The sequence below is a fragment of the Typopeltis vanoorti genome, chromosome 4, assembly GCF_054136105.1.
Source record: "Typopeltis vanoorti isolate ZY-2024b chromosome 4, IOZ_Tvanoo_1.0, whole genome shotgun sequence".
NCBI lineage: Eukaryota > Metazoa > Arthropoda > Arachnida > Uropygi > Thelyphonidae > Typopeltis > Typopeltis vanoorti.
The window spans coordinates 89,107,793-89,590,523 of NC_143552.1; the positions used below are offsets into that span (position 1 = coordinate 89,107,793).

General features: G+C 36.8%; 2 protein-coding genes across 7 annotated transcripts; one reads left to right on the top strand and one right to left on the bottom strand.

Annotated features, from left to right (window-relative positions):
* Nucleotides 1-2,800: 2,800 nt before the first annotated feature.
* Nucleotides 2,801-93,534, top strand: LOC150107484 (ketohexokinase-like). Of its 2 annotated transcripts, none has more exons than XM_090391905.1 (6): nt 2,801-2,972; nt 26,383-26,499; nt 43,502-43,636; nt 69,463-69,535; nt 80,385-80,614; nt 92,944-93,534. In XM_090391905.1, the coding sequence occupies exons 1-6, from the start codon at nt 2,872-2,874 to the stop codon at nt 93,212-93,214; spliced, it is 927 nt and encodes a 308-aa protein (XP_090248031.1). In that variant the 5' UTR covers nt 2,801-2,871; the 3' UTR covers nt 93,215-93,534. The 2 variants fall into 2 exon arrangements, with proteins under 2 accessions (XP_090248031.1, XP_090248032.1); XM_090391906.1 differs by lacking the exon at nt 2,801-2,972 and adding an exon at nt 4,539-4,559.
* Nucleotides 62,775-475,846, bottom strand: LOC150107485 (kynureninase-like). 5 transcript variants are annotated; one of them, XM_090391901.1, is made up of 14 exons: nt 475,714-475,846; nt 455,883-456,053; nt 400,211-400,334; nt 352,776-352,858; nt 334,143-334,204; nt 306,677-306,748; nt 283,833-283,907; nt 251,022-251,168; nt 242,582-242,680; nt 219,856-219,994; nt 159,029-159,114; nt 129,123-129,347; nt 104,951-105,121; nt 62,775-62,900 (listed from the first exon to the last, which is right to left on the bottom strand). In XM_090391901.1, exons 2-13 carry the CDS (start codon nt 456,046-456,048, stop codon nt 105,008-105,010), a joined length of 1,392 nt encoding a protein of 463 aa, XP_090248027.1. In that variant the 5' UTR covers nt 456,049-456,053; nt 475,714-475,846; the 3' UTR covers nt 62,775-62,900; nt 104,951-105,007. The 5 variants fall into 5 exon arrangements, with proteins under 5 accessions (XP_090248027.1, XP_090248028.1, XP_090248026.1 ...); XM_090391902.1 differs by lacking the exon at nt 62,775-62,900 and adding an exon at nt 84,342-84,580; XM_090391900.1 differs by lacking the exon at nt 62,775-62,900 and adding an exon at nt 86,436-86,702.
* Nucleotides 475,847-482,731: the final 6,885 nt, after the last annotated feature.

Sequence of the window (482,731 nt, forward strand, 5' to 3'; positions counted from 1 at the left end):
TGGACTCGATCAATTATGCTGACATTATAGATATATTTGCTAAAACCAAAGCCAGAAAAAAAACTTTTAGTTATTAATTTTTTTATTTAAATTTGAACTGATTTTTTCTTCTATTTTCAATAAAATATTGACTTTTATTTTCAAACTAAAAAAATGCTTATTTTTGAGAGCCTCATAATGATGTTGCGCCTCGGGCCTCCAAAAGTATAAATGCGGCCCTGTATATATCCTCCATGGCATTTTCTTGTTCTGCAGCTTATGCTAAATGATGTTACTCATCCATCTAACGCCTGTCTGATTAACCGTCTTTACTTTTATTTTCACGCACTATTACATCTTCCTTTGCAGTGTTTTATGCTATGGCACAGATTCAAGCTTGTCATAATCAGCTGCCTTGAAGTTCCATATACTCCTTTAATTGAAATAAATTATAACCGCAACAAACTCACGTAAGATATTATTTTATTAGCATAATTATTGCATAAGCATCAAAGGCACCTTCAGTACATGTAAAAAGCTAATCGAACAGTAACTGATAATTCTAAAAGGCCTTTTGGAGTTATCAGTTATTGTTCGATTAGCTTTTTCTTTAGCTTAGTTTCAGAATACTCAGTGAACAAAGCACTCTCTAGTTGCCTAACACCAAAACCATTTAGATTCAGCCCATCACCATTATACAAATTCTTCTTTCCATCAAACACAGATCACACCTTCTGCACAACCTACGTATTGATTCAATTGCTACTAACGCCATCCTCCTCATTTCGTCTCTATCATAGCGACGAACGTGGAAAGGGACTTGCAATATTCACCTTCTCGCTCTTTGTCTAACAACTCCTTTACATCCTCCCTTATAGAATACTTCTCGTCTCTCAGATAATTTGTGCCAAACAAGACAATAAGTTTTTTTTTTTTTTTTTTTTTGTCTTAGAACTCTTTGTGAGATGAAACATTATCGTAACTTCATCAGTTATATAGGTCATATGTGTGTCAGTGATACCATTAATTTGGTTGTTGCAAACTCAGCAATGTAATACAGTTCAGATTTTTTCACAATCTTGTAGAAAAATATTCTAATGTATACGAAACTAGTGGAATTATAACTTAAGTTGTTCACCAAACAGTCTCCATGTGTAGCATGGATACCAGACGTAAACTTTCAAAATGTTCCGGTTTTGTCACATGGAACATGCATTCTCTTGAATTCATAAACAGTGTGATTGCTACTGTATTTTATTCTGTATATGAACATGAATGAGATAATTCATACGATGATAGGTTATTTCTAGAATAAAGTTATTACATTGTAAGTGGAAGTAACGTGTGTTATTAATGGCACTAGACCTCCCAACGAATGAGCATAAGTTTAATTCTAGTCAGCGACTAGAGAAACTTTTACTAAGCATTTCTTTGACCGGTTCCCGAGTTAGTCGATCTCCGACACGGGAAATCAGTTTTTTTTTTTTTTTTTTTCCCCTCCTGGAAACTCGGATTTTAGGTCCCGTAAACTCCAGAAAAACGACCGTAATACCCATACTATTTTCAGACCGTAAACATAGTGTTATGATTAGCGACCACAAGATGGCGGCACTTGTCGGCCGCTTCTCTTCACCGGATATTGAGCCAGATATATCTCTGATTGGCTACAGTTGGAGATTGAACAGTGCCCTCGGTTTCCAAAAGTTAGATTGTAAGGCTCTAAATAGATCTATTCAAATAGATTTAAATAGATCTATTTAGAGCCCTTAGTTAGATGTAAAACGGCCTCGCCTTTTCCCTATAGTTCCCCTATAGCAGAATAAAAGGCGTTAGCTGATTTGTTGGTTTGATTCACTGTAGGATCAAGTACGGTTTTAGAGAAGGCAACGTCTGGTTTCTATGATCAATCGGTTTCGGTTGATAGCTAAACCTAAATCCGTATTCGAAATGCATCCAACATTGTACAGCTATAGGTTTTTGTAATTCTAAAAACTGAGCATGCGTATGATAAACCTAATGTGGAGAAGGGGAAAAAGTTATTATTACTGTATTACACTCTGCTTTAATGACATCTCCTTAAGCGATATATCCCTAGGGTGCGCCAATGAGTAATTGTCAACTATGCTTACTTGTAATTCTCATATACAAGCAGAAAGTTGTTTCCGATATCCTCTCAGGTTTATTAATATTATTATTATTATTCCTGACATCTCCAAGGAGTCCGAAGACTCATCGCGGGAGGACACCTACAACTATCTCAACCACTACACCGAACCTCTACTACGAATCATCTCCATCAACGCCATCTACCGCCCACCACCACCACCACCATCACAACTGGTATTCTATGTCTGTAAATTGCGTGTGTTCTGAAGGGTCGATTTGTCTGTATGCGGGATGAAAAACCCGAGTTTCCGGAAAAAAAACCCTGCTACCTCCGTATGAGATCGGCTAACTCACATTCAGTTGTCATTCTATAATTTACGAACTGTCCCCAAAATTATGAATGAAAACCCAAAGGAGGCTTTTAGATTTTGACAATTTTAAATTTACTTTTGGCATGTATTTCTCTTAACTTTCGTGTCTTTTCCAGAATTGTAGGTCTTTAATGAAATAAATTTTCACCATCATGCTAAAAAAATAAATAAATTTAAAATAAAAATACCTTGTAGTTGAGAGATGCAATCTGAACAGGACTTTCGATTTTCACTTGCTACTACATTCATTAAAAAAAAAATATTAAAACACCATGAAAAAAATACGTGAATTTCACAAAGATGTAAAAAAAAATTACGCAACTGAACTGACCATGTCTCAGGAAGTTCGTGATAAGATTTTGAAGAACGTAGTTTGTGTCCTTCACATGCGGTGGTTAACACATAAAACTGAATCATGTCCATCGTTCAACAGAAGAAGGTTTTGTGTGTAGGTCTAGCATGTTTGGATCTAACTATGATATGCAAATCATTTCCTGCTGAAGATAGCGATAACAGGTAATGCTCATGTAGTGACGTTTATATAACTTAATGTAGCAAGGACTTTTGCGAATATCAACCTTGGTAGTGCACCAGCTGCGTTTCGCAGGTTCAACCGTTTGAAAACTGCTAAATATAATTTAAAAATAAAAAATAAAAATGCCTTAAGCATTTTATCGTACACAATGAAAAGACGGGTCAATTGTATATTACTAATGTAATATTGCTAATATATCTAGTTTATTAACAACTTTCGTTGTTAACTGAAGCAAAAGTAAACTGTTTATTTCAGTTATTAAAAGTAAACAGGTTTTTCCACTTAATTCAGAATATTTCATTAAGCAATGAGTATTGCTCATCTTTTGTCATCGGCAAAGCCGATTGTATGGAGAAAAATTCATAGTAAAATGCAGCGGGGAAAAAAATCTACAAAATTTTGAGAATTCTTAAATAATTATTAAAAGCAGTGTTGAAATTAGGAAAAAAATGCAAGGGGGAGGAAAATACTTCTGGAAAGAATGCAGTTTGTATTTTCCAAACTTAATTTTTGTAATCCATAATGTATATGCAGAGATAAGATTCTCATAGCATTCATAATGCAAAGCAAGTTTATTTTTGTTCTGGGTTGATTACCATATGTTTCACAAAAATATGAATTGTGTATTGTATGTACAAATAACTGTATTTATTTATATACAGTTTGTATATGCAAATATAAGTCCTACTCAAAAAAGAATTACAAAGTAGGAAATTAAAACCAACTGAAGAGAATACTAGGTTCAGTCCATGGTATCAGTTGCTGGATAGGAAAGATTATCAGTAGTGCATGGGAAGTGTTAAAAAATATGTCAGTGGTGCACTATCAGAAGGGATCCCCAGATTTTAAAGAATAAATAGGATCATCATCATCATCAAATTCCTGCCATTTACCCTCAAGGGGTGTACAGGATATGATAGTACTACATGAAAAAATTACATCATTATTAATTTCCTATCTACAATTTTCCTCCAAATCAGTCTGTTACTTGTCAAGACTCCAACATTATGAGATCTTATATTTCTATCGAAATATAAAAATTATATTTCTATCAAAACTGATCCTATTTATTTCGATAGAAATAGAAATAAATAGGATCAGTGTGAAATAATGTACAATCTTATTAAGTAAGAGATTTTTAAGAAAAAGATGTAAGGATGACATCAGTTATGAAAATTACAACACTCAAACGAGTAGTTTAGTGTAGTGCAGAAAGCTAAGTGTGAATGTGAAAAGAAACTGGTTCTACATGCCAAGAATAACCCCAAAGAATTCTGTCATTATACCGCAAGTAAAAGAAAGAATGATTGTGAAAGAATACCTAATCCCAGTGGTGTAGCTTAGAGCTTTTGCCGTCCGGGGCGATCCCTGAGTTTACCACCCCCTCTCAGCACACACACCAAAAATACTACAAAAAGTCAAAACCACGTATAGGGAAATGAATTAAAACACTATATTTATTTTTGAAGTAAAACTTTAACTTCAACATTCTAAAATGTTATTTTTCTTGCTTTTCTGTTAGCAAAATCGTCGATGACAATGGTGAAGTCTACTTCATAGTGGCCTAGGTAATTCTTAATCTATTTGATTTAGAAAAACTTCTCTCACAACTATCAATACTTACAGCAATTGTGATTAAAATTCTCAGTAGTATTACAATATTTGGAACTTAGTTCTCGAGACTGTATTTTAGAATTTACTGCAAAAGTTCAAATGGTTCAAAGTGTCGCCTGGGGCGGACCGCCCCCTCCGCACCCCCCTTAGCTATGCCACTGCCTAATCCAATTAAATGCAAGTTGAAGATGGAGAACAGATTGTTCAACTAATGAGCATCCTACTTTGCTAAGAGCTGAATAATGTAATTTAGGTGTATGAGGAGGAGGTACTAGAGCTGATATATAAACTAAATAAATTGGAGAGTATTGAATTGAATTATAAAATATTAGAGTGGATAAGAGGATGGCTGAAACTGATAGATATAAATAGTATAACGGGGATTTGAATCTGCAAGAGTTAATGTGACTAGTGTACCACAGGAACCCTGAAGTGCAATGGCCATATAGCAAAGCTTGCAAATACAACTCATAATTGTAATGATGAAATGAACCTTAACATGTAAGGATAAGGAAGTCATTTTGCCCCTTTATTTGGCCATGATGCAACCACACTTGGACTATTCTGCACAGATCTATTGTCTCTTAGTTTTTGTGGTGATTCTGATGCCTATCTGTGTGTCAGGTGTTGCGGTTAAGTTGTTGGAGAAGCTTGTGAGAACTAGGATCCAGAGTTGGGTTGACAACAATGGTATTATCTTTGATGGACAGCACGGATTTGCTAAAGGGAGGTCATGTTTTAGTAATCTACTGACTTATTACAATAAAGTGACTGCTTCCTTGGACAGAGGAAAAGGATACACAGTAATATAGTTGGAATTCGCAAAGGCTTTTGATAGAGTACCTCATGATAGATTGACAGTCAAACTGGAGCGGATGGGGTTGGATATTAGATCAGTGCATTGGATTGGAGATTGGCTGTCTGATAGGTATTAACAAGTTGTGTATAAGGGAGCGATGTCGAGGAAAAGGAAAGTCACTAGCAGAGTGCCTCAGGGATCTGTTTTAGGGCCATTACTGTTTAACTTGTATGTTAATGATATAGGTGAAGATTTGGATGGAGAAAATCATCGTTTGTAGATGATGCAAAGTTGGGATGAACCATGAAGAGTAGTGAGGATGTTGTGACCTTGCAGGAAGACTTGAATAAATTGAGTGATTGGGCACAAAAATGGGGATGTGAGTTTGATGTTGCAAAATGTGAGGTTTTAAAATTTGGAAAACAAAAATAAGATGTAGAATTTATGCTTGGTGAGAATATATTGTTGGAAGTAGAGGAAATAAGAGTTCTGAGGGTGATAGTGGATAAGGATCTGAAATTTAGGGGACACATAACCAAAATTGTGAAGACAACACAAATGCTTCTGGGAATGATGCAGAGGACACTGACGTGTAGAAGTAGGGAGATTCTTGTTCCATTGTATAAGGCTTTGGTCACCTGGTTTTCAGAAGGATGAAGAGATGTTGGAAAGGGTCCAAAGGCGACTGACTAAGGTAGTTTCTGACCTCTGGAATGTCGAGTATGAGGAAAGATTGAGGAGATGCAGTTTGCAGAGTCTGGTGGACAGGAGGAAGAGGGAAGATATGATAGAGACCTACAAGTTGGTAAGAGGTTGTTATAGGATCAATGCTGGAAGTTCTACAGAAAATAGTGGGAGATCGGGGGAGAACCAGGTCATCCCTGGAAACTGTATAAAGAAGGTGTGAGTAGGGGAGTGAGAGGCAGGTTTTTTCCGTGCAGAGTTGTAAATGATTGGAATGCCTCGCCTGAGAGTGTGGTGTCTGCAGGGAGTTTGAATATGTTCAAAGCACGGTATGATGAGCTGTGTGTGATAAAAGGACCTCCCAGATGAGTCTTTGACTCCATGATGTCTTGGGCAGTAATAAAAATAATAGTGAAGAGTGCAAAGGAGAGCATTAAAGATTTCGGAATTGTGGAGCAGATTGTAAAGACTGATCGAGAATTTGTGGACTGTATACACTAGTAAATCTGAGAAAGGGAGGAGTGATATGATTGAAACAAACTTCTGAAAGGGTCATACAGAGCATGAAGGGAAGGGGGGGGAGGAATGTTATTAATGATATCAGAGAGAAAATACTGGAAGTGGGTTAGATGCAGTATGGCATGAGGCAGGGAAGATGAAATATTTAATTAGATGTTGCTAAAGGGTGGTGATAAGAAACTATAGTTTCTTATCGTTGTTTGCGGATGATGCAAAGCTGGGAAGTTTTATTAGTAATAGTGCAGATTGGTAGCCCTGCAAGAGGGTTTGAATAAGCTAGATAGATGGCAAATGAATGGGTGTGTAAGTTTAATGCAGCAAAATGTAAGGTCTTCAGGTTTAGGACACATCGATGGGACGCTGCATACTCTGTGGGAGGAGTTAAACTGGAGGAAGTAGGAGAGACAAGAGATCTGGGTTTGGTGATTGATAGAAACCTGAAATTTAGGGGACATATTGCAAAGGTGGTGAAGGTAACGCAGAGGATTGCTGCAATAATGAGAAGGACACTGACCTGCAGAGATAAAATGGTTATTATTCCGTTGTATAAGACTCTGATCAGACCACAATTAAACTATTGTTCTCAGATCTGATCCTCAGGATTTGAAGGGGATAAATTAACTGTGGAAAGGGTACAAAGGCAGATAACAAAGATGGTGTCGGGACTGTACAATGTTAGTTATGAGGATCGGCTGAGGGAGTGTGGACTGCAAAGTTTGGTGGATAGAAGAAGGAGGGGTGATATGATTGAGACTTTTAAACTGTTGAGAGGTGGTTACATGGTTGTCACTGGGGAGTTCTTTCGCTTGGTTGAACAGCAGGAAGGAGTCATGACAAGGGGCCATCCCTGGAAGTTACGAAAGAAAACTGTGAGAAAGAGGATGAGGAGTGGTTTCTTTGAATGGAGGGTGGTTGAACCATGGAATGCATTGCCTGATGGAGTGGTGAGAGCGAGAATGGTCAATGCATTTAAGGAGTGGTATGATAGACTTTGTGTTTCCTAGGAGGGGGCCTCCCTCGATTAGTCTTGATAGACTTGTTTCTTAGAAAGGGCCTCCCACAAAGAGTCTTTTGACTCCATGGAGGTCTGAATAATAATAATAATAGCAAATTGCCCAGCAAAAAAGAAAAAGATTCATCATTATGGGATTTTAATTATGGTAATATAGATAGAAATGAAGAAATGACATCCGAGGAGAGGGACAGAGAGGATAAACTTTTCAAGTTTTTGAAGTATACATCTACCTAAGGCAGTATATAGCAGGTCAACAAAGATCAAGAGGCTTTGATTTGATTATCTTATCAGAGAATATTATTGTAAATGATGTGTCAAATTTCCCTCGAGTTGTTGAGAGTGACCAGTGATGACTAGGAGATCATCATTAGCCTATGAGGACTTCTGAAGAATGTCTGCTAAAATACAAATCTGGTGATTATGGAAAGCTCATGACACAGCTTGGAGCTGTAGCATGGAATGAGAAATTGGAAGGAAAGGTTAAAACTTTGTATGGACACTGGTTGGACACTGTTTAACAGCAGCAATATCTGCATATATTTAAAAGGTTAGGAAGTTAAATTGATTTGCTATTGGAAAGTACATTTAGCAGTCTTGCGAATTACAATAATGTGCAGAGCAAGGGTGATGCATATACAGTGATATATTTAAATATAATGATAGGCTTAGATGTTGGTGGTTATTCATAATAGTGCTTTAAAATGTAATCAACATCAGAAGAACAAAATAAATAATTTGTGACAAATGATAAATAACACTGGGTTTAAAAAAGTCATAATATAGATAGTTAAACCAACTAGTTTCACCACTTATGCTAGTAGTGGCTTCTTCTAGGTTAGGAAGAACAAAAAAATACAATAAGCAGTAAATATGAACCATCACATAACTAAATCCGAACATGTAGGAACTGTTACACACACACACACACACACACAAAAAAAAAAAAACAGAAACGTGTGAAAGCTGGCATGGGTCAAACATGGTTCAGTAGATGTGCATGACAGTAGGCAGAAAAGTTAAAGTCTGAAGTGTGGAAAGATCTAATAAGTGACTACCAAATATCACATAAAAATCATTCCTTGCTTTCTGTTCAGTGTACCTTATGAGTGGATAACCATCATTATAGTCTCTTTGTTGGAAAAAAAAAAAAGGCAAATAAATAAAGACAAATAATTTATTGAGTTATTAATATATCTGCAGATCACAAAGTTACAGCTTTGGTAAGATACACAACATTCAATTAGTTTTTGCAGAAACTATTGAAATTGAAAAGAACTAATGTCCTGTCAAAGCACCCACTACAGACAGGATAAAAATATTTATAAGAAGTCAAGCCAATCATAGTCTTAGATTGACTGTCTCAGAGATCTTCAAAGTGATCCATATGGAAATTGGCAAGGGAAGGGGGGGGAAGTCACTGTAGTTTCATATAGCTGTTCGAAAAACATGGGACTGCAATGAAAAATAACCTAAATATATGGTGAATGTGAATAATTCTTATATATCAGAGATGAATTGCACTTAATAAGGTCAAGGTATCTTATTTCTTGGAGCATCTGTGAAAAGTCAAAGACTCATTACATGAGACTCAGTCTAACCATTGTTCACATAATACATGCTATGCATCTCCTATTCAGTGATGAAGCATTCACAAAACCTCTGCAAACCATGCATACCCCCCCCCCCCCAACAGAAAATCTAGTCCCAACACCTTTGCTAACCACATTCTTATACAGTTTGGCCTCTGGATTCCTTCCACCACTTCTTTATTCCCACAGAATCCAGATGTGTGCAGAGTACTCCAGATATGTCCTTATAAATGGGAATAATAACCTCCTTATCCTTGTTCTTCAACAGCCACATAATCTGATGCTCTGTTTCGGTCATCTTTGCAAGATGTCCTCTAAACTTCTGCTCCCTATCCACAATAACTTCCAAATCCCTAGCCCCATCAGTTTCCTGCAGTTCAATTCCATAATTTCTTCATCCCAAAGTGTATAATCTCACACTTAGCTGCATTAAGCTGGCAGCCATTTAATTTACTTTTGCTCATACTGCCAGTCTGTTTAAGTCATCCTGCAGGATCTCTACATCATCTTCATTGACTGTTGCACTTCCCAGCTTTGCATCATCATCACCAAACAACTGAATATTTGCCTTAAATAATTTCCTATATTATTGAGCCCTGCAGCCCCCACAATTCACCTTCTCCTGGACTCAGTTCTCCCATACACCACTCTTTAATATCTGTCCATCAGCCACCATCTCTTATCAAAATCATCAGCACATTTATGCCTGTTTGTTTATGTTACAGAGTTCTATGTGGAATTCTGTGAAATGCATTTCCAAAGTCCAGCAGTATCACTTATTAGCCATTTCCTTTATCAAATTCAGTTGTCATTATCAGTTTATTATAAAAAGTAAGCATATTATTAAGGCATGATCTACCATTCTCAAAACTATGTTGTCCCTATAAAATATATCCATTTCCATGTACAATAATCATGTCTTTTACCAGCTTCTCCAAGGTACTGGAGAAACTGGTAAATGACATAGTTGTGGTTGGTACTGCAACTCCTGAATTGCTGATTGGCATATGATTCGCATCTTCTCTCTCTTGCAGCTTCCTTTATGCAGTGGAACTATTTTGCCTGCTTTCCACTAACTTGACAACTTCCCAGAACTGAAGCTCAAATTAAGCATGATCAGAGGAGGTGCAAATTCCATTTCACATTCTCATAATACATGGGGTAATATACCTTCAAATCTCATGGCATATTCATGTTAACATTCAGCATCACTAATTCATCTACCTGTATTCTCCCATCAGTCACTGCCACATCTGACACTGGAATACCTCCATCTGGATGGTACACACTTGCAAAATTGTCAATAACTCAACTATTCGTTTGTAACACCTCTTTCTTCAGCACTCATTAAAATCATCCTTCCACAGACATGAATTTACTTGCCACATAGCGAATAATAAATAATAATTGTAATAGTATTCATCTTCATATAATAATAAGGATAACAATGAATTAATATCAAAGCTGAGTGATCATGAGGTTTCAAATTTTTAGGCTAAGATTTTTTATTAAGTTTCAAGGTGAATAAAATTTTCCCTCCAGCAGTGAAAGAAATTTCCTTTCTTTCATTGTTACAATGGCGAAAACGTTCATTATGTAAAACTTATTATTATTACAGTAACTTCCACAGAATCAGTAGACACATCATAGTAAATCCACTTACATTATGGAAAATTATGGAGACAACTACCGTGTTAGAGCGAAACTTAAGTTTAATATAAACCAAAATGAACATTCGACATTTTGACCTTCATATCAAGCTCATCATCTGAAGCATACACATATGTATACAGAGAAACAAGCTGCACTACAATCAGTGCCGGCGCCCGCATGCAATTTCTATCTAAGCGCCCCTGTAATGATCCCGGCGTGTGTGGTTCTTTTATGATAATAAAAATTTGAATTATTTGAAATTTCTTAAATAATTTTTGGCAGAACAGCCACACGTTGGTTCACTAAATGTAACGAACCAGGAGTGTTGACTAGGCAGGATAATAGTTATAAACCCGAATATTCAAAAAATTCTCAAAATTTAAAGCAAATTTTGATAAAGCCACTTCACTTTAATCGTTGGATATAACGATACAGGAATTATAGCCTTCTCACCGAATCACTTTCAAAATGAAAATGAATTTTAATTAAAGTTAAAATTTATTTGAACTAAAGTTTAAAAAATTCTTGCATTTTACCAGTTACTAAATTCTTAGTAACTTGTAAAAATTTTTTAATAATTTTTATAAGTGGAACTATCTTTTAGGAAAATAAAAGAAACTCAAGATAGATGAGAAAATAAGAAAAGTATTCAAAAAATAAAATCTTTACAGAATAACAGAAAATAAATTAAATTACATAAATATACTTGAAATTTTTTAATGAAAATTTTAGGGTTTTTGATTTCGTATTCACAAAATTAGAAATAATGGTCTTAATGTCTAATTCCGCACATATATCATTTTCAATAGCTATTAATGCAAAACTAACAAGCGTTTTTTTGTGACATACTTGTTCTTAAGTTGGTTTTAATCAATTTCAACTTGGAAAAGGAACGTTCACCACTCGCTAGAGTAACAGGTAAGGTTAATAGTATTCTTAAAGCAATTGCAAAGTTAGGGAAAGATAAATGATTGGACACAATAAAATTAAGAATATTGAAATGGTTTTGAATATTTAAAGTATCCTTCTGAAAAATATCCCGGAAAGCACATAATTCGTCATATAGTTTTATTGCATTTACATCTTTATTGTCGTCGTCCTTCAAGAGAATCTCTAAATTGTCACAATTTTTTCATAAATCTTCATTATTAATTTGTAGTAATCTATTCAAGAAATTGAAATGATCATAATATGTGTTTAGTTGTTCAAAACGTTCTATTAACGAACACACTGCAACATCTAGAAGTGTATAAAACACATTCACTCTAAATTTATCTTCTGCCAGCTGTGGTGTTTCGTCATGACGCTCGTAATCAAATTGTCGTATCTTCGAACTTCCGTACCAGTTTTAAATTCTTGTTCTCCATCCACCTCTTCACTCAGTTCTTTTGCCGTTTTTAGAACTTCTTTAAAATTTGTATCTGATCAAAGAATATTTTTAAGTTTTCGATAGATTCTAAAGCAAGTGTAATGTTCATATTTTTGTCTTGAAGCATTTTACTCACAGGGTTTATTCTATTCAGTAAATCATGCCAAGTTATAAGAGAGCAAATAAATTTGTAGTCCTTTATTTTAGCACATAATGTTTGTGCTTCATTCTGAGTTTCTTTATTAAAATTTTCATTGTTTAAAATTTCAAAAAGAGCATCGTAAATTTCTCCTAACTGATATCGTAGAGGGCGGATTGCATTAATTTTACTTTCCGATTGCGTTTCTGATGGCTGTTTCAATGTTCATTTCTTTACGAACTTTAAAAGGATTGCCCAACGTTTGTAAGAGAATGAAAAGAAATTGCAATTATTTTTGTTTATAATTTATATAGTTTGTAAATTATTTATATAGCAATCTTTTGCAAAATTTTTTGCAAAAGATTGCTATATAAGGTTTTCTTTTTATTCAGAACATTGCTGGTTTCTAACCGAATTTTATCAGCAATATTAATAAGAAGAGACTTAATGTCTCTTTCTATGTGGTTTATAAAATCCAGTTTATTAACAGTTCTAGGTGCTACTGCAAGGTTAAGGCCTTTATCCAAGTAATGCAAGCTGACCGTTATTTAAGGTGTGGTTTGATAAGTTGATCACATGACTGTTGCTTGCAGGTGGTTTGTCTCTCCTTGTCTCACTTGTTTGTTGTTCACTGTTCAGCGGAGGTGCAAATTCCCTTTCACATTATTATTATTATTATTACCACCCCAAGACCTTATGGATTCAAAGACTCATCTGGGAGGTCCTTTTATCACACACAGCTCATCATACCGTGTTTTAAACACATTCAAACTCTTTGCAGACACCACATTCTCAGGCAAGGCATTCCAATCATTCACAACTCTGCATGAAAAAAACCTGCCTCTCACTCCCCTACTCACATCATCTTTATACAGTTTCCAGGGATGACCTCTGGTTGTCTGCTGATCTCCCGCTATTCTCTGTAAAACTTCTCCAGCATTGATCCTATAACAACCCCTTACCAACTTGTAGGTCTCTATCATATCTTCCCTCTTCCTCCTGTCCACCAGACTCTGCAAATTACATCTTCTCAATCTTTCCTCATACTCGACATTCCAGAGGTCAGAAACTACCTTAGTCAGTCTCCTTTGGACCCTTTCCAACATCTCTTCATCCTTCTGAAAATCCGGTGACCAAATCTGGGCACAGTAGTCCATGTGTGGCCTAATCAAAGCCGTATACAACAGAACAAGAATCTCCCTACTTCTACACGTCAGTGTTCTCCGCATCATTCCTAGAAGCTTTTGTGTTGTCTTCACAATTTTGGCGATGTGTTCCCTAAATTTTAGATCCTTATCCACTATCACCCTCAGAACTCTTATTTCCTCTACTTCCAACAATATATTCTCACCAAGCATAAATTCTACATCTTATTTTTGTTTTCCAACTTTTAAAACCTTACATTTTGCAACATCGAACTCACATCCCCATTTCCGTGCCAAATCACTCAATCTATTCAAGTCTTCCTGTAAGGCCACAACATCTTCGCTGCACTTCATGGTTCATCCCAACTTTGCATCATCTGCAAACAACTGAATATCTCCATCGAAATCTTCGCCAATATCATTAATATACAAGTTAAACAGTAATGGACCTAAAACAGATCCCTGAGGCACTCCACTAGTGACTTTCCATTTCCTGGATATCGCTCCCCCATACACAACTTCTTGATACCTATCAGATAGCCAGTCTCCAATCCTGTGCACCAATCTAATATCCAACCCCATCTGCTCTAGTTTGACTGTCAACCTGTCATGAAGTACTCTATCAAAAGCCTTTGCAAATTCCAACTATATTACTGTGTATCCTTTTCCTCTGTCCAAGGAAGCAGTCACTTTATTGTAATAAGTCAGTAGATTACTAAAACATGACCTCCCTTTAGCAAATCCGTGCTGTCCATCAAAGATAATACCATTGTTGTCAACCCAACTCTGGATCCTAGTTCTCACAAGCTTCTCCAACAATTTAACCACAACACCTGACATACAGATAGGCCTATAATTTGATGCTTGAGTTCCATCACCTCCTTTATGAAGTGGCACAATCTTGCCCTCCTTCCACTCCTTAGGAACTTGACTGAGTGCAAGACTCATATTAAAAAAATATGTCAAGGTAGATGTCAACTCCCTGGCACATACTTCACAATAATTGGTGATATATTATCAATTCCCACAGCCTTATTAACATCTAGTTTACTCAACTCCCCATACACCTCTTACTCACCCACAGTCAGTCTCTCCTCCCCATCATCAACTGCCCTTAATCTCTCCATGAAGTCACATTCACAAGATTAAAAGATCTTTATGAACTGCTCATTAAGTATCTCCACCACACATTTTGCATCAGCTGTCTTTATACCATTTTCTCCAATCAATGTCATCCTTCAATAATTATTCTTTCTTTTGCTGTCTACATATCGAAAGAACTCCTTAGGATTCTTTTTGGCTTCATTAGCCAACTGCTGTTCATACCTCTCTTTAGCTACTCTCACCAACCAAGTCACCCTCCTTGCTTGGTCTTTGTAGACCTTATGGAATTGGTTATTTCCACTTCTCTTATGCTGCCTCCGCAATGCCCTTTTTCTCTGTATCGCATGCTTAATCTCTTTATTCATCCATCTCACGCCCACCTTATTTGACGTTCTCACCCTTGGAATACATTTAGACATTGCATCTACTAAACAGTTTTTGAAAATCCCCCAAGCTGCATTTATCTCTTTTCCAGCTAACTTCTCATTCCATGCTACACCTGCAAGCTGTCTCCTAAGCTCTTCATAATCACCCCCCCCCCCTTGTAGTTCCACATATACCCTTTTCTCACAGAGGTCCTTGCACTGCTGGCAACCACCCAGGTAGTTGCCTCATGGTCACTCTCAGCAATTGGTGGATGATTTGACACCTCATTTATAATTACATCCTCTGATGAGATGACCAAATTCAAGACCTCAATCCTCGTGTGCCCTCTGTTACATACTGTCTGAGGTAGTTATCCCTCAAAAACTCAAGAAATTCATTTTCTTTACTTCCAGTTGCTACCTCATCATTCCAGTCTATATTGCCATAATTAAAATCACCCATAATGATCATCGTTTTCTTATTTACTGGCTAATTTCATTGTACATTTCATTATCACCACCATCCACATTACTCAACTGGTCTATAACAACATCCCACCAAGTATTTAATTCCATTCACCTCTATCTCACACCATACTGCCTCAAAACCACTGGCATTATTTCTCTCTTGCATCTCTACTTTATATGGACATAACTCTTTCTCCATCATCAATAGCCCTCTCCCCCTCCCTTTTTTACACCTTCTGTCCTCACGAAACACATCATACCCTTCCATCTCTATTCCTGTCAGGATGTCATCCTCTTCCAACCATGTCTCACTTATTCCGACAATCTTTGGGTGAACAGACGCAATTAGTGCAACCATTTCATCTGGCTTGTTTCTTATATTTCTAGCATTTGTATACAAACACAACAGCTCATTTCTGGATCTACAGCTAGTTCCACTGATACCACTCACTCGATGTGATCTCTCCATGCTCGACTGGGGCCATTTCTCTTTCTGCTTCTTCATTTTAAAACCCTTTTCAATTCCAACTGTTTCCTATTGATCCCTGGTCATCCCATTCCTTTCCTGCCTACACATACTCACCTCCTTGGAGCATCCACTTTTCTCATGCTGTGTACCCCTGTCCACCCTGAGTCTCTCCATTTCCCTGCTCCTCTTACACACCCATTCTCTCATTTTCTATACTCATACCACTCACTTCCCCATTCTCATAACACATGGGATAATATACCTCAAAACGCATGGCATATTCATGTTAAAGTTCAGCAATACTATAAGCATCACTAATTCATCTACCTGTATTCTCCTATCAGTCACTGCCACATCTGACACTGGAATACCTCTGTCTAGATGGTACACACTTGCAAAATTGTCAATAACTCAACTATTCATTTACTTCTGTAACACCTCTTTCATCAGCACTCATTAAAATTATCCTTCCACAGATGTGAATTTACTTGCCACATAGCAAATAATAAATAATAATTGTAATAGTATTCATCTTCATCATATAATAATAAGGTGCTGATAGGTGCATGAAAGAAAGGAGATGCACTTAATTATCAGCATGTCTGTCATATTGAAAACCTTGAAATTATTTAGGTTCCCTGCATTCATTCTGGCAATGAGTTCCACTCACAGCCACTCTCCGTGTAAAAAATCTACTTCTCCTACCCTTCTTCCCAACATCAGAGGATCACCTTCATTCTTCCCCTGTCACCATATACCCTTTTTATAATCCTTTCTGTATTAACCTGTTAAATCCCTTTTGAACATCTCTATCGCATTTTCTCCTATTCACAAAAGTATGTAATCGCCATTCCTACAACCACTGTGCATAACCGACATTCCACAGCCATGATATTACTTTGATAATTCATTCATCTCTGGATTCTTTCTGATGTTTCCAATAAAAACAAGGTGACCAATTTAAGCATAATAATCCATATGTGGTGTGACTGATGCCTCATACAGTGTCACTACCTCCTTATCCCTACTCAGTGTACTTTTTATCATGGTAGCAATTGGATGCACTGTCTTTCCAAAGTTTGCAAAGTACCCTTGGAACTTTAGCCCACTGTCAACCATCACTCTAAGATGTTGAATCTCTTCCACCTCGTGAAGTACAGTTAAACCAATACAATACAGCTTTATACTCATATACCAGCCACTGAATTAGAAAAATTTTTTTTAATGCCATGTTGGAACTCCTTTAACAACAATTACATTACATATGGGTTTTGTATAGATTCCATAAAGTGTTGGATTGCATCTACATTTGCAACCGTATCAGGTGTTCACCAAACAGTCCTTTAACTGACTCAGATTTGGTAGAGGAGGACTTTGCTCCTGGATCTGTTTTTCTAACATGTCCCATACATTCTCAATAAGGTTCTAATCTGGACCTTATGGTGGCCAGGGAATTTGGTGGAAGTTGCTGTCATGCTTACTGAATCACTGCTAAACAATTCTTGTACAATGGACAGTAGCATTATTGTCTATGAAAAAACCTTCTGGATAAAATGTCAACATTGAAGGATGGACTGGATTGACAACAATGTCCAGATATTCCTTGTGGGGCATCCAACCTTCCAGCAATATCAGGGGACCTGTTCTGTACCAGCAGAATATGTCCAGCACCATGACACTGCCTCCAGAACCTTGCTTTTGTGTTTGCCAGGCAAGCTTGGTTCATTGTTCTACAAGGATCTACCAAACTCTCTGATTACTGTTGGTACAGAACAAAGTGTGGCTCATCGGACCACATTACTTTTTTCTAGTGTCCAGTCAGTGTTTGTGACACCACTGTAGATGAAATTTCCAGTTCTTCTCAGAAATCAGTGGTTTCCATATAGCATGTGAATGCCAACCTCCTCAATTTCCTGCACATACATTCATGTTCATAGAAATGCATTACCTTACTTAATTATAGTTTTTAGTAGTTAAATGGTCATTTTCAATGGTTTATCATGATATTTCATTGCATTGTAGCATCTATCATTCTCATGGATTTCTGTATAATGTAATAGTTGCTACTATTGTGTCAGAATTTTTTATGCTATAAATAGACAGCAAAAACTAGTTTTCACATTTTCGTGCTGAGATCGCTATGGCTACTTAAGTGCAGTTAACACCTTGCAGAAAAAGTGTGATTCAAGCTTTGTATAGAGAAGGCTATTTCTCTCATGAAATAGCTAAAAGGGTGGTAGTCAATCTATGGCTGCTGTGGTATGGTTACTGTTGAAAGTGAAATAAACCTGATCTGCTGAAAGGAAGAAAAGTACAGAAAGAAAACCACTGTCTACACCATGTCAAGATCAAGTTCTTAAGCAGCTCTGCCTGAAAAATTGCCATGTGTCATCTGGGGAACTGAAATGGGACTGGAAATAACAAACGGGAGTTGTGGCAAGCTCTGTAACTGTTGGGAAAAAACTAGTTACAGAGCTTGACCAAAAAAAAAGAGATTGGCTTGGTAAAAATGAGCATGGCAAATGGACCCATGATCAGTGGAAATGAGTAATTTTTTTTTGACAAGGAAAAAATTTAACCTACAGGTTGCTGATGGAAGACAGACAGACAGAGAGTTTGAAGACAATCAGGGTAAAAATTCACCCCTGATGGTCTGGTATCAACAGTCAAATTCTCAGCGAGTCTGATGATCTGGGGCTGCATGCTGTATCATGGTGTTAGGTACTTGTATTTCACAAAAGGTTCAGTGAATGCACAAGTGTACCAGAAGAATTGCTGCCTGCTATCAGAGACCACTTTACTGTAACGAATGAACTGTATCTTTCAGGATGACTCTGTCCCTTGTCATAGGGCAAAAAGTGTATGTAATACTATTATAACCCTAAAATCTACTGCACGAACTGAGTTTAGTACTTAAAATAGCTTTAGTATTTGTTGCAGGTGAATGACTCGCTGAACACTCAATTCAGCGACCATGATAGCCTAGATCTCAACCTGATTGAGAATTTTTGATATCAAATGGAGACTGAAATACAAAAGAAGACAAAATCACTTGAGGAGTTCTAAAAAGTCATTATAATGGTACGAAACCATGAATTGACAGTTGTGTCCATCAGGAAATTGATTTTGTCAATGCTCCCACTGATGCCAAGCTGTAATAAAGGCAAGAGAAGGGGCTGCATGGACCTATGAAGTACTAAATAGCAAAAAGTGAATTTTTAGCTTTGAATGTTAGTTAAACTCTGTAGTTGAACCAAATTTTGATACCGGTATTTGTTTTTCCAGTGAAAATATCACTGTCCACTCCACTTTGAAATTTTGCAAAGTTGTCAAGTTTGTTGTCATTTTCTAATTATGTTACATTTTATACTAAAAAGAGCCAAATATTAATTAAAAATAAAAATGCTATATTACCTTTTTTATTATTTGTGATGATTATTGTGTTATTATCCCATTTCAAATAGTCATTCAAATTTAATTACCAAAAAAAAACATGGTTACAGCAGATGATGCAGTTTCTATGAACGAGTGTAGTTTGGTGAGATATGGGTCAAGAGCAACCGTCATTAAATCATCAGTCAGTTGCTGCATACAGAAAATTCTGTTTATCTGTACAAGCTTTCTCAGATGACTGCAGTTTCATTCCTGACAGGCTCTTTTAAGACCACAGTTATGCCTCTCAGACAAGCAATGTGGGTTATTTGATTAAACATCTTGGATATCTATAAATTAAAGATGCCAAGAAATTATATTTTGGGTTTAATCTTACTACATTATTAATATCTTATATGAAGATATTAATAATGTAGTAAGATATATAAGATAATATGAAGGGAGTAAAATATTAACCTAATATTTTACTCCCTTCTATATGTTGCACAGTATCAGTTACATCAGAATGATATACACTGATAAAGAGTTCATTAAATAACTCCACTACACATCCTTTGCTATGGTCACTTTTCCATAACTGTCCACCAGTCTAACACTTCCATAATTCTTTTTCTTCTTGCTTGCTACATACCAGAAGAATTCCTTTGGATTATCTTTGACCTGACTGGCTAGTCTCCCCTGATACTGCACTGTTTCTTTTTTCACCAGGCGTGTCACCTTTCTCATGAATGTGATCACTACCTCCTCCATAACATCTTTTTTGCACACTGCTTGCCTGATATCACTGTGTATCCATCTCACATTTTACTTAATGTATTCACGTGACTCTTGATATGTAGTGCAATGCATGTGCCAGATACTCCCTAATCAAATCCCATTCTCTATTAACCTCAATAATTTTATTTTCCTCAGAGCTCATCAACCCATTGTGTTGTTACTAGTTGATTTTTCTCAGGGTTATATTATTATTATTATTATCCAGGCCTCCATGGAGTCAAAAGACTCATCATGGGGAGGTCGTTTTTAGGAAATACAAAGTTTATCATACCACTCCTTGAACCCATTGACCTGGTTGTCATTTGTACAGAAATTATGGAGACAAAAACAAACATTAAAGCAATTACTATTTTTAACTTACAACTAAAAAAAAAAAAAAAGCTCTTGCCATTTCAGCCTCTCTATCAAAAGGTCATCATTAGGAATACATATATATGAAATAACACACAAACTATATCATGATATATACGAGGGTGGTCTGAAAGTTCTCGGCCTAACAATGAAAAAACGAATTTATAATTTCAAAATTATTTTTATTTTTCAACATGATCTCCCTAAAGACCAATACATTTATTCCAGCACCATTATCCCGTCCCTGTAGTGGTTCTCAGTAAGATCTGCAAAATGCCCCTCTACAGCTGCAATCACCTCTTTATTCGAAGAAAAATGCTGACCAGCAAGGAAGAGTTTTAGTTCTGGGAAGAGATCGAAGTCAGAGGGAGCCAAATCTGGGGAATAGGGTGAATGTTTCAACAATTCATAGTGCAGATCCCTTAATTTTACCATTGCCAAAACACCTTTGTGGGCAGGTGTATTGTCCTGATGAAAGATGATTTTTTTTCTTCTGCAAACCGGGTCTTTTTTTTTTTCCTCACAAATTTTTTCATCTAGTCTAGTTAAAAGATCGGAAAATATTCCCCGGTTATTGTTTTACCCTATTCCAGATAATTAATAAACAAAATGCCTTTAGCATCCTAAAACACTGATGCCATAACCTTTCCTGCAGATGGAACCGACTTTGTCTTCTTTGGCACTGAACAACCGGCTTCTGTCCACTGTTTTGACTGCTGTTTGGATTCTGGTGTGTAATGGTGAATCCAAGTGTCATCCATAGTAATAAATCGACTCACAGAATCAGTTTTATTCGTGTTAAAATGCTCCAAGCACTGTTCAGAAATTTTTTTGCGAGTGCGTGTTTTTTATCTGCTGGGAGCAAGCGTGGCATCTACCTTGAGCAAAGCTTTTTCATTTGCAATTCTTCATGCAAAATATATCGTACACATTCTTTTGAAATGGATATAGTCAATTTCATGCAGTTTGACTCGCTGGTCATCCAATACCATGTCATGCACTTGATCAATGATTTCTGATGTTATTACACTATTTGGACGTCCTTCACGTGAATCATCTTCAAGGCTGGTGCGGCCACGTTTAAACTAGGCAGCCCATTCTTAATTGTCGAAAATGAAGAAGAAGAGTGCCCATAAACTTTTATGAACTTCGAATGAATTTCTTTTTCCGTTAAACCTTCTTTTACAAAGAATTTTATAACTGCACAATACTCAATTTTATTCATTTCGAGGGATACAGACAACACTTTTGCTTCAGACAGCTGTATGAAAAACTACTTGATAGAATGACTTGCAATTTCACATGGATGCTTATGACAGATGTACCGACTTAGAAAAAAAAAATCTTGCCAATAGTGTTGCCATCTATGGTTGAGGCTGAGAACTTTTCAGACTACTCTCGTAAGAGAGAAAACTTGCATCAAATTATGTTCTGAATCACCTGGTGGAGAATGACATCTACAGACTAATTGGAAGGTCTGTTTTGAAGAGTTATGTTATTTTGAATTGCTGTAGAAGCAAGTAATATAATGCAGTCAATGTATTGCACAGTGTGCCTGTTAAGTAATGAGACAACAATCATTATATCAAAAAGAGAATTATATTTAGAATTGTCAATTACACAGATTCAAAATAATCTCCCTCCACTCCACAAAACATTTATATCTATCATATACAGGGTGTTCGGGATAAATTTGACAGTTTCGTAAGGAAAAAGAAAATCTTCTTTGTATCTATTAAATTTAATGAATTGACAAAAAACATTACAGGCAGAGTTAATTACAATACTATCAACAAGATTTACTCAAAATAACCACCATTAGCATCGATCACAGCTTCAATCCTGCTTCGGAACCTCGAACAAGCTGATGCTACAGTCTCCCTGGGAAGGGCCGCAAAAACTGTTTTAATTTTATCCATTAACTGGGCTTTTGTATTACTGGAAGTGCGATTGGTGTCTTTTTCAACTGCGCCCCATACAAAATAATCCATGGGGTTAAGGTCTGGGGAGTTTGGAGGCCAAACATTTGGACTGGTGAAGTCGTAGAAATTTTCAGACAACCATTTTTGACTTTTCCCAGAGGTGTGGCAAGGGGCCGAATCCTGCTGCCATACATACGGCCTACCATTGGCTACCCTTGTTATCCAGGGCTTGACTACAGTGTTTAGCAACTCCACGTAGCCATCTGAAGTCAACCTGAGGCCCTCTTGGAAAAAATGCGGAGGCATCACATTGCCTTCAGAGGATACACATCCGAAAACCATCACAGTTTGGGGAAATTTAGTCTGCATTACACGAGGCATGTCCTTTGTACTGTATGCAAGCCATCTGTTATTCTGCGTGTTGTGTTTTTGATCCTGGCAAAAGTTTTTCTCATCGGAAAAGAACCAGATTGTTTGTGGTTCCGCAGGATGTTTCACTTTGCTTAGAAGTTTCTTCGCGTTTATCAAACGTTTTTCACGGGCCTTTTCTGTAAGCAGCTGACCTTTGCGGCGCTTGTATGAGTAGTAGCGGAGGTCTTCATTGAGTGCAAGCTTCATAGTAGAGGCTGCAACATTCATTTCACGTGACAAAGCCCGAATTCCAATGCCAGGGATCTTCAACACCTGTTCCTGCAGATTTGCGAGGAATTCTGCTGTACGAACGCAATCAGATCGTCTGCTAGGGATCTTTCTTCTTGCTACATCCTCGTAGTCACCATTGCAAGTCTCTAGTTCATGCCTGATTGTTTTTACTGTATTCAGGGAGCATTGGGCAGCAGTCGAAATATCCTTATTTTGATGGCCGGCACGAATCATCATGATACAAGTTATTCTCTTCCATGATTCAGGTGGGTTCCAGCTATCCATCCTTTCTGACATCTTGTATATGAATGAAGAAGGGTCCAACCTTTTAAATGAAGAGAAGTGTGTGTTAATACATGTAACTTACGGAAAAATATAATTAATTATAAATATGTCAAATTTATCCCGAACACCCTGTAGGTGTTTGAAGGCATGGTGGAAGTCCCGAACGAGACCTCCTTCAGTGTCTGGGTCACACTGCTTTGGATGTCCTCAATATCACTGGAGCAATCCTATTTCAAGGTACACTTCATCCTGTTTGCCAAATCTGGCAAACAGGAGAAATGTTTGACCACACAGATCAACTTCAAAGCTAGAAACTGCTTCACAGCAGAGCTCAGTGTGCAGGCACATTGTCATGGAAGAGAAAGTAGTTGTGGAACAGTTCTTTCTCATGCAGACATACAGATATTGTATTACTCTAAATAATACTTACCATTCACTGTGGTGCCCTCAGAAACAAATCACAGTGGATAATTTCAGCAGCATTGAAAAAACAATGACTATTGTCTTGACACGTGATTTTTGCAACTGAACTTTCTCTGCCAGGTAGATGTTCCACGCCATTCCATGCTCTAATGTTTGATTTCTTCCAACTAAAAACACTAACTTTCATCATCAGTGACAGTTCTTTGCAACACATCACAATCTTGATCAACTGCATGGATGAAATTTTTACAACATGCAACCTAGTGCTTTCGCTGTTCACATGTCAGTGTGTGCAACACAAACCTCAAAAAATTTTCCTTCTTGTGGAAATCTTGGTACACTTCTCTTTCTAAGAATAATCTGGCTGTTTCCTTACTGACACTAAGCTTTACAGCGAGTAGCCTAGTGGTTATTCATCTGTCATGGACAACAATTTCCCTGGCTTTCACCACAGTTTCATTTGTCCATGCAGAAACTGGCCATCCACAGCATGGTTCATCTTCCAGGGACTCCCTCCTCTCTTTAAACATTGAAAACCAGCAGAACACCTGTGCACAACTCAGATAGTCATTGCTGTAAACATTTTTAGGTCTTGGTACACTTCTGTAACAGTTTTTCCTAATTTCAAGTAAAATTTTATTACAGCTCTTTGCTCCATTACTCAGCTTCTGACACGCTCCACTCACACACCTTCAATGGCTGTCACACGAAACTGCTGCATCACCCAACTTGAAAGTTGCTCCTGCAATTACAACACATACTATCAGTCAAAACTATAAACATGTTTGTTACTTTTTATTTAAAGGGCTGTCCTTTAAAAAAATCAATCTCAGTTACTTAACAGGCACTCTGTGTTTTGTTTGTTAATTAAATGTATGCTTTAGGCCAATTTGCCTGTTTTTGTGGAAAGATTCAACTTTCCAGTAATGAAATTTCTGCATATGATGAAATTTTTGAGATTCTTATAAAGATTCTTCATTTCCTAGATGCCATTCAAACTAAGGTCTTTCCAACCAAAGTACTGTTACTACTATCTTGACATCCTTACTATTTTGTTAAGTTATTGTGGCAAATGCTTCAATATCTTTTACAGCTTGGTCTCTATAAAATTAGATAATGGAAGCTATTTGGAGTTATGGATAAAAACAGATAACTATGTTTATTTAGACATGTGATGGCTATATAAGTTAATACAGAACTTTAAAGGTTTATTAACAGCACAGAAGTAAATAATTTGAATAGCCTTAATCTAGTATTTTGTCTTACAAGAATTGAGGCATTTTCAAGGATAGGGATAACATGGTAAACAAAGTAATGTACATAAGAATACAGAATATCAAGAAATCACCATTCAATATATTGGCTGTGCCTTCTTTGCACAGTCAGAGGTAGCTGTTTTGTTTAAATGTAGAATTATGGTTTCTCAGATGTTTAGAAATGTTTTACATAATGAACAGATTCCAGAATAACACAACTTTTGAATTAATCATTTTAAACAGATTCTCAGAATAATGTCACTTTTGAAGCAAAGTCCTTTTATGACAGTTTCTCTCTCCCAAATGTAGAGTGTTGAGGATCTGCTAATCACTTTTCCATGTTGGTTCATAACTATATAATTTCGACGTTCTTCTCTCTGTTTTGCTACAGATCTGTCACACTGCCTATAATAAGAGAGTTTATACTGGCAACATATCCTATATACTGATAATGGATGAACTTCATCTTTTGAAAAATGGATAATCTGTCTATACTTTACAGAAACCTAAATCTTCAACCCAAAGAAATATGGATGTCAAAAACTTCCAGCTATGTGGGAGACTGTAATTGTATGTTTAAATTAACAAAAAAAAAAAAAAAAAAAAAAGCCACATCCTTTGACCTTGTTCGGAAGGCATAGTCAAAATATTTGATTCCTTGCTTGATATTCTATTCTTATTAGCAAATGCTGGCAAATTGGTCGATTGGTAGAGCTTCTGCTACTAATGGCTCAGTTAAGTAAGTTTGAGTGCGGTTAGTAGTTGGAAGGAGGCCAATCATTTTGATGCTGTTGGCACACTCTCCCACGATGAGCCTTTGGACTCCCTGGAGGTGTCAAATAATAATAATAATAATAATAAAAGAGATAACTACAACTACTTTATTGTAAGGTGTGTTTGTAAGGAAGATGTGAAGTGTGTTAGAAGGGTAGTGAAGGGAATCCTGAAGGATTTCTTTACTGTTTTGTTAAATTATTGTTACAACAGTTTATTCAATATCCCTTACATTTGTTCTGTATAGAATTTTCTACAATGGAAGCCATTGTAGAAAATTTTGTGTTTATTATTCTTATACAGCACCCATTTTTTGTCACCAGTTACGACTCGTTCCAAAAAGGGGTCATTTTGTTGTCTGGTCAACAATGAATTGCAAATCACCTGTCTCTGTGCTTTATTGTTTTCTGACAGTTCATGTGGTACCCATACACTCGTTTAAGAACCTTGCCACTCTAAGAGCTCTTGGATAAATTTCATTTCTATACTTTAATGAAATCATTTCATTTTGAGTCATCAATTAAAGACAGTTATTTTTTGAAAATTTCAGTTTTATATTCTAATGAAAACAAAACTAAATTGAGAGTAGTAGAGTGGATTTTAACATCAATTAATGTAATTATTTTTATTCCTTAGGAATGCAGTACAGAAGTGGTATCGAGGAGGAAATGCATCAAATGCTACTACAGTACTCAAAGAATTGGGCATGCCATGTGAATTCTTTGGAACTTTTAGTGATGATTATGTAGCAAGGTAAAATATAATAATTTCAGCATGTGAATGCAAGGTGAAGGTAATAATAATTTATTATATGGCCATATATTTCAGTCTGAAAATTACAGACCATCTTCAGTGGCAAAAACCAGTTGATGATACAAGGTAGAATGCAAACAATGGATTTATTTGAAAATGAGTATGCCGCATGATGTTATATTTCCAGTAACCTTATGTTCTAACTGAAGAAAAAATTAATCATAACAGTAAAAAAAAAAAAAAAAAATTATCGATGTGCTATTCTAATCAGACTTTTCCCATATTTTTGATAACGATAGGCAGTCGTTCTGATCAAGTTCGAGCAGTGAAGCAATGCTTCAGCACTCTCCTTAACCATTAATTAGTCGCATGGGGTCTATTTGACCCCAGCCACATTCAAGTTCGATTTCTGACAAAACCAATGACGGATTTTTGTTCTGATTTTGAGTAGCTGGGTTTCTTGCTGTCCCTGCACCAAATCAGTCGCATGCCAGCTGTTGAAGTAATCAATTGTGGAGTAAGGAGTGATTTCTGACATTCTGACCCCATGCAACTAATTATGTAACAAAAAAGGGTGTGACTAATTAAGGGTTAAATAAATGTTCAAATTTGTATTGACAGGGCATGTAGTAGGCGTGTTTCAGACCAAAGAATGTTGTGGTCTGTGTTGAGCCAATCCAGATTTATTGGATTTCCTGTAGAAAATATATGATTGACGTTCTTGTAATCTCTTTTCTATTGAGCATCAAGTTTGTCCAAAGTAGTATAAACAGCAGTCACAAGGAACGTGGTGTACGTCTGGGAGAGAAATCGAAAAGCATTTATCTTTTGAAGAGGGGGAAATAAGTTGAGAGTTTATTGATGGGTATAAAAGTAACTACTAAATCATATTTCTTTAGAATTATGGAAATATTTCAGAAAGTAACTCGGTTGTGAAACACCAGAAATGTATGGAATTGGAACTCGACATACTGTTTCCTTGTTTAGGTTAGCTTTGTAGGAGTCAAACAGGTGTGTAGATCTTTCTGAGAACCATTTAATTTCATATATTGTTTGATATTTGAGAGTTCTTCCTGTAATTGATGAGGAGTCGAACAATTAGTTGTAGACTAACTCTTTGAATTAAAGACTATGATTCATGTCTTTTGGGAAGGATGGCATGCAGATTGTTGAAGAATGTAGCGTCCAGTGAAAGTGGGCTTTCGATAAACAGATGTCATTAAATCACCTGGTGGTGAGTGGATGAGAAGAACATCTAGAAAAGATAATTTGTTGTCTTTTTCAATTTCCATAGTGAATTTGATATGAGGATGTAAAGTATTTATAGTAACTAAAAACATTGGTGGAGTTTTTTTATTATCAGACCACACAGTGAAAATGTCGTCAATATATTGAACCCAAAATGAAGGTTGAGGGAGTATGGCTGAAAAGAGTATGTCTTCTAGATGTTCTAAATAAAAGTTGGTTAGAGCTGGGGAGAGTGGACTTCCCATGGCAGTTCCTTCCAATTGGTTGCAGAATTTGTTCTGATGAACAAAGTATCCAGAATGTATCACAAATTCAAATAGTTTTACTATATCTTCTGGGAATGTTTCAGAAAGTAACTGCAATATCTCCTAGGTATGTTTGTAAATAGGGATTCTATATATCAAACCTCACCATAAGACCAGTGGGTTGTATAGAAACATTCTGTGCTCTGCTGACACACACTCCCGAATGCTAACAGTGTCAAGTTCTTTTCTAATATCCTCATTTTTAATATGATACTGCCATTGATGCCATCTGTTCAGTCTCTTAATCTTTCTCAGGACTCTCATATCTGAGGCCTCCAGTCTTTGATCAAGAGTTTTATTTCTAAGCCAACTCTCAGATCAGTAAGTTAAAATTGGGTTGAGCACTGTCTTGTATACAGCTAGTTTGAGTGTTTTGACTAATCTCTCTTATTCCATATAAATTTATTGTTGACTTCCTACTTTGCTGATTCTGCTATTTCCAATTTTAATTTGCCATCATTACTAAAAAGTGTGCCTATTTAGGAAATGTTTTGCTTGTTCTATAGGTTCTCCATTCAGGATACAGTTGAGGTTTTCAGCGTCTCTGCCTATTTTCATTGTCTTTGTCTTTTTAATGCTGATTTTCATATCAAATTTATTACAGCAGTTATTCAATTTGGTCAGGGAATCCTGCAGACTTGTCCTGTTTAGGAGTACAGTAGGTCCTCCTCTCCTTATCCACGAGTTTGCTTTCCACAGTTTCAGTTACTTGTGGTCCACCCCAGTCCGAAAATATGAAATGGAAAATTCCAGAAATAAACAATTCACAAGTTTTAAATTGCATACCGTTCTGAGTAGAATGATAAAATCTCAAGCAATCCCACCTGGGAGACATGAATCATCCCTTTCTCCAGTGTATACAGGCTGTACCGTATATGCTATCCATCCATTAATCACTTAGTAGCCATCTCGGTTATCAGATCAACTGTCACGGTATCGCAGTGCTTGTGTTCAAATAACCCTTATTTTACTTAATAATGGCCCAAAAGCAAGAGTAGTGATGTTATCAATTCGGATATACTAAAAAAGCTTTAAAGTCAGGGCACTACTTATGCACAGGTGCACAAGGCTCTAGCTGGGTGCCCCCCCCCAAAAAAAAAAATTAGGACCAATACATACATACATACCTATGATAAAGTTTAATTTATAAATTAGGCAAGAGATTAACAACAATAACTAATAATAAAATAGAACAGTTATAACAATATACTGTAATAAAAGTTGCGTGAATGTGAATGAAGTCTTAGCAACCACCTATGATTTTGTTTTTTCCTTACGAAGTCGAGAAATTTCACCTTTCTACTTAAAGGAAGTGTTTTACAGATTCTCGTTGGCACATTCAAATTGCCAATATCACTACTTTTATGCTTTGGAGCCATTATTAAGTAAAATAAGTGTTACTTGAACACAAGCACTGCAATCCCACATATGTCGATCTGATAACCGAGAACTACTCAGAATGGCGTGCAGTTTAAAAGTTATGAATTGTCTATTACTAAAAGAAAGATCCATATGGCTTCATTTCTGCAATGTAAAATTACATAGGAAAGTGGATATTAAAGATCCAACACTGTTTCAGAGCCAAATGTTTGTAGAAACTATGAAAGTTTCACAAGTTGACCTGAGAGATTACGAGAATACAATCTTCGGCATCCCCGAATTGCCTTAGCTTGCACTTCAGGAAAACCAAGGATTGTATTCTCATAAGCTCTCAGGTCAATTTATGAAACTTTCATAGTTTCTACAAACATCCAGCTTTGAAATAATGTTAGATCTTTAACATCCACTTTCTTATGAAATTATAAATTGTTTATTTCTGTAATTTTCCATTTAATATTCTCAGACCGGGGTTGACCGTGGATAACTGAAACCACAGATAGTGAACTGGTGGATAAGCAGGGGCCTCACTACAATGTCTTGAATTGGGTTTTTCTTTTGATGATTGTTGCTATAGAATTAGTGATGCACAGCATAGTTGTAGAAGTTTAAATCAGGAATCTTAACAAGGAACTAAAGGTATAACTACCACATAGGCACTGGGCATGTTCTTTTCAAAATTGTATTGCTAATACTTATTTAGAGTTATATTTGGAGTCAGTTACTCTGGTTTCTTTCTTTATGACTCAGATGAGTTGATGTGTTGTTTGTGATTTGGCCAAATGGCCTGCCTATGTTGTAATTACCTTGACAAACAACTTTCAATTCACAATGAAACCGGAAAAAGAAAATTTACTTGCATTCCTAGATACGTTTGTTACATGTCTTTCCACAGGCTATCTGTTCCTCAAAATGTACTGCAAAACTAAAAACATGATGAGCAGTACATACATGTTCATTACCACTCTCAGAAGTAAGAGCTAAATTTATATATTTCAGTAAGCAAGCTACTTTCTTTGGAATTGTAATCTATCAAAAAAAAAGAAAAAAAAAACATCTTTAGACACTGTTTATGAAAAAAAAAAAAAGTTTGGGAAAAAATCATAAATAAAGATACTAATGTAAACAATAGCACATATGATTATATTAGGACTCTGCCAACTTTTTAGTAGAGTTTTAAATAACTCCCTCTTTCCAAAAGTTAAGGAACAGATTTAGCTCAGCTAAGATCTTTTCCTGCCATCAGTTAAACATGGAGAATACCGCATCACAAGCAACTTCACATGAGTAGAAAAAAGAATATTAATTGTTGCATCAGATTTTTACATCTTGACATCTGGTCTTTTAGACTTATCCTTAAAGACTCACTACAAAATTGGCATTATTAGTATCATTTCCATTCTCCACAGGAAGCCAAACTCTGCATATCACTGTATATAGCTTTCCTTGAATACATTTAGCCTTAGTGCACTTACTGTCTGCTGTAACAGTGCATTCCACTCATTCACCACTCTTCATGAAAAAATATTCCCACTTCCTTATTCAGAAGATCCATATACAGTTCTCAGGGATGACATATCATTCCTCCTCTTTCTCATATCTTCCAAGCTCTGTAAAGCACATTTCCCCAGTCTATCCTTGTTGCAGTAGACATTTGCTATCATGAATCCCAAGGAACTAGAGAAATGGACTGTTATAATCAAGATTTGCTTTAATGAATTTAGGGAAAGGAGCAGAGGGGGGTGGGATTAGTTGAAAGATTCTTAAGCTTATCTCATAGCTTTACTTGTTCCTTATCACCACTATGCATTAGAATTTCAATTATTGGTATCCAGCAATATGCATGTATTTTAAATTTTGAATAACCGTTGAACACTGAGGAATAAATTTAGGGTGAAAACTATCGATGAAGTCAGTAAACAAAGATAAGGGTGGAAAATCACACAATGACAACATAGCACAATGGATTGCTAGTAACCATACATAATTCTAAATTAATGTGCCAGGAAGTTGACATCTGCCTTGACATATTTTTTAATGTGAGTCTTGCTTTAGGTCAAGTTCCTAAAGAGTGGAAGGAGAGCAAGATTGTGCCGCTTCATAAGAGAGGTAATAGAACTCAAGCATCAAATTATAGGCCTATCTGTGTGTCAGGCCTATCTGTGTATAGGCCTATCTGTGTGTTGTGGTTAAGTTGTTGGAGAAGCTTGTGAGAACTAGGATCCAGAATTGGGTTGACAACAATGGTGTTATCTTTGATGGACAACATGGATTTGTTAAAGGGAGGTCATGTTTTAATAATATGCTTATTATTATAGATTTCACAAAGGCTTTTGATAGATTACTGCTTGATAAGTTGATAGTCAAACTAGCGCAGATGGGATTGGATATTAGATTAATAAATTGGATCATTGACTGGCTATCTGATAGGTATTAGCAAGTTGTGTGTGGGGGGGAGTAATATCCCAGAAAAGGAAGGTCACTAGTGGTGTGCCTCAGGGGTCTTTTTTAGGGCCATTACTGTTTAACTTGTATATTAATGATATTGGTGAAGATTTGGATGGAGATATTCAGTTGCTTGCAGATGATGCAATGTTGGGTGTATCCTTTAATCATACACACGCTGTGTGTATGATTAAAGGACCTCCTAGATGCGTTTTTACTTCCATGGTGTACATGCAACAGTGAATGACACTCAGACACCTGACAGTTGCTCACTGTCACATGTAGAAGTGTGTTGTGCTCTGATGATGCTGATTTGAACTTCAGTGAAATATAAGCAGTTACTAAAACATCTTTTGATAAAATTGTTTGGTGTTGTTAATACCATTCAAAATTAAGTCATGAATCCACAGACCTGTCATGAGCTTAGTCACTTGTCTCTGAATCCTCTCCACCACCACCTCTTGGTCCACTAGAAATCCAGGTAACCAAATCTGTGCACAGTAAACAAGTTGTAAGTAGAGGTTTCTGTGGTTTAGAAGTTCATAAGGCATATTCCGTTAATTGGACCACATTTTTTTATTAAGCTAAAAGCACAATAAAGAAATAAAACCCGACAAGTTTCGTAAGTCGTTTGACTTACATCTTCAAGGGTAAAAGGTAACTGAAAGTTAAAACAACAAAAAAGAGAAATTAATAGTTCATACTATACAGTTGTAGCCATCTGACTGTTCATAAAATTAAAAAATCAGAATTCAAAAAATGTATCAAGACAAATTTTAGGAACAAAAAGAAGGATTGGCTATGGGCTCTTCCCTCTCTCCGGCTTTAGCTAACCTATTTATGGAAAATTTTGAAAATAATGCTTTAATCAATTATCATAAAAAACCAAAAATTTGGCTATGCTATGTAGACGATATTTTCATCATTTGGCAAGGAACAACAGCAATTTGAAAGCAATGAACTCATTGCTTTCAAAGATTACCTGAATAATTTACATAAGAATATAAAATTTACTTTAGAACAAGAAGAACTTAGAAAACTTCCTTTTCTTGACATCTTATTAGAAGTGAATGAAAAAGATAATAAACTTTCTTTCTCAATATATAGAAAACCTACCAACACAGGATGATTTCTTAATGCAGACTCACACCACCACCCCTCGCAAAAAATAGGTCTAATAAAAACCCCGAGGGACAGAGCTTATAATATTTCCAGCACAGAAAAATAGAGAAATGAAGAATTGGAATATTTAACACAGATCCTCAAAAAAAATGGTTATGAACCCAAGACTATCAAAAAAATCCTCCACACACCTCCTACAAGCATCTCACAGAAACAAGATTTCAAAAACACCATCACGTTTCCATATATCAAGAATGTTACAGACAAGATGGCTAAATTACTAAACAAGCATAACATCAAAGTAGCCTTTCTGCCGCTGGAAAAAATTTCAAGATTTCTATATCCCCCAAAACCTCCACATCATCCTTTAAAAAAACCAGGTGTTTATAACATTTATTGTTCTTGCGGCATCTGCTACATAGAACAGACAGGAAGATCTGGGGAAATACGCATGAACAAACACCAAAAGGATGTACAAAACAGAAGAGAACACAAATCAGGTCTAGCTTTCCATACTACTTCCACTGGCCACAATGTACTCTGGCAGAAAACAAACACGTCTTATATAGAAAAAACTGTTACATAAGGAAATTTAAATAAGCTGCAAACATGCTTAGAATTCCAACACAATACAATAAAAAACAAGGCTTAATTCTACACCAAGTTTGGTCAGCTTTGATAAAAAAATATGCCTCAGTCAGACCTCGGATATTATGATCGTGAACAACAGAACAACGTGGCATCATCCAGCATTGTTTAAACTTAGCACTGCTTTGAATCTGAATTCTGATTTTTTAATTTTATGAACAGTCAGATGGCTACAACTGTACAGTATGAACTATTAATTTCTCTTTTTTGTTGTTTTAACTTTCAGTTACCTTTTACCCCTGAAGATGCAAGTCAAACGATTTACGAAACTTGTCGGGTTTTATTTATTTATTGTGCTTTTAGCTTAATAAAAAAATGTCCAATTACCGGAATATGCCTTAGTAAACAATTTGCCAAATCATATCCTATAAAGATAATAACTTTCCTATTTTTACTTGTTAGTGTCAAATCCACATAATCCTCTGAGTTATTTTGCGAACTCTTGCAATATGTCCTCTGAATTTCAAATTTCTATTCACCATCACCCCTAGATCCCTAGCCTCATCAATTTCCTGTAATCTAGCCATCAGTATGATAAGAAATATGCAACCCTTTCATCACAAAGTGCATTACTTTACATTTTACAACATTAAATTGACAACCATTGTCTTTTGTCTGCACTGCCAATTTATTAAAGGAATCCTGCAAGATATTTATATCATCTTTAACAAGTATTGCCTTCCCCAGTTTTGCATCATCAGGAAAAAACTGAATGTCCCCTCTCTCTCTCTCTCTCTCTCATATCTTCTGCTATATCATTAATATACAAATTAAAGAGTAGTGGTCGTAATACTGATCCTGTGCACCCCACTAATCAACCTCATTCACCTTAATTCTCCTCCACTATACATCACCCTCTGATATCTGTATATTAACCATCCCTATATTCATGCCACCAACCTCATATCCATTTCCATTTGCTCCAACTTATGTAATAATTTTCCATGTGGTATTCTGACAAATGCCTTTTTCAAAATCCAGCAGTATCATAGTGTAGCCATTTCCTTTATCCAATTCTGCTGTCACTTTATTATAAAATATGAATAAATTACTGAGGTATGACCTCCCTTTTACAAAGTCATGCTGCTCCTATAGAGTATCATATTCCTATCCACCCATTCCTGAATTTTATATTTAATCAACTTTTCCAATACTTTAATCATCACCCCAGAGATACTAATTAGTGTGCAATTTGCTGTTTCTCTCTTGGAGCGACCTTTATGTAATGGAACTATCTCACCCTCTTTCCACTTCCTAGGAACTATGCCAGAGTTGAGACTTAAATTAAACAACTTCATCAGAGGGATTGTCAGTTCACTTGCACATTCTCCTAGCAGCTGACATACTGTCTGCCCACTGCTGTATTCATATTGATATTTTTCAATATACTGAGTGCCTCCAGTTTATCTACCTCAATTCTCACATCAGTTTCCATCCTGTCAGTAACTGCAAAGTCACCACTTGGATGATATACCCTTGCAAGGTGATGACTTAGTAACTGAACTATTTTTTTTTGCTTCTGTCACTTTCCTATCATTAATACTGAGTAAAGTTATCTTTCCGTAATTATTCTTTCTCTTACTTGCTATGTAGCAAAAAAACTTTTGGATTTACTTTGGCCTGCTTAGCTGATTTTCTCTCAAAATCTGATTTAGCCTTCCTTACCATATTTGTTGCCCTTCTTGCTTGCACTTTATACTGTTCATGAGCATGCTGATCACTTTTTTTTGGTTTATATTCATTCCACAATGCTGCAGCTGTTGCTTTTTATTGCTACTCATCCACATAATCCCTATTTGGTTTATCTTCCTAACCCTGAGTACGTCTGATACTGCCTTTCTCAAACATTCCCTGACCACTTCCCATGGACTAATAACATTCATTCCATATAGCTTCTTATGCCATTTCACTGCTCCATGTTGCCTCCAAAGTTTGTCATAATTGCAGCTTTGTAGTTCTGTATAAACCCTTTCTTAACTGAAAATTCCACATGTTGAGCAACCTCTCAGGACAAGACTGAATGGTCACTTTCCCCGATCAGAGGTAGAGTTGCTACTGTAGTTATAGATAGATCTTCTGATGCTGTTACCAGTTATTACTTTCAATTCCCTTAAACCCCTAGTCCTCTCCATCATGTGCTATTTTAGGGAATTATCCTTTGGTATAACTATATAAATTCCATTTCCATTTTGCCATGTGCCCTTTCCTCCTTCCAATCTATATCCCCATAGTTGAAGTCTCCCATGATAATTGCTTGGCCTGCACTCATTGTGCTAATTTGCTGATGCATGTCAGCCACATATTCTGGACTCAGATCTATAGCAGCAACCAATAATATATTTTGTCCTATTGGTCTCTCTCTCTCTCTCACACAAGAGGCAGTTTCAAATGAACCATTTCTCTCAGATCTACAATCTTCCTTAAATTCTATTTTTGTTGGTTGAAGTTCTTCAGTCATTAATAATATCCCTCATCCTTCCTCCATCTTCTCTGAAAATACAATATCCATTTTATTCTATCTCTGTAACTGCATCATTCTCTGACAACCAGGTCTCACTGTTGCCAATAATTTTTGGCAAGTTGATCTGATCAATAGCAAAAGCTCCCCTCCTTTATTTTTAATACTTTGGGCATTTGTGTACATGCATTTCAGCATCTACTTGGGACCACAGTTACCCTTACATAATGTCATTACCTGTGCATTCAGATTGGAAATCTGGGGAACTGTACCCAGCTCTTCACAATCATTTCTGGAATCATACTCTCTATCCCAGAGGTGACTGTTTTCTCATAGTCATTTCTCACTCACAATCATTTGTTACTTTCAATTCCCTTAGGGATTCATTTGTTATTTTCAATTCACGGGTGGCTAGATACATGCTTGATTGCTTCCCCCTAATTTCTCTCATTTCCCTGGTTCTGCATTTCCAAACTCTCACTGAACAATTCCTTCCTTTCTACAAGCATATAACTCTGAAACCATTCGCATTCAGTCCATCAAATTCACTCCACATGTCTATAAACTGCACATCATTCCTCCTACACAATTTTATCATTGACTCATTGTAATCATGGCCTTTCTTCTCGATTCTGTCTTATCATAATAGTAGTACCTTCTTATTCTTCATTTTTGCTTCTTTCACATCCTCTCTTTCATTGCATATTTCTCACCTTTTAAATCATTTGTGCCTGCCAAAACAATTAACTCATTCGTTTCTTTCTTCTGCAAACTTATAGCTCGATTAACATCCTTTATCTTTACACCTGGGAAACATGCTTTTGTCTCTTTCTCATTAAGTATATCTCCTATCATCAAATCCCCATACAATATCTTCTCTTTTCTCCCAGTTTCTTATATGATTTTCCAATCACTCTTTCTTTCTCTTGCTCCCCCCCTGCTGTACCACACACTAATCGTTTCTCCAGTCACTCAAGCTCACATTTTGTCCTGTGAAGGAGTCTGCGTAAGCGTGCAATTTCTTCCTGCACTGGCATCTCTTCATGGACTTAGAGAATGAATAGGCATGTAGAAGTATCAATGCAGAAGGGATTTATGTGGAATTATAAAGCAGGCAACTAGCATGGTCTTAGAAACCAGCTTGGATATACAGTGGATAAAAGAATTTGAAGGAGGAGAGATTACTGGTGCATGGGAGATACTAAAGAAAAAAATTGTTGGCAGCACCGGCAGATTGTGTACTTTGAGTGAAGAAGATAAAGCAATTTAGAATGAATGGATGACTAGAGAAATTAAACAGGAACCATAGATGAAAAAGACGTTATGGAAAACATAAAGAGAGAGGTGAACATTTAAGAGGAATGTAAGGCTCGGACTAGGAAGGTGATTAGTATAGTGAGGATAGAAAAAAGTAGAATATGAGAGGATCCTTGTACTGCAATCCAAGGTGAATTGTGAGGAGTTTTTTTTTTGTGGTCAGTATAGGGAAAAATGATTGTGGATGGATTACCTTGTTGGCTGAGACTTGGGTGGCCAATGCAGATGACATAAGTTGAGATATTTAATGACCACTTTATTAGATTGTTCCATTCTGGTAAAGCAGGCTTTATTTTTAGAGGGATAAGAAGTGTTAGAAGTGGATGAAGAGGGTGCATTCTGAATACTGAGTACACTAAATGTTAATAAGATGACAGGGAACTAGATGGAATTTCACCATGTTTTAAGAGAATGTGCTGTGGAACTGACTGTGCCATTAACCTGGCTGTTTAATGTCTTGCAATGGAACAAGTTCCTAGAGAGTGGAAGGAGAGAGAGAGAGAGAGTAAGATAGTACAATCTCATAAGAGTGGTGATAGAATGGCGTTGTCCAACTATAGGTCAATTTGTATTTTTTCTGTGATTGCTAAACTTTTTAAGAAATTGATAAGAACCTCCATACATAATTGGGCAGATCAGGGCATTATTATTTATGCAGCATGGATTTGTTAAGGAGTGCTCTTGCTTTAGTAACCTTGTTACCTTTTACAATAGTTACAAGAACAGTGGATGAAGATAAGACTTACACTGTCATTATTTTGAATTTTGCAAAGGCATTTGACAGGGTGTTATGTTATTTTTTTTTTTAGTTACAACTTATGTGTTTCGATATCAGGTTAGCAGAGTGGATTAGTAATTGGCTTTTTGATAGATATCAGGTATCATAAAGTTGTAGATGAAAGAGCAGTATCAGGGAATAGGAAGGCTACGAGTGAAGTTCCACAGGATTCACTACTGGGACTATTACTGCTCGGTCTTTGTGTCAATAATATTGTCATGAGACTACAGCAAGATATTCAATTGTTTGCAAATGATGTGAAGCTTGGGAGGATTATAGTAATAGTCTGATGTTTTTGGCTGTTCAAGACGATTTAAATAAGCTGGAAAGGTGGGCAAATGAATGGGGATATTAGTGTATTGCAGATAAATGTAAGGTTTTAAATTTTGGGATCACCAGATGGGATACTTTTTTGGAGTTGCTTCATACTTGATGGAGTTGTACTGGAAGAAGTAGAAGAAGCAAGGAATCTTGGGATAACTGTAGATAGAAATTTGAAGTTGAGAGGACATATTGCAAAGGTTGTGAACACATCTAAAAGAAATTCTGCAGTATTCTGGGAGGTTGCTAAACATGTTGATTTCTCTATTAAGATAGAGTTTATGTTGAACTATAAAGCTAGTAATCATGATAAACTTAGGAGGCTTTTTGGAGCATTGTCATGGCTTCAGAAGTTACAAGGAAAGGAAATGTCAGCAGTGCATTGGAAAAGATCGTGCATTGTTTGAGAGAAGCACTATCAGGCTGCAATACCTACTGTCAGGATCATAAACCATGTGGGAAATAAGCAGATGAGCAGAGATATCATGTGAGAGCTACAAAAAAAAAAAAAAAGAAAAGAAAAAAGAAAGGAAAAGATTGTGAAGGAATATAAAGAAAATGTATAAAGAATATAAAAAAATGATCAGTATACTCATGAGCAGTGCAAAGTGCAAACAAGAAGGGTGACTAGTATGATAAGAAAGGCCAAATCAGATTATGGGAGAAAATTAGCTAAGCAACCAAAGTAAATCCAAAAGAGTTTTTTTTTTTTTTGTTATGCAGTGCTGATAGCAGGAAAGTGACAGAAGCAAAATAAATTTTTAAGTTGCTAAGTGATCACTATGCAAAGTTATATCATCCCGGTGGATATTTTGCAATTGCTAACATGAGACTGATATCAGAATTGAGGTAGATGAAGGAAGGACTTAGCATATTGAAAAATATCAACATAAATACAATAGTGGGACTAGATGGTATGTCATCCTGTGTGTTACCTGAATGTGTAAGAGAATTGGTGTGCTTCTGACAGAGTTGTTCAATCTAAGTCTCAGCTCTTGCAAGAGTGGAAAAAGGGTAAGATAGTTCCATTAAGAGTGGTGGTTAAAGTATTTGAAAAGTTGTTAAAGATAAAACGCCAGAATGAGTGAATAGGAATGTGATACTCTATGGTGGAAAGCTTTGTAAAGATAGGTCCTGCCTTAGTAATTTATTCACATTTTATATTAAAGTGATAGTGGAACTGGATAAAGGAAATGGCTACACTTTGATACCTGGACTTTGCAAAGCCACTTGACAGAATACCTCATGGAAAACTATTACAAAAGTTGGAGCAAATGGGAATGGATATGAATCTAGTAGCATGGATGGAGTGGCTGACAGACAGACACCAGACAGTATTATATGGTGGAGTGGAATATAGGAGAATGAGGTAGCTTGTGGAATGCTTCATAGTTTTGTACTAGGGCTACTACTCCATTTGTATATTAATGATATAGGGAAAGATTTAAAGGGAGATATTCAGTTGTTTGCTGATGAGGCAAAACTGTGAGAGTGCAGTAGTCGATAAAGGTGATGTAGGTATCCTGAAGAATGATTTAAATAAATTAGCATTATGTACAAAGGATAATGATTGTCAGTTTAATATTGCAAAATGTAAGGTTTTGCACTTCTGGTTGAAAAGGTTACATACTGTGTATCACGTAGATGGTACTGGATTGCAGGAAATTGAGGCTAGGGAGAGAGTGGAGGGTAGAGAGATGGGTAATGAAAATGCTATTAGGAGTGTACAGTATTGGTTATAAGGATAGATTGAAAGCATGCAAAATACAGAGTTTGGTGGATAGAAGACAAGGAGGGTGGGGTAGATTTGAGTGAGATATTTAAGCTGTTGAAGGGTTATTACTGGGTTGATAATAATCTTTCAACTTTGTTCTTTTAACCACCAATTCCTGTGTTTACTGACCCAAGCCACTCTTCATTAGATCATGTTGTTTTGTCTATAAATTACTGGGTATTTATTGCATTTATTTTTAGTTATTTCTGCTTGTTTTTCCAGTAGCAGGTACCTTGTAATAGTGTGGTAGCCAAAATTCTGTATGCTGTTATTGAATGCTAATTTAACTTAAACTTATCCTACCCTCTCAGTTTTTTCTTTCCTTATTTCATTTCACTATTGGTAACAAAATTTTGTTGTTTTCAACTATGTGCCTTTACAGTTGTTCACAATTTGAATTTAAGTTAGGTTCTGTGAATGCTTACACCAAAAACAAAGATTTTGAATTTTTTATTGAAATAATATGATAACAAATATGTAATTACTGTAAAAAGTTACTTTTATCCTTTCTTTTATTCTCCTTGTTTTAGAAAATGCAAATAATTTTATATAGTATTTACCACAGCATTACTCATAACAGCTGTATTTTGTGATGTGAATCTGATGATATTTGCGAGGAAAGTCACTATCTTGAAGATTTTATGCTTTTGTTGCATAAAATCAGTAATGCAGCAATGAGTTTTAGCATTGGTTCTATGAATTTTAATCTGTTTTTTTTTTGTAGTTCATTACAGCACCTTGTTTCATTATAGGATGTTTATTATAGTGCACATTTATTGAACTTAAAATTACACAATCCCAAGACAATCTCAGTCACTTGCTTGTGGCTTTCTCTGATGTTTCCTTATCACTGAGATATCCAGGTGAGTTGATCTAAATCTAGCTGTGGCCTGATTAATGCCTTATATGGTGGCAAATTACCTTCTCATCTCTACTTCTCAGTATTCTTTGCATTCTGGCAACAGTTTTTTTGGGTATCCTCTAGAACTTGTGTAATGTGTTCTTCTTATTTCAACTCATTGCCCACCAGTACTCCCAGATCCCTTGTTACCTCTACCTCCTGAAGCAAAACTTCATCATTACAGTCAACTATTCCCATCTGCTCTGTCTTGTAACAAAAGTACATCAGAGCTCTCTGTCATTACTTTTTTCTATTTTAGTATCATCTGTAAAAAGTTGAATATCTCCAGTAATACTTTGAACTAGTATATCATTGGTTTTTCAATTAAATAACAGCAATCCCAGAGGTAAAACACTGCAACACAAAGAACACATCCTTGTAACACTGCGAGGATGAATTCTTTTGTACCCATCACTTTTGTGTATACTCCCCCCCCCCCCCATAAACAACTTGATTTCTTCTATTAGTCAATCATCTGTAGATTCAAAACTTTTTTGTAAACATGCATGCATCTCGGACTCGTTAAAATATGAATAACCATTTAAAAACATGTAAAAAAATTAAGATTTACTAGTTATTTTATTTCTCTTCTTCTTTACATATATATATATATATATATCAGAATTTTGTAATGGTATATGTTGATAATTTCATGGTGAAACTTCTCAGAACTTCATATTGACATATGAAACATGCAGTTTGATAATTTCACTTACAATTAATGATTGATGTTTTAATCATATTTAAATTAATAATTATAGTTTTATAACAAAAAAGAAGAAGAAAGAAGTAATAATAAATATGTATTGACCATATGTAGTTTTTACCCAGAATGACTTGCAATGAGATTAATATATACATGATACAATAAATTTCTGAGCTGATATATTATTGATATATATTGATACTTTCATAAAAGTCATTGTGAATTAATTGACTTTTATGAAATATTTTTGTTTGGTTCCAGTGAACTCTGTCTAGAATTGATTACATGAGATGTAAGTTTCTGATTTCATCTGATTGACCAGTTTGTCCAAAATCGAAAGATGATATCCAGGAGCAAGTCATCTATCATTCCAGTCTTTCCCAAATGCTAGGTAATGATAAGGATATTAATTTGTGCTTGTTAGTAGGCAGAAAGGATGATATATTTTGAACTGGTTTGAAGCTAGTATGTAGGCTACATTTGTGAAGAATTTATTATTATTATGTGACTCTCCAGGGATTCCAAAGACTCATCGAGGGAGGGCACCTACTCTACAACTCTGTCTCCACCACTCAATTCACCAACAAACTGCAACTATACCAGCGCCATCTTCTGCCCATCACCACCACTACTATTTTCACAATCACAAACATTCATGCCCACAGTGGGATTCGAACCCGCAGCCTTTTGGCTGGAGAGTGGATACGCTAACCGCTCGGCCAGCCAAGCCAGCAATTTGTTCTGTTTGATCCAGTGTCTCTTTAAGGTAAGTATGGAGACTCTTTTAGCATCCATTGTTCTAAAAATTGAGACATAAGAGGAAGAATTCATCATAAAATTATTACCTGAATCACGTTTACTTTAAATGTCTTTATTTGTAAAATTTTCAGCTGTTTCATGCCATTATCAATACAGTTATAGGAAAACAGAAAAAGAGAACAACAATTCAATTGAAAGTGCATGATGTTATGTACACTATCTGCATTAATAGATATCCAAATTAAATTGAATATCTAAATTTAATTTGGATGTCTATTGATGCAGATGGAGCTATTCTGCAGCCGATAGTGCACATATCACGCATTTTCAATTAAATTGTTCTGTTTTTTGTGTTTTCCTATAACTGTATTGATAATGGCTATGAAACAGCCAAAAATTTTACAAATAAAGACAATTAAATTAAACATGATTCCGGTAATAATATTTTATGCTGAACTTTTTAACATCCAGTTGTGATATACTTGAGGATTGATACATTAGAGACAGAGTTTACATTAAATATCAACATGGTCATATCCATTATCCATAATGGTAAGTTTTATGATTTTCTGTTCATCCAAAGAACTGGACTCTGTAGAATACAAATGGAGTGAGCTTGATTTACCATTTTCTTGACACCTATCTTTTGTAGTGATGTGAGGACAGTCGAATAATACCAACTTGGTTAAACATAGGTTTCTGGTAGACTGAACACTGAATGGTTCTGTAAGCAGTACATGATATTTTTTTTTTGTGTGTGTGTGTGTGTATGTGTGCATGCACATGTGAAGTATTATCTTTAAAAAAAAGTGATATGAGTTTTATCTTGACTTACTTTTCTAGGTTTATGATTAAAGACTTCAATAAATGTGGAATTACTATTGAGAATTGTGTCCATTATGCAGACTGTGAATCACCTGTGTCAGTTGTTATCATCAATGAACAAAATGGATCCCGTACAATACTGCACTCTAATAAGTAAGTATTAAAAACATTCCATTCAGAGCCAAACATCAGAGTATCATACAGATATCACTGTCATATAGATATTGAGCCTGTATGGATAGTGCTGTGAGCAACAGGACATGTACTGAGGTGTTTTATTAACATGGAGCCATATGTTTTGCAAGCATGTTAGCTGAATCTAATTTGAATGTTTTTTAATTAGGTGTGAGCATAGTAGGTAAGTGTTTATTTTTATAGCCAGCTATATATATTGCTAAAGTGTTTATTTTTATAGCTAATTATATATATATATATATATATATATATATTGCTAAAGCAGTGGTGTATGTCACCCATTAATGGAGACAGTTGTTAAGTCTTTGTTTTAATTTTGATTGTGTGAATAATTTCATGTGATGTAGTATGTGCAAAATGCAATCAGTGGCAAATGTGAATAGTTTATGTGAAAGAGAATGGCACAAGAATATACAGTGTGCTGATTAGACAGACTGAGGCATCGAAGTGTAAAATGTGAGCAGAAATTCAAATAATCTGATATGGAAAGTAATGATGATTTCAAGAAGGAATGTGAACATGAATGTAGGTATTTGAGTATATAGTGGTACTAGTAGTTTGACAGAGGCAAGAGAATGTGAGGTAAATGATAAGGAAATAATAACAGAAAAATTCAGTCAACACCGGAAATCTCAAGATTTTGATGGTGCTTTATGATACTAAACAGGAAATGGAGAGACTAAAAAATATTAGTAATTAGCAGGGATCTTAAGGAAATAAACAAGAAAAGAAATAAAGGAAGGTATCATAAGTCAGAAATAGGTGAAAAAAAAGATAGACAAGCAATGAAAGCATGTTTTCCAGGTGTGAATAACTGAGGCCATATGCAAGGGTAGAGTAAGCAGAATATATGATATTATTGGATTAAGAACAAATAACTTGTGACCAACATGATGTGGAATGAGAGAAGATATGAAACACAGCAATCTACTTACCCAACCTTCAAAACAATGATCCTTCAATTAACCAACCCTTGTGTATCAACAAGTACAGCACCATGTACTTCAGTTATCAAAAATTATCTGATTACCCTTCAGTTATTGACAAATTGCCTTCTTGAAGTGCTAGGATTAATGGTAGATTACTGCAGTCATTGTGTCACATCTGTATGCGACAAGAAAGATCAAAAGAGTCAAGATTGTGAGTTTGTTGACAAGTTATGAGATGAAGAGCTTGAAGAGCTGTGATTGCAAATGATCAGTGTGCTGTAGGTGAATGGTGTGCAATATGTTGATATATGGGAGTGATTTTGATACTTTTTTTTAAAGTATCAAGGTAAAAAAAAAAAAAACTATTCAAAGCAGTAAATCTGTGTAGCATAAATGGCATTGTATTAAGAGTGATACATATCTTATACTTAAATTGAAAATTGACAGGAAGATAGTTTAATGTTAAATGAGATGTAAGACAGGGTTGTACACTATCTGCACTATTATTTTAAACTGTATGGACTGTTAGTATCGAATGAAATCACATTGCAATGCAAAAAAATGGACTTTCATATATACATCAGCAGGCAGATCTAGTAGTGGAAGGATCAGAATCCTAGTCCACAAAAGAATCTATAGTTACATCTCATCTATCTTCAATAGAATAATGGCCATAAACTCAAACCCAAAAGCAACTACAACCTGTACCTATTCACCCACTGAGACTTCAGACAAAAACTTCAAGAATGCTTTCTGCAATCAACTTTCAGACTATCTCTGCACTTTCCCAACACACAATCCCCAAATCATAGGTAGAGATTTTAATGCACAAATAGGATCAGATATTTCAGGCATTACAAAAAAATAGGACCTTACACATACCGCAGTACAACAGATGAAAATGGACATCTTCTAGCTGAACTATGCAACACTCATTCCCTTCAATTTACAGAGCAAATTTTCAAACAAATCTGGATCTAGGAAAAAAATCCAAATGGTATATCACAGATAGATCATGTTTTAATCAATGGAAAGTGGGTGAGATCACTCAAAATTGCAGAGCAAATAAATATCACTGGAATGATCTAACTTTCTAATACAAACCCAGTATAAACAAGTACTGCAAAATAAACTAACAGAAGGTCCATTTCCCAGGGCTTCACTTATATTGCACAATCCATCCATGAAGTATCAGGTAACCAAAAAAGTTTGTGCGGTTTTTCATAATAAAAATTAAACGATTGCAGAAATTTTCATAAAATGTTTTATTCATTAAAATAAGCACTTTCACAATCTACAACTCTTTCTCAATGAGATACAAGTTTGTAAATTCTGCTTTTATAAAATGTTTTGTCTTTAGAAGTAATAAACCTAGCAAACCTCCACTTCAATCTCTTTTTTATTGTGAAACTGTCTATTTCACATGTGATTGTCTAGTGCCAAAAAAAAAAAAACACTTGGAGAAATGTCAGGAGAATATGGAGGACGAGGGAGTATCTCTCATCCTAAAGTACAAACCTTCTCACGGGCAAGTTTTGCAGTATGAGGTTTTGCATTGTGCACTAAGAATAACACTTTCTTCCACTTAACTAGTCCTTGCTGTTTCTGAAGTAATGCATCCTGCACACACACACACACTCGAGTTGCATCAAGTAGATCTCGGTTGTAATTGTTTGGCCTGCAGCGAGAAACTCTTAGTGGACAATACCGGCTCCAATTCACCACACACAAAACAGTCTTCTGAGGATGAAGTGGTGCCTTTGAAGTGTATGGTACTACAAATTGATAGCCTTTGAAGTTTATTGTCATCTGATAATGTATGTAGAACACATTTGCTTAGCTTCCATGATTTTCCCAGTTGATACATCTTTTCCATATGCCACACATATCTTAATGGATGCTTCTGAAGCCTTCAAACCAAGTTTAAATTCATAAAGCAAATAAACCCAAATTACACCAGGTCCAACTGACATTTTAAAAGGATTCAAAGTCACAGAAAACGAGTACACACCAAGTTAGAACGCACCGATTGACTGATGCATATCTGTGCCTTATGATGCACATAAAAATTGTGCTCTGCAAACCACTGTAAAATAAAACAAGTCATTGCAATGAACTCTACCGAAAACCACACTAATGTTTTTGGTTACTGATAGCAGAAAAAGCTTTGCTAACTACAACTACATCTTTTCAAAGAAATGGATAACACAAACTGTTGAAAATTTAATAAAGAAAAACACCATGACAAAACAGCAATACAGATATCAGTGGATGCATGATCTACATACTTAGCTAAATGTACTAAATGCTCAAATATACGTGACATTTTGAAATGACAAGGAAACCACATCCAGACTACCTGTCAGAAATTCCAAGTATATCAGGATATGCAAAACTTGAGAAATACACCAGGTAGCTAATTCCATATGTGCCAATGAAATGAACGAAAAGCCTGAAAGACTAAGAATAAAAAGTAAAAATAAAGGACAAAATACCTGAAGACAAAAAAAAAAAAATGAACTCGAACTTTGAAAAACTGTTGAATAATTTGGCAGTGAACTTTAATCTACATATGCTTTGACAAAAATAACAACCCCAAAAGAATTTCCCATTCTGTGTAACAATTTTACAATGCAAGAATTTGAAACTGCACTAAAAACCCAAAAGAATGAGAAAGCACATTGGATAGTATAATGGCAGAGGTTATTAAACATGGAGTTAAATAGCTTTGGAAACAACTACCAAATATTTGTTCTGTTCTGTTCTGTAGCTACATCCAACATTCTATCACAATGGAAAGAAGGCTTAATAAGTGGCTCCATGGCATGGTTGAAAGAACAATGGGACATTGCACCCTTTGATTGAAAAAAAAAAAAACCAAATTTGATTCCTGTTGTAATGAAAGGAATTTTTATATGGGCTTTTTCAAGTGAAGATGAGTTAGCCGATCTCATATGGTAGTAGTAGTAGTAGTAGTAGGGTTTTATTGCAAATTAGCCAACAGGACACAAGCAATTTGCACGCTACTAATGGATTGCTAACAGGCAGTGTGCAATATACAGCCTCTCCCTGTCAAGCCAATCCTGCCTTCCCATGGTGTGGCCTGTTTCCACAAAAGAGGCTTTGGCAAAACCAGCAACCTCCTCCAACATTTCCTCCAATCTTCTTAGTTGGAGGAAATGCCATCTAGACACTAGATGTTCTTCATCACCTGGTAAAATACCACTGCCCAGCTTATTGGAGGATCTGAAGTGGCAAATGCCATGTTTTGTCTCTCCAGAGCAGGGATTCCAGTTTCTGTTCCACCCTCCCTCTTCTCCATGCAGTGTGAGTGATACCCTTTAGGGCAGTGGTTCTTAACCTGGGGTGTGTGTGCAACCCCTGGTGATGCAAGAAAGCATTTCCAGGGATGCAAGAGAAGTTTCTAAATTTTGACTCAGATTCGATGGATGACAGCTATTTAATAAAAGATGATCTTATTGAAATACGAGCCAATGCACGTATTCAAATGGAATTTGAAAAACTGGACTTAGAACAATTCTGGTGTACACAGTTAGAACTTTATCCACAGCTGGCAAAAGCAGCATTGCAGACACTTTTAGCATTTGCCACCACCTCCTGTGTGAAATGGGATTTTCATCACTTTTGCACATAAAAACAGAAGCCAAAAATCACTTAAATGCAAGTGATGACTTACGTGTGTCTCTTTCAAAAAAGGATCCTCACTTCAAAAGTATTATTATGAATAAACAACAACAACATAGCCATTAAAAATTGAGATATTGTTTTGTATGCATATGAATGTATGTGTTTATTTTTTCAATAAATAAATTATCTTGCAATAGATGTAATTTCCTAAATAAAGAAATAGAAACACATTTTTCGAGGGGGTGCGAGAACTTATTTTTAGATTCAAGGGGGATGCCGATCACTAAAAAGATTAAGACCCACTGCTTTAGGGCTATGTAAAATATACTTAGAGATTCAGACACTCCTCCATTTTGAATATACAGCAGTTAAAGTAGTGGTGCGTGCCACAGGATTGGCCACAATACATGGACCAAACCTGCCAGGAGGCTTCCCAGTCAGCTAGTGCATATTCCCACTGCTACATACTCTGCCAGGTCATGCCTTGAGAGGGAGTCTGAGTAGTGGTATGTGGAGGTGGGCATGGAGACTGGTTTCTCTCTGTATGGAAGTCATGTCCAAGAGTATCTTCTCTCACTGCACATCCCCACTATATCCTTCCATCTAATTAAATTTATGATCAAACATAAATTTAATTAGATGAAGACTCTTACAAACAATAACAGTGATGCTGCAACAAAAGTAAATCTTCCTCATAAACTAATTTCATCAAAAAAGTCACATGACAACCAGCCACAACATACAAACTCTACTAGGATCTCTTTGCCAAAAACTCACTTTCACATCTACTTTACTAACATCGTGGCAGTAACATAAACATAAGTGACATCTACCATCACTTGCAGTCTTCTAGACCCGACATCTTATTTCTGACAGAAATCCAGATTGCAGCTACACTATCCACCTCCAGTGCCCAAACTACACACTTCATGATTCTTTTCACCAAAAGGGTGGTGCCTATTTCACAAAGGGTGATCTTTGTGAAATCTGACATAGCATGCCAGAGGATGAATAATATAGAGTCCCCTGCTTTTGACCTTTTCTGATTCACAGTTTCCTTGCTCTATTTAGTAACTTTCATTTGTTGCATTTACCTATTTCCAAACCCTAACAAACACACATCTCATAAGAGACTTGATTACCTGCAATCTAGCTATCCAAAAAATGAGGTTATCTTTCTGGGCAACCTCAATATCCACAATTCCAACTGGCTCCCCTACTCCAATGCCACTGGCCAAACAAGAAGAGAAGTCTTTGCTACGAGTAATGACCTAACACAAATTATACATCTACCCACTCCAATCCCTGATAACCCTCTTCACTTTCCAAATACTCTGGATCTCCTTCCAGATACACTGGAGTGGTCACCTATCCTAAAAAAAATTAAAAACGACAAAAAATACTATTGGTAGTGGGTGGTAAATGTTGTGCGTTGATGGTAGTAGTTCCATAGTGTGCAGCTGGAGGATTAAGTAGAGGAGATGGTGGGTTGTTGTGTAGTGTATCCTCCTACAATGAGTCCAAGGACCCCTTGGAGGTGTCATGTAATAATAATAATAATAATAATGACCACAACAATACCCATAAAAGCAAGCTAAACAACCCCGAAAATTACAGAGGAATCATATTACTTCCTATCACATAAATATAACCGAATGCTTTTAAAGTGAATTGAACCATGTGTAACATGCTCAAAAATGCAAGCAGGTTTCTTGAAAAAACAGAAGCACTGTTTTTCAAGAAACACATCCACTACCTTAGAAGGTTGTTAGGAGGAGCAAAAAATAATAATCTTCCTTTTATCTTAAACTTCAGCTTTTTCAAACTTCCATTCAGTCAGTAGACAAATGATATTCAAAATTCTCAAATTATGGACACATCCTTGAAAAGAATAATAATAACCTAAAAAAATTACCATGCAAGAGTAATGGTTAATGAAGAGATGACTGAGAGCTTTCCTATTTCCACTAAAGTTCTTCAGGGAAACACTTTTATTATAACACTTAATTATGTATTCAGACTCAAAACAGATGGGCATAGAATAACTCTTGAGATTTGGCAGGCCAAACCTACATAGGATTCTCTTCTTCCCAGATGATGTTATTGTTTTAATCAACTTTAACATTCAGACTGCCCAAAACCACCTGGATAATTTATGTAAAAATGCAGCATTGATTGGATTGGTAGTCAATAGTAGTAAAATTAAAGTAATAAAAAACAGAATAGAAGGAAGTATTAGGCTAAATGACCACACTCTTGAAGAAATAAAAGATTTTCAGTAGCTTAATTTTTACATGGATACTCGAACTTACATAGTGAAAAGAAAGCACAAGGCTCTTTAATTCCTTAAAAGCTTAACTAATATGTGTAAATCTAATCTCATCACTAAAAATATCAAAATTCATCAAGCTGTATTTACATATGGTTCCCAGACATGGAATATCGCTACTCAGTGAGCAGTTAACATCATCCAATAGCTTTGGGACAACATGCCTTTGATCAATACTAGGATATACATGGCAAGATCACATTCCTTACTCTCATTCTTGAAGAAAGCCAGCAAAGACCACTAATAGGAATAATTAAGAAAGGTCAGCTGAGGTGGTGGGGGCACCATTGTAGACATCCAACCTCACTTGTATTCAGTACACTTACTCTCTACAAACCAACTAATACTAAAAAGAAGACAAAGGCCAAGAAAATAGTCTTGGTAATACATAAGTGAAATTCTTTTTGAAGATGAAACTCACAAATCATCTAACATTTACCTTTTGGTGTATTTACAGAGCAACTTGATTCACCTTAATTTTTCTTCTTTTTTTTTTTTTCAAAATTCGTCTCTCACCCACAAAAGGTTATTTGCAAACCTATAGCACTATAGTATATACATGGGTGGGCTATTCCCTATTTTCATCAATTTTATATATTTTTTTTGTATTTTTATTTTTATTTATTTTTTGCATAGTCTGGAAACTCTGGTTTAGAGAACAAACATGGAACTTTTTCATGTCACTTCAGGGGCCTATAATAAGCAGGGCAGTAGTCTTACATTAGGTAATGAAATAAACAGTGATTTACAATGGACTTTTATGAACTGAATAGTAGACTATATTATATTATATAGTCTAGTATATTATATTATATAGTTTAATTAATATATTATTAATTAAAGTAATATTCAACCTGATATTTAAATAGAGGGATATAGGAATGTAAAGTACAGAGTTTAGTTGAAGGAGGAAAAGAGGCAATATAAATCAATACACCAATTTCCAATAAAATGGAGGGCTTACATTTCAAGCACATTTGGAAATGTATTCTGAAGAAATATACTCATACTTATCCATACTTTTTGTTTCCACATTCTCACTTGCTTTTGTTACATGATTCATATAATTTTTTTGTCCTTGCAGTTATGCTTTCTTTTGTTATATTAACACATTTCCTTGGATTTCCAAATGTGCTTGAAATGTAAGCCTCCATTTCATTGGAAATTAGTAAAAAAGAGGTGATACGATAGACATGTTTAAGTTAATGAAGGGGATTTTATCAGATTAATACAAAGGGGATTATAAAAAGAATATGAAGTGAGAGCCAGAGGCCATTCCTGGAAGTTGTGTAAGAAGGTGAATAAAGGTGTGAGAAGTAGATTTTTTACATGGAGAATTGTGGATGAATAGAACATATTACCAGAATATGTTGCTTATGCAGGGGGTATTAAGGATTTTAAGGTTCATCATCATCAAATTACTGATATTTACTTACCCTCAAGGGGTGTACAGAATATGATAGTACTACATGAAAAATTTACATCATTACTAACTTCCTATCTACAATTTTCCTCCAAATCAATCTATTACCTGTCAAGGCTTCAACATTTTCAGATCTTATATTTCTATCTTCTAAGGCATTTTTTACCTTATCAATCCACCTATATCTTAATCTTCCTCTGGGTCTTTTTCCTGCCAACCTGGCAGAGAACACTTGTTTTGTTAATCTTTCCCCTCCCATTCTGTTTAAGTGACCATACCACCTGAGATTAGCTCAGCTAACACATTCCTGGATACTAACAATGTCAAGTTCTTTCCTGATATTGTTATTGATGCCATCTGTTCACACCCCCTAATCTTTCATATCTGCGGTCTCTAGTCTTTGGTCAAGTGTTTTACTTCTAACCCAGCTCTCAGATCAATAAGTTAAAACTGGTTTGAACACTGTCTTGTATACAGCTAATTTAGTATTTTGACTAATTTCTCTCTTATTGCATATAAATTTATTTAGTTGACTTCCTACCATATTGTTGATCTTGTTGTCGATTTCCATATTTAATTTATCATCTTCACTAAAAATCATGCCTAATTAGCTGAAATGTTTTACTTGTTCTATAGGTTCTCCATTCACAATGCAGTTGATATTTTCAATGCTTCTACCTATTTTCATTGTCTTTGTCTTTTTATTGCTGACATTCATACCATATCTATTACAACAGTTATTCAATTTAGTCAGGGAATCTTGCAGACAGATTCTAAATAAAGACAGATTTATTTAGAAGTATAACATCATCTGCATAAAGCAAAGCGCTTACATTAACATCTCCAATTTTGATATCAGGTTTAATACCACTTTCCCTGATAATGTGATCCACATAGATAATGAATAACACAGGGGATAATGTATATATCCTTGTCTGACAGCAGATTTAACATTGAACCACCTTCCTGTACTTCAATTCTAACTGTTGACTTACAACTCAAATAAAGACCAAGTATTGCTTGATATAATGCCCCACTGACACCATACAACTGTAGCATTTTGAATAGCTTCTCTCTTGGCACCTTGTCATATGCTTTTTCCAGATCTAAAAAAAACTTAAATACAGATCTTGATTATATTCCCATGTTTTCTCAACTATTTGTCATAAAGTGAAAATCTGATCCTGACAGCCCTATTTGGCTTGAATCCAGCTTGTTCTTCACCAAGCTTCCCTTCCACAATCCTTCTCAACCATTTCTCAAGTATATACTGGCATAAATCTTACCAGGAACACTCAGTAGAGAAACACCTCTATAATTCTCACATTCAATTTTATTTCCCTTTTTATATATGGTTTCCTCCATTTCTAAGCTTCTTCAACAACCACAGAATATTTTGCCACCTTCTTGATATTTATTTTCTGTGTTCTTACCAAAGTCTTCCCATGACTTTTGTTTAGCTAGTTTTACACAGTGTTTAGCTTTCTTACATTTGTCTCTGTATTCTCTAAAAGCACAAGCTGACTTATTTGCCAGGAACTTTTGATATGCTTTCTTCTTTTCCTTCACTACATGTTTAATTTCCTGTGTCCACCATGGAGTTCTGATTTTTCTCTCCTTGCCGACAACCTCACCACATGCCTCTCTGGCTGAATCAATGTTTTCTTTCGGAGCTTGCCACTGAATCTCCAAGGTTTGATTCCTGTTCTCAAACTCTCATATTTTCTTGAATAACGTTTGTATATTTCAGTCTACAGTTCACATCCGAGAGCTGCTCAACTTTTATTCGCTTTAAAACTTTCTTACATGTTATTCTTTTCAATATGAAATTCAATTTTATCCTGCTCAAGACTAAATAGTGAGCACTTCCAATTTCAAATCCTCTGTACACTCTGGTGTCCTGCACCAGGGAGAAAACATCACTATCAACAATAACATAGTCAATTGAGACTTTTCTTATTCCTCGCCTCTTCTCTCCATGTGAATTTGTGCACATTTTTATGTTGGAACATGGTGTTAGTAATAACCAGTCCACGTCCTGAGCAGAAATCCAACAGGTATTTGCCATTATTATTAGCTTTGCTCTTTACTCCAAATTTTCCAAAAATAATTTTGTATGTCTGACAATCATTTCCTACTCTGCTATTTAGATCCCCAACAAGAACCAACTTTTCCTTTTTCATTGTGTCAGTTGTCAGTTGCTTTCTCTAAAGCCTCAAAAAATTCCTCCACTTCTACCTTAGTGGAACCTTTTGTGGGACCATAGGCACAAATAAGTTTCATTGTCCAGTTTCCCATTCTGATATCTGCCCACATCACTCTACTTGAGATTGCCTGCCATTGAAGAAGATTAGCTTCGTATTTAGTGTTGAATACTATGGCTACTCCTTCTTTTCCTTGATTGTCATTGCCTGAATGTAACATTTTGTTTTTATTGCTCAGAAAGATCTCACCAGTTTTTGCCTTTTTTTGTTTTAGTCACCCCTATTATATTGATCTGGTACTTATCTAATTCCTCAGTTAGCTCCATTTCCTTGCCATTCAGGCTTCTTATGTTGATAGTACCGATCTCGAACTCTGGTGATATTGAGTTGGGGTGTGTTTTAGGGTTTGTTCCAGCAGCTGACTTTTTGCTGTTTGCTGCGGTTCCCTGGCAAAAACAACAAGGGCCTTGTGTAACTGGACAACACCCCAGCCATCATGAAATTCTGTCATGTTATACCATCATTTAATATTGTGGTTTAAGCCAATAAGAATACAATTTGGTCATCTAAATCCCAAATTACCAGCGCTTCGTCGTTTGTTCAGTATCCAGGTAGATACCTAACATGATGTATCACGAGAAGATGAGGATTGGACATTAGGTCAGAAGTCCTGGTCAGTTCTCCGTATTCCGTTAAAGGCTATGTGGTGGTCTCCTCTCATTTATACAGCTTTGACCCTTAAGCACCCCTTTTAAGGTTCAATATAATAAATATGTTGTGAGTTGGATGAACCTCCCTCAATGAGTCTGTTGACTCCATGGAGGGTGCGATAATAATAATAAGCTTAGTTCTGTACTATCTGCAAGTAATATCAGTGTCTTATATTTGCTACAATTCTTCTAGGGTCTTAAGCCAAAATCAGTTATTACTCTTAAACCAAATTTAATAATTTTCCTTAAGCCAAATTATATACAGACAGTCCCCGGGTTACAAATGAGATACGTTTCTGAGAATGTGTTTAAGTTGAATTTGTATGTAACTCGGATCCCTGATGAACAGTGCATATGCAGTAATAATAATAATAAGAATACTATAATGGCTCATATGTGGCAATAATAATGATAATTTAAATCCCGTACTGTAAGAATAAGTTATAGAAATTATTGTTCTCTTTCTTTTAATTCAAACAAACTGAACATAAAAACAAACTCATACAAAAAGTTTAGATAGGAGAAATTTAAAAAAAGAATATTAAAGGTTGCATCCATGTCTTGCTTACTGGAAGGGGCATTTCTGAGTCAAGAAGGTAGGCTAACATTAATCGGAAGGTAATAGAGATGGTACTAGAGAGGATGAACCTGGTGCTGGAGAATCAGGATTTGCTTCTGTTTCTGGAGGAGGGGAGCTTACCACTGAAGTCGGTTTATTGAAAAAGGTATGTAAGGATTGTTTGCACAGCCTTTTTCTTTTTTTCATCATAAATGGCCTTATAGCAGCTGATGTTCTCACTAACTGCACGGTAATCCTTTGTAAATTGCTGAATGTTAGGATCTTGCTCCTCAAGCTTAGCAAATTCTCCTTCAATGAGACGAAAGGCTTCAGCTAATTCTTTTGTCATAAACTTTCTTGGCTTTGGATTTTCTGATTCTTCGTGTTCTTGTGTTTCGATCAGCTGCTTCTCTATCTACATAAGTCTTCATTGGTTAATTCTTGTGAATGGGAGTCTAGTAAGTCAATGACATCATTTTCATTGATGTCCAGTTGCGGTGCATTGCCATTATCCACCACAACTTTTCTGGCTTCGGCATTATCTTATGTGAAGACATGAAAATCATCATAGAATTAAGGGCACAATTCGTTCTCCCCCCCCCTTTAATTGTTAATTGCTTCACTTCCTCCCAAGAATTAGCAATGTTTTTGATGGCATCATGGATGTTATAATTCTTTCAGAACTCTCTCTCAAGGTCATCACATCATCTTCGGTAGCCCTGAATGCTTGTGGGAATGCATGCCATAAGTAATAAGCCTTAAATGCAGAAATGACTCCCTGGTCCATTGGCTGTAGTAATGATGTAGTGTTGGGTGGTAAAAATATGCCTAAAGATGTTGGATGTTCAGGAGCATTTTCCAGCACAAATAGAATTTTAAAGGGAATTTTTTTTTTTTTTATGAGCAATAACATTCCATAGCAGGAATAAAACATTTCAAGAATCAATCTTCAAACATGGCAAGTGTGATCCAGGCGCTTAAATTTGACTTCCAAATAACATGCGCAAAAGAAACTAGTTCCCGAATTATTAATTTAATTATCATTAAGGGGAGCCTGTTCGTAAGTATGGAACGTCGTAAGTCGGGTAATCCATAACCCGGGGATCGCTTGTAATTGCTAACAAATTTAGTATAAAATTGATAAGAAAATGACTAAAACTATGAAAATAGACAGGAAAACATCACAAAACTTTAGGATAAGTTACACATTTTAGATGTTTAGGCATATTCACTAAAAATTATTCCTAAATAGCTGGCAGGAAGCAAGCAGTTGGATACATTTTTATGTAGTGTGTGAGAGAGAGAGAGAGAGCAAAATCAGTAACTACCAACTCAGGATCACCCCCTTGAAACTTACTCAGTTTCCAGGAATAATCATGAGCTCTCCCAGAATGTGCCACGATCTGTCTATATTGTAAGATTCCCTTACAAACATAGATTCTTGTCATATTTCCATTCTTCTCTCTGTTACTCAAACTCGCATTCCTTCAGTCTGTTCTCCTATGCACAATTCCATAGGCCTAATGTCATTTTAGTTCTGAATCTTTTCAATTGTCTCCTCTCTCCTCTGGATCCAAGTGATTATATTGGAAATCAATACATGATCTTATCAAAACCTTGTTCAATGGAAGAATAACTACCTTATTCCTAAAGTTAATGTTCTATTTTTTCTCCTTTTTCTGGAAATGTAAATATAGTTTGATGCATTTAATCCAGTGATGAGTTGAGAAAATAAAATGTGGAGGACTGGTTGGTTCCATTTAGAATTACATTAAATGCCAGTATACTGCATTTGTTAATTACATGTGCTCAACAGTCAGATTGTCTGTATTGATGGAGTTCAAGATATTGTTATGTGCAAGTAGATTATGCAGTGACTGGTTTCAGACACTAAGAAACAGCAGCTTCTTCATGGTGGTAGCAGGAAATAGGATTAAAAAACTGAAAAAATTCAGATAACCATTAGAACAGCCATCAAAACAATGCACTAGCGATGTGTCAGTAATGTCTTTAGATAGTCTGGAGGTGATTGTTTTAAGAAGATGAAGCCAAGTATGTTGAGCAGTTTTATTAATGATTTTCAGATATCATTTTAAGATAAGACCCTGGTTTCTGATGGAAGTCATGTTATTGAATAACTACATAGATTTCTTGATTTAGCACGAAAGGAAATGGTAACTGTATCTCAATCCCAGAGGGTGTGAATTGTGGTAGATGAATGATGTGCACACCCAAATTTTTCTTCACTTCTGTATTCAACATCGCTAAGATAGCCCTTTTTTTAAAAAAAAAATTTCAAAATCCTGCTTTTATTAATGCAGTTGTATTAATGATTTTCAGATATCACTTTAAGATAAGACCCTGGTTTCTGATGGAAGTCATGTTATTGAATAACTACATAGATTCCTTGATTTAGCACGAAAGGAAATGGTAACTGTATAACTGTATCTCAATCCCAGAGGATATGAATTGTGGTAGATGAATGATGTGCACACCCAAATTTTTCTTCACTTCTGTATTCAACATCGCTAAGATAGCCCTTTTTTTTAAAAAAAATTTCAAAATCCTGCTTTTATGATCTATATAAGTTGGACTACTTGCACATGGAATTCTATAAAGTCCTGAATGTTTGTAGAGGAGATTTCTGTCTTTTGCAGATCTCCAGAGGCTAGAGACAGTTCAGATAGGTTTGTAAACTATCCTTCTTGCTCTTGAGTAGGCCAGCAGTCTTGATGGAAAGAATTCCCATATATGCAATATAAATAGTTTCTTTACTGAATATTAGGCTTTTGGTGTGGAAATGTATCAGGAAATAGTGTCCTCTGGAGTGTTCTTGAAATATCTGTTGAGGACAAACTGGCAGAGAAGAAATTGAAGATCTTCTTTTATTTTATTTTCATCTTTTAAAATAGAAGCTACTGATTTTTTTTTTAGGGGCTGAATAATGCCTAACTTTGGGAGGTATAGTGAAGAGTGAAAGCATGAAGATGGCATCCAGTAATGGTCAATGAAATGTTATTCTCTCTTTCTCTCTTTTTTTTTCTTTTGAGATTAGAACCTTTAAAAAAAAAAGGTACTTTACCTACATTCTCTAATTCTGATATAAATCAAATTTTTGGCTGGAACAGTTTCAGAGAATGAAGAAAGGTCTTTAAATCAGATGCATCATATTCCAAACTATAAAGATATAGTTTAGAACTAATGTATCTGATTTAAACTAATTCTCTGCAAAATAGCAGGTTTTGGTTAGAGCAAGGAACTGTTTTTCAAAGTTTTCCATGAAAAGATCAGCATAAGGAGGAAGTTTAGCCTTCCTATGGCCAGTCCAAGGGGAAAAAAAAGTTGCATGTAAAGAATGCAATTAAAGAATTTGGACCGAAGTCAGTGCTATGTCTTGTGACATCTTGTGAGAAGGACCCTTCAGTAAGGCTCAGTTTGTCATCAGTGGATACACTGATGTATATATATATATATAGAGAGAGAGAGAGAGAGAGAGAGAGAAACTATATCTAGACTTGAAAGGATGAGATGAAGGGCATTTGATGAGATAGAAATATCTGACAGTTTCACTTTCTAAAACTGTCAGATAAGATTTATCCAAAAAGATATTTGGAAAGCAAATAAGTAGGTTAGCTTGAATTATCAAGAATGAGTATTGGGAATATCAGTGCTGTGCATCTTGGATAAAACCATATAAACTTGGATTCCGATGAGTTGCTTTGCAGCATGCCAAACTGGCATGTTGTGAATCAGTTCACTGGTTTCAGCCCAGGTAGGATCATAGTTTAGTGTGGAGTAGGTCAAATAGTCTGCAAGCATGAGAGAGATTTTGGAAACCTAGTCTGCAGTGATTATAACAACTGTTTCATCGCTTTTGTCTACCTTGAGAATTATGATATTTTTGTTTTGTTTTCTTCTATAAAACCATTTCGTAGCAATATTTAAGCACCTCCATCTCTTCGATCTCTGTTCTCCTATCAGTCAATGTCATATCTGGCATTGCAATGTCACCAACTAGATGGTATGCCCTTGCAAAAAAAGCTCACTCAATAATTCAACTATTTGGTTTGATTCTGTTACCTCCCTGCCTCAGCAAAGTCATTCCCCCTTTTATTTGCCACACAGCAGAAGAACTCTTTAGAGTGTTTTTTTTGGCCTCATCAGTTAGCTTTCTCTCATAATTAATTTTTGACATTCCTTACCATACCAGTCACTCTTCTTGCCTGCATCTTATACCGTAGTTCCCCTCTTTATCTTTTAAGACCCTTCCCCAATGATGCCTCAAACCATGGATAGTACTGAACCCTATATATATATATATATATATATATGATGTTTTTTGCTATACATACATACGTACCTATGATAAAGTTTAATTTATAAATCAGGCAAGAGATTAACAACAATAACTAATAATAAAATAGAACAATTATAACAATATACTGTAATAAAAGTTACATGAATGTGAATGAAGTCTTAGCAACCACCTACGATTTTGTTTTTTCCTTATGAAGTCGAGACATTTCACCTTTCTACTTAAAGGAAGCACTTTATAGCTTCTCGTTGGCACATTCGAATCGCCAATATCACTACTCTTGTGCTTTGGAGCCATTATTAAGTAAAATAAGTGTTACTTGAACACAAGCACTGCAATACCACGACAGCCGATCTGATAACCGAGAAGGTTACTAAGTGACTAGTGGGTGGGTAGCATATACAATACAGTGCAGATACTTATTATTATTATTAGACACCTCCAGGGAGTCCAAAGATTCATCGAGGGAGGGCACCTGCTCTACAACTCTGTCTCCACCACTCAATCCACCAACTGACCACACTACACCAGCGCCATCTACCACCACCCACCACCACTAGTATTTCCAAGGACAATCACAAGCATCCATGCCCACAGCACTGAGCAAAGGGATGATTCATGTCCTGCGTGGGATGGTGCGAGATTTCATCATGCTACTCAGAATGGCATGCAATTTAAAACTTATGAATTGTTTATTTCTGGAATATTCCATTTAATATGTTTGAATCGGGGTTAACCACAGGTAACTGAAACCGCAGATAAGGGGGGGGGAACTACCATACTGCTCATGGACATGCTGATCACTTTTTTCTTTATAATACCTCCACAACTTTTTTTCTCTATGTGCGACTCCTGCTTAATGAATCTATTCAGCCACATAACTACTACTACCTGATTTATCCTTCTGACTCTAGGTATACTGCTTTCTTCAAACTTTTCTTCCTTGACTACCTCCTATGCAACAACAACATCTATCCCCCGTCCAAATTCTTATGCCATTGCTCTGCTGAAAGACGTCGCCTCAGCTTGCCATAATCACCTGCTTTGTAATTCCACATATATCCCTTCTTAATAGAAAATTCTGTATGTCTGGAAATCTGCCAGGTTAAGACTGCATGATCACTTTCTCCAAGTGGAGGCAGCATGATTAGATTGGTTACTGTTAAGTTCTCTGATGCTATGATCAGAGCCAGCACTCTTGAACCTTGTGTCCCTGAGAGATAATTACCTGAGCCAACATTACATGTTGGCTCAGGTAATTATCTCTCAGCAGCTGTATAAATTCCATTTCCTTCCTTGCCTGTGGCCATTCCTTTCCCAACCTATGTCCCGATAGTCAAAATCCCCCATAATAATTACTTGACCTATACTCGTCATGCTAATTTGCAAGTGTGTGTTATCTACATTCTCCTATATTACCCCCCTCCCCTGGATGATAGCTGCAATTAGTTACATATTAGTCCTGTTAGCATCTATTTCACACCAGATGGCCTCAAACGAACTTTCCCCTGAAACTCCCCCAGTGTACTTCTACTCTTTTTGGCTTTAATTCCTCTGCTATCATTATGAACCCCCCCCCCCCTTTTCCTGTTCCTTCTGTCCTCTCTGAAGACACTATATCCCTTGCATTCTATTCCTATGACCATATCATCCTCAGTCAATCATGTCTCACTAATGCATATAACTTTTAGCCAAGTTGTGCAAGCTAATGCCAAAATTTCTTCAACCTTATTTCTATTTCATTGTATATGTCTGTCATTAGTATATATACACTGCAATATCTCCTTCATCCCACAACCTTCCTTACACCCTCTGTTAGCCAACTTAAGTTAACCTGCGGTGCTACATTTTGAATCGCGATTACTCTCTTTCACTTACTAACCTGTAGGTTGCCTGGACCCACACTCACCTGCATCCCCCCCCCCCCCCCCAAACATTCTAGTTTCCCCTGACATTTTACTTCCGAACTCTCACTGAACAATACTTTCTCAAGACTCCTGACAACAAATCTATTTAGATGCAAGTTATCCACCTTACATGACTCCTTTCCTTCCATGATCACTCCACACCATTCCTCTGCACAATCTACACACTGACTCATTCGCTATCATAGCTCTCTATCTCAGCTTGCCTCTGTCATATATTGTGGCAACAGACTCACAACCTTTACTTTCTCACTCCTCTTTTTCACATGCACTAGCAACTCTTTCGTGTCTTCTTGCACACCACACTTGTCACCTGCTAAATCATTTGTACCAGCCAAAATAAACATCTCTTTCACTTTAACTCTCTGCATCCTTATAGCATCACAAATTTGTTACACTTTCCTCCAGGACTCCTCGTATCAATGAATCACTATACAAAATCCAATCCTTATTTTCATGCTTTTGCTTTCATGGTCTGCTTTCTCTCCCCCTTTCTTTTGCATCAGTGTCATACCATCTGCCAAGTGTTTCTCTAACTACTCGATCTCGCATTTTGTTCTGTGAAGAACTCCACATAAGTGCAATCTTTTCCATTACTATCTTGTCATTTCTCTTCATTTTCTACCCCATCATTCCTACAACCACTCATACTGCTTGTAACACAGACTATGGCAACCGCATTATCACACATTTTGTCTGTCAACTCACTGCTATCTCTCTTCTCACTCTCCTCACACTTATGACATTTGCTCACAAAATACTTTGGACAAACATATTCCCTAGTTACATTCTCCCTCCAAAAAGCTTTCATTCTGCGACGACCATACACTTTGCATATGCTGTAGTGAACATAATCACGCACATTAAAATTGTGAGCCATTGTTTTGTGCATTGGCGCCATGATGCACAATACAGTGTACAATAAAACAAATCTTAAACCTTTAAAAATAAAAAAATTAAGCATACTACCTTTACAATTAATCACACAAACACTCATAAATACTGTTTAATGATGTAAAAAGAATGACTTGATTGTTGCTAAAAACTTCCAAAAAGAATCCATCCTTCGGCATCAATATTCACAACTTATGCTATCTTCTGACTTGCTGTGTGTGTGTGTTAAAAGATAGTCTAACACAGCATTTCCCAAACTTTTCCTACAACAAAAACTTCACAAATCCTGAAATTTTAACAGAACACTTTGGTTATTTTGCAATATATTAATGATTAATTAATTAATAATAATTATTGATTATTAATTAATTATTAACATGCTACAATATTAATAATTAATTATGGCATAATAAAGAGTATTAGTACACTTATGTATATGGTGTGACATGTTGACAAATATAAAATTACATTTAAATCAGTTATCAATCACTGGACTAATGAAATCTTGTAGCATAGTTTCCTCAGGCCAACATCATTAAATTAATTTGTGCTGACTTTCATTTACATATCCCATTCTGATCACCAAAAATGTATAATATTATAAGTACTTACGAGTGAATGCAGACTTTTTATCCTGTGTGCTGGTAGATTTCCCCTCCTTTTGTACATCCTGGAGATTGCTTTGTAGGGGCTGGAGGTGGATAACTCACTATCTGTTGCATCACAAACACCGTCAATAAGAGATTTCTTAATACCAAAATTAAACAAAGTCCCTTGTCTCTTATTCATATTAAAATTTAAATCTGCAGGCCTATTACTTTTAAAAAATCACACTATGGTTTCGAAACTTTCACCCTACAATATGAACTTGTGAAGAGAGTATTCAGTATTACTAGATTTGAGAACCGGATACAGACTACCTTGATCTTCAATTTTAGTGGAAAAATTTTCTTTATACTTCCTTGTTGATTGGTCACTAAAATTTGCAACACAGATGTTATTTCTTTCAGTTTTGAGAACAGAGGATATGCCGCCCACTGTTGTAATTGGCTTGCAGGCAATTTTTATGACCGGTCATAAACAGCAGTATTCCCTTTCCCAAATGTTGAAAGTTTTCAATGTGTGAAAATTAACGATACACAGATGTTAATAGGCGTTCTGGGTCTGAGCTTTTTGACATATTCACAAATATTATTCTCCTCAGAATATTTCCACTATAAAATATTTATTCAGTAGACTTCATATTGTAAAGGTATGAAATTTTTTGTTTCTTTAAACAGTTTTTACATGATTGAAAGCTAGATTGAATGAACAATTGATCATGTTGTCAATACTGTCTCATAGATCATTATTATTATGCCAGCAAAAGAGCAGTATAAATTAAAGCACAAAAAGTTCAATTTATCAATGGCAAATCTAGTAGAACAAATTCTTTCCCAAAGGACAGCAAGGGAAGTTTGCACTAGATATGTTTACCAATCTTTGATCTAACATTCTCTTTAATCATCAAAATCCTTGGTGATTGTTTGAATTCTAGTATATTGAGAGATCTTATCAACTTGCATATCATTCATTTGCTTACCATAAATCACACCATCAGTTGGGATGCAGTCACTATGTCCTATCTAGAAATTCATTTCCTTTCATGCCACATCAGGGATTTAATTGAAGCCATTCGTTCACATGGTTTCAACAGAAACTGGTGTCTCATCTTAAATGACAACTGGAAATCATCAGTAAGATCACTCAGCATATTGGAATTCTTAAACTTTTGTAACAAACTCCTCCAGAGTGTCTAAAGAGACAGCTAACACTTACCACAGTGTGTGGTAGACCAGTTATGTATGATCTGTTTGTACATAACAGTAATGACTAGTTAACTAAACATTTCTTACTGAACTTGCAGTTTTATAGTTGATTTCAACATCTTAAATCTATTCAACTGAAGGGCACCTGGCACATCATCTTTCTGACTGTGCTATAGAAATGTTCTGAACTGTGGAAAGTGGTCATCATTTGAGGACCCACTGTGCACTCTGAAGTGGTAAACTGTAATAATTATAACTCAAAAGAAGAAAAGTGTAATATATATTTTGATTTTTTACAACTATTTTTGCATGTGTTGGTTAAAGCATAATTTTTGATGATAAAAATCAGAAGCAGAGGCTTATGATACATTGAATAAGTATATAAATAATTTCAGACTTTTAGGAGATTCTAATTGCAAAGTCAAATGTAAAATTAATTTTCTTAATTTTTGACTCAACGAACAACAGAAACATTGAGATTATTACAATCACATTTAAAAATATCTTAATCACGTCAATTTATAAACCACCAGAAGAAGCTTTCTCCTTCCCCAACATCCTTCTCAATAATAATGCAATCATGACTAATGTTGTATTAGGTGACTTTAACAGCCATAGTATTAACTAGGGGATACACAATGTCCAATGAAGATGGAGAATTTGTTGAAAAATGGGCCAAAAACTTCTCTCTAAACCTGATACATAATCTGAAACTCCTTGCAGCTGTAAAACAGTGGCATATGAAAGTTGGGTTATAACCCTGACCTCATATTTGTTAGCTCAAAAATATCCAACACTTGTGTTAAAAAGGTTTTAAATCCCATTCCACATACTCAACATAGACCTATAATGTTTCAGTTCAACCCTGTCATTATGCCTAACACAGTCCCTTACAGATGACGATTTAATTTCAGAAAAGCTAATTGGAAGGGTTTCATGGAAGAAGACTGCTCCATAGGGTCAATTCCTCCAAACCCTCAAGAGTATCCCCAATAAAAAAAATCTGAGGAAATCTCCACCAAACACATCCCCCTGAGGATATAGCACAAACTACATTCCAGGCCTTTCCAAAGATATATAAGTTCAGTATGCTAATTACTTACAACTTTACAACACCAACCCCCTTCTCAGAGGAGACTCTGAGAAGGGGGTTGGTGTTGTAATCCATGCAGGAGAAAAGTTATGCTCTGAGATGGCAGAAGAATAGCATTCCTCATGGAAAAAAGAAATAGAAGCCCTTGGCTCATAGTAGCAGAAAGGCATGGAACTTTATCAACAGAATAGGAAGGATTTCACTAAACCAAATGAGCATCCACAGGTAACAGCTAATCAAATTGCTCGCCAGCTGCTGCTAAATGGAAAATTCCCTAAGAAGCACCCAAAAAAATAAGATATTTAGAACCCCAAGTGAGGAACAAAATATGATTAACTAAGATTTCACAATCACTGAACTCAATGCTGCAATAAACCTATTAAAATCTAGAAAATCTGCATGCCTTGATGATATCTGTAATGAACAAATAAAAAATTTTGGATCTAGGACTAAAGAGTGGTTATTAAACCTATACAACACCTACCTCAGAACCCTAAGGATACCAACTATCTAGAGCATAGGTTTTCCCAATGTGGGTGGTACTGCCCCCCCCCCCCCAGTGGGCACTGAAGCCTTCTAGGGGGGGGGACTATAGTGGGATCAGAAGCATTTGGGGGTGTTCAGGTGGTCTAGGGGTCGGGCTCTTTATAGAAGAAATTAATAATATATATTTAAAAATTAATTATTTTTGTGATTTTGCGATTAGATAATCATTTAAAATTTAAATATTGCATTTTAATTCATCTTATGCCCGTCTTACACGATCAATTTTTTTATCAATTTTCTATTTCAATTATTTAATCATTTCAAAATTTACCATGTCAGATAGAAATAGATGTCAATTTTCTATATCAATGAGAAAATAGAGCATGCATATATGTGTGTGTATAATAGGTTATGTTTACAGTAGCAAATATATTCGTTATATTTCATTTCAAAATATATATAAAATATATAAAACCACTTTTCTAATTGATTTGTACAAAAATAACCCCAATTTTATATAATTTAATATTACGAGTGAAAATAATAATGGCAAGAAAGAAATAAAATTGTAAATTTTAGTTAGCCTAGTTAGTACTAACTTATATTGCTAACTAGAGGGAAAAAACAAAGCAAATATTATTCGAAACTTATTATACTGTTTTCTGTGGTTATGTTTTGTAGGTTTGTTGTTTATATCTTGTGTAATTATTTTATTTATTAATTATTATTTATAATTATTCTGACAATGTCGTGGTCGGATGAACAAAATGCGCTTGCATGCAAAATAAAAAATTGAACGTGTTATACAGGATATTTTAACTTCTATATTTTATATACTTAAAAAATGTATTCATTTTTTGCTATTGTAAAAATTGATCATGCCATACAGGCTTTAGTCTATCCACGCAGCAGACAAGTCTTAACTAGTAGTATGTTGGTCAACAATTACATAGGTAATTCACTCAATTCAGCATGTTTTGACAGGAATATGGGTGCTTGCAGTGACTTGTTCAAAGCACGAGTATGATGGTATCGCAAACAAGTCAATGCATGCAAGTTGTAATATATTTAATGGTGTTTTAATTATTACAATAAGATTCTTACTAATGCAATGCAATCTCTTAATTGTATTCCACATTTTTTTTCATATTTAAACCATTGTATGAAACTGTGCATAATGTTATTCGAGCATACATTTTACAATTTTTACATATGGGCTACGTTTCACCAAAATTGGTATAGCAATAACTGTGTTCAAGATGAAGCACATATTGGCCACTTCTTTTTAAAAATTTAACGGCATACGCAGTAATGTATCATTAGTTGCTATTTATGTCAAAAATATTAAATGGCTCGAACGCGGAAAACTGTTATAATGGGGGGGGGGGGGGTTACAAAATTTATGTCTTGCAAAGTGGGCAGTGGCCCGAAAAAGTTTGGGAACCTATGATCTAGAGGCATGCTAAAGTGGTGGCCTTTCTGAAACCAGGGAAAACTCCAATCGAAGCAAAAAATTAATTACAGACCTATATCACTGCTCTGCAACCTCTTTAAACTCTATGAATGATTCATTTTGAATAGGCTACAACCCCTAATCGAACCCCATCTTATTGTTGAGCAGGGTGGTTATAGACCAGGCAAATCCTGTACGTCACAAATTCTCAACCTCACTCAATATATGGAAAATGGTTATGAACAAAAACTTGGCCAAGGAGCAGTCTTTGTAGACCTAACTGCAGCATACAATACCATAAACCATCTCACACTCAGAAATAAAATATATGGAATAACTAGAGATTATCGCCTTGTCCTCCTAATCCAAGCACTCTTGGAAAACAGATGCACACTTTTTTTGTGGACCTGGGGAGTGGAGGTAGGAAGAGCTGCTGGCATCCCCCCCCCCCCCCAAAGGAAGTGTGTTATTACCATTACTTTTCAACATCTACATCAATGATTTCCCCCATCTTTCCAGGAACTAGAAATTTTATCTATACTGATGACCTTGCCATAGCTACTCAGTCAAATAATTTCAAGTCCGTTGAAACTACTCTATCACTTGCCTTAAATAGTCTAACCACATGTTATAGCAATAATCAATTAAAACCAAACCCCCCTTGAAAACCCAGACTGGTCTTTTCCACCTTAACAATAAGGAAGCCACAAGAAGCTACGAATTTCTTGGAAAGGCTCTTCTATAGAACATTCCTGGAACCCACTCTATTTTGGCATGACTCTTGATTGCACTCTTTCATATAAAACACACACAGAAAAAATAAAGGCAAAAGTTAATGCAAGAAACAATATACTAAGAAAGCTTACTTCCTCCAAATGGGGTGCAGACCATAGCACACTGAAATCTTCTGCCTTGGCCTTTCTGCTGAATATGCCTGCCCTTTATGGGACAGATCCTGCCATGCTGAAAAACTTGACCCAGCATTGAATGAAAGATGCCGCTTAATTACAGGATGCCTGAAACCAATACCATTAAGAGACCTGTATGCTTTGGCTGGAATTGTACCCCTTCAATTTGAAGATGTGCATTCTCAGCTGACAAAAGAAGCAGGCGAATGATGAGCACCATCCACTATGTGGCCAGACTGCAGTACCCTAAAGACTAAGATCCTGATATAGTTTTCTAGCAACCATTGAACCACCTAAAAAAAAAAAAAAACCCTCCAGAGACAAGGCTTCAACAATGGTTTGCACTATACCCTGAGAATAATACTGGTATTCCAGCAGCCGAACATCTTTCATGTGGTGCCCACTTGGACTAGAATACTTGGAAAAGCCTCAACAGACTATGAACAATAGGACACTGCAAACAAAACCTCATCAAATGGGGCTACCTTACTGGATCAGATAATTGTGAGTGTGGAGCAACCCAGTCCATGGAACCCCTCCTTTCTTCAATTGCCTTGCATATAAGAGAACCTTTTATCCTGCACAGAAAGAGCAGTTGATTGTACAAGATACTGGAGGAACATCTGACTATATTTATTGTATTATTATTATTATTACGTGATGCCTCCAGGGAGTCCAAAAACTCATCGAGAGAGAGGGCACCTACTCTACAGCTCTCTCTCTCTCTCTCTACACCACTCTATCCACCAACTACACCAATGCCATCTACTGCCCACTACCGCTAATATTTTCACAGACAATCACAAACATCCATGCCCACGGCAGGATTCAAAGCCCCCCGCCTTTTGGCTGGAGAGCGGATACGCTAACCACTCAGCCAACCAGGCCAGCCTGTATATAACTTATGACTTGTATATAACTTATACATAGTTTCTTTTTCCTTCATATTTTACCTATTATTCTCTGTATAATTTACCTAATAAATTTAAGCTGTTCTCATTTGTAATGTATCCTAATTTGTTGTAAATAATATTGTACCAGTTATTTACTGTACCACTCGTGTTTGAATACAAAATAAATAAATAAATTTATTTTTACAGAGATTTACCAGAACTAACTTTGGATGATTTTAAAAAGATGAAATTGAATAATTATAACTGGATTCATTTTGAGGTACACTTTTATTTATAACATTTTGTAGCTTGTGATTCTAGAAATAAGTAATTTATTTTTTTTAAAAAAATTCACATTTATACAAATCTTTTTTTTTTTTCTTTTACTCTGAGTCGATCAGAATTGTTAGCTGTTGAAAGCTTCCCATAATGCATAGCATTATACTAGTCGATAAGGATATGTGCTTTGCATTATGGGATACTAAGGCAAGTAATATGACATCATTAGCCTCTATATACGAGTTGCCAAGTCATGAAGTTACTTCACATGCAAACTTTGCTTATGCTTTGCTTACGTTTAATAAAGGATTAAACCAAGAATATAATTTTTTGGCATCTTTAATTTAAGGATTGTTAGATAATCCATAAATACTGCTAGGAAAGCAGAAACGTTTTTTTAGACAGGGTTGTGTTACCAGAATTTTATGTTTCATATGTTCAGTTGCCTTTTATTTATTTATTTATTTTTTTTGTAAGGTGATACACACACACACACAAACTTGAATACAAAATTATGATAGGGAAGAAATAATCGAAACAAAATGTTTCATTTTATCAGTATAAGATCTGAATTTCTTGTTTATTTTCTTATGGAATGTTCAACATGAGTTTGATAGTAGATGATTTTTGAACTACATCTTCACGTGTGAAGTTGTTTCCCAGAATGGTAATGGCCTTTTCTCCCCTAGAAATTTGATAATTATATCATATTGTTGATCTGGTTGACCGAATAGTAAGTATATCAGCTCTCCAACTAACAGGTTGTCGAATTGAATCCCACCATGACGTTGTTGTGTTTGTGATCGTCTTTAGCTGGTAGATGAATTTCTTTGCCCATTGGGAAACCACCAAGGCCTGAAGTGGCTGAAAAAGTTCCATGTTTGGTTTCTAAAGTAGGGTTTCTGGACTATGTTAAAAATAAATAAAAATACAAAAAAATATATAATGTTAATAAAAAAAAAAATGGAAAAAAAAATCCCGGGGTGCTTAAGGCTCAAAGCTGTATAACTGGAAGGAGATCTCTATGTAGTCTTTTAAGGAATGCAGAGAACCAACCAGGACGTCTGACCTAATGTCTGTCCTCACCTTTGCGTGGTGCATCCTGTTAGGTGTCTACATGGATACCGAATGAACGAGGATGGACTGACTTGGGATTTGGCTGACCAAATTTTATTTTTGTTGGCTTAAACCACAATGTAAAATGATGGCACAACATGACTGAATTTCAGGCTGGCTGGGACATTGCCCGGTTAAACAAACCCCTTCCCCCCAATCCAATTTTTCCATCAGGGAACCAGGTGAACAGCTCAAAGTCAGGTACTACTTGAACAAATCTCAACTCAACATCAGCAGAGTTCAAGATTGGCACTACTAACGTAAGAAGTATTAGTGGAAAAGAAATGGAACTAGCAGAATTGGATAAGTACCACATCAACATAATGTGTGTGAGTGAAACAAAGACAAAAAAAAAGGTGATCTTTCTAAGTAACAAATATAAAATGTTATATTCAGGCAATAACAGTCAGGGAAAAGGAGTAGCTATAGTATTCAACATTAAATATGAGGATAATCTTCTTGAATGGCAAGCAATATCAAGTAGACTGATGTGGACAAATATGAGAATGGTGAACTGGACAGTGAGACTTATCTGTGCTATGTTCTCACAAAAGGTATGGGACCATAGTACTTCCATTCTACTATGGAAGAAATGGAGCAATATTTTGAGGCATTAGGGAAGGCAGCTGATATAATGAAAACCGAAAAGTCAATCCACCAACAGAAGAGTGAGAAATGATTAACAGACATATAGAAATGTTATGGGAAAATTCGAAGAAAAGAGCAAAACTAATAATAATGATAAGTACCTGCTAGATTTCTGTTCAGGAAATGCACCAGTTATTACTGACACCATATTCCAACATAAAAATGTGTGCAAATTCACATGGAGAGAAGATGTAAGGAATAAAAAAAGTCTTATAGACTATGTTATTGTTGATAGCGATGTTTTCCCACTGATTCAGGACACAAGAGTATACAGAGGATTCGAAATAGGAAGTGATCACTGTTTAACTGTGAGCAGGATAACACTGAATTTCATATTGAAAAGAAGAATGTGCAAGAAAGTTTTAAAATGAATCAAAGTTGAGCAGCTTTCAGAGGTGAATTATGGCACACTCACATAACCAACATTATTTAAGAAAAAATTAAAGAGTTTGAAAGCAAGAACCAAATCTTGGAGATTCTGTGACAAACCCTGAAAGAGTTTGTCATTCAGCCAGAGTGGCACAGTGAAGTTGCCTCTAAGGATAAAAAAAAATCAGAACTCCATGGTGGACTTAGGAAGTTAAAAAGGCAGTCAAGGAAAAGAAGAAAGCATATTGAAAGTTCCTGGCAAGTAAGTCAGCTTGTTCTCTTAGAAAATACAGAGAAAAATGTAAGAAAGTGAAGTGCTGAACTAGCTAAGTTTAGTCATGGGAAGACTTTGGTAAGAACACAGAAAATAAATATCATGAATCTGGCAAAATATTCTGGAGGCTATTGAAAAAGCTTAGAAATGGAGGAAAGAATACTGTAAAAGGAATCAGAGATGATAAAGGTTATGAACACTGGAGATAAAAATATTCTAGATTCATAACTTATTTTAACAGTATTAACACCAAACAAACTAAATTATATATTAAAAAAAAGTTTATTAACTGGCTTATATTTTGCTTGATTTCAAACCAGCATCTTCAGAGCACAAAACAGCATGATATAGTTTACACATGACAATGAGTAAGTGAAACAATTCAAACTCCGATGGATAAAAGATCTAAAGTCTTAATTTGGTGCCGTGTAAGTATTACAGTTATTTAGGAGTTGATCTTAAGATAACAGTCTCCCAAATTTATCTGATCTGTTTAATCTGATCCACTTTCCTTTGATTAGGATGTGATCTATTTGGGAATAAGAACCATTTGGATGTTCCCAAGTCCATAGTCTTCCTTTTGGATGAGGAAATTTGGTTTTGGTGATTACCATGTTATGGCTATTGCAGAAGTTCATAAGAGAATGTCCATTGTTATTTGTGGTTTCATAAGTACATTTACCCACATTTTTAGTAGTACTGGCAATGTCTTTACCAATTCGAGCATTAAAATTGCCACCAATGAGTGTGATGTTGTAAGCTGGGATGTTCATGACAGTTTCAGAAAGATCTTGATAATAGGTGTCTTTGTCTTCTAGTGAAGCACATTTTGTAGGAGAATATGTGGATATTATTGTCAGTTTTGGGCTGGTATTTATGGTTATGAGAAGAATTCTTTCAGACATGTTTTCAGTTGATGTTACTTTTTCTGCTAGTGCTTTCTTAAGTATTATTCCACCCCCTCCAGTTCCATCATTGTTTGCTGAGTTATAAATAAATCTCCATTTTTTTTCAGCTGATGATGTTTCATTCACTTCATGATTGTCAGTTATCCATCTATGTTCTTGTATACATATAATGTCTATGTTGACTTTTTCTGCTCCTCTAAGTAGCTCAAAAAATTTTCTTGAGTGTCCATAAGTTATATGTTGAGAAGATGAGATTAGATTTCCATAATTTAATTTGATCACACTTTCTTATACCTTTATTCAACCAAGAACTTCCTGGAAGACTTTAATCCTTAGTATTTATAGTAACTCAACAGTTGAGGCACAAGTCTGTGTGGAAGTAACTGATATTATATTGTTTCCTTTCGTAGTCATTTAATATCCACATATTGGGTGATTGGCCCCAATATGTTTTACCAGTCATGTTAGCCTACTGGGAATTTACCCAGTGTTTCCTGAGGGGCACCACAAGGAGGCATGACTTGGATTTTTACCCCCCATCCATGAGCAAGAAAAATTAATATTTTGAGCTTAAAATTCTGGATTTGATTACTGCATCAGGGGACTGTGCAGTTCATGAAATCGATTATGTAGTACTTATTTAGGTGACCAGTTATAAGAAGTTTCTGCAAAAGGAACGTGTATGATGAAGACAGCTTGGAACGATAGCATGAAATGAGGAATTGGGTGGAAAGTAATCGAGACTTCTTTTGGGATTGTCAAGAAATATTTAGAATAGCAATGTCTGAATGCATACTGTGTATGCCAACAGTTAATAAGGCAAAAAAAAGTATACATAAAATGGGTTATTGGTGAGGATTTACAAATAGTCCAGAAGAAGAAGGCAGAAAGTAGTATAAGGTGGAATTGGGTTGTTTTGGAATTATAGCCGAAGCAAATAAGGCTATAAGGCTGTTGTATTAGGTTTCTTAATTGTATATTTTTCTGGCTAGTTTTTCCCTGTTTTTACTGCCACCACTGTAAGAGATTGGATACCTGAGCTATAGAGGCTCTTATATAAGGGGAATGCAATAATCAGCTACATAAGGACTATAGGTAAGGTTATAAAGATGACATGGTATGGTAAAATAGAGAAAGTACCGTATTTATTGAATATAACTTTTTTCCTCCAAAATTAAAGTTAAAAAATCATAGTGCGAGATATATGTGGGGATTTTTGGAAACTGGTTTTTCTGGAAAAAATGAAATTGTCGTAATAAACATAATTAAATTATCAGTATTCGTTATAATTGCTCACATTATTTATAAAATGACTGTATTTAATTTTTAATTATCAACATTATTTATGCAATCAGCTGCTCACCATCATTATGCTATATTATATATGAATCTTTAGCAATAATGCTTCTGTAATTAAATTAAAACAGTTTCATTATTGCTTATCCTTTTATTATTTCGGAATCATAATTAAAAATCACCATTATTAAAAAAAAAAAAACTGAAAATGGGTATGACTTCCAAGAATCTACTATTCCCTATCGCTACTTCCAGTCTCGCATATGATTGAAATGGTATTAACAGAAGTTCGCATGACTCAACAACAAAGGTAAGCTGATAATTGTTGAGTTGAAATGCTGATTCTCTTCAACCAAATTCCAAAATATTTGAAACTTCCATAATAACATTCACTCTCTGTTTCATAAAGTTTTAAACTTTTTCAGTGTGCAAGGTATATGCAAAACTTTTATTTCTTTTTTCTTAAAGAAAAATCAGGCATGCAAGATATAGTCGAGAGCGAGTTCTATTTGAGTAAATACGGTACTGATCAGATTATTAAAATATGAAAAACAACAAAACAAGGTATCCAGTTAACCAGAACTTGTCAATACCATGCTGTATTCAGGTGATCACATTACATTACAAGACAATGAAGATGACCTTCAAAAATCAATTTATGAATTAAAATAAGCCAACAATACAATTTAGAAATTTCATGGAAGAAAACAAAAGTCATTACATTTAAAAGTTGAGATCATGTTAGATCAAAAATAGTCACGGAAAATAAAATAATAGAACAGATAATACAATTTAATTATTTAGGCTGCATAATAACATATTTAAAAGATAGATATATAAATTAAAAAATGAAGAAATTTCAGAAAATCTGTGGAACAATTAAAAGGACATTGAATTAAAAAAAAAACAAGAAACTCAGCTAAAATTTTATAAAGCAATGGCCACTCCCACTATTATATAGTTCAGAAACATGGACTGTTAAAAAGAAATATGAAAGTAAAATACAAGCTGCAAAATGAAATTTTTAGAGCAATAAAAGGATGCACAAAATTGGACCATATAAAAAATGAAATCATCAGAAGAGAGCTAGATGTTTACAACATAAATGAAAATATCAAAGAATGTAGAGAGAAATGGAAAGATATTGGCTACCAAAAGAGGTGGATATATATATATATATATATATATATATATACAGGCTGTTCGGGATAAATTTGACAGTTTCGTAAGGAAAAAGAAAATCTTCTTTGTATCTATTAAATTTAATGAATTGACAAAAAAACATTACAGGCAGAGTTAATTACAATACTATCAACAAGATTTACTCAAAATAACCACCATTAGCATCGATCACAGCTTCAATTCTGCTTCGGAACCTCGAACAAGCTGATGCTACAGTCTCCCTGGGAAGGGCCGCAAAAACTGTTTTAATTTTATCCATTAACTGGGCTTTTGTATTACTGGAAGTGCGATTGGTGTCTTTTTCAACTGCGCCCCATACAAAATAATCCATGGGGTTAAGGTCTGGGGAGTTTGGAGGCCAAACATTTGGACTGGTGAAGTCGTAGAAATTTTCAGACAACCATTTTTGACTTTTCCCAGAGGTGTGGCAAGGGGCCGAATCCTGCTGCCATACATACGGCCTACCATTGGCTACCCTTGTTATCCAGGGCTTGACTACAGTTAGCAACTCCACGAACAAAGCCCGAATTCCAATGCCAGGGTTCTTCAACACCTGTTCCTGCAGATTTGCGAGGAATTCTGCTGTACGAACGCAATCAGATCGTCTGCTAGGGATCTTTCTTCTTGCTACATCCTCGTGGTCACCATTGCAAGTCTCTAGTTCATGCCTGATTGTTTTTACTGTATTCAGGGAGCATTGGGCAGCAGTCGTAATATCCTTATTTTGATGGCGGGCACGAATCATCATGATACAAGTTATTCTCTTCCATGATTCAGGTGGGTTCCAGCTATCCATCCTTTCTGACATCTTGTATATGAATGAAGAAGGGTCCAAACTTTTAAATGAAGAGAAGTGTGTGTTAATACATGTAACTTACGGAAAAATATAATTAATTATAAATATGTCAAATTTATCCCGAACACCCTGTATATATATATATATATATATATCAAAGAGAGAGAGGAAGACCAGTGAAGCTGGAATAGGCAAATGCCTAATCCTCAAAAGGAAGAAGTACGTTTTTATTCTGATCAATCATGGAAAATTCATTTTCAAAAAATTCCATTATAATTTTTGTTTCTTATCTGAGTCTTGGTTCACCAAAAAGCGTACCCAAGGTTTTGAAGGATTGCAATTCATCTTCAGCTCTTCTCTACATGCTAACACTCAAAATAATTGAAAGGATCAACATCAAACATTTGGAAAGGACCAGAACTGAAAACACATCATATTCAAATACATACTTGTGCATTTCTGTCTTTGTTCCTTTTGCATCCAGTCGTTTTTTTTTTTTTTTTATTACTACCGATAAAAAAAAAATAATCTTCTGGCTTCTTAACCTTCCCCTTATTTCTTGCATTCATGATCTTGACAGATGTCCTCCTATTATTATAAACACAAACATTTAATAATCTCTGAAATTTTTTTTTGATCAGATATAGATTAGAAGAATCTTGTTCACATGAAATACTAAAAATTCTGGTGCTGAAGACATTTCTCTGATTATTTTTGAAACTTTGTGCTTCAGAGGTGACCTTACCTTTTTTTGTTGCCTTTCACACACACACACACACACACACACTCACTCACTCATATTCTAATGGTATTTATCATGCAGTTTGGGGGTTTAGCTCATATTCAATCTTTTATCACATTTTATCGTGATATTAAGGACAACAAGCCATTATTATTAAAGCAATGGCCAATAATGTCAAATTAGTATTTTCTTTTCTAAAGTAAACTGGGGGAGAGGAATCTTTTAACAATCAACTTTACTACTATCTGAGATCCTTTTGAAAAAAATAAATCTCCATTATGGATTCTGCTGTTGTCAATCAACCGAGGAACTTTTTTTTGCTTATGCTAAGAAAAAAATATTAGAAAACCTTGATGATTGCTGTTCTTGATATTTCTGTCTTAGTCTCTTTTAAAACTGGGTCACCACCTTTTTTCTTCTGGTCACGTATTCTGTGGTATGTAGATCTTTATTCTAAGACTTTTCAACTAATGCTTTCCTTCTATACATCAGTGACTTAACAATCCAATCCATAGTTTTGTTGACAACAATTCATTGTGCTTCCAATTTGGAAAATCATGCACTATACAAAAGAATAAAACTTTTAGAATCCACTTCAACTTTAACTCTGATCTTCAAACCATTTTTCATTGGGATTTTGATAACTTACCCTCATTTCTAACAAACACTGAACTTGCCTCATTTTTCAAAGGAGCAGAGAGAGTACCTCTTTTTCTTTCACTCTTACTTGATACCCAGGAATCTAGATGATTTTTCTGGAGGTCTCATTTTTTGTTTATATTAATCCTACATATGAAAGACTGTAAAATGATAAGCTAGTAGCTTTCGTAGGCTAAGGGTTACTTGATCAAGTCTTGCTTTGAAGAGATCAAAATATATAAACTTTTAGGAAAGAACTTGACATTGTCAGCATCCATGAATGCATTAGAAGAGCTAATCTCAGGTGGTATGGTCACTTAAACAGAATGGGCGAAGAAAGATTAGCAAAACAAGCGTTCTCTGCCAGGTTGGCAGCAAAACGACCCAGAGAAAGACCAAGATATAGGTGGATTGATATGGTACAAAGTGCCTTAGACGATAGAAATATAAGATCTGATAATGTTGGAGTCTTGACAAGTAACAGACTGATTTGGAGGAAAATTGTAGATAGGAAGTTAGTAATGATGTAATTTTTTTCTTGTAGTACTATCATATCCTGTACACCCCTTGAGTGTACATGGCAGGAATTTGATGATGATGAGATTACATTTGGGCCTCTAACAAGCATAGTGTTACAATGGATGACACAAATTTGTCTACCATATAAAAAAATTACAAAAAATCGTAATCTCACTTACCATATTTACTCGAATATAACTTACACTTTTGGTCCCCTAAATTAAAGTTCAAAAATTGTGATATGAGATATATGCGGGGATTTTCAGAAAGTAAAGTTTTTCAGGAAAAAGTTAAACTGACCTTTATAATTAAATTTTCAGTATTCATTATAATTGCTCACATTATTTATAAAACGAATGCATTTAAATTTTAATTATGAATGTTATTTATGCAATCAGCCGCTTGCCTTCATCACATGATTTATTTGAATCTTTCATATTAATTAAATTAGGGAAACAAAACACACATGTTAAAAAGATTATTTTACTGATTACAAATAAAATAATAACTTTACGTTTCGACCCCTGTATTGAGGTCATCTTCAGAAGGATACATTCAGAAGTATAAGAACAAGCTACATGCTGTTGCACACTACACAAGTAAATTACATCTACGTTGTTAACTAATCTTTTTTCTTAGCCTGCCCTCTAGTGGAAATGCTTCTGTAATTAAATTACAACAAACAGTTTCATTATTGCTTGTCCTTTTATCATTTAGGAATCATAAGATCGCCATGATTTAAAAAAAAAAACAACTGAAAATTGGTATGACTTATCAAGAATCTGTTATTCAGTATCACTACTTCCGGTCTTGCATATGATTGGTGTGATATTAACAAAAGATCGAGCGACTCAACAACAAAGGCCAGCCAACAATTGTTGAGTTAAAATGCTTATTCTCTTCAACTGAATTCCATCTGAAACTGCCATAACAACATTCACTATCTATTTCTTAAAGTTTGAAACTTTTTTCATGTGCGAGGTACAGGGTGTTCGGGATAAATTTGACATATTTATAATTAATTATATTTTTCCGTAAGTTACATGTATTAACACACACTTCTCTTCATTTAAAAGTTTGGACCCTTCTTCATTCATATACAAGATGTCAGAAAGGATGGATAGCTGGAACCCACCTGAATCATGGAAGAGAATAACTTGTATCATGATGATTCGTGCCCGCCATCAAAATAAGGATATTACGACTGCTGCCCAATGCTCCCTGAATACAGTAAAAACAATCAGGCATGAACTAGAGACTTGCAATGGTGACTACGAGGATGTAGCAAGAAGAAAGATCCCTAGCAGACGATCTGATTGCGTTCGTACAGCAGAATTCCTCGCAAATCTGCAGGAACAGGTCATTGGAATTCGGGCTTTGTTCGTGGAGTTGCTAACTGTAGTCAAGCCCTGGATAACAAGGGTAGCCAATGGTAGGCCGTATGTATGGCAGCAGGATTCGGCCCCTTGCCACACCTCTGGGAAAAGTCAAAAATGGTTGTCTGAAAATTTCTACGACTTCACCAGTCCAAATGTTTGGCCTCCAAACTCCCCAGACCTTAACCCCATGGATTATTTTGTATGGGGCGCAGTTGAAAAAGACACCAATCGCACTTCCAGTAATACAAAAGCCCAGTTAATGGATAAAATTAAAACAGTTTTTGCGGCCCTTCCCAGGGAGACTGTAGCATCAGCTTGTTCGAGGTTCCGAAGCAGAATTGAAGCTGTGATCGATGCTAATGGTGGTTATTTTGAGTAAATCTTGTTGATAGTATTGTAATTAACTCTGCCTGTAATGTTTTTTTGTCAATTCATTAAATTTAATAGATACAAAGAAGATTTTCTTTTTCCTTACGAAACTGTCAAATTTATCCCGAACACCCTGTACATGCTGTCATGTTTAGTTGAATTTTGTGTAGTCCGTATTTGTGAATGACAAAGCTTTGGACTCTTTTTTCCTTCATTAATTACAGTTTACCTACGCTGATTAGGATGTCACTTACAAAGAAACATAGTTTTCAAGATGTGCTATTATTTAAACATTTTGAATTTCTGTCTTGTATCTGATGAGAAGTATAGTTCAAAGGATCTGTTCAGGGGGATTAAAGCACCAATAAAAGAAAAATTAATGACCCTTTAGAAATAATATATTTTAAGCAGTACACTACCAAGGCATTTCATGCTGAGGGTTATGAAACCTTATGAGCTATTAGTCACTTTTAACATTATTTACTTACTTGATATAAAGTAATAGTGTCAAATTGAAGCTATATAGCTCTTTTTTTTCATTAAGTAGAAATATTTACATGTGATGAAAGATATATTTTAATATTTATAAAGCTTTATTTTATATTGTATATAGGGTAGAAATGTCAATTCGGTGAAACAAATGATTGATTATATCAGATGTTTTCAAAAGGACAATCTGAATGATAACATTCCAGTATCAATAGAAATTGAAACAGGCCTACAATTAACTGAATTGCTATCTTATGGGGATGTGACATTTATAGGCAAAGACTATGCTAGAATGAGAGGATTTGATAGCATGAAAAATGCAGTTGAGGGTTTAGCATCAGAAATAAAACCAGGGTAAGTTATCATATCTGAAATAGTATATATATACCAACATTGTAATATATATAATAAACATCTTGTTATGTCTAAAACAGAGATTTTAGTAGAGTATTAGTACTGCTTTAGATAATACTAAGGTAATTCCAATATCATTTCAACATCAAGCACCATTCAGGGGAAAAAAAAAAAGAGTATTTAGTTTTTTTCCCTGACTCATTTCTTTCCTTTAATTTTGTCAATGTTATCTAACTTTAAAAATTTGAAATTCTCATATTTTACATGGGTTATCTCAACACCGCTGTGTCATATGTATATTGGGGACCTGAACACTAACTGTTCCTCCCAGACAAGATCTGCATCTTTCAATCTGTTCTCAGCCAGTTTAATATCTATGTAATCCTGGATTCCTTTGAAGGCAGCTCTGACAAGGAAACTTTTTAGTGTTATTGTTGGAACCCTCATCTCAAATTTTTTGTTTGGTTATAGAGTACATGCAGTAATACTATGATGCAGAGTTTTATCCAGCTACATGTGAAAATGTAGCATCCAATACCATGGCTACTGCAATCTCATATGGAGTGAAGAAGTGGGTCATATGTACATCTTGAACAGAGGAGTACAAGCAAGCAATGAACAACTAACAGGAAACCCATATTCTTCATTGATAGTGCATTCAAAACCTTGTGATCATATAATCTGTTTCTTATGTAATTCCTATTGTGTAGAATCCTGTGAGCATTCATGAACTTGCAGTGCCAGTCTGTGAATGAAGACAATGGTATGAAAGCTAGCTTCCATAACATTTTAGAAGACTAATAAATGTTCTAACTGTGCAATGTTTTGACACTGACAGTAACCAAGATTGGTTTGTTGAACCACTGCATGCCTGACATTTTAGAAAAATAGTATGAAAGCATTGCACACTAAACCACTTTCCCAACTGCACTGTAATCTCTTTCTCTCTCCACTTCCACAAGAACTTTTTCAATCTTTTTCAACACCCAACAGCAAAAATAATTTATCAGTCAATGATTTGGATTTGATTCAGTCAGTTTACTGACCAAGTCCAAAGGACCTGTCTCATTAGGTTGAATAAAGAAGTTAAGAAACATTACAGTTTGTTCATACAAAATAACTTCTTTGTTAAATATGAACTTGAACTTTATCTCACTGTATTGCTGAGGTCATATTATATGGAGATTCAGTTGTCAGAAATGTAGAGAAGAGTGTAGTGCAGATAAAAGATCTGTTTTCTGGATGGTACATTGAAACAAATAACAGTTTTTACATGAAAGGAATGAACAGGTTTCAGAGTTATTGGTAGACAGATGACTTGGAAAGTAAGAAAAAGGATGTTGAAAAGAATTGAAAAATTCTTGTGGAAGGTGAGAGTGATAGTTTATTTTGAAAAGTGGTTTAGTCTATTTGCTTAGGTATAACAATAGAGAGTTGAGAAAGAGCAGAGTGATGACAAACAGCATGGGTAGTAGCTGAGCTATATATGTCACTTTTTTGTTGTGTCAACAAACCCATCTAAAAATAGTTCATTACGGTAACAAGAATGCAGCATTAAGCAGATTAATAGTCTGCAAAGTGTTGGCTATGAGTTTGTGGAACCCATTTGTTAAGTTGGTATACCTTTCCCAATCTGAAAATGCAAAACCAATATATCATCACTCACATGGAATCTATCTGCAAGCACCCCAGTTGTTAGCCATAAATCGAATTCAGTAGCAGTCTTCTTCTTCAGTACATTTTGTCATCAGTGGCAGTTGATCATCCATATTTATGATCAATTGACTTATCATCTAATGTAAATTTTTGAACTAATTTTGGGCCATGCCATCCTCACTGTATCTTCTCTGAATGCTAAATATATCTCTGGTGCTTATGTTGGATGTGTGCCCAGTTTATGCTCCTAAAGTACAGTGGTACCTCGACTTACAAACTTAATTCGTTCCTGACTGTGGTTCGTATCTCGAAACCCAATTTTCCATTATATCTTATGGGAAATCAATTAACCTGTTCCCAGATTCAAAAATTGAAAAAAAATCCAAAAAATAAAAAAATATTCTCAACTAAATGAAGAAAATACAAAGAAATGGAGAAGGAGTGCGAAGGAGAATTTTTACACTATAAATACATTTTGTATACCATTACATATTAATTATGAAATCTTTGGTTTTACATGATTAGTATGAAAATCATCTTCCATTAAATTGTAAAAAAAAAATCAAATTTCTTGTGGCTGGTTTTGTGGTTCAGGAGTTTTCGATTTGTTTTCATCAGTTGCTTCTTTTTGTCTCATGTGAGGGAGGTTTAAAAAACCTACCCAACATTATATCTGACTGAATCTGTCATTTCCTTAACACCCTTCTAGAGTGATTAATGACATTGTCATTGAAGATATTAGTGGCTCTAGAAACAACACCTTGATTTGGAAGTCACTTGTTAACCAATTCTTGCAATTCGTCCCAGTGCTGCAAGATTTTGTTTACATCACTTGTTGGAATTGCTCCCTTTTTGTTGCTGTCTTCTTCGTCCTCTGAAGGCGTTTGCTTTTCCTCCTCATCCTTTTCTTTTTCTTGCTCTCTTTTTAACTGCAGTAGCTCTTCAGTGGTCAACTCAATGTTGTATTCCTCTACCAGCTCCTCTATGTCTGCTTCATCAACTTCCAAATGCATGGTCTTGCCCAGGGAGACAACTGTATCTACAATGTCAATTTCACTTTCAGGTCCTTCCAATGCAGTTCCTTGGACACAGTCAGGCCATAACTTTTTCTAGACTGATTTTAGAATTCTCACACAAACATCTTCCTATGCCCGACTAATAAGACACAAACAATGAAGAATATTGAAGTGATTCTTCCAGAATTTCCTGAGTTTTAATTCTGTGTCGGTGATAACTCCGAAATATCTTTGGAAAGGAGTTTTGTATAAAGCTCTTTGAAGATGGAAATAACATATTGATCTATTGGTTGTAGGAGTGATGTGGTATTAGGAGGCAAGAACTTAATTTTGATGAAATTAAACTCTTCATCCAAATTTTCTTCCAACTGTGGTGGATGTGCTGGAGCATGTCCATTATAAGAAGAATTTTCTCAGGTAGATCCTTTTCTTGTAGATACCATTTCACTGTGGGAGCAAAGACCTCTGTCATCCACTCACAGAAGAATTGCCTGGTCACCCAGGCTCTGCTGTTACCTCTCCACATAATGCTGAGTTTGTGCTTGTTAACTTTCTACTTTTTAAAGACTAGGATTTTCAGAGTGGTAAACCAACAGAGGTTTTATCTTCAGGTCACCACTGGCATTGGCACAGCAAAGTTAGTCTGTCTTTCATTAGCTTGTGTCCTGGCAATGCCATTTCCTCCTTAGTGATGAACGTTCTCTTAGGCATTTTCTTCCAGAAAAGCCCAGTTTCATCGCATTTAAAAATTTTGTTCTGGTCTGTAACCTTCTGACTCCATCAGTTTCTGAAATTCCATCACGAACCTTTCAGCGGCTTCTTTGTCAGCACTAGCACCTTCTCCATGTCTAACAACACTATGGATACCAGTTCTATTCTTGAATTTCTCAAACCATCCTTTGCTAGCTTTAAACTCTTCGCCGATGTCTTTGCTACTGCTAGCGAATGGCAAGTTCTGTGAAAGATCTTTGTAAATAGTTTGAGCTTGTAAACAGATCATGTTTTGAGATACACTATCTCTTTTCACCTGCATGTCATTAATCCAGACGAGCAGTAAAGTTTTATTTCTTCCATAACTATTTCTTCGAGATGACATGATAGATACTCTTTTGGCCACATCCAGTTCCTTATAAAAAATCTACTTTCTTGACAATTGTAGCTATGGTGGATTTGGACAAGTCACACTGCTTACACAGATCACTTTGCCTGACTCCTTTCTCATATTTTTCCACAATCTCTTTTTTAATTTCTATTCTGATATTCTTCTTCTTTCTTAGTTTTCTCTGGCCCTATGCTGAAAATAATATGCTGATCAGTGAAATGACGCTTATCTGGTAGATTATTCAGAAAATAAACATGAAACTACAATAAAACACGTCACTTATAAAAAGAAGTACATGCAGTACACATAATAAATACAAACCCAAAAAAATCTTCACAAAGTGTATTGTTTGTTTACACAAATACCGAAATAGATACACAAAAAAGCAAATACATGCAGCATTCGTCGTATTTCAGATAAATACGATGTAGTAACAACAATTGTTACACTAGAGATGGTTCAGCACGTGCTCAGCTAAACGTGCATACATATATGCTGGCGCTGTACTCTTCATTAAGCCTGTTTCTAGTACTAGGGGAAAAAGTTAAAAAAAAAAGTCTAATGTAAAGCAGGCTTTAGTTCATTTGAAAAGAAAAGCATCATGGTTCATATCTTGAGGTCAAAATGGGATATGAAAAAAGTTCGTATGTTGAGGTACCACTGTAATTAGATGTAAATTAGCCATTTTATTATTATATTAATTTATTGAATCAACTACTGTTTTGAGATCACTTTAATCATATTTAAAATTACCTTCTACGGTTCACTCTTTATATTAAGGTCATCTTCAGGAATGTATATATGCACACAATATTCAACATATAAATGAGTTTAAGGCACAGTTTGATAATCTTTGTGCATGACAGTATGAACCTCTCACAATGAGTCCTTTGACTCCATGGAAGTCAGATAATAATAATAATAATAATAATAATAATAATAATAAAAGCAGCTAACACCATGCTACTGTAGGATACTTAATGTCTGATACTGGTTAACTGGCCTAGCTTGACCTCTTGTGGTGATTAAAAAAAACAATTAGCAGTCATAAATTCATTACATTGGCCAATCAGAAATTCCTGTTATTGACATCCAGTTGTGCATATTATCTCTTCTTTTGAGAAACTAAATTAGAATTAAATTATGAATTTGTTGAATATGAAATTTATAAATGATTTCTCATATCATGTAATGGTGTTAAAATCTGCATTATGTGAATATTGCATATATGTGCAGGAGAATGGAGGAGTCATTTAAACTTTAAGTTGTGCAAACTGAATGATTTCATTTGATAATTATACCAAGCTGACCTATGAGATATCATTGACAGACTTACATCCAACAAAGCCAGCGGCTGCAAATAAAAAGAAATATAATTCGATAAAAAAGTTTAACTTGCTTCATCAAGAAAAAGAAAAACATCTAGATCAGTGTAAAGTTGTCATCAATCTTTCTTCCAAAGTCTTATCTCACATGCAAAAAAATTTCCTAATGAAAGGTCTTAATTTTGCCTTATCTCCACAGAACATTCCAAAAGTAGACATCATAGTGCAAATTGAAAAGGGAATTCGTAATATTCCTAGAGAATCTGCAGATCTCATCTGCATACAAACTTGTGCCTTATTGCTAAAATCTAAATTACCACATAGAAACATACCAAAATTGGAGTTAATAGCCCTTAAAGAATTAAGATGAGATAAAGATATAGTGATAGTTAAGGCAGTCAAAGGAAATGCAACAGTGGTTATGAATTCACACAATTATATTATGCAAGAAAAATGAACAGCCAATACCTATTTAGCCTGACAGGGATCCCACATGGTGCACACATAATAAAACCAGCGACTTGATCACAAAGTTACCTAACTGGCTAGAAGAATTTTAAAATTCTTTATCAGACAATTTATGGCGAACCAAATATACACGAAAAGGATATTCCATTTGGCTAACTGTAGATGGGAGAGATTCCCCGACCTCAAAATATCTGTTCAAACCTGATATCACTACACTTAGAAAAAACAGAATCATTTGTAAAAAAGAAATAGTTTACATTTTATTGAAATTATTATTAAAATTTACATTTTATTGATATAAATATAGAGTCTTCAGACATCTTAGCAAGTTAGATGTAGTCAGTTTCTTCGCCAATGTACCCCAGAAATGACACAGTGGATCTACTTGTAAACCTTTTCCCATCGGACACTGTAGGACTGTTCAAACACTGTATGGAATACACATATTTTAAGACAAATATTGGGAACAAAAAGAAGGACTTGCCATGGGTCCCTCCTCCCTTTCTCCAGCCGTAGCCAACCTGTTTATGGAAAATTTCAAAACTAATGCATAAAAAAACTATCAGTAGAAACCAAAAATGTGTTTACATTACATTGATATTTTTGTTATTTAGTCAAGAACAATGAATGAGTTAATTAATTTCAAAGCTTATCTGAACAACTTATATCCCAACATAAAATTTACACTTGAACTAGAACAACACAAAAAATTACTGTTCCTTCATATCCTTTTGTTGTTGTTGACGTTGAAAATGTTTTCATTTGGTTATACTATAAATTAGAGATGCCAAGAAATTATATTCTCGGTTTCATCCTTTATCCAAGTGTAAGCAAACAAAGTTTGTGCGTGAAGTCACTTCACGACTGGATTACTTCTATATTAAAGCTAATGACTTCACATCAATTGCCTTAATATCCCATAATGCAATGCACATATCCTTACGGATATGTATTATGCTATTCATTATGGGAAGGGCCACTATCCAGATCAGTTTCAACCTTTAATGAGGTCTCATTCAGTGGGAGCCAGACTCGGAAGTGGTACCAAGGTTGAAGAAATGCAGTATAAGCAACTGTGGTTAATGACAAACATCGACAACAGTTGCTTATGTTTTTGCAGGCTTAGAGAAATGAAGGAATGATGAAAGCCAGTTCAGAACAGTGACAAAATATCTATAGAAAAAGGCATAGGCAAAAACAGAATGCCTGTGAGAAACTAGTCAGAATGATATATGAGAAAGAGAGCTATGAGAGAGGCCATCTATTAAATATATTACCCTTTTGTGGACAGCATCACATATTTTTGGAGAGGTTTATGGTACATCATTCTGTATGTGAGGACAGTATTTTAATAAAATTTAGGCAGATTTTTGATTTGTATAGTGTTAGCTATAGTACAGGCAAGAAATAGTCTCATTATTGGAAAAGAAGACGAAGTTATTTGGGACTGAGGAGGCTTTGGAATGTGATCTGCTTGTTCCATAAAAAGCCAGAGATGTGAGCCAGCCCAAGAAGAGAAATTTGATCTTGTCTGGAGATTTCCACATTATTAAAGATAAGGAAGGGTGAAATGAGATCCTTCTTGCTAGAAATAAGGTAAGACTGTATTTTGATAGCATTGAAATTGATGACATCCTAATGGAGAATGCAAAGAAGATCAGAATTTGAAACATTGCAGCTAGGAGGTTTTGAACATGATAAAGTTTGTCAAATGAAAAAAAAGGAATGGAGTATACTGTCATCAACAATCAGCAAGATAGGATCTGAGATCACTATAGGAAGAAGACTGTTGACAAAATCAGAAGAAAAAAAAAAAAGCATCATCCACTATGATGACACAATATGTGCTAGATATGACCAAATCAGATCTAGCACCTTAAGAACTATATCATTTTCTCCAAACATTTCCATTATTTATATCCAAAAGCAGATAATGTACCCAGAAAAGACACAGTGTATCTACTTGTCAACTTTTTCCCATTGGACACTGTAGGACTGTTCAAACACTGTGCTAGGAGATCTGCTATGGATGAAGAGTTATGAAATTCATGCTGGTAGTCATTGATTAATTTGTGGACTCCAGCTGATGAAGAATTGACCATTGATGATCTTTTCCATTATTTTCAAGCAATATGTACCGAGGGTTGTGAGTGTCCAGGATGTCATACTTATCCTGGTGTAAAAGACATTAGGATAAGTATGAAATGTTGTAAAGATGATATATGCTTGATCATCAGGACCAGAAGCCTTGTTGGTAGTATCCAAGATAATGAAAGGATTCTTCTTTTCTTAGTATAATAGGGAGTGAATTGCTTTGATCATCATCCAACTTCTGCATAGAAGTTAGAAGAGGAGAATGATGTCAGGAGACAGCATTATCTTTGAGTAATTCCAGCTTTCTCTCTCTCTCTCACTAGATGTGTATATGAGAGTGGTCTGAAAAGTTCTCAGCCTCAACCATAGATGGTAACACTATTGGCAAGATTTTTTTTTTCTCTAAATTTGTACATCTGTCATAAGCATCCATGTGAAATTGCAAGTCATTCTATCAAGTAGTTCGTTTTATACAGCTGTCTGAAGCAAAAGTGTTGTCTGTATCCCTTGAAATGGATAAAATTGAGTATCGTGAGGTTATAAAATTCTTTGTAAAAGAAGGTTTAACGCCAAAAGATATTCATTCGAAGTTCATAAAAGTTTATGGACTGCCGAGTTTAAATGTGGCCGTACTAGCCTTGAAGATGATCCACATGAAGGATGTCCAAAAAGTGTAACACCACCAGAAATCATTGATCAAGTGCACGATATGGTATTGGATGACTGGCAAGTCAAATTGCATGAAATTATTGAGACTATAGGCATTTCAAAAGAATGTATAGGATATATTTTGCATGAAGAATTACAAATGAAAAAGCTTTGTGCAAGATGGGTGCCATGCTTGCTCACAGCAGATCAAAAATGCACTCGCATGAAAATCTCTGAACAGTGCTTGGAGCATTTTAACAAGAATAAAAATGATTTTATGCATCAATTTATTACTATGGATGAGACTGGATTCACCATTACACACCAGAATCCAAACAGCAGTCAAAACAGTGGACAGAAGTCGGTTGTTCAGCAGCAAAGAAGACAAAGTTTTCAGCAGGAAAGGTCATGGCATAGGTGTTTTGGGATGCTAAAGGAATTTTGTTTATTAATTATCTTGAATAGGGTAAAACAATAACTGGAGAATATTATTCTGATCTTTTAACCAGACTAGATGAAAAAATTCGTGAAAAGAAGAAAAAAAGTCATCTTTCATCAGGACAGTGCACCTTCCCACAAAAGTGTTTTGGCAATGGGAAAATTAAGGGATCTGCACTATGAATTGTTGGAACATCCACCCTATTCCCCAGATTTGGCTCCCTCTGATTCTGGAATCACCTCAAGAGGCGATTGCAGCTGTAGAGGGATATTTTGCAGATCTTACTGAGAACCACTACAGGGAAGGGATAATTGGAGCTGGAACATCAGTGGAATAAATGTATTAGTCTTATGGGAGATTATGTTGAAAAATAAAAATAATTTCGAAATTATAAAATTTGTTTTTTCATTGTTAGGCTGAGAACTTTTCAGATTACCCTCGTATATGATGCCACACTTTTGTCTCAAGCCACTTGTGCTGTGCTGAAGTTTGTTAGCTAGGACTGCCTTAGCTAACAAATTATCCTCTATACTGTCTTTCATTTCATCTAATGAAATTTCTATCTATTGAAAATAATCATGATTTTATATGCAATCACAGTATAGTATGTTATGTGAGCTTGGTGTAGGGTTTCTTTTTTTTTACATTAATACTTTTGGATTCTGAAAGGTTGAAATTATCTGTTATCTACACTCATGTTCATAAAAACTGCATCATCTTACTTAAATGTAGCATTTTCATTGACTTATCATTAGATATTTCTTTGTATTGCATCATATATCATTCCCACGGTTTCTGTATAATGTAATAATCGCTACAATTGAGTCAGAATTTTTTATGCTGTAAATAGAAAGAAAGAGCTAGTTTTTGCAATTTCATGCTGAGATCGCTATGGCTAGTTAAGTGCAGTTAACACCTTGCAGAAAAAGTGTGATTCAAGCTTTGAATAGAGAAGGCTATTCCTCTCATGAAATAGTTAAAAGGGTGCCCTGTAGTCAATCTATTGTGGTATGGCTGCTGTTGAAAGTGAAGGAAACTGGATCTGCTGAAAGGAAGAAGGGGGGACAGAAAGAAAACCACTGAATATACTATGCCAAGATCAAGTTCTTAAGTGGCTCTGCCTCAAAAATCAGCACATTTTGTAAAGAGAACTGAAATGGGGCAGGGAAGAACAAATGGGAGTTGTGGCAAGCTCTGTAACTGTCAGAAGAAGACTCATTCGACACTGACTGATAGCCAGGCACCCTAAAGAGAAACCCTTGTTAATAAAAAAAATGAGATTGACTTGGTTAAATTAGTGCAAAGAACATGCCAAATGGACCCCTGATCAGTGGTAAAGAGTAATTTTTTTCTGATGAGAAAAAAGTTTAATCTGCAGGTCACTGATGACAGACAGTCAGACAGTTTGAAGACAATCAGGAGAAAAAATCCAACCCTGACGGTCTGATGTCAATCAAATTCTCAGCCAGTCAGATGATCTGGGGCTGAGAATTGTGTTGTCTCATGGTGTTAAGTGCTTGCATTTCACAAAAGGTTCAGTGAATGCACAAGTATACCAGAAGAATTGCTGCCTGCTATCAGAGACCACTTTACTGTAATGGCAAATTGCATCTTTCAGGATAACTCTGCCCCTTGTCATAGGGCAAAAAACTTAAGTAATGCTATAACCATAAAATGTACTATATACAAATTGAGTTTAGTACTTAAATATGCTTTAGTATTTATTGCAGTGAATGATTAGCAAGATGAACAATTGATTCAATGACTACCGTGGCCAGGAAACAGCCCAGATCTCCACCCCATTGAGAATTTGTGGTATCCCAATGGAGACTGAAATAAACAAGAAGAAGCCACTTCGGGAGCTCCAAGAAGCTATTATAAGGGCATAAAACCATGAATTGACATGTACATCAGAAAATGTTGTAGTTGAACTAAATTTTGAATACTGGTATTTGTTTTTCCAGTGAAAATATCACTGTCTACTCCAATTTGAAATATTTGTAAATTTGTTATCATTTCCTAATTATGTCACATCTTGTACTAAATAGCCAACTATTAATCAAAAATAAAACTGTTATATTGTCTTCTTCATTATTTGTAACAATTATTGTTTTATTATCCCTTTTCAAATAGGCGTTCCAATTTAATTACCAAAAAAAAAACATGGTAAGAGCAGGCGATGCATTTGCTACGAACGAGTGTATTTTCCTGTCAAAAGTAATTCACATTATGAAAATGTTAATATAAAATTATCAGTTGAATAAAATTGTTTATTAAATAAAACTTAATATAAACTTTGTTGATGTGTGTGTGTGTGTGTGTGTGTAGTATGTATGTGTATATATACTCAGTGGACAAAACATTAGACATAGGGGTGATGGGAAGTTGACACTGCCATTCCCCTGTGCAGAGTGAAATGCACCCAAACAAATGCAGATGGTAAATAGGCAGACAGTGGGGCTTCCCAACAGTGTATTGCAATTTGACAAATATAGGTAAATGTGGTGATCTTAGCAACTTGGATCATGGATGTATTATCAGCACAAGACAGATGGGTCATCTTATTAATCAAGTAGTAGTAAGAACCCTAGAGCTCTTGAGGGCAACCGTATCAAGAGTCTACCATCTCCAGATGTACCAGTGCCCAGTGAACAAGTGGTGGCTGACCACATGCCATTGATGTCCGGGATTGATGTAGACTATCCAGGCTCATACAGACCAACCAATCACATTCTGTTTCGATGTTGGAGGTCCAAGCAGCATCAGCAAGCGAATGGTATGGCATACCCTGCATACCATGGGCTATGGGAACCAATGTCCTAATCATGTACCACTGTTGACAGCTCGTCATCAGGCATTGCCACCTGGTGTCGGGACCATCAAAACTGGACTTATGCAGAGTAGGCCAGAGTTGTGTGGTTTGTTGAATCCCGTTATCAATTGTACTGAGCTGATGGGAGGGTGCAAGTGTGGCATTAACAGCATGACCATGGCCCTGTCATGCCAGGTCGACTATGTGATGGTTTGGGGAGTCATCTCATGTACCACATTAGGTCCCTTAGTGTGTCTGGAGAGTCCTTAAACACTGTGTGCTAGCTAATCTATACACTTTCATGGCCTTCACATGCTCTGCAGCTGATGGTCTATTTCAGCAGGACAATTCACCACCCCACTAGACCACAACCACCCGGGCATGGCTCGAGGAACCCTCATCTGAATTTGGGACCATCAGTGGTCCCCAAGGTCTCCAGATTTAAATCCAATCGAATTTCACTGGGATGCCGTAGAGCAAGACATCAGATCCATGTATCCAGGACCGATGTGTAAAGTGCATTTGTGGACAATGCTGCAACAGGCATGGCTAGAATTACCTCTGGCATCTGGTGGAGTCAATGCCATAGAGAGTACAGGTTGTTATTCATGCTAGAGGATGATCAACATGCTATTAGGTAGGTATCGCTAATGTTTTGTCCATCGTGTGTATGTGTGTGTGTGTGTGTGTGTGTGTGTGTGTGTGTGTGTGCGTGTTTTAATGTATAACTTGTTTTTTATTTATTTATTATTATTTTTTTTTTTTCAAGCTCTGTGTTAATATGTCCTTGGGGTGACAGTGGTGCTTGTGCTCGAAGCAGTGATGGATCAACTGTAATGTCTTCATCCTATCCACCACCCCAACTCGTTGATACTCTTGGTGCTGGTGACACTTTTTTGGCTTCAATAATACAGGCACTATGTAATGGAAAAACTACAATGGAAGCAATAACATTTGGCTGCAAAATAGCAGGATTAAAATGTGGACAACATGGTTTAAATGGCTTGAAATCGTTAATTCCTCTTTTATTTAATAAATAGCAATCCTGTGTTACTTTACCTTATAAATCAGTACAAGGGAGGAAACTACATGAAAACTGGCATTTGATGATTCTACACTGTATACACAGACTACTAATTAGATATTGAAAATATACACATCTCTTTATATACAAAGTTTGACTATAAGAGAATTATATGATTTATAGATTTTTTAGATATTGCATCTACTTAAAACTCTCGTTTTTTAATTATAATGCTCATTGTTCTTATTGTGCACTTGCATCAAATTCATTTTATCAAAATGAACATATCTGATTTGAGAGGCAAGATAATAAAAATAATAAAAATTATAACTTTGATATCAATGTTACTCAATTCAGTGAAAGCTACCAACACTGGAAACAGAGTTAATTGTTCCAAAAAAGTATACACCTTTAAGAAGAATGGTTATCATTACACAGTTGGTTCTTGTTATGCATAGACTTGTTTCTAGATGCTATTTTTCTCACATTTTTTTTCCAGCTCATACATGGAAGAATTCTGCTATGTGCACTACAAACAGAAGCACACATGCACGCACACTTTTAAGTTACTTTAATATCAACAAAAATAAAAAATATTAACCACCTACTGGCTATTACATGTTTAATCATTAATCATCATATGGATCTGAAGAGCACATTTTAAATCAAGCTCAATTGAAACATCACTGAAATAACATACAATAGATAAAAAGTATACAATATACAGGGTGATCAAAATTAAGGTATCCCTGATTAAGGCCTTGTGGAGTGCCATCCAGTGATCCAAATGCTGCAACTTTGCAGGAATACATTGTGCATCATACAGAAGTGATATCTCAGGGGGGGGGGGGGAAATGTTCCAAAATTGACCACCAGGATCATTGTAAACACCAAAAGCATGGAAATTGCATATCATGCAACTCGGCAGTTTCCAGGAGAGTTTTTAAAAGATGGACACAGGATTTTTCCCTTCATTCTGGTGGCTAATACCACCCACAGTAATTTCACTAACCTTCCCCTAATGTGCTCTGCTACTTAAGCTGTACTATCTAAACAACTGCAATGCTGTTACTGCACTCCATGAATTTCATCGCCTGCACAAATTTTGACGAGGTCTACTATCTCCATCTGCTCTGCAATGAATGATTAGTACTTTTGAAGAAATAGGATTGTTGGAAGTTAAACCTCACAGAAATTGCAAACCAATCAGTTCACAAGTGAATAAAGTTGCTACTGCCATTGTGGAGCAGGCCATGAATAACAATGTTGGTTTCTGCAGTCACACGTTGTATCAAGACACATGGATGCACCTTACACAACTGTCTGAAAAATTCAATGGAATATCCTACATTTCTACCCATTTAAGATAACCCTGACACAGGAGTTGCACCCACAGAACTTTGACAGTTGACTGACATTCCTAGCTCGAATGGAGTTGGATGTTGCATGGCCATAATACCCAAATTGCTAGAGATTGCACATGCAAGCCAACAAATTTCTTGCATTTACTCAAAGTTACTGCCTGGTGCGAATTTACAGCTTCATTTATCATTGGACTAATCTTTTTTGAGGACATTCACCAGTCCTGTGACCTGCTCAGTTACTGCCAAGAGGTATCACGATATGATAAACAATTTTGTTGTGCCACAGCTACAGCAGTGCATGTGCATGGATTCGGTCATTTTCATGAAGGATGGGAGTGCCCCTTCCACAAATCGGTCAATCTGTACAGGAGGTTCTTTGAGTACATTTCACGGAAGCCAGAGTGATCAGCCAAGCATTTCCTACTCTTTCACCTGATCTGTCTGCCCTGTGACTTCTGGTTATGGGGATATCTCAAAGACAGGGGTTATCAGGATCATCCTAACTTTCCAGCGCTGAAAGGCAACGTAACACAGTGTATGCACATCAGTTCTAACCAGCTGCATTCTGTCATCGCATTGAGCAAAGGATGCAGTTTGTAACATACTTGGAAAGGCAGCGATTGAACAGTCCAGCTCGTGAATGTATAATAGAAGTGAATAAAAAATGTTATTTATACATAACAGAATAAAAAATTACTACATTAACTATATTTCAGTGCACCATACAGTGACCCTGGCAGTGAATTTTGGAACTACTCCCCCTCCCCCCTTAAATATTGCTTCTGCATGACACACAATGTATTCCTGCAAAGTCTTGCAGCATTTGGATCACTAGATGGCACTCCACAAGATCTTAAACAGGGGACACTTTAATTTTGATTACCCTGTATATCAGCTGCCATGGTCAGTTTGGTAATTAAAAAAAAGATAAATAAACAAAGCAGCTCAATATGCTCTACTAGAATAATATGCTTATTTATTGAAAAAAAAATGAAAACTTTCTGAGAGTAATCTGGAAAAAAAATCGCTGGTTGCTGATGCTAAAAGTGTGTGTGCGTGCGCATGCAATATCTGATGGTTTATGCCTGCATAGAGGTTAAAGGGAAGCCTTAGAGGATTGATTATATCAATCACACACAAGTGGTTAGAACTTAAGGCACATTAGTACCATAGGTTCTGCAGGGGCAGGAAGACAGAAGCTATTGATATTTTTCTTGAAAAATCTGTAGATTATAATTGTTAGTACAAGCAATGATACTAGTTTCTTCAAATCTTTCCATGGTGGGGATATCCAGAGATGGAAGGTTGAGAGTGGTTAAGAGAGAAGGGGGTATTCTGTGGGAGAAAAAAATTGCATGAGATTATGGTCTGAGTTATTGACAGGAGAGTAACTTCTATAGTGTGCTTAATTAGTTTTCCCCTTTCTAGTATACTGTTGAGATAATCTCTGTAGAATATTTGGAAGGGGAACTGGTTAAGAAAAGAGGTGTTGAAAGAGTAGAGCATTATCTGATATTCTGGTTTGTAGATGGATAATTTATGTTAGATCCTTGCTTATAGAAAATACTTTCACACCTTTTCCAGTTTGGTCATTGAAATTAGAATCCAGTTGAAGTCACCTAAGAGAATACTTCCCTTTTATGGGTAATTGGACAAGTTTTTGAGAATTTAGAGAGAATGGTAAAGACAGCAATAAATGGTAGTGAATAGGTCAAGCAACTGTCCTCTTAGTCTGGAAGAGTTTTTACTGCTCTTCATCAATATGTGCAAGCTAATGAATGAAGTACGTGAAAGTTTTTGTTGCGTGATATGATGCTGCACAGAACATTTATGGGATTAAGACAGGGTGGTGTGTATTGCTGACTGAGAAGAACTGATAATAATGTTAACTTCAAGATTTTATCACCTTCAACTAAGAATGTTGCATTTATCTTCCTATCTTATATCATGAGCTGGCAATTTGGAATTTAGCTGACCAAATTGTATTCTTATTGGCTTAAACCAATATACAAAATGATGGTACAACATGACAAAATTTCATGCCGGCTGGGGCATCGCCCGGTTAAACAATGCCCCCATTGTTTTCGCCAGGGAACCAGAGCGAACAGCGAAAAGTCAGCTACTGGAGCAAATCTGAAAACACACCCCAACTCAACATCACCAGAGTTAAAGATCGGTACAATAAATAACAAAATGTTATATTCAGACAATGAATATAACATTTTTTGTTATATTCGTTGTTATAACACTAAATACGAGGCTAATCTTTTTGAACGGCACGCAGTCTCAAGTAGAGTGATGTGGGCAAATATCAGAATAGGGAATTGGACAATGAGACTTATTTGTGCCTATGGTCCCACAGAAGGTTCTACTAAGGTAGAAGTGGAGGAATATTTTGATGCTTTAGAGAAAGCATCTAACACAATGAAAAAGGAAAAGTTGGTCCTTGTTGGAGATCTAAATAGTAGAGTAAGAAATGATTGTTAGACATACAAAACTATTTTTGGAAAATTTGGAGAAAAGAGCAAAGCTAATAATAATGGCAAATACCTGTTGGATTGCTGTTCAGGACATGGACTGGTTATTACTAACACCATGTTCCAACATAAAAATGTGCACAAATTCACATGGAGAGAAGAAGCAAAAAGTCTCATTGACTATGTTATTGTTAATAGTGATGTTTTCTCCCTGGTGCAGGACACCAGAATGTACAGAGGATTTGAAATTGGAAGTGATCATTATTTAATTGAGTGGGAGATGGTAAATCCTGTTTTATTTTATAGCCGGGTACGAAACTCGGGTTGAAATCTATCGACATCCATAGAGTTTCAATGCCGAAAAAACTATCTGCAGAACCAAGTGTAAATGATCACTTGGGTAGTACAACACCAGGGCAACTCCATGCAAAGGTGGAGCAAGCTCCGTCACTAACTTTAATATTCTCTCATAATGTAAAACCCAGCTCCTAAGAGATGTATAAATACTGTTTTACATTATGAGAAGAGGTCACTACCCAGACCGGTTTCAACCTATTTTGAGGTCTCATCAGTGAGTAGGTAGACCTGGAATATCAAGGTTTTAAGTGAACCGAAACTTACATACCTCTACTATCGAATTGCCGAAGTGGTGTACTTTCGGCTTATTATCTTTGCAATTAACAATATTTAACAATATATAGTACACCACTTCGGCAATTCAGTAGTAGAGGTATGTAAGTTTCGGTTCACTTAAAACCTTGATATTCCAGGTCTACCTACTCACTGATGAGATGAATTTATTTCTTGCAATATGACCTGCCCATTGCCATTTGGATCTTTTAACAGTTGTTATAATGTTGCTCTAGTTGACCTATTGCACTTTCTGTCTAGAATGGTAATACTGAGTAATGATCTTTCCATTTTTCTCTGGGTAATCATCAACTTGGTCAATTTTTTTTGTCAAAATCCATGTTTTTCTTCCATATGTCATGGCCGGAAGTGTATAACTGTGGAATATTTTTCTTTTAAGGCAGATTGGAATGTTTCCTTTAAATGCTTCCCAGTGTTTTCCAAAGGCTATCCAACCAACCAACCATGTTGAATTCTACGTAAAATTTCTTCTTTACAATCATCCTCTACTATGATCTTTTGTTCTATGTAAACACAGGAAGTTACTATATCAATTTGTCTTTATTTATATATATATTTTCTTAATTGTTTTGTCTTTATTTATATGTTTTTTTTTAATTGTTCTGTCTTCATTTATATTTAATCCATCTTTTTACTTTCTGTATTCAATTCAGTGAATTTGTTGAAGTTCTTCTGCAGAGTTTCTTAAAAGAACAATATCATCAACAAATCATAGGTGATTTAGTTCTTTTCCATTTATCATAATTCCTCTATTTTTCTAATCCAAGTTTTTAAAATTTTCTTCTAGTGCTGCTGTAAATAATGTAAGTGAAATGGCATCTCCCTTTCTAACTCCCTTTTTAATAGGAAATTTCATATCTGTTCCTGATTTTAAAGATCCAGTTGAATGTTTATATATGTATGACTAAGTATATCAATGTAAGTTTTTTCAATTCCTTGATTTTTAAAGGCTTCTAAAATAGCTAATGTCAAGATTGAATCAAATGCCTTTTTAAAATCAATGAATGCCAGACTGAAGAGTTTTTGGTACTCATTTGTCTTTTTAGTTATTTGTCTTCATCATCGTCGTCTGAGCAATTCAGGTATATAGGCTTTTTATGTCCTGTTCCTGCTCTGCAGATGAAGTTGGTCTTTCCATCTGAGTTTTGGACGTCTGCGGCTCCTCTTCCTGTAGGTTTATATTTATATGCTAGTTTGGGAATCCTATTGTTATTCATCCTTTCTATGTGGTGTAGGGAATTTTGCTGATATTCTTCTTGTACGATGTTTTTTTTTTTTTTTGTATTTAATCTTTCTCTCATTTCTGTGTTTTTCTTTTTATCTAATCTAGTGAGTCCCAGTAGAGGTCTTAGAAACTTCATCCATGCTGCTTCCAATCTTTGTCTGTTTCTTTGTTTTAGAATCCAAGTTTCACTTCCAAATTTGAGAGATAGTTTAGAGGTCATATTATGTAATCTTAATTAAGTTTCTTTAGTCATTTGTTTTCCAAAATTTCTTTTAATTATTCCATTCATTCTATTGTAAATTTGTTGTCTTGCTTCCAATTTTGAATTAGTATTTATTGTGAGATTATATTTCCTAAGTATTTGACTTCTGTAACTTGTTCTGTTATTTTATTGTTAAGCATACATTGCCATAGTTTTTGTTTCAGAGATTTTCATTTAAAATTTTTTTGCTCTTTCATTTAAATGGTTAGTTGCAATTTGGAGTTTATCTTCTGAATTTGAAATTAGTACTTGATCCTCTGCATAAAGTATTGTATTAGCTGTTTATTATTTGTTAGTTTAATTCCATCTTTGACAGTTGTTTTCCATTCTTTTAGGATTCTGTTTAACTATAAATGTTGAATAGGATTGGGGATAAGCCACAACCTTGTCTTACTCCTTTATTTATAGTTATAGGTTCTGATAATGTTCCATCTGCAAATTTGATGCAAATTTTTGTTTCTCTGTATAGACATTTTATTTCTTTAATTAATTTAGGAGGTATTTTATCGTCTTGTAATATTTTCCAGAGTACATTTCTGTTCACGTTATCATACGCCTTTTCATAGTCAATAAAAAGAAAAATGAACAGGTTAAATTCTTTTCTTTTTTCTATGATCTGTTGCATTGTAAAAGAGGCATCTGTGCATCCTTTCCCTCTTCTAAAAACCATCTTCTTCTAAATAATTTTCTGTATATTTAATTAGTCTGTTCTTTAAGATGTTTGCATATAGTTTAGATGCTATTATTAAGAGAGTAATGCCTATGTAATTTCCATATTTGTCTTTGGGACCGTTTTTGTGAATATTTATTGCTACTCCAGTTTCCCATTCTTTTGAGATCTTTTGATATTTCCAGATATTATTGAAGAGCTTAAGTACGTTTTCTTTTAAGCTATTGTCTGCATATTTAAAGACCTCAACGCATATTCCATCCAGGCCTGGGCATTTTCTATTTCTTGAGTTTTTAAATTCTTTTTCTAATTCTTCCATTACTGTTTCTTCTGTACTTTCCTATATATTGATATCTTCAATTTGGTGAGTTTTGTTATTGTTTTGCATTTCTTGTTTTTCATCCCACAATATTTTATAGTGTTCTATCCAATCTGGTTTGGATAGAACACTATTTCTGCTGTTTGTAGTTGCCTGAAAATTTTAAAACCTATTCTTTGTAGTCCAGTGATATCCTGCCCTAATGATTTAACATATTTACTCCAATCTTCTCTGTGTATATACTTCTAGAAAGCTTTCTGACTTCAGCCTGTAATTTCTTATATTGTATATAGCCAGCAGTGTTTTTACTTTGCAGATAGATTTAAAAGCCTGTATTTTGATTTCAATTAATTCCTTTAAGTCATCATTCCAAGTTCTCAGCCATTTTTTATTTTTTCTTGATTTGTATCCTAAACTTTCTTCTGCTGCATTTAGTATGGTTTCCTTTATATTTTTCCAGTCAGTTTCAATATTGTTTGTGGGTGGTTTTATTGTATCTCTTATTCTGCTTTTATATAAGTTTCTAATATGCTCCTGTTCTAGGAAGTGAATTTTAAACTGTTTATTAGATGTTGGTTCATTATCTTTTTTCTTTTGAAGTATGTGGTTCTTTTTATGAATTCAAATCTGCTTTCAACTAACATGTGATCATTATCGATTTCACTCCCTCTATAAACCCTTATATCCATATATTAATATTTAGTTTGTTGTTAATAATAATGTAATCTCTTATCGATTTTGTTCCCTCTTGCTTCCCATGTGTACTTATGTATATTTTTATGCTCGAAGAAAATATTGCTGATTTTTAGATTGTTAACACGTTCGCTGCCAACTACGAGTATACTCGTAGTTGGTATATGAGCCTCACAAGCCAACTACGAATATACTTGTATGACGCTTACTGCCGGCAAAAAGATTACTCGTACTGACCTTGAAGAAGTGAAATTGCTTGGCGTATGGTAACAAACTGTGCCCAAGGAGAGTGGCAGCGAACGTGTTAAATATGCAGAAGTCTCTTAATAAAATTCCATTGTTATTGATTACTGATTCTCCCTCTGATCCAATGCATCCTGTTATTGGATTATTTCCCACTCTAGCATTGAAATCTCCCATCAAGATTGTTGCTTCATTTTTATTTGTTTCATCAATACATTTCTGAAGTTTTCCGTAAAATGCTTCTGTCTCTTCCTCTTTTCTATCTACTGGTGCATAACTTCCAAAAATATTGAATGTTTGATTCATAATTTTCATTCTAACTTTGATTATTCTGTCTGATACCAAGTATAATCCAAAATTTTGTTTTTCCATTTTTTATTAATCCAAATTGCAACCCCAGATGAAGCCCATTTTTCTTCTGGAACTCCAGAGAAGATCATGACATAATCCTCCAGAATTTGAGATCCCTTCTTTTTCTTTTTTGTCTCAGTTATTGCTGCTATATCAATGTTTCTATTTTTTAGTTCTCTGTTTAGCTCATCAATTTTGTGTGTGATTCCACAGACATTCCAAGTAGCTATTTTTAATTTTTCAAAGAGAAGTCCCTGTCCATTAGCCAGGTCAATTCCGATTAAATCCATCCTATTTTTCTTCTTTAGAGCTCTGCTTTGAAGAAGAAAAATAGAATTGGAAATTTCTCCTGGATAGGCTACCAACCTTTCGTAGGGTGGGTTCAGTGGTGGGGCTGCCACCTTAAGGCCTCCGAACCTGCCTTTTGAGAGAGAAAGCAGACTCCCACTGCGTGAGATGGAAAAAACATAGTATAATAGGAAAGATTCACCCCTAGCCCTCGCCTACTCTAATAGCATTGGGAAAAAGAAGCAAGAGGAAGAACAAGAAAGAAAGAAGAGTAGGGACCGGTCTACAGATAATATACAGATGTATATTACATGAAGTAAGGCACGGTCCAGCATCAGGTACCTCAGGCCTGCTGCTCCTGTACTCATTAAAGTGAGTCCTTGAGGGTAATTATTATGACACATATATTCATCTATCTGTTTTGTATTCTGTTACTAATGATTTTTGTAAAAATTTTGTATATTATTGAAAGGAGACTGATAGGGTGGTAATTTTTAATATCTTCTCTGTCTCTCTTTTTAAAAAACTATAATAAGGATAGTATTGTTCCAACTCTGGTATTCTCTTCTGCCTTAGGCATGATGTATAAATTTTACTAACATAGTCATGATTGGTACATTACCTGCTTTCAGAACCTCTATTGGTAAACTTATCTTCACTTGGTGTCCTTCCATTACTCATGCTACCTATTGCATATTGAACTTCTTTTAAAACATCAGGGCATATTTCTTCCTCTTTCATTTGGGCTATTGCATTTTTGTTTTCATATTGGTTTAAGTCTTGGGAATTATCATACATACAACTTGGCATAAAAGGATTCTATTCTTCTTATGATCCGTTCTTTGTCTAATTAATAAATTAGGTTAAGAAATTAGACAAAATAAATTAATAAATAAATTTATTAATTTATTTTGTCTTATGGACAATCTCTCTTCGTACTCCTTTTAGACTGATATTGTTTTCTATTGTAATTCTAATCTTCTCCTTGTTCTGAAGTGTCTAATTTCTTGTGTCATCATTTTTCTTATTGTTTTACATTGCTCTGAGAATTCTATTCTATTCTCATGTCTAGATCTCTTTTCATTTATCTTCTCTTTCTGAGAAGGTTTAGAGATTTGTCAGACAATTTTCTTTCATCCTTCTTTGGGTTAATACAACCAATCTCTTTGGCATTATTTAGTAGGATTCTCAGTTATTGTTTGATAGTTTTTATCCAGGTCTTCATTGATATCATTATTATAAAACTTCTATCTCTTTCTGGAAGAGCTCTTTGCTTTTTTTTTCAGATTTGGCAAATCACTAGCGGGTCTTTTACTTTCGATCAGTTTCTGTCTCCCATCTTTTGTTGATGACAATTTTTGATCTCACTAATCTGTAGTCACTACCTGTATTGAAACTATTTATTACATCTGTATCTTGGACAATACATTTTCTGTTGGATAAAATATAATCTATTTCATTAAACACCTCTCCATTTGGACTTCATCATGTCCATTTCTGATTCTTCCTTTTTTATCTCTTACACCTACTTTACCATCGAAGTCTCCCATCAAGATTGCAAAGAATGTATCATTGCTATTTACCTGTTGGTCTAGTGTTACATAAAATGCATCTATTTCTTTCTCTGTGTGGTCTGAGGTTGGTGCATAAACGAGTATAATTCTTAATTTATAATGTCTGTTTATTTTAAGGTAGAGTTCTGCAATCCTGTTTGTGGTATGTTTAATTTCTTGTATTTTATCTTTTTTATGGAGCAGTTAATTAGGAAGCCAATTCCTCCCTGGGATCTTGGATTTATAACTATACAGTAGATGTCTATTCTTTAGATCAATACTATTTTTACCAAATCTTCAAGTTTCACTCAATCCAATGAGGTTCCATTTTATCTTTTCTGCTTCCAATATTATTTCTTCTAATCTTGTTTGTCCTAATAATGACCTACAATTGTAGGTAATTGAAGAGGAATGAGTCATTTACATGGCTCGGCAGTCATGATCAAATCCGTATGGAACACTGCAGAATCCATTCCCAATAAGTTGAGGTTACTCTGAGGACTCTCTTCTTCTATTCCTTAATGAAATTAAGGTTCAATGGCCCATCATAGCCAAAACAACTAACTTGGCAAATAACTTGGCTATATAGAAAGCTAATAATGCTGTTAGGAAAATTAATCTGCATAGTATGCTATGCCTGCTAAACTGTATACATTTCTAGCTTAGTTTTGTGAGATGAAAAATCTGTGTTTACAGTAGTAAAAACAGTCATCGCCATAGCCTATAAAGGTTCTTTGTATCCTATCTAGGATTCAAACAGATTTTCAACCAAAGTTATTATTATTGGCTGAGCTACAGAAGCTCAGTTCTGAGGATTAAAAGGACCTTTAACTATTAGGCAGTTGTATCTACTTAACTTTGCTACTCAATGTATACAAATAATTCCATGAGACTGAACAATTGGGACTTGTGGAACATGCTATGTCCACCAGGCATCAAATCCTTAAGAAAATTAAGGTCTCCATAAAAATAATTATCTCATAGAATGCTTATATAAAAAAAAGTTGTGAAACTTGCTGCATCATCCGAATTTAAATAGAAGTGATGAACTAAAATTATTTAAAGGATCGAAAACACATGAACTATACGTACATAATAGAGTGACATTAAAAACAAAATAGTTCATCACAAATTCTGGAACTATTTTTTTAAATTAATGATCACTTGTTAATTTTATTGTTTTTAATGTCATTAGACTATGTCACTCTATTATGTACGTATAGTTCGTGTGTTTTCATTGTTGAATCTACTGTTTCTGTTCTAGCGTTGTTTAATTTGAAAGTCATACTAAGATACCCTTGATACCGGGGCAAAAATTCTATGGTAGTAAAAATTACATAAGTAAAATCCATATTATGTTTAATTAGTTATCATGGCTTATGTTTCAATTCATCTAGTTATTAGTGTATACAAATACAGGATATAGTTATCACTTGGAGGACTATGGCATAACTAATAAATGAGATATTTTTTATCAGCATTTTTTTTTTTTTTTTTGGTATCAATAAAAGGCACTTGATGAAATAAGAAGTTATCAGCAGAAATTTGAAACCGAAATGGAACCAATGTTTTTAAGTATATTTTGACTCTCTATTGTAAAATTATTACTTTATTATAGTTTACACATACTTTTCAAATAAATAATTGTGTATGTACCTTGTTTTGTTGAAGAGTTCTTATTCAACTGTAAAATAATTATCCATAAAAATGTCTTCAGTTAGTTCTCAGTAAATCTTTCAGAATATCCATGAAGTTGTACACATCACTGAATGAATTATAAAGAGGAGCCGGAGCAATTCTCATTACTGAAGGAGGTCGGATGTCACACTAAAAAAAGGAAAATAACAATAAATAACTACACAAATTACTTTGTTATTCTTCTGAGACCTTAAGTGGTTAGGGGACAGTAAGTTGATTTTAACAGCTTCAAAGACATGATCACTTCTCTCTCTCTCTCTCTCTCTCTCTCTCTCTCACTTTCTCTCTCTATCTATCTATCTCTCTCTCTCTCACCCCCCCCCCCTCCATGTAACAAGAAATTACCTCTGAAAGTACTATCCAAAGCAACCTAAGACAACAGAAAACATGCATGTACTTTAATAATCATTAGCATGTCAATGTCCTAACATAAAAGTATACAAAGATAATACAGTAAAAAACTCACCTTCACAATGTACAAATAACAAGAATTGTAAAAGTATTGAAATAGCATTGTATCCACCTTTCATATCAATCATCTTGATACTGCATTATTTAAAAAGACAACCTCTACAGTTGATATATATGCTTTTTGTGCAAATATATACTATAAATATATATTAGTGCTTTCTGATCAAGGATTTTACTGACCTGAACATATCATTAAATTCATTTCTTTACTGACACTTTTACTTGAACACCTTTCCAAGCAAAAAATCTAGTTCTTATTCCTTTTGATAACCATATTAACATAATAGTTGGGGGGGCTCGTTCTCATCTGCCTTGCTTTCTTGTCACATATTGAAAAATTACTTCTCTACCAATCTTATAAAACTCATATTCAGCATTTGTGTTGGGCACAGGGTTGTGCCCTTAGGGATCCTCTCCACCATTTTGTCATTTCCTGGTAACTAACTCTGTGCATAGTAATACAGATGTAGTTATATCCATGATTCACATCCGTCTTGCTTTCTTGTCATGTATCAAAAAATTTCTTCTGTATCATTCTATAGCATCCTCATATTTACCATCTTAGTCATGTCCTCTGGATCCTCTTCTTCACCATTTCCTGATTTCCAGGTAACCGAATCTGTGCACAGCTTATAAATTATTCAATCTTTTTTTTTTAATTGTTACAATACAAATTAAATTTTGTTTTACAGGAGAGAGCAGCTATGAAGACACGAATATGATTGGTGCGGTATTAACAAAAGATCATGCGACCCAAAGACAAAAGAACCGACAATTTTTGAGTTGAAATGCTAATTCTCTTCAACCGAATTCCATAGCATCTGCAACTGTCGTAAAAACATTCACTATATATTTCTTAGTTTTAACACATTCACGACGGGGTGTCGTTTATCGTTCTGACAGAACTTCTCGTTACCGGCAGGCTCAACTCACACAAAGTTTCAACCCTTGGTTGATTTTTATTGCTGCTTAAACAAGCAGCAATAAAAACTTGTGTTTGTTCTAGAACTAACACAAGCATTATATCGCATGTTTCAATTCGTGGTAGAATTTTATTTGAAGTTAGCCTTTATGATCTGTCATAATGACATCAAGAATTTCAAATGCAATCAAACAAACACTTATTTCATATAATTGAAAAATTGGACAATAGTTTTTAGTTAGACACCGTATTTCGGGTGCAACATATGGTTTTGCTCGAGTCTATACAGCATAGTGACTGTGAGAGGGGACATGTGATTCATTAGTTAGCACCGTTTTTATTCCAGCTGTCTCTAATTGCACTATTTGTTGAGAAATATATTGCACAGACTGCAAAAGCCTTTGTACCTTACTCAGAGATACAATAAAACTAATTTTTTATCTTAAATCTACAGTATATAATGGCTGCTGGGGAGGGTTTGTTAACCGCTGGGAGCGAGTTACTATTGCCTCGACATGAACACGTTTAAACATTTTTAGTGTGGGAGGTATATGTGTAAAGTGTTTTAATGTCTTTTTTTGTAAAGTGAAATCAGGGGGTGCGAGTTATGTGTGAGGGCAAGTTATATTCGATTGTAAGCATTTCGCTGACAAGTCGACATCTCTCTGCTGCTTTCCCTGCTCCGCTGACTTCTATGGTGAGTTACAAAGCATAAACATTTTTCTCACTACCATTTTTTTATCAAACCAACATCATAAAAACTAATTTAATAATACAATAATCAATTTAACACTGAATATATATATATATATATATATATATATATTATATATATATATATATTAGGGGTGCTTAAGGGTCAAAGCTGTATAACTGAGAGGAGACCTCCACATAGCCTTTAAAGGAATGAGGAGAACCAACCAGAGCTTCTGACCTAATGTCCAATCCTCACCTTCCCGTGGTACACCCTGTTGGGTATCTACCTGGATACTCAACGAAAGAGGATAGGCTGGCAATTTGGGATTTAGCTGACCAAATTGTATTCTTATTGGCTTAAACCAAAATACAAAATGATGGTACAACATGATAAAATTTCATGCTCACTGGGGCATCGCCCGGTTAAACAAGCCCCCCCCCCCGTTGTTTTCGCCAGGGAACCAGAGCGAACAACGAAAAGTCAGCTACTGGAACAAATATGAAAACCCACCCAACTCAACATTACCAGCATTAAAGATCGGTGCTGTCAACATAAGAAGCCTGAATGGCAAAGAAATGGAGCTAGCTGAGGAATTAGGTAAGTACCAGATCGACATAATAGGGGTGACTGAAACAAAAAAGACAAAAACTGGTGAGATCTGAGCAATAAATACAAAATGTTACATTCAGGCAATGACAATCAAGGAAAAGAAGGAGTAGCTATAGTATTCAACACTAAATACGAGGCTAATCTTCTTGAATGGCAAGCAATCTCAAGTAGAGTGATGTGAGCAGATATCAGAATAGGGAACTGGACAATGAGACTTATTTATGCCTATGGTCCCACAGAATGTTACACTAAGGTAGAAGTGGAAGAATTTTTTGAGGCTTTAGAGAAAGCAACTGACACAATGAAAAAGGAAAAGTTGGTCCTTGTTGGAGATCTAAATAGCAGAGTAGGAAATGATTGTCAAGCATACAAAAATATTTTGGAAAAATTTGGAGAAAAGAGCAAAGCTAATAATAATGACAAATACCTGTTGGATTTCTGCTCAGGACATGGACTGGTTATTACTAACACTATGTTGCAACATAAAAATGTGCACAAATTCACATGGCGAAAAGAGGCAAGGAATAAGAAAAGTTATGTTGACTATATTATTGTTGATAGTGATGTTTTCTCTATCAACAAGGACACCAGAGTGTACAGAGGATTTGAAATTGGAAGCGATCACTATTTAGTCTTGAGCAGGATAAAATTGAATTTCATACTGACAAGAATAACATGCAAGAAAGTTTTAAAGCGAATGAAAGTTGAGCAGCTCTTAGATGTGAACTGTAGACTAAAATACACAAAGATTATTGAAGAAAAAATGAAAAAGTTTGAGAACAGGAACTAAACCTTGGAGATTCAGTGGCAAGCCTTGAAAAAATCCTGATTGGTTCAGCCAGAGAGGCATGTGGTGAGGTAGTCTCCAAGCATAGAAAAATCAGAACTCCATGGTGGACACAGGAAGTTAGAGGCAGTGAAGGAAAAGAAGAAAGCTTATAAAAAGTTCCTTGCAAATACGTCAGCTTGGGCTCTTAGAATACAGAGACATATGTAAGAAAGCTAAACACTATGTAAAGCTAGCTAAACAAAAGTCATACGAAGACTTTGGTAAGAACATAGAAAATAAATATCAAGAAGGTGGCAAAATATTATGGAGGTTGTTGAAGAAGGTTAGAAATGGAGGAAAGAGTACTGTAAAAGGAATTAGAGATGATAAAGGTGACATGAAAATGGGAGAAAAAGATATCCTTGAAGTATGGAGTAATTACTTCGAAAAAGTGCTAAATGAAACAAGCAGTGATAGCACAATGGTAAAAAACACACAACACTCAATATAGTCAGGAATACATATCCATACTTGAAGTAGAAAAAGTCATCAAAGGCTTGAAATGTGGAAAGGCTGCAGGAGTAGATGAAATTCGACCAGAAATGCTGAAGTATGGGGTATAAAAGTCTTTCAGTGGCTGCACTGCATAGTTCAGAAGGTCTGGAATGAGGGACAAATTCCCAATGATTGGAGTAGAGCTCTCGTAGTACCCATATATCTTCTTCTTATTGTGCTATCTTCTATCGAAGGTCAGCGACCATCTTGGCGAACAAACTGCGCTCTTGTGCTAATCTGAGCAGTCGTGCACTGCTCTTTCCTGTCCACGTCTTGATGTTGTCAAACCATGATATTCTTTTTCTTCCTCTAGTTCCTTTGCCACCAATTCTTCCTATCAAAATAGTTTGTAGAAGTTGGTATTTGCTGTTTCTCATGATGTGGCCAAGATATGATGTTTTTCGTTTCTTGATTATTTGTACAAGATGTTTAGCTTTGCCAATGGATTTTAAGACATCTTCATCAGTAATTTTTTCTGTCCATGATATCTTTAGCATTCTTCTGTATAGCCACATCTCAAAGGCTTCGATTTTCTTGATGGTTGTCGCCTTCGATGTCCATGTTTCAACTCCATAGAGCAGAATAGACCACACGTGGCATTTCAGCATTTGGCATCTGACTTCCATGTTTAGGTCTTTATTGCAGAATAGTGTTCTCATTTTCATGAAGCACTGCTGTGCAACTTCAATCCTTGTCTTTATATCTATTTCTGGATCCCACCGTTCATTAAGCCAGCAACCAAGATATTTATATCTTGACACTTGATCAATATTTTTCCCATTGAGTGTCAGTTTCATTGATGAAGCTGGATGTTTGCTGATGATCATGTATTTTGTCTTGTTGATGTTTATATTTATTCCCATTCTGTGGCGTTCTATGTATACTCTGTCAATGCGTTTTTGGAGATCCATAATATTATCTGCAATTAGCACGGTGTCATCTGCATATCGAAGGTTGTTAACAATCTTTCCATTTATTGTGATTCCCTCTGAACATTCTTCCAATGCTTTTTTAAAGATTACCTCTGCATATATGTTGAACAGGAGTGGTGAGAGCACACATCCTTGTCTCACTCCTCTTTTGATGTTAATATCACTGGTGGTAATGTTTCCTAATTGAACGGTAGCTGACTGATTCCAATACAGATTTGTTATTAGTCTTATGTCTTGTTCGTCTAGCCTTATTTGTTGAAGGACTTCTATTAAGTTAGTGTGTCTGACTTTGTCGAATGCTTTTTCAAAATCTATGAAACGCATAAAGACAGATTTCTGTTTTTCTATGCATTTTTTGTATCAATATTTGGGTACAGAAAAGGGCCTCTCTAGTACCAAAACCATTCTGAAAGCCAAATTGTGTTTCACTTAGAGTTTCTTCACTTTTTCTATAAATACGATTCTGAATTACTTTCAAAAATATTTTTAATGTTTGGCTCATTAGACTAATAAGTCGGAAGTCATCACAGGAATTCGCTTTGGGTTTCTTTGGGACAGTGATAAATGTAGATTTGAGCCAATCTGATGGAAATTCATCACTTTCATATATTTCATTAAATAGTTTTTCAAGAAGTTTGATGTTATCTGGTTCTATTAATTTTAAAAATTCTGTTTGCACACCATCTGGTCCACTGGCTTTTCCTGTTTTACTTGTTCGTATAGCATTCTCTATTTCGCATTTCATGATTGCTGGTCCTTGAATGTTATCTTTTATTTTTATATTTATAGGCTTCTGTCTAGTATCATTGAAAAGTTCTGTTACATATTTTATCCAAATCTGTGCTTTATTCTCTTCTTCTAGAACCATTTTTCCATTTTCGTCTCTTAGAGACACTATTTGCTTTTTCCTCAGTTTTCCAGAAATTTCGTTGATTTTCTTATACTAGTAGCAAGACTTATACGTTGGTTAGACATAACTGGTAATTAGTTTACGGAATTAACAACGCATATAAAGTATATTAATTAAAGGTAACTTTAATGAATAACTTCTATATTTCGGCAACGTCACATTGCCATCTTCAGGAACATAAAGATATGGTATGTGCACTCAGGAACTAACACAAAGCAAATGAGGAAGAAAGCAAGAAACTAATATTGTTCCTAAAGTCCTAATGGTGCCCTCTTGCGGGCTAATTTGGTAGTCTTGGCAGTTGGGCTGAAGTTCTCATAATGAAAGTCTCCCAAATTTGGGGTAGTTTCATGCACCCAAATTTGTTGAGGTTAGGAACGTTTTTTAGAGCTGCTGAAGATTCTTTGAATAATCTTTCGTATTTAAACTTGCTGCGATGAATTATTTTTGTTTTCTTCCAACGAATTTTATGGTGGGTGTCTAAGGCATGGTCTGCCAGCCCAGAGCGGCTGTACTGGTGAAACCGGATGTAGTCTTGGTGTTCTGAAATCCTGATATTTGTTGTTCTGCCTGTTTGGCCAAAGTAGGACAATTTGCAGCTGCAAGGGACCTGGTATACACCAGGTAGGTCTAGAGGAAGTGGTTGGTCTTTGGTAGAGCGGATAAGGGATGCCAACTTTTTATATGGTCTGTAACAGGAAGTAAGGTCATATTTTTTGAGGATATTGGTTATTTTCTCAGAGGTGCCCTGGATGTAGGGGATGGTCATTAAAGTTACCTTTAATTAATATACTTTATATGCGTTGTTAATTCCGTAAACTAATTACCAGTTATGTCTAACCAACGTATAAGTCTTGCTACTAGAATCATGATCATCCACGGAGATGCAATCGCACGAAAGGCCCGGCAATATGGCAAATTGAGGTTGAAGATATCAAGGCAAATAAATCGTCTGACGTTCCTAAAACGCTGCCAGGATGACAAAGTGATCCCTAATTGTGTCAAATTGAAGCACCGTTTTACTTCCGAGAAAGCTCTACGCATTTATAACCGCACTAGCTTCGCCCTGTTAAGAGAACAAATTACCGCGACGCGCGTTCTCCTTGCCGATGAAAACAAAACCTTACGGGCGCTAGAGGAAGAGCTTTCGAATACACTCGGCCTTGATCTATGGTCTATACTGCATGACATCTCATGCGCATCGGCAAGAAAGGAATTCGAAAAAATACGTAGTCGGCACATGAAAAAATACGAAAACCTGACAAAGACTTCTACTTCCATACCTCAGCCACCACTCAACACTGTAGTCAACCTCTCGTCGGCAGTTTTAAAGCCTGAAGCACTCACCGCACGTTCACGTGGTCACAATTTCGCCCTAGCTCCTAAAAGGATACCTGCTGAAGAAATCATGATCCAAATAGAGCGTGGAATTCGCAACCTGCCTAACCATGTCGCCAACAACGTAAGACTGGATGTAGTCGGTGTTCTCACTAAAGCCAAACCTCCAAAATCCAACTTATCCAAAAACGAATATACAGCCCTACAAGAATTGAAAAACAACAAAAAAATAGTAATCACCAAAGCTGATAAGGGAAGCGCCACTGTGGTACTCAATCAAAAAGAGTACAAAGGTAAGCTAAATTCTTTAGTACTAGATAGTATTAATTACCTCCCCATTGAATATAATCCGACCAGCTCTCAGATTAGAACTATCCACAGACTCCTTAAGAAAGTCACTTCTTGGCCTGTGGAAGTCACCAACAAACTTAAACCTTATAACTCTAGACCCCCCCGATTATATGGACTCCCAAAAATACATAAACAAAATGTGCCATTGCGTCCTATAGTGGATAGCATTGATTCCCCCACATATAAATTAGCCAAACATTTAGCCAAAACGCTCACACACTACACTGGCAACACACCATCACACATAAAAAACTCAGCCCACTTTAAAGCCAGTATAGAAAACCTCACACTCCAACACACTGACATAATGGTCAGTTTTGACATCTCCTCCCTATTCACTAATGTCCCACTCAAAGAAACCCTTGAGCTCATCCAAGCCAAGTTTCCTCCCGATATCTCAGCCCTATTTCAGTTCACAATGAACTCAGGCTATTTCGTTTGGCAAGGAAAGTTCTACAAACAGATAGAGGGGACAGCCATGGGTTCACCACTTTCCCCACCCTTGGCCAATTTCTTTATGGAGACATTTGAAGAGAAAGCCTTAAACTCCGCCCCACAAAAACCCACTATTTGGCTTCGTTATGTGGATGATGTGTTTGCTATTTGGCCACATGGCTCAGACACACTCCACTCCTTCCTAACACACTTAAACAACCAACACCCCAGAGTCCAGTTCACCTTAGAAAAAGAGGAAAACAACACCCTCCCCTTCCTAGACACTTTAATCACCTGCCAGCTTGATGGATCTTTGGTTTTCTCTGTGTACAGAAAACCCACCCACACTGGCAGATACATTCACCAGCAATCCCCTCCCTCCCCTCACAACAATATGGGGTGATAAAAACACTATATAACAGGGCAAAATTAATCTGCTCAGATGACAAGGCCCTGACTATTGAACGAAACCACATCCACAACACTTTCTTAGCCAATGGCTATAACCCAAAAAAAATCCAAAAAATACTAAAACCTGTAAACTACAACCCCCCCTCCCCCCCACCACAATAAAGATTACACCAAGTCTATCATCATCCCCTACATCCAGGGCACCTCTGAGAAAATAACCAATATCCTCAAAAAATATGACCTTACTTCCTGTTACAGACCATATAAAAAGTTGGCATCCCTTATCCACTCTACCAAAGACCAACCACTTCCCCTAGACCTACCTGGTGTATACCAGGTCCCTTGCAGCTGCAAATTGTCCTACTTTGGCCAAACAGGCAGAACAACAAATATCAGGATTTCAGAACACCAAGACTACATCCGGTTTCACCAGTACAGCCGCTCTGGGCTGGCAGACCATGCCTTAGATACCCACCATAAAATTCATTGGAAGAAAACAAAAATAATTCATCGCAGCAAGTTTAAATACGAAAGATTATTCAAAGAATCTTCAGCAGCTCTAAAAAACGTTCCTAACCTCACCAAATTTGGGTGCATGAAACTGTCCCAAATTAGGGAGACTTTCATTATGAGAACTTCAGCCCAACTGCCAAGACTACCAAATTAGCCCGCAAGAGGGCACCATTAGGACTTTAGGAACAATATTAGTTTCTTGCTTTCTTCCTCATTTGCTTTGTGTTAGTTCCTGAGTGCACATACCATATCTTTATGTTTCTGAAGATGGCAATGTGACGTTGCCGAAATATAGAAGTTATTCATTAAAGTTACCTTTAATTAATATACTTTATATGCGTTGTTAATTCCGTAAACTAATTACCAGATTTTCTTATACAGATTGAAATTATCATGTTTCTTCTGAAGCAGTTCAATTTCAGTACATAAATTTTTCATCCAATTTTCCTTGGCTTCTTTTATTTTTTTCTTGATGATGTTATGTGTTTCTGTATCCCTGGCAAGGTCTTTGTTTTTGTACATTCTTCTTGTATCAATAAGAGAAAGAATCTCATCTGTCATCCATTCCTTTTGTTTTATATTATTCACATAACCTACTTCTTCAATACTTGTTGTTACGATGGCATTCTTTAAGCTATTCCAAAGAGATTCCACACTTTTATTTTCTTCTATGTTAATCTGTTGTAATCGCAGGTTAAGCTGTGTCTTGGCACTTTTATTTATGTTCGGGTCTTTCAGTTTTTCTACATCAATTTTCTTTTTCTTCTTTTGTGATTTTTTAGCTGATTTTAATCTAACACGTACTTCTGCAACTATGGGATTGTGGTCTGATGAGATATCTGCTCCAGGATAAGTCTTTGCACTCTTTATACTACTGTGGAATCTTTTATTTATCAGTATATAATCAATTTGATTTCTGACAATGTTATGTTGGTTATCTTGAGGCGATTTCCAAGTGTACAGTCTTCTGGGTGGAAGTTTAAACCAGGTATTTGCTATTGTTAGATCTTCCTGACAGAACTGGACTAGGTGATCTCCTCTGTCGTTTCTGGTGCCTAAGCCATGTTCGCCAACAATTTCTCCATCACCCCCCTCTTCCCACTTTTGCACTGGAGTCACCCATCACTATGTTTATATCATGTTTCTTTGTTAGGTTTTTAATCTCTTTTAGGTGTTCATAAAACTCTTCAACATCTTCTTCACTTTTGTCAGCTGTGGGTGCATAAGCTTGGATGATATTTATGTTAATGGGGTTTCCCTTAAGTTGTAACATTAAGTTATCCTTAATGTTATCCCTAATATTATCCTTTCAGAAAATGCCCATATATAAAAAGGGAAATAAAACTGAATGTGAGAATTACAGAGGTATTTCCCTACGGAGTGTTCCTGGTAAGATTTATGCACGTATAATTGAGAAACAGTTCAGAAGAATTGTGGAAGAAAAGATTGGTGAAGAACAAGCTGGATTCAGGCCAAATAGATGCTGTCAGGATCAGATCATCACTTTACGACAAATAGTGGAGAAAGCATGGAAATATAACAAAGATCTGTATTTAAGTTTTGTCGATTTGGAAAAAGCATATGACAAGGTGCCAAGAGAGAAGCTATTCAATATGCTACAGTTATATGGTGTCAATGGCGCATTATAACAAGCAATACTTAGTCTTTATTTGAGTTGTAAGTCAGCAGTTAGAATTAAAGGAAGTACAGGAAGATGGTTTAATGTTAAATGTGGTGTGAGACAGGGATGTACATTGTCCCCCCTTCTGTTGTTTATTAACTATATGGATCGCATTGTGAAAGAAAGTGGTGTTAAGAATGATATCAAAATTGGAGATTTTAATGTCAGCTTTTTTTTATGCATACGATGTTATACCTCTAAATAAATCTGCTACAAATCTGTAAGATTCCCCGACTAAATTGAATAACTGTTGTAATAGATATGGTATGAAGGTCACCAATAAAAAGACAAAGAAATATGCTGAAGGTACTTAGGCACGATTTTTAGTGAAGATGCTAAATTAAATATGGAAATAGACAACAGAATCAACAAAGCTGGTATAGTAGGAAGTCAGTTGAATAAATTCATATGGAATAAGAGAGAAATTAGTTGGAACACTAAATTAGCTGTATACAAAACTGTTCAAATCAGTTTTAACTTATGGATCTGAGAGCTGAGTCAGAAGTAAAACACTTGACCAAAGACTAGACACCGCAGATATGAGAGTCCTGAGAAAGATTAGAGGCATGAACAGATGGTATCAATGGCAATATAATATTAAAAAGAGGATATTAGGAAAGAACTTGACATTGTCAGCATCCAGGAATGCATTCGCAGAACTAATCAAAGGTGGTATGGTCACTTAAACAGAATGGGCAAAAAAAGATTAGCAAAACAAGTGTTCTCTGACAGGTTGGCAGGAAAACGACCCAGAGGAAGACCAAGATATAGGTGGATTGATACGGTACAAAGTGCCTTAGATGATAGAAATATAAGATCTGATAATGTTGGAGTCTTGGCAAGTAACAAACTGATTTGGAGGAAAATCGTAGATAGGAAGTTAGTAATAATGTAAATTTTTCATGTAGTACTATCATATCCTGTACACCCCTTGAGGGCACATGGCAGGAATTTGATGATGATGGTGATAATGATAATATAAATTTTTGGTGATCAGGATGGGGTATGTCAAGTTAAGGTTTTAAGCTCTTGGGGGGGGGTAGATCCCCCCAGTGTGTGTGTGTGTGTGTGTGTGTGTAAACACTCATACACTCCGCAATGGTTGTTTGCATTGCAAACATCCTGTGCATAAGAAGCTTTGTACTTCAATGTTTACTCCTTTATTTGTTCTATCTCACACCAAATTCTTATATACAGGGTGTCCCAAAATTCACGCAAGATTTAAATTTCGCGCCATTTGTATGTAAAGTTTGCCAACGAGAAAAAAAAAGACAGCGTGACAGTTGACAGTTCAGGGTTATTAAAAATGGAGCGCTACACGAAAGAACAACGCATTTTCATTGTTGAGCAATATTTTCAAAATAATGAGGTTTGGCAGCTACAGTTAGCAATTTTCGAACAAAATATTATTATTATTATTATTATTATTATTACGGGCAACTCCAGGGAGTCATTAGACTCATCGAGGGAGGCCCCAAATCATTTTCATCACAACTATTCGACATTCATACAGTATCTATCATACCTCGCCTTAAACTCATTCACTGTCACAGCATCCACCACAGACTCAGGGAGCGCATTCCACTCATTCACTACTCTAAAAGTAAAGAACCCAGCTCTAACACCTTTACTAACCACACTTTTGCCCAGTTTCCATGGATGTCCCCTAGTCCTCCCACAACCAGCCCTGTTCTCAAAAATATCTTCTGAATTAATTTTATAGAAACCCTTCAGTAATTTGAATGTCTCAATCATATCTCCCCTCCTCATGGTCGGAATAGTGATTTAACTTCATCAGCTGTGAAAAGATTAATTTAAAAATTCAAGGAAATTGGATCTATTAGTGATCTTATACACTCTGGCCGTCGTTCAACAGAAAACATCGAAGCAATTCGTGAGAGTGTTGCTGAGAGTCAGGAACATCAATTCGGCACTGTGGTCTTGAATTGGGCATTTCGAGAAGCTATCTACAGTGTATTCTCACGAAAGATTTTGCATCTTTATGCTTACAAAGTTCAACTGACTCAAGAACTGAAGCCTTGAATTGGGCATGACACAGCAAAGAGAGTTCGTTGAATGGTTTATCGAACAACAACAACAAGTGGATGCTTATTTTTCTAACAAAATCATCTTCAGCGATGAGGCTCATTTTCATCTGGATGGCTTCGTTAATCGACAAAATTGTTGCATTTGGGGTTCAGAAAATCCAAGAGTGATTGTTGAGAAACAAATGCATCCACAATGTGTCACTGTTTGGTGCGGATTTTGGGCTGGAGGCATCATCAGTCCATTCTTCTTCGAAAATGCGGCTGGTAAGGCAATAACAGTTAATGGTGCTCTCTATCGCGACATGATAATCCAGTTTTTTGTGCCTAAATTGCAAGATATGGATGTGGATGACGTGGTTTCAACAAGATGGTGCCACATGCCATACAGCCCAAGAAACAATTCAATTACTGCATGAGTCATTTCCTGGTCGTGTAATTTCCCGTTTTGGTGATCAGAATTGGCCGCCCAGATCATGTGACTTAATGCCTTTTGGACTTTTAACTTTGGGGTTTTTTGAAATCTAAGGTTTATGCCAACAAGCCCACGACCACCCACGCCTTGAAGGAGGAAATTGAGCACTGTACCAACGAAATTCAACCACATTTATGCAAAACGGTCATGGAAAATTTTGACAAAAGAGTGCATATGTGCCAGCAAAGCCTTGGAGGCCATTTACCCGATATGCTATTCCATGCATAACCCTATACTGTATACTTTATGAATCAATAAGAAATTACAATTTTTAATTAAAAACCTGTGTTTTCTATCAAAATTACTTCTTGCATGAATTTTGGGACACCCTGTATATGGAACCTATACACAAGAGGTTGGCATATAAATGCCATGTTTGCAGTGCACGAGGACTGAGATAAAAGTTTATTGATGAAACTGAAGAGTTTCAGGTTGTAGTTGTTTGGGAATATTTTGTGAGGAATAGAGATTAATGGAATAATATAGGTAGATGAAAATCAGGTTTGGTGTGTTTGCAGGTGCACAGCAAAGGAGTATGGGCCAGTTTTGTACTTTTATTAACAGGTACAAAAGAATATGGAAGAATGATGATTGCCAGTTCAACGGAGCAGTAACTATTGAATATTGTAGAACAGATACAATGCGGAAACATTGCATCTGTGAGATATAGGTTGAAGTGAATATGTAAGCGGAATAATCTATGACCCTAATTGCTCTCATCTGGACAGCATCAAAGATTTTTAGTGAAGTTTTAGATGAACCATCCCAATCATGTGAACAGTATTCTAAGCATGAGCGATTTGGGATCTGTATAGAGTTAAGATTGGTTGGGTGTAAAATAGCATCTTAAACAAAAGAGAATGCCTAGTTTTTTGGATACTGAGGAAGGTGTTGATGTGATGTGTTTATGCCAGGAGAGGCTGGAGGTAAATGTTAGTCCAAGCAGAGAGATCTGATCTTGTCTGGTGATTTGTGTATTACTAAAGGTAAGGGTAACTGAGCTGATATCTCTTTTGCAAGAGAAAATAATGTATTTTAGTGGCACTAAGGTGATCAGATTGTCCTCACCCCATTAAAGGATGTTATTAAGGCACTGGTTGTAGTTGATCACGACACTTGGATCATCTGTGCACTGCATGGTTTGTTAAATGAGTAGGATGAATGGAGAGAACTATCATCTGCAAAACTGTGGATAGGATTAATGGCAATTTACAGTAGGTCATTTATGTGCAGGAGAAAGAGAGTAGGTATTACGACATAGCCTTGAGGCACTCCTAAATTAGTGGCAAAGCTTGAAGGAAAGAATCCATCCACCATGACATGTAGTGAATGACCAGAGAGAAAGCTGACAACCCAATTACAGAGAATGGCAGGTAGACCAAATGACCTCAATTTTTTAGCAGACCTCAATGACAGGCATGGTTAAAAGCTCTGAAAATGTCGAGAGTGACAGCTCAAGCTTCTCCAAACATTTCCATGGCATGTGTCCAGTGGGGAGTGATGTAGGCTAAGAAGTTAGCTGTGAATCTTGAATGGAGGAATCAATACTAATGGTTGCTGATTAATTGATGGGCCTCTAAGTAGTGAAGAAGTCAGCTACTGATGACTTTCTCCATTAATTTGGAGAGGAAAGGGTTGATGGTAGAACTTCTATATTCCTTTTTTTGAAATAGGCTGGATATGAGATTGCTTCCATGTGTTGGGATAAGTGCCAGCTATGTATAATAGATTGTGGAGATTATTATTATTCATTATTATTATTATTATTATTATTATTATTATTCGTGACACCTCCAAGGAGTCTGAAGACTCATTGCAGGAGGACACCTACTGTACAACTCTCCGTTTCCACCACTACACCGAACCTCTACTACCAATCATTAACATCAGCACCATCTACTGCCCACCAGCTAGTATCTTTTTGTCTGTAAATTGCATGTGTTCTGAAGGGCCGATTTGTCTGTTTCCGGGAGGAAGAAACCCTGCTACCTCCATATGAGATCAGCTAACTCACCTTCGATTGAAAACGTCCATATAAAGATTCCTCCCGTCATGACAAGAATTGAACTTAGGCCTTTTATCGAAGGGCGCAACGTACCGTCGTTCTTCCAATTGCGCTACGGAGGTGCTTACGGAGATGAATGCAGGAAAGGTATTAGCTCTGGAACGCAATGTTTGAGAATAATTTGAGAGAAAATCATCAGGACCAGAAGATTTTTTAGTAACCAAGTTATTTCATAGTTTTCTGGCATCCTTTTTTGTCAAAAAACTACAGGAGGAATACGGTGCTTGGATTCCAATATGGTAGGAAGCAATTTTCCTAGGTCAAGAAAAAGAGTAATACCAGGAAGTCTGCTTTTTCTTTGGGTGAAGTAAGAGTAGTACCATCAGGGTGAGAGAAAGGTAGAAGTGCGGTAAGCAGAAGTTGCATCCACTGGCCTTAGCAAAGAGCTAGAAATCACAGTTTCCATTTGGCATTAGGTAAGTTTTCTGCTTTTGGCCTTTATAAAATCTAATTTGGATCCTCTAATGACTGTTTTGTATTTGTTGCATACTTTGGTATTGGTGGAGTAAGTTGTTGTTCTTGATGTGAGCCATCTGCAGTAAATTGAATTTATTTCCTAGATTGCTTTGATATACTTATGGTTGCACCAGGGCTTGGAAAGCAGACAAGGATTTTGGGTAGAAAGGAGATGAAGGCCTTCATGTTGATGAGGATAATTTCTGATTTGTTTGGAGTAGGCATTAGGGTTGGATGAGTAGAAGCAATCATCATACTTTAGTAACCAAGTTATTTCATAGTTTTCTGGCATAATTTTTTGTCAAAAAAAAACTACAGGAGGAATACGGTGCTTGGATTCCAGTATGGTAGGAAGCAACAGAAATTCTGGAGGTTATCCCAACTGACATCTTTATAGTGCCAGAAGATGCAAGGTCAGGAGTGATAGGAGGAAGGGCATTCTCTGAGGGAGAAGACTTGTACAAGATTGTGGTCTGAATTCCTGAGAAGGGCAGGGGTGACCTTTACTGTGTATCTGGAAGAACTGGTCAAAAAAAAAAAAAAAAAAGATTCAGAGTATGTGGAGAGTAAAGAGGGCTATCAGAAATTTGAGTGAGTAGATGTCAATTTGTATTAGTTCATTACTTATAGCAAAGACTTCTGCTTCTTGTCCATCTTGATTAGTGATGTTGGAAAAAGGATTCCAGGGAATTGTGGACATTGAGGTCATCTAGAAAGATGACCTCACTATTTAGATAGCTGAATTGCAGATGGTCAAGTTCATGGAAAGGAACATAAAAAGGTCTGAGTGGGTATTAGTGTCTTTACACCAGTAAATACAACACATGAATGTTGATAATGGGGCTAGAAAAGCTTGAGCAAGAGAAAGTCAAAAGTAGGGGATTCTAAATTAGTCATTTTCTGACAGGCTGGTACTTACAGACCACATAAAAAATTGGCATCCCTTGTCTGCTCTGCCAAAGACCAGCCATACTCCCTAGACCTACCAAGTATCTACCAGGACCCTTGCATTTGCAAAATGTTCTACTACAGCCAAACAGGCAGGACTTGTGGATCATGCTTTGGACACCCACTACAGGCTGAAAGAAGGGCACTCTATTACACTGCAGCAAATACAAATATGAGAGGCTATTCCTGAAATCTGCCTCTGCCCTGAGAAATTTTCCAAACCTCAACAAATCTGAGTGCATGAGACTTCCCCAAATTTGAGAAGCACTCATCTTCAGTCCAACAGCCAAGAACACCCAATCTAGTGGGCTAATTTAGGACTCTAGGCCCAACTTTGGTTACCTTTCTTCAGCCTCATTTACCCAGTGTTAGTGCCTGCATGTATGTCATTGTTTTTTTTTTTTTTGATTCCTCCCCCAACACCCCCAAGTCTGGCTTTGTCAATTTCCTGGAATATAGTTCCACCAATGTGGTATACAGCTGGTATATATACCCTTACACTTTGCCACGTTAAACTGGCATCCATTCTCCTTTGTCCAGTCTGCCAATCTATCCAAATCATCCTGCGAAATTTTGATATCATTTGTTTAACTATTGCTCTACCCAACTTTGTCATTGGCAAATAACTGAACAATTCCTCTCAGCTCCTTTCCTGTATTGTTAATGAACCAATTAAACAATAGCAATCCAAAAACAGAACCCTGCAGTATGCCACTAGTCACAGGCCTTCTTTTGGACCCTACTCAATAAACTACTCTCTGATATCTCTCCATCAACCACCCTCCTATTCATCTCACCAACCTTATATCCAACTCAATTGTCACTGTATTATAAAACATGAGCAAGTTACTGAGGCATGACCTGCACTTCACAAAGCCATGCTATCCCCCATACAGTATCCCATTTTCATTTATCCATTCTCGTTGCTCTTGACAAACATCTCCATTACTCTGACAATTCCTGATATGCTGGTTCGGTTGGTAATTTGCTACATCAGTCTTGGAGTCCTTTATACAATGGAATTATTTTCCCCCTCCTTCCACCCCTCTGGACTAACCCAGAGCTAAAACTTAGATTAAACAATATGGTCAAGGGCACTGACAATTCCCTCTCTGCTTCACATCAAATTGAGCTGGTATACCATCCAATCCCACAGCTGTATTCATTAAAGTTCTGTAATATGCTATGCACCTCCATTTCATTTACCTCAGTTCCCGTATAAGCCTTTGGCTCCCTTGTTCCTGCAATATCACCACCTGGATGATATACTCTTGCAAAGCATTCACTTAGTAATTCTATTTCGACTGATTCAGTTACCTCCCTACCATTGGCATTCATTAAAATCATTCTGTCATATACATTCTTTCTTTTATTTGCAGCATATAGAAAGAACTGTTTGGGATTCTCTTTAGCCTGCATTACTAACTTCCTTTTACAATCTGCTTTTGCCTTTCTTACCACACTAGGTCACCACCTTTCTCCTTAAATTCCCTCCCCAATGATTTCTTTTTTTGCAGCTTCAGTTTAATGATGACATTCATTCATTAAATTCATTAATTCATTACATGCCATGGCATTGATCCAAGCAATCTCTTAAGTTTGTCATACTTACCATCCATGTAATTCCATATGTAACCTGTCTCAACTTAAAATTCCACTAATTTTGCCATCTCTCAGGTCAAGGACCATATGATCACTCTCACCAGTTGGTGAGAATGTGGTCATATTCGTTATAGACAAATTCTCAGATACAATTACTAGATCGAGCACTCTCAAACACCTAGTATATTCCATCATGTGCTGTCTCAGGTAGTTATCCCTTAGTAACTGCATAAAATCCATTTCCTTCCTCCCATATGTCCTCTCCTCCTTTCAATTTATGTTCCCATAGTTGAAATCACCAATAAAAATTACCCATCCTCCACTCATTGAGTCTATTTGCCGCTACATACCGTGTCCATCATCTTTTCAATCCCCTGGTCTATAGCAGCATCTAACTGTATATTTTGTTCTGCTGGCCTCAATCTCACACCAGATAGCCTCACAAATGTGCTATTTTCACTGACCTGTACTTTGAAGAAGAGAGTAGAAGTTGAACTTCTACTCTCTTTGGTTGCAGTTCATCCCTCAATCTGTTTTTGTACTTGATATTCTAGAACCCTGCAAAAGTCTTAGTATTTTTTTAAAAAACTTTAAGTAGTATATTTTAATATGTATACCTGGGAACTAGATGAACTTTTTCTAACCCTTTCATCAGCCAGTTCCCGAGTTAATTGATCTCTGACACAGGCAAGCAGGTTCCCCCCCCACACACACACCAGAAACTCAGGTTTTTCATCCCATACACTCAAGAAAATTGACTGCAGAACTCACCCTATTTCAGGCAGTAAATATATTGTGTCGGGGTTAGGGGTACACAAGATGGTTGCATTGTCTGCCATCTCTTCACCAGACGTCATTTATGCCTTCCATCTCTGAATGGCTACCAGTGGAAATTGAACTGCCACCTCTTTCCAAAAGGTTTGATAGGGCTAAAACAGCCTCGCCCACTCCCTATGCTAGGAATAATTTAATGTTACAGACACAGATTTCTTTATGAGAAATAAGATCTTTTACTATAATTTTTATATCGTTGTTACAGGGGGAAAAAAAGATTAAAAGGCATTCACAGATTTAGAGGAAATGTGCATGCTTTCCCCTTTCCAACTTCTGGTTATTTTTCTAATGAATTCTACTTGACCAGATGTTATTGTAATTTACTTCCAATAAAGTATCCTCTATATTAGGAATATTTATTCTTCTTTATAGAACAAATTCCTTATAAATAACATTATTGTATCTTTAATGCACTACTGGGACATAAACCTAAAGGGATAATTTAAAAATTTTTTTAGTTAAATGTGCTTTTTATGTGTACATCTGAAAGAATTCAAAGTTTAATTTTTGAAAACAGGATAATTAGTACCTGTTGTACTCAAAATGATGTGCCCATTGGTTGGCAAAACCTGAATTTGAATTCTGTCTGGGATGTGAGTGATATTTCTGTGGACTTCTAAACTGGAGTTATGTTGGCTTGTGTTATGGAAGTGACAGGGTTTTCTTTTCAGAAATTTGGTTGTTCTTCTTTTTCCTCCTCCTTCCCTTTGTAAAATAGAGGGAGAAGGGAGAGAGAACGAATAGGTAGCTAATCCCATCCCTATAGTTGTTAGAGATGGGAAATAGCTAATCCCATCTCTAACAATTATGAAGATGGAATTAGCTACTTTTTAGCTGTCTTATCAGTGGCGGCCAGTGAAAATTTTAAGTGGGGGTGCTGCATATACAAAAAAAAAAAAAAAAAAAAAAAAAAAAAAAAAAATAATTTCCTAATCAGTAACGAATTTATTAATAAATAAATTTACATATTAAAAATTCATCATCATCATCAAATTCCTGCCATGTACCCTCAAGGGGTGTACAGGATATGACAGTACTACATGAAAAAATTACATCATTACTAACTTCCTATCTACAATTTTCCTACAAATCAGCCTGTTACTTGTCAAGACTCCAACATTTTCAGATCTTATATTTCTGTCGTCTAAGGCACTTTGTACCGTATCAATCCACCTATATCTTGGTCTTCCTCTGGGTCGTTTTCCTGCCAACCTGTCAGAGAACACTTGTTTTGCTAATCTTTTTTTGCCCATTCTATTTAAGTGACCATACCACCTGAGATTAGCTCTGCTAATGCATTCCTGGATGCTGACAATGTCAAGTTCTTTCCTAATATCCTCATTTTTAATATTATATTGCCATTGATGCCATCTGTTCACACCTCTACTCTTTCTCAGGACTCTCATATCTGTGGTCTCTAGTCTTTGGTCAAGTGTTTTACTTCTGACCCAGCTCTCAGATCCATAAGTTAAAACTGGTTTGAACACTGTCTTGTATACAGCTAATTTAGTGTTCCGACTAATTTCTCTCTTATTCCATATGAATTTATTCAATTGACTTCCCACGATACCAGCTTTGCTGATTCTGTTGTCTATTTCTATATTTAATTTACCATCTTCAGTAAAAATCGTGCCTAAGTAGCTGAAATGTTTTACTTGTTCCACAGGTTCTCCATTCACAACACAGTTGACATTTTCAATGATTCTGCCTATTTTCATTGTCTTTGTCTTTTTATTGCTGACCTTCATACCATATCTATTACAACAGCAATTCAATTTAGTCAGAGAATCTTGCAGACTTGTAGCGGATTTATTTAGAAGTATAACATCATCCGCATAAAGCAAAGAGCTGACATTAACATCTCCAATTTTGATATAAGGTTTAATACCACTTTCCTTCATAATGTGATCCATATAGATAATGAATAACAGAGGGGATAATGTACATCCTTCGCACACCAGATTTAACATTAAACCATCTTCCTGTACTTCTTTCAATTCTAACTGCTGACTTACAACTCAAATAAAGACCAAGTATTGCTTGATATAATGCCCCACTGACACCATACAACTGTAGCATTTTGAATAGCTTCTCTCTTGGCACCTTGTCATATGCTTTTTCCAAATCGACAAAACTTAAATACAGATCTTTGTTATATTCCCATGCTTTCTCGACTATTTGTCATAAAGTGAAGATCTGATCCTGACAGCCTCTATTTGGCCTGAATCCAGCTTGTTCTTCACCAAGCTTCTCTTCCACAATTCTTCTCAACCGTTTCTCAAGTATACTTGCATAGATCTTGCCAGGAACACTTAGTAGGGAAATACCTCTGTAATTCTCACATTCAGTTTTATTTCCCTTTTTATATATGGGTACTATGAGAGCTCTACTCCAATCATTGGGAATTCGTCCCTCTGTCCACGCTTTCTGAACTATGCAGTGCAGCCACTGTAAGACTTTTATACCACCATATTTCAGCATTTCTGGTCAAATATCATCTACTCCTGCTGGCTTTCCACATTTCAAGCCTTTGATGGCTTTTTCTACTTCAAGTATGGATATGTATTCCTGACTGCATGCCTGGTCAGTGTTTTTTATCACTGTGCTGTCATCACTGCTTGTTTCATTTAGCAGTTTTTCAAAGTAATTACTCCATACTTCAAGGATATCTTTTTCTCCTGTTTTCATGTCACCTTTATCATCTCTAACTCCTTTTACAGCACTCTTTCCTCCATTCCTAAGCTTCTTCAACAACCTCCAGAATATTTTGCCACCTTCTTGATATTTATTTTCTCTGTTCTTGCCAAAGTCCTCCCATGACTTTTGTTTAGCTAGTTTTACACACTGTTTAGCTTTCTTACATTTGTCTCTGTATTGTGTAAGAGTAAAAGCTGACTTATTTGCCAGGAACTTTTGATATGCTTTCTTCTTTTCCTTTACTGCCTCTTTAACTTCCTGTGTCCACCAGGGAGTTCTGATGTTTCTATTCCTTGCAGACTACCTCACTACATGCCTCTCTCTGGCTGAATCAATCAATGTTTTCTTCAGTGTTTGCCACTGAATCTCCAAGGTTTGATTCCTGTTCTCAAACTCTTTCATTTTCTTTTCAATAATCTTTCTGTATTTTAGTCTACAGTTTGCATCTGAGAGCTGCTCAACTTTTATTCACTTTAAAACTTTCTTTTCAGTATGAAATTCAGTTTTATCCTGCTCAAGATTAAATAGTGATCACTTCCAATTTCAAATCCTCTGTACACTCTCGTGTCCTGCACCAGGGAGAAAACATCACTATCAACAATAACATAGTCAATGAGACTTTTCTTATTCCTAGCCTCTTCTCTCCATGTGAATTTGTGCACATTTTTATGTTGGAACATGGTGTTAGTAATAACCAGTCCATGTTCTGAGCAGAAATCCAACAGATATTTGCCATTATTATTAGCTTTGCTCTTTTCTCCAAATTTTCCCAAAATATTTTTGTATGTCTCGCAATCATTTCCTACTCTGCTATTTAGATCCCCAACAAGGACCAACTTTTCCTTTTTCATTGTGTCAGTTGCTTTTTCTAAAGCGTCAAAAACTTCCTCCACTTCTACCTTAGTATTAGTAAAACCTTCTGTGGGACCATAGGCACAAATAAGTCTCATTGTCCAGTTCCCCATTACTCTACTTGATACTGACTGCCATTCAAGAAGATTAGCCTCGTATTTTGTGTTGAATACTATGGCTACTCCTTCTTTTCCTTGATTGTCATTGCCTGAATATAACATTTTGTATTTATTGCTCAGAAAGATCTCACCAGTTTTGGTCTTTTTTGTTTCAGTCACCCCTATTATGTCGATCTGGTACTTATCTAATTCATCAGCTAGCCTCCATTTCTTTGCCATATAGGCTTCTTACGTTGATAGTACCGATCTTTAACTCTGCTGATGTTGAGTTGGGGTTTGTTTTCAGATTTGTTCCAGTATCTGACTTTTCACTGTTCGCCCTGTTTCCCTGGCGAAAACAACGGGGGCCTTGTTTAACCGGGCGACGCCCCAGCCGGCATGAAATTTTGTCATGTTGTACCATCATTTTTTATTTTGGTTTAACCAGTAAGAATACAATTTGGTCGGCTAAATCCCAAATTGCCAGCCCATCCTCGTTCGTTCAGTATCAAAGTAGATACCCAACAGGGTGCACCACGAGAAGGTGAGGATTGGACATTAGGTCAGAAGCCCTGGTCGGTTCTCCGCATTCCTTTAAAGGCTATGTGGAGGTCTCCTCTCAGTTATGCAGCTTTGACCCTTAAGCACCCCATATTAATAATTGCTTTATTAAAAATATTTCATCTTCACCACGAACAAACACCAATAATAAAAGTTTCGTATCAATAGCAATGACAAGTGCAAACGAATATCAGCATTAGATCGCAGCACATTTGTTTCGTATAGCGATAATTGAAAAAATATAATTCTTTTCATATTTTCAACAGTGACACTTGTCATAATTCAGCCTTGTATCTATAATAAATAAATAATTATATGTTATTTTAACAAAATAAAATAAGATTTACAAAAAAATAGTTCACCACGAACACGCGCCAATAATAAATGTTCCATATCTCACAGCAGTAAGGTGCATAAGCTTACTAAAAATACACTGCTGTTTGAGCAGTTACAGTTGCGAATGACGTAACGTGCAATGAGAAGAGCAAACGAATATTGGCGTTAGATCGGCGTGCATTTGTTTCGTCATCTAAAGCGTTAACAATTCCTATTATTAACTATTCAATCAATGTCAAAACATAAGCTGTAACCTTTAACATGTTGTACTGCATTTATATAATGTTGTAGGCATTGTTATTATTTATAAACACAAAAAAAATTTAATTTTTTCATTTTTTCCTTCGGGGTACTGCAGTGTCACAGTGCTTATGTAGGCCACCACTGTGTCTTACCAGCTGTGTCTTAGCCTATTGCAGGCTACCAGCTGCAATAGGCTATTAGGCCTAATACATAATAATATATTGCATAATAATAATGACGTGTAATGGGATAATGTAAGTTTCTCTTTCTCTTTAGAATGTTTAACTATTTAACAAAAAAAAGTTAAAGAATGTATGCTCTTACCACTACACCTCTATTTTCTAATTTCTGAAGAATATCCTCAAGCGAAATCGAAAATATAAGACTTAACTGAGAGCCCCTTTCCTTTGGATCCTCAGAGGTTATTATGTCAACAAGTGGTTGTGAACAAGCAGTCTTAAGAAACATCTGCTTTATAAGATATTCAAGATATCCTGTCAGAAGGAACTGCTTCTGTTGTATTCTTCTGATTCCAGCTTCGTAGAATATCTAGGAATAATTTAATGTTACAGACACAGAATTCTTTATGAGAAATAAGATCTTCTACTACAATTTATATATCATTGTTACAGGGGGAAAAAAAACATTGTATACAGGGTGGCCCATAAGTCATGAAGAAATTGAAACATCTAACAACTTTTTTATTTATTAATTCCATCATGAAAATTATGGAAACAACTACTGTGTTAGAGTTAATGTTCTCCTTCAGCTGTTGGATTGTCTGGGACTTCTTCACAAATACCTTTTCCTTCAGTTAATCCCATTGGAGAATATTCATGCAGAAATGAGGGTGCTGCAGCCAGAAACATTAACAGCTGTCATGGAATATGCCATAGAAAAGGCCTGTCTTTGTGAAGCCAAAAATGGAAGGCATTTATGTGATGATGTTTTTCATGGCTAATAAAAAAATCTCCACAATTTCTGTATTTCATTATCATAAGAATAAAAATAATTAATAAATAAAAAAAGTTATTAAATGTTTAAACCCCCTTCCTGACTTATGGGCCACCCTGTATAAAAAATGAAGTTGTAGTCAATTATTCAGTTAAGGAGGAGGTGCAGAAATGGGAAAGAGGGATGGAAATAGGATATAATAATCATACAAACAATGCAAACAAAATTCTTATATAAATATAAGAAGAAAAATATATATGCATTTCAAAGAAAATACAAAAACACTGAGAAATGGATTTTTCACAATAATTAAAAGTTATGTATAATATGTCTAACAGATAAGCTTAGGTGTTGACAGTTATTCATGACTTATTTTTAACGGTATTAACAACACCACATAATTTTATCAAAGAGATGTTTTGTTAACTGCTTATATTTCGCTGAATTTCAGCTCAGCATCATCAGAGCACAACACGCTTATATATGCGACAGTGAGTGAGTGAAACAATACAATTGCAATGGACAAAAGATCTAAAGTCCTATTTTTGGCACCCTCTAATGAAAATATAAAAATAGGACTTTAGATCTTTAGTCCATTGCAATTGCATTGTTTCACTCACTCACTGTCACATATATAAGTGTGTTGTGCTCTGATGATGCTAAGTTGAAATTCAGCAAAATATAAGTAGTTAATAAAACATCTATTTGATAAAATTATGTGGTATTGTTAATACTGTTAAAAATAAGCCATGAGTATGTATAATATGGGCTTTTTCAGTTGAACGTGAGCTAGCATCTCATATGGTAGTAGCAGGGTTTTTTTCTCCTGGAAACTCGGGTTTTTCATCCTGCGTACAGACAAATCGGCCTTCAGAACACACAATTTACAGACAAAAAATACTGTTGTTGGTGATGATGGGTGATAGATGGCATTGATGGTAGTAGTATTGTAAAATTTCTTGCAAGAAATTAAATATTTAATTTTTGATTTCCATTTTAGTTTCCAATTATATAATTGTTGTAAAATGATGTAGTATTATGTAGAAATTGTATGATTGTTTTATGACTGTAAAAGTGCACAAAAATAAGCTTTATTAAGTTGTATGTAAAATGAAGGAAAGAGGATTAACAAATGTTCGCATGATCTTGCAAACATAAAAATATGCAAGCATGATTTAGTGTCTCACACAGAGCCCGCCATTGTGATATGACTGTGCCAGCAGGTGATCCTGGCAACAATTACGTAGTTATATAGAATGATACAAGATATTTAAGGATATAGAGAACAGAGGATTTGGAAGACCCTCAGTGGTCACTATTGCTCTGCTTCCTGAGTCTGGAAGCTTCTGTGTCGGTCCCTTTTGGTGGATGGGGTGGTGGTGAAGGCGAGGCCGTATTTTGATAGAATCCCAGCCAGATTTTAATGACGTGCTCGAAGCGTGCAGCTATCTGTGAGCATAGCAGATGACATCGGCAGTTCATTTCCTGTTTCCAACTGAAAAAACCACCTAAAATTCCTAGCAACTACCACAGTGAAGAACCGCCATGTCGTCGAGTCAGCAGTCGTCTTCCAGGAAAAGGTCGCAAGGTTAAATTAACCTAGCTGAAGAATTGCTCATGTTAATTGGACTGTACCTGTAAAACTATTGTAAGCATAAGTTTTGTTAATGTTTTAAAAGCTTACTGTTGGAATATATGTATGTAATGATAGTGCTTAGAGGAAATTGTAAATAATTGTAAATTGTAAAATAGTTATGTTAATTATGCACCAGCTAGACAAATGTGAGTTTTGTATATAGAATGAACGGAGATCAGATAAGTTAGTACATAAGGAATAACTATATGTTAAATTTAGATGAGTTAACAATATAAAGGGTCAAGCAAGTGTTATGTAACAGAAGGTTAATTGTATGTTGCACTTAATGTGTATATGACTGGTTGAGAAAGAGATTTTCTCCCTCTTACACTGTGATTTGTAGTTCCTTGCTAGGATCAAAATAAAATGTTTTGTTTGTGTAACTATATTGCCTGATTTATTGCCAATGCACTGTCTCCAAAAAATTAACGAACCTGCAAGCTTGTTTGATTAAATATCGCCACAACTAGCTATAAGAGATTGTGTAAGTTAAATTTGATATTGTTTGTGTTCCATACTTAATTCTCAAGCTATCTCATCTCATCTTCCTTTTCTCTCTTTTACCTTGCGGTGTCGAGGGTTTGTTAATCATCAGACCTCAAACCGTTCACAGCATAAGGTGGTCAGCCCTGTGCCCCAGTGTATCCTATGTCCATAGTGTTGAGTTCTCAAGGCTGGGTTTCTTGCTTTATGGGATGAAAAACCCCAGGATAAACTGGGGAAAAACCCTATTGTCCACACCCGAGACCGGCTAACTTGGCTATGGCTGAGGAAGATCCTTCAGCTCCTCACGTTACCGACGGGAATCGAACCTAGGACACTCCTTCCCCAGGCATATGGTTGTGAAGCGCACAGCCACTAGTCTAACTGCACGGACAAGTTGAATGCAGCATTCTCAAGCTATATATATATGTATATACACAAATTAGAATGGTGCAGTAAACAAATAAATTTTTCTAATTTCATAATGTGAGAGTTGGTAACCTGTTTATTGTTACCAACTCTCACATTATGAAAAAGGTCATTCACCAGCAATGGGAACATAAAGAAGATTATTAGTGATTAATAGAGAAGTCTATTTTAAGCAGATTATTAAGCAGAGCTCTAATAAGCACCAAGAGTAGATGTCAACCAGAAATTAAAAGAAGAATTTAGCATCCAGACTGGTCAATAGCCTGGTGTTTTTGATTTTTATTTATGGTGCTGAATCTTCTACACTCAGGGAAAAAAAAAAATTATGGTCAAGATAAATAGTTTCAAGATGTGATTCTGGATAAGGATGTTAAGAGTCTCCTGGATGGGCAAAAGGTCTAATGAAAGTATAATAAGTCAACTAAAATTCAAGAGGCAGCCATGTGACATTGTAAATGAAAGAATTCTCAAATACTTTGGTCACATTTCAAGACATGAAAAGGAAAAACCTGGATAAACTTATCATTCAGGGCAAAGTGGAAGGACAAAGAAAGAGAGGACACCCAAAATGGTCGAACCAGATTAAAAAAATCACCGTACTTACTTTGGAATTGGCCACTGCTGCAACAAAAGACAGAAAGAAATGGAAAGACATTGTGGCCAGGGTCACAAATCCTCAGACGTGAGGAGACCAAGCAGAGAAGAAGAAGAGGAGGAGGAGGAGGACTGAATGCAGAGTCAGAAAGAATGCATGATGGAATTAGGAAATTAAAAGAAAAATGCATACAAAATGGCACTATGAATCTTTTCTCGTGTGATCTTTGTGTATGGTATTTTTATGATTTGGTTTAGATGTAAGTGAGTGCTATGAATTTTGTGTTGTTTGTAGCAAGGAATTACATTGTCAGCAATGAATGATTGCATGTGTGTGTGGATTACACATTACAGAAAGAAATGGAGGTAACTGTGAAGCAAAAGATGCAACTAGGATGCATATGAGCATGATATATGGGCTGTAGAGGAAACTGAAATATTATGGATAGAGTGGGGAGCAACTATACAATAAAATAAAAGACATGCCAAAGTGCTTTGAAAGGTTGAATGCAGCATTGAAAGGAATGCTTGATGGAATTAGGAAATTAAAAGCAAACTTGGCTGATGAATGTAGAGATGGAGGGGGGCGTAGATGAGCAGACTGAGAAGAGGCCAGAAAAAGAGAGAGAGAAAGTATAAAATGTATGTGAATGTAAATATAAAGGATTTTTAGATGGCTAATAGGGAATTGCAGAGGGAGTTGAAAGTTTATTTTTCACTTGGTTGGAGTATAATAAATTTAGTTTAATCCTTTATCCAAGTTTAATCCTTACCCCAGTCCTGAAGATACTTTCAGGTGCAAACTTTGTTTGCTCACACTTGGATAAAGGATTAAACTAAATTTATTATACTCTAACCAAGTGAAAAATAAACTTTCAACATCTTTCTCTAAATCCAGAGTAATTTATTAAAAAAAGGGTGGCACACCATTTGGCAACTCCTATAGGTGGAGATGACCTGCTAATGCTTCTGCCTGGTATCTCCACTTGGGCCTAGCTCCCACTGAAGAGACATCAATAAAGGTCGAAACTAGTCTGGGTTGTGGCCCTTCCCTTAATGCATAACATTAGACATATCCGCAAGGAGATGTGTTTTGCATTATGGGAAATACTGAGATAGGAGTGTTGGTTGCTTGCTCCACCTTTGCAACGAGTTGCCCTGGTGTTGTACCACCTTACCCCCAGTCCTGAAGATACTTTCAGGCGCAAACTTTGTTTGCTCACACTTGGATAAAGGATTAAACTAAATTTATTATGCAGAGGGAGTGGAATGAAAAAGAATGCAGTATGGAGATTTTCAATAATTTGGAATATGAAGAATATAATTGTGACAAAGGAGTTTATTGTTTATCAGGAGTGACAATGGACAGTACCCCTGGCTGGCTATAAGGAGTGAAAAAACTAGATAAAATACCTGTATTACATGCTGATATTGTAGGTACAAATGATCTGAGTGCATGAGCAAGGGATTTCAGTAAGAGAGAAACAGAGCACATGTCTGTGTGATGCATGGGTACAATAGTGGTGAGATGAGGAGATGGGCATTATAATGAATGGAATGACAGCCATGTTATGCTGTTATGAATAAAGATAAGAATGAAAGTATATGGATCTTTTGGATTCAACTGAGGAACAAAAAGATTTGTATGCTAAGGTTGGGTTGTACCCTAAGTAATGAAGGAGGAAGTATGCATCTTGAGAAACTGCTATGTGATAAAAGGAGTTAATGTATTGAATTAGTGGCCAACCTGATGGGTAGATGAGAGAGAGAGCAAAGTACAGGAAACTGGAAAGTGCAGTAGTGGGGAATAAGACTATTTCATGGGCCAGAAATGCACTATTAAGTTTATATTTGCCAGTCCTGGTTGGCCGAATGGATAGCAGTTTCGTCTTTGCCTCTGACTTACAGGTTGTGAGTTTGAATCCCACAGAAGCTGGGACATTGGTGAATATATTTAGATAGTAGGCAAGATCCATTACCTGGTGTGAGACCATTATCCTACTAACTGAAGACTTAAAGTGAATTGAAAAGTACCATATTTGGTCTTTAGAGCTAGCAGAGGAACTGGATAACTAATCCCCAGCCTACCCACACTATAGAAAGAAAATGTACAATTCATTTAAAGACTTTTGTCAGTGGGATTCACATGAAATATACGTATGGACAAGGCAGTGGTATTAGGAATGAGGCAAAAGAGCTTGTGGCCTTGATAGCATCAGCTGCTCTAAAGGTTGTTGAGATTAGTCAGACAAGGTTGACTGAGTTTGATGTACTAGCTGAAATAAAAATGGAAAGTATTGCATATTCTGAGAAGACAGAAAGAATAATATAGAAAGTATTATTCTTTCTACAATAATAACTGGCCTGGTTGGCCGAGTGATTGGCATATCCGCTCTCCAGCCAGATGGCTGCAGGTTCGAATCCTGACATGGCGTGTGAGTTTCTGTGAAAATACTAGTGGTGGAGACAGAGTTGTGCCCTCCCTTGATGAGTCTTTGGACTTCTTGGAGGTGTCAAGTAGTAGTAGTAATAATAATAATAATAATTCTTCTCTTGTGTGGAGGAAGGGTTGCCAATTGCAGCAAAAAGCTATACTATTTTCGTATACTATACTATATCATTAACATCTGATAATAATAACAGAAATTTTGCAAGATATTATTATCATATAATGATAATATAATATTAGATATTATATTATATATAATGATATTATTATCATTAACATCTGACTTCCAGGGTGCTTAAGGGTCAAAACTGTATAACTGGGAGAAGACCTCCACATAGCCTTTAAAGAGAACCAACTAGGGCTTCTGACCAAATGTCCAATCACCTTGTCTTGGTGCACCCTGTTGGGTATCTACCTGGATACTGAACGAACGAGGATGGGCTGGCAATTTGGAATTTAGCTGACCAAATTGTATTCTTATTGGCTTAAACCAAAATACAAAATGATAAAATTTCATGCTCACTGGGGCATCGCCCGGTTAAACAAGGCACCCCCCCCCCCATTGTTTTCGACGGGGAACCAGGGCAAACAGCGAAAAGTCAGCTACTGGAACAAATCTGAAAACACACCCCAACTCAACATCACCAGAGTTAAAGATCGGTACTATCAACATAAGAAGCCAGAATGGTAAAGAAATGGAGCTAGCTGAGGAATTAGATAAGTACCAAATCGACATGATAGGGATGACTGAAACAAAAAAGACAAAACTGGTGAGATCTTTCTGAGAAATGAATACAAAATGTTATATTCAGGAAATGATAGTCAAGGAAAAGGAGTGGCCATAGCATTCAACACAAAATAAGAGGCTAATCTTCTTGAATGGCAGGCAGTCTCAAGTAGAGTGATGTGGGCAAATATGAGAATGGGGAACATTGAGACATATTTGTGCCTATGGTCCCACAGAAGGTTCTACTAAGGTAGAAGTGGAGGAATTTTTTGAGGCTTTAGAGAAAGCAACTAACACAATGAAAAAGGAAAAGTTGGTTCTTGTTGGGGATCTAAATAACAGAGTAGGAAATGATTGTCAGACATACAAAACTATTTTTGGAAAATTTGGAGAAAAGAGCAAAGCTAATAATAATGGCAAATACCTGTTCGATTTCTGCTCATGACATGGACTGGTTATTACTAACACCATGTTCCAACATAAAAATGTGCACAAATTCACATGGAGAGAAGAGGCAAGTAATAAGAAAAGTCTCAATGACTATGTTATTGTTGATAGTGATTGTTTCTCCCTGGTGCAGGACACCAGAGTGTACAGAGGATTTGAAATTGGAAGCGATCACTATTTAGTCTTGAGCAGGATAAAATTGAATTTCATATTAAAAAGAATAACATGTAAGAAAGTTTTAAAGTGAATAAAAGTTGAGCAACTCTTAGATGTGAACTGCAGAGTAAAATACACAAAGATTATTGAAGAAAAAATGAAAGAGTTTGAGAACAGGAACCAAACCTTGCAGATTCAGTGGCAAACCTTGAAAAAAAAAACCTGATTGATTCAGCCAGAGAGAGGCATGTGGTGAGGTAGTCTGCAAGGAATAGAAACATCAGAACTCCATGGTGGACACAGGAAGTTAAAGAGGCATTGAAGGAAAAGAAGAAAGCATATCAAAAGTTCCTTGCATATAAGTCAGCTTGTGTTCTTAGAGAATACAGAGACAAATGTAAGAAAGCTGAACACTGTGTAAAACTAGCTAAAAAAAAGTCATGAAAGGACTTTGGCAAGAACAGAGAAAATAAATATCAAGAAGGTAGCAAAATATTCTGAAGGTTTTTTGAAGAAGCGTAGAAATGGAGGAAAGAGTGCTGTAAAAGGAGTTAGAGATGATAAAGTTGACATGAAAACGGGAGAAAAAGATATCCTTGAAGTATGGAGTAATTACTTTGAAAAATTGCTAAATGAAACAAGCAGTGATAGCAGTGATACTTTTATATGGTGATATAAAAGTCTTACAGTGGCTGCATTGCATAGTTCAGAAGGCCTGGACAGAGGGACGAATTCCTGATGATTGGAGTAGAGCTCTAATAGTATCCATATATTAAAAGGGAAATAAAACAATGTGAGAATTACAGAGGTATTTCCCTACTGAGTGTTCCAGGCAAGATTTATGCCAGTATATTTGAGAAGAAGTGTGGAAGAAAAGCTTGGTGAAGAACCAGCTGGATTCAGGCCAAATAGAGGCTGTCAGGATCAGATCTTCACTTTTACGACAATTAGTTGAGAAAGCATGGGAATATAACAAAGATCTGTATTTAAGCTTTGTCGATCTGGAAAAGGCATACGACAAGGTGACAAGAGAGAAGCTATTCAATACACTACAGTTATATGGTGTCAATGGGGCATTATATCACGCAGTACTTAGTCTTTATTTGAGTTGTAAGTCAGCAGTTAGAATTGGAAGTACAGGAAGATGGTTTAATGTTAAATCTGGTGTGAGACAAGGATGTACATTATCCGCTCTGTTATTCATTATCTATATGGATCACATTATGAATGAAAGTGGTATTAAACATGATATCAAAATTGAAGATGTTAACGTCAGCTCTTTGCTTTATGCAGATGATGTTATATTTCTAAATAAATCCGTTACAAATCTCTAAGATTCCCTGACTAAATTGAATAACTGTTGTAATAGATATGGTATGAAGGTCAGTAATAAAAAGACAAAGACAATGAAAATATGCAGAATTGTTGAAAATATCAACTGCGTTGTGAACGGAGAATCTGTGGAACAAATAAAACATTTCAGCTACTTAGGCACAATTTTTAGTGAAGATGGTAAATTAAATATAGAAATAGACAACAGAATCAGCAAAGCTGGTATGGTGGGAAGTCAATTGAATAAATTCATATGGAATAAGAGAGAAATTAGTCGGAACACTAAATTAGCTGTATACAAGACAGTGTTCAAACCAGTTTTAACTTATGGATCTGAGAGCTTGGTCAGAAGTAAAACACTTGACCAAAGTGTTTTACTTCTGAATATAAGATCTGATAATGTTGGAATCTTGACAAGTAACAGACTGATTTGGAGGAAAATTGTAGATAGGAAGTTAGTAATGATGTAAATTTTTCATGTTGTGCTATCATATCATATCCTTGCACATGGCAGGAATTTGATAATGATGATGACATCTGACTTCCATGGAGTCAAAGGACTCATCACAAGAGATCCATACTTTCTCATTCACAAAGATCATCGAACCATGCCTTAATACATTCACAGTTTGCACACTCTGAGGCAATGCATTCCACTCACTAATCATTCTCCATGCATAGAACCTACTTCTCACTCCCCTGCCCACGTCCTTCTTATACAGCTTCCAGGGATGGCTTCTCTTTCTACACTTATCTCCCTCTGCTCTATGAAAAATCTCCTCTACATTAAACTGGTAACAACCCCCTTACCAATTTATGTCTCAATCATATCCCTCTTCTTCTTCTTCCATTCACAAGGCTCTATAAGTTTCATTCCTTCAATCTCTCCTCATATCTGACATTCCAAAGATGATACTAACTTAGTAAACCTTCTCTAGACATTCTACTGGACATCCTATCTCCCTGAAAACCAGGTAACCAAATTTGTGGACAGTAGTCCATATGTGGCTTGATCGAAGCTTTATACTTCTGCATATTAATGTTCTTCTCATTATTGCCATAATCTGATGGGATGTTCTTACAATTTTAGCAATGTGACCCCTAAACTTCAAGTCTCTCTCCACCATTCCCAGATCTCATCTCTCTTATTAAAATTTTTCCATTAACCATATATCTCTGCATATCAACCTTGCCTCACATAGTCTATTCAGTTCCTTCTGCAAGGCCACTACTTCTGGTCTACTTTTCATAGTTGTTCCCAACTCTGCATCATCAGCAAACAGCTCCACATCTCCAAATAAGCCGGTCCCAATGTCATTAACATACAAGTTCAATGATAATGGTGCCAAAACCGATCTCTGTGACACTCCACTCATGACCTTCCTCTCTCTTCAGAGATACCACTCCTCCATACCTGCTGATACCTATCAGTCAGCTATCCAACTGAATAGTCTGTTATCTAATCCCACCTGTTTTTATTTAGCTACCAGCTTGTCATGTGGTAGTCTATTAAAGGCCTTTGAAAAATCCAAGTACATCACTGTATAGGCATCTCCTTTATCCAATGAATTTATCACCTTGTAATACATAAGCAGATTGCTAAAGCATGACCTTCCTGTAATAAACCCATGGCTGACCATCATAAAGAATTATTATTATTGTATGGGTACCTCCATGGAGTCCGAATACTCATTGGGGAAAATCCAAACTATCCACACAATCTATAACACCTCTCTTTGAACCCATTAACAAAGCACTCACAGATAACTCTGGCAACCCATTCCACTCATTCACATCTCTCTAAACAAAACATCTAGTCCTCATGCTCCTACTAACAACACCTTTATTCAACTTCCAGGATGACTTCTTGTTCTAGTCCCTCCCCCTCTAGCCAAGTGCTGAAACATTGCATCAATCCTATAAAACCCTTTAAGTACTTTAAATGTTTCTATCATATCCCCTCTTTTTCATTATCAACCAACTTCTGAATCCTCCCACAATCTATCCTCATAGGGAATATGACACTGACCACTCATCATCTTGCTCGCTTGCCTCTGAATCCTCTCCACTGCTTCCTCATCCCCAAGAAACTCAGGAAACCAGACATGAGCATAGTAATCCAGATGTGGACATATCAAGGCCTACAAAGAGGAATAACAACTTCATTATCTCTACTTGTTAGTGTGTTCTTCAATAGCCAAGAATCTTATTAGCTACTTAGCAACCTTAGCAATATGTCCTCTAAACTTTAACTCTCTGTCTACCATCACCTCTAAATCTCTGTCTTTATTTATTTTCCTGGAGCATAGTTCCCATCAATATGGTACACAGCTTATAATCTGTTTATCCAAAATGCATAACTTGATATTTCCTCACATTTAAACTAACACCCATTAATGTTTGCCCATACTGACAGCCTATTCAATCACCCTGCAAGCTCTCCACATCACCTTGATTAACTATTACTCTACCTAATTTTGCATCATCAGCAAACAACTAAATATTTCCTTTTGACTATTTCCTATATCTTTTATGTACAAATTAAACCATAGTAGTCCTAGCACTGAACCTTGCAACACACTTAGTTACATGCTTTTGCCTGTATTCAGTACCTCCATACCACTTTTTTAATATCTGTCCAACTGCTACCCTCTTAATCACATAATCAGTGTCATATCCATCCCCATTTGTTCTAATTTGCATAACAGTTCATTGTGGTATTCTGTCAAATACCTTTGCAAAATCCATCAGAATCGTCATATAGCCATTCCCTTTATACAACTCAGTTGTCATTCTATTATAAAATGTTAGTAAATTACTAAGGCATGAACAACCCTTAACAAAGCCAAGTTTCCCCTCACAGAGTATCATATTCTTATCCACCCATTCTTGAATTCTATTTTTAACTAATTATTCCAGTATTTTTACCACTACCGCTGATATACCAATTGGTCTATAATTTGCCACTACAGTCTTGCAAAATCCCTTATGCAAGGGAATTATTTTGTCCTCTTTCCACTCATTTGAAACTCTACAGGAGCTCAGACTTAAATTAAAGAGCATAGTCAGAGGTATGGGATGCTTAAGGGACAAAGCTGTATAACTGAGATGAGACCTCCACATAGCCTTTAAAGGAATGTGGAGAACCGACTAGGGCTTCTGACCTAATGTCCAATTCTCTCCTTCTCGTGGCGCACCCTGTTGGGTATCTACCTGGATACTAAACGAACGAAGATGGGCTGGCAATTTGGGATTTCGCTGACCAAATTGTATTCTTATGAATTAAACCAAAATAAAAATGATGGTACAGCATGACAAAATTTCATGCCGGCTGGAGCGTCACCCGGTTTTTCAGGCGTTAGAAAAAACAACTGACACAATGAAAAAGGAAAAGTTGGTCCTAGTTGGGGATCAGAATAGCAGAGTACGAAATGATTGTCAGACATACAAAAATATTTTGGAAAAATTTGGAGAAAAGAGCAAAGCTAATAATAATGGCAAATATCTGTTGGATTTCTGCTCAGAACATGGACTGGTTATTACTAACATCATGTTCCAACATAAAAATGTGCACAAATTCACATGGAGAGAAGAGGCTAGGAATAAGAAAAGTCTCAATTGACTATGTTATTGTTGATAGTGATGTTTTCTCCCTGGTGCAGGACACCAGAGTGTACAGAGGATTTGAAATTGGAAGTGCTCACTATTTAGTCTTGAGCAGGATAAAATTGAATTTCATATTGAAAAGAATAACATGTAAGAAAGTTTTAAAGCGAATAAAAGTTGAGCAGCTCTCAGATGTGAACTGTAGACTAAAATACACAAAGATTATGAAAGAAAAAATGAAAGAGTTTGAGAACAGGAACCAAACCTTGGAGATTCAGTGGCAAGCCTTGAAGAAAACCCTGATTGATTCAGCTAGAGAGGCATGTGATGAAGTTGTCTGCAAGGATAGAAAAATTAGAACCCCATGGTGGACACAGGAAGTTAAAGAGGCAGTGAAGGAAAAGAAGAAAGCATATCAAAAGTTCCTGGCAAATAAGTCAGCTTGTGCTCTTAGAGAATACAGAGACAAATGTAAGAAAGCTAAACACTGTGAAAAACTAGTTAAACAAAAGTCATGGGAGGACTTTGACAGGAACATTGAAAATAAATAACAAGAAGGTGGCAAAATATTCTGGAGGTTGTTGAAGAAGCTTAGGGAGAAAAGAGTGCTGTAAAAGGAATTAGAGATGATAAGGTGACATGAAAATTGGAGAAAAAGATATCCTTGAAGTATGGAGTAATCACTTTGAAAAACTGCTAAATGAAACAAGCAATGATGACAACACAGTGGTAAAAAAACACTGACCAGGCATGCAGTCAGGAATACATATCCATACTTGAAGTAGAAAAAGCCATCAAAGGCTTGAAATGTGGAAAGGCAGCAGGAGTAGATGATATTCGACCAGAAATGCTGAAGTATGGTGGTATAAAAGTCTTACAGTGGCTGCACTGCATAGTTCAGAAAGCCCGAACAGAGGGACGAATTCCCGATGATTGGAGTAGAGCTCTCATAGTACCATATATAAAAAGGAAAATAAATCTGAATGTGAGAATTACAGAGGTAATTCCCTACTGAATGTTCCTGGTAAGATATATGCAAGTATACTTGAGAAACAGTTGAGAAGAATTGTGGAAGAAAAGCTTGGTGAAGAACAAGCTGGATTCAGGTCAAATAGAGGCTGTCAGGATCAGATCATCACTTTATGACAAATAGTGGAGAAAGCATGGTAATATAACAAAGATCTGTATCTAAGTTTTGTCGATTTGGAAAAGGCATATGACAAGGTGCCAAGAGAGAAGCTATTCAATATGCTACAGTTATATGGTGTCAATGGCAGATTATAACAACCAATACTTAGTCTTTATTTGAGTTGTACATCAGCAGTTAGAATTGAAGGAAGTACTGGAAGATGGTTTAATGTTAAACCTGGTGTGAGACATGGATGTACATTATCCCCTCTGTTATTCATTATCTATATGGATCACATTATGAAGGAAAGTGGTATTAAACATGATATCAGAATTGGAGATGTTAATGTCAGCTCTTTGCTTTATGCGGACGATGTTATACTTCTAAATAAATCCGCTACAAGTTTGCAAGATACCCTGACTAAATTGAATAACTGTTGTAATAGATGTGGTATGAAGGTCAGCAATAAAAAGACAATGAAAATAGGTAGACTTGTTGAAAATGTAAACTGCATTATGAACAGGGAACCTGTTGAACAAGTAAAACATTTCAGCTACTTAGGCACGATTTTTAGTGAAGATGGTAAATTAAATATGGAAATAGACAACAGAATCAACAAAGCTGGTATGGTAGGAAGTCAATTGAATAAATTCATATGGAATAAGAGAGAAATTAGTCGGAACACTAAATTAGCTGTATACAAGACAGTGTTCAAACCAGTTTTAACTTATGGATCTGAGAGCTGGGTCAGAAGTAAAACACTTGACCAAAGACTAGACACCGCAGATATGAGAGTCCTGAGAAAGATTAGAGGCATGAACAGATGGTATCAATGGCAATATAATATTAAAAAGAGGATATTAGGAAAGAACTTGGCATTGTCAGCATCGAGGAATGCGTTAGCAGAGCTAATCTCAGGTGGTATGGTCACTTAAACAGAATGGGCGAGGAAAGATTGGAAAAAAAAGTGTTCTCTGTGAGGTTGGCAGGAAAACGACCCAGAGGAAGACCAGGATATAGGTGGGTTGATACGGTACAAAGTACCTTAGATGATAGAAATATAAGATCTGATAATGTTGGAGTCTTGACAAGTAACAGACTGATTTGGAGGAAAATTGTAAATAGGAAGTTAGTAATGATGTAAATTTTTCGTGTAGTACTTTATCATATCCTGTACACCCCATGAGGGTACATGTCAGGAATTTGATGATGATGAGTCAGAGTTATTGCCATTCTTGCAAAACCTGAGCTGATACTCTGTAAGAAAAGGGTATATGTGGCACTACAAAGGGAGTAATTATGAAGAGCTCAGGAGACAGCTTGCAGGTGTAGCATTGAATGAGGAGCTAGCTGAAAAAGAGATCAATGCAGCTTGGGGGATTTTCAAAAACTATCTAGTAGATGCAATGTCTAAATGTATTCCAATGGTGAGAAGGTTAAATAAGATAGGTGTGAAATGGATGAATAAAGAGATTAAGCATGCGATACAGAGAAAAACGGCATTATGGAGGCAGCATAAGAGAAATGGAAATAACTATAACCATGAGGACTATAAAGACCAGGCAAGACAGGTGACTTGGTTGGTGAGGGTAGCTAAAGAGAGGTATGATCAGCAATTAGCTAATGAAGCCACCAAAAATTCTAAGGAGTTCTTTCAATATGTAGCCAGCAAATGAAAGAATGATTATGGAAGGATGACATTGATTGGAGAAAATGGTATAAAGACAGCTGTTGCAGAAGGTGTGGTGGAGATACTTAATGAGCAATTCATAAAGGTCTTTCAATCTTGTGAATGTCACTTCATGGAGAGATTGAGAGCAGTTGATGATGGCGAAGAGAGACTGACTGTAAGGGAGCAAGAGGTGTATGGGGAGTGGAGCAAACTAGATGTAAATAAGGCTGTGGGACTTGATAATATATCACAACGTATTATAAATTAAATGTGCCAGGGAGTTGATGCCGGCCTTGACATATTTTTTTGCTACCAGTCTTGCACTCGGTCAAGTTCCTAAGGCGTGGAAGGAGGGCAAGATTGTGCCACTCCATAAAGGAGGTGATAGAACTCAAACATCAAACTATAGGCTATCTGTGTGTCAGGTGTTGTAGTTAAGTTGTTGGCGAAGCTTGTGCGAACTAGGATCCAGAATTGGGTTCACAACAATGGTATTATCTTTGATGGACAGCATGGATTTGCTAAAGGGAGGTCATGTTTTAGTAATCTACTTACTTATTACAATAAAGTGACTACTTCCTTAGAGAGAGGAGAGGGATACACATTTATATACTTGGATTTCGCAAAAGCTTTTGATAGAGTACCTCCTGATAAGTTGACAGTCAAACTAGAGCAGATGGGGTTGGATATTAGATTAGTGCATTGGATTTGAGACTGGCTATCTGATAGGTATCAACAAGTTGTGTATAGGGGGAGCGATATCCAGGAAAAGGAAAGTTCCTTGTGGTGTGCCTCGGGGGGGGGAGTCTGTTTTAGGGACATTGCTGTTTAACTTGTATATTAATGATATTGGTGAAGATTTGGATGGAGATATTCAGTTGTTTGCAGATGATGCAAAGTTGGGACGAACCATGAAGAGTAGACAAGATGTTGTGGCCTTACAAGAAGACTTGAATAAATTGAGTGATTGGGAATGGAAAACAAAGATGGGATTCAGAATTTATGCTTGGTGAGGATATATTTTCGGAGGTCGATGAAATAAGAGATCTGGGGGTGATAGTGGATAAGGATCTGAAATTTAGGGGACACATAGCCAAAATTGTGAAGACAACACAAAGGCTTCTGGGAATGATGTGGAGGACACTGACTTGTAGAAGTAGGGAGATTCTTGTTCCATTGTATAAGGCTTTGATTAGGCCACACATGGACAATTGTGCACAGATTTGGTCACCTAGTTTTCAGAAGGACGAAGAGATGTTGGAAACGGTCCAGAGGAGATTGATTAAAGTGATTCTAACCTCTGGAATGTCAAATATGAGGAAAGATTGAAAAGATGCAGCTTGCAGAGTCTGGTGAACAGGAGGAAGAGGGGGGAGATATGATAGAGACCTACAAGTTAGTAAGGGGTTGTTATAGGATCAACTGGATCCTATAACAAAAAGCTGGAGAGATTCTACAGAAAATAGTGGGAGATTAGGGGAGAACCAGAGGTCATCCCTGGAAACTGTATAAAGAGGGTGTGAGTGTGAGTAGGGGAGTGAGAATCAGGTTTTTTCATGCAAAGTTGTGAATGATTGGAATGCCTTGACTGAGAGTGTGGTGTCTGCAGAGAATTTGATTGTGTTTAAAGCACAATATGATGAGCTATGTGTATGATAAAAATAAGACTTCCCAGATGAGTCTTTGACTCCATGGGGTCTTGAGTAGTAATAATAATAATAATCCCATCTGATCTCACAGTTGTATTTATTTTGAGATTCTACAATATCCTAAGAATCTTGAATTCATTCACAACATCAGTCTCTGTCACAGCAGTAACCTCACTTTGATGATATATTCTTGTAAAGTGGTAACTCAACTGTTTTATCTGCTTCTGTCACCTCATCACCATCAGCACACATTAAGGTTAATCTTCCATAGGTATTTTTTCCTTTTATTTCCCACATAATGAAAGAAGTATTTGGGATTTTCTTTGGCCTGTTTGGCTACATTCTTCTCATAAGCTGATTTTGCCTTCCTTACCATGCTAGTCACCTTTTTCCTTGCACTGTTCATTAGTTTGCTCTTTACCTTTCTCCTTATATACCCTCCAGAACAGTTTCTTCTTCTGCAGCTCATGCTTAATGATATTACTCATCCAGATAACTCCTACCAGATTAATCCTCCTTACCTTAAGTATACAATTTAATATTGTTTCCCCTAGATGTTCCTGAACTATCTCCCATGCACTACTAACATCCTTCTCTTGCAGAGTTTTATGCCATGCCACAGATTCGGGCTTCTTCCTACGCTTGCCATAATCACCTCCTTGTTGTTCCACATATACCTCTTCCTGACAGAATATTCCTCATGTTTTAGAATCTCCCAAGTCAAGATCGCATGGTCACCTTTGCTAATCAGGTGCAATGTGGCCATCTTGGTTATGTATCCCTTCTGATCCTATGGCGAGGTCCAATACTCTTGCACCTTGAATTTCCTCCATCACATGCTTCCTCAAATAATTATCTGTCGGTAGGTGTGTAAATTTCCTTCCCGCCACATGATCTTTCTTCCTTCCAATCTATATCTCCATAGTTGAAACCCCTATAATAATCACTCGACCTGCAATCATTGTAATAATTTGCTGATGCATGTCTTCCAGAGCATCCCTGGAACCTCCAGGCATATAGCAACAAACATCTGTATATTTTGTCTTACTGGCTTTGATCTCACCTCAGACTGCTTTAAATAAATAGCCATCCTCCTGTTTATCTTCTGTCCTTTTTGGCTGCACTTAATCCATTATCATCAGCAGTATCCCTCCCTCAATCCTATCTTCTCTTTCTTCACTGAAAATATTTAACCCTTTGCATTCTATCCCTGAAACCACATTATCTGCTATAGCCAAGTCTCACTAGTCCCAATAACTTTTGGTGAGATTGCACTAACCAATGCTGAAAACTCCTTCTCTTGTTTCTGATACTTCTCACATTACTATATAAAAACTGCAGCATCCCTTTAGGACCACAATCACCCTTACTTCCTGAACGTGCTCAGTGTCTCTAGACACCTAACAGTCCATCAGCTTTATACAAATCCTTCTTTCCATCAAACACAGACACAGATCCACAAATCCTACATCATTCTTTCTGCACAGCTTATGTATTGATTCATTTTCTATCAACATCCTCCTCCTCCTCCTCAGATTGCTGCTCATAGCATGGCAGTAGACTAAAAATATTCACCTTCTTGCTCTTGATTTTTGCTTCATCTATCAATTCCTTTACATCCTTCCTCATAGAATACTTCTCACAATACTGCTGTGCCCAGGGAATGGAAGGAAGGTAAGACAATGCCATTGCATAGGGGTGGTAACAGACTGGAAGTGTCTAATTATAGGCCAGTCTGTGTGTCATCAGTAGTTGTTAAGATCTTGGAGAAAGTAGTGAGGGACTGTATACATCATTGGGCAGATGAGGGTAATGTTATCTGTGAGAGTCAACATGGATTTGTGAAAGGGCGCTCTTGTTTTAGCAATATGCTAGCCTTTTATAATAAAGTTACAAGAACATTAGATGAGGGAAAGGCATATACTGCAATTTTCTTAGACTTAGCGAAGGCATTTGACAGGGTGCCACATGATAAGCTGATATTTAAGTTGCAGCACATGGGTCTGGATGTTAGATTGGTCAACTGCATTCGGGATTGGCTGTCAGATAGGTATCAGAGAGTTGTGTATGGTGGAGCAGTTTCAAGGAGGCAGAGGGTTACAAGTGGGGTCCCACAGGGCTCAGTAATAGGACCTATATTGTTTAACCTTTATATCAATGACATTGCAAGGGGATATTCAGTTGTTTGTGGATGATGCAAAGCTGGGAAGGATTATTAGTAATAGTGCAGATGTGGTAGCCCTGCAAGAGGATTTGAATAAGCTAGATAGATGGGAAATGAATGGGGTGTCAGTTTAATGCAGCAAAATGTAAGGTCTTGAGGTTTGTGAAACATCGATGGGATGCTGCATTCTCTATGGGAGGAGTTATACTGGAGGAAGTAGGGAACACAAGAGATCTGTGGTTGATGATTGATAGAAACCTGAAATTTAGGGGACATATTGCAAAGGTGGTGAAGGTAACACAGAGGATTACTGCAATTATGAGAAAGATACTGACCAGAGATAAAAGGGTTATCATTCCGTTGTATAAGTCTCTGATCAGCCCACACTTAGACTATTGTTCTCAGATTTGGTTCCCGGGATTTGGAGGGGATAAATTAAATGTGGAAAGGATATAAAGACGGATGACAAAGATGGTTTCAGTAATGTACAAGGATAGTTATGAGGATCGGCTGAGGGAATGTGGACTGCAGAGTTTGGTAGATAGAAGAAGGAGAGGTGATATGATTGAGACTTTTAAACTATTGAGAGGTGGTTACAGGGTTGACACGGGGGAGTTCTTTCGCTTGGTTGAATAGCGGGAAGGAGTGATGACAAGAGGCCATCCCTGGAAGTTACGAAAGGAAACTGTTAGCAAGAGGGTGAGGAGTGGTTTCTTTGCATGGAGGGTGGTTAAACCATGGGAATGCATTGCCTGATGGAGTGGGGAGAGCGAGAAAAGTCAATGAGTTTAAGGAGTGGTATGATAGACTTTGTGTTTCTTAAGGGGGACCTCCCCTCGATGAATCTTGACAGACTTTGTTCTTAGGAAGGACCTCCTACGATGAGTCTTTTGACTCCATGGAGGCCTGAATAATAATAATAATAATATCAACTGATTTCTGAATTCTAGTCCTTGCCAACTTCTCTAACACCCTAATAACAACTCGAGACACACAGATCAGCCTATAATTTATAGCCTCAGTCATATATCCCATTTATGAAATGGAACAATTTTTCCCACCTTCCTTTGGGACTCACCCTATTGCAAGACTCATGTTAAACAGTCGTGCCACAGGTGCTGTTAATTCCTTAGAGCAGTGATTTTTAACCTGTTTCATAATATGGCACACCTAGACTAATTATTAAAATTCACACTAAAAATATATTCTTTTAATTTTTTTGACGATCTGGCAAAAAATAGGCATAATTTTGATCGATTTACACACACACACAAGATATTAATAATAGTAATTACTTATCCTTTTTGCTCCAAAAAAAATTTAAACTATATTTTTGACATTTTGAGTAAGAAAAACAAATTACTCAAATTGTTTTTTTTTAATTTTTATTGATTTTTTTCAAATGAATATATAATATCCATGTTAAAGGAATACTATTGAATAAAATTAACTGAATGAAAAAAAAAACAATAAAAGAACTTTATCAGTTACCTTAAAAATAAGAGAATTAAATGAAGTTATTTGTGAACACACTTATCAAAAGATTAAAGCTAATTAACACACAATTTTAAACTGATTTACCAACCATAAGTTTCATAAAATAGAAATAAGGGAGCTTCAGGTGCGGATGGAAGACCAGACACCAATAAATAAATGTGACATTATTTCTTTCAATTAATTTGTTTTCACAAATCTCGCGGTACACCGATTGAAAATCGCTGCCCTAGAGCATTCCTTCAACTCATGCAGCAATATATTGGCAATTCATACTGCCTTATTAATATCAAGTTACTTAATTCCTCATATACTTCCTTCTCATTCACCATCAGTCCCTCCTCCACCATACTCTCCAGACTCTCAAAATATTGCCCTTATGAAATACACTGACAAATCTGCTCATTGAATACTTCAACTATGTCCTTTGTATTAGGTACTAATCTGCCACTGTCATCAACTAGCATTATTCCTACATAGTCATTTTTTCTCCTACTTGCCACATATAAAAAAGACTCCCATAATTTATCTTGGCTTGATTGGCTAATTTCTTCTCATACTCTACTTTTGCTGTCTACCAACAAAGTCACATTCCTGGCCTCTTCTCTGTACTCTTCATACAGGTGACAATTACCAACATTCAACTTGTGTTGCCTCCACAGTGCCTTCTTCTTCTTCCAGATTTTACTCTTAATCTCATCGCTCATCCATTTCACTCCTATCTTATTTAGTCTTTTCACTTTTGCAATACAGTTCAGACATTGCTGCTCTTAGTTCTTGATCAGTGTCCAAGCAGCATCTGTCTTCTTTCCATGCTACAGCTTCCATGTGTCGCCTAAGCTTTTCATAATCACCAGCCTTGTAGTTCCACATATATCCCATCTTCAAAGAAGTTCTCATATGACTGGCTGCAACCCAGGTGAAGATTAGACACTCCATTTGCAATCACATCCTCTGATGATATAAGCAGAACTAAGAATCTTAGCCCTTTTGTGCCTGCTGCTATATACTGCCTAAGATTGTTGTCTCTTAAAACTCAAGAAATTCATTCCCCTTATTCCTTGATGCTATCTCTTCATTCCAATCAGTACTGCTGTAATTGAAATCACCTATAATGATCAACCTTCGCTTGCTCACTAAACCAAATTGCCTATATTTCTTTGTCTTCACATTCCCTGGCCTGTAGCAGCACCCAACCAAATATCTCATTCTATCAACCTTTAGCTCACACCAAACTGCCTCAACCACTGCCACTTTTTTTTTCTTGTATCTTAACCTTGTGTTGACATAACTCCCCATCAGTAGCACAACCCCCTCCCTTTATGCTCTTCTTATCCTCATGAAAAACATCATATCCTTCCATATTTATTCTCGTCAAGTCATCATTGTCATCCAACTATACTTCACTTATTCCAACTATTTTCAGACAAATAAACTCGATCAACACAACAATGTCATCTCCCATATTTCCAATACTCCTGGCATTCATAAATAACCATAACAATTCATCTCTTGGTCTATAACCAGTCCTACTCATCCTTCCCCTCATCTATAACTCTTCCACATTTACTGCTGTCTGCTCACCCCTTACTTTTTGTACCATATACCTTCCCCCAGACTCAACTACTCCTCAAGTATTCTAGGCCATTCCATTCCTATGATGACTATCTCCATATGTGCATTCATTACTGCTTTCAGAATCTGCTTTCCTTACACTGTCTCCCTGACCTCTCTGTTCAACTTATTATTATTATCCTAAGACCTCATGGAGTCACAGGTTCATCAAAGAGGTCCCTTTTGTCATACACACAGCTCATCATACCATGCCTTAAACACATTCAAATTCTCTGCAGATACCATGCTCTGATACAATGCATTCCAATCATTCACAACTCTCTATGCAAAAAATCTGCTTCTCAATCCCTTGCTTACACTCTCCTTATACAGCTTCCAGGGATGACCTCTTGTTCTCCCCCAATCTCCCACTATTTTATGAAAAATCTTTTCACCATTAATCCTATTAACAATCCCTTACTAACTTGTACAATCTCTATCATATCACCCTGTCTTCCTTCTATCCACTATATTCTGCAGATTGCATCATCTCAACCTTTCTTTATTCTTTATATTCAACATTCCAGAGATCAGAAACTATTTTGGTCAATTGCCTCTGGACCCTCTCCAACATCTCTTCATTCTTTTGAAAACCAGATGACCAAATCTGTGCCTTAGACCCAAAGCCTTAGACAATGGAACCAGAATCGCCTTACTTCTACAAACCAGTGTCCTCTGCATCATTCCCAGAATTTGTTGTATCCTCACAATATTGGCAATAGGTCCTCTAAATTTTAGATCCTTATCCACCCTTACTCAAAGATCTCTTGTTTCCTTCCACCTTCAACAATATATTCCCACCAAGAGTAAATTCTACATCCCATTGTTGCTTTTCAAATTTTAAAACCTTACATTTCGCAACATTGAACTGGTATTCCCACTCCTGTGCCCATTTCACTCAATCTGTTCAAGTCTTCTTGTAAGGCCACAACATCTGCTCTGCTCCTCATAGTTCATCCCAACTTTGCATCATCTCATCATCAGTTGTATATCCCCATTCAAATCTTTCCAATATCATTAACATACAGATTAAACAGCAATGGCCTTAAAACAGACCCCTGAAGCACACCACTAGTGACTTTCCTCTTCTGGGATATTGCTCCCCCCATACACAACTTGTTGATACATATCAGACAGCCAATCTCCAATCCAATCCAATGCACTAGTCTAATATCCAACCCCATTTGCTTTACTTTGATTATCAACTTATCGTGTGGTAATCTATCAAAATCTTTTGCACAATCTAAGTATACTACTGTGTATCCATGTCCCTCATCTGATGCAGCTATCATCTTATTGTAATCAGTAAGTAGATTACTAAAACATAACCTCACTTTAGCAAATCCACGCTATCCATCAAAGATAATAGTATTGTTGTCAACATAATTCTGGACCTTGATTTTCCCAAGTCTTTCCAACACTTTACCCATACCTGACACACAGATTGGCCTATAATTTGATGCTTGAATTCTGTCACCTCCTTTACAAAGCGGTACAATTTTGCCTTCCTTCCACTCCTTTAGAACTTGACCCAATGTAAAACTCATATTAAACAAATATGTCAAGACAGATGTCAACTCTCTGGCACATTCCTTCAAAATATGCCGTGATATATCATCAAGTCCTGCAGCCTTATTATTATTATTCCTGACACCTCCGAGGAGTCCGAAGACTCATCACGTTTGCTTAATTCCCCATATACATCTTCCTCACTCACAGTCATTCTCTCCTCCTCATTCACTGCTCTCAAAGTCTCCATCGAATGCAATATTAATCTTTTCTTTTAGGCTTGCACGGTGATCCGAATGCATTTTTGGAAATTATGGAGACAACTACCGTGTTTGAATAAAAACTTTAGTTTAATATTACTAAAATTTTACAATTCGACGTTTCGACCTTTATGTCAAGGTCATCTTTTTTTTTTTTTTTTTTTTTTTTTTTTCACCAGAGGTCAGGCCAACAATTGTGGTAGCGGTTAGTCAGTGTCTTTAACGAACCAGTATGATTGTAGTATAGCTTGTTTCTTGTGTATATTTGTACGCTCCAGAAGATGACCTTGACATAAAGGTCGAAACGTCGAATTGTAAAATTTTAGTAATATTAAACTAAAGTTTTTATTCAAACACGGTAGTTGTCTCCATAATTTCCAAAAATGCAATATTAATCTGCACAAAAACATTCAGAACTGAGGCTCACAACATAGGTTTCCATGGTAGGACCACAATATGTAAGCCCTACATTATTTAAACCAACATGCAGTCATCTTATGTGGTCATCCCACTGTACATGCATCGAAGAGCATGTACAGTGGAATGTGGAAGCTTGGAAAGCTGTGTTATGTAGCAAAGAATCGCATTACACCATCTACCGAGCAGATGGATGAGTATAGCAAATGACTAATGAGTGTCTCTTACCAGAGTGTATAACTCTAACTATGAAATGTGAAGGTGGCAGTGTGATGGTATGGTCTTGTTTTTCCTGGTTTGGCCTCAGACCTTTGTTTGTGGTGCCACAAACTCTGGACAATGTAGTGCTTCCTACTTTGTGGCATATCCATAGTGTCTCTTTCAGCAAGACAGTGCACTGTGTCATAAGGCTGTTGCTGTAACTGCATGGTTTGTGGTCATGAATGTCAACACACTTGACTGGCCTCCACAGAGACCTGATCTGAGCCCTATGAACATCTGTGGGATGAACTGGATCTTGTTAGGTCAAGAGACATCTGTCCCCACAACATTCTAGGACCTTATTACATGCTTACAGGAAGAATGGTCCAAAATTCCCATTGATCACTATCATACGCTTGTGGAAAGTATGCCCCGTATGATTGCTGCAGTCATCACAACAAATATATATATATATATGTATGTATGGAATTATGGGAAGCTCCATCATCAACTATAATTAGTACCATGGGTGGATGAACTGGGTGGAAAAGAGATTGATGGCAGAGTATGGGAACTGATTAGTATGCATCTGACATAAGCAATATACAACTGTATAACAAGAGTTAAGCAATAAATAAAATATTAGTGAAATTGATGATCAGTGATATTAGGCATGTAGTATGGGAAAATCAGAAATAGTATGAAAGAGAGAGAGAGAGAGTATGCTTTGATCAAATGCAATGGTATTATTATTGTTATTATTATTATTATTTCACAGGCATATCCATAGTGTCAAATGATTTATCATGAAGACCCACTAAACATTTTCCCATTAAGTATCATTTGAACAATACTTGTCATATTCCTATTTGTACTTTTCAGTAATTGTCAGTAATTTCTTTGTAATTACTAACAATGTATTCCATGATGACCCCTTGTTCTCCCTCACTAGTCATCTACTGAAACGTTTCCTCTCTATTAATCCTATAAACACCTTTTAGTACTTTATACATCTATCATATATAATAATCAAAATAAAATATCAAATATAATTATCAAATAATTTTTGGTAATTAATTTACGGAATTAACAACGCATATGAAGTATTTTAATTAAAGATAACTTTAATGAATCACTTCTATATTTCGGCAATGTCACATTGCCATCTTCAGGAACATAAAGATATGGTATGTGCACTAAGGAACTAACAAAGCAAATGAGGAAGAAAGTAAGAAACTACTTTTGTTCCTAAAGTCCTAATGGTGCCCTCTTGCGGGCTAATTTGGTAGTCTTGGCAGTTGGGCTGAAGTTCTCATAATGAAAGTCTCCCAAATTTGGGGCAGTTTCATGCACCCAAATTTGTTGAGGTTAGGAACGTTTTTAACCTCAACAAATTTGGGTGCATGAAACTGCCCCAAATTTGGGAGACTTTCATTATGAGAACTTCAGCCCAACTGCCAAGACTACCAAATTAGCCCGCAAGAGGGCACCATTAGGACTTTAGGAACAAAAGTAGTTTCTTACTTTCTTCCTCATTTGCTTTGTTAGTTCCTTAGTGCACATACCATATCTTTATGTTCCTGAAGATGGCAATGTGACATTGCCGAAATATAGAAGTGATTCATTAAAGTTATCTTTAATTAAAATACTTCATATGTGTTGTTAATTCCGTAAATTAATTACCAGTTATGTCTAACCAACGTATAAGTCTTACTACTAGAATCAAATAATTTTTGTAACCCAATCTTCAACTTTCCTCATAGTATTCCATAAACATATCACCATCTTTGTTGCTTGGTTATAGATCCTCTTCACCTCTTTCTCATCTCTAAGGTATCTAGTTAGGAAGATCTGTGCACGATAGTAGGTGTGTGTGTATTAAAGCATTATAAAGAGGTATAATTAACTTTATCTCTTCTTGTCAGTATAGTCTTCAATAACCAGATAATCATATGAACTATTTTAGCGAAACATACTCTAAGATCCAGATAATTGCATCAGTTTCCTATAGTTAATTTCCATCAATATAATAATCTTTTTTATATTTAAGTTTTCACACATTAAATTGCAGATGTTTTTTATACAGTTAATCTATTTAGATCATCCTACAAAATCTCTACATCACATTTATTATCTGTCACTCTGCCCAGTTTTGCATCATCAGCAAACAAACATACAAATGCACAAAGCTAGAGCAAGGAACATTGATCAGCTCCCCATTCTTGGACTCTGATGTAATTAAAATAATACTTTATCTCATTCTTAAATCAGGATCTGGGTATAGGATACATTTTTGACAGAAGGGCACACAGACAGTTTTTTCTGCTGAAAACTTGAACCCATTACTAAGAGCCATGAAGAGACTTGATTGATTGATTGCTTGTTGAAGTTGTCTTTCAGTTACATTTATATGCAGGAGTGACAGTAAATTATGAAGTCATCGACATAAAGAGCATCCTATTGTGGTAGGAAGTTGTTCAGTGATTGATTTATAGTTCAGTGATTGAACTTTGAAAGCAAAGTGTGTTATACTTAAGCAGCGCCTTGAGGAAAGCCCTCTTTTTAATAATATGGCTGAGGCAATGTGCTTCCCACTTGGATTTGGAAGACTCGGCTGGATAAAAAAGTTTTTAATAAAAACAGGAAGGCACCCCCTCAGACCTAGATTAAAGAGGTCTGAGGGGACACCTTGTCATAGCTTTCCATGTCAAAGAAGACTGAAACCAGATGTTCACATTTCAGGAAAGCATCTCTTGGGAGATGCTTTTTTCTAAATTGACCAAATGGTCCAGTGTTGACTGCTGTCTAAGAAAGCCATATTGTGTATTGGAATGAAGTTTGTTACTTTTTTAAGTACCAGAGAAGCTTTGCATTTATCTCTTTTCCAAGATCTTACAAAGACAGCTGGTCAGAGCAATAGGACAATAATTGTTTGCTTGTGTTGGATCCTTTCCTGGTTTGGAGATGAAAATGACAACTGATTTATAGAATCTGAAATTCTTCCTCTGTAAGCATTCTTTTGTACAGTACTGTATAGAAGATGATGGAAGATGTTTTATCATATCATAAAGAATGTAATCAGGATCTACTACAATGGGATGCAACAGTAATAAAAGAGGTCTTTTTTGTTCTTCCTCAATGAATGGCTGATTATACAGCTCTAACCCATTGGAGAAAAGTTCAACCAAAATTTCCAAAAATCTTAACATGTATCACCTTATCATATGCCAGTGCATAAAATGAGAATTAAATGCACTGGCATATGCTGTCATCGCCGATCACAGCTGTGTTCCTGTTCGTTTAAACTTTCCAATTGTTATCGAGGTTGTTGTGAACGGTGATAAATTTCTGCTGTTAAATTTTCTCTAAATTTCTTCACAAGTTATGGCTGAAAAACGTCTGCATTGCTACAAGCTACGTGTGATTGCGTATGCTAAAGAACATGGAAACAGGGCTGCGAAGAGGCATTTCGGGCCACTCCCAAATGAGAAAATTATAAGAACTTGGCGGAATCAGGAAGAGGAACTAAAAAAACGTGTACAAAAAAGGGGGTGCATCTTATAGGCCGGCAAATACAGTAAGTCCAATGTCTACAGAATAACAATTTCAATGGAGATTTGGAATTGTTATTCTGTAGACATTACAAATTAGCTATCCTAGAAGTTTGCTGTACTAATGAGAAAGAGAGTGAATTGGATATGGTGGCTATTATTATGAAGTTCTTACCAATTTGTACTCCTATTTAGATCTGTTTGTTTAGATTTTTGAGGGAATTAGAAAAGTGTAGAATACATACATACATACATACATACATACATACATCTTCAAGGCTCATCTTTCCTAATTGGGTTGTGGGGGCAACAGCTGCAAGAGGAACTTTCAATGGTCACGATCCTCTGCCACCAAGCTCAGGTGTTCTGGTGGGATTCCCAAGCATGTCCATCCAAAGTTTTGGATATAATCTATCCAGCGAGTCCTTATCCTTCCACGTGGCCTCCCACCCTCTGGCTTGGCAAAGAGGGCCTGCTGAGAGAGCCTCTCTTGTGGCATTCTGACCAGGTGCCAGTACCAACGTAACTGTGATCTCTCAACACGGATTACATGTAGAGTGCACTGGGATGGTTGTCTTGAGACCACAAATGTTTCAGTTTTGGCCACACTGATCTTCATTCCGACATCTGCACAAACAGCTACAAACCTATCCAGGGTCTGCTGGAAGTCATCTGTGGAAGAGCTAAGCAGAACTAGATCATCTGCAAAAAGCAGACGGCCAATGCTACATACAATGCTACATACAAAAAAAAAAAAAAGCCACCATATCCAATTCACTCTCTTGGCTGAGATGATATTGGATGATATAAGCAGAACTAGATCATCTGCAAAAAGCAGACGGCCAATGCTACATACAATGCTACATACAAAAAAAAAAAAAAAAAAAAGCCACCATATCCAATTCACTCTCTTGGCTGAGATGATATTGGATGATATAAATGACATCAGGGAAGTGGAACATTGGTTATGAGGATAGACTTAAGAGCAATCAAACAATCTGCAGAGTTTGGTAAACATAAGAAGGAGAAAGTTATATATAATGTTGCACCCACCCATGAAAGGTTATTTGCCAACCTTTAGTACAGTTTTGTATCATGGGTGGACTAGGGATTTTTTTTTGTATTTTTAATTTATTTATACACATTTTGTAAATCCTACTATAGAGACCAAATGTGAAACTTTTTCAAGTCATTTCAGGCCTCCAATAAGCAGGGAATGGTAGTCTCACATGGGGTGATAAAATTTATCTCCCATCTGAAGACTCACAAACATTCAAACTTATGGTAGGATTCAAACCTGCACCCTGTTGGTTGGAGAGCGGGTACCACTCAGCCAACCAAGACAGGCTACCATATTCCCTTCACTCTCTTTCTCACTACACAGCAAACTTCTAGGATAGCTACTTTTGTAATGTCTCCAGAATTTCAATTCCCTATCCTCACAATCCTTGCTTCCTCTGCTTCTTCCATTATGATTGAAATATCTAAATGGTTAAGAAGTATTCACTGAATGGATACTGAGGGATTTTCTAAATTGTAGAACCAAAAGAAAGAAAACAAGGATCCCTTAGTACAGGGTTTAGAGGATAATGTAGCAGGATGTAAATAAGTTGAACATGTGGTATACTGATAGGCTGTGTGATACACATAGCAATCTGCTGCAATGAATGAATCTTTTAACTACATGGAGAATAAGTTATTCTGTCTATAATTTTAAATAAAATTTCAAAACAATTTAAAAGAAATATTTTACTTACTTCCAAGCTGGATAGCAACATACTGCTTAAAACTGGAGATGGATTGCTTAATTTGAACATATCAGCTCCTTGATTTGGTTTAAAAGCTAAAATAAGTGTAGTAATATACAATAAATTATATATTTAGTTTAATCCTTTATCCAAGTGTGAGCAAGCAAAGTTTGTGGCTGGGACAACTTGTGGCAAAGGTGGACTGAGTTCTGATCACTTTTCTTAGTATCCCATAATGCAAAGCACATCTCCTTGCAGACATGTATAATGCTATGCATTATGGAAAGGGTCACTACCCAGACCGGTTTCGACCTTTACTGTAGTCCCTTCAGACCAGACCCAGAGGTGATATAAGGTTGAAGCAATGCAGAAGTCATATTTCCATATGCCAGTTGCTAAAAGGTGTCACACCTTATTATTAAATTACTCTGGATTAGAGAAAGATGTTGGAAAGTGATCAGAACTCAGTCCACCTTTGCCTTGAGTTGCCCCAGTCCTGAAGATACTTCAGGCACAAACTTTTCTTGGTTACACTTGGATAAAGGATTAGACTAAATATATAATCTAGCTAACCAAGTGAAAAATCTTCCAACATCTTTCTCTAATCCAGAGTAATTTAATAATAAGGTGTGACACCTTTTTGGCAACTGGCATATGGAAATATGACTTCTGCATTGCTTCAACCTTGGTATCACCTCTGGGTCTGGCTCCCACTGAAGAGATCTCAATAAGGGTCAAAACCGGTCTGGGTAGTGACCTTCCCATAATGCATAGCATTATACATGTCTGCTGGGATTCTAAGGAAAGTGATCAGAACTCAGTCCACCTTTGCCACGAGTTGCCCCAGTCCTGAAGATACTTGAGGTGCAAACTTTGCTTGCTTACACTTGGATAAAGCAGTGCTTCCCAAACTTCTGGATGTCAGGGCCCCCTTTACAAAAATTAAAATATTTCACGGGCCCCCCTCGAAAAAAAAATCGTAATAGAGAGATATATTATTATAATATTTATTGTATCTATATTCAATACAAAACATACACAGCGAATATTGCAAAAATCAAATGCATGTATTATTTTTTGCCTCTTACCGTTTGGTTCTGAAGACGATGCGGGCTGTTCTGGTAAAATATGAAATACTGTCCTTTTTTTTTTTTTTTTGAGTCTATTTCTGCTTCTTCTGATTGTTCGCGGGAATTTTTTTTTATTTTTTATCAGCCACTTCTCCATCTCAGGGTTAAATTTTTTAACGTAGAATAAGTCAAATAATATCACCACTTACCGATACTGGCACACCACAGACTGATAACAGGAAATTAGTGAATATTACCTGAATAAGGGAATTCCCGGACCAGGAACATTTTTCTCTTTTGTGACTTTTCTCCCTTTACGGTAATTAAGCCTAACGCGAAACAGACAGCAAAGGCAGGTTATTAAAACGAGCATATGATTGGTGCGGTATTAACAAAAGATCACGCAACCGAAAGATAAAAGCATAGCTGACAATTGAGTTGAAATGCTCTCTTCAACCGAATTCCATATGTGAAATTGCCATAACATTCATTATATATATATATTACTTAGTTTTAACACTTTTACGAATTTTAACACGTTCAGTTGAATTTTATTGTTGCCTTGGGAAATCGAACTCTCACACATCTAATTAATAACAATAGTTTTTAGTTAGATACTGTGTTTGCCCATGCAACATATGGTTTTGTTTCAGTCTATATAGCATAGTTTCTGTATGAGGGGAAATGTGATTCATTAATTAGTGTGTTTTTATCCCAGTTGTCTGTAATTGCACTATTTGTTGAGAAATACATTACACAAACTCCTCATACCTTATTCACTGGCATAATAAAAGTACTTGTTTTTATTGCCTCTGCAGTATAGTGGTTGTTAGGGAGGGGTGTTGTTTACCACTGGAAGCGAGTTACTGTCTCCCCACATGAACTTGTTTAAGCTTTTTTTCATGTGTGAAGTATATGCGAAACTGTTATTGGTAACAGAAAACTAGCTCAGATGACAGTGATAATATAAAACGAGTTTTGATATGTATATAAAGTCAATAGCAACAGTCCCTGATTACGAACGCATGATGAAAGGGACAGGGAGATTTGAAGCTTCCCTGGAGAGCATTTGAAGTAAATACAATTAACCACTGCTTTGAAATTAAACATATGAATAAACAATATTTACTAATATTCATTAAGCGTGTGAACCAACACCAATGTGCGAATTTTTCCATTAAAATATAAAAAATAACAAAAAAGAAATAATAAAAGTTAAATACGTTTCTTTTAAAATAAAATAAAAAATCTACTTAGTCTTAAAACATTTTAAATTTGTTTTCGTTATTTCACGGCTCCCCTGAACAAAACCTACAGCCCCCAAGGGGGCCGCGGCCCACAGTTTGGGAAGCGCTGGGATAAAGGATTAAATTAAATATATAATTTATAGTCTAACCAAGTGAAAAAACTTGCAACGTAGTAATATACAACTTAAGCAATTTATGACACTCTTATTGATAATTAAGGGGATTTAAAAAAAGTAAAGAAGGTTTGAATATTACAATATAACCTTAGCTTATACACTGGTGTCCAAAAACTAGGAATGAACTGCATTTTTACCTGTATGCAAAAAAGATTTTCATGACTACAGCTAAACATGGACATAAATTTACTGCCAGCATACTAATAAATTATATACACAAAATATGTCTTATAAATTTCATACAAATTAAATTGCAAAAGTTACAAATTTCCTAAGAATGTAGTTAAGGAATTAATTTTCAGGAGTTCTTGAGACAAACTGGCCCACTCCTCCTCCTTCAGAGCAAGGATAAGATGCTTGTTTTTCTGGAGGATAATTTTTGAGCATAAGTACATCTTCCTATTCCATCCCAAACATGTTTTATGGGGGTTGAGATCTGGGGGAGCACACTGGCCACTCAATTTGATTAATATTCTTAGTTTCCAGAAGTATCTCCAGTACTTATGTACGATGTTATGTAGCACTGTCATCCATAAGAATGAATTCTTTGCCTACAGTAATGCAGAACAATCAAACATGATGTTGAAAAACTTGACTGCAATATCATTCACTAGTCACAGTCCCTTTTTCCATCACTTGTAGCTTGGTGCATCCATTAGGCATAATGCCTCCCCAACCATCAGCATCACCATATCTCCCTTTCGAGAACATTCTTGCTATGATAAACAGTACCACTTTTACACCACATCAAGTGTCATCTAGAATTGGAGGAAACACTAAAATGACTCTCATCGATAAAAAGTACATTAGCCCATTAGTGTTCTTGTCCAATTTTTATGGCTACACACGCAGACTAAAGCCTCCAGGAATATAGGCCTACTTGTCAGAGACATCTTGCACACTTTGTCTAGATATCCATTTACCTGTGCTCGAATGGAGCCAACTTGCAAGCTGACCTGCCACGGTGCATTGATTACATTGCTGTTATAACCAAAAATCTATCTTCATGTTCTGTGGTAGAGCAAGGGAGACCTCTTAGCAAATGTCTGGAACACATTCCATTAGTTTGAAATGCTGCCCAGAGCCATAAAACTCTATGTGAGATTCCAAACTCTCTAGCAATATCAGTAATTCTGTGGCCTTCTTCAAACTTTCCAATAATTCTTCTCCACATGAAATCTAGATGATGTCTTTGAAAGAATACAAGACATCCAAGTTTGCCACCTTTTTCAGGAGACATCATGAGGAAAAAAAAGTGGACAATAGCATACGCAAATATACCATCTGCTCTCTAACCAGTTCCACATGGCAAAGGACTTACTGTTCCCAAACCTCCGAAAAAATTTTCCATCGATTCAGAGGATGGAGGCAAACCGATATCAAGTTCTCCTGAGCCTTTGCCATCTACTGATAATCCATATGTTGGTCACAGTGCTTCATCTGTGCCACACATTCTCACACAAGAAGAACTGAGTTATCTGAAGCTGTCCAAGGCCAAAGCAGATTATTGGGATCAAGACTGCTACAATGGAATCTTCTCAAGGAAAATGTCCGAGTGACTGTCATGAGCAGTTTGTGCCTTACTTCCAAAAGGAAGATGACCTTGTGTTCTGATATGATGTAGATTGCCTGATGAATGCCCTTCAAATCAAATATAACCTGCTTGAATGGTGACTATTCATAGACTTGTCGAAATTAAGTCTCAAGGCAGTGTTGCTGCAAAATGGAAATCAGCTTCAATTCATTCCAGTTGGACACGCTGTCTATGTAAAAGAAAACAACCTAAAACAGCTGTTGGACTGTCTTCATGTGACTTGAAGGTAGTCTATGTTGATGGGTCTGCAGTGCAATATAGTAGAAAGTACTGTTGTATTTTCTGTGAATGGGACAGCCGAGCACGGATTTTGCACTATATGTGAAAAGAGACTGGACTACGAGGAAATCTCTGAAGGTCAGAGAGAAGAATGTGCAACACCCAGCACTGGCAGAAACACACAAAATTCTGCTACCACCCCCAACACATCAAACTCAGTCTGGTAAAAAAAAAACTTCATATTAGCCCTGGATCAGCTTTCAAGTACCTGGCTGACAAATTCCCTCAACTCAGTGAAGCAAAAATTAAAGAGGAAGTTTTTGTGGGTCCTCAGATCCGAAAGCTCTTCATTGATGAGATGTTTGACAACCTGCTACAGGGTGATGAGAAAAAAGCTTAGGATGCATTTTGTCTGATGCCAACTAACTTCCTCAGAAATGTCAGGGCAGAAAACTAAAAGGAGCTGGTCGAGGGCCTGTCTCTGTATCACAAACTTGGCTTCAGTATGTCCTTAAAATACACTTGCTACATTCCCACTTGGATTTCTTCCCTGACAACTGTGGCATGGTTAGTGATGAACACGGTGAACATTTCCATCAGGAAATTGCAACAATGGAGAAACAAAACCTGGGAAAGTTGTCCACTTCCATGTTGGAAGTGGACAACTTTCCCAGGTATTAATACTTTCCCAGACATATAATAATATTTATTATTATTATATGTATGTATATGTATATGTTGGATGTATATGTTGTTGGATGCTCGCTAGAGATGATCCAAAGCAGCTATACAAGTGACAGGCAAAGTGATGCTGAATGTAGAAACAGACATTTACCAGTATATATGATAAGTACGTATTACTCATTACTCTATTATATAAGAAACTATTGCAGATCTCTCATAAACCATAACCAATTTTGCATTTTTACTCGTATTTATGTTTAGAATCTCGGAATCTATAAGAAATGACTAAATTAATCTGGGGGGGGGGGGGGGCAGGACTTTTTGTTCAATTTTGTTTGCCCAGTTGGCAAAGAAACCTACAACAACCTAAAACAGCTGTTGGACTGTCTTCATGTGACTTGAAGGTAGTGTCTATTATGATGGGTCTGCAGCTGTGATATACAAAGTACTGTTGTATTTTCTGTGAATGGGACAGCTGAGCATGGATTTTGCACTATGTGAAGAGACTGGATCAGTTTATTACTAATTTATCAGTGTAATCAGTTTATTATCAATTCCAACAGATTTTTATACAGTTTGCACTAATTTCACAGGTTTTTTTTGGCTTTTTTCCAATGACAAACAAGCTTCTCTCATTATCCAGCATGAAATGCATTCTCTTTTATTTTGGTCAGACTGGTTTTTCAATAGGAGAGGAGAACATCAAGACTATGTAGATCTGATATATCAAACAGTTAGGTTGATCCAGCTTGGCATGTGAAAACCAGACAGAAAATCCTTTGGAAAGATAGCATGCTAATTCACTGAAGCCTTTCAGGTTCAATTTAAGAAGAGTTATAGTGCCAACTACAGTAACCCCCCCAAGTTACGTAAGTAATGCGTTCCGTAAACCTTTACATAACTTGAATTTTATGTAAGTCGAATTTATAAATTGCTTAAGTGTAACTTTGTAAGAAACTGCAATATTTATTATTATTATATGTATGTATATGTACAGATATGTACAGTATATTATTTACACAGTATTATTAAATGAAACATCATGCAGCATTATTTACTCAGATATAAACTATAAAGTATGAAAAATATATAAAAGAATATAAAAACAAACTGAAATAACACTTTTCAAATAAAAAATGTCTTGTGACAGCTAATTTAGCTCTGTAGTGGGAGAGTCGACACTGGTGGTGGATGGTTGTGAAGAGAAATGCTGTTCTCTGGCAACTTCTACCCCTCTCGATGTTGAAGGCTGAGTGTAGTCGGGGTCGTCTGAGTTGTCATCTTGACGTTGTTGCGAGCAGCCTCTCACAAACATGTCTAGAGAAGATTGTGTAGTCACAAGCTTTTTGTCATCGTATATGGCCTTGTAGCTAGACATATCGGAATGGATACAGCGGCTAACATCGATCAGAAACGACTAGTCCCTTTGTTGTAAATTTCTTAACATCTGGAGTTGGCGGTTCAATTGGCATAGTATTTTCTTCGGAATGCCTCCAACTGAATAAGGTGATCATTAGTAAGCTCTTCATCGTGACTCAAAAGAAGCTCATTAACGTCAACATTATCCGCTTCCGGCTCTAATTGCTCTGCCAGTTGTACACACATCTCCGTCGCTTATTGTAATTCTCGTGTCATCTCAACGTATCGGTCATTGTCTGCTCTCCTTCCTTTAAACGATTTTGCACCATTTCTGGGCAGAGTTTCTTCCACACAGTGTTCATTGTTGTCCGCTTGACTTCATCCCATGCCACCCTGATGTTTTTGATAACGTCAAACTGGAAGAATTATAATAGAAATATTATAATTCTTCCAGAAATCACATAGAGTAATGACCTCACCACTATCAATGGCCTTGATTGCTTGGGAAAACATACGCTGCAGATAGTAGGCTTTGAAATTTGCAATAGCGCCTTGATCCATAGGTTGCAACAGAACAGTGCGGTGGTTCTAGGAGACAGGTAAATAACTTTTACATCAGAATGAAAGTCATCCAACTCTTCTGGGTGGCTGGGGGCATTGTACAGGAGAAGAAGCACTTTAAACGGGGATTCCTTTCTTGGCACAATATTCCTTCACCTGGGGAATGAAGTGGTTATTGAATCACTCTGCGAACAGCACACGTGTAACCAAAGCCTTGGTATTGGATTTCCAGATTACGGGTAACCTACTCGGGTCAATGTTCTTAAAGGCCTGTGGTCTCTGGGAATAGTACACTGTAAGCAGTTTAAGTTTCAAGTCCCCTGAAGTGTTGCTGCCAATCATAACAGTGATCTGATCTTTTACGACCTTGAATCCAGGCATAGATTTTTTTGGTTGCAGAGATTGGACGATAGGCAAAGGAGGAGTGATATGATTGAGACATTCAAATTACTGAAGGGTTTCTATAAGATTGATCCAGAAGATATTTTTGAAAATATGACTGGTGGTGGGAGGACTAGGGGCCATGCATGGAAGCTGGGCAAGAGCATGGTCAACAAGGGTGTTAGAGCTAGGTTTTTTACTTGGAGAGTGGTGAATGAGTGGAATAAGCTTCCAGAGTCTGTTGTGGGTGCTACGACCGTGAATGAGTTCAAGGCAAGGTATGATAGATACTGTGTTAATGTCGAATAGTTGTTCTTGACATGATGTTAGGGCCTCCCTCGATGAGTCTGTCGACTCCTTGGAGTTGCCCGGAACAATAATAATAATAATAATAATAATAGATTTTTCCTCTTTTACAATAAATGTCCGTGTTGGCATCCTCTTCCAAAACAGAGCCATTTCATCAACATTAAATATTTGCTCAGGCAAACATTCCCCCTCCTCAATTATTTCTGCCAGAAGTTTGGGAAATTTAATCGCCACGTCGTTATCATCCAGCACTAGCTTTAATGATAATCAGAAAACTCAGCGGTATCCACTTCTGTGTCAGATCCTCGATCCAGTGAGACAACAATTTCTCCATCTCTGAAATTGGGCCCAGCCTTTCCTTGGTAATGATTGTGCCCTTCATCGTTACCGCACCTTTCATGTTTTCAACAATGTGAACTTTATCCTTCACTGTCGTATTCACTGTCGAAATAGGTCGATTTATATCCCCAGCTATTGTTGATATAATTTTCCTGTCTTCATACATATGAATTATTTTCAACTTTTCTTCTAAAGTAATTGCAGACCTTTGTTTTTTAGATTTATTAGCAGTGCATTCGGTTTTGCATTTCAAATCCATTTTAAGGGCAAATAAACAAGGAACACTAATGGTGATAAACAAGTGACTAAACTAACCGTGCGAGGCGTGGACTACTGACGGGTCAGGGAAAGGAAGAATTGTTTACAGAGTCCTTATTTCTAATTGGTAGGTTTCAGTTTGAATGTTACGGCTTTTGTGCACTTGTCCTCTGCTGCTCTCGGCGTTTACCAGTAACCTGTCACTGCCTGTTACTATTCGTTACATTTGCTGTGAATGATGAGTCTAGTTAACATTATGTCGTTGCATACTGCAATGGATGTCAAAGACGCAAAAGCCGCAAACATGTTTATACGTGCTAGTATTTGTAATTTTCAAGATTTATTACCTAACTGCGAATTTACATAAGTCATGTATTACGTAACTCAGGGGTTACTGTACTATGCCATAACCTGAATCAGAAAAGAGTTAATTATACCACAAAAGTTTGGAAGTCTCGTCTTGAACTGCATTAATTATTTTCATTTAATATCCTAGCTTTTTATTTGTTGTTTTTCCCCCTTCTCTTCAGTACTATGTATTATTTTTATACACAGAATTGTATATAGTCCATTTAATAGGATTCCAATAGTTTGACAGCAAATCATATGTGAAATTCCCTTGTTAATTGAATGCTGTGCAGGCCATGTCTTGTTTTTCTCAAAACTAGCTGCTATTAAGCATGAAGACAGAAGGAAGTATTCATTCCAAAATATCTGTTATGTTTAGTAAGAAACTAATAATTATTTCTTATTCACTGTTATTATGTGTACACTCAGGGCTGGCGGAAGTGGGAATGCAGAGCATGTGCATGTGGGCGGCGCCGCCTGGGCACGGTTCATAAGTTCATTTTTAAGAAACAAAATTTTTAGCATAAGAACAAAAAATTCTTAGAATGATGAATATTAAAATAAATAAGGCCAGATACACTGAATAAAAAGTAAAAAAATTGTATCTTGCCGCCTCTTTGATCAGCCGGCTGTTTACAATTTTGCAGCGAGAGCAGGCTAAATGCTTGCCTGCAGAATATTGTGTCTACTTCAGTATATCTAAAGTGAAACGGTGAACGGTTTTTATACGCAGAAACGAATTTTCGTATAAAACATTTGTTGCTAGTTAACCAGTCATATTGTACACATCTCAGTAGGCTACTGACAGTAGTGCAGTGCAGACTACTATTTCGTCTCTGTGTCATGTTGTGTAATAATTTCTTGTGGGTATAAAATAGCAATGGAATCAAAAAGGGGTGCTTAAGGGTCAAAGCTGTATAACTGAGAGGAGACCTCCACATAGCCTTTAAAGGAATGCGGAGAACCGACCAGGGCTTCTGACCTAATGTCCAATCCTCACCTTCTCGTGGTGCACCCTGTTGGGTATCTACTTTGATACTGAACGAACGAGGATGGGCTGGCAATTTGGGATTTAGCCGACCAAATTGTATTCTTATTGGTTAAACCAAAATAAAAAAATGATGGTACAACATGACAAAATTTCATGCCGGCTGGGGCGTCGCCCGGTTAAACAAGGCCCCCGTTGTTTTTGCCAGGGAACCAGGGCAAACAGCGAAAAGTCAGCTACTGGAACAAATCTGAAAACAAACCCCAACTCAACATCACCAGAGTTAAAGATCGGTACTATCAACGTAAGAAGCCTTAATGGCAAAGAAATGGAGCTAGCTGAGGAATTAGATAAGTACCAGATCGACATAATAGGGGTGACTGAAACAAAAAAAACCAAAACTGGTGAGATCTTTCTGAGCAATAAATACAAAATGTTATATTCAGGCAATAACAATCAAGGAAAAGAAGGAGTAGCCATAGTATTCAACACAAAATACGAGGCTAATCTTCTTGAATGGCAGTCAGTCTCAAGTAGAGTAATGTGGGCAAATATGAGAATGGGGAACTGGACAATGAGACTTATTTGTGCCTATGGTCCCACAGAAGGTTCTACTAAGGTAGAAGTGGAGGAATTTTTTGAGGCTTTAGAAAAAGTAACTGACACAATGAAAAAGGTAAAGTTGGTTCTTGTTGGGGATCTAAATAGTAGAGTAGGAAATGATTGTGAGACATACAAAAACATTTTGGGAAAATTTGGAGAAAAGAGCAAAGCTAATAATAATGGCAAATATCTGTTGGATTTCTGCTCAGGACATGGACTGGTTATTACTAACACCATGTTCCAACATAAAAATGTGCACAAATTCACATGGAGAGAAGAGGCTAGGAATAAGAAAAGTCTCATTGACTATGGTATTGTTGATAGTGATGTTTTCTCCCTAGTGCAGGACACCAGAGTGTACAGAGGATTTGAAATTGGAAGTGATCACTATTTAGTCTTGAGCAGGATAAAATTGAATTTCATATTGAAAACAATAACATGTAGGAAAGTTTTAAAGCGAATAAAAGTTGAGCAGCTCTCAGATGTAAACTGTAGACTAAAATACAGAAATATTATTGAAAAGAAAATGAAAGAGTTTGAGAACAGGAATCAAACCTTGGACATTCAGTGGCAAACTCTGAAGGAAACATTGATTGATTCTGCCAGAGAGGCATGTGGTGAGGTTGTGTGCAAAGATAAAAAAATCAGAACTCCCTGGTGGACACAGGAAGTTAAAGAGGCAGTGAAGGAAAAGAAGAAAGCATATCAAAAGTTCCTGGCAAATAAGTCAGCTTTTACTCTTACAGAATACAGAGACAAATGTAAGAAAGCTAAACAGTGTGTAAAACTAGCTAAACAAAAGTCATGGGAGGACTTTGGCAAGAATATAGAAAATAAATATCAAGAAGGTGGCAAAATATTCTGGAGGTTGTTGAAGAAGCTTAGGAATGGAGGAAAGAGTGCTGTAAAAGGAATTAGAGATGATAAAGGTGAAATGAAAACAGGAGAAAAAGATATCCTTGAAGTATGGAGTAATTACTTTGAAAAACTGCTAAATGAAACAAGCAGTGATGACAGCACAGTGGTAAAAAACACTGACCAGGCATGCAGTCAGGAATACATATCCATACTTGAAGTAGAAAAAGCCATCAAAGGCTTGAAATGTGGAAAGGCAGCAGGAGTAGATGATATTCGACCAGAAATGCTGAAGTATGGTGGTATAAGAGTCTTACAGTGGCTGCACTGCATAGTTCAGAAAGCCTGGACAGAGGGACGAATTCCCGATGATTGGAGTAGAGCTCTCATAGTACCCATATATAAAAAGGGAAATAAAACTGAATGTGAGAATTACAGAGGTATTTCCCTACTGAGTGTTCCTGGCAAGATCTATGCAAGTATACTTGAGAAACGGTTGAGAAGAATTGTGGAAGAAAAGCTTGGTGAAGAACAAGCTGGATTCAGGCCAAATAGAGGCTGTCAGGATCAGATCTTCACTTTACGACAAATAGTCGAGAAAGCATGGGAATATAACAAAGATCTGTATTTAAGTTTTGTCGATTTGGAAAAGGCATATGACAAGGTGCCAAGAGAGAAGCTATTCAATACGCTGCAGTTATATGGTGTCAATGGGGCATTATATCAAGCAATACTTAGTCTTTATTTGAGTTGTGAGTCAGCAGTTAGAATTGAAGGAAGTACAGGAAGATGGTTTAATGTTAAATCTGGTGTGAGACAAGGATGTACATTATCCCCTCTGTTATTCATTATCTATATGGATCACATTATGAAGGAATGTGGTATTAAACCTGATATCAAAATTGGAGATGTTAATGTCAGCTCTTTGCTTTATGCGGATGATGTTATACTTCTAAATAAATCCGCTACAAGTCTGCAAGATTCTCTAACTAAATTGAATAGCTGTTGTAATAGATATGGTATGAAGGTCAGCAATAAAAAGACAAAGACAATGAAAATAGGCAGAATCATTGAAAATGTCAACTGTGTTGTGAATGGAGAACCTGTGGAACAAGTAAAACATTTCAGCTACTTAGGCACAATTTTCACTGAAGATGGTAAACTAAATATAGAAATAGACAACAGAATCAGCAAAGCTGGTATCGTGGGAAGTCAATTGAATAAATTCATATGGAATAAGAAAGAAATTAGTCGGAACACTAAATTAGCTGTATACAAGACTGTGTTCAAACCAATTTTAACTTATGGATCTGAGAGCTGGGTCAGAAGTAAAACACTTGACCAAAGACTACAGACCACAGATATGAGAGTCCTGAGAAAGATTAGAGGCGTGAACAGATGGCATCAATGGCAATATCATATTAAAAATGAGGATATTAGGAAAGAACTTGACATTGTCAGCATCCAGGAATGCGTTAGCAGAGCTAATCTCAGATGGTATGGTCACTTAAATAGAATGGGAGAGGAAAGATTAGCAAAACAAGTGTTCTCTGCCAGGTTGGCAGGAAAACGACCCAGAGGAAGACCAAGATATAGGTGGATTGATACGGTACAAAGTGCCTTAGACAATAGAAATATAAGATCTGATAATGTTGGAGTCTTGACAAGTAACAGACTGATTTGGAGGAAAATTGTAGATAGGAAGTTAGTAATGATGTAATTTTTTCATGTAGTACTGTCATATCCTGTACACCCCTTGAGGGTACATGGCAGGAATTTGATGATGATGATGATGATGGAATCAAAAATTAAAAAAAAAGTTATCCGGTGCACAAAATCATAAACGTCATGCTGTGAAAGAAGCAGATATTAAGAAACAAACTGGGGCTCTTAATAAATTTGCTAAAATATTAAAATATTCTGATGCAGATTGTAACCAACTCGATACATCAGAAATCAGAGTTGAAGAAATGTGTATGTACATCATCCAGTTTGCATGAAAGTACTATTGCAACTATTGAACAAGATAACAAGATGCATGATTTAAGTGAAAAACAGTTAAGAGAAGATTTAGTTGTAGTTGACCACGAAACTAACACATTGTTAGTCTCCGTAAATTTAGAAGATCCAGGTGAATGGGGAAATATTGATGAAAATTTTCGAGTTGTTTTAATTGAAATGGGGCCTGTTCAAAAGAAAAATATAGTATATCCCAGAGATACATATGGTTGTAAATTTGGCAACATGTATTATAATAGAAAAATGGAAAACAGGGAGCTAGTGCCAAGAACATGGCTCATTTATTCCGAAACTTTAAATCCTGTTTTTTGCTTTTGTTGCAAACTTTTCATTTGCAACAAAATCAAGTAGTCTTGTAGAAGGTTATAACGATTGGAGAAATGTAGGTACAACTTTGCATGGACATGAGACTAGTTTAACTCACATGAACAATTTCTTAAAATGGAAGGAACTTGATAAAAATTTAAAAAACACAAATACTGTTGATTGCCAGACTCAAAGCATGTATGAAATTGAAAAGAAACATTGGACGAGTGTTTTTAGAACACTTGACTGAAATTATAAAATTCCTTGGTAGCCAAAATTTAGCTTTTTGCAGATCATCTGATAAATTATATGAAAGTAATAACGGTAATTTTTTAAAATTAGTCGAACTTGCAAAGTTTGATCCCGTAATTGAAAATCATGTTGATAGGGCCCTACAACAAAACAATAGAGTACACTATTTGAGTAAAGACAGTCAAAATGAAATATTGAAAACTTTAAATAACGCAATCAGGGACACAATTTTATTATCAATTCGAAAATCTAAATATTATTCCATAATTTTAGACTGCACACTTGATGCAAGTAAAACAGAACAAATGACCATTATTATTCGCTTTGTTTCCTGTGACAATGGAATTGTCAAGATCAGGGAAACCTTTTTAGGTTTTGCAGATATGTCAGATTCCACAGGACATGGTTTATGTGCAACAATAATGGAACAACTGGAAAAATGGAACATTCCCATTGAAGACGTGAGGTCAAGGGTATGACAATGGGGCAAAAATGAAAGGGAAAAAATATGGGCTCCAAAATTTGCTTTTGAACTAAAATCCTCGAGCTGCCATGTGCTGCTCATACTCTAAATTTAATCATTAACGATGCAGCCAAAGTGAATGCAGATACAAACTTTAAAAGGATTGCCCAATGTTTGTAAGAGAATGAAAAGAAATTGTATATTTCTTGAATAATTGCAATTTCTTTTCATTCTCTTACAAACGTTGGGCAATCCTTTTAAAGATTGTAAAGAAATGAACATTGAAACAGCCATCAGAAACACGATGCAAAAGTAAAATTAATGCAATCCGCCCTCTACGATATCAGTTTGGAGAAATTTACGATGCACTTTTTGAAATTTGAAATAATGAAAATTTTAATAAAGAAACTCAGCATGAAGCAAACATATTGTGCTAAAATAAAGGACTACAAATTTATTTGCTCTCTTATAACTTGGCATGATTTACTTAATAGAATAAACCCCATGAGTAAAATGCTTCAAGACAAAAATATGAACATTACACTTGCTTTAGAATCTATCAAAAACTTAAAAATATTCTTACAAGTAGTGATCAGATACAAATTTTAAAGAAGTTCTAAAAACGGCAAAAGAACTGAGTGAAGAGGTGGACGGAGAACAAGAATTTAAAACTGGTACGGAAGTTTGACGATGAAAGAAGACACGACAATTTGACTATGAGCATCATGACGAAATGCCACAATCGCCAGAAGATAAATTTAGAGTGAATGTGTTTTCTACACTTCTAGACGTTGCAATGAGTTTTCGTTAATAGAACGTTTTGAACAACTAAAAACATATTATGATAATTTCAATTTCTTGTATAGATTACTACAAATTAATAATGAAGATTTACGAAAAAATTGTGACGATTTAGAGATTCTCTTGAAGGACGGTGACAATAAAGACGTAAATGCAACAGAACTATATGACGAGTTATGTGTTTTCCCGGATATTTTTCAGAAGGATAATTTAAATATTCAAAATCCTTTCGATATTCTTAATTTTATTATGTCCAATAATTTATCTTTCCCTAACTTTTCAATTACTTTAAGAATACTATTAACCTTACCTGTTAGTGTAGCGAGCGGTGAACGTTACTTTTACAAGTTGAAATTGATTAAAACTTACTTAAGAACAAGTATGTCACAAAAAAGACTTGTTAGCTTTTATTAACTTTGGTGTTAATAGCAATTGAAAATGATGTATGTGCGGAATTAGATGTTAAGACCATTATTTCTAATTTTGTGAATATGAAATCAAAAACCCTAAAATTTTAATTTAAAAAATTTCAAATATATTTATGTAATTTAATTTATTTTCTGTTATTCTGTAAAGATGTTATTTTTTGAATACTTATATTAAATGTTCTAATTATTTCTGAATTATTTTCTTATTTTCTCATCTATCTTGAGTTTCTTTTATTTTCCTAAAAAGTTCAACTTATAAAAATTATTATAAAAAATTTTATAAGTTACTAAGAATTGAGTAACTTGTAAAATGAAAGAATTTTTTAAACTTTAGTTCAAATAAATTTTAACTTTAATTAAAATTCATTTTAATTTTGTTAGCGATTTGGGTCAGTGAGAAGACTACATTCAATGATTAAAGTGAAGTGGCTTTATCAAAATTTGCTTTAATTTTTGAGAACTTTTTGAATATTCGGGTTTTTACCGATTATCCTGCCTAGTCAACACCCCCAGTTTGTTACATTTAGTGAACCAATGTGTGGCTGTTCTGTCAAAATTTATTTAAGAAATTTCAAATAATTTAAATTTTTATTATCGTAAAAGAACCACACACGCACGGATCGTTACAGAGCTTAGATAGAAATTGCATGGAGGTGGCAAAGACCCTAGCGCCGGTTCTGTGTACACTAGTACAATGTCAAAATTACAGGTATTTCTAATGCTCATAGGTCATAGCTCATTACTGCATGCTCATAATTTTTTCAGCAGTTTTTTTCACCTTTGGTTTTCTAGTGATTATATCTGTGCTAACATCTGTTTTAAATAAGAAATGGAACAATAATAAAAGCTTATATTATCAAAAGACATAACCTCTATCAAGAGATATAACTTCTTAACTCTGGATGATACAACTATTCAAAACCAATAAAAGAAGTGGAAGAAGAAAGCAGATAGATTAACAAATAATTCAAATAAATAATTAGAAATAAATACAAAGGATAAAGCATATGAAGAATTCAGAAGCAGGTGGCTAAGTTGATGACGAGGTCAGCAGAATCCTTGCTGAGGTTTGTGGACTGCAAAGTTTGGTTAACAGATGGGAAAAGATGAGATTTGATAGAAATATAAGCTATTAAGGAAATTTTATAAGAGGAAGTTTTATAAGTTTTATACTTGCTAATAGTGTAATTAACAAGTATATGAGGACAGATTTTTTGCTTGAAGAGCAGTGTTTGTAGAATGAGTTCCCAAAGACAGCTGAGCACTCTGTCATTAAGAGATATGAGATGTGATATGCACTGTGTAAATAATGGTTAGTGTGGGCCTTTCACAGTAGAGTCTTAGACTCTATGAATGAGGGAATCATAATAATAACAACAACAACAACAGAGAATGAATATACATTAAAAAAATATATCATCAGTGTGAGATTGAAATAAACAGAATATGTCTAATAGGATATTATTATGGAGCTGAGGATACAGAGGGAATCAATCTGAAATATTTAGACAAATTGATTGGGCAATTAAAAGGATGATGATCCTAACAGTGCATATATCATAGATGCTCTGTTTAAAATTTGTCTAGATATATGGACCAATGAATCATGGCCTAATATGATTGGCAGATCTCTGTTATAATTCCTAAAAAAAAGGAATAGTACAAAATGTAGCAAACTATCAGTCACCCAAGCAAATTTTTCCTAAAAATCTTATTCTCTAGGATAGAGAGAAAATAGAAAGTATACTTTCAGAGCACCAAGCAGGATTCCATAAACAAGAGTACAATATATCTCATTGGAGAAAAATATATTGAACATAATAAAATACTATACTTATACAAGGTGACATACAGAAGGCTTTCGATTCAGTATGGCATGAGCCATTATGGAGAATACTGACCCAGTATGAAATAGAGAATAAAATAGTATGCCTAATTAAAACTCTTTACCATTCCTCAAAAATGTTAATAGAAATCAATAGAAACTATAGCAAGCCTTTTGAAATGAAAAGAAGTGTATGAAGGCTGCATACTTTCACGGATGTTTTTAAATCTATATCTGGAATATATAATAAATGTAGCCTTGGAAAAGGAATTGGAATTACAGTTAATGGCAAAAAATCAAGAATCTTAGATTGACTGATGACACTGACCTAACAGCAGAGAATTAACAGATGCATGAATTAACAGCATGGATTTGTTAAGGGGAGATCATGTTTCACTTACTTATATATTATAACAAGGTGACAAATACATTGAATACGGGAGATGCATATACAGTGGTGTACTTAGATTTTGCAAAGGCTTTTGATAGACTGCTGCATGACAAATTCTTTAATAAATTGAAACAGATGGGATTGGATAACAGACTTCTGAGTTGGATCAGTGACTGGCTGTTGGATAGGCATCAGAAAGTTGTATATGGGGGTGCAGTATTCCGAAAGAAAAAGGTCACTAGTAGTGTGCCATAGGGGTCGGTTTTGGGCCCATTGTTGTTCAATTTGTGTGTTAATGATATTGGGATGGATTTAACTAGTGATATGCAGCTGTTTGCAGATGATGCAAAACTGGGGAGAGCAATGCAGTCAAGTGGATGTTATGGCCTTACAAGAGGACTTGAATAGGTTGCATGAATGGACAGGTAAGTGGAGCTGTCAGTTCAATGTTGCAAAGTGTAAGTTTTGTAGATTTGGTAAGCAGCAATGGAATGCAAACTATACACTTGGTGGGAAAACTTTAAAGGAGATAGAGGAGATCTGGGAGTGGTGGAGAACAAGGACCTGAAATTAAGGGGCCACATTGAACAAGGTGTGAAGACATCACATCGAAGGTCTTCGGCAATGATGCAGAAGACCCTGACATGCAGAAATAGAGAGGTTAAGATACCACTGTACAAGGCCTTGATCAGGCCTCATATGGATTATTGTTCACAGATTTGATCGCTTGGTTTTCATGGTGACGAGGATATGTTGGAAAGGGTCCAGAGAAGATTCACAAAGGTGGTCAGCATCTTTGGAACGTGGAGTTGCAGAGCCTCGTGAGGAAGGGGGGTATATGATTGAGACATATAAGCTAGTCAGCGGTTGTTATCAGGTTGACATGGAAGAGATTTTTCATAAGAATGGTGTTGGATCCTACTTCGTCTTAATCTATACCTTGGATCCGACATGTCATTTACTATGATGTTCTTAAACAAAATAGAAGGCTGCTAGTTGATTTCTAATTCAAATATAAAGAAAATTTATATTTAAAGACTGCGCCACTTTATATCTGAATTAGTTCAAGAATTGAAGATAAACCAACTCACAACTATCTCTCCTTAAAATATATACTGGCCGAGTATATTTAACTAACTTAATTCACCCGCTTTGGTTCGAATATTTTATGAATGGTGCAGTAAAAGAGATTCAGGCAAAATACAACTTTTGATTAACAAAAACAAACATTTAATTTAGGATCACAATTTATATGCATAAGTTCAAATCACTAATTAAGATACTACAAACACTTCAGCTCTTCTGATAATACAGTCATACAAATTCTAACAAGATAAATCTGTTATCTCTATATTACAGACTTCTCACAGTTCCTTAAGTTCCAAAATACAATAAAATCGCAGTAACACCGCTTTACAAGTAAACACTTTCAAATTTTCGCTTCAGTTAATCTTCACGATAGTTACTGCTAACATAAGGAAATTCTGGGATGAAACTCACAAACTTCTCTATATAGGAAAACTAAAGGTTGGAATAATCTTACTGATAATCTTCTATCTTCATCAATTTATACACAAACACTTTTTATAACCGCAAACACTTTTAACAATAAACAGCACTCATTAAAATAAATTTTCTAAGCATCAACTGAATTAATTCACGGGCACAATACATATAATCAGATGTTCTTGTATGAATCACTACTGATCACTCTTGAATTAGAGCAATACACAATAATTCCTTAACTTGGGGTTTATATGTACAGATGTTCATTCCTCCAGCATTCAGATAATTCTTTAGGCACTATAATTCTAAACACCGCTATCATTAAACACAACTCTGTTGCCTCTATTTATTCTCTAGTTACTTCTTACTAAGCTTTACGTTTCAGTGTGTCCTTGAAAGGTCGGCCCTGAAAATAAATCTCAACTAAAATATCGCTAGTCATTCAGTAGTCACTCAGCTATCTTCCGTTGCTTTATTTGTTATTCCGAAACTTATTAGCTAACTGCTTCTCGACTTGTAGACTTTATTTAGTTGCTTGAGTGACTTGCCCGCTATTATCGCACTGTGATTGCCGAATGCCTGATTCCAACCTAATGCCAATCCTTCTCTAACAAATCTCTAATACTCCCCTCTCCTAATTAATTAATTATTCCAGCGTTCGTTGCTTATATATCTCTTTTTCCCCCTAAATTGCTCACGTCATTTCTTTCTCTAAACTCTTTTTAATAAACCTCACGTGGTGTTCCAAAACGTGCTCGCTCACTTACATACGTTTCCATGACAACAAAACAAAATATAATAAAATTGAGCTATTACATAACGTTAAACTTTACAAACAGGAATAAATAAGGAATATTTACATTTCAAATAATATGCAGTTAATTTATCAAATACAAATTCTTATAATATTAACATAGTAATAATTAAAATAGCTTAATAATATTTTATCACAGAGTTTTTCTACTATTAATACATACATTCTTGATTAAATAATTAGATATTAGACAAAATTAAAGTAGTTATATGAATATTAAAATGTAAAATAAGTTGTTTACATTAAATAATATTTACAAGTCTAGCCTTTGTGATGGAAAATCATGTTGGATTCTGAAGTAAATAATAATTACTCTAATCTCTACATAATCAGAATCCAACAAAGGCTTACTCTTCCTTTGAAAAATTTTTCTTTAAAGAAAAATTTTTCACACTAGACTCACGAGTGGAGAAAACTGACTTCTTATCTCCCTTCCAAGATCTTAAACAGCACTTAGTTTGAACAAGATTAAATTTTTTATTACAGTCTATGTATTTACCTTTCTGCACTTCTCCACTTAAGTTCTTGTTGTTTTTATCATAAGGGGAATTTTGATTGATACACTTATAATGTAATATTGTCCTTTCAGGGCAGAAGTTCTGTTTTCTGTCACTAACATTTATCCTCAGTTGTCTATCATCTTGGTAATTTGTTTCTTTGGTCCTTTTTCTGTGATCACTCATTCTTTTGTATTTCCACTGACTTCCCAAATTTCTAATTTTACTACTTCTTGACAAAATTTATTTTAACTATTTGTTGTTTATTAGTGCCAACATCTGATTTAGGAATGGATATTTGTTGTTGTGATGGCTCATTAGTATCTTGTAGTGTTTCAGTCTCATTAGTATCTTGTAGTGTTTCAGTCTCATTAGTATCTTGTAGTGTTTCAATCTCATTAGTATCTTGTAGTGTTTCAGTCTGATATAGCACATCAGAATTCACATCACCATCCTTTTTAGTTAATTGACTTACAGATGACTTTTTTTTAGTAGATGGTCCCAATTCATATGGCAATTTAAACTGCTTTGTCTGGTGTCTAGTCCTATCGTAATCATGATTTCCATTTCTTCTGGTATATCTATTCTTGTTCATCAGGGATACTTCCCTCTTAGAAAAATTACAGGAGAATTGATACTTTGCTAAAAAATTTGTTCCTAAAATAATGTGGGAGCTTAAGTTGGATGTAGTGGGGACAACAAGTAAATCTTGCCACACACATAGTCCAAATTCTGGTAGGTATATCCTTGCATGAAGTTTCTCATATGCCATGAAGCTTGAGTTTGAGAGAGTATTAATTCTTACAGGTTCTCTCAGCTTGGCAGTGCTTTTCCATAATTTGTTCTTCAAGGTTAAGAAATAATTCATCCTGATGGTAGAGGCATTGCATCCTGTATCTAATAAGATGTCACATTTAGAGCCCAGGATATCACCTCTAATTCTCATCATTCTCTCATTAGATGCTAGATATTTCTGAATTCTGTTATTTCTCCTGTGGGTCACATATCCAAATTTTGAGTTCCATCTGTTGTTATAGTAGTTTTCTTTGTTATGGAAACAGTTCCTGGCATAATGTCCAAGTTTGTTACAATTATAACATTTAACAGGATATCTTTGTTTTATATCTGTTGGATCGTCTTAGATAATGTTGTCTAACATTATCTAATCCTCGGATTACTTTATCTAGACTAGTTAAAATAGGTTGACTTTGTTTTTCAACTTCATGTTTGATCATTTCATTAATTTTATTTGTAGTGAGATTTTGATTTTCTTGAGATCTCAAGGTAATAGTCGACAATTGTTTTACAACTTCATCAAGGCTATCCAATATTGGCTGATTTAATTTTTTTACTTCCTGGTGAATCAAGGTTTTTACTTCTGTCATTAGTTTCTTGTCCAATTGCTCCTTACTTTCAGTTAGGCAGTTAATATCACTTGAGTTTTCTCCAATATCCCTAGCTTTTCCTTTTTCAACCTTACGTCTCTTTTCTACTTCTGATTGGTTGAAGGAAGAATTAGTCTAATTCACAACATTAACAAGACTTACATTGGTTGAGGGATAAAGGTCTCCCAATATTTGTTCTCTTTCCTTGACAGTTTTGAGACACTCTTCTAATGTGGAAATTTTCCTCTTATAGGCTGTTTCTCGCAGTTCTTGCCTAAGACCTTGTCGGAATTGTTGGAATACAGCCCAATCCAAGTGAGGTTTATCCTCACTAGTAACATTCAAACTGTTGGCCAATGTTAATAAACGATTGTGAAAATCAGTAACAGTCTCTTTATCCTTTTGAATAATTTTCTGTAATTTCCATAAATTAGGACCTACACTTCTAAGTTTACAAAATTGGGATAACAAAGTTTCCTTAAATTTGGAATACTCAAAAGTTTCCCGAAGTATTGGAGAAAAATATAAGAATGTTTTTGCTTTACCTATTAATTTACTTCTAATCAAAACTAGCAATTGAAAATCAGTCCAACTTGCTATTTCTCTAAGTTTTTCAACATAGGTAAAGAAAAATAGTACATCATCCGATTCTTCACCTGAAAATTGGGGAAAAACCTGTTGTGGGTTTACCGTACGAAAGAATTCACTATCATTCATTTCAGAGCTTGATGTAACAGCCATAGTGATTAATTACTAATTCAATTAATACAATCTTTCTACTTTAAAATTAGACTTTTATTTTTGCCTGACTCCAGATTATAACCAGTTCATTGTGATTTATTTAATTTACTTTCAAAAATTTCAGAGAGCATTTATATGATTGTTATCACCAAAACTAAATTCAATTTCTTCACTTATAGTTGTTAAATTTAATTCCTATCGATTAAATCACATCCTGTCGACTGCGCCATTTAGTTACAAGTCACTTTCATAAAATAAAACAAAACTAATTGTAAATTAATCACTAATCCAAGGGTAGAGAAATTTCTATTATACTGCGCCACTCTATCCTTAGATAAGTCTATATGAAATAGTAGGATCAATTTAAAGTTAGTTAGCAGTCTTTTCATTCATTCAGGCCGAAGTATTTATTTTCTTTCTGGGATTCCCGCTAGATTCGAATTTTTGTGAACGGTGCAGTAAAAAGAAATTCAGGCAAACACAATAATTAGATTAACAAAATAAAACATTTAATATAAGCTATATAATACATGCATAAATTTTACTTCTAATTTTTAATAGTAGTAACAAGTCAAACATTAAGTCAAGTTAATCACATTAGCACAATCTTCCAAGTCTTCACATGCACTTTCTCAGCTTCTGGATTACAAAGTTTCTACACTTAAATAAATATAATAGAACATCCAATCTAATCAGTTTTCACACATTTCTCAGTCATGCTATAAGTTCAAGGTATCACAGGCACTAATAGCTGAAAAATATCTTTCAAACAATTCTTATCTCCAACTCTCAATCACGAAGAGTTTCCACAGTTAAAGTTAGCATAGCGTAATTAACACACAATTCTTCAAGCAATGAAATAATACACTATGATAGACCTTACCGGAAATAGTTCCTAGTACATCAATTATGTTGTGAGCAAACCTTTGGAACTTATTTATCTTACTTAATAAAAACACATCTACAAGACTTATCCACGGTTATACTTAAAGCACTATCAAACGCACTTCAGAATTCTAGACTTCAATTACAGGGTACTTCAACTATCGTCGTTACCACTCATAAACTAATTAAACACTGTGAGGTTCTTTTTAGGGTAAATCGGAAATAAGCCACAATTCTAGAATAGCCGGGTTCATTCAGAATTCTTCCTTAACCATCCAGCTTTTTATTTTATCCGATTGTAGTATTGATTTCCTTTTCATTATTACTGCTGATTATACTTTCAGCTAACTATAAAGCTCGTTTCGTCCTTGCTCACTTATAAAAAAATATCCACTCAACTCCTACCCTTAAGAACCTTTTATTTACTTCTACTTCTCTAGTTTATCTCCTTGCTACTTTTTACTTCCAAAATTCCGTTCCGACTCCCCTACTACGTATATATTTTCTCTTCTTATTTTGCCCACGCTCCCTTCACTCGCGCTCGTTTATTTCACGCGTCTCTGTGACAACCGATAAACGTAAACATTCTCGCGAATGTTACATTAGGCTATACAACTACATTCAGTTATTACATAACGTTAAACTTTCACAAAAAAGAATAAATAGAATATTTGCTTTTCAATAAATGCGTAGTTAAATTACAAATATAAGTTCTTACAATATTGACATAACAATAAATAAAATAGCTTAATAATATTTAAGACAGAACCTCTTTATCATTAACACTTTCTTTTGATTAAATAATTAAAAACTTGATATAATTAAGGCAGTTATATGATATCAATTATAATTTATGTTATTTACATTAAATAATATTTACAAATATAGTTCTTGTGATGGAAAATCATGTTGGATTCTGAATCAAATAACATTTATTCTAATTTCTACATAATCAGAATCCAACAATGGGAGAGGGGGATAGAACAAGAGGCCATCGCTGGAAACTGTATGTATAAGGAGAGTGTAAGCAGAGGAGTGAGGAGAAGATTCTTTGCATAGAGAGAGAGTGGTTGGTGAGTGGAATGGATTACCTGAGTGTGTTGCAGGTGTAGACATATTGAATCAGTTTAAAGCACGGTTGGATGAGCATTGTGTGTATACTTCCCATGATGAGTCTCTGACTCCATGGAAGTCAAATGTTAATAATAATTAGTGGTTATGGATTAAAGATCAGCATTCACAAATCAAAAACGATGTCTTTGGACAACAAAAAAAAAGCCTCTAAAAATTTCATTTAATAATGAAAACTTGGAAGTAGAAAGATTACACACAGAGATGACCAGTCTAACATAATATTAAAGCATGCATTGCTAAAGCAACTGTTACCCTTCAGATTCTACAGTCACTTTGTAAGGACAATAAAATACAGTTAATTACAAGACTCTACTGCATCAACACCCTTGTTAACTGTATCTTACTATTTGGATATGAGAGTTGGACATTGCTAAAGGAAGATGATGAGAATAGGGGCTATTGGCTTTTGATATGAAGTGCTACAGAAAACTTTTGAAGGTATCATATATAGTAAATGATGAGATAAGAAGGAAAAATCTGCTTCATTGCCAGAACACAAAAAAATATCATCACTAAAATACGTTGAAAACAGTTCCTGTGGTTGAGCCACATGACTAGATCAAATAATTTACCTAAAATAGCACTAGAGGGCTTGACTTTTGGTAAAAAACACTGGGGTCAACCTAGAATCACCTGGATAAATAATATTAGAAAATGGCCTAATCCTTCATTCTCCACTTTGTTAAGGAGATCCCAAGATAAACACCTGGAGAGACTATGTCAGGACTGTCACTTTTATAGTGCCCAGTGATCTACATAGACCAGCGTTTCCCAGATTTTTCCTACGATGGAACACTTCACAAATCCAGAAATTTTCACAGAACACCTTAGTTATTTTGTAATGTATTAATAATTAATTATTAATACATTACAATATTAATAATTAATTATGGCATAATCATAAAGAGTATTAGTACACTTATGTATATGGTGTGACATGCTGACAAATATAAAATTACATTTAAATCAGTTATCAATCACTGGACTAATGAAATCTTGTAACATATTGTAGTTTCCTCAGGCCAACATCATTAAATTAATTTGTGCTGATTTTCATTGACATATCCCATTATGACCACCAAAAATTTATAATATTATTATAAGTACTTGTGAGTGAATGCAGACTTTTTATCCTGTATGTTGGTAATTTTCTCCTCCTTTTGTACATCCTGGAGATCGCTTTGTAGACTGGAGGTGGATGAATCACTATCTGTCATCACAAACATCTTCAATAAGAGATTTCTTAACACCAAAATTAAACAAAGTCCCTTGTCTCTTATTCATATTAAAATTTAAATCTGTAGGCCTATTACTTTTAAAAAATCATGGCACTATGGTTTCGAAACTTTCACCCTACAATATGAACTTGCGAAGAAAGTATTCAGTATTTGCTAGATTTGAGAACAGGATACAGACTACCTTGATCTTCAATTTCAGTGGAAAAATTTTCTTTATACTTCCTTGCTGATTGGTCACTAACATTTGCAACACAGATGTTATTTCATTCAGTTTTGAGAAAAGAGGATACGGCACCCATTGTTGTAATCGGCTTGCAGGCAATTTTTATGATCGGTCATAAACAGCAGTATTCCCTTTGCTGAATGTTGAAAGATTTCGATGTGTGAAAATTAACAATAATTCATGAATATTTCCATGTTTAAAAATATGCGGCTTGGGCACTGACATTTGCAACACAGATGTTATTTCATTCAGTTTTGAGAACAGAGGATACACTATCCATTTTTGTAATCAGCTTGCAGGCAATTTTTATGATTGGTCATAAACAGCGGTATTCTCTTTCCCGAATTACTTTCATGGTTTAAAAATACACGGCTTGGTCACGGACATCATGGAACACTTATTCATTTCCTTGGAACACCAGTGTTCTGCAGAACACAATTTGGGAAACCTGATATAGACTATGGGTGAAGAAGAAGAAAATCCTAATGAACTTAATAATAGAAATGCAGATTGGATAGAGGTGATAGAGTATTAAAAAAAACTGAATTTTTAGAGTTTCTCAGGTTTTGATATGGTGGGAGTTACAGCCAAAGGAACTAAGGTTATGACGTAAGAAAATTACACCTATTAATTGAGGCAGATGAAGTAGATGCACATAAGATATTGCAAAACCTTGATGTGAATAGAGATATGAGATAAGATGGGATATCAGCTTGTGTATTACAAGAATGTCATAGAGAATTAGCAGTGCCTTTGACTAGAGTGTTTAATTTAATGCTCAACTCTGATAGGAACCTAAGGGAAAATAGTTCCATTGCATAAAAGAAACACCAAGATAAAGGTATCAAATTATTAATTTATCAGCATCTCAATAATGGCAATCAAAAGTATTGGCCAGTCAAAATTCAGGAATAGGTAGAGGAATAAGATATTGTATGAAAAGCAGCATGGTTTTGTGAAAGGCAGGTCGTGTCTCATTAATTTACTCACTTTTATAAAAATGTGATGGCTGAGCTGAATAAAGGAAATTGCTACACAGTGATACTGTTGGACTTCACAAAGATAGGTTACTGCATAGAGTTCTCTTACAGAGATTGGAGCAAATGGGTATGACTAGGAAGCTGATTTGATATGAAGATGGCAAATGGATAAACATCAGGGAATAGTTTATGGAGGAGCAGCATCTAGGAGTCTTTCAATTGAAGGCGCAATTGAAAAAATCCACATAAAGATCCATTTTGTCATGATGAGAATCGAACTTAGGCCTTTTTCAATTGAGAGGCACAACGTATTGCTGTTCTTCCAAATGTGCTAAATAAATAAATAAATTATAATTTATTTTGTTCCTCTGGTGCTGTAAATCATACTACTAAATCCCTAATGAATAACTTCCAACATTGGCTTATTGAAATGCTTAAAGCTTTTCATAATTTTACTGATCTTAGTTTCACATATATCCATCCCTTCTTGATCATAACCTTCCTCTGTTTGACTGTTTTTCTGCATGGTGACTGCTCAGAGTATAAAATAGTTTAAGGTTCAGTATGATAAATATATTGTATATATCTCATGATGATGAAAGGAAGACACTGCCATTTAGAAATGAAGAGATTATAGTTTTCCTCCCTTAGTTAGGTTGCATATAGGCTGATTTGGCAGCCTGCTTTTTGAGAAGATAAAGAATTTTCAGAAATGCTTAGGCCCCAGAGTTCAATAGAGTATGCAGTCAGATTGTGATAATGTCTTCTACAGTGTTGTGGGTGGGTACAAGGCAGAAGGATCCTTTCTTTTGTTGTTACATGGTAATCAGCATTGATTATGTAAAAAATTATATAGGTGCGAGGGTCGCTGAAGCACGTGGCAGTGGATTTCAGCTGTTGTTGAAAAAAAGTGTTTTTTTAAAAGGTGTATAGTGTGAATTCCTTTGTGAATTGTGCTCCTTTTTTTTTTTCAGTAACACAAGTGTTGTTTAGAGGTTCTGCTTTAGAGTTTCGTGTTACATATTGTGTTATTTTTGAGTTATCGAGAACGCGTGGTCACAGTCGGGAGTATTGGCGGCGGAAGAAAAGATAAGTTATTTGCTATTTGGTATAGATGAATATAGCATTTATATATATGTATATATACATTTAGCATTTATATATATATATATATATATATATATATATATATATATATATATATATATAATACAGTGTTTTTTTAGCCTTTATATATATAATTACTTTAGTAAATGATTAGTTCCTCGGCAGTAAGGAATAATGGCAGATTCAGCTGCAGTCGCAAATGGCATGTTGCCAAGTCCTCCGCCATTTAAGAACTCCATTATAAGTAATATAATAAGTGACTTTGTGGCATGCAGTACTTGCGGCATGTATGCATCTCGAGAGTTGGATATGTGGCTGGTGAGAGGGGGGGGGTGCGCATGCGCGTGTGTGTGTGTGAAATGCAGGCAATGGGAGGAAATAAATGAAATAGATATATCAATAACTGATCTAGTTGTTCCAGGAATGGGAAATGAATATCGGAAGATCAGTAGTGTGATAGAAGAGAATGAAGGAAAAAAAATGAATGAGAAAATAATAGTCGATAGTGTGGAAGGCGTGACTGACTGTGAAAGTTTTGGAGATGGTTTTGTTTGAGAGAGTGAATTTTAATTTAGAATGACTGACTTGCAGAGGGAGATAGATGGGCTGAAAGAGGAGATAGAATGTCTTGTGGATGAGATGAGAAGTATGAAAGATGAGATGAGGAGAATGGAAGAGATAAATGCAAGGTGAATCAGAGTAAGAGAGAGGGAGAGTTTTGGGAAGAATAGAGGAGAGCATTTTGGGAATGCTAGAAGAGGAGATAATGGAAACAGCAGGAGAGAGGGAATGAGAGAGAGGTATGGGAATGCTAGAAGAGGAGAGAATGGAAACAGTAGGAGAGAGAGGTATGGGAATGCTAGAAGAGGAGAAAATAGGAGCAGTAGAGGAGATGGAATGAGAGAGAGAGATGTATGGAAATGATAGAAGAGGAGAGAATGGGAATGATAGAAGAGGAGAGAATGGGAATAGTAGAAGAGGAGAGAGGGAATGAGAGAGTGTTATGGGAATAACACAAGAGGAGAGAATAGGATAAGTGGAAGAGAGGGAATGAGAGAGAGAGAGAGTTATGGGAGTGATGAAGGAGGAGCGAATGGAAACAGTAGGAGAGAGGGAATGGCGAGAGGTGTAATGTATGGTGAATCAATGATCCGTGGTGCGCAAGATAGGATGCGTGAGGAGTGTTTGCCTGGAGGAACAATAAAGAATGTGGCTATGGCAATTAAGAGAAGTGAAAGGATGGATGAGATGATTGTGATGGTGAGTGCAAATGACTTGAGAGGCAGTGTAAATCGGGCAGAGAGAGAGAGAGATCTGAGATTCTTGCTTGAAGTTGTGCAAAAGAAAACGCAGAGAGGGAAGATTGTGTTTGTGTGTTGCCCAGGTATGATAGTGATGAGCTGAGCAGAAGAGCAACAATACTGAATCACACAATAGCTAGAATGTGCGAGAAGAGAGGGTTGGAGGGCATTTGAAGACAGAAAGGAACTGTATGCTAGAGACTACTTGCATTTGAATGAGGAAGGATGTAGTCATCTGGAAAGATTGTTGTTTTCTGAGTGAGTCAGTGTGTCAATAAAGGGAAACTAGAATTCCAAGGGTGGATGGTAGCAGGGATAGCCTCTTGTGGGAATGGGTGCTTGGGGAAGGGGGACGACATCAGCAAACATTGAGCACAGGGGGGGGGGGGCCGAGAGGAGACAATGATAGGTATAGAAGCAGTGACATTTTTATGCTCTATACTAATGCCAGGAGTATCTGAAATAAAGGAAATGAATTGGTGGCACTGATAGCATCAACCTGGCCAAAGATTATTGGGATCTCTGAGACGTGGTTGATGGAGGATGATATAATAAACGGAATTGAAGTGGCAGGGTACAGCATTTTTCGGCAAGATAGGAAAGGAAAACGTGGTGGTGGAGTACTGCTTATGATAAGTGATGATTTATGTCCTCTTAGAGTAGAGGTTTTGGAAGGCAGTGACACAAATGGTTTTGAAAGCATGTGGTGTAAGGTAGAAGTGGATGTTGCTATAAACCAGAGAGCACAGAGGATGGGGACCAGGAGATGTTTAGGCAGTTGAGCTTGGCAAGTGCAAGAAGAATGATTGTTATGGGATATTTTAACTACAGCAGTATAAGCTGGGAAGAGGAAAATGCATGTAGTAATAAGGGAATGGAATTTCTAGAATTCTTGAAGGGACAATTGTCTTAGGGAACATGTAATAGAGGGAACAAGAGGTTCAAGAATTTTGGATTTGGTCAGAGCATCAGAAGAGCTGATAATAAGTGAGATGACATCTCTCCCACCAGTTGGAGAGAATGACCATGTGGTTTTGACTTGGAAGATGAACAGTCATGCAGGTGTATCAAAGAAAACGGAATGTATGTGGAATTATAAGGTGGGTGATATAATAGTCTTAGATATCAACTAGGGGCAGTTCCATGGAGGGAAGAATTGGAAGGCCAGGATATCATTAGTGCTTGGGAAATTGTGAAAGAATATTTGTTAGCAGTAATAGTAAACTGTATTCCAAGGGTAAAGAAGCGGACACAATTTGGTGTAAAATGGATGACAAACAATATGAAACATGAACTGCAGTTGAAAAAGAGGTTATGGAAGAGATATAAGGAGAGAGGTGGTGGACAGATTACACGAAGAATATAAGATGCAGGCCAGGAGAGTGACCAAAATGGTGAGGAAGGCAAAATTGGAATATGAGAAGAGATTGGCACTAAAACCCAAAGAAAATCCTAGGGAGTTTTTTAGCTATGTGGCCAGTAGGAGGAGAAATTATTATTATTATTATTATTCAGGCCTCCATGGAGTCAAAAGACTCATCGTGGGAAGTCCTTCCTAAGAACATAAAGTCTGTCAAGATTCATCGAGGGGAGGTACCCTTAAGAAACACAAAGTCTATCATACCACTCCTTAAACTCATTGACCGTTCTCGCTCTCCCCACTCCGTCAAGCAATGCATTCCACGGTTCAACCACCCTCCAAGCAAAGAAACCACTCCTCACCCTCTTGCTCACAGTTTCCTTTCGTAACTTCCAGGGATGGCCTCTTGTCATCTTCCCACTGTTCAACCAAGCGAAAGACCTCCCCGGTGTCAACCCTGTAACCACCTCTCAACAGTTTAAAAGTCTCAATCATATCACCTCTCCTTCTTCTATCCACCAAACTCTGCAGTCCACATTCCCTCAGCCGATCCTTATAACTATCCTTGTACAGTCCTGAAACCATCTTTGTCATCGTCTTTGTATCCTTTCCACATTTAATTTATCCCCTTCAAATCCTGGGGACCAAATCTGAGAACAATAGTCTAAGTGTGGTCTGATCAGAGACTTATACAACGGAATGATAACCCTTTTATCTCTGCAGGTCAGTGATAAAATTGCAGCAATCCTCTGTATTACCTTCACCACCTTTGCAGTGTCCCCTAAATTTCAGGTTTCTATCAATCATCAACCCCAGATCTCGTCTCCCCCTACTTCCTCCAGTATAACTCCTCCCACAGAGAATGCAGCATCCCATCGATGTTTCCCAAACCTCAAGACCTTACATTTTGCTGCATTAAACTGATACTCCCATTCATTTGTCCATCTATCTAGCTTATTCAAATCCTCTTGCAGGGCTACCACATCTGCACTATTACTAATAATCCTTCTCAGCTTTGCAGCATCCACAAACAACTGAATATCCCCTTGCAATCCACTGGCAATGTCATTGATATAAAGGTTAAACAATATAGGTCCTAGTACTGAGCCCTATGAGACCCCCACTTGTTACCCTCTGCCACCTTGAAACTGCTCCACGATACACAACTCTCTGATACCTATCAGATAGCCAATCCTGAATCAAGTTGACCAATCTGACATCAAGTTGACCAATATGAAATGATTGTGGAAGAATGACATTGCAGGATAAAAATGGAAATAGAGTGACAGATATAGAGGACATAGTGGAGTTGTTCAATGAGCACTTTATTGGAGTATTTCATCCTGGAGGAGGTTTTAATACTAGAGGGATCGGGCACGATCAGGGTTTAGAGATGCAAGAGGAGAGTGTTTTCCAAATACTTAGTACTCTGGATACCAGTAAAGCTGTTGGATTGTATGGTATTTCACGACGGGTTTTGAGAGAATGTGCTAAAGAACTGACAGCTCCGTTGACCTGGCTTTTCAATAAAAGTCTGGCTGTAGGAAAGGTACCTAGGGAATGGAAGGAAGGTAAGATAGTGCCGCTGCTTAAGGGCAGTAGCAGACTGGAAGCGTCTAATTATAGGCCTTTTTGTGTGTCATCAGTAGTTGTAAGGTCTTGGAGAAATTAGTGAGGGACTAGATACAGAGTTGGGTAGATGAGGGTAATGTTATCTGTGAGAATCAACATGGATTTGTTAAGGGGGCACCCTTGCTTTTGTAATATGATTGTCTTTTATAATAAAGTGACAAGAGCAGTTGATGAAGGAAAGGCATATACTGCCATTTTTTTGGATTTTGCAAAGGAGTTTGACAGGGTGCCACATGATAAGCTGATATTTAAGTTGCAGCACATGGGTTTAAATGTTGGGTTAGTCAAATGGATTCAGGAGGGGGCTGACTGATAGGTATCAGAGAGTTGTGTATAATGGGGCAATATCAAGGAAGCAGAAGGTTACAAGTAGGGTTCCACAGGGCTCAGTACTGGGACCTGTATTGTTCAATTTTTATGTCAATGGATTGCAAGGGGACATTTGGTTGTTTGCTGATGATGTGAAGTTGGGAAGGGTTATCAGTAATAGTGCATATGTGGCAGCCCTGCAAGAGGATTTGAATAAACTAGACAGATGGGCAAATAAATGAGGGTACTGGTTCAATGCAGCAAAATCTAAAGTCTTGAGGTTTGGGATCCATCGATGGGAGGATGTGTACTCGATTGGAGGAGCTGTACTGGAGGAGGTAGGGGAGATAAGAGATCTGGGGGTGATAATTGATAGAAAACTGAAATTCAGGGAGCATATTGCAAAGGTGGTGAGGGTAACTCAGAGGATTGAAAAAATTTTTTCAATTTGAACGCTGTATATTGCGTATTGAAAATTTCATTTTCAATACGCAATATACAGACATAAAATACTAGTGGTGGTGGTGGTCAGTAGAGGTTTGGTGCAGTTGGTGGATTTTGTTCCTACTTTATTTACCAGATTTCTTTCTAAAGAGTTGTACATTACTAATATCAGATGTGTCCTAATCACTTTTCAGGATGTGATCAATCACCAAATTTTTTTGCCCAAGCTCATCATCCCATGAAGGTTTTCCATATTCAGCAGTGGTTTAGCAGTATGATTCCAACACCAAAGGTTTGCCACTATACACAAGCAGTTAAATATCATTATTATTATTATTTCATGGCACCTCCAAGGAGTCAGAAGACACCTACTCTACAACTCTCCTTCTCCACCACTTGGTGAAGAAGGAGAGTTGTAGAGTAGGTGTCCTCCCTCGATGAGTCTTCGGACTCCTTGGAGAGGTCATAAAATAATAATAATAATGAAATTTAACTGCTTGTGTATATTCCAAAACCTTTGGTGTTGGAAAAATACTGCTAAACCACTGCTGAATATAGAAAGTTTCATGGAATGAGAAGCTCTGGGCAAAAGAATTTGGTGTTGATACATCATAAAAAATGATTAGGACACATCTGACATTAGTAATATACACCTCGTTAGCAAGAAATCTGGTAAATAAAGTAGGAACAAAACAGTTGAACATGAAATTAATCATATAGTGTGTGAAAATATGTTGTTAATGAGGAGATAAATAAATAGCAGATGTAGAAGGTTACTAAGATATAACTGTTTCTAATCCAGAGCATTTTAATAACATGATAATACCATTTTCTTTCTTGTATATGAAGAATATGACTTCTGGATTGATTTAGCTCTCAGTAACTTCACAGTTACTGAGAGCTAAATCAATCTAGATTTCGTTGATCAAACCTCAGTGAAGGTCAAAATTGGGCTGTATAACAATATTTGTCCATAATGCAATAGCAACAGACACATCTTAAAGGAAGTGTGCTTTACATTTTGAGATGCTAGGGAATGTGATGTAAACATATCTTCCTCCACAGACAAGGAGTCCAGTTATGAAGTTATTTCAGGCACAAACTTTGTTTGCACATGCTTGAGTAAAAGTTTTTAAATGAGAGAATAATTTCTTGTCTAGTATAAATGACAGCAGACAGGAAGTTGTGTATGTGATTACTAAATAACTTAAGGAATTCACATTGCATACGAGAATATAAATTAAATTAAACTTTAATATGTATTTCCAATATTTTGGCAACGTCATGTTGCCATCTTTATGGGAACTTAAGATAAAGACACGTGCATGCAGGCACTACAAACAGCAAATGAGGAATGAAGCAAGGAAGCTACTGTTTTTCCTAAAATCCTGATGGCGGCCCCTAGCGAGCTATATTAGGTATTCTTGGCCATTGGGCTGAAGTTCTCCTGATGTATGTCTCCCAAATTTGGGGCAGTCTCGTGGATCCAAATTTGTTGAGGTTTGGCATGTTTCTTAGGGCTGAGGCTGATTCCATGAATAGTCTTTCAAATTTGAACTTGCTGCAGTGTATTATTGTGGCTTTTTTTTTTCACCGTGTTCTGTTGCATGTATCCAGAGCATGGTCTGCAAACTCAGAGTGGCTGTACTGGTGAGTTTAATTTAATTTATATTCTAGTATACGTTGTGAATTCCTTAAGTTATTTAGTAATCACGTATAACCAACGTATAAGCCTTTCTACAAGAATTACTATCATCCACAGAGATTCCATCGCACGCAAGGCTCACTAATACAGTAAAATGAAGCTGAAGTAATCTAGACAATTGAATCATCTGACCTTCCTAAAATGTTGCCAGGATAATCAGGTAATCCCAAATTGTGTGAAATTTAAGCACCATTTCTTTTCACAGAAGGCTCTCCGAATCTATAACCGCATCAGCTGCACCTTGCTACGAGAACAAATTGCCACCACACACGTTCTCCTAGCTCACGCAAACAAAGCTATTCTGGTGCTAGAGGAAGAGCTTTCCACCGCACTAAATCACGAACTTTGGTCAATGCTACATGATGTCTCATGCACTGCGGCAGATAAAGCATTTGAGAAAATACAGAGCCGACATATCAACAAATTTGATAAATTAAAAAACAACTCGATCTCCGAACCAAAACTATCAACCAACACTGTAGTCAACCTTTCTTCAGTTACTTTGAAGCCTGAAGCACTCAACGCTCTTTCATGAGGCCACAATTTTGGCATTGCTCCTAGAAAAATACCGGCCGGGGAAATAATGATCCAGATTGAACGTGGGATCCGCCGCCTTCCAAACCACATCACCAACAATATTAGACTGGATGTGGCCTGTGTTCTCACCAAAGAAAGACCACCAAAAACCAAAATATCCAATAGTGAATATACAGCTCTACAGGAAATGAAAAAAAACAAAGAAATAGTAATCACCAAAGTGGATAAGGGGAACGCCACCGTGGTACTTAACCAAACTGACTACACAGGTAAGCTTAATGCTTTGTTATTAGATCGGGCCACTTACCTCCCTATTGAATACAATCCCACCAACTCACAAATTAGAAAACTCCATAGGCTCCTTAAGAAGATCACTTCTTGGCCTATGGAAGTTACTAACAAACTAAAACTGATTAGCTCTATTCCCCCCCCCCCCATATATATGGGCTCCCAAAAATACATAAACAAAATGTGCCATTACGTCCCATAGTGGATGGCATTGATTCCCCCACATACAAATTAGCTAAATATTTAGCCAAAGTGCTCACACACTATACTGGCAACACATCATCACACATAATAAAACTCAGCCAACTTCAAAGCCAGTGTAGAAAACCTTACACTCCAACATACTGACATAATGGTCAGCTTTGACGTCTTCTCCTTATTCACAAATGTCCCACTCAAGGAAACCTTAGAGCTAATCCAAGCTAAATTTCCTCCCGATATCTCAGCCCTATTTCAGTTCACAATAAACTCAAGCTATTTCCTTTGGCAGGAAAATTCTACAAACAGATATAGGGGACAGCCATGGGCTCACCACTTTCCCAACCCTTGGCCAACTTCTTTATGGAGACTTTTGAAGAGAAAGCCTTAAACTCTGTCTCACAAAAACCTACCATATGGTTTCGCTACTTTGATGATGTGTTCGCTATTTGGCCACATGGCTCTGATACACTCCTTCTTAACACACTTAAACAACCAACAACCCAGAATAAAGTTCACCCTGGAAAAGAGGAAAACAATAGCCTCCCTTTCCTAGACACACTAGTCACCCACCAGCCTGATGGAACCTTGGTTTTCTCAGTTTATAGAAAACCCACCCATACAGGCAGATACAGTCACCAACAATCCCCCCCCCCAACAATATGGAGTTATTAAGACACTATACAACAGGGCTAAACTAATCTGTTCAAATGACAATGCCCTATCCACTGAACTAAATCACATCCTTAATACTTTCTCAGCCAATGGCTATTCCCCCCCCCCCAGAAAATCCAAAAAATACTAAAACCAGTAAACCACAACCCCCCCCCCCCTCCTTCACAACAAAGATTACTCTAAATCCACCACCATTCCCTACATCCGGGGAATCTCGGAAAAAATTACAAAAATCCTAAATATAGAAAATTGGCATCCCTTATCTGCTCCACTAAAGACCAACTACTTCCCCTAGACCTATCTGGTGTATACCAGGTCCCTTGAAGCCGTAAACTGTCCTACCTTGGCCAAACAGGCAGGACTGCGAATATCGGAACACAAGGACTACATTCGGTTTCACCAGTACAACCACTCTGGGTTTGCAGACCATGCTCTGGATACACGCCACAGAAAATGGTGGAAAAAAAAGCCACAATAATACATCGCAGCAAGTTCAAATTTGAAAGACTATTCATGGAATCAGCCTCAACCCTAAGAAACATGCCAGACCTCAACAAATTTGGAAGCATGAGACTGCCCCAAATTTGGGAGACATACATCAGGAGAACTTCAGCCAAATGGCCAAGAATACCTCCTAATATAGCTCGCTGGAGACACCATCAGGACTTTAGGAAAAACAGTAGCTTTCCTGCTTCGTTCCTCATTTGCTGTTTGTAGTGCCTGCATGCACGTGTCTTTATATTAAGTTCCCATGAAGATGGCAACGTGACGTTGTCGAAATATTGGAAATATATATTAAAGTTTAATTTAATTTATATTCTAGTATACATTGTGAATTCCTTAAGTTATTTAGTAATTATGTATAACCAACGCATACAAGCCTTTCTACAAGAAGTTGTGTATGATGGAGCAGTATCTCAGAAAAGGTAGTTAACCAGTTCCATGCCTCAGGTTTCTGTTCTTAGAGTGTTGTTTAACTTATTTGTTAATGATATTTTACAGGATTGACTGGAGAATTTCAAATGTTTGCTGATGATGTCAAGTTATATAAAATTATCAGAAGTATTGCTGATATTAATTCTCTACAGGAAGATGTGACTTATAGATTATTATTATTATTATTATTACCTCAAGACCTCATGGAGTCAAAGACTCATTTGGGAGGTCCCTTTATCACACACACATCTCATCATACCATGTTTTAAACACACTCAACTCCTTGCAGACACCACACTCTCAGGCAAGGCATTCCAATCATTTACAACTCTGCACGAAAAAAATCTGCCTCTCACCCTCTTTATACAGTTTCCAGGGATGACCTCTGGTTCTCTCCTGATCTCCCACTATTCTCTGTAGAACTTCTCCACCATTGATCTTATAACAACCCCTTACCAACTTGTAGGTCTCTATCATATCTCCCATCTTCCTCCTGTCCACCAGACTCTGCAAATTACATCTTCTCAATCTTTCCTCATACTCAACATTCCAGAGGTCAGAAACTACCTTAGTCAGTCGCCTTTGGACACTTTCCAACATCTCTTCATCCTTCTGAACACCCAGTGACCAAATCTGGGCACAATAGTCCATGTGTGGCCTAATCAAAGCCTTATACAACGGAACAAGAATCTCCCTACTTCTACACATCAGTGTCCTCCACATCATTCCCAGAAGCCTTTGTGTTGTCTTCACAATTTTGGCGATGTGTCCCCTAAGAGTGGGGTTTAGCTTTAATATTAAATGCATGATGCTGCATTTTGGAGTGAAGAGATATGAAGCTACATACTGTATTGGTGGAGCTGTGCCTCAGGAACGAATGAGATTTGGTATCTTCAGGTGACGGTTGATAGTGGGCCAAAGTTCTAAGGGCAGACTGAGTGTTACGAAGACTGCACATTGTATTTCTGCTATGATAAGAAGTATATTGATATGGGAAGATAAGGAGGTGTGACTCTGTATAAGGCACTGGCCAGATCACACATAGCCTACTGTGCTCAGATTTTGTCACCTAGTTTTCATTGTGATCTGGAAACACTGGAGTAGATCCTGAGACAAATGATAAAGTGATATCAGGACTGTGGATAATGGAATGATGGTTACACAGAGCAGTTGAGGAAATGTAGATCGCAGAATTTGGTGGACAGAAAGAAAAGAGGTATATGATAGAGACTTAGTGAAGAGATTTTATCACATTATTATTGTTATTTATATGGGCAATCCACATAAATAATAATCACTGTTGGAGTGTTCACAATCACTTCTGGCAACCCATTCCACTCATTCACCACTCTCCAAGAAAAGAACCTAGTCTACACACCCCTACTAACCACACTCTTAGACAGCTTCCAAGTGTGACTCCTTGTTTTCCCCCTACTCCCCATGTATTGAAAAATTTATTTTGTGTCAATTGTATAAAATCTTTTAGTAACTTATAAGTTTCTATTATATCCCCTCTCCTCCACCTGTCAGCTAAACTCTGCAACTCACAGGGTTGCAGAGTTTAGCTGACACACACTCAAATCCATCCTCGTAAGGAACGTTCCACAGATCTGTCACCAGCTTGGTCACTCATCTCTGAATCCTCTCCACAACCTCTCAATTCCCAAGAAATGCAGGTGACCAAATCTGTGCATAGTAGTCAACATATAGCCAAATCACAACCTTATAAAGAAGGATAATAACCTTCCTATCTATACTTGTCAATATGCTCTTCAGCAACCAAGTAACACTCTGAGCTATTTTGCCAACTCTTGCAATATGTCCTTGGAATTTCAAATCTCTATCCACCATCACCCCCAGATCCCTAGCCTCATCAATTTCCTGTAAACTAGTACCATCAATATAATACAAAGTGTGTAATCTTTTCATCTCGAAGTGCATTACTTTGCATTTTATAACACTGAAGTGACATCCGTTGTCCTTTGCCCACACTGCCAATTTATTTAAATCATCTTGTAAGATATCTACATCATCTTTATCAACTATTGCCCTCCCTAGTTTCGTATCATTGGCAAACAACTGAATGTCTCCCTTCAAATCTTCTGCTATATCATTAACCCTTTCTGACCTGAATTTTTTTTTCCAAGTGAAAAAATATTTCTTTCTATTTATTTTGTCTTTAGGTCTAACAAAGCAAGGGTATCAAGTATTTTTCTGAAAAATACATTTTCATTTTTCAGAAAATGAAAATGTATTTTTTTCAATGATTCATGGAAATTTCATTTTCAATGAATCATTTCAGAATTGGAAACATTCGCCATGTAATATGGGCTATGAAGGCCAAGAAAGTTACTGATTCCAATTGGAATCACTAGGGCAGAAAGGGTTAATATACAAATTAAAGAGTAGTGGTCCTAGTACAGAGCCCTGGTGCACTCCACTAGTCACCCTCATTCACCTTGATTCCATTTCACTACACACCACCCTCTGATCAGTGGTGTCGTGTGGCTTATGCAATCCATGCAACAAAATTTATCATCAATTTTACTATATGATTGCATTTTTATTGAAGTATGAAAGTTTTAAGAGTGCATAATGCATCAATGCTCATCTTAATTGGTCCAATGCAATTAATTGTAGGATAACTTTAAATACTTTAATTTATCAATTAATATAATTTTAAATAGGGAAAGCATAAAGGTCAAATGAACAGCAAGTATGCTTCATGCACACTGTTTATATGAGATGCACAAAGCATTTATGCTTTGTGGTGAGATTACATTATCATTGGCAAATACTAAAGTGAGATACGGATAATTTGAATCAGAAAAAGTAACACTTGGGAAATTATTATTTTTCAGGATTGAAACCAAAGAAAGGTTGAAAGAACTCGTTTTACTTATTATATCCTCTTGCAGGTAGCCTTGCATGAGGATTTGAATAAGCTAGACAGATGGGCAAATGAATGGGGGTCTCGGTTTAATGCAGCAAAATGTTAGGTCTTGAGGTTTGGGACACATCGATGGGACGCTGCATACTCTATTGGAGGAGCTATACTGGAGGAAGTAGGGGAGACAAGAGATCTGGGGTTGACGATTGATAGAAACCTGAAATTTAGGGGACATATTGCAAAGGTGGTGAAGGTAACACAGAGGATTGCTACAATAATGAGAAGAACGCTGACCAGCAGAGATAAAAGGGTTATCATTCCGTTGTATAAGACGCTGATCAGACCACACTTAGACTATTGTTCTCAGATTTGGTCCCCAGGATTTGAAGGGGATAAATTAAATGCGGAAAGGATACAAAGACGATAACAAAGATGGTTTCAGGACTGTACAACGATAGTTATGAGGATCGGCTGAGGGAATGTGGACTGCAGAGTTTGGTGGATAGAAGAAGGAGAGGTGATATGATTGAGACTTTTAAGCTGTTGAGAGGTGGTTACAGGGTTGCTGGGGAGTTCTTTCAATTGGTTGAACATCGTGAAGGAATGATGGCAAGGGGCCATCCCTGGAAGTTATGAAAGGAAACTGTGAGCAAGAGGGTGAGGAGTGGTTTCTTTGTATGGAGGGTGGTTGAACCATGGAATGCACTGCCTGATAGAGTGGTGAGAGCGAGAATGGTCAATGAGTTTAAGGAGTGGTATGATAGACTTTGTGTTTCCTAGGAAGGAATTCCCACGATGAGTCTTTTTTGTCTCCATGGAGGCCTGAGTAATAATAATAATAATAATAATAATAATAAAATAATATGCAGGTTCCAACCTCATACAACTATAATCATACAATCCGCGAAAGCTCTGACTGAAAATGGGACATTCAGTACACGGTAAACACTAGTTATAAAGTGATTTGGAGGAAAATTGTAGATAGGAAGTTAGTAATGATGAAAAATTTTTCATGTAGTACTATAATATCCTGTACACCCTTTGAAGGTACATGGCAGGAATTTGATGATGATGATGAAAAGTTATAAATTATTTATAGAAATTATAAATATACAGTAAACCCTGTTTTTACGTTTCCGCAATTTACATTTTCCAGCCATTTACGTCATTTTCTGTTGGATCTCGTCTTATGGCCTATTCTTACGATATATAGTTTTCCCGCTATTAACAACTTGATGTGCCGTGATTTCCGTTTTTTTCTCAGGTGGCAATACTGATTTTCGAATCGATTTCTGTGGAAATCTGCGCATTTCTGTTCCCGGATGGCATTGCTTTCGGCAATAGTTTCGTTTCCGCCATCACGGTGACTTGCACGCTTGCAGCAGTAATGTAGTGATGAGTGATACCGTGATTTTTCAATCACTGTGTGAATTAATATTGCAGAATTTCTGCTACGTAATTTAGTGTGTGAAAGTTGCTTTCAAGTTGCAGTGGTTGGTTATCCATGTTAGTAACATGGAGAAAAAAGACAGAAAATATATTTCGGTAGAAGAAAAGATGGCAATTCTGTGACGTGTAGATTGGCATGCCGGAACACGTGCATTTAGCAAAAAATCTTGGACTCTCCATTCCACTTTGAACACGATAGTAAAAAACAGGTCAAGCATTGAACTCAATGCAAAACAATCTGGCACTATGTCAAAAAAAACGAAAAGCAAAAACAACCAAGAATTAAAGATCTTTTAAATAGATAAATGTAAGTAATTGTAAATTCATTTATTTTCAGTTATTAAATTTTGTAATCTAGTATGTCACCACATACTATCAGTAAGTCATCTTTTAGCCTTTTTTAATCTTTTTTAAATTTCCTGCTATTTACACTTTTTCCAATCAGTCCCCTGAAAACTGTAAAAAAGGAGTTTTACTGTATATTAAAAACATCTCTTTAATTTTTAATTATTATTGATTTAATTATTAAAAACTTCACGCACGTAATACAGTTGTAACTCGGAAAACAAAACAACTTACAACAAATGACAACGTTCAATTGGATTGCTTCACACAATAACCAATCACTTGCACTAACGACTTCTGGGTGCTACTCTCTTGACACACAACACCCTGTCTCATCTCCTGGGATGTTTAAAATTACTGAAACACTAAGAATTTGACACGCTGTGCCATCTGCACGTCTGTTCAAAGGGCTCAAAAGTGTCCGTATTTGTGACCACACACACACACACACACACACACACACACACACACACACACACACCCGGGCTATTAACACGAATGTGATACAAAGTTCACACATCGAAAAGTGTTCTCTTCATTAAGCATTAGTATATTGTGTTTAATTTTAAGAATCACAGAAAGCCAGGAAACAATTAGGGGAGTCTTTAACAGGAATACATGCAAAAATATAATATCGACGATATTGCTATTTCGTGGGTGTGCACCGCACACCTAGCACACCCAAAATATTTGCCCATGCCTCTGATGTCTGTCTATTAGCCACCCGCCATCCATGCCACCAGCCTCATATCCATTTACATTTGTTCCAACTTATGTAATAGTTTTCCATGCAGTATTCTGCCAAATGCCTTTTGCAAAGTCCAGCAGTATCATGGTGTATCCATTTCATCTTTATCCAATTATGCTGTTATCTTATTATAAAATATGAATGAATTACTGAGGTAGGACCTATGTTTTATAAAGCCATACTGTTCCCCTATAAAATATATGTTCCTATACACCTATTCCTCCTGAATCTTATTTTTAACCAACTTTTCCAATACTTCAAGCACCACTCCAGAGACCTTTATGTAATGTACGAGGGTGGTCTGAAAAGTTCTCGGCCTAACAATGAAAAAACAAATTTATAATTTCATAATTATTTTTAGTTTTCAACATAATCTACTTAAGACTAATACATTTATTCCAGCGATGCTCCAACGGTATTATCCCATCCTTGTAGCAGTTCTCAGTAAGATCTGTAAAATACCCCTCTACAGCTGCAATCACCTCTTGATTCAAAGAAAATCGCTGACCAGTGAGGAACAGTTTTAGTTTTGGGAAGAGCTAGGAGTCAAAGGGAGTCAAATCTGGGGAATAGGATGGATGTTCCAACAATTCATAGTGCAGATCCCTTAATTTTCCCATTGCCAAAACACTTTCGTGGGAAGGTGCACTGTCCTGATGAAAGATGACTTTTTCTTCTGCAAACTGGGTTTTTTCCCCACGAATTTTTTCATCCAGTCTAGTTAAAAGATCGGAATAATATTCCCCAGTTATTGTTTAACCCTTTTCAAGATAATTAATAAACAAAATGCCTTTAGCATCCCAAAACACCGATGCCATGACTTTTCCTGCTGATGGAACTGACTTTGTCTTCTTCGGCATTGAACAACTGGCTTCTGTACACTTTTTGACTGTTATATGTTCTCCCCAGGACCTTTTGAATGGGCAAACCGCCTGGCTAATTAATGTTGTGAATTGAAATGGCTAAATAATGAGCAAGAATAGAAAAAATAATTTAAGACATTTTTTAATTAATAGTGATGAGAAATTGAACCGGAGAGTCTTGATACTCGTGAGACCAGCTCAATTTCTTTCATTGCAAGCTAATCTTGAGAGCTTCGGATATTCACTTTGATGCACACCAATCCGTACGTGGAAGAAGACAAAAATCAGGATCTTGAATACAACAGTATCAGTTGCAAAGAAGATCTTTTATGAAAGAGACATATTTTTGATGTTTGAAATAAATAAATTTTGAAAATTGAGAGAATTCGAATCGAAGTCAAAAATCAATGTTAAAAATCTACATTTATTTTTTTTGATAATGGTTTTTGTCCGAAGATCGTGAGTCAAGTATTTAATATTTTATTTTGTAAAAGAAAATAGGCCTGCGCATCAAATATAGTTGTGATCTCGGGGAATTCTCGAAACTCTCGAGGACTATGATGTCAGTCTCGAGTGATACAATTCCCATTCCTAGTAATTAATACTTATAAATAGTAAAATTGTGACATAACGCGCGTTATGTGTCTCGGGTATTACTGTCAGCGCACAATTCGGTGATTTGTTCTGATTAATTTAATAACAAGATATTTTGTATTTATTAAATTAACCCATAATGAGCAAAAAGTCAAGTGAGAAAACCAACACTCTTAAGTTATTTTAAGAAAGATGAAACCGATAAGCATAGTAGCGAAGACACCAAACCAACAACAGAATCACCGATTTCTGCAGAGTCTCTTTCAAATATAAAACGTGCATCTAAACACCACTTATCGGGTATTAACAGTGAGTAGTTTAAAAAATTCTGTTGGTTAGTGGTGAAAGATAATGGAATGATGTGTTTCATGTGTGTGAAATACGGAAAGAGACGACCCACAAACAAGAAAGTGACTTGGGTAACTATGCCATGCACAAGACTTCGAAGAGAAAGCTTGGTTGACCATGAACAAAGCAAGTTACACACTGATTCTTGTTCAGATATAATTGAAAAATGTATACTAGAAGAAACTGGAATAGGGCAAATTGAAAAATCAATTTCAATTTTGAATAACTGGCAGAGAGAAGCTTTTCTGGGAGCTTTAAGATCTATGTATTGGTTAGCAAAAAATGAACAAAAGTTGCAAGGTTATGGGATGTTCCTATGTAGAACATCTTAACGTTGGTAAAAATGCACATTGTACCTCAGAAAGAATAATGCAAGAGTTGATTGATATTTTAGCATCAGAAATTAGATCTGAAATACTGAAAAATATACATTCTGCAGATTATTTCAGTGTTTTATGTGATGAAACTACAGACATCTCAGTTTTAAAACAGCTGATTGTGTACATTAAATATGTTTGTCAACTTAGAACAGAGGTCAGGGTTAGTTTTGTATCAACTTGCAATATCATTGATGGCAAAGATGAGACTATAACTAACAAAGTAATTGAAACCCTTGACAGTCTAGACTAAAAAACTTGTAATCTGGTGGGCCTAGGATCTGATGGAGCAGCTGTCATGATTGGAAAGCAAAAGGGAGTTGCAAAACTGCTCAAAGATAGAACAGATGGACGCATGGTCAACTGTCATTGTGTAAACCACCGACTGGCTCTTGCTAGTGCCCAAGCAGCTGCTGAAGTGCCTTATTTGGTCATGTTTAATGATATCTTAAGGCAATTGTTTTTCTTCTTCCAAAATTCCTCAGTCAGGGTGGCTGGTTTAACCCAAATCCAAAATACAGTAAACAGTCCTCAGATTAAACTTAAAATGGCTAGTGACACTAGATGGCTGTCTCATGATTCTGCAATGCGGTCTCTAAGAGAATGCATGGGTGAGTGTTATAGCTGCATTGGAAAGAGAGGCTACCAAACGAAATGATATCACAGCTGAAGGTTCAAGTAAATATATCAGAACATACAATTTCGTAGCTTCACTAATGATGCTTTCAGATGTGTTACCACATTTATCTAACTTGTCTAGATTATGGCAAAGGCAAGAAGTTGACTTAACTGAAATAGAGCCAGTCTTAGAAGCCAGAAAACTATCCATCATGGAATTGAAAGACACTCCTGGCAGTCATTTTCAAAATCTTCATCAGCATCTTTCAGGTGAATGGTCAGACCTTCACATTGATTATTCAGATTCAAATGTTATTACGTTTAAGACTACAATATATGATAAATATATAGGCACAGTTATTAAACACCTAGAAACAGATTTCCAGATATGCCAATCATTTCCTGCTTTTCAAGACTTTTCAATGCAGAAAGTCATGATCAACATGAGGCTTCTGAGATTATTTTTGATTATTATTCTAGAAATGGAAGTCCTGCAGTTTTAAACTATGAAAGTACTAAACTAGAATGGGCAGTTGCATCAAAAATGATTAATGGACAGTCATACAAAAATCTAGATCCAAGACAAATACTGCTGAAATTAGCAACAACATCTGAGCTCAAAGAGTTTTCCAAATTTAGCAAAACTAGCTGCTGTTGGACTGGCCATACCTGTGAGCACAGCTGAATGTGAAAGGGGTTTCTCTGCATTAAAAAGAATAAAAAACTGTATGAGGAATCACATCAGTCATCTGAATAATCTGATGCTGATTTCACTGTAGGGACCAGATCCAACAGATTTTAATTATGAAAAAGCTGCTGACAACTGGGCTTCTAAGAAGAAGAGAAGAATTAATGTATAGAATTTTAAGCTGTGAGCATTAAAAGGTTTTTCATTACTTAATGAGAAAATAAGAAACACCCTAGTCTTGTTTGTTATAATTACTATATAAAATATTATCCTTGTTTGAAGTAATTTCTAATAAAATTACTATTTTAATTTTTTATGAAAAAGGGTCTTTCTTAATTCATTCAAAATTTTTGTATGCCTGGCTAATGCTTCATTTCACCTGGCTGGTAAAACTTTCTGGGGGAGAACACTGCTGTTGTTTGGATTCTGATGTATAATGGTGAATCCAAGTCTCATCCATAGTAATAAATTGAAGCACAAAATCAGTTTTATTCTTGTTAAAACGCTCCAAGCACTGTTCAGAGATTTTCATGTGAGTGCATTTTTGATCTGCTGTGAGCAAGCACGGCACCCATCTTGCACAAAGCATTTTCATTTGCAATTGTTCATGCAAAATATATCCTACACATTCTTTTGAAATGCCTATAGTCTCAGCAATTTCATGCACTTTGACTCACTGGCCATCCAATACCATATCATGCACTTGATCAATGATTTCTAGTGGACGTCCTTCACATGGATCATCTTCAAGGCTGGTATGGCCATGTTTAAACTCGGCAGCCCATTTCTTAATTGTTGAAAATGAAGGAGAAGAGTGCCCATAAACTTTTATGAACTTCTAATGAATTTCTTTTGGCATTAAACCTTCTTTTACAAAGAATTTTATAACCGCACGATACTCAATTTTATCCATTTCAAGGGATACAGACAACACTTTTGCTTCAGCCAGCTGTATAAAACAAACTACTTGATAGAATGACTTGCAATTTGACATGGAAGCTTATGACAGATGTACCAACTTAGAAAAATAAATCTTGCCAAAATAGTGTTGCCATCTATGGTCGAGGCCGAGACCTTTTCAGACCACCCTCGTAACTATCTTGCCCCTCTTTCCACTCCCTTGGAACCTTTTCAGAGCTGAGACTTAGATTGAAAAACTTTGTTAGAGGCACTGGCAGTTCACTTGCACATTCTCCTAGCACACGAGCAGCCATACCATCCAGGCCCACTGTTGTATTCACATTGATATTTTTAAATATACTGAGCACCTCCAGTTCATCTACCTCAATGTTCACATCAGTCTCTGTCACCTCAGTAACTGCAAAGTCACCACCTGAATGATATACCCTTGAAAAGTGATCACTTAGTAACTGAACTATTTCTTCTGCTTCTGTCACTTTCTTACCATCAAGCACTGAGCAAAGTTATTTTTCCATAATCATTATTTCTCTTACTTGCTATGTAGTGAAAAAACTCTTCTTAGCTAAGATAGCCAAAGTAAATACTTTTGCCTGCTGAGCTAATTTTCTCTCAAAATCTGATTTATTTAGCCTTCCTTACATACTAATTATCTTCTTGCTTGTGCTTTATACTCTGCTCATGGACAAGCTGATCATCTTGTTGTTTATATTCCCCTTCCACAATGCTTGCTTTCTTTTTTTTTTTTTTTTTTTTTTTTTTTTTTTTTTTTTTTTTTTGCAGCTCCTGCTTTATATTGCTAGTCGTCCACTTAATTCCTACTCAGTTTATCCTCCAGACTCTGGGTATGCACTCTGATACTGCCTCACTCAAACAATCCTTGACCATTTTCCATGCACTAATGACATTCATTCCATGTAGTTTCTTATGCCATGGCATTGCTCCAAGTGGACTCCTAAGTTTGTCATAATCACCAGGCTTTGTAGTTCCACATAAACCCTTTCTTGACTAAAATTTCCACATTGAGCAACTTTCCAGGACAAGACTGCATGATCACTTTCCCTGATCAGAGGTAGAGTTACTACTGCAGTTATAGATAGATCTTCTGATGCTATTACCAGATCCAGCACTCTCAAATCTCTGGTCCCTTTTATCACTTGCTGTCTCAAGTTATTATTAGTAATTATATAAATTCCACTTCCATTTTGCCATGTGCCCTTCCTCCTTGCAGTCTATATCATCATAGTTGTAGTTTCCAATGATAATTGCTTGGCCTGCACTTATTTAGAAAAAAACTCTGCTACCTCCGTATGAGATTGACTGACTCACCTTCAATTGAAAAAATCCATATAAAGATTCCTCCCATCACAACAAGAATCGAACTTAGGCCTTTTCCAAAGAGTGCAACGTACTGTTGTTCTTCCAACTGTGCTACGAAGGTGCTTATAAGAAGCAAAATTGAAAATTTTAAATTAAGTGTGAATTTTACCTTCACACATCCTTTGTGTGAAGGTAAAATTCACACAAAGGATGTCAAGACTAGGCTTCAATTTAAAGGTGAGTCTATATCTGAAGTTGTAGGTGAGAAGTTAGAAAGGTTGGGCAAGAATCTAGGATTGGGTTAAGAAGTATTAGCACTGGTATGTTAAGAGGAGGTTGTGCTTAGTAATTAAGTTATGTATTACCACAGAATGGGAGAAGTACAGGGAAAGGGAGATGCATTTCATATTTATATGCATTCCACTCATAAAATGTAAATTTATCTATTGTACTTCAGTAACATGGGTGGGCTAATAAATAATCAAGAAATCCTTCTCTAGAGACCAAACTTCTTTTTTAAGCACTTCAGGTCTCTAATGAGCAATATAGTCATCTCATAATGGGCAAGGTAATTCTTCTATTCTACCATTTAAAAACTTTCTCACTCCATGCAACACTGGGATTCAAACACACTATGGCAGGCTCTATTGGCCTGGTTGGTCGAATAAGCATTTTACACATGACAGTTGGGATTTAAACTTAGTTAAATGAAAGTTGGTTTATATGAGGGATGGATAATAGATTAGTTGGATAGAAAATAAGTTTTCTGATAGGTATTAGCAAGCTGTGTATAGGCAAGAAGTACTTATTCTTCAGGGATCTGTTTTAAGTTCATTTTTGTGATTTCATGTTAATAATATCATGAGAGGCTTACATAGGGGATATCTGATTATTTGTGGATGATGAAAATGTTTATGAAAGTTCAATAGCTCTGTAGGTGAATTTGAACAGATGCTGTGTATTTAGATAAACAGGATTACCAATTCAATGTTGTAAAGTGTAAGATTTTGAAATCTGGAAGGCAGGGATGGAATACTGTGTAATCAACTGTTGGGAGACTAATAAAAAGTTGAGAAGTAAGTAAGGTAGCTATGAATCATGGAGGATATTGATCTGAAGTTTAGGAACCACATTGAGAATTGTGAGGATATGTGATGAGGAGGAGGAGGAGGAGGATACATATATAGAAACAGTACTTTGATCAGGCCAAATAAAATCTGTTATGCACAGATTTAGTCACCTGATTTTTGATGAGATGAAGGGATTTGGATCTGCTGGGTGCTGGGTATGAGGACTAATTTACAGAATGCCATCTACAATGCCTGTTGGATAGGAGGAGAGAATGGCTGATATGATTAAGATATAAGTTTGTGAACAGATTAATCTGTTTGTAACAGATTAATGTAGGAGACAATTTTTATGGAGTGGAGGGAAAAGAATGGAATGCATTGCTGGAGAGTATGGTTAGTGCGTAAACATGTTGAAGGTGCAGTTTGATGAGCAATGTATTTGAGACAGGTAACCAATTATACTGAGTCTTGACTTCATACTGGCAATATGAATTATAAAATAAATAGTATTAGTGAAAATTTATTGAAATAGATGCTCTTTTCATTATAATAATAATTATATATTTGCAAATATATACGAAATCATAAAATGGTAACAAAAAATAAAAACCAACCCTGGAACATCAAATTTTCAAATAATTAAAGAAATGCCATGGACCAAAGAACTTTTTGGTATCCAGTTTCAACCAGATTCATCTGATCTTGATTTCATTGATGATTGCTGTAACTTAAAAGAAAAGTTGAGCATTCTGAATTTGGTTAATAGTATGGTAGAACCTTCCAAGTATTCTCATCCTTTGTGTAAGCCTTGGTTACTAAAGCTTATACAAGGAATGAAAATTGTACGAAAAATGAAAATGAATGTTTGGATAAGAAGACTGTAAATGAAATCTAACTAAGAAAATTAGATAGATATAAAAATTAAAATGAATCTTTTGACTACATGGACGTTTGTGATGATAATGATGATGATAATAATAATAAAAATAAATTATAAATAGCACCAGATGGCATTTTATAATGCCATACAATATGTAGAAAGAATGGCTGTTTGAGGGTTGCTCATGTTGGAGAAAAAAAAAATCAATTGCATTGGATTATCTGATATTCTGGTTGACATGTAAACAACTTTGAGATAAATGGTGAATCTGATTCCAGCTTGGACGTAAGGAACATTTATGGGGCATTACAAAACTAAATTAGCATTTCATATGGGGAGATTATTGTTCTCTAGGCAAATAAGAGTATTAGAGAAGGGATACTAGAGTTGCCAGGTCGATGCCAAGAGGGCTGTGGCTTCTTGTGGGAACAGTCACTTTGAAAATGAGAGAATGCATGGTATACTGAAGAGTAAAATGGAGTCTGGAGGAAATAATAATAGGTATAGAAATGCTGACAACGCACTGATGTTTCTTTATACAAATGTAAGGTATCAGAAATAAAATAAATGAATTGGTGGCACTGAGAGCCTCATCCTGTCCAAAAATTGTTGGAATTAGTGAAACATCATTGACAGAAAATGATGCCCTAACAGGAATAGAAAGGTATACAGCAAGATAGAAAGTGAAAATGGGATGGTAAAGTGTTATTTATGATAAATTATGAGTTGCATCCTGTCAGAGTGGAGAATTTTGAAATGCACTAATAGTTTCATAACAATATAGTGTGAGGTGAAGGTGGGCAGAATAAAATTCTTAAAGATGTTGCTATAGACTGGAAATGCTTCAGAAGTGCTTAGGCAGATACATTTGACAAGTGTAAACTGGACAAACCAAACATTATACAATATAAAGGAATGCGATTTCTAAAATTCTTGAGAGAAATGTCTCAGGAAACATGTCGTAGAGGGAAACAAAGATCAAGAGTTTTGGATTTGAATCTAGCATCAGAGATCTGATTGTAACTAAGAAGTCAGTCTTCCCCCCCCCCTCCCCCACCTTCTGAAATTAGTGAGAGTGATCATATAGTCTTGACTTGGTGACAGAATAGATTCTTTTTTTTTTTTTTATATTGATCCCATACAAGAGGTTGAAGTATCTATAAGCCCATTGCTTCTGTATGTGAGGTGCAGGAGAAGACCGAGGTAGAAGTTTATTGACATGTTTACTGAACAGTTGAAAGTTTTAGTTGATTAGAAATATTTCTTGAGGATGGAGGTAGATAGAATAAAAGAGGAAAAGAAGAATCAGGTTCAGTGTGTTTGCAGTTGGAATGTAGAGAGGTGTTGGACAGATGCTGCTCTTGTATTAACATGTGCTACAGAAAGCAGAATGATGATTGACAGTTTAGTGGAGAAATGACCATCGAAGTACCTGTAGAACAGACCTAGTGTCGAAACATTATCTGTGAGATAGAGGTTGAAGTGAATCTGTAAGAAAGGAACATCTATGAGCCTAATTGCTCTCATCTGAACAGCATCAAGGATTTTTAGAAAAGTTTTAGGTGAACCATCCCAAATATGTGAACAGTATATAAGCATGGGCAATTTGGGACTTGTATAGAGTCAAGAATTGGTTGAGTGTAAAATAGCATCACAAACAAAAGAGAATGCCTAGTATTTTGGATGCTGAGGAAGCTGTTGATGTGATGTGTTTATACCAGGAGGGGGGGGGGAGACTGGAGGCAAATGTTAGTCCAAGCATAGATCTGATCTTCTCTGGTGATCTGCATATTACTAATGGTAGGTGAGTATATATCTCTTTTGCAAGACAAAAGACAAGAATATATTTTAGTGGCACTGAAGTGACCAGAATGTCCTCACCCAATTTAAGGATGGTACAAAGATCAATGTTTAAGGAACTGGTCATAGATGATCTTGACAATGATGTCTGTGTAACAGATATGCTTAGATGTCGACGGTTATTCATGACTTATTTTTAACGGTATTAACAACACCAAACAAACTATTTTATATAGATGTTTTTATTAACTGCTTATATTTCACTGAATTTCAAATAAATAAATTAATTAAAAAAAAGTCAGCCATGGCTATGAATTCTCCTAACCTGAACAAATATGGTTGCATTTAATTGTAAGTGGAGGTTTCTGTGGTTTAGAAGTTCATAAGGCATATTCCGGTAATTGGACCACATTTTTTTATTAAGCTAAAAAAACACAATAAAGAAATAAAACCCGACAAGTTTCGTAAGTCATTTGACTTACATCTTCAGGGGTAAAAGGTAACTTAAAGTTTAAAACACAAAAAAGAGAAATTATTCAAAAATAGTTCATACTATACAGTTGTAGCTGTCTGACTGTTCATAAAATTAAAAAATCAGAATGCAGATTCAAAGCAGTGCTAAGTTTAAACAATGCTGGATGATGCCACGTTCTGTTGTTCACATTCATAATGTCCGAGGTCTGACTGAGGTTTTGCCAAAAGTTTGAGAGACTGTTATCTTAAGAACTCCCACATAGCTGTAATTTTCTTTTAACAACATTAGAGGGTGCCAAAATAGGACTTTAGATCTTTTGTCTGTTACAATTGTATTGTTTCACTTACTGTTGCATATATATGCTGCATCATTAGAGTACAACACAGTGAGTAAGTGAAACAATACAATTGTAATGGACAAAAGATCTAAAGTCCTATTTTGGCACTCTCTCTCTAATGTTGTTAAAAGAAAAATTACAGCTATGTGGGAGTTGCTCTTAAGATAACAGTCTCCCAAATTTTTGACAAATTAATGCAACCATATTTGTTCAGGTTAGGAGAATTCATAGCCATCGCTGACTTTTTTTAAATTTATTTATTTACTTATTTTTTTTACATTAGAAGAAATAGGACTAGATCTTTTGTCCATTACAACTGTACTGTTTCACTTACTCACTGTTGTGTATACATGCTGTGTTGTGCTCTGATGATGCTGATTTGAAATTCAGTGAAATATAAGTAGTTAATAAAACATTTTTATAAAATAGTTTGTTTGGTGTTGTTAATATTAATACTGTTAAAATTAAGTCATGGGATGTCTGTGCACTGCATGGTTTGTTAAATGAGTAGGTCGAATGGAGAGTACTGTCACCTGCAAAACTGTTGACAGGATTAGTGGTGATTTACAGTAGGTCATTTATGCCCAGAAAAAAGAGAGTAGGTGATAGGACAAAACCTTGAGGCACTCCTGAATTAGTGGTGAAGCTTGAAGGGAGAGAGACATCCTCCATGACATGCAGTGAACAACCAGAGAGGAAGCTGACAATCCAATTACAGAGGATGGCAAGTAGACACCAAATAATAGCAATTTGTTTAGCAGGCCTTGATGATGGGCACAGTTAAAAACTCAGGAATGTCAAGAGCAACAGCACAAGTTTCTCCAAACTTTTCTATGGCACGTGTTCAGTGGTAGGTGATATAAACTAAGAGGTCAGCTGTGGATCTAGAATGGCAGATCCATACTGTTGGCTGCTGATTAACTTGTGGGTATGTAAGTAATGGAGAAGTGGCAACTGACTCTGTTATTTTGGAGAGGACTGAGATGATGGCAGTTGGTCAGTATTTTGATGGTAGACTTCTCTCTCCGTTTTTTGGGATAGGCTGGATATATGATTGTTTTCATGCATTGGGATACATGCCAACTAAGTATAGACTGTAGAGTCTATACTTAGTTGATACAGGACAGGTGTTAGCTCTGATGCACGATGTGTGAGAAGAACTGGAGAGATACTATCAAGACCAGAAGACTTTTCAGTGTCCAAATTATTTAATAATTTTCTGATATATTTTTTATCAAAAAGCTAAAGAAGGCATACAGTACCCAGATTCAGGTATGGTAGGGTAGGATGCAATTTCCCTTGAGCATCCATTCAGGAGTTCAAGGAAATCAGAAATGCTAGTAGGTCAGCTTTATCTTTAGGTGAAGTAAAAGTGGTTCCTTCAGGATGAGGGAGAGGTTCAGGTGAGCAGAAATTGCATCCAACAGCCTTAGGAAGGGACTAGAAGCACAGCTTCCATTTGGACAGAGGCGAGTTGTTGGCCTTTATGGAATCTAATTTAGATCTACCGATGACTGTTTTGCATTTGGTGCATGTTTTCTTATAGGCAAGGTATAAAGCTGGGGTTCTTGATGTCAGCTACCTGCAAGAAGCTGAGTTTTTTCTTTGATTGCTTTTGATACACTTTCTTTTGAACCACGACTGTGGAAGCAAACAAGGATTTGGGGTAGAATTGGGGATTAAGGCCTTGAAGGGATGCGATTCTCTATAGTGGGCAGCATGGCTTTGTAAAGGGTAGGTCCTGTCTCAGTAACTTATTCACATTTTATAATAAAGTGACAGCAGAATTGGATAAAGGTAATGGCTACACCATGATACTGCTTGACTTTGCTAAGGCATTTGACAGAATACAACATGGAAAACTATTACAAAAACTGGAGAGGGTGGGAATAGATATGAGGCTAGTAGTATGGATAGGAGGATGGCTGATAGACAGACAGCAGAGAGTAGTATCTGGTGGAGTGGAGTCTAGGAGAATGATAGTGACTAGTGGAGTACCTCAGGGTTCAGTACTAGGGCCGCTACTCTTTAATTTGTATATCAATGACACAGGAAAAGATTTAAGGGGGGGGGGAGGATATTCAGTTGTTTGTTGATGATGCAAAATGGGGAGAGCAATAGTTGATAAAGGTGATGTAGATATCCTGCAGGATGATTTAAATAAATTGGCACTGTGGGCAAATGATAATGATTGTCAATTTAATATTGCAAAATGTAAGGTTATGCAATTCGGGTTGAAAAGGTTGCATAGAGTGTATCCTATTGATGGTACTGGTTTGCAGGAAATTGATGAAACTAGGGACTTGAGGGATAATGGTGGACAAAGAGTTAATGTTCAGATGGCATATTGCAAACAATGATAAAATAGTCTATGAATTACTTGGATGTTGAAAAAAACGCTTACAAGTAAAGATAAGGAAGTTATTATCCCTTTTTATAAGGTGATAATTTGGCCACATCTTGACTGCTATGCACGGATTTGGTCACGTTGGTTTTCTTGGCGACCACGAAGTGGTTGTAAAGATTCAGAGACAAGTGACCAAGATAGTGACAGGCTTGTGGAATATTCCCTATGAGGATAGGTTGAAGGTTTGCAAGTTACAAAGTTTAGCTGATAAGCAGAAAAGAGGGGGACATGATAGAAACCTTTAAGATATTAAAGGGATTTTATAAAATTGATGCAAGTAAAAATTTTCCACATATGACAAATAGAGGACTAGGGGCCATCCATGTTAGTTGTGTAAGAGAGTGGTTAGTAAAAGGTGTTGTGGACCATATTTTTTGGATGGAGAGTGGTGAGTGAGTGGAATGGATTGCCAGAATTGGTTGTGAGTTCCCTGACAGTGCATGGATTCAAGAAGTATGATAGGATTTGTGGGTATGATGCTTGATTGGGTCTCCTACGATGAGTCTCAGGACTCCATGGAGATGCATAATAAAATAATAATAATAATAATAATAAAACCATATATAACAGGGCAAAATTAATCAGTTCTGATAGCAGTGCCAACTACTGAACTTGACCACATTCTCAACACTATCTTAGCTCCAACCCCCCACAAAATTAAAAAAAATATTAAAACCTGTAAATCCCCATCCCTCTCCCTGCTTCAGAACAGAGATTACACAAAATTTGTCACCATTCCATATATCTGAAGCATGTCTGGAAAATTAACAAAAATTCTACAGGAAAAACAACCTTACAACCACTTAAATGGTACCATTTATCTGCTCCTGCCAAAGATCAGCCACATTCCCTAGACCTATCAGGTATCTATAAGGTCTCTTGAAGTTGCAAACTCTCCTATCACAGAACAATGATATAATGACCAAACAAGCAGGACAGCCAATATCAGAATGTTACAATGTTTTTGACACCCACCACAAGATATGCTGGAAGAAGGCCACTGCATTGCACCAAACAACAAATATTATTATTATTAGACGCTTCCAAGGAGTTCAAAGACTCATCGAGGGAGGGCACCTACTGTACAACTTTCCATCTCCACCAATTCACCAACTACCATCATCATCACCATCTACCGCCCACTTCCACAACTAGTATTTTTACAGACAATCACAAACATCCATGCCCACAGCGGGATTTGAACCTGCAGCCTTTTGGCTGTACAGCGGATATGCTAACTGCTTGGCCAACCAGGCAAGCAAATACAAATATGAGATTCTATTCCTGGATTCTGCCTCAGCCATGAGGAAACTTTCCAAATCTCAACAAATTTCTTCCTTTTCCTTCTTTCTTCTATTCTTATTGTCCACACACAGCACTAATGTACTATAGGCTGGTGATCTTTCATGTGTGGATCAGATATATATAAAAAATTGGGTGCATGAAACTGCCCCAAATTTGGGAAGTACTCATCCTTCGGTCTTCAGCTCAATAGCCAAGACCATCCAATCTAGTCCACTAGGGGTGCCATTTATGTCTCTGGACCTGGTTTAGTTACCTTTCTTCAGCCTCATTTACTCAGTGTTAGTGTCTGCATGTACATATCATTGTTCTGTGATTCCTGATGATGAAAATCAGAAGTATTAATTAAAGTTACAATTAACATTCAGTATATGTTGTAATTTCCTGAAAAATAATTGTAATTGTAATTGCCGGCCTGATTGGCCGAGTAATCAGTGTATCCGCTCTCCAGCCAAAAGGCTGTGGGTTCAAATCCCACCGTGGGCATGAATGTTTGTGTGCGAAAATACTAGTGGTTGGCGGTAGATGGTGTTGCTGTAAATGATGAAAGTAGTTGTGGTTGGTGGAGACAGAGAGTTGTAGAGTAGGTAACCCCCCCTCGATGAGTCTTGGATTCCATGGAGCTGTTATGTAATAATAATAATAGTTATGTCAATTAACTATTATTATGTTATATATTATCTGGACAATGTGCCTGTTTCAAAGGTTGAAAATCTTGAATTTCCAAGGAGGAAGGGGAGAGAGAGAGAGAGAGAGAGCTCTTCTTCCTGTATATGAGCTCAGCTAATAACTTACCTTGAATAGAAAAGCCCTTAGAAAGGCTTCTTCATTCTAGCTAGTATTCAGAACTTAGTCTTTCCAACCAAAGAACAAATGTTGATATTTTTATTATTATTATTATTACTACCCCAAGACCTAATGGAGTCAAAGACTCATCTGGGAAGTCCTTTTATCACATGCACACAGCTCATCATACCGTGTTTTAAACACATTCAAACTCTTTGCAGACACCACATTCTCAGGCAAGGCATTCCAATCATTCACAACTCTGCACGAAAAAAACTTGCCTCTCACTCCCCTACTCACACCCTCTTTATACAGTTTCCAGGGATGACCTCTGGTTCTTGCCTGATCTCCCACTATTCTCTGTAAAACTTGTCCAACATTGATCCTATAACAACCCCTTACCAACTTGTAGGTCTCTATCATATCTCCCCTCTTCCTCCTTCCACCAGACTCTGCAAATTACATCTTCTCAATCTTTCCTCATACTCGACATTCCAGAGGTCAGAAACTACCTTAGTCAGTCTCCTTTGGACGCTTTCCAACATCTCTTCATCCTTCTGAAAACCCAGTGACCAAATCTGGGCACAATAGTCCATGTGTGGCCTAATCAAAGCCTTATACAACGGAACAAGAATCTCCCTACTTCTACACGTCAGTGTTCTCCGCATCATTCCAAGAAGCCTTTGTGTTGTCTTCACAATTTTGGCGATGTGTCCCCTAAATTTTACATCCTTATCCACTATCACCCCCAGATCTCTTATTTCCTCTACCTCCAACAATGTATTCTCACCAAGCATAAATTCTTCATCCCATCTTTGTTTTCCAAATTTTAAAACCTTACATTTTGCAACATTGAGCTCACATACCCACTTCCGTGCCCAATCGCTCAATCTATTCAAGTCTTCCTGTAAGGCAACAACATCTTCACTACACTTCATGTTCATACCAACTTTGCATCATCTGCAAACAATGAATATATCTCCATCCAAATCGTCACCTATATCATTAATATACAAGTTAAACAGCAATGGACCTAAAACAGACCCCTGAGGCACTCCACTAGTGACTTTCCTTTTCCTGGATATCGCTCCCCCATACACAACTTGTTGATACCTATCAGATAGCCAGTCTCCAATCCAATGTACCAATCTAATATCCAACCCCATCTGCTCTAGTTTGACTGTCAACTTATCATGAGGTACTCTATCAAAAGCCTTTGTGAAATCCAAGTATATAACTGTGTATCCTTCTCCTCTGTCCAAGGAAGTAGTCACTTTATTGTAATAAGTAAGTAGATTACTAAAACATGACCTCCCTTTAGCAAATCCATGCTGTCTATCAAAGATAATACCATTGTTATCAACCCAACTCTGGATCCTAGTTCTCACAAGCTTCTCCAAAAACTTAACCACAACTCCTGACACACAGATAGGCCTATAGTTTGATGCTTGAGTTCGATCACCTCCTTTATGAAGTGGCACAATCTTGCCCTCCGTCCACTATTTAGGAACTTGACCGAGTGCAAGACTCATATTAAAAAAATATGTCAAGACACATGTCAACTCCCTGGTACATTCTTTCAGAATACATGATGATATATTATCAAGTCCCACAGCCTTTTTAACATCTAGTTTACTCAACTCCCCCATACACCTCTTGCTCACCTACAGTCAGTCTCTCATCCCCATCATCATTATCAACTGCTCTCAATCCCTCGATGAAGTCACATTCACAAGATTGAAAGATCATTATGAACTGCTCATTAAGTATCTCTACCACACATTCTGCAACAGCTGTCTTTATACCATTTTCTCCAATCAATGTCATCCTTCCATAATTATTCTTTCTTTTGCTAGCTGCATATCGAAAGAACTCCTAAGATTTCTTTTTGGCTTCATTAGCCAACTGCTGTTCATACTTCTCTTTAGCTACCCTCACCAACCAAGTCAAGTCACCCTCCTTGCTTGGTCTTTGTAGGCCTCATGGAATTGTTTATTTCCACTTCTCTTATGCTGCCTCCACAATGCCCTTTTTCTCTGTATCGCATGCTTAATCTCTGTATTCATCCATCTCACACCCACCTTATTTAACCTTCTCACCCTTGAAATACAATTAGACATTGCATCTACTAAACAGTTTTTGAAAATCCCTGAAGCTGCATTGATCTCTTTTCCAGCTAACTCCTCATTCCACGCTTCACCCGCAAGCTATCTCCTGAGCTCTTCATAATCACCACCCTTGTAGTTCCACATATACCCTTTTCTCACAGGGGTCCTCGCACTGCTGGCAACCACCCAGGTAATCACCTCATGGTCACTCTCACCAATTGGTGAATGATTTGACACCTCATTTGTAATTACATCCTCTGATGAGATGACGAAATCCAAGACCCTCAATCCTCGTGTGCCCTCTGTTACATACTGTCTGAAGTAGTTATCCCTTAAAAACTCAAGAAACTCATTTTCTTTACTTCCAGTTGCTATCTCATCATTCCAGTCTATATTGCCATAATTAAAATCACTCATAATGATCACCCTTTTCTTATTTATTTGGATAATTTGATTGTACATTTCATTATCAGCACCATCCACATTACCTGGTCTATAACAACATCCCACCAAGTATTTGATTCCATTCATCTCAATCTCACACCATACTGCCTCAAAACCACTGGCACTATTTCCCTCTTGCATTTCCACTTTATATGGACATAACTCTTTTGCATAACAAAAGTGCAACCAGCCAGAGAACACAATCAACAAAGATCATTATATATATATATCAGTTGTGTAGTATTTAAAAATAAATACTTAATTCATTAAACATAAATGGACGTGCAATTATGATGCAGTTTTAAAGGAGTTGGTATGCTGTTTCATACCAATTTAAATTTCACTGTAAATCAATAACCTGTGTTGTAATCTGTAACAAAGTACCATATCCCACTGGCTGATAACAATTGATCAATATAGAAATTGATTAGATGTAACCCTTATAATTAAAATAATGATACGTACTACTTCATTAGAATAAAAAAAAATTCCTATATTTAATATTATTATACTGACTATGCATGCAGAAACACTTCTGAAAGCGACTTCTCACTATATTCATACTCATTAGATAGAGACTTTTACTATATAAAAACACAAGCATAAAATCAGCTGCTCCAAATTTGGATTTTTCTCTGCTCATTTCACCAGTTAGTGAAAGCATCATCGGTTTATAAAATAGAAAATATGATACTTACTTCTTGACATGTTAAATTTTGTATAAAAATCAACTCCCCACCATCCTTTCAATACTGGTAGTGAAATGTCAGATCTTTGGGCCATATAATCTTCATGAATGAAAATTGCTGCTATTGATCCTGGACCAGCACTCATGTACTAGAAGTTAAATAGGTTAATTGTATTCTGTTTCTTCAAGTTCTTATTATTATTTAAAGTATATTTCAAAGCAGAATAGTATATATTTGATCACATATGGAGAGATATGATAACTGATATGCTTTTGAACAAAGAATTTCCTTCCATAGGTAGGTAGGTAAATTTGTCCAAAGTATGTCCACAATATTTGACCTCAGAGGTGGTCAAAAGTGTTGAATCAGCAATAAAGATTGGTTATTATTATTATTATTCTCATTACCACAGAACTTCCACCATAGTCCTGAGATCATTGCCGAAGATCCACTTTAGGAACCACAAAATCATGCCACTTCACAACTCATTTATTATTCATGATTTACCATTCTGTATTTCATATACCCATCTTTTGTCATGAAAAAAAAAAAAAAAACATGAATTCTTAGTGAGCATTCAAACTTTCACACTTCTACAGATGGCCTGTTAAGTGTTAAATTATCTAAGTGGTTCTACTCTGCAAAAGATCATAACACTGTAATCACTGCTAAACAGCTTAATGATGAAAGGATTGAAATTAAAAGTGCTATAGAGAATGTAGCTGAAGCAGCAAGATGAAGTGGTTGAAGGTAATGTGAGATTGAGAAGCAACTGACATGTGGCAGATTGAAAGAAAAAGTAACTGGGAAGTGGGAAAGGGCAAGAAACTGGGAATAAGGAGAGATGATAATATGGAGATTCTGTATATAGAGGGTGTGTTTGATAAGAATGTGACAAAAGATATTTCCCAAGTGCAAAGATCAAAGATATCAGTGAAGCTCTCAGTATGCAGAAAGCAGAAGTACAAGAGTCAATTGTTCTGGCAGGCACAAATGATTTGAAAGGCTAGAAATATGCAATGAGAGAAGATATGACAAAGTTGAAGAAGAGAGACAGAGAGAATGAAGACTGAGAACTTTTATTGTTAATTAGAATGAAGACTGTGGATCTGCTGCCACAGTATGATAGAAATGAATTGAGAAGAAGGGCTGTGATTGCAAATTAGTCAATCAGAAGATTGTGCAGGTGGAATGGTATACAGTTTATAGATGTCTGAGTAAATCTGATATAAGAAAGGACTTGTACAAATCTGATGGAATGCATTTGAATGGTTTGGGAATTAGACGTTTGGAGAAGGTGTTCTTCAGTGAGCGGTTGGAAGTGAAAAATCAGGAAAATTAGAAGTACTGTGTTGGTGGTGATAGATGTTGGCAAGAGTGTGTGTGTGTGTGTGTGTGTGTGTGTGTGTGTGTGTGTGTGTGTGTGTGTGTGTGTGTGTGTGTGTGTGTGTGTGTGTGTCCTGCCATCACTGAAAGAGCTGAACGCGAGTGCAGAAATGATCATGATGTGCCAAGTGCATTCCCTAAGTTTTGAATAGGAATGGGTTGGTAATTATATCAAATAAGTGCAACTGTGAATCGGTGGGGGATGATGAAATGCCTATACATTAATGCCAGGAGCAGTAAAAATAAAAGGGAAAAGTTTTCTTTTTTTTCATTGGCCAGTCAACTTCACCAGAAATTATTAACATCAGTGAGACTTGGTTGACAGAAAGTGTGAGTTAAATAGATGAGTAGTCAATAAAAGCAGGAGCTGAAAAAAAATATTGAGGAGGAATATACTCGTAAAAGTAATTATCAGCATGTGCAGGCAAGAGGAGTGACTAGTAGTAAGGATAGCTAAAGCAAATCATAAGTGGAAATTAGTTAAGCAGACCAAAGGAAATCCTAGAGAGTGTTTTCCCTGTTTAGCAAGAGGGAGAATCATTATGGAAGGATAACTTTAATTGGTACCCATAGCTGGAAAGTCACAGAAGCAGAAGCTCACTTTGCAAGAGTGTGTATCATTCAGGTGGAAATATTGCAGTTCTGATGTGAGAGCCACTGATGTAAGAACTGAGGTGGATCTGGAGGTGCTCAACATATTAAAAAATATCAATGTGAATATAGCAGTAGGACTGGATAGCTTGTCAGTCCATGTGTTATGTGATGCAAGAGAAATGGCAGTGCCTCTGGCCAAACTGTCAACAGCTTATTCAGAGACACTGATCCCAGTCTCACAGTCTGAACTCTAGTAATGTCCGAGGGAGTGAAAGGAGGCAAGATAGTTCCATTACATAAAGGAGGTTCCAAGACAAGACAAATTAAAGAGGTTGGAGAAGTTGGATGTTTTTCCCTATGGGGATTAACTTTTCATTTCTGGTTCAAAATCTTTTATCTGTATTTCTCTTATGATAATATTTATATTAAAAAACTGTTTGACTGAGCCATCTGCACAAACTTGATGTAAAGCATTGAGAAGTTTGCTTTTTTTTTTCACATAAGTTTTTCAGTCTTGATGTATGAATATTGGATACCGACTTCATCCATTTTGAAGTGTTATTTATCAGAACAAGAAAACCAGAAAGGGATATCAGTTACACAATATTTTTACTCAGAGTCTAGCTTACAAGTAACATGAACGTGGAAACTATTAAATCCTCATACTGGCCACTCATGCATAGTGTGCGGAACTTTTGAAATGATCCTTGTAGAAATGTTCATCAAATATTCCATTCAGTCCACTAACATAAAATATACTGAATGGAATATTTGATGAATACTTTGATAAAAGTGGGGGGTGATTGGAAAGAAACATGAGAGACTTGTGGCTTATGAATGATGTGAAATTCTGAGTATGCTTGATATTAATACTGCTGTGGGGAGGGATAGAATACCACCAAAGTTAACTGTATCCTTGACCTGGTTGTTCAACAAGTTTGGTGACAGGAAAAGTCCCTGAAGAGTGAAAGGAAGGAAATACAGTGCCACTGTGTATGAGGTAAATTCAAGTCACTGATGACAAATTATAGCCTACTTTGATATCAGGATGTGAAGGCATTGAAAGGAAATCAATAGCCTCACTGTGGAAAGTTGCTTTCCTAAAAGACGGCATTGGTATTTCTAGTTCAGTAACCTAGTTACTGAACATACTAGGCTTATACCTGTATTAGATAGAAGAGATGTTTATACAATTTTCAGTTTTTCTTTATTGTTGTACTCATATTCATTCCAAGTTGTCTAGAGGATGGAACCCTTTGAGAACATTGGAGTTTCAGTACTCCCTCAATGTCATACTGATTGCACAATTCCCTGAAAACTGTTACAGTAATATGCCATGTAAACTATTTCCTAGTCTATGGGCTATAAAATTGAGGTGGTTTAGAGGAAAAGACCACCTTCACATCCATGTTTGATTTGTCACTGAGGTTGGGGGCATCTGGGCAATTTTCAATACCAAATGTGCTTTGTGCAGAAAGTTTATTTTGCACTTGGTTAGACCATAATAAATTTAGTTTAATCCTTTATCCAAGTGTAAACAAACAAAGTTTACGCCTGAAAATATCTTCAGGACTGAGGTAAGGCAGTGCAACACCAGACAACTCCGAGCAAAGGTGGACCAAGCTCTCATCATTCCTTGTCTCAGTATCTCCCATAATGCAAAGCATATCTCCTTGCAGACATGTATACTACTATGATTTAAGGGAAGGACCACTACCCAGACTGGTTTCGTCCTTTATTGAGGTCTCATCAGTGGGAGGCAGACCCAAAAGTGGAGATACAAAGGCAGAAGCAATAGGAGAGATCATATTTACCTATACGAGTTGCCAACAGGTGTACCACCTTATTATTGAATTACTCTGGATTTAGAGAACGATGTTGGAAGTTTATTTTGCACTTGGTTAGACTATAATAAATTTAGTTTAATCCTTTATATTCCTCAATAAAGTTTAATCCTCAATAAAGGTTGAAACCGGTCTGGGTAGTGGCCCTTCCCTTAATGCATAGTAGTATACATGTCTGCAAGGAGATGTGCTTTGCATTATGGGAGATACTGAGACAAGGAGTGATGAGAGCGTGGACCACCTTTGCTCGGAGTTGCACCACCTTACCTCAGTCCTGAAGATATTTTCAGGTGCAAACTTTGTTTGCTTACACTTGGATAAAGGATTAAACTAAATTTATTATAGTCTAACCAAGTGCAAAATAAACTTCCAACATCTTTCTCTAAATCCAGAGTAATTCAATAATAAGGTGGTACACCTGTTGGCAACTCATATAGGTAAATGTGACCTCTCCTATTGCTTCTGCCTTAGTATCTCCACACATTTGGGTCTGCCTCCCATGCTGGATATATATGAGAGGCTCTGCTTGGGATAGGTTTTTGCCTGTCTCTGAGATTATGGTTCTGTTTGGTGGTGGGGTGAGCCTGCCACTGGGTAGAGCCAATGCTGAGAAGTTCTTCTTGGTGACAGGGTGAGCCTGTCACTGAGTGAAACAAAGCTGAGTTGGGCGATCTTTCGAGATCGTCTAATTTTTAGAGAGGTCTTTACTTGAATACACCTCAATAAATGTCGAAACTGGTCTGGGTAGTGGCCCTTCCCTTAATGCATAGGAGTATACATGTCTGCATGGAAATGTGCTTTGCATTATGGGAGATACTGAGACAAGGAGTGATGAGAACTTGGTCCACCTTTGCTCGTAGTTGCCTGGTGTTGCACCACCTTACCTCAGTCCTGAAGATATTTTCAGGCGCAAACTTGTTTGCTTACACTTGGATAAAGGATTAAACTAAATTTATTATGTGCTTTGTGCAGTAAATTATTCTTTGGGTTAAACTTAGGTGTTGAACATTATGTGTAACACTTTTCAATATTACAACACCTAGCAAACTAAATTATAAAAAGAAAGATGATTTTTAGAGTCAGTCATGACCATGAAACATTCTCCTAGCATTCACAAATATTGTTGCATTAATTTGCCAAAAAAGTGAGAGACTTATCTTAAGATCAACTCCTACAATGCTTCTTTTTTACATTAGAGGGTGCCAAATTAGGACTTTAGATCTTCTGTACTTTACAATTTGAATTGTTTGCACATAACAATGAGCAAACTGTAACATGTTTTATGTTCTGAAGATGCTGGTTTGAAATCCAGTGAAATATATGCCAGTTAATAAACATCTTTTTTTTTAAATTTAGTTTGTTTGGTATGGTAATACTATTAAAATAATTATAGGTGCTACAGCTGGACAAAAATTAGAGGGATACTATGTGTTGATGATTGGTGTTGAATCCCCCAAGTCTTTATGCTTGATCTCCAGATGATACACATGAATTTTCATAATTTTCCTCATTACCCATGGCATCTTGGATTATTACACTCAAAATGATTTCTGCTTTAATGCCCAGTACATTAGGATATCAGGATGTGAAGTGGGGTGGGTGAGGTGGGTGTGACTTAACTCTCCATTTAGCTTAACAAAGGAGAGTTAAGCAGTCTTTTGCAATGCTTAATCCAGAGGTATTATGAATGGCATTTTCTTCCAATACAATCCACTCTCATTAAGCAATATTCACCCTCATCCACAATCTGAATCTGAAAACTATGAGTCTTTGGTTCACTGTTTGAATCTGAAAAACTATAAAATGAGTCCTTTACCAGCAGTAAAAGGCTTCAGTTTGTAAATGTGTGGAATGAGTTTGAGGAACAAAGTGAGCTGTATGGGAGCGATGGACTGCATTTGAATGGTTATGGTGTGAGTCGCTTGGAGAGACTGCTGCTGGAAGATAGAGAAGTGAATAGAAAGAATGAATCAGATCGAGAGGGGAGTGATCTGGAAGAGCAGGAGAGTAAGATATGAGAGATTGAAGAGCTGGATATGAATGGGGAAGTGAGTGGTATGAGTTTAGAAAATGAGAGAAAGGGTATGCAAGAGGAGCAGGGAAATGGGGAGGCTCAGGGTGGACATGGGTACACAGCATGAGAAAGGTGGATACTCCAAGAGGAGGTGAGAGCATGTGTAGGCAGGAAAGGAATGGGATGACCAGGGATCAAGAGGAAACAGTTGGAATTGAAAAAGGTTCTGAAATGAAGAAGCAGAAAGGGAAATGGCACCAGTCGATCATGGAGAGATCACATCGAGTGAGTGGTATCAGTGGAACTAGCTGTAGATCCAGAAATGAGCTGTTGTGTTTGTATACAAATGCTAGACGTATAAGAAACAAGGTAGATGAAATGGTTGCACTAATTGCGTCTGTTCACCCAAAGACTGTCGGAATAAGTTAGACCTGTTTGGAAGAGGATGACATTCTGATAGGAATAGAGATGGAAGGGTATGATGTGCTTCGTGAAGATAGAAGGGGTAAAAAGGGAGGGGTAGTGCTATTCATGATAGAGAAAGAGTGATGTCCATACAAAGTAGAGATGCAAGATGGAAATAGTGCCAGTGGTTTTGAGGCAGTATGGTGTGAGATAGAGGTAAATGGAATCAAATACTTGGTGGGATATTGTTATAGACCAGGTAATGTGGATGGTGGTGATAGTGAAATGTATAGTCAAATTAGCCAAGCAAATAAGAAAAGGATGATCATTATGAGTGATTTTAATTATGGCAATATAGACTGGCATGATGAGATAGCAACTGTAAGTAAAGAAAATGAGTTTCTTGAGTTTCTGAGGGATAACTACCTCAGTTATGTAACAGAGTAACTGCTACAGTATGTAACAGAGGGCACACAAGGATTAAGGGTCTTGGATTTGGTCATTTCATCAGAGGATGTAATTACAAATGAGGGGTCAAATCATTCACCACTTGGTGAGAGTGACCATGAGATGATTACCTGGGTGGTTGCCAGCAGTGTGAGGACCCCTGTGAGAAAAGGGTATATGTGGAACTACAAGGGTGGTGATTATGAAGAGCTCAGGAGATAGCTTGTGGGTGTAGTGTGGAATGAGGAGTTAGCTGGAAAAGAGATCAATGCAGCTTCAGGGATTTTCAAAAACTATCTAGTAGATGCAATGTCTAAACGTATTCCAAGGGTGAGAAGGTTAAATAAGGTGGGTATGAGATGGATGAATAAAGAGATTAAGCATGTGATACAGAGAAAAAGGGCATTGTGGAGGCAGCATAAGAGAAGTGGAAATAACCAATTTCACGAGGTCTACAAAGACCAGGCAAGGAGGGTGACTTGGTTGGTGTGAGAGAGTAGCTGAAGAGAGGTATGAACAGCAGTTAGCTAATGAAGCCAAAAAGAATTCTAGGGAGTTCTTTCGATATGTAGCCAGCAAAAGAAAGAATGATTATGGAAGGATGACATTGATTGGAGAAAATGGTATAAAGACAGCTGTTGCAGAATGTGTGGTGGAGATACTTAATGAGAAGTTCATAAAGATCTTTCAATCTTGTGAATGTGACTTCGTGGAGAGATTGAGAGCAGTTGATGATGGGGAGGAGAGACTGACTATAAGTGAGCAAGAGGTGTTTGGGGAGTTGAGTAAACTAGATGTAAATACGGATGTGGGACTTGATAAAATATCACCGCGTATTCTGAAGGAATGTGCCAGGGAGTTGACACCTGCCTTGACATATTTTTTTAATACGAGTCTTGCAATTGTTTAAGTTCCTAAGGAGTGGAAGGAGGGCAAAATTGTGCCACTTTATAAAGGAGGTGATTGAACTCAAGCATCAAACTATAGGCCTACCTGTGTGTCAGGTGTTGTGGTTAAGATGTTGAAGAAGCTTGTGAGAACTAGGATCCAGAGTTGGGTTCACAACAATGGTATTATCGTTGATGGACAGCATGGATTTGCTAAAGGGAGGTAATGTTTTAGTAATCTACTTACTTATTACAATAAAGGGACTGCTTCTTTGGACAGATGAGAAGGATACACAATAATATACTTGGATTTCGTAAAGGCTTTTGATAGAGTACCTCATGATAAGTTGACAGTCAAACTAGAGCAGATGGGGTTGGATATTAGATTAGTGCATAGGATTGGAGACTGGCTATCTGATAGGTATCAACAAGTTGTCTATGGGGAGCGATATCCAGGAAAAGGAAAGTCACTAATAGAGTGCCTCAGGGGTCTGTTTTAGGGTCATTACTGTTTAACTTGTATATTAATGATATTAGTGAAGATTTGGATGGAGATATTCAGTTGTTTGCAGATGATGCAAAGTTGGGAAGAACCATAAAGATTAGTGAAGATGTTGTGGCCTTACAAGTAGACTTGAATGAATTGAGTGATTGGGCATGGAAATGGGGATGTGAGGTCAATGTTGCAAAATGTAAGGTTTTAAAATTTGGAAAACAAAGATGGGATGCAGAATTTATGCTTGGTGAGAATATATTGCTGGAGGTAGAGGAAATTAGAGATCTGGGGGTGATAGTGGATAAGGATCTTTAATTTAGGGGATCCATTGCCAAAATTGTGAAGACAACACAAAGGCATCTGGGAATGATGCAGAGGACACTGATGGGTAGAAGTAGGTAGATTCTTGTTCCGTTGTATAAGGCTTTGATTAGGCCACACATGGACTATTATGCCCAGATTTGGTCACTGTTTTTTCACAAGGATGAAGAGATGTTGGAAAGGGTCCAAAGGCGACTGACTATGGTAGTTTCTGACCTCTGGAATGTCGAGTATGAGGAAAGATTGATAAGATGTAATTTGCAGAGTCTGGTCTAGAGAAGGAAGAGGGGAGATATGATAGAGACTTACAAGTTAGTAAGGGGTTGTTATAGGATCAATGGTGGAGACGTCCTACAAAGAATAGTGCATAATACACATACCAGCCACTGAATTAGAAACGTTTATGCAGATACATGTAAACGTCACTTAGTAATAAGGGGAGAACCAGAGGTCATCCCTGGAAACTGTATAAAGATGGTGTGAGTAGAGGAGTGAGAGGCAGGTTTTTTTTCATGCAGAGTTGTGAATGATTGGAATGCCTTGCCTGAGAGTGTGGTACCGTGTCTTAAACACGCTCAAACAAGGAGTTTGAGCGTGTTTAAGACACGGTATGATGAGATGTGTGTGTGAGATAAAAGGACCTCCCAGATGAGTCTTTGACTCCATGAGGTCTTGGGGTAGTAATAATAATAATAATAATTAATGCTTGTGTTATGGGGATACATAATACACATACCAGCCACTGAATTAGAAACCTTTATGCAGATATATGTAAATGTCACTTAATCAGTGTATATGCAAAATACTTGGTCAGGTGCATCACCAAGTGTTCTAGGTAAATATTTAAGAATTCTCCTCATCAGTAATCATCAACAGTTTAAATCGCAATGGGAAAAGCAAAGAATCTTTTTGGAGATAGTGTGTCTGCCTGGTTTGAGCCACTATTTTGAAAAGAGCAGAGCTAATCGGTTTCTCTAAATGTGAAAAATATCCCAGGTGTTTAATAAGTGTAAAAATAACCCATATTGCTTTCTAAGAGGCATAACAATAGTCCTAAGATAGTCTATCAGAAATGAGATCATAGTTGTCTGAGAAGGCTTGTGTGGACAAACAGAACTTCCTGTTCGCAGCAATTGACCCAACCAAAGCATTTAATGAATGTTTCCAATCCATATGAAAAAGATCAGTATTGACAGTTGCATGTTTGTTGGGGACATCTGGGGGGCACTGTTCAATACCAAAAGTGCTTTGCACATTAAATTAATTTGGGATAAACAGTGCCATAGCTGTCTAATAGACAAGCTTAGGTGTTGAACATTTGAATCCTATATAGAAACTACTGATTACTGCAAATGCAAAGAACCAGAAAGTTCATCTTCAGCAGTGTCAGGAACACTGACTGGACTGTTAAAAAAAAAAAAAAAAAAAAAAAAAAAAAAAAAAAAAAGTTGTGGTCTGATTAGGAGCAGCACATCTTGTTCTGTACTGATGGTAGGCAGAGTATTTGGCAGGAGCCCTATGAAACAATGAACCTAGCTTGTAAACACAGTTCAAGGCTCTAGAGGTGGTGTGAGGCATGTTCTGTTGGGGGAGCAGGTCCCCTGATATTTCTGGAAGGTCAGTTGTCCTCCAAGGAATCTGAACATTGTTGCTGATCAAGTCCATCCTGCAATGTTGACTTTTTATCCAGTAGGTGGTGGTTGTTTCACGAACAACCAAGTTGCTGTTCATTAGGAAAGAATTGTTCAGCAGTGGTTCCACAATCATGACAGTGACTTTTACCATCTTCCACAAAGCTAGGATCTGAATGCCATTGAGAATGTGTGACACATGTTAGAAATACAGATCTGAGAGCAAACTACTCTTCCATGAAATCTGAGCTAGTGAATCTGGTGAAAATACCTGGTTTGCTGTAGATAAACCAAGATGCAATCCAACACCATGTGGAACATATGCCAAATTGCATATATGCTGTCATTTAGGTTAAAGGAAATCCAACACGGTATTAAATAAAAGTTTCTAATTCAGTTGCCAGTGTGTTTTTCGATACGCATCTTGATCACAACCTGGATATACCATCTTGGAGGTGTTAACATGAATTGATGATTCAAACAAGGTGATGGAATGCATAAAGGTGAGGATGAGACAGGAAAGAATGGAAATCACAGTCAAGATCAGGCAAAAGGGGAAGTGGTCAAATCGAAGAGACAGGTATAGTATAGCAGCTAGAATAGAGAAAGTTGGTGCTGGTAGGATGGTCTCAAACACAGCAATGGTTATGTTTATACACAAATGTAAGGAGTATTCGAAACATGAGAGCTGAGTGTAGCACTGATTGATTCAGTATGCCCAAATGTAATTGACTAAGTGAAACTTAGTCAATTATATGGTAGACTTGGTTGTCTGAGGAGGATGTGGTGTTGAGAATAGAATTAGAAGGTTATATAATTTTCCAGAAGGATAGAGATGTTAAAAGAGGAGGGGGGGAGTGCTGTTAATGATTGCAGAGGAATTGTGTCTGCAAAGTGTGGAAGTTGATAGTGCATGCACAAATTTTGAATATGTGTAGTGCATAGTTGAAATAAGCAGGTTAGTATATCTGATAGGATGCTGTTATAGGCCAGGGATTGCAGAGAATACTGATTGTGAAATGTTTAGGTAAATTAGTTGGGCATGTAAAAAGAGGATAATCTGATGGGAGACTTTAATTACATGAATATAGACTGGAAGGAAGAGATAGTGTATGGGAACAGGGAGAGTGAGTCTGTGGAATTTCTGAGAGAAATATCTTAAGCAACTCGTGATTGAAGCAACTAGAGGCTTTAATGTTTTGGATTTGGTGATGACTTCACAAGATGTAGTTGTTAATGAAGTGCTGACACTGCCGCTGGTTGGTGAGAGTGATCATGAGGTACTTGTTTGGGAAGTGATGATGAAACAAGAAAAGGTCACTGCCAAAAATGGATACATGTGGCAGTATAAAGCAGGTGATTATAGAAAGCTCTGTAGTCAGTTAGCATCAGTGCATCCATTCAGCTCATCTACATTGGGTAGATGAGCTGAGCGAAAAAGATGTTGACAATAGAAACTCATAAGGCAGTATCTGACAAAGCAATGTATGACTGCATACTGATGATTAAGCGAGTAAATAGAGTGGAAGCGAAATGGATGAACAGCATTTATATAGGCTATCAGTGGGAACTGGTTCCCACTGATAGCCTATATAAACAATTAGCCCAGTCGTGAAGTTACTTCACACATAAACTTTGTTTACTTACACTTGAATAAAGGATGAAACCAAGAATATAATTTCTTGGAATCTTTAATTTATAGAAAACAATGATAATGAGCATAAGAACTTCACACAAAACATTATTTACAGATTGAGTGATATCTTCAAATGTTGAAGGTTGCAATACTGACCATGGGTATTAAATCAGAGTTTTTATTCCAGTGTTAAAAATTATATTGCTAATTGTCTCATATGATCTCATTACTAGTGATTCTATTATTTATTTTTCTAAGAATAATTTGAAAGTCCAAGGCTGAAGATTGGAGAAATGCCCTTCCCCAAACTAAATCAAATGTATTTGGAAGCCTTTTCCTTCTGTGATATGGAACTGAGGTTCTTCTTGTACTAGGGTGACTTTAATTTTTGCAATGTTTAAGAATGACATTCCACACATGTTTTCCATATAAGAACATCAACATGTGTTGTTGTTGTTTTTTTTTTAATGCAAATTTTCTGTATGGCACTACCATTGCAATCCTGGGCAACTCACAACCACTCTGACTGCTTCGATGGAAATGAAATTGGATAATTGCTGTTTCATCTTTCCAATGGAAATTATTTCAGGAAATGCTTCCTGATTTCCATTCTTTTTCCTCTGGACATACACCTAACCGTATCCTATTTACAAAATACTTTGTGAATGACCATAGGACACCTCCAGGAATAAGGAGTAACCAACCTATTCCATAGGATTTCAGTTCTGAATACCTACATAGTAAAATGTGTAGGTGTATGCATGAGCGTAAATTAGGATAGGTTATATTCCAAAGGAAATCTCTCAATTTTGATCATGCAAAATTAGCTTTTGACAGGAATGATAAATTTTTCTTGAACATGAAAGCTATTCGGTAGTTTGTTTTGATTTCAAGATCTTCACCGACAATTCAGTATTGACTATCTCCAAAATGTGTAAAAGTATGAATATTTTTACCAGCAACTGTATTTATCAAAATTCAGAATACATACATTACTTCAGAATACTTGTACTTCACGTTCCCCAACAGCATCAAAACCTGAGGTTTTGACCTCTGCATTTTGATAGAATAAAAAAGAAGAAAAAAAAGTCTACTAGCCTAAAAGGTAATCTGTGGGAAGGTCTTAACCCTTGAGAGGTTTCTCACCACTAATAAAATCAAATGAATGTGAGGAGCTTTAAATCCCTACTAGAAGTACAAAAAAAATCCACTGAGGAAGATCAATGCCAGTAAGAAAAAAAAGTGGGAGAAGGAGATTATTATTTAAGGCTTTTCTCTAGAGAGCACAGGGATTTGTCAAATGAGGGATCCTTTTAGTCACTGATATTTCAATACTTATCACACCTCTCCTTGAAGAGATTCACCAAAGATAGGCCACTTCTGATGACAGCCTATTCTACACACTCACCATATGATATGAAAATAACCTGTACCTCATATGTTTCCTAACCACAACCTTAATCCACTTTCAGGGATGACTTAAAGTTCTACCTCCCCATCTGTTTTAAACTGCAATATCTCATATGTATCTATATTGTTAGTAAGATCTCCTTATTAACTTGTATGTTTCTATTATATCTCTCTCTCCTCTTCCCGTTGTATCTCAAACTTGGAAGACTAAATTTCCTCAGTCTCTCCTCATATGCACAGTTCCAAAGGCCAGTTATCATCTTGTTTACCTGCCTCTGAATTTTTTCAAATCTTCTGATCTCCTTGGAACCAAATGTTCATATCTGTGCACTAAAACATTGCCAAAAATTAGAAAAGAGAAAGATTTAAAAAAAAAAAAAAAAAGGTCCTATCTGAAATATTGGTGCCAGCAAAATGGAAATTAATGGAATCTTAGGAGAAACTTATGATTACTCCTAAGTTTAGGAATCCCACTCAGTTCAGTAGAGAGCTAGTAAAGCAAATAGAATTTAAGAAGAGTTAGTACAGGAAATAGCAAGCTGGTTCCTCTCTCCATGCTCCTTCTTGCTCAGGAAACTAAACAGAAGCAGAGAAGTCATTGCAATGACTGTTCAACCCCAAGGGTGGGGTGTGTCTTGGCCCAGGCCAAAGGACCATAAATTACACCTGATCTGGAATCCAACAACCACTCAAACCATCATACTAAAGATTATACCTACAAAGCCATCAGAAATTTTGTTGAGAAGGCAAGGAGAAACATTGCGGAATCTAGTTGGCCATTAAAAAAAAGTATAATGGCAAAAAGGTTTTTAACCATCTCTGTTAGAAGACAAATCCTGGAGGATGCTGAGAGTTTTCTCGATGTCAAAATTTATTTCCGTTTACAAGTAGCAATTGCCATATTACTTGAAAGGTTGGGTAGCCTATTATACTTGACAATAAGTTATATTCTTGTTGCACCGTTATTCTACAAAAGTGATGGCTAATAAAAGTCTGTATGTGAAATATTTTCATGACTAGGCACCTTGTATATAATGCAGATGAATTCATATTGAACCATTCTGGATCCCGTTATGCATAGAATATTTGCACACTAAATGTCCAGGTAGTGGGTGATGAAGCTAATTATAATGTATGGCAATCTATGCACCTGAGAAGACAGTGCTGTTCGTTATGAGATACAGTGCAGTTTGATGAGAAATCAATTGCTCTATATACAAATAGTCTAATCATGAGGATATTTTACATGCAAACTTTTGTTTGCTTATGCTTGAGAAGCATGAGAATGAAAACAAGAATATAACAGGTATTATTTCTGGGAAATTCCCATCTTTTCAAATAATTCTCCCCATTACTTAACCCCCCCCCCCTTCCTTTTATCAGCTTAACAGCATATGAAGGCATGTCGCCAGAATAAGGAGACAGAAAACAACATCCAAAAAGGTATGTCCAAAATTTTTCCTTTTATTTTTATTCTTCATATATTAATTTTTATAACACCTCAGTAATGCTCTAGAATTTTTGGGTAAAGAGCCAGTGACATTGTAAAAAGAAGGGGCACTCCTAAATGAAAGTAAGCTATATTAGCCATTAAAATAACAAGAATATGATCTTGTCAGGTTAATAGACAAGCTTAAATGCTGGACGTTATTCATAACTTATTTTAACAATATTGCAACACCAAAACAAACTAAATGTTGAAAGTTTTTTCACTTGGTTATACTATAAATTAAAGATGAAAAATTATATTCTTGGTTTAATCCTTTATCCAAGCATAAGCAAACAAAGTTTGCATATGACATAACTTCACGACTGGGCTACTTGCATATAGAAGCTAACAACTTTGCATCGCTTGCCTTAGTATCCCATAATGCAAAGCACACACAGACATGTATAATGCTATGCATTATGGGAAGGGCCACTACCCAGACTAGTTTTGACCTTTAATGAATTCGAAACATCTTTCGACATCTATCTCTAATCCAGAGTATTTTAGCTAATAAGGTGTGGCATCTTTTGACTACTTGTATATGAAAATATGACTTCTGCATTACCTCAATCTTGGTATCACTTCTGGGTCTGCTCCTGGTGGTGAGACCTCAATAAAGGTCAAAACCAGTCTGGGTAGTGGCCCTTCACATAATGCATAGCATTATACATGTCCGTAACTATATGTGCTTTTGCATTATGGGATGCTAAGGCAAGTGATGTGAAGTCACTGGCCTCTATATACAAGTAGCCCAGTCATGAAGTTACTTCATGCACAAACTTTGTTTGCTCACACTTGGATAAAGGATTAAACCAAGAATATAATTTCTTGGCATCTTTAACTTACAAAAAAAACTAAATTATAAAAAAGTGTTTATTAACTGGATTACAATTCAAATTATAATGAACAAAAGTTCCAGCATCCTAATTTGGTATCCTCTAATATCAACTCCTACAGTTGTGTAGGAGTTGATATTAGGATGACAGTCTCCCAAATTTTTAGCAAATTAATGCAGCCATACATGTTCAGGTTAGGAGAATGCTTCATAGCCATTGCCAACTCTAAAAATAATCTTTCTGACCTGTAACAACTTCTGTGAGGGGGGGGGGGGGGGGTCTGGAAAGTTCTAATGAACCCTAGAACAAAAATGATTAGTTATTATTATGTAACACCTCCAGGGAGTCCAAAGACTCATCAAGGGAGGTCTCTTGCTCAACAACTCTCCGTCTCCACTCAATCCACCAACTACTGCAACTACACCAATGCCATCTACCGCCTACCACTACTAGTATTTTCACGGACAATCACAACCGTCCATGCCCACAGCAGGATTCGAAACCACGGCTTTTTGGCTGGAGAGTGGATGCGCTAACCACTCGGTTAACCAGCCTGGTTAACCAAGCGGTTAGCATAAAAGAAATTATATTAAAGCAACTAATATAACCACAAGAAAGAGCATATAAGAACACAAATTACTTTCATAACTCTGCTACTAGTTTCTTTCTTATGGTTATATCAGTTACTTTAATATCATTTCCAGACCCCCCCCCTGTATACAGCATATTTCTTTTCTTCCATCTAATCCTGTGTGAAAGGGTGTCCAAAGTGTGGTCTGCCAGCCAAAGCTTGCCATAATAATGTTAGTGAATGTATTTTTCATGTTCTCCAAAGCAAATGTTAACATATCTTCCTATCTGTACACAGTAGGCTAAGTCACAGTCACTACATACACTCCAGGATGTGCTACAGGATGGAGTTTATCCTTAGGAGAATGGAACAGAATTGCTAGTTTGACATGGCTTGAATGTGGTGTGAAGATCATATTTTATTAATACTCTGGCTATCTTTTCAGATGTACCTTTGATATAGGGAATAGGAATAGTGGTGCTTTGTTCTTGTCTGTTTGAGAAAGGGAACGTAGAAGGGCCATGTAATATTTTATATACTTTGTAGGAGCTATAGCCATTGGCCAGGAAAGTATCACAAAGAATCCAAAATTTGGACACAGGAGACAGATTCACAGTAGTATACTCATATTTTGCAAACGATTTTGGCAGATCACTGCATTATAAGTTAATAGTCAAACTAGAGCAGATGGGGTTGGATATTAGACTAGTGCATTGGATCAGAGATTGGCTATCTGATAGGTATCAGCAAGTTGTGTATGTTGGAACAACATCCCGAAAGAGGAAAGTCAGTAGTGGTGTGCCTCAAGGGTCTGTTTTTAGGACCATTGCTGTTTAAGCTGTATGTTAATGATATTGGAGAAGATTTAGATTGGGATATTCAGTTGTTTGAAGATGATGCAAAGTTGCATAAACTATGAAGAGTAGAGCAGATGTTGTGGAAGATGAATAGATTGAGTGAATGGGCATAGAGTGCAGATGCCAGTTCAATGTTGCAAAATGTAAGGTTTTAAAATTTGGGAAACAAAGATGTGATGTAGAATTTACACTTGGTGGGGATATATTGTTGGAGGTGGAGGAAAGAAATAAGAGATCTTGGGATGATGGTGCATAAGAATCTAAAATTCATAGGACACATTGACAAAATTGTGAGGAAATACAACGGATTTTGGAAACGATGTGTAGGACACCGACTTATAGAAGTAAGGAGATTCTTGTTGCATTGTATAGGGCTCTGACCAGGCCACACACGGACTACTGTGCACAGATTGGGTCACCTGATTTTCAAAAGGAGCTAAGGTAGTTTTTGATCTCTGGACTGTTGAATATGAAAAAAAGGTTGAGAAGATGCAATTTACAGAGTCTAGTGGATAGGAGGAAGAGGTGCAATATGATAGAGATGTACAAGTTGATAAGGGGGTTATCATAGAAACTATAGAAATATAGAATCGAATACAGAAACCATAAAGTTTCGGTGGATCCAAGAATAAGCAACCTTTCAGGACAGGGGCAACTCATGGTAAAGGAGGAGTAAAGTTCTGATCACTTTCCTTAATATTCTCCATAATGCAAAGCACATCTCCTTGCAGACATGTATGATGCTATGCACTATGGGAAGGGGTCACTACCCAGACCGGTTTCGACCTTTGTTGAGGTCTCGTCAGTGGAATATTGAATCCAACATTAATTCAAGCGGAGTAAGTTCTGATCACTTTCTTTAGTATTCTCCATAATGCAAAGAGCCAAAAGGCTTCACTTTGGCAATGCAAAATTATACAAATTAAGTGGATGTTGAATTAAATTATTTCAAAGCCGAATATATAGAAACTACAAGATTTTCGTGCCGAATATAGAAACTATAAAGTTTCGGCAGATCCAAGCGTAAGCAACCTTTCAGGACAGGGACAACTTGTGATAAAGATTGACCCACCCAAAGATTGATTCACCAAAAGATTGTTGGATTAAGTGAGACATGGTTGGTAGAGGATGACATCCTGAAAGGAATAGAGATGGAAGGGTATGATGTGTTTCGTGAGAATAAAAGGGGTAAAAAGGGAGGGGGAGTGCTATTGATGATAAAGAAAGAAATGTCTATACAAAGCAGAGATGCAAGAAGGAAATATTGCCAGTGGTTTTGAGGCAGTATGGTGTGAGATAGAGGTGAATGGAATCAAATACTTGGTTGGATGTTGTTATAGACCAGGTAATGTGAATGTTGTGATAATGAAATGTATAATCAAATTATCCAAGCAAATAAGAAAAGGGGTGATCATTATGGGCGATTTTAAGGCAATATAGATCATTATGGCAATATAGACTGGAATGATGAGATAGCAATTGGAAGTAAAGAAAATGAGTTTCTTGAGTTTTTGAGGGATAACTACCTCAGATAGTATGTAACAGAGGGCATGCCAGGATTGAGGGTCTTGGATTTGGTCATCTCATCAGAGGATGTAATTATAAATGAGTTGTCAAATCATCCACCGATTGGTGAGAGTGACCATAAGGTGATTACCTGGGTGGTTGCCAGCAGTGTGAGGACTTCTGTGAGAAAAGAGTTTATGTGGAACTACAAGGGGGGGGGGGTGATTATGAAGAGCTCAGGAGACAGCTTGTGGGCGTAGCATGGAATCAGGAGTCAGCTGGAAAAGAGAACAATACAGCTTGTGGGATTTTCGAAAACTATCTAGTAGATGCAATGTCTAAATGTATTCCAAGGGAGAGAAGGTTAAATAAGGTAGGTGTGAGATGGGTGAATAAAGAGATTAAGCATGCGATACAGAGACAAAGGGCATTGTGGAGGCAGCATAAGAGAAGTGGAGATAACCAATTCCATTAGGTCTACAAAAGACAAGGCAAGGAGGGTGACTTGGCTGGTGAGGGTAGCTAAAGAGAGGTGTGAACAGCAGTTAGCTAATGAAGCCAAAAAGAATCCTAAGGAGTCCTTTCGATATGTAGTCAGCAAAAGAAAGAATGATTATGGGAAGGATGACATTGATTGGAGAAAATGACAGTTGTTGCAGAATGTGTGGTAGAGATACTTAATGAGCAGCTCATAAAGGTCTTTCAATCTTGTGAATGTGACTTCATGGAGAGATTGAGAGCAGTTGATGATGGGGAAGTGAGGCTGACTGTAAGTGAGCAAGAGGTGTATGGGGAGTTGAACAAACTAGAAGTTAATAAGGCTGTGGGACTTGATAATATATCACCACGTATTCTGAAGGAATGTGCCAAGGAGTTGACACCTGCCTTGACATACTTTTTTAATGCGAGTCTTGCACTCGGTCAAATTCCTAAGGAGTGGAAGGAGGGCAAGATTTGCCACTTCATAAAGGAGGTGATCGAACTCAAGCATCAAACTATAGGCCTATATTAAATTTAGTTTAATCCTTTATCCAAGTGTGAACAAACAAAGTTTGCAGCTGAAAGTATCTTCAGGACTGGGGTAAGGTAGTACAACACCAGGCAACTCGTTGCAAAGGTAGAGCAAGCTAACATCACTCCTATCTCAGTATCTGCCATAATGCAAAACACATCTCCTTGCGGATATGTATAATGTTATGCATTAAGGGAAGAGCCACTACCCAGACTAGTTTCAACCTTTTTGTATAGGTGAAGTGGGCTCTAAAAATAAGATGATCCCGAAAGATTGCCCAACTCAGCGTTGTTCCACTCCGTGACAGGCTCATCCTATCACCAAGAAGAACTTCTCAGCATTGATTCTACCCAGTTGCAGGCTCACCCCACCACCAAGCAGAGCCATAATCTTAGCCGTGGCCCCACTCAGAGACATGCAAAAACCTATCCCCAAGCAGAGCCTCTCAAAGCCAGATCCACCTCGCACCGATTTCCACCCTCATTGGGGTCTCATCAGTGAGTAGGGGCCACTACCCAGACTAGTTTCGACCTTATGAATAAGTGAAACAGGCTCTAAAAATAAAACGATCTCGAAAAATTGCCCAACTCCGCATTGTTCCACTCAATGACAGGTTCACCCCGTCACCGAGAAGAACTTCTCAGCATTGGCTCTACCCAGTTGCAGGCTCACCCCACCATCAAGCAGAGCCATAATCTCAGCGGTGGCCCCACTCAGAGACAGGCAAAAACCTGTTCCCAAACAGAACCTCTCAGAACCCAAGTCTCACCCGCACTGGATTTGACCTTTATTGAGGTCTCATCAGCAGGAGCCAGGCCCAAGTGGAGATGCCAGACAGAAGCATTAGCAAGGTCATCTCTACCTATAGGAGTTGCCAAATGGTGTGCCACCTTTTTATTAAATTACTCTGGATTTAGAGAAAGATGTTGAAAATTTATTTTTCACTTGGTTAGACTATAATAAATTTAGTTTAATCCTTTATCCAAGTGTGAGTAAACAAAGTTTGCACCTGAAAGTATCTTCAGGACTGGGGTAGTAAGGTAGTACAACACCAGGAAACTCATTGCAAAGTTGGAGCAAGCTAACATCACTCTTATCTCAGTATCTCCCATAATGCAAAACACATCTCCTTGTGGATATGTATAATGTTAACATCTTTCTCCAAATCCAGAGTAATTTAATAAAAAGGTGGCACACCATTTGGCAACTCCTATAGGTAGAGATGACCTTGCTAATGCTTCTGTCTAGTATCTCCACTTGGGCCTGGCTCCCATTGAAGAGACTTCAATAAAGGTCGAAACTAGTCTGGGTAGTGGCCCCTTCCCTTAATGCATAACATTATACATATCTGCAAGGAGATGTGTTTTGCATTATGGGTGATACTGAGATAGGAGTGATGTTAGCTTGCTTCACCATTGCAACGAGTTGCCTGGTGTTGTACACCTTACCCCAATCCTGATGATACTTTCAGGTGCAAACTTTGTTTGCTCCCACTTGGATAAAGGATTAAACTAAATTTATTATAGTCTAACCAAGTGAAAAATAAACTTTCAATATTGGCCTATATGTGTGTCAGGTGTTCTGGTTAAGTTGTTGGAGAAGCATGTGAGAACTAGGATCCAGAATTGGGTTGACAACAATGGTATTATCTATGATAGACAGCATGGATTTGCTAAAGGGAGGTAATGTTTTAGTAATCTACTTACTTATTACAATAAAGTGACTACTTCCTTGGACAGAGGAGAAGGATACACAGTTATATACTTGGATTTCACAAAGGCTTTTGATAGAGTACCTCATGATAAGTTGACAGTCAAACTAGAGCAGATGGGGTTGGATATTAGATTAGTGCATTGGATTAGAGAATGGCTATCTGATAGGTATCAACAAGTTGTGTATGGGGGAAGCGATATCCAGGAAAAGGAAAGTTACTCGTGGTGTGCCTCGGGGGGGGGGGTCTGTTTTAGGGACATTGCTGTTTAACTTGTATATTAATGATATCGGCGAAGATTTGGATGGAGATATTCAGTTGTTTGCAGATGATGCAAAGTTGGGACAAACCATAAAGAGTAGTGAAGATGTTGTGGCCTTTACAAGAAGACTTGAATAAACTGAGTGATTGGGCACGGAAATTGGGGATGTGAGTTCAATGTTGCAAAATGTAAGGTTTTAAAATTTGGAAAACAAAGATGGGATGCAGAATTTATGCTTGGTGAGGATATATTGTTGGAGGTCGAGGAAATAAGAGATCTGGGGGATGATAGTGGATAAGGATCTGAAATTTAGGGGTCACATAACCAAAATTGTGAAGATAACACAAAGGCTTCTGGGAATGATGTAGAGGACACTGACTTGTAGAAGTAGGGAGATTCTTGTTCCATTGTATAAGGCTTTGATTAGGCCACACATGGACTATTGTGCCCAGATTTGGTCACCTGGTTTTCAAAAGGATGAAGAAATGTTGGAAAGGCAACTGACTAAGGTAGTTTCTGACCTCTGAAATGTCGAGTATGAGGAAAGATTGAGAAGATGTAATTTGCAGAGTCTGGTGGACAGGAGGAAGAGGGGGGAGATATGATAGAGACCTACAAGTTGGTAAGGGGTTGTTATAGGATCAATGCTGGAGAAGGTCCACAGAAAATAATGGGAGATCGGGGGAGAACCAGAGGTCATCCCTGGAAACTGTATAAAGAGGTTGTGAGTAGGGGAGTGAGAGGCAGGTTTTTTTCATGTAGAGTTGTAAATGATTGGAATGCCTTGCCTGAGAGTGTGGTGTCTGCAGGGAGTTTGAGTGTGTTTAAGACATGGTATGATGAGCTGTTTGTGTGATAAAAGGACCTCCCAGATGAGTCTTTGACTCCATGAGGTCTTGAGGTAATAACAACAATAATAATAATAAAAACTTTGGAGTAATAAGTTCTGATCACTTTCCTTAGTATTCTCCATAATGGAAATACATAAAGAGCCAAAAGGCTTCACTTCAGCGATGCAAAATTATACAAGTTAAGTGAATATTGAATCCGACATTATTTCAAAGCCTAATATATAGAAACTACAACAGTTTCATGCCGAATATAGAAACTATAAAGTTTCTATATTCGGCATGAAACTCTTGTAGTTTTTATATATATATGTATATATATTTGGCTTTGAAATAATGTTGGATTCAATATCCACTTAATTTGTATAATATTCTGCATTATTTTGTTGTAATCCTTTTGATTCATGATAACTGTACTGCTACCCTTATGTCATAAGATGTTGTAATGCCATTAACATAAGTTATGAATTCGTATCAGGTTGTTATACTGATCAAATTAAAGTAATTATAAACACGAGAAAGATGCCATGTATAAAAACTCTGAACAAACATCTAATTTTTTTTTATCCTACCTTGTAAGTACACCATGCTGCAAAGTCAATATTCCAATCATGCAAAGATAATTCAATGTTTCCAACAGCATGTGCAAGATCAAAACCAACTACACAGTTCTGAAAAAAAAAAAAAAAACCATTGCCACTGTTTTTTCTGAATGAATGTTTTAAAAATTGAATAGTTACTTATTAATATTTTTTAATATTAGTATTATTAGTACGTAAACACCAGCTAAAGACAGAGGTGAGAGTTTTTCTTTTGTAGATGGTAAGAGATGAGAAATTTTGTTGATATGAAAATATGCAGTATTAAAGTGAAACTTCTACAAAATTCTACCAGTAAGTTCAGAGATGCCAGAAATATATGGGATTGGAACCCTGTGGTCTAGAAAAAAAATGAATCTTTAGGTGTTGCCACACACAGGAGTCAATTATCTGTTGGATTTGATGAGGATCATAAGCATTTAATTCCATTAAAGTTTTGATAATGAGAAGCTCTTGTAATAAGCCTGAAGGAGACAACACTATGCTATCTATTAATTAATGACTTGACAATACCAGTTTTTGGGAGGTGTGATGAGCAGACTCTTGATGTATACATCTGCCAGTGAATGTAGGTTTCCGATGAACATGGGTTATGAAAGAATGAAGGCAGATGAGTTAGAAGTATTAAAGCTGTTGAAACCGTTTGAATCAAATACAGCAGTTGTAATGGATGGGATATCAGTATAGGCAGTGAAGGAATGTGCAAAACAGCTGGCAATGTCCATGACCTGGTTTTTAACTTGAGTCTCAACATGTGATTCCTAATGAGTGGAAGAAGAGCAGGAGCTTAGCTGTCATGGTGGTATAGAGATACCATGACAGTCTTACATGATTAAGTTTACGTTATTACTATACCCACATATACCCTTTTCTCACCCCTGTGAGAATAGGGTATAAGTGGAACTACAAGGGGGGGGGGTGATTATGAAAAGCTCAGGAGACAGCTTGCGGGTGTAGCATGGAATGAGGAGTTAGTTGGAAAAGAGATCAATGCAGCTTGGGGGATTTTCAAAAACTATCTAGTTGATGCAATGTCTAAATGTATTCCAAGGGTGAGAAGGTTAAATAAGGTATGTGTGAGATGGATGAATAAAGAGATTAAGCATGCGATACAGAGAAAAAGGGCATTGTGGAGGCAGCATAAGAGAAGTGGAGATAACCAATTTCATGAGGTCTACAAAGACCAGGCAAGGAGGGTGACTTGGTTGGTGAGAGTAACTAAAGAGAGGTGAACAGCAGTTAGCTAATGAAGCCAGAAAGATTCCTAGGGAGTTCTTTCGATATATATAGCCAGCAAAAGAAAGAATGATTATGGAAGGATGACATTGATTGGAGAAAATGGTATAAAGACAGCTGATGCAGAATGTGTGGTGGAGATACTTAATGAACAGTTCATAAAGATCTATCAATCTTGTGAATGTGACTTCATGGAGAGATTGAGAGCAGTTGATGATGGGGAGGAGAGACTGACTGTAAGTGTGCAAGAGGTGTTTGGGGAGTTCAGTAAACTAGATGTAAATAAGTGTAAATAATATATCACCGCGTATTCTGAAGGAATGTGCCAGGGAGTTGACACCTACCTTGACATATTTTTTTAATACGAGTCTTGCACTTGGTCAAGTTCCTAAGGAGTGGAAGGAGGGCAAGATTGTGCCACTTCATAAAGGAGGTGATTGAACTCAAGCATCAAACTATAGGCCTATCTGTGTGTCAGGTGTTGTGGTTAAGTTGTTGGAGAAGCTTGTGAGAACTAGGATCCAGAGTTTGGTTGACAACAATGGTATTATCTTTGATAGACAGCATGGATTTGCTAAAGGGAGGTCATGTTTTAGTAATCTACTTACTTATTACAATAAAGTGACTGCTAGCTTGGACAGAGGAGAAGGATACACAATAATATACTTGGATTTTTCGAAGGCTTTTGATAGAGTAATTCATGATAAGTTGACAGTCAAACTAGAACAGATGGGGTTGGGTATTAGATCAGTGCATTGGATTGGAGAATGGCTATCTGATAGGTATCAACAAGTTGTGTATGGGGGGGGTGCGATATCCAGGAAAAGGAAAGTCACTAGTGGAGTGCCTCAGGGGTCTGTTTTAGAGCCATTACTGTTTAACTTGTATATTAATGATATTGGCAAAGATTTGGATGGAGATATTCAGTTGTTTGCAGATGATGCAAAGTTGGGACAAACCATAAAGAGTAGTGAAATGTTGTGGCCTTTACAAGAAGACTTGAATAAACTGAGTGATTGGGCATGGAAATTGGGGATGTGAGTTCAATGTTGCAAAATGTAAGGTTTTAAAATTTGGAAAACAAAGATGGGATGCAGAATTTATGCTTGGTGAGAATATGTTGTTGGAGGTAGAAGAAATAAGAGATTGGGGATGATAGTGGATAAGGATCTAAAATTTAGGGGACACATTGCCAAAATTGTGAAGACAACACAACGGCTTTTGGGAATGATGCGGAGGACACTGACGTGTAGAAGTAGGGAGATTCTTGTTCCGTTGTATAAGGCTTTGATTAGGCCACACATGGACTATTGTGCCCAGATTTGGTCACCGGGTTTTCAGAAGGATGAAAAGATGTTGGAAAGGGTCCAAAGGAGACTAACTAAGGTAGTTTCTGACCTCTGGAATGTCGAGTATGAGGAAAGATTGAGAAGATGTAATTTGCAGAGTCTGGTGGACAGGAGGAAGATGGGAGGTACAATAGAGACCTACAAGTTGGTAAGGGGTTGTTATAGGATCAGTGGTGGAGAAGTTCTACAGAGAATAGTGGGAGATCAGGGGAGATTCAGAGGTCATCCCTGGAAACTGGATAAAGAGGGTGTGAGTAGGGGAGTGAGAGGCAGGTTTCTTTTGTGCAGAGTTGTGAATGATTGGAATGCCTTACCTAAGAGTGTGGTGTCTGCAAGGAGTCTGAGTGTTTAAGACACGGTATGATGAGATGTGTGTGTGATAAAAGGACCTCCCAGATGAGTCTTTGACTCAATGAGGTCTTGGAATAATAATAGTAATAATAATAATAATAATCTCCTATGAACAATTTTCCTCCAAATTAGCCTATCACTTGTCAGCACTGCAATATTATCAGATCTTATATTTTTGTCTTCTAGGACAGTTATGACTAATTCTAGGACACGTATTAGTCATTTTAGGACACTTATTAGTCATTTTCGGACACTTGTTGGTCATAAGTGTCCTAAGAGAAAAAAAAGTATCTTCCTCGATGTGTTTGTCTTGTCCTCTTGGCATAAAATACCTGTTTTGACAATCTTTCCTCTCCCATTCTGCTTAAGTGACCAGCTACCTTAGTTAGCCCTACTCATACATTCCTGAATGCTAACATTGCCAGATTTCTTTCTTATCTTGATTTTTAATATGATTCTGCCACTGACACCAACTCTTCACTCTCTAAATTTTTCTCAGAACTCTCAATATCAGGGCAATGAGACTTTTCTTATTTCTTGTGTCTTTTCTCCATGTGAATTTATGCACATCTTTATGCTGGAACATGATATTAGTAATGGCTAGTCTGTGTCCTGAACAGATATCCAGCAAGTACTTACCATCATTATTAGCTTTGCCCTTTTCTTCATGGATTCATTTCATACCCTGCTGATTAGATCTTCAACAAAGATCAGGTTTTCCATTTACTCTGTTAACTTCCTTCTCTAATGATTCAAAAAAAAAAAAAAAAATTTCTCCACTTCTTCCTTAGAACACATTTTGTGGGACCACAGGCAAAAATAAGTTTCATTGTCTAATTTCTCCATTTTGAAATTTGCACACATAATATCCTCAGTTTTGGTGATGAGTTCACTACTACTTCCTTTCCTTGATCATTATTGCCCAAATACAACACGAGCATTTATTATTTATAAGGATTCTCACCTATTTTAGATTTCTTTGTCTCAATAACACCAGTTATGTCCATTACTTTACCATTTCTTCTGCCAGTTCAATTTCCTTTCTATCGATACTCCTTAAGTTGATGACTGCTGTCACTACTACTTCCTTTTCTTGATCATTATTGCCCAAATACAACATCAGCATTTATTAATGAAATAAAGAGCCAAAAGGCTTCACTTCGGCAGTGTAAATTAAATAATCAGCATTTATTATTTAGTAGGATATCGCCAGTTCAATTTCTGTTGATGCTCCTTAAGTTGATGGTGCCTGAGAGTTTATTTTTCACTTGGTTAGACTATAATAAGTTTAGTTTAATCCTTTATCCAAGTGTGAGCAAACAAAGTTTGCGCCTGAAAATGTCTTCAGGACTGGGGTATGGTAGTGCAACACCAAGCAACTCGTTGCAAAGGTGGAGAAAGCTCTCATCACTCCTATCTCAGTATCTCCCATAATGCAAAGCACATCTCCTTGCGGATATGTGTAATGCTATGCATTAAGGCAAGGGCCACTACCCATACCGGTTTCGACCTTTATTGAGGTCTCGTCAGTGGGAGCCAAGCCCAGTAGTGGAGATACAAAGGCAGAAGCAATGAGCGGTCATCAGTCCTGAAGATACTTTCAGGTGCAAACTTTGTTTGCTCACACTTGGATAAAGGATTAAACTAAACTTATTATAGTCTAACCAAGTGAAAAATAAACTCTCAACATCTTTCTCTGAATCCAGAGTAATTTAATAATAAGGTTGCACACCCTTTGGCAACTCCTATAGGTTAGGATGACCTCTCATTGCTTGTGCCTTTGTATCTCCACTATTGGGCCTGGCTCCCACTGACGAGACCTGAATAAAGGTCGAAAACGGTATGGGTAGTGGCCCTTGCCTTAATGCATAGCATTACGCATATCTCCACTATTGGGCCTGGCTCCCACTGACGAGACCTCAATAAAGGTCGAAACTGGTATGGGTAGTGGCCCTTGCCTTAATGCATAGCATTACGCATATCCGCAAGGAGATGTGCTTTGCATTATGGGAGATACTGAGATAGGAGTGATGAGAGCTTTCTCTATCTTTGCAATGAGTTGCCTGGTGTTGCACTACCTTACCCCAGTCCTGAAGATACTTTCAGGTGCAAACTTTGTTTGCTCACACTTAGATAAAGGATTAAACTAAACTTATTATTGATGGTGCCTATTTTAAATTCTTTTAACATTGTTTGCTCCAGTAGCTGACATTTTGATGTTTGCCATAGTTTTCTGGTGAATACACTGTATTCACCAGAAAACAGTAAATGTCCCAGTCAGCATGAAATGCCTCACTGTTCCATCATGTTTGTTTCTGGTTTAAACCAATGCAGAATATAATTTGGTCAACTAAGTCCCAAATTTCTAGCCCATCTTTATTCATTCAGCACCCAGTGGATACCTACTAATAGAGTGCACCACATGAAGGTGTGGATTGGACACGAGGTCAAAGGACTCATTCAGTTCTCCACATTCCTTAACAGCTATGTGGAGGTCTCCTTCTGGTTATCTGGACTTTTAAAACTTTAAGTAATCTGCTCATATTCTATAGCAGACTAATGACTAAGTTAAATAAGAAAATGCTACAATAGTTCTGGATTTTGCCAAGGCATCTAACAGGATTCCACATACAAGATTGCTTTACAAATTCAGAGAGATAGTATTCAAAATAAACTTATGACACAGAAAGGAAGGTGGCTGACAGATAGGTATCGGAAAATGATATATGGAGGTGCTAAGAGAATAAGAGAATGAAGGTGACCAGTAATGTAACACTGGGTTTGATACCTTGAGCCATTGTTGTTTAATTTATATATTAATGATACTGGAGATGGACTAAAAGGAGATATCCAGTATTTTATTGTTGATAATGCTAAGCTGAGCAAGTGATAAGTAACATATCTGATATAGGATCCCTGTAGGTCAACTTGAACAGACTAATTCTATAGACAAATGTTAATGAGCATTTAATATTTTAAATGTATTATTATACATAATGGATGAAGGAGATTGCAGGAAGAGTATTATATATTGGGAATTTACTGTCAATGAAGCTGGAGACTTGGAGGTTATAGTGAACAGTGATTTAAAGTTTAGGGACCATAGTGCTAAGATAGTTAAGTCATTAACTATCTTAGATAACTACACTGTTGAAGAAACTAACTTTTAGGATCCAATTTAAGGTCCTTAGTTCTTTGCATTATCTGCAAAAGAACTGCATATCCTCATTCAAATCTTTCCCAATATCTTTGACATACAAATTAAAGAGCAATGGCTCCAAAACAGACCTTGAAGGTACACCACCAGCGACTTTCCTCTTCTGGGATATCATTTCCTCATACACAACTTGTTTATACCTATCAGACCTATCAGTTATGAGGATCGGCTGAGGGAATGTGGACTGCAGAGTTTGGTGGATAGAAGAAGGAGAGGTGATATGATTGAGACTTTTAAACTGTTGAGAGGTAGTTACAGGGTTGACACTGGGGAGTTCTTTCGCTTGGTTGAACAGTGGGAAGGAGTGATGACAAGAGGCCATCCCTGGAAGTTACGAAAGGAAACTGTGAGCAAGAGGGTGAGGAGTGGTTTCTTTGCGTGGAGGGTGGTTGAACCGTGGAATGCATTGCCTGATGGAGTGGTGAGAGCGAGAATGGTCAATGAGTTTAAGGAGTGGTATGATAGACTTTGTGTTTCTTAGGGGGAACCTCCCCTCGATGAGTCTTGACAGACTTTATGTTCTTAGGAAGGCCCTCCCACGATGAGTCTTTTGACTCCATGGAGGCCTGAATAATAATAATAATAATAATCAGACACCAATCCCCAATACAGCACTCTAATCTATTATCCAATACCATCTTTTCCAGTTTAATTATCAGCTTGTCATGTGGCAATCTATCAAATGCATTTGATAACCAACCTCTCCAACATTTTAATCACAACTACAGACATGCAGATTGGCCTATAATCTTATCACCTCTCTTATTTTTGCCCTCTTTCTATTCCTTTGAATCTTTCCTTTGTCCACTGTAAAACTCATGTTAAACAAGTATGTCAAGGCAGCTGTTTGCTCTCTGGAGCATTCCCTCAAATATGCAATGATATATCATCAAGTCCTACCATGTTATTAAATCTAAAGTTAAATCAAACTTACTTAGTTCCCCATATACCTTCTGCTTGCTCACCATCTAATCCCTTTTCATTGCCAGCTCTGCATGATGTCACTTTCATCACAATGAAATATTTTTATAAATTGCTCATTTAATATCTCAATTATATCTTGCATGATAGTTCTATCATCTTTGCCAACCAATAGTACCCTTTTTTGGCTTTTGCTGCCTTTACTAAATCAGTCACCCTCCTTGCCTGCTTTTTTGTACTCCCATGCAACTAATAATTACCACTCATTCACATCATTTCTTACTTCCTCTGATCTTCTATTCTCTGCAATTATTTTACATCTTTACCGCAACTGCAACCTATTCAGTTGACTTACAGCAAAATCATATAAATGCTGTTTATCACTCTTATAAAGTTCCATCCAGCTTTCAAAATCATCTGTTAACTCTTCAAGATAATTTGAGCATGCTAGCATTGTAAGTAGATGAAACTGGACTGCTCTGGAATGAAAAAAACTGAATGCAGTGCACTAGGTTGATAGAACCAAAGTGCAAAGTGAAAGTAGCAAGAAATCTTGATTCCTCTTTACACAGAAAGCAGGAAACATTCGATAGGATTATATTAAATTCATAATATTATATAGCAAGAGTGATAAATAGGACAAAGAGGACTGTTGAAATGATAAACTAATTGCAATAAGTATCTATACTACTGAAAGGTTAGTAAACTATAAATGACATCCCGTGAAAATTGCAGAAAATAGTGGTATGTATGCTTCTCCAGGAGTCCAGGGACTCATCAAGGGAATGTGGTGATCTACAAATTCAGGTAACTGAATCCATAGATCTATCCAGTTACCTGAATTTTATAGTTTAGAATCCTGGTTATGCAGCTAGGGCCAAATGACAAGTATATTGCATCTACAAATTGTGTATGTGTTCATTTGCCATTTTCTCAGTTTTGTGAGGGAAAACAAATTTATGGGAGGGGAAAAAACTCTATCACACTATCTGAGAGAAAAATCTGACAGACAGAAAAATGTATAGATAAGATCTAGAAAACACTGCCTGTAACCTTGAGGTGATTAAAATTCAGGTCTTTCTGGATGAAGGATACAGATAGATATGTTTTGTTCTGAATGCACATGAAAGCATTTCAAAGATGAGTATTGAAGTTAATATCAGACTGGAAGGTTATATATGAGATGAAATGAGGAATCGTAAATAATCATATTTGTTAAATGGAGGAGAAATACCAAATTTTTACCATAATATCATGTCAAACAGAACAAGAGTCCTCTGGCATTGAAATATTCACCACTCTCTAAATTCAATGACAGAAAATCTCTCTCTAAACTCACCTTCCTATGTGCTACTTCTGTAATAGACTTCATATTAATCACTTGTCCTGTGTAATAATTTACTCCAGCCAACCAAACAACTGCAATGGAACTGCCTTCATTCTCCAATATAGAAATTATGTCATTATGCTGCAGAAGATGTTGCCCCTAACAATATTAAAACTTAATTTAAAAAATATACAACAAATACAGCAAGAAAGTAAAATACACACGTGTTAAACAGTGATTAATTCAGCTGCATTGAAAACTTATCTTTCTTTAGCTCTTAAGTGCTTTTTGTGTGTGTGTGTGTGTGTGTGTGTGTGTGTGTGTGTGTGTGTGCGCGCGCGCGCACACAGACCTGGCTCATCGTGCCAAGTCTGTATTGTCAGATGAGGAGGAGCTGAAAAATGAACTACACCATCTCAAGAGAACCTTCATAAATAATGGCTACTCTTCAATAAACAACTATACCACCATCCTCAAAACAACACAGAGACACAGGACAACCCCAAAGATTATATCTCTTTACCTTACATCAGTTTGCTTTCCCGGAAACTAAGAAGAATTTTGAAAAAATTTAATATAAAAACGTGCTTTTCCACTCTTCCTAAACTCAGGTCATTTCTAAGCCAACCAAAACAGGCTCACAACCATCTTCAGTTTCCAGGTGTATATAAAATCATATGTGACTGTGGAAAGCCATATTATGGCCAAACCGAGAAGTGCATCCTCCTGTGTCTCGAAGAACATCAGAGAGACATCTCTTATAGTAGAACCAGAGCTAGTGCCCTTTTAAACCATGTCCTGTTCTCAGTGAACACAAATAATGAAGGCTGCCAACAAAAAATAGACTGGAATACAACATCAAACATTTATATATGCCACAATGAAGTAGAATGCCATATAGCTGAATCCAGAGAAATTATCCTAGATTCTTCTCACATAAACAGTAACCTTAGTTATAGTTTGGCAGACTCACATAGCTCTGCCATCAGATACTGGCACTCGTGAAGTCACATGCTCACATATGCCTAACAACAGCACTTTAGCCCTGACTGCAGCTTCAGTTCAAACTTAATTTCAGTTCATAGTCGCCCAGTACTAAGCCCTGTGAGACCCCACTTGTAACCTTTTGCCTCCTTGAAACTGCCCCACCATATACAACTCTCTGATACTATCGGACAGCCAATCCTGAATCCAGTTGAATAACCTGATATCCAAACCCATGTGCTACAACTTATCATGTGGCACCCTGCCAAATGCCTTCGCTAAATCCAAGAAAATGGCAGTATATGCCTTCCCTCATCAACTGCTCGTGTAACTTTATTATAAAAGGCCAGTATATTACTAAAACAAGAGCACTCCTTAACAAACCATGTTGACTCTCACAGATAACATTACTGTCATCTACCCACTGCTGTATACAGTCGCTCATTAATTTCTCCAAGATCTTGACAACTACTGATAACACAAACTGGCCTATAATTAGACACTTCCTGTCTGCTACCACTCTTATGCAATGGCACTATCTTACCTTCCTTTGGAATTAATTTTTCTTTAAAATGTGAGTGTTCAGATTAATTTGTTTGTTACTGTATAATTGCCTTTCTTCTGGTGATCTAGCATTAAAAATCATTACGACCAAGTCATGTAAGGCAACCAGATATGAATCCCTTCTTAACTATAATCCCAGGTCTAATGTTTACACGTGCCAACCACATTCATTCTCATTCAAAATGAGAACGTGGAATGACTACTTTAAGAAGCATTTGATAGAAGCAGTGTGAGGTTTCATCCAAAGTTTTACTTATGGCAATTCCAATTCTTCACAAGTTCAGCTCCTTTATTCTAATTCTCCTGCATATTATATAAGCATGACATTCATGTCAAGCTCCATAATTCATGCTTCTATATCACTACTTCTTGCACTGTCTCAACAGTCCACAACATTGCCAACTTTTCTTTCCCATCAAGATTCTTCTATACTGATCTTATTCTATTTGAGGGTATACTACCTAACCATCTCTTCTTACTCTAATTTCTGTATGCTCTCTACTACACCTTTCACTATCTGACTTCTCATTTCCCTGTTCCTTACTGCCATGCATGCACTATAATAGGCCTGTAACTTGCTTTGGTTGGGAATACCTTCAAATCTTGTCTAGGATGTGAAGAACCTTTATAATGTTTGTCACATCGTAGACAGAGAGTTAGTTATTCTGATATGGAAGTGGCAGGATTTTTTACTTCCCAGAAATGCAGGTTTTAAAGTAAGTGCTTTATTGGAGCAGTTACTTTCTATAACCACACAAAAAGAAATGTCAGTTTCTCAGAGTAATGGTGAATTGCTCAGGTATAGCTGGAAATATATCTGCTCAGGATGTCAAAATTTTGCAGGATGATTTGGATAGTTTGGAAGAATGGGCTAAGGGGAATGGATGTCAATTTAATGTGGAAAAATGTAAGGTTTTGCATTTTGGGGGTGAAAAGATTAGCAGTAGTATATCACATTGGCGGAACTGTACTCCAGGAGATTGACGAGGCCAGGGATTTGGGAGTGTTGGTGAATGATAGAGAGTTGAAGTTTAGGGGACACATCGCAAAAGTGGCAAAATCAGCTCATCAAATTACTTGGTTGCTGAAAAACACTTTAACGAGCAGAGACAAACAGGTTATTCCTCTGTATCAAGTCTTGATAAGACCCCATCTAGACTACTGTATCCAGATATGGGTGCCAGGGTTTCTTCTTAATTGGGAGGAGGTGGAGAGGATCCAGAGGCAGGTGACCAAGGTGGTAGCAGGACTGTGGAATGAACCTTATGAGAACAGGTTGAAGATTTGTGGGCTGCAGAAATTGGTTGATAGGCAGAAGAGGGGTGATATGATTGAGATATTCAAATTACTGAAGGGTTTCTATAAGATTAATTCAGAAGATATTTTTGAGAATAGGACTGTAGTGGGAGGCCTAGGGGCCATCCATGGAAGCTTGGTAAGAGTGTGGTTAGCAAGGGTGTTAGAGCTAGGTTTTTTACTTGGTAGTGATAATGAATTTTATGAACAAATTAGCCAAGCAAATAAGAATAGAGTGATCATTATGGGCGATTTTAATTATGGCAATATAGACTAGAATTATGAGATAGCAATTGGAAGTAAAGAAAATGAGTTTCTTAAGTTTGTGAGGGATAACTACCTCAGACAGTATGAAATAGAGGGTACACGCCAATTGAGAGTCTTGGATTTGGTCATCTCATCAGAGGATGTAATTATAAATGAGGTGTCAAATCACCCACCAATTGGTGAGAGTGACCATGAGGTGATTACCTGGGTGGTTGCCAGCAGTGTGAGGACCTCTGTAAGAAAAGGGTATATGTTCCTTCAATTATAATCATCCCCCCCTTTGTAGTTCCACAAGGAACTCAGGGGGGGGGGCAATTATGAAGAGCTCAGGAGACAGCTTACAGATGTAGCATGGAATGAGGAGTTAGCTGGAAAAGAGATCAATGCAGCTTGGGGGATTTTCAAAAACTATCTAGTAGATGCAATGTCTAAATGTATTCCAAGGGTGAGAAGGTTAAATAAGGTAGGTATGAAATGGATGAATAAAGAGATTAAGCATGTGATACAGAGAAAAAAAGGCCTTATGGAGGCGGCATAAGAGAAGTGGAAATAACCATATCCATGAGGACTATAAAGACCAGGCAAGGTGGGTGACTTGGTTGGTGACGGTAGCTAAAGAGAGGTATCAACAGCAGTTAGCTACTGAAGCCAACAAAAATCCTAAGGAGTTCTTTCTTTTATGTAGCCAGCAAAAGAAAGAATTATTATAGAAGGATGACACTGATTGGAGAAAATGGAATAAAGACAGCTGTTGCAGAAGGTGTGGTGGAGATACTTAATGAGCAATTCATAAAGGTCTTTCAATCTTGTGAATGTCACTTCATGGAGAGATTGAGAGCAGTTGATGATGTGGAAGAGAGACTGACTGTAAGGGAGCAAGAGGTGTATGGGGAGTTGAGCAAACTAAATGTCAATAAGGCTGTGGGCCTTGATAATATATCACCATGTATTCTGAAGGAAATGTGCCAGGGAGTTGACGCCGGCATTGACATATCTTTTTACTATGAGTCTTGCACTCGGTCAAGTTCCTAAGAAGTGGAAGGACGGCAATATTGTGCCACTCCATAAACGAGGTGATCGGACTCAAGCATCAAACTGTAGTCCTCTCTGTGTGTTAGGTGTTGAAGTTAAATTGTTGGAGAAGCTTGTGAGAACTAGGATCTGGAATTGGATTGACAAGAATGGTATTATCTTTGATGGACAGCATGGATTTGCTAAACGGAGGTCATGTTTTAGATCTACTTACTTATTACAATAAGGTGACTGCTTCCATGTACACAGGATAAGGATACACAGTAAAATACTTAGATTTTGCAAAGGCTTTTGATAGATTACCGCATGATATGTTGATAGTCAAACTGGAGTCGATGGGGTTGGATATTAGATTGGTGCATTGGATTGGAGAATGGCTATCTGATAGGTATCAACAAGTTGTGTATGGGGGAGCGATATCCAGGAAAAGGAAAGTTACTCGTGGTGTGCCTCGGGGGGGAGGGGTGTTTTAGGGACATTGCTGTTTAACTTGTATATTAATGATATTGGTGAAGATTTGGATGGAGTTATTCAGTTGTTTGCAGACAATGGAAAGTTGGGATGAACCATATAGAGTAGAGAAGATGTTGTGGCCTTACAAGAAGACTTGAATAAATTGAGCAATTGGGAATGGGGATATGAGTTCAATATTGCAAAATGTAAGGTTTTAAAATTTGGAAAACAAAGATGGGATGTAGAATTTATGCTTGGTGAGGATATATTGTCAGAGATGGAGGAAATAAGAGATCTGGGAGTGATAGTGGATAAGGATCTGAAATTTAGGGGACACATAGTCAAAATTTTGAAGACAACACGAAGGCTTCTGGGAATGATGTGGAGGACACAAACTTGTAGAAGTAGGGAGATTCTTGTTCCGTTATATAAGGCTTTGATTAGGCCACACATGGACTATTGTGCCCAGATTTGGTCACCGGGTTTTCAGAAGGATGAAAAGATATTGGAGAGGGTCCAGAGGTGACTGACTAAGGTAGTTTCTATCCTCTGGAATGTCGAGTATGAGGAAAGATTGAGAAGATGCAACTTGCAGAGTCTGGTGGATAGGAGGAAGGGGGAGAGATATGTAGAGACCTACAAGTTATTAAGGAGTTGTTATAGGATCAATGCTGGAGAGGTTCTGCAGAAAATAGTGGGAGATCAGGGGGAGAACCAGAGGTCATCCCTGGAAACTATATAAGGAGGGTGTGAATAGGGGAGTGAGAAGCAGGCTTTTTTCATGCAGAGTTGTGAATGATTGGAATGCCTTGCCTGAGAGTGTCGTGTCTGCAGAGAATTTGAGCGTGTTTAAGACACGGTATGATGAGCTGTGTGTGTGTGTGTGTGTGTGTGTGTGTGTGTGAGTGAGTGAGTGAGTGAACATAAATGTTGATCAGAATCCCCAAAATGAATATATGACCTGCAGAATTTCTTTATAACCTGCTCATAAACAGAGGTCATCCCTGGAAGCTATATAAGGAGGGTGTGAATAGGGGAGTGAGAAGCAGGCTTTTTTCATGCAGAGTTGTGAATGATTGGAATGCCTTGCCTGAGAGTGTCGTGTCTGCAGAGAATCTGAGCGTGTTTAAGACATGGTATGATGAGCTGTGTGTGTGTGTGTGTGTGTGTGTGTGTGTGTGTGTGTGTGTGTGAGTGAGTGAGTGAGTGAACATAAATGTTGATCAGAATCCCCAAAATGAATATATGACCTGCAGAATTTCTTTATAACCTGCTCATAAACATGTCGTAGGCTTGGACCATTTGCTCTACCAACTCCGTATGAACAAAAATAATGCTCAACAATAAACGTCTTTTCTTCCAATGTCAACACTATTGCTGCAGCTAAATATAATGGCATAGACTCTACATATACTCTTCTATTAATGTGTATGCAGTTGAACGGCATATCTCATAATGCATGTAACGAATGGGTTGTCGAAGTTCAGTACTTTCTTTTTTTTTGCACCATACCATAGATAGCAGACTAGTGTTTGTGAATAATACTAGCAAGCAGTGTTTTGGGGAAAGGGGCAACATCCCAGAAAAAGGAATATAACCATGTTACATATCAGCTTATTTCTTTATTTCATGTGGGCTGAAAGCAGATATTCAATTATTTCCTAATGATGCAAAGTTGGGGATAGTTGAAAGGAGTGATGTGATTTCAAGTCCATATATTTAAATAGACTTTTCACTTAGATAAATGAGTGGAGTTCGTAATTTAATATTCATAAGTACAGTGTTGCACTCTGGAGTGGAGAGATGCAGCACTAAGACAAAAGTGTGCAGTAGAATGTGCACATGATTAGGACCAGATTTTTTTGAATGAGAGATTAGTGAATGACTGGAATAGATTGCCAGATGTGAGTGCCTGGACGAATGAGCTTAAGAGTGGACTTACTGCAATGAGTCTTCTAACTCCATGGAGATGCCCATGTAGTTGTAATAATAATAAGAAAGATCACAACCTATGCACTGAATTTTATACAAATGACTGCCAAAAATGTTGATATCTGTTCTCTGGGTCAATCATGATAAAATGAAAAGAGTAATATAAATAAAAGATGCCAATAAAAGAACACATAGTATACACTGTCACATCCTAATGATAAAACAAAGCATCATATCACACTGAAGAAGCATTTATGATAAGTAAGGAATGAAGAGGTGGTACACAGACCCCAATAACTTGTTGCAAATATAGCAGATTCTATTAAATCAGGTGAACTAATTGTTGTAGTAGCAATTAGAGATTTAATAATTTAATTGAGAAGTTCATTTAATAATGAACTTCCCAATAAGGATTTGACTCTGTAGAAGCTTGATAATAATAATGTTTCCTTTTATAATAAAGTGTATCTAGAAAGGCATAAAATCTATTTCACCACTTGAATGGTACCTCTGAGTTGCTTCAGATGTGCAAGTCTGTGAGAAATGTTGGCTTTTTCCAAAATTCCCAAATATTGCTTGTCCCTCCTATGCTTATTTATGGGATTTCCTTATTATTAATGCTATATACATAAGACAATGGCATCCTTGTCTCTGTACTTTATTTTGTTCACCTATGGTATACTAAACTGGCAAGATATTATTACAACAATACTGCAAATTCTTCTCATTATTATTATTATTAATAGACTTCTATCAATAGATTTATAGCAACAGGTCCCACTCAGGACAATAAAATATCTGTCACACCTTAAACTCATTCATACTAATAACAACTTCCAGAAACAACACATACTCATCTACCACTTGCTCTCCATATAAAATCAGATCACTCACTTGTACACCATACTATACAACCTCCAACTAGACCCCCCCCCCCCAACTCTCACTCTCCCATCCCTTTTTAAATAATCCATTCTGTATTAATCTGGTAACATCCCTCTCCAATTAATAATAATAATTATTATTATTACATGACACCTCCAAGGAATCAAAGACCTCATCATGGGAAGGCACCCTGCTATCCCCGCTGTTCAATCTTCCTCCTCCATCTACACACAACATTACTACTCACCATCCACTATACACTAAGCCACTACCTATACATAACACCATCTACTACCCACGAGTAGTATTTTTTGTTTGTAAATTGCATATGTTCTGTGGACAAATTTGCCTGTATGTGGGATGAAAAACTTTAGTTTCTTGGAGAAAAAACCCTGTTACCTTGGTATGAGATCAGATAATTCACCTTCAGTTATCATTTATCATTCATTCAAATACTGTTTACCTAAATGAGTAATAAACGAGATGATATATATTTTCTATACAGAACAAACTCAAGAGTGTTTAAAAGTTGCAATTTTTATTTATTTAATTTCTCTTTTCCCCTCAGTAAGTTTATTTATTATATATTAAACTCCTAGAAGTTTTTTTTTACCAAGTGATTGATAAACCTTATAATGGCTACTACTAATCTGAAGATTACAAATTACCATCAATGTGTATTAACTATGTTTTGTTTCTTATATGCACTATGTATATGCTCCTAGAGACAACCATAATAAGTAGTTGAAACTTTTGAGTAAATAAAACTTTGAAATGTTTTATTTACTAATAAAACAGTTGTTTACTTTTTGGATTTTCCACTATGAATGAGATTGCTTTAGTTATTTGTCTCTGCATTGTCAGTAGAGTTTTATATTATCAAGGTTCTATACAGTAGAACTGCATCTTTATCTGTTATTCAATATTATACTTGACAAGAAATAATATTCTTGTTTTTCAGACAGCTTGGTTGGTTGAGTGGTTAGCATATCCACTTTCTAACTAAGAAGCTAGGTTCGAATCCCACCAAGGGCATAGATATTTGTGATTTCCTACTAACCACTTACCACATGTACTGTTATAACCTGTGTCCTGATGCAGTATGACCAATGATGTCTTTGAGCAATAAAAATCAAATCAAAATATCTTGTTTATATCCATATTTTCTAAACCACCTGCACACTACATAATCCACACCATGCCATTTGATTGATTCATCCCATCATCCCTTTAGGATGGGTAGTCCCCTAATAAGGGGTTCCCAACAAATTTAATGCAGCCAGTCCATCGCTCCTTGCAGCATCCCCTAAGAGCAGTGTTCATGACTAATCTGTGTGTGTTCACAGGCCTGTTCTGGGGGGATGAAAAACCTGAGTTTCCAGGTGAAAAAAACCTTCTACCTCCTTATGAGACTGGCTAAATCACCTTTTGTCGAATGAGACAAGATAAAGTTTCCTCACCTTACTGAGAGGAATTGAACCCAGGTCTTTCCTACCAAAGGGTTTCATCTGTACCAACTGAGCCACAGAGGCTCACTCTGCCATTTACCATCCACTAATATATGTTTATACACAAGTGTAAGGAGTATTTGAAACAAGGGAGCTGAGTTTGTAGCATTGATTGAAGACAGTATGCCCAAAAGTAATTGAAAAAGTGAAACTTGGTTGTCTGAGGAGGATGTGATGTTGGGAATAGAATTAGAAGATTATATAATTTTCTGGAAGGATGGAGATGTTAAAAGAGGAGGGAAGGGTGCTGTTAATGATTGCAGAGGAATTGTGTCCACAAAGTGTGGAAATTGATAGTGCATGCACAGATTTGGAATATATGCGGTGCAAAGTTGAAATAAGCAGATTAGTACATCTGATAGGATGCTGTTATAGGCCAGGGAATGCAGAGAATACTGATTGTGAAATGTTTAGGCAAATTAGTTGGGCATGTAAAAAGAAGATGATCCTGATGGAAGACTTTAATTACGGGAATATAGACTGGAAGGAGGAGATAGTGTATGGGAAAAAGTAGAGACAGTCTGTGGAATTTCTGAGAGATAAGTATCTCAAGCAGCACATGACTGAAGCAACTAGAGGCTTTAATGTTTTGTATTTGGTAATAACTTCATAAGATGTAGTTGTTAATGAAGTGTTGACACTGTCGCTTGGTGAGAGTGATCATGAGTGATTATGACACTGGCTAATTCACCTTTAGTCAAATGAGACAAGATAAAGGTTCCTCATCTTACTGAGAGGAATTGAACCCAGGTCTTTCCTACCAAAGGGTTTCATCTGTACCAACTGAGCTACAGCGGCTCACTCTGCCATTTACCATCCACTAATATATGTTTATACACAAGAGTAAGGAGTATTTGAAACAAGAGAGCTGAGTTTGTAGCATTTGATTGAAGATGGTAAGTTTGGAGGTACTTGTTTGAGAAGTGATGATGAAACAAGAAAAGGTCACTGTCAAAAATGGATACATGTGGAAGTATAAAGCAGGTGATTATAGGAAGCTCTTTAGTCTGTTAGCATCAGTAAGTTGGGTAGATGAGCTGAGCGGAAAAGATGTTGACAATAGAAACTCATAAGGCAGTATCTGACAAAAGCAATGTATGACTGCATACCGATTATTAAGCGAGTAAATAGAGTGGAAGTGAAATGGATGAACAGTGAAATCAAGCAAGCTATGCTGGAAAAGAAAATGTTATGGAGGAGGTACGAGACAGTTGATGGTGATCAGATCCATGAAGAGTATAAAGTGCATGCCAGAAAGGTGATGAGCATGTTAAAGAAAGAAAAGGTGCAGTATGAGAGGAGATTGGCTGGTCAGGCCAAGGTTAACTCAAGGGAACTTTTCTGCTACATGGCAAGCAAGAAGAAGAAGAATAATTATGGCAGATTAACATTGGTGGATAGTCATGGTGGCAGACTAACAGCTACAAAGGATATAGTGGAATTATTGAAAGAGCACTTTATCAGCATTTATCATACTGGTATAAATGATCCTGTACAATATATAGAAGACAGGCAAATATTAGGAGAATTGAAAGAAACAGAGGTGTTTCAGATGTTGGTTGGGTTAGATGTGAATAATGCTGTGGGAATGGATGACATATCACCACGTATTCTTAAGGAAGGTGCACCACAGTTGGTTATGCCCTTGACCTGGTTATTTAATGAAAGTTTTACAGTGGGTAGGATTCCTAAGGAGTGGAAAGAAGGCAAAATAGTAGCACTCCAAAAGCATGGTTCTAAGACAAGTCTCCAACTACAGGCCAGTCTGTAAAACTGCAGTTGTGGTTAAGGTATTGGAGAGATTGGTAATGAATAGAATACAGAATTGGGTTGATGGCATTCTTTATGACGGTTAGCATGGATTTATAAAGGGTAGGTCCTGTTTTAGTAACTTACTTGCATTTTATGATAAGGTGAGAAGTGTGTTAAATAAGGGAGAATCATATACAGTGATATTCTTAGACTTTGCCAAAGCATTTGATAGATTACCACATGATAAGTTGGTGTACAAGCTGCAAAGGATGAAAATAGTAGTATATTGATTAGATGGATCAGAGATTGCTCTCTCTCTGAATGATACCAGCAGGTTGTGTATGATGGACCAGTGTCTCAAAAAAGAAGGGTAACCATGGCATACCCCCAAGGTTTTGTACTTGGGCCCCTGCTGTCTAACTTCTTTGTAAATGATATATCATGTGGACTGACTGGGGATCTTCAGTTATTTGCTGATGATGCAAAGTTGGGAAGAATTATAAGTAGCACTGCTGATGTTAAATCCTTCAGGAAGATTTGAATAGACTTTTTACTTGGACAAAAGAGTGGGTTGTAGTTTTAATATCAATAAGTGCAAGGTGTTGCATTTTGGAGTGCAGAAATATAAGGCTGTGTACTATAATCGATGGTGCTGTCCTGCAGGAAGTGGATGAGATTAAAGATTTGGGAGTGATGGTTGACAGTAGACTGAAGTTTAGAGGTCATATTGCTAGTGTTGCAAAGGCTGCACATCATAGTACTGCTATGATAAGAAGTACTCTAACATGCAAGGATAAGGAAGTGATTGTGCCACTGTATTAAGGCACTGGTCAGACCACACTTGGACTATTGTGCTCAGATCTGGTCACCTGGTTTTCAATGTGATGTGGAGACATTGGAGAGGGTCCAGAGATGAGTGACTAAGACAATATATCAGGAGTTTGGAATGCTGGCTATTGAGAGAAGTTGAAGAAATGTGGATTGCAGTTTGGTGGATAGGAGGAAGAGAGGTGATATGATAGAGACATTTAAGTTTATGAGAGATTTTTATCAGATTAATCCAGAGGGGATTATAAAAAGAGTAAAAGGTGAGAGGAGAACAACCAAGGTCATTCCTGGAAGTTATGTAAAAGTGTGATGAAGAGGAGTATGAGGAGTAGATTTTTTACATCGAGAATTGTTAGTGAGTGTGTTGTTAATGCAAGGAGTGTAAAGGATTTTAAGATTCTATATAACTATGTTGTCAATTGAATGAATCTCCCAAGATGAGTCTGTCTATGGAGGGTATAATAATAATATTAATAATAATAATACACTAAATAATCTACTGCTCACTAATGGTATTTTTTGTCGGTTAATTACACGTTTCTGGCCAATTTGTCTGTTGGGATGAAAAACCTGAATTTTTGGGAGGAAAAGAATCCTGCTATCTCCATATAGTTCTATCATCACTATGGAAACCAGATGATCAAATCTGTCCATATGTGGTTTGATCAATCAGTAGTAAAACCACTGCTGTATACCTTGTGATTACTTGGGTTCCTTAATCATAATAGCAAAGTACTGAGTAATCTTCATGGTGCCTCTCTGCTGAAATCAAGCACTGTCAGCCATCACTCAGATCCCAAATCTCATCTTCCTCCTGGAGCATAATCCCACTCCTTTGAACTCTGAAGTGTAACACTTTACACTTAATAACATTAAAACAATAACCCCACTAATTCATTCTTGTTAAAAAATTTGGTTATCTTTTCAGAGGGACCTGACATCAACATTACTACTCATATAACTCTCTCAAACTTTATATCATCAACAAACAAATGAATATTCCCTGAAAATCTACATGATATATCATTAAGAATTAAGTTAAACAGAACCTTTGGCAAACCACAGGTTACCTTCCTTTACTAGGAACAGTGCCTTGCTCATACATGCACAAATTCTTAGGAGATTGGTCTTCTGAATTATACTATCTATCTGACCAAAGACTATCTCAAACACATTCATCATTTTATTATAAAATGCAAAATAGCATAAGGTAAGCTCTTCTCTTCTTTTTCTTTGGTGCATCAATCCGAAAATTGGTAAATATAGCAGCACATCACAACATCCTGTCTTGTGACTTCCTTTTTATCTCTTCATAACTCTTAGTGCCAGTTAGCATCATTATGTTATTTATATATGAAATTCTTGGTCTGCCTCGAGGCCTCTTTCCTTCTACAGTCCCCTCCATTATTTCTGTAATCAGTCCCCCCATGCCTCAAATGGTGTCCAATTAGGCTTTTTCTTCTCTTATTGATGTGTTTCATTAATGACCGCTCTTCATGAACTATATTCAGAACTTCTTCGTTACTTTTTTTTTTTCTGTCCAACTAATTTTCATCATCTTTCTCCAGCACCAAATTTCAAATGCCTCCAACTTTTTCATGTCTTGTTTTGTTAGAGTCCAGGCCTCACAGCCATATAATGGAATACTCCATGTGTATGTTTTCACTAGCCTTTTTTTTTTTTGAGCTGGATGCTAAGTCCTTTACTGGTAAAAATGTTTCTTCTGTTATAGAATGCTTTTTTGGCTAGGATTATTCATGCTTTAATATCTGATTGGTTTCTTCCATCTTCTGTGATAAGAATTCCAAGATATTTAAAAGAGGATACCTGTTGTAGTAGGTTATTATTTATTTCCAGGTTTATTTTCATTGGATTTGCCTTACCTGTAATTAATAATTTTGTTTTCTTATAATTAATTTTTAGGCTGTACTGTGTGAAGATTTCTTCCATCTTTGTTAGGGTGGCTTTCAGTTTGTTTTCGTTATCAGCTAAAACTGCTATATCATCCACAAACCATAGCCAGTTAATATCAATTCCATTTATCTTAGTTCTGGTTTCTATTAGTTCTTCAGTTTATTTATTGCATCTTCAATGTACAGATTAAACAATATGGGTGAAAGAGAGCACCCTTGTCTTACACCTCTACGTATTTTTGCTATTACGGTTTTTGTTGTATTGTTGGCTGCTTCTATTAGGGCTTCTTGATGCTTGTAAAGATTAAATATGAGCCTTCTACCTCTCCAATCTACCTTTATTGTTTTTAGGAGGTGAAACATTTGATTCGACAGTCAATACTATCGAAGGCTTTCTCCAAGTCAAGAAAGACTATCAGAGTATTTTGATTCTTCTCCAATCTTCTTTCAATAACAGTTCTTAGAGCTAGGATTGCTTCTCTTGTCCCCTGCTGTTTCCTGAATCCAAACTGGTCATTGCCAACATATTCTTCAACCTTCTTTGTTAGTCTTTTTTGTATAATTTTTAATAGTATTTTTGAAGCATGTGATATTAAGCTTATTGTTCGATGATTTTCACACTTGTTTGCATTATTTACTTTAGGAATGGGTATGATAGAGCAGTGTGTAAAATCTTTGGGGATGATCCCTGTTTCATAAATATTATTATTATTCCTGACACCTCCAAGGAGTCCGAAGACTCATCGTGGGAGGACACCTACAACTGTCTCAACCACTACACCGAACCTCTACTACGAATCATCTCCATTAATGCCATCTACCACCCACCTCCACCACCACCACCACCACCACTAGTATTTTTTGTCTGTAAGTTGCGTGTGTTCTGAAGGGCCGATTTGTCTGTATGTGGGATGAAAAACCTGAGTTTCCAGGAGAAAAAAACCCTGCTACCTCCATATGAGATCGGCTAACTCATCTTCGAATGAAATCGTCCAGATAAAAATTCCTCCCGTCGCGACGAGAATCGAACATAGGCCTATTCCAATCGAAGGGCGCAATGTACCGTCGTTCTTCCAATTGCGCTACGGAGGCACTTTCAAGATCATAAATATCCTTTATGATCTTGAAAAGGTATGACTTAGTTATGTTTCCTGAGTATTTTATTAATTCTGAGGGGATGTTATCAGTCCCTGGTGCCTTGTTGGCTGACAATTCATTCAGTGCCCATTCAAATTCATCTTTTAATATAGTTGGACCAATTTCTTCCACATCAAGTCTTGTTTCATCTTCTATAGCCTTGGCATCTAGATCTTTTCCACTATATAGATTTTCTAAGTACTCCTTCCATCTTTCCAAAATTTCTTCCTTATCTATAAGTATTTTCCCGTTTATTTTTGATAATTGTACTTCGTGTCTTGTTTTGCTGGCTTATTCCTTTTATAATGTTATAAGCTTTATCGATTCTTCCAGTCTTTGTTAAATCTTCTATTTCTTTACATTTCTCTGTAAACCATTGTTCTTTTGCTTCTTTACACTTTCTATTTATCATATTTTTTATATGTTTATATTTGTCTTTGCTTTCTTCCTTTAGGGAGGTTTATATTTTCTTCTTTCATCTATTAGATCTAGAATGTCCTGGGTGATCCAAGGTTTTTTTATTTGCTTCTTCCTTGATCCTATGCAGTCACTGGTGGCCTTGATTATTGTATCCTTCAAATGAGTCCATTTTTCCTCTATGTTTTTCTTTTCCCTCTCTCCAGTTTTAATGCTTTCATCAGTTTGTTGTTTATAGTTTCTATGGTTTTCCTCTGTTTTCAGGTTACTTATGTTTCATTTGGGCCTTTTCCTTGGTTGTGACAACTTTTTAAATTTCAGATTACATTTCAATAAAACCAAATTGTGGTCACTATCAACATCAGCTCCCAGGTAACGCATGATTTTACTTGATTTTTAAACCTATTTCTTTTCATTATATAATCTATTTGGTACCTTCCTATATCCCCTGGCATTTTCCAAGTATACCTTCTTCTTTTTGGTACATTAATACCAGGTATTATTAATGATCAGATTGAATTGGGGGCAGAACTCCAAAAGTCTATCTCCTCTCTCATTTCGGCATCCAAGTCCATACTTTCCCACCTCTCTACCATCTTTGCCTTCACCAATGACTGCATTCCAACCCCCCATGACAATAAGATTATCTTCCTTCTTGGTCAGTTTGATTAGATTCTCAATATCTACATATACTCTCTCAACTTCATCATCACTGTGGTCGCTAGTGGGCATGTAAGCTTGTATTATTATAATATTTGTTGGTTTTGCTTCTAGTTTTACCATTATCAATCTGCTACTACATTTTACTGAGTTGATTACTCTTCTTCCCCATTCCTGATTGAGAACCACTGCGACTCCATTTTTTGCTGTCTCATCACCTGAATAAATGATTCTGTAATCACCATTCCAAAAGTCTCCAGTTCCAGTCCATCTCATTTCACTAATTCCCATTATGGCTATTTTTAATCTATCCATTTCTCTCTTCAAATTTTCCAATTTGTAGGAGGGTTCTCACATTCCACGTCCCAATGACTGTACAAGGATTTCGCTGGTTTACGACCTGGGAAGCCTTGCTTCTCCCCCCTGCCATGCACAAATATTGAGCCATTGTGCGCTTTACTATCTTTTAGAATGTCCATCCATACTGCTATCTTACTAGGGAAAAATAGAACAGAGTGGTATCACCTTGCCTTCCTTGTCCAGCAATAGCCTTCTAGAGAGGTTCAATGTGCTAGCCGTTTCTCATTCCTCATGATTATCCACCTACCACAGTATCCTTTACACCGTGGTCACTTATGGTGATTTTCTGCTGATCAGGATGAAAGTTGTTGTTGCCCCAACTTCCAGCGGGCTGTAACTTATTTAATGGCGGTTACATCTCGCCATGTCGCATCCCCATCAGTGGAAATGTGTGGCTTTTTATAGAGATAACCATGCCACTGTCTATCTCACCACTTCCTGTTGGTAGATGCCATCCTGTCCATGACTGCTTATTCACAGGTTTCCCTGTTTATTCGCCGCTAACCTCTGTATCCAGAGGCCATTCCCCTATCCGCAACCCGGAGACGCGCTTGGTAGCATGGGACCCATGCCCCAAGAAGGTAAGCTCTATCTTTTATAAAATCAAGCTGACTACTGTAGTGAATTTTCTTTATTACCCTAATCCTGTATTCTATTCCTAATCAGTCTTTCCAATACCTTAACCACAAATGCATATATACAGACTAGTCTATAAGTGGAAACATCTGCCTAATGCCATCCATTTCATGTACAATAGAATATTTTGAGCTTTCTCTCCATCCCTTTGATGGGGACAGAATTTATTCTAATTTTTTTATGTTGTTGTTGTCCCAAGCAATATTTTTTTTTTAAGCTGTCTCCCCTTTTTTTGTTGACTTTGACATTTTCTTTTTCAAACTTAAAAAAAAAATGTTCATTTCGAAGTAAAGAAAATATCAGAGTCAAAAATCATAAAATAAAAACTTCCTACTAATGTAGTCATTTTTATTTTAATATAATTGCAGTTACAAAATTACAGTGTTGAAGTTTAAAAAAAAATGTTTTTTGCATACTGATGGAATACTGCACTTATAAATATGCTGCCTCAAATATGTGTTTGTTTTGCTGGAGCCAAGAACTGGTCTTGGTTGGGTAGGTGAGGGGAGGGGGTGAGGGAACTTCCCTATTTTACGACTCATTAAACAACAGTCAAGGATGTAGCAAACTCTTTTTCACATTCCCTAAAAAACATATTGACAAATCATTCATTCCCACAGCCACATTAACATCTATATAGCCCACTCAATACTTCATAAACCTCTGGTTCTTTAATTTTTGGTTCTTCATTTTGTGTGTTACACAGAATCATTCACACCAGTATGATATACACTAACAAAATGCTCATTATTATTTTCCCTGCATTATTTACCATGATGGCTACCATCACCAACCATCCTTCTATAATTATTCCTTCTCCAGCTTTCCACAGAGCAGAAGAATCTCTTGGCTTTTGTCTAACCAGTCAATTTCTTTTCGTATCATGCTTTTTTTCCCTTATCAGTCCTACTTTATTTTTTTATCTGACATTTGGTACACAGTTACACACTGACTGTGTCAGACATTTCCTAACCAATTCCATGCTGTTTCATTCTCTTTTTTCCTCAGTCCATCATTTTTCTATTGATGTTTATTGATTCTTGTAGAAAAGCTTATACGTTGGTTAGACATAGCTTCTAATTTTTTAGGAAATGACAACGTAAACTAGATTAATTACAAAAACTTTAATTAATAACTACCAATAACTATCTGTATTTCTGCAATGTTACACTGCCATCTTCTAAGATCACAAAGCAATTATATGTGCATGCAGGCACTCACACTATGAGGCTGAAGAAAGACAACAGAGGTCATCCTAGAGTCCTAAATGGTGCCCCCCCCCCCCAGTGAGCTAAATTCCTAATCCATTTCATGTCATGTTGTCTTGCCATTGGGCTGACAATCTTAGAATGTATGCTTCATAAATTTGGGACAGTCTCATGTACCTAAATTTGTTGAGGTTTGGAAAGTTTATCAGAGGTGAAGCAGATTCAAGAAATAGTCTTTAGTACTTGAATCTGCATCAGCTCTGATAAATAAAGTCTAATAAAGTGGTCTTCTTCCTGAGTATCATGTGGTGGGTGTCCAAAGTATGGTCAGCAAATCCTGAGTGGCTGTATTGGTGGAACTGGATGTAGTCCTTGTGTTCAGATATCCTGATATTGGCTGTCCTGTCTATTTAGCCGTAACAGTACAGTTTGTAACTGTATTTTTACGGCCTGGTATACTCCAGGTCGGTCTAAGAGAAGTGACTGGTCTTTGGTGGAGCGAATAAGAGATGCCAATTTCTTATGTTGTTTGTAACTGGTTGTGAGGTCATACTTCCTTAGAATTTTTGTTAATTTTTTGGGTGTATACCCCAGATATATGGAATGGTAATAGATTTAGAGTAATCTCTGCTTTGAAGGGGGAGGGAGGGTTGTGGTTATCTGGTTTTAATATTTTTTGGGGTTGTAGCCATTGGCTAAGAAGGTGTTAAGGATATGGTTAAGTTCAGTAGTAGTTATGGCATTGTTATCTGAACTGATTAATTTTACCCTGTTATATAGGATTTTTATAATACCATATTGTTAGGAGAGGGAGGTTGTGTGACTGCTGATGAATGTAGCTAACTGTATATGTAGGTTTTCTGTAAATGGGGAAAGCCAGGTATCCATCAGGCTGGAGTGTAATCAGAGTGTCTAGAAAAGGGAGACTGCTGTTGTTTTCCTTTTCCATGGTAAACTGGATCCTGGAGTGCTTATTGTTTAAGTGTATTGTGAAATTGTGGAGTATATCCAGGCTATGAAGCAAATGGAGAACACATCACCCACGTGGCAATAGTTAGACAGTGGGTTTACGTGGGGAAGAGTTTAAGGCTTTTTCTTCAAAGGTCTCCATAAAGAAGTTGGCTAGGAGAGGAGAGAGAGAGAGAGAGTGGAGAACCCATGGCTGTCCCCTCTATTAGTTTGTAGAATTTTCCTTGTCAAATAAAATAGCCTGAGTTCATGGTGAACTGAAATAGGACTTAGATATTGGGAAGAAATTTGGCTTGGATGAGGTCTAAGTTACCTTTGAGTGGAATTGGTGAATAAGGAGGAGACATTAAAACTGACCATTATGTCAGTGTGTTGGAGTGAGTGGTTTCTATATTGGCTTTAAAGTGGACTGAGTTTTTCATGTGTGAAGGAGGTGTATTACCAGTACATTGTGTGAGCACTTTGGCTAAAAGTTTGGCTAATTTGTATGTGGGGGCATCAGTGCCATCCACAATGGGACCTAATGGTACATTTTGCTTATGGATTTTTCGTAGTCCATATATCTGGGGAGAGGAGTCTAGAATTAAAAGATTTTAGTCTGTTTGTCACTTCCACAGGTCAAGAGATAATCTTCTTTAGAGAGTTCTGATTTGTGCATTGGTGGGATCATATTCTCGGAGGGAGGTAGAACAATCTAAAAGTAAAGAGGCAAGCTTACCTGTGTAATCGGATTGGTTTAAAACCACAGTGGCATTTCCCTTATCTGCTTTGGTAATTACTATTTTTTTTTTTGTTGCTTTTCATTTCTTGCAGAGCTTCAAATTCTTTTTTTGATAGGTTGCTTTTTTTGGTGATTTGGCTTCAGTGAGAACACTTGCTACATGTGGACAGCCAATATCAGGTTCCACCAATACAGCCACTCAGGACTCTATGACCATGCTATGGTCATAGAGTCCTGAGTGGCCTGAGTGTCCTTTGTACTCATTGTGTGAGTACAAAGTGCTCACACAATGTACTTTCAACCTGCTCCACAGGATATGCTGGAAGAAGGCCACTTTCTTCTACCGCAGCAAATATAAGTACGAAATTATATTTGCTTTGAATTTGAACTATTCCTTGAATCTGCCTCAGCTCTGATAAACTTTTCAAACCTCAACAAATTTGGGAGCATGAGACTGCCTCAAATTTGGGAAACATATTCTAAAATCTTTAGCCCAATGACTGACAATCTGAGAATGTATGTATTGTCAGGCCAACTTGGATGTCAATTTAGCCCACCGGGGGGGGGCACTGTTTAGGACTCTAGGACCAACTTCTGTTGCCTTTCTTCAGCCTCATTTGCTTAGTGTATTGCAGAATTATAGGCAATTATTAATTAAAGTTTTTATAATTAATAATCTAGTTTACGTTGTCATTTCTTAAAATATTAGAAGCTGATGTTTATTGACTACAGAGCTTTCTGTAATCATCTGTCTTATTATTCACAGATACAGTATATCCTCTCTTGGATGTTCTCTTCCGTTGCTTGACCACCTCTCAGTTCAGTACAACTCAATTAAGTACACCTTAATTTGGGACTTCATTATCATGCTGAGCTAATGGTAGCAGCATTGATACATTATTTACTACCATATATTCTGAGCCTATCACCGAATCCACACTCCATAACCTTGTATTGCTTCTGTCACATGCTAAACTAAGGTAATCATTCCCTTTGTTTGGAAAGACATTTGAATCCCATGTATGACACAAAGAACCTTTATAAAGACTTTTCAGTGGAAGGTAAATTGACCAGTCTCATATGGAAGTAACAAAGTTATTTATTTATTCATTCACCTGACTTTATTTAACCCATGAAGAATCTATTGATGCTTATAATTTTTCTAGCTTGCATTTTATAATTCTTATTGTACATTTATTTATTTATTTATTCGTATGGAGTTTCCTCCCTTTTTCTCCCCTGTCCCTATTGGGGCGAGTTGAGCCCCCCCCTCATGGTGGGAGGGTTAGAGATATTTATGGCTGTAAATCCGTGTGTGTTCATGGGGCCGGTTTGCCTGCTTGCAGGATGAAAAACGCCAGATAAACTGGCAGAAAAAACCCTACTGCCCACGCCCAAGACCAGCTAACTTGGCTATGGCTGAGGAAGATCCTCAAATTCCTCACATCTTCGACGAGAATCGATCCTGGGACACTCCTTCCCCGGTCATAAGGCTAACCGCACTGACATTGTACATTAATCACTATCAAATAAATACTTTGTATTATGAATAATTAACACATAGACACAGTTGAAAATATTTAATTAAGATGGATTCATTAGAGATATTTTGATTCATGTATCTTGGATCATCATCAGTAAAAAACAGTTAGAAATCAAAAACTTGAATAACAATGAAGGTACAAATACTGGCCACTGAATTAGAAACCTTTATGCAGATGTAAGTAAATGTCACTTACACAGTATGTATGCAAAATATTTTGAGTTCATCACCACATGTTCTAGCAATATTTAATAATGCTGGTCAGTATCAATAGTGTTGATCACAATGGGATAAACAAAGGATCTTTTGGAGTTTGATAAAGAGCTTATTTTGGGCCCATCTGGCTGGAGCCATGATCTTGAAAACAGCAGAGTAGACTGGTTTTTTCTCAAAATATGAGCTATTTCAGGTGTTTAATCAATAGAGAAATAACTCACATCTTGTCTAAGAGGCTTAACTGTGGAACTAAGACAGCCTGTCAGAAACAAGAATTGTCGTTGTCATCTGAGAAGGCTTGTACAGATAAACCGAACTTAATTTCCTGTGTGCAGCAATTGACCAAAGCAATGAAGGCTGTTCCTGATCCATATCTCACCAAACTATACATAGGGAATTGAAGAGGATTAGTATTGACAGTCATATGCTTATATAGAAATCACTGATTTCTGTAAAGAACCAGAATGTTTATCTACAGTGGTGTCAGGAACATCATGATTGGAAACTGGAAAAAAGTCATGTGGTCTGATGAGTCATAGTACACTTTGTTCTGTACTGATGGTCTGGCAGAACCCCATGAAGCAATGAACCTTCCTTGCCTTGTAAACACAACTCAAGTATGGAATGGGTCCTCTGATATTGCTGGAAGGTCAGGTGTCCTCCAAGGAATATCTGGACATTGTTGCCGATCAAGCCCATCCTACAAAGTTGACTTTTTATCCAGCAGGTGATGGTTGTTTCATGGACAACAATCTTTTTCTTCTTCTTCTTCTTCTACAGCTTATCCAACTTAAGTAGGGTCGCTGTTTTCAGTGGGTCTCCTCCACATCCTCCTGTCTTGAGCTGTAACCACATCCAAATTCTTTATCCTCAAGTCCTGCTTCACCAGCTCCCTCCATCTCTTCTTTGGCCACCACCCCCCACACATCAATCTGCATGACCTTACTCCCCACACACTCATCCTTCCTCCTTATCACATGACCAAACCATCTCAACCTTGCCTCCTGTATCTTTGCTCCTAAGTTCGTAACTTTCACGATTCCTCTTACATAGTTCCTCTTACATTTCTCAGACGATCCTTTCTGGTCACACTGCACATCCACCTAAGCATTTTCATCTCCGTTACCTCCATCCTGCTAATGTTACTTTTCCTCAGGGCCACAGTTTCCATAGCATACATCATAGCTGGTCTCAATGCTACTGTAAATCACACAAGAGTTGTTCAGCAGTGGTTTGGCAAGGATGACAGTAATTTCCACCATCTTCCCTGGGAACCAAAACAACCCCCCCCAATCTGAACTCCATTGAAAATGTATGGAACATGTTAGAAAAACAGATCTGGGAGCAAACTCCTCTGCTATGAAATCTGAGCCAATTAAAGGAGTCTGGTGAGCACCTGGTATGTTGTAGATGTAGATGCAATCCAACACCTTGTGGAATCTATGCCAAACTGCACATGTGCTGTAATTTCTAATTTATTGGCAAGTATGTGTATATGCAGAATGGAATCTCTTATATGCAGTTGTGAGACAGCAAGGTAAAAAATTATACTTTGAAGTGTGCATGCATGTGATTATATAAAATAAATAAATAATAAAAAAAAACAAATAAAAATAAATAAATAAATTGAAGTGTATGTGTAATAAAACTTATATAATTAAACAATATAATTCTTAATAATAATTTACTGGAAGGTTGAGAATTGGGTGATACTGAAGTACTTCAGAACTTTCTTTAAGGAGATGCTCATATTTATGGGGACATCTATGTAGTAATTTGGTGTCATTCCAATGGATTCTATGTTCTACTAGATTCGGTCTGTTCTGTTTTCTTGGAGGAAATGTAGGACTAGTGTTCAGAAAGGCATATAGAAACAGATTGGCCTGTTTATCCCAAGTAGAATAACTTGCAGTTGCATGGGACTGAATAGACTCCAAGTACCAGTAGAGATGGAATTTTATCTTTTGGAGATGATACCAATAAGCCGTTGAATTTATAGACTTGAAAGTTGTAGAAATAGTAAACTTCTTTAAGGTGTGAGAAATGCATTCTGAAATGTCATTAATGTATGGGATGGCAATTTTGTGCTAATCTTCTCTTCTAATAGAAGGCGAAAAAAATGGTTGCTAATCTCTACGGTTTTGGGATTGTAACTGATGAGAATGACAGTTTCTTTAATTGCAGAAATTTCTTTCTGGAGTAGATCAGATGAAGAACAGATAATATGAGCTCTGGAAAGAAGACATTTAATAATGCCATATTTTTGTAAGGGGGTAATGAACTGAAGTCTGATAGATATATATTGACCTGAAAAAGAAGGTTTGCAAAAAAACAGATGTTGATAAGGAGCCATCCAATTCTCTTTTTATAAAAAACATCAAGGAAAGATATAGTTCCATAGCAAAATTGATTCTATAAGTTAAAGATGCCAAGAAAAAACTTTCAATAACTAGCTGTAATCAAGAGTATTTTAGTCATAAGGAGTGACACCTTTTGACTACTTGTATATGGAAAATATATGACTTCTGCATTACTTCAACCTTAGTATCTCTTCTAGGTCTGGCTCCCACTGATGAGACCTCAATAAAGGTCGAAACTGGTCTGGGTATTGGCCCTTCCCATAATGCATAGCATTATACATGTCTGTAAGGATATGTGATTCGCATTATGGGATACTAAGGCAATTGATGTGAAGTCATTAGCCTCTATATGCAAGTAGATTGTGAAGTTACTTCACCGCAAACTTTGCTTAAACAGGTGTTTGCTTACACCTGGATAAAGGATTAAACCAAGGATATAATTTCTTGGCATCTTTAACTTATAGTATAACCAAGTGAAAAAACTTTGAACAAAATTGATTCTGTAATGAAGATTATTGATTTTTTGTAAGATGTCTAGTTGTTCGTGTTAATTATTTCAAACAGCAAAGACATCATTTGTACAGTGAAGCCATATTGAAGGTTTTAGATTAATCATTAAAATTTTCTCTTCTAGTTGTTCTAAACAGAAGTTAGCAAGAATGGGAGATATTGGGGAATCCATTCAATACCTTCAATTTGTCGATAAAGCTTTTCATTCCAGCTAAAAAATCCAGAATTCATGATAAAGTTGAAGAGATGTAGAATATCTGATGTTTTCTTTAATGTCTCCATTCTTGCTAACTTCTATTTAGAACAACTAGAAGAAAAAATTTTAATGATCAATCCAAAACCTTCAATATAGCTTCGATACATGGATGATATCTTTGATGTTTGGAATAATTTATGTGAACAACTAGACATCTTCTTACAAAAAATCTATAAACTTTATCGCAGAATCAATTCTAATATATGGAACTTGAATCAAATGGAACTATATCTTTCCTTGATGCTCTTATAAAAAAAGAATTGGATTGCTCCTGATCAACACATATATCTTCTAGATCATATATGATTATGTATGGCTTAACTATGTATACACTGCTCTCCCCAATTTTGCATTATCTACAAACAGCTGCATATCACCAATTAAACCCATCCAAATATCATTAATACAAACTGAACAATAATGGTCCCAAAAATCCCTCTTTCAGAATACTGCACCCCCCCCATATGCCAGCCTGGTTGGCTGAGTAGTTAGCATATCCCCTCTCCAGCCAAAAGGCAGTAGGTTCAAATCCTGCCGTGGGCATGGATGTTTGTGATTGTCTGTGGAAATACTAGCAGACGGTAGATGGCAGTGGTGTAGTTAGTTGGTGAAGACAGAATTGTAGAGTAGGTGCCCTCCCTCAAGGAGTCTTTGGACTCCCTGGAGGTGTCAACATAATAGTATTAATAATAATAGTAATATGCAACTTTCTGATGACTGCCAGTCTCTGATCCAACTCAGAGGTCTGTTATTCAATCCCATCTATTTCAATTTATTAAAACTTGTCAGACAATCTATCAAAAGCTTTCGAAAAATCGAAGTACACTACTGTGTATGCATACACAGTAGTGTATATACTGTGTATATACACTACTATCCAAGGCATCTGTCACCTGGATATAGTGCATAAGTATGTTAGAAAAAAATGATCTCCCTTAAACAAACAACATGCTGATAACCACAGAGAATACTGCTGTTATCAACCCATTTCTGTATCCTACTTCTCACCAATGTCTCTCTTTAGTACCTTCACCATAACTCCAGATATACAGATTGGCCGATTACACAGGACAAAAAATTTTTTACAAAAGTCATGCCCCCCCCCCCCCAGATTTATTTAGTCATTTATTATAGATTTCAAGGTGCTGAATGTGAATATGACAATGAAAATGCAAAATTGGCTATGATTTGAGAGTGAAATCTGCAATGGTTTCTTATTATATGATAGAGTAATACATACTTATCACACATACTGGTAAATGTCCTCTTCACATGTCCGGCATCACTTTGCCTATTACTTGTATAGCTGCTTAGAATCATCTCTAGTGAGCGTCCAACAGTAGTCAGCCAACATGAAAGTGGACCACTTTCCCTGGTATCGTTTCTCCATCGTTGCAATATCCTGATGGAAACATTCACAGCGCTCATCACTAACCATGCCACAGTTGTTATTATTATTATTATTATTATGATTCAGGCCTCCATGATGTCAAAAGACTCATTGTGGGAGGCACTTCCTAGAAAACACAAAGTCTATCATACCACTACTTGAACTCGTTGACCATTCATGCTCTCAACACACTATCAGGCAATGCATTCCACGGTTCAACCGCCCTCCATGCAAAGAACCACTTCTCACCCTCTTACTCACAGCTTCTTTTCATAACTTCCCCTTGTCATCACTCCTTCCTGCTGTTCCCCAAGCAAAAGAACTGCCCAATGTCGACCCTGTAACTACCTCTCAACAGTTTAAAAGTCTCAATCATAACCTCTTCTTCTTCTAACTACTGAACTCTGCAGTCACATTCCCTCAGCCGATCCTCATAACTAACATTGTATAGTCCTGAAATTATCTTTGTTATCCACCTCTGCACCCTTTCCACAGTTAATTTGTCCCCTTCAAATCCTGGGGACCAAATTTGAGAACAATAGTCTAAGTGCAGTCTGATCAGAGTCTTATACAATGGAACGATAACTCTTATCTTTGCAGGTCAGTAACCTTCTCAGTATCGCAACAATCCTCTGAGTTACCTTCACACTCTTGCATTATGTTCCCTGAATTTCAGTTTTCTATCAATCATCACTACCAGATCTCTTTTCTCCTCCTACTTCCTCCAGTACAGCTCCTCCAATAGAGTATGCAGCATCCCATCGATGTGCCCCAAACCTCAAGACCTTTCATTTTGCTGCATTAAACCAACAGCACCATTCATTTCCCCATTTGTCTAGCTAATTCAAATCCTTGCAGGGCTACCACATCTATTCTATTACTAATAACCCTTCCCAGCTTCACATCATCTGCAAACAACTGACTATCCCCTTGCAATTCACTGACAATGTCATTGATATAAAGGTTAAACAATATAGGTCCCAGCAGTGAGCCTTGCAGGACCCCCCCCCCCACCTGTAACCCTATGCCTCCTTGAAACTGTCCCACCATACACAACTCTCTAATACCTATCGGACAGCCAATCCTGAATCCAGTTGATCAACCCAACATCCAAACCCATGTGCTGCAATTTAAATGTCAACTTATCATGTGGCACCCTGTCAAATGCCTTTGCAAAATCCAAAAAAAAATGTCAGTATATCCCTTTCCATCACCAACTGCTCTTGTCACTTTATTATAAAAGGCAATCATATTACTAAAGCAAGAACAAACCCTTAACAAATCGAGGGTAAAGTTATCAGTGTTGATTCTCACAGATAACTTTACCCTCGTCTACCCGACGCTGTATATAGTCCCTTACTAATTTTTTCAAGACCTTAACAACTTCTGATGACATACAAATTGGCCTATAATTAGACACTTCCAGTCTGCTACCGCCCTTATGCAATGCTGCTTTCTTACCTTCCTTCCATTTCCTGGGCGTCTTTCCCATAGCCAGATTTTCATTGAAAAGCAAGGGTCAAAGGAGCTGTCAGTTCTTTAGCACATTCTCTCAAAACTCGTGGTGAAATACCATCCAGTCCCACAGCTTTACTGACATCCAGAGTACTCAGCATCTGGAATACACTCTCTTCCTGCACTTCTAAACCTTGAACCTGCCCTATCCCTCTAGTCTTAAAATTTACTCCTCCAGGATGAAATACTCCAATAAAATCTCGCTCAAACACAACCCAAATCTCAACAAAAATGATGGCCTCACCATTTCAAGAATGTGGAGGACCCATCTACAACATGTATAACATCCTAAACTAGCATTAGAAAAATTCCCACTACAAGAAGACAACCTGGTGAAGTGTTTAGAACATTCAATAGTAACTGAAAGAAATCATTTTGTAACTATCCAGAATATTAATACATGAGGACTCTAACAGTTTATTGTAGTTGCATTTATCTATTTATAATATATATATAATTTTTTTTTTTTTTTTTTTTTTTTATTTATATATATATATATATATATATATATATATATATACAGGGTGTTCGGGATAAATTTGACATATTTATAATTAATTATATTTTTCCGTAAGTTACATGTATTAACACACACTTCTCTTCATTTAAAAGTTTGGACCCTTCTTCATTCATATACAAGATGTCAGAAAGGATGGATAGCTGGAACCCACCTGAATCATGGAAGAGAATAACTTGTATCATGATGATTCGTGCCCGCCATCAAAATAAGGATATTACGACTGCTGCCCAATGCTCCCTGAATACAGTAAAAACAATCAGGCATGAACTAGAGACTTGCAATGGTGACTACGAGGATGTAGCAAGAAGAAAGATCCCTAGCAGACGATCTGATTGCGTTCGTACAGCAGAATTCCTCGCAAATCTGCAGGAACAGGTGTTGAAGAACCCTGGCATTGGAATTCGGGCTTTGTTCGTGGAGTTGCTAACTGTAGTCAAGCCCTGGATAGCAAGGGTAGCCAATGGTAGGCCGTATGTATGGCAGCAGGATTCGGCCCTTTGCCACACCTCTGGGAAAAGTCAAAAATGGTTGTCTGAAAATTTCTACGACTTCACCAGTCCAAATGTTTGGCCTCCAAACTCCCCAGACCTTAACCCCATGGATTATTTTGTATGGGGCGCAGTTGAAAAAGACACCAATCGCACTTCCAGTAATACAAAAGCCCAGTTAATGGATAAAATTAAAACAGTTTTTGCGGCCCTTCCCAGGGAGACTGTAGCATCAGCTTGTTCGAGGTTCCGAAGCAGAATTGAAGCTGTGATCGATGCTAATGGTGGTTATTTTGAGTAAATATTGTTGATAGTATTGTAATTAACTCTGCCTGTAATGTTTTTTTTTGTCAATTCATTAAATTTAATAGATACAAAGAAGATTTTCTTTTTCCTTACGAAACTGTCAAATTTATCCCGAACACCCTGTATATATATATATATATTTTTTTTTTTTTATATATATATAATTTTCTTTCTTTCTTTCTTTATTTTTGTTTTTCCTTTCTATCACTAGAGGTCAGGCTAGAAAAAAGATTTATTAACTACGTAGATTTAGTTTACTGATATAGAAAGCATAAGCATGTAGCTTGGTTCTGTATACAGTTGTATTCTTCCGATGATGACCTCGATATAGAGGTCGAAACGTCAAGTTTTATTTTATTTGTAATTAATAAAATAATCTGTTCAACACGTGTGTTTTTGAGTCCCTAAATCTACAAATATGAGTGCTGATCACCGTGTAACCCTAAAAGAAAGAATACTCCAATAAAATATTCATACTCCTCCAGGATGAAATACTCCAATAAAATATTCATTGAACAATTCCACTATGTATTCTGCATCAGTCACTCTATTCCCATTTTTATCCCACAATGTCATTCTTCCAAAATCATTTCTCCTGGCCATATAGCTAAAAAATTCCCTAGGATTTTCTTTGGATCTTAGGGCCGATCTCTTCTTGTATTCCAGTTTTGCCTTCCTTACCATACTAGTCACTCTCCTGCCTGTGTCACATATTCTTCATGCATCTGATCCTTATATCTCTTCCATAGCCTCTTTTTCACCTGCAGTTCCTGTTTGATATGGTTTTTCATCCACTTTACACCAAATTGTTGGAATACAGTTTACTATTGCTTCTAACAAATATTCCTTCACAATTTCCCAAGCATTAATGATATCCAAGTCTTCCAATTCCTTCCTCCATGGAACTTCCCCAAGTTGATGTCTAAGACTAATATAATCACTTATAATTATAATTCCACATACGTTCCTGTTTCTTCGATAATTCTGCACGTCTATTTATCTTCGAGGTCAAAACCACATGATCACACTCTCTCCAACTGGTGGGAGAGACGTCATCTCACTTATTATCAATTCTTCTGATGCTATGACCAAATCCAAAACTCATGAACCTCTTGTTCCCTCTATTACATGTTGCCTAAGACATTTGTCCCTCAAGAATTCTAGAAATTCCATTCCCTTATTGCTACATGCATCTTCCTCTCCCCAATTTATACTGCTGTAGTTAAAATCTCTCATAAGAATAATTCTTCTTACACTTGCCAAGCTCAACTGTCTAAACATCTCCTGTCCCCACCCTCTGTAGCAATAACCCACTAAATATCCTGTTCTTCCCACACCATATGCCTTCCAAAGCCTCCACTATTAGAGGACATAAGTCATCACTTAGCATAAGCAGTACTCCACCACCACGCTTTCTCATCCTATCCTGCCGAAAAATGCTGGACCCTGGTACTTCTATTCCTGTTATTATATCCTCTTCTGTCAACCACATCTCAGTGATCCCAATAATCTTTGGCCAGGCTGATACTATCAGTGCCATCAATTCTTCTCCTTTATTACAGATACTCCTGGCATTAGTATAGAGCATAAAAATGTCACTGTTTCTATACCCAGCATTATCCCCTTTAGACTCCACTGGGCTCAGCATTACCTGATGTCGTCCCCCTTCTCCCAAGTTCCCATTCCTACAAGAGGCCAACCCTGCTACCATCCACCGTGGGCATTCTAGTTTTCCTACATTTAGACACTGACTCGTTCAGAACAGCAATCTCTCCAGATGCCTACATCCTTCCTCATTCAAATGCAAGCGGTCGCTCACATACAATTCCTTTCTGTCCTCAAACACTCTCCAAGCATCTACATATTCCAATCCTCTCTTCTTACACATTGTAGCTATTATGTTATTCAATATTACTGCTCTTCTGCTCAGCTCATCAATATCATACGCATACTATCTTTCCTCTTTGCATCTTCTTTCGTACAACCTCAAGTAAGAATCTCATATCTCTCGCTACCCAATTTACATTACCTCCCAAGTCATCATCTCATCCACCTTTTCACTCCTCTTAAATGCCATAGTCACACTTGCTATCATTCCTCCAGGCAAACACTCCTCACGCATCCTATCCTGCACACCAAGGATCATTGAGTCCCCATACATTACACCTCTTACCACCCTGTTCCTCGATTGCTCACATGCATCCCTCACTCTCTTTCCTCTAATACTTTCTCTCAGTGTTCTCCTACTTACCTACTTCCTGACATCGCTATCCCTGGTTCCAGTGCTCCCTCGCATTGTTCTCATTCCCTCTCTCCTACTGTTTCCATTTCTCTTCTATCATTCCCATAACTCTCTCTCATTCCCTCTCTTCCACTGTTCCTATTCTCTCCTCTTCTATCATTCCCATCTCTCTCTCTCTCTCTCTCTCTCTCTCTCTCATTTCCTCTCTTCCACTTATCATATTCTCTCCTCTTCTATCATTCCAATAACTCTCTCTCATTTCCTCTCTTCTACTGTTCCTATTCTGTCCTCTTCTATCATTCCCATAACTCTCTCTCACTCCTACTCTGATTCGCCTTGCATTCGTCTCTTCATTTGCCTAATCTCATCTTTCACAATTCTCATCTCATTCCCTAGAAATTCCACCTGCTCTTTCATCTCATCTCTCTCTCTCTCTCTCTCTGCAAGTCAGCCACTTTTATTTGCCATTGAACCTCCCGATTGAGACCATCTCCAAAAACTTCACAATCATTCAACCTTTCCATACTCTCCACTCTCATTATTTTATTCATATTTCTCTCCCTATTCCCTCCCTCTATCATACCACTCATCTCTCTATGTGGAGAATCTCCCACCTCTGACTCAACGAGGTTAGTTATAGTCATCTCTAACTCACCAAGTTCCCCCCCTATTGCCTGCATTTTGTGCATATACGTATTTCCCCTTCTCTCAGTTGCATGTATGGCAGGGACGCATATATTTCACAAGTCCCGCATGCTACAAAATTCCATATGATATCACACAAAATGGAGTCCTTAAATGGGGAAGGACTTGCTGATATGCTATTTGCAATTTTAACTGCCATATTGCTGCCATTATTCAAAATAATGTCGAGGAACTATTACAACTAAATGCTAAATAAGTATAAGGGAGTATAACTATAGATATAACTAAATAAGTAAAAGTACAAACAAATACAAACAATACATTTAAGTATACTAAATATAAATAAAATAAAACTAAATAATGAAAACTTATGTTATCTTTGTCTTCTCTTCCACCGTTATGCATCAGATTCCGACCTGTCTTCTCGGTAACCAAAATACACAATATAGCGACAACAACTAACTTCAAAAACAACCACCGAAGGATACTCATATTCCAGAAAAACAATGTAGCACAAATCTCGACAGAAGTCAGACTATTCACCAATTAAAAAAGCACTTTTTTCAGCACAGCTCAAATTCCCTGCCAATTATCCCCAAGTCCCTAGCCTGATCAATTTCCTGCAAACCAATACTATCAATATGATACACCATGTACAACCTTTTCAACCCGAAATGTAACTTTACATTTTGCAATATTAAATCGACAATCATTATCATTTGCCCACAATGCCAATTTATTTAAATCATCCTGCAGGATATCTGCATTACCTTTATCAACTATTGTTCTCCCCAGTTTTGCATCATCAGCAAACAACTGAATAGCCCCTCTTAAATTTTTCCCCATATCATTGATATACAAATTAAAGAATAGTGGTCCTAGTACCAAACCCTAAGTTACTCAACTAGTCACCACCATTCTCCTTGACTCCACTCCACCATATACTACTCTCTGGTGTCTGTCTGTCTGTCTGTCTGTCTGTCAGCCATTCCCCCCCCCCATCCATGCATCCCACACGGCAGCATTTATTTATTTATTATTTCTTTTTCTTCATGTACTTTCTGCAACATGCTATTTTATATAATAATCCCTCAGGAACTCTAAAAAATGAAATGCAACAAAACCATCCAAATTTTAAATAAAGCAATTCCAAAAGTGATAAACTTCTCTCAAATAACCGAACTAAAACCAGCAAACCCTAATAGCACAATGTTTAGAATTGTTCAAATAAATTAGCATTTAATTTTCTTATAATGATTAAAATTATCAGACTTTCTTATTTAATTGGATAAGATTAATGAAATATTTACCTTAGTTGGTTTTATTAGTATTAGAGCATCTTTAACTGGATACCCATGGAAAGCAATCTGTGACTCTATTGCAAACTGTGCAGGTGGTTGCCAAAAATAAAAAAAAAATAAATAAATAAATAAAAAGAGAGAAGTTGATATTCACATTATATGTTTAAAAATATATACAGCTATAAGATTGGAAAAATATATCTATTTAGAATAGTATGTTTTTATGATTTTTATGATGCATGGATCATGTTTCCCTATTTCACTAATGGACAAGAGTGAGTGCCATATACTTAAACCCCAACTCAATGAAATGTTAAAGATTGCCAATTAGATCTTCAATGATTATACAGATGTTTGCAAAATCATTTATGAAATGAATTAAACAAAACTAATGTGTAAGCTTAATTCTTTATGTTTAGGGTGTGTAAACAAATTGGGTTTTGTGCAGTCAATAACTGCTCGTCAATCAATATATGTTAAGTTAAATCCAAGAAACACTACCATCAAAAAATGAGATTTTTTTCCTTCCCTGTTGCATGGTTCATCATTCATTATGAAAAACGTATAGACAAAAACTAACAACTTTAATTAAAATTAAATTCATTCATTTCTAGAGTGCGTGCGTGCACACACACACTCTCATGCAATTCTGCAAAGCATTCAATATTTATCATGCCATTAAAAATATTGCTATGGCTTGGGACAAAGTGACCTCTCAATGTATGAGTGCATATGGAAAATGACATTAAAAAAGTTTGTGCATGATTTTGGAAGTTTGTAATAGTGGACCTAGCAAACAATCTGAATCTCGAAGTGAATGATGATGCCATAATTCAATTCATAGAAAGTTCCCCTGAAGAGTTGGGCAACAAAGAATTGGTCAAGCTGAAGGAACAACTGTTGCAGAAGAGGAAAAATGAGAAAGGGAAGAGGGACAATTTACAGTTAAATAATTTACAGTGAAGGGCCTTGCAGAAATGTTCTTTGCAGTTAGTGATGTTCTCAAAATGGCTAAAGACATGGACCTCAATGTTGAATGCTACATAATAATAGAAATGAAAGTACATGATGATGCATTTGCTGGCTATGAACAAATTTATGATGCACAGAAGAAGAGGAATAAGCTAAGCACATTGGACATTTTCACCAAAAAAACAAAGATTATACCAGAAGAGCCACAGCCTGATCATTCACACAGGGAAGGTAATGATTACTGCCACTAAATCCTGTTTTAGTGGCAGTAACATACAGTACAATTTTATAAGGTTTAAAAATTCAAATGACAGTATACCTATTACGGTTAAGTTCCTAACCCTATAACTCTGTTGATTTAATGTATCAACTTACGTCCGACTCGACTTACGCCCTGCCAGATGGAATGGAACCCGGATGTAAGTCGAGGAATGACTGTATATCATACAAACTGATTTTTCAATTAATATTTAATCTGGTCAACAAACTATTTGCATAAGATAAATATTTGCATAAGATTAAGAATCTCATGGGGTGCTTAAGGGTCAAAGCTGTATAACTGAGACTCCACATAGTCTTTAAAGGAATGTGGAGAACCTACCAGGATTTCTGACCAAATGTCCAATCCAAATCTTTTCGTGGTGCACCATGTTAGGTATATACCTGGATACTGAATGAACGAGGATGGGCTGGTTTGGCTTAAACCAAAATATAAAACAATGGTATAACATGACAGAATTTCATGCCGGCTGGGGCGTAGCCCGGTTAAACAAGACCCCCATTGTTTTCACCAAGGAACCAGGGCAAACATTGAAAAGTCAGCTACTGGAACAAATCTTAAAACACACCCCAACTCAACATCATCAGAGTTCAAGATCGGGACAATCAACATAAGAAGCCTGAAAGGCAAAGAAATGGAGCTAGCTAAGGAATTAGATAAGTAGTAGATCGACATAATAGGGGTGATTGAAACAAAAAAGACAAAAACTGGTGAGACCTTTCTGAGCAATAAATACAAAATGTTATATTCAGGCAATGACAATCAAGGAAAAGAAGGAGTAGCCATAGTATTCAACACTAAATACGAGGCTAATCTTGAATGACAGGCAGTCTCAAGTAGAATGATATGGGCAAATATCAGAATGGAGAACTGGACAATGAGACTTATTTGTGCCTATGGTCCCACATCCCACTGCTACTAAGGTAGAAGTGGAAGACTTTTTTGAGACTTTAGAGAAAGCAACTGACACAATGAAAAAGGAAAAGTTGGTCCTTGTTGAGGATCTAAATAGCAGAGTAGGAAATGATTGTCAGACATACAAAAATATTTTGGGAAAATTTGGAGAAAAGAGCAAAGCTAATAATAATGGCAAATACCTGTTGTATTTCTGCTCAGGACATGGACTGGTTATTACTAACACAATGCTCCAACATAAAAATGTGCATAAATTCAAGATAGCAAGAAATTATATACTTGGTGTAATCCTTTATGCAAGTATAAGCAAACAAAGTTTGTGACTGAAGTATTTTCAGGACTGAGGCAACTCGTGGTAAAGGTGGTATGACTTCACATCACTTGACTTAGTATCTCATAATGCAAAGCACATCTCCTTGCAGACATGTATAATGCCATGCATTATGGGAAGAGTCACTACCCAGAAATCATATACTTGGTTTAATCCTTTATTCAAGTGTAAGCAAACAAAGTTTGCAACTGAAGTATTTTCAGGACTGAGGCAACTCGTGGTAAAGGTTTAACATCACTTGCCTTAGTATCCAATAATCCAAAGCACATCTTTTTGTGGAGATGTATATATGGGTAGTGATCCCCCTTCCCATAATGCACAGCATTATAAATGTCTGCAAGGAGATGTGTTTTGCATTATGGGATACTAAGGCAAGTGACGTGAAGTCATACAACCTTAACCACAAGTTGCCTCAGTCCTGAAAATACTTCAGATGCAAACTTTGTTTGCTCACACTTAGATAAATATTTTAACCAAGCATATAACTTCATGGTATCTTTAATTTATAGCATAACCAAGTGAAAAAACTTCCGACAACAAAAATGTGCACAAATTCACATGGAGAGAAGAAGCAAAGAATAAGAAAAGTCTCATTGACTATGTTATTGTTGATAGTGATGTTTTCTCTCTGGTGCAGGACACCAGAATGTACAGAGGATTTGAAATTGAAAGTAATCACTATTTATTCTTCAGCAGGATAAAATTTAATTTCATATTGAAAAGAAGAACATGTAAGAAAGTTTTAAAGTGAATAAAAGTTGAGCAGCTCGCAGATATGAACTGTAGACTGAAATATACAAACATTATTCAAGAAAAAATGAAAGAGTTTGAGAACAGTAATCAAACTTTAGAGATTCCATGGCAAACTCTGAAGAAATGATCAATTCAGCCAGAGAGAGAGAGAGAGAGAGAGGCATGTGTTGAGGTTGTCCGCAAGGATAGAAAAATCAGAACTCTATGGTGGACATAGGAAGTTCAAGAGGCAGTGAAGGAAAAGAAGAAAGCATATCATAAGCTCTTGGCAAATAAATCAGCTTGTGCTCTTAGAGAATGCAGAGACAAATGAAAGGAAAGCTAAACACTGTGTAAAACTAGCTAAACAAAAGTCATGGGAAGACTTTGGTAAGAACATAGAAAATAAATATCAAGAAGTGGAAAGATATTTTGGAGGTAGCTGAAGAAGCTCAGAAATGGAGAAAAGAATGCTGTAAAAGGAATTAGAGATGATAAAGGTGACATGAAAACTGGAGAAAAAAAGATATCCTTGAAGTATGGAGTAATTACTTCGAAAAGTTGCTAAATGAAACTGGTAATGATGACAGCACAGTGATAAAAAACTGACCAGGCATGGAATCAGGAATACACATCCATACCAGAGCATGTGTAGGCAATAAAGGAATGGGATGACCAGGGATCAAGAGGAAACAGCTGGAATTGAAAAGGGTTCTAAAATGAAGAAGCAGAAAGGGAAATAGCCCCAGTTGAACATGGAGAGATCACATGGAGTGAGTGGTATCAATGGAACTAGCTGTAGATCCAGAAATGAGCTGTTGTGTTTGTGTACCAATGCTAGAAGTATAAGAAACAAGGCAGATGAAATGGTTGCACTAATTGTGTCTATTCACCCAAAGATTGTCAGAATGAGTGAGACATGGATGGAAGAGGATGACATCCTGACAGGAATACAGATGGAAGGGTATCATGTGTTTCATGAGAATACAAAGGGTAAAAAGGTATGATAGAAAAAGAGTTATGCAAATCCATATAAAGTAGAGATGCAAGATGGAAATAGTGCCAGTGGTTTTGAGGCAGTATGGTGTGAGATAGAGGAGAATGGAATCAAATACTTGATGGGATGTTGTTATAGACCAGGTAATGTGGATGGTGATAGTGAAATGTATAGTCAAATTAGCCAAGCAAATAAGAAAAGGGTGATCGTTATGGGGGTTGATTTTAATTATGGCAATATAGACTGGAATGATGAGATAGCAACTGGAAGTAAAGAAAATTAGTTTCTTGAGTTTTTGAGGGATAACTACTTGGATTTGGTCATCTCATCAGAGAATGTAATTATAAATGAGGTGTCAAATCATCCACCAATTGGTGAGAGTGACCATGAGGTGATTAACTGGGTGGTTGCCAGCAGTGCGAGGACCTCTGTGAGAAAAGGGTATATGTGATATGTAGAACGACAAGAGGGGGGGGGGTGATTATGAAGAGCTCAGGAGATAGCTTGCGGGTGTAGCGTGGAATGAGGAGTTAGCTGGAAAAGAGATCAATGCAGCTTGGGGGAATTTCAAAAACTATCTAGTAGATGCAATGTCTAAATGTATTCCAAGGGTGAGAAGGTTAAATAAGGTGTAGGTGTGAGATGGATGAATAAAGAGATTAAGCATGCAATACAGAGAAAAAGGGCATTGTGGAGGCAGCATAAGAGAAGTGGAAATAACCAATTTCATGAGGTCTACAAAGACCTGACAAGGAGGGTGACTTGGCTGGTGAGAGTAGCTAAAGAGAGGCATGAACAGCAGTTAGCTAATGAAGCCAAAAAGAATTCTAGGGAGTTCTTTTGATATATAGCCAGAAAAAGAAAGAATAATTATGGAAGGATGACACTGATTGGAGAAAATGGTATAAAGACAGCTGTTGCAGAATGTGTGGTGGAGATACTTAATGAGCAGTTCATAAAGATCTTTCAATCTTGTGAATGTGACTTCATGGAGAGATTGAGAGCAGTTGATGATGGGGAGGAGAGACTGACTGTAAGTGTGCAAATGGTGTTTGGGGAGTTGAGTAAACTAGATGTAAATAAGGCTGTGGGACTTGATAATATATCACCGCATATTCTGAAGGAATGTGCCAAGGAGTTGACACCTGCCTTGACATATTTTTTCAATACGAGTCTTGCACTAAGGAGTGGAAAGAGGGCAAGATTGTGCCACTTCATAAAGGAGGTGATCGAACTCAAGCATCAAACTACAGGCCTATCTGTGTGTCAGGTGTTGTGGTTAAATTGTTGGAGAAGCTTGTGACAACTAGGATCCAGAGTTGGGTTGACAAGAATGGTATTATCTTTGATGGACAGCATGGATTTGCTAAAAGGAGGTCATGTTTTAGTAATGCACTTACTTATTACAATAAAGTGACTGCTTCCTTGGACAGAGGAGATGGATACACAGTAATATACTTGAATTTCGCAAAGGCTTTTGATGGAGTAGCTCATGATAAGTTGACAGTCAAACTAGAGCAGATGGGGTTGGATATTAGATTAGTACATTGGATTGGAGACTAGCTATCTGATAGGTATCAACAAATTGTGAATGGGGATGCGATATCCAGGAAAAGGAAAGTCACTACTGGAGTGCCTCAGGGGTCTGTTTTAGGGTCATTACTGTTTAACTTGTATTATTATTATTATTATTTGTTATTACGGGCGACTCCAGGGAGCCCTTAGACTCATCGAGGGAGGCCCTAAACATCATGTCCACACAACTATACGACATTCTCACAGTATCTATCATACCTTGCCTTGAACTCAATCACCGTCATAGCACCCACAACAGACTCTGGCAGCTTATTCCACTCATTTACCACTCTAAAAATAAAGAACTCAGCTCTAACACCCTTGCTAACCACACTCTTGCACAGCTTCCATAGGCGTCTCCTAGTTCTCCCATCACCAGTCCTGATCTCAAAAATATCCTCTAAATTAATCCTATAGAAACCCTTTAACAATTTGAATGTCTCGATAATATCTCCCCTTTTCCGCCTATCAACTAATTTCTGCAACCCACAAATCTTCAACCTGTTCTCATACGGTTCATTCCATAGACCTACTATCATCTTGGTCATTCACCTCTGGATCCTCTCCACCTCCTCCCCATCAAGAAGAAACCTAGGTGACCAAATTTGGGTACAGTAGTTGAGATGAGGTCTTATCAAGGCTCGGTGCAGAGGTACAATCAATAACTTGCTTGTCTCTGCTCGTCAAAGTAATTTTCAACAACCAAGTGAGTATATTAATGATATTGGCGAAGATTTGGATGGAGATATTCAGTTGTTTGCAGATGATACAAAGTTGGGACGAACCATAAAGAGTAGTGAAGATGTTGTTGCCTTGCAAGAGGACTTGAATAAATTGAGTGATTGGGCATGGAAATGGGGGATGTGAGTTCAATGTTGCAAAATGTAAGGTTTTAAAATTTGGAAAACATAGATGGGATGCAGAATTTATGCTTGGTGAGGATATATTCTTGGAAGTAGAGGAAATAAGAGATCAGGGATGATAATGGATAAGGATCTAAAATTTAGGTGACACATTGCCAAAATTGTGAAGACAACACAACGGCTTTTGGGAATAATGCGGAGGACACTGACTTGTAGAAGTAGGGAGATTCTTGTTCCGTTGTATAAGGCTTTGATTAGGCCACACATGGACTATTGTGCCCAGATTTAGTCAACGGATTTTCAGAAGGATGAAGAGATGTTGGAAAGGATCCAAAGGCGACTGACTAAGGTAGTTTCTGACCTCTGGAATGTACAGTATGAGGAAAGATTGAGAAGATGTAATTTGCAGAGGCTGGTGGAGAGGAGGAAGAGGGGAGATATGATAGAGACCTACATGTTAGTAAGGGGTTGTTATAATATCAGTGGTGTAGAAGTTCTACAAAGAATAGTAGGAGATCAGGGGAGAACCAGTGGTCATCCCTGGAAACTGTATAAAGAGGGGGTGAGTAGGGGAGTGAGAAGCAGGTTTTTTTCGTGCAGAGTTGTGAATGATTGGAATGCCTTGCTTGAGAGTGTGGTGTCTGCAAGGAATTTGAGTGTGTTTATAAAAGGACTTTCCAGATGAGTCTTTGACTCCATGAGGTCTTGGAGTAATAATAATAATAATACCTGAAGTAGAAAAGCCATCAAAGGCCTGAAATGTGGAAAGGCAGCAGGAGTAGATGATATTCGATCAGAAATGCTCAAGTATGGAGGTATAAAAGTCCTACAGTAGCTGCACTGCATAGTTCAGAAGGCATGGACAGAGCAACAAATTTTGGATGAATGGAGTAGAGTTCTCATAGTATCCATATATAAAAAGGGAAATAAAACTGAATGTGAGAATTACAGAGGTATTTCTCTACTGAGTGTTCCTCGTAAGATTTATGCAAGTATACTTGAGAAATGGTTGAGAAGAATTGTGGAGGAAAAGCTTGGTGAAGAACAAGCTGGATTCAGGGCAAATAGAGGCTGTCAGGATCAGATGTTCACTTTACAACAAATAGTCAAGAAATCATGGGAATATAAGAAAGATCTGTATTTAAGTTTTGTAGATCTGGAAAAGGCATATGAAAAGGTGCCAAGAGAGAAGCTATTCAGTATGCTACAGTTATAAGATGTCAATGGGGTATTATATCAAGCAATACTTAGTCTTTATTTGAGTTGTAAGTCAGCAGTTAGAATTGAAGAAAGTATAGAAAGATGGTTAAATTTTAAATCTGGTGTCATATAAGGATGTGCGTTATCTCCTCTGTTATTCATTATCTATATGGATCACATTATGAAGGAAAGTGGTATTAAACCTGTTATAAAAATTGGAGATGTTAATGTCAGCTCTTTGCTTTATGCAGACGATGTTATACTTTTAAATTTAAATGAATTAAAAATAAATGATATTATAACTAGCGTGTGCTTTGATATTGAGCACAAAAGTTTCCATAAATTTATTTCCTTTAACTGCTGCTGTAGCGCAATTGGATGAATAGCAGAACAGTGCACCCTTCGATTGGAAAAGACCTGGGTTCGATTCTTCGTGATGATGGGGAATCCCTATAAGGGCTTTTTCAATTGAAGGTATGTTAGCCGATCTCATATGGTGGTAGCATGGATTTTTCTCCCTGAAACTCGGGTTTTTCATCTCACGTACAGGCAAATCAACCTTCAGAACAAACGGAATTTACAAACGGAAAACCCGGTGACTAGATCTGAGCATAACAGTTCAAGTGTGCTCTGACCAGTGCCTTACACAGTGGCACAACCACTTCCTTATCCTTGCAAGTTAGAGTACTTCTTATCATAGCAGCACTAGCAATATGCCCTCTAAACTTCAGTCTACTGACAACCATTACTCCCATTCTCTAATCTCATCCACTTCTTGCAGTACAACACCATCAATATAGTACACAGCCTTATATTTCTGCACTCCAAAATGCAACACATTATTATTATTATGTGACACTTCCAAGGAGTCCAAGGACTCGTCAAAGCAGCTCTCTGTCTCCACCACTCAATCCACCAGCTATAGCAAACCGAAATTACCATCATCATCTACATCAACAACTTCTACTGCCCACCACTAGTATTTTCACAGACGATCACAAACATCCATGCCCACAATGGGATTCGAGCCTGCAGCCTTTGCTGGAGGGTGGATATGCTAACAGTATGTCAACCTATCATTACAACATGACACACCAAGGAGTTCAAGGACTCATCACGATAGGGCACTCTACTCCAATCCACTATACATATCACACTGTCTCCCCTACTATTTAATTTGCCAAACACACAATACTAATACTACAATCAATGCCATCTAATGTCCATCACCACCAACAACAGTATTTTTTGTCTATAAATTGTGTGTATTCTCGTGGCCAATTTGCCTCTTCGTGGGATGAAAAACCTGAGTTTCTGGAAGAAAACCCTGCTACCTCTGCATGAGAGCTAACTCACATTCAGTTGGAAAGGCTCATATAAAAATTACTCTTGTCGTAACAAGAATCAAACACAGGTCTTTTCCAATTGAAGGATGCAATGTTTTATTGTTCTTCTAATTGTGGTATGAATGCATGTCTCCTCCAAATTAATCTGTTATCTGTCAAGACGACAATATTATCATATCTTATATTTCTATCTTCTGAGGCACTTTTTACCGTATCGGTCCACCTAGATCTTGGTTTCCCTCTGGTTCTTTTTCCTGCCATCCTGTCAAAGAACACTTTTTTTTGATAACCATTCCATTTCTATTCTGTTTAAGTGCCCATGCCAGCTGAGATTAGCTCTGCTAAAACATTTCTGAATACCAACAATGTTTTTAATCTTTCTCAGAACTCTCATATTAGTGGCCTCTAGTCTTTTATCAAGTGCTTTATTTCTAATCTATCCTAAATATGTCAGATCTATAAGTTAAAATTGCTCCATGGTCATTTATATACAGCTAGTTTTGTATTTGGTGAATTTCTCAATTATTCCATATGAATTTATTCTGTGGACTTTTTACCATACTAGCTTTGCTAATTCTATTGCCTATTTCCATATTTAATTTTCCATCTTCACTAAATATTGTTCCTAAATAGCTGAAATGTTTTACTTGTTCTATAGATTCTCCATTCAGGATGAAGTCAATGCTCCCAATGTTTCTGCTTATTTTCACTATCTTTCTCTTTTTATTGCTGATTTTCAAACCAAATTTATTATGGCAGTTATTCAATTTATCCAGAGAATCCTGCGGACTACTACAGATTTATTTAGAAGTATAATATCATCTACATAAAATAAACAACTGAGATTAATATCCCCAATTTTGACATCAGGTTCAACTACCACTTTCCTACATAATGTGATTCATATAGATGATGAATAACAGTTGAGATAATGTGCAACCTTGTCTCAAACCTGATTTCATCAAACTGTCATCCTTTCCATTCTTCAGTTCTAACTGCTGACTTACAGCTCAAATATAGACAAATTAATCCTCAATATAATGTCATCCGCACAGTTAGCCTAGTGGCTATGCACTTTGCAACCATATGCCTGGGGAAGGAGTGTCCTAGGTTCGATTCCTGTCTACAACGTGAAGAGCTTAAGGATCTTTCTCAGCCATAGCCAAGTTAGCCGGTCTTGCGTGTGGACAGCAGGGTTTTTCTCCTCCAGTTTATCTGAGGTTTTTCATCCTGCAAGCAAGCAAACCGGCCCCATGAACACACACACTCCTACAGTCAAAAATATACCCCCCCCCCCCCAGTGACAGGCCAGTTTGGGGTTGTACTAACAAAAAGTTGCATCAAAATGTAACACGCGGACCCTGCATTGGAAGTGGGATAAACGCGTAGAGGAGGAAGAAGAAGATTGCTCAATATAATGTCCTATTTACATATAACTGTAGAATTTTGAACAGCTTTCCCATTGACACCTTTTTATGTTCCAGATCTACAAAACTTAAATACAGATCATTGTTATATTTCAATGATTTTTCAACTATTTGTCTTAAACTGCAAATCTGAGTCTGACAACCTCTGTTTGGTCTGAATCTGGCTTGTTATTCTCCAAACTTCTCTTCCACAATTTGACTTACCACCTCAACAATACTTGCATAAATCATACCAATGACACTCAAGTAGGGAAATTCCTCTGTACTTCTCACATTCAATTTCATTTCACTTTTCATACAACGGTGGTTTGAAACATTCTTAGCCTCGACCATAGATGGCAACACTATCGACAAGATTTTTACTTTCTAAGTTGGTACATCTATCATAAGCATCCATGTGAAATTGCAAGTCATTCTATGAAGTAGTTTGTTTTATACAGCTGTCTAAAGCAAAAGTGTTGTTTCTATCCCTTGAAATGGATAAAATTGAGTATCATATGGTTATAAAATTCTTCGTAAAAGAAGGTTTAATGCCAAAAGAAATTCATTCGAAGTTCATAATAGTTAATGGACACCCTTCTCCTTCATTTTCAACAATTAAGAAATGGACTGCCGAATTTAAACATTCAATTTAGCCAGGGAATGGCTAAATTTAAATGCATCTTTGTGAAGGACGTCCAAAGAGTGTAACAACACCAGAAATCATTGATCAAGAGCATGATATGTATTGGATGACAGGCGAGTCAAAGTGCATGAAATTGCTGAAACTATAGGCATTTCAAAAGAATGTGTAGGATATATTTTGCATGCAGAATTGCAAATGAAAAGCTTTGAGCAAGATGGGTGCTGTGCTTGCTCACAGCAGATCAAAAACGCACCTGCATGAAAATCTCTGAACAGTGCTTGGAGCATTTTAACAAGAATAAAACTGATTTTGTGCATTGATTTATTACTATGGATGAGACTTGGATTCATCATTACACACAACAATCCAAACAACAGTCAAAATAGCGGACAGAAGCCCGTTGTTCAGCACCAAAGAAGACAAAGTTGGTTCCATCAGTAGGAAAGGACATGGCATTGGTGTTTTCAGATGCTAAAGGCATTTTGTTCATTAATTATCTTGAAAAGGGTAAAACAATAACTGGAGAATATTATTCCGCTCTTTTAACCAGACTAGATGAAAAAAATTCATGAGAAAAGACCCTGTTTGCAGAAGAAAAATATCTTTCATCAAGACAATGCACCTTCCCACAAAGGTGTTTTGGCAATGGGAAAATTAAGGGATTTGCACTATGAATTGTTGGAACATCCACTCTATTCCCCAAATTTGGCTCCCTCTGATTCCTAGCTCTTCCCAAAACTAAAACTCTTCCTAGCTGGTCAGCGTTTTTCTTCGAATCAAGAGGTGATTGCAGCTGTAGAGGGGTATTTTGCAGATCTCACTGAGAACCACTACAGGGGCAGGATAATGGCACCGGAGCATCACTGGAATAAATGTATTAGTCTTAAGGGAGATTACGTTGAAAAAAAAAAAAAATTTTGAAATTATAAATTCGTTTTTTCATTGTTAGACCGAGAAATTTTCAGACCACTCTTGTATATGGTACTATGAGAGCTCTACTCCAATTAGAGCAGAGCTCTCATCCAGGCCTTCCAAACTATGCAGTACAGCCACTGTAAGACTTTTATACCTCCATACTTGAGCATTTCTGGTCGAATATTCTCTACTCCAATTGCTTTTCCACATTTCAGGCTTTTGATGGCTTTTTCCTACTTCAAGTATGTATTCCTGATTGCATGCCTGTTTGAGCGTTTTTTACTACTGTGCTGTCACTGTTTGATTTAGCAATTTTTCAAAGTAATTACTCCATACATCAAGGATATCTTTTCCACGAGTTTTCATGTCACCTTTATCATCTCTAATTCCTTTTACTGCACTCTTTTCTCCATTTGTCAGCTTTTTCAACAACCTCCAGAATATCTTGCCACCTTCTTGATATTTATTTTCTAAGTTCTTATCCAAGTCTTCCAATGATTTTTGTTTAGCTAGTTTCACACAGTGTTTAGCTTTCTTACATATGTCTCTGTATTCTCTAAGAGCACAAGCTGAATTATTTGCCAGGAACTTTGGTTATGCTTCACTACCTCTTTAACTTCCTGAGTGTACCATGGAGTTCTATCCTTGCACACAACCTCACCACATGCCTCTCTAGCTGAGTCGATGAATGCTTTCCTTGAATCTTCAAGGTTTGGTACTTGTTTTCAAAATCAATCATTTTTAATTGAATAATGCATATATTTTATATATATTATTTGTATATATTTTAGTCTACATTTCATCTCCAAAAGCTGCTCAACTTTGATTCTTTTTAAAACTATCTTGCACACTCTTCTTTTCAAAATGAAATTCAACGTTATCCTGCTCACAGTTAAAGTGATCACTTCCTATTTCAAATCCTCTGTATATATTCTTGTGTCCTGAATGAGTGGGAAAACATTGCTACCAACAATAACATAGTTGATGAGATTTATCTTATTTCTTGCATCTTCTCTCCATGTGTTTTGTACACATTTTTATGTTGAAACATAATGTTAATAATAACCAGTCCATGTCCTGAGCAGAAATTCAACAGGCACTTACCATTATTATTAGCCTTGCTCTTTTCTCCAAATTTGCCCAGAATATTTCTATACATCTGATAATCATTTCCTACTCTGATGTTTAGATCGCCAATAAGGATCAACTTTTTTTTGTGTGTGTTGTTGTGTCAGTTGCTTTCTCTAATGTTTCGAAAAATTTCTCAATTTGTTGCTTAGTAAAACCTTCTGTGGAACCACAGGCACAAATAAGTCTCATTGTCTGATATTTGCACACATCACTCTACTTGATATTACCTGCCATTCAAGAAAATTATCTTCATATTTAGTATTGAATACTATAGCTACTCCTTTTCCCTGATTGTTATTACTGCATGAATAAAACATCTTATATCTGTTGCTCAGAAAGATTTCACCTGTTTTTTGTCTCCATTGTTTCAGTAACTCCTATTATGTCATTATAATAAATTTACATCCTATTATGTCAATCTGGTGCTTACCCAATTCTTCTGCTAGTTCCATTTCTTTTCTGTCAATACTTCTTATGCTGATGGTGCCAATTTTGAACTCTGTTCATGGTGAGTTTGGATATATTTTCTGGAATTTGTTCTGGTTGCTGACTTTTCACAATTGACCCTGATTCCCTGAGCACAACAAAAAAAAAAAAAAAAAAAAAAAAAATGGTGGCCTTCTTTAACTGGGTAACATCTCACCTAGCATTAAATTCTGTTGTTATTATTATTATTATTACTCCAAGACCTCATGGAGTCAAAGACTCTTCTGGGAATCCTTTTATCTCTCTCTCTCTCTCTCTCTCTCTCTCTCACACACACACACACACACACACACACACACACACACACACACACACACACACACATCTCATCATACCGTATCTTAAACACATTCAAACTCATTGCAGACACCACACTCTCAAGAAAGGCATTCAATCATTCACAACTCTGCATGAAAAAAAACCTGCCTCTCACTCCCCTACTCATACCCTCTTTATACAGTTTTCAGGGATGATCTCTGTTTCTCCACTGATCTCCCACTATTCTCTATAGAACTTCTCCACCACTGATCCTATAACAACCCCTTACCAACTTGTAGGTCTCTATCATATCTCCCCTCTTCCTCCTGTCCACCAGACTTTGCAAATTACATCTTCTCAATCTTTCTTCATACTCAACATTCCAGAGATCAGAAACTACCATAGTCAGTTGCCATTGGATCCTTTCCAACATCTCTTCATCCTTCTGAAAACCGGGTAACCAAATCTGGGCACAATAGTCCATGTGTGGCCTAATCAAAGCCTTATACAATGGAACAAGAATCTCCCTACTTCTACAAGTCAGTGTCCTCCGCATCATTCCCAGAAGTCTTTGTGTTGACTTCACAATTTTGGCGATGTGTCCCCTAAATTTTAGATCCTTATCCACTATCACCCCCAGATCTCTTATTTCCTCTACCTACAACAACATATTCTCACAAAGCATAAATTCTGCATCCCATCTTTCTTTTCCAAATTTTAAAACCTTACATTTTGCAACATTGAACTCACATCTCCATTTTTATGGCCAATCACTCAATTTATTCAAGTCTTCTTGTAAGGCCACAACATCTTCACTGCTCTTTATGGTTCGTCCCAACTTTGCATCATCTACAAACAACTAAATATCTCCATCCAAATTTTCGCCAATATCATTAATATACAAGTTAAACAGTAATGACCCTAAACCAGACCCCTGAGGCACTCCACTAGTGACTTTCCTTTTCCTGGATGTCGCATCCCCATACACAACTTGTTGATACCTATCAGATAGCCAGTCTCCAATCCAATGCACTAATCTAATATCCAACCCCATCTGCTCTAGTTTGACTGTCAACTTATCAGGAGGTACTCTATCAAAAGCCTTTGCGAAATCCAAGTATATTACTGTGTATCCATCTCGAATGTTAAAAAATACCAAGCAATTTTAAACCTGGTTTTACTCCATTTCCCAAGTAAGCAAACAGACAAACAAGTCAAGTTTGCGCCTGCAAGTGATGCAAGTCTAGCTGATCCTACAGGTAGTGCAAGACCAAGGCAACTTGTGGTAAAGGTGGCATAAGCTCTGATCACTAATCTTAATATTTACCCTTAATGCTAAAAGACATCTCCAAGAAGGGGGTGTATGATGTTTTGTATTAAAGGCAAGGGGGCCACTACCCAGACCAGTTTCGACCTTTATTGAGGTCTCATCAATGGAAGCCAGGCTAGAAATATCGAGATTTTAGTAATACAGAGCTTATAAGTATTTTACCAGAACAAGTTACCATAAGGTGTTTTAACCTTATTAAATAAAAATCTCAGGAGGAGATATAAATGTAGAAAGTATTTTACCTTGGGTATAATAAATGTTAAAAAATACCAAGCAATTTTAAACCTGGTTTTACTCCATTTCCCAAGTAAGCAAACAGACAAACAAGTCAAGTTTGCGCCTGCAAGTGATGCAAGGAAATGGAGTAAAACCAGGTTTAAAATTGCTTGGTATTTTTTAACATTTATTATACCCAAGGTAAAATACCTTCTACATTTATATCTCCTCCTGAGATTTTTATTTAATAAGGTTAAAACACCTTATGGTAACTTGTTCTGGTAAAATACTTATAAGCTCTGTATTACTAAAATCTTGATATTTCTAGCCTGGCTCCCACTAATGAGACCTCAATAAAGGTCGAAACCAGTCTGGGTAGTGGCCCCCTTGCCTTTAATACAAAACATCATACATCCCCTTCTTGGAGATGTCTTTTGGCATTAAGGGTAAATATTAAGATTAGTGATCAGAGCTTATGCCACCTTTACCACGAGTTGCCTTGGTCTTGCACTACCTGTAGGATCAGCTAGACTTGCATCACTTGCAGGTGCAAACTTGACTTGTTTGTCTGTTTGCTTACTTGGGAAATGGAGTAAAACCAGGTTTAAAATTGCTTGGTATTTTTTAACATTTATTATACCCAAGGTAAAATACTTTCTACGTGTATCCATCTCCTCTGTCCAAGGAAGCAGTCACTTTATTGTAATAAGTAAGTAGATTACTAAAACATGACCTCCCTTTAACAAATCCATGCTGTCTATCAAAGATAATACCATTATTGTCAACCAAACTCTGGATCCTAGTTCTCACAAACTTCTCCAACAACTTAACCACAACACCTGACACACAGATAGGCCTATAGTTTGATGCTTGAGTTCGATCACCTCCTTTATGAAGTGGCACAATCTTGCCCTCCTTCCACTCCTTAGGAACTTGACCAAGTGCAAGACTCGTATTAAAAAAATATGTCAAGGAAGGTGTCAACTACCTGGCACATTCCTTCAGAATATGCGGTGATATATTATCAAGTCCCACATCTTTATTTACATCTAGTTTACTGAACTCCCCAAACACCTCTTGCACACTTACAGTCAGTCTCTCCTCCCCATCATCAACTGCTCTCAATCTCTCCATGAAGTCACATTCACAAGATTGAAAGATCTTTATGAACTGCTCATTAAGTATCTCCACCACACATTCTGCAACAGCTGTCTTCATACCATTTTCTCCGATCAATGTCATCCTTCCATAATCGTTCTTTCTTTTGCTGGCTACATATCGAAAGAACTTCCTAGGATTCTTTTTGGCTTCATTAGCTAATTGCTGTTCATACCTCTCTTTAGCTACTCTCACCAACCAGGTTATCCTCCTTGCCTGGTCTTTATAGACCTCATGAAATTGGTTACTTCCACTTCTCTTATGCTGCCTCCACAATGCCCTTTTTCTCTGTATTGCATGCTTAATCTCTTTATTCATCCATCTCACACCTACCTTATTTAACCTTCTCACCTTTGGAATACATTTAGACATTGCATCTACTAAACAGTTATTGAAAAAATCGCCAAAGCTGCATTGATCTCTTTTCCAGCTTACTCCTCATTCCACACTACACCAGCAAGCTGTCTCCTGAGCTCATCATAATCACCCCCCCCCCTTGTAGTTTTACATATACCCTTTTCTCACAGGGGTCCTCGCACTGCTGGCAACCACCCAGTTAATCACCTCATGGTCACTCTCACCAATTGGTGGATGATTAGACACCTCATTTATAATTACATCCTCTGATGAGATGAACAAATCCAAGACTCTTAATCCTCGTGTGCCCTCTGTTACATACTGTCTGAGGTAGTTATCCTTCAAAAACTCAAGAAACTCATTTTCTTTACTTCCAGTTGCTATCTCATCATTCCAGTGTATATTGCCATAATTAAAATCAACCATAATGATCACCCTTTTCTTATTTGCTTGGCTAATTTGACTATACATTTCACTATTACCACCATCCACATTACCTGGTCTATAACAACATCCCACCAAGTATTTGATTCCATTCACCACTATTTCACTCCATACTGCCTCAAAACTACTGGCACTATTTCCATCTTGCATCTCTACTTTGTATGGACATAACTCTTTCTCTATCATCAATAGCACTCCCCTTCCCTTTTTACCCCTTCTATCCTTACGAAACACATCATACCCTTCCATCTCTATTCCTGTCAGGATGTCATCTTCTTCCATCCATGTCTCACTCATTCTGACAATCTTTGGGTGAATAGACACAATTAGTGCAACCATTTCATCTGCCTTGTTTCTTATACTTCTAGCATTTGTATACAAACACAACAGCTCATTTCTGGATCTACAGCTAGTTCCACTGATACCACTCACTCGATGTGATCTCTCCATGCTCGACTGGGGCCATTTCCCTTTCTGCTTTTTCATTTAGAATCCTTTTCAATTCCAACTGTTTCCTCTTGATCACTAGTCATCCCATTCCTTTCCTGCCTGCACATGCTCTCACCTCCTCTTGGAGCATCCACCTTTCTCACGCTGTGTACCCCATCACCTGCTGAGCCTCCCAGTTTCCCTGCTCCTCTTGCACACCCATTCTCTCATTTTCTATGCTCATACCACTCACTTCCCCATTCATATCCACCTCTTCAATCTCTCCTGTCTTACTCTCCTGCTCTTCTACATCACTCCCCTCTCGATCTGATTCATTATCTCTATTCACTTCTCTACCTTCCAGCAGCAGTCTCTCCAAGCGACTCACACCATAACCACTCAAATGCAGTCCATCGCTCCCATACAGCTCACTTCGTCCCTCAAACTCATTTCTCACATTAACAAACTGTTCTCCCATCTCCTCACACATTTCAGCCAGCATATCATTCATAATCCTTGCTCTCCACCTCATTTCACCACAGTCATACCTAGGCAACACACTGACTACCCTTCCTGTCACACTATTCTCTTTTATCCTTCCAAGCAGCCTCCTAATATCCATTCTGATGCGTTCTTTGTCCTCTCTCAAATCATTTGTACCAATTAATACTATTAACTCTTTTGCTCGTTCCTGCCTCATATCCAATGCCTCAATCACTCTACTCATTTTACCGCTGAAAAACATACCTTGTGCATTCTATCCTCTAGCACATCTTTAATAATTGAGTCGCCATACAATGCCACTCGCTCATCTTTCGTTAACTCTTTCATGCCATCATGATTTATTTTAATAGTTTTGACCTGAATTCTCTTATTTTCATTCCGTATCCATTTCATTTCTTGCCTCCTATCATTTTCCATTATTGTTTAAGTCCTTAAGAATACAATTTGATCAGCTAAATCCATTAGGATAGACATATTAAGCCAGAAGCCCTGATCAGTTCTCTGCATTCCTTATCCTGCTTTGACCCTTAACCATCCGAATGGAATATCTGTCAGTATCAGGATGAATAACCAGAAAATGGAAAAAATCTCAGAAGACTTACAGAAAAGAGTTATGGTCGCAAATGTTTTAGAACTGAGATCAAATTTATACACATGACATACAACCCTTATATATTCCACACAATTGTTATATGCAGTTTGATTTGCACAGCTCATAGATGATTAGTGTACTGAGAGAAGTGATATACCAGATGAGTGAAATGAAGAATGGATATGTGATTCAAAATGTCATGAGAACAAGACCAGACCCAGATTCCTGTTTAGGCTGCCATATGAGCACAAAGACTAATTGTACTGCTTGAAAAGATGAGATATAGGTAATTTTTAAAAAAATAAGGCATTGAAGCTGATGATCTATCCATTTCATGATATTTTGCAAAGACATAAGCAGTAAGACATGATTATCTCTTCGTTTCAGGGTGATCAGCAGTGTTTCCCATCCCATACTTCTTAACTTCTCTCATCATGACCTATAAACTCCTAAATTACTGTTGGATTTTATAGAACAGACCCAATAATGTTTCTGGAAAGAAATACTACTTAATGAAGATTGTAAAAGACTTTGAAGTGTCTGAACTGATTTAAAAGGAATGCTAGTGCTACCTACATCTGGTAACATAAAAGTAATGTAAAAGCTATGCACCGTGAAGTTAGACTAAGTATGGTAAGGAAATAAAGTGCTTATATCTTACCTAAGTGCTTATATCTTATATCTTATATCTTACGTCGTTCTTCCAATTGCGCTACGGAGGCTTAGCGCCTCCGTAGCGCAATTGGAAGAACGACGGTACATTGCGCCCTTCGATTTGGAATAGGCCTAAGTTCGATTCTCGTCGCGACAGGAGGAATCTTTATCTGGTCGATTTCAATCGAAGGTGAGTTAGCCGATCTCATATGGAGGTAGCAGGGTTTTTTCTCCTGGAAACTCGGGTTTTTCATCTCGCATACATACAAATCGGCCCTTCAGAACACACGCAATTTACAGACAAAAAATTACTAGTTGGGGTGGTGTTGGAGGTGGGCGGTAGATGGTGTTGATGGAGATGATTCTCTAGTAGAGGTTAGGTGTAAAGACAGTTGTAGATGTCCTCCCACGATGAGTCTTTGGACTCCTTGGAGGTATCAAGAATAATAATAATAATAATCTGAGATCTGTAATGGCACATGCAGTGTCTCTCTATATACAACAATCTATAAATGACCTGTTTTGCATAACCATTAAGAATGAATTCACTGTACCAATTTGTCTTTATGAATGTCATTATGTCAGTTTGATCTACCACACTTGACAGAAGTTTGACATTAGATGTCGATAACAAAAAAAATAAAAAAAAACCTGACCTTTTCCATAACCAACTGTTTGGTCATTACTTTTTAACTTATTTGTTAAGTTGGAAAGAGTTATAAAAAGTAATGGAAAGTGTTCATGAAGGAAATGAACTGCAGTAATGTGCTATGAATGTGAATTAGTTTTAATAAGATTCAATATGATAAATATACTGCTCGTTAAGTGAAACTTTTCACAGTGAGTCATTACATCATGGAAGTTTATTATTACTACTATTTTGTTTTCTGGAATTTGTTCTGGTTGCTGACTTTTCACAATTGACCCTGATTCCCTGACCAAAAAAAAAAAAAAAAAAATGGTGGCCTTGTTTGATTCTTTCATAAAGGGAAAAAAATCTTAAAAAAACAAACAATTTCATCATTGTAAGAAAATGATAATGATTGAGCTATTGTTTTTTTTAATTAATTAATGTATGTCATATATCAGAGTGGCCAAGTTTCCTAGGCCCAAGAGTTACATATGATGCTTTTCAGATGTTCATGAGCCACAAGATATTTTCTAAAATCTTTCATTTTTAAAAACACATACAAATACAACACACAACTCACATTATTTGGCTGTCTAATTATAGAAAGTTATGTTTGAGTCTTCTTTTTGTATAGGTATCAGAGAGTTGTGTATGGTGGAGCAGTTTCAAGGAGGCAGAGGGTTACAAGTGGGGGTCCCACAGGGCTCAGTACTAGGACCTATATTGTTTAACCTTTATATCAATGACATTGCCAGTGGATTGCAAGGGGATATTCAGTTGTTTGCGAATAATGCGAAGCTGGGAAGGATTATTAGTAATAGTGCAGATGTGGTAGCCCTGCAAGAGGATTTAAATAAGCTAGATAGATGGGCAAATGAATGGGGATTTCAGTTTAATGCAGCAAAATGTAAGGTCTTGAGGTTTGGGAAACATCGATGGGATGCTGCATACTCTATGGGAGGAGTTATACTGGAGAAAGTTGGGGAGACAAGAGATCTGGGGTTGATGATTGATAGAAACCTGAAGTTTAGGGGACATATTGCAAAGGTGGTAAAGGTAACACAGAGGATTGCTGCAATTATGAGAAGGACACTGACCTGCAGAGATAAGAGGGTTATCATTCCATTGTATAAGTCTCTGATCAGACCACACTTGGATTATTGTTCTCAGATTTGGTCCCCAGGATTTGAAGGGGATAAATTAACTGTGGAAAAGATACAAAGACGGATGACAAAGATGGTCTCAGGACTGTACAAGGATAGTTATGAGAATCGACTGAGGGAATGTGGACTGCAGAGTTTGGCGGATAGAAGAAGGAGAGGTGATATGATTGAGACTTTTAAACTGTTGAGAGGTGGTTACAGGGTTGACACTGGGGAGTTCTTTCACTTGGTTGAACAGTGGGAAGGAGTGATGACAAGAGGCCATCCCTGGAAGTTACGAAAGGAAACTGTGAGCAAGAGGGTGAGGAGTGGTTTCTTTGCATGGAGGGTGGTTGAGCCGTGGAATGCATTGCCTGATAGAGTGGTGAGGGCGAGAACGGTCAATGAGTTTAAGGAGTGGTATGATAGACTTTGTGTTTCTTAGGGGGGAACCTCCCCTCGATGAGTCTTGACAGACCTTATGTTCTTAGGAAAGACCTCCCACGATGAGTCTTTTGACTCCATGGAGGCCTGAATAATAATAATAATAATAATAATATTTTATGTGTCATGAATTTTTGTCTTTTATGATAAACACAATAAAAATCAAAATTGCCTCAAGATCAACAGCAAGCAAGCAACCTCACGAGTCTGCTTTTGACCACCGCTGTCATATATTATCATCAGTGTCATCATCACATTCTTGATATGTATCCTCACAGGGTGTACAGGATACCATGATAGTACTAAATGTAAAGTTTAAACTATTGCAAACTTTCTGTAGAGAGTTCTCCTCCAAATTAGTCTGTTACCTGGGATCATTTAAGGGACAAAGCTAGATAACTGGGAGGAGATCCCCACATGGCCTTTAAAGAATGCAGAAACCCAACCAGGGATTCTAACCTAATGTCCAATCCTCATCTTTTTGTGGTGCATCCTGTCAATAGATATTTACTGATACCAAACGAATAAGGATGGGCTGAAAATTTGGGATTCAGATGACTAAATTGCATTTGTAACTGACTTAGACCAAAAGACAATGATGTGATTATATATTCGATAATTAAAATTAATTATGCTTATATTATAGTGCATAATTGATTATTTAATTATACATATGCAGATACTCTGTGTGATAATAAAACTGTCCATCATTCAAAAATAAGTAAATGAATGAAATAATAATTATCACCATCCTCCATGCAGTTCCAACCTTATCGTGAGAGGTATCATCTATTGCTATATCTGTCATAATGTGCAATTAATTTATATAATCTAATAAACCAAAATGGAGATACAGTTGTAATAATAATAATATCGGTAACAATAAATTTGGTACTTACTCTATCTGATGGAAATACACAATCTTCCATAAGAATTTTGAACCTTTCTTGAGATGGTTTATAAAATGATGCCTATATCACATACAGAAAAATATAGTTTAAAATTTGCTTGTAAAATTAACAATGCCATTCTAATATCTATTAATCTATGAGCAGAATACACAACAAAATACCAGTTTAACATTTTTCAGATAGAACTGAATTTTGTCAGATTTCAATTAAAATGTGGAAAAATAAGTGCAGTTTCTACTCTATATAATGATGAGTCTTATTATTTTTATCATATGGATATCTCCATGGAGTCAAAAGACTCATCATAAGGTGACTCACACTAATCTTTATAGACACAATACCTCTTAAACTCATTCACTTTCAAGGCACTCGCAACTACTTCTGGCAATCCATTCCACTCATCCACTAATCTCCAAGCAAAAAATTGAGACCCTACACTATTAATATTCACACTCTTAGATTACTTCCAGGGGTGACTCCTAGTTCATTCTCTATATTCATCACGTATTGATAAATTTTTGTTGCGTTGTTCTCATAGTAACCTTTAGTAACTTTTAAGTTTCTATCATTTCCTCTTTTTTCCCCTTATCAACTAAACTTTGCAGCCAACAAACCTTGAATCTATCCTCATAAGGAAAATTCCACAGATTTATCACCAGTTTTGCCATTGTCTCTGGATCCTCTCCACCAATGTCTGATTCCCCAAGAAACCTAAGTAACCAAATGTGTGCACAGCAGTCAAAATGGCCTTACATGAGTAACAACTTCCTTATCTTTATTTTATTTATTTATTTTTATTTTTTTTTATCAAAGTCAAAGTAATCCTTAGAACTAATTACCACCAAAATCCCTGGTTTCATCAATTTCCTTCAATCCAGTACCATCGATGTGATACACAATATGTAATCTTTTCATCTCGAAGTTCATAACCTTACATATTGCAACACTAAATTGACAACCTTTGCCTACAATGCCAATTTATATCATTATGCAGGATATTTACATCACCTTTATCAACTACTGCTCTCCCCAGTTTTGCATCATCAGCAAACAAATAAATATTCAACTTTTTCGCTTCTCAACAGGAGGTGCAGGAGAGAGGAAGTAAAAGAGTTGGTTGCTTTGCCATGCACGAATGATTTTAAAGGTTAGAAATATGCAATGAGAGAAGAAATGAAAGAATTGCTGATAGAAAAAAAAATTAGAGAGAGAGAAAGTACAGATTGTGAATCTGCTGCCTTTGTATGACAGAACTGAATTAAGAAGAAAGGCCACAATTGCTAATGAGTCAATGAGAAGACTATGAAGGAGAAATGTAGTGCAGTTTATAGATGGATGGAGTGAATTTGATGGATGAAACAACTTGTACATGTCTGATGGACCGCATTTTAATAGTTCTGGAGTTAAATGTTTGGATAAAGTGTTGTTCAGTAAGAGGTTGTAAGTGCAAAATCAGAGAAACTAGAAGTACTGGGGAGAGGGGAAGGGGTGCAGTCAAGTGTGGGTTCAGCCACTGCTGGGAAATGAGTGCATCTTCGGAATTATTATGCAATGCCGAATGCAGTTTCACAGGTTTCAAATCTGAATAGGTAAATAAGTACATTACATTACATTACATTACACAAGGGTGACTGTGGGCCTAAGAAGATGTTGAAATGCATGTAATGTATGCTAGATGTATCAGAAATAAAGGAGAGGGGTTTTTGTCATTGGTCAGCTCAACCAGGCAAAAATTATCAGCATCAGGTAGACCTGGTTGACAGAAAATGATCTAGTTACGTGGAGAGAAGGTAACAGGTATTGTATTTTCAGGGAAAAGGACAGGAGGAGGAGAATTGTCAACGATAGCTGAAGAAATTCAACCAACAAAATAGAAGTTGAAGATTTTTCATTTGAGACTATATGGAGTGAGATAGAGGCTAATAGGATATTTGTTGAATGCTGTTATACAGGGGGCCACAGAAATATGTGCATGCTATACATCAGCAGATTAGCACAAAAAACTCCTTGGATTGCAGCATCAGTCAACTCTCATATTTTAATTTTTCTTCCCTTAAGATACTAGTCACTTTCCTAGCCTGAGACTTATATTCCTCATTAAATTAATCTCCACATCTCTATGTCTTCCATAATCTCGTTTTCTTTTGCCATTTCCCTTTTATTTCTCTTGTTTTCTATCACTCTTATACAGTTCAATTCTTCCTTCAAACTAATTTCTCTTGTGATCCACTTGACTCCAAATACTTTATCTTCTTTTCTTGACGTATAGTACACAATATGCTATTGCAGTCAAGTATCTTCCATGCACTCAGCACCCCCCCTCCTTCAAATTCTACTGTCGCAAACTAGTTTCTGTCTAAATTTTTTCTGTTTTAATACTGCAACATACCTATTCATCCTCTAAGACAGAATTATATGGTCACTCTCACCAATTGGAGGTAAGTACAAGGGTGATCTGAAAAGTTCTCGACCTCGACCATAGATGGCAACAGCATCAGAACGATTCTTTTTTCTAAGTTTGCACATTTGTCATAGGCATCCATGTGAAATTGCAAGTCATTCTATCAAGTAGTTTGTTTTATTTATACAGCTGTCTGAAGCAAAAGTGTTGTCTGTATCCCTTGAAATGGATAAAATTGAGTATCGCACGGTTATAAAATTTTTTGTAAAAGAAGATTTAACGCCAAAAGAAATTCATTCAATTTATGGGTACTCTTCTCCCTCGTCTTTGACAATTAAGAAATGGGCTGCTGAGTTTAAACATGACCGTATCAGCCTTGAAGATGAACCATGTGAAGGACATCCAAGAAGTCTAACACCACCAGAAATCATTGATCGAGTGCATGATATGGTATTGGATGACTGGCGAGTCAAAGTGCATGAAACTGCTGAGACTATAGGCATTTCAAAAGAACATGTAGGATATATTTTGCATGAAGAATTGCAGATGAAAAAGCTTTGTGCAAGATGGGTGTTGTGCTTGCTCACAGCAGATCAAAAATGCACTCGCATGAAAATCTATGAACAGTGCTTGGAGCATTTTAACAAGAATAAAACTGATTTTGTGCATAGATTTATTACTATGGATAAGACTTGGATTCACCATTAAACACCAGAATCCAAACAGCAGTCAAAACAGTCAAAAGTGGACAGAAGTTGGTTGTTCAGCACCAAAGAAGACAAAGTCAGTTCCATCAGAAGGAAAGGTCATGGCATTGGTGTTTTGGGATGTAAAAGGCATTTTATTTATTATTATTATTATTTTTTTTTTTTTTATTATTACTACCCCAAGAACTCATGGAGTCAAAGACTCATCTGGGAGGTCCTTTTATCACACACACACATCGCATCATACCATGTCTTAAACACACTGAAACTCCTTGCAGACACCACACTCTCAGGCAAGGCATTCCAATCATTCACAATGCTGCACGAAAAAAACCTGCCTCCCACTCCCCTACTCACACCCTCTTTATACAGTTTCCAGGGATGACCTCTGGTTCTCCCTGGAAACTGTATGATCTCCAACTATTCTCTGTAGAACTTCTCTACCATTGATCCTACCAACTCCTTACCAACTTGTAGGTCTCTATCATATCTCCCCTCTTCCTCCTCTCAACCAGACTCTGCAAATTACATCTTCTCACTCTTTCCTCATACTCAATATTCCAGAGGTAAGAAACTACCTTAGTTAGTCGTCTTTGGACCCTTTCCAACATCTCTTCATCCTTCTGAAAACCTGGTGACCAAATCTGGGCACAATAGTCCATGGGTGGCCTAATCAAAGCCTCATACAACGGAACAAGAATCTCCTTACTTCTACACGTCAGTGTCCTCCGCATCATTCCCAGAAGCCTTTGTGTTGACTTCACAATTTTGGCTATGTGTCCCCTAAATTTTAGATCCTTATCCACTATCACCCCCAAATCTCTTATTTCCTCTACCTCCAACAATATATTCTCACCAAGCATAAATTCTGCATCCCGTCTTTGATTTCCAAATTTTAAAACCTTACATTTTGCAACATTGAACTCACATCCCTATTTCCATGCCCAATCACTCAATTTATTCAAGTCTTCTTGTAAGGCCACAACATCTTCACTGCTCTTTATGGTTCGTCCCAACTTTCCATCATCTGCAAACAACTGAATATCTCCATCCAAATCTTTGCAAATATCATTAATATACAAGTTACACAGTAATGGCACTAAAACAGACCCCCGAGGCACTCCACTAGTGACTTTCCTTTTCCTGGATATCGTACCCCAATACTTGTTGATAATAACAATAATAACTTGTTGATACCTATCAGATAGCCACTCTCCAATCCAATGTAGTAATCTAATATCCAACCCCATCTGCTCTAGTTTGACTGTCAACTTATCATGAGGTACTCTATCAAAAGCCTTTGCGAAATCCAAGTATATTACTGTGTATCCTTCTCCTCTGTCAAAAAAAAAAAAAAAAGACAGCCAGCAGCACTTCAGTGTTCCCAGATGGGGATCCTCCCAAGTACCCTCCCAAGATGGGACCAACGTTGCTTAACTTTGACGATCGAACGAGAAACGGTGTATTCAACATCATTTTGTTTATTAATTATCTTGAAAAGAGTAAAACAATAACTGGGGAATATTATTCCAATCTTTTAACTAGATAGACTAAAAAATTTGTGAGAAAAGATCCAGTTTGCAGCAGAAAATAATCATCTTTCATACCCTGCCCACAAAGATGTTTTGGCAATGGGAAAATTAAGGGATCTGTACTATGAATTGTTGGAACATCCACCCTATTCCCCAAATTTGGCTCCCTCTAACTTCTATCTCTTCCTCACTGGTCAGCATTTTTCTTTGAATCAAGAGGTGATTGCAGTGTAGAGGGGTATTTTGCAGATCTTACTGAGAACCACTACAGGGGCAGGATAATGGCACTGGAGCATCGCTGGAATAAATGCATTAGTCTTAAGGGAGGTTATGTTGAAAGATAAAAATAATTTTGAAATTATGAATTCGTTTTTTGATTGTTAAGCCGAGAATGTTTCAGACTATCCTCATATGACATCTCAATCATAATCATATCCTCTGATGCTTTGACCAAATCCAAACTCTTGATCCTCATGTTCCCCCCCAAACACACACATGTTGCCTAAGATAACTGTCCCTCAAAAATCCAAAAATTCAATTCCCATATTACTGCACACTGTCTCCTCTGTCCAGTTTATATCATTATAGTTTAGCCCCCCGTAACAATCGCTTTCTTTGCACTTGCCAAACTAATGTGCCTAAACATTTAACTGCTCATCATCTATATTCCCTGGTCTGCAGCAACACGACTAAATATCTTGTCTTATAAACATCTATCTCACACCATATATGAGGGTTGTTTGAAAAGTTTGGTAAAAAAAATAAGTTAAACACATTTTTTTGGAAAAAATCACCTATATTTCTCGACATAGTCTCTATTGAGGTTTACACATTTGGTCCAGCGAGTTTCCAATTTTTTCGTCCCATCTGAAAAGTAGGATTTGTCAAATTGTGCAAAATAGTCATTGACAGCCTTGATGACATCCTCATTCGAAGAAAATATTTTCCCATCAAGCCAATTTTTTAAGTTTGGGAACAAGAAGAAGTATTATGCGACCAAGTCTGAAGAATACGGTGGATGTGGAACCAATTCAAACCTCAATTCGTGCAATTTTCCCATTGCGACGGCCGATGTGTGGGACAGTGCATTGTCTTGATGAAAGATCACATTTTTGTGCACCAATCATGGCCGTTTTTTTTCCAGTTCTTCTTGTAAATGGTCCAACAATGACGCATAATGGATTCCTGTTATTGTCTTACCCTTTTCCAAATAGTCTATCACGATAATTCCTTGGCAATCCCAAAAAAACAGCGGCCATCACCTTCCCAACCGACAAAACTGTCTTCGCTTTTTTGGTGCTCTTTCACCAAGCATTGTCCACTGTGACTGCTGCTTGGACTCAGGTGTGTAGCAGTGGATCTAAGTTTCGTCTACAGTCAGACACGAATCGATGCAAAAAATTCTGAGAATTGCAATTAAAATCGCCAAGCACTGCGTTGAAATGTCTTTTTGTACATTTTTGATCTACAGCCAACAATCGCGGCACCCATTAAGCACGCAGTTTTTTCATGTGCAATTTTTTGTGCAGGATATTATACAACCATTCAGTTAAGGTGCCTACAATCTCAGCAATCTCACGTACTTACACTCGGCGATCTTTCATAACGATACCATAGGTTTTGTCAATCATTTCTTTCATAGTGACCTCAGTCGGGTGTCCGGAGTGCGCTTCATCTTCGATGGACTTATGACCATGTTTAAACTCATTTATCCAAAAATAAATAGTCTTTAATGCTGGTGCAGAGTCCCCATGAACTGCATCTAACTCTGCTTTAATCTTCGAGACTATCCACTTCTTCAAATAAAAGTATTTTTTTCACTGCACGAAACTCGTTTTTTATGAAAAAACGAGTTTCATTTTAAATGTTTGCCAAACGAGAACTACGAGTCGCAGATGAGTAAAATTTTGCCAGGGGTCATGAAAAAGATGATACATACCGACACTGGTATGAATGAATGAATTGTGTTGTAGTCTATTAGAAATTTACCAAACTTTTCAAACAACCCTCGTATTCTCAAAGTAATTAGTGTTATTTCCACTGTGATTCTTAACCTTAGAGGGCAGCATAATTCATTTCATATCATGAATAACAGTCTGCCACCATTTGCCTCCCTAGACTTCTGAAATACACTATATGTTTTGATTTCTATCCCTGTTAGAACATCCTCCTCAGTTAACCAAGTTTCACCAATACCAACAATCTTTGGAGTGAAAGAGTCAATCAATTGCACAAATTCATTCCCTTTGTTTGTAATGCTCATAGCATTCGTATACAAAAAAAAAGTGTATTGCCAGTATTCTGATAGTGATTATTACTTCCCTCATACTCCACCTGGATCTGTAATATAGTGTACACCCTCTCATTTCTTAAGCCACCATCACACCCTGTTACATTCCACCTGCGAAATTCTAGTTTCCCTGTCATGATGCACTCACTTGCTCAGAAAACAACAGTCTTTCCAAATGCCTGTACCCCTCTGCATTCATATGTAATCCATCTCTTGCATACATCTCTTTTCTATCTTCAAACATCAACATATTCCAGACCTCTTTACCTAGGTGTGCCATATATTTGCTATCATCTTATTCATTATTACTGCACTTCTTCTCCACTCCACATTATCATATTGGGACAACACGCTCACTATCTTTCCTCGAACACATTTCTGCTGCTATATCCCTAATATCAACTGCAAATCTTTCTACATGATTCATGCTACCTCTCAGATCATTCATCCCAACCATTGCTATCATCTCCTCTACATGTTCACTGCCCTTGCCACACTACACTACATTCCACCAGTTCAACCACTCCTCAAGCACCTACTTTGCACACCCCAAATCATCAAATTTCCATACATGACACTCCCAACAGATGCATTCATCCTTCTCTCATCGGCATCCCTGACTCTAATTAGCTTCCAATCACTCTCTCCCACTCTCCCTCTCATCTCTCTATCCCTTGTCTCTTAACTTTCTGCAATCTCCTCTCTTCCACTGTCTCTCTCTCATTCTCTCACCTTCATCCCTCCTTTTGCTTCTACATTCTCTCAACTTTCTTTGGTGTGACAACTTTCTGAGGTGTGCATGACAATTTTTTCTTTTTCATTTGTTTAAATTTAGTTTAATATGATCATAACGAAAAAGTGTCAGTGATTATAGCATCGTAATAATAATATCAAATTACTGGAATTTGATATTATTTCAAGGCTTTGACAAGTACTTCACAATGTCACAAGTCAGAGAAATTGATTAGCAAGTAACAGGAAAGGTAAGAAAGGAAACAAAACATGTGAAGAAGGAAAATATACAAATGAACAAAAAGGAATATGATAATATACCCGAATTCCATGATTAGGGGCATGCTGAATGAATGAGCAATGAAAGTATGCTTTCTGGGAAAAAAGATGTGACATGACCAAGGCTATATATACATATAGTCTTGGTCATTTCACATATCTATTTGCTTACAAGCAAAAAACTGAATGAATGAATGAATGATATGACTGTTGGTTGGAATGAACAGATATGCGTATATGAGAGAAGAAAGAAAAGAACTGTTCAGGGAGGTGAAAAGGCACGAGTCAAAACTGTGAGTTGGTTTACACTAGCAAGCTGAGACCAAGAAATGTGACTGGTAATTTCTCCTACATAACAAGATTACATAGGAGAAGTGGTGTGCAGTATACTGAGTTATGGGATAATTCTGATGGCTGAAGGGACTTGAAGTTGCAGGATAGATGGAGAAATTATGATCCAATGAAAGAATGGATGTGAATAGTCAGAAAAACAAGATCTGTCTAGCTGATAACATGAAAGGGTGAACATCTGCATTAAGTTAAGAGACAGACATTGTGAATGACAAAGTGTGTGTGTGTATGTGAGAGAGAGAGAGAGAGAGAGAGAGATAATAATGGTATGTTAGAGATGATCCCTAGAATAGCAAAGCTAGTTTTGTCAAAAAACAAAAAAGTGAAAAACTGATAAGGTCGAGGTCATGTTTTTAGAATTATCTGAATATACATTAGCCTTGCAGCTGACTATCATGCATATAAACTAATGCCCATAGAATCAGTAATAAAGACAAGTATTGCTTAGCATTGATAGATGTAGTGGAATCTGAGATTATTAGCATCATTGAGACCTGGCCAACACAAGAGAATAATGTATGTTTAAGCTTATATGCAAGTTAAAACTCATGTTGGATGCTAATGGATGGGGGGGGAAAGCACAAGGAATGAAACAAACAATAGCTTTAATGCTTCCAATATTTTCCTCTGTCACAGAGACATCTTCAGGGGAACAATTTTTGTTCTTGTAAGGCCACAATCACTCAATTTATTCAAGTCTTCTTGTAAGGCCACAACATCTTCACTGCTCTTTATGGTTCGTCCCAACTTTCCATCATCTGCAAACAACTGAATATCTCCATCCAAATCTTTGCAAATATCATTAATATACAAGTTACACAGTAATGGCACTAAAACAGACCCCCGAGGCACTCCACTAGTGACTTTCCTTTTCCTGGATATCGTACCCCAATACTTGTTGATAATAACAATAATAACTTGTTGATACCTATCAGATAGCCAGTCACCAATCCAATGCACCAATCTAATATCCAACCCCCATCTGCTCTAGTTTGACTGTCAACCTATCATGAGGTACTCTATCAAAAGCCTTTGCGAAATCCAAGTATATTACTATGTATCCTTTTCCTCTGTCCAAGAAAGCAGTCACTTTATTGTAATAAGTAAGTACATTACTAAAACATGACCTCCTTTTAGCAAATCCATGCTGTCCATCAAAGATAATATAATTGTCATCACAACTTAACCGCAATACCTGACACACAGATAGGCCTATAGTTTGATGCTTGAGTTTGATCACCTCCTGTATGAAGTGGCACAATCTTGCCCTCCTTCCACTCCTTAGGAACTTGACCGAGAGCAAGACTCATATTAAAAAAATATGTGAAGGCAGGTGTCAACTCCCTAGCACATTCTTTCAGAATACGTGGTGATATATTATCAAGTCCCACAGCCTTATTAACATCTAGTTTACTCAACTCCCCATACACCTCTTGCTCTCCTACAGTCAGTCTCTCCTCCTCATCATCAACTGCTCTCAATCCCTCCATGAAGTCACATTCACACGATTGAAAGATCTTTATGAACTGCTCATTAAGTATCTCCACCACACATCCTGCATCAGCTGTCTTTATACCATTTTCTCCAATCAATGTCATCCTTCCATAATCATTCTTTCTTTTGCTGGCTACATATCGAAAGAACTCCTTAGGATACTTTTTGGCTTCATTAGCCAACTGCTGTTCATACCTCTCTTTAGCTACCCTCACTAACCAAGTCACCCTCATTGCTTGGAGGAATTGATTATTTCCACTTCTCTTGTGCTGTCTCCACAATGCCGTTTTTCTCAGTATCGCATGCTTAATCTCTTTATTCATCCATCTCACACCTACCTTATTTAACCTTCTCACCCTTGGAATACATTTAGACATTGCATCTACTAAACAGTTTTTGAAAATCCCCCAAGCTGCATTGATCTCTTTTCAAGCTAACTCCTCATTCCACGCTACACCTGCAAGATATCTCCTAAGCTCTTCATAATCCCCTCCCCCTTGTAGTTTCACATATACCCTTTTCTCACAGAGGTCCTCGCACTGCTGGCAACCACCCAGGTAATCACCTCATGGTCACTCTCTCACCAATTGGTGAATGATTTAACACCTCATTTATAATTACATCTTCTGATGAGATGACCAAATCCAAGATCCTCAATCCTCGTGTGCCCTTTGTTACATACCGTCTGAGGCAGTCATCCCTCAAAAACTCAAGAAACTCATTTTCTTTACTTCGAGTTGCGATCTCATCATTCCAGTCTATATTGCCATAATTAAAATCACCCATAATGATCACCATTTTCTTATTTACTTGGCTAATTTGATTGTATTCATTATCGCCACCATCCACATTACCTGGTCTATAACAACATCCCACCAAGTTTGATTCCATTCACCTCCATCTCACACCATACTGCCTCAAAACCACTGACACTATTTCCCTCTTGCATCTCTACTTTATATGGACATAACTCTTTCTCTATCATCAATAGCACTCCCATCCCTTTTTACCCTTTCTGTCCTCACGAAACACATCATACCCTTCCATCTCTATTCCTGTCAGGATGTCATCCTCTTCCAACCATGTCTCACTTATTCTGACAATCTTTGGTGAACAGACGCAATTAGTGCAACCATTTCATCTGCCTTCTTTCTTATACTTCTAGCATTTGTATACAAACACAACAGCTCATTTCTGGGTCTAGAGCTAGTTCCACTGATACCACTGACTCGATGTGATCTCACCATCGAGGTTGTAATGGAGGTTGTAGGATGAAGGTATTACAGTTTAAGTTTACTATTGCAAGAAGTATTCAAAATGAGCGTTAGTAGTTTTGGCATTGGTTTGTTCAACTTAGCCAAAAGTTATCAGTATTAGTGAGACTTGGTTGACCAAGGATGGTCAACATGATGAACAGCATGAAAAGGATATGGTGTCTTCAGAAAGGACAGAAGGAACAGGATGGAAGACCGTTTTACTAATGATAGCAGAGGAACTGAAGGGGAAGGAAAAGGATTCGGAAGGCAATTCATTTGAGGCAGGCTATCTGGTGTGAGGTAGAGGCCAGCAGGATGAAATTTTGTAACTGATTGCTGCTATAATCCAGGGGTATACAGGAGAATGTAGATAACATTCGCTTGCAAATTAGCATTATGAGTACAGGTCGAATAATTATTATGGGGGATTTGAACTATGGAGACATAGATTGGGAGAAGGAATGGTCATAGGCAGGGAAGGAAATGGAATTTATACAGCTACTGAGAGATAATCACCTGAGACAACATGTAAAGGAGGAGACATAAGGTTCTAGATTTGATCAAAGCATAAGAGAATTTAACAGTAACCAATCTTGTTGTGTTGCTTCCACTTGGAGATAGTGATCATGCAGTCTTGACCTGGGGATTGCCAGACATGCAGAATTTTTTATTAAGAAGGGATACATGTGAAACTACAAGGCAGGTGATTATGACAAACTGAGGAGGAAGCTTTCAGCAGAGCAATGGCATAAGAATTTGGGAAGAAATGTTGATGCATGGGCAGTGATGAAGGGGTATTTGAAGAAAGCAGTATTAGAATTTATACCCAGAGTCAGAAGGTTTTAACTCAGGTAGGAGTTAGATAGATGAATAGCTTCATTAAGCAGGAGTTGCACACAAAAAAAAAGTTGCGGAATGATTATAAAGAAAACAACGATCAGCATGCCCATGAAAAGTATAATGTGCAGGCAAGAAGGGAGAATGGTATGATAAGGAAGGCCAAAGCTAATTAATGAGGGAAAGCTAACTGATGAGGCCAAAAGAAATCTTAAAGAGTTCTTTCACTATTTGGCAAGTAAAAGGAGGAATGGCTATGAAAGGATGACCTATAAAAGCATTGCTGGTGGGAAAGTAAAAGAAGCAAATCAAATAGTTGAAATACTGAGTGAGAATTTTGCAAGGGTGCACCATCCACTTGGTGATGTTGCATTTCCAGATGTGACATTGACTGATGAAAGAACAGAAATTGAAGAAGTGGAGGTGCTTAAAATATTGCAGAACCTTAATGCAAAAACAGCAATGGGATTACATGGCATATTGGCCCGTGTATTACAAGAATGTGCAAGGGAATTATTGGCTCCTCGTACCAATCTGTTTAATTTAAGCCTCAGTACTGGGAAGGCCAATAGAGTGGAAAGAGTCTCCTGCACAAGAAGGCTCCAAGACAAACATAGCAAATTATAGATCAATCAGCATCTGAGGAGTGGTGGTGGTGAAGGTACTGGAGAAATTGATGAAAGACAGAATTCAGGGCTGGTTGAATAGGAATATGATACTCTCTAAGGAACACATGGTTTTATGAAGGATAGGTCTTGCCTTAGTAATTTTCTTAGTTTTTATAATAAAGTGACAATGGAGTTGGATAAGTTTTTTTATTTTTTTTAAATTTTTTTTTATAGTATAACCAAGTGAAAAAACTTTCAACATCTCTCTCTGATCCAGAGTATTTTAGTGATAAGGTGGGATAACTTTTGGCTACTTGTATATGGAAATGTGACTTCTGCATTACCTCAACCTTGGTATCACTTCTAGGTCTGACTCCCACTGATGAAACCTCAATAAAGGTCAAAACTAATCTGGTTAGTGGCCCTTCCCATAATGCACAGCATTATACATGTCCATAAGAATATGTACATTGCATTGTGGGATACTAAGGCAATTGATGTGAAGTCATTAGCCTCTATATACTAATAGCCAGTCATTAAGTTACTTCACATACAAACTTTGTTTGATTACACTTAGATAAAGGGTTAAACCTAAGAATATAATTTCTTAGCATCTTTAATATTGCTATATTTACTGCAGCAGCATTTGACAGGATTCCACACAGAACTCGGTTACATAAATTTCAACAGTGATATTGCTAGATTTGCAGCAGCAGCAGCATTTGACAGGATTCCACACAGAACTCGGTTACATAAATTTCAGCAGAGCAATAATTGGGGCAAATTAAAGCAAATGGGGATGGATATAAATCTGGTGATTTGGATTAAAGGGTGGCTGATGGGCAGATATCAAAGAGTGGTCTATGGAGAAGCTGAGTACAGGAGAAGGCTACACTCAAGTACTGAGCCCTCGGGTATAATTTGTATATCAAACATAGGAATGATTTGACAGAAAATATTCAGTTATGTTCTAATGATCAACTGTGACCAGCAATGGTAAATGAAGGTGATACAGAGATTCTGCAGGAAGAATTAAATAGATTAGCAGTATGGACAATGGTAAATGACTGCCACTTTAATGTCACCAAGTGTTAGGTGGTGCACTTTGAGAAAAGAGATCACAAGCTGTGTACTATATTAATGGAACTGAACAACAGGAAACTGATGAAGCCAGGGACTTGGGAGTGATTGTCGACAGGGAGTTTAGAGGACATATTGTGAAGGTAGAAGGTAGCCAAAATAATACATCAGATTACACTAACAAGGATAGAGAGGTCATTGTTCTCCAATATAAAGCTTTAATAAGGCCACATCTGGTCTACTGCATGTTTGGGGCAATCATATTCTGTAGGGATGAAAGCATGGCGGAGAGAATCCAGTGGCAAGTGACAAAGATTGTGGCAGGTCTATGGAATACTCCCTATGATAATTAGTTACAGTACATGCCACAATGAGTAAATTAAACAGTTTAAATTGTAGCAAACAAAAGACTTTTAAGTCCCAATTTGATGCCCTCTAATGTTGTATAGGAGTTTTTTTTTTTTTTACAATTGTTAGGTTGAAGTCATATTATGATGATTGTCTCCTCCCAAATGTTTGGTAGATTAATGTAGTCATACTTGTTGAGGTTAGGCAAGTGTTTTTTAGCCACTGCAGACTAAAAATAGTCTCTCTCTCTCTCTCTCCCTGACTTACAATATCTTCTATACAGCATACCAGTTTTCAGCCATCTAATCCTGTGTGAAGGGTCGTCCAAAGCATGGTCTGCTAGTCCTGACTTGCCATAATGATGGAAACAAATGTATTTCTTGTGTTCTCTGGTTCAGGTATTAATAGATTTTCCTGTCTGTCCACAGCAGGCCACGTTACAATCAAAGGGAACATCATATAATAATAATAATAATATACTCCAGAATGTGACAGAGCAGTGGTTCTCAAACTGTGGGTCAAGCATACTCTCAACTTTCAAGAGACCAACTTTTTGCAACCCTCCAATCCTTCTGGGAGTGTTGGGGATTGCAAAAAAGATTCTGGGGGGGGGGTTACAGCAAACATTGATAAATGTTAGTAAATTCAATATTTATTACATAACTGTTGAAATTGTTATACACTAAAACCTTTCAATTTATATTTGTTTAGTTCAATGCAGAAATAATAATAATAATAAATGTTAACAAGCATGATTACACTAATTATAAAAAAGGTAGTAGATAAAAAGGAGTCATGGATAAAAAGAAAAGTTTAATAATGTGTGCAACAGAAGATGGAGTTTGTCCTTAGGTGAATGGATCAGAGTTGCTAATTTGAAGTTTGGTTTTAATGTAGTGGGAAAGTTATATTTTTTTTAATAATTTAGCTGTCTTTTCAGATATACCCCCAAATATATGGGATAGGAACAATGGATTTTCTCTAGTGTATTTGGCGAGGAGAGTCGGGGAGGAAAGTAGTATTTTATCTATTTTATAGGAGCTGTAGCCATTAGCCAAAAAAGGTGTGGAAAATACTTGAGTTCTGTGGCAAAGACTGCATCACTGGAACAAATAGCCCTGGTTGTATAAGATGGTGTTTTGAGGATTGCCATGGTCTGCTAGCTATCCATGTGACTTGGATACCTGGCTGTCCATGGTCATGATTAAAGATTTATTTTTTTGTTCTTCCAAGCAGATGTTAGCTAATCTTCTGGTCTGCCCATAGCAAGCCATCCTGCAGGAACAAGAACTTTATATCTACCCCCCCCCCACCCAACCACACACAGGAAATGAGAGGAAACAGGTAGTTCTCAGAATGGATTGTAGTTTTTCAAAATTGTGGCTATTTTTTCTTATATACAAACATAAGTAACATTGACTGCATTATTCTAATTAATTTGTGTGTAGAGACGGTGTCAGTAACTGGGGAAGGATTGTTGTTGTGGTTATAGTCTTTCGGCTGTTTAGGGGGCACCTATATATATGCCACCATCTAGGGAAATGACTGAGCAAGTTGGTTTCCTGTTGCCTTCCTTGCTGTACTATATTCTGTGTGTTCATCCTGCCTGCAGGATGAAAAACCCCAGATAAATCCTGCTGTCTACATCCAAGACCGGAAAACTTGGCTATGGCTGAGGAAGATCCTTAAGCTCCTCACGGCATCGATGACAATCAAATCCTAGGACACTCCTTCCCAGGGCACATGGTTGCAAAGTGCATAGCCACTAGGCTAAACATGCAGACTGGGGAAGGATTAAGTTTCTTATTAATTCTGTTGGAAATCTTATCTAATGTAGCCAATAGATAAGCAGGTATGGCATATATAGTTAAACTGAGCTGTGAGAGATGCCTCATTAAAACAAACATTGATGGCTGTATATTAGAGTTTGAAATTAAAATACTGCTGGCATACATGTTGAAGCAAAGGGAAAATTCACTAAATGCATCTAGTTAATGCCAAAACCAGAACACATCATCACAGATATCTTAGCCAGATAGAAGACTTAAGAGGGGAATGTGTCAAGAGATTACCATTTTAAAACTCTCGTGTAAGGAAGCATCTAAAGAAGCATTAAACTGTTGTTTAATTCATTCCTTGTGATGCTTTCATTCCATTACCGTCGGAATCGAATGCATAATGGTGGAAGACAAAACGAAGCTAAGTTTTCGTTACTGTATTTAGTTATATTTCATTTTATTTAATTATATTTAGTGTACTTAAATGTTTTTTTTTTTGCTTGTAATTGTTTGTACTTTTTTCTTATTTATTTAATGGAATTTATTAATTGAATAATTATTAAAGATTACGCTACTCGGCAGTAAGGAATGATGGTGGATTCAGCTGCAGTCGCAAGTGGCGTATCGCCAAGTCCTCTGCCATTTAAGAACTCTATTATAAGTAATATCATAAGGGACTTTGTGGCATGCAGTACTTGCAGCATGTATGCATCTCGGGAATTGGATATGTGGCTTGTGAAAGAGAGCGGAGAGTGTATGTGCACAAAATGCAGACAGTTGGAGGAAATAAGTGCATTAGAAATATCGATATCCGACCTTGTTGCTCCAGGAACGGGGAATGAATGCAGGAAGACAAGTAGTGTGATAGGAGAGAATGAAAAAAATATATATATGAATGAGAAAATAATAGTTGATAGTGTGGAAGGTGTGAGTGACTGTGAAAGTTTAGGAGATGGTTTTGTTCGAGAGAGTGAATTTAGATTAAGAGTGACTTACCTGCAGAGGGAGATAGATGAGCTGAAAGAGGAGGTGGAATGTCTTGTGAAGGAGAGCAGACGTATGAAAGATAAGATTGGGAGAATGGAAGAGATAAATGCAAGGCGAATCAGAGTAGGGGAGAGAGAGAATTTAGGGAGTATGAGTGAGAGGTATGGGGGTGCTAGAAGAGGAGAGAATGGAAACAGTAGAAGAGGAGAGAATGGAAACAGTAGAAGAGAGGGAATGAGAGAGAGAGAGAGAGAGGTATGGGAATGCTAGCAGACGAGAGGATGGAAACAGTAGGAGAGATGGAATGAGAGAGAAATATGGAAGTGCTAGAAGAGGAGAGAATGGAAATGGTGGGAGAGATGGAATGAGATAGAGAGGTATGGGAATGCTAGAAGATGAGAGGATGAAAACAGTAGGAGAGACAGAATGAGAGAGGGATATGGAAGTGCTAGAAGTGGAGAAAATGGAAACAGTAGGAGAGAGAGGGAATGAGAGAGATGTATGGGAGTGCTAGAAGAGGAGAGAATGGAAACAGTAGGAGAGAGAGGTATGGGAATGCTAGAAGAGAGAATAGCAGTAGAGGAGAGGGAATGAGAGAGACCTATGGGAATGAAAGAAGAGGAGAGAATGGAAACAACAGGAAAGAGGAAATGGTAAGAGGTATAATGTATGGCGACTCAATGATCCGTGGTGTTCAAGATAGGATGCATGAGGAGTGTTTGCCAGGAGGAACAATAGAAAGGGTGGCTATGGCAATTAAGAGAGGTGAAAGGGTGGATGAGCTGATTGGATGGTAGGAACGAATGACTTGAGTGGTAATGTAAGTTGGGCAGCGAGAGATATGAGATTTTTGCTTGAGACTGTATGGAAGAAGACAGAGAGAGGAAAAATAGTGTGCGTGTTGCCTAGGTATGATAATGATGAGCTGAGCAAGGAGAAATGACTGTGGAAGAATGATATTGTGGGATAAAAATGGGAATAGAGTGACTGATGCAAAGGACACAGTGGAATTGTTCAATGAACACTTTATTGGAGTATTTCATCCTAGAGGAGTCAGTTTTAATGCTAGAGGGATAGGGCTGGTTCGAGGTTTAGAAGTACAGGAGGAGAGTGTGTTTCAGATACTGAGTACTCTGGATGTCAGTAAAGCTGTGGGACTTGATGGTATTTCACCCCGAGTTTTGAGAGAATGTGCCAGGGAACTGACAGTGCCTTTGACCTGGCTTTTCAGTGAAAGTCTGGCTTTAGCAAAGGTGCCTGGGGAATGGAAGGAAGGTAAGATAGTACCATTGCATAAGGGTGGTAACAGACTGGAAGTGTCTAATTATAGGCCAGTCTGTGTGTCATCAGTAGTTGTTAAGATCTTGGAGAAAGTAGTGAGGGACCGTATACAGCATTGGGCAGATGAGGGTAATGTTATCTGTGAGAGTCAACATGGATTTGTGAAAGGGCGCTCTTGTTTTAGCAATATGCTAGCCTTTTATAATAAAGTTACAAGAACATTAGATAAAGGAAAGACATATACTGCAATTTTCTTAGACTTAGCGAAGGCATTTGACAGGGTGCCACATGATAAGCTGATATTTAAGTTGCAGCACATGGGTCTGGATGTCAGATTGGTCACCTGGATTCAGGATTGGCTGTCTGATAGGTATCAGAGAGGTGTGTATGGTGGAGCAGTTTCAAGGAGGCAGAGGGTTACAAGTGGGGGTCCCACAGGGCTCAGTACTAGGACCTATATTGTTTAACCTTTATATCAATGACATTGCCAGTGGATTGCAAGGGGATATTCAGTTGTTTGCGAATGATGCGAAGCTGGGAAGGATTATTAGTAATAGTGCAGATGTGGTAGCCCTGCAAGAGGATTTAAATAAGCTAGATAGATGGGCAAATGAATGGGGATTTCAGTTTAATGCATCAAAATGTAAGGTCTTGAGGTTTGGGAAACATCGATGGGATGCTGCATACTCTATGGGAGGAGTTATACTGGAGGAAGTTGGGGAGACAAGAGATCTGGGGTTGATGATTGATAGAAACCTGAAGTTTAGGGGACATATTGCAAAGGTGGTAAAGGTAACACAGAGGATTGCTGCAATTATGAGAAGGACACTGACCCACAGAGATAAGAGGGTTATCATTCCATTGTATAAGTCTCTGATCAGACCACACTTGGATTATTGTTCTCAGATTTGGTCCCCAGGATTTGAAGGGGATAAATTAACTGTGGAAAAGATACAAAGACGGATGACAAAGATGGTCTCAGGACTGTACAAGGATAGTTATGAGGATCGGCTGAGGGAATGTGGATGGTAGAGTTTGGTGGATAGAAGAAGGAGAGGTGATATGATTGAGACTTTTAAACTGTTGAGAGGTGGCTACACAGTTGACACTGGGGAGTTCTTTCACTTGGTTGAACAGTGGAAAGGAGTGATGACAAGAGGCCATCCCTGGAAGTTACGAAAGGAAACTGTGAGCAAGAGGGTGAGGAGTGGTTTCTTTGCATGGAGGGTGGTTGAGCCGTGGAATGCATTGCCTGATGGAGTTGTGGGAGCGAGAACGTTGAATGAGTTTAAAGAGTGGCATGATAGACTTTGTGTTTCTTAGGGGGGGACCTCCCCTCGATGAGTCTTGACAGACTTTATGTTCTTAGGAAGGACCTCCCACGATGAGTCTTTTGACTCCATGGAGGCCTGAATAATAATAATAATTATTATTATGCATCTAATATGATGGATATATCATGATATTTCCGAATTTGGGTAAGGCATTGGAGTTTGTATAATAGCCTCTCCACATGGGAGGTCGAACTCAAAAGAAAAGTGAATATCCTTACAGGAATAGACTGTGATAGGTTTATGTATTTAGGGAGGACAGTCAGAAAGTATTGGAAAGTGACTGCAGAGGGCACTGAATCCAACCAGAGATGCCAGATAAATCTCCAGGGCATTAGCAAATGAAAGTATGTATGTGCATGGGGGACGGTATATTTTTACTTCCTTTTGTGCAATCCTATGAAGTTGTAACCTTAGTAAATCACTTCCTCATGCTTCAAGTGGTTAAACTCTAATTTTCAAAATAAATAAATAAATAAATAAAAAAACACTGTAATTAACTCTCAGGATATCTCATATATAACTTAACCTTTTCTATTGAATTAGTCTATTTAAACCCATTAAGAGATTGGGCCTTTACACACCTTATAACCAAAATTTTTATGAAACAGAACACAAATTTGGCAGTGAATGTGTGTGCATGAAGATGGAGTATATTGTGATGTGGGTGGGAAAGTTGAGACTGAGCAGATATATGTGGTAAGTGGTGATTGATCAGGTGTGGTGGGAAAATGACAACCAAAACATGGCTTGAATAGGACTGGCGATAGACCTGAACTATTGTGTTTGTTTACAAATGCCAGAAGTATCAGAAATAAGGGAGATGAAATGGTTTCACTGATTGAGTTTATTTGCCCCAAAATCATTGGAATAAGTGAAACATGGTTGAATGAAGATGATATTCTAATGGGAATAGAAATGGACGGATACAGTATTTTTCAAGAGGATAGACAGGGCAAGAAGGTGGGGGGGTGTGCTCACGACAGCATGGGAATTAAGTCCACATAAAATAGACATGAATGGGGAGAAATAGTGGCAATGGTCATGAGGCAGTGTCGTGTAACGTGGAGGTTGAGAAAGACATATTTAGTTGGATGTTGTTATAGGCCTTGGAATGTGAAGGGTGGTGATGAAGAAATGTATAAACAACTTGGATTACTGAACAAAGGAAGGGTAATTATTATGGGTGATTTTAATTATGGCAGTATAGACTGGAATGAAGAGATTGCATTTGGGAATAAGGAAAATGAATTTCTCGAGTTCTTGAGAGATAACTATCTCAGGCAGCACGTAAAGGAGGGCACATGAGGATCGAGAGTTCTAAATCTAATCATTTCATCAGAGGATGTGATTGTGAGGGGGGGTTTCACTCTTTCCACCATTTGATGAAAGTGATCATGAAATAATCACCTGTGTTGTTGCTAGTCATATGTAGACTAATGTGAGAAAAGGATATATGTGGAATTATAAGGCTAGTGATTATGACAAGCTTAGGAGACAGCTTGGAGCTATAACATGAAACAAGGAATTGAGCAATAAGGAAATAAATGTTGCATGGAAACTGACAAAGAAATACATAACAGCATCAATGTGCGATTGTATTCTGAAGGCCAAAAGGCTGAATAAGGTAGGTGTAAAATGAATGAATGTGGAGCTTAAGCATGAAATCTGGTAGGAACAAATGACTTGACAGGTAATGCAAATTGGGCAGCAAGAGATATGAGATTCTTGCTTGAGGTTATGTGAAAGAAGACACAGAGAGGAAAGATAGTGTGTGTGTGTTGCCTAGGTTATGATAGTGAAGAGCTGAGCAGAAGAAGAGTAATAGTGAATAACATAATAGCTAGAATGTGTCAGAAGAGAGAATTGGAATATCTGGATGCTTGGAGGGTGTTTGAGGACAGACAGGAACTGTATGCAAGAGACCGCTTGCATTTGAATGAGGATGGATGTAGGCATCCGAAGAGATTGCTTTTTTGAATGAGTCTGTGCATCCCAGGGTGGATGGTAGCAGGGGTGACCTCTTGTGCGAATGGGTACTTGGGAGAAGGCGGATGACATCAGGTAACGCTGAGCCCAGTAGAGTCTAGAGGGGGGGGATAAGGCTGGGTATAGAAACAATGGCATTTTTATGCTTTACACCAATGCCAGGAGTATCCGTAATAAAGGAGAAGAATTGATGGCGCTGATAGCATCAGCCTGGCCAAAGAATATTGGGATCACTGAGATGTGGTTGACAGAAGAGGATATAATAACAGGAATAGAAGTAGCAGGGTACAGCATTTTTCAGCAGGATAGGATGGGAAAGTGTGGTTGTGGAATACTGCTTATGCTAAGTGACGACTTATGTCCTCTAAGAGTGGAGGCTTTGGAAGGCAGTGACACTAAGGATTTTGAAAGCATATGGTGTGAGGTAGATGTGGGCAGAACAGGATATTTAGTGGGGTGTTGCTACAGACCAAGGAGCACAGAGGGTGGGGGACCACCAACATATGTTTAGACAGTTAAGCTTGGCAAGTTCAAGAAGAATGATTGTTATGGGAGATATTAACTACAGCAGTATAAATTGGGGAGAGGAAGATGCATGTAGCAATAAGGGAGTGGAATTTCTAGAATTCTTGAGGGACAAATGTCTTAGGAAACATGTAATAGAGGGAATAAGAGGTTCAAGAGTTTTGGATTTGGTCATAGCATCAGAAGAGTTGATAATAACTGAGATGACATCTCTCCCACCAGTTGGAGAGAGTGATCATGTGCTTTTGACTTGAAAGATGAATAGACATGTAGGAGTGTCAAAGAGATGGGAATGTATGTGGAATTATAAAGCAGGTGATTATAATAGTCTTAGACATCAAATTGGGGAGGTTTCATGGATTGAGGAATTGGAGGGACAGGATCATTAGTGCTTGGGAAATTGTGAAGGAATATTTGTTAGCAGCAATAGTAAGCTGTATTCCACGAGTGAAGAAGAGGACACAATTTGGAGTAAAGTGTATGACTAATAATATTAAACAGGAATTGCATGCGAAAAAGGGGCTATGAAAGAGATATAAGGAGACAGTTGAAGAGCAGATGCATGAAGAATATAAGACACAATCCAGGAGAGTGACTAGTATGGTAAGGAAGGCAAAACTGGAATATGAGAAGAGATTGGCCCTAAGATCCAAAGAAAATCCAAGGGAATTTTTTAGCTATGTGGCCAGTAGGAGGAGAAATGTCTGTGGAAGATTGACATTGTGGGATAAAAATGGGAATAGAGTGACTGATGCAGAGGACATAGTGGAATTGTTCAATGAACACTTTATTTGAGTATTTCATCCTGGAGGAGTAAATTTTAATACTAGAGGGATAGGGTAGGTTCGAGGTTTAGAAGTGCAGGAGGAGATTGTGTTCCAGATACTGAGAACTCTGGATGTCAGTAAAGCTGTGGGACTGGATGGTATTTCACCACAAGTTTTGAGAGAATGTGCTAAAGAACTGACAGCTGCTTTGACCTGTCTTTTCAATCAAAGTCTGGCTACGGGAAAGGTGCCCAGGAAATGGAAGGAAGGTAAGATAGTGCCATTGCATAAGGGTGGTAGCAGACTGAAGTGTCTAATTATAGGCCAGTTTGTGTGTTATCAGTAGTTGTTAAGATCTTGGAGAAATTAATTAGGGACCGTATACAGCATGGGCAGATGAGGGTAATGGTATCTGTGAGAGTCAACATGGATTTGTGAAGGAACGCTCTTGTTTTAGTAATATGCTAGCCTTTTATAATAAAGTTACAAGAGCAGTAGATGAGGGAAAGTCATATACTGCCATTATCTTGGACATGATAAGCTGATATTTAAGTTGTAGCACTTGGGTTTGGATGTTGGGTTGGTCAACAGGATTCAGAATTGGCTGTCCGATAGGTATCAGAAAGTTGTGTATGGTGGGCCAGTTTTAAGGAGGCATAGGGTTACACGTGGGGTCCTACAGGACTCAGTGCTGGGACCTATATTTTTTAACCTTTATATCAATGACATTGCCAGTGAATTGCAAGTTGATAGTCAATTGTTTGCAGATGATATGGAACTGGGAAGGGTTATTAGTAATAGTGTAGATGTGGTAGCCCTGCAAGAGGATTTGAATAATCTATACAGATGGGGGAAATGAATGGGATTATCGGTTTAATGCAGCAAAATGAAAGGTCTTGAGGTTTGGGGCACATCGATGGGATGCTGCATACTCTATTGGAGGAACTATACTAGAGGCTGTAGGGGGAGACAAGAGATCTGGAGTTGATGATTGATAGAAACCTGAAATTTAAGGGACATATTGCAAAATTGGTGAAGGTAACATTGGAGGAACTATACTAGAGGCTGTAGGGGGAGACAAGAGATCTGGAGTTGATGATTGATAGAAACCTGAAATTTAAGGGACATATTGCAATTAGAGGATTGCCAATAATGAGAAGGACACTGACCAGCAGAGATAAAAGAGTTATCATTCCATTGTATAAGACTCTGATCAGATCACACTTAGACTATTGTTCACAGATTTGGTTCCCAGGATTTGAAGGGGATAAATTAACTATGGAAAGGGTACAAAGGCAGATAGCAAAGATGGTTTCAGGTCTGTAGAATGTTAGTTATGAGAATCAGCTGAGGGAATGTGGATTGCAGAGTTTGTTGGATAGAAGAAAGAGAGGTGATATGATTGAGACTTTTAAGCTGTTGAGATGTGGTTACAGGGTTGATACTGGGGAGTTCTTTCGCTTGGTTGAACAGCATGAAGGAGTGATGATAAGGGGCCATTCCTGGATGTTATGAAAGGAAACTGTGAGCAAGAGGGTGAGGAGTGGTTTCTTTGCATGAAAAGTGGTTGAACCATGGAATGCATGGTTCAACCACCTTTCTCGCTCTCACCACCTGATAGAATGGTGAGAGCGAGAATGGTCAATGAGTTTAAGGAGTGGTATGATAGACTTTGTGTTCCCTAAGAGGGACTTCTCCTGATGAGTCTTGATAAACTTTGTGTTTCCTAGGAAGGACCTCCTGCAATGAGTCTTTTGACTCCATGGAGGCCTGAATAATACTAATAATAAAGAAAGCACTCTGGAGGAAGTACAAGATGAATAATCATAATAATCAGTCACATGAAGAAGAGTATAAAGAACAGTGGGTGGAGACACATTGAATTAGTTTAGGCACAGTTGGATGAGCATTGTGTGCAATAGTGTGTACCTCCCACAACGAGGCTCTGACTCCATGGAGGTCAAATGTTAATAATAATAATAAATATATACATCAAATGAACCACTTAAGTGTGGAAGTTTTAGTACATTCTTCACATCAAACTCCAAACAACACAAGAAATACTCTTGCTAATTTAAGTGCTTCCCGTAAATTTTCATAAGCAGACAGTTATCCTATATGGAAAAACGTTTTGGAAATTTAATCTTGTTTCCTACAGAAACTTATTCCTTCTTGAATTCACACAGGAGAAGCACTTACATAAAAGCTGGTCTCTATATGGCAGCAACATAAGTAAGTTAAATTCTTCTTGCATCTTAAATTTAATAACAGAATGCTGAAAAAAAGCATATCTTGTCTTCTTCCAAGAAACTTCGTTAACTTCACTCTCTATATAAAGGTAGTAGCAAATTTCACTGAATAAACTACAAAAAAAGTAATGAACAGTTTTGTCACTTCAGAACAACTTTGCATTTTATATTAAAGCCCTTGAAGAAATACAGCAATCCCTCAATTAGTGCAACTAATGCATTCTTTAAAACAGGTGTATTAATCGAAAATGCACTAATCGAATATAATAATCTACAGGAAAATGTATAATTTGTTCAACATATTTTTTTTGACCCTTAATTTTTTTTTTTTTTATAAAAGAATTTTAATTAGGGTATGTCTCATACCCTAATTAAAAGACAAGAAAACATATTCAGAATATAAATTTATTATTCTGCTTCTTAACAAAGAACTGAGCTAACGTAGTTTGGCAGACATTCTGTTTCTTTTTTTTCATACAACTGACGGTATGGCCCTATCGCCTTTTCTGCAAATTTTACTGGTTCTCTCTTCACCAGGGTCAGTTTCTAAGCATTGCTGCTTAAAAACTTCGATTGTACGAAAACTATTTTTCAAATTGTTTCTGTGAAACCTCTTTGAGCTTGTCAGTGATTACATTTTCTTCATATTTCTCAGAATCTTCCCGCTCTGTATCTAAATTTAGCAGGTCAGAATCACTCAGCTTCTCAGAATGAGATTTAATTAATTTAGATTCATTTGAAAAGCCTCTAAAATCATTTGCACAATGTGGAAGAATATGCTTCCAAACGGCTCGCATATTGCTAGCAATAATTTTATTTGACTTTACGACTTTATAACCAGGCTGAGATTTCTCTGATTTGGCTAGAAAAAGACCGGTTTCATCGACATTAAATATTTGTTGATCACAATAGTCTCCTTCTTACACAAATTCTTTTACTCATGATTAAAGGTTAGGAAAATAATTTAAAATAAAAAAGTAAGGAAAACAATTGCACGTGATATGATCAGCAAAATGCTGTTCATATCACGGCTACGTCTTTACATAGCAGACGACAATTTATGTCGTCTGCTATGTAAAGCAAACGACATAAATTTTGGCGGTAAATTTGGAACATAGTGTACATGGAAATAGTGTAGTATGCCATTAAAAAATAACTTTGTAAAATGTCTCAAATCAGTAACTAAATTATTTCATCCTGGTGAGTAATTTTTTAAATAGTTAACCATAAAAAATGTATACATCGAAAATTTTTTAAATCTGTAACATTTATTTTTAAGATGTATATAGGTGCACTAATTGAATTTTAGAGGCGCACTAATTGAATTTGGGTATCGAAAAAAAATGACGCACTAATCAGGGGCGCATTAATCGAGGGATTGCTGTAACTATATCAGCTGTTTCAAATCACCTATTGCACTGAGAATCCTAAATAAAACAAACTTTACTGGGCTCATTTTTATATGAACTGGAGAGCAATCAAGCTCCATTTTCAGTTTTAATAGATATCAATACTCTATGGATTAATGACTAATAAAGGCTTCACACTTTCTCTTTCTTTTTATACAAGAGAGAGATATCCTCTCTCAGTCTTCTAATTTTAACTCTTCTTCTAATATTTCTTTTACATCTTCATATATTGAAGACACAGAAACTCCCCTTCTGCTGTATTCTTTTCTCTCGAAACAGCTGAACACTTAACAACGTTCGAAAACATTCTTTTCACTCCTTGTTCATGCTCAGAAATACAACTAAGCAAACTTTTGTTCTGGTCCATTATTGTGCACTTCCATTACTGCTTTCAGCATCATACTTGAAACAGTGATAACAGTTCTTTTCATACTGCATAAAAGTTTAATTATAATTTCATTATGAAACAGCAGAATTTGTAACAATTCTCTGGTTCACAAGAATTGTGCACTGATGTAAGTTCATTCAATCACTTCCGAAAATCAACAGTAACCTTGATTTCCCTTCTCATAGACAACATATTTTGTAAACAACATTTGTCTAGATACAAACAACACCAACATTACAAAGCTATAATAGTTAACTTAATAAATAAATTTATTTTATATCTAAGCAAGACAGCAGTAGTCAAAAATAATAACATTGCAAAACATTTTGCCCACAACATACAAAAAAGAAACACATTTAAATACTTACTTTTATAAAATGCCTTATTACTGAATTTTATACATATATCCTACAGGAGAGTGATCATATGAGGTTGCAAAGTCCTTAACATTAGCAGGATAATCAACAATGTGCATGGAAGTTTTTAGAATGAAGGAGTGTATTACAGTTTATACTAATACCTGAAATAATTGCATTTTTATTGTATTTAAGTTGAGTGACTAAAAGGAGCCCTTTGTTAATGAATCACTGCTCTCCTTGGAGAATGCTTTATAATAATAATAATAATGTTATTATGTTTGCAACTCAGATAAGAAAAGTGTATTCGACTGTTTTTCTCTTTTTATTGTTTATGTAGACTGCTGTAGTTTTAGAACCACTATCAAGACTTATAGTTCTTTATAGTTTATTAATAATTCAATTAGCAAAACATGTTAGATTAATTTTAATGTAATTTTAAATGTTTCATTTAAAACTAAAATTATTTATGTTCTTACCAATAAAATATGAATATTAACTGTGAGCCCATTCATGATAGCAATTTCATCTGGTTTTGCTCCTAATATAAGAAAAAAAATTATTATTATTATTATCCTAGACACCATGGAATCACAGACTCATCTAGGAAGTCTCTTTGTCATACACACAGCTCATCATACTGTACCTTAAAATATTCAAATTCTCTGCAGATACCACACTCTCGGGCAGTGCATTCCAATCATTCACAACTCTCCATGCAAAAAAACTTGCTTTTCATTCCCTTGCTCCCACCTTCCTTATACAGCTTCCAGAGATGACCTCTGTTCCCCCCAGTCTCCCACCATCTTATGAAAAACCGCTTCAACTCAACCTTTCTTCATATTCAACATTCCAGAGATCAGAAACTATTTTAATCAATCACCTCTGGAACTGCTCCAACATCTCTTCATCCTTTTGAAAACCATATGATGAAATCTGTGCAGAGTAGTCCATATGCACCTAATCAAGGCCTTATACAATGGAACCAGAATCTCCTTACTTCTACAAGTCAGTGTCCTCTGCATCACTGCCATAATTTGTTGTGTTGGCATCACAAGTTTGCCAATATGTCCTCTGAATTTTAGATCCTTATTCGCCATCATTCTAAGATCTCTTATTTCCTAAACTTCCAACAATATATCCATACATCACATCTTTGTTTTCCAAATTTTAAAACCTTACATTTCGTAACACTGAATTGGCATTCCCACTCCCATGTCCATTCATTCAGTCTAATCAAGTAAACTTGAAGGTCACAACGTCTCAAACAACTGAATGTCTCCAATATTATTAACATACAGGTTAAACAGCAATGGCCCTAAAACAGATTCTCTGAGACACACCACTAGTGACTTTCCTCTTCCAGAATATTCCTCCTGCATACACAACTTGCTGAGATCTATCAGACAGCCGATCTCCAACCGAATGCACTAGTCTAATATCCAATCCCATCCATTCTAGTTTGACTATTGACTTATCATACAGTAATCTATGAAAAGCCTAAACATGCTACTGTATATCCATCTCACACATCCAATGCTCCTGTCACCTTATAGTAATATTATTATTATTATTATCATCATCCGACCTCCATGGAGTCTGAGACTCATTGTGGGAGACACACACACAGTGCTCACCCAACCATGCCTTAAATTGATTCAACATGTCTACCTTCACAACACACTCAAGCAATGCATTCCATTCACCAACTACTCTCCATGCAAAGAACCCTCTCCTCACTCCACTGCTCACACCCACTTTGTACAGGTGACAGTGATGGCCTCTTGTTCTATCCCCTCCTCTTGTTGTATGAAAAATCTCTTCCATGTCAACCTGATTACTTATATGTCTCAATCCCCCCACCTTCTTCCTATTCACAAGACTTTGCAATTGACATTCTCTCAATCTGTCCTCATACTCCACATTCCAAAGACCACTGACGACCAGATCTGTGCACAATAATCCATATGAGGCCTGATTAAGGCCTTATACAAAGGCATCATAACCTCTTTATTTCTGCATGTCAGGTTCCTCTGCATCATTGCCATTATCTGATGTGATTCTTCACAGCTTGTGCAATGTGGCCCCTAAATTTCAGATCCTTGTCCATAACCACTCCCATATTTAAGTAGATTACTAAAACATACGTTAAGTGCATCCGTAGCGCAATTGGAAGAATGACGGTACATTGCATCCTTCGATTGGAATAGGCCTAAGTTCGATTCTCGTCATGATGGGAGGAATCTTTATCTGGACGATTTTCAATCGAAGGTGAGTTAGCCGATCTCATATGGAGGTAACAGGGTTTTTTCTCCCAGAAACTTGGATTTTTCATCCTGCATACAGACAAATTGGCCCTTCAGAACACAACCAATTTACAGACATAGAATACTAGTTGTAGTGGTGGTGGAGGTGGGCGGTAGATGGCATTGATGGAGATGATTCGTAGTAAAGGTTCGGTGTAGTGGTTGAGACAGTTGTAGGTGTCCTCCCGCGATGAGCCTTCGGACTCCTTGGAGGTGTCAGGAATAATAATAATACCTCCCTTTAGAAAATCCATATTGTCCATCAAAGATTATACCAACACAGATTGGCCTATTATTATTTGATGCTTGAATGATGTCACTAACTTAAAGAAACAGTATAACCTTGCCTTCCTTCCACTCCTTTGGAACTTGACCCAATGTAAGACTCATTAAAAAAATACGTCAAGGCAGATGTCAACTCCCTGGCACATTCCTTCAAAATACGCAGCAATATCAAGTCCAATAGCCTTATTATTAACATCAAGTTTACTTAATTCCCCATATACCTCTTCCTCACTCACAGTCACTCTCTCCTCCTCATCATCCACTACTCTCAAACTCTCCATGATGTCACATGATGACAAGGATGAAAGACCTATATGAGCTTCTCTTTGACTATTTGAAGTATATCTCTGCAGTTGTCTTTATACCATTTTCTCCAATCAATGTCATCCTACCATGATCATTCTTTTGTGTGTGTGTGTGTGCGCGCGCGCGCGCGCATGCTGGCTATATATTGAAATAACTCCTTAGGATTTTTTTGGCTTCATTAGCTAACTGTTGCTCATACTGAACTTTTGCTACCCTCACGAACTGAATCACCATCCTTTCCTGGTCATTGTATTTCTAATGGAATTTATTATTACCACTCCTCTTATATTGTCTCCATAATGCCTTCTTTCTCTGTATTGCATGGTTAATCTCTTCATTCATCCATTTCAACCTATCTTATTTAACTTTCTGACCCTTTGAATACACTTAGACATTCATTCTACCAGATAGTTCTTGAATATTACCCAAGCAGCACTGATCAGCACCTAATTCCTTATTCCATGCTACACCTGCAAGCTGTCTCCTGAGCTTGTCATAATCACCAACCTTGTTCCACATATACCATTTCCTCACAGAAAATCTCACATGGTTGGCAACCATTCAGGTAATCACTTCATGATAACTCTCACTAACTTTAGGGAGATTTGACACTTCATTTATAATAACATCCTCTGATGGGATGATCAAATCCAAGATTCACAATCCTCATATGTGCCCTTTGTTACATACTACCTCAGACAGTTATCTCTCAAAAACTCAAGATGATTGACCTTTTCCCATTTCATTGGTTAATTTGCTTATACATTTCTTGGTCAACCACTGCCACTATTTCCCCCTTGCATCTCTACCTTTTATGGACATAACTCTTTTTCTATCATCAATAACACTCTACTTCACCTTTCACCCTATCTTCATGAAATACATCATACCCTTCCATCTTTATTCCTGTTAGAACATAATCCTCACCCAACTGCATCTCATTTATTCCAACAATTTTTCAGTGAACAAACTCAATCAATGCCACCATTTCATTTCCCTTTTTTTTTTTTATACTTCTAGCATTCGTATACAAACATAACACTAATTTCTGGATCTATAACAAGTTTTTCTGATACCACTTATTAGATTTGACTTCTCCTTACTTTCCTCGGGCCATTTCTTTTTCTCCTTACTCATCCCAGAACCTTCTTCAAATCCATCTTTTTTCCCTGCATCCCAGGTCATCCTCTTTCCCTTTTTATCTACTCGTGCATTCACATACTCTTGGAGCATCAACTTTTCTCACACTGTGTTCCCCTGTCCACCCTGAAATTCCCCATTTCCCTTGCATACTTGTTCTCTCATTCTCTACACTCATGTTGTCAACTTCTTTATTCATAAGCACCACTTCAATATTAATAGTAAGTAATTAACAAAAGAGAAATTCTCTAGGCATTCTCTAGGAAATTAAAATTCAATTACGACAATTCAAATCTTTTATATATCTATCACAATCATCAAATTCCTATGTACCCTTGAAGGCTATATGATCATACTAGTGACAGCTTGTCCATAAGGGCTGCAGGGCTGCATTGAATGAATGCAGCTCCAGTGTTGAGTATACTAGTGAGTAGTACTGGCCAGTATACATTCAATGCAGTCCTGCAGCCCTTATGGACAAGCCACCACTGGATCATACTATATAATTAAATCTGCATTATTATTAGGTTCCCTAGGGGCAGAGCCGTTGCCAGATTAGATTGTGCCCTGAGACAAAGAATTAAATATCACTCTAATGGATTATAAGACAAAAATATAAGAAAATCTCCAATTACTATTTTGTTTTTATTACAAGAGAAACATTAGTGCAAAATCATTACATAATAATATTAATTAAATGTTTGCTCTATGGGGATATCACACAATGAAACTGTTTATAAGCTCTTCTAAATTTAAATTATAAGCTATGTCTGCCTCTATCGATATAGTTGCTAGACCAACCAATCTTTGCTTTTGTCATTGCTGTTCGGAAATAATTTTTAATCAGTTTAAGCTTGGAAGAACTTCTTTCTGCACTTGCTACGCTAACAATTCCTGTTAGCGTAGTAACGGCACCTACCGCAATATGGCTGAACGAACGCCCTTATTAAGCTGCACCATGAGGCAAGCTGCCTGTATGCTACACCCTGTCAACGGACTGCCTTGGGGTCACTTATGAGTCAGAGCTAGATAGCTGGGAAGAGATCTCTACATAGCCTATGAGGAGTGCAGAGAACTGTCCAAGGATACTGACTGGATGCCTAATATTCACCTTTTTGTGGTGTACTCCATTATTAGAGGTCCACTTGGATACTGAACAAATAAGAATGTGCTGGCAATTTTGTAGATGGTCTTCAGTGAGCAGATAAATGGTATTTTCTGCTCACTACTCGATTATGAAAGGAAACTAGCTTTGCAAGCAAAAGAGAATCCCAAACAGTTCTTTCAATATGCTGCAAGCAAGAAAAAAACTGTACACGGCAAAATGATTTTAAGGAATGACGATGGTAAGGAGGTCACTGAATCAGTCGATATAGTGGAGTTACTGAGCGCGCACTTTGCAAAAGCATATCATCCAGGTGGTGACATTGAAAAAATGAAGGAACCATTAGTTTATACGGGAATAGTGATGAATGAAGTGGAGGTGACTAGTCTATTACAGAACCTTAATGTGAACACATCTGTGGGATTGGATGGTATACCGGCACAGGTCTTGCGTGAAGCGGCTAAAGAATTATCAGTGCCCTTGACCATGTTGTTTAATCTGAGTCTCAGGTCTGGTTTAGTCCCGAAGGTGTGGAAAGAGGGGAAAATAGTTTCACTGCATAAAGGAGGATCCAAGACTACGGTTGCAAATTACCGACTGATCAGCATATCAGGAGTCGTTGTCAAGGTCTTAGAGAAAGTAGTCAAGGGAAAAATACAGCAATGGATTGATGAAAATGAGATACTGTACAGGGGACAGCATGGCTTTGTGAAGGGTAGATCATGCCTCAGTAACTTGCTCAAGTTTTATAACAAGGTGACGGCTGAACTGGATAAAGGAAATGGGTTTACAGTGATACTGCTGGACCTGGCAAAGGCATTTGACAGGATACCACATGGAATACTAATCCGTAAACTACAACATATGGGAATGGATATAGAATTGGTGAGATGGATAGGTGGTTGGTTGATGGAGAGATATCAAAGAGTAGTTTATTCAGGAGTAGAGTCCAAAAGACGGCCTGTGACTAGTGGTGTGCCGCAGGGTTCTGTTCTTGGACCACTGCTGTTTAATCTGTTCATTAAAGATATAGGGAAGGATCTAAGTGGAACAATTCATTTGTTCGCTGATGATGTAAAGTTGGGTAGGGCAATAGTGAATGCAGAAGATGTCAAAGTCTTGCAGGATGACTTAGAGAGATTGGAGTTCTGGGCTAAGGAGAATGGATGTCAATTTAATGTGACAAAATGTAAGGTTATGCATTTTGGGTTGAAAAGATTAGCAGCAGTATACCACATTGGGGGAACTGTACTCCAAGAGATTGATGAGGCCAAGGACTTGGGAGTGTTGGTGGATAGGGAGATGAAGTTTAGGGGGCACATTGCAAAAGTAGCTAAATCAGCTCATCAACTCACTTGGTTGTTGAAAAATACCTTGACGAGCAGAGACAAGCAAGTTATTGGTACCTCTGTACCGAGCCTTGATAAGACCTCATCTCGACTACTGTGCCCAAATTTGGTCACCTCGGTTCCTTCTTGATGGGGAGGAGGTGGAGAGGATCCAGAGGCGAGTGACTAAGATGATAACAGGTCTATGGAATGAACCATATGAGAACAGGTTGAAGATTTGTGGGTTGCAGAAACTAGTTGATAGGCAGAGGAGGGGTGATATGATTGAGACATTCAAATTGCTAAAGGGATTCTATAGGATTAATTCAGAGGATATTTTTGAGATCAGGACTGGTGGTGGGAGAACTAGGGGACACCTATGGAAGCTGGGCAAGAGTGTGGTTAGCAGGGGTGTTAGAGCTGGGTTCTTTACTTTTAGAATGGTAAATGAGTGGAATAAGCTGCCAGAGTCTGTTGTGGGTGCTATGATGGTGAACGAGTTCAAGACAAGGTATGATAGATACTGTGAGAATGTAATCGCATAGTTGTGTGGACATGATGTTTAGGGCCTCCCTCGATGAGTCTAAGGACTCCTGGAGTCGCCCGAAATAATAATAATAATAATAATAATAATAATAATAATAATAATTTTTTTATGTGGCCTGAAGGTAGTCACCAGATTGTATTTTTTCATATTTTTGCAGCTTTTCATAAGTGCTACATGTAAATATAAAAAATGGTAATGGATTTATGAATAGTATGCTTGGAAGGATGTCTGAATATGCGATATTAGTATTTTTTTTTATTCAGTTAGAGTTGCAGCCATGGGCTAACTTTTTAGCCTTCATGATACTGAAGTGGTCAAGTTCAGCAGTGAAGGCATCAGCATCAGAGCAATTAATTATGAACATTATTATCAGAGCAATGGCTGGACTGGTTGGCTAAGTGGTTAGTGTACTCGCTCTCAAACCAACAGGTCGCGGTTTAAATCCCACCATGGGCATGGATGTTTGTGACTGTCTTTAGGTAGGAGATGAATTTCATAGCCCAGTGTGAGACCACCACCCTGCTTATTGGAGGCTGAAGTGGTTTGAAAAAGTTTCATGTTTGGTCTCTAAAACAGGGTTTCCAGACTATGTAATAAATAAATAAAAAATGACAAAAAATATATAAAATTGATAAAAATGGGAGAGAATAATTAGCTCACCCAAGGTACAAATTGTAGTTTACTAATAACCTTTTTGGGTGGGAACCACATAAAAAAAAAATTCAGTGCATAAGGACCATCTAACAAATGGAGAACATATTATTTCCAATGTGCAGTAAATAACAGGTCTGTGTGTATGTGTGGCAGAGTTTAAAATAAGTCACCTACCTTGCCTGGTCTTTATAGTCCTCATGGTTATGGTTATTTCCACTTCTCTTATGCTGCCTCCATAATGCCGTTTTTCTCTGTATCGCATGCTTAATCTCTTTATTCATCCATTTCACACCTACCTTATTTAACCTTCTCACCCTTGGAATACATTTAGACATTGCCTCTACTAGATAGTTTTTGAAAATCCTCCAAGCTGCATTGATCTCTTTTCCAGCTAACTCCTCATTCCACGCTACACCCGCAAGCTATCTCCTGAGCTCTTCATAATCACCACCCTTGTAGTTCCACATATACCCTTTTTCTAACAGGGGTCCTTGCACTGCTGGCAACTACCCAGTTAATCACCTCATGGTCACTCTCACCAATTGGTCGATGATTTGACCTCATTTATAATTAAATCCTCTGATGAGATGACCAAATCCAGGTAGTTATCCCTCAAAAACTCAAGAAACTCATTTTCTTTACTTCCAGTTGCTATCTCATCATTTCTGTCTATATTGCCATAATTAAAATCACCCGTAATGATCACCCTTCTCTTATTTTCTTGGCTAATTTGACTATCCATTTCACTATCACTACCATCCACATTACCTGGTCTATAGCAACTTCCCAAGTATTTGATTCCATTAATGAATCTGAGAATTCCATTATAGATCTGAGAGCTGGGTCAGAAGTAAAACACTTGATCAAAAACTAGAGACTTTAGATATGAGAATCCTGAGAAAGATTAGAGGCGTGAACAGATGGCATCAATGGCAATATCATATTAAAAACGAGGATATTAGGAAAGAACTTGACATTGTCAACTTTCAGGAATGCGTTAGCAGAGCTAATCTCAGGTGGTATGGTCAGAATGGGCGAGGAAAGATTAGCAAAACAAGTGTTCCCAGCCAGGTTGGCAGGAAAATGATCCAGAGGAAGACCAAGATATAGATGGATTGATACAGTACAAAGTGGCTTAGACGATAGAAATATAAGATCTGATAATGTTGGAGTCTTGACAAGTAACAGACTGATTTGGAGGAAAATTGTAGATAGGAAATTAGTAATGATGTAAATTTTTCATGTAGTGCCATCATATCCTGTACATCCCTCGAAGGTATATGGCAGGAATTTGATGATGATGATGATGATGGTGCTGCAATCCAAGGAGTTTTTTTTTTTTTTATATGTGGTGAATAGGAGGAAAAATGATAGTGGACAGATTACCTTGCTGGATGGATATGGAAATCAGGTGGCCAATGTAGATGATATTGTTGAGCTATTTAATGATCACTTTATTAGTGTGTTCTATCCTAGCATAGCAGGCTTTATTCCTAGAAGGAAAATGAGTGGTGAAGTAATAGAAGTGAATGACAAGGATGTATTCCAAACATTGAGTAAGCTAAATGTCAATAAGGCAGGGGTTACTAGATGGAATTTCACCATGTGTTTTAAAAGGGAGTGTGCTATGGAATTGACTGTGCCATTAACTTTGTTGTTTATTGAAAGTCTTGCAATGTGACAGGTTCCTGGAGAGTGGAAGGAGGGTAAGATGGCACCAATGCATAAGGGTGGTGGTAGAATGGAGGTATCAAACTATAGGCTTGCTTGTATTTCTTCTGTAGTTTAAGAACTCATATACAGTATTGGGCAGAGGCAGGCAATATTATTTATACAGGCCAGCATGGATTTCAGAGTTCAATAATGGGACCATTACTGTTCACTCTTTATATCAATGATACTGTCCAGAATTATAGGGAAATATTCAGCTGTTATGGTCTCATTATTGAACTCTGTCAAACTCCACTTTTAACTTTCCTGCTCCATGATACTTCTTTCCCATATACAACTCTCTGATAACTATAAAAGCAAGTTACCAATACAGTCCACTAACCTGATATGCAAACCCATATGTTGCAACTGAAAAATCAACTTGCAATGTTGCACCCTATCAAATACCTCTGAAAAATTCACAAAAACGACAGTTTATACCTTACCCCTCATTCCGCTCTTCTTCTTACTCTGTTGTACAAAGGTTACCTGATTACTAAAACAAGCACATGTCCCTTAACAAATCCATGCTGGCCTGCATAAATAATATTGCCCTCATCTGCCCAATGTGAAGTTTGAGTGTGTTATTAGTAATAGTGCTAATGTTTTCTCTTAAAGAAGATTTGAACAAGTTGGGAAGAAATGCAAATAAAAAGGGATGTCAGTTTAATGCAATTAACTGTAAGGTTTGTAATTTGGGATCCACAGATGGGATGCTTCATACTCACTTGATGGAGTTATACTGGAAGAAGTGGAGAAAGCAAGGGATCTTGGGGTGATTGTAGATAGAAATTTGAAGTTCAGAAGATGTATTGTAAAGGTTGTGAAGACATTCCAGAGAATTGCTGCAATATTGAGTGTGACACTGACCATAAGAAATAAAAGGGTAGTGGTCCCATTGTATAAAGCTTTGATCAGACAACATGTGGATTTCTGGATCAGTTCTGGTCACTGAGATTTGAAGGGGTTGATGTAACACTGAACAGGTAGCAGGATTGAAAATAAAAATGATATTAGGATTGTACAAAGTGGATTATGAAAACAACCAAAATAGAATATTTTCTCCAATTTTACTTATTAAATAAAAAATCATTTTTAAGAATATTTTTTAACTTTAAAAAAAGAACAGATGTAGGACCATTGATCAGTTTATGCAACTCTTAGTGACTTTATTGAGTTATATCATTAAAAAATTGGGAGTCTTTGGATAAGTACATTTTTGCATGATGAGTAGAATTTTGCATAATTTGTTAAGCCCTGTGCACATGCATATATACAATGAGTGGCCATTTTATTAGGAACAGTGTTTAAGTGGTGAAGAAGAAGGGTGTGAGGAGTAGATTTTTTACATGGAGAATTATCAGTGAATGGAATGCATTACCAGAATGTGTTGTTAATGCAAGGAGTGTTAAGGATTTTAAGATTCTATATGATAAATATGTTGTCAGTTGAATGAACCTCCTATGATGAGTCTGTCAACTCCATCCATGGAGGGTGTAATAATAATAATAATAATAAATATTCATAAAAGAGATCTTTTTCAGCATCATTCTTTTCTTCAGTGCACAGATATCACTGTAATTAAAAAAAATGTAATCTACACATGCTAGGTGATTATGCTTTGAAATCTATGATAAGATGTTTTATTCCCTTGTTTACAATGAAGCCTGTTCCAAAACATCTAATTTTTCTTTTGACAGCTATAAATATAACATGATTCTTCTTGTTCTTGTCCATCTCATTTCTTGTATAGCAGTAATATGTAAGTTGTATTTATCCAACTGCTCCAGTAGCATCCTTAGTGCTCCAGACCAGTAAAGAGAAAGTACATTCCATGATCCAATTCTCAAATCCTTAAAACATTTGCATTTTGTCATTGTCTAGTCCATCCAGCAGTTATTGTTTCCTCAAATTTCGTGCAATTTTTGTGGGGGTTGTCAGCCACATGGTCAACCTGAGAAATCTTGGAGGACCGATGTCTTCTGTTATGATTGTCTCCCTTAGTTGACTGGTCCCAATTTGAAAGCATTGGGAACTTTCTTTTTGCATTTGCATAACTTAGCTATAAAAACATTGCACAGGAGCCATGATGAGGACATGGATGCATCAGACTTAGTACAAATAAATAACATTTCCTGAGTTTTAATAGTATACATCTGTCAGCAAGACGTGTACCCTCAAGACCACATACTATCATTTTGACTCCCAATCATAATCATAATAATTAAAATAAAGGCAAGAATTTTATGTGAAGCTTTCAATAGTGATCAACAGATTAAAGCCTTCTTATGGACCAAAAGCAATGAGCAGAGCAACATTATTCAGATGGTAAAAGCAGTTCAAATGCAGTAAAAAATACTACTCAATGATGTGCAAAGAAGATGAATTTAGGAAGACAGATGATTACTGTTACTGGAACTTTCTGCCAGTTTAAATGTTTTGTTCACTATTAACCAAGTCGCCATCAATATGGATAAAATACATCACTCTTCTACACTTCGTATCCATCATATATTTCAATGTAATATCAAATGGTATTACAATTTTAATATGCACTTCGCAGCCATGGTAACCTGGACGTATATATATACGTCTTGGCCAGTTGGGTGGTTAACAGCCATAATATGCTTACATGTCAATCAAAATATGGATGCAAAGTGTCCATCGAAATTGAAATGGCATTCAGATACCACTGAAACATCATGAATAAGAAGCACAAAATGTTTGATATATTTCATCCATATAAGTCTTAGATAAAACCACAAACCAGAATTAAATAGCAGTCAATGTACACATGAAACTTGGTTCCAAAGAAATTTTGCACAGTATTCATTTTGACAAGTTACCTAGGTGAGAATTAGAGTCAAAGCAAATAAGGTTATTATGCCAGTATATTATGTCCGTTAATTGCATGTTTTCTTCTGGACAGTTGGCCCATCTGTGGGATGTGCATTCATGACTTATTTTTAACAGTATTAACAACAACAAACAAACAATTTTATCAAAGGATGTTTTATTAACTGCTTATAATTCGCTGAATTTCAAATCATCATCATCAGAGCACAACACAGCTTGTATGCACAACAGTAAATAAATAAATTTCGTGTGATGATACTGCGTTCCCCCTTTTTACGGGAGTTCACGGTACCATCAAGTCACCCTAAATTTTATCCAGGCTCCAGAACCGGCATAGGCTGATGAATCAGACCTATGGCTGGGTCAGTATTCCTGACTGTAATCCGTGTGTCCTCAGACCGGTTTGCCTGCTTGCAGGATGAAAAACACCAGATAAACTGGTGGAAAAAAACCCTGCTGTCCATGCCCAAGACCGGCTAACTTGGCTATGGCTGAGGAAGATCCTTAAGCTCCTCACGTCATTGACGGAAATCAAACCGAGGACACTCCTTCCCCAGCATATGGTTACGAAGCGCAAAGCCACTAGGCTAACCGTTCGGACATGCACAACAGTGAGTAAGTGAAACAATACAATTATAATGGACAAAAGATCTCAAGTCAAGCATTTACCAATTGCCCTAGCCAGACCTTATAGGAGACACGATTGGTATGCACAAGCAATCTAAAGTCCCATTTTGGCACCCTCTAATGTTGAAAAAAAAAAAAAAAAAAAATTACAGCTATGTGGGAGTTACTCTTAAGATAACAATCTCCCAAATTTTTGGCAAATTAATGCAACCATATTTGTTCAGGTTAGGAGAGTTCTTCATACCTATGGCTGACTCAAAAAATAATCTTTAGGATCTGTAACAACTTCTAAATAGCACATTCCTGTGTGAAGGGGTGTACAAAGTGTGGTCTTCTAGCGCTGACTTGCCATAATAATAGTAACGAATGTATTTTTTATGTTCTTCCAGGCAGATTTTAACCAATCCTCCTGTTTGCCCATAGTAGGCCAAGAAGTCACAGTCACAGGAAACTTCATACACTCCAGAGGAGTGTGCTAGAGGGTGAAGTTTATCCTTAGGCAAGCGGATTAGAGTTGCTAATTTAATATGAGGTTTGAAAGTAGTGCAAAGGCCATGTTTCATCAGTACTTTGGCTATCTTTTCTGATGTACCTCTGACATAAGGAACACAAATGGCATGTTGTGTTCCTGTGTATTAGGGGAGGGAGGGATAATGAGGCTATGTAATATTTTATCTATTTTGTAGGAATTGTAGCTGTTGGCCAAGAACGTATCAGAGCTGTATCATTAAAACAAATGGCTCTGTGTGTAAGTGTTTTTAAAATGTTATACTGTTGGACTGGATGATGATGAGATTGTCCATGTATATATCTTCCTGTGTGTGTTGGTTTTCTGCAAATGGAAAAAAGATAGTGATCCATCTGAAAGGTGGGTGACTAAAGTGTCAAGGAAAGGTAAACAGTTATTAGATTCTTTTTCTACTGTGAAGTGGATTTTGGGGTGTTGGCTGTTTAGGTAGGTGACAAATACATCCAAAGTGTCATGTCTATGTGGGACTGTTTATATGTTTCTTCCCCCCTATTTATATGGGGGGAAGAAACCAATAGCAGTACCATTAATCTGTTTATAGATTTTTCGTCCCCATGTAAAGTAACCTGCATACATAGTAAAAGTGTCATGTCTATGTGGGACTGTTTATATGTTTCTTCCCCCCCTATTTATATGGGGGGAAGAAACCAATAGCAGTACCATTAATCTGTTTATAGATTTTTCGTCCCCATGTAAAGTAACCTGCATACATAGTAAATTTGAATAAATCAAAGCTATCAGGGGGAAATTTAGTCTTGATCAAATCAAGAGTGTCTATAAGTGGTACATTGGTAAATAAAGAGATGACATGAAAACTAACCATTATGTTTGAATTTTTAAGGATATGATTTTTAACTAGTGATTTGAAATGGACTGAATTTTTTACAAGTAGAGGAGTTGCCAGTGATGGGGGGGGGGGCACCTTGGCTAACTATTGGGCAAGTTTATATGTGAGACTATCTATGCTATCAACTATGGGGCATAGTGGGATATTAGATATAGATATGTGGATTTTTGGTAATCTGAAAATATGAGGTGGTTTAACATGAACTGGTTTTATTTTTTTGATGATTCCTTTTGGCCAGGAAGTCACTTTTTTCAGTAATTTGCAGACTTTTTTCCTTTGAGATATAGTGGGATCTCAATCTATAATTTGGTACATAGAACCATCACCTAGGAGCTCTTGCATTTTTTTTTTTGTTGTTATAATCTTCTTTATCCATGATTTTTGAGTCAGCCAGCTATGAAGAATTCTCTTAACCCGAACAAATATGGTTGCATTAATTTGGCAAAAATTTGGGAGACTTATCTTAAGAACAACTCCCACATAGCTGTATTTTTTTTTGTTTTTTGTTTGCAACATTAGAGGGCACCAAAATAGGACTTTAAATTTTTTGTCCATTACAATTGTGTTGTTTCACTTACTCACTGTCACGTATACAAGCTATGTTGTGCTCTGATGATGATGTTTGAAATTCAGTGAAATATAAGCAGTTAATAAAATATCCTTTGATATTTTCCTAAATGAGTTTGATATCTTCCTAAATGAATAACCATCAACACCTAAGCTTAGCTGTTAGACTATGGAATGTGGACAAGTGATATCAATGATATCCCTGAACTACACACACACACACACACACACACACACACACACACACACACACACACACACACACACACACACACACACACACACACACACACACACACACACACGCACACATATGATTCTTTGGCATTGGTTATCTCCAAAGCAAACTGTGATTGACAAATATTATCCAAAACACTAAGACTCATTTATGATAAGTGGTTTAAAAAAATAAATAAAAAAAAAAACTCAATGTAAAGGTGGTTTCTGTGCTTAAAATAATCACATGCATAAAGCAAAGAAACACCTGCAAAACAGTAATCCTACATTCTCAACCTCACTTCTGTATACGTTATGGGCATTTCTGATGCTATGAAGACATAGATCTGTCTAACACTGATCTACAAAAAAATATCTCAGAATGACCTACTGAATGCATCTGAGAAGGGAGTGAAGATGAAAAAATTGTAACAGAATGTGAGGTGCATTATTTTGAAAAGAAAACAATGCTAAAGTCTGAGGAACCTCAAATACCAAACAGCAGGAATAGTGCCATTACCTTTACAAATATCTTCCTAATTGTTTTTTCTTCATTGACTAATGGCTATCTTCTTTGAAAGAAAGATACTACTGGAGTAAGAAGATAAAAATTGAATTGCGAAAGGAGATTAGCACTGTGATCCAGGGGTTCTTTCACACTGTGGCCAGCAGGAAAAGAAATGGATGAAAGACTGATAGATGGAGATGACAGGCGAGTGATTAATGTACATGATGGAGTAGAGCTGTTTAATGATCACATTATTGAATTGTTTCAATATTCAATATATTACATTATATATTCTTGTATATAAGACTAAAGACCTATGTCTGTTATACTGTGAACACTAGTTAGAGTATTCTGTTTGCGAGAAAATTATTATAATAATATCTGACCTCCATGGAGTCAGAGACTCATCATAGGAGCTACACACACACACACAATGCTCATCCAACTGTGCCTTAAACTGATTCAATGTATCTACACTCACACACACTCAGGCAATGCATTCCACTCATCAATCACTCTTCATGCAAAGAACCTGCTCCCCTCCTCTGCTCACATCGTCTTATACAGTTTCCAGCAATGGCCTCTTGTTCTACCCCCCCCCCCTCTCATTCTATGAAAAATCTCTTTCATGCCAATGTGATAACAACCCCTGACTACCTTGTATGCCTCAATTTTATCCTCCCCTCTTCCTCCTATTCATGAGGCATTGCAACTCACATTCTCTTAATCTGTCCTCATACTCTACATTCCGAAACCACTAACTGATCACCTTTGTGAATCTTCTCTGGACCCTTTCAAAAATATATCCTCATCACCATGAAAACCTGGCAATCAAATCTGTGCATGCACAATAATCCATATGAGGCCTGATCAAGGCCTTATACAATGGCATCATAGCCTATTTCTACATGTCAGAGTCCTCCACATCATTGCCATTATCTGATGTGTCGTCTTCACAACTTGTGCAATATGGCCCCTGAATTTCAGATCCTTGTCCACCATCATTTCTAGATCTCTCATCTCCTCTTTGCATTCCATTGTTGCTTACCAAATCTCAAAACCTTACACTCTGCAACATTGAACTGATAGTTCCACTTACCTGTCCATTCAAGCAATCTATTTAAGTTCTCTTGTAAGGCTATAACAGCTGCTTGACTCTGCATTGCTCTCCGCAGCTTTGCATCATCTGCAAACAACTGCATATCACTGGTTAAACCCATCTCAATATCACTGACATACAAATTGAACAACAATGGTCCCAAAACTGACCCTGCAGTACACCACTAGTGACCTTCCTCTTTCAGGATACTGCATCCCCCTATATACAACTTTCAGATATCTATCTGACAGCACAGTCAGTCACTGATCCAACTCAGAAGTATATTATCCAATTACATCTGTTTCAATTTATTTAACAGTTTCCAGTGTGTGGAAGTTTATCAAAAGCTTTTGCAAAATCCAAGTACACCGCTGTATATGCATCTCCCTTATCCAAGGTATTTCTTGTTATAATACACAAGTAAGTAAAACCTGATCTCCCTTTAACAAACCCATGCTGATAACCACAGAGAATACTACTGTTATCAACCCATTTTTGTATCCTACTTCTCACCAATCTCTCTAGTACCTTCACCACAAATCCAGATATATAGACCGGCCTATAATTAGACCAGCCTTATCACTACCTTTATGCAGTGGAACAATTTTGCCCTCCTTTGTAAGCTGTGTTGTTTCTAAAACTCTTATTAAACAGGCATAACAATGTTACTACCAATTCCCTTGAACATTCCCTTAAGATGCATGGTGATATCATCAAATCCTAACACCTTATTGACATCAAGATTATTTATTTCCTCAAATACTTTCTGCTCACTCAGAACTAAGCAATCCTCTCCTATGTCCTGTACACTTAAGTTCATGATTCCACCCTGATCAAGGTGAAACACCTGTATAAATTGATATCACTGAATACTTCAACAATGTCTTCTGCAGCAGTTATCATTCTACCATTTTCATTTTAACTTCATTTTACCGTGATCATTCTTCCTTTTACTTGCAACATATCTAAAAACTCTGATTTGCTAATTTCTGCTCCTACTGCACTTTCCCCCCCCCCTTCTGAGTCACTCTGCTGGCATGTTCTTTATACTCTTCATATAACTGATTATTGCCATTATTCATCTTGTACTGACTTCTTCCAGATTTCATGCTTAAGCTCCCCATTCATCCATTTTACACCTACCTTATTCAGCCTTTTGGCCTTCAGAATACATTCAAATTGATGCTATCAGGAGGAGTTGAGTGGTATTTCCTTACCACTCAACTCCTCGTTACATGCTACAGCTCCAAGTTGTCTCCTAAGCTTGTCATGATCACCAGCCTTATAATTACACATACATCCTTTCCTCACAAAAGTCTGCATATGGCTAGCCACAACCCAGATGATCACTTCATGATCACTCCCCCCCCCATCAACCGAAAGAAAGAGCGAAACTCCAATGATAATTACATCCACTGATACAATGATGAGATCTAAAACTCTCGATCCTTGTATTCCCTCCTTCACATGCTGCCTGAGATAGTTATCTCTGAAGAACTCAAGAAATTCATTTTCCTTATTCCCAAATGCTATTTCTTTATTCCAATTATACTGCCATAATTAAAATCACCCATAATAATTACCCTACCTTTGTTCACTAATCCAAGGTGTTTATACGTTTCTTCACCCTCCACATTTCTGGGCCTATAGCAACATCTAAATAAATATCTCCCTGTCACCTTCTGCATTACACCACACTCCCTCATAACCATTGCCACTATTTCCCTCTTTCATGTCTACCTTATGTGGACATAATTACCCTGCTATTATCAGCAGCACCCTTCTCCTCCCTTCCTGTCCTTGCAAAAAATACTGTATCCTTCCATTTCTATTCCTGTTAGAATATCATCTTCATGCAACCATTTTTCACTTATTCCAATAATTTTGGGGTGAATAAACTCAATCAGTGAAACCATTTCATCTCCCTTATTTCTGATACTTCTGGCATTTGAAAACAAACACAGTAATTCATATTTAGGTCTATAACCAGTCCTATCCAAGCCACTTGTTGGTTGTGATTTCTCCACCACACCTGCCCAATCACCATTACTTACCCCATATATCTGCTCAGTCTACTTCCCCCACCCGTATCGCAATATACAATATCTTCATACACACATTCACTGCCACTTTCAACATCCACTCTCCCAATGCCATGTCTCCTTGTCCACCCAGGCTCTCCCTGTTTCTCTGTTTTTCTTGCGTTCCGTTCTCTCTCTCTCTCTCTCTCTCTCTCTCTTCATCTCTCACACAACTACTGTTTTCACTGCCAAGCACTTCAGTCTCTAATAAATTAGCAGCATCTAATTCTCATGAAAAAAATACACAGACATATATCCCTATATTTCATATTATATATATTTATTGATTTTTTATCAGATGTAACATATGTGATTTAAAAAAATAATGAATACTCACTATATTATGATCTCACATTGAAAAATATCAATTAAAGAAGGAAATGAAGAATTAAGCATCATACCAACAAGTTTTCCCATGAGATCTTTTGGAGGAAGATCACAGTATGCAGCTGGATTATATCCGTGGGTATGGGTATAGCGTCCTCTGCAAATGTAAAATACTTAGTAATTTATTAACTTATGTTTATAATTATTATAAATATTGTAAAATGAAAATTAATCATGTAAAGATCATTACTTTATTTTAGGCAACAATTTCTGTCTTCTTATATGCAATATAAGAATATGTAATCAGTGTGCACTGAAATGCAAATTTAAGTAATTCTATAACTGTTTTCAAACTATAGATTACTACAGGAATATGAAATGTAGTATACTCTAAAAAGGAAAGAGGAAGTGAGGAGACTGGTGAATCAGAGATAGGAAGTAATTTTCTGACGTTCTTGCTTTTTTTTTTTTTTTTTGATTTTATGTTTCATGAAGAATTTAGCTGTTCATTCTGAAGTATCTTTAATGTAAAATGATAAAACAAAGTTAGATAAGGAGGAAAATGGAAGAATAGTAGAATAAAGCAAAACTGGAAAACGAAGGTACTGTGTGAAGTTTATAGTGGGAGGTAAGGAATGCTTGCATGAGAAATATGACATGCAAGTTAGTATGGTTGTAAATATAACAAAGAATGGAAATATGGTGGAGAGAGAGAGAGAGAAAAGACTAAGGCTTGCTACTGGAGGTGCTGTACACTGCAGTGATAGTGAGAACAACACAAAGGGCTGATATTTTCATTACAGAATAGTATAAAATAATGATTTAGCTTCAAGACACCAATTTCATAATTTTTTTTAATAATTTAAAAATATTTTGAGAGAATAGATCTTATAATGCTCATGTAATAAAGGTGATATTTTTATTGTGATTTTTCTTAGAAAGGTTCGTGTTTTATAGTATATTACTAAATGATTTTTGCATTTTGATTGTTGTTGGTATATTTCATAACATAATTTTTGAAATATTGCAATATTGCATAGTCTGCAAAATGGCTCCAAAAATATGCAGGAATAGAGCAGCAACAAAATTGAATGCCAATATTAATAGTGAAGTTTGATAACAAGGAGACCTGCCTCACTGATGATGCTGAAGATGAATTAAGCTCATAAATTGCAAGATTAAAACAAATTATTAGACAAATGCTGCAAGAATTACAAAAACTTGAGAGATGTTTGCAGGATCATAGGAAGGAAAAGAAAGTTGAGCTGCAAAACAAGAAAGAACAAAGCACGGTATCAACTAATATAGTGTATAATGAAAATCAGGTAGATAAAGTCAATGATAAAAAGAAGGAAATCATTTGGTATGGCAATTCCCTCATACCCTCAATGGTGTACTTAGATTTTGCAAAGGCTTTTGATAGACTGCCACACGACAAGCTCTTAAATAAACTGAAACAGGTGGGATTAGATAACAGAGTTGGATCAGTGACTGGCTGTCGGATAGGTATCTGAAAGTTGTATGTTGGCGTGCGGTATCCCGAAAGACCTTTCTCTTTCGGGATACCGCACGCCAACATACAACATACAACATACAGCACACCACCACCAGTGTGCTACAGGGGTCATTTTTTGGGCCATTGTTGTTCGATTTGTTATGTCAGTGATATTGAGATGGGTTTAACCAGTGATATGCAGCTGTTTTCAGATGATGCAAAGCTGGGGGAGAGCAATGCAGAGTCAAGCAGATGTTATGGCCTTACAAGAGGACTTAAATAGATTGCATGAATGGACAAAATCTTACACTTTGCAACTTTTACAAAGTGTAAGGTTTGAGATTTGGTAAGCAACGATGGGATGCAAAGTATATGCTCTGGCAGGGAAACTTTAATGGAAGTAGAGGAGATGAGAGATCTAGAAGTAATGGTGGACAAGGACCTGAAATTCAGGGGCCATGTTGCACAAGTTGTGAAGATGACACATCAGATAATGGCAATGATGCAGAGGACACTGTCATGCAGAAATAGAGAGGTTATGATTCCATTGGATAAGGCCTTGATCAGGCCTCATATGGATTATTATACACAGATTTGGTCGCCAGGTTTTCATAGTGACCAGGATATGTTGGAAAGAGTCCAGAGAAGATTCACGAAGGCGCTCAGTGGTCTTTGGAATGTGGAGTACGAGGACAGATTGAAAGAATGTAAGTTGCAGAGCCTCGTGAATAGGAAGAAGAGGTGGAGAGGATATGATTGAGACATATAAGCAAGTCAGGAGTTGTTATCAGGTTGACACGGAAGAGATTTTTCAGAGAATGGGAGGGGGGGGGGTAGAACAAAAGGCCATCACTGGAAACCGTATAAGGAGAGCATGAGCAGAGGAGTGAGGAATAGGTTCTTTGCATGGAGAGTGGTTGATGAGTGGAATGCATTGCCTGAGTGTGTTGTGGATGTAGATACGTTGAATCAGTTTAAGCACGGTTTGATGAGCATTGTGTGAAATAGTGTGTACCTCCCACAATGAGTCTCTGACTCCATGGAGTTCAAATGTTAATAATAATAATAATAATAATAATAATACTTTGAGTTTTCTCGGCAAAAATAAAAATTATAACAAATGCAACTGAAAAACAGAAAAGAAAAGTAAAAAAGATCATAGTTGTTACAGAGACAAATGATTTATCTAGTGATAATTTTTTTTATGTTTAAATTCCGTATGAGAGATGATATGAATAAATGCTGGAAGAAGCAAGAGTGAAGAGTGGGAAAGTGAAAAGTTAGTATATTTTTAAGATATGACAGAAACCAAATTAAGAAGGACTCCAGTTCAGACTTATTAAGTATGTGTAAGAATATCTGCATAGGTAAGACATTAGATATGAATAGATATCAGCAATTTGTTCAGCTGGGTCTGGCGGTAACTTATGTCTGTACAGGAGGTATCAGGGAAAAAAGGGTAGAGTTTATTGCCGTAGTGAATACACTGAGGCCTCAGATTGTAAGCATTAGTGAGACCTGACTTTCAGAGGCAGATATTCTAACTGGTATTATTATTATGTGATACCTCCAAGGATTCCAAAGACTCACAGAGGGAGGGCACCTACTGTACAACTCTCCACCTCCACTAATAATTTTTTTTGAATGGTAGTTTTGTTGTATAAGTATTGAGCAGTACTGAGTATAAAGGGTACAGTATTTTTAAGAATGATATACAAGACAGGAGAGGAGGAGGAGGTGTGCTGCTAATGTTATTGAATGATTTGAGTCCAGGTATCAAAAGGGAAAAAAAAGGTTGCCAAAGTACAAGATGGAGAGATAATATACAAAGGTTTCACATGAGATGGCAGACATTGCTAAAGACAGAAAGAACTGGAAAGTGAAGGGGGGGGGGGAGGCCTATATTCAGCAGTGAATAAATTGGGACTGACGAGATATCACCACAGATGTTAGAGTGTTAAACCAAACTAGTTGTGTCTTTGACCACACTTTATTATAATTTGAATCTCAGAACAGGGAAAATCCCATAGGTGTGAAAAGATGCATGATGCTGCACAAGGATGGTGCAAAAGAATGATGTTACTGACTTTCCTTCTCTGTAGTGATGATGAAGATTTTCAAAAAAATCGATAAGAGCTTGCATACAGAAATGGGTTGACAGTGAATCTGTACTTTGCAAAGAGCAAAGAAGCACAGATTTACTAAAGGAAGATAATGTTTGAGCAACTTGCTCATATTTTATAATAATGTTATGGTTGAGTTAGATAAAGAGAATGGATACACAATAATACTTTGGAATTGCTAAGACTTTTGACAGGATACAGCATAGAAGGCATATACTCTCAATAAGTTGGATGATATGGGATTGGATAATAAACTATCTGCCTGGATAAGAGGATGGTAGACTGACTGATTATCAGAAAGGGCTATGGGTATGTGTGAGTCTGCAAGATTTAAGCAGTGGTGTACCACAGGGAGTTAACACAGATGTTTCCCTGACAATACAAAGATAGGCAGGGAAATCCAAAATGCAACGCTTTCAGAATAATTTGAATAGGCCAGATTTGGGAGCATGTGAAAATGACTATCAGTGCAATGTTGGTAAATATGAAGTTTTTCACTTTGGTGTACTGAGATATCCCATGACATGTTATATTGATGAGTTCATGCTAGAAGAAACTGATACAGCTAGGGATCTTGGAGTTTTAGTAGATAGGAAGTTGAAGTTCAAGTGCCATATAGAAAACTCAGAGGATAATTGCAATACTGACATGAACACAGCCATGTAAGGCAGTGTTCATGTCAGGATAAGGATAAGGAAGTTATTTTGCTTCTTATACAAGGCTTTTGACATGACCTCATTTAGACTATTATGCACAGATCTGGTTTTCTAATTTCCAAGGTGATGCAACAGAGAGGACAGAGGTTAAAGATGATATCAGCTGTGGAATGCAGATTATGAGGACAGATTGAGAATTTGCAGACTGCAGACATTAGCAAACAGAAGAAAGATGGGTGATATGATAGAGATCCACAAACTTGCAAAAGGTCATATAGTATATAAGTAAATGGAATTTTTAATTTTATGGAGGCTGTGGAGAGGACAAGAGGATGTCATTGGAAGTTGAGAATGAATGTATTCAAGAAAGGAGCGAGAGGTTGAGAGCAGGTGTAGTGGATGTGGACCTCCTTTGATGTATCCTTGACTCCCTGGAGATCTCTACAGTTGGGGGGGGGTCCGGAAAGTTCTGATAAACTCCTAGAACAAAAATGATATTAAAGTAACTAATATAACCACAAGAAAGAACATATGTGGATATAAAAATATAAAAACATAATTTACTTTTATAACACTGTTGCTAGTATGTTCATTTCTGTAGTTATATCAGTAGCTTTAATATCATTTTGTTCTAGGTGTTTATCAGAACTTTTCAGACCCCTCCCCCATAATAATATAATCTGTTTTAATTTATATATACTCGTAATAATCAGGCTGATTATGCATATTAGATGGCTGCATCAACCACACAGTAAAGAAGTGGAATTGCTGAGCCATAAAATGAACAACTCCATAACCTCTTGAAGTAACCTCCTGAATTATTTTTCTCTTTCAGGGATAATAACTGGGAAAATGCACATAGCAAATATGTATTTTAGACCTAGCAATGGTTAATCCTTTGGGTTAAATCTTTAACCCAAAGATTTTCAGTTAATGTTTAAAGATTTCATATACAGTCATCCCTCAACTTATGTCGTTCCAAGTTACATCCATGAAGATACATCCATAATCCCATAAAGGAATGACATTTTTGACTATACTTTTGAACAAGATGCAAGTGAGCGTAAAGTAAAAAGGTTTCTATTTAACAACAATGCATCATGTGCAGTGGCAACAGCGCATTCAGCAGCAACCTCCCTCAGCAGTCGGCATGTGCCTTCAACAGTTCCTCTGTTGAGTTTGTGTTTGAGAAATAGTTTATTTATGTATTTATCATTAAATATTTTGCAATATTTCGTGCAACATGACCCTACACACCCAATCAAAAAATTTAGTGAAGAATCTCAGAAAAAGCAGTGAGTAATTAATCTTGAAACAAAGTTGCAAGTTATAAAGCAACATGAAGCTGGTAAGCCCGTTAATGTGATTGCACAACTTCAGATGGTCTCATTCTATAGTGACGACCATTTTGAAAAATAAGGATAAAATTGTAGAGGCTGTGAAAGGATCTGCTTGCAATGACAAGGTCCTATTGGTGATATGGAAAAGCTACTTGCATCATGGAGATAGAGGACCTGAACCAAAAGTACAAGTATATACTCCTTAGCTAGGACCATAACCGCTAAGACACTGTCTCTTCAACATGTTGAAGGAGAAAGTAGGACCCGATTACGACTACGAATTCAACTCTTCTTTTGGTTAGTTCATGAGATTCAAGAAGCATTTTTAGCTGCATAACGTGAAAAATGTATGGTGAATCTGCAAATGCTGATGAGGAGGCTGCCAAGGAGTTTGTGGAGAAATTGGATAAAATTATTACAGAGGAAAATTATTTGCCACAGCAAATATTTAATATGGATGACACCTCCTTGTTTTCCTCGTTTTGGATAAAAAATGCCTGAGTGGACATTCATCCACCAAAAGCTAAAATCTATGCCTGGTTTCAAAACTCTCCAAGACTGTATTATGATTTTGTTACGGGGTAATGTGGCTGGATATAAACTGAAACCATTTGTGATATGGCACAGTGAGAATCCACAAGCAGTCAAAAACATTAGGAAGCATACTCTTCCAGTTCATTATCAGAGCAATAAAAAGTCATGGATGACTCAAAAAATAATCAATTTAATCAACTCAAAAATTAATGCCTTAATCAACTGTTATGCGAGTGGAATGAAAACTATTGTGTGAAAGAAAATGTCTCTTTGTCTTCTTTGGTGCATCAATCCGTGGTAAATATAGCAGCACATCACAACATCCTGTCTTGTGACCTTCGTTTTATCTCTTCATAACTCCTCTTAGCACTAGTTAGCATCATTATGTTATTCATATATGAAATTCTTGGTGTGCCTGGTGGCCTCTTTCCTTCTACAGTCCCCTCCATTATTTTGGTAATCAGTCCCCCATGCCTCAAATGGTGTCCAATTAGGCTTTTTCTTCTCTTATTGGTGTGTTTCATTAATGACTGCTCTTCATGAACTATATTTAGAACTTCTTCATTACTTTTCCTTTCTGTCCAACTAATTTTCATCATCTTTCTCCAGCACCAAAGTTCAAATGCCTCCAACTTTTTCATGTCTTGTTTTGTTAGAGTCCAGGCCTCACAACCATATAATGCAATGCTCCATATGTATGTTTTCACTAGCCTTTTTTTGATCTGGATGCTGAGTCCTTTACTGGTAAAAATGTTTCTTCTGTTATAGAATGCTTTTTTGGCTAGGATTATTCGTGCTTTAATATCTGATTGGTTTCTTCCATCTTCTGTGATAAAACTTCCAAGATATTTCCAGGTTTATTTTCATTGGATTTGCTTTACTTGTAATTAATAATTTTGTTTTCTTATAATTAAGGAGTTGACTGTTATAAACAGTCAGGACCGTTATAAACAGTCCCTTTAATCAGGGAGTTGACACCTGCCTTGACATATTTTTTTAATACGAGTCTTGCACTTGGTCAAGTTCCTAAGGTGTGGAAGGAGGGCAAGATTGTGCCACTTCATAAAGGAGGTGATCGAACTCAAGCATCAAACCATAGGCCTAGCTGTGTGACAGGTGTTGTGGTTAAGTTGTTGGAGAAGCCTGTGAGAACCAAATAGGATCCAAAGTTGGGTTGATGACAATTATATTATCTTTGATGGACAGCATGGATTTTAGTAATCTACTTACTTATCACAATAAAGTGACTACTTCCTTGGACAGAGGAGAAGGATATACAGTTATATACTTGGATTTCGCATAGGCTTTTGATAGAGTACCTCATGATAAGTTAACAGTCAAACTAGAGCATATGGGGTTGGATATTAGATTAGTGCATTGGATTGGAGACTGGCTATCTGATAGGTATCAACAAGTTGTGTATGGGGGAGCAATATCAAGGAAAGGGAAAGTCATTAGTGGAGTGCCTCAGGGGGTCTGTTTTAGGGCCGTTACTGTTTAACTTGGATATTAATGATATTGGTGAAGATTTGGATGGAGATATTCAGTTGTTTGCAGATGATGTAAAGTTGGGACATTACTTTTGCTATTACGGTTTTTGTTGTATTGCTTGGTGCTTGTAAAGATTAAATATGAGCCTTCTATCTCTCCAATCTACCTTTATTGTTTTTAGGAGGTGAAACATTTGATTCGACAGTCAATACTATCGAAGGCTTTCTCCAAGTCAAGAAAGACTATCAGAGTATTTTGATTCTTCTCCAATCTTCTTTCAATGTTCTTCTTTCAATGTTCTTAGAGCTAGGATTTCTTCTCTTGTCCCCTACTGTTTCCTGAATACAAACTGGTCATTGCCAACATATTCTTCAACCATATTTTAACAAAGATTCAACCATCTTTGTTAGTCTTTTTTGTATAATTTTGAGTAGTATTTTTGAAGCATGTGATATTAAGCTTATTGTTCGATGATTTTCACACTTGATTGCATTATTTACTTTAGGAATGGGTATGATAGAGCATTGTGTAAAATCTTTGGAGATGATCCCCGTTTCATAAATATCCTTTATGATCTTGAATACTCATGAAGCATGACTTAGTTATGCTTCATGAGTATTCTATTAATTCTGAAAGGATGTTATCAGTGCCTGGTGCCTTGCTGATTGATAATTCATTCAGTGCCCATTCAAATTCATCTTTTAATATAGTGGGACCAATTTCTAACACATCAAGTCTTGCTTCATCTTCTATAGCCTTGGCATCTAGATCTTTATTATTAATATTATTACGGGCATCTCCATGGAGTCAGTAGACTCATCGTGGGAGATCCAAACTAGCAAAACAATATATCTGTTATATTTCTTCTTGAATTCATTTACAGACGAAGAGCTCACAATTAAGTCAGGCAACGAATTCTACTCATTCACCACCCTCCAGGCAAAAAATCTTGTTCTGACATCCTTGTTAACCACACTCTTCTTTAATTTCCAGGGATGACCTCTTCTTCTTCCATCACTATCACACAGCTGAAACATTTCCCATGCATCAATCCTATAAAAACCTTTCAGTAATTTAAATGTTTCTATCATATCCCCTCTTCTCTGCCTATCAACCAAGCTCTGCAATCCACAAGCTCTCAATCTATCAATGTAGGGAGCATTTTTTACATCACTCACCAACTTGGTCACTATTCTCTGAACCCTCTCCACAGCCTCCTCATCTCCAAGGAATCCAGGTGACCAGACCTTAGCACAGTAATCCAAATGTGGAAGTATCAACGTTTTATAAAGGAGAATAATAACCTCTTTATCTCTGGATGTCAGTGTTTTCCTCAACAACCAAGTAATCCTATGTGCAATCTTGGACACTGTTGTGTCGGAAAAAGTGCTGATTAACTTTTGATGAGGTCATCCTTTTTCCGACCCAACATAAGGTAACCTCAGAAGGGATGGATAAGGACATACTTATGCCTCCGGATGGAAAATGTGCCTATTGATTACCTAAAACATGTATATAATCAGTTTTTGTAGATATTAAGTAATGTTAGAGAAGCTTATAACCTGAACAGAGAATGCTTGTGAAATATTTAAAATAGGAAATTCATATAAATTTGCTAAAAAGATATATATAAGGTGATACAAGTATTAGGCCATGTCAAAGACAGTTCGGAGCCGCGGTAACCAATCGGCTGCTGCTGTATGCATGACGACACCACCAAGTGAGGGCGCTGTTTTATGGTATATAGGTTTTGGCGTGGAATTCAATCAGCCTCTCTTTTTTCGTCTATTCCTGGTTTCCTGAGCGCAGAGCTGAGTAGCTGTGAAAGCTTGCTGCCGTGCGCAGCAAGAATCTCCCCTTGCTGTATGTGAAACGTGGATCATAGCTGCAGCTAAAATGCAACCAGAGTTCCAGAAGAAAGGGCCGCTGGTGAACCAACGCCAGTGTACAAGTCAGTGAAAGAGTGTCCTTTTCAAGTAGAATAAAAGAATAGCGGAGATGCCATTGAAGAAAATACGGTGAGGAGATCCGAGAATCTAGCTAAGAAGGTCCTAAATCTACCAGATAAAGCAAGAACAGTAAGCTGAAACCTTTTGTATTAAGATAGAGTAACCAGAGAGGAATGAGAAACTGAATGTTGAGGAAATAGCCAATTTCCGTGTTGTGTTTAAAGAACTGTCTTCCTTTGGACATTTTGTCTACACCTAAGGAACAAGCGGCATCTTAGGCTCAAGCCGAATAGGAAACCGAGGCTTCAGACTGTTTATACTGGAAGAAGGAAATGAATGTCATTATGTTAAGTTTAAATTTGAATGCTAGCTAAAATTATGGGGGGGGGGACAAAGTTTGAACATAAGAAGGAATGTTATCTCATGTATGACTTGCCAGACGAAACACGTCTGATATAATCCATGCCAGGATTGTAGAATAAATCTGTACATATGTGTGTTTTCTATGTATAATAATAATGAGCAATTCAGTATAGATTAACAGAGTCTGTGAATAGACATATAAGGAAGAGTACGATTTTGATAGTATAAAAGATTATAGAGTAGAACCTTTTGGATGTGTTAATTTAAGAAAGGGGGGGGGGGAGCTCAGGCTCTTTTAGAATTGAAAGTTTGACTAATGTGTATCTCTATGTTTTGCCAAAATAAATATATTTCTTGTGTTTAAACCAAATGAGTTTGTCATGTTTCTGTGGATTGAATTACTGCTTGAAAAATCACAAACCTGCATTAGAGGGAAATCCATTAGTAACTAAAGAGACGGGACCACGACTGCAAACCTCTTGATCCTTGCATTCTTTTTTTATAGTAATCTAAGATAGTATATCAGAATTCAGTTGCCAGCTGGCACAGTCATAAAATAACTATAAATTTGTCGGCAAACGAAATAACTGATAATAACATTAGGAAAAATTAGAGATATAACAATGGCGCAGTCTTCGACAGGATGTGCTTGAAAATTTAATTTGCACAACAAGTTAGTCTCAATCCCAGAAACAGAACTCAGTAGTGAAAAGTATAGTAGTGAAATTCTTGAATTTTAAACAAAGTGTTAATCTAAGAGCGTAAGTATGTCCCTACCTGAGATAACCGAGGTGAGCAACACAGATTTTTTTAGAACAATGAACCCTAAACAAATATGCCCCAGATTCTCAAGGGAGGGTAATGATGATATAGAATCCTTTCTCAGCTATATGGAAAGACTAAAAAGGGCAGCAAATTGGAGTGATCCGCAACTCTTAACATTAATACGCAGTGGACTAGAGGGGAAAGCAAAGAAAGCGTTACACTCTCACCAAACACTAAACGGAGCAGTAATATTTAAAGACTTTAAAGATGCCCTAATATCAAAATTTAACAAAAAAGAGAGGAATTGAACAAACACTTAATAAATTCTTCAAATGCCTACAAAAAAAGGAGGAAAGAGTAACCAATTTCTTTAACAGACTAACCAAACTGGCCCACGATATAAAAACCTCCACACAAGACAAAGAACATATTGAATGGCTCACCTTACAACAATTCAGAACAGGTATCTTACCTGAATTGCAGGAGAGCATACACAAAAAGGAAATAAATAGCCTTGAAGAGTGCTATGCAGCCGATAGTGAGAAAGAAGAAATAATAGCAACCATTGCCCAATCATCTGAATACAGAGAAATGATAACTGAAGAAAGGCACAGTGGAAGGATTGAAGCCTTTGAAAGTCAAAACAAAAAAAATCATGAGACCATACACCACCAAATACGGAGTACCAACACAACTGAGGCAAGCCTTGAAGGGAACCTCACCCTTGTCCAGGGTAACATAAAGGGAACACAATGTGAATTCCTCCTTGACACAGGAGCACACAACACAACCTCTACAAAAAGCTTGACATGTCCCATAACAAAACACTTATCCCCCTCCAAACAACTCACAAAATAATGGGAATAGCAAAGGTCGAGCCGCAATCCTCCACTAAATTGAGAGCAAGGTTATCCATCCCCTGCTTCCCTATTGATGTCACCCATGACATAATAATCCTACCAGAGATACCTGATGACACCAGTAATCAAGTCGTTTTGGGACTAGACTTCCTAAAGTTAAACCAGTTCATCTGCAACTTTGGGACCCAGTCAATATCTCTGTGTGGAAAAACCCACCACCCCAAAACCAACCCTTTCAAAACATCGCACGAAAATAAGTCACTTAAGACTAATTTGATATCCGCTAGGGAATCTGAAGAGAAGCAGATCATTTGGAAGGAGAGGATGATGAGCAAATCCATAAGTAACCACAGCTCTAATCAAAATATAGAAGAGATGAGACAATTTTTTGACACAGCATACAAATTGCACCCCGGGGTCTTCACTGAGAGAATAAGCACCCTCACCTGTACTAATGCCGTAGAGCACACTGTACAAATAACCTCGACCTCACCAGTACACATAAAACAATATCCAAACCCCCTCAAACACGCAAACAAATTAGAAAAGCTCATGGAAGAATATGAGAAGGCAGGCGTGATTGAAAAGTCAGTTTCCCATTGGAACAGCCCATTCATACTGGTCGAGAAAACAAACGGTGACCTAAGATTTGTTCTTGATCTAAGAGAAGTGAACAAAGTCACGAAACCCATCGATTTCCCAGTGTGTATTATAGAAGAGCTACTGTTTGGCCTGGAAGGGGCAAAGATCTTCTCAAAACTTGACCTGAATTCTGGGTACTACCAGATTCCCCTCAGGAAGGAAGACAGACAATATTTCGCCTTTGCCACGAAGTGGCAAAAGTACCAACTTTGTCGGCTTCCCCAAGGGGGCCTAAAAGTCGGCTATGAGCTTCCAATGCCTCATGAATGGTGTGCTGGTGGGACTTTTGGGCAAAGGCGTTTAATGCTTCCAGGACGACCTGAATTCTGGGTACTACCAGATTCCCCTCAGGAAGGAAGACAGACAATATTTCGCCTTCGCCACGAAGTGGCAAAAGTACCAACTTTGTCGGCTTCCCCAAGGGGGCCTAAAAGTCGGCTATGAGCTTCCAATGCCTCATGAATGGTGTGCTGGTGGGACTTTTGGGCAAAGGCGTTTAATGCTTCCAGGACGACCTACTGATATATTCCACCACCATGAAAGAGCACACTGAGATCTTACTAAACGTACTAAATAGATTGGACAAAGCCAAGTTGTCACTAAAATGCTCGAAATGCGATTTTTTTCCTTGACAAGGTAGAATACCTCGGACACATGATCACCGGGGACGGAATAGCACCCTCATGTAACAACGTGAATGCCATTTTAGATGTAAAACCCCCCACCACAATCAGGCAGGTTAGGCGGTATATGGGGATGATGAATTTTTACCGAAAGTTCATCCCCCAATGCTCCGAGATAATGAGGCCCATAGTGAGCCTGACCAGGAAGGGAACCAAGTTTGCCTGGAAGATAGAGCAGGAGGAAGCCTTCCATGCATTAAACAAGGCACTGACTACTGCCCCAGTTCTCATTCATCCAAAACTAGGGGAATCCTTCTATCTTGCGGCCGATGCATCCAAAGACACTATTGGGGCCGTACTCGAGCAAAAGGAACAGGATTCGTTCAAACCTGTTGCGTTCATTAGCAGGAAACTATCCCCTTCAGAAAAAAATTACTCTGTCATTGAGAGGAAAGCTTTGGCTATCGTATACAGCCTCAGGAAATTCTGCCACCTATTGTTAGGGCAAGACATCATCCTTAGATCCGACCACAACCTCTGCCCTTCATGTCATCCATGAAGGATAAAAATCAGAGAATAGTGCGTTGGGCTTTGGAGATGCAGGAATACAGAATGGAGGTCAGCTACATACCCGAAAAGGCTAACGTAGTAGCCGATTACCTATTCCAGTCACTGACACAAGTAACCCCCCCCCCAACCTGGAGAGAATCATAGCCACATCAATGGAACCACCCAACGGATTGCTGTCATCCAGGAATCTCAGAGAAGGGAAGCACCCGAGAAGGAAGTGATGTCAGACCTGGGAAAATTTTGGCACAGAAGGCCGACCCGGTATGGGGACCAGTTTACAAGAAATTGCCAAGTGAAAGAGGCAGCTACCAGGAAAGGGGAACCGGTGACAATATATTCATTGATAATGACGGTCTCCTAATATCTAGACAAGGCATCACTGGGAGATGGAAAGAGAAGATAGTTGTGCCTGAAGCCATGATTCCTTGGGTGCTGCACACATTCCATGATAATAAATTAGCAGGGCACCAGGGAGTACATAGAACTTTAAAGAGGGTGACGGATAGGTACCTCTGGAAGGGAATGAGACGTGACGTGGAGGCATATGTCCTCTCTTGTAACATCTGTCAGAGGAAATCCCCAATCACTGGTAAGGCCCCTATTCAGCCGTTTCCTCTCCCCTCATGCCCTTTCCAGGCCATGGCCATGGATATTGTGGGACCACTCCCCACCACGTCAAGAGGGAACAGATACATCCTGGTCGTCATAGACATGTTTTTCAGGTTCCCTGAGGCCGTAGCCATGAAGGATCAAACGGCCAAAACCGTAGTAAACATGCTGTTTGAAATGATCTTCTCAAGATATGGGACACCTGAGACCCTACTATCAGATCACCAACTTCACGGCTGAGGTAATCCTACAGCTGTGCAACTCACTAGGGATAAAAAAGATCTTTACCACACCATATCACTCCCCCAAGCAAATGGCATGTGTGAAAGGATGAACCGCACTCTGAAACTCACCCTAGCAAAACTAGCAGAAGAACAGATATCAGAGTGGGATGTTCGGTTACCTCACACCCTCTTCCCATGTAGGACTGCCCTTCACTCAGCTACCAAGGAAGTGCCCGCCGTAATACTGTACGGATTTGAGCCCCTCTTCCCAAATGACTTCAGGAGCTCCAGGGCAGAAACAGGCTTTCCCGACATAGATGAATACTTAAACAACCTCATAAGAGACAACAAGTTAGCGTATAATTCAGTAGCAGAAACCAGTGAAGGGTGCTTTCTCTGCGCAAGATTGTATGCAAACAAGCTCAGGAAAACCAAGGACTTGAATGAAGGAAGCTTGGTTCTAATGGACCAAGGTTTCAAAGGAAAGGGAAAAGGGGGGAAGTTCGGTAAGAGCACAATTGGACCATTTGAGATAATTGAGAGAATAATGCCTGTAACTTTCAGAGTCAAAGAAACCAGCCCTCGTAGTAAGATCACCATTGTACATGCTGACTGCCTCAAGCCATACAAAACTAGGCCAGCAAGACTAGTCTGCTTTGGTGATTCCTTAGAGAGAGTCTTAGGAAATGCGAGAAGCGGGAGGGACCAGAACAGACATAGGCCCAGAGAAAACTCCCATCCAAACTCGTCCTGCAACAAGGCACGACCAAAGGAAAACGGAGGTCACAAAGCAAGGAAGGAGGAATTCCTCCAAGACGAGTATTCCCCCTTCTTCGTGAGACATAGGGAAGCCCCAGGTATTACTTGTGGAAATAACATTAATCAGGTGAATCATGATGGGTTAGCTGAGCCAGGTGAGCAACCAACACACAGATACATGCTTAGGAGTAGGCAAGGAGGCCAACCTTTTCCCAGAGAAAGGAGATGTTGCTAAAGGAAATTTTTAACTTCATTAAGAAAAAATTTTAGTTAAAGGGGGCCTTTGTTGTGTCAGAAAAAGTGCTGATTAACTTTTGATGAGGTCATCCTTTTTCCGACCCAATATAAGGTAACCTCAGAAGGAATGTATAAGGACATACTTATGCCTCCAGATGGAAAATGTGCCTATTGATTACCTAAAACATGTACAGGAATACCTTGTATAGCACGGTTTTGAACAACGCGGGTTTTGGTCTAACGCGGTTTTTATTATTACACTTATCATTATTACACTAATATTGTTAACACTGACCGGCTACTCCCGGGCACCGCAAGTGACAATCGAGAGCCGCGTTTATAGAGTAGTTATTCGATTGGTTCTCATGTAGACACGTTCTTTCCCCGCGGCATTTTATTATTTACATTAATATTAGTATTTAATATTTTTTTTTATTAATTAAGTATGAGTGAAAGGAGACAAAACAAAGAAGACACTGTTGGAGTAACAAAAAAGCGCAAGTGGTTGACATTAGAGAAGAAACTTGAAATTATAAAATGTCACGACCATGGGGCTTCGTTTGCTAAAATAGCACGTGAGAATTCAATGAATGAGTCATCTGTACGAATAATTATTCAGAGCAAAGAAAAGATTAAACAACATGGAATGAGCACCGCTTCTTATATGTCAAAAGTGATCACGAGAAATCGATCTTCTACAATGGAAAATATGGAACGCCTTCTAATGATCTGGATTGGAGATTGTATCAGAAAAAAGATTCCTTTGAGTCAAATGATAATCCAGGCAAAAGCAACAAGTCTATATGACAAAATAAAAGAAAATGAAAGCGAAAATGAAGGAGGTACAACCAGTGAAACGTTTATAGCAAGTCGCAGGTGGTTCTACAATTTCAAAAAGCGTATGGGACTCCATAACATAAGAATCTAAAGGTGAAAGCGCAAGTGCTGACACTAAAACTGCAGAATTATTTCCCGCTGAATTGAAGGAGCTTATTGAGAAGGAAGGCCACACAGATGATCAAATTTTTAACGCTGACAAGACTGGCTTGTTCTGGAAAAGAATGCCATCATGCACATTTGTAGCAGAGAAGGAAAAAACACAAGCTGGGTATAAAGTGTCAAAAGACTGATTGACAGTTTTACTAGGAAGTAATGCATCAGGTGATTTAAAATTGAAGCCACTGTTAGTGTACAGAGCAGAAAACCCAAGAGCTCTTAAGGGCTTTACAAAGAACAATTTACCTGTTCATTGGCGTTCGAATAAAAAAACGTGGGTGACTTGTTCAATTTTCGAAGACTGGTTTAAAACTTGTTTTTGCACTGAAGTTAAAAGCTATTGTAAAAAAAAAAATGATATTCCTTTCAAAATTTCGCTTTTATTAGACAATGAGCCAGGCCACCCAACTCTATTGACTGACTTAGATGAAAATGTCAAGATTCATTTTTTCCCTCCAAACACAACATCAATTCTGCAACCGATGGATCAAGGAGGTTATCTCCACTTTCAAGGCTTACTATTTAAGAACGAACTTTTGCTCAAGCTATTAAAGCTGCAGCAGAAGAAGATTCTTGAACTTTGAGTGAATTTTGGAAGAAATTTAACATAAAAGATGCCATTCAAAATATTTATGAATCTTGGTAAGAGGTGACTCAAAGCATCATGAGAGCCGTATGACATAATAACTTGCCACATTGTTCAAAGGACTTTGTTGCCTTTACAACACAGAAAGAGAAAATCTCAACAGAAATTGTGCAGATGGGCAAAGATCTTGGTTTTACAAGTTTAGATTGTAACAATGTGAACGAATGTATTGATTCTCATTCAAATGATCTGGATGATGAAACCCTTTTGGAGTTGGAACAACAATGAGCCTATGAAGCAGAAGAAGACGAAGATGACCCCACTGATGTCATGGTTGAAGAATTTTCCTTTGCTGACCTTTCAACTTTTGTGAGAAAAATCGACGAAGCTTCCGACTTTCTCATAAATGCTGACCCAAATTTGGAAAGAAGCATCAAAGTGAGACAAAGTCTCAATAATGCCATCAAATGCTACAGAGATCTAGTACTTGAAGAGACAAGGAAGACAAGGATGGTTCAACGAACACTAAAAGACTACTTTAGTAAAAAGTAAATTACTGTATGCTAAAATGTTTTGTTTTCTACAACTTTTATATCAGTTTAAAAGGATTTTATTTGTTATTTAGTTAATAAAAATAACAATTTATTTTTCATTTTTAAACATTTTTATTATCCTAAATTTTTGTAATAAACAAATTAAATTGAAAACCTTTATAATTAGACCTCGAACAATGCGGTTTTGCATTGCGCGGACGCTTCTTGAAACCAATTAACCGTGCTATACAAGGTATTCCTGTATATAATCAGTTTTTGTAGATATTAAGTAATGTTAGAAAAGTTCATAACCTGAACAGAGAATGCTTGTGAAATATTTAAAATAGGAAATTCATATAAATTTGCTAAAAAGATGTACATAAGTTGATACAAGTATTAGGCCATGTCAAAGACAGTTCGGAGCTGTGGTAACCAATTGGCTGCTGCTGTATGCATGACGACACCACCAAGTGAGGGCGCTGTTTTGTGGTATATAGGTTTCGGCGCGGAATTCAATCAGCCTCTCTTTTTTCGTCTGTTCCTGGTTTCCTGAGCGCAGAGCTGAGTAGATGTGAAAGCTTGCCGCCGTGCGCAGCAAGAATCTCCCCTTGCTGTACGTGCCACGTGGATCATAGCTGCAGCTAAAATGCAACCAGAGTTCCAGAAGAAAGGGCCGCTGGTGAACCAACGCCAGTGTACAAGTCAGTGAAAGAGTGTCCTTTTCGAGTAGAATAAAAGAACAGCGGAGAGGCCATTGAAGAAAATACGGTGAGGAGATCCGAGAATCTAGCTAAGAAGGTCCTAAATCTACCAGATAAAGCAAGAACGGTAAGCTGAAACCTTTTGTATTAAGATAGAGTAACCAGAGAGGAATGAGAAACTGAATGTTGAGGAAATAGCCAATTTCCATGTTGTGTTTAAAGAACTGTCTTCCTTTGGACATTTTGTCTACACCTAAGGAACAAGCAGCATCTGATCTTAGGCTCGAGTCGAATAGGAAACCAAGGCTTTGGACTGTTTATATTGGAAGAAGGAAATGAATGTCATTATGTTAAGTTTAAATTTGAATGCTAGCTAAAATTCTGGGGGGGGGGACAAAGTTTGAACATAAGAAGGAATGTTATCTCATGTATGACTTGCCAGATGAAACACGTCTGATATAATCCATGCCAGGATTGTGGAATAAATCTGTACATATGTGTGTTTTCTATGTATAATAATAATGAGCAATTCAGTATAAATTAACAGAGTCTGAGAATAGACATATAAGGAAGAGTACGATTTTGATAGTATAAGAGATTATAGAGTAGAACCTTTTGGATGTGTTAATTTAAGAAAGGGGGGGGAGCTCAGACTCTTTTAGAATTGAAAGTTTGACTAATGTGTATTTCTATGTTTTGCCAAAATAAATGTTTTTCTTGTGTTTAAACCAAATGAGTTTGTCATGTTTCTGTGGATTGAATTACTGCTTGAAAAATCACAAACCGTGCATTAGAGGGAAATCCATTAGTAACTAAAGAGACGGGATCATGACTGCAAACCTCTTGATCCCTGCATTCTTTTTTTATAGTAATCTAAGATAGTATATCAGAATTCAGTTGCCGGCTGGCGCAGTCATAAAATAACTATAAATTTGTCAGCAAACGAAATAACTAATAATAACATTAGGAAAAATTAGAGATATAACAACACCTTAGCAGTGTGTTCTCTGAACTTCATCTCCCTATCTACAAACACTCCTAAGTCCCTAGCCTCATCAATCTCCTTGGGGTACTGTTCCATCAACGTAGTACACAGCTGGTAATCTTTTAATCCCAAAATGCATGACTTTACACTTTTCCACATTGAACTGACATCCATTATCTTTTGCCCATTCTACCAGCTTATTTAAATCATCCTGCAAACTTTCAACATCAGCTTGATTTTTTATTGTGCTACCCAACTTTGCATCATCAGCAAACAACTGAATATCTCTCTGTAAGCCATTTCCTATATCATTTATATACAAATTAAACAACAATGGCCCAAGCACAGAGCCCTGAGGCACACCACTGGTCACCTGCCTCATCCTGGACTCGGCTCCTCCATACACCACCTTCTGGTATCTCTCCCTGAGCCATTCTCCTATCCATATCACCAATTTAGTATCCATTCCCATCTGCTCCAACTTGCGTAACAGTGTTCCATGGGGTATCCTGTCAAAAGCCTTAGCAAAATCCAGAAGTACCACTGTGTAGCCAGTTCCTTTGTCCAACTCAGATGTCATTCTATTATGAAAAGTTAAGAGATTGCTAAGCCAGGATCTACCTTTAACAAAACCATGTTGGTCTCTATAGAGTATCATATCCTGATCCACCCAATCTTGAATTTTGTCTTTAACCAACTTTTCCAATACTTTTACCACTACTCCTGAGATGGTGATCGGTCTGTAATTAACTACCGCAGTTTTAGAGCCACCCTTATGCAAAGGAACCACTCTGCCTAACTTCCACTCCCTAGGGACCATGCCAGATTTCAAACTTAAATTAAATATCCAAGTAAGAGGGGGTTGACAATTCATTTGCACATTCACACAACACCCGAGCTGATATTCCATCTAAGCCTACAGCAGTGTTTGCATTTAAATTTTGCAATATGTTAAATACCTCTGATTTCTTAGTTCAATTCTCACATTAGTTATTGCTACAGGTACAGAGATATCCTCACTTGGGCGATAGACTTTTGAAAAGCGATCACTTAGTAACTCGACTATAACATCTGATTTTATCACCTCAATACCATCAACACCCACCAAAGTTATCCTCCGAAGTCATTCTTCCTTTTATTTGCTACATAGTGGAAGAACTCTTTGGGATTATCCTTGATCTCTTTGGCTAAGGTGTTCTCATAATCTGATTTAGCTTTTCTTACTATGCTGGTAACCTTCCTAGCTTGAGCCTTGTACTGTTCATTGGTGTGCTGATAGCCTTTCTCCTTGTAAATTCTCCATAACATTTTCTTTTTTTGCAGATCAAGCTTGATACTACTGCTCATCCATCTAACGCCTGCCTTGTTTGACTTCCTGACCATGGGGACATAATCTGATGTTGCTTTCCTCAGATACTCGCTGATTTTATCCCAGGCACTGCTAACATCTTTCCCCCTGCAATATGTTCTGCCATGGGATGGCTACAAGCTTACTCAAAAGCTTGTTTTAATTGCCTAACTTGTAGTTCCATATATATCCCTTCTTAACAGAAAAATCCACAGATTTTGCAACCTCCCAAGTCAATACCACATGATCGCTTTCACCAATTGGAGGTAACGAGGACACCTTACTTATGCATATAACCTCTGAACCAATAACCAGGTCCAAGACTCTCACACCACGTGTCCCTTCAGTTATGTGCTGTTTGAAGTAATTATCTCGTAGAAGATGTATGAACTCCATTTCCTTTTTGCTACGTGATATTTCCTCCTTCCAATTGATATCACTGTAATTAAAATCCCCCACAATAATCACTAAACCTGCACTCATTGCACTAATTTTCCGATGCATGAATTCAATATCTCCTCCTGTACTCCCTGGCCTATAGTAACATTCAACAGTATATTTGGTTGCATTGGTCACTATTTCGCACCAGACCGACTCAAATGAACTCTCATTCATATGTCTATCAACTTGATATACTACTTTCTTTGGCTGCAACACATCAGCTATCATCAACAGTACTAGTAAAACTTGGACTCGTGATGAATGGTAAAGCTGGTGAAAGTCTTGATCATTACGCAGAATGATGCTCGCTGAAATAACTCATAGCTCTTTTTTGCAATGCCGATGACCTATTATACTGTAGTATATGATCTAAGTAGAAAATTATATTTGCTTTCAAACACTAATGTTGTACTTATTCTTTCACTTCGGGCACATTTTAAAAATGGATACCACTCAGCGGAAACTTTGCTAATGAAGTCCTAAGCGTCGTCTGCTTCCGTTGTTACGACTGCTGCGCCTCCTGGCCACCAGTACATAGTGTAAAGAGAATTCGCAAGTCTTCGTGACAAAAATCTTTACAACTCCCTTTGGAGGAAGTACATCCGTCACAGGAGTGTCGATGTTGCATCTAAAAGAAAACTCAGGCGAGTAATTGACTCTAAAATACAAGAAATGAGGTGAGAGCTTTATGGTACGATGCAGCTCCCACAAACAAACAAATAAAAAAAAACTATATAATCATCATTAACTAAACATCAAGAAAATATACAATCATTATTAAGAAAAATATTTCAATCATTATTAAGAAACAAGCCAATAACATTAATTAATTATATCAGTTTTTAATCTGGAAAGGGCATCGGCGTTACCATGACGACTACCCTTTCTATATGTAACGGTCATATTATAACGTTGTAGGGCTAAAGCCCATCGGGACAACTTGGCACCAAGAGGGGCACTTTTAGTTAGATAGGTCAGAGGATTATGATCTGAAATTACCTGTATTTCAGCACCAAATACCCATATGTCAAACTTTTTCAACGCCTCCAAGACGCAAAAAGCTTCCCTTTCAATGGTTGACCATTTCATTTGACAGGAATTTAGTTTCTTACTGAAGAAAGCAATGGGCAATTCTTTTCCTTGTTCGTTGTTTTGAGCTAAGCATGCGCCAATTGCTGTTGCTGATGCATCCGTATACAACTGGAATGGCTTGTCGAGATCTGGAGTGTGCAAAGAAGGCATTTTTATATAGCTCTTCTTTGAGTTTCGTAAAAGCTTCATCAGCATCAGTAGTCCAAGGAATATTGTTTGGGACACTTTTCTTAGTCAGATTTGTCAGTGGTAATACAATTTGGGAAAAGCGTGGTATGTAGTCACGGTAGTAACTAGCCAGCCCAAGTAGACTTCTTACTTCCTTCTTTGTTGCTGGTGTCACTAAACCTTTTATAACCTCGACCTTCTCTGGGTCCAGGGAATGTTGACCGGATCCAATCAAATGACCTAGGAACTTCACTTGATTTTTCCTGAATTCGCATTTTTCTAGGTTTACTGTTAAACCCACGTCTCTTAATGTTTTGAAGATTTCATCTATATGGGTGAGATGTTCAGACCATGTTTTAGAAAATATAGCCAAATCGTCAATATAAGATCGGCAGTATGCCTTATGAGGAGCTAGTGCTTTATCTAATGATTTCTGGAATGTACTTCCAGCGTTCTTCATTCCAAACGGTAAGACGTTCCATTGATAGTGACCAGAATGTGTCACGAATGCAGTGAAGGGCTTTGCTTCCTTTCAATAGGGATTTGCCAATATCCATTGGTGAGGTCAACTACAGTGATAAATCTTGCTTGTCCTACCTCAAATAATAAATCTCTAGCTATTTTCATTGGATAAGCATCTGGAATAGTAAAACTATTTAGCAATCTAAAGTCAATGCATAGTCTGACACTTCCATTTTTCTTAGCCACACAAAGCACGGGATGAGCCCATTCACTGACACTTGGCTCAATGAGACCCATATCTAACAGTTCTTTGACTTGTCGATCTACTTCCTTTTGTAGAGTGATTGGCACCCTATAGGGTTTGAGTCTCTTAGGGGAACAGTTCTCTGTAACTTTGATGGAGTGTCCATCAACTTTGGCATGACCAAGTTTGGAACTAGAAACATCTGCATATTTCCGGAGGATGTTAAAAAGTTCTTGTTTTTGTTCTCTCATAGCTTTCATATCCTCAAGGTGTTTCCTAATATCTTCGACTGATTTATTCATCTTGTCAGCGGGTGCATAGTGGAGTGTTCCGAAATCTTCATCTAGCTCGAAAACTAGTCCGACATGATTAATTCTTTGAATATATGGTCGAAGCTTATTTATGTGGAGCTCCCTGATACTTCCATCCTTCATCTCAACCTTCGCAGAATGTGGTCTAGTAAGTTGGACGACTGTAGCAGGTCCTGTCCAAGTATTTAGAAGCTTATGAGAGGATGAAGGTAACAATACTAAAACCTTTTCACCAACAATGAAGGATTTTTCTTTGGAATGAAGATTATATCTGGAGGAGTATTGTTCTTGAGACCCTTTGGCGTTCTCGGATGCAATTTCATGAGCTTTTCTTAGATTTTCAAGAAGCTCTTGTAAATAATTTTCAACCGAGCGAGAGGCAGCGGTTGGGATGCCTCGTCCACCAGTCCAAATTTCCTTTAACAAAGATAAGGGGCCTGGAGGTAATCTACTGGGTTATCACCTTTCCAGTTGGTATATGGATGATGGGGAAGATAGGGAAGATGTAAATCCCAGTTTCTTCCATGTTCCTGTATATTCTTATTCATCATCTCTTTTAAAGTTCTGTTCCAACGTTCAACAGCGCCCATACTCTCAGGGTGTCCTGGAGTGGAAAAACGTGGAGCTATGCCTAGCAGATCTTCAAAAGCTTGAGTGAGTTTAGATGTAAAATTCGTAGGTTGGTCGGTACAGACCATTTTAGGAAATCCAGTCTGAGTAAAAATCCTCATCAAAACATTACATGTAGTTTTAGCACTTATTTCCTTGACAGGTATGGCTTGCTTCAGCCCATCTAGTGCATAAATCAACAGCACATATTATGAATCGATGTCCTCTTCCCGATGGAGGTTCTAACGGTCCGATACAATCCACGCTCCATACCTCAAACGGAGTTTCTGGTCTGACGATAGGTCGTATGGGGATTCTATCTCTATATGTAGCAGTCCTTCTCATTTGACATTCCTTGCAGCTTTCGCAATATTTTTTCACATCTTGTTTAATGGTAGGCCAAAAGAATGAGTACTTGATTCGCTGATGGGTTTTCTTTTCACCGAGATGGCCAGCAAGAGGGATTTGATGCGCCATCTTTAAGACATTTTCTCGTTTCACACACGGTAGCACTACTTGTCTAATATTCTCGCCACAAATATGTTCGTTATGAAGCAGAACCCCATTGTCAAACGCATAGGCATTTTTCTGCCTTTTTTGCCCATTCAAAACACCTTCGAAGTGTCTCATCATCCTCTTGAAGTTTGCCGAATTCTAATTTTGTTTTTTCTGGTATACACTCATTTTCTGCACCTGGTGGGGACTCCATCGTACTTACTGCCAATGCTGTACTGGTTATTTTCGAAGGCATGTCTTCGTCTTCATCATCTTCTGACCGTTTATCACTTAAATCTTTTGATTTCAGAACTGGTGTCTCCCCATGATGACTACTCTCATGTAGCTCGACGCTTTCGACCAGTATTTCATAGGCAGAGGAGCTCAGTAGCAGATCGGTAACCAGTCTTCTTGAGACGGCATATGTGACTGGAACATTACCATGTAAATTATCATCAATTTTCATTTCAAAAATTCTCAAGGGTGTTATTTCATTTTCTCCGAAAGCAGAAGGTATTTCTATCTTACTTTCTCCATCATGGGGCGTATCTGCCACTAACTCTTCGCGCTCCCGTATCTATTATTCCATTTAAAACCCTACTTCCGCATTTGATTTTGACGACCTTCAAATCATCTATGTTTCGACCAATGTCTACCGATTTGGATATCGGAATGGAAATTTTGACAGTCAACACACCTGATTTATTGTCATCCCCAGTGGTAGACGTTTGAACTAGGTTACTGTGTGCTGTAGCAGGAGTACCTTTTGGCTGACTACTTTTCACACAAAACTTGGCGATATGACCTTCCTTTCTACAAGTAAAACAAGTTGGTTTGCAGTGAGGCTTGTGTGAATCATCAATTCGCCGCAGCTGGTACCATCTCGGTGGACTTTGAGAGGGAGATAATAACTTATTCTTGAATGTTCGCTCAGCAGGTGGAGTATAAGGTCTAAACTTTTCAGTAACCTTGTCCTTCGGAATAGCTCCAATGGGCTTCCTTGATGTACTACGAACACTGTCGTATTCGTCCAATCTGTCAGCTAACTTGGTTGGAGAAACGAATTTTGCCCAGTTGTCTAAGAGATGTTCTCTCACTTCATGTGGTACTTTCTTCTTCAGTTGATCCGTAATAATTAGATCTTTTAACCCTTCAAAATCCTTGATATCAAGGCCACCAATCCACTCTTCGAAATAATTAGTTATTTCATAACAGAAATCCCTCCAAGATTTTTCAGCAACCTTTTGGTGCATCACAAACTTTTTTCTGAAACTTTCAGGATTCAGTCTAAATCTCTTTAGCAGAATTGTTTTAATATATTCATAATCTTCGCAATTTTCTTCTGACTCTCTACCAATTAATTGGACAATCTCAAATGGTAACAAAGTCAAGAGACATGATATCCAGTCTTTAACATCTATTTTCTCTTAGCTTGTCTTTCAAACAGGGACAGGTATATCACAATGTCATCCTCTTGTAATCTAAACCTAGGCATTAGCTTAATTAGTTCAAGACAGTATGGTTTATTGTCACTGGATACTGGAGTTGAGGTTGGTTGAACACGCGCTTCAATTTCCAGTTTCTTCAACTCGAACTCCATTTGTTCTCTTTTCTGTTGGGCTCCCAATTCATCTTTCCGGCATTGGGCTTCTAGTTCTTCCTTCCATCGTTGAGCTTCTAATTCTTCTTTCTTCATCAGTTCTTCCTCGAGTCTGGTACTAATAATCGTCTCCAACATCCCTTTAACAAATTCTTCTTCATAAAATTTACTTCCCGTAATAATTATTTTAAGATCTATCACTTTCATTTCAACAGTTGGCTTCTCTCCCAATTTTTCAGCCAATTTACGTAAATCTTCCTTTCTACCTTTGGTTAAATAAGCCATGGTGCTTAACAATAACTCTCTTTACTGATAAAAAAAAATCACCCTTAAAAAGGAATCAATTGCAATTTTTTTTTTTTAAATGCCCAGATATATATTTGTGGATATATAAAAAACAAACCTAAAACAAAAAAGAAATAGTTTTGATTTTACACCGCTACTATATAATAACTTAAATCTCGAAACAGAACTATCAAAACAGTATGCAAAAATGAACTATGATAACACCGTCGTGTTCTTTCTCTGGCGAGAAATCACAAGTACTGACTGTTCCAAGATGGAACAAACATGCAAAACAGGACAAATCGGTAAATGCAGAACAGAACAAAATAAGTTTAAAATGGAAAAAAAAAAAACAACTATTCTGATTTATCTGGGACGAAAATATAGCTTGAACACTGGAGTGTTTTTCTTTTATCCAAACTATTGTACTACTGTTCCAGGATGGAACAAAATTTGAATACTGATGTATTCTTTCTCTGGTGAGAAATCAAAACTACTACTGTTCCAGGATGGAACAAACTCCGAACGCCATTTTTTTTGTTTTGTATTAAAGCAGACTTTCGCCCAAATAATCAAAATAGAACTCTAAAACATGGGAGCATGCATTTACATAACGAATTGCTCTCACCTTGGTCCTATTGACTGCGTCAGTAAAACTCGGACTCGTATTGAATGGTAAAGCTGGTGAAATTCTTGATCATTACGCAGAATGATGCTCGCTGAAATAACTCATAGCTCTTTTTTGCAATGCCGATGACCTATTATACTGTAGTATATGATCTAAGTAGAAAATTATATTTGCTTTCAAACACTAATGTTGTACTTATTCTTTCACTTCGGGCACATTTTAAAAATGGATACCACTCAGCGGAAACTTTGCTAATAGAAGTCCTAAGCGTCGTCTGCTTCCGTTGTTACGACTGCCGTGCCTCCTGGCCACCCGTACACAGTTCAAAGAGAATTTGCAAGTCTTTGTGACAAAAATCTTTACAGTACTCCTCCCCCTGTTCTATTGTCTCTATCCTCCCTGAAAATACTGTACCCATCACATTCAATTCCAGTGACCACATCTTCTGCTGACAGCCAAGTTTCACTAATGCCTACAACTTTTAGTGAGATTGCACTGACTAATGCCAAAAATTCTTCTCTCTTATTTCGAATGCTTCTTGCATTGGTATACAAAAATTGCAGATTCCCTCTAGTTCTTGTACCGGCTTTAGAACTGATATATAAGTCACTAATTTCAGTAGTCCCATGCTGATTTTTATCCTTCTTCTGCAATTTATTCTGCATATAAGGATCAATAAATATACAATCAGTGCTAAAGTTTCTCTCTCTTACACTCAACCTTTTCAATATTAGTTTCCCTACCCAAATACTTCAACTTGTTCAGAAAACAGTAACTACTTCAATCGCTTATGTCCTTCCATGTTCAGATGCAGTCCATCTCTAGCATACAACTGTCTTTTTCCTTCACACACACTCCAAACATCAACAAATTCCAGACCTCTTTTTTGGCACATTCTTGCAATCATATCATTCGTTATCATCGCTTGTCTACTTAACTTGTAATTGGCAAAACAAGGCAACACACACACTATCTTCCCATTGACACTTTTCCTCTTCACAACATCTAACAATGTTCTTAAATCTTTTCCTACCCGATTTATACCACCACTCAGGTCATTTGTACCCACCATAACTATTATCTTGTCTGCTTCATGCCCTCTCTTTATTGCTAAAGCCACTCTTTCTATTGTCCCACCAGCCAAGCACTCCTCATGCATACCACTCTCCATACCCTTAATCATAGAATCACCATATATCTTACCACTCTTAACTTCATTCAAGTCCACACAAGCGTCACTCATGGACTCATTTTCAGCTATTCAGCATGACTCTCCCAGTTTCATTACTCAACGCTCCATTACTTACCCCCCACCACCACCACCACTCTCACGATATCTCGTTTCTTCTAGGCCACTTGTGGTTTTATTTTGTTGACTCCCAATCACTCCCATACTATTTATTACTGCATCATTCACCAAAGACTCACCCATACGTAATCCTGTTCTAGTTACTTCAGCTAAATCTCTATAGTCCTAATTTCTCTGTTTAACACATTAAACTCAGTTTTAACTTCCAGTATCTCCTTACTGAGCATTTCCAATTCCTCATGCAGAAGATGAAGGTCATTTTTCATTTTCATGAACTCCCGCCGAAGTTCTTCCACTACAGTCCCAATGTCAGCTTCCATTCCTAAAAGCTCCAGCCTATCCCGACACTTCTCACATATGTCGACATTTTCATTCTTCTCATTTAGCCAGACCGACCAAAGATCCTTGACATTCTTCGGTGCATACATGTAGCAGCTTCTGCAACGCATCCGTTGTGAAAAATCTAACGCTGAGCCAGCCTTTCGTGTAGAAATCCTGAGTGCCGCTGATGTATGTTTCTTGTTGGACGCCATCTTTACACGTTGAAGTAGTAAAACAAAAATGTCCTTCAGTGGTGTTATTGTTTGGAACACAGTTCCAAACAATAACACCACTGAAGGACATTTGTATCTAACCGATGCACAACTGCAGCACAATTTGAGACAAAAAGCCACACTTTATTTAAATTTAAAAACACGTCTTCTAGACTAACTAAACACGACTGCCACTTTCACCAAGGACACTAGCGCCCAATATCTTTTCCACTATATAGATCTTCTAAGTACTCCTTCCATCTTTCCGAAATTTCTTCCTTATCTATAAGTATGTTCCCCTGTTTATTTTTGATAATTGTACTTCTTGTCTTGTTTTGCTGGCTTATTCCTTTTACAATGTTATAAGCTTTATCGATTCTTCCAGTCTTTGTTAGATCTTCTATTTCTTTACATTTCTCTGTATACCATTCTTCTTTTGCTTCTTTACACTTTACACTTTATCATATTTTTTATATGTTTATATTTGTCTTTGCTTTCTTCCTTTAGGGAGGTTTTGTATTTTCTTCTTTCATCTATTAGATCTGAATGCAGATGTCAAAATCTTGCAGGACGACTTGGATAGATTGGAGTTCTGGGCTAATAAGAATGAATGTCAATTTAATGTGACAAAATGTAAGGTTATGCATTTTGGGGTGAAAAGATTAGCAGCAGCATACCACATTGGTGGAACTGTACTCCAGGAGATTGATGAAGCCAGGGACTTGGGAGTGTTGGTGGATAGGGAGATGAAGTTTAGGGGGCACATTGCAAAAGTGGCTAAATCAGTTCATCGACTCACTTGGTTGTTGAAAAATACTTTGATGAGCGGAGACCAGCAAGTTATTGTACCTCTGTACCAAGCCTTGATAAGACCTCATCTTGACTACTGTGCCCAGATTTGGTCACCTAGGTATCTTCTTGATGGGGAGGAGGTGAAGAGGTTCCAAAGGCGAGTGACCAAGATGATAGCAGGTCTATGGAATGAACCATATGAGAACAGCTTGAAGATTTGTGGATTGCAGAAATTAGTTGATAGGCGGAAAAGGGGAGATATGATTGAGACATACAAATTGCTAAAGGGTTTCTATAGGATTAATTCAGAGGATATTTTTGAGATCAGGACTGGTGATGGGAGAACTAGGGTACACCTATGGAAGCTGGGAAAGAGTGTGGTTAGCAAGGGTGTTAGAGCTTGATTCTTTACTTTTAGATTGTTAAATGAGTGGAATAAGCTGCCAGTCTGTTGTGGGTGCTATGACGGTGAGTGAGTTCAAGGCAAGGTATGATAGATACTGTCAGAATGTCGTATAGTTGTGTGGAGATGATGTTTAGAGCCTCCGTCAATGAGTCTAAGGACTCCCTGGAGTCGCCCGTAATAATAATGTCCTGGGTGATCCATGGTTTTTTTATTTGCTTCTTTCTTAATCCTATGCAGTCATTGGCAGCCTTGATGATTGTATCCTTCAAATGAGTCCATTTTTCCTCTATGTTTTTCTTTTCCCTCTCTCCCGTTTTAATGCTTTCATCAGTTTGCTGTTTATAGTTTCTATGGTTTTCCTCTGTTTTCAGGTTACTTATGTTCCATTTGGGCCTTTTCTTTGGTTGTGACAGCTTTTTAAATTTCAGATTACATTTCAATAAAACCAAATTGTGGTCACTGTCAACATCAGCTCCCGGGTAACTTTTGCATGATTTTACTTGATTTTTAAATCTATTTCTTGTCATAACATAATCTATTTGGTACCTTCCTATATCCCCTGGCATTTTCCAAGTATACCTTCTTCTTTTTGGTACCTCATACTAGGTATTAGTAATGATCAGATTGAATTGGTGGCAGAACTCCAAAAGTCTATCTCTTCTTTCATTTCGGCATCCAAGTCCATACTTTCCCACCTCTCTACCATCATTGCCTTCACCAATGACTGCATTCCAATCCCCCATGACAATAAGATTATCTTCCTTCTGGTCAGTTTGATTAGATTCTCAATATCTACATATACTCTCTCAACTTCATCCTCACTGTGTTCGCTAGTAGGCATGTAAGCTTGTATTATTATGATATTTGTTGGTTTTGCTTCTAGTTTTACCATTATCAATCTGCTACTACATTTTACTGAGCTGATTACTCTTCTTCCCCATTCCTTATTGAGAACCACCACGACTCCATTTTTTGCTGTCTCATCACCTGAATAAATGATTCTGTAATCATTTATTCAGGTCTCCAGTTCTTCCATTCCATCTCATTTCACTAATTCCGAAAATGGCTATTTTTAATCTATCCATTTCTCTCTTCAAATTTTCCAATTTTCAAATTTGTAGGAGGGTTCTCACATTCTGCGTCCCAATGAATGTACAAGGATTTCGCTGGTTTACAACCTGGGAAGCCTAGCTTCTTTCTCTGCTGTGCACAAGTATTGAGCCATTGTGCGCTTTACTATCTTGCCTTCCTTGTCCAGCAATAGCCTTCTAGAGAGACTCAGTGTGCTAGCCATTTCTCATTCTTCATGATTATCCATCTACCACAGTATCCTTTACACCATTGTCACTTATGGTGATCTTCTGCTGATCAGGATGAAAGTTGTTGCTGCCCCAACTTCCTGCGGGCTGTAACTTATTTAAGTTATTTAAGTGTGAAAGAAAATGTATAATTCAAAATTTTATTAATTCTAGATAATGATTCGGGTCATCTTCCTTATATCAGTGATCTTCACCCCAAGATCAAGGTCACGATTCTCCCTCCAAACCCTACTTCATTGATCCAACTGATGGATCAGGGAGTTCTTGTAGTGTTAAAGACTTATTATCTATGGACAACTTTTTTTCACAAGCCATTTCTGTCACTGAAGGAAATGATCAGACTCTTATGCAATTCTGCAAAGCATTCAATATTTATCATGCTATTAAAAATATTGCTGTGGTTTGGGATGAAGTGACCTCTCAATGTATGAGTGGCATATGGAAAGTGACATTGAAAAGGTTTGTGCACGATTTCGGAAGGTTTGAAAAAAATGATCTTTTTAAATTCAGTGAAAAAATAATGGGCCTAGCAAACAATCTGAATCTCAAAGTTAATGATGATGACATAGTTCAACTAGAAAGTGCACCTGATGTAAAGAACATCTTTACATCATACAAAAACCTGATATGAACGGAAATTTAAAGACGCCTCTGAAATTTCGATTAACCATCCTAATCTTAACAATAATGGTTTCATAAAAAATCCAAGAATTTGGGTGGCACACATTCAGCCCACTTTTTCCAGCAAACCCTGACTTTAGGACTAAGCAATTTATCAGCTTTTATTGGCCACTATCCATACCAGTCGGTTGTAATTTATATGTATACTTATATAAGTACTTTTTTAAAATTTTTATTTATTAATTTTTTTCCTCTTTTGTAAACATGTTGCTCTCCAGCTTAATTTAATTTCGTAACCTAACAGATAATAATAATAACAGGACTCTAGTTTTAATGTAGTAAGGGTTTTTTTTCCCACCATAGGTCAGGCCAATAGTTGTAACGGTTGGTCAGTAACTTTAGCATGCCATGTAGATTGTAGTGCAGCTTGTTTCTTTGTATATATGTGTATACTCCAGATGATGACCTTATTGTGAAGGTTGAAACATCAAGTGTTTATTTTGGTTTATGTTAAACTAAAGTTTATTCTAACATAGCAGTTGTTTCCATAATTTTCATGATGTAATGAAGATGTGATTGTGGAGGAAGATTTGGGTGATTATTCTCCTGTTTTATAATGGCAGTAATGCACAGTACAGTTTTATAAGGTACAAAAATTAAAATGGCTGTGTACTTATTACAGTTAAGTCCCTAACCCCCTCCCCCCATAACTCTGTTGATATAATGTATCAACTTATGTAACATAGCTGTGAACAAGAGGGTGATTCCATTCCATCTGGCTGACTTACGTCTTCCCAGACGGAATGGAATCCCCGATGTAAGTCGAGGGATGACTGTATTCAATGATTATTATTATTATTATTATTATTATTCAGGCCTCCATGTAGTCAAAAGACTTGTCGTGGGAGGTCCTTCCTAGAAAACACAAAGTCTATCATACCACTCCTTGATCTCATTGACCATTCATGCTCTCACCACACTATCAGACAATGCATTCCATGGTTCAACCACCCTCCATGCAAAGAAACCACTCCTCAGCCTCTTGCTCACAGCTTCCTTTCATAACTTCCAGGGATGGCCTCTTGTCCTTGCTCCTCCCCACTGCTCCACCAAGCAAAAGAACTCTTCAGTGTCAATCCTGTAACTATCTCTCAACAGTTTAAAAGTCTCGATCATATCACCTCTCCTTCTTCTATCTACCAAACTCTGCTGTCCACATTCCCGCAGCCTGTCCTCATAATTAACATTGTACAGTCCTGAAACCATCTTTGTTATCTGCCTCTATACCCTTTCCACAGTCAATTTATCCCCTTCAAATCCTGGGGACCAAATTTGAGAACAATAGTCTAAGCGCAGTCTGATCAGAGTCTTATACAATGAAATGACAACTCTTTTATCTCTGCAGTGATGTCAGTGTCCTCAGTATTGCAGCAATCCTCTGGGTTATCTTCACCACCTTTGCAGTATGTTCCCTGAATTTCATGTTTCTATAAATCATCACCCCCAGATTTCTTGTCTCCTCTACTTCCACCAGAATAGTTCCTCCAACAGAGTATACAGCCTCCCACCAATGTATCTAAAACTTCACGACTACATTTTGCTGCATTAAACTGATACCCCCCATTCATTTGCCCATCTGTCCAATTTATTCAAATCTGCTTGCAGGGCTGTCACATCTGTATTATTACTAATAACCCTTCCTAGCTTCACATCATCTGCAAACTGAATATTCCCCTGAAATCCACTGACAATGTTATTGATATTAAGGTTAAATAATACAGGTTCTAAAAGGCATATTCCGCTAATTGGACCACATTTTTTTATTAAGCTATAAACACAATAAAGAAATAAAACCCGACAAGTTTCGTAAATTGTTTGACTTACATCTTCAGGGATAAAAGGTAACTTAAAGTTTAAAACACAAAAAAAGAGAAATTATTCAAAAAATAGTTTATACTATACAGTTGTAGCTGTCTGACTGTTCATAAAATTAAAAAATCAGAATCCATATTCAAAGCAGTGCTAAGTTTAAGCAATGCTGGATGATGTCATGTTCTGTTGTTCACGTTGATAATATCTGAGGTCTGACTCAGGTATATTTTTTATCAAAGCTGACCAAACTTGGTGTAGAATTAAGTCTTGGTTTTTATTGCATTGTGTTGGAATTCTAAGAATCTTTGCAGCTTCTTTAAATTTCCTTATGTAGCAGTTTTTTTCTATGTGAGACATGTTTATTTTCTGCCAGAGTACATTATGGCCAGTGGAAGTGGTATGGAAAGCTAGACCTGATTTGTGTTCTCTTCTGTTTTACACATCCTTTTGGTGTTCGTTCATGTGTATTTCCCCAGATCTTCCTGTCTGTCCTACGTAGCAGATGCCACAAGAACAATAAATTTTATAAACCACTGGTTTTTTTTCCAGCGGCAGAAAGGCTACTTTGATGTTATGTTTGTTTAGTAATTTAGCCATCTTGTCTGTAACATTCTTGATATATGGAAGTGTGATAGCGTTTTTGAAATCTAGGTTTCTGTGAGATGCTTGTAGGAGGCGTGTGGAGGATTTTTTTGATAGTCTTGGGTTTATAATCGTTTTTTTTTTTTGAGGATCTGTTAAATATTCTAATTCTTCATTTCTCTGTTTTTCTGTGCTGGAAATATTATAAGCTCTGTCCCTCAGGAATTTTTATTAGACCTATTTTTTGCGAAGGGTGGTGTGGTGGTGGTGTGAGGCCATGTTAAGAAATCTTCCTGTGTTGGTGGGCTTTCTATATATTGAGAAACAAAGTTTATTATCTTTTTCATTGACTTCTAATAGGATGTCAAGAAAAGTAAGTTTTCTAAGTTCTTCTTGTTCTAAAGTAAATTTTATATTCTTATGTAAATTATTCAGGTAATCTTTGAAAGCAATGAGTTCATCTGTTGTTCCTGGCAATATGATGAAAATATCATCTACATAGAGTAGCCAAATTTTTGTTTTTTATGATAATTGATTAGAGCGTTATTTTCAAAATTTTCCATAAATAGGTTAGCTAAAGCCGGAGAGAGGGAAGAGTCCATAGCCAATCCTTCTTTTTGTTCCCAAAATTTGTCTTGATGCATGAAAAAAGTATTATTTTTACAATGTTTATAAAGATCTATGTCTGGAGGAAAAAAGTCTTAAAGGAGATGCACAGTTTCATTTCATGGAACATTTGTAAATAGGCTGATAACATCCAAACTTGCTAAGGTGTCTGAAGGTCCAATATAAATATCTTTTACCTTCTCAATAAAATGTGTATTTTTCTTGATGAGAGAAGATGTTTTTCCTGTGTGAGGTAAAATCATGTTGGTTAGATGTTTTGCTAAATTAGAGGTCGGAGAGTCTCTTCCAATCCACTATCAGTCTTAAGGGGGGATACCTATCTTGTGTATTTTTGGTACACCATAAATTCTTGGAACTAATGGGTGTTTGGATTATAGAGTTCTTCAGTCCAATTAGGCATCTTTTTAATTAGATCATTGGTTTTATTGTGAGTGCGCCATGTGAGATCTCTGTCTAAAGGTCTATAGGTATTAGAATCTTCAAGAAGAGTTTTCATTTTATTGTTATAATCTTCAGAGTTCAAACCTACTGTTGAATTCCCTTTATCTGCTTTGATTATAACAATATTTTTGTCTGATTTTAGTTCTTTGAGGGATGTGTATTCTGTGTAAGGAAGGTTCCTTTGAGGTAATTTGCTTTGCAATAGTAATGCTGTGCTCTGTATGCAGATTAGATCTGATGTATCACCAGGTAAATTTCTTATTCCTTTTTCTATTTGAGCTATTATGTCAATTTTTGGTAGGAAACGTGGCGTTAAGGCAAAGTTGAAACCTTTAAGGAGTAGATTTTTTTCGGTTCTTGATAGGACTCTTGAAGAAAGGTTAATAACTACTTTAGAATAATCTAGGTGTTTTCTTTGTTTTTCGTGAAGAAGTAAGTTAAATTTTTTGATTAAAGTATGCTTTTTCCGATCAGAAATTGCTGCAGCTTTGTTATATGTGATGATGTCTATGTTGTTCCACAGGTCGGACGGAAGAGATGTGGCTAACTCAACTCGTTATGTAGAGAAAATGTATCTCAGCTTATTTGTGCTAATTCTGATCTAGTGGCTGAAATCCTTTCTCTCAGAATAGCAAGTTCCATTCTTCGGCAAAACATCTAACCAACATGATTTTACCTCACACAAGAAAAACATCTTCTTTCATCAAGAACAGTACACATTTTATTGAGAAGGTAAAAGATATTTACATTGGACCCTCAGACATATTAGCAAGTTTGGATGTTATCAGCCTATTTACAAATGTTTCATGAAACGAAACTGTGAATCTCCTTTAAGACTTTTTTACTCCAGACATAGATCTTTATAAACATTGTAAAAATAATACTTTTTTCATGCATCAAGACAAATTTTGGGAACAAAAAGAAGGATTGGCTATGGACTCTTCCCTCTCTCCGGCTTTAGCTAACCTATTTATGGAAAATTTTGAAAATAATGCTCTAATCAATTATCATAAAAAAACAAAAATTTGGCTACTCTATGTAGACAATATTTTCATCATATGGCCAGGAACAACAGATGAACTCATTGCTTTCAAAGATTACCTGAATAATTTACATAAGAATATAAAATTTACTTTAGAACAAGAAGAACTTAGAAAACTTTCTTTTCTTAACATCCTATTAGAAGTCAATGAAAAAGATAATAAACTTTTTTTTCTCAATATATAGAAAACCCACCAACACAGGAAGATTTCTTAACATGGCCTCACACCACCACCACACCACCCTTCGCAAAAAATAGGTCTAATAAAAACCCTGAGGGACAGAGCTTATAATATTTCCAGCACAGAAAAACAGAAATGAAGAATTAGAATATTTAACACAGATCCTCAAAAAAAAAATGGTTATGAACCCAAGACTCAAAAAAAATCATCCACACACCTCCTACAAGCATCTTACAGAAACAAGATTTCAAAAACGCTATCTCGCTTCCATATATCAAGAATGCTACAGACAAGATGGCTAAATTACTAAACAAACATAACATCAAAGTAGCCTTTCTGCCGCTGGAAAAAATTTCAAGATTTCTATTTCCCCCGAAACCTCCACATCATCCTTTAAAAAAACCAGTGGTTTATAAAATTTATTGTTCTTGTGGCATCTGCTACGTAGGACAGACAGGAAGATCTGGGGAAATACACATGAACGAACACCAAAAGGATGTGCAAAACAGAAGAGAACACAAATCAGGTCTAGCTTTCATTACCACTTCCACTGGCCACAATGTACTCTGGCAGAAAACAAACATGTCTTATATAGAAAAAAACTGTTACATAAGGAAATTTAAAGAAGCTGCAAACATGCTTAGAATTCTAACACAATGCAATAAAAACCAAGACTTAATTCTACACCAAGTTTGGTCAGCTTTGATAAAAAATATACCTGAGTCAGACCTCGGACATTATGAACTTGAACAACAGAATGTGGCATCATCCAGCATTGTTTAAACTTTGCACTGCTTTGAATCTGCATTCTGATTTTTTAATTTTATGAACAGTCAGATGGCTACAACTGTATAGTATGAACTATTTTTTGAATAATTTCTCTTTTTTGTGTTTTAAACTTTAAGTTACCTTTTACCCCTGAAGATGTAAGTCAAACGACTTACGAAAAACTTGACGGGTTTTATTTCTTTATTGTGTTTTTAGCTTAATTAAAACATGTGGTCTAATTACCAGAATGTGCCTTATGAACTTCTAAACCACAGAAACCTCCACTTACAATACAGGTTCCAGTACTGAGCCATGTGTGACCCCACTTCTAACCTTCTGCCTCCTTGATATTGCCGAGCCATACACAACTCTCCGATACTTATCAGATAGCCAATCCAGAATCCAGTTGACTAATCTGACATCTAAACCCATATGCTGCAACTTAAATATCCATTATGGAATGCTTTCAACATAGAGGTACTGTAAACTAGTTTAAAAACTTAATCTGTTATTGCTTTCTAGATTTTTCAGTTGTGATATAAAGTATTTTGTGAATTAATATATTATTCTTAATTGATGTAGTATTGCATTTTAAATGCAGTTTGATATCTTTACAAACAGTTTTAATTCTATACCTTTGGCATATTTTAAAAATGGATGGGATGCAGAATTTATGCTTGGTGAGAATATATTGTTGGAGGTAGAGGAAATAAGAGATCTTGGGGTGATAGTGGATAAGGAACAAAAATTTAGGGGGGATATCGCCAAAATTGTGAAGACAACACAACGGCTTTTGGGAATGATGCAGAGGACACTGATGTGTAGAAGTAGGGAGATTCTTGTTCCATTGTATAAGGCTTTGATTACGCCACACATGGACTATTGTGCCCAGATTTGGTCACCAGGTTTTCAGAAGGATGAAGAGATGTTGGAAAGGATCCAAAGGCGACTGACCAAGGTAGTTTCTGACCTCTAGAATGTTGAGTATGAGGAAAGATTGAGAAGATGTAATTTGCAGAGTCTGGTGGAGAGGAGGAAGAGGGGAGATATAATAGAGACCTACAAGTTGGTAAGGGGTTGTTATAAGATCAATGGTGGAGAAGTTCTACAGAGAATAGTGGGAGATCAGAGGGCATCCCTGGAAACTGTATAAGAGGGTGTGAGTAGGGGAGTGAGAGGCAAGTGTTTTTCGTGCAGAGTTGTGAATGATTGGAATACCTTGCCTGAGAGTGTGGTGTCTGCAAGGAGTTTGAGTGTATTTAAGACACGGTATGATGAGATGTGTGTGTGTGTGTGATAAAGAGACCTCCCAGATGTGTCTTTGACTCCATGAGGTCTTGGGGTAATAATAATAATAACAATAAAAACAGTGAACAAAAGTACACTAATCCTTTGCTTATCCAATGGAAAAGAATGTACCTGCCAGTTGAATAACTGATGGTTCAATTATACGGTCCTGCATCAAAACGTGGTCTTGAAAGAATAACCTAATTTAAGAGTAGGTTAATGGAAGGTTCAGTCATTTGAAAGTCACATGATAAAGAAAGAAAAAGATCACTGTATATTAGGCCCATCAGTAACATTATTAGAAATGTGTGATAATCCAGAAATGCTTTCCAAGTTGTGATAACAAACCTAAAATAGTAAAAGCTGATTAACTGGATTATGTATTTAAACTATGCTGAAACTGAAGTAAGAGAGCTGGGTAGTCACTCTGGGCTCCAAAATCCAGGGCAAAACCTATATACAAAATACAATGGAAAAAAAAAATTTTTTTTTTTCATTTTTGATGTCTTTCTCATGAAATGATCACTAAATAAAAATAAAAAAAAAAACCTATAAGACATGCTAAAAACTAAAAGGGTAGATTATTTGGATTTCATGGCAGGCACAAAATTCCAAGTTATAGAACATTTCCTAAATACCAGAAAGGAATGACTAACAGAGTTACTGATATCAGAGACAGGTGTCCCATGATTATACACAGAGATTTATTCTAATGTAAAACTTGTTATGTGACTCTTACTGCCAAACTGGTTTAACTTTTATGTTATTGATACTGGAGGAGGTTTAACTGTACATGTTCTTTTTTTTAAATATTTTTATTTATTTATTTTTACTAATACACAAAGCTACAAAACCTATAGCAAATCAATGCTCTGTGTGTGTGTGTGTGTTGGGGGGGGGGGGACAAGGTCAAGATAAAATTAATTTGGTGATGTTCTTTTTGAAGAGCTGGAAAATGTAATCTTCGGGGTATACTTTATAGGGAAGGCTGTTCAAGAGAACAGATGCAGATGAATGAAAAGATGAATGGAAGTAGCAGGTTTGATAGTTTAGCAGTTCACTTGTAAATAGATGTGGACAGCTACTGCTCATATTTAGGCTTAGCAAAACTGGATGTGCATGTAAGGAAATAATGGATGACAGTTCTTCAGAAAAGATACAATGCAAAAACTGACATTCTATGGAAAAAAGAGAGAGAGGAATCATCAGTTAGCCAAACTGTTCTCTTCTGATCAGCATCAAGAACTTTTAGAGAAGCTTTTAGTGCACCATCTTAAATGTGATGGCTGCATACTAAGATTGGGTGAATTTGGAATTTGTACAGAGTGAAAAACTGGATATCAATGCTCTCTTTAAGCTGGGCACATGCACATCGGTCAAAAAGGGAGCACCCCGAACCCCTGGTAAACGTATGCACAAAATTTTTACTTTGGGAATTTCTAATCTACAGTTAATAATTTTTTAATGTACTGTAAAAACGAATTATATAATAAATCATACTTGTCACTTATTTTATTCAGTAATTTCTCCAATGTCTCCACCCCAATATTACTCTAATCCATTTCAACTTAATACTTCAATTAGTTACTTTTAGCCTGCACTATGTAGACAAACTGATGATGTCAGCAAGTTTCAGCAGCATATTTGTTTAGAGTGTCTACTATCTGGACTGTACAGTCACTTGAACTTGTACAAATGATGATGGATTTTTATAGCTAAGCAAATTAATTTAGGATTTTTGTGGCTTGTTACTTTCACTATTGTGAGCACAGGCTATTACACACATTGAGTCTGCAATTGGAAACTTGCACACAAAATGTTTTTCATGCACACATAGTCTGGCAAAAATTAGAGGGAACTTTGCTTGATGTCTGAATTGAAAAAGGAGGATGCTAAGTGTTTTCAAAATGGAGGATATTATAGAAGTGATGTGTTTATGTGATGAAAGAATAAGGGTAAATGCCAATCCAAGAAGTGAGATTTGATATTGACCAGAGGAGAATGTCATCAAAATAAGGTCTTTTTTTTTTTCTTTGTGAGAAAAAACACAAAATTGTGTTTTGGAAGCACTCGAAGTAACTAAGTTGTAATTGCTCCAATCAAGAATGTACGGTGATCAATATTTAGGACCCTGCTTGCAGAAGATCTTACAGCTTGGGGATGTTTGAGACCTGTAAAGTTTATGATGTGAATAAAAGGGAGGGAAGGAGAGTGCTTTCCTTCAAAATGCTAGTCAACAAAAATATAGATAGCATTTCAGTTCATTGAGAGAAAATCTCATATTTCAGAAAGAGAAAGCAGATGAAATAACAGAGTCCCTGAGGAACACCTCCATTAGCAATAAAATCTGAAGAGAGAGCACTCTTGACTATTACATACAAAGAACAACCTAAGAGAAATTTGTGATCCAATTACAAAGGGTGGAAGGCAGACCATATGATGGTAATTTTCTGAGAAGCCCTCAATGCCAGACCATATCAAATACTTTGGAAATGTTATGCACAACAGCAGGTTTCTCCAAGCCTTTTCATGGCATGTGTCTAGAGAATGTTGACATAGGCAAGTAGAGCTACTATGGAAATGGAATCCATACTAGTGGTCACTAATTAGTTGACAGTTCTCTAGGTCAAAGAAAGTGACCTTCTCCATTCTTTAAGCAGGACTGAGGTGAGAGAGAGAGCAACAGGTCAAAGTTTGCTAGCAGATATATATATATATTTTTTTTAGAGATGACACAAAATTGGGAGGGGGGGGACTATGGGGAGTAGAGCAGATGTTGTGACCTTACAGGAGAATATTATTAGACTCTGAGTAGAACTTCTAGTTCAGTATTGTAAAGTTTTAAAATTTGGAAAGCAAGGATAAGATTAGATGAAGAGTATATAATTGATGGGAAACTTTGAATGAGATGGAGAGCATTAGGGATCTGAGAGTGATAGTGGCAGGGACCTGAAGTTAGAGGTCATACTCTTAAAACTCTAAGCACATGACATTAGATTATGGTAATAATGAGGAGCACCTTGACATGTAAAGAGGTTATGATTCCATTGTATGATGCCTTGATCAGGCCACATGTGGATTACTATGCAAAGATCTGGTCTTCAAGGATTAGGATATATATACAAGGTCCAGAGAAAATTGACTTAGGCATTGTTAAGTGTATGGAATATAAATTATTGGGTAGGATGTCATTTACAAATCTTCATATATAGAATGGATGACATGATTGAAACATATAAGTTCGTAAGGGGGGTTGTTGCTCATTAAATGTAAAAGAAATTTTTCATAGAATGGAAGAAGACAAGGATAGAAAAGAGGCCATCCATAGAAGATGAGTGAAAAGGCAGCTTCCCCTGTATAGAGAGTGGAACACACCTGAAAACAGGATGAATACAAGACAGTGAAAGAGTTTAAGTTACAGTAAAGAGAGAGCTTCATGTATAACAGATAGAGAGAGAGAGGGGGGGAAGGGAGTGAGATAGTGCCATTGCATAAGGGTAATGGTTGAATGGAGGCATCAAACTACAGACCAGTTTGTATTTATTCTATATTTATTAAGATTTTGGAATAAATAGAAAAAAAATAGTAGAAAAAAGTGTTTCTGCCTACAAAAAAGAAGGTCTGGGTTTGGACCCACCCCCCAGCTAATTTTTATATGGAACATTTTCTCAACGAGCTCTCGATTCAGTGATCTTAAAACCCAAAGTCTGACTAAGATATGTTGATGACGTATTTGCCATTTGGTTCCCACAGTCTCCAGACTTGAAACAATTTCTTCAGCCACCTAAACAAACAACACAGATGCATTCAATTCACCACTGAAATTGAAAATAATAAACACACATACATACTTCCAACCCACCCCCACAGTAATACATATACAAAGATTCATACCACCACCACCTTACACAGAAACTAGGCTTTATTCACATACTCCAAAACAGTGCCTTCACAATTTTCTGTGAGAAGCAAGCTCTAAAAAAAGAAAACAGTCCATAAAATCCTTCACAAAAATACAACCATAAACAAAGATTACAGTAAGGCCATAGCTATCTCTTATATTTGAGGATTATCTAAAAGAATAGACAATATTAAGGCCATAAACCACCCCTAAAATAAAAAAAAATATATACTCAACTCTTTTAAAGATCCCCTTCCTTCCCTAACCACGTGTATACCAGATTCACTGCACCTGTAGCCTACCCTACATGGGTGAAACATGTCATACAATCCCAAAATGGAAGGAACAAAAACAACACACTAAGTACCCTCATTATAGAAGAGCAGGCCTTTTTAATCATGCACTTAAAACATGCCACAGGACTGACTGGAAACGCACCTAGTTCTTATATTGGACCAAAACATGATACGAACATAAATTCAAGAAACCCTGTGAAATGCTTATCAACCAAACAAATCTTAACAAAAATGATGGCCCAAAAATCCCAAGGATTTGGTTGGCTCACCTACAATCCACACATAACATCTGGAAAAAAAGAAGAAAAACAACAATTTTTCAAGAAAATTGACTTAGGCATTGTTAGGTGTATGGAATATAAATTATTGGGTAGGATGTCATTTATAAATCTTCATATATAGAATGGATGACATGATTGAAACATATAAGTTCGTAAGGGGGGTTGTTGCTCATTAAATGTAAAAGAAATTTTTCATAGAATGGAAGAAGACAAGGATAGAAAAGAGGCCATTCATAGAAGATGAGTGAAAAGGCAGCTTCCCCTGTATACAGAGTGGATACCAAAGGAAAAGAGATTTAATTGCATAACAATACAGTAAACTAAAATGAAATATATATTGATCTTTAATTGACCATGATTTATAAACATCTAATACCAACAAGTTTCGTCAATGGGCTGTCCGGCTTCTTTAGGGCTTATAACGGTAAGAGAAAAAAAACAACTCAAAGTGGCTAGTACAGAGAAAATGGAGTAACACTATCGTATAAATTAAACATTTTAATTTATACGATTAAAACAGAACGTGTAACATTATGCACATGGAGTGTGTTGTATTAGTCACTGTTATGAGAGCACGCTCTGTAGTTTTGAGCAAAATTAAATTCTGGCAGACTGAGTGATCTTATTATGGTTTTTCCATATGTCAGCTATTATCATTCCCTGGTTTCTGTTAAGATTTTCTCCAGAACGGAGGACTACAATCTCTTCCTTGAAATTTCTACAATGGAAAACTTCTAGGTAAGGCACGGAGCTGCTATCGTAGTCAATGGTATGGTTAATAATCACAAAATGATGAGCTAGACTTGAGTTGTCTGTTCTGTTGTTATTAACATCTCCTATATGTTCTTTTTTTTTGGATTTTGAGGGTTCTTGATGTCTGTCCTATATAGTTTAGGCCACAAGCACATGGGATGTTGTACACTCCAGCGTGTTTGAAAAATGCATTAATGTCTTTTGGCGATCTTAAAACATGACTGACAGTCTTGACCAGTTTGAACTCAACTCTGATCTTGAAAGGTTTAAAAGGTTTTGTGATCTTTTCGGACCTGTACCTGCATAAGGAATAACTATGGATGAACTGTATTGAGTGATGGTAGGTTGTTGTTGTTGTGGGGGGGATTGCTATGAAGAATCTTGTTGATTAAATTCCTTGGATAGCCACTTTTTATTAATGTCTCTGATATATGAGTAAATTTATCATAGCATTCTTTTTCTTCTGAGATGACGTTGGTGGCTCTATTTTTGAGCATATGTATTATGCTGAGCTTCTGGGAAATATGGTGAGTTGATTTGAAATGAAGGTAGCATGCAAATGCAATGTGTGTTGGTTTGCAGTAGACTGTTAGTTTGATATGTCCATCTGCTAGTTTCTTGATTAGGGTATCCAAACATGGTAGTTGATTATCTTTTTCCAGTTCCAAAGTGAATTGTATATTTTGATGAAAAGAATTAATTTTGGTTAAAAAGTCCAAAAGAGCTGTTTTTGTGTCCCTCCAAATTATGAAGACATTGTCTACATACTTCCACCACACTAAAGGTTTTGGTTCTAATTTTGAGAGGATATCTGTTTCTAGCTTTTCCATGAACAGATCTGCACAGGGTGGTGAAAGAAGACTGTCCATAGTTAAGCCATTTAGTTACTCATATATCATTTCATTCCATTTAAAATAATTAGATTTAAGGCAATGATCAAAAAGGTGAGCTGTATCTTTAGGGAAGAGATTGTATAGGATACTGATAACTTCTTCTACTGGGATGTTGGTAAATAAAATTGGCGAAGATTTGGATGGAGATATTCAGTTGTTTGCAGATGATGCAAAGTTGGGAAGAACCATAAAGAGTAGTGAAGATGTTGTGGCCTTGCAAGAAGACTTGAATAAATTGAGTGATTGGGCAAGCAAATGGGGGTGTGAGTTCAATGTTGCAAAATGTAAGGTTTTAAAATTTGGAAAACAAAGATGGGATGCAGAATTTATGCTTGGTAAGAATATATTGTTGGAAGTAGAGGAAATAAGAGATCTGGGAGTGATAGTGGATAAGGATCTAAAATTTAGGGGTCACATCGCCAAAATTGTGAAGACAACACAAAGACTTCTGGGAATGATGAGGAGGACACTGACGTGTAGAAGTAGGGAGATTCTTGTTCCATTGTATAAGGCTTTGATTAGGCCACACATGGACTATTGTGCCCAGATTTGGTCACCTGGTTTTCAGAAGGATGAGGAGATGTTGGAAAGGGTCCAAAGGCGACTGACTAAGGTAGTTTCTGACCTCTGGAATGTCGAGTATGAGGAAAGATTGAAAAGATGTAATTTGCAGAGACTAGTGGAGAGAAGGAAGAGGGGAGATATGATAGAGACCTACAAGTTGGTAAGGGGTTGCTATAGGATCAATGGTGGAGAAGTTCTACAGCGAATAGTGGGAGATCAGGGGAGAACCAGAGGTCATCCCTGGAAACTGTATAAAGAGGGTGTGAGTAGGGGAGTGAGAGGCAGGTTTTTTTCGTGCAGAGTTGTGAATGATTGGAATGCCTTGCCTGAGAGTGTGGTGTCTGCAAGGAGTTTGAATGTGTTTAAGACCCGGTATGATGAGATGTGTGTGAGATAAAAGGACCTCCTAGATGAGTATTTGACTCCATGAGGTCTTGTTTAATAATAATAATAATAATAATAAAGATACCACATCCAAGCTAGCAAGAATGTCTATCTTTAAGAGCGAGATGTTTTTCAATTTTTCAATAAAGTGCTTTGAATTCTTTGAATTCTTAATGTAAGTGTCCGATTTTCTGATGTGTCCCTTTAGGAGGCTGGAGAGGTGTTTGTAGAATAAATATTGCAAAACTTTTTAAACCTTCCAACATCAGAGTTGCGTTCAAACCGGTCAAGACTGTCAGTCACGTTTTAAGATCGCCAAAAGACATTAATGCATTTTTCAAACACGCTGGAGTGTACAACATCCCATGTGCTTGTGGCCTAAACTATATAGGACAGATGTCAAGAACCCTCAAAATCCGAAAAAAAGAACATATAGGAGATGTTAATAACAACAGAACAGACAAGTCAGGGCTAGCTCATCATTTTGTGATTATTAACCATACCATTGACTGCGATATCAGCTCCATGCCTTACCTAGAAGATTTCCATTGTAGAAATTTCAAGGAAGCCGCTGTAGTCCTCCATTCTGGAGAAAATCTTAACAGAAACAGAAACCAGGGAATGATAATAGCTGACATATGGAAAACCTTAATAAGATCACTCAGTCTGCCAGAATTTAATTTTGCTCAAAACTACAGAGCATGCTCTCATAACAGTGACTAACACAACACGCTTCATGCGCATAATGTTACACGTTCTGTTTTAATGTTTAATTTATATGATAGTGTTACTCCATTTTCTCTGTACTAGCCACTTTGAGTTGTTTTTTTTCTCTTACCGTTATAAGCCCTGAAGAAGCCAGACAGCCCCATCGGCGAAACTTGTTGGTATTAGATGTTTATAAATCATGGTCAATTAAAGATCAATATATATTTCATTTTAGTTTACTGTATTGTTATGCAATTAAATCTCTTTTCTTTTGGAAATTATATCTCTTTTCCACTATATATGGGTTATTCTTGCTTAAAAAATTCTTGTTTTTCTTCTTTTTTCCAGATGTTATGTGTGGATTGTAGGTGAGCCAACCAAATCCTTGGGATTTTTGGGCCATCATTTTTGTTAAGATTTGTTTGGTTGATAAGCATTTCACAGGGTTTCTTGAATTTATGTTCGTATCTATGTAATTAAAGATCCATATATATTTCATTTTAATTATATGTTTGAATGACCACATATAATCTAAACAATACAGTAAACTCTCAGACAACAAACAGAAATTTAAAATAACAGGGCTATAGGAAACTAGTAACTGCTGACATAGTTTTACCAATGTAATTATGGATTTTTATTTAATTTTTTTTCTATTTTATTTTAGTTTATTTATTAGGTTTTTTTTTTCACCAGAGGTCAGACTATGATCAGCAGTTATTCTCAACTGCAATGTTTTTTGTGATCCCTGTGTATTCCTGAAGATGACCTTAGTATAAAGGTCAAAATGTCAAATTGTATTTTAATATAATTAAAGTTACTTCTCTAACAAGATAGTGTGCCTCCATGATTATAGATAATGATTGAGGAAGTATTGTTCAATGAGAGTTCAGAACTGCAGCATAAGAGAAATTAGAGTGGTTAGAGAGATGCAGGTGAGTGTGGGTGCAGATATCCTAGAGGTGTATAAGTGAAAGAGAGAGAGAGAGAGAGAGAGTGATTATGTGATGCTGAATGTAGCTCCCCAGATTCTTAACGTTAGTGAAATGGTGATGGATGAGTTCAGTGGGTTGCCAGAGATGGCTGAGAGTCCTTCATCAGTGAATGAGTTCAAGGAGAAGTATGATGGGTATTGTGGGAAGAATAATCGTGGAGCAGGTTTCTCATGATGAGTCTTTGGACTGCACGGAGATGCCTGAGAAATAATAATAAAGAAGTTACTTACAGTTTTTTCCAGTTGTTCAGAGCCTTAGAAACATTGTGTTCTAAAGATTTTGGTTGAAGACCCAGTGAATGTGAGCAAAAATACAGGCATTCTTCATCATCTTCAGTTATCAAATCAGGATTCACTGAAATGTGAGTGGGAAAACATAATAATTCATGCAATATGAATAAGTAAAATAACCACTTAGAATAAAATAGAATAAAAATCACTATGAATAAGTAATAGGTATTCAGATCAATCAGTTAACAAATAATCAGTTAGCATAATAAATAATATATATTAAATTTCGTAACAACCAATCATCCGTTGGATGAGGGTGGAATGATTATTTGGCTAAATGCTAGATATAAAAATATGAAAATAAAAGGATAGTCTAGTTAATTGCAGTAGTAATCAGTATAATTAATGTTAAGCTATGGTTCATGAATTTCACAATATTGTTCATAAAAATATCTGTATCAACCAAAATGAAAATAGACATGTTTAAAAAATAATAATCAAATTGATAACTTGTGTGAAACGAAACAATTATTTATTAAGTTGAAAATTTCACCCATATTTCATGGACATTTGCAATATTTTAACTGATTGGAATAGTGCAAGCATACAAAGCAAAAAATTCAACTGTATTATATAAACTATGAAATGTAGTAGAGCAACAATTGTCAGATAAAATAATAAATAAAAAAAAACTTAGGTTAAAAGCTTAACAAAATGAACTAAGATTAGCCAGCCTGGCTGGCCAAGTGGTTAGCATATCTGCTCTCCAGCCAAAAGGCTGCTGGTTCAAATCCCACCATGGACATGGATGTTTGTGATTATCTGTTGAAATACCAGTGGTGGTGGTGGTGGTGGTCAGCGGTAAATGCCGTTTGTGTAGTTGAAGTCAGTTAGTGGATTGAGTGGTGGAAACAGAGTTGTAGTGCAGCTGCCCTCCCTTGATGAGTGTTTGGACTCCGTGGAGGTGCCAAATAATAATAATAATAATAATAATAAAGATAAGTAGAATCAAGCTGCACTATTTCCCACAAAGCAGATAAACTTAATCCATGAGATCCATTAAAATATGAGTGATGTAATAAATGCCTCACAGATCTGTGTGGACAAACTTTCCATAAAGAATCAGCTTATGCAGGACCACAGTCTTTTCCAAAGAACTTTGCTCTCAGAAGAGATAACATATTATGCAAATCCAGACTGCTCTGCTTCATTTTATTTGATGTAATTTTTATGTTCCATGTGATACATAGCAGCATGTCTTTTGGATGCAGAAATAATTACAGGAGTGGGGAAAAGATAACAGGAGAATCCCATCTTTCACCAAACAAAGAAATTAGGAAATCATAAGAAAAGAATGAAATGTTTAGAATCCATGTGTAATAATACAGACATATTGGTAAGCTTTGACATCACTTCATTGTTTACAAATATTCCCTTAAATGACACCTTAACACTCGTACAAAACGTTTTTCTTTCTGATATTGTCTTAGAGCTCTTTTCCTTTGCCATCAATTCTGGTTATTTTTCTTGGAAGAACAAAATTTACATGCAGATAGAGGGAACTGATATGGGTTCCCCTCTCCCTCTCTCTCTCTCTTTCTCTCTCACCTCCTCTTGATAATTTTTATATGGAAAAAAATTTTTAAAAACGAGTCATAGACTCATCATCATCATCATCATCAAATTCCTGACTTGTACCCTCAAGAGGTGTACAGGATATGATAGTACTCCATGAAAAATTTACCTCGTTACTAACTTCCTATCTACAATTTTCCTCCAAATCAGTCTGTTACTTATCAAGACCCCAACATTATCAGATCTGATATTTCTATCGTCTAAGGCACTTTGTACTGTATCAATCCACCTATATATTGTTCTTCCTCTGGGGCATTTTCATGCCAACCTGGCAGAGAACACTTGTTCTGCTAATCTTTCCTCGCTCATTCTGTTTAAGTGACTATGCCACCTGAGATTAGCTCTGCTAACTCATTCCTGGATGCTGACAATGTCAAGTTCTTTTCTAATATCCTCATTTTTAATGATATTGCCATTGATGCCATCTGTTAATGCCCCCCTAATCTTTCTCAGGACTCTCATATCTGCAGTCTCTAGTCTTTGGTCAAGTGTTTTCCTTCTGACCCAACTCTCAGATCCATAAGTTAAATTTGGTTTGAACACCGTCTTGTATACAGCTAATTTAGTGTTTTGGTTAATTTTTCTCTTATTCCATATAAATTTATTCAGTTGACTTCCTACTATACCAGCTTTGTTGATTCTGTTGTCTATTTCCATATTTCACTTACCATCTTCACTAAAAATTGTGCCTAAGTAGCTGAAATGTTTTACTTGTTCTATAGGTTCTTCATTCACAATGCAGTCGATATTTTCAATGTTTCTGCCTATTTTCATTGTCTTTTTAAATGCTGACCTTCATACCATATATATTACAACATTTATTCAATTTAGTCAGGGAATCCTGCAAACTTGTAGCAGATTTATTTAGAAGTATAACATTGTTCGCATAAAGCAAAGAACTGACATTAACATCTCCAATTCCGATATCATGCCTAATACCACTTTCCTTCATAATGTGATCCATATAGATAATGAATAACAGAGGGGATAATGTACATCCTTGTCTGACACCAGATTTAACATTAAACCATCTTCCTGTACTTCCTACAATTCTAACTGCTGACTTAAACTCAAATAAAGACTAGTATGGCTTGATATAATGTCCCATGGACACCATATAACTGTAGCATATTGAATAGCTTCTCTCTTGGCACCTTGTCATATGCCATTTCCAGATCAACAAAACTTAAATACAGATCTTTGTTATATTCCCATGCTTTCTCGACTATTTGTCGTAAAGTGAAGATCTGATCCTGACAGCCTCTATTTGGCCTGAATCCAGCTTGTTCTTCACCAAGCTTCTCTTCCACAATTCTTCTCAACCGTTTCTCAAGTATACTTGCATAGATCTTGCCAGGAACACTTAGTAGGGAAATACCTCTGTAATTCTCACATTCAGTTTTATTTCCCTTTTTATATATGGGTACTATTAGAGCTCTACTCCAATCATCAGGAATTTGTCCCTCTGTCCAGGCTTTCTGAACTATGCAGTGCAGCCACTGTAAGACTTTTATACCACCATACGTCAGCGTTTCTGGTCGAATATCATCTACTCCTGCTGCCTTTCCACATTTCAAGCCTTTGATGGCTTTTTCTACTTCAAGTATGGATATGTATTCCTGACTGTATACCTGTTGAGTGTTTTTTACCACTGTGCTATCACTGCTTGTTTCATTTAGCAATTTTTCGAAGTAATTACTCCATACTTCAAGAATATCTTTTTCTCCCGTTTTCATGTCACCTTCATCATCTCTAACTTCTTTTACAGCACTCTTTCCTCCATTTCTAAGCTTCTTCAAAAATCTCCAGAATATCTTACCCCCTTCTTGATATTTATGTTCTATGTTCTTGCCAAAGTCCTCCCATGAGTTTTGTTTAGCGGTAACAGTTTTTAGCTTTCTTACATTTGTCTCAGTAGTCTCTAAGAGCACAAGCTGAATTATTTGCCAGGAACTTTTGATATGCTTTTTTCTTTTTCTTCACTGCCTTTTTAACTTCCTGTGTCCACCATGGAGTTCTGATTTTTCTATCCTTGCAGACAACCTCACCACATGCCACTCCGGCTGAATAAATCATGGTTTTCTTCAAGGCACTGAATATGCAAGGTTTGATTCCTGTTCTCAAACTCTTTCATTTTTTCTTCAATAATCTTTGTGTATTTTAGTCTACAGTTCACACCTGAGAGCTGCTCAACTTTTATTCACTTTAAAACTTTCTTACATGCTATTCTTTTCAATATGAAATTCAATTTCTAGAATTCTTGAAGGACAAATGTCTTAAGCAACATGTAACAGAGGGAACAAGAGGTTCAAGAGTTTTGGATTTTGTTATAGCATCAGAAGAGTTAATAATAACTGAGATGACATCTATCCCACCAGTTGGAGAGAGTGACCATATGGTTTTGACTTGGAAAATGAAAAGACATGCAAGAGTATCAAAGAGATGGGAACTTATGTGAATTATAAAGCAGGTGATTATAATAGTCTAAGACATCAACTTCGGGAAGCTTCATGGAGGGAGGAATTGAAAGGCTGGGATATCATTAGTGCGTGGGAAATTGTGAAAGAATATTTGTTAGTAGCAATGGTAAGCTGTATTCCACGAGTGAAAAGAGGACACAATTTGGAGTAAAGTGGATGACAAACAATAATAAACAGGAACTACATGCGAAAAAGTCTGCGCGGTTAGCCTAGTGGCTTTGCGCTTTGCAACCATATGCCTGGGGAAGGAGTGTCCTAGGCTCGATTCCCGTCGGAGACGTGAGGAGCTGAAGGATCTTCCTCAGCCATAGCCAAGTTAGCCGGTCTTGGGCGCGGGCAGTAGGGTTTTTTCCGCCAGTTTATCTGGTGTTTTTCATCCCGCAAACAGGCAAACCGGCCCCGTGAACACACAGGAATACAGCCAAGAATACCTTGAGGCATAGGAGTGACCATTCTATCCTCGTATTTCGGTTACGAAATCCAAGCATTTTTGGAAAGTTGTGGGCCTTAAAGGCCTGTTAAAGCCATTGGGATAGATACATGCGAAAAAGAGGCTATGGAAGAGATATAAGGAGACAGGTGAAGAGAAGATGCATGAAGAATATAAGACGCAGGCCAGAAGAGTGAATAGTATGGTAAGGAAGGCGAAACTGGAATATGAGATAAGATTGGCCCTTAGATCCAAGTAAAATACTAGAGAATTTTTTAACTATGTGGCCAGTAGGAGGAGAAATGACTGTGGAAGAATGATATTGTGGGATAAAAATGGGAATAGAGTGACTGATGCAGAGGACATAGCGGAATTGTTCAATGAACATTTTATTGGAGTACTTCATCCTAGAGGAGTCAGTTTTAATGCTAGAGGGAGAGGGCTGGTTCGAGGTTTAGAGGTACTGGAGGAGAGTGTGTTTCAGATACTGAGTTCTCTGGATGTCAGTAAAGCTTTGGGACTGGATGGTATTTCACCATGAGTTTTGAGAGAATGTGCTAGGGAACTGACAGTGCCTTTAACCTGGATTTTCAATGAAAGTCTGCCTTTGGCAAAGCTGTCCAGGGAATGGAAGGAAGGAAAGATAGTACCATTGCATAAGGGAGGTAACAGACTGGAAGTGTCTAATTATAGGCCAGTCTGTATGTCATCCATAGTTGTTAAGATCTTGGAGAAAGTAGTGTGGGACTGTATACAGCATTGGGAAGATGAGGGTAATGTTATCTGTGAGAGTCAACATGGATTTGTGAAAGAGCGCTCTTGTTTTAGCAATAAGGTAGCCTTTTATAATAAAGTTACAAGAACATTAGATGAGGGGAAAGGCATATACTGCAATTTTCTTAGACTTAGCACAGTCATTTGACAGGGTCCCACATGATAAGCTGATATTTAAGTTGCAATACATGGGTCTAGATGTCAGGTTGGTCAACAGGACTGGCTGTCTGATAGGTATCAGAGAGTTGTGTATGGTGGAGCAGTTTCAAGGAGGTAGAGGGTTACAAGTGGGGTCCCTCAGGGCTCAGTACTAGGACCTATATTGTTTAACCTTTATATCAATGACATTGCCAGTAGATTGCAAGGGGATATTCAGTTGTTTGCAGATGATGCAAAGCTGGGAAGGATTATTAGTAATAGTGCAGATATGGTAGCCCTGCAAGAGGATTTGAATAAGCTAGATATATGGGCAAATGAATGGGGGTTTCAGTTTAATGCAGCAAAATGTAAGGTCTTGAGGTTTGGGAAACATCGATGGGATGCTGCATACTCTATGGGGGGGTTATACTGGAGGAAGTAGGGAAGACAAGAGAGATCTGGGGTTGATGATTGATAGAAACCTGAAGTTTAGGGGACATATTGCAAAGGTGGTGAAGGTGACACAGAGGATTGCTGCAATTATGAGAAGGACACTGACCTGCAGAGATAAGAGGGTTATCATTCCATTGTATAAGTCTCTGATCAGACCACACTTGGACTATTGTTCTCAGATTTGGTCCACAGGATTTGAAGGGGATAAATTAACTGTGGAAAGGATACAAAGATGGATGACAAAGATGGTTTCAAGACTGTACAAGGATAGTTATGAGGATCGGCTGAGGGAATGTGGACTGCATAGTTTGATGGATAGAAGAAGGAGAGGTGATATGATTGAGACTTTTAAACTGTTGAGAGGTGGTTATAGGGTTGACACTGGGGAGTTCTTTCACTTGGTTGAACTGCGGGAAGGAGTGATGACAAGACGCCATCCCTGGAAGTTACGAAAGGAAACTGTGAGCAAGAGGGTGAGGAGTGATTTCTTTGCATGGAGGGTGGTTGAACCTAGGAATACGTTGCCTGATGGAGTGGTGAGAGCGAGAACGGTCAATGAGTTTAAGGAGTGGTATGACAGACTTTGTGTTTCTTAGGGGGGGGGGAAGCTCCCCTCGATGAGTCTTGACAGACATTATGTTCTTAGGAAGGACCTCCCACGATGAGTCTTTTGACTCCATGGAGGCCTGAATAATAATAATAATAACAGCGGATCAAGCACTAATCCTTGTGGTACACCACTAGTTAATTTAAATCTTGCAGACTCACATCTCCCCTATTCATTGTTTTGATATCTGTTGGTGAGCCATTCTCTAATCCACACTAACAGTGGCTCACCCAGGATTTAATCTTGGAGGGGGCTGAGTACTCAAGATTTAATCTTGGTGGTGGGGGGAACAAGCACTCATGATTTAATCTTTTGGAGGCCGAGTTGTAGACGATTTGAGAATATGCACACAATACATGATACCTGTGATCTCTGGCCTGGCTCTGCAAATAAAGTATCACCCGAGCACTTCTTCGTTCACCTTGTGTTCGCTGTGAATGCAAGGCAAATGAATACCGTGATTACTGAGAGTCAGAGGGTATTCCCACCTTATGTGACCGCTAATTCATAAGTAGTATAGAAATGGAAGACACGATGCAACATAAATTTCAGAAAAAAAAAATCAGCTAACACCTTTTATTCCCTTATAGGGAGTAGGTGAGACCTTTATACCCGATCTAAATTTTGGAGACTGAGTGGGCAGTTCAATCTCCACCGGTAGCCAATCAGAGATAGCTAGCCCATGTCTATCACTAATTACAGCAACCACCGATGAAGAGGCTGGCAGACAATTGCTGCCATCTCTTGGTACTGTCTGAAATAATGTGGGTACTGCGGTTGATTTTCTTGATTTTACGGGACGAAAAACCCGCTTGCCTGTGCCAGAGATCGACTAACTCAGGAATCGGCCGAAGAAAGGCTTAGAAAAAGTTCCTCCAGTCGGCGACTAGACTTGAACTTAAGTCTGACTTCGAGCGACCAAGTGCAGACGATGCAAGCACCACTTCCACTGAGCTATACAGGCCTCTAAATTAAAAAAAAAAAAAAAAAATTTAATTAGGAAAAGATTTTGGAAATATTTCTAGTCTTTTTTCCTTTTTCTTTTAAGGGGGACCAGGGGCCCCTTGGTCCCCTCCCTGGGTGCACCAATGCACACTAAGATTTTATAATCCAAACCCATATTCTCCAATTTATGCAACAGTCTTCTATGCTGTATTCTGTCAAATTTTGCCTTAGCAAAATCCATAAGTATTATGGTGTATCCATTCCCCTTATAATATTATTATGGAATGAATGTGAGCAACTTGTTAAAACGTAACTTCCCTTTATATTAATGCTAGAAGTATTTGAAATAATGAAACAAAAGGTTTTTTGGGGGGGGGGGGGAGGGAGGAAGAGATGGTTAGTTCAACTCAGACTAAAGTTATTGGCATTAGAGAGACAGTTGACACAGGATGATATAGTCACAGGGACTGAATGCAAATGGTATAATGTTTTTTAGGAGAGAAGGAAAATGAAAGAAGAGGTTTTGCTTGCTAGATTGCTACTTAACAAGTCTGAGTGCAAGGTATGGATAATAGATAGGTCAGATGGGTAGGAAATTGGCTGTCTGAGTGACACCAGAAAGATGTGTTAAGGGAAGCATTGTCCCAGATAATAATAATAATAATAATTGTTATTATTATTATCAAATCTCCATGGAGTCAAAAGATTAATTGCAGGAGGTTCCACTGCTATACACACAGTTTATCATACTGTGCCTGAAATATGTTCACTCACTGCATTTACCACACTGTTGGATAAAAATATGTTCACCATCACTGCACATACCACACTCATGCATTCCAATCATTAACCACTCCATGCAAAAAACCTGCTCCTCGCCCTCTTGCTCACACTCTCTATATATAGATTCCAGGAATGACCTCTTGTTCTCTCCCTGTCTTCACCCATTCTATTCACAACCTCCTCCACATAAATCTGGTAATAACCCTTTAACAACATATGTGTATCAATCTCAATAAATATTTCCATGTTACTCCTATCCACCTGTTTCTACAAATTGCATTTTCTCAATCTGCCTTCAGCATTCCAGTGACCAGAAACCATCTTATTCAATCATCTCTGGACCATTTCCACTATATCTTCATTTTTCTGAAAACCAGATGACCAAATCTGTGCACAATAAGCCATATGTGGACTGATCAAAGCCTTATACAATGGAACAGTAACATCCTTACTCTACAAGTCTGTGTAGAGTAAGGATGTTACAATTCTGCATCATTCCCATTATCTGCTGTTCTGTCCTTACAATTTTGGCAATATGTCCTCAAATTTTTAGTCCCAGATCTCTCATCTCCTCTACCTGCTGCAAGATATTTATACTGATTGTGTACTCTACATTCCATCTTTGCTTCTCGAATTTCAAAAACTTACACTTTGCAATATCAAACTTAAAACTCCACTCATTTTTCCATTAAAGTTCTCTTGCAAACCATGGCATCTGATGTACTTCTAATTTCTCTTCCCAACTTTGCATCATTTGCAAACAACTGCATGTCACCATTCAGACCTCTCCCAGTATCATTTACATACAAATTAAACGGCAATGGACCCAAAACAGACCCTTGATTTCTCCACTAAACTTTCCTCGTCTGGAATATCGCTCCTCCATAGACAACTCGATGATATCTATCAGACAGTCAATCTCCATTCCAGCACACTAATCTGTCTAGCCCCATCCATTCCAATTTAATTATCAGCTTGTCATGTGGCAGTTTATCAAAAGTCTTTGCAAAATCTAAATATACCACCGTGTATGCACCACCCTTATCCAATGCATTTGTCACATTGTTATAATAATTAAGCAGATTGCTAAAACACAATCTTTGTTTAACAAATCCATGCTGACCATGAAAAAGTATTTTTTTGTTGTAAACCAGATTCTTAATCTTGGTCTTAACTACCCTCTCTAGCACTTTTAACCACAACTTCAGACACACATATACTGGCCTATAATTCAAAGCCTTAGTCTTATCACCTTCCTTATGAATTGGAACAATTTAGTCCTCTTTCCACTCCTTTGGAACTTGGCCTAGTGCAAGACTCATGTTAAAAAGATATTTAAAAGCCTTTTTTAACTCTCTGAAACATTCCATCAAAACATGTGGTGAAATATCATCAAGTCCTACAGACTTATTAACATCACGTTTATTCAATTCCTCCTACTCATTTACTAACAGTTCCTCTTTCCTTCTTGAATGCAGAAGTTCTGCATAATGTCACATTCACAAGGATGAAATACTTTTATGAATTGCTCATTGAATACTTCGACTACTCGTATTCTCACCATTCTCTCCAATCAGTGTCATCCTTCCATAATCATTCTTTCCTCTACTGGCCACATATTGAAAAAAGTCCCTAAAATTTTTTTAGCTTCATTAGCTAACTTCTGCTCACATCGCACTTTTGCTACGATTATCGAGTCACCTTCCTCGCCTGCTCTTTGCACTCCTCGTGCAACTGGTTGTTCTATACAACTCATCTTGTGCCTCTTCCATAATCCCTTCTTCTGAAATGCATATCTTACCTCTTGATTCATTAATTTCACACCTGCTCTATTTAATCTGTTGACACCTTTGGAATACAGTGATATTGCTTTCACCAGATGGAATACTAGGAGCATGAATGAGTTTAAGGCTCAGTATGATAATAGCATTTAATATGATTTCAGGTTATGTAGCTTGCTGCTGAAGACCTCATGATGAGTCTGTGGACTGAATGATGATTTATGATAACATAAACTTTCCTTGATAATTACAAGAAGATTGGCCATTCATGCATTCCAGTTTGAAGTCAGAAAAAAAATCAAGTCTGCAGTGTGCCTATCATAGTTTGGGTTAGGAATCCAAAGTGTTGAATGTTTATGTGGTAAAACATTTTTTTTTTTTCCATCCAATAGAAATGTTTCTAGTGTTGACAGATTATACAGTTTTAAATCAATGGGTTCATAAACAATTCTTCACCAGAAAATTAGTCATTGGAAAATTCTTTGCAGTGATCATTTTTTGCAAACTGATTCTTTACTATATCAATTTTAAGGACTGCTATTGAAATGATACACATAGATTAAAAATAAATGCAAAATATTGAACATTTAAGATAATATAGTTTTTTCTGTATTATTTATTTAATTAAATTTTATTTATTATTATTATTATTATTATTATTATTATGTGATGTCTCCAAGGAGTCCAAAGACTCATCGAGAGAGGGAGGCCACCTACTCTACAACTCTGTCCCCACCAAATACAGTAGTCAACCTCTCGTCGGCAGTTTTAAAGCCTGAAGCACTCACCGCACTTGCACGTGGTCACAATTTCGCCCTAGCTCCTAAAAGAATTCCTGCCGAGGAAATCATGATCCAAATAGAACGTGGGATTCGCAACCTTCCTAACCATATCACCAACAACGTCAGACTGGATGTAGAAAGATGTGGAGGTTTGTCTTCAGTGTTCTCACTAAAGACAAACCTCCAAAAACCAACTTATCCAAAGACGAATATGCAGCCCTACAAGAAATGAAGAATAACAAAAAAATAGTAATCACCAAAGTGGATAAGGGAAATGCCACTGTGGTGCTAAATCAAAAGGACTACAAAGGTAAGCTTAATGCTTTAGTACTAGACCGTACTACTTACCTCCCTATTGAATATAATCCTACCAGCTCTCAGATTAGAACTCTCCACAGACTCCTTAAGAAAGTCACTTCTTGGCCTGTGGAAGTCACTAACAAACTAAAACCTTATAACTTTAGACCTCCTCGATTATATGGACTCCCAAAAATACATAAACAAAATGTGCCATAAATTAGCCAAACATCTAGCCAAAACGCTCACACACTATACTGGCAACACACCATCACACATAAAAAACTCAGCCCACTTTAAAGCCAGTATAGAAAACCTCTCACTCCAACACACTGACATAATGGTCAGTTTTGATGTCTCCTCCCTATTCACTAATGTCCTACTCAAAGAAACCCTAGAGCTCATCCAAGCCAAGTTTCCTCCCAATATCTCAGCCCTATTTCAGTTCACCATGAACTCAGGCTATTTCGTTTGGCAAGGAAAGTTCTACAAACAGATAGAGGGTACAGCCATGGGTTCACCACTTTCCCCACCCTTGGCCAATTTCTTTATGGAGACCTTTGAAGAGAAAGCCTTAAACTCTGCCCCACAAAAACCCACTATTTGGCTTTGCTATGTGGATGATGTGTTCGCTATTTGGCCACATGGCTCAGACTCACTCCACTCCTTCCTAACACACTTAAACAACCAACACCCCCAGAGTCCAGTTCACCTTAGAAAAAGAGGAAAACAACACCCTCCCCTTCCTTGGTTTTCTCTGTTTACCGAAAACCCACCCATACTGGCAGATACATTCACCAGCAATCCCCCCCCCCTCAAAACAATATGGGGTTATAAAAACACTATATAACTATACTGTTTTTATAACCCCATATTGTTTTTATAACTATATAACAGGGCAAAATTAATCAGCTCAGATGACAAGGCCCTAACTACTGAACTAAACCACATCCTCAACACTTTCTTAGCCAATGGCTATAGCCCCAAAAAAATCCAAAAAATACTAAAACCAGTAAACCACAACCCCCCTCCCCCCTCCACAATAAAGATTACACCAAATCTATCACCATCCCCTACATCCAGGGCACCTCTGAGAAAATAATCAATATCCTCAGAAAATATGACCTTACTTCTTGTTACAGACCATATAAAAAGTTGGCATCCCTTATCTGCTCTACCAAAGACCAACCACTTCCCCTAGACCTACCTGGTGTATACCAGGTCCCTTGCAGCTGCAAATTGTCCTACTTTGGCCAAACAGGCAGAACAACAAATATCAGGATTTCAGAACACAAAGACTACATCCAGTTTCACCAGTACAGCTGCTCTGGCTGGCAGACCATGCCTTGGATACCCACCACAGAATTCGTTGGAAGAAAACAAAAATAATACACCGCAGCAAGTTTAAATACGAAAGATTATTCAAGGAATCATCAGCAGCTCTAAAAAACGTTCCTAACCTCAACAAATTTGGGTGCATGAAACTATCCCAAATTTGGGAGACTTACATTATGAGAACTTCAGCCCAACTGCCAAGACAACCAAATCAGCCCGCAAGAGGGCACCATTAGGACTTTAGGAACAATATTAGTTTCTTGCTTTCTTCCTCATTTGCTTTTGTTAGTGCCTGCATGCACATACCATATCTTTATGTTCCTGAAGATGGCAATGTGACGTTGTTGAAATATAGACGTTATTCATTAAAGTTACCTTTAATTAATATACTTTATATGCGTTGTTAATTCCGTAAAATAATTACCAGTTACTTCTTTCAAGTGTGATTATGGCTATAAATTTGAATTATTTTTCTATGTATCCATACGTATGTTATGTTTTTTTCTCAATAAATAGTGGATCCTATGCATAATGTTAAAAGTTTAATTTTTTTCTAAGACCCATGTATCCCTTTGAAGTGATGTTTGCATTATGATGCTAGTCTGCCAAATAGACCATTCTATGTTTGATTCTAGTTGAGAAACATTTCTAACCCTTTCTTTGATTGGTTCCTGAGTTAGTCAATCTCTGGCACAGACAAATGGTGTTTTCTCTTGGAACCTCAGCTTTTTTCATTCCTTAAACCAAAAAAAAATCAACCATAGGACTGGCACTATTTCAGACAATGTATAGTGTTAGGGACCACAAGATGGCAGCAGTTTTCTGCCATACTCTCCTCCTCCTCAGATGCCAATTAAAGTTACTAATAGTCTTGGACCAACTTTTCTCTGATTGGCTGAGATTGGATCACCATCATTTAGAATTCAAAAGTTAGGGCTAAATGGCTTCCCCTACTCCCTTTGGAAAATAAAAGGTGTTAGTAAGTTTTTTTTTTTAAGTTTATATGTGAGTGGAATGTATTGCCTCAGTGTGTGTTGTAGGTGTAAATGCATTGAATCAGTTTAAAGCACAGCTGGATGAGCATTGCGTCTAATAGTGTGTACCTCCTACGATGAGTCTCCGACTCCATGGAGGTCGGATGTTATTATTATTATTATTATTATTATTATTATTATAGCCTGAGAGTGTGATGTCTGCAAGGAGTTTGAATGTGTTTAAGATGCGGTATGATGAGATGTGTGTGAGATAAAAGGACCTCCTAGATGAGTCTTTGACTCCATGAGGTCTTGTTTAATAATAATAATAATAATAATAATAATAATATTACATAACACCTCCAGGGAGTCCAAAGACTCATTGTGGGAGGGCACCTACTCTACAACTCTCCATCTCCACTGTGTGTTGTAGGTGTAAATGCATTGAATCAGTTTAAAGCACAGTTGGATGAGCATTGCGTCTAATAGTGTGTACCTCCTACGATGAGTCTCCGACTCCATGGAGGTCAGATGTTATTATTATTATTATTATTATTACATAACACCTCCAGGGAGTCCAAAGACTCATTGTGGGAGGGCACCTACTCTACAACTCTCCATCTCCACCAACCGCAACTACCTTCATCATCTACACCAATGATTCTTAACCAGTGTTCCCCAGAACATTTGTGTTCTGCGAGCTGGTTACAAGTGTTCCGCCGATGAAAGATATCACATGACACTTCACTATGAAGCACGCCAATCTTGTTAAAAAACTAAAGATTATTTCAAGAGATTGTTAGAAAAGCAAGTTAAAGAAGTAAAATATTTTGAAAAGACTGTTAAAATTTCTGATTAGGCACAACTTGCATCATATAAGGTAACTGAATTAATTGCTGTAAAATTAAAGCCACATACTAATGCAGAGTCTCTTATTTTACCCACATATTGTGAAACAGTAAACATTATGTTTGATGACGAAGCAAAAAAGGAAATTATGAAAATTCCTCACTCGGACGATACAATAAAAAGAATAAAATTAAAGATATATCAGATGATATTGAGAAAACAGTTACCAATAAACTTTCCAAACAACATTACAAATTGCTTTACAAATTGACGAGTCCACTAACATTAGCGGTAAAGCTAATTAACTAGGATTCGTTCGTTTCATTAATGAAAACGGAACAGTGAATCAATTTCTATGTTGCAGAGAACTTACCAAACTTACAACAGGACAAGATATTTTTGACTCTATTATGTCATATTTAGAAAATGTTTAACTTTCATGGGAGCTCTGTAGGAATTTGTAGGACCTCCTAGATGAGTCTTTGACTCCATGAGGTCTTGTTTAATAATAATAATAATAATAATAATAATAATATTATTATTATTATTATTATTATTGCTCAATCAATAGTAGGCTCTATAAAAGGATTTGTTACCCTTGCAAAGAAAATAAACCCAAATATTATATCTACACACTGTTTTTTTGTACTGAGAATCCCTAGTTTCAAAAATATTATCGGCAACATTAAAATCTGTACTAGACCAAGTTGTAAATATGGTAAATTACATCGAGTCAAGACCTTTAAAAGCACGCCTTTTTAAAATAACTCTTGAGGAATTTTGGATTTTTTTCCAAAATAGACTCATTGATAGCCAATGAGTCTATACATAGATTGTGCAGAAGGAATGATAATGTAGGATTTGTGATCTGTGTTTGACAGAAAGAAAGATTTGTACGATGTTGACAGACTGCATCTAAATGGTTTGGGTGTTAGGTGTCTAGAGTGCTTTGTTCACCAAGCATGCTGAAGTGCAAATTCATGGAAACTTAAGGAATTTGAATGGAACTAAATAAGTTTGTGTGAACGCACCCAAAAGTTATAGCAATTTGGCTAACAGCAGATGATGTAGTTACAGGGATAGAACGTGAAGGGTTTAATGTTTTCAGAGAAGATAGGATGGGGGGAGAGGAGTACTGCTGAAGATAGCAGATGAATAGCAGCCAAAAAAGAATAGGAGATAAGTGGGAGGGTGGCTGTTCATTTGAAGCAGTCTGGTGCAAGATTAGGGCCAGTAAGACAAAATATACAGTTGTTTGTTGCTATAGGGCAGAGAGTTAGACAGATGATCTGGAAGACATGCAGCACCAAATTAGTACAATGAACACAGGTTAAGTGATTATTATACGAGACTTCAACTATGGAGATAAAGACTAGAAGGAAGAAAGATCACATGGGAGGAAGGAAATAGAATTTATATGCCTACAAAGAGATAATTACTTAAAGAAGCATGGAGGGGACTAGGAGTGGGAGAGTATTGGAACTGGTCATAGGATCAGAAAAGCTATCCATAACCAAGGTGACCACATTGTCTCCAATTGGTGAAAGTGACCATGCAATCTTGACTAGGCAGATTGTAAAACATGAGGAATATTCTGTCGAGTAGGGGGTATATGTAGAACTACAAGGCAGGTGATTATGACAAGCTTAGGAAGAAGTTTAAATCTGTGCCATGACAAAACACTGCAGGATAAGGATGTTAGTAGAGCATGGAATATAGTTAAGTCATCTACAGGAAGCAATATGAAATTGCTTCCTGTAGATGAATGAGTAATATCATTAAACATAATTATTATTATTATTATTATTACTCAGGCCTCCATGGAGTCAAAAGACTCATCGTGGGAGGTCCTTCCTAAGAAACACAAAGTTTATCATACCACTCCTTAAACTCATTGACCGTTCTCACTCTCACCACTTCATCAGGCAATGCATTCCTAGGTTCAACCACCCTCCATGCAAAAAAACCACTCTCACCCTCTTGTTCACAGTTTCCTTTCGTAACTTCCAGGGATGGCCTCTTGTCATCACTCCTTCCCGCTGTTCAACCAAGCGAAAGAACTCCCCAGTGTCAACCCTGTAACCACCTCTTAACAGTTTAAAAGTCTCAATCATATCACCTCTCCTTCTTCTATCCACCAAACTCTGCAGTCCACATTCCCTCAGCCGATCCTCATAGCTATCCTTCTACAGTCCTGAAACCATCTTTGTCATCTGTCTTTGTGCCCTTTCCACAGTTAATTTCTTCCCTTCAAATCCTGGGGACCAAATCTGAGAACAATAGTCTAAGTGTGGTCTGATCAGAGACTTATACAATGGAATGATAACCCTTTTATCTCTGCAGGTCAGTGTCCTTCTCATAAATGCAGCAATCCTCTGTGTTACCTTCACCACCTTTGCAATATGTTCCTTAAATTTCAGGTTTCTATCAATCATCAACTCCAGATCTCTTGTCTCCTCTACTTCCTCCAGTATAACTCCTCGCATAGAGCATGCAGCATCCCATCGATGGTTCCCAAACCTCAAGACCTTACATTCTGCTGCATTAAACTGAAACCCCCATTCATTTGCCCATCTATCTAGCTTATTCAAATCCTCTTGCAGGGCTACCACATCTGCACTATTACTAATAATCCTTCCCAGCTTCGCATCATCTGCAAACAACTGAATATTCCCTTGCATTCCACTGGCAATGTCATTGATCTATCTATCTATTCCCTTCTGCCATACGGCCAGGGGAGGGTAGCTATATATGCTACCATACTAGGGAGATGATTATGAGCAAGGTGGTTTCCCATTGCCTTCCTTGCTGTAAGTATTTTTTATGACTGTTCACAGGGCCGGTTTGCCTGCTTGCAGGATAAAAAACCCCAGATAAACTGGCGGAAAAAACCCTACTGTCCACGCCCAAGACTGGCTAACTTGGCTATGGCTGAGGAAGTGTCTCCGATGGGAATCGAACCTAGGACACTCCTTCCCTAGGCATATGGTTGCAAAGTGCTAAGCCACTAGGCTAACCGTGCAGACAATGTCATTGATATACAGGTTAAACAATATAGGTCCTAGTACTGAGACCTGTGGGACCCCCTTGTAACCCTCTGCCTCCTTGAAACTGCTCCACTATACACAACTCTCTGATACCTATCAGACAGCCAGTCCTGAATCCAGTTGACCAATCTGACATCCAGACCCATGTGCTGCAACTTAAATATCAGCTTATTATGTGGCACCCTGTCAAATGCCTTTGCTAAGTCTAAGAAAATTGCAGTATGTGCCTTTCCCTCATCTAATGCGCTTGTAACTTTATTATAAAAGGCTAGCATATTGCTAAAACAAGAATGCCCTTTCACAAATCCATGTTGACTCTCACAGATAACATTACCCTCATCTGCCCAATGCTGTATACAGTCCCTCACTACTTTCTCCAAGATCTTAACAACTACTGATGACACACAAACTGGCCTATAATTACACACTTCCAGTCTTTTACTACCCTTATGCAATGGCACTATCTTACCTTCCTTCCATTCCCTGGGCACCTTTCCCGCAGCCAGACTTTCATTGAAAAGCCAGGTCAAAGGCACTGTCAGTTCCCTAACACCTTCTCTCAAAGCTCGTTGTGAAATACCATCCAGTCCCAAAGCTTTACTGACATACAGAGTACTCAGTATCTGAAAGCTGCAAAAGAAAATAATGCTGTGGAGTGTATATAAAGAGAAAGGTGACTAACAAACTCATGAACAGTACAAACAGAGCCATACCTATGCACAGGCACACAAGGCTGTAGCTCGGGTCCCAAAAAAATTAGGTCCAATTTAAGGACTCCAAACAATGAGAGATGGGGGGGGGGTAGAGGAGCACTCTAATGCCTTAGAACCCTGCCTGCTTCAGGAAAAGTATAAGTAAACTTTTCTTGAGGTAAAGTAAAAGTATAAGTAAACAGCCCTGAGTACAAAGCTCAGTCAAGAGAGGTGCCCAGCATGGCAAGGAAGCCAAAATCAGATTATGAGAAGGATCTAGCCAAGCAGGCCAAAGGAAATCCCAAAGAGTGTTTTCATTATGTCGCAAATAAGAGGAAGAATGACTATGGAAGATTAATGAGTGCTGATGTTCATGAGGAGACAGAAGCAGATTAAAATAATTGAGTTACTGAGTGACCACTTTGCAAGGGTATATTATCCTAGTGAAGTTACTGCTTTAGCATATGTGACAGACACTGATGTGGGAATGGAGATGGATGAATTGGAGGATCTTGGGATATTGCAGAATCTCATTGTAAATACAGCTGTGGGATTAGATGGGATATCAGCTCGGATTTTGCGAGAATGTGCAAGAGAACTAACAATGACTCTGACTAGGATCTTTAACTTAAGTCTCAGCTTTGGTAGAGTTCCAAGGGAATGGAAAGAGGACAAAATAATTTAATTTTGTCCTCTTAGTAGCAAATTATAGACCAATCAGTATCTTGGGTGTGGTTGTAAAAGTACTAGAAAAATTGGTCTAAAAGGGAATTCAAGAATGGTAGATAAAAATATTTTACTGTATGAAGATCAATATGGCTTTGTGAAGGATCAGTCATGCTTTAGTAATTTACTAACTTTTTATAACACCAGAGTAACAGCTGAGCTGGTTAAAGGAAATGGCTTTTGATGGATTTTGCAAAGGCATCTGGCAGAATATGGCATGGAACTCTGTTACACAAATTAGAACAAATGGGGGACGGATATAACATTGGTTAAGTGGATAAGAGAATGGCTGCTGGACAGATTCAAAAACTACTACTGTTTAATTTGTGCATAAATGATATAGGAAAGAATCTCAAAGGAATTATTCAGTTCTGTGCTGATCATGCAAAATTAGAGTAATAATTAATCAATGTGATGTTTGCTGTTTTAAGGATACTTGTGACATAAGACTGAATGATAAATGCACGTAAACACAAGAAAGAGTTTAATTAACCATATATTTCCGTCTGGAAATAGCAGACCATCCTCAGTGGTATTACAAGAACAGTTTTAAAAAATACAAGCTAGAATATTAACAATAGATTGTTTAAAATAGAACACGCTGCATGATATTATATCACTAAGTATGAAACGGAATATTTTGAAGTAGAGACATGATTGGGAAAAAAAAAACTTAATCAGTAATCTTCATTAGACTTTCCCAGATTTTTTTGATATAGATATACAGTCATTACGATTCAGGTTGGGACGATGGAGCAAGGCCTCCACGCTTTCCTTGAACAAACGTTCAAAGCTATAATGGGATCTATGTAAGAGGCGAGTCCTGGACCAAAGAATGTTGTGGTCAGTTTCAATCCCTTGCTGAGCCAATCCAGACTTTTCAGGTTTGTTGTGAAGAATGGAGGATTGATGTTCTTGGATTCTGTTTTCAAGAGAACTTCCAGTCTGTCCAAAATAGGAGAGATCATAGTTGCACGGAATTTGATAAACTCCAGGAAGAGATAAAGTTGAGCTTTTGTCTTTAGGAGAAGGAAAATGAGAAGACAATTTGTTAATAGGTGAATAAGTAGCTGTTAAATCATATTTCTTTAAAATTCTTGCAATAGGTTCTGAAATACCGGAGATATAAGGAATAGGCACTCGACGTATTTGAACTTTGTTGTTTTGTGGAGGATTATAAGAATTGAGATGTTGAGTACTTTTTTCAGAAAAGCCATTGAGTTTCATGTTTTGTTGGATAGTAGAAAGTTCTTTCTGTAGATAATCAAAAGTAGAACAATTAGTTTTTGCTCTTCTGATGAGGCATTTTATAATTCCTGTTTTTTGACATGGATGATGGGCTGATTCTTTAAGAATATAACGACCTGTGAACGTTGGTTTCCTGTATACTGTAGATGTAAGAGTATTTGAAGATGACCGGATGAGGAGTACGTCTAAAAAAGATAACTGGTTGTTTTCTTCTATTTCCATAGTAAACTTTATACAATCATGCAAGGAATTGATACTGTTTAAAAAAGAAGGTAAAGAGTTTTTGCTGTGTGGCCAAATAGTACAGATATCATCTATATATCTTACCCAAAAGGATGGTTGAGGGAAAATTGATGAGAAGAGGACTTTTTCTAAATGTTCTAAATAAAAGTTGGCTAAAGCAGGAGAAAGAGGACTTCCCATGGCCGTTCCTTCTACTTGGCTGTAAAATTTATTTTGACATACGAAATATCAAGAATGCATTACGAAATCGAAAAGTTTTATAATGTCTTCAGGAAAGATGTCAGCAAGTAATTTTAAAGTTTCCTTGAGAAGTATATTGGTATATAAAGATTCTATATCAAAGCTAACCATAAGATCTGTAGGTTGTAATGTGACATTTTTTAATTTTTCTAAGAAATCTGCAGTGTTCTTTAAAAAGAATTAGAGTTGCCAATGTAAGATTTCAATAATTTAGCTAGATATTTGGCTATACGGTAAGTAGGAGAATACTTCTCTACTTAAGGCCAAACTTCCTCTTTCCAACATATCTACTTCTGAAATAAAATCTTTACAGTCCTTGAGAAAAAATAATCGCATCATTATCACCGACGTTGACAAGGGAAAAGCAACAGTAGCTATGGACAGCAAATTACAGAAGAAAACTTTCTCTTTTGCATCAAGATCGCTCCACATATCAAGAAATTGATTATAATCCAACCAACAGACAACTAAAGAAATGAAATTCTCTCTTAGATGAAGTCATCAGTTTAGATAAAGACACAATTGAAAGACTTGAAACTAATTTTGCAAGACCTCCTAGATTTTATTGTCTTCCAAAGATTCATAAGATTGACTATCCTCTTCGTCCAATGGTAGATTGTATTGATTCTCCTTGAGAGGTATATTGGTAAATAAAGATTCTATATCAAAGCTAACTTATGGTTAGCTTTGATATAGAATCTTTATATACCAATATACCTCTCAAGGAAACTTTAAAATTACTTGCTGACATCTTTCCTGAAGACATTATAAAACTTTTCGATTTCGTAATGCATTCTGGATATTTCGTATGTCAAAATAAATTTTACAGCCAAGTAGAAGGAACAGCCATGGGAAGTCCTCTTTCTCCTGCTTTAGCCAACTTTTATTTCGAACATTTAGAAAAAGTCCTCTTCTCATCTATTTTCCCTCAACCATCCTTTTGGGTAAGATATATAGATGACATCTTTACTATTTGGCCACACAGCAAAAACTCTTTACCTTCTTTTTTAAACAGTATCAATTCCTTGCATGATCGTATAAAGTTTACTATGGAAATAGAAGAAAACAACCAGTTATCTTTTTTAGACATTCTCCTCATCCGGTCACCTTCAAATACTCTTACACAGGGCCGGCGGAAGCGGTCATGCAGTGCATGCAGGCGCCACTACGATGGGGATGCTGCCGCCAGGGAATGGTTCATAAGTTAATTTTTAAGAAACAAAATTTTTCATAAAAACAAAAAAATTCTTAGAATGATCAATATTAAAATAAAAATGGCCAGATACACCGAATAAAAATTTAAAAAAAAAGTATAATGCCACCTCTTTGATCAGCCAGCTGTTTACAATTTTGCAGCTAGAGCAGACTAAATGCTTGCCTGCAGAATGTTGTGTCTACTGCAGTCTATCTAAAGTGAAACGGTGAACGGTTTTCATGCGCAGAAACGAATTTTCGTACAAAACATTTGTTGCTAGTTAACCAGTCATATGGTATACATCTCAGTAGGCTATTGACAGTAGCACAGTGCCGACTATTATTTCGTCTCTGTGTCATGTTGTGTAATAATTTCTTGTGGGTATAAAATAGAAATGGAATCAAAAATTTAAAAAAAGTTATTCGGTGTGCAAAATCATAAGCGTCATGCTTTGAAAGAAGCAGATGTTAAGAAACAAACTGGGGCTCTTAATAAATTTGTTAAAATATTAAAATATTCTGATGCAGATTGTAACCAACTTGATACATCAGAAATCAAAGTCGAAGAACCGTGCACATCAACCAGTTTGCATGAAAGTACTATTGCAACTATTGAACAAGATAATTGAACGTGATTTAAGTGAAAAATAGTTAGGATTTAGTCAGCTACAACAAGATTTAGTTGTAGTTGACCACGAAACTAACACATTGTTAGTGTCTGTAAATTTAGAAGATCCAGGTGAATGGAGAAATATTGATGAAAAATTACAAGTTGTTTTAATTGAAATGGGGCCTGTTCAAAATAAAAATATAATATATCCCACAGATACATATGGTCGTAAATTTGACGACACATATTATAATAGAAAAATGGAAAACTGGAGCTCTTGCCAAGAACATAGCTCATTTATTCCGAAAATTTAAATTCTGTTTTTTGCTTTTGTTGCAAACTTGTCGCACCTATTGAATGAACTGAATCACCTACTGAGTCTTGTAGAAGGTTATAACAATTGGAGAAATGTAAGTACAACTTTACATAGACATGAGACTAGTTTATCTCACATGAAAAATTTCTTAAAATGGAAGGAACTTGATAAAAATAAAAAAACTACTATTGATTTCCAGACTCAAAACATGTATGAAATGGAAAAGAAACAACTGTCAAGTATTTTAGAATGGTTGATTGAAATTATAAAATTCCTTGGTAGTCGAAATTTAGCTTTTCGCAGATCATCTGATAAATTGTATGAAAGTAACAACGGCAATTTTTTAAAATTAGTCGAACTGTTTGCTATGTTTGATCCCGTTATGGAAAATCATGTTGAAAGTGCCCTACAATGAAACAATAGGGTACACTATTTGAGTAAAGACAGTCAAAATGACATATTGTAAACTTTAAGTAACGCAATCAGGGATACGATTTTATTTTCAATTTGCAAATCTAAATATTATTCCATAATTTTAGACTGCACACCTGATGCAAGTAAAACAGAACAAAGACCATTATTATTCGCTTTGTTTCCTGTGACAATGGAATTGTCAAGATCAGGGAAAACGTTTTAGGTTTTAGATATATCAGATTCCACAGGACGTGGTTTATGTGCAACAATAATGGAACAACTGGAAAAATGGAACATTCCCATTGAAGACATGCAAGGTCAAGGGTATGACAATGGGGCAAATATGAAAAAGAAAAAATATGGACTCCAAAATTTGCTTTTGAACAAAAATCCTCGAGCTTTTTACGTGCCATGTGCTGCTCATACTCTAAATTTAATCATGAACGATGCAGCTAAAGTGGATGCAGATGCAATTAGCTTCTTTGCAATTATTCAAGAAATATAAAATTTCTTTTCATTCTCTTACAAACGTTGGGCAATCCTTTAAAGTAAAAAATTTAACATTGAAACAGCCATCAGAAACGCGATGGGAAAGTAAAATTAATGCAATCCGCCCTCTACGATATCAGTAAAAATATGAACATTACACTTGCTTTAGAATCTATCGAAAACTTAAAAATATTCTTACAAGAGTATCGATCAGATAGAAATTTTAAAGAAGTTCTAAAAACGGCAAAATAACTGAGTGAAGAGGTGGATGGAGAACAAGAATTTAAAACTGGTACGGAAGTTCGACTACGAAAGAAGACATGACAATTGGACTACGAGCATCATGACGAAACGCCACAATCGACAGAAGATAAATTTAGAGTGAATGTGTTTTATACACTTCTAGACGTTGCAATGTGTTCGTTAATAGAACGTTTTGAACAACTAAAAACATATTATGATAATGTCAATTTCTGGTATAGATTACCACAAATTAATAACGAAGATTTACGAAGAAATTGTGACGATTTAGAGATTCTCTTGAAAGACGGCGACAATAAAGACGTAAATGCAATAGAACTATATGAAGAGTTATGTGCTTTCTGGGATATTTTTCGGAAGGATAATTTAAATATTCAAAAGCCCTTTCGATATTCTTAATTTTAACTTATCTTTCCCTAACTTTTCAATTGCTTTAAGAATACTATTAACCTTAACTGTTAGTGTAGTGAGCGGTGAACGTTCCTTTTCCAAGTTGAAAATTGATTAAAACCTACTTAAGACACAAGTATGTCACAAAAAAAGCTTGTTAGTTTGGCACTAATAGCTATTGAAAATGATATATGTGCGGAATTAGACGTTAAGACCATTATTTCTAATTTTGTGAATATGAAATCAAAAATCTTAAAATTTTAATTTAAAAAATTTCAAGTATATTTATGTAATTTAATTTATTTTCTGTTATTCTGTAAAGATGTTATTTTTTGAATACTTATATGAAATGTTCTAATTATTTCTGAATTATTTTCTTATTTTCTCATCTATTTTGAGTTTCTTTTATTTTCCTAAAAGATAGTTCCACTTATAAAAATTAGTAAAAATTTTTTACAAGTTACTAAGAATTTAGTAACTTGTAAAAAACAAGAATTTTTTAAACTTTAGTTCAAATAAATTTTAACTTTAATTAAAATTCATTTAAATTTGTTAGCGATTCGGATCGGTGAGAAGGCTATAATCGCTGTATCATTATATTAAACGATTAAAGTGAAGTGGTTTAACAAAATTTGCTTTAACTTTGAGAATTTTTTGAATATTCGGGTTTTTTACCATTATCCTGCCTAGTCAACACCCCCGGTTCGCTACATTTAGCAAACCAACGTGTGGCTGTTCTGACAATATTTATTTAAGAAATTTCAAATAATTTAAATTTTTATTATCGTAAAAGAACCACACACTCCCTAATCGTTACAGGGGCGCTTAGATAGAAACTGCATGTGGGCGGCAAAGACCCTAGCACCAGCTCTGCTCTTACATCTACAGCATACAGGAAACTTGTGAAACCAACGTTCACAGGTCGTTATATTCTTAAAGAATCAGCCCATCATCCATGTCAAAAACAGGAATTATAAAATGCCTCATCAGAAGAGCATAAACTAATTATTCTACTTTTGATTATCTACAGAAAGAACTTTATACTATCCAACAACACATGAAACTCAATGGCTTTTCTGAAAAAAGTACTCGACATCTTTTCAATTCTTATAATTCTCCACAAAACACCAAAGTTTCAATATGTCGAGTGCCAATTCCTTATATCTCTGGTATTTCAGAACCTATCGCAAGAATTTTAAAGAAATATGATTTAACAGCTACTTATTCACCTGTTAACAAATTGTCTTCTCATTTTCCTTCTCCTAAAGACAAACACTCAACTTTATCTCTTCCTGGAGTTTATCCAATTCCGTGCAACTGTGATCTCTCCTATTTTGGACAGACTGGAAGTTCTCTTGAAAACAGAATCCAAGAACATCAATCCTCCATTCTTCACAACAAACCTGAAAAGTCTGGATTGGCTCAGCATGGGATTGAAACTGACCACATCCTTTGGTCCAGGACTCGCCTCTTACATAGATCCCATTATAGCTTTGAACGTTTGTTCAAGGAAAGCGTGGAGTCCTTGCTCCATCGTCCCAACCTGAATCGTAATGACTGTATATCTATATCAAAAAAATCTGGGAAAGTCTAATCAAGATTACTGATTAAGTTTTTTTTTTCCCAATCATGTCTCTACTTCAAAATATTCCGTTTCATACTTAGTGATATAACATCATGCAGCGTGTTCTATTTTAAATGATCTACTGTTAATATTCTATCTTGTATTTTTTAAAACTGTTCTTGTAATACCACTGAGGATGGTCTGCTATTTCCAAACCGAAATGTTTGGTTAATTAAACTCTTTCTTGTGTTTATGTGCATTTATCATTAATCAATGTGATGTGGAGAATTTGCAGGATGATTTAAATAGGCTGTCAGTATGGGCGAAAGATAATGGGTGTCAGTTATGTATTTTGGGAAAAATAGATTACAAGCCATGAATCACATTGATGTAGGTATGTCCTGGTTTTATTCCTTCTGTTCCAGCATCCTGATATGTTTAGCTCGGGATGCTAAATGACCTGGATTTTTTAGAATATAAAAATATTAACATTTCTAATAAGAATAAGTACAAGTGGTAATAATTTTGGGTGCTTTTAAAAATGTATGTTTACAAAACAAAAAGCAGAGACATATTTATACAAAATAAATAAATTATTTTGTATCGATATGTCTACTCACGGTATACCTCTTAAAACTTAGAGACATATTTATTTTGTAGTTCGGTGAATTACCAGAATGTTAGAATTTTGGGAAAACAATTTAGTTCCATACATTTCATTAGCCGGAGAAAAGAATGTCAGAATGAGGGAGACAGTCGCCCAACTGTATGTTTAACTAATCGCACCCAAGGCATCTATTTCGTTCGTCTGGTCGGCCGTAAATTTTTAGCAATCTTTTGTCTCAAGCTTAGTTCACACAGCGTATGATATCCGATGGTCCAAAATGTTTCTCATTGGTCGACATGTTTTTGAACATTAACGCGTCACGATAGTTCATTTTCTTTCAACCAATGAGAAACATTTCGGAACCGTCGGATATCGTACGCTATGCGAATTAAGCTTCACGAGGGCACTAAATTGTTTTTATATCGCTACAGGGTGGAAATAGATGAAGCTAGAATTTTAGGGGTGGTGATAATAGACACAGAGTTAAAGTTGAGAAGACATATTGCTAAGGTAGCCCTTAAGATAACTTGGCTATTGAAGAACTCATTAAGTTCATTGAAGACCCGCGATGAGCCTTCGGACTCCTTGGAGGTATCAGGAATAATAATAATAATATGTCCACATATGGATTACTCTGCTCAAGTCTGGTCTCCTGGGTCTCTTGTGCTTGAGGAAGCAGTGGAGAGGATTCAGAGGAGATTGACGAAGATGGTGAGTGGACTGCAGAATGTTCCCTATGAGGATAGAGGAGTATGTGGATTGCAGAAGTTGGTTGATAGGAGAAAAAGAGGGTTTATATGATAGAAACATTTAAGTTGCTTAAGGGGTTTTATAGAATTGGTGTAGGGGAAATGTTTCAGCACTTGGCTAGAGGGACCAGAACAAGGGGTCATCCCTGGAAGTTGAATGAAGGTGTAGGTAATAGGGGTACAAGGACTAGATTTTTGCTTGGAGAGCTGTGGATGAGTGGAATAGGTTGCCAGAGTCAGCTGGGAGTCCTTTGTCTGTTAATGAGTTCAAGGAGAGGTATTATAGATTGTGTGGATAGATTGGATCTCCCACGATGAGTCTTCAGATTTCATGGAGGTGCCCATATTATATAATAATAATAATACATAAACTGCTGCAAACATCCCCTCCACACACACACATCCCACACCTTCCCTGCAGTTTGTGCTGATTTTCTCATTTAAAAATAAGTTAAGAATATTCATTGCTTTCACTTTCTCTCTCTGAAACATTACAGCACTGCTAACAATCTTAATCTCCCAGATCACCATGCAAAATTCAATCTAGTGCCAGTTCAGAAAAACAATCGTTCCCTCAGAAGTTTCAAATTTTTAACACCATTGCAGCTCCTTACTTTTAAAATATTACAGAACCACCAAAAACTTGCATCTCTTAAGTTTTTAAAATACCGGACTTTGAAAACAGGATTCTTTCCATTCCAACATTCAGCCTCAGTTTGACATGCAGGTCTTTATAGACTTGCATGTCAACCATACGTTTTGACTGAAAAATTCACATGCTGTGTCCTACATTGATAGAACTAAACTGCAGGAAACTGATGAGGCCTGGGATTTGGCGTGACTGTGCAACACTTGGACTAGAATCTGGACATTCTCTGCGTGACTGTTATTTGCACAAATCCTTCACTTCAAATGCATACTCCTACTCTGCGTTTCCTGCATCAACCATGCCATGAAATTTAGTCATAGACATCTTAGCGTTATTACAGGTGTAAACAAACCCATAAAAATAGCAAAAAACAAAAAAAAATGCAACAAAAAATTTAAAAAGCAATAAAAATATATTAGAACTCCCCCCCCCAAAAAAAAGTGAAAATTTCTTTCAATAATATCATATACATTTCATCAAAATCGTAGTCACCAATACAAATATTACAGATTATACACTACCACTTACAAACATGAAAACTATATCTGCTATTCTTAACTGAACCGCAATTAGCATCCTCCACAGCTCCAATCCACGTCAAATATCCCATTTACACAGTACCGTGGACAGGGTGTAGCATAGAGGCAACCAGCCTCACGGCGGGGTTTAATAAGGGCGCTCGTTCAGCCATATTGCGGTAGGCGCCGTCGCTACCCTAACAATACCTGTTAGCGTAGCAAGTGAGGGAAAGAAGTTTTTCCAAGCTTAAACTGATTAAAAATTATTTGCGAACAGCAATAACCCAAGAAAGAAAGTTTGGATGGTCTAACAACTGTATCGATAGAGGCGGACATAGCATATAATTTAAATTTAGAAGAGCTTATAAACAGTTTTATTTAATACGATATCCCTGTAGAGATTACATAATTAATGTTATTATGTAATCGTTTTGCATTAATGTTTCTCTTGTAATAAAAGCAAAATAGCAATTGGAGATTTTATTATATATTTGTCTCATAATCCACCAGGAGCGATATTTAATTGTTTGCCTCAGGGTGCGATCTAATCTGGCGACGGCCCTGTATTTACATATTGCATGATGTTCTGTAAAAGGGGAGGAACACGTGCTTTTTGTCAAATCAGATATCCGCTGCGAAAAGCTAAGCAACCTAGAATCCCGACGTTTCGACCTGCTAACTCAAAATTTCCTTACCTCACTTTATAGCCTTCATTTGCTACCTTTACTGTTCCCCTAATTCTAATAATCATGCCACCCTTTATGAATGTTTTTTGCTAAAAGTTCGTTTCATACTTTCCAGTTAATCAAATTTAGAGATTATCATTCTAGCAGAGTTTAACTTCCATAATAATAACATAAACTGGTGTTTCTTCTCTAAGTTCGCAGATCAAGCTGGAAGGAATATTAATCATTTACCATCAGTCAAGATTTATCGCAAATAGTTAACCTACCAACTGAATACTAGACTCATGGTTCTTACAACACGCTGGACGTTTCCGTAATCAGCTGTCCGTCCAAGCACAGTGTGAATACCTTCTCTTCTTTTATCAACTCTGACCATAAACTAATTCCTGTCAATGTTTTCCACAGACTGTTTTCCTCACAGTCAATCTTAGCCTCATACTCTATGGCAGTGCTCTTCAACATTTTAATACTTAGCTCACACTTTTGTAAATTTCGTGAGAATAAAATTTCCTTACCGCCCACTAATATTTAAATCGAAAAAAAAAAAAAAGTTACATACTCTACATAAAACAATAAAAATTATTTGAAATCGCCCTTAATTTAATGAGTTCCTTGAGCCTGATTCTAAGAAACTACATGTTGGATATCCGGTTCGATTTTTGTAAGTAACAAGCCAAGATCTCCTCTTTCAGTGATTTTCAGACAGTCTCTCTCTCTCTCTCTCTCTCTCTCTCTCTCTCTCTACGTTTGGTGACAATATGATTCACAGCACTAAAGCCTAAAAATGAGGTAGAGAAAGGTAGCAGTAGAATTAAATATCATTTTCCACATATTTGATTTAAGGAAGATAGCCTATGTAGCTTCGTGGAAGTGGTGTTTGCACTATACTACTTTGTCAAAACTTCGTTCTTTTCTGAGTCAACCAAAACACAACCAACTGCATTTTCCTGGTGTTTATAAAGTTATGTGCGACTGTGGTCGACCTTATTTTGGCCAGGCAGATAAATCTGTTTCACTTCGTCTTGAGGAACATAGACGTGACATTTCCTACAGTAGAACACGAGCAAACACCTTTTCCAATTATGTGCTCTTTTCCGCAAACTCTAACCTCGAAGAACGGCAACACCAAGTTGATTGGGACCACACAACCAATTTATATTTAAAGATGAATTTGAAAGACGTATCATAGAATCAAAAGAAATAGTTCTGAACCCTTCACACTTGAACAACAATCTAAGCTACAATTTGCCTGATTCACATAGCGCAGTAATCCAATACTGGCGCTCTAAAATTAGCTGTCACACACATTCTACTCATGCCAACAGTTGCATGCGGTCACCTATTCAAATATGACTGTTACTATTCCGTTTCTTTTTATTAAGCTAGAAAGTCCATGTTTTTTACCTTGTTATTTTTATAAGTCTTATGTTATTTCTTACTCACCTGAAGAAGTCGGAATACCGATGAAACTAGTCGTGATTTATTAAATGTTTTTGTTATATTTTCTCGGCTACTAGTATACTTTTACTTTCGGGTACTTTTATATATACAGTATATATATATATATATATATAAAAGGTTTAATGACTGTTACCGAGAGATAAAAAGATGACAAGATATATTTAAAAAAGATGCTACTAGTTTACTAGTTTCGTTACATGAACATCCTCAGGTATCATAATCAAAGAAGTATATAAAAAATTACAGAGACTTAAAATTGTACTAACAGAACAAGTATAAAAAACAGTAGCGTGTTTGAAAAAAAAAAAATGCAAGTATGAGTTCCAAACAAACGAATACTACGCGCTGTCGCGAGTGCGCCAGTACTGAACAGAAGCAACGTGTGCGCCAGAGAGATTGTAACTCAGGCTGTTGTTGATATGAGAGGAATCTAGAGAAATTTCCCTAGATTCAACAATCTTTCTTTCGAGTTCATCGTAGCACACATGGATGTTGGAAGATTGAGTCCAGTTTACAATGTGCTGGCTGCCTTCGTCTGAGTTAGCTGAAAAGAGAACGTGGCTAGAGAGAGCGCTAGCTCTAGTCCTGTTATAGGAGATATCTCTACGGTGTTCATCCAAACGTAGAAGGATGGATTTAGCAGTCTGTCCATAGTATGGCTTTCCGCAATCACACAAAATCTTGTACACGCCTGGAAACTGAGTAGGAAGATGTTTCTGTTTATGTTTGCTAAGTAATGAACGAAATTTTGGAAGCGTAGTGAAGCACGTTTTGAAGTTGAATTTCTTGAGAATCTTGGCCAGTTTTGGTGAAAGAGAGCTGGTGTAAGGCAAGGAGATGAAGGCTCTTGGGGAAGAGGGATCTTCAGAAGTAGTTGAGTGCCTGGGGGAAAGAAATTTGTCAATTATCTTTGGAGAGAAACCATTGTTAATAAACGTTTTTTTAAGAAAACGGTGTTCATTTTCAATTTCTGTTTCTTCTGTAAGTAATGATTTGGCTCGGTGAGCTAAAGTGGAAATAGTACCACATTTTTGTGGGGGATAGTGATGGGAGGAAGCATGAAGGTATCTGTCAGTATGAGTTGGCTTTCTAAAAATTGAGATTTTAATGCTCTCAGCACATCTGGTGAGTTTGAGGTCTAAAAAGGGGAGGCAGTCATCTGATTCCAGTTCGAAGGTGAAAGAGATTTTTTCATGGCACTTGTTTAGGTGGTCTAAAAATAAATAGAGGTTATTGACACCGTCTTCCCAGATGAGGAAAATATCATCAATATAGCGGTACCAGACTTTTGGTTTAAAGTGAAAGGAGTTAATAGCTTTTTCTTCAAAATCGTTGAGAAATATATCCGCAAGAATCGGAGAGAGTGGGCTGCCCATAGCCAGACCTGAGTTTTGTAAGTAGATCTTGTTATCATATTTGAAGTATCCTGACTTTATGCAATGGGAGAGAAGAGCAAAGAGTTTTTTTGATAATTTGTTCTTGAGAAGATCGATGACTTCTTGAGCAGGAACATTTGTAAAGAGAGAAACAATATCAAAACTGGCCATTAAATCTGTTTTTTTAAGTTTGATGTCCTTGATTTTAGAAACAAAATCTGCAGAGTTTTTAATATGTGAAGAGGAAATTCCAGAAAGATTCCTTAGAAAACTCGCTAAATATTTGGAGAGATTATAAGTGGGAGAGTGTATGCCCTCAACTATAGGTCTGAGTGGGCAGTTATTTTTGTGAATCTTGGGGAGACCATACAGTCGAGGTATCAAGGGATGAAGTGACCTAAGAGAAAGCCGAATGTTTCTTTGTAACTCTAAGGTGGTTTTTAATAAATTATTAGTTCGATTGTGTAGTTCCATCGTAGGGTCATTAGCAATTTCTGAGTAGATATCACTATTTAAAAGTTCCAAGATTTTATTATGGTAATCAGACTTGTTTAAGATGACAGTTGCATTCCCTTTGTCTGCCGGAAGGATAACTATGTTACTATTATCTTTTAAGGACTTGATAGCTTTCCTTTCAGAGTAAGAAATGTTGTCAGGTGAAGGTCTAGCTTTATTTATAGAGAAAATTGCTTCCATACGGAGGAGGTTAGCGTCTTTGTTTGGTAATAAAGAAGCTGCCTTTTCTATCTTTGTTAAGAGATGTTCTTTAGGGATGGAAGTAGGAGCAGTGACAAAGTTGAGACCTTTAGCAAGTATGCTTTCTTCTGCCAAAGATAATTGATGGGAAGACTTATTGATGACAACTTTTCTTAGATAGGTAGAGTCAAAATGAGAAGTTTTGCTATCCTGATTATATTTAAGAGAATCATATTTTCTAATGAGTTTTATTTTATTTAAATTCTGTATTTTAGAAGCTTTAAGAGTGCTAATTTCTTTTAAATGGTCCCAAGATGAACTGTCTAGAGAATGAGAAAAACGTGTTTCGTGATAGGTCTTCTTGGAAAAATAAGCAGCAAGACAACGTTTGGTATCACAAATGCGTTCCGATAAAAGATCTATTTTTGCTCTCCTATAAATTCTTTCAGCTCTAGAGGTTTTAATCGATTCTTTAAAATTAAGGAAGCGTGGAATAATAGAATTACACTATCATCTTTTTAGAAATACAAGTCTGTTGATGTATAATCCAATCGCTCTGAGATTCTTCTGATATTCTTTGACCAGTGAATTTAATTCCTCGTCATCAGGAAAGTAGATATTTTCAAAATTCATTTTTACTCGGTTGGAATATTATAAAAAAGGTTTAATGACTGTTACCGAGAGATAAAAAGATGACAAGATATATTTAAAAAAGATACTACAAGTTTACTAGTTTCGTTACATGAACATCCTCAGGTATCATAATCAAAGAAGTATATAAAAAATTACAGACTTAAAATTGTACTAACAGAACAAGTATAAAAAACAGTGGCGTATTTGAAAAAAAAAAAAAAAAAAAATGCAAGTATGAGTTCCAAACAAACGAATACTACGCGCTGTCGCGAGTGCGCCAGTACTGAACAGAAGCAACGTGTGCGTCAGAGAGATTGTAACTCAGGCTGTTGTTGATATGAGAGGAATCTAGAGAAATTTTCCTAGATTCAACAATCTTTCTTTCGAGTTCATCGTAGCACATATGGATGTTGGAAGTTTGAGTCCAGTTTACAATGTGCTGGCGGCCTTCGTCTGAGTTAGCTGAAAAGAGAACGTGGCTAGAGAGAGCGCTAAGCTAGCGCTCTCTCTAGCCACGTTTTCTTTTTTTCTTTTTTTTGTTTGGAACTCATACTTGCATTTTTTTTTTTTTAAACACGCTACTGTTTTTTATACTTGTTCTGTTAGTACAATTTTAAGTCTCTGTAATTTTTTATATACTTCTTTGATTATGATACCTGAGGATGTTCATGTAACGTAACTAGTAAACTAGTAGTATCTTTTTTAAATATATCTTGTCATCTTTTTATCTCTCGGTAATAGTCATTAAACCTTTTTATAATATTCCAACCGAGTAAAAATGAATTTAAAAAAAAAATATATATATATATATATATATTGGCCAGACGGACAAATCTATTGAATTACGTATGGAGGAACACATGAGGGACATTGCTTTCAAGAGACAGCGAGCCAGTGCCTTATCAAGCCATATCCTTTTATCGACTGATCCTAATGATGAAATCCCAAGTCATACAGTCCGCTGGGACACATCTACTAACATCTTTCATTGCCATGATGAATTGGAGAGAAAAATCGTAGAATCTAACGAAATCATCCTCAACCCTGAACATCTAAATAATAACTTGAGCTACAACCTCCCAGATAGTCATTCAGCTGTAATCATGTACTGGCGTTCACGTGATGCTACAGGCACGCACTCTCCCAACAATGCAACAAACGAAAGAACATCTTTAAACGTTTTCATGCTAATTATGTATAGAGACTCTATATTGTTCATAGTTTTTTAACCTTCAGTGTTTAGTGTTTTTTCTTTTCTTTTATAATGTCATCTGATGAAGGCTGTTTCAAGCCGAAACTAGTTGTGTTTTACTATTAAACCCCCCCTTTTTTTTTTACCTAACTCTCGAATCTAGTCACCGACTAGAGGAACTTTTTCTAAGCCTTTTCTGGACCGGTTCCAGAGTTAGGCGATCTCTGGCACGGGCTAACGGGTTTTCCTCATGGAAACGCGGGTTTTTCGTCCCGTATACTCAAGAAAATCGGCCGTCGAACCCACACTATTTTCAGACATTAAAATATATTGTGTTGGGTTAGCGGCACTTACTAGCCACCTTCTTCACTGCATGCCGATTAATTAGTGATAGCCTTGGGCAAGCTATCTCTGATTGGCTACCAGTGGAGATTGAACTGCCCACTCAGTCTCCAAAAGTTAGATAGGGCTTAAAAACGCCCTCGCCTACTCCCTATACGGGAACAAAAAGGCGTTAGCTGATTTTGTTGTTTATATATATATATATATCAGACATTCTCTCTGATATATATATATATATATATATCAGAGAGAACCCACACGTAGAACCCATATATATATATATATATATATATTTTTTTTTTTTTTTTTTTTTTTTCAGAATTCATTTTTACTCGATTGGAATATTATAAAAAAGCTTTAACGACTGATACCGAGAGATAAAAAGATGACATGATATATTTGAAAAGATACTACTAGTACACTAGTTTCATTGAATTGATCATCATCTTCAGGTATCACAATCAAAGAATTATATAAAGAATTACAGAGACTTAAAAAATTGTAATAACAGAACAAGTATAAAAAGACAGTAGCGTGTTTGAAAACAAAATACGAGCTTGAGTTCCAAACAAACGTATACTACGCGCTGTCGCGAGTGCGCCAGTACTGAACAGACGCACACGTTGCCTCTGAGGCATTTAATTTTAAATTTTAATTTTAAATATTATTTAAAAATATTTATATTTTTAAATAATATTTATTGAAATAAATATGTCCTTTTGCTTTCGTTTCTAGCCAAATAACATTATATGGATCGTCACATTTCAGTTTTAGAAACGATTTTTTGTTATTCATAAAGATAAAATTTAAAAAAAATGTTAAAATGCTAAATTGCATTACTCGGTTTCCGATTGTGTCTTTTTGGTATCAAAAATTTATATCCAATGATATTTCAGCAGTGATTCTTCGCCTTCGTCTTTTATTTATTTATTTATTTCTATTATGCATATTACGATAATATCTAGTGCATATCCTCGTAGATATGTTGAAAATATAATGTGAAAAATATCATATACGGAATGATTCAAAATTTTTGCTCATTTTGAAGATTTTCTGATGCTGGCTTACCTATGAAGGGAAACCGTGGACAAGCTGGTGTACGTTCAGTGGCGATCACCTATTTTCTGCACGAAGACATATCTAAAGTACAGGCAGAATCGCTATCTTCAGAGCTAGAAAGATTTCTCTCCTCATCGGTAGAACAAGAGCTGCTCGAAAGGCGAAGGCTCCAACTTTTCTGCATCCCACGAAGTTTTCTTTTCTTACCACGAGTGTCACTGTTACTGCTGCTGCTTGCCATCTTGTAAATGAATTTTGTCTTGAATATACTTACTAATTATTCTTTTCTGCCCAGTAATTCCTTTCTGCCCAGCTCAAAGCTAATGGAGATTACTAACCCCCCCTGAGAAACAGAACAATAGAACATGCAGCACACTAAAGAGCCTCGTTTGGTTTTCCACTTTCTTTATTCTGATATTGCATTTGAAGGATGACAGTGATTTTAAATATTAATTTCGCCTATATTCGAATATCACATAATTTCCTGATTTATAATAATCAGGAAATAATATGTATATTTTCTGATTTATAATTTGCTAATTTATAATAATCATCACATAGTTTCAGTATCGAAAAATTAAAGTTATGTGGAACAATTACTAGAGAAAAATAACGAATTAAATAAAAACTGTACCTATGTTTCATAACAGTTTTCGGGTGTGTGATAATAATGCAACGGGGAGGGTGGGGGGGTTAAACTATCAGAGGCGAAATAAAGTTCAATTCTGTTGTGAAAGGAAATGAAATTCCTCATTTAATATACATATTTGAATGATAAAAATAAGCAAATGTATCGCTTACTTTAAAAATTGGAGAATAAAATATCTGAATTATGCAGAAAATATAAATTTAAATCATAACTGTTAATTTCATTTTGTAATGATCAATTATACAAGGAAACCAAGAAAGTGAAAGTACAAAGAACAGTAAATTACTATACAACATGAAGAAAAAATTTAGTAATATGATTAAAGAATTTCATGTTATTCTCTATAAAGCAAAGTTGCTCAAGTGTGTCCTAAAGGAAATCTGTGAAGTATTATTCGATTTCGATGGTTTTGTACAAAAATAAAAATAATATAAACTGGAACGTCGGCAGCCAGTTTTCTTTTCTTTTTTTAAAAGAATATTTCAAATAATTATCGTAATTAATTTCTTCGAGAACAAAGAAAAATCTTTTCTCTAGTAAGCGATTAGAAAAAAATTAGCTCAAAAAAATTGGCTCTTAAATTGGTTCTCCAAGGTAAGGCAATATTTAAGTGAAGAAATTATACAAGATCTTTATTTTGTCCAGACATTAAAATTGTATTGTACAATAAAAAGAGAAAACAAAAATATAAATAATTTCTCTATTTTTAGTCTATCCTATATAACTAAAATCCAGTTACCCAGCATGGAACAAGGAAGTGAGTTTCTTGTTATAGGCAACGGCAGCTAAGAACGCGAGATAATCCGATTAACCGTTCTCTTCAGCGTGAGGGTTTATCACACTTTCTAATGAACATGACAGTCAAATTGCACTTCTTATCCAGGTTCTTTCAACAGGTGGGCTGAAACATATCCAGATTTAGTTGGACGTCTATAGACGTCCTAGCCGTTTGGAAGGTTAAATGAAAAATCTCTAAACTTGCTGAAGAAACAATCGATAACGGCATGAATGATGAAATTCGGGAATGGTGAATGTAGTACAAATGTGGCAAATGACTGCAAAATGTAGTAAAACAAAGGAGATGAGAAAAAAATGGTAGAAAAACAAATGCAAAATGTAAAGAAACTAGTATGAAAGATATTAACACATGCTGGGGATATTAGAAAAGAATTCATAAGGTTGAAGAATGACTTGAGGCATGTGAAGAAGGGTATGACATTTAAAGAAGAGCTTGGTAGTTGGATGTGTAAGAAGGAAGGTTCCAGTAGCAGGTGAATCAAAGTGAATGATTGCAGTGGAATGGTGGAAAATCATATAGTTCTGTTTCGGGACTCTATGGTGAGATATATGAGAATGGAGCAGGTATCAAAAGTATGTTGGAGAGGAGCAACAATATGAAGAGTCACTGATTCTGTGGAGAGGAGGAGATATGCAGAGGAGTTGACTGTGCTGGTTGGAACAAATGATTTGCGAGAAAGGGTGAATGATTTGCGAGTATTGCTAGAGACAGTGAAGCAAAAGAGGGAGATATGTGAGTGTGTTGCAAAGGTATACAAGTACATAGTTAAGGAGAAGAGCAATGATCTCGAATGTCGTGATAGCTAGAACGTGCAGGAAGAGCGGTCTTAAGTTTGTGGATGTGTGAGAGTAATTTGAAAGTGCAAGAGAGCTATTTGCATTTATGTGAGAGTGGTCAATACTGATGGATGGTCTCATTGAGATCCACAAAATCAAATTACTTGAATGATGGGATAAGAAATTGTGTGAATGAAAGGGGAACAAAGGGAAAGCTAATCTGCTTATATACCATAGGAATAAAAGTGCACAGTTTGTAGCCTTTATGCGGTTAGTCAGTCCACTAGAATAGAAGGTGATGTTATTGCATTTTTCGAAAAAAACAGAAAAGATAAAAGAGGAGATAGGTAATAGTGATGATATCAGAACTGATGGTACTCTCCATATGGAACCTGAAGAAAGCAATAATGATAACTGCTTTGAGGTAATTTTGGTTAAGGTTAACAAAAATTTTAATATTAGGATGTTGTTAAAGCCCAAGAAATGCAGAAGAAAAAGATTCTGAAACCTTCATACAGATGAGACTGAAGAGTGACAGTAGAGTGATAATAGGTGACTCTAAAGATGAAAGTATTACTGGAAGCAGGAAATATCATTTGCGCGTAAGGAGATCGAATCCTTTGAGCTACTTAGAGATAATTATCTTATGTAGCATGTAGTTGAAGCAACACACGAAACTCGAATGTTAGATTTAATATCGTCTTTAAGTGATAATATAAGATGTCACCATGATACCACCAAATTATTTACGGCATCTTCTGAAGGAGAGAGAAACCGATATTGACTGGGATTCGTTTCGGAATTAATTACTTATAGCAATATTAGATTGTATTTTTAACGTTCGGACGATAAATAAAGTATGAGTGATATGAGTGAATTGAATATTATCATTGAATTATGCATGAGTTCCTGATAAAGACGACGTTATGAAGGAGATATAAAAAGTGGATTCTCCTTAGCAGCTTGAGGACTATAAGATGCAGGCTGAAAAAAAGGTTAGAAGTCTAGTAATGAAGGAGAAATTGACATATGAAAAGAGAGTGGAGTAAAGCAAAACCCTAGAGAATTCTATAGGTATATTGCTAGTAGATGAAAGGGTGAATATGGACGGTGTATGGATTGCCCATAAAATTGCTGCTATAATACGAAGAAGGAAGAATTGTTCCACTGCATAAACTCTAATTAGGCTTCATTTGGATTTCTGTGCAGAGATCTGGTCATCTGGCTACATTTGTGATAAGGAAACATTGGAAAGAGTGCAGAGGTGAATAACAGTCTGTGGACTTTGAAATACTGAATGAGTAGTAGAACAGGAGTGAATGTGGTTTTCAGAGGTAGGTGAATAAGAGGAAGATCAATGATATGATTGAGAAGTATAAGTCAGTGAGAGGACCACATCAATTACTTACAGGAAAATTATTGCATAAGAAACTTGATGATGAATGAATGACAGGTCATCCCTGGAAACTCTACAGAAGTTATGTGAGTAAAGAAGTGAAAATATCTTTTTTAGGTATGTGGTGAATGAGTGAAATGGTTTGTAAGAGTGTGTGTGTGGTGAGTTGTTCAATATTAAATGTGTTCAAGGGAAGGTATGATAGTTATTGTACTCCATACTCTGTTTCTGCTCTGTTTCTTTGCATGCTCCTCTGATGTTTCTGCAATAAGACAGAAAATTTCTGTTTAAAATTGGCACGAATAAGTCCTCTTGCCTCGTTATATCTCTTCAATAGTATCAGTAGTATTAGAGCTTGAGCTCCTGAATTAACACCTATCTTCTATGGCTTTACAAGGCTGCCATCCCAATCATCTGATATCTGCCAACAGATTAAAAGCAATCTTTTATCGAGACTGTGCCTAAGAAGAGAGACAAAAGTCAGCTATCAAACTATCATCACGCTGTCCTCATCAATTTTACTCAAAAGTGATGAAGAGGGTCATCAACAACTTGCTTCTTTACCGCCTGGAGACCATCAGTTAATTAGTGAATATCAATATTAAGTCCAAGATCTGGTTGCAATATAAACAACATCAATTTGGTAACAGAAACAATTCTTACAAAAACAGTTGAAGAAACAAATCAGCTAATGTACAGTTCTGCAGTTATAGTTACAAGAGAACTTTTGTTATACAATGAAACAAATAAATAAATAAAATAAATAAAAATAAATAAATAAAGCAAAAACAGGAATCAGAAAATGGAAATTACGTTTAGAATCAAAAGCAAACAAACTTCGAACAGATGCTAACAATTTAAAGAATTATAAACAAGGACAACTTAAGCTAAGAAGATCAAGAGCAGTTCAGTAAAGCGATACAACTTTTTAAAAAAATCGATACTGAAATATCAGAAGAATTAAAACACACGATTGTGACTACAGCAAAAAAAAGGAGGGGGGGTATTTGCTATGAAAGGAGAATTAATCGATATAGACTGAAGCTGGTTAGTTTTAAACATTCGGCTTAAAATTAACCAGCATCAGTTTTACCAAATAGCGATAAAAAATCCGAACACAATGTTCAACACCTAAACAGAAAAAACCCTAAAGTTCCAGAATCTGCTTTGGAGTAATCCAAAATACATAATAAAAAAAAAGCTAACTGGATTAAGGATGCTAAAAAACAATTGAAAACACTCATATCGAATACCTTGTCATGACCACAGAAATGATGCAAAGACAAGCAAAGAAAATAAAGAACTGGTGCGCACCAGGCAAAGAGAAACTGGTGAATTTTTGATAAAATACTTGCCCAGTACATCCTCAGTTAGCTCAATAGTTTAACAATCTATTACAAGCAGGCTCAATAAAAGACTGAATGACAACAGGAAGGATAGTTCTGATTTTGAAGAAAAAAAAAAGGTAAAGGAGCTGTTACAAGTAATTACCGCCCAATAACGTAACTACCAACAACATCATCACGCACAGCTTCTGCCAGTTAAATAAAAAGGGTGTTGTAGAAAATCCACAGGAACAAAAGATCAATTATTAATTGACAAACGCATTTGTTAAAATTCGAAAAGATGAAAATCCAATTTATATATGATATAGACTGATTACCAGAAAGCATTCGACTCTTTGCCACATAGCTGGATTATAAAATGTTTAGAAAGTTTTGGAGTGAGTAAAAACATCAAAAAATTCAAAACAGTTACCATGCTCAATTGGACAGTTTATAATCAATGGAAAGAATATGGATACAGTGAATATCAAGAGGGGATTTTTTTTCAAGGTGACTCACTAGCACCTCTATTGTTCATCTTAGAATTGATTTCTCTAAAAACATTTTTAAAGGAAACTAGCTTTGGATATCAAACATTAAAGCAAGCAGGAAAGGATGGATGACCTCAAGCTATACTGTAAATCATCCAGTGAAATTGAGTTACTGCTCAATACAGTTCAAATCAAGAGATCGAATCAGTGAAGACATTTGTATGGACTTTGGACTTGAGAAATGTGCAATGCTCTCCATAGTTTGAGGGGAAAGAACAGAATCCTATATATATCTAGGAATTTTTGAGAAAGATGTCATTTTAAGTTCAGGAGTCAAAATGAAAACAGTGTGTGAATATCTGAAAAGAGTTAGAAAAGTTCTAATGTCGAAGCTGAATGGAGGCAACACTGTAATATCAATCAGTGCGTGAGCCATCCCTTTAATCAGATACGCAGCAGAGATAATTGACTGGACCGAGTTGAATATTGATCGTAAAACACGAAAAATTAATGCAGTGAATCATGACTTGCACCCACGCAGTGAGTTTGTGTCTTTTATACATAACCAGGAAAAGTAGAGAGCAGAGGGCGTGGTCTTTTGCAAGTGAAGCAAACTAGTGTGTGAATATCAGAAAAGAGTTATAAAAGTTCTAATGTCGATGCTGAATGGAGGCAATACTGTAATATCCAATCAGTGTAATATCAATCATTGAATGATTACATCAAGGAAAGCACAGAAAAGATGTTAATTGAAGCTTACAAAAGAAAGTAATGAATTTAGTAGATTCAAGATTAGAAGATTGGAAAAATAAAGCATTCCATGGTCAATATTTGAAAGATATTGAAGGGAAAATCGAAGTCGCTTAAATTGGCAATGGCTTCAGCAGGGCAGCATCAAGAAAGAGACAGAAGCACTGTTACTCGAGAACAAACATTGCAAATGAAGGCGAAGATTGTAAAGATCTGTAACGATAGCAAATACCGAGTGCGCTGAGATAAAGAACAGACAATGTACCATCTAACTAGTTCTTGCAAAACGATTTCCCGTACAGACTATAAACAATGGCATGATTGGGTAGCAAAAGCTGTACACTGGAGCATGTGCAGGAAATATGGTTTCGAAACTTGCAAAATCCCTTGGTAATACAGTTGAAAAAAGTTATTAAAAATGCAAATGCAAAGATATTTTGTGAGTTTTAAATTCAGACGGATAGACATCTTGAACATAATACGCCATATATCACTGAAGTCCAACAACAACAACAACAACATGCGGTTTAGTGATGTTGCAGTATCAAGGATAGTAGAGTAGAAGAAACAATGTATGAAAAAATGACCAAGTATAGAGATTTGGAGATTGAAATTCAACGACTTTTGAGCAAGAAAGCAACAACACTTCCAACTGTCATAGGAGCGCTAGGAGCAATACCAAGAACATTTATGAAACATCTGGAAAAGTGGAGCCTCCCAGATATAACACTATCTCAACTCCAGAACACTGCACTTTTAGGGACATATCAGATTTTACGACGATATGAAATCGATTCCTAAGCCTTTGAATAAGGCCCAAAATAAACGGATTGCAGTCAAAGATTTCATTATGCTCTTCCATGTTTCTTGTTACTTTTCATTACGAACTCTGTTAATTGAATATACTAGTACTACTACTACTACTACTACTAATAATAATAATAATAATACCCCCTGAGGAACACGGCCTTATTGTGGCGGTGGGGCTTGCGTGCTTCAGTGATGAGAGCTATGCTGGCTGTAGCATAGCCACTAGCAGGGCCTCCCTTGTTAGACAGGTCTCAATTGAAGAGCCAGACTAACAGTGTTCCATCCCTCATCTTAATGGTGAAAAGCAAAAAGTCCATTCCGGATCAGTCGACGTCCGGGTCATCAAGTACTGCATCAGATGTTGGGGATAGTGAGCATCAGGCGACAAGTGAGCTACAAGACTCAACTCTCCATGCTGGGCAACGAGAGTAAATGGACCGTAGAAGAAAACAGAGAAGTTATGAAATGTTTTTATAGATCAATATAAGAAAAACGGGCATATGCATTTAATTTGGAAACAAAAATTCTCAGAATCTGCAACAGCAGAACAAAGACCTATCCTATTAATTAAAATCAAGTTAAGTAAATTAAAATATCTACTTAACTTGAGCTACAAGAGTTACGTAATAGGTCAATAACTCCAATAATGGCAAATCATCAGCAGCTAGCTATATCTAACTTTGGAATTCAATTCAATAAGCATCAAGCCGATGGCATACCTCAAAATGTTTTGACAGCAGTACAGCGTAAAATGAAATCAGGGATATTGGAACATGAAATTCATAAATGACCGTTTTTACATAAATCTAAGCTAAAACTAAAACATCATACAACACGCAGTGCTGGCTCGAGGCTATGTGGCGCCCCTAGGCCAGTTTTTTCAACGCATTGTAAGACAAGACAGGCATCATAAAATTCTTTATTGTTAAAAGCAGCTTTTTGTTATTGCCAAAAAAAGTGCGTATAGAGCATTATGGGGGACACTGCTCATACCACCAACGCTTCGACTGTTACTATTACTTCGACTAATACTATTACTTTTTTCAAGATGTTGGCGCCCGAACGCCATTGCGCACCTAGGCCGGTGCCTCTTGTGCCCAAGCCTAGAGCCAGGCCTGCAGCACAGCCTATTTCATTACAGTGAAGCTTGGTTGCAAACCACAAGAGTAAAAGTCGAAGGTGAAACAATTTGTACCATGGAAAATCCGGTTGGAATGAAAAGTCAACAAACTTCGAGGTGAGCTGAGCAGCTTAAAAGTTTTAAAGAAGAACGGCTGAAAAATTATAATATAAAAAACAAACTGATTAACACATAATTTGACCAACAAAACAAATGCTGAAGTTACTGAAGAGCTAAAACAAATAATTATAGCGACTGCACAGAAAATTAAAAGATATGAAGCAACAAAAAATCCAACGTATACAAAATATTCAATTTCGACAGAACCAACGTCAATTCTTTCAGTTGCTCCAGAGAAATAGAAATGCAAACAATCATTCACCAGAAAAAGAAGAAACACCCAAATATTGGAAGTCAACTGGGATTGAACAAAATAAAGATGCCTCATGGATTAAAGAAATAGAATCAGAAATGAAACAAAAACAAATGCGAAATGTCATTATCATCACTAAAGAAATGGTCAGTGCATAATCTAGAAAATTAAAAACTGGAGTGCACCTGGCAAAAACGAACTACATGGATTTAGGTTAAAGAATCTATCCAGTCTACATGATCGAATAACAGAACAATTTAATTATTTGATGCAGTCGGGCTCAGCGGAAGGCTGGATGATATCTGGACGTACTTTTCTCTTCATGAAAGATAAGGATAAGGATGCAGACCCAAGTAACTATCGTCCAATAACATGCCTACCAACTATGCTTAGCTATTCACTGCAATCATAGCAAATTACATTTATCACTACTTATCAGATTTATCCGATTGAACAAAAAGGCAATTTTCAAATATCTAGAGGAACAATAGACCAGATCCTTATTAATAAAATGATTCTCAGCAATTTTAAAATACGAAAAACTAACTTAAACATGTCATGGATAGACTATAAGAAAGTATTTGATTCCCTCCCACATTCATGGATACTAAAATAACTAGAAACATTTGGAATTAGCAAAAACCATATGTTCCTTTCTGGTTTTGAAATCATGGAAAACAACTTTAATAGTCAATAATGAACGATTTGGAGATATTAGCATTAAACGTGGAATTTTCCGATGTGATTCATTGTCACCATTGCTTTTCAATATTTCTTTGATACATTTGTCTATGATTTTGAAGTAAACAAAACTTGGATATGAAATTCCTTAATATAATATTAAAATTTCCCATCTGTTGTATATGGATGACTTAAAGTTATATGGAAGGACATCAAAATGGAATTCGGTTTAGATAAATGCGCATCTGTAAAAAGAGGAAAAATTAATGACACACTAGGTTTTAATTTTGATCAAGAAAAATATATAAAAGAAATTTCAGCTAACAAACACTATAAATACTTAGGAATATTAGAAGCTAGTGATATTCTCACTCAAAAATTAAACAACACACAGCTGCAGAATACACCAAAAGAGTTAGAAATATTATGAAAACAAAACTAAATGGATTCAACACAATTAAAGCAATGAATTCGTGGGCTATACCAGTGATCCGATGCACAGCTGACTAAATAGATTGGACAAAAGAAGACCTGGACAAATTTGACCGCAAAACTAGAAAATTAATGAGTATGCATCATGCATTCCATCCACGAAGTGATTTGACTTGTACCTACCAAGGAGAATAGGTGGACAGGGCCTGCTGCAAGTGAGACAGCGTGTGGAAGAAGAAGAAGAAATTCGTTTAAAAAGTTACATCGACAATATTCTGAGCAAAAGCTTCAAGTAATTACACAAGAGGGCGTTCTAAAAGCAACAGGAAATAAATCCGATTACAAATAGGGAACAGCAAAATAACCGCTAGTGTGCTGGAAAATTAAACCCTTGTATGGCCAATTTCTACGAGATACTAACGATAAAATGACGTGACAAGACGTGGCAATGACTACAATATGGATATATTAAAAAAGAAAGAGAAGAATTGATTCTAGCAGCTCAAGAACAGACGTTACAAACTAACGCAATCAAAGCAAAAAATGTGAATATCAATCATAACAGCAAATTTATTATTATTATTATTATTATTATTATTATTATTACCCGTTTTTTATAGTTCTAATGTGGTTCTAACTCCTGTATTTAATTTAAAAGTATCATAAAGTAACTCTACTTGTCACGCTGAAGAGAGTAATATATAATTCATCGAAATCGGCCAAGTGGAATCCAAAATCTGAGTGTGCTAAAATTTGAAGCATACACCACAGTTGCTAACGAGCATAGAACAAAGGACGTCGCCATCTTTACAGCTGTCCAAAGGAAGAAAGGTGAGTCATGAAGTGCAAAAGTGTCAGAAGGAATTACCGTCCGACGAATGTTATATAACCTGCAGGAAATGCCATAGGAATCTTCACTTGACATGTTCCAGACAAACTGAAACAACCTGACAACGCAAATCCAATGCCAAACGAGAAGAATGGAAGTGCCTAAACTGTAGAGAGAACAAAGAAACGCCACCACCCACGACGCAACTGATCACGCCGGAGGCAGAATCGGACGATGAACTGAACAGACAACAAAATACCGGTGAGTCTTATAATTTGAGTTCCGTAAATTTATTACTAGAAAAAGGTTTAGAAAATATAAAAGCCAGCTTGGTAGATCTTGTCCAAGAACTATTTGATAAACAGAATAAACAAATAACAAAAAAAAAATAGCGAATGTGAAGAGTTTGTTAAATTTAATAATTCAAAAGTCGAAGAAGTCTTACAAACTGTAAAAGACATTAAAACCAGCATTAATGCATTAACTGACAGGCAGCACAAATTGATAAAAGACAATCGGAACTCCGTCAAGAATTTAATTCCCTGAAACTACAATACGAAGTTTTAAACCAACAACAACATAAAGAAGACCTTGTCATAAACGGTCTTCCAGAAATTAAATCCACAGAAAATCTCAGAGATGTAGTTTTAAAGTTAGGCCATGCAATTGACATCCCCCTAGAGCATAATGATATTCAGACCATAAATCGGTTTCCCAGGAAGAACAAAAAACAAGGCTTGCCATGACCCACACCAGTCATAGTTCGTCTGACAAGCAAGGCTACAAGAGACAATCTTATAAAAGCCAGCAGACTGAAAAAACCAGTAAATACTCAGATAGAATATTTAACACCTTTCAATCAGAATCTTTTGAACCAAGCAAGAAAAGAGAAACAGAAAAAAAGTATCAATTTTTATGGATCAAAGATGGTAAAATATTCTTGAGAAAGTTACAGACTTCAAAGTCTATACAAATAAAAAGCTCGGAAGATATAGACAGGTTGCCAGAGTGAAACGAAAGACTCCAATTTAGTTCAATAAGAAGATCTCAACACAACAAAACTGAATGTGAACCATCAGATAGATGTAATTATACCAGAATACATCAGTAATTGTACTTTCAAATAGCTTGATACATGGAAACAACACACATTACAAGCGAGAGGTCTCCCAATCATGCATATTAACATCAGAAGCATCCGAAAATATTGGTTATTGTTACAGGCTTATCTGAGGAATTACACTGATATTATTGATATATATTGATTCTTACAGAAGTATCCATAACTAATGACGAAGCGACTGCTTTCCAAATTCCAGGCTTCCAACAACATAGATCATGCCGCCAAACAAAAAGAGGGGGCGGAATATTAATATTTATCAAACAAAAATTAATAGCAAAAGAAACAGCCTATCGGTTTGAGCATGCTGAAACCCTTTGCCTCGAAATCACTAATACCACCAATAGACAGGATCCCATAATACTAAATGCTATTTACAGGCCACCAAACCTAAACATGATAAAATTCTTGCATGAACTCAATTGCTGGCTTTCAAGCCAAGAAATATGCTCAACCGAATACCTAAGGATAATTGGCGACATAAACATAAATATTGCAAACGACAACCAGAACAACACTGCACAATACCTAGACACGCTATCCATGTATAATCTAATACTAACAATAACATCATGTACTAGAGAAGAAATATTCGGAAATACTATCACTGCCCCCTGTCTAGATCATACAAACCTCCGAGCACCACCAAACAGTTACACTGCATCAGTCATAAAGTGCAAAGCAGCAGACCATTACTTCACCGCTCTAAACCTGCACACCAAGACAATATCAATGCAATGTCCCACGGAAAAAAAGCGACAGAAAACAATAATAGACGAAGAAATAGTCAACCACGAAATAAGAAAAACAGACTGGGAACACCTGGCATCAGATTCAGCAGATATCTTATACAACAACATTAAACTCACACTGGAGGAAATATATAAGAAAGCTACAAAGAAAGTCAGAATTCGTTCAAAAACAACACAAAATCCTTGGATAACACAAACCTTAATTCTAGAAATACACAGAAAGGACGCTTTATGGAAAGAATTAAAGCGATATCCAAATAACACAGCTTTAAAAACTGAATATAAGATAACAAGGAATCGCCTTACAACACAAATCAGAAATGCCAAAAGAAGCTACTACAGAAACAAACTAACCTCTGCACAATACAACATGAAACAAAACTGGCATCTGATCAATGAGATGCCAGATTTTGTTCCCAACACGACCGCCTCCGAAACCATAAAACACAGCTTCATGAAAGACGCAAAGACTATCCAACAACTAGCAAATGACTTTAACCAATACTTTGTAGACTCCAATCAAGAACTGCACAGAAATATTCCCCCAATCACAAAACGAGACCCTCCACTTGGACTGCAATCAAAGCAGACATTATGGTTCCCAACCATAAAAGAAGCAGAACTTCTCTCAGCAATACATCAAATTAAACCAAACATAGGCCCAGGAATTGATGGTATCAGACCTAAAGATATAAAGCAACATGCAACTAGTTTAAGTCCTATCCTACTAAAACTAATAAATAAAATATTTAAAACAACACAAATCAGAAATGCCAAAAGAAGCTACTACAGAAACAAACTAACCTCTGCACAATACAACATGAAACAAAACTGGCATCTGATCAATGAGATGCCAGATTTTGTTCCCAACACGACCGCCTCCGAAACCATAAAACACAGCTTCATGAAAGACGCAAAGACTATCCAACAACTAGCAAATGACTTTAACCAATACTTTGTAGACTCCAATCAAGAACTGCACAGAAATATTCCCCCAATCACAAAACGAGACCCTCCACTTGGACTGCAATCAAAGCAGACATTATGGTTCCCAACCATAAAAGAAGCAGAACTTCTCTCAGCAATACATCAAATTAAACCAAACATAGGCCCAGGAATTGATGGTATCAGACCTAAAGATATAAAGCAACATGCAACTAGTTTAAGTCCTATCATACTAAAACTAATAAATAAAATATTTAAAACAGGACAGATACCAAGTATACTAAAGACCGCCATAATCACACCCATATACAAACAAGGAAAAAGAAATTTAATCAGCAATTACAGACCCATAGCAACATTACCAATTATCAATCAAATTATGGAGCGGATCATACGGAAGAAACTCACAGCATACACTGAAATCTTTCATATTATCCCCAAAACACAATATGGTTTTCAGAAAAATAAGGGAACAACATCTCTCTTGGAAGACTTTACAGACGTAATTAATACCGCCTTAGACAAAAACAAACGTGCCATGGTAGTTTTTATTGATCTAACTAAAGCATTCGATACACTTACACATCAAACCTTGTTAGAAAAGCTGAGGCATGTTGGAATAGACGGGCCTCTTCACAGGTGGTTTACAAACTACCTTCAAAATAGAAAGCATATCACACGTATCGGGTCAAAACGAAGCAGAGAGAGCTACCAGTAACCTGTGGAGTACCACAGGGAGCTGTACTCTCTCCAACTCTATTCAACATTTACACGCACGATATTAATCAGCTACCACTCAAAGGTAAGATATTCCAATACGCAGACGATACAGCAATAATATCCATCCATAATAATGCAAGCATAGCCTAAACAAATATGCAACATGACATAAATCTGATCATAGACTGGCTCACGAAAAACTCCATACACCTAAACTTAGAAAAGACAAAATTAATGATATTCAGAAATCCACTGACTCGACCAGTTGATAACAAATATATAACCATCCAACATCCACTTTCCAACATAAAAAACACACAGAACAGCAACACCACTACAATCACTCAGGTTGAAACAATACGATAACTTGGAATTTATTTCGATGCAGATATGAACTGGAATAGCCACATAAACCATCTACACAACAAACTCCGAACAATAAGTGGTAAACTCTACAGGTTAAAAAGACATAGTTCACCTACGCCTAAAAACACTAATATACAAAGCACTATGCCAAAATATACTAAGGTACGCTATAACAACGTATGTTTTGTGTGCACCCTAAAAATTAAATAGATTAATGTCGCTACAGTACAAAATGATAAAACTGATCTTTTGGGAACAAAGAGAAAATAACGACCTTATATACATTGCAATGTCAGAACACAAAATACTGACAGCAAAAACATTTATGTCACTATGCAGCTTTGCTGAAACATTATTTCGATGCCAACTACAGGACAGTCAGATATACATACCGTATAACAAGACCTCAGACTACTAATTATATCACATATAAATACAATAATCACTACGGAAAGGCCACGCGAAACTTCTACATCCCAGACATGATAAGCAAATTACCTTTTGAATACAGAAACCTTACAAACTACAATAGCCTGAAAAGAGCTCTAAGGACATACTGTGAACAAGAAACACGCACCCAAAATACTATACAAACTTAATGAAACACAATATATTCGTTCAGGCTTCCAGTTCAGCGACGCATCAATACATTCCAAGTTATTGTGTGTGTGTGTGTGTGTGTGTGTGTGTGTGTGTGTGTGTGTGTGTGTGTGTGTGTGTGTGTGTGTGTGTGTGTGTGTGTGTGTGTGTGTGTGTGTGTGTGTGTGTGTGTGTGTGTGTGTGTGTGTGCGTGCGTGCGTGTGTGCGCGCGTGCGTGTGTGCGCGCGTGCGTGTGTGCGCGCGTGCGTGTGTGCGCGCGTGTGCGTGAGTGCACGAGCGCGAATTTCTCAATCATAGATTTCGTAGTTTCCCAACACAGGAAAAAAAAACAATAAATAATAACTAACTGGGGTCATCCTCAGATAAGCTTACATATAAGCTTCGAGGATGAAAGCAGAGAAATTAGTTCTCATTCAAGGTGTATCATATGTAACCAAGTGCATGTAATATACGTATCTGATGTAAACCAAAGTATTTAATGTATGTGTTATATGTAAACAAATGTATGTAAAGTAAGTATCATATGTATACAAATGTAAGTAATGTATTATATGTAAACAAATGTATGTAAAGTAAGTATCATATGTATACAAATGTAAGTAATGTATTATATGTAAACAAATGTAGGTAATGTATCATATATAATCAAATGTATGTAATAACTGTAACAAAAGCATGCAATATAGAGTGATTATATCCATTAATATTGTATATATAGAGTGTAAAATTGCAAAGAAACATCTGTAATAATCATCATTATGAATATTATAATAATATATGTTGTAAACAGTTATTGTTATTATTATTATTTTAAAAAAAACTTTAAGTACGAGAAAGTATTTGTTATGCATAATTGTCTTCATATAATGTATGTAATTTATCTGAGAAATAATGTAAAAAAATTATTATTATTATTACAGGCAACTGCAAGAAGTCCTTAGACTCAGGAAACCCTAAACATCATGGCAAGAAATATTCATATTCGCACAGTATCTATCATACTTTGCTTTGAGCTCATTCACAGTCAGGGCATTCACAAAAGACTCTGCCAGCTTATTCCACTCATTCACCACTCACCAAGTAAAAAACCTAGTTCTAACACTCTTGCTCAGTTTCCATGGATGGCTCCTAGTTCTCCCACAACCAGACCTGTTATGAAAAATTTCCTCTCAATTAATATTGTAAAAACCCCTCAGTAATTCGAATGTCTCAATCATGTTGGTTGGTAGTGCATGAGAAGTGGTAAAGGAGTGTCTGAGAGAGGTAATGGCTGACTGCATACCTAGAGTCCGGAAAGTAAATCAAGTGGGAGTTAAATGGATGAATAACACCATTAAGCTTGAGTTGCAAAAAAAGAAACAATTGTGGAGGGAATGACCTGCAGGCACAACAACACTGCAAAGCACAGGCCAGAAGGATAACTAGTGTGGTAAGAAAAGCAAAAGCAGATTATGAAAGGAAATTAGCAAAGGAAATGACACAAGCTAAAGAGAATCCCAAACAGTTCTTTCGATATGCTGCAAGTAAAAGTAAAAATGTACATGGTAGAATGATTTTCAGGAATGCTGATGGTAATGAGGTAACTAAATCAGTCGAAATAATAGAATACTAACTGAACACTTTGCAAGAGCATATCGTTCAGGCGGTGATATTGTAGGAATGAGGGAACCAATGGCTTATACAGAAATTGAGGTGAATGAAGTGGAGGTGAATACTGAATACTGAGATGTGAATACATCTGTCGGATTGGATGGTATACTAGCTCGAGTCTTGAGTGAAGCGGCAAAGGAATTGTCAGTGTCCTTTACCACATTGTTTAATTAAAGTCTCAGCTCTGGGTTAGTCCCAAGATGGGTGGAAAGAGGAGAAAATAGGTCCATTGCATAAAGGAGGCTCCAAGACTGCTTTTGCAAATTACCAACCAATCAGGAGTCGTTGTCAAGGTATTGAAGAAATTATTCATGAGCAAAATGCAGGAAGGGACAGATGGAAATTGGATACTGTATGGGGGCAAGATAGTTTTGTAAAGGGTAGATCATGCCTCATAACTTGCTCACGTTTTATATTACAGTGTCAGCTGAATTAGATAAGGGTAATGGGTTTACAGTGATACTGCTGGACTTGCCAGCCTTTGACAGGATACCACATGGAATTCTAATCAGTAAACTGCAGCATATAGGGATGGATATAGGACTGTGAGATGTGTAGGAGGGTGGTTGATGGAGAGATATCAGAGAGTAGTTCATTCAGGAGTAGAGTACAAAAGAAGGTCTATAACTAGTTATCTGCTGCAGGGTTCTGTTCTTGGACCACTGCTATTTAATTTGTTCATTAATGATACAGGAAAGGATCTGAGAGGAACTGTTCATTTATTTTCTAATGATGCAAAGTTGGGTACAGCAATAGTGAACACGCATGATATCAAAATTTTGCAGGATTGTTTGGATAGATTGGCAGTCTGGACTAAGGAAAATGGATATCAGTTTCACGTGGCAAAGTGTAAGGTATGCATTTTGGGGTGAAAAGATTAGCAGCAATATACCACATTGATGGAATTGTACTCCAGGAAATTGACGAAGCCAGAGATTTGGGAATGTTGGTGGATATGGAGTTGAAGTTTAGGTGGCACATAGCAAAAGGGGCTAAATCAGCTCATCAGATCAATGGTTGCTGAAGAATACTTTTGACGAGTAGAGACAAGCAGGATATTGTTCCTCTTTATCGAGCCTTGATAAAATCCCATCCAGATCTGGGCACCAGGCTTTCTTCTTGATGGAAAGGAGTTAGAGAGGATCCAGAGGTGAGTGACCAAGATGGTAGCTGGTCTATGGAATGAACCTTACGAGAACAGGTTGAAGATCTGTTGGTTACAGAAATTGGTTGATAGGTGCAAAATTGTGGAGGTCATTCGCTCCACAATTGTTTATTTTTTTGCAACTCAAGTTTAATGGTGTTATTCATCCATTTAACTCCCACTTGATTTACTCTCCGGACTCTAGGTATGCAGTCAGCCATTACCTCTCTCAGACACTCCTTTACCACTTCTCATGCACTACCAACCAACATCCAGCCCTGGCAGTTTTATATGCCATGGCACTGATCCAAGCAATTTCCTAAGCTTGTCATACTTACCAGACCGATAATTCCACATATACCCTGTCTTAATTGAAAACATTTAGTTTTCAATTAAGCCACACATTTAGCCACCTCCCAGGTCAAGACCTTATGATCACTCTCACCAATTGGTGGAAACGTAGTCATATTCGTTATAGACAAATTCCCAGATGCAGTTACTAAATCGAGCACTCTCAAACCCCTAGTACATACCATCACGTGTTGTCTCAGGTAGTTATCCCTTAGTAACTGCATAAAATCCATTTCCTTCCTCACATTTGTCCTCTCCTCCTTCCAATCAATGTTACCATAGTTGAAATCCCCCATAATAATTACCTATCTCCCAATCATTGAGTCTATTTGCCTATGCATACTATTTTCATCATCTATTTCATCGCCTGGTCTATAGCAGCACCTAACTGTATATTTTGTTCTGCTGGCCTCAATCTCACACCAGACTGCCTGAAATGTGCTAATTTCGCTATCCTAACTATCCCATTCTGGTTTGTTATCCTTCGTACTAATTCAGGCATATTATACACATTCTTACTCTCAACTGCTTCACTGATGTCTGCGTATCCACTGAATAGCTCCCCCCCCCCAAAAAAAATCCTCTAATTTCTCTGATTCTGCACATCCACTTTCACTTCATTCAGCAACAATTTTTCCAGTCTGCGAACACTAAATCCATTCAGATGCAAACATCCTTCTTGTATAAGTCCTTTCCCCCTCCCTTCAAACTCACTGCACACATCCACAAACTCCATACCACTCCCCCCTGCATAACCTATGCATAGAGTCATTCGCAATTATGGCCCTCCTTCTCAACTCTACTCTGTCATACCGCGGCAGCAGGTTCACTGTCTTAACTATCTCACTCTTTTCTTTTGCTACTTCTAATAATTCTTTCAAGTCCTCTCTCATAGCAAATCTCATAATCAGCGCCTGCAGCAAGATAGCTCAAACAGATTATAAATACCGCAACGATCAAGTGGACAAAATAATTCATTAGCATATATGCAAAAATTATGGCTTTCCTACTTCTGATAACTTGTGGCAGCATAAAACAGAGACAGTATTGGAAAACGAAACAGTAAAACTTCTCTGGGACTTTAGAATACAATTTGGAACACAATAGACCTGACATCACAATTATCGAACATTGACAGGTTTGGATTATTGATATGGCAGTACCCAGTGATAACAACATTAACAACAAAGAACTGGAAAAAATTACTAAATATCGAGATCTGGCAATCGAAGTTGGCTGGCTGTGGCTTAAATACACCAAAGTCATCCCAATAGATCGGTGCAATTTCAACGAAGCTATCTAACTTTTCACAGCAATTAAACATCAGAGAAGTCACCCCATATGATCTTCAAAAAAACAGCATTTCACGAAACAGTCCATATTTTACGATGCTACCTGACAGGTTATTTTAGATTCTTAGATTCAAATTATTGTTTGAATGATATCTTGTTTTGACTGTGTATGAATTATGCGAATAAAGTAATAATAATAATAATAATAATAAACTGCAAAGCTCATTTAATTGGTATCATGTACAAATATACTACTTGAATTATGTTTAATCCTAACCTCATATGTTGTTCTTCGTCTGAAATTACATCAGCGGAAGAATGTGTGTCACATTGTAGCCACCTGGCATCCTGAAATGATTGACTAGATAGAAATATATGTTACAAAATCATAATATAAAATATGGCCGCAGTGTATAAAAGCAGAAATGGCTCTGTGTTCAGTCAGTGTAATTGAATAACATCGCGTTATAAGATAATACTGCAAAATGCAACTTTTTTTTTTTTTTTTAAGATTTTCCGGATTATTTCAATGCTTGGGTCCCTTCGCGCTGTCTCGCTTCCAAATTTGTGTCCTGCGACAAGTAAATACTCCCTCTTTTTCTTCACCCCCCCCATTCAATTACAATAGTTACTTACCAGAAGGAAGATCTTTCTTTTTTGGATAGTAAAACTTTTCTCTGAAATGCTTAAGCGCATCTTCATCGTCCAGCTTTTTTGCAAATTCAGCGCTCTCAATATCTATGTTCCACAATTTTGCTTTAGCTAGCAAAACGGCACTAGGACTTTCAGAATTATTGCTCATTTTATCTTAAAATAAATAAATAAAAGAAACATAGGTTAATCAATTATGACAAAAAAAAAATAAGCATAAACAAGTAAATGAGTCACCTGATTTTTTTAAAATCAAATAATGATAGCATATTTGTTTATTCAATAACCACAATATTACACAGCTTATGAGAATACTGCTCACAAAATGATTGACGCACTGGTCAGCAAAGACAGCTTTCCTTTTGTAAATGAAATTGATTTAGGTCATTCTGTAGTATTTCCTGGTGCTACAACCACGGCGCTTGGCCGCACGAAGGAAGACTTGATTTCGAGTCTAGTCGGCGACTAGAGGAAATTTTTCTAAGCCTTTTTTTCGACCGGTTCCCGAGTTAGTCGATCTCTGGCACGAGCAAGCAGGTTTTTCCTCCCGGAAACTCGGGTTTTTCGTCCTGTAAACTCAAGAAAATCGACCGTAGAACCCACATTATTTCAGACATTAAATATATTGTGTTAGGGTTAGGGACCACGAGATGGCGGCACATTTGAGCCGTCTCTCTTCACTGAGTACCGCTTAATTAGTGATAGCCTTGGGCCATCTATCTCTGATTGGTACCAGTGGAGATTGAACTGCCCACTCAGTCTCCAAAAGTTAGATAGGGCTAAATGGCCTCGCCTACTCCCCGTATACGGGAATAAAAAGGCGTTAGTTGATTTTTTTTTTATTATAAATAGGTAATTGGATCTTTTTTTAAAAAATCAGCTAACGCCTTTTTATTCCCGTATACGGGGAGTAGGCGAGGCCATTTAGCCCTATCTAACTTTTGGAGACTGAGTGGGCAGTCCAATCTCCACTGGTACCAATCAGAGACAGATGGCCCAAAGCTATCACTAATTAAACGGTACTCATTGAAGAGAGACGGCTTAAATGTGCCGCCATCTCGTGGCCAGAGATGGCGGCACATTTAAGAGATTTTAAGAGATTTAAGAGACGTAAATACTAGTAAATGCAAATCGAAAGGAACATAAAAACGTTGTCAAGAAACTAGTAGTTAAGGTTACACGTTCGCGTGACAGAGACTGAAAGGACTTATTGTTCTTATTCATTATCACGCATGCGTGTTTGTTGTAAAGTGTAATGTGATTACTGGCTAGCTGTAGTTCAGATGGATTTAGAGAGGGTATCAGGTTTTTCCACGAACTGTTTAGGATTTCACCCTGATTTCTATTGAGGTTTCTGCCGGTTATTAACACTATTGTGGCTTCCTTGAATAAACGATGTCTGTAGTCATCATCCAGATATGGCATGGAGCTGTTTTGCCACTCTATCTTGTGGTTAGACGTAAAGAAATGATGTGCTAAGCCAGAAGAGATAATTCTCTTGTGGTTTACATCACCAGCATGTTATTTTTATCTGATTTCTAAACTCCGTGAAGTTTTTTCGATGTAGGCAAGACCACAGGAGCAAGGAATGTAATACACTCCTGTATATTTGTAGATGGCACCTTATCTTTTGGGGATCCTAAAACATGTCTGATGCTGGTGATTGGTTTGAAGACCAATCTGATGTTGTAGGCTCTAAATATTCTGGTTATTTGATAAGAAATTGACTCGATGAAAAGGATCACTATAGTAGAAATGTGCTGGTAATTTGATTCTTCTTGTCTGGGGTTGTCACCGATAGATATTTTTCGATGATGTTTGGAGGATATCCATTTTGTGATAATGTGTTGACTATTAGCGAGTGTTCAGTCTGTGTATCCTCCTCTTCTGATATAAAATTACACGAGGAAGAGGATACACAGAATGAACTCTCACTAATAGCCAACACATTATCACAAAATGGATATCCTCCAAACATCATCAAAAAATATCTATATGGTGACAACCCCAGACAAGAAGAATCAAACTACAGTAGAAATGTGATTCCAAAGGGATCACATTTCTACTGTAGTGATCCCTTTCATCAAGGCAATTTCTTATCAAATAGTCAGAATACTAAAAGCCTAAAACATCAGAGTGGTCTTCAAACCAACCGCCAGCATCAGACATGTTTTAGGATCCCCAAAAGATAAGGTGCCATTCTACAAATATCCAGGAGTATATTACATTCCTTGCTCCTGTGGTCTTTCCTACATCGGATAAACTTCACGGAGTTTAGAAATCAGACAAAAAGAACATGTTGGTGATGTAAACCACAACAGAAGTATCTCTTCCAGCTTAGCACATCATTTCTGTACGTCTAACCACACGATAGAGTGGCAAAAGAAGCTCCATGCCATATCTGGATGATGACTACAGACATCGTTTATTCAAGGACGCCACAATAGTGTTAATATCCTGCGCAAACCTCAACAGAAATCAGGGTGAAATCCTAAACAGTTCGTGGAAAAACCTGATCCTCTCTCTAAATCCATCTGAACTACAGCTTGCCAGTAATCACATTACACGTTTACAACAAACACGCATGCTTGATAATGAATAAGAACAATAAGTCCTTTCAGTCTCTGTCACGCGAGCGTGTAACTTTAGCTACTAGTTTCTTGACAACGTTTTTATGTTCCTTTCAATTTGCATTTACTAGTATTTATGTCTTTCCGTAAACGCCTTGAAAAAGCTAGACAGTTTGCTGACGAAACTGGTTGGCTATAATGTAAGATGTTTGTAAATGGTCAGTATTAAATAAGTTTTTATTTTTAATTATCAAACGACCAAATATGTTTAGTTTAAACAGTCTCACTGACTATGTTATTGTTGATTGTGATATTTTCTCCTTGGTGCAGGACACTAGGTGTACAGGGGATTTGAAATTGGAAGTGCTTCCCATTAATCTTCAGCATGATAAAATTGAATTACATATTGAAAAGAAGAACATGTTAGAAAGTTTTAAAGGAATAAAAGTTGAGCAGCTCTCATATATGAACTATAGACTGAAATATACAAACATTCAATAAAAAATGAAAGAGGTTGAGAACAGAAATCAAACCTTGGAGATTCCGTGGCAGGCTCTGAAGAAATGATTGATTCAGCCGGAGAGGCATGTGGCGAGGTTGTCTGCAAGAATAGAAAAATCAAACTCTATTATGGACACAGGAAGTTAAAGATGCATTGAAGGAGAAGAAGAAAGCATATCAAAAGTTCCGCAAATAAGTCAGCTTGCGTTTTTAGAGAATACAAGAATACTTCTTGATATTCTCTTAGAGAATATCAAGAAGGTGGCAAGATATTCTGAAAGTTGTTGAAGAAGCTCAGAAATGGAGGGAATAGCATCTAAAAGGAATTAGAAATGATAAAGGTGATATGAAATCTGGAGAAAAAGATATCCCTGACGTATGGAGTAATTACTTCGAAAATTACTAAATGAAACTAGCAGCGATGAAAACAGTGGTAAAAAACACTGACCAGGCATGCAATCCGGAATATATATCCATACTTGAAGGAAAAATCCATCAAAAGTCTGAAATGTGGAAGGGCAGCTGGAGTAAATGATATTCGACCAGAAATGCTCAAGTATGGTGGTATAAAAGTTTTACAGTGGCTGCACTGCGTAGTTCAGAGGAACGAATTCCAGATGATTCGAGGAGCTCTCATAGTAACCACATATAAAAATTGATATAAAACTCAACGTGAGAATTACAAAGATATTTTCCTACTGATTGTTCCTGATAAGATTTATGCAAGTATAATTGAAAAACATTTTAGAAGTTGAGAAATCGTGGGAGTATAATGATGATCTGTATTTAAAGTTTGTAGACCTGCAAAATGCATATGACAGAGTGCCAAGAGAGAAGCTATTCAATACGCTATATTTATATGGTGTCAATGGGGCATTATATCAAGCAATACTTAGTCTTTATTTGAGTTGTACATCAGCAGTTAGAATTGAAGGAAATACAGGAAGATGGTTTAGTGTTAAATCTGGTGTGAGACAAGGATGTACATTATCCCCTCTGTGATTCATTATCTATATGGATCACATTATGAAGGAAAGTGGTATTAAACATGATATCAGAATTGGAGATATTAATGTCAGCTCATTGGTTTATGCGGACAATGTTATACTTCTAAATAAATCTCCTAGAAGTCTGCAAGATTCCCTGACTAAACTATATAACTCTTGTAATAGATTTGATAACAAGACAAAGACAATGAAAATAGGATGCCTTGTGAATGGAGAACCTATAGAACAAGTAAAACATTTCAGCTACTTAGGCACAATTTTTTGTGAAGATGGTAATTTAAATATGGAAATAGTCAACAGAATCAATAAAACTGGTATGGTAGGAGGTCAACAGAATACATTTATATGGAATAAGAGAGAAATTAGTCAAAACACTGAATTTGCTGTATACAAGACACTGTTAAAACCAATTTTAATATATGGATCTGACTGCTGGGTTAGCATCAGAGCTAATCTCAGGTGGTATGGTCACTTAAACAGAATGAGAGAGTTATGCTGCCCACTATACAGTATCACATCCCTATCCACCCACTGTTGTAATTAACTAATGTATCTGGATATTTTTTATAATGAAAAACAGTATTTGATATCGCACCCAAACTTATAACCTGCCATAAGGCACCCTTTCATCCTGTAGATATTCCACTACCACCGCAATCTATTCAGATACTACGTTTCTGCTTCCTATGTGAAATAAATTCACTTATAATGAATAAACTGCTAGAATGTATATGCAGAGGGGAGTGGATTGTACATAAATAAATATGGAAATCAGTCGTTATAAAGTTGCAGTTTTATGGGAGTATCATCAGATGGGAAATGAGTATTATTATCATCATCATCATCATCATCATACGTATCAAGGATTTAGGCCTAGTATGGCCTGTTCCGGCCTTAGAAGTCTTTGTTGAATCGTTTAAGAGGACGTCCTGGTTTTCTTTTTCCTAATGGCTTGTACTTTAAGGCTTGTTTTGGTAATCTTTCTGTTTTCATTCTTTGAACGTGTTCCATCCATCTATGTTTATATTTTTTAATTTTTTCAATTACTGGTTCTTGGTTTAATTCTTTCATAATTATTATAATAATGAGTATTATTATAATGAGAAGAAATGAGGATTATTACAATGAGAGGAAATGGGACTATCTGACTGACATAATGTTCACTGGGATGAAAGGGAAATAAATAGAAGCAATGAAAGATGTGGAACAAAGTCTAAAAATACTTTCATCTGCTTGTATACCAATGCAAGAAGTATAGAGAACAAGTTTATGGTTGGGTCTTCCAGTCGACCTCGAACAATCGGAATAATGTAAACATAGTTGACTGGAATCGAAGTTGATAGGTATAGCATTTTTAGATAATACAGAAGTGATAAAAATAGAAAGTGGTGTATTACTGATGATGGCAAACTAGATGTGGCCGTTTATTTTAATGGAAGTAGGGAGTAGTAATGACAGAGATTTTAAAAGTGTTTGGTGTGAAATGGGAAGAGCTATTTAGTTGTTTTTCCCTAGAGACGGGGAAATATTTTAAAAAATTGGTTACCTAGTACAAAAAAAAAGTAATCAAAATGGGGTTCAAACTTTTAATATTTTAACTATCAATATATAAACTGGGCCAGCCTGGTTGCCGAGTGGTTAGCGTATTCGCTCACCAGCCAAGAGGCTGTGGGTTCGAAACCTGCGTAAGAATGGATGTTTGTGATTGTCTTTCACCTTCATACATTAATTCACCCAAGTATAGATGCTCTCCCAATATGTACTGGTACATGGGAGTAGTAGACCCAAACCTCCCGCAATAGGAGAGGCATTCACCCTGCACTGGTTAGAAAAATAGGCTGTTCATCATCATCATCATCATCATATAAATTAGAGGAAAGAAATAGTAGACGTGAGAAATGTGAACAGAATTCTTGAGTGATCACTATCTCATATGCTTTGTTGATGGAGAAACTCTTGGGTTAAGGATAATAAATTTAGTAAGAATAAGAGATTAGCCCCTGGTAGCTCAGTCTGTTTCGAGGAAGCCCTTGTTTGGAAAGACCCAGGTTCTAATTCAGTCTGGTACGCGAAGAACCGTTATTTCACAAATGAAAGTGAGTTAGCTGATACGAAAGCAGAGGATTTTAATCTACTGAATATATTTATCATATATTATTTAGTCTATAACATTGATAAGTCAAGGTACCACATTGATCACGTCCTGGCTCTCCAACGGTGGAAGACAAGCATATTTGATGTGCATACTTGTCCTGGAGCAGATCGTGGTACAGATTATGAGCTAGTAAGAGCCAGAGTAAGAAGAAGACTCCGAAACCTTCCAAGTCAGGCACATCCCACTAGATTGAATGTTAGTATTTCACAGAGAAAACATCAAATCGATTGGATGATGTTTTTTGAAGACCAGTGAGGAGAACTCACCAGAAATGCTTTAGGAAGGAGTCAAGGTTATAATACAGGATACAGCCAACAAGAAGTATCTCGACCCAATAAGAAGACCAAGAGATCCATGGACATCAGATTTAACATGGGATCTAATCGAAAGAAGGTTGTTGGAAAAACAAAGAAACTCAGTGACTGAAGAATATGAGAGAGATTACATAGAAAAGTCAGATGAGCCATCAGGGCCGGACAAGGAAAGATTTTATACTAAACAGTGTGAAGAGATAGATTTCCATATAAGGAAATGCGATTATAAAAGGTGTTTCGTTTACTTCGGTACCTAAAGCACAAGTTTAAGCCCAAATTAAATATCATTAAAGACAAGAAAGGAGCAGTGCTAACAGAAGAACTAGAAATCAAAAACAGATGGAAAGAATACTGTAGGGAACTGTACACCAGATGTGATAAAGAAAATTTGGAGAAGCCTTCTCACGAGGAAAATTTCGAATTGCAACCTCCTCCACTTAGGCATGAGGTTGAAAGCAGTTAAACATAATAAGGCTCCAGGTGCTGATGGAATCCCAGAAGACTTAATTAAGGCTTCAGCTGATGTAGGAATAAGAGTAACAGATTAATTACAAGGATATGGGAGACAGGATCATGCTCAAGAGAATGGAAGTCGGTTTTCATATTTTCATACTATTGCATAAGAAGGGAGATGATTTCAAGAACTATATAACAGTTAGTTCAATCTCTCGTGCAAGCAAGCTTTTATTAAAGATCGTTCTAAATAGTATTGGAGGAAAAGTCGAGGCAAGAGATGCCTGACGAACAAGCAGGTTTTAGGAAAGTAAGGGTACAGAGATCAGATCCTTTGTCTTAGACAGATCATAGAAAAGTATAAAGAATTTTGACTCCCTATGAAAATGTGTTTCATAGACTAAAGCTTTTGACTGTGTCCAGCATGTAAAACTGTGGGAAATAATGAAAAGAACTGGTTTTCCTCAACAAACTATCAAGTTGATAGCTAGCTAACTTGTTCAGTAAGCCATGGTAAGAACAGGTGTTGGATTAACTGATTGGCTTCAGATTGGAAAGGGAATTAGACAAGGATGCCTACTTTCTCCACGCTTGTTTAGTATTTATGCTGAGGACATCATGCGTTTAGTACTAGCATTGGATGAGCTCAAGACAGGAATTAGAAGAGTTAGTAAATTGATAGCAATCTCAGGTATGCTGATGGTACAGTACTCCTCTGTAATGGCAAGGAAGAACTAACAAATGCTTGACAAAGTTAACGAGACCAGTAAGAGTAAGAACAGATGGAAAATTCAGCTCAATCCTGGGAAGACAAAGCTTATGCTTCTCAATGGAAATACAGAAAGCAAAGCTTCAGAGAAACAAGCATATCTTAATGGGAAAGAAATAAGGAGGTCAGTAAGTTCAAGTACCTAGCATCCATTATTAATGTGAAGAATTACTGTTCAGGCTACATCAGAAGACGAGCAGAAACGGCTGAAACAAAAATTAGAGACTTTTCTAAAATCTGGAGGGATGAATCTTTCTCTCTCTCTCTCTCTCTCTCTCTCTCTCTCTCTCTCTCTCTCTCTCTCCACAGGAACACAGTTGAAGATTTTGGATGCAGCTATTTTCCCAACAGCAATTTATGGATGTGAGACATGGAACCTAAACAAGTCGAAAAGGATAGCTGCCTTTGAGATGTGGTATTACAGAAGGCTGTTGAGGATATCATATACTGAAAGGAGACAAATGGATAGGTGCTAGAAAAGATTGGTAAAACTTGAAGACTCCTTAATGATATTGACAGAAGAAAATTGAAATACTTTGGACGCACATTGTATTTCAATTTTCTTCAATGAAATGGATGGATGGACGGTGTACATGGAGTGACTGATCTTCAGAGAGTTGAAGCATACATACTTCAGGAAAGCATACAACAGGACCATGTAGCAAGAATTGGTTTGGCACATTACCAATCATCTTAGTGACCATTCGGAAATGGTAACTAAGATTACTGGTGATTGCCAGATGGATGGATAGGCATAGACGTAGCCACCTAATCCTGAAATTATGGTCATAAAAGAGATTGTGCTCCTTAAATGCTGCAGTTGTTATTATTGTTGACGGCTGATGATGCTGTGATTGTGGACAACATATCAGCTTATCAGTTAGTTAGGTTTTAATGGTTATTAATAGATCCATCCAAGGGTTGTAATTGACTTGTAAGGCCTCCAGGAATGACAGCTAATTCTGTATTCATTTCTTTTAGAAGCTTCTTGGTTGATTCTGTTTTATGTGCTCTGAATTGATCCCACACTAGCATCGCAGGCTTTTTAAACAACTGGACGTTTTGCCCATATTTTGTATCCATAATTTCATTCCTGTTTCGTCCATCCATCCTTTATCTTGAACGTCGATAATAATACCACGAGGAATTTCATCTCTGGGTAACGTTTTTCTCTTGAAGATTAACAGGGGGGGGAGTAGTTTTGTTCCGTCCGGGCAACAAGCTAAAACTATAGTGTAGTAAGTTTTTCCGTGACCTGTTGTTTTGATCACTATTGATTTGGTGCCTTTTGAATCTACTGTCCGATTTGAAGGAATATCAAAGATTAGAGGCACTTCATCCATGTTCGCAATTGGATTAAGCTCAAAGTTAAATTTCCTTCTCGCTGATATGACAAATCTATGGAATTCTATAATTTTAGCTTCATAGTCAGCCGGCATTTTTTGGGATTGAGTGGTTTTTGTACACATGCATAACCCGTGTCTTTTCATAAATCTAAATCACCGTCATGGTACTTTAGATCCAGGAAAATCTAAAATTCCATTAACAGTTGCCCATCGTTTCGCTTCAAAAATTATAATTTTCGTGGAAACAGATATTCTCATGTTTCGATGATTTGTTACCCAATTTTTCATTTGCACTTCTAATTCTGGCCATTTTTCTAGGTGCGAACGAAATTTTTCTTGTGTTCACATAGCAGTTTTAATTGTTCCTCTTGTTTTCCCCACTCGCGAACCATTTTTTATGTTGGTGGTGGACCAAAATTTCTTTCTGCTGCTCTGTTTCCATATTGTTTTGCATAATTTATCACATTTAATTTATAACTCACGTTATATGAAAATCTTTTTTGTTTACACTCATTTTTTTCTAATTTTACGATAAAAATTTTAGCGACTTATAAAAAATAATTCAAATGAACCGCACAAAAGCACATATGTGTACACACTAATGACTATTGACGTTCTAAATCGGTCATTCACCCACATGCAGCGAGATAAATTAGGTACCTACCTTCAGTGGCGTACTTACTAATTTTATTAACATATTGCGCCAGTAATTGAACTTCGCTAACAGCTTCGGTACAGTGTAAAGATTCGTATTTTAATGTCACCTTCGGACCATAAGACGCACCCAAATTTTAGGTCAAGTTTTCTATGTAAAGAGGTACGTCTTACGGACCGAAAAATACGGTAATTATTGCCTATTGCGGGTCTTTTATTCAAACCATAAATTACCACCAATAAGCGCCGAAATCAGTGAGAGAGTGAGACATATTTCAGGGTAGTCGAGTGAGGTTTGGCGCGTAGAGGAGAGAAGATTGAATTTACTGGAGTGGTAGTCGGATACATAATGCGTGATTTTTGAATGAATTCGAAACGTTCTTCATTTTATGAAATATCAAGGTAAGACTTTGATTAGATGCAATTTAATTGCTATTGCTTTCTTTAGCCCTACGCTTGGTATTGCTGGCAGTCCTTTGCGGCTGCGGGATATTCTACAAAAATTTCTGCTCGCAGTTCTTTAGACCTGCGGGATTTTTATTAACGCTCACCCGCAGTTAAAACGATATGAGCGTACCTGACCTAGACGTATTCGTTGATTTGCTCGATAAAGAGCCGGCTCTTGTACTTATTGATAAACTCCAAAAGAAGTTCAAGCTGACATGGCCTACTAGCCCGATCGACCCGACATCATTATCAAGTCACTCGATAAAAGGCTAGCACTCACTTTTATTAAAAAGCTTCTCAAAAAGTTTGAACGGGATTGGCCCGGCTACTTAAACTTATATTCTTCACCTGAAGTCGACGTTGAGAAAAATGAAGACTCTCCTCAAATGGAGGAAAAACTCAATCTAGTTGTTTCTACCTCTAATCCTTCTGATCAAGGAGAAATCCACGCTCGTAAGAAGAGAAAAATTCTCGCTGCTGAGCCAACAAATGATGTTGGTATGGACAAGGATGTTCCCATTTCAGATCCCTCTGCCTCCCCCAATGAAAAGGTGCCACCGATTGTCCTAAGGGAAAAGCAGAGATGGACAACACTAAGAATCATCATGGCTAACTTACAAATAAGTTATAGATCTGCTAAAAATGTAGATGAAGGCATAAAAATTCAGCCCACCACGGTGGCTGATTATAGAAATCTTACAAAGGAACTGGATGCAAGAGAACTCAATATCACACATTTTCACTTGCCTCAGAGAAAAAATCTGAAAGTGGTCCTACGAGGAGTCTCCGCGGATATTGACACGGGTGAAATAGTTACTGATCTTAACTTACAGAATCTACCTCCCATAAAGGTCACTAGAATGTTTAGATCAAATAAGACAGCTATACCTAAGTAGAAATTCATAACATTTACAAAGACATCTATAATCTAAAATCAATCTGTGGGCTCAAAATAACCCAAGAACCATTGAGAAAGAACGAATCTTCTGAGCAGTGCCACAGAAGCCAAAAATTTGCCCATGCCCAGAAGCTATGCAAAGCTCAGTTCAGATGCCTAAAATGTGGCGAGAATCACCCCACAAACACCTATGCCAAGCCAAAATCCACCCAGCTAAGTGCGCTAATTGTGAGGGTTCTCACCCTGCTAATTATAGAGGATGTATACATCACCCCAAAAACAGATGGAACGATCCAAATCATCAATCTTCCTCGTCATCTAGTGCGAGAGTTCCTGAAGCTCAGGCTCTTCAGTCCTCCAAGAGTGAGATCATGACAACAGGTGCTCGCCCATCATTCACCTTAAGAAATTACTTTCCCTTAAGAAAATGAATCTTCAACATCAAGCGAGAACATATGCTGATGTGGTCGGCTCCAAAGAGATTGTACAAACCCAGAACCTGAATAATCCACATTCAAATTTATCAGCTATTATCACCTCTTCTCTTGCAAACATGCTGCAGGATTTCAGCAACTCAAATCCATCACTAAGTGTTACAAAAAGATTCTTACAGCAAACCCAATCCATATTGGGTTTGCTGTAATAACTGTATCTACACTCTCTGATGCATAGGGAAAAAATCACCCCAAATTCTCTTAGGATTATTGCTTGTAATGCCAATGGTATCAAAATTAATCTGTTAGAAATCCAGGAATTCAATAATAGATACAACCTAGATATATTTCTAATCAATGAAACTCACCTGAGGCCTGCTGACACCCTAAAAATCAGAGGGTATCAGATTTACATAAAACGACAGACTTGGGTATAGAGGTGGAGGTACAGCCACCTTTATCAAAAACTATATCAGTCATCATTCAATAACCAACCTTATAACCACCAACCTCGAAATCACAGGAATTAATGTCCTCACAAACTCAACTGGAAACCTTAAAATTTTTTCTGCTTACAACCCTCCATTAAAGACATTATTGACCTCAGATCTGGATGCCATCCTTGGAGTAAAAGGACCGGTAGTTTGTGAAATATTTTTAGGTAATTACATGGTTCGAATTTTTTCAGTGAATATACTTGTAAATAGTATTAAAGCAAAATAAAATATGCATTTGTAAACTTGAATGAACAAAGATGTGTGGTTTTGTTGTTGTGTTTTTCCACAGTGAATTTTTTACTCAGTTATTCTGATTAGAACTTGATATTTAAATCCACAACTTTATACCTTAATGCAATTCTGTTTAATTATTTTTAAAAAATCACAACTGTGAAAATTAATGCCAGGAACGGGAGAAAAAAAGTGTTGAAAACTGATATACATGTATTGATTATTTTAGAAATTGTCTAATGCTACCTATTGACATTGTTTGACTGAAAACAATTCCTTCACATAATCGAAAATCCGAACTGTTAGAATTTGGTTGTTTTACAGAGAGATAGCTAGCAGATAATTAACTTAAAATGTGACTTTAACTCAAAGTTTGGTATAGAAAAAATGTTTGTACTCTCCAGATAACACGTACAAATTTTATCTTTTCCCACACAAAGTAAAGTAGAAACACACCAAGAGTATATCCAACAGTATGCAAAAACATGTCGTTGAGTCATCTGCACAAAAGGTTCATTTTTGAAGGAACAGTCAGGGTAGGGCACATAGTAAAGGTAAACAGCACTATAAGAAAAAACCATAGAGTAGAGTGATTTTGGACTTAAGGCAATTGCTAATCCACTGCAGCTGCAGTTTTGTGTTGTGGTGTTTTGTGTTTGGTAATGTAAAAATAACGGGTGAGCCACAAAATTCTTTGAAAGTTTCTTTGTGAAAAGTTCTAATTGTTTAGAATTTTGTAGCAGAAAGTTAACATAAAATATAAGATCACAGCTAATAATCAGTGAAATAATAATAATAATAATAATAATAATAATAATAATAATAATAATAATAATAATAATAATAATAATAATAATAATAATAATAATAATAATAATAAATCACTATTTATTTGTGGTGCCATATGAAGTAATCTAAGAAGAAGAAGAAGAAGAATGAAGGAAAAACGATTATGAAAAATCGACAGTGGGTGAAAAATACGAATTTTCGGTTATCATTGCTATAATTGATTGTCAATTTCTTTTGAATAAGAGTTCAAATTTATTTCCTAAAGAAATTTTTATTTCTGATGGAATTATTGTCAGATATGCATTTACAAAATTACCTTGTAGTTGGAAAGAATTACCTGAAAAAGTTAAAACACAGAATTGTTGGTTAATAAAATATAACCATCAGCTGAAGTGGGAAATTAGTTCACTATCTCTGGACAAACTAAGAAATTGGATGACAGAATCAACATGCAAATATCAAATATTACTTGCCAAAAGAAGAGAAAAATCTAAAACATTAACGAGGTTAATTGGGAAGCCTGTGCTTGATTTAAATGAAATTGGATGCCCAAAACGTGAAAACATAACATGCACTTTTAAATGCTTTTGGAAACATAATGAAAGATTCTGTGCTTTTAATAATTCTCAGAAGTATTATTATTATTATTATTGACAAAAAAAAAAAATTTTTTTTTTTTTTATTTGACACCTCCAGGGAGTCCAAAGACTCGTCGAGGGAGAGTGTGCCAACAGCATCGAACGATTATCCCCTTCCAACTACTAACTGCGCTCAAACTTACTTAACTGAGCCATTAGTAGCAGAGCCCTTAATTTTACTACAGTAATAAATTCCCAATGACCACCAAATGAAAATTAACTTTCAGATGAGAGTCACATTGTCAAAAAACACATGATGGCAATTCCACAAGCATGGAAGAACCTTTGAACAACAGTGCAAATTTAACAATAAGGAGATTAAGGAACAAAAAAAATAGATTGTATTTTTCACTTTATTTATTTTCTGTATGTTAGATTCAGTAAATACAATTTGTAAATAATATTTCATTCAAATAAAATGTGTAAATTTAAATGAACAAATTGGATGTTGATGTGTTATACAAATTTAAATAGGACCATAACATTTTTTTTTCTCCTTGTAAACTTTCATGCCACACACTAACCAGAGACTTTTTTTTTTTTTGAAAATCCACTCAATGAAACTGTGTTAACTCTTGGAAGCAAAGGGAAATGGGTATTAAATTAATAGGCAGAATTTTAGTGGAGAATATTTCACCTGAAAAGTGACAATTTATTTATTGTATATGTAGATATCTCCAATAGACTAGAAAAAACAATCGTACTTAAAGTACGACTGTTATAATTTGGTTATTTACAAAGGAACATTAGATGTTTTAACCCATCAAGTTACTAAACTCTTAAAAAGTTTGTTGTATAAATAAAAAGGTATCGTAGCATGCAGATAACAAGTGAATCAACATGCATATATCAAAAAATACTCGCCATTGGAAGAGAAAAATCAAAAAAACATTAACGAACTTAATAGCCAGACCCGTTCTTCATTTCAATGATACTAAATGATGAAAACAATATGTGCATGAATTTCAAAACTTTGAAAGGGTGATGAATTTCTTGTTTGTTGTGATCACAAATATTTGTATTGGAAAGAATATCTAATATAATAATATATTTTAACAATTGTGTTAAAATATATATAAAAATGTCGGGCTGAGAGGACAACAGTCAACAGGAACTAACAGAAATGAGTTTTACATATTAGAACTATGCAAAAACCATAGTTCAACTTGTTTTGAAATGTCACATGGAGAAAATCACATGAATTACATGTAAGAACCAGTGGCAAATCAAAGATTATGAACATCAGTGCAAATGTTAAATCAGAAGAATAAGAAAAAAAAATTGTCTTTTTCACTTTATTCAATTTCTGTATATTAGATTCGGTAAATACAATTTGTTAATAATATTACAGTCAAATAAAAGGTAACATAGAAATTAACAAAGTATATATCTTACAGAGCTAATATTCATTTGAAATAAATTCCAGTTTCCTAGCTACACAAAATGTAAACAAACAAACAACCCATCTACTTGAAAACAATAACTGTATAAAATCCTTAATCAGGAATGAATAATTTTAGGATATGTGTCATAAGAATTTTACACTAGAAAAACAGTCGTATTTCCCCGAACTGATAATACTACGAAAAACATCAAAGGGAGAACATGAGTCATGAAAAAGTTGACGTTCGGATTATCAAACCCTCAAGTAAGACCAGGAGAATTCCAATCCCCACCAGTCAGAAAAGTTCACAAGTAGACACAACAATTACCGATCGCTGGCGGATATATTAGTCAGCAAAAGACAGTTTGAGGTTACTCACCACCTTGGGAATAACAACATACTATGACCCAATGCTAAGGAATTTACAGTGTGCCAAACGGACAGAAAATCTAAGGAACAAAAGTCAAATAGCTTTTCAGGTTATTAGAGAAATTTCATCATTTCAAGATTGTGTTTTTGTATGTTGTGGTGTGGATAAAAATTCAACTATTTTGGAATATCTATTTGCATTAAGAAGAATCATTCTGGAAAACTGAAGTAATTTGAATTATCGTTAGAATTTCTAGAATACATACAAAAGGTTTTGTAATCCATTTAACTGTCTGTTATTTTAATTTCTTTTTTAAATGCCATAGGAACACCAGCATATAATTAAATTATTTAGAAAAGCTCGAAATACTGCCGCCACTAGACTCTACTCTACTCTAAGAATTCCCACCCTTTAACAGGAAAGAAATACCCAAAATGTATTGGAAAATTAGTACAGCCATCAATAGAAGAAAAAAATTGTATGTTTGAGTGACATTAGCATATACGGAGGATGTTCAATAACTTATAAGACTATATTTATACAGAAAACAGATTACCTTTAATCGTCATCATTTACATGGTCGAAGTAACTACCGTGAGACGCGATGCATTTTTCCCAACGTTGCGTCCACTTCTTAAACACATGTGAAAGTCCGTTTTCTGAGAGTTCTTTCAAAATCGCCTCTTGCTTTTACACATGCTTTGTTGCTTTCGAAATGGCGGCCTCTTAGTGGTTTCTTGATTTGAGGAAACAGCCAGAAATCGCACGGGGCGAGATCAGGACTGTATGGAGGGTGTGGTGGGATATCTATGTTGTTCTTCTGCAAAACGTCCACTACACAAGAAGCAATATGTGGCCTTGCATTATCGTGGTGCAATAAGAAGCCATTCTTCAGCAATGGACGATTTCTTTTGACGTACTGTACCATTGTCCATAAAACATCCGCATAGTATGAGCCGTTTACAGTATTCCCGGGTTCTACAGCGTGTTGGTAAACAATGCTTTTGTAGTCAAAAAACATTATGATCATAACTTTACCAGCCGATTTTACAGTTTTTGCTTTCTTGGGGGTAGGCGAAGACAGATGCTTCCATTCACTGCTTTGTTGTTTCATTGTAGGATCATAGTGATACAACCAAGCTTCATCTGCTGTAATGATGCATTTTAAGAAGCTGTCACCTTCTTGTTCCAGTCTTTCTTTCCATTCTGTGCACACATTGGATTCTGCATTTGCTCCGGTGTCAAGAGTTTGGGAATCCATCGGGCGCAAACACGTTTCAGTCTCAAATTTTCAGCCATGATTGAGTGAACACTTCCCACAGAAATATTCAGGACAACATGCAGCTGGCATACTGTAATTCTGCGATCCTCCTTGATGATAATCGCTGCTGTGTTGATCATTGTCTCTGTGATGGACGTTGAAGGTCTTCCCTCACGTTCAAGATCTTCCACATTTGCCTTCCTTCCTTAAAAGTTTTATGCCAGCGAAAAACACTTGCCTTCGACATTGCTTCATCGTGGAAAGTTTCGCGTATCATGTTAAAAGTGTCCGATGCCGATTTTTGCAAACGCACACAAAATTTAATCGAATAACGCTGTTCCAAGGATGCTTCCATTTCGACGACCGGTCGTAGCAAGCCGAAACAAGCTTGCATTTAGTCACGTGACACTCTGGCACATCGGCCCGTATACTCCATATATCAACCTCTTTTGTTAATACAGATAGCAACATTTCTTTATTCCACAGAAATTAATAACAGCCCTCGTAATTAAATTATTCAGAAAAGCTCGAAACACTGCTGCCACTAGACTCTACTGTACTCTAAGAATTCCCACCCTTTAACAGGAAAGAAATACCCAAACATATATTGGAAAATTAGTAGAGCCATCTATAGAAGAAAAAAGTGTATGTTTGAGTGACATTAGCATATAATTAAATTATTCAGAAAATCTTGAAGCACTGCTGCTACTACACTCTACTCTACTCTAAGAATTCCCACTCTTTAACAGGAAAGAAATACCCCAAAATGTATTGAAAAATTAGTACACCCATCTATAGACAACCAAACACAAAACATGATGACAATGACGGATGTGTGTCACCCTGGGAAAATTCCAAGATATCTTATCTCAAAATCATCGCCCACAATTCCATAGCCAAACCAAAACACCATGTGATATCACCGAGAGACATATGTTCCCCCAGAAATTACCAAACACATAACGTCACGATTCTTATCTCTAAATTACACCCACAATGCATTAAGCGAACCAAACACACCACGTGATGTCCCTGACAGACGAGGGCCCCAGCGAAATTCCAAACATTCCAAACTCTATAATAACAAACATTCATGTCACGATTCCTTATCTTATCTTGATCTTGATCTTGTCAGAAGTGTCGCACCAATCACGACACGATTCCTTATCCACTGATATATCTTCCTTTCCATTCAAAACAATAACGTCACTTATTTACAACTAACAAATGACTTCACTTTTCTTCATCTGATAACAACAAACATTCACGTCACGATTCCTTATCTTATCTTGATCTTGATCTTGTCAGAAGTGTCCCACCAATCACGACACGATTCCTTATCCACTAATATATCTCCCTTTTCCATTCAAAACAATAACGTCACTTGTTACAACAAAGTGACGTCATTTGTTACAACTAACAAATGACGTCACTTTTTTACAAATAACAAATGACGTCGCTTATCTACAACTGAAAACAACACACACCCACGACATGATTCCTTATCGTATCTTGATCTTGATCTTGTCACTAATGTCCCACCAATCACAACACGAATCCTTATCTCTACCATCACCCATAATTCCATACGCGAACCAAAACACAAAAACCCATGTCACTGACACATATGCCTCCAGGGAAATTCCAAACATTCCAGTTTCATGACGTCACGCCCTCAATGACGTCATCAAATGAACAACCAATTATGTCACGATTCCTTATCTTATCTTGATCTTGATCTTGTCACTAGTGGGACCCTACTACTTGGGTGTTTATGTATGACACACAGACAAAAAAAATGTTGAATCAAAGAGGAATAAAAATTTCTTTTCCCTGCTAAACAAGATCTCAAGTCCTCTTCAACTTACAAAACCATCGTATTCACCACTGAAAAAATCGGGAGTATCAAGGATCACATGTTGATGTGGAATTTACTATACTGGAAAGGAGTGCGGATCAGATGAGATATGCATGTCAGAGTACATCACATCAAGGAGATGTGTGGGTGGCGTGAGATGGGGAATCAGGGCAGCAGAGAGAGAGAAAATATCGAGCACTATCGCAACATACAAAAATGGCCTATGTTGACTACAATTTCTTCGTCTAGAGAAGTCAAAGTGTCATTGGAAATGTTAAAAAAACCACACCATGCCTTTCGCACGCTCTTCTCATCACGTTGCAGCCATCATTATACAGCAGAAATCGTGCGCGCTCACCATTGTTATCTTTTATTCCAATATTCTGTGATACTGTTTCCATTAATTTTCTTTCTGCTTAACTCAGACTGTATATTTCACTCTCCCGATATATTAATCATAATGTAAGTGAAACGAGTAGCAGTTTAAACTCAATAAAATAATTGTCAACAAATAGTTTTCATGTGGAATTTATACAGAATTTGAATGTTTCACATCATTCACAGAGGCATCAGAAAGAGTTTTGCTAACATTTATAAATCATGTAATTTTTTACGCATATTTAAATCAAATGCTTTTATTTTTCCCCCACCCATCATTACTGTGCTAAGTCTATGCTGCGTAATATTTTTTAAAATATTTCGGACAAGAATATAAACGAACGTCTTCGTACTTCTCTATTTTCTGGAAATTCTATGGCCTTGCCGTATTCGGTCACTCAAGCCTTTAGCTATTCGGCCAACTAGGCCGATATTTTGGTAGAATGGCTAAAGAGAATCTGCTCTCCAAACAACATGCTCTGGTTAGAATCCCGCCAGTACTAATGTTTCTAATTGTTTCATGTAACAGTCACATTTTACTGTCTGGTGTGAGAAAATCCCTCCTTAATGGAAGTCTGAAGTGGCTTGAAACAGTTCCATGCTGCTTCTGGAACAGTGGAATCCGAATTATCTAATTGCACTCACACTACTAAAATATGCGATGGGTTTACAACCTTTTGAGGGTGATATTCAAATAAAAATAATGATGAGAATAAAATAAATAGATTCAATTCAATACACTAAATGTTTTCATCTCAAAAATTATCTACCAAAAATAACCATACTTCTTTGACCTGAATGCATTCTAATTCTAGAATGAAGGAATCAAAATTTACTAAGTTTAACAGTAATCGATTCTTACCTATTTTTACTGTTAGGTCTGATAGTAAAATCTAATACTTTACACAAGTTAGTTATGACTTGAGTTATATTTAACTGTTACAATAATAATTTCCTAAAGACAACTATAATAGCAACTCTAGTTTCGAAATATCTTTCATTGCTAATGTACCCTGCTTTGTTTGTAAAGAAAGTTCAAGATCTCACTAATCTAGTCCCCTTATCAGATATTTTGTGAGTGCTTTGGTGAAAGGTTAAGTTTAAAGAAAAACAATAAAATCAAACCTATTGTCATGGATGTCTCCCAATAAGATGGTTGTTTCAATATTGAATTATTATAGATAACGCATAAGCCACGAGAGGTAACAAAATTGAAATGTTCATTAATAAATGAATGCTTTATAAATACTCATGAATATTATAATGAGTATATACGGTCCATTTATCTTTCATACAATATTTTAACGTGGCAACATAAGAGCAATAATTTCAAATACTTTGAGTTATTTATTTATTTATTTAGCAATTTTTGTTCGTTATCTAGAAACCCTTTACTGATAAATCTGTTTTCCTGATGTCGCAAAGCTATTCTCCTTCAAAATAATATTGACTATGTGTTAATCGGTGTTCTATCAGTAATCACATACAAATATATATATTTTTAAAAAATGCTTTTTAAAATTCTACAAGGTTTTGCATTTCTCATGGGAAGCTTCTTTGTGAGGAAGAAAGTACTAAAATAAGATGCTAAAATCAGCTCAATTATGATTTAATCTAGTAATCATTCAGATCACTCTAATGGCAAAAAGCAATGAAATAGTTAGGATAAGATAAAGTGATAGATTTTATCATTCGCTCTAATGATACAGTCACATGCATATAACTTTAATGTTTAACCATTAGAGAGCATTTTAGAATACAATGGACGTTATGCGTTTCATCTCAAGAATGCCTGACGCAATAGAGTTAATGAACTTCATTATTGAAGATGAGTTAGCCGATCTCATGCAGAGATAGTAGGAAATGCTATCTTTACATCCCGCATACAGGCAAATCGGCCTTCGGAACACAAGCAATTTACAGAAAATAATACTGGTGGTAGTGGTGGTGGTGGTGATGGGTGGTAGATGGCATAATAATAATAATAATAATAATAATAATAATAATAATAATAATAATAATAATAATAATAATAATAATAATGTGATAATTCTGGCACACCTTTTGATATAAATTCAAACCACAGAAGCCTAAATGATAATGACTGTCATATTAGGGTTTAATGGTAATTTATGTGGTGAACATCTGTTAAAGCGGTATTTAATATCAAATAATTGCATTTAAGTGGAGTCAGTGGAATGATTTTGAAACGGAAAATGATAATGGGAACCAGGAACACTTTAAGAGTATTTCTGAAACTTTCCTAAAAAGATGGCCTCGTTCTTCAGTTCTAGAGCATATCGATATTGGCATTATAAAAAGAAAACATTAAATCATTATCCAGCATGGTTGGAAACATCAGATTCATGTGAGAAGCATCAATTTTGAACTTGATTCATCACAGAATCAAGTTCAATAGATCCGCTACAATTTCTTTTGTCAAATGACTGATTGGTACAACTAAAGATTGTGTGTGTGTGTGAGAGAGAGAGAGAGAGAGAGAGAGAGAGAGAGAGTGTGTGTGTGTGTGTGTGTGTGTGTGTGTGTGTGTGTGTGTGTGTGTGTGTGTGTGTGTGTGTGTGTGTGTGTGTGTGTGTGTGTGTGTGTGTGTGTGTGTGTGTGTGTGTGTGTGTGTGTGTGTGTGTGTGTGTGTGTGTGTGAACACAAGACAAATTACAAAACTAGATAAAAAGACGCACTTGTCCAACAAAACGAAACAACACCTGCTCGTTAGCTACCACATACATAGAAAAATACCCCAAAACGTCATCCTAGTTCCTGCAATTTCATGCAATCAAAGAACAAGGATACACTGACAACTACACAAAATCATCTACCCACCATTCTTGATTATAACAATGCAAGACGTAAGACGTAGAGGGATTGTTCTATAGCATTTTCAAAGTATACTTCAAGCTTGAAGTCCACTGATACTAGGAGAGAGCAATGAACGAATGGTATAGCTTAGTTGAGCATTTTCGCCAATCAGATACAGTCATCCACGTTGCCCATTTAATTTGTATGACCAACACGTTCAACAGAATTACAATCATGTTACAGTGCATGTGTGATTCAGGAATAGTTACAGGAGCTGTAATTTCTATCTTAATGCATTCACTATCCTCCCCGTCGCGCAGCCTAGCGCTAAGAATGCAAATTCCATTTCCACAGGGCTACACAAGTCTTCTTTAAAATAAAATTCCTCCTCTTAGTACCATGGCTGTTAAAATCTCATGTTAGAGACTAAATGTAGAACTTTAACAACTCACTTCTAGTTTTCAGCAAGAGGGATAATGATAGTCTCAGACTAGCGGACGAAATTGATCTATCATCTAAACATATTCACAGATATGTTTAGACATTCGAATATTTTAAACAGATATGTTAAAATATCCGTGCCCATTCAGAAAAGGACATATCAACCCAATTATCAGGATCGCAATGCAATAAAGTAGCCTTCAGATAATATATCATATGGCATTATCCATAACTCATTTGCATCATTAAAAAAGGCAACTTCGAAGAGTATCGTGACTTGTGATTACGATGGCATTGTTAACACGTACAAAATAAATAAATAAAAATAAAATTCTTGTGCTCGCTCTTTATGAGGAAAATATTTTACCGCGAAATAGTGGATTGCCATCGTTCGATAGTATTTTCTCTACTCAGAACTTGACAAATTGAAAGTGAGATATAATAATTAGTTAAACACAATAGATTTAACTTATGTAAATATTTGTTGGCATAAAATTTTCTTCCTAGTATCAGGGACATCTTGAACATGACTTTCAAATTAAATTTGCTTCATTATTGACAGTGAAGTTATCTCCAATTATCAAAAAAAACAGTTCTCATTTCAAAAAAAAAAAAAAGATACACTGCTTGGAAAGAAGTCCACAGACATCCCCATGGGCAAGGTGCATCCTGCCATATAAGCAGTCACGTGTTTGTAGCAGGTATAAATTAGAGGAATATGATGCTCCTAAGTTACTGCAACTGTGTCTGGGTGAAATGGCTGTGAGAAGGTTACTGACAAACTGGGCCATCCCAATTCAATGTGTTCGTTGCTCAAGTGCGCCAGCCAGTCATGTGGGAAGAGGGAAAGGAAGTATAGGCAGGGGGTAACAGGAGGGAAAGAGGGGGGGGTAGGAAGGGAGAAGTGGGAGGTTGAGAGAGGTATGTGTTCCTTGTCGCTTGGATGTTATTCCGCCGGGTATCAACGAGTCATGTGTGGGGAGTATCTAATGTGAATGAGAACTTAATTGCTTAAATTCACATTTAATTTACTTTGAATATACAGGGTGGACATAAATTAACTTTCCCTCTTTGGAGGTATCTGTAGCTAAAACTAATACACGGAATGAGACCACATTTTATATTGAGACTTTCGAAGGCATGCGGAGATGAATTCTGCGAAAAAAAAAAGATTTCGTACCAAAAGTCGCCGATAGGGGAAATTGTGTCGCTGGAGGAGCCGAAAGTAGTCAAATATTTTCAGTAAACGCAGGTAAAAAGGATTATGCAAATTTTTACAAAATTTGCATAATTTTTGTAAAGGTTATGTAAAAAGGATTATGCAAATTTTGAGCCTCACGGTGAGGCTCAAAATTGTGCCTCAGCATGCTTTACTTGGTAAGTTGTTTTACATTAAACAGGGCAATGCCGTAGCGATCCTTTGGGAATTTAGAAAGCTTCATAACCTGCGTTCAGGTCCAATGTCAGCTGTAGCACTGAGAGCTATGATTAAGAAGTTTGAAGAAACTGAATCACTAGGAGTTAGACCTGGCAGAGGACGGAAAGCAGTGCAAGAAGAGACAGTAACAGACGTTGCTGCTGCTGTGTTCGACGACACAAGGACCAGTACTGTTCAAGCGTTCGTGCCATAGCTCGCAAACTTGATATGGCTTATGGTACAGTCTGGAAAATCTTACATAAAATGCTTCACTTCTATCCGTATAAGTTCAGTCGTGTGCAAGCACTAAGTACCGCAGATTTTGATAAGCACATAACCTTCGCGCTAACGTTTCTTGCCCGAATGGAGGTCAACAATGACTGACCTTGGAGAATATCGTGGGGTGATGAGGCTCATTTTTATCTGAATGGGTCGGTCAACACTCACAACTGCAGAATTTGGGCATCTGAACATCCCCAATCGATCCAGCAAGTACCACTGCATTCTCCAAAAGTAACTGTGTGGTGTGGCTTCACAGCCAATTTCATAATAGGACCATACTTTTTTGAGCATATTACTCCTACAGGTCATGTAACCTGCTCCATTACTGGAGAGATTTATCAACGAATGCTGGAAATTTTTGTCATTCCTGCATTACAGCAAATACAATGTTTGGACTCCAGAATTTTTATGCAGGATGGAGCACGGCCACACATTGAACGTACAGCGCCTTTTACGCCAGCATTTCAGTAATGAGAGGGTTATCAGTCAGTTCTTTCCGACGATATGGCCGCCTCGATCCTCGGACATCATTCCATGTGACTTTTGGCTGTGGGGGTTTTTGAAATCCGTTGTGTATGTTGGTGGCATTCCCAACTTGCATGTCTTGAAAGAGAACATAAAACGGGCTGTTATGAACATCCAATCCGACTCCTTACGCTCAGCTGTAGAGCATGTCGCACACCGGATGCAATTGCTGTACACAGGAAAGGTCAGCACATTGAAAATCGTGTATATGGTCCAGGAGACTCTGATTCTGATGAATAAAACATTATTTCCTGTGAGTTCAATCACTACATTAATTTCTGTGTCTCTCGCAAGTTGTTGTTTTAGTTTTATTATTATTATTATTATTATTATTATTATTATTATTATTATTATTATTATTATTATTATTATTATTATTATTGTTATTATTATTATTATTATCATTGTAACACGCAATGTTATTATTCCATTTTATCTGCCTTTAATGTAACTATCCGCTTGTTTTCGGCTCCGCAGCGCCAAAATTTCCCCTATCGGAGACCTTTAATACTAAATCTTTTTTTCGCGGAAATCATCTCCCCATGCCTTCAAAAGTCTCAATATAAAATTTGGTCGCATTCCGTTTATTGGTTTTAGCTACAGATGCCTCCAAAGAGGGAAAGTTATTTTATGGCCATCCAGTGTAAGTTTCTAGTAGTTCATAGTGATTTCAAGACATGACAGAGATATAATTAGTGAGTAAAAAGTACACCGATGAATTATTATTATGTGACCGGCAAAAGGGCTAATCCAGCAGGGCTCTAAAACCATAGGTGCTGGTAAATGGGAGATGTATCTGTTTTATGTTTTTAGGACATTATTTAACTCAGAAATATATCAACTGGGCCATCGTCTGCATGGTATGTAGCAAATATGAGGATCTTCATTATCGCGTCATAAATCATCAGAATTTCAGCACTGTGCATCTTTCTTTCCAGTTTCTGATGATGAAAAGAATTTTTTTCCTAGCACACAGGATTAATCTGCCTGAACGGTTAAATCCCCGACGGTCATGAAATGTCTGACAGTGAACTAGAAAATATCGGTCTGTTTCAAATTGTGTAATCCATATTTCACTTAGCAACAGTATATCCATAATTATATTTTCGATTTCTGAGAAGTGCAACAATTAAACTGTCGAAATATGATCGTAAAATCTAATATTTAGATGCAAGTTGGAGCCTACATAGCTCAGTACGTACAGACGATGCGCTTTGATTAGAAAGACATGGGTTCGTGCCCATATGATGCAAGACACCCCTGATTTTTTCGACTAAAGATAAGTTAGCCGGACTCATACGGAGGAATAAGGTTTTCTCCCGGAAACTCTGGTTTTTAAGCCCTCGAAACAGCAAGCCAGTTCACGACCGTACATATCTACAGACATACAACAATTCGTCAAATGATGGCAGGCTGCGCCGGCCTGCAGCTAGGAATTAATAACTTCCGAACCAATAACCTAATCTTAAATCTAAAAGTTAATACAGTTATCTTGGATACTTCCATACATTAACATGGTATGAATTTACATTGCTAGATAAGTTTGAAGTAACATTGAAGAGCTGTTTTACAGAGGTTAGATTACAGAGCTATTTTACAGTCGCACTTCGATCTAGGTTAAATTCAAGTCTTCCCTTATATCGATTAGAATCCATTAGTTTGTTTCAGTTGTTGATGCCACATTCAACATTCAACAGAGATGCAACATTCAACAGCTGCTGAAACATTGCCTGAAAACCCTTTTTTGCCTAACTCGGAACAAAGAGCAGGTCTAGCCATGGGAACGTCGATTTTCCCGCATTTGGCGAATATATTCATGGAGCCACTTGAACAAATAGCTCTTAATAGTTATTACCACACATAATCCACACATAAAGGGGTGCTTAAGGGTCAAAGCTGTATAGCTGAGAGGAGACCTCCACATAGTCTTTAAAGAAATGTGGAGAATCAACCAGGGATTCTGACCTAATGTCCAATCCTCACCTTTCTCGTGGTGCACCCTGTTGGGTATCCACTTGGATACTGAACGAACGAGGATGGGCTGGCAATTTAGGATTTAGCCGACCAAATTGGATTCTTATTGGCTAAACCAAAATAAAAACTGATGGTACAACATGACAAAATTTCATGCCGGCTAAGGCGTCGCCCGGTTAAACAAGGCCCCCGTTGTTTCCGCCAAGGAACCAGAGCGAACAGCGAAAAGTCAGCTACTGGAACAAATCTGAAAACAAACCCCAACTCAACATCAGCAGAGTTAAAGATCGGTACTATCAACGTAAGAAGCCTGAATGGCAAAGAAATGGAGCTAGCTGAAGAATGAGATAAGTACCAGATCGATATAATAGGGGTAACTGAAACAAAAAAGACAAAAACTGGTGAGATCTTTCTGAGCAATAAA

Coding starts and splice junctions, on each gene's coding strand:
- LOC150107484 (XM_090391905.1), top strand. CDS start 2,872: ATGTCCATCGTTCAACAGAAGAAGGTTTTGTGTGTAGGTCTAGCATGT. Junction 2,973..26,382: donor GCTGAAGATAGCGATAACAG/GTAATGCTCATG, acceptor TTTATTCCTTAG/GAATGCAGTACAGAAGTGGT. Junction 69,536..80,384: donor ATAACTGGATTCATTTTGAG/GTACACTTTTAT, acceptor TATTGTATATAG/GGTAGAAATGTCAATTCGGT.
- LOC150107485 (XM_090391901.1), bottom strand. CDS start 456,048: ATGAGCAATAATTCTGAAAGTCCTAGTGCCGTTTTGCTAGCTAAAGCA. Junction 400,335..455,882: donor AAAGAAAGATCTTCCTTCTG/GTAAGTAACTAT, acceptor CTCACATTTCAG/TGAATCCTGATTTGATAACT. Junction 283,908..306,676: donor GTGTATTTCCATCAGATAGA/GTAAGTACCAAA, acceptor CCACCTGCACAG/TTTGCAATAGAGTCACAGAT.